The sequence below is a fragment of the Oryctolagus cuniculus genome, chromosome 4 (assembly GCF_964237555.1).
Source record: "Oryctolagus cuniculus chromosome 4, mOryCun1.1, whole genome shotgun sequence".
NCBI lineage: Eukaryota > Metazoa > Chordata > Mammalia > Lagomorpha > Leporidae > Oryctolagus > Oryctolagus cuniculus.
This window is the reverse complement of record NC_091435.1, coordinates 149,642,736-150,219,451: the sequence shown is the minus strand read 5'-3', so window position 1 is coordinate 150,219,451 and position 576,716 is coordinate 149,642,736. Positions and strand designations below refer to the sequence as shown.

Here is a 576,716-nt window from a genome sequence, read left to right as displayed (position 1 = left end):
TGTTTTCTGTGGATCTGGAAATCAGAGAGGGTCAGTTTATCTCTGCCATGCGGTGCCTTGGTCCTGAGCAGAAGGGTTGACATCTTCTGAAGGATCTTAGTCCAATGTTGGGAGGCTGATGCTGGCTATAGTGGGACCCGACCAGAACACTGGCTACAGGATCTCTATGGAATCTGGGCTTCCTAACACCATCGTGGGTTAGGAAAAGACAGAGAGAGATGACACACTGTCATATCTACCACCTTCTACAGAGCTAGACCATTAGAGAGGTACATCCAGGTACAAAGGAAGGGAACACAGTCTCCTCTGCCCACAAACAACTTTCAACCGAGGCATGTCAAGGTCATGTTATAGAAAGAGCAAATGGGGGCTGGATATTGTGGTACCTGCATCCCACATCAGAGGGTCGGTTTGAGCCCCTGCACCACTGCTTCCAATCCAGCTTCCCACTAATGCATCCTCAGAGGAAACAAATGACAGCTCAAGTGCTTGGGCCCCTGCCATTCGTGTGAGAGACCCAGATGGAGTTCCTAGCTCCTGGCTTCCAGCTGGCCCAGCCCTGGCTGTTTCACCTGCCAGGAGAGAGCCAGTGGCTGCAAGATAGCACACACACACTCTCTCTCTCTCTCTCTGTTTTTCAAGTAGATGAAGAAAAAATAAACATTGAAAAAAAACAGAAGAGTTGGTGAGATGGGATATATACAAGGGGTTCTCAAAAATTTTATGGAACTATGTGTGAATCTCAAATTTTTTGCGCCAAAATAAAACATCTTCTAGGGGCCACCACTGTGGCATAACGGGTGAGGCTGCTGCCTACAGTGCTGACATCCCAAATGGGTGCCGGTTCGAGTTCCAGCTGCTCCACTTCTGATCCAGCTCTCTGCTGTGGCCTGGGAAAGCAGTAGAAGATGGCCCATGTCCTTGGGCCCCTGCACCCGTGTGGGGGACCCAGAAGAAGCCCCTGGCTCCTGGCTCCTGGCTTCGGATGGGCGCAGCTTCGGCCATTGCGGCCATCTGGGGAGTGAAACAGCAGATGGAAGACCTCTCTCTCTCTCTCTCTCTCTCTCTGCCTCTCCTTCTCTCTCTGTGTAACTCTGACTTTCAAGTAAATAAGTAAATCTTTAAAAAAAAAACTTCCAATTCATTTTTCCATGAATTTTTGATGTATTCTTAGTCAAGGATTCCCAAGAAATTATATGAGTTTTGATTTATTGACAATGTCCAAATATTTTTTTAAAGATTTATTTTATTTATTTGAGAGAGAAAGAGAGAGAGAGAAAGAGAGGTCTTCCATCCTCTGGTTCACTCCCCAAATGGCCGCAACAGCCAGGGATGGGCCAGGCTGGGGCTAGGCTGGGGCCAGGCTGGGGCCAGGCTGAAGCCAGGAGCCAGGAGCCAGGATCTTATACCTTGTCTCCCTCATGGGAGCTCAAGGACTTGGGCTGTCCTTAGCTGCCCTCCCAGGCACTCTACCAAGGAGCTGGATTGGAAGCAGGGTAGTTGGATCTCAAACAGGCACTCACATAGGATGCTGGCACTGTAGGCAGTTGCTTAACCCACTGTACCACAACGCCAGCTCCTAAGGATATTTTTAATTGCCACAGTTGGGTTGGGGCACAGTGTTTGTACTGGCATCTCATCATTAGAGGCCAGGGACACTGTCAGTTATCCTACTGTGTATACAAAATAGCATTCACCCACACACACTCATATACACATGGACAAACAAAGAATCATCCTCTGTAGAGATAGAAAAATTCTACCTTATGGTGTTAAAACTCTAGAAATGTTTAGAATAATTAGAATTGGGGGAGAAATCATAGAAAACATCAAAATCCTAAAAGTCTTCCAGCTGAAAAATTTTGATATTTGGTGTTGGTGTTGGTGTACTACCAGATCTATAAATAGCAAGGATCATTAGGCACATTTTGATTCTATATGTGATACACTGAATATCAATTTAACTCTCAGTGAATGAAAGTCTATTAAATATATGTTCCATTATTTTTACCTGTCTTTTGTTTCTACACTAAGAAACCATTATCATGGATTTTACCCTTTGTGTGGGTAAATTATTTGTGTCTTTAAATTATCTGTATGCTAGTTGAAAGAGTATGTCTTAAAAATTGCTATTAGAATCCTTTAAAAAAAAGATTTATTTATGTGTTTGAAAGACAGAGTAACAGAGGAGGGAAAGATATATACGTGTGTGTGTGTGTGTATGTGTGTGTGTGTGTGTGTGTGTGAGAGAGAGAGAGAGAGAGAGAGAGAGATCTTCCATTCACTGGTTCACTCTCTGGATTCCTGCAATGGGCCAGACTGAGCCAAGCTGAAGTCCAGAGCCAACAACTCCAGCGTGGGTGGCAGGGACCCAAGTACTTAAGCCATCAAATGCTGCTAGCAGGGGTCTGGATCGTAAGCAGGCTGTACATTAGCAGGAAGCTGGATCAAAAGCAGAAATAGGACAAGAATCCAGGCAGGCAGGCAGGGACTCAAGTACTTGAGCCGTCATCTGCTGGTAGCAGGGTGCTGGATCACAAGTGGAGTAGCCAGGACTCAAACCAGTGCTCAGACATGAGGTGCAGGCATGGCAAGCAGTGAGCCTGCTGTGCCACAATGCCCAGTCTCTTAGGTTTGGACCTTCTTCTCCCCTATTTGGAAATCTAAGGTGAGAGGAAATACACTAAGTTAATTCGTGCAGTGCAGGAAGAAAAGTCATTTTGCCAGCAACCCTTGGATAACTCGATCTTTTGTTAAATATTACACATGCCTTATAACCCTACCTTGGCTCCTTCTCCTTTTTCAAACTGGTCATTCACTAAGCATAAAAAGATACCTAATAAAGATGAAAGCAGCCGCTGCCCCCTCCCCCATGCCGCAGCACGCCCTACTGACTGCACACAAAGCAATTACTACCCACCAGTCAGCCCTTCTCCATGTGATAGCATCAGCAATTTTGCTCAGGGCTTCTTTCTTGATGAACAATAGCAGAAATAATGGCTTAATTCACTAGAAAAAAAAAAAAACTATCCCTGTTGCTTTCTCCAAAACAATCCAATATTAACCCAAGTCCTTCCTAATAAAACGAAGTCCGGCCAATTAAGCATTTTAATAATGGCAATTTTCAACAATATCAAAGTGAAAGAGATTCATTAGAAAAATATTATTAAAGACTGAGGCTTAATATGAGTTCAGAAGAAAATAATTTCGGGTCTCTTTTAATTTCCTGCATTTTAAATGTATTTTCAGGTTCTTTCTGGCTCCCGGGAGAGTTTATCTTCAGCGCTGGTCCTAACACCATTTGACATGTTTTCAAGCCTTTCAATGTGATTTGAGCGGACATGCATGAGCAAGCCTATTAACTTCAGAGCACAGAGTTGCCATGTTGATTTCAGCACCAAGAACAATGAATTCTTATCTCATTTCGTGGAGTGCATTTTGAACTTTTCTGAGGTCTTTCCAATTCTTTCTTCCCAACAGAAATATCTCCGTTATGTCCAGGAGATAGGAAAAAGGCATTTTCACAGTTTATCTTATTTAACATAAAATAGTAACCATAAATATGGTTGTGCAAATGAAAACACTTTTTTCATTCCAGATACAGAGAGAGCAAGAAGTGAGGCTGCCGCCTGCAGTGCCGGCATCCCATATGGGCGCCGGTTCGAGTCCCAGCTGCTCCATTTCCGATCTAGCTCTCTGCTATGGCCTGAGAAAGCAGTAGAAGATGGCCCAATCGTTGCGGCCATCTGGGGAGTGAACCAGCGGATGAAAGATCTCTCTCTGCCTCTCCTTCTTTCTCAGTTTAACTCTGACTTTCAAATAAGTAAATAAATCTTTTTTTAAAAAAAGTTTCTTATGACGGCCGGCGCCGCGGCTCACTAGGCTAATCCTCCGCCTAGCGGCGCCGGCACACCGGGTTCTAGTCCCGGTTGGGGCGCCGGATTCTGTCCCGGTTGCCCCTCTTCCAGGCCAGCTCTCTGCTGTGGCCAGGGAGTGCAGTGGAGGATGGCCCAGGTGCTTGGGCCCTGCACCCCATGGGAGACCAGGAAAAGCACCTGGCTCCTGGCTCCTGCTATCGGATCAGCGCGGTGCGCCAGCCGCAGCGCGCCAGCCGCGGCGGCCAGTGGAGGGTGAACCAACTGCAAAGGAAGACCTTTCTCTCTGTCTCTCTCTCTCTCTCACTGTCCACTCTGCCTGTCAAAAAAAAAAAAAAAAAAAAAAAAAAAAAAAAAAAAAGTTTCTTATGAGTAGTCTCCACTAGGAGGCAGTGCACCCCAGCGGAGGTTCAAATCTGACTTCACAGGGTGTGGGCTTGCTCAAGATTGTGTAGCAAATGTGGAAAATGTTTGCGATATAATGTTAAGTGAAAAAGAAATTGGAACTCTGATATTCTATAGCAATGATATATGTTTGTGGATAAGTGTATAATAGGTAGGAGCTTAAACTTGGTCGCGGTCAGACCTGGGTTCATTGCTTTACCACTGGCTGTTCAGGTGTTTCTTAAGATCTCTTGAGCCTCCGCTTCAGAAGATGGGGACAATTACAGACACCGATCAGGGCTGTTGAGTATTAATACGAATCCTGTATGTGAAACGTCCACCATGGTACCATGTATATAATATTAGTCAACAACAAATAGGATGATGATGAAAATGACAATGAAAAAATACTAAAAAGCAACAGAAAATGTAAAATATTTTAACTTTTATTTAATAAATATAAATTTCAAAAGTACAACTTTTGGATTATAGCAGCTTTTGTAAAATAATTTTAATTATTGGGCTGAGTTGTTTATAGGTTAATTGCATGGTTTTATCTTATTGAAATTTATGTTGGATTGTTTGTGAGGGAGTATTTTAATTCACCCTAAATAAGATTGCTGTCTTTGATAAGACTTTGTTTTTTCTAATATCTTAACTTTGGCACTTTAAACCCCAGAAAGAAAAATGTTCATGTAGCTACAAAACATTAGTTTATTATTTTAACATGCAAAATATCATTATCACATTTTTGCTATTTATTTTCATTTACTAACTGAACAATCTGTCAGCATCATAAGGGAAAAATAGAATATAGATATGATTTTTTTAAAGATCTATTTTATTTGAAAGGCAGAGTTACAGAGACAGAGGGAGAGACAGAGAGAGATCTTCCATCCGCTGATTCATTCCCCAAATGGCCTCAATTCATTGGACCAGTCTGAAGCCAGGAACCAGGAGCTTCCTCTAATTCTCCTACTTCGGTACAGGGGGCCCAAAAGCACTTGGACCATTTTCTGCTGCTTTCCCAGGTACATTAGCAGGGAGCTGGATCGGAAGTACAGCAGCAGGGATGCAAACTGGCACCCATATGGGATGCTAGCGTGGCAGGCAGCAGCTTAACCTGCCATGCCACAGTGCCGGCCTCTGATTTTTGTTCTGATGCTTCTTTAAAATTATTTACTTATTTATTTGAGATGCAGAGGGACAGATATATATATATATATATATATATATATATATATATGAGAGAGAGACTTCCATCTGCTGATTCATTTCCAAATTTCCAAAATGGTTAGGGTTGGGTTAGCTGGAGCCAGGATCTGGGAACTCCATCCCAGTCTCCCACATGAATTACAGGGACCCAAGTCTCTTTAGCCATCACCTACCACCTCCTTCCAGGATCTGTGTTAGCAGGAAGTTGGAATCAGGAGCCCAAGGCAGGACTTGAACTCAGGTACTCAGGTACTCTGATACAGAATGCAGGCATCCCAACAGTGTCTTAATCACTAGGAAAAACACCTGCCCCATTCTTTAATGCTTTTAAATATTATTCCTCAGAAGCTATTTAACCTCGGGGGTGGTATAGCATATTTCTGTAAGAACCCTCAATGAGAAAAAAATTTATATGATGAAAAATAGAAATATTTAATACATTGTCACACATGACAATTACCATTTACAAAATGATTGTTTAGATATGAGTTCTGGGAATTATTCAGGAGTTCTTTTATTAAATAACCATATGTTACAGAGGCAACAGAGCAGAGTAACTTAAGGCTAAAATAGTCCATCACTGACAATGAAAGGTCATTCAGAAATGAAGATTTAATGCCTCAGAAATTATAGTGTGAGTCAAAATGGAAACATTTAACGTGTAAAACTTTTATATATGTTCACCTTGTTCTTGGCCTTTTAAAAGTGGCTGACTCACCCAACCTGTAAAAACATTCAACTAAAAGCCCCAGGAGACAGCTGCCATTTTAGATATTTGCTTGGCTCACCAGTGCTATCGCTACGTCGCAACCACAGCCAGTGTTGCCATGACCAACGTAACCACCATCCCCTGCATCTCCACCACGGCCCTGCTACCTTCTCCCAGTGGACTCACTAACCTGATACCATCTACTCAGTAAACAGATAGGAAACCGGCTAGAGAGTCCCTCTACCTTGCCAAATTTTAACCTCAGGTATAAATGATGAGACGTTCTCATGAAACTAAAGATGGCAGCGACCAACTGCCATATCTGAACCAGGATCGATTCTGGGAAAAGCAGGAAATACTGTCAGACCAAGAAGCCAAGGAGCTGTCTTCCCACCTGCTTGCCTGTCACGAATGTGCTCTGACAGACCCCATGGCAAGTTCTCACTACTAGGGTGTACTGCAGAACACCGGGGCTTCTCTCTCTTTCCCTCTTTAAGATTTACTTTTTAATTTTAGTTTTTAAAGATATATCTACTTACTTGAAATGCAGAGTTACAGAGATGCAGAAGCAGAGAGAAGAGAGCGAGAGCGAAAGAGAGAGAGAAAGAGAGACAGAGGTTTTCCGTCTGCTGGGTCACTCCTGAAATGGCCACAATGGCTGGAGCTGTGCCGATCCAAAGGCAGGAGCCAGGAGCTTCTTCCAGGTCTCCCGTGTAGATGCAGGGGCCCAAGGACTTGGGCCATGTTCCACTGCTTTCCCAGGCCATAGCAGAGAGCTGGATTGGAAGTAGAGCAGCCAGGACTTGAACCAGTGCCCATATGGGAATGCTGGCACTGCAGGTGGCAGCTTTGCCCACTATGCCACAGTGCCAGCTCCTATTTATTTATTTTAAAAGCAGAGCAACAGGAGAGACAGAGAAAGAACTTCTATCCACTGGTTCACTCCCAATTGGCCACAACAGCCAGGACTGTCCAGGCCGAAGTCCGGAGCCAGGAGCTCCAACCTGGCCTTCCAAATAGGTGGCAGGAGCCCAAGTATTTGAGCCATCATTTGAGGTTTCCCAGACAATTAGGAACAAGCTGGATCAGAAGCAGAGCAGTCAGGACTCCACTATGAGATGCCAGTATCCCAAGGGGAGGTTTAACCTGCTACACCACAGCGCTGGCCCCAGGCCTCCAAGAAGAATGGGAAACTCATTGTGTGAGGGTACTTCTAAAAGTTCGTAGAAAATGCATATTATGGGGGGAAAAAGCTATACAAAAAAATCAACTTATGTTTAAATTTGTTTTTCCTTGAAACTTGTGAAGGGCCGGCGCTGTGGTTCAAGATCTGGCTGCTCCACTTCCGAGCCAGCTCTCTGCTGTGGCCTGGGAAAGCAGTAGAAGATCGCCCAAGTTTCTGGCCCCTGCACCTGCGTGGGAGACCGGGAAGAAGCTCCTGGCTCCTGGCTTCAGATCGATACAGCTCCAGCCATTGCGGCCAACTGGGGAGTGAATCAGCAGATGGAAGAACTCTCTCCTCTCTCTCTCTCTCTCTTTCTCTGCCTCTCCTCTCTCTCTCGACTTTCAAATAAATAAATCTTTAAAAAAAAAAAAAACTTGTGAAATTATGTCACACAAAAAATATGACAGGGGCATCAACAGAACTGAATCGCCCTCAGATCCCTGCCTTTCTGGTAGCCCTGACATCCACAAAGCTGACCTCTGACATACCTACAACCTTGACCAATTCAGCAAGAACAACAGTTTGCTAAATTACAGGATTCTGCTTAACAACTCCAACCCCAAAGTTATTGCGTATCACTAGTTGTTAACTCTGGCTCATGATCAGAGCCATCTAAAAAAGGTTCATTATTTGTTCTTATAGTTCAAGTTCCAGAAAATAAAACTGCATTTTTATATATTTGAAAGGTAGTTAAGAGAGAAAGAGAGAGAGAACTTCCATCCACTGATTCACACCCCCACATGGCCGCAGTGAATAGGTCTGGGTCTGGCCAGAGCCAGGTGCCAGGAACTCCATCCGGGTCTCCCATACTGGGTGATAGGGGCCCAAGTTCTTGGACTATTTTCTTCTGCCTTCCCAGGTGCATCAGCAAGGATCTGGATTGGAGGTGAAGCAGCTGGGGCTGGAACTGGGTGCCCATGTGGGATGCTGACGTCGCAGGCGGGTGGCTTAACCCATGGTGTCACCACACCAGCCCCACCCTTGGCTTATTTTAAAAGCTCCAGTGGGGGACTTTTGAGGAGTCTCCATGCATGAGAATCACAGGATGTAAATGGTCATCTTGTCTCATCAACGCAGGCATCACAAGACTCTCCTACGTGAATCTTCTTTGATCGGTGGCAACAGGACAGGCACTGGTTCCTGGAGAGCCTGAGGTAGAGTCCCTGGCTCTTCTCTGCCCAGAACTGAATCTGAAATGGACAGTCACAGAGGGCTCTGGGACACCATGGGCACAAGAACTCTGTGCCCATCCAGCTCCAGTTTCAGCTGACCAAGGTGATGCGGGGGCATCTGCTTGAGCTCTGCAGTTATGCAGGGAGCCCAGGGACCAAAGGCAGCAGAGGCTACTGATCTTGTAGGATGACCTAGCTGTTTCACCGTCTGAGAGACCATCGTGCAGGAATTACCAAAAATGACTCCACTTAAAACCCTTGCATCAGCATCAGAGACTTTGAAAGTTAGAAATAGGCCAACGTGTGACGAGTGCTGTACTGTAGCAGGCTAAGCCTCCACCTGTGGCCCTGGAATCCCGTATGGGCCCTGGTTTGAGTCCCAGCTGCTCCACTTTCAATACAGCTCTCTGTTATGGCCTAGGAAAGCAGTGGAAGATGGCCCAAGTCCTTGGGCTCCTGCACCCACGTGAGAGACCTAGAAGAAGCTCCTGGCTTCAGATTGGCCCAGCTCCAGCCTTTGTGGCCAATTGGGGAGAGAACCAGTGGATGGAAGACCTTTCTCTCTGTCTCTCCCTCTCTCTCTCTCTGTAACTGCCTCTCAACTAAATAAATAAAATATTTTTAAAAAAAGAGAAAGAAATAGACCAAAATAATGTAAGGGTCTGATATATCCTTTTCCACCTCTACATCTATATGGGGTTGTCATAGCAACAGACTTCATCCAGACTTCCTCACAGACAAGGACAGATCCTGCTTGTCAATATCCCCAAGAAAAATGGGTGCACACTCCTCCACCACTGTCCTCTCTCACGGCCGGGACCAACCACAGCCTCTCTGATCATGAAGGCAATCAGCCCCCCACCCCCACCCCGTGGAAGACCATGTTGGTGTTTTTATTTTGTAGGGAGCTACTCAAAGATCTCCAAAACATTGTATCTGCCTTTCTACCTCCCACCTTCTGTAGAACTTCACACACAAAAGAGCACAAAACCTCAGGTCAGAGTCCCTCTGTGTCTGTAGTTGTTGGAACGGTACTTCTGCAGTCAAAAGCTGGTTTCCATGGTATCTGGGTACAATTCAAAGCAACCGATCACCCAAAATGTAAGCTTTCACAATGATTAAGAGCCAGCCTGTAACAAGGCAGCAAAGTACCCACAGTTCAAGAACCACGTGCCAAAGAACATGCCAACAGGCATTGGGAGATTCAACTTGAGAGCTTCCATGTGCCCCCCCTCCCCCGCCAACATCCCCACCCATGCCAAGGTGGGGACCTCTGCTGGGACCACTTCTACATGACAGTCATCCTTCTCTTGGCTAGTGCTGTAACACCTACTTCCGCAAGCTTCCAGCAAAATCTCATGACCCTCTGCTCCATCCCTCAGTGCCAAGCCCCAGTGAACCAAGACCGCGATGTACGGTAGGCACCTGAGGACATCGACACACACTCTAGTGCGCGGTTCTCTAACAAGGGGACAGTTGTGGGATTCTGCCTTTCACCGTGGAAATGGAATACACTAGAACAGTAAAGCTAAATTGAACAAAGGGAGTCAACAGAGACAGGTCCCACACCTGTTCCTTTAGGTGGGTCTGACTCACCTGAACACTGCCTTACACAGAGCGGAGGGAAGCAGGTAACTGGCACCAGCAGGTCTCAGGATTTGCCCACACTGTCCTCTCCCACACTGCTCATGCCACTGACCTAGAAGCTCCTCTTTGTTTGGGCTCACCATTCAACCATACTGGGGACCACTCACATGCACAGAATTTGCCTTCAGCTGTCAGGTCATAGGATGGGTTGGCCTCCCTGCTCCCTCCTAAGCTTCCCCACTAAGGATCCCCAAGTGAAGAACACACAGCTTTAAGACCAGCCCTAGAGTGTGAGCAAGGTTCTTCCTCCCCTGTTCAGCGTCTTAGATTGAGAGTAGCTCTGTGTTATGCCTAACTGTGGATTCCAGGAAAGACCTAAACCACAAAGCAAATTTCCTCCTATCCAGGAAGGCTAAGCATTTTGATGACAGCAATTAATATCCATCTGTGTTTTCAGCTAATGTGGATCCAGAGTGGAGGTAAGGGCTTGGCAGGCTGACAGACGATATCTCTGTCGAGAGGCAAAAGTAATTGACTAAGGAGATGTGACGAGAGAGAGTCAGGTGTTCTCTGAATGAATGATAAGAAAGCCGTCCAGAGGTTCTATTAGCAGAATTATTTTAAAGTGGCTCATTTCGGGGGGAAGGGGTTCTGACTTTCAGAGGATGACCTTTGAATTTAGCCTCAAGTGCTGGAGCCCAGCTTAACCTTATGGGAAACTGAAAGACTTCCAAGCTTCATGCCTGGGTTTAATTCTCTCTCCCCAGTTGTGAACACTGGCAAAGCTGCAGAAGTGCTGCTGCTTTGCCAGCATGCTCGCCATTCCTGTGGAGGCTGATAAATGATTCTCCATTGGGCCAGAATCCTCATCACACTTTACAGCCATCGATCCACAGGAAGCCGCTCAGCTGCACAAGCAGGAAGGCGAGGCCTACAATGTGGGTAACTTGCCAAGTGGACCACTGCCCTGGCATGCACTTGGTGATAAATATCAGCATTGGCTGTGCTTTCAGCACGAAAATCTAGCCCATGAATCCAGTGGCTGGGACAGTGAGCAACTCTCTGTTTGGGGTCACCCTTGAAATCTTACCGCAGTTTGGGCAACTTCTCCTGGAATCCCTCATTAAGCTCTTGAGCAACATGAGAGTGTAATTTTATACCTGCCCTTGTAAACACAATCTCCACAGAAAACATTTCACGTAATGTAGACAAGTCATATATTTTACTGCTTGAATATAGCTCAGCGGAAATGGGTCTCTTTTTAAGCAGGATTTTAAAATTTTAGGACACACTAGCAAAAACTGTACTCAACATGAAAGTACCCCTATGAACTGCAATCAAGAGGAAAAATAGCCAGAAACCCATTCAAACGAGCTGGCAAATCAGGCGGCATCTGTTCAGCTTGGCAGGGCTTCTTGAGATCACTTCACACTACCCCAAGGCCAACAACCAGCACGGGCAAAGAGGCACCCTGACTGCATGAGCCCCAGTCTCCGACAGCCTAGATCTGGATAGCAAATTTGCTCTGTTTCTCCAGGTTGGGCCTCCAACCCTACTGATTATTCCCAAATAGGCCTTGGCCCTGACTTGAACTTAACAATGACTGCACATTCCTATCCTGAATTTGGATTCTCTGTATTTATTTATTTATTCATTGATTTTAAAGACAGAGCCTATGCATGTAAAAGAGGGAGGGAGGGAGGGAGGGAGAGAGAGAGAGAGAGAGAGAGAGAGAGATTTTTTTTATCTGCTAGTTCACTCCCCAAATGGTTGCAACAGCCAGGAGCCAGAAACTCCATCTGGGTCTCCCACATGGGTGCAGGGGCCCAAGGATTTGGGCCACCCTCTGCTGCCTTCCCAGGCCCATTGGCAGGGAGCTGGATAGGAGGCAGAGCAGCTGGGACTAGTGCCAGCACCCCAATATGGAATGTGGGCATCGCAAGCGGTGGCTTACCCCACTGCGCCACTACGCTGGCCCCTGGATTTTCCCATCAGCTACCTTGCAACTCTTTCCTGGCAAGGAGTCCATAGACTGCCTGATTCGGGCACCCTCTGACTACACTCCCAGGCCTCTCCTTTTCCAGTAACCATGGGACTCCCCTGCTTGGTCTGACAACAAACACCTGTAGAGTTTGAAAGCTACTGGAAACAGTCACCTTTCCTCATTGCTTCCTTGTGAAGAATTCCCATCATGTTCATGTACCATCAGCAACTCCCTCCTCAGTGCTCCCGCTGTTATCAAATTTGTTGAATTAATTTATTATTTCTCCTACTCCACTCCTGGATGACAGATGCTAAGTGTCATTTAACTTTTCACTTCCCTCTTGCCTTATACAGGGCATTCATGGCAATGGTAGATCATCAATGAGAGCTTGATGAATGGACGGGTAGGTATGGGGATGATTTGGTAGTATCTATTAAAACTGAAGAAGCACCAAGTCAGGATGGAAACTGGTCTCGCTAAATCAAGCCTGGCCTATTGGACACGTATCCATCTCCTGGAAATATTTCCATCTCCAGCTCCAAACCAATCAAGAGCAAGGGACATCTGGCCCCTAGCTGCAAAAGATCCCCTACTGCCCTACTATGGGCTTCCCTGACCTGTACTCGAATCCAGCGTAGCCCAATGTGACCGATATGTGACCCCCCTGGGGTGGTGGTAGTGAGCAACACTGCCATCTGGAGTGTGTCACATGCCGACAAACCCAATAGCACCTGCTCAGAATGCTGAGCCGCGTGCAAACTGAATGTCCTGTGCCATGTGGGATGAGCCAGAACTCCAGGCTGGGTGCAGATAGAAGTGCCATGAGCCAATGGGGAAGCACCATGCCTCCCTCCTCCCAAAAGCTCCCTGTTCAGCTCCCACTAGGGAGCCAGTCATGCTGCCTTCCTTGTGCTTGAGCATAAGCCCCAACAAACCTTGTCTGGGTCGCACATCAGCCTCTTGTCGATTTCTATTTGTCAGTGAACGAAAGAACCTTGTGTCCTTAACAGTACAATGTTCAGTGCCTCAGGAATTCTGCTTCTACATTTATCCCTAGAGGAACTGTCCTACAAGCATATTTAAGGATGTTACTTGAAGCATTATATTGGAATGGGAAAACTTAGAAACATAAACATTCATTCTCAAGAGAATGCACAAATAAATTAGCGTATATTTAAATGACAGAATACTATTCAGCTATAAAAATTAATAAACTGGATTGATCAACGTAAATTCCCAAAACCAAAATATTTCATTAGAAAAGCAAGTTGGTGAGTGTGATGTCATGTGGTATGACAACCTTTATGTACATTTTGAAAATACAACAATTACAAAAATTTTTCATAGATAGCATAAGCATACAAGTATGCCTCAGGGATATATATCTTTTTTTAAAAGAATTATTTCAGCCGGCGCCACAGCTCACTTGGCTAATCCTCCGCTTGCGGCGCCGGCACCCCGGGTTCTAGTCCCAGTTGGGGCACTGGATTCTTTCCCGGTTGCTCCTCTTTCAGTCCAGCTCTCTGCTGTGGCCCCGGGTGGGGGGGAAGCAGAGGATGGCCCAAGTGCTTGGGCCCTGCACCCGCATGGGAGACCTGGGGGAGGCACCTGGCTCCTGGCTTCAGATCAGCACAGCACCGGCTGTAGAGGCCATTTGGGAGGTGAACCAACAGAAGGAAGACCTTTCTCTCTGTCTCTCTCTCTCTCTCACTATCTAACTCTGCCTGTCCAAAACAACAACAACAACAACAACAAAAGAATTATTTCATTTATTTGAAAGACAGAGTTACAGAGAGAGGTAGAGAACCATTCCACTGGTTCACTCCCCAAATGACTACAATGGCCAGAGCTGAGCTGATCCGAAGCCAGGAGCCAGGAGCCAGGAGCCAGGAGCTTCTTCCAGGTCTCCCATGCGGGTGCAGCGACCCAAGGACTTGGGCCATCTTCTACTGCTTTCCCAGGCCATAGCAGAGAGCAGGATTGAAAGAGGAGCAGCCAGGGCTTGAACCTGGAGCCCATATGGGATGCTGGCACTGTAGGCTGGGGCTTTAACCCACTGTACCACAGCACTGGTCCCAGGATATATCTCAACATCAGAACAATGGTCACCATGCTGTGAGGGAGGAATCAGGAATTATATAAAATTTATTAAGAGCTCTGTTTCAACTGGCTTATAGATAAAAGATTGCTCATAAATTTAAACTGCTAAATTAAGCAAAGTTACATTTTTTGGTTCATATGACCTAAATAAATCTCTGTACCCAATGTTTTAAATTTGCTGGTAGAAAAACACTGAAAAATATTTAAGTCATTGACATGCTTGTGTTTGGGTCTTGCTGGTCAAACAAGTTACACTGTATTAGAGATTTAAGAGATGTTTCCAAATAGATGTATTCTTGCCTTAAAATTTATAGAAGGCATTGGACCTTCTGGTAAGTGCTTTCATAAGTTATTACTTGACAGTTAAAATTGCTGGCTAAGTTTTCATTTGATATTAAGTTATTGACAGTAAGCAATCTGGGAGGCTGACATGTTCCCTCATTTCTCTGTTCTTTTCAAGATGAGAAACTGATTCTATTTTGAAGGACTCTCCTTTCAGATGTACGATTTGATCTTTAGACCTTATAAAAGGGATGGCTAACATTTTTCTGTAATAATAGCATTGCCAAAATGAAAGCTTAAATCATGATTTCACAGCCAGGTTTACTCTGCCATGGGCACAGTAAACAGGCAAAAACCTCCCTTTTCAAATCAAAGGAAGGGAGAGAAAGTTTTACTAATGACTTCAAATGTTGTAGATAAGGTGGTCCTCATGTTTGATGTTAAAGTGATGACATAGCTTTCCTCATGGCATTGTCTATCTCACAGAAAAACCACTCTCATCACATGCTTGTGCCTACAGATTTCTAGGTTAGGCCACCAAGATTAGAAATGAGACTGAACACTCCCTTGACTTGTGTCCTCTTAGAGGCTGCCTCCATGGTCACCTTTACCAGAAATCAGGAGGAAAGAGAAGCCAGCTGGACTGCAGTAGCGATGGAAAGACAAATGGCAGGCCGATTAATGGCTGCTTTACATGGTGATCTACCATCAAGGAGACCCAACAGGCCAGTCCGCCACAAATGGCATTGGTTTTTGATGTGGAAAGCCAAGGCTTTGGATGGATACAGAAGTCAGCTTATGAAGAGCCCTGGCAGCTCAGCCAGCCAAGAGTTGAGTCACTGGAAATGGAACTGCCCTGGAGTCAAAGGATGTCCAGGTCAGAGCCTTGTTGGCTCTAAGCCAAAAAGCCCTTCATTCAGCCCAGCTTCCAAAGTCACCACTGCTGTTGAGGGGCTGGCCAAGTAGGGTCAGCAACATTGCAGGCAGAACTGTAAATTTCCTGTTAGAGTTGCCACCTGCCTCTTCAAGCCAGCTGTCCTCCCAGGCTAGATAGGTAAAGGAAGTCAACAAGGCACCTTCCCTAAGGAGGTTCATACCTTCCTTATGATGTGAAGAGATAGATAGGTCTGGGCCTCCTAACTGACAAGGCCTTAAAGCCCACCTGATTATTATCAAGTCCCTTCTGTCAGTTTCTATTTGCCTCACAATGGGAAAACTTGCTTGTGATTTAGACAGCACCTTTCTTAGGTCTTCTAATAATGACTCTGTCCTTGGTTTTGGACCCTGTGATGTTATGTTTTACGTGTGTAAACTCCTTGTTAGATTCGTTTTCTGCAGACTTGAAAGAGTGCCATTCTAGGTGGCCATGCACATGAAACCTCAGATGGAAGCAGTTTCTGCAAGTTGGCACTGCTGTCTCCCACCTCCTGCTGGAACCCTGCCTTGACTGCCGTTCCCAAGGATCCTCATTTTTAGCATGAAGCAGCCAGAGCCATCATCGCCCCATTCCCCTAACAGAAGTTAGGATCCATTCTTCAGCGGGGGAGAATGTGAGGAGTCAGGTGGGTTAACAGGCAGGCAGGGTGGTCACAGTGGAGACTGAGGTGCAGAATGCTTGCTTTCCCCGAGGGTTGTCTTTAGCAAGGTCAAAAGTGCCTGCCTGCCCACTCCTTAAGCTTCCAATCTTATCTTGAGACCAGCAAGGGAGTGGCGATTCCTGATTCCTTTGGAGCTCCCAGTTTGTTGTAAAGCAATTAGGTATCCCACCCTTCTGATGGCTCTTTGTTTTATCATGAGCAAGCCAGACAGAATTAAGGATGGGAAATCAGGCCTTTTGATGGGTTTTGTCCCCAACTTGTAACTGAATGTGAAGCTGGTAAGTTTTTTCTTCCTCAAAAATGTGCTTAAAACCCCAGTACCACAGGACGCTTTGGGGTTTTTTCCTCTCCTGGAAGCCCCTGTCCATGCCACTCTGGCTGGAGGTCTTTTACCCTAATAAATCTTGCTTTTAAATCTCAAGAATAATAACAACAAAGGACAATTTCTTTCTTTTTAAAACTGGTCTAAAATAAATATGGCAACATAATAAAGTTTATGAATGCTAGGTGGTCACTATACGGGTGTTTGTAGTATTGCTCTTCTTGTTTTGATCTTAGTTAAAAGCCTTCCTATCCTAAGCAGTTTCAAAGGAGTTAAACACAGAGTCCAGTAAGGGAAGATACAATTAAGGACAAAGAGGCTTGAGGACCTAAATAGACCGGGACTGCTTCTATTGCTTAGAGGCCATGAGTCATTGCTAAAGCCAAGCTTTGCATCATCGACAGCAGACGGCGCCTCCTCTGTAAAGCCGGCCATGGTTGTCTACCAGCAAGATCGATCATTTGAACCTGTCAGATACCCTTTATTTTCTTTTACAGTCGGGTAGAGCTTCTGTGATACGCATTCCATTGCTGCTTCTCTTTGGTAAATCCACCCACACAGGTATAAGGATAACCATTAAACATAATTCAACTTCTAGAAAAGAAGTTATATACACATTACAAAACAGAATTCCTTAAGTGAGCCAAGCCAAAGCTTTTGTGGGCTTTTCTGATATCCAGATTATCATTTAAAGGCTTTAAAAATGTATCTTTTGGGCTAGTGCTGTGGTGTAGCAGGTTAAGCCTCCAGCCTGTGGTGACAGCATCCCATGTAGGCACCAGTTTGTGTCCTGGCTGCTCCTCTTCCAATCCAGCTCTCTGTGAAGGTCTGGGAAAGCAATGGAAGATGGCCCAAGTGCTTGGGCCCCTGTACCCACATGGGAGATGTTAGTAAAATGGCACAGTCTTCTCTGTGGTGCCATCTATGGCCCAGACACCATCCTAGGCTCTAGCCCCTGCTGCCATTGCTAGACCAGGTGACCAGATGGCCCAACCACCAGTGTCAGTGCCACTCTCACCCTAATGGGATTTGCTGCTCCTACTTCCCTGCCTGACTTCCCTGCCTCCCCTTGCCTCAAAGGTTTAAAAGGACCTGTTCCTGAACATGTGCTCACTCTCTTATGCTCTCTTACTCTCTTGCTCTCTTCCCCCAGCCCATCAGGCTTCCCCCACCCAATAATAAACCTTCCCCTTAACTCCTGTGTTTGGTGTGTTTGTGGTGGCCTCACAGGAGACCTGGAAGAAGCTCCTGTCTCCTTGTTTCGGATCATCCCATCCCTGGCCATTGCAGCCATCTGGGGAGTGAACCAGTGAATGGAACACCTTTCTCTCTGTCTCTCCCTCTCTCTGTCTGGTTTGTAACTCTGCCTCTCAAATAAATAAAATAATCATATATATATATATTTATATATATAAATATTTTTGGTGGTGTAGGTGTTTGAGGCAGGGCTTAGGACACTGCTTGGGCTGCCTACATCCCATATCAGAGTGCCTGAGCTTGAGTCCCAGTTCTACTCCCAATTCTAGCTTCCTGTTAATGTGCACCTGGCAAAGGGAATGGTAGCATGCAGTACACAATGGCTCAAGTCCTTGGGTCCTTGCCACATGAGAGAGCTGGATTGAGTTCTGGGCATTTGGAAAGTGAACCAACTGATGGAAGATTCTCTCTCTCCCTCTTTATCTCCTCTGTGGGTGTAACTCTGCCTTTCAAATAAATAAATCTTAAAAAAAAAAAAAAAAGCCCAAGCAAGTGTGGGCATTGTGGCATAGCAGATTGAGATGCCACTTAGGATGCCCACATCCCATATCAGAGTGTGAGTTCAAGTGCTGGCTGCTCGACTTCCAATCTAGCTCCTTGCTAATGCACCTGGGAAGCAGAGGATGATGGCTCAACTTGAGTTCCTGCTACCCATAGGTAGACCTAGATGGAGTTCCTGACTCCTGGCTTCAGCATGGCCCAGCCCAGGCTGTTGCAGCCATTTAAAGAATGAACCAGTGGGTGAAAGATCTCTCTGTCTCTGTCTCTTTTTCTGTCTCTCTGCCTCTCAAATAAAAAAGAAATCTTTGTTGAAAAAACAAGCAGGGCCGGCGCCGTGGCTCACTAGGCTAATCCTCCGCCTTGCGGCGCCAGCACACGGGGTTCTAGTCCTGGTCGGGGCGCCGGATTCTGTCCTGGTTGCCCCTCTTCCAGGCCAGCTCTCTGCTAGGCCCGGGAGTGCAGTGGAGGATGGCCCAAGTGCTTGGGCCCTGCACCCCATGGGAGACCAGGAGAAGCACCTGGCTCCTGGCTTCGGATCAGTGCAATGTGCCGGCCGTGGCGGCCATTGAAGGGTGAACCAACAGCAAAGGAAGACCTTTCTCTCTGTCTCTCTCTCTCACTGTCCACTAAAAACAAACAAACAAACAAACAAACAAACAAACAAAAAAAACAAGCAAAACTAAATGCAGGCTTTAGTGATACATATTTGGATTGTGAAACTGTACCAAAAAAGCAAGGAGTCCAATGTTGTGAAGTCAAGATGCGTGAAATGGGGACAGGGCATGTGTGGGGTGGGTGGGCAGTCTGGAGAGTCTTTGTCTTATGATGTGACTGGTTTCAAGGAGGTATGCCTTGAAATGGATCATTGATTAAGGACAGAGAGTCTATCGAACATAAATATTGAAATGCAATAAGCTGACAAATGGAAAAAACAATGCTTCTTAAAATTTGTCTCAAGTGAAACCTCAATCGATCTGTAAATTGCATGATTTCTGTTAGAAGCTTTGAAAGCACAACAATATATTGCAAAAACAATGTGAAAAAGTGGGGATATATTATATATATTATATTCCATTTGCTTTTAATTTTCTGGACATAAACACCATGAATACATGCTAATTAGGAGAATTCTAAAACCTTTCTCCTATCATTTAATTAAGAGACAAACCATAGAAAGATAGACAAACATGTTGATATCATAAAATGCAAAAATGCAAGAATGCCAAATATCAGGTCATGAAAATAATTTGAGCTCTTTTTGATGCCATAGAAAAAAATTAAATTCCATTCCATATTTTAGTATATTCTTGGCCCCAAAGCCAAACACAGTATGACATATCTTAAATTATTAGCTGGGAAATCACACTTATTACAGAGTTTAAAGTAAATTAAACAGCAAGTATTCATTGTTAATTGGAAAATAGACAAGATTACTCTTCAAATATTACTGATATTAAGGATTATTTTAAATAAACTTGATAATACAATAATTATGTATTTCTGCCTCATTCAAATATCATGTGCATAAAAATGACAAAATGATAAAAAATAAATCCAAAAGGATTTGCAAGATTACACATATCTGTGAAAGTGGTTCCAAAGTTCTTTTCTGAAAGGCAGGGGTGTAAGTTTAGAAGAGCAAGACAAAGAGGAGACGCACCACGGACTCCAGCCAGAACAAGTTTATTCAGGGGATAAACCTGAGAGGGGCTCATTCCCGGCAGGTGCATGGCAGAGAGCCCCGTAAACACACGAGGGTGGGGGGAGAGAGAGAGCGAGCGAGCACATTCTTGTACAGGTGTGGGGCATATGTAGAAAGATAATTGGATGGGTTTGGGCTAAGGCTGAGCTCTTGAGATGGTAGTGAGGCTTGGGGAGGTTTGGGCTAAGGCTGGACTCTTAAGGTAGATGGGAGGGCTTGGGCTAATGGTCAGGGCAGGGCCAAGCTGGTTGAGGAAGAATGCAGAGGGTTGGGGTCTGCTCTCAGTCACACAAGCAAGGGACTAAAATAGACCGATGGCCTTGCTCCATCAAGGGGGAGAAGGGCTCTGGCAAATGCTGCTCTATAGGACAATAACCACTATCTCAGCTTGTGATTATGATCTTTCACCATCAGACCAGCAGCTTCTCCTCCAGCTTCTTCCTACTGCATGTGAGCTTATGAGAACATACCCAGCCTCGCTAGTATCCAGGTAGGTGCAAATCCAGACCATGCGAGTAGAGTAATAAAGTCACAAAATCTGACAATACAAGTGGTGGTGAGGATGTGGAACACCTGAAACTCCCATTTGCACCTGGTGGGAATGTGAAATAGTACAACCACTTTGAAAAATAGGCCGTAGGTGCTCTGGGAAAGTTAAACACCTATTTACCATACAATTACATACACATATGTCTGCCAACATATACACAAATGTACGCACACAGGGTACTTCAAAAAGTTTGTAGAAAAAATGCAATTAAAAGTTAAGTTTAGGGGAGGATGTTTGGCACAGGTATTTTGATATAGCAACACAATGCTGATCAATACATATTTTATACTAAAAATTAGCTGAGGATTAAATTTTGGGTGCTTTTATCACATAGACTCACAACAGGTAACTAAATAAGGTGATGGCGTTATTAGTTTGCTTGACTATAGAAATCATTTCACCAAGTATATATCAAAACATAGTGTACATCTTAAATATATACTATGTATACATACATTAATTACCTGTTTTACAAAAAATATATGTCCACACAAAAACTGTACACAGATGTTCATACTAGCTTTAATATACTAGCAAAACATGGGAGCCTCCTAAATCTCCAACAATAAGCGAAAGGATCAAGTAATATAATATAAAAGTAATATATCTGTGCAATAGGATACAGCTCAGCAATCAAAAGGAACAAAATAACGATACAACCACAACAACACAGATAAATCTCAAGAAGTTCTGCTGGGCTACTAAGCTGGGCGTATACACATTGTATGAGTTGGTTCACATGAAAGTCTAGAATGGAAAAAAAAAAACTAATCTCTCATGACAGAAAGGAGAACTGGAGTTGCCAGGGGCAAAGTGTTGGGATGGTGGGGAAAGGAGCTGCGAAGGGCCTTGGGGTGTTTGGGGGACAGTGGGGATACCCTATACCTTGATTGTGGCTCCGGTTATAGGGTGTATAGCTTAAACCCCATCCAACACACATTTATAGTAAGGGTGCATTTTATTATATGTGAATTTATTTCAATAAAGTTGATGTTTGTTAAAGCTCTAGAAGAAAGTAGGATGGGGAAGAAATTGAGCAGGCTGCAATCCCCAGGGAATGCTTACTGGAACCAGGGTTTTGAAGAGATGAGAAGTCAGCCCAAGGAGAGGCAACAGCAGGAGGAAAGCACCAAAGTAGAGAATTCACACAGGGAATAAAAAAAAAATTTACAATGTTTTGAAGTTGATTTTCTCAATAAAGTAATGTTGCTGAGTGTCTGGGCTTTCACTATTGTCTCAATACTGTTTAGCAGCAATAAAGCACTGTGAAATGTACCAACCATTAAATAGTGTAGCTTTTAAACAATGTTTCTCAAGCTTTTGTCTGATGCTTTTCAGGAGGTTGCATGGTTGTGTCTAGTCCTTGACCTACACCATTCAATTATCCTTTTGGACTAACTCATGCAGCTCTAGCACGTGCAGCGGTGTGCTGTAAACCAGCCTTTGTGCCTTCTGTGAAACAGCGTCCTCTGCCTTCCTTCTGGCTCACGATCAAGAGCTGGGCTGCATCCTCTCCCACTTCCCGAGACAGACACGTAAGGAGACAAAAGACCATGCAAAAAGACATCTGGCTATTCTGTCAGAGGGCCTCACCAGCACCTGCTCAGCTGAGGTTGTTTTTCATACACAATGAAGCCAGATTTCAGAACCAGGGCCATACCAACAGAAAAATCAGCAGCTGGGGCGGGGTGATTTCTGGACCTTTGTAAGACCAGGCTGTCTTTTAAAATGTATCTCTCTTGCTGACTGGTGGCTAAAAATCAACCACAAAGTACCATTCCTGCAGCTTGAGGGCTTTTAAAAATAGATGATCCGGGGCTGGTGTTGTGGCACAGCGGGTTAAGCCACCGCCTGCAGCTGGCATCCCACATGGGCACTGGTTCATGTTCTGATTCCTCTACTTCTGATCCAGCTTCGTCCACTTCGTCCAGCAGTGGAAGATGGCCCAAGTAGCTGGGTTACTACTTGTAACCATTCACATGGGAGACCCAGATGGAGTTCCAGGCTCCTGGCCTTGGCCTGGTCTGGCCTCATCCTAGTCTAACCCTGGCCGTTGTGGCCACTTGGGGAGAGACTCGGAGTGGAAGATCTCTTTCTCTTGGTGCCTCCCTCTTTCTCTGTAACTCTTGCCTTTCAGTAAATAAATAAATCCTTAAAAGAAACTGCCTAGTATGCATGTGTGTGTCTGTGTGGATTCATAATAACTATAAAAACTTTGAATGGCAATGAAACCGATCTGCTTATATTTCTCATATTAGTAAGGGTGTGGGCTCTTGCCGCAAATTCAGAGAATTCTAATACTGGCTCAAACAGACCAGGCAGCATGGTAAGTTTTTTAAGTTTTTTATTTAGTGAGGGAAATGCATAGAAGAGTGAGGACTCTCTCTAATGGAGAAAGGGAAGTGTGGAGATTAGGTTGGGACCATAAAAAGCAGAGAGCAGGCCAGGAGCCACGTGCAGCAAGCGTTTGGTTATGAGCATCTACAAACAGCTTATCACAGCTAGCATAGCAAAGGCAGAGAGAGAGCGTGAAGGCCACGCGCCCCAAAGGTTCAGGGCAACAAGAGGATCAAGAGCAGCAAGGGGAAAAATGGGCCAGGCCCACCACGCTCCAGGCCTTTTACCCACTCCCAAAGGGGAGTGGTTGTGTAGCCTGATTGGCAGGTGGGCACACAGGTGGGGTCAGCTAGGGGGGTGAGATCACACAAGGGGCATGGTGAAGGCATGGCTTTCCTGCTCACAAATCTAATCAAATTCATCCTATCAGCCTGCCAACATCATTAAGGATTATCTCTAATTTACCCAACCACATTCTCACTTCTTTTCACTGTCTTTGAGCTTTTTTAAAACTGTTAGTTGTAGGAGACTGATAACACAGTGACTGTTTGGTTTGTTTGTTTGTTTGTTTGTTTTTTGACGGGCAGAGTGGACAGTGAGAGAGAGAGAGACAGAGAGAAAGGTCTTCCTTTTGCCGTTGGTTCACCCTCCAATGGCCGCTGCGGCCGGCGCACCACACTGGTCCAATGGCAGGAGCCAGGTACTTATCCTGGTCTCCCATGGGGTGCAGGGCCAAGCACTTGAGCCATTCTCCACTGCACTCCCTGGCCACAGCAGAGAACTGGCCTGGAAGAGGGGCCACCGGGACAGAATCCGGTGCCCCAACCGGGACTAGAACCTAGTGTGCCGGCGCCGCAAGGTGGAGGATTAGCCTAGTGAGCCACAGCGCCGGCCTACACAGTGACTCTTGTCCAGGTGGACAAACTAACTGTGTCCAGAGAAACGCAACTGATTATTACATGGACAGATAGATAGACAGACAGATAGATCCATTTAATGGATCAATCTGTTTTGTATCTGTTTGGAAATTCATTTCAGAGTTCTTTAAACTGTAGTATAATTCTCTGCTCTTTGTCTTTTTGAACATCTTACTGCTTCCCTTATTAATGAGCTAAACAGAATATTTGACACATACACATTTTATAGTTGATTTTCCTTTTCCTTTTTTTTAAAAAAATTATCTTTTAAACGTACATAAGTCTGGATCCCAAGATGAGAGACCAGAGCGAATCATTAAACCATTGTAATTCATGATACATTACCGTTTCTTGTCAAATTCCTTTCTTATTTGTTTTAATATTTTCCCTTCATCACCGTATCACATTTCTATTTTCTTCCCACTCCCACCATGGACAATTGTGTTAATGTGCATAATGTGTGTCTTTTTACTTGAGTGTGTTTTTGCAGGATGGTGCTATTCTGTGCATAAAATCTACTAATCCCAGGGATAGTAGATAACTAACCCTAGGTATTGAGCTCAATAATTGAGTTTTAAATAGCTACGTGATCACCTCCCAGATGTGGAACACTCTGTAAAGGTCCCTCATGCTAAAATACTTGTCCTACTGTTGTAGGCAGGCATACAGGATAAAATTGATCAGGTTTGTAAGCTGGAAGACCACGCCTTCGCCACAACCCCTGTGTGACCTCATGTCCCTACCTGCCCACACCTGCATGCCCACTGGCCAATCAGACTAATTAACCACTCCCCTTTGGAAGTGGATTAAAGGAACACTGTGGGCCCCGCCTTTTTGGACCTTTTTGGCCTTTTGCCTCTTTTGCCATTGCAGGCCCTTGCTGCCCTGTGCCTTCGGGCACGTGGCTTTCAGGCACGTAGCCTTTGGGCACGTGGCCTTTGGGCCACCCACCTCATGATTCCTGGCCTGCATGCTCCCCACATGGCTGGCTCCTGGTGCTCGGTATGAATCCAGATTTCCCTCTCTTCTAGATAGGGCCCTCACTCTCCTATGCATTTCTATCACTAAATAAAAGCTTAAAACTTATCGTGCTGCCTTGTTCATTTATGCAAGTATTCAGAATTCTTCTCTGAATATTAGGCAAGAACCCACACGGGCTTATTACTATTGTGAATGTATTAATAAACACATGGTAATATAATTGGCACTCCATATTCCGATAAAATTTGGCACCCCAGATGGGACTTCTAAGGGGTAATACTACCTTTCCCTTCTTCCTCCCCCTCTCCCCACCCCACTTCCTCCCTTTTGTGGAGATCCTTGGTGCCTAACCAGACCCTTCTCAACTCCTTGCAATGCAAATGGCAAAACAGATCAGCTGCACAGGGCAGCTATGACACAGATCACAGGGAAATTTCTGGAGACTTCAAAGAGCCCCCTACTCTTCCACCCCCAATGGCCAATTTCCTCCTAAGCCAGATAAAAACCTGAGTCCCAAATGCACCCAGTGCGCAGTCTCTTCGCAAGAATAGACTGTTGCCAACCTCTTTGCTTCCAGTAAAGCAACCTGTCTCTGTTGAAGTCAGTCTCTCCTTTCTAGGGGTACGAAAGGCCGGAACCCTGAGTTATTCCAGACCTAACACATGCCCCTTCCCAGGTAATACTCTACCAGCTGCCCCACCCCTGCACAGGTGAGCAATCCTCTGGCTCCTATCCCTGTAGTCTGCTTTTTTTTTTTTTTTTTTTTTTTAAGATTTAAAAGCAAGATTTATTAGAGCCAAAGACCTCCAGCGAAAATCGCATGGTGCGAGGCTCCAAGGGAGGAAAAAACCCATAGAGGCTGGTTGTAATAGGGTTTTTAAGCACAATTTTAGAGAAGAAAACAACTTACCAGCTTGACATTCAGTTACAAGGCAGGGGCAAAACCCATCAAAAGACCTGATTTGCAGTCCTTTATCCTATCTGGCTTGCTCATGATAAAACAAAAAATCCATCCAGAAGGGAGAGAAGGTAACTTAAGCTGAAGAGGATGGAATCACCACTCCCTCACTATTCTCTAGGTAAAATTGGGAGATTCCTAAGGTAATGCACCCCACTTTCCACTGACTGCCTGTTAACCCATCTTACTCCTCACATTCCCCCCCCACCCATGTAGTCTGCTCTTGAACATGTCCTGTTCCACATCTGGCTTCTTTTACTCACCGTCTTGCCTGTAATATTCATCCATGCCATTGTTTGTTCATTCTTTATTGCTGAATAGTATTAGATTTTATGAATATGCTATAATGCATATTGAACCCAAAGCATCTACATTCATACAACTCACTATCCACATTAATATGATGTTACTGTTCCACTGGCATCATCAGTATAATTGTAGTACTTCATAAAATTCTTGTCCAGAAAAAAAAATAAGCCCCAAATCACTTCATTATTCATCCTAGGACTTTCTGAAAAGAAAGGCTTCAGTAGAAAGCATCAAACTGATGGAGGCAGGCAGGTAGGATAAAATTAATTAGATTTGTGATCTGGAAGACCACGCCTTCACCACGCCCCTTTGAAATCTCCTGCCCCTACCTGATCACACCTGTATGCCCACCTGCCAATCAGAGTAATTAATCACTCCCTTTGGAAGTGGATAAAAGGCCTGGAGCATGGTGGGCCTGGCCCTTATTCTCCCTTGCTGCCCTGGATCCACTTGTTGCCCCATATGGACCCCAACTTAATTTCCGGACTTCTCTTTCTCCCTTAAAGCCCTCACTCTCCTATGCATTTCTCTCACTAAATAAAAAACTTACCATGCTGCCTATCTATTTGAGCCAATATTCAGAATTCTTCTCTGAATACGTGGCAAGAACCCACACAGCTTATTAATTTCAGAAATATTAATAAGCAGCTCTGTTTCAAAATGTAAGTTATATCCCAAGTAAAGGCTTCTGCTTGCCTTGCTGTGTCTGTCAGTCCTAAGCTGTTACATCATATCCATAACCAGTCCTAACCAAGGCCCAGCCTTTTCAACTGGAAGACCTGCCCTCAAGCAGACTTCAAAATCCCCCAAATCCCATTATACCTCCCACCTTTCCCACTCTGAAATTCTGCAGAATCTGTCGAAATAGTTCTCCACTCCACTTCATCTCATCAGTTAAGGTCTTAGTGATTGGTCATGGAGCTCGCATTACACAAAGGGCACTTGACCTGTTTCCCGTGTTTTTGGCTTTTATGAACAAAATCATTACGAACATTCTTGTACTTTTTGATGGACATACTCACTTTCTCTTGGATTGGGAGCCAGATGTGGGCTTGTGCTCTTGTGTGCTAATTTATCTAAATGGTGCCATGTTCTATATCTCAGTGCAAAATTTGGAGATTTCACATAAAATCGAACTTTCCAGCTTCTCTTGAAAACACTGAAATCCCTAGCCATCAATCCTGGGCCAGCCTCGCCTCATTTTCACACTCAACTGAGCAGAAATTCTTCACTCTGAATAGCGGTGTTCTCTCTGCTCTGCCTTGCCAGCCCTTCTCCTCAGTTAAGTCTCACGTCTGCTCCTGTGGGAATTTTAGTTGGTAGCTTCCTTCTAACCTCAGTCTTAGGAAGGGTAACTCTTTACACTCTTATAAATGCTTCCTATTCCAGATAACCAAGAGTGAATTTAAATGCAGTTTAATGGGACCATCAGGGTCTAAGGAATGAGGCCACTGAGCGGGGAGGCAGCAAGCACAGGAGGAAAGATAGCACGGGACATCTTCATCTGTTTTGCAATTTGATCCAGAATGAGTGTACAGCAGAGATTGGCAGTGGAGGGATGAGAGGGACAAATTCCAAAAAAGGAAAAAAAAAAAAAAGAACTAAATCAGTCTCCTCTACTCACTGTCATCATCAGTGATGTTATGAAACATTTCTTACATTTCGGATGCTGCAGATGCAAAGGAGAGTTAAAGGCAGAAGTGAACGAGTTTAATCCGGCCCAGAGTCTTCTATGCTATAAAGAAGAAACTAGTCATTCAAGACTAACACAACTTTTAAAGTTATTTCGGTATGAGGACAGAAATCAAAGGCACTTCCACACAATCTGTGAGGGCCATTCACAGGACGAGGGACAAGAGTGTCTGCTCATTGAAAAATAAATCTTTCCTTTCTCAGAATGGGTTTTCCTTTCCAGCCCGGAAAGCCTCGTGTGTGTGTGTGTGTGTGTGTGTGTGTGTGAGAGAGAGAGAGACAGAGACAGAGAGAGAGCGTGCATGTCTGTGCTTGGAATAGTAGGGCTGTTGACAAAAAGGGCTGTCTGTATCTCCTTTCCACCACGTTGCCACCCAGGGGAACCTCCTTCCTTAGAAACATACGCTAAGTCTGCTGCACCCTTCCATAAGTGAAATTTATTCCTGTCGTTTTGCCCTGGTGTGATAGTCTTAGGGCAGTTGAGTGTTTAATGGGGGGAAAGAAAGGTCTGTTTGAAGCATCTCAACTCCACACTCGCTCAGCTGGTCCCATGTACAGAATCTCAGGGACAACAGTGGACGGAGATGGGGGCTGGTGGGGCGCTGGGAACAGAAAGGAAGACCCAGCCTGCTGAGGGACAGCTCTGGGAGCCTGGAATCTTCTGCTTGTCCCTGGAGCTGAGGGCGCCGAAGGGGGAAGGGAGGCGGCCTATCTGCCTGGGTTGCACTTGCATTGTTTAACGAGTCACATAAATCACATTCATCAGCATTTGTCAAGGAACTTGATGAGAATTAAATGACTCCATGAGACGTCACCCATGAAGACAGAGAACTGAGAGCACATCTTTGGCCAGGCTGGTGGTTAGTTATCTAGAATGACCTTGGGGTGTGCAGGCTGTGCTTGGTTTTCACACTTTCGGAATGTGGGATTCTCAGTCGCTCAGGCCAGAACCTGCTGCTTTCAGCCCCAACTCCAGAGCAGGGCGGGCCCATCGGGCTGCAGAAAAGCTGGAACTGGACGTTCTGCCTCCCCACCTCCAGGCCGTATGTCTCTTCCTCTGGTACCCTGCGATGCCTTCCCAGGTAGCCACTGTTCACGCCCCATCTCCAGCTGCAGCCTGCGGAGGCAATCTGAACTCTCATATTTCAGCCCACCGATTTGCCTTTGTGTGTGTGTGTGTGTGTGTCTTAAGGATTTATTGATTAATTTGAAAGTCAGAGTTACAGGGAGAGAGAAGGAGAGGCAAAGAGAGAGGTTTTCCACCCGCTGGTTCACTCCCCAATTGGCCGCAATGGCCAGAGCTGTGCCTATCTGAAGCCGGGAGCCAGGAGCTTCCTCCAGGTCTCACACGTGGGTGCAGGGGCCCAGGGGCTTGGACCATCTTCCACTGCTTTCCCAGGCCACAGCAGAGAGCTGGATCAGAAGTGAAGTAGCTGGGACTTGAACTGGTGCCCATATGGGATGCCAGCACTGCAGGTGGTGGCTTTACCCACCACGCCACAGCACTGGCCCCGCGATTTGCCTTTAAGTTCATCACTGGTCTCCTCTGTCCTGGGTTCAGGATTTACAAATGTCTAGCAGTCAGCCTGACCTGCCTGGGCCTCCTCTTAAGGATTGTTTCAGATAGCAAACAGGTCGACTTTCTTGCTTCCCCTGGGGCCATTAGAAACTATTAAAATGAAATATTTTCAGATATTTCCTCCAGCCTAAAGCCAAAGGCTCAGCCCTTTATAAAATGGTGTTGTTTACAAACTTTGTGGACTGCTTTCTTTGTGTCAAGCACAGTGAGGAATGCTAGGCTGGGCATGAGCTCACTGAGTTAGTGTTACCATGTTTCTAGCGAAGTATCCTGAACAAGCTGATGCTTGGAACCATTCAGAAGGCTACAATTATGGAATCGTTTACATTTGGAAAATGTGAATCATAAGCCAGTTGCCTTAGCTACCTCAGTCATCAGCTCCAATGGGCTACAATCAGGTACAATCTTTACCAATGAGTTGGTGGGAAGCATTAAGGGTATAAAACACATTTAGGAAATATTAGGAAGGCATCATGGAGAGAATTATTTTAATACCCTCCATTTTCTGTGTAATAACCTGTAGCTGCTGCCCCTCAAATCTCGTCAGTTTCAGCAGGACAAGGTGTTTCTTGAGGTCATAACCACACTTAAACATTTACACTGTGCTCTATGATCTCCTAAGTTCATCCAACCCAGCCTCCCTGTGGAGTCAGCCTGGTAGGAACCCATGTGTGGAAGTGCTTAACGAAGCTGAGTCCTAAGGCTGAGCAACCCCACCGGGGGCGGGGGGCATAAGGGCTGCATCGCTGCTCCCGCCCCCAGCTCGAGGGCCTTGGTTCAGCTGCAGCTTCTTGGAACTTCCGCTGGTGATCTGTGAAGTTAAGGGAGAGGTGCAAATGGTCTGTGTCTTATCAGGTCTGATCTTCCCATACCCACTAATCTTCTGTCAAAAGAGTTCTGTAGTCACCAACCTGAAATGCCTACAAGGTCAGGTCCAACAAAGCAGAGGCTTAATGGGATGGAGCAGACAGGGCGGCGGAGAGAAGACTCCAACACCAGCTCCCATGATCCCATTGCACGCCTGTTCTCTGTTCTGTCTGAGGAAGTGGCAGTGTTTTCATCCCATAGGAGATGCCAAGCAAGCACAACCACAGCCCCTCCAATATAGAAGCCTGGAGCTGCAGCTGGCCAAGGGTCAGTATACGGAATAGGGACTGTTGCAAACCAGACAGTGCCTCCCGCAGCTGTACGTCCCCTTGAACCTGCTTCACCAGTAAGCTTCAGGTCACTCCTGCCAGCTGCCGCCCACCCCCCAGTTCTGCGTGTCCTGCTGGTTACAGTCCACCCCGGGAAGTTGAGAGTTCTTAGGCCCTGGAGTCTATCACTGGTATGCATGGAGGTGATGCTGGTTGTCTTTCTGGCCTTCCGTACCCAGAGAGCTGGGGGGGCAAGAGGCTGCCTCCTTGCACTCCAGGCTGGATCAACTCTGTGGTATCTGCTGTTTCAGTGCCCAGCGTGGGAGGGCACCAGCTGCATCTGAGCTCTCCCTTTCTCCACTCCTTATTCATCTCACTTGGGAGCTCTTTCTTAACAAATCACTTGCTCCTAAGTCTTTGGCTCGGAGTCTGCTTCTGGGAGAACTTGACCTCCAGCACGCCCTAAATGCATTCGTGTGCAGCTTTTTAAAAAGGTTACCGCTGTGTCCAATGCAGTGTATCTGAGAGCCAGCTTTAGCCAGAAACCACCAGTCTACAATCTCTGGCTTAATCTAAGCTTTTTCATTCCCTGCAGTCCAGTGAAGGAAGCAGGGAACTTCACAAGGGTGCTAAAGAACTTGACAAAAACATTGAGAGCCTCTGGAGACCTATACATTTAATGCCTTTGGCTATTACAAGCTCTTAGATTCCCTAATGCATTGGGTTCTTTCTTTTCCCTGTTATAAACACACCTGCTGCTGTAAAGGTTGGTGAACAGCATCAGAGCGAGGCAATTCTTGGGCTGGTTTATGATGCAGAGTTGAAATCACTCTTCCAGGCTTAAAGACTCTGTAGTGTACATTGCACTATTCATGTGGGACATTTGCTTAGTGTAATGTAGTCTTCAAAGTGCTTTCCAGCGCACGATCCTGTGCCATCTTTGCAGGGTGGTACCATCAGCCTTGTCCAACAGTTGAGGAAGCCAAGGATCTGAAAGGTGAAAAATCCAATAAATGCAACTCCAAAGCATGGATTATTTTCTAGTAAAGATCTGATGAGACTTACTGTCTTAGGAAGTTGGGGATTATAAACCAAGTGGTTAGTGGTAGGAGCAGAGTGTATAGGCATTGAGATAATTGAACATGAGAGGGAAAAACAAAACAAGGAGGACAGGATGCTTGAGACCCAAGAAGGTGACATTAAAAAGAGTTCGGAAGGACGACCTTTCTCTCTCCCTCTCTCTCCCTCTCTCTTCCTCTCACTGTCTAACTCTGCTTATCAAAAAATAAATAAATAAATAAATAAAATAAAAATTAAAAAAAAAACCCAAAGAGTTCAGAAAATAAGCAACCCAGAGAGAAGAAAAAAAATGTGGCTCGTGATGGAATGGTAAAGCGAGGAAAGTTTGGTGGAACTGAATACAGAGCCCCTCAAGAAGAGGAATAGAGAAATGGCAGAAAAGAAGGATCACAATTGGAACTGGCTGGGTCAACTTCAAGACTGAGAAAAGCCATCAAGAATGCAGACACCTTTGGCAGGTAGGGTGTCAAGAGAAGACAATGCCAACACTGGCCTGAGGGAGGCCCAGAGATCTGCCCTGCCAGCCCCCTGCCCCAAAGGGAGGGAGGGAGCTGGCCGTGGGCAGGGAGCAGAAGCAGGCAGCAGGGTCTGTAAGCTGCAAAGGAGGCAGAGTGCATCAGGTCCCGGGGAACATGTATTCCAACAGACGAACTCCATTGAGCAGGGGCTGTGGCTCGGGAGAGTGAGAGGTAAGGTTGAAATACAGACCCAGCCCTGGAAGCGAAGGGCCGAGACAGAGCGGATCAGCTCTGAGCTGCAGGCTGACGGATTGCTAAGCCACAGCAATACTCCATTTGGTTGCTCAGTTTTATCTCTGACTCTGGGGTCAGCTGTGGGATGGGAGAACGGTAGTGTGAAATATAGACTCTTAGAGTTAGTCTGCCTGGGTTCAAATCCTGGTTTTGCAACTTGCTGGCTGTATGACCTTGGAAAAAATGACCTAATTATTCTGTGCATTAACTTCCCCATCTATAAAATGGGTAAGAGTAGTATCTTCACAGAGTTGTTAGGAAAGACAGGAAGAGTGGATCCCATGGGGTTCACAGGTGTTGCAGATACGCTGCCTGTTATTTAGGGTACAGGTTGCGATTGTTATGAGGAAAGGGGACTGTGTGGCCAGGGCAAGTTAGTACAAATGGAGAGCAAGGAAAAATATTTAATAAAATAATATCTTTACCTGTGGAAACTGCAATGAGAAGTCACTCTCAGAATTTGACGGTTCCGTTTTCTTCTGTGACCTTGAATCCCCACCGTGTTGGGAACACATCCCCATCTTTGCAAGTCTTCAAAGGACAGGAACTTGGTAATCAACCTGCACATTTTCAGCTCTTATTTTTCTGTGTTCTGCACAACTACAAAGAACTTCAATTCGATTCAGACCATGAGTCCTGCAAACCAGGACAGTTACTCTAACCTGTCCTGAATCCAACAACCTCCTTCCTGGAAGTAGATGTTGCCTTCTAATTACGGCACAGGAGGGAATTGTGCCATAAAGTGTGTGTGTCTTTTCCAATGGCAAAATTATAAAGCCAGTTTTGGTAAGACCAAAGTAGATTCAGGGGGATGAAGAGTTTGCTAAATTATGATTATCATTATTACATACATGCTTAATAATGAAAGCTTTTGCTCGCCAACATTTATTTGGGAGAAGAAAAAGCAAGCCCATGGGTTTAGCTTTGTAAGAAGATTGGTTGGAAGACACAGAACAATAACAGGGAGGCTCAAACACGTGTGAAGGGCAAGATGTTGAAGAATCATGCACAAGAGCAGGATTTGACATTCACCCACCTGATTTTTGAAGCCCATGGCACGTGAGGAACTGTGCTAATCACATTTACACCGCACATAATTCTTCCCAGCACAGACATATTTCAAAGGCTAATATCGCAAGCTCTTTGAAGGAGAATTAGTGAATGGGTCAGCTTTTCTATTATAATGTAATATTGCAGTAGCAAGCCATGCATAAAGTTGAATTAAAATATTAATTTTCCAAGAGTTCTGGGAGTTGCAAGTTTTATTTCCATAGATATTTAGCACCACCTAAAAATGAGCTATGACTGCTGTGATGGTTTTAGTAGAATTCCCCTAAACCCTGTTATTTTTTTTTTTCTCAGACAGTCTAGGTTTTGGCTAATGCCGGAGTCGCAGAGAGTTAATGAAAGGTAGCAAACTCATTTGCCGAATCCATTTTCCTAGTCTGAAAGATAATGACAGTGATAGCCCAGCGTGGGAAGAGGATTTGAAGATGACCTGAAAACCAATCTGTACACCTGCTGAGAATCATCAATACAATGCGATTTGAAGATGGGCCACAAGAGCTCCTCAAACAGCATTTCTGGAGTGGCTGCTGCCCACGGGCATGCTGTTAGGTGTGGTAGGAGATACGGAATAGAACTCCTAATTGCTACTCCCAGGCGTGTTTGTAGCCATGTCAGGGAGAAGAAACACACGCTTCCAGGACTTCAGGTTGGATGGCCTCTGTGTGCCCTTCAGGATGCCCTCTGTTGCAATAAGCGATGAACTAGAACTGTCGAAGGGGCATGGGCTCATGTGTCTGTGCAGTTCAAAAGACTAGGTGCACTAGAGCTAGCTCCCCATGCAGTGTCAGCAAGACCCAGATTTCTTCTGGTTTCTCTACTCTCTCTCCCATAGGCTGGCCTCCCTCATAATCCGGAAACGGTTGCCGCAGTTCTAGGCTTTCCCTGATCATCACACCAACCGTTTGGAAGAAAGAGAATCAATTCCCCAGTGGTTCAAAGATGAGTCCTGAAACTCACTCTGCTTCTTCCAGCCCCGTGCCACCTCGGTGATGGATATGTTCGTGAATGTAAGGTAACTGGCATCCTGCCCTGGAGCTAGGGGAAGAGGAGGCTTCCCTCCATGAAACTGTGAGGCTGCATGGAGGAGGGAAGGAGAAGCAAAGGAGAACTGGGTGCTGTGAAGAAGAGGTTGGGGAGCAGCAGTATATATTAAGTAAAGATTTCATCAGTTTGCACCCACACAGAAACACAAAGTATAAAATACTGTTTCAGTACTAGTTATAGCGCCGCGGCTCACTAGGCTAATCCTCCGCCTTGCGGCGCCGGCACACTGGGTTCTAGTCCTGGCCGGGTAGCCGGATTCTGTCCCGGTTGCCCCTCTTCCAGTCCAGCTCTCTGCTGTGGCCCGGGAGTGCAGTGGAGGATGGCCCAAGTGCTTGGGCCCTGCACCCCATGGGAGACCAGGAGAAGCACCTGGCTCCTGCCATCGGATCAGCACGGTGCGCCGGCCGCGGCGGCCATTGGAGGGTGAACCAATGGCAAAAGGAAGACCTTTCTCTGATCTCTCTCACTGTCCACTCTGCCTTTATTTGAAAGTCAGAGTTACACACAGAGAGAAGGAAAGGTGGAGAGAGAGAGAGAGAGAGAGAGAGAAAGAGAGAGAAAGTTCCATCCGCTGGTTCACTCCCCAGTTGGCCACAATGGCTGGAGATGGGTCAATCCGAAGCCAGGAGCCGGGAGCTTCTTCCAGGTCTCACACGTGGCTACAGGGGCCCAAGGACTTGGGCCATCTTCTACTGCTTTCCCAGGCCACAGCAGAGAGCTGGATCAGAAGTGGAGCAGCCAAGACTTGAAGTGGCGCCCATATGGCACCCCGGCACTGCAGGCTGCAGCTTTACCCACTATGCCACAGCGTCGGCCCCCCATTCTCCTCAAAGTAAGCCAAGCTGCCTCTAAAATACTACTATTCCAGCTTGAGCAGCATTGAGTGTAATTAATGAATAAAAATTATTCCTGCACGTTATGTAAATAGAAGGAAAGAATAAGTGTCAGCACCTGCAAGGCTGTCACTTAAAAATTATTCCAAGGTTAGTGTATGAAAGCAAACTGTCCTTCGGCACTCACACTGTGTCCCGCAAATCAGCCAGGTTTGTGAAGTGGTAGGGGCTGAATGCATTATCATATAGAGATGATTAATGATTTGCGTATGCTAATAACATTTTTATAGCTCTACTTCAAGTCTTCATGATTAAATCATTTAGACAAGGTTACTTAGGCTTCAAAATAAAGAAAAATGAGCACCTTTGGCTTCCAGAGTCAGTAGAAACTCACTGACTAAAGCAGTTATTGGAAGAGGTTAAAAGGAAAAAATGCAAACAATTACGTAATGTGGAGTTTAAGTGAGAGATAAAAGGCCTCAATTAAAGCCATGCCAAAAAAAGTAATTAGGCTGCACCTCATTGTCAGAATGAACTGGAACAGGAAAAATGAAAAATCTGGTCCGGAAAAGAAAGGGAACCGTCGCAGAGCTGTCACCTACATTAGCACAAAATCATCCCCTTGGTGACATCCTCCTTCTCTCTGTGAGGAGTGCTGGCTTCCACACCTCCAGGTGTTTGACAGTGAAACCCAAGCCGCCTCCTAAGAAGGCGCGAGGCTTCCCAGTGCGTTTCAGGCCCCTTCTTCCTAACAGCTGCTCTGTGCATCTGTCGGGGGAAGGCATTGTCTGGGCACTGTGACCCTCAGAACGCTGGGACTGAATACATTGCAGGAGGAAAAGAGGCTTGATCAGGGCACATGAGCGGAAATGCAGTCAATTCAATCCGAATATTGCGGGGGACATTTTCAGTCACTAGAAGAAACTTTTTCTGTTCACTTTCATCTATTTCTCTGATCTGCTATATATTTATTCATTAAATATTGTATATAAAAGTAGACTTGTTATCACTTGTAATATATTTGCATATAATTATATTCTTATATGCTATAATAATTCTGATAATCATGTAGCAATCATATAAGAATCCTTTTATGAAGACACATATACATATTTCCACTAACCTAACCAATCAACTATTTTTCTTTTCTCATGATCCTTTCCAGTTTATATCTATATTTATATATCACTTAAATTTTGTTTAAATCTTAATACAAATACAGGATAAAATTTTACATAGTACTATGTGAGCATAGTAATATTTAAAATAATTTCACAATATTCAATTATGATATTTATCTGTAACTTAATTATTCTCCACTATTGTACATGCAGTTTTCAATTTTACTTAATTATAAATGCAGATGACATACATTCCATCTTGCCTAAAGCTTTCTCCCTATTTTGGTATTTCCTTAGAACAAATTCCAACATATTTCACTATATTTTTTTTTTGACAGGCAGAGTTAGTGAGAGAGAGAGACAGAGAGAAAGGTTTTCCTTCCGTTGGTTCACCCCGCAAATGACCGCTACGACCAATGTGCTGCACCGATCCAAAGCCAGGAGCCAGGTACTTATCCTGGTCTCCCATGCGGTGCAGGGCCCAAGCACTTGGGCCATCCTCCACTGCACTCCCGGGCCACAGCAGAGAGCTGGACTAGAAGAGGAGCAACCAGGACAGAACTGGCACCCCAACCGGGATTAGAACCTGGTGTGCCAGAGCCACAGGCGGAGGGTTAGCCTAGTGAGCCGCGGCTCCAGCCATTTCACTATAATGTTTTTCAAAGTTTTTTTTTTTTTTTTAAATTATTTTATAGGTAGAGTGACAGAGAGGGAGACACAGAGGGAAAGAGATCTTCTATCCCTTAGTTCACTCCCCAAGCAGTCACAATAGCTGGGATTGGGCCAAGCCAAAGCCAGGGGCCAGGAACTCTATCCAGGTCTCCCGCATGGGTAGCAGGGGCCCAAATATTTGGGCCATCATCCAAACCTACTGTGCCTGAATCCATTTGGTCTATACTGCTTTGCTCACATCTGCTGTTTTTCTTCTGTCCAAATGTTCTTTAAAGATTTATTTATCTGAAAGGTGAAGAGGGAGAGACAGAGAGATCTTCCATCTGCTGGTTCACTCCGCAAATGGCTACAGCGGCCAGTTCTGGGCTAGACCAAAACCAGGAGCCAGGAACTCCATGCTGTTCTCTCACATGGGTGGCAAGGGCCAGATTACCTGAGCCATCTCGCATCGCCTTCCCAGGTACTTCAGCAGGAAGGTGGATGGGAAGTGGAGCAGCCAAGACTTGAATTGGCACTCTGAAACAGGATGTGGGAGTCACAAACAGTGGCTAAACCCACCATGGTGCTAGCCTATTGAAAATGGAGTATTGAAGTAGCCAACTATTATCTTGTTATTGTCAATTAACTTCCTTCACATGCAGGAACTCTGCTTTTACCTCTTTTTTTTTTTTTTTAAAGATTGATTTACTTATAGAGTTACACACAGAGAAAGAAGGAGAGGCAGAGAAAGAGAGAAGTCTTCCATCCGCTGGATCACTCCCCAACTGGCCACAGTGGCTGGAGCTGTGCCCAGGCAAAGCCCGGAGCCAGGAGCTTCTTCCAGGTCTCCCAAGCAGATGCAGGAACCCAAGCACTCGGGCCATCTTCCACTTCTTTCCCAGGCCATAGCAGAGAGCTGGATTGGAAGTGGAGCAGCCTGGACTCGAACCAGTACCCATATGGGATGCTGGTACCGCAGGCAGCAGCTTTATTGCTATGCCACAGCACCAGCCCCTGCTTTTACTTCTTCTTTCTGCACATTATGTGCTATTGATGTCATGATTTGCAGTTATTTATATATTAATTCAATATAATTATAGTTGTTTTAGATACTTTTGTCTTTTAACCTTATAGTTTGATTACAATTGATTTACCTACTACTGATATACTAATATTCTTTTTTGTTTATATATTTATCTTTGCCAATAAGTTTTTTCTTTTTTTTTTTTTTAAAAAAAGATGTATTTTCTTCATTTGAAACACAGAGTTATGGAGAGAAAGGGAGAGCCAAAGAGAGAGATCCTTCATCTGCTGATTCACTCCCCAAATAGCCACAACAGCCAAGGCTGGGCCAGGCTAAAGCCAGGAGCCAGAGACTCCATCTGGGTCTCCCATGTGGATGGCAGGGGTATTCTAAGGTGCTGGAGCATCTTCTGCTGCTTTCCCAGTCACATTAGCAGGAAGCTGGGTGGGAAGTGGTGCAGCTGGGACTCGAACCAGCACCCATAGGGGATGCTGGTGTTGCAGGCAGTGGCTGTCAACCCCTTGACAGTGAGTTTCATACTTTTATATGCTCTCATATTTTTGTTTAGAAATTAATTTCTGCGCTAAGTTTTTTATTTTTATTTTTTTTATTTTTTTTATTTTTGACAGGCAGAGTGGACAGTGAGAGAGAGAGACAGAGAGAAAGGTCTTCCTTTTTGCCGTTGGTTCACCCTCCAATGGCCGCCGCGTCCAGCGATGGCAGGAGCCAGGAGCCAGGTGCTTTTCCTGGTCTCCCATGGGGTGCAGGGCCCAAGCACCTGGGCCATCCTCCACTGCACTCCCGGGCCACAGCAGAGAGCTGGCCTGGAAGAGGGGCAACCGGGACAGAATCCGGCGCCCCGACCGGGACTAGAACCCGGTGTGCCGGCGCCGCTAGGCGGAGGATTAGCCTAGTGAGCCGCGGCGCCGGCCCTGTAACTCTGCCTTTCAACTAAATAAATCTTTTTTAAAAAACTTAGCGCAAGGCCGGCGCCGGGGCTCACTAGGCTAATCCTCCGCCTAGCGGCGCCGGCACACCGGGTTCTAGTCCCGGTCGGGGCGCCGGATTCTGTCCCGGTTGCCCCTCTTCCAGGCCAGCTCTCTGCTGTGGCCCGGGAGTGCAGTGGAGGATGGCCCAGGTGCTTGGGCCCTGCACCCCATGGGAGACCAGGAAAAGCACCTGGCTCCTGGCTCCTGCCATCGGATCAGCGCGGTGCGCCAGCCGCAGCACGCCGGCCGCGGCGGCCATTGGAGGGTGAACCAACGGCAAAGGAAGACCTTTCTCTCTGTCTCTCTCTCTCTCACTGTCCACTCTGCCTGTCAAAAAATAAAAAAAAAATAAAAAAAAAAAAAAAAAAAAAAAAAAGAAAGGCAGAGTTACAGAGGGGCAGAGGCAGAGAAAGAGAAGTCTTCCATTCACTGGTTCACTCCCCAAATGGCTGAAATGGCCGGAGCTGAGCTGATCCAAAGCCAGGAGCCAGGAGCTTCTTTCAGGTCTCCCACACAGGTGCAGGGGCCCAAGCAGTTGGGCCATCTTCTACTGCTTTCCCAGGCCACAGCAGAGAGTAGGATCAGAAGAAGAGCAACCAGGACTTGAAAGGGCATCCATATGGGATGCCAGTGCCGCAGGCGGAGGCTTAGCCCACTGTGCCACATGCCAGACTCTCTATGCTAGTCTTGAAACCTAAATTTTTGTTAATCCAGTTTCACTTTAATCACTTTTACAAAAGTACGTACATTTAATCATGTTTTCCAAATGCCCCTGTTTTAGCAGTTTTTACAACATATTTAGTTCTGATTTAGGACTTATCATTCTTTACTTCTTTTTTTTAAAGATTTATTTTATTTATTTGGAAGACAGAGTTACAGAGAGAGGAGACAGAGAGAGAGGTCTTCCATCTGCTGGTTCACTCCCCAGATGGCTGCAATGGCCGGAGCTGCGTCAGTCCGAAGCCAGGAGCCAGGAGCTTCTTCCAGGTCTCCCACGTGTGTGCAGGGGCCCAAGCACTTGGGCCATCTTCTACTGCTTTCCCAGGCCATAGCAGAGAGCTGGATAGGAAGTGGAGCAGCCGGGACTTGAACCAGTGCCCATATAGGATGCTGGCACTACAGGTGGTGGCTTTACCTGCTACGCTACAGTGCTGGCCCCCCTCATGTTGTTTTTAATGGTCTTTCATTTCAGCTTGAAGAATTCCCTTTAGCACTTTTTGTAAGGCAGTAGAGGTGCTTAACTCCCTTACTTTGGTCTGTCTAAAAAGTCTTCATCACTTTACTTCAGAAGGATATGTTGGCTGGATATAATATTCTGGGTTGGCAGGTTTTTTGCTTTCTCTTTCTCTCTCTTTCTTTCTTTCTCTCTCTTTTTCTCTTTCTTTCTCTCTTTCTCTCTTTCTTTCTCAGGCAGAGAGAATGCAGTCACCCTAAGTGGTAGCTTAACGACCATACCAAATGCCCACTGCCTATATGGACTTTCTTGAAAGCATTTCCTCTCCCTCCCAAAAAGAAAAATCATTGAATAGTCACTTCTATTCATCCTGGTCAAAGTGGCACCTGGGGATAAGAAGATGGAGTGTCAAACTCTTGAGGGGGGTAGATACTAAAAATAGATCTTTAAAAATTATTATTTTAAGTGTACATACTTAAGGGGTATAGTATGATAATTCAAAACACGCACACAATGCATAATGATCCAATCTGGTTAGTTGGCACTTCTATATCCTGAAGCATTTTAAAATTTTATTAACACTTAATAATTATATATGCTTATGGTTAAAATGATATGTTTGTGAATAAAATGTTCCCATCCAAAAAGAGAATGAACTCTTTTAAAAGCTTTTAGTGGTGAGGTGGAAAAAGCCAATTAACTGTTTTCATAGCACCAGCTGGTTCCTTGGAGCTGAAAGGAATAGCACATCCCAGGAGTGAGTACTTACTCCTGGACAGAACTGTAGTTATCCTGCTTCCCTAAGGCATCAGGCTACCTACTAAACAATACTGATGGTAATTAGTATGACAAATAACAGCAAGTAAAAAGGACATAATTCTTACTCCTGTGGCTCTTTTTAAATTGTATTTAATTTGTCTTTGTGATTTTAGTACTATGAGACTTAAAAAAATCTGTTTCATTATTAGTCTCACTTCATGTGTTATGAGTGTGACATTTTATGATAGATCTATGACGCTAAAAATAATAATGCTAGATTCTATTTTATTTTGACAATTTCCCTTACTTAATGCTTTAAAATGTTTTAAAGCATGTGATTTTTCACAACTGAAGGAGAACTTAGGTAACTTGCTCAAAGACATACTACCATGCTCTTATAGACATCTTATTTTATTTTTATGTGGGTTTTTATCTGAGAGGGAGAGGGAGATGCAGAAAGAGAGAGGGAGGGAGGGAGGGAGGGAGGGAGAGAGAGAGAGAGAGAGAATGAACTGTCATCCATTGTTTCACTCCCCAAAAAGCCCACGACAGCTGAGGACCGGGCCAAAGCCCCAAGAGTCAGGAACTCAACTCATAGAGGAGGCAGAAACCATTACTTGAGCCGTCACCTGCTGTCTCTCAGGGTCTACATTAGCAGGAAGTTGGAGCCAGGAATGAAACGCAGGCACCTCAAATGTGGGACACAAGTCTCAAACACTAGGCTAAACACCTACCCCATTTATAGACATTACAATAGGTGGGGGAATTTGTTATTGAATACTATGTATTTTTTTCCTAAGCAACTTCTTTGCACATACATATCTTATCTTCCTTCCCTCCCATTTTCTCTCTCCTATCCTCCCTCCCTCCCTCCCTCCTTTGCTTCCTCATTCTACAGCTTTCCTCTCTGCCTTCACTGTTCTATCACAATCTGGCCTCTGCTACTCCAAACTGCCCTTGGTGAGCTCACTCATGACCTCCTAAGTCCAAAGAGCAAGCTTTCAATTCTCCTAAAAATCTCTACAGCAGTTGGTCTCTTAACTACAGAAGAGTCTCTGAAGAGCACTAGGGCGTTCCCTGTCGTCTGGTTTTCTCCCCATGTTCTCTGTGGTCCTGTTCAATCACCTTTGCTGTTCTCCTTCTCTTCTACCGTCACCTTAAAGTAGGCATCTCACAGAGTTTCTTTTATTCATGTATTTTTATCAGTTTATTCGTGTGTGTGTGTGTGTATATGTGTGTGTGTAGCACTGATCCATCTAGGGTAGATATCACTCCTTCTCTACCAACACTCACTTCCTAAGTCAGTTCATCTGGCCTCATGCCTTTAAGTAAACTAGCTTACACTGCTGACTTACTCTCTTTTCTGGATCAAGTTAAAAACACATCAAGTCAGCGGCTTGGTGTTGTGATGTAGCAGGTTAAGCTTCCACTTGCAAAGCAGGCATCCCATATGGGCACTGGTTTGTGTCCCTGCAGCTTCCAATCCAGCTCCTTGCTAATGTGCCTGGGAAAGCAGTAGAAGATTGCTTGGGCCCCTGCACCCACAAGGGAGACCCAGATGAAGCTTTTGGCTCTTGGTTTCAGCCTGGCCCGGCCCTGGATGTTGTGGCCATCTGGGGAGTGAACCAGCAGATGGACGCTATCCCTCTCTCTCTGTCCCTCCCTCTCTCCCTGTAACTCCTTCAAATAAAATAAATAAATCTGTAAAAAAAAATACCTTGTCAACTCAGCTTTTGTCTGGACTTCCCCATCTGGATCTATCTACTAGGGATCCCCAAGTTAATATGTCTAAACATACCACCTGATAGCACCTCCCCCACTACCGTAACACACACAAAACCAAATCCCTGGGGCCGGCGCCATGGCTCACTTGGTTAATCCTCTGCCTGTGGTGCCGGCATCCCATACAGGTGCTGGTTCTAGTCCCAGCTGTTCCTCTTCCAGTCCAGCTCTCTGCTGTGGTCCGGGAGGGCAGTGGAGGATGGCCCAAGTGCTTGGGCCCTGCACCCGCATGGGAGACCAGGAGAAGCACCTGACTCCTGGCTTTGGATCGGAGCAGCTCCAGCCGTAGCAGCCATTTGGGGGGTGAACCAATGGAAGGAAGACCTTTCTCTCTGTCTCTCTCTCACCGTCTATAACTCTACCTGTCAAATAAATCTTTAAAAAATCCCCCTCTGCTTCTTCTCCCACATCTAGTTTACCAAATTGGATTAACTTTATCTCATGTATTTTCAAGACTTTGTTCCCTGTGTCTGTCACCACTCTCCTGGTCCAAACCATTGTCACTTCCTGCTGGGACAACCTCCTACCTAGCTTCCTTTAATGCTACTCTGACCACTCAGTTCCATTTCAACCCTCCAACCTCATCTCTGCTGTTTTCTCACTCGCACTCTGTGCTTCAACATCCCATCCTATTTTTATTCAGTTTTTAAGATGTCCCAACACTTTTCTTGCCTCAGAACCTCCAGACATACCATGTCTTCCACATGGGCGAGACTGCCTTGTTCTATTCTCCACTCACCTTTCCTGTGCACAAACATGTCACCTGCACACGAAGACCCCTGAGCAGTGCCTGGGAGAGAGTAAGTGCCATGTATTTGTTAGCTGTTAGCGTAATTATTCTGTTCAGGATTTTTGCACAGCAACCTATAGTTCTCCTCACAGGTGGCATGGTTCACCTTACCCATCTACTACTGTGGGTGTTCATGTTGTTCCCATCCTCTGCTATTGTAATGATCTTTGCACGTGTTTCATTTCTAAGATGTCTTGCGCTAGTTCCCTGGAAATAGTCTCTGAGCTGGAGTGTGGTGTGAAAAGAATTTATTGGGGGCTATTTTTCAGAGACAAGAGGGTCATGGAGTGAGAAAGGCAGGATTGAGAAGAGGGAGAAGCAGCCTGCAGTATGGTTACAGTGGAGGCCTCCACCGACCTGTGGCAGGGAAGACAGGTTAGAGTTGTCTCAACTTGAGACAAGGGACTGTGCCTTTGTGTGCCTGCACCAGCCAGTCACGGGCCATCGACTATGTACTGGCAGAGGGGGAAGCGTTGGGAAAGCAGATTCCTGCAGTGGGGGAAACGCCCAGTGAGGAGCACAGCTATGTCGGCAGCCCAGAGTCCTGCAACCCGAGCGTGATAGCCTCGGCCCTGAAAGAGGAACTTGCGTCCAGCACCACAGTGCTCGGTACAGCAGTGATTCCCAGCTTTGGTGGGGGAGGGGAGTACCAGAATCACTTATTCAGCTTGCTAAAATATGGATTTCAGGGCTCTACCTCTAGAATTTCGGATATTTCTGATTCAGTAGGTCTAAATGTAGCCATGTGATGTGTTCTGCAGATGAGTCATGTGACGTGTTCTGCAGTTGAGCTGCTCAAAGGCAAATATGGTATTCTTGAGATACTTCAACCACACAGAGGAGGGGTTATGGTAGGTTGCAATAATTCCAAATCCCTTCCATTTCTGTATGTGTATCCCTTTAAAGACATCTAGGATAACCCCCTTCCAATGAGAGGCCACACGGAGAAAGATACCCAAGGTGACAGCCAGCAGGTGCATACAACTCTGTAGATCATCCAGCCCAGCCAGGCTGCCAAGTGGCTACAGCTGCAGAAGTGACCCAGGTGAGCCAGGTCCAGCCAAGTCCAGACAGAACTGATGATCCTAAAAAACACCATGAGCCAAAAGGGCATTGTTTTAATCCATTACGTGTGGAGAAATCTCACTAGACAGGAATAGCTAACTGACATAAGGGGCAAAAGTCTAGGAGGTTGGAGGAACAACAAGGTGAGAGGAACATGATACCTCCTGGAGCAGAGGTGCCTGGACGTGCTGGACTATCAAGTGCAGGAGAGGTACAATTCTTTCTAGTTTGAATCACACATTATTTCACTTCACTTTCCTGCCATCTATGAAGTAAATAGGGAGAGGTTTTCTTTGTCTTATAATAATGAAACTAAAACTTCTCACGGTGTAGCCAAAGAAGTATCTAGGAAGTTTAAGGGCATGTTTGACAAGGACTTATGGATCTTTTAACAGGATCACTTTAGCATTATGTTTGAATTGCTTTATCAATACAGGAAAAATAATAGCAACTTATATACAAGTTACTACTTTTAGCGTAATTTTATTTATTTGAAAGGCAGAGGGAGAGAGAGAGAGAGAGAATCTTTCATCAACTGACTCACTCCTCAAATGGCTACAACAGCCAAGGCTGGGTCAGGCCAAAGCGAGGAGCCTAACTCTTCACCTGGAACTGCATCCCACATAGATGGCAGGAACTTACACACTTGGGCTATCTTTCGCTGCTTTCTCAAGTGCATTAGCAGGAAGCGGGATTGGAAGTGGAGCAGGTGAGACTTGAATGATTGTCCATTGGGATATGGCAGCTTAACCTCCTGTGCTATGACATGGATCCTAACAAGTTGCTATTTGGAAGACACTATTCTAAGCACTCCGTGTTCATGTTTCAATCAATAAACATTTCTTGAACTCCTCCTCTGTGCTAGGCATCATTCTAGATACTCTGGATATATTAATTAAGAAAAAAAAGATAACTAGAGTGGACAGTGAGAGAGAGAGAAACAGAGAGAAAGGTCTTCCTTTGCCATTGGTTCACCCTCCAATGGCTGCCGCGGCCGGCGCACCACGCTGATCCGATGGCAGGAGCCAGGTGCTTCTCCTGGTCTCCCATGGGGTGCAGGGCCCCAAGAATTGGGCCATCCTCCACTGCACTCCTGGGCCACAGAGAGCTGGCCTGGAAGAGGGGCAACCAGGACAGAATCCGGCACCCCGACCGGGACTAGAACCCGGTGTGCCTGCGCCGCAAGGCGGAGGATTAGCCTGGTGAGCCACAGCGCCGGCCCGAAGTTGGTCTTACATGGAATTAAATATTTCACCTAGGACAAAAGGGTGAGGCATCTATTGGTGATAGAAACACTCAAGCAAACAGAAATAGGAGAGAAATTCCTCACCCTCATAAATATTATCTGCAATGAGCTGGCAATGCCACATAGTGGGTAAAGCTGCCACCTGCAACACCAGCATCCCATATAGGCGCGGGTTCATGTCCCGGCTGCTCCACTTCCAATACAGCTCCCTGCCAATGGCCTGAGAAAAGCAGTGGAAGATGATCCAAGTGTTTGGACCTCTGCCACAGACATGAGAGACCTGGAAGAAGCTCTTGGATCCTGGCTTTGGCCTGACCCAACCCTGGCCATTGTGGTTATCTGGGGAGTGAACTAGTGGATGGAAGAATTCTCTCTCTGTGTCTCTCCTCTCTCTGTAACTCTGAATTTCAAACAAATAAGTAAAACCTTTTAAAAATGTCATCTACTGAAAAACTACAACTAACATCATACTTAGTGATGAAAGAATGTTTTCCTGTAAAGCTCAGGAACAAGCCAAACATATCTGTTCTCACTGCATCTATTCAACATTGAGCTGAAGGTGTGAGGCAGTGCAATTAGCAAGAAAAAGAAATAAAAGAAAGCCATACTGGAAAGGAAGAAGAAAACTTTTTTTGTAGGTAGCAGAATCTTATGTATAGAAAATTCTAAGCAACCCACCTAAAACTATTAGAACTCGTAAATGAGCTCAGTAAGATTTCAGGATACAAGATTAATACATAAAAATCAGTTGCATTTCTATGCTAGCAACAAATAGTGCAAAGATGAAATAAAGAAATCAATTTGTTTGATAATAACGTGAAAAAGAATAAAATCCTTAGGAATATGAGGGTACCTCAAAAAGTTCATGGAAATTGAAGTTAAACAATAAGTTTAACAGTAGTTCCTTGTGGGGAGCAATTCGGACTAGACTAAGTTACTCGAATTAAGACTTATTCTATGCATCTGCTCTCCCACAATATGGTGCTGGGAGAGGAGTAAACAGCTTCTACGCAGCTGCCTCCAGTTCGACCAATAACCTGCAGGAGCTGATCCTGTTCCTGATTGCAGGAGAGCAGCGTACTCCGTGTGTGGGTGGAAGAGGATTATAAAGGAGGAGAGAGACAACATGCACCAGGAACATCTAAAGGGAACATCCGAATAACATCTGAGCAGCCCCCGAGAGAGCCAGCCGGCGGTGTGCCGCTCCCCCGCGGAAATGGGGAAAGTGGCAGGGGGGCCCGCCCTTCCACGGAGGTGGAGGGATGGCAGCCAACCCGGGAAGAACCAGCAGCAAACCCGGGAAGGGCCGAGCAGACAAAAGAACAGCGCAGGGTCCTGTGTCGTTCCTACGCGAAGAGGGGGAGCGACAGTTCCTGAGCAGTGAGTGAGCAGCAAGGTTCACAGTCTGGGGAAACCTCAGGTTATTGGGTTTCAGGAAATTATTTGAGAACCAATGGAGGTTTCAAGCTGAAGATGGTGGTGGGGTGATGATAGCCTGAGGGTCATCCTTTGAGCGTCTTCATGCAAATAGCTGTGAAGAAATTTCCAGATTCTGAGGCCCTGGAGCCTGCACACATACACTTACAAAACCCAGGAATGAGGCTTGCATCCTCCTTGCAACAGCTGGACCTTGCTCTAGGGTCATGGGCAGTCAACATCAGCTGGAGGAGAGACAGTGTTTGGGTCTTGGCTAAAACTACTTCTCTTCTTTTGGGACCTGGCCACCTGCCTCCATGTCAGGAGTCATGCATACTCTTTCCTTGAGGAACCTGAAGACTATAGAGAAATCAATGACTGAGGGAGCACCCCTGAACCCCAAATGCTGATTGAAGCAGTTCCATTCCCACAGGTGCTTCCCTCTCTGGGGCTCTGAGTGGACCTCAAACCTTGCCCTGCAGACCTGCACCCGGTGCTTTGGAATGCCATCCAGTTTGAAATCTCTGAAGATGCAGAGGTGGAAGAAAATGGTTTGGCTGTGACATATGTTTTAAAGCCAACCACATTGGGGCTGGTGCTGTGGCACAGCAGGTTAATGCCCTGGCCTGAAGCGCCGGCATTCCATATGGGCGCCAATTCAAGACCCGGCTGCTCCACTTCTGATCCAGTTCTCTGCTGTGGCCTGGGAAAGCAGTAGAAGATGGCCCAAGTCCTTGGGCCCCTGCATATGTGTGGCTCCTGGCTTCGGATTGACACAGCTCCAGCTGTTGCAGCCAATTGGGGAGTGAACCAGTGGATAGAAGATCTCTCTCTCTCTCTCTCTCTCTCTCTGCCTTTCCTCTTTCTGTGTAACTCTAACTTTCATATAAAAATAAATAAATCTTAAAAAAAAAAAAGCCAAGCACGCATCACAGAGAGCTACAGAAATTGGTGGATACACTGCCATTCATTAGGCATGAGGACACCCTGATACCCATTTGCCTGGATAACTGGATATATTTGTGGGCTCTGACTCTCTTGTCCCTCCCTGAGTCTGTCACCTGTATCAATAAGAAGTAGCTAGGGAGCCGGCGCCGTGGCTCAGTAGGCTAATCCTCCACCTAGCAGCGCCGGCACACCAGGTTCTAGTCCCGGTTGGGGCGCCGGATTCTGTCCCGGTTGCCCCTCTTCCAGGCCATCTCTCTGCTGTGGCCCGGGAAGGCAGTGGAGGATGGCCCAAGTGCTTGGGCCCTGCAACTCATGGGAGACCAGGAGAAGCACCTGGCTCCTGCCTTCGGATCAGCGTGGTGCGCCGGCCGCAGCGCGCCGGCCGTGGCAGCCATTGGAGGGTGAACCAACGGCAAAGGAAGACCTTTCTCTCTGTCTCTCCCTCTCACTGTCCACTCTGCCTGTCAAAAAAAAAAAAAAAAAAAGAAGTAGCTAGGGGAGATTGGTCATGCACAGTATGACGAAAATAAAAAAAAAAACTTTGTTAAGTTAAAAAAAGAAAACACTTTGCATGGATTTCAATGGGGTTTTTTTTGTACCAAAATACACATATCTTTTTTTTTTAAAGATTCATTTATTTATTTGAAAATCAGAGTTACAGAGAGAAAGGGAGAACTTCCATCTGTTGTTCACTCACCAGATGGCTGAAACTACCCAAGGTGGGCAAGGCCTATAGCCAGGAGCTTCTTCTAGGTCTCCCACGTAGGCACAGGGGCTTTTTCCAAGTCATTAGTAGGGAGCTGCATCAGAAATGGAGCAGTGGAGACAGGGACCAGAGGCTGTATAGCATGCCAGAGGTACTTCCGGCTTTGCACGTACCCAGCTGCAGCTGCTGCAGCCATTTGAGGAGTGCATAAGTGGATAGAAGATTTCTCTTTCTGTCTCTTCCTCTCTCTCTGTATGTGTGACTCCACCTTTCAAATAAATAAATAAATCTCTAAAAACAAATAAAAAATAATTAAAACTTTATGCACTTTAAAGCACATCATCAAGAAAGTGAAAAGAGTGCATTCATGGGAGGAAGATATTTGCAAATCATATATCCAATAACCATATATCTAAAGAGAGACCTATTTCAAAAAAACGTAAGAAACTCTTACAACTCAATGAAGAGGAAAAATCACAGAAACAAAAATTGGCAAGGGATTTGAATAAGCATGTCTCCAAGGAATGTGTACAAATGGCCAAAAACACAACCAAAGATGTTCAGCATCGTCAGTAGTTAGGGAATTGCAAATCAAAACCACATGAGATACCTTCACACCCACTAGGATGGCTAGAAGTGACAAGAAAGACATGAAGGGGTGGAGAGGATATGAAGAAATTGGGACCCTCATACATTGCTGGTAAGAATGTGAAATGGAACGCCACAGTGAAGACCAATTTGATAGTTTCCTCAAATGGCTAAGCAGAGTTCCGATACAACCCTGCAGCTCCACTCCTTGAATGTACCCAAGACCACTGAAAACACGTTCATGCAAAGTACTATGCACGAGAATCACAGAGGCTTTACTCTCAACAGACAAAAAGTGGAAACTCCACTGTCCATCAGCTGATTAACGGACGAGCAAAATGTAGCAGTGAGCATACAATGGAATACCATTCTGCCAGAAGCAGGAATGAATTACTGATACATGCTACAGCATGAATGAACCTCGAAATCATGTTAAATGCTAGGAGACAGGGGAGCCTGAGGAAGAATAACTAAAACACGTTTCTTTTTTAAAAAAATTTGGATATTATATTCAGGTCTTCTGAAATGGTTAGCAGTTGCTTTAGATGAGATAATCACCAGCCCTTGAGCCCTTGGGAGACCTAGAAGAAGCTCCTGGCTACAGGCCTTGCCCACCTTGGGTAGTTTCAGCCATCTGGTGAGTGAACAACAGATGGAAGTTCTCCCTTTCTCTCTGTAACTCTGATTTTCAAATAAATAAATGAATCTTTAAAAAAGAAAAGATATATGTATTTTGGTGCAAAAAAAAAACCTTTGAAATCCATGCAAAGTGTTTTCTTTTTTTAACTTAACAAAGTTGTTTTTTTATTTTCATCATACTATGCATGACCAGTCTCCCCTAGCTACTTCTTATTGATCCAGGTGACAGACTCAGGCATAAAAATACATATGCACAAGGACTGTTTCCAAAGGGCAATGTTTCTTTTTAAGTTGATGAAAATGTTCTCTGCTGGTTAGTTGGACAGTCCTGTAAGTGAGCTAAAAACCATGGAAGTGTGTATTCGCAACGAGTGAATTCTATGGTATGTAAGTTCTATCTCAGTAAAGCTGTTCAGAGCCCAGGGAGGGGTTGCTAGGGAACCACATGGATAGCTGCAGGAAGAGCATGTGGGCCAGGGAAGAGCTGGAGCAGAGGCCGTGCAGCGCTGGTGTTGGAAGGGCAGCCAGGACACCAGTGTGGCTGCGAGAGGTGCAGGAAGGAAGGAGAGGCCTGAGCGTGTAGGGTCTTGTAGACCACTGGAACAAACAGGGAGCTTTGGCAGGGGCAGGGTGGGAGGGTGAGCAGAAGAATGACATGCCATACCACATTATGAAAGGATAAATCTGCTTACATCTCTACTGTGGCAAGATGACCCTAGAGACCCGGAGATTAGTTAGGGGGCTGCAATCCTTAGACATGGCAGATTGGACCCCCTGTAAGTAGTAACAGAAGTGGGAAGTACACTAGCTGGATTCTCAAGATATTAACTCATTTGATCCCCCATTAATCCTATGAAGTAACTAATAACAGCAGGCCCATTTTACAGAGGGTGAAATTGAAGCACACGTCCTTTCATCACTTCCAGTATATCGCCCAAAACAGGTGGCAAAGCTGGGCAGTAAACCTAGGTCACCTGAGCCCAGGGTCTCAGCCCACTCTGCCCCTTCGCAAGCTCCTTCATCTCCCCTGTGCCTGCCCGTCCTGGTGTGAACATGTGAAGACTTTGAAGTGTGAAGACCACGACGGCAAGCTGGGATTCTCTTCCTGGGGCTCATCTGACAAGACCTGCACCTCAGATTGAATCAATTTGTTTCTTGGAAACTGAGCCAGCATCAATGCTGAGCAGGACAGAAAAAAGAAAAAAATGAGGCCCCAATGAGAATGGAATTAAAAAAAAGAGCAAGGAGAAAGGAAGACAAAAATAAATACTATGAGGAGACTCTCACGAGTACCCCAGAGTGGAATTATCCCATGAGCCTTACGGATTGAAATTTGGGGTTCTGGCCGGCGCCGCGGCTCACTAGGCTAATCCTCCACCTAGCGGCGCCGGCACACCGGGTTCTAGTCCCGGTCGGGGCGCCGGATTCTGTCCCGGTTGCCCCTCTTCCAGGCCAGCTCTCTGCTGTGGCCTGGGAGTGCAGTGGAGGATGGCCCAAGTGCTTGGGCCCTGCACCCCATGGGAGACCAGGAGAAGTACCTGGCTCCTGCCATCGGATCAGTGCAGCGCGCCAGCTGCAGCGGCCATTGGAGGGTGAACCAACGGCAAAGGAAGACCTTTCTCTCTGTCTCTCTCTCTCTCACTGTCCACTCTGCCTGTAAAAAGAAAGAAAGAAAGAAAGAAAGAAAGAAAGAAAGAAAGAAAGAAAGAAAGAAAGAAAGAAAGAAAGAAAGAAAGAAAGGAAGGAAGAAAGAAATTTGGGGTTCTACTAAAAACCTATCTAATGAGAGTGGAATTTGTTTTTTGTTTTTGTTTTTTTTTTTAAGTGTTGGACTTGAGCTATGTTGTTGCTACTCTCATTGCTCTGATGACAGCCCTAACTGAAATCCTGTCAGCTGATTCTGGTCCCAGTCTGGCCCATATCCAAATCGAAGGCAATTGGCTTTTCTTTTGCTTCCTCCAAATGGCTCCTTCTATCAAAAATAGATTAGAGGGGGCTGGTGCTGTGGCATAGTGGGTAAAGCTGTCACCTGCAGTGCTGGCATCCCAGATGGGCACCAGTTCAAGACCTGGCTGCTCCACTTACGATCCAGCTCCCTGCTGTGGCCTGGGAAAGCAGTAGAAGATGGCCCAAGTCCTTGGGCCCCTGTACACATGTGGGAGACCCGGAAGAAGCTCCTGGCTCCTGGCTCCTGGCTTCGGATCAGTGCAGCTCCGGCCATTGCGACCATTTGGGGAGTGAACCAGCGGATGGAAGACCTCTCTCTCAGTCTCTACCTCTGTCTGTAATTCTGCCTTTCAAATAAATAAATAAATCTTTAAAAAATAGATCAGAGAATTTCTGCAGGCTGTCTCCAGGGCTCCCTCACTTCCCTCCTGCCTCCCCGCTTGCTTTCTGAACCCCACCCATGTCCCCTCACCTATAAAAGGATGTTCTGTCATCTCCACTTCTGCTCTGACCTTAGGAGAGCCACCCATGTTATGGATTCTGTGCATCCTTCCCTCTCCTCCCTTCTGCAGTGAGAACCCAGATTTCTCATCATGTCAGTCACTCAGATTCTTTCATTGCTTCATTTTTTTTTGTTTGTTTTGGACAGGCAGAGTTAGACAGTGAGAGAGAGAGACAGAGAGAAAGGTCTTCCTTCCTTTGGTTCACCCCTCAAATGGCCACTACAACCAGCGTGCTGTGGCTGGTGCATCGTGCTGATCTGAAGCCAGGAGCCAGGTGCTTCCTCCTGGTCTCCCATGCGGGTGCAGGGCCCAAGCACTTGGGCCATCCTCCACTGCCTTCCTGGGCCACAGTAGAGAGCTGGACTGGAAGAGGGGCAACCGGGACAGAATCCGGCACCCCAACCAGGACTAGAACCCAGAGTGCTGGCGCCACAGGCGGAAGATTAGCCTAGTGAGCCATGGCACCGGCCCATTGCTTCAATTTTTACTACTGTTGTAGCTGAAAGTACCCCAAGGGACAAAACAATTGCCAATCTCATTTTTTTTTAATATTTATTTTATTTATTTGAAAGACAGAGTTACAGAGAGAGAGGTCTTCCATCCGCTGCTTCCCTCTCCAGATGGCTGCAACAGCCAGAGCTGTGCCGATCCGAAGCCAGGAGCCAGGAGCTTCTTCTGGGTCTCCCATATGGGTGCAGGGGCCCAAGGACTTGGGCCATCTTCTACTCCTTTTCCAGGCCTCAGCAGAGAGCTGGATCGGAAGAGGAGCAGCCAGGACTAGAACTGGTGCGCATATGGGATGCTGGTGCTTCAGGCCAGGGTGTTAACCTGCTGCACCACAGCGCCAGCCCCAAATCTCATCTTTTCATCCCTGGTCTATAATTCTACCCCAGTAGCGGGCCAGGTAGAGAGTAATGTCACCTCCTCCTCCTCATTTTGACATCACCCTGGGTCCAGATTTCTCCACATCTGCATCTTTATTTTGACCCCTCCTCTCCTAGCTGACCCTCCCCGCTGGCCTCTCCCCAGCCACCAAGCCCTTCCCTGACCCTAGAGAGCTCAGAAAACAGAGGACTCCACAGGGATCAGGACCCACTTTCCAAATGACAATGGCATTTTCCCCACTGTGGGTCTGTGGCATAAAGAAGTGCAAAAGTCAGGACAGCACAGCTTCCCCTGAGTAGACCCTAATCACCCTTCTTAAGGAACACAAGTTTCTGGTTTCATAAAATACTCAACATGAATTTGTCATTGGTTTAACCAGCTTAACTATTTTCCCCAATTCAAAAGCAATCCAGTAAACAACATACCTGGGTTGGGCTTTTTTTTTTTTTAAGATTGTATTCATTTATTTGAGAGGTAGAGTTACAGACAGTCAGAGGGGGAGACAGAGAGAGAGGTCTTCCATCCGTTGGTTCACTCTCCAGATGGCCGCAACATCTGGAGCTGCACGGATCTGAAGCCAGGAGCCGGGAGCCAGGAGTTTCCTCCCGGTCTCCCATGTAGGTGCAAGGGCCCAAGGACTTGCGCCACCTTCTACTGCTTTCCCAGGCCATAGCAGAGAGCTGGATTGGGAGAGGAGCAGCCGGGACTAGAACCCACGCCCATATGGGATGCGATGCGGCAGGTGGAGGATTAACCTACTGTGCCACGGCGCCGGTCCCTGGGTTGGGCTTTTGGCCTAGCAGTTAAGCCCCTGGTTGGGAGATCTGCATCGCACATCAGAGTTTCTGGGTTTGATGGCCGGCCAGCTCCTGATTTCAGTTTCCTGCTAATGTGCACCATGGGAGGCAGTGGTGATGGCTTAAGTGCTCAGGTTCCTGCTACCCTCATGGGGGACCTGTATTGACCTCTGGGCTACCAGCTTCAGCCCTGGCCCAGTCCTGGACATTTCAGGTATTTGGGACCTAAGCCAGTGGGAGTGAACACTTTTGCACATTCTCTCTCCTCTCTCATCTCTCTGTCTCACTACGTCTCCCAAATTAAAAAAAAAAAAAAGTTACAGCAACATATATTTGTAAATTGTACGTGTTTTTGAGAGGTTGAGTGGCAAAAAGCAAATATCTTGTCTTTTCTTAGACACGATGGTGTTTTACAGACTTGAGCTCAGCATATGCTACTGCTATCTGCTTCTACAGTGCCTTTATAAATTCTAATCAGCCAGATTCCTATCTTTCCCAGGGCCCTTTTTTCTCACTGTGACATTATCCTGCTATGACTGATGGGAACACTGTACAGTGTGCGGGCATATTAAAAAATTGTATTTGGGCTGCCTCACTTACTTGTGATAAAGAAACTTTAGTACACCTACTAAAACAATCTCAATGCTCTATCAAGACCAGCTTGGGTTGCTATTGCCTTTTTGAGCTTTTTTTTTTTTTTATGAGTTTGAATAAACTTAGACTCCATCTCAGACACAAGAGTAGAATGTGCTTTATGTTTCTGCGGAGTTGTTTTTCATCACAAACTAATAAACTGTAGACAAAGCTCTCTGTGGAGTCTGCTCACCAAATCAGATCTCCACTGTGTCACTTGATGGGAAATTAAAATGGAGAAGGGCCGAGAAAGCAGGCACCAGCCCAGACACACAGCAACATCTATAATAAGGCTGTTGTGAAGGACTGGTGACAGGGTCTGTCTGCCCAGCAATAAAAAGCTCATGGGCACTGTGACAGGAGGGGTCTACTGCACTGACAATGTTTTTCATGAAGGCCACAGCTCTGATCTATCTTCACTGCATTTCATAGGGGAAGAAATTTGAATTCTAACCAGACGCGAATCTTCCTGCACTGATTTAAATTGAAAAATAGCATTAGGTCCTTTTCTTCTCCAGACATTTGTTAAGTCTTTGCCTGTGTATTGAAGTTATCCTCAGGAGAAACAGAATTCAGCCCATGTAATAGAATGTGGAGTTCCATAGTATATCTGCCCGAGGGCTCTGCGGTATCGTCATAAACCACCTGAAGTCTTCCAAACAACCTGGGTGTTTGCAGGCTTGCCCATTATATTACAAGGCAATTAGACCTGTTTTAAACCATCTGCAAATGGGCTTGTGTTGAAAACCTGAAAAGTATTGATCACACACGACTGCGACCATGACCGTCACAGGTGTGCCCAGTCCTTACAGCTTAGGACCCATGCGATAGGACAATTCCAAGTGACTGCAGGGGCAGATGGGGGGAACAAGGAACCTGGAGCTGCAGAGAAGCAGCATGGCATGGGGCTGATCCCTGATCTGCCACTTAGCAAACATGGGATTGTAGTGGGCATACCCTAAGGTGACCTCCAATGTGCCACGCCCTTGTATCTTCCTCTCCCTTTGAGTGCAATAGAAACTTGTGAGGACCAATGCCAACCTCCACAGGGGGCCTTGAAGTTGTTTACATCCTTGGCTATCTAACACCTGGGGTAAGGATTGTTGCGCCTTCCAGTGGGGTGTAACTATTGATAGAAACAGGTGAGACCTAAGGCCAAGGGAATGAGGTAGGACCTTGGCAACTCTGTCATAAACCATGTGGAATCTCTCAACAGGTCAGAGATCAGTATAAATGAAATTGCAAGCTACAGCAGGCCTATTTTAGGAAGATTCATGACCCACTCTCTTTGCTGTGCTAGTGTGGCAAGAGCAGGTACACTCTCCATCTTACTATTGAAGGTATAAAGGCTTGGGAGATGGGTCACTCAAAATGTCTAGAAACTCTTGAAAGTCCAGTGTTGTGGATAAGGGGCCCGAAGCTTCAGCTTCCTTCTGTTCTTTGTCAGGTGTCTGTAATGATGCTATCTTGAGTAGTTTGTCAACACATTTCATTGAAAAAAAAATCAGCAAGCCATTCTGGTGATTACAAATGGAGCCTTCCCAACTTGGGGTGTATGAGTGCCCATCCCAACCACTTTCCCTGCTCCCAGTAACCTGACGTCACTGCTTTATTACCACCAGCTTCTTCAGGCAGCCCCTGGTTATCTGCTGCCTCCACAGAGCCTTAGAAAATGAGTCTTCCTCCTGGTTTTTACTCTTCCTCATGGACGCGAAGGAAAGGAAGGCATTGCAGATAACAGCCCAGCCTCTGGAGATAGACTGATGTGAGGTAAATCCAGTTCTGCCACTTAATTCTTAGCTCCTGCACAATTATACGTCACCTCTCTGAACCTGGAATCAGGCTAATAAAAATACATTAGTAATGGGGCTGGCACTGTGGGGTAGCAGGTTAAGCCGCCACTTGAAGTGCTGGCATCCCACATGGGCGCCGGTTCGAGTCCCGGCTGTTCCACTTCCAATCCAGCTCTCTGCTATGGCCTGGGAAAGAAGTAGAAGATGGCCCAAGTCCTTGGGCCTCTGCACCTATGTGGAGACCTGGAAGAAGCTCCTAGCTCCTGGCTTCGGATTAGCTCAGCTCAGGCCATTGCAGCCAATTGGAGAGTGAACAGCAGATGGAAAAACTCTCTCTCTCTCTCTCTCTCTGTAACTCTGACTTCCAAATAAATAATTAAATCTTTAAAAAAAAATACATTAGTAAAGCATTCATCACAGAGTCTGAATATAGGGAGTCCTCATTAATGAAAGTTATTATCATTAGTAGTACTTAATATTTATTGTTATTTATTTGAAAGGGAGAGAGAGAGAGAGCAATTGATCTTCCATCTGTTGGGTTCACTCCCCAAATGGCTACAACAGCCAGGGCTTGGCCAGGCCAAAGTCAGGAGCCAGGAACTCCGTCTGGGTCTCCCATGAGGGTGAGAGGGACCCAAGTACTTGAGCCATCCTCTGCTACTTCACAGCATGAACACTTGCAGGAAGCTTCACTGGGAGTGGAGCAGCTGAGACTTGAACTGGCACTTGATTAGGAAAATGCAGCTTCACCTGCTATACCGTGAGTCCCCACCCTGTTATTATTATAGATTATATGGCTATTATTTTGTACAGGATTTAGTACAGATGAAATTAGACCTATTCAGTGACACTAAATTGTTGAAAACTATGTTCTAGCCCAGGGAACGGCAGTGTTTTGAAAAGGGCCAGATTCGGGCCATTGCTGTGGCATGGTGGGTTAAGCTTCCTCTTGTGACACTGGCATCCCAAACTGGAGCAACAGTTCAAGTCCTGGCTCCTTTGCTTCAGATCCAGTTCCCAGCTAATGCACCTTGGAAGGCAGTGGATAATGAACCAAGTGCTTGGTTCATTCTCTTTCTATCTCTTTCCCTTTCTTTCTTTCTCTGTCACTCTGCCTTTCAAGTAAATAAAAAAAATTTAAATGGGGGTGGAATTGATTGGTTGGATTTGACCCATGGGCCATCATTTGCCAGTGTTTCCTCTAGCCATTAGTCTGGGTACAGCAAGCTATTCTAAATAGAACAGAGTACACACAATGGCCGTTTGAGCCTCACTTTTGTCACATCTTGATTAGGACTGGGACATTATCATTCTGGGAATATTACCTAAGTCTGTAACATTCTGAGAATGTTATTTAATGCCTCTACCTTTCCAGTTCTTCCTTTGTGAAATGCAGGCACTAATACCTCCTGGACAGGGTTATTGAGGATAAACAAGCTCAAGTAGAACAAAGAGACACATCTGTAAATGAAGTAACAGCAGTGTGTATATTTCAGGTTTTTTCCTTACATGCATTCACTTAGATAATATCCACCAAGACTGTAAATTTGCTGAAGGCTGAACACCCATTATCTATTGTCTTTACTTCTCTCGGCCTCCTCTCTAGATCCTAGGAAAATCCTGTGCACAGAGCAGGGCATTGCCTGGTTCCAGTTCTTGTCATTCTTAAAAGATCAATTGTCCTTAGTTGCAGACAACAGAAACCAACTCTTCTGTAGTGAAACAGGAGAATAATTCGTTGGAAGGACGTGCGGAAATGGCTGAATCAGGGAGCCAGGTCACTCTTGCACCACTGCTGTTAGGCTGCTGCCACTGACGGCTCTGCCCTGGATTCCAAAGCCACTCTCAGGAACAATCCCCCACAGGTGCCGCATCTTTGCTTTGCTGCCCAAAGATGAGGTTTCCCAGGGGGATCTGAACGACTATAGTCAGATTAATTACTCAAATCCTGGCTACAAGGAGGAAAGGAGAGAATTTATGCAGCTCTTTTGTCCTCTGGATTGAGCCCATCTTACCATGTCAGTAGAACCCCTCAAAGTAGGAAAGGTTTGAGGGGCTGCGTGGCTAGAAGAATGGCCAGTGCCTACGAACTGGTCATCTGCTAACCTGAACCACTGATGTATGGAGAGCTTTTGGATCACAGTGCAGTCTGCCACCAGTGTGACTTTCAAGTTGGTTTCTTGTTAAGCAGTTGATGGGATAAACTAAGCTTCCAAGCTCTCTCCCTCGGTCCCGTGCAGCAGGTGCACTGGTGCCTGTTCCATTCCTTCACTTATGTGCATGCCAGCCTGCCCTCCACCTGCCTCTCCAACTTTGTCAGAGGCCTGCCCTTAGTCTGCAGGAACCCATATTGCCTCTGTGCAACAGAAGCCCAAAGCACGTGGGTGACTTATAACCCACCAATGGCAACCCTTCACCAGACTGATTGCATATGAATGTCTAAGTCCACAGCTCTCTTTCCCTTGGCTGGGATCATAATGAAGCATGCATGTTAGACCTTTTTCCAAACCCTCTCCACAGAATTAAATTTCAGTTGCATCACCATGGAAACTGACTAAACAGTGTACACCTTGCAGACTGACCTTCCTTCCTCATATTATCACACACACACATACACTGTTCTGCCCATATCATCTAGTATCCCAAAAAAGCTATGTGCACTCAATCTTTGTCTTAGGTTTGCTTCTGGAAGGACTGTTTGGATGTGGGCATACTATATTTCAGACATACCAGGAATATCAGGTCTACTAGTATCACAGATATCTGTAATATGGTTTCAGAGCTCCTTCCTGGGATAGCTGCGAACCATGTGGAAGGAACAAACGCTAGAATTAAAGAGCAGCTTCTAGTGAAATGAAGAAAAGATGAATCTGGAATGCAATCAGGAGCTTGAGACACTCTGTGAGGAAGTGCAGGCCACCTTGGATGGTTTGACCAAAATCTAGGTGAAAATGGAAAAGCTGTCTTCAACTTGGTAGGGAATTGATGAACTAGAAAATTACCATTATGGGGAGCAGAGTCAACAGCCCCCTCTGTGTCACTCATGGCCCACAGCCCATTTCTGTGAGGTTTCCCCCAGGCTGTCTGACACATACGGGCGGGAGCAGCTCCGGAAGTGCACCGTGGCTAAAGAGCTGGGCTGGCACACACTGCAGAATGCGACCTCACCCTAAGCAACTTGTCGATGTGGCTGCACCAGCCTCACGTGCAGAGTGACAGCAAGCTGCATCTGGAAAGCATGCTGCTCAAAACACGACATTGAACGCTGTGACGTGCCCACATGGTTGTGTGTGAGCTCCGCCTCCAGGCCCCAACTGCTGGCTTCTTCCATGTCTGCTCAGGTGGCCACGCTTCTGTGCAGGGCCACTGCCACGCCCCAGCAACAGCGCCTTGGCTCTGGTGCAGCCACCAACCAGCTTCCTGCAGGTCCTCCACACTGGATCATCCCACCCGCTTCGCACAGCCTCTCCATGCCTGCCTGCCACTTCTGCAGCTGCCCTTCATGCCACTTAGTGTCACATGCCCTCTCATGAATCTGCCACGCACTCGAGTGCCTCTGAGTTCCTGAACACAATGACTGAGTGACCTAGCTTTTGTAACTCAGACATCCTTGACATATTACATTTGTGTAGAAAATCCTTGGTTTCAAAGTTTTATTGTATGCCTATCTGTACTGCTTACACTTTTATGACAATATATTATTTTTGTGATATGACTAATGTTTAAAATCCCATAGAGTTGGGGGCTGGCATTGTGGCACAGTGGGTTAAGCCACCGGCATCCCAGATGGGCACCAGTTTGAATCCCATTTGCTCCAATTCTGATTCAGCTCCCTGCTAATGTGCCTGGGAAAGCAGCAGCAGGTGGCCAAAGTACTTGGGCCCCTGCCACCCATGTGGGAGACCCAGGTGGCGTTCCAGGCTCCTGGCTTCACCCTGACCCAGCCCTGGCTTTTGCTGCCATTTGGGGAGGGAACCAGCAAATGGAAGACCATTCCCTGCACCCCCACCCCTGTCACTCCCTCTGTCAAATAAATAAGTAAATAAATATTTTTAAAACAATTTAAAAATCTGTACACACAAGAACAATTGCAAAGCTTAACCAGGCAGATATGAGACCAAGAATGTATACTGTTTTCTTTCTCTGATATAAAATAATTATTAAGATTAGAAGGCTCTGGGTTTATATGAAATCTGCCCCATGATAAAAACATAGATGTTAGGAACAAAGAGAGGGAGAGAGAGAGACAGAGACGGAGCGGGGAAGAGAGAGAAGAAAGCAAAAGAAAACAGAAAATCATGTTGAGGAGAATCAAAAGTGTGTAAAGGAGATGGGCCTTGAACTTCTGGGAGACGATAAGAAAAACTGCTTTGAGGCAACAGGGTAAGAGGAGGTCCTTTTTTCCATGCTCTCTGGAAAAAGGAGATAGGAGAAGCAAATGAGCAGGGCTGTAAATCACGGAGTAATCAAAGCAAAAGGCATTCTGCAGCACCCTGGAGAAAGTTATCAGAAGGAGAAAGTCAAGTCGACTCTCTGCGACTGAAAAAGCACAAAGCTGTTGAGTCCTGAAACCCAGGGTCTCGCTGCGATATTTCTAATGGCATTAAGTAGCTGCGGTGGCAGCTGCTCTCATCCGGGAACTGGGAGGAGGGAGTCTTGTTGAATGCTTTTGTACAAAGAAAAAGATAACTTGAACATATTTTTTCTCTTCACTGCATCCTCAAAAATTGAATTGTGATGATAAAGATCAGGCAATTGTGCTGAAGCACTGGACTCTTTATGAAATAATAGCCCAAGTGCTAAACTCTAATCTTGTTTCCCTTTGTTGGAAAAGGGAGCTATTTGCCACTTAGGCTATCACCTGACTATGCACAGACAGCATGATGGAGTTTAGTCATTGTATGCCCTGTGATCAAAGTTCTCTCTGATGGAGGAAGCCAGGTAGGCAATCGTTCTAATATGGAGGAGGAAAGGGATTCATTTGCAGCCACGGGAAAGACAATCCTTGGGCTGAAGGAGGGTTAAGAGTAGCGATAGGGAAGGGGTAGGCACCGACTGGTGAGATGAAATGCAACAAAGCAATAGATGGACGTCAGCTCTCATCCAAAAAGGATTTAGGAAAGAGAAAAGTCTTGGGGTCAAGTTTGGGTGAGCAACTCTAAAAGCTGTTGATGTCTCCATCCTGCAGAAATGAATTTGGCCTGCAGAGACAGTCTGCATAATTTAGGAACGTCTGTCTAAAGCCTACTGATTTTTGGACTTAGAGCTGAATAGTGTCATTGTCATCAGCTACAAAGAAGGTTCTGAACTAGATGGGCTACAGGGAGTTCCCACAGCGGCACCAAGAGCTAGCACGTGTGAGGCTGAAAGCAAGTCAGTTTCTCCCTCTGATAACACCACTGCTAATGTGACATTTGCTGACTGTCCGGGCTGAGTCTTTGTGAGCCCCATCTCCTCAGGTAGCAAAGCACAGATAGCCTATCTTAGGTCACGGAAACACCAAGAATTTTCTGTTGTTAGGAGTGTGGTCCAGGTAGCCCAGGTCTTTGGGCTCATCTACGGTGCCAAGCAGAGAATATTTTTCTAAAACATTACCTATTAGCAGCAATCTTGAAGCACAGTTGATTCCCTTAATAGACTGGTGCCTTCTGTATCCGAAATGCTGGGCATGGCTTCTCCCAAGGCTTAGTTGGAAGTGGTTTCACATAATCATTCTGGACAAGATATGCACAGGCATGCAAATGCAGTGAGAACCACACCAGGTCATTAATAACTGTGGACTCTGGCAGATGATAGACGTGAGATGCATGAGCTCCTGAGCATTTCTGTTCTTAATCTTTAAAATCTGAGTATTGAACTTTCGAGAGTAAATATTAAGGTGTCTGCTTCTATGAACTTAATGCAGAGTTCATGAGAATGTCATACTAATCAGAGAGTGCAAAGAATTGTCTGAATTTTTACAATTCTGAAAGATATTCTACTTACTCAAATATTTTAAAGTTTGAAGCATTGTCAAAATGTTCAAAATAGCAATGAAACCTAAGAGATCAACCCGAGCACAGGCCACAGAGGAGGGACAACAAGGATGAAGAAGCCCTGAAGAAAAGATGACTGTGGAAGCAGTAAAGAGCAAACACAAGTCCCCTGAGAATGTCCTGTGCTTGCCAGAATGTCCCTGTCCCTGCCCAAGTTCATGTGCTTTGCTTTCTGCGGAGGCCAGAACATTAGCAGCTTTTAGGATTACTCACCTAAATTTGATGCTAGGTCTTTTGTTCTTTTCTAAAGCCATTTTGAGTGAAAGCCTTAGTCCATTTGTAGATAATTAAACAAATGGAATACATTTGAATAGTCAACAAGCAGTAAAGAATAGAAATGCAATTAATGTTAGAAAACGGCCCAAGCTGGGAAGGTTCTAATGAACTTGGTCTCTTTTCCTACAGCACTGTTCTTTAGTCCAATTGATACAAATGCCCCTTTCACATTCAGAATTTGAGAAGGGTCCATTGCTTCAGCACCACCCCACCCCACCCCTGCCCACCTTTCACCATCAACAAATTACAGGGGTAAATAAATACTTTGTGTGTGGCATATTTAAAATTTTTTCTATGTATTTTGATTTTTTTAAAAAGCTAGATATTCACTTGAAAGGCAGAGAGACAGAAAAAGAGAGGAGAGAGAAAGAGAAAGAAAGAGGGAGAGAGAGAAAGGGAGAGAGAGAGGAAGTTTCCATAAGCTAGTTCATTCTCCAAATGCCCACAATGGCCAGGGCTAGACTGGAGCCAAAACCAGGAGCTGAGACACAATCTAGGTCTCCCACATGGGAGGGAGAAATCCAGTGACTTGAGCGATCACTGCTGACCCCCAGGGTGTGCAATATCAGGAAGCTGGACTCATGAGCAGAGCCAGAACCTGAACCCTGGCACTCTGATGTGGGATGTGGGCATCTTCACCGCTGGGCTAAACACTTGCTTCTTGTAGCGATGTTTCAACAACTTGAGAAAAAAATCTTTCTCACTGAGAACGCCTTTCCTTGCAGGGCTCACCAAATCTTAGAAGCCACTAAGGACTCAGCTCCAGACAGCCTTCCCGTATGCAAATGGACCAACCCAACAGGAGAAGTCCTCCACCTGGCTTGCATACTCCGGAGCCAAGACCCCTCTGCGGTCATCACCCCAGGGCCTGGTCCCAGGCAACTAAGGCTCGACCCTACGGCATGGAGCCTGCCACAATGATTCAGTACTGAAGTGTTCACCCTGAGGAAACCCCACATAGGCTCTGGCCCAATGCCTTCCCCCTCGTGTCCTGTCTTCTGCCTCTGATCACTCTGGCGTCTTTCCCATTGACCTGTGGGGGGCACTGCGCTTCCTGCCTCCAGGACCTTTGCATGTAATGAACTTCGTGTTTCGGAGGGTCTCCTGTGTCTCCTCTTGTGCTGGTATCTGACTCACCATCACATGAAAGAATACGAAACACTTTGCTAGAATCTACCAGGATATTCTGAAACTATATGGTGCTCACTCAACACAGTCAACCGTTGCTCTCAGGAAGTGTTGTTATCTGAGAATAGTTTGTTAAACTTTAAATTATGCTTATGAGTCAGTAGTTAGATATATGAATGTGTTAGCTTTCTGTGGCTGCTTAACCAATTAGCACTAACATAGCAACTTAATACAACCTGTACTTATTATCTCACAGTTTCTGTGGGTCAAGAGTCCAGGCACAGCTTAGTGAGGTCCTCTGTTCAGGCTCAAGTACATCTGCAATCAAGGCGTTAGCTGAGCTGTGTATTCACCCAGAGGCTCAACTGAGGTAGAGTCCACTTCAATCAGGTGTTGGCAGAATTCATTTTCCTATGGTTGGAGGACTGAGTGTCCTAGCTCTTGCTGGTTGGTGATTGGAAAACACCCTCAAACCTAGGAGGCTGCCTGCAGTTACTTGGTGCACAAGCCTTCCCCGCATGGCCACTTACTTCATCAGATCAGTAAGGAGAATCGTGCAAGCCCAACAATCTTATTTAACATCAAGTACAGCTGACCCTGAGTATCCAAGGGGGATTGGTCCCAAGACCCTCTGCAGATACTGAAATCTGCAGACACTCAAGTCCCTAAAATGGCATAGGATTTGTAAAAAACCTATGCGCTTCTTCCATATACCTTATATTATTACGGATGACTTATGATACCTAATATAATGTAAATCCTAGGTAAATACCTGTTCTATTGTATTGCTTAGGCAATGACAAAGAAAAAAATCTGGGACCCTGCATTGTGGTACAGTGGGTTAAGCTGCCAATTCTGACATTGGCATCCCATACAGGAGTGCTGGTTCAAGTTCTGGTTGCTCTGCTTCTGATACAACTCCCTGCTAATGCACCTGGGAAGGCCCAAGTGAAGATGGCCCAAGTGCTTGGGTTCCTGTCATCCATATGGGAGTCCAGAATGGAGTGCCTGGCTCCTGATTTCGGCCTTGTCTCAACCTAGCTATTGTGGCCATTTGGGGAGTGAACTAGCAGACGGTAGAGATCTTTCTCTGTCTGTCTATCTGCCTCTCTCTCTCTCTATTGCTCTGCATTTCAAATAAATAAATCTTACCCCCCCCCAAAAAAAGAAGAAAAATTTGTATGTGTTCAGTATAAAACGTACTATTTTTTCAAATAGATTTGACGTGCTCTTGCCTGAATCAGATACAGAGGGCCAGCTGAGAGGTGACCCTGACAGTGACATCTCATTGCCGCTATCATATTCTATTGATTGCAAGCAAATCAAGGATCTCATTTTCACTTAAAGAAAGAGGATCGCACACAGGAGGCAGAAATCACAGAGGACTACCACTGAGTCCGTTTGCCACAATTTAAATCCAGGTACTAGCTGGAGATCTGCTGCAAGGAGGCACGTTCCTCTCAGGAGTTCAAGAAGAGCAGCTGATGCCCACGGACCCCCACAGAACGGCTCCTCTTGTCCAGGCTCCTAACCATCTCAGCGCTTGTATCTCCACAGTTTGACCTGGGAAGTCTGCAGCTCCTTGGGCACCAGACATGCAAATACAGTGGGAGGAGCCACCACGCCATTCTCCGAAGGTGACTCAGCAGACACTACATCACCTTGGAGGGAGACTAGACTAGAGGGGCTCTCTACTCTGCCTTTGAAAAGTTCACCCATCTCACACTCTTTTTTTTTTAATAAAAACTAAACTCCATTTTTTTCTGAGCAGGAATCAAAACCTATCAAAAAAATTAACCAGAGGGAATTCGCCCAAGGGCTTGTGAATGAGAGATTTACTAGGGCAACAATTTCACTGTAGACCCTACCTATTTTTCTCTGAAAAACATGTGTTTCTGGTCTTTTGGTGGCAATTTTCCAGACCAACTTTGGTTCCAACTTTGTTTTCTGCTTGAAAACACTCTTCAGGGCCAAGCAATTCAACAGTCTGGCCTGGGGGTGAGATCGTGACCCCAGTGCTCCTGAGATTGCTAACAGACACCGCTGGGGACTCCTCACCCAAAGCCCACACTGGTGCTTTAGTCTCAGGTCCACCCATCACCACCTGGGGAAGAGGCAGACAGAAAGCTGAAGATGCAAAGCTCAGGAATGGTGAGTGTTCTGCCACTTAACCCATAAAACATTTTATTTCAATGCTGCCATGGAATTCTTTTACCTTAAATATTCAGAGATAATTTAGTCTTATGCACTCAAACCTTTGCTTCATGACTTATCATGAAAAAAAAAAAACTCGAGCTGGCGCCGTGGCTCAATAGGCTAATCCTCCACCTTGCGGCGCCGGCACACCGGGTTCTAGTCCCAGTCGGGGCGCCGGATTCTGTCCCGGTTGCCCCTCTTCCAGGCCAGCTCTCTGCTATGGCCAGGGAGTGCAGTGGAGGATGGCCCAGGTGTTTGGGCCCTGCACCCCATGGGAGACCAGGAAAAAGCACCTGGATCCTGGCTCCTGCCATCGGATCAGCACGGTGCGCCGGCTGCAGCGGCGGCCATTGGAGGGTGAACCAACGGCAAGGGAAGACCTTTCTCTCTCTGTCTCTCTCTCTCACTGTCCACTCTGCCTATCAAAAAAAAAAAAAAAAAAAAAACTCATTTGATTTTAAAGTTCTAGTTTTTTTTTTTTTAAAGAAACATTTATTTTTATTTGAAAAGCAGAGAGAGACAGACATAAGACAAAGATCTCCTGTAAACTGGTTCACTCCCCAAATGCCTGCAACAGCTGGGGTTAAGCCAGAACTAAGCCAGGAGGCAGAAGCTCAATCTACATCTTCCATTTGGGTGTCAGGAACCTGAACACTTGAACCATCACCTATTGCCTCCTAGGGGGCACATTAGCAGGAAGCTGGAATTGGATGGAGCCAGGTCTAGAACCAGGCACTCCAATAGAGAATGTGAGCATCCCAAACGAGGTTTGAGCTGTTCTGCCAAAAACTCACCCCTGAAATTCTAGTTTTTTGGAAAAAATGTGTTTTGTTTATTGGAAAGACAGAAAAACAGAGAGAGAGAGAGAGAGAGAGAGAGAGATTGATTCTAATCACTGGTTCACTCTCCAAATGCCTTCAACAGCCAGGGCTGGGGCAGGCTGAAGCTAGGATCCCAACAGGACCTCCTACTTGAGTGGCAAGGACCCAACTATTTGAGCCATCACCTGCTGCCTCCCAGGGCGCACATTAGTAGGAAGCCAGATTGGAAGCAGGCACTGTGATATGGTGTCTTATCCACGGAGTCAAATGCCCGCTCCTAAAATTCTAGTTTTTGACAATCTTTCCTGCTCTTCCGTTCTGGCTTGAGCCCTATGGATGGCTTCCACAAAGAAGGGTGGTAAAAGGAACGGCTGATCTTCCATCACCAGAATGGGGTGAGAAAATGCCATGGAGGGAAGGGGCTTTAAGAGGCTGCTCCATGTGCTCTCAAAGAGATCTGGGAATTCGCCAAGGAGAGGGAGACTCCTGATGCGCACATTGATGCCAGACTCAACAAGGCTGCCTGAGCCAAAGGAATAAGGAATGCCCCATACTGCATCCAGGTGTGCTTGCCAGAGAATGTAACGAGGATGGGATTCCCCAAAATGAGCCCTGTACTTTGGTTGCCCATGCACCTGTCACCACTTAGAAAAATTTACAGACAATGTGAATGAGAACTAAACACTGATTATGAAATACAGTTAGAAAGCTGAAGAAACATTCTAGACTTTTTTGAAAGTGTGTTCTCTGTAAATAACAGCTTTCCTCACTGTTTTTGAAATGTGCTTATCATTTATAATAGAGACAGTGTGAGGTCCTGGGGGTGCTGCAGAGAGAAGTGCACATGGACAGCAGCATACGACCCAGAAAGTGTTTGTTAGCATCTGAATAGAAAACATCCAGAGGAAGGGAATAGGTCAGAAATAGGGCAATTAGATGTCACTGTGCATGTCCTGTGCTTACGTGACTCCTTTGTGATAGTCGGCACAATGGACAAAACCCCCTTCTAAAAAAAGGAACAAAAACCCCTAAAACTCCTTCCGTTTATATTATAACACAATAAGTCACCCCATTCTATAGCACTAAATGGATTCTCTCTTTCTCTCTCTCTCTCTCCCTCTCTCCCTCTCTCATTGCTTTATTTGAGAGGAAAAGAGACACACAGAGAGAGAGAGAGAGAGAGATCCCAACTGCTGGTTCTCTCTCCAGTTACCCGCAGCAGCTGGGACTGGGCCAGGCAGAAACTGGGAGCCAGGAACTCAACTCATGTCTCCCACATGGGTGGCAGACTCAGCTACTGGAGGTATTACTGCCTTTCAGTATAAACATTTGCAGGAGGTTGAAGTCAAGGAGGCAGAGCTGAGAATTGAACCCAGGTATTATGTGGGATGCAGGCATCTTAATCACCAGGCTAAACTCCCACTGTTTTTTTTTTTTTTAATCTAGTTCTAATCCTCTACATTAATTCAGGCTGTATTTATGCCCTTTACCAACATTTACGTCTTGGCTCTGCTATATACACACACTATGCAAATCATGCCACGGGTTTAACCTCAGTAAACTTCCGTGACCTCATCTATAAAATGGGGTTAATAATGGCATCCACTTCATTGTGCTATATTAAATTGACACACAAGCACAATCCTACACAGTGCTTGACCTGCAACAGACCCCTAGTATTCCCTTCTCTCTGCCTGTGATTACCCACAGAGAGCCCATTCCCCTCACAGCTTTAGCAATCACTGCATTTGGATGATGCCCAAATTGAAATGTACAACATTGGCATCTCACTCAGCCTCCACTCCTGCACCTTTGACTCCAGGGCAAGATTTTCTCTTCAACAGTTCAGCTTCTGCTCAACATCAGAGTGTCTGCAATCTTCTCATTGGAAAAAAAGTCTGAAAACATAGAATTTCGGTACGGTCCAGCAATTCCAAAATTCCAATCCCAGGCTTACACTCATAGAAATGAAAATGTATGTATGGGGGCTGGTGCTGTGGGGCAGAGGGTTAAAGCCCTGGCCTGCAGTGCCGGCATCTCAAATGGGTGCTGGTTTGAGTCTCAGCTGCTCTACTTCCAATCCAGCTCCCTTTTAATGCACCTGGGAAAGCAGTGGAGAATGACTCAAGTCCTTGGACCCTGTACCCATGTAGGAGACCTGGAAGAAGCTCCTGGATCCTGGCTTTGGATCAGCTCAGTTCCAGCCATTGTGGCCATTTGGGGAGTGAACCCGCAGATGGACAACCTCTCTGTCTCTACCTCTCTCTTTGTAACTCTGTCTTCCAAATGAATAGAACAAATCTTAAAAAAGAAAATTTATATATTTGGAGCAGATGGTTGGTGCAATGGTTAAGATGCCCCCACTTAGGACCTATGAGAAGTAAACATTTGGTTCATTTTCAAAGTAAGGTGTTTAGATGTGAGTAGACAACTAGCTAGCATAATAGCTAGGTTACATGAACCTGACAACTCTTAAGCAAACAGATGGCCAAAACAGCTGAAGCAATGTTGGGAAGATTGCAACCCCATAGTGACTCAGCCAGTGAAGAACTGGTGGAGGGACCCGCATGCTGGGAAATAAATAGCTTGCTGTAAACCACCCCAGGTGTGCTGGCCCACCAGGCACTTGGTCTTGCAAGATCATTAATAAAGTCTCACTTTTGTTGTACTTCCTGAGTCTGAATCCATCCTTTGAATGGACAGATGAGGCTGTCTCTCACAGGACCCCCTCATCCCTATCAGAATGCCTGGGTTCTAGTCCCAGCTCTGCTTCCGATTCCACCTTCCTGTTAATGCACACTTTGGGAGGCAGTAAGTCGTGGTTAAACTACTTGGGTCCCTGCTGCTCCCCTGGGAGACATGGATTGAGTTTCAGGCTCCTGGTTTCAGTCTGACCAATATCTGGCTATTGACAGAGTTTTGGGTGTGAACTAGTGGAGGGAAAATCTCTTTGTCTCCCTCTCTGGCTCTCTCTGTTTCCCTGCCTTTCAGATGAAAGTAAACACACAATTTTTTTTTTTAAACAAAACATAATGGGGCAGGCATTGTGGCATAGTAGGTTAAGCTGCCACCTATGATGCTGGAATTCCATATGTACGCCAATTGAGTCCCAGCTACTCCACTTCCAGTCCAGCTCCCTACTAATGCTCCTGGGAAAGCAGTGGAGGATGGTTCCAGTGCTTGGGCCCCTACACCCATGTGGGAGACCCAGATGAAGCTCCAGATTCCTGGCTCCAGCCTGGCCCAGCCCCAGCTGTTGAGACCATTTGAAGAGTGAACCAACTGATGGAAGATCTCTCTCTCTCTGTCTCTCCTTCTCTCTGTGTCATCTGCCTTTCAAATAAATCAGTAAATATTAAAAAAAAAAATGATCTACCCTATGAAATACATGCGACTTTTATGTTAATAAAAATTTTAAAAAGTGAAGGAAATGGTTAAAAAAAAACCTGATCCACACATAAATTTGTGCATGGAGTCCAACGTTAGGGCACATTGGGTTAAGCCATTGCTTATGACACTGACATTCCATATCTGAACACCATTCTGAGTCCTGGCTGCTCAACTTTTGTTTGTTTGTTTGTTTGACAGGCAGAGTGGACAGTGAGAGAGAGAGACAGAGAGAAAGGTCTTCCTTTGCCGTTGGTTCACCCTCCAATGGCCGCTGTGGCTGGTGTGCTGCGTCCGGCGCACCGCGCTGATCCAATGGCAGGAGCCAGGTACTTATCCTGGTCTCCCATGGGGTGCAGGGCCCAAGCACTTGGGCCATCCTCCACTGCACTCCCTGGCCACAGCAGAGAGCTGGCCTGGAAGAGGGGCAACCAGGACAGAATCCGGCACCCTGACTGGGACTAGAACCCGGTGTGCCGGTGCCACAAGGCAGAGGATTAGCCTATTGAGCCTCGGTGCCGGCCTCAACTTCTAATTCAGCTTCCTGCCAATGTTCCTAGGAAAGCAGCAGAAGATGGCCCAAGGTCTTGGGACCCTGCCATTGACATGGGAGACCCTGATGGAGTTCCATGTTCCTGGCTTCAGCCTGGCCCAGCCATAGCCATTGCAGCTATCTCTTTTTCTCTCTCTTTCCCTCACTCTGCCTTCCAAATAAATAAAAAAAGTATTTTTTAAAAATTTTGCATGAATATTTATTAGCATCATTATAATAATAGTAAAAAAAATGGAAACAAACCAAATTCATCTGTCCCCTGATGAATGGATATATAAAATGTGGTATGTCTGTACAGAACAACATACAGCCACATGAAGGAATAGGCTACTATACATGATATCATGTGGATGAACCTTGAAAACATGCTAAGGCAAAGAAGCCATACATAAAATCCAAGTAATATGATTCCATTCATACAAAGTATCCAGAATAAGCTAATTCACAGAGACAACAAGTAGATTTCATGACTGTCAGGAGGAAGAGGGATGAGGAATTGGGGTTCAGAAGGAGTTCTTTTTGGGGTGCTGGGAATATTCTGGAATTAGATAAGGTTGATAGTTGCACAACATGGCTAATACACTAAAAATCAGTGAACTATGTACTTAGCAAGGTAATGATGGTGAATTTTATGTTGCATGGATTTTTATCTCAATGGTTAAAAAGGAAAAAAGAGGCAACCTGTATATCCAAGGGAGTGACACTGGTCTGTGGAACCGAGAGGGAATGAGTCAGAGATGCAGAAAAAAAGGTGCTCATTACCAGCAACAGAAACAGTGCTAAGGAGACGGTGCCATGCTCTGTGCCAAGATGCATTCAGAACACAACTCCTGAGGCTCAAACAAGTGGGGAGCCATGCAGCTGTGTTGAAAAACAGTCAACAACTCAATTAAGAAATGGGCAAAGGACTTGAACAGGCATTTTTCAAAAGAGAAAATCCAAATGGCCAACAAACACATGAAAAATGCTCAGGATCACTAGCCATCAGGGAAATGCAAATCAAAACAACAATGAGGTTTCACCTCAGCCCCATTAGAATGGCTTTCATATAGAAATCAACAAACAACAAATACTGAGGAGGATGTGGGGGAAGAGGTACCCTAATCTGCTTTTGGTGGGTAAAGTCATTTTTTAAGATAAAATAGAGATACCTCAGAAATCTGAATATAGACCTGCCATATGACCCAGCCATCCCACTCCTGGGAATTTACCCAAGGGAACTGAAATCAGCATATGAAAGAGTTACTTGTACCCCCATGTATATTGCAGCTCAGATAGGACATCAAGATATGGAATAGCTAAGATATGGAATCAACCCAAATGCCCATCAACTGAAGACTATATAAAAAAATTACGAGCTATGTACACAATGGAATACTACACAGAGGTTAACAAACAAACAAAAAAACGAAATTTGGTCTTTGCAACAAAATGGATGAAGCTGGAAAACATCATGCTTAGTGAAACAAGCCAGTCTCAAAAGGACAAATACCATATGTTCTCCTGTGGTAACAGAGCATCTAAAAGGTAAACTATGTGAAAATTGACAGAGATGCGATGACTTTCAACAGCCCTTGTCTCGACTGCTGAGGAACAGGTTTTTTTTTTTTTTAAGATTTATTTATTTATTTGAAAGCCAGAGTTACACAGAGAGAGGAGAGGCAGAGAGAGAGAGAGAGAGAGAGGTCTTCCATCCGATGTTTCACTCCCCAGTTGGCTGCAAACGGCTGGAACTGCACCAATCCGAAGCCAGGAGCCAGGAGCTTCTTCCAGATCTCCCATGCGGTGCAGGGGCCCAAGGACTTGCGCCATCTTTTACTGCTATCCCAGGCCATAGCAGAGAGCTGGATCAGAAGAGGAGCTGCTGGGACTAGAACCAGCACCCATATGGGATGCTGGCACTTCAGGCCAGGGCGTTAACCTGCTGAGCCACAGGGCTGGCCCAAGGAGGAATAGTTTTTTTTTTTTTTCCCCCATACTATTTATTGAACCCTTTACTTAACAGAGTTAATCATATGTGTATAAAGTTAATTGAAAATAGATCTTAGTAAAAAATAAGAATGGGAATAGGAGAGGGAGAAAGAAGAAGGGTGGGAGTGTGGGGAGGGCGGGTATGGTGGGAAGAATCACCATGTTCCTAAAGTTGTAATTATGAAATGTATGAAGTTTGTATTCCTTAAATAAAAGAGTTCTAGGGGAAAAAAACACACACACACATTCAAATCCAGGCCTCAGGACCAAAAAAGGAAGTGGAGACTGGAGGGTGAAAAAGCCAAAGGAGGGCTTGAAGAAAAGCAGTTTCTTGGGGAACACATTTGTTATATTTTTGCTGCCAGTTTGAACTGAGGGTACAATACATCATTTGCCCCGAACACACCTAACATCTCCAGTGTCTTTTCTGTTTATGTCATTCTCTTCCTTCCTGCTACTTCCTCTTTACTCACAAGTTTGGTCATCAAGGCAGATGCGAGTCCTGGGGCCTTACCACATATCACAAGTAAAGCAAAAGCCAGTCCCAACAAGGACCCAGGCTGGTCTCAGTCTTTGAGGGTCGCCTGTGGGATGACCTGATGAAGCTGATGAGAATATTTCAGGGAGTTTTCAAGACACGCTGTACCTGCTTCTGTCAAAAATTTTACAGATCTTTGGTTCTGGAAAAGTTCCCATGAAGAGGGCCTAGGAGAAAAACACTCCCAGATCACCGCCTCAGACTGTGGAACAGATTTAATAGCTACTAACTGAAGGAGCCCGTGTGCTCTCACAGATGGCTGATGGAAAATGAATCATGCACATCAGCTTGTGAAAACAGAAAGAACGGGGAGCACAGAACTTCATGGTTCAGCCAGGCCCCGTTCAGGGTCTCATGAGCAGCCAGAGTCACGTAGTCTGGGGTTCATTTGTTCTTCCACCCCAATTTTTGATGACAAAGTGTTTCCAAAAGGGCAGACATATCCTTCTGGTCCTGTTGTACAACACATGCTCTGAGAATTATTGAGAAAAAAGTGATGCATCCTATCTGGTTTTATTAATTTGGAAGGGCGGCTATGACAGAGTGCCACAGTACATGGCTGAAACAGAGATGTATGGGGACAGGGAGGGGAGGGGGAGGAAGGAAGGAAGGCAGGTGATAGAGAGAAGGCAGGGAGGAAGAGATTTACTTGTTTAATAGACTTTGTTTTTATTTGTTTGAAAGGCAGAGTGATAGAGAGAGGGAGAGACGGAGAGATCTTCCATTTGCTGTCTCACTTGGGCCGTCTTCTGCTGCTTTCCCAGGTGCAATAGCAGGGGGCCCGACTGGAAGCAGAGCAGTCCGGACACAAACCGGTGCTGCCATATAGGATGCTGATGCTGCAGGTGGCAGTTTAACCTGCTGTGCCACAGCGTCGCCCCGGAAGGGATGCATTGCACCAGCAGGGCTGGTTGCTTCTGAGGCTGGGAGGGAGGAATCTGTTCTACGCCTTTCTGCTTGACTTGCGAGTGCCATTTGCTCCTTGTTGTCCCGCTACTTCATCATCCATCTACTTGTTTTGGGGTCCAAATGTCCCCCCTATAGGGGGCTTATCCACCCTAACTCATTTTAACTTGATGAGCTCTGTAAAGATCTTGTTTCCACATAAGGTCACATTCTGAAGTGTAGAAGTTGGAACTCCAAAGTAAGTTTCCACCCCACAGCACTGGTCTATGCAACTTAATGAATACCTGAGGGAGGTGCCCTTTCTCTGAATATCTGGAAAACTCCATTGGGGTGGACCTGGAGCAGTTTGCTTCTGGGCCTACCTCGAGGCGCTGGAACGAGGGGTTGCCAGGGGTTTGTGAAGAGGTGTGTGCAGAGAACTGGAGCTAAAAAGACGCGGGGAGTCACCAGGAGTCCTGAGGACAAAGCTGGACTCTGACAACTTGGATTTGCACAGAGAAAAATGAGAGTCCATGTGCCCAGTGTACATCACGGACACTGAGCAAGAATGCTGAAGTTGAAAGAAAGGCAGAGAAGCCTCCTTTGTTGCCACAGAAACTGGCTCTGGCTGATGTTAACAGAAAACCTGAATTCAGGAAGATGATACTGGGAATACAAGGACATTTCTGGAGATGAATTATGCTTGTGGTGGTGGTTTTACAAGTTTATTTATATGAATCAAATTGTATACTTGAATGCATACTGTATTGTCTGTCAGTTATACCTCAATAATACTGTTTCAAGAAAAACATTCTAGAAACTTATGTTACTGATGGTGAGTGAAGTGGGAGTCACTTTGGGAAACTCTGGCAGTGCATATGAGAGCTGAGCAAACACCACGTTGTGTAACCTACCATTTCACTCCTAAGTAAACACCCGATACAACTATGCACACAAATCTTCACCAAAACTAGCCACAACTGCTTTTCTGGCAGTGCTATTTGTGTGCGCAAAACTTGGAACTACTTCAGCTTCATCCGTGTAATTGTGGGCATCAAGGGCGGACACTGCTACACAGACTCCTTCCAACCCCAGGATCTTCTGCACGGCCTGGAGACAGTCTCTCTGAATGCCTAATGCTAGTTTATGCTAACAGTGTGATTGATGACAAAGGCCTATTTCTGCATGCTGGAGACTCTGGGCCACAGTGCTGCAGTTTGACCTTTGGAGACCTGGTGACTGACCCCTAGTGAACATCCAGGTGCCAAGGCCCTGGTGAGCTCCCCTGGCTGGCAACACATGCATGTGTTGTCAGTGTCCTCACTGGCAGAGTTAAGCTCCATCTGTGTGGGGGACACTTGTGCTTGGCTTCCCTTGAACTCAGCCCTCCCTACTCATCTGCTCCTTGACTGCTGTCAACCATATCTTTTCACTAAAATAAACTGTAACCATGAGTATAACAACTTTTGGGGAATGCTATGAGTCTTTTCAGCAAATCATTGAACTTGAGGGCTCCCCCCAATACAAATGGATAAATATAAAACAGTTTGTTTATAAATGTGATGCTTCACTATACTAGTAAGAACACATGAGCTACAACTACACAAAACAATGTGGGTGAATCTCACAAACGTAATGTTGTGTTGAACACACACAGAAAACATGTAGTATGATTCAATTTCTATGCAGTAAAACAAACAACAAAAAGATAGGCACAACTGATCTGTGATGCTCAGAGACAGGACTGTGTTGCTCCTCGGGTGGCAGATGGCAGTGACTAGAAGAGAGTAGGAAGCGTCTAAGATGTTGGACATATTCTGTTTCTTGATATAAGCACATCTGTTACGTTTGCAAAAAATATCACTTCATAAAAAACCTTTACATGGCTATGTTTTTCTGTGTATGTTATGTTTCAAAAATAGGAAATGTTAAAAATATTGGGGACAGGCATTTGTTAGAGCAGTTTAAATGTCACTTGAGATGCCGTCATTCCATACTCGTGTACCTAGGTTTCAGTCCTGGCTCCACTTCCAATTCCAGCTTCCTGCAAATACACACCCTGGGAGGCAGGAGATCATGGCTCAAGTACTTGAGTCCCTGCCACATGTGTGTGAGCCCAGACTCAGTCCTGGGATTCTGGCTTCAGCCTGGTGTAGTCTTGGCTGTTGCAGGCACAGGGAGTAAACCAGCAGATGGAGCTTTTCTCTCTATCTTCCTTTTAAATGATGAAAATAAATAATAACTATTTTAAAAGATTGGATAGCATATCTGCTAGAAAAACTGGACAACAAAGATAGTAGTTTATGTGGCTAGAAAAGAGCCCCAAATCTTACCACAAAACAGATCTAATGAAAATCCCACTACTGTACTTCTGGGTACCAAATGCAATCTGTTTGGCCTTCATGACTATGTCCACTAGGAATGCTGCCTAGGAGGTCTTTTGCAGTTATGGTTCAAATGCTTCTGGCTCTTGATTGTTTTGTAGCTGGAGATGGATACATGTCAGGGTGCAAGTGGCTTGATTTAGTGAGTCCTGATTCTATCCTGTCTTAGCAGAAAATTCAGCTCTTGTTGAACATAGCTAAGTCATTACCTAATAAATCTTAAAGATTCCAGAATGAAACATAAATATCAATAATAATATGAAAATTTCCAGCTTCCACCAAGTTAAAATTTACATTGTCTGTCATATAAACAATAAATATTAGGCATACAAAGTAGGAAAACATGATCCATAATGAGAATATTGGTCAACTGAAACAAACTCGGAACTGACACAGACGTTAGAATTAGAAGATGAGGACGTTATACTACCTACTGTAACTGTAGCCTATATGTTCAAACTGCTAAGTAGAGGCCAAGTAGACCCAAGAGAACTTCTAGAGATAAAAAGTAAAATAACTGTGATGAAAATACACTGGATGGAATTAATGGCACATTAGACCTGGAAAAAGAATAGATTTGAGAATTGAAGTCATAGTAACAAATGGTATACAAAGTGAATCATGGAGCAGGGGGAAGAATGCAAAATTTATTAAACTGAAGGACAATTTCAATGGGCATAATATTATTGGAGATTTCAAAAGGAAGAAAAAATAATTGCAGAAAATTTTGCATACTTAATGACAAGTATAAACTCAGAGATCCAAGCTCAATTAGTAACAAACACAATAAACATGAAGTAAAATATACCAAGACACATAATCAAATTGCCTGGAACCAGTGAGGAGGGAAAAATCTATAAGTGATTCACAGTGGTAGAGTCTTTCAAGTCACTGGACAGATAAGGGACTTTGTTCTGGAAACTTTGAGTTGTATTATCTTTAGGTCCTTTTAGAATGTTTCATATACTGAAAGATAAGAATATAAGGAAAGAATTGAGAAGCAGAGACAAGTTAGGAGGCTTAAAATTAATTAATTAATTGATTAAGTTATTTATTCATTCAAGGAATTGAGTGATAGACAGACAGAACTCCCATCCACTGGTACTCTCCAAATGTCCACAATGGCAATGGCTGAGGCAAGCTCAAGCTGGGAGCTAAGGATTCGATTCAGGGATCCCATGTGGGTGGCAGGAAACCAACTACCTGAGCCATCGCCTGCTGTATCCCAGGTCTACTCTGATGGGAAGCTGGAATCACAAGCCAGAGACAGGAGTCAAACTCAGGCACATTAATATGGAAGTATAGGCATCCTATCTGGCATCTTAATTGCTAGGTCAAACGCCTGCTCCCACGGGGATTTTAAAGTACTTCAGTGAGTATCATGGACCTGAACTAGGGTTATGAAATAGCAATGGGATGTAGAAGACACTTAAGACTTAAAATTGACAGCATTTGGGGACCAGCATTGTGGCAGAGCAGGTTAAACCACCGCGTGCCATGTTGGCATCCTATATGGGTGCTGGTTTGTTTCTCAGCTGCTCTACTTCTCATCCAGCTCTCTGCTAATGTGCATGGGAAAACACTAGAAGATGGCCCAAGTGCTTGGGCCCCTGCCACCCACATGAGAGACTGGCATGAAGCTAGCCCCAACTATTGCAGTCATTGGGGAGTGAACCAGCAGATGGAAGAGCGCTCTCTCTCTCTCTCTCTCTCTCTCTCTAACTCTGCCTTTCAAATAAATAAATACAACTTTTAAAAAATTGACAGCATTTGGAAACTGTATGTGAAGGTAAAAACTAGTACTTGCTGAGAACTGGTACATAACATCAAAATTCATTGATCTAAGGGAGAGGATAATGAATTAATTTTGTGTATGCTGAGTCTAAGGTAACTATAGGTCCTCCACTTAAACTTTGGAAAGATGGCTGGCATCCTGATTTGAAAGTCATTAACAAACACAGAGGGTTCCCAAGTCTCCAGCCTTCTTATGACAAGCTTACTACATTTAATATACACAGATAAAAATGACCTGAGGAGGGGACACTTGCCAGCTGGCACTCTTTGGTTTTGGTTCTAAATATTTATTTATTTATTTAAAAGGCAGAGTTGAGAGAGAGAGAGAGAGAGAGAGAGAGAGAAACCTTCCATCTGCTGGTTCACTCCCCAAATGGCGACATGCCCAGAGTTGACCAGTCCAAAGCCAGGAGCTTCAAGCGGGTGTCCCATGTGTGTGTGACCCCAAGCACTTGGGTCATCTTACGCTGCTTTCCCAGGTGTATCAGCAGGGAGCTGGATTGGAAGTGGAGCAGCTGGGACTCGAAATGTTGCCCATATAGGATGCTGGCATTGCAGGCAGTAGCTTTACCTGCTACACCGCAGTGCTGGCCCTGTCAGATGGCACTCTTACCTCTGGACTCAGAGAAGTATCTTGTGGGCTGGGCCCCAGTCTCCTGGCTGACCATGTCGGTACATCTTAGAGGAACAGTTAGGCTGACTTGGGGAATGGTGGTCAAACCGTAGCTGGATTCCACCTCTGCTGCAGAAATAAGCTGCTGATGCTGGCACAGTGGTCAGACACCATTTCAGACACTCACATCCTGTATCGGAGTGCCTGTTTCAAGTCTCAGCTCGGTTGCTTCAGATCCAGCATCCTGTTAACGCATACCCCATGAGGGAGCTGATGGTGGCTCAATTGAGCTCTGGGCTCTTGGCTTTGCCCTAGTGTGGCCCTGGCTGCTGCCAGCATTTAGGAAGTGACTCAGCAGATGGAAGATACCCTTCTCTCTTTCCTTCTCCTCTCTGCTGTTTGAACAACAGGAGGAAATCAAAGTAGCCAGTCCTTTTGTGTTCCTCCAAACTTGTAATTGTTTTCCATGGGCAGGCTCTAGTGGAGCAGCTGGCAAAGCAGGAAAGTGCTTTGTGGAATCCCAGAGCTAGTGATGAGTTTGGAGTTGGGAGACACTAACTCAGTAACTGGCACTCTGCTGGTGGTGGTGGTGAGGGAGGATACCTTATGCTCTCTTCTCACAGCTCTGATCGGGAATTGTGGTTCTGTGCATTTGAGGAAAGAGAGGAAGAGAGGAGTTGGGACAACAACGAAAAGTTGCTATCTTATAAACTTCTTTAAAAATGTGGCTGTGATTTGAATCTGATTTGTACCCTCTGGAACTTAGGTTGAAATGTGATTGCCATTGTAGTGGTGTTGAGAGGTGAGTAAGTTTTTAAGAGGCGCTCATCTCTTGCTGGATTTGTTGCTTGTCACAAAGCAAGCCCACCCCTCATGTCAGACCTCGTCTGCACACACCTGCTTGTCCTACTTCCCCTTAATGAGTCGAGACAGCACAAGGCCCTCACCAGAAGCTGAGCAGATGCCATATCACGTTCTAGGACTTCCCGGAACCAGAACCATGAGGCAAAATAAACCTTTTTCCTGTATTAATTACCCAGTTTCAAGTATTTTGTTATAGCAACAGAAAACAGCCTAGGACACATTTGTTCTGTAGCTCTTATGTGTTTAAAATTAGCAAAGTGAAATTCTTCATTCTTCAGATGTTCCAAGCAGTCTGCTGAATATTAAATTCCAAACGCTGGTCTCTGCATTACATCTGCCTCTGTCAATAGCTCTGGCTTTGTTAGCTGCCAAGTAGAAGCACCTGTTACAAGGCTGCCTCTCTTTGCAAAACAAAGGAAGTAAGCTCCTTATAAGGATACAAATGTGAGAAACAATGCAGATGGAAGCTGAGAGTGAGGCACCTGCCAGTCCAGGGGGAAAAGTCAGTCTTTACATCATAAGCTATAATGGGTAAAAAGCCATCAAAGGCTATTGAAGAAAAATTCTTAGGAAGGAGAAAACTCTTAACACGCTCTTGGAAAGCAGACTCATTTATGAATCCATAGCTGCATGGATGTAGGGCACTCAACCCATGCTGCCTGTTTTGAGCTGCTTTTCCAGCCCTGCGTTTCAGAGGCACTGACAGCACTTCTGTTGGTCTTTCTGCCTCTTCAGCTTTAGGTTCCTTTTGAACTTGACAAACTCAGAGCTTAAAACATTGCTTTCATCATGGAACGCCTCAGAATCATAGTATGTCAGGTCTAGTCAGCACCTTGGAGCAAGGAAAAGCACAAACAGCTAAAAGGAATTCTGTAGCAATAAAGATGTTATGACTATAAAAAGGGGCCCTTGGGGAGATAGAGTTATGTGTGTCTAAAAACTAACATTAAGGAAGGAAAGAGATTGGAATCATTCAAGGAAATAACTAAAAAAAACCCCAATATTAAATAAAGCGACTGTGAATTAGAATGAGGATTACATTTTAATGCTGAAGATAAAGTAATGGAGACTTCATTCATTTTGATGAAACATGCTATACCATTAAATAATACAGGGATTTTCCAGCCAGCGGACTCAGGGACATTATAAATAAAATTCTGAGTAGGTGATATTATCATTCAGAATTTTATAGAAATGTGAGTTCCTCACCTACAGAGAAGACAGAAATTTGCATATAAGCAGGGGTGGTTCTAACCGTGCTTGCTAAGCTCAACAGTGGTGGCTATCACCACCACCACCAGGAACCTACCCTCAAGGTTTCCATGCCCAAACCACCGTTAGCACAGAGTGTGCTGTGTCATGTGCATTGTTATAGAGCACACGGATCGGAGAGACAGCAGGTGCACAAACTCTGCAGTGATCAGGGAGAACTAGCACTTATCAACTGCCTGTATGCTAGTTAATCTCTTTCACAAAGTTATTTTATTTTAATCTTTAAATGAAGACTTTTTATGGCCTCGATCTGATGTGTGGAAAAAGTAAGCAGCGCCAGTGGAGTCTGGTTTGAGGTTATGTTAAGGAGCAGGAAAACACGGGAAGGAAAAGGTGACCGTTACTACTTGCAAGCAAAGAATTTGTGTGTCACGGGGATGAGGAGAACCCTGATCATACATCTGTTACTTTAGCCACAGTTTAATCCAGACCTAAAATAGCTCACTAGTCACAGGGGCTTTTAAATAGGAAGGATGACATCATGGTTGGTGAGCTTTTTGGCTCATTCGATAAGCACATATATTGGGTACCTACGGTACCGGGCATTCTGCTTGAGGATGGGAGGGGATTCAGAACAGCTGTGGAGGCAAAGAGGACGGGTGGAATCTTAAGTAGGTCACATATTAGCTCTGTGCTTTCACAGGTCACTTGACTTTTCTCAGCCTTATTCCTGCTTCACAGGGTGCTTATGAACTAATGCAAGCAAAACTCGCACCACCAGGTTGGATAAGTAGTAAGATACCAACAAATGGCTGTTAATAATATCAAATATGAATATGTAATAATAAATGAACTTAAGCATTTGATCCATAGGAGCTTGCAAGCTAGTCTGAAGACAAAAGTTGAGAGATCTCTTTATAAAGTAAGCAACGATACAGGCTCCAGTTACAATGAGAGATATTTGTTTCTATCAGGAGAGGGGAGAGTTTGGGGAGAGCCTTAGAAAGGATGCAATGAGGCCAGTGCTGTGGCACAGTGGGTTAAAGCTGCCACCTGCCGCACCGGCATCCCATATGGGCGCCAGTTTGAGTTCCAGCTGCTCCACTTCTGATCCAGCTCCTTGCTGAGGGCCTGGAAAAGCAGAAGATGGCCCAAATCCTTGGGCCCCTGCACCCATGTGAGAGACCTGGAAGAAGCTCCAGGTTCCTGGCTTCGGATCAGCCCAGCTCCAGCCATTGTGGCCATTTGAAAGTAAACCAGTAGATGGGAGGTCTCTCTCTCTATCTCTCTGTCTCTACCTCTCTCCATGACTCTGTCTTTCAAATAAATAAGAATGAATCTTTAAAAAAAAAAAAAAAGGAAAGAAAGGATGCAACACCTGAACTATTAAGCAAAGTTCATTTCTAAGTAGTATGTTGTCCTCCAAGCACTCCATAGGTTTGTACCTGTGATGATAACACAGCAAGGAACAAATAGAGCATCTGAAAACAGATCCAGATTATTATGGGCTGAATTGGGTCCTCTTCTCCCCACATTAATATGCTGAAGTGTAGGGGACAGGACTTTGGCTTAGCAGTTAAGACTATGCTTAGGATGCTTGCACTCCAGAGTGCCCGCACTCACATCCTGGCTCCCCTGCCCATTTCAACTTCTCACCACAGTGGACTCTGTGATGGCTTAAGTACTGGTGTCTCTGCCACCAGGTGGGAGAACAGGGTTGAGTTCCTGGCGCCTGGCTTCAGCCCCATCTCGGGGCTGTTGAGGATATTTGAAGAGTGAAGAGCAAGCAGGCACTTTCTGTTTATCAGTCTGTCTCTCTCTCTGCGTTCTGGGCCCTGGGCCTCCGAACCACCAGGATAAGTGCCCATTCCCTAAACGCTTCATTTTGTAACATCACCCCGTGAGTTTTCTGTGTTCAGTGAACCAGTTGTACACAGAAAGGACTCTGGTGAGAAAAAAATCCAGATGGTGTGGAGACTATAAGGGAGTATTATTTATTTACTTATTTAAAGATTCATTTATTTGTTTGAAAGGCAGAGTTACAGAAAGGCAGAGGCAGAGAGAGAGAGAGAGAGAGAGAGAGAGAGAGAGAGGTCTTCCACCTGCTGATTCACTCCCCTAGATGGCTGCAATGGCCAGAACTGTGCTGATCTGAAGGCAGGAGACAGGAGCCTCTTCCAGGTCTCCCACGCAGGTGCAGAGGCCCAATGAGTTGGGCCATCTTCTCCTGATTTCCCAGGCCACAACAGAGAGCTGGATTGGAAGTGGAGCTGCTGGGACTCGAACCGGTACCCATATGGGATGCCAGCACTGCAGGCGGTGGCTTTACCCTCTATGCCACAGCACAAACCCCAAGAGGCATTATTTAGGCTAAGGCCTAAAGAATGAAAAAGGGGACTGCCACATACGGGTAGTAGGATTGAGACCTCACCCCCAAATACAAACCCAAGGAACCAAGAGAACAGGAGAGAAGATTAACTCCAATCTGTGAGGAAATTTCTACTCCATCCTCAATGGAGTAGGGAGGGGTCTGGTCCAAACTCTTCTTAAGGGTCCTCAATCAGCCACCCTATTTCCATACACACCTCCAGTGGTATTCGGTCTGCCAATTCTTGAACCTCTGGGGAATTCTACATTACAAATGGACTTCTCCGTTTTCCTTGCTGCTGTCTCTGCTTCAGCTCATCTGTTGAGAAGATTCCACTCATCCTTCTGCTTTTGGCCTCTAAATTTCATTACTGTCTGTGCTAGGTGTCAGGGGGTGAGGGGCGGGGGAGAAGGAGGGTGGCTCAGGTGAACATGATTCCCAACCTCGTGGAGCTTACATTCCAGTGCAGGAGGCCAAGGGGGGAAATAATGAACAAATTAGAAAAAGAGCTAATGATGAATGCTACAGGAAAAATTCATGTAACACGATATTAAAACTTAAATTTCAACGGAGGCTGGAAGATATTATTGATTTTTTTTACATCCCCAAAGAGGTGCTAGACTCTTGCTAATCAAAGTGGTGTGTTTGTGTAACATCAACATCACCCTGGAATTTGTTAGAAATGCGGACTCTTAGGCTCTTCCCCATTTATCTGGTGATTCATATGCACATGAAAGATGGAAAAGCGCTGTACTAGAGCCACAGGAAGATTTCAAAGGCTTTAACCGGGAACATGTTTTATAACTCCGTTGAATCTTTTACCCAGAATTGTGTAAGGAAGGTTTAACTCAAGTGCAACTACTGCAGTGGGGATCTTGGTCAGTCTCAACACTGAATACAATAAAGGACAAGTAGAAATGTATAGCCAAGGACCAGGGTGGGGCTCATTGGGTAGGAAATGAGTAAAAGCAAACATCAAAGCTGGGAGAATTCTTGCTAGATCTACCCAATAAGACTCTTTAAAAATTATTTATTTTCTTTATTTGGGAGACAGGCAGGCAGAGACAGAGAGAGATCTGCCGTCTGAAGTTTCTAAGTCCCCATCCACTGACAAATACTAGCAACCATTGAGGCTGGGCGAGGCTGAAGCCGGAAGCCAGGAACTCAATCCGGGTTCCCCACAGGGATGGCAAGGACTCAAGTGTCTGAACTATCACACTGCCTCCCAGGATCTGCATGAGCAGGAAGCCAGAGTCAGGAGTGGAGTCTGGACTCGCACCAGGCAGTCAGTTAAGGGATGCAGCCATCCCAAGTAGTATTTTCACACTGGATGCCCATCACTCAACAGGATTCTTGCTGAAGGTAATCCACTGTGATAAAAGATTGAGGACGAGGGATAAGGAATTTTATATGACATGGCGGGGGGGGCAGATTTCTGCTCAGCGGAGCCAGCAGGATCTTCTTTTTTTTTTTTTAAGATTAATTTATTTATTTGAAAGGCAGAATTACAGAGAGGCAGCAGCAGCAGCAGCAGCAGAGAGAGAGGTCTTTCATCTGCTGATTCACTCCCCAAATGGCCACAATTGCTGAAGCTGTGCTGATCTTAAGTCAGGAGCCAGGAGCTTCCTCCAGGTCTCCCACGTGGGTACAGAGGCCCAAGGACTTGGGCCATCTTCTACTGCTTTCCCAGGCCATAGCAGAGAGCTGGATTGGAAGTGGAGCAGCCAGGACTCAAACCAGTGCCCACATGGGGTACTGGCACTGCAGGTTGAGGCTTTACCCACCATGCCACAGCGCTGGTCCCCCCAGCAGGATCTTATTAAAACTGGACTGAGTGGGCCAAGGTCAGGACCCAAGGTTAAGGTCTAGTCAAAAAAATTAGTTTTTCAGAGGAAAGTAATTCAAGTTAGTTAAGGAGAAAGTCTTTGTCCATTGGAGGAAAAAATAAATGTCAACTGAGTGGAGAAATAGGGAAATGATTTTATGAGAAATATTTCTTTTGGAGACTCCCTTATAGGACTAATTGACACATACACTCTTGGGAGGCTCTTCAGTTGCAGGGTGCAGGGTACCTCACTTTGCACATTGATGGAAGCACTTAGAACAGTTTATATGATTCATGCCTGAGAAAGGAGAAGTCATTCATGAAGCAAGACAGGAGACTGCAGCTAGCAAATAACTTCACCCTCATTTCATGGGGGATCAAAGCTATTTATTTCTAGGACCTTGGAGTGGAAGCTAGGTTAGGTACATTGGCCTGGAATCATTGCAACAGGGACCTCACCCAGAAGGGCAGTCTTCCAGGTGAGGAACTTGCAGTAAAACAACATAGGTTGAGCTGTGAGGTGCACCACTGAAGACAGACGGGCTGGGGGCAAAGCAGGGTTGGGGGTGGGAAGGGTATCCGTGGAGTGGCAGTTGAGGAGCCTCCTGAGAATATGTGAATGAGTGTCCAGGGAGGAAAGTTCATGGCTACAATGTGAAAAGACAAAGAACAGCTAGTTAAATAGCATGAGCCTAGACAATGCTTTGGATCTCAGGGACCTCAGAGCCTCACCATAGGAAAGATAACCATGCCAAGAGACAATAGCAATGACAGGTGGGCACAGTTGGAGCACCAGAGAAGGAACATGAAGGAGAATAGCTGGCCAGAATGTTCTAGAGACAATATGAGGCATATTCCAAAAGTTCTAAGAAATCCCTAGGTGGCATCCAAAGGAGGTCGTACATGGACAAAGATGTGATCAGCAAACTGGACTGCTGGGGCAGGCTTTTGATGCAGCAGTTAAAATTGGAGTACCTGGGTTCTGGAGTCCTGTTAATACACACATTGGGAGGCAATAGGTGATGATGATTCAAATTCAGGCTGGCCCATCTCTGGCTGCTGTAAGTATTTGAAGAGTGATACAGCAAATGGGATATCTTTCTGCCTTTCAAATAAATAAATTAAACTAAAATAATTAAAAATAAAAAGAAATGTGGGTTGTTACAATTAATATAGCCAGTATGGATTCAGAGACCAATAAGATCTCAGAAAATTCTACGTAGTTTTCACTAAAGTCCTTCGTGATAAAGCTGTGCTTAATTCAATCATTTACTGAAAATCTATTGAGCATGGCAGGTGTGTGGCACAGTGCTTAAAACTCCCACATCCATATCAGAGTGCCTGGCTTGAGTCTCAACTCCACTCTTTTTTTTATTTGACAGAATTAGATAATGAGAGAGAGAGAGACAGAGAGAAAGGTTTTCCTTCCGTTGGTTCACCCCCCGAAATGGCCACTACGGTCCAAGCTATGCCAATCCGAAGCCAGGAGCCAGGTGCCTCCTCCTGGTCTCCCATGCAGATGCAGGGGCCCAAGCACTTGGGCTATCATCCACTGCCCTCCCGTGCCACAGCAGAGAGCTGGACTGGAAGATGAGCAACCGGGACTAGAACCCAGCACCTATATGGGATGCCAGCGCCGCAGGAGGAGGAATAACCAAGTGAGCCACAGCGCCGGCCTCATCAGCTCCACTCTCAATTTCAGATTCCTACTAATGCATACCCTGGGAGGCAGCAGGTGATGGCTCAACTACCTGGGTTTCTGCCACCCACATGGGAGACTTGGACTGAGTTCTGAGCTCCTGCCTATAGCCTGAGTTATGGCCGTTGTAGACATCTGGGGAGTGAACCAGTGGATAGAAGATATCTCTGTCTCTCTGCCTTTCAATCAAATGAAAATAATTTTCCAAAGACGTATTGAGCACCTGGTAGGCACTGATGTAACAGTAGGTGAGACTCAGTCATTTCCCCGAAGCCAGATGAGTGAAGAAGTCCCCAGCCAAGGGGCTACAGACAAGCAAACAATTCTTGTCCAATTGATGAGTGGTAGGATAAAGTTACATGGTGGGCACAATGGGAACATATAAGAGTCCTGTATTTATTCCAAGGCACTGGGTTACAAACTTTCTGGTGACCTTGTTAAAATGCAAATCCTGATTCAGTAGATCTGGGGTGGTGGTCTAAGACCTTGCCTTTATAGGAAACCCCAGGTACAGGTGATGCCAATACATCCACTCCATGGGCTACAGGAGAAGCACAGCTCTGGGGAACAGTGAACCTGTCTTTTTTGCAGAAGCTAACTCTCCCCCTCTCCGGCATAAAGCAATAAAAAGACAACCCCATAGACTCTTAACTTTGATAGCCAAGATTTTAGCAATGCAGACATATTTACATTCTGGTAATTATCACTCACATTAGCACGCTTGTATGTAGGCTGTGTTGCACCAATTATTAATGGTTCTTGGTGATCCAACTGAGCTAAGACATATCTCATTTCCTTGTGTAAGGTAACTGTCTTTCAAGAAATTATTTATTTTTTTAATTTAAGAAGAGAGAAAGAGAGCTCCCATCTGCCGATTTACTTCCCAAGTGCTTGCAACGCTAAGGCTGGGCCAGGCCTAGAGCTGGGAGCTGGGACACAAATCAGGTCTCCCAGATGGTTGGTGGTGACCCAACTACTTGAGCCACCACTGCTGCCTTCTAGGACAAGCAGGAAGCTGGAGTCAGGAGTCAAAGCCAGAAAATAAACCTAGGTACTTCAGTGGGGATGTAGACAGCTGAACCAGTAGGCTAAATGTCCACCTTGGTGACTGCCTTTTGCATTTTAAAAATGTATGGATAATAGCAGTTTTTCCCCCTATAATCTCCCTCCAACCCACAAACCATCCCATTTTCTACTCCTTCTCCCATCCCATTCTTCATAAAGATTCATTTTCAATTATCTTTATTTACAGAAGACCAACTTACTATATACTAAATAAAGATTTCAACAGATTGCACCCACACAGACACACAAAGTATAAAGTACTGCTTGAAAACTAGTTTTACAATTAATTCACATACATTAAGGACAGAGATCCTACATGGGGAGTAAGTGCACAGTGACTCCCGTTGTTGATTTAACAATTGACATTCTTATTTATGTCAGTAATCACCCAAGGCTCTTGTCATGAGCTGCCAAGGCTATGGAAGCCTCTTGAGTTCACAAACTCTGACCTTATTTAGACAAGGCCATAATCAAAGTGGAAGTTCTCTCCTCTCTTCAGAGAAAGATACCTGCTTCTTTGATGGCCCGTTCTTTTCGCCGGGATCTCACTCACAGACATCTTTCATTTAAGTCATTTTTTTGCCACAGTGTCTTGGCTTTCCATACCTGTGAAATTCTCATGGGCTTTTTAGCCAGATCCGAATGCCTTAAGGGCTGATACTGTATTTAATAAATAAAAGTTTTAAAAAAATTTATACTTAGTCGACAATTTAAAACCGAAAGCTGTACTTTAAAAAACATTTTTCAAAAAATCTGTTTCTCTCTGCCTTTCAAATAAATAAAAATTTAAACAAAAAAAAGCATGGATAATAGCGAGGAGGGAACAGGCATTTGGTGCAGTGGTTACGACGTATTATCCTGTAGCAGAATGCCTGGGTTCAAGTCCTGGCTCAGCTCCCAATTCCAGCTTCCTGCTAATGTGCACCCTGGCAGGCAGCAGGTGACAGCTGGACTGCTTGGCTTCCCTGCCTCTCATATGAGAAACCTGGATTGAATTGTTGGCTCCTGGTTTTGGCCTGGCCCAGCCATTACTGTTGTGGGCATTTGGGGAGTGAATCAGCAGATGGAAGATCTCTCTGTCTCTGTCTTTCTCTGTGACTTTCAAATAAAATGAACATTTAAAAAAATTATAAAAAATAGTGTGAAGATGCTGTTATAATCTTTGCTGTCACAAGCAGGGTCTCCACCCTAAATGCACGCATACTACCTTTCTTTCAGACAAGATTAGCTGCTACCTCTTGCAGACTCCTCTGTCTCCACTCCAGACTCTGGTTCTCATAGGAGGGCCAGATTACCCAGATAAACACCCCAGGCCTGGGCTTTTCTGCCAGAACCTGGGACAAATACTGAGGATTGCTAAAGTACCATGCTCTCTGGCCACTTAATTCTACCCACTAATGTCATCAGAGAAATGGGCAAGGAAAGCAAGAAACATCACCTGCCAAAGTAGGCTTGGCCCAATCACACATCTGCTTCCAGTTATAGTCTTAATTTTCAAACCAGCAGACATGGGAGGGGAATTGACTAGTATCATCCACCCCATCAATCCATCCTCCCAAACAGGCAAAGCTATTTGGCTTAAAGGAAAATGTATTTGCCTTATAACTGAGGCCATATTATTAGTTCTTGTACGTAATTATAGGGCGCATGCTCACCAATTTGAAAATTGCCCTAGAGTTGAGCCGTTCTTAACAGGAAAGGCCTCTCTCTTCTTCTTCCGGGTTGGGGGCTTCTCAGAGACAGCCAAGCATGATGGCTGAGGGGAGGATGGAGGGAAAGCAGGTGCTGCGAAGAAGGCAACAGAACTCCAAAGACCCGGGCCGAAATCCATCAGAAACTGTGAGCCTGCTGGGTGGGGAGGTGGCGAATGTTGCTATTCAAGCACTGGTTTGCAGTTTAATCAGGAAGCCAGATGAAAGCAGAGGGCGTTGGGAGAAGACACATGGAAACCAGTCACCTTGGAGAAGAGATGAGCATACAGTGTCTGGGGACGGGCTGGGGAGGAGATTCTGGATGGTGAGAGAGCTCCCTGTTCCAGGACTGGGATCCTCCCTTCCCCAGCTGGAAAGGAGATACTGGCAAAAGAGGGAGAGAGAGGCCGGGTGTGGGTAGAGCTGGCTGTGGTTTCTGGCACTGGCTAATCTCCCTGAGCTGAGAACACTGATAATGCCTCTGCACCTTGATAAGAGGGGGAGAGCAACATGATATCAGGCTGAGATTCCACCCAGAAGACAGGGCTGGAGGTGGGGTGGGAGAGAGGCCTGGAGGAAGCTTGGTAACGGGCTGGCCTTGTGCAGCCATTGCCTGCCCACTCCCCCCACCCCCCAGTATAGGAACCCCTGGTCAAGTCCCTGCTGCTTTGCTTCCCATCGGATCAAGCTCCCTGCTAATGCAGCTAGGAAAGTAGTAGAAGTTGGCACAGGTGCTTGGGCCCCTCCCACTCACTCGCATGGGCTCTGCCTTTCAAATAAGTTTTTTTTTTTTTTTTTAAGAAGCTTGCTAACCTCAGAGCCTCCCTCATGAAAAAAGACTGCAAGAAAACGTGGGGAATTAGCAGGGGGAAGCTACCACCTTCAGGGAAGAGCATTTTGAAGTGGGTTTGCTTGACCTTTCAGAGTGCTCCAGCCAACAGGGCATCTCAACTCCAACTTGCACCTGAGAAATCCCTCTACAGCTGTGACTGCCCCTAAACTGCAGATTCTCAAAGCCAGGTTCCCAGCCGGCTGGGGAAGTTGTTACAAATGCAGAATCTTCACCCCCCCCTCCCCCACACTGCCTCAGAGACTCTTGGGAGGGGGCCCAGGTGACTCTGGTGTTCGGGTTTGGCTAACCTATGCAGAGAAACGTCTCTTTTTGTCTTATGTGGAGGAAAATTGTCTCTCGGGTTTTGTCAACTTTGAATCAGTGTTTGAAGCTGAAAAGCAAAAGGCATCAACATTGTATGGCTTACAGAGCAGTTAGAAGCATCAGCGTCGCTGAATCGCTGTTGAGATGGGCAGATAGAGAGATTCCGAATGTGGAATTTGGGAAAGTGAAAACGCACCATTGCAGGTGTAGGATAATTGCCCCCTGTGAGGTGGGGACATCAAGAAACTGTGGTCCTAAGGAGTAGCAGAAGTACTTTAATCAGCCAGGAAGCTGGACTCTGGTGCCGCATAAGCTGGCCCCGTGAGCAATGCTAAATGCCTCCCACGGACACACTCTCCTGGTTTCATTTAACATTGTCCTTGAAGGAGCGAGAGGCTGGGCCAATATCTACAGACGTAGGGGGATGAGAGCTATTTCTCGTGAAATTCATAATAAAAAATGGTATCTGTTTTCAGAGCCAGCAGCTTCTCCATCATGATAGCTGCAGGCCCTTCACTGTATCCAGGCAAGATTAATTCCCAGGGAATAGAGTCATTTTCCTGATGTAACTCTCAGCCCTGATTGCAAGGAGAAGGAGATGAGTGGGTTTTTTTGTTTTCAACCTGATGCAATTTGGAAACCCAAAGGTATCCTGGACACACATTTTCTCAGTTTTCCTTCCCTGTTTCTCAACCTGAATTTAACACTTGGGGCCCATTTCCTTTCCTTCCATTAATGAGATGCCTACTGTGTGCAATGCCCCATACTAGATGACTTCACAAACCCACCTTTTCTTTTTTCTCTCTCTCTTCTCTCCCTGTTTTATTTGAAAGGCAGAGAAACAGAGAAAGACAAACAGATCTTTCATGCACTGGCTCAGTCCCCAAATGCCCACAATAGCCAGAGCTGGGTCAAGCTGCAGCCAGGAGCCCAGAATTCAATCTAGGTTTCTTACAAGGTTGGCAGGGATGTATGCACTTGAATCACCACCTGCTGCACTTGAATCACCACCTGCTGCCTCACGGGATGTACATTAGCAGGAATCTGGGACTGGCAGAAGAGCTGGGACTTGAACCCAGGCACTCTGACACAGGTCACAGGTGTCCCATATGGCTTCTTAATGGTGCTAAACATCAGCCCCACAAACCCACATTTTTTATTCCATCTTCTCAAACCTTTAAAAAGCAGTAAACTGTGAAATATTTCTCTCCTCACTTTCTTGCCACTATTTTTCCTGACATTGGCTTTGCTTCTTTCTGTTGCCTTTCAAGTGAGGAAATTGGATTCCCCATATTTTACACCGTTTGTGAAAAAGCAGGCAATTCTTGGAAACCAAGAAGAACGCATGAATATCCTTTCACAGTGGGATTGCAATTGTGATCTGTGACTTTCCCAGGCTCATGGCTTCTGTTGGTTATTTTTCTGTTGTGTAGAGGACACAGAGTGGCAGTGAGTGATGCAAAATAACAGGTAATTGCTTTCACCGGGCACTGTGCTACTTTGCTGACTCAGCTACTTCGGTCCCTTTCAATCCTTATGCCTGTATGCTGTAGTCCCCAGGAATCCGGTCAGCTGCCTTGGGCAAACAAGCAGGCTATGACCACCTCCTGAAAAGCAGGGTGTGTAAAGCCCCACATTCATGTGTGTGTTAGAGAAGTGGACTATTGCAATTTATTCTGCACTGAAGCTGAGATTGCAATTTTCAACATTGGGAAGCAGAATACCTATAGCTACATTTATAGCATCCCCAGAATAATTTAAAAAAAATTATGTATTTATTTTAAAGGCAGAGTTACAGAGAGGAAGACACACACACTGAGAGAGAGTGAGAGCGAGAGTGAGAGCGAGCTCTTCCATCTGCTGGTTTATTCCTCAAATCGCTGCCAATGGCTGGAGCTGGACCAGTCTGAAGCCAGGAGCTGGGAGCTTCTTCTGGGTCTCCCACGTGGGTGCAGGGGCCCAAGCACTTGGGCCATCATTTGGCGCTTTCCCAGGCACTTTAGCAGGGAGTGGGATCAGAAATAGAGCAGCCGGGACGTGAACCAGTGCCCACATGGGATGCTGGTGTTGCAGGTGGTGGCTGCCCTTCCCCCCAGCCCCAAATCATTTTATAAAGGAATCTTTAAGAGCTAAGAATGGGTATTCACTTTCTTTATAGGGAATTCAGGACAGGAAGACAAGAAAGCATATGATTTTTTTTTTAATAAAGACATACCTGGTCTCTAATCTAATAATCTTAATCTGTAAAATCCTAGCAGTCTACACTTGTATTTGCCTTCAGCAATGCAACTCCATGGCTTTTCTTCATCAGGCAAATGGGTAGAGGGGTTGTCAGGAATTTATTTCAGGGTGTGTTAAGAGGCTGCGGTGTACTGATTGGGTGTGGACACTCCGGGGGCAGACCTGTCTGGCGGGAATCTCTCCTCTGCCTTTGTAGCTGTGTGACCTTGGCAAATTGCTTCTCTGAGCCTTGAGTGTTGTAGAACTACATAAGATCAGACTCGTGGAGAATTTAGCACCGCGCCTAGTCCAAAAGCCCAATCAATGTTAGATGTGATTTATGTTTGCTGTCAATTGACTACCTAAGGGGATTTGAGTTGCATTTGTTTTACCCCCCTTTTTTAAGCTCACTCTAACAGAACAAAAGTTTTGTTTTGTGGGCTTTTCCCTCCTCCTCCCCATCTCTTTTGATCATTCTCTTAACCCAGGAAAAGGTGATCACCTGTTTTGTGGACACCTGCTTTGTGTTTGGTACACTGGGTAAAGGCTCTGGTCGCCAGCTGTGCCGTGCGTGTTTGTGGGCTGCTGGCTTCTGCCTATGGTAAAGGGGCATCTTTAGAAAAAAAAAAAACAAAAAGAGCAGTGTGCAGATCTCAAGGGTGGATATGAATGACCCTTTCGACTACCCCCCTTTCCAGGGCCTCAAGGTGGCCCAGGGTGTGGGATTCCAAGTGCTTGTTCTCCTGAGCTCTGGAGTGGAGGGGAGCATGCAACACTGTGCCCTTAGCATTCAGGTGGTTCACAAGCACCACCCTTCTCCCCGGCCTCAAAAGAGCCAGCTGTCTCTGGCACACACAGGAGCCTGCGCAGAGCCCCTGGCAGCACGGAACCCTGCACCTGGAGAGGGGACAGGAGGGCGGCACCTCCTCCTAGGAGCCAGCCCCAGCAGCAGTACGCAAACACTTCTTGGAATTGCCAGGCTGGCCCTGGTGGGTCTGGAGGATCACCTTGCCAGTGGGCTCCATGCCAGCCTGACAGATGGCCCCGGGCGGCTTGCAGCCCAGCCTACTTTAGGATGTCAAGTGTGTTCCCGGGGAGCGGGTGCCACCTCTAGGAGCGGCAGGCAGACTGTGCAGGGGGACGGCATGGGCTGCAACGTGGTTTCCCCAGCTCTATGTGGCCCCCTGGTCCGCATCTGCAGAGGCAAAGGCCAGCTCTCTCCTTCCACCCTGAAGCAAAGCTCTGGGTTTAGTCTCTGCGCATCTAGTCTGTGACATGACTCACAGAAGTGAGCAAGTGTTCCTTTCAAATGAACCAGCTACTGCGATGTTAAAAGGGGTAATAAAATAGCCAAGCCTATCTGGGGACCTAGTTTTAGAAGCCCTCTGACCTCTATTGAGGTTTAAGTAAATGAACTTTCAGATTTTATAACTCCATGTCCTCTAAGGCCACAGACTTCTTTTCAGTTTTTTTTTTTTTTTCCTTTTTAATTTTCTTCTTTTTTTAAAAGCAGGGATCTTTTGCAGAATAGTTAGAAAGTAAAGATACAACGTTTCTCTTGCTTACATTCAGAATAAAGCCTGGGGAAATTTGATGCTTCTGAGTTCAGCCTGTGGATTGGAGATAAGAATTCAAGGAAAGAAGGCTTTTAACTTAGTGCAGTATCTATTTGCAGCTATTGTAATGTAAGCTATCTGGTCACCAGGCATATTGCATAATGTATCACAATGTAAACCAATCAGCTTCAGTACTGCTGTCCAATTCCTTAATAACAAAGAAAGGCAAGGTAATTTGTTAGATTTTTTTAGAACTCCCCCTAAAACAATGCTTCTTGTGGCTGAATGAATCAACACTCTCTAGGGCCAGCTGAGTGTTGTCATGTGTGCTTGGGAGGATAAGAAATCTAAAAGGAAACTGGAAAAACCACATGTCATGCCCTCTTTAAGAACTAGAAAAACTGTCAGAAGAATTAAAATTAAACCTCACGAGAGTCTGTGGGTATGGAAAGTCACCAGCTAGCTAATATTAACATAGCTCGCAACGGAACGCTGGTGCTAGAAATAGGACAGTGGCATCAGTACCGGTAGGTGATTTGCATTCGGAGGCCCGGCCCCTGAATTCCTCCTGGCTCCTTTGCCTTTGGGCACGGCGTTTCTGGACGCTTCTAGGCAGCACTCACACTGGGCTGTCTACTTTCACCAGGAACTCTACTCAAGAGAGGAAGCTGCAAGGAGAGGAGCATTTGCCGTGCTTGCAGGGAAGTGCTCCAGCTACAAACAAATCTTCAAGCATCTGAGAAATCTCCAAGTTTCTGGGTTTCCTATGGTTGCTAGCCAAGAGGGGCAGGCAAGGACCCTTCTGCTTTCCTCGCTATGGATCATTTGCTGCCTCCATCTAAATTCTCGTATTTCAAGAAACACCCTCTCCACGCAATTAGGAGGTATTTCTCCGTGCTGAGAAGCCAGAGAGCTGAAGACCAGGTACCTTTGTTTCTGTCGTCTTTAATGTCAGCGGCCGCTCTTTCTGGGTGTTGCCTTTGCCTCCTTTAGCGAATTGGTTTCTGCTCACCGGCTCGTGCGTGAGTGCAGTCAGCTGCTGCTGTTACCTCTTCAGAGCCAGCAGTGAGAAGGGCAGGCAGGCAGGCAGGCAGGCTTGCAACAGGGATTAACTTGTATCTGGAGCATTGGGATTCTGAGATTCTGCAAGGAAACCGTGTGCTTTTCTTTCTTCTGAATAGTTGGACTAAACTACTTTATCAGAGTTATATGTTGGATTCCTTGGTAATTTTCGAATGTCTCAAATATAACTTTTGAAGCTATTAATATCTCAACAAAGAAAGTATCAGGCCCTAGCAGTGTACTAGTCTTCTTGTGTCTATTTATGGTTATGTTATTATCACTAGGATTTGCAAAATAAAACAGAAACATTTTGTAGACTGTCATACCCTTGGGCAGATCAGTAATGGGCTGTAGGATCTTTCAGAAGTAGTTGGTCATTTTTCCAATATGTAGGGTAAGAGAATAACACAGTTTTCATTCTTTTTAGACAATTAAAGTTATGATTTCTTGTAGGAGACAAGCATGTGGGTATAGAAACATTTGAGTAACTGTTAAAATGATTACTAGTTCTTTAAAATCATGCCTTCATTTTAGTGCCTAACGTTTATATCATCCGATCTTTACAATTTATGAAAAAGGCATTTCTGAAAGTTGCTTTTGGGGATTGTACCTAACTGTTAGGATAAAAAGCAATATCTGATCTATTTAAATCCAGTGGTTCGTGTAGGAGGGAGTAAGGCAGTGGTTATACACACTTAAAGGACAAATGCATAGCTCACAGAATACTAAAACAGTCATCAATCGTTTGTGTATTGTGTTTGTTGCAAGAAGTGCGAGACCGTGTAGGAGATATTACCAGTGTCCTGGTTTTTTCTTTCTCTCCTGTGTGCTATGAGGTGACCCACATAATCAAACACTTCCAGGAAATGAAAGCAAAGATCAGCAGCCGGAAAATCCTCTAATGATGGGTTTCCCAAAAACTCCAGGCATAATTTGCAAAATGAAAATCATTATGACTGAGAGGCCACTGCTTTTATGCCCCCACTCGAATGATTTCAGGAGAGCTGGAAATCCAAGCAGACTGGGGGAGTTGGTTGCTCCAGTTTGGCTCTTTCTTAGTTGAGATGTCACATGGCAGAGAAATCTGCTGTTTCCAGGGCTCAGCATGCCCTGGTTGTGAAGTGGTCAGCCAGGGAGTGAGTGACAGTGCTCTGAGTTTTCTGTTTGCCATGTGAGCAGCTTCACAGTCCTCTTCCAGTCTCATTCATTTAGGGACAGAGTGCTTTTTATTTTCCTTTTCTCAGTATTATGAGTTCAGAGACACGGCTCTATTGCTTGTACAGGTCTGTGGGGGTTTTAAAGTGGTACAAAATAAGAGCAGAAGTATATTCTAATTGAACTTGGAAACCTCTGACTTGGACTGGGTAGCTGGTCCCCCTCCCCAGTTAACAACCATCTGGGTTGACCTGGGAACAGGCATCACATGGAGTGCTTAACTTCCCATGTAAATTAATGGAGAGAGAAAGAAAAACAGCATATTTGATTCCTTTGTAAAACCAATTACAGCCCTGCAGACCTACTGTCTCACATAATTAGAGAAATTAGGTCAGCATCAATCACGGCTAACCTTGGAAAGCTTGTTGGAAAGTTTTAGAGGAGGCTAATAGTGTTTGCAATGTTAGGGCCTGCACATTTGTTGTGTCTAATCCTAATATTCCTATAAAACACACCCTCATTATGAAGTGGAGGATTGAAGTTTAGAGACTTTAAGAGAGCTTGCCCAAGGCCACCCAGCTAGAAAGTGCTAAAGAACTGAGCTCCCGTCTCATGTTTTGAAAGTTTTATCCATTTTATCATGCGTGGGCCTCCAAGCAATGTAGTGATAGCAATGCTTGAAGCTGCTAATTTTTCTCCTAGAATTTCCAAACCTTCAGATAGTCATATATCTCTGTTGTAATTCTCTTTGTAAGTGTTTACCATCTAAATAATTAACTCCTCAAGATTTTTCTATACTTTGTATTTATTTCATCATCCTTATTAAACTTATTTATTCAGAAAATTTCCATGTCACTACTTGAAGTGGAAAACCCTTGCTATTTGCCTTCAGTAGAAGAATAAATTTAATAAAGGCAAAATAGTATTAAATTCTAGCTATATATTGTTAGCTGTAAAACCTCTGGGACTGAAAGCTGCTCATTTGCTCAGAAGGAAAATTTGCTTTCAAGAGAGGTGTTTAGAACATGGTAGTGGCCAACTGAGAAACTCTACTGGGTGAAGATGGGAGAGAATTAACAGGTAGACAGCGTTCACAACCCCAAGTGATTTGCTGCCATTGCACAAAGCATCTTCATGCCACTTATAACCTCTTGCCCTGCACAGCACCGCCACTCCCCAGCAGTGTTCTGCTCCACATCCTTGAGGAAGATGGTCCTAGGCATGCCATCTGCTTCTCTACTTCTGTGCACTCCTACCTAGAGTGCCTTCCTTTGCCTCTGACTTGTCCACCTGGAACTCCCTACGCCTCAAGACTCAGGTTGTACGGGCTCCATGAGAACGCTTTCTCTGGTTCTCCTGGAAAGAGTGAAGCAAGCCCCGTGTGCAGTCCTGCTTCTGCCAGGTTTCTCCATCAATCAACGCAAAAGCTCAAAACTGGAAACCAGAGGTGATCATGTCATCTCCTTCTTATCTACCTCTCCTTCCCCATAGTTTAGTCAGACGGGGATAACTCTACTTTTAATGTAATTATTGAATTCCTACACACCCTGCACACCTCGCTACACCATCCCCTGTGGCTTGGACTGCTGCAGTAGCCTTCTAATCTTCATCCCTGCATTCACCCTTGCCACCCTACACTTCACGTTCCTTCTAGCAGTCAGACTTTTCTTCTTTAAATGAAAATCTTATTTCACCCCAATGCAGGAAACATGATTACTTTTGTTTGCTATTTCAGTCTCAGTGCCAATCGAAAATCTAGCCAGCACTGCGGCTCACTAGGCTAATCCTCCACCTGCGGTGCTGGCACCCCGGGTTCTAGTCCCGGTTGGGGCACCAGATTCTGTCCCGGTTGTTCCTCTTCCAGGCCAGCTCTCTGCTGTGACCCGGGAAGGCAGTGGAGGATGGCCCAAGTGCTTGGGCCCTGCACCCCATGGGAGACCAGGAGGAAGCACCGGGCTCCTGGCTTGGATTCGAGCAGCGCGCCAGCTGTAGCAGCCATTTGGGGGGGTGAACCAACAGAAGGAAGACCTTTCTCTCTGTCTCTCTGTTTCTCTCACTGTCTAACTCTGCCTGTCAAAAAAAAAAAAAAACAAAAAAAAAACTAGCACATAAGTGATATATTTATGTAATTGAATGAAGGGGACTTTATAATTACTAAAGAAGCTGTGTGGCCAGCAGGTTTCCAAGGACTAAGACACTCTTTTGCAGGTGAGGACAAGAGATAGTGAAAATTGGGGTTAATCTCCTAAGTAAGCCGAAGCTGGTAAAATCTATGGGGAATTCGGTGGAGGCTATTACTTTTCGGGTGTGGAGCTAGTGTCAGAGCTTAAGAGATTTGCCCAAGGTAACACAGCTGATCTGTGTCAGGGATTAGAATTTAGTTTGTGAACTCACAGCTCGGGGCTCTTCCCACGATGTACTGAGAGTCTCTGAGCAGAGGTGTAGAAAAGGGCCACATGCCCAGCAAGTGAGGGAAAGGGGCCGGCCGTACAGACAAGAGCCACTTTCTCCGGGCCTTGTCCCTCAACACCTGCTTCCCTGCAGCAACCTCAGCAGTCTCTCTCCTGCATGTCCCTGCCGAAGGAACGCGGGTGAGTGGTCAGAAAACACAGACCGGCCAAATGTACAGGTGAGGATTCGGGATGATGCGTGCCTAGCGTGTCCTGGCTCTTTGGAATAGAAAGACTTCTTTCTGAGTAGGAAGTGCCATGGAGGAGCTGACCTGATGAGTCTTGTCTATTTAAACAGTAAAGCTGCTTAAAGTGAGGGGAGTGATCTTTGAAACCAGAGGGCATGTACTGTAGCTACGTTTTAATTATGGATTAGAATCAAATTTTGTTTTGGAGGCTTTTCTAAGGTTTCTCTTCAACGGCTTAGGAAAATATTTCTGGTTTGAAGAGGATCACTGCATTCTTATTTCCTGCTTTGTTTCTTGATGAATGCTAATCTCAAGGTTGGACTGTTAACTAAATATGTGAGTTTAATTTGAACTTTAGAAACTTGGTTCTTCATTTTGGCTCTTATCTCGGCTCTGAATAGCACTATAAAAATGAGAGATCCTCCCTTCCAAAAGAGGGAACTCATGTTGAGATTTGGAAAACCAATACAGGTTCAGGGTTGCTGGTGTAGGCTCTGTCTTTTCAGGTGAAGCGATAGACATTTCCCCACAGCTCAGTTTAAGAAATATTCACAGTTTTTCACTCCCTTCTGTGAGTTGGCTATATCTTAAGGGTAGACGAGAGTCATCATTTTTTTTTTAAGATTTTCATTTATTTATTTGAAGGCAGAGTTATAGAGAAGAGGCAGAGGCAGTGAGAGAGAGAGAGAGAGAGAGAGGGAGGGAGGTCTTCCATCTGCAGGTTCACTCCCCAGATGGCTGTAATTGCTGGAGCTGGGCCGATCTGAAGCCAGGAGATTCTTCCAGGTCTCCCACATGGGTGTAGGGGCCCAAGGACTTGGGCCATCTTCATTGCTTTCCCAGGCCATAACAGAGAGCTGGATCAGAAGTGGAGCAACCGGGTCTCAAACCGGCGCCCTATGGGATGACGGCACTGCAGGTTGCTGCTTTACTCAATATGCCACAGTGCCAGCCCCAGAGTCATCCATTTTTTAAAAGTCTTTTTAAAAAGTCATGAAATGAGGCTGGCACTGTGGCATAGTGGGTAAAGCTGCCGCCAGCAGTGCTGGCATCCCATAGAGAGCCGGTTCAAGACCCAGCAGCTCTCTACTATGACATGGGAAAGCAGTAGAGGATGGCCCAAGTCCTTGGGTCCCTGCACCCAAATGGGAGACATGAAAGAAACTCCTGGCTCCTGGCTTTGGATCAGCACAGCTTGGGCCATTACAGCCAATTTGGGAGTGAACCAGTAGATGGAAGACCTCTCTCTCTCTGCTCTCCTTCTCTCTCTGTACTTTTGACTTTCAAATAAATAAATAAATCTTTAAAAAAAAAGTCATGAAATTCTACTGATAGTTCAAATGATATCTGAGGGGAAACCAAAAGTATTTGTACTGTGTCCTAGTGCTGGATGGAGTGGGAGGAAAAGATTTTCCACGCCAAACTTAAGATACGGGGCAGAGACTGCACACCACTCCGGTGGAGGCATTTGTGTAATTATATAGCGGTAACATTGACAGTTAAATTGCTGTGATAATATAAAGCTGTACCTTGATAGTTCTGGTGATTACATATGACATTAAAGTTGAACTATTTTATCCTGGCAATTACAACAGACTCCTCTGTCTGAGGTAAGAACATTTAAAAAGCTGCGTTTTTACCAAAAAAAAAAAAAATAGTGATTTTACCAGTGATATTTCCTTTAACCTATAAGATTCCTGGGGTGGGGGTCGAGGGAGTGGCTGGCACTGATAGCTTGCAAGATTAATGGTTTTTTGGTCATTAGTCACACCCTTCCCTTTCCCCAAAAATGTCTTCTCTGAGAAGATGGCACCACCATCACCCATCCTGTTCTCTCCAGGCAGAGAGAGGCCTGGGCGTCTCCCTGGGTACTTCCGCTCTCTAACTCAGTATCTCCTCAGTCACCAAGGGTTGCAGTCAGTGTCTCTCCCCCTTTTGTACCAACCTGACCCAGGAGACCTTCGTGACTGCCTGTCTGAAGCACTGTAACAGCCCCCTCATTGCTCTCCCTGTGTTCACTGCACAACAAGAGAAACCATCAACGACAGACCTGAGCACACCACGCCCCAGCCCCACACTGCTAAGTGTGAATTGGCTTCTGCTTGTTTTGTGTGGTCTGACTGGGGTTGCCCTGAACTTCCCCTGTGTCCTCTGCACTCTCACTACCTCCTCTTTCCTTGCTGCTTCCAGCCAGGGCCTTTGTTCCAGTTGTCCTTTACCCTCCCTTTAGTAATAGATGCCCTTCCTTCAGATCTTAATTATTTTTTTTAATTAATTTATTTATTTGAAAGGCACAGTTACAGAGAGGCAGGGAGAAAGAGAGAGAGAGAGAGAGGGAGAAGGAGAGAAAGAGAGAGAGAGGGAGGTCTTCTATGCGATGGTTCACTCCCCAGATGGCCACAATGGCTGGAGCTGCGCCCATCGAAGCCAGGAGCCAGGAGCCGGGTCTCCCACACAGGTGCAGGGGCCCAAGGACTTGGGCCATCTTCTACTGCTTTCCCAGGCCATAGCAGAGAGCTGGATCAGAAGTGGAGCAGCCGGGACTCGAACTGGCGCCCATATGGGATGCTGGCTCTAGAGGCAGTGGCTTTATGTTCTACGCCACAGCACTGATCCCAGATCTTAATTCTGTGTCAACCCTTCTAGGGCAAATTTTCCTGACTTTCCCACCTTGGTCCCATCTTATATACTTTGAAGGCACTGTATGTCTGCTTTGCTATACTTATCCTAGTAGCTGTTTTGCATCCTGGTACATCTGGGTGACTAGCACAGTGCCTGTCAGATGGAAGGTTGTGGAATGGGTGAATGGAGGAGAAAGGTGTGGAATTCATTCCACCCCAAGATGGAAATGCTTGAAAGAATCCAGAATGGTGGACTCTGCAAGGAAGAGACTTCACATGTGGTTGTTTTTTTGCTTCCTAAGGATCATGCGATTAATTTGTAAGGAAAGATGTGTCTGGGAGATTCCAGAGGAAATAACCATGACTAATGAGTAGAATTGCAGGGAGCGCTGTGACATTTATTAGCAGAAAAATAGACTGTCTGAAAATGAGAGGTGAAGGAATAGATTATGATCTGCGGAGTGCGGTGGTATGTGACTCCCCTCCCCAACACTCCCACCCCCACTCCTCGAGCCTGGCCCCAGCCTTGAGGGAGGTTGTAGCAAGGAGTGGTTTCTGCAGCACTGAATGGCTTCTCAGGCCCCTCCAGTCCTGAGGTCCTAATCCCAGTGGGCAAGAGAGATGGACTGTCGGAGAGCTTACTAAAAACAGAGGGGTCATCGTTTAGAATCCGCCTGTTTTGTTGGATGGGTGCTGAAGAGTCCACAGTCTGGGCATGTCACTCTGGAGCCTGAGAATCAAACGTCTTCGGAGGTGCAGGGAGCATGCAGTCCTGGCAGTGAAAGGAAATACAGCCTCCTCCAGCGAAGGCCTCGGGTGGAACGCTTGTCTGCCGGAGCCCGGCTTCTCCAAGCCTCATCGACCGTGGAACTGCTTCCATCCATGCTTGTATGGGCTTTATGACCCCCTGCAGGTTAAGGGTATGTAACTAAGTGTAGTTTACACAGTCACTGACGGATGGGGCACTCAGACATTGCAGGTTATCTTGTGGCGTTGCGGTTGTTTTTGTTTTTTTCCTACCATGGTGCTTGTACTTGCGAATTTTTCCCCCTGCAGTTAATGCTGCAAGTTTGCAGTTTAGTGTGGTCCCTTTGGAAAATGCTCAATCCTTGTCATGCATATCATCACAGCTGGGAAGTGTCAGGCATGCCTGGACTCTTGGCTCACTTCTGAGCAACTTCTAATGTCCTCCTCTGCTCTCTCGAATTGCTCTAGTGTACGGTGCTCAGGTGCCTTTGTGAAATAAGCACTCAATCAAGTGCTAAACCCTTTTTTGTGTGAAACACATTGTTCTGTTCATACAGGCTCCTAAATTTGCTATCCATCCCATTTAAAAAAAAGATTTATTTATTTATTTGAAAGGCACAGTTACAGAGAGGCAGAGGCAGAGGCGAGGCAGAAGCAAGGCAGAGAGAGAGAGAGAGAGGTCTTCAATCTACTACTTCCAGGTCTCCCACATGCGTACAGGGGCCCAAGGACTTGGGCCATCTTCTGCTGCTTTCCCAGGCCATAGCTGGATCAGAAGTGGAATAGCTGGGACTTGAACCAGCGCCCATATGGGATGCTGGCACTTCAGGTGGTGGCTTTACCCACTACGTCATAGTGCCAGCCCCGCTATGCATCCTACTTTTTAGAAAGTTCATCGACAGCACTTTATTTGCTAACTTTTGTTCAGAATGCAAGATGACATATTTTCACACCTTGTACAGACAGTTCCATGTCTTGACAGAAAAAGAAATGAACTTCTCACATATGTTGTACTGTTCATAATTTGCTATAAAGAGGACAGCAAAACATTGAAATTATTTCTTTCATGCTCATCTTTTTTTTTAAAGATTTATTTATTTATTTGAAAGTCAGAATTACACAGAGAGAAGGAGAGGCAAAGAAGGGGGGGGGTGTCTTCCATCTGCTTGTCCACTCCCCAGTTGGCCACAACTGACGGAGCTATGCCGATCCAAAGGAAGGAGCCAGGAGCTTCTTCCAGGTCTCCCACATGGGTGTAAGGGCCCAAGGGCTTGGGCCATCTTCTACTGCTTTCCCAGGCCACAGAAGAGAGCTGGATGGGAAATAGAGCAGCTGGGACTCGAACTGGCACCCATATGGGATGCTGGCATTGCAGGTGGAGGCTTTACCAGCCACGCCACAGCGTCAGCCCCAGCAGTGCTGGCCCTATCCCTATTTTATAGATGAGAAAACTGCGGTTTGAAGAGGTTAAATAAGTTGGCACGTAGCTCATCAGCAGTGACTGAGCTTTTAGCACCAGGTTTCTGTTTCACTCCAAAGCCTGATCAGTCCCTCACACAGAGATGCCCCCAGGTAGGAATGCTGTCTCTGCTTCTCACTGCTTCCTTTCTTTTCTTCTTTCCTTGACATCAGATCTTCTTTCGTTTATCAAGGGCAAAGAGGTTAAAAATAAAACTATAAGAACTATTGTGTTGGGAAGACACCTTAAATTTTTTTTTTCTGGGGCTGATGCTGTGGTGTGGCTGGTAAAACCTCCGCCTGAAGCTCCGGCATCCCATATGGGCACCGGTTCAAGTCCCGGCTGCTCCAGTTCTGATCCAGCTCTCTGCTGTGGCCTGGGAAAGCAGTAGAAGATGGCCCAAGTCCTTGGACCCTTGCTCCCATGTGGGAGACCTGGAAGAAGCTCCTGGCTCCTGGCTTCGGATCAGCTCAGCTCTGGGGAGTGAACCAGCAGATGGAAGACTTTCTCTCTCTGCCCCTCCTTCTCTCTCTGTAACTCTTTCAAGTAAATAAATAAATCTTTAAAATTTTTTTCTTTTTCTTTTTGAAATAAGGAATATAGGTTGAGATGAAAGCTTTTCAGAGACTTACAAGTTTTATTCAATTTGGGGGGAGGGAGAAAGAATATGAAATCTGCATGAGGGTTCTGTAGGGAGGCAGGATCAACAGGAGATAGGCGCAGGCGGGCGCACACACACACACACACACACACACACACACACACGGAGAGAAAGAGAGCTTTATTATGGAAATTGGCTCAGTCCCTGAGCTGCCCTCTGCAAGCCCAGGTCTGATTCACTGCAAATGCGATGTCTGGAGCCTGAGAGCAGGAGGAGTCAGCTGCCTGGCTCAAAGCCAGGACGTTTGCCCTCCCTCTGCCTTTTGCTCTCTTCAGTCCTCAGTATATTGGACGGTGCCTGCCCACATTGGAGAGGGTGGCTCAGTGATTCAGAGGCTGATCGCTTCCCCAAACAACCTCGCAGACACAGTGAGAAATAAGGTTTGACCAGCTCTCTGGCCAACCCTTGGTCCACTCTGAGTGACACATGAAATTAACCCTCACCAAAGGGCAAAGATTAGTTACAAGGTGAACATTTATTTAGAATGGAACAAGAAATCACCATAAATCACAAATTTGGCTGATTGAATACCACAAACATCACAAAATCATACAAATGAGGGTTTTTACCTGTCAACTGATAAACCCTACAATGCTTTGTTCCTACATTTTGGGAGCCACAGGCTTTTTAATCTTCTCCTCACATGACAATATTTTTCCCCTAAAGATCTATTTTTTATTAATTTGAAAGGCAGGGTTACAGAGAGAGAGAGAGAGAGAGAGAGATTGATTCTCTATCCACTTGTTCATTCTCCAGATGGCCGCAATGGGTGGGGCTGTACCAGGTCAAAGCCAGGAGCCTGGAGCTTCTTCTGGGTCTCTCACATGGGTACAGGGGCCCAAGCACCTGGGAAGTCCTCTGCTGCTTTCCCAGGTGCATTAGGAGGGAGCTGGATTGGAAGTGGAGCCACTGGGATTGAAGCCAAGGCCCATGTGGGACGTCAGTGGCATTGCAGCCTGCGGCCTAATCTCCACCACAACATCGCCAACAGCGTTTTTCTAATATTCTCCAAAGAGATAATAGAAAGACAATTCAGGTGCCCCTCTGCACCCTTAGCACACATTTGCTTTTTGCTAGAGTCTTGGAAGTTTCCACGGACAAGCAGATGGCTCCATTTGTTCTTTGCTGTCCACATACAACATACTGTGTACTACAGTCTATGTGTATATCCAGATTTCAGGCTCAACAACTTAGTGCAGGAAGTAGGAATATTCCTGGATGTCATTTCTCTACCAGGACACTTAGTGAGAAGCATACACAGACACGGCTACAAACTTTATAAATGCACAAAATCCGGATGAAATCTAAACATATCCACACTTGAACTTCCTGTTGCCTGTGAGCAGGCCTGCCCATGTGCAGGAATGTTGCTATGATTATGAAAACACTGAACTCATCTTCTGAGAAAGAGAACATTTTTCATTATCGTCATTTTTTACAGTGCTTCAAGGAGAAAGGGGCAGGGCACACAAAAGCTTAAATCAATCTCCCCTTTCAGAAAGCGGTTGGGGAGTTTATGGAGTTAGGATAAATGGGATGTAACTGGGCAAAGCAAAGTGATGGAACGTGAGAGGTACAGAGAGGAGGAGTGAGAAGAATCCTTTGAGCCTTTGCCTGAACAACTTGTGCCTTTACATACATTGCATATTCAAAGATGGCCATTGAAACCTCTTTGGAGGTGTGTCACTCATGAACCCTGGGGAAACTCTTGTTGGTGTCAGCTGATCTGCACAGGCTCCAGGTATGAGGTTGGCGGCAGTAAGTTCTTTCTGGTTTTATTGGGAACCTTAAAAGGACAGCTTGGCAGATTTTTAGCGAGGACCATTGTGGGGAGCAAACCGGACTGGACTGAGTTACTGGAATTAAGACTTATTCTATGCATCTGCTCTCCCACAATATGGCGCTGGGAGAGAAGTAAACAGCTTCCGCACAGCTGCCTCCAGTTCAGCTAATAAACTGTAGGACTTGCTCCTGATTGGAGGAGAGCAGCGTACTCGGCGTGTGGGCAGCCGAGTTGGGATTGGCGGAGGAGGACTATAAAGGAGGAGAGAGACGGCATGCACCAGGAACATCTATGGGGAACATCTAAGGGAACACCTGTGCAGCCCCCGAGAAGAGCCGGCCGGCGGTGTGCCGCTCCCCTGCGGAAGTGGGGAATGTGGCCAGGGGGAACTGCCCTTCCACGGAGGTGGAAGGGATAGTAGCCAACCCGGGAAGAACCAGCAGCAAACCCGGGGAGGGCCGAGCAGATGAGAGAACAGCGCAGGGTCCTGTGTCGTTCCTCCACGAAGAGGGGGAGCGACAGACCATTATTATGAGATACTAGTTACTATGCTGCAGGTGAGCAAATCACTCTTATGGGCTGGTAGTATGTTAGGTAGCTAAGGGAAGCTGCTGCTTAGGCAAGAAGCTCTGCTGTCCACAGTTTCACACTCCACACAATCCAGAATATATTTCTGGCCACTTCCGTGCTACCCGGTAGGAAGACTCTGAATGAGAGAAAGTCAGCAGAAAGAGTACTGTGGAATTTTTTTTTTTTTTTTTTTTTTTTTTTTGCAAATTTTACCAAAACGTATGACTATGAGAATATCAGTAGCGTTTCTCTCAGGGCCCTGAAGGAGGCCTCGGCGAGTGAGAGAGCCTGAAGCCTAAGCTTTGCTGGCTTCCAAGAAAACCCAGCCCTGGATGATGGGTATAATGAAACAATGGTGCATTACACACAAGAGCCCACACTATGGGGTACTTCACGAAGACAAGGTGGAGGTGTGAGGGCCAGGCATTTAATGTGGTCGTTAAGACGCTGCTTGGGACGTCTGAATCCCATGTCTGAGTGGCAGGGTTTCAGTCCTGGTTCCTCTTCTGCTTCAAGCTTCCTGCTACTGTGCACCCTGGGAGGGAGCAGGTGATGGCCCAAGTACTTGCATCCCTGCCACCCACTTGGGAGACCTGGGAGTTTCTAGCTCCTGGCTTTGGCCTGACCCACCTCCAAATGTTGTGGTAATTTGTGGCGTGAACCAGTGCGTGGAAGCTCTTTCTCTCACTTTTTGCCCTTCAGAGATATAAATTTTAAAATAAAAAATATGACATATGAGACCCTATTCTGAGCAGTTTCAGCTCCCAACATCCTTGTCTAAAGTAGAGGATGTTCTTTCAGTGCATTTTGTTCTTCCAATGTGTTTCATAAATAATATGATAGAGATGAAGATGTTCTTGTACTGCTACGATGCAAAGGGCCCCATCCCTCTACTCCCACTTATAGTGGAAGAGGAGTTAATATTTTCAAATGCAAGTAGATCTCAATATTCCTATAATCATATAATTAATATTAAACATGGAATTTACCATCCTTCCACGTGGGTTAGCACAAAGAAGGAAAGAGCATGGTATTACTGTTAAGGATTGCAGAATTCATTAAGATGTAATTAAGTTTTTGCTAATTCATCTATTATTTGCACCTCTAACATAGTTATTATAGCTTGTCTGATACTCTGGAAAAAGATCACCTCTATGTTGGTGCTTTTTAGGGGGAGGCCATTAAGTTTCCTCATTGATATGTATTCAAATGCCTAGTTTTTTCATGCATTTTCAACCTTTAGCAGAAATTCTTGATTATTCCATCTTTGGGTAACTATTCTTAAATGTAACCAGTATGTAAAATTGTGTCTTTTTTTTTTTTTTTTTTTTTTTTTTTTTTTTTTTTGACAGGCAGAGTGGACAGTGAGAGAGAGACAGAGAGAAAGGTCTTCCTTTGCCGTTGGTTCACCCTCCAATGGCCGCCGCGGCCGGCGCGCTGCGGCCGGCGCACCGCGCTGATCCGATGGCAGGAGCCAGGAGCCAGGTGCTTTTCCTGGTCTCCCATGGGGTGCAGGGCCCAAGCACCTGGGCCATCCTCCACTGCACTCCCTGGCCACAGCAGAGAGCTGGCCTGGAAGAGGGGCAACCGGGACAGAATCCGGAGCCCCGACCGGGACTAGAACCCGGTGTGCCGGCGCCGCTAGGCGGAGGATTAGCCTAGTGAGCCGCGGCGCCGGCCTAAAATTGTGTCTTGAACCATTACCAGTGTTACAATATTTACCACTGAACCAGACCATGACTTATAAAGACATTTCAAAATAAGTAAAGCAAATTATGGTTTAGCTTTATATGAGTATATTATGCAATCAAATTGTTAAAGGTGGTGGAATAATGTAAATTCAAAGCTCTTTCACTAATGTTGAAAAATTACCTTTTGCCCTGTCTTGAACATAAAATTTGCATATAGTGGGCTTCAAAAGTTTTTTTTTAAATATTTATTCATTTTTCCAATAGGCAGAGCCACAGGCACAGAGAGGGTGGAGAGGCAGAGAGAGAGGACTTCTGTCCTCTGGTTCACACCCCAAATGGCTGCAATGGTCGGAGCTGAGCCAATCTGAAGCCAGGAGCCTCCTCCAGGTCTCCCACACCAGTGCAGGGGCCCAAGAACTTGGGCTGTCCTCCACAACCTTCCCAGGCCACAGCAGAGAGCTGGACCAGAAGAGGAGCAGCTGGGACAGGAACCAGCACCCACATAGGATGCTGGTGCTGCAGGCAGAGGATCAGCCCATTGCACCACAGTTCTGGCCCCTGAAAGTTTTTTTTTTTTTTAAATAGCCTCTGAAATCCTTTTTGTTTAAGGATGAAACTGTTTGTCTGAGGAATACACTGTTTTAAGAGAATGGGGCATTTTCCATTTATTTTGTGAAGCTTTTCCCCATGCTCTTGCATCTAACTGGTGCTGCAAAAGCCTGGGACCCTGGTCAAAGAGGCATTGTTCCAAAGGTCCTGACCTGGAATAAGAGCACAGAGACGGACTTCATAGCTGAGATTACAAGCGTAGCTCCGTTACTGCTGAACTGCTCCTAATTTATTATGTTCTTACTCTCCCGAACCGAGGCTACGCTAATATGATACCCAGAGTTACCTATGAGGGGAGAAGTACGATTTCTTTTTAATGCTCTTTCCTTTCAAATCTTCAAGTAACTGGTTTACACCACTGGGTGTCTACTCAAAGAAGGTGAAAGTACTGTATGATTTCAAACTAATGGAAGCTTAAAATACTGGCACACGCTCTGTTCTTTAAAGGACTATTAGCATGGTCAAAATGCTTTTAGCTGAAAGTTTTATGCTTCTTGTAAGGTCGTACTCACCCTTCAGGATGCATTGGAATCACTGAGTGCTGGGCTAAGCTACTGCTCAGTGGCTGCAGCCCACTTCCAGGGTTGCTGGCTCAGCAGGGTTGGCAGGGGCAGAGAACGCGCATTTCTAACCTTAGCTGGTAGGAACCACACTGTGGGAACCAGTGAGGCAGAGCATTCACCAATGCGTATTTCTGAAATTCAAGCTGAAGAGGATCTCCATACCTTCTCATGAAAAGCCATGTATGCCATTTGGAAGGTAGGACATCACTGTTCAAGTCAGGAGGTTAGGAATGTTGACGTACATCACTCACAGGTTCTTAATTGACCATTTTCAACTATAGCGGCCCCATGCCTAGCATTACATAATGCTTAATAATGCAAAAGAATCATTGAGCAATGTCTTTGACCTAAGAATATCATCTAAAACATGTTCTTATCTATTTACTTCCTTCTTTTGTGCCATTACTAGTGTGGCAAATAAGAATTTTAGCTGTTGATTTAAAATATGAGGTATGAGTCCACTGTAAAGCCATTATGAGACCTTAATATTGGCCAGCACTGCGGCTCACTAGGCTAATCCTCCACCTTGCGGCGCTGCCACACCGGGTTCTAGTCCCAGTCGGGGCACCGGATTCTGTCCCGGTTGCCCCTCTTCCAGGCCAGCTCTCTGCTGTGGCCAGGGAGTGCAGTGGAGGATGGCCCAAGTGCTTGTGCCCTGCACCCCATGGGAGACCAGGAGAAGCACCTGGCTTCTGCCTTCGGATCAGCGCGGTGCGCCGGCTGCAGCACGCCGGCTGTGGCGGCCATTGGAGGGTGAACCAACGGCAAAGGAAGACCTTTCTCTCTGTCTCTCTCTCTCACTGTCCACTCTGCCTGTCAAAAAAAAGATAGAGACCTTATTATCTATTTTAAAAAAAACCTTCCAATTTCCCCATTAGCCCTATTCTGGTTAATTTAACTGGGAAGATGAAATACTGTTTGGTGATTTTTAGACCCTAGGACACATGTTCAATATGTGTTCTGTTGATTTTTCAGTAGAGCAGGGTGATGAACATGTTTCAATTAGCTATCGAATAATCTCTCTGAAATGCCTATGATTATTTATTCATGAGATCACACTTTCACTTTATTTTCCAACTCTGAGAAGATAAACCCAAGGGATTATACAATAGTTTTTGCTTGGAGCATTATTTTTCCAGTAATGACATCAGAGGTTAAATAAGAACAAGTGAATAGAAGTATACAATGACCAAAAATGACCAAGAAAGACAGTGACCTTATTAATTAATACAGTCTTTAATGTGTTTCATCAAATGAACTATGGGACAGATATTCTGGACAGAGGAATTGAAGACTATCAAGTTTGCATGGGACCACATTAAATTTAAAGAATTTAACAAAGCAAAATGATAAACTACAAAAGATAATTCAATAAACAGGGATGCTTCTTATAAATTAGCTAACAGGGCATTGTGGAGGTGTTAAGGAAATTGAAGGCAAGACGGATATTTGATTCATGACTTTGACATTGAATGGTGAGGAATTCTTGTGCAGAGTTCAACCTGTGTGAGTAAGCTATAAAAAGCAATTGATGAGACCTTGGCTGTTTACTTCACAGGGTTGTGAGGATTTCATTTAATTATGTACATGGAAGTGCCATGTCAATTGAAAAGCCTTAAACAAATGTGTAGTGTAGTGATTGTTCAGGGAAAATTGATTCTCATTAAAGTAATTTAGAGAGAGAGAGCAAGCTGTCCTCTGCTGGTTGACTCTCCACATGCTTGGGAGCTGAGGAAGAGAATCAGGTTCCAGAGCAGGGAATTGAACCCAAGTACTCTGATGTGGGATGCAGGCACCCTAACCTGCTGACCTATTTTAACTTTTATAGGAATAGTCGAACCATCAATCAACCAACATTTTAACCTATTTAAACTTTTTTTCTCATTTAAATCTATCAGAATGTTTCTGATTGCAAAAAACAGAAACCATAATTTGTTTACTATCTCACATTAAAGGAAGTCCAGTGATAGGGAAATCCTGAGGTTGGTTGATTTGTGAGTTTAATTATATATTAAAAGTATTGGCTTCTCCCCATCACTGACTTTGTCAACATTGGTAGTGACTTTTTCTTGGAGAAGGGTGTAAGGAGGGGTAAAAAGATGACTGCAACATTTCCAAGCATTCAAAATCTTCAAGAATTCTTGTTAAGTCACAGACTGCTGGCTCCAGAATTTCTGATTCAATAGGTCCTAGTGAGGAATGAGAATTTGTATTTCTCGTAAGTTCCCAGGTGCTGCTGCTGCTAGTGGGGCTATGGTTGGATAACTACTGAGACAAATCATCCTGGAAGGGGAGGAATGTCTGCAGATCACTTATAATGTTCATTGTAAAATATCCTTTACTGGGGGCACTGCATTGTGGCATAGGGGGTTAAGTTACCACTTCCAATGCCAGCATCCCCTATCTGAGTGCTGGTTCAGGTCCTTGCTACTCTGCTTCCAGTCCAGCTCCCTGCAAATGCTCCTGGGAAAGCACAGAGGACAGCCCCTGCCACCCATGTGAGACCCAGATGGAGCTTCTCACTCCTGGCTTTGGCCTGATCCAGACCATGCAGGTTAGAAATCAAGCAATTCTCTCTCTCTCTCTCTCGCTCTCTCTGCCTTTCAGATTTCAAATTTGCTGATGAAAGATCTTTCTCAATCTGTCTTTCCTTCTCTATCTGTTGCTCTACCTTTCAAATAAATAAATAATAAAATCCACATTTAAAAAAAGAATTTTTTTTTTTTTTTTTTTTTTTTTTTTTTTTTTTTTTTTTTTTTTTTATCATTTGGACTATAACGGAGCTCCTTTTAGTCTCTTCAAAGGGCCTGATGCCTTTTCTCATTTGTAAGCTTCCTGTTCAAGATTCTGGGCTGGAACACTGCTCCTTTAGAATACCAATATTCCTGGTAGTTGACGTAGCAGTTTCTTAGAAAACAGTTTTGCAGTCATTTGAATTGAGGGCTGATTGAACCTGTTTGAGCCACAAATCTGCATATTGGCTTATTTGTTCTGGGCCTGTAGAAAGCTCCACATATCTTCATTTTCAAAATTTCCCCAAATATAGAATATTTGGCAATATTAAATTAATTTGTAAAATTTTTTTTTATTTATTTGAAAGAATTACAGAGAGAGGTAGAGCCGGAGGTGGGGGGATTCTTTCATCCTCTGGTTCAGTCCCCAGCTGAGCTGATCCGAAGCCAGGAGTCAAGAGTGTTTTCTGGGTCTCCCATGTGGGTCAGGGGCCCAAGGACCCAGCCATCTTCTACTGCTTTCCCAGGCCATAGCGGAGAGCTGGATCAGAAGTGGACCTCCCGGGGCTTGAACTGGCGCCCAATCTGGGATGCCAGTGCTGCAAGGCTTTAACCTGGTGTGCCACAGGACTGGCCCCTAAATTATTTTTCATATCTTCTGATATGGGCTCCACAAATACTATCTTTTATAATGAGAGAGTAAAATAAACTTTTCTGAAGGCATACTGTAAATGTCTCTAATTTTCCACCTGGTCTTTATTCGTAATGAAGAATTTTCTAACCTAAAGTTTTAACAATTTTCTTGTGTTCTAAAAACTATTTCCTGCCAATTTGTAATTTCCCTACTATACCATCTTTCTTGCAAAACCTATTGCCAAATTGTAATTTACCCTTCTCTGCTATCTATCTCAAAAGTCATCTCTGATACAGCTTCCATATTTTGTGCTGTGTACTCTGTGGGAGTTAGGGGTTTGTTTGCATGATTGGTCATGGCTGATCTTTGGGATCCACATGTTGCCTTGGGCTATTTTTGTGCTGTGTATCTCCCTCTCTAATTTATTATCCTAATGGCATTTTTGTGCCTTTTTTTCTCATTTAGTCTCACAATAGGAAGCACAGTGAAGAGAGATGATTTCTGCAGGGGGCATGGAGTACATGGGACAAGTTCAGGCAAAGATGCAAGCTTTGCAAAAATATTTGACTTCTAGAAAAATACTGAGGCAGAAAAGTCCAGTGTGAAATATGCCACTTTGGAGCTATGTAGAAATGTCAACTTTCCCAAAGCTCTCTCAGACCCCTGTGTGCAGGAGGATAAATGGAGACTGAAACGTTTCTGATGTGAAATTGAGAAAGCACGTAAATAAAGGGAGGAGGCCTAGGCTGTTAATGCCAACACAGTAGGGGACCCGCAGGCAGATTGTGAAACTTGTCCCACAGTTAAAAGTGGTAGAGAATGCTGGCTGGTGGCAATTTAACTTGCTTGTGTATTTTAAGGCCTGTAGCTTACAGGTAACCTGCTAGCTGTCTTGTCTAGGAATTAAGAGTAAATTCCTCCATCTGCAAAGTAATGACTGAAGACTGTGCTGGAAAATGACAGTGCTTTGTCTGGTGTTGATAGGCAAGCCGTCAAAAAGCACAGTCTCAGCTGAAATTTCCTCCATGCATGCAGGCAACCATCTCAACACTGCCATCTTTTAATTTCAGATTGTTATCTGCGCTCAAAATCTGGATGTGCAATTGTATCAGCCCTGGGCGGTGCTGAATATTGAACGTTTCTTGGAAATATTAGGACTCATTCCCACTCAGATCAAAATTGTCTCTGTTAACCCTTTTGTGGTTTTAGAAATGTTAATTTGTATCCTTTAAAAAGTCCCTTAATTCCTCTTTGCTTTACTGGAAAGCAGAAGCTCACGTTTTGGTAGGATTGCAAGAAGCAAGCCGTAAAGTCAAAGGTGGGATGATTTTGTTCATTCAACAACAATTATTTGTTTGTGATGGCCATTTCCCAGATTGCTCGTTAGTTCAATAGGTCTTTATTACATATTTACTATAGTCAAATGGTTTGGGACCAGAGGTGAAATACGCAAATATGGAAACTATACAGAATGGTATCTTTCACTTTTTCAATTTATTTGAGAGAAAGGTAGAGGAAGAGAGTTTCCCAACCTCCTGTTCACTCCTCAGATGGCCATCCACAGGGCAGGGGCTGGGCCAGGCTGGAGCCAATGGTTGAGCACTGAATCCAGGTAGCAGGAACCCAGTCACTTGAGCCGACACACTGCTTCTCATGGGGCACATTAGCAGGAGGCTGTAGTGAGGGGCAGAGTGGGGTAGAGAACAAGCTACTCTAAACAGGGATGCGAGAATCTTAATGTGCATCTTAAACTGCTGGGCTAACTGCCTGCCCACAGAAATGATACCATTAAATGGACACATCTGAATCTCAAAATACATCTTGGGGTTTATGGAACTTGGAATATGGTACGTTTGTTTTCCATGGAAATACTGAAGCCCAGAGTTGACGCTTTGACATGAGACTCACGCACATTTTGCTCTTTCTCCTTCCCTTTTTTTTTATCCTCAGTTGCACCCCTATATATTCTCATCTCCATTCAAGAAGAGGCAGTATTTCCAGAATCCCAAATAGCACCACAGGCTCAGGACCTGTTGAAAGGGGGTGCTGAGTCACACTGCAACTTCTTTAAAAATGAAAATTAAGAGTGTACATTAAATTTTCTACTGTAGTTTTTGTTGCTCAGTTCATGAAATCACTTCATGTTTAGAATGCTAGCAAGTATGGAAGAGGCTAGAACACTTTGTGGGTGATAAAATATTTGTAGAGTACTTGGAGATTTGCATCTATTAAAATCAACCAAACACAAGTAGCTCATATGTGAGCCCTTCAATTTTTATTCTTGCTTCCAACTTTTATTTTTCCACATGTTTAAAAATGGAACCAAGCAGATTTATAGCAATTCTAGACACTGATGACACTCTTTGCAATAAGAATGTACTTAACCCCAACTTGACACTTAGCATGTCTTTTATCCTATTGGGAAAATACATATAAAGTGCTGTGTTTTTATATCTTTAAATATTCGACTTTGGAAAAAAATTTCTTTTCTAGGAATTCCTTAACTATTAGCCTCTAGTACATTATAAAATGTGAAAAACAGTTTAAAAGAAGACATTAATTAGAGAACATATTTTAAAATAATCTTTTCACAGTTTTAGTTTATAAATCCTGAAGAACCATATATTCCTTTATTATCCAGGTTTACAAAAATGCCAGCTCTCAAACTGGATATTAAAAATAAGATGGCTTACATGGTTTGTTGAATAAAGCACAGCACAAATAAAACCGGAACCTCATCTGAAATAGTTCCCCTAAGCAGAGAAATCCCTTGTTTCCCCCATTGCTCATGTAACCGTTTTTTTTTTGCATCACGTGAATTTAATTTTGCAGGTCAACTATTCAGAATAAAGCGAGAGTAAAAAAAATTTCATAGCATAGAATTATAAGGAAGAAATAAGAGGAAACTTAGACACAATACATTTCATTGCTATCAAGTCTCTCGCTTATTTCTCTAAGATTCTTACACTTCTATAGGGCATATAATTTATAGCCTATTTTTACTTTGTCAGATTCCTTCCTCTCGGGAGGAAAAAGGTTAGTGTGTTGTGTATATATGAAATTTGCATTTACAGTATGCATATATTTGGTGTAGACAGCTACATAACAGTTTCATGGCAGGTTAGCCTGATCTTAGGAGGAGATGCTGGGAGAAATAATAGGGTTTCTAGAGTGTGTGCCACAGGCATTCCCCCCTGCCCTGGCTTCAGCAGTGTTAAATGCTATTTTCATACAATCATATACATACACACAACAAATAGAATCTTTCACATCATAGGATGTCCAAGTTGGTGTTAGGGATGTTAGCTCCTTTGGTGGGGGAGGCGCCCAGGTACAGACCAGGTACAGTCACTCTGTAGAGATATTAGAGATATGTTGACAAGGTTCAAGGATCAGCAAGTCTTTGGCTCAGCTGTCACTTCCTGCCACCATGCCTAGGAATGTGTGATATGACAAGGGATTAAGAATGAGGTACAGAACAATTATGGGGGAAGCTGGCCTTATCCAGTTCCTGTTTTGGTTTAGCCATATGAACTGAACTATAGCTTTCACAATTTAGACAATCACAGAGTAACATTTCCGTGTAAGTGACTTTATGTATAAACCACGGAGGTAGAAATCTTCCGGGGAGTTAATTATGGACTCAGTGTTAATGCCAGGGTACTGCAGTGCACAATAGATAATTCTGAAAAGTTGCTGCAGATGAAATATTTCAGCTAATTAAAGCAATTCAATAACACTTGATACAGTGAAGTTACTCTATTTTGTAACTCCATATATCAATAACATTTATCAGGCATTTCTCTACCTTCTATATTGCATAATTTCCTTAGACTTTCTTGCTATTTTAATATGATGGAGTGTCAAGGGTCGATAAGTACAGTAACTAGTACAAATTGATTACAACACTGGGCAAGAAATAGCACATCTGTTGTACAAAGGCTCTTAAGGCAACCACATAAGCATCTCTAACCACGTACGCCAAAGTGGAACCTAGATACTAACTCTTACAATAGAAACCTACTTGAGGCTTCGCCTTTGAAATTTAAAAGCGACCTCGCTGAGCAAAGGCTGAATATTTCTTTGAAAAGGGGTGAAACTAGAAAGTTATTTAGCATTTTTGATCCTAGACTATTTCAATTCCGTTAGGACCCAACAGGAAAACCACCAACCTGGTCCATTTATGTTCCGTGGAAGGAGTGGTTAGAGAACACACTGGGGTATGTTACAGGACCAGAGATAACGGGCGGATTTGCAAGGAATGTTCAGTGTTCATGGAGAAAACCACCTCTAGGATATAGTCTTTTGATCTGCCTAGGGTTCGTGAGGATGCGCACGCACTCAGCAGGTGTAGCTCTGCCCTCTAGTGGGTGTGGGACTTCGGCTCAGTGTCCGCTGTGTCTGGTCCACCAAAGCAGATTAAAACGAGCTGTTCATCAGAAGTCACGCATGAGGGGGTCGGAGTGAGGTGCCGAGCCAGTGAGTGGTCCACATGGCTAACACAGCTAGTGGCCAGAGGTGACGCCCGTCCTGCGGCTTTGACCGCTGGACGACCGGTTTTCAGTCTCTGGTTGCACACCTTCGAAATGAAGGGAAGGGGTCTGGACGTCCTCCCCAGAGCGCTCGGAGGCTTTCAGTACAAACCGGCGCGGGGCACACTCCTCACAGGGACGGAATCTGGGGGAGTGACCCCGCGACCACCATTCGCGCACGAGGGCGAGCAGCCAGGGAAGCGCTGTGCGCGCGGGGCACGCGAGGCACCGCTCTGAGCCTGCTGCCCGGTCCCTCCTCTCTGCGCTCGTCCTCCCCTAGCGTCGCCAGCCGAGATTGTGACGGCCGCCCCGACGCGGAGGGCTCTTCCTGCGGACTTTGTTGAGGGTATAGGGACCATGACTGCGCCCGTCCGCTCGGGCTGGCCCTGTGGCCGCCTCGTGAGAATGCGTGGCCCGTGCCATGGGCGGGCGGGTCTCCGTCCCTCGCGCCTAGCGGGTGGGTAAAAACAAGCAGGCACTGTCCCGGGGTCCAGAGCTGAGCTGCGCTAGGGCAGACAGGGGCCGGTCGAGGACCCTACCACCAAATAACCATGGGCTCAATGGCGCCCCTCCGAGGCCACCGCGAGGCCTCACTTCACTTCCGCCTTCCGGCCGGGAAGACCAAGTGCGCCTGCGCGCGTCCCTCACGGCGGAAGTGGCTGCGACCGAGTTTTGGGCCGCGGCGGTCCGGAGTGCGGGTTGCGCCGGGCGGCCGGCGGCGGGGAGGGGCGGAGCGCGGGAGGCGGAGGCAGGAGCACAGCAGCGCGTCCGCGCGAGTCGCCGGGCTGACCGAGACGGGCCCCTCACCTCCTGTCCTTCCCCTCCCCGCCCCCCCGCCCTCTCTCCGCTTCTCGCGAGTCGCGCAGGCTCCGGCTTTGTGCCGCCGCCCGGCGAGCGGCTCCTCTTCGCCCGAGGTCGCGGGGCATCCCCGCGAGCCCCGCGGGTGAGTCCTCGCGGTCCGGAGGAGGGGCTTTGGGAGGGCACCTGTGTTCCCTCCTGCCCTCATTTCCAGAAAGTTCCAGGCCCCGAGGGAAGGGGGCGTCCGGGGGGTGCTGTGGCCGGGGGCGTATCTCCGGACGCCGCCCGCCGGCGCGAGCTGGGCGCTGCGGGCAGCCGGGGGCGGGCGCGGGTCCGGGCCCCCGCGGCGGTGCTAGGCGGGGTCTCCCCGGCCGCTCCCGTCAGCGCCGCTTCTCCTGGTTTCTCTTGCAGATGCTGCTGCTGCTGGGGGTGGTGGGAGCAGCCGAGGGACGCGTGGCCGGGAGCGGGGGTGACAGCCTGGGATCCCGGGGGCTTCTCTCCCTTGTCCTCCTCCTCTCTGCACTCCCAGTGTGGCCGTGGCTGACACTAAAGACTTTGTAGCCACCAACCCGAGTGCAGTTTCGATGGAAAATGAAGGTAAAGGCCCCTGGCGGACGGGTTGCTACGCGGAGTTGAGGGTGTGGTGGTTTGCTTTTAAGTTGCCTGTTTTCCCCCTATTTTTTATCTTCGGGATTTAATTTTTTTCCTTTGCGGATGGAGTGTCCAGAGGTTTGCTTTTCTAGGGTACCTAGCTTTTATTTTAGTAACGTGGGGGGCGGGTATTTTGGGGATTAAGATTCTGTGGGTGACTGTGCTTGATTCTGTTTTCCTGAGACAGTCCTGCTTTCTTTAGCTAAGGGAACAGAAGGGAAGTTTTCATTTTAGATAACATCTATGCATACTGAAAAAGCCATTTGAAAGGACTCTCCGGAGGGGAAGTGGAGATGGAGGGAAGGGGGTTGACTGCTTCTCTCTATATTTGCATATCAAGTCTGGATGTGTGTGCCTGGATTCACTTATAAAAATGAAAATCATTTTTCTTTATCTCTGGAAACAAAAACTCATTGTTTTTCAGTTCATGAAAAGCAACTCTGTGTAAGGAAATCATATGAGGTGATATCCTTTCTTAAAGTTCCACCCTATTTCAAAACATCATTTAGGGGGTTGACAGTGGAACCTGTTTGGCCACGGTGCACTGTGTGGACGCGTTAGATTATCGTTTGCCTGTTACTTGATTCCTTTGGCCTCATTAAAATATTTAGTGCTTTTCATACACAATGCCAATTATTTTTTTTAATGATTTTTTTCCCCATCTGAAGCAACCACGTTTCTGTTTTTTTAATATTGACTTCAGACTTGCTTGTGATCATCTTTTTTTTTTTCTTTGTAACAGAGCTGTAAGATGTTAACATAGCAAATTACAGTTTTTCTTGCACCTTTAAGGTTTTTAAAATCTGAATCTAGTATAAGGAGCTGCAGTTGAGCTTGCTGGCTGCTTCTAATTTGTTTTTCCATTGTTGAGAATGTAGGCTTGATTGTCTAAGTAGGACTAGTAATTTTAAAGTAGATGTTTCCTATAGATGCTGTAATCTGTTTTGCTGTCTGAGACTTCTGGGATATGCAGGAAATATGATGAGAGGCTTGATTACATTGCCCAATTTCACTCTGGATGGATAATTGGTGGAAGACATTTTCTGAAATACTAAAGTGTGTAACTGCAGAGGAGTTACACTGTGTAATTGGGTCTTGAGAAACAGCATTTGAAAGCAGAAATGTTTTTATCTAGTAGTAAGAAAAATGACTTTTTTGAGCCTTTTCCCCCTTTGTCTTTCTGTTGATAGATTTAAGATGGGTAAATCCATTCTGCATTTGAGACAGATTGTTAAATGCATCCCTACACACCTTTTTTTGGTTACTAACATCTTAAATCACATCTTACACTTAGTGTCCATTTGTGAGCCTTTGTTTTCAGAATGTTGCCAGATCCGAGTCCCTTGAAGTAGGTGGATTTGTAGCTGTTGCTTTTGTTTCTTGATGTCTCAGGAAGAGCATGAGTTAGCTGACTACCATTATCTGCTGAGGAGGGAGGGGGTGGTTGTGAGATAGGTGATTGGTGCGTGCTGTCCCTGTTTTACTGCCAAATAAGAGTTTACCAATTCTTTCTGTCCCATTATTCTTGACCACCAAGAGACCATTTTAGTCAGTTTCTCACCATCACAACATTTTTTTCCCTCGTATTTAAACACTTGAAAGAACTTGTATAGAGCCTAGAAATTTTCAAAGTGGCCATCTTAAAATACATAGATTGAAGTCACTTGCCTTTTTATAGTTGTGTCCTTCTTTGACATGGTGTAATATTAATAGGTATGAAACAAAAATGGATCAAAGTCTTGCCATTGACCACTTAAAGCTGTGTGCCTGGAGGCAAATTGCCTGACATTTTTGAGCCTCCGTTTCCTCATGTATAAATTGGAATTGATCATGTTTAACTCACTGAGAGGATTAAATGAGAAACCCTGTGTGAATTCTCTTGGGAAGGAGGAAGGCTAGAGTTTAAGAGCATAGTTGTAGAGCCAGGCAACGTGATTGGAATGCTGGTTGCTCATTTAACATTATTGGCCTTATGCAGATTATTAAAGCTTTCTGTACATTAGCTTCTTTATAAAACAAGGATAACGATAGAAGCTACCTTATAAAGTTGTTGCAAGCATTTAGAACAGTATCTGGCAAATAGTAAGTGCTCAGTAAGTGCCTAGCATAAATAGTCTAACCCAGGTTTTGATGCATATTAGTTTGCCACATGGCACTCAATGACAGTTGAGTGTCAGAAGGGGGAATAGTAGTGGCCAAAATTCTTTGTATTGTTATTTGTGAAAATATGGATGGAATGAAGTAGAGGTGATTTCTATGGTGTTAGTGCTTAAAGCCCATAAAAAGAGGGCTCTACCAAGAAACCAAGGGACAGTGAGGAAAGAGACAGGCTTGGGTGTGAATTCTGCCAGGCAGTTTTTTCCTGTTCTGAAAATCTGACAAGTTACTATGCTTGTGAGCTTTCTCAGCTTTTTAATTTTCTCATGTGTGAATGGGATAGCACCTTCTTGAAGAGTTGATGGAATAGGTGAGTACGGGGTACTCAAAGTGGCCAGAACAATGGCTGACAAGCAGCTTGCTTGCTTGAGTGATTTGACTGATGTTGCTAACCCTCAGAGAAAGAGAACCCTCAAGTAGACTCGCAGAAAAATCGTCTCTCCAGCTGTGGGCCGTGCAGAATTGACACAGGCTCCCTCGAGCAGGAGCACGAAGGTCCTTAGGTGGTGACCATGTCTACAGTGGTTGTTTGAAGAGAAACTTGATTCATCCATGTGATTCCCTTCAGCAATGGCACTTTAGTGTCAATTCTTCTGAACCTTTCTCCTAGGGCTTATTTAAATTTTCGTAGTAAAACTTGACCAGTTTTTAAACCATAGACCCCAAGGTGCTTCATGAATATTTGGTGATCAAGCACTAGAAAACATTTGAAGTGCTGATTTTCTGGAATTTCAGGAACTGATCTTAGTCATTTTTTTTTTTTTTAATTTAAATTTACTTGAGAGAGAGCTCTCCCAGATCCTCCTCAAATACCCACAACAGCCAAGGTGGGCCAAGCTGAAGCCAGGAACCGGGAACTCAATCTGGGTCTCCCAGATGGGTGGTAGGGGTACAAGTGGCTGCGTCTTCCCCTGCTTGCTGCCTCCCAGGATGCGTTAGCAGGGGCTAGAATGGAGAAACCAGGTTCTCAAGTATGGGATGCAGGCATCTTGAAGCACTGTGCAAACCTCCCCTTTGTCTTCTGCCTCCCAGCACTTTCTACGTGTTTATCAGGAGTCTAAACAGATAGCACTTAGGAATGTGAGGTGCCTGTGGAAATGGTTCTTATATTTGAGAGGTCCCCTCTTGTGTGTTTAAAGAGGTGACTTAATAGAAAAGATTTTTAAAGATTTATTTATTTGAAAGGCCAAGTTACCTATCATCTAGAAGGGAAGGGATGGGGAGACAGCGATTGAGCGTTCATGTGAGTGCTTCCATCCACTGGTTCACTCCCCACATGGTTGGGGTTGCCTCAAACCAGAAACCAGGAGCCTCAGCCCCCTCTTGCACTTGGATTGAAGGGGTCCAGCTACTTGGACCATCTTTTACTGCCTTCAGACTCAAACCAGGATGCCAGCATTGCAGGCTTAATCCACTGTACCACAACACTGGCCCCATTAGGCCAGAATTTTATAGATAGTTTTTCCTCCCCTGTAGTAGATTTATTCTTCAGAATAAATTTGGCCTTTCCCATAGAAAAGCAAATATAAATTTAATGTGCATGAATTTATTTAATCCTGTCTTAAAAAATTACTTTGGCTATTGGATAGAGATAAAATGTTTAGGATTTCAGAACTTGGGTAATTTAAGGTTATAGGAAGAGTTAATAAGTCTAGAGAAGAATCCCCAAATCTCTTTAGATGGCATTTGAAAATGATAGTATTTGTATTTATAGTTTACTTTCTAAAATAGTTTCTTATTGAATTTCAAATTGCTAATCATCTAGCAGTGTCTCAAGAAAAGATTCTGTTAGGGTAGTTGGAGGAACTATAAGGAAAAAGAAAAAGGAAAAAAAAAAACACCCTGATTGTGTTAATTTAACTGGGACTGTATTCATTTAACTGGGAAATCAGGCTATAAAAATATTTGATATTCATCAGTGTGGCGAAGGTAGTTTATTTTGTTTACAGTTTTGTCAATAAAATAATCAGTATGCTTGAAAAAATTAGAAACAAGAGGTTGTATATTTGTCAGCATTTTATAAACTGGTATTTAAGCCGGAGGATGGGTACTGCAGAGAATATTTGGAAGCAGTTGAGTCCCACATACTTGATTTGTGTTAATGTTTCTATCATTTATTTAATGTCAGCAGAATTCAATTCTGTTAACTGAAGCATTATGAAACAATAGTTTCCTGGGGAATATGCTCCTAGGAGCCTGAGAGTGAAGTTTTTGGTGGGTGGGGGAATCTTCATGAAATGTGATCAACTTTACAAGGTTCAGTTTAGTTTTAAAGGTGGAAACACCATGGGGTAATGGTAAACTTAGCACGGATGAGTTTTAAATTACACTGTTGTTACATATGACATCTTAAAGATCAGTTCAACAGATCCTCCCACATTTGCTGTGTTATAAGAAATTATTTATTTATTTATTTTGGAAGATTTATTTGTTTATTTGAAAGAGTTATAGACAGAAAGAGAGAAAGAGACAGAGATCTTCCCCAAATGGCTTTAACTGCCAGGGCTAGACCTGGCCAAAGCCAGTAGCCAGGATCTTCCTCCTGGTCTCCCATGTGGGTGCAGGGGCCCAAGCATTCAGGCCTTCCCATGTAAATTAGCAGGGAGCTGGATTGGAAGTGGAGCAACCGGGACCTGAACCTGTACCTGTAAGAGATGATGGAATCACAGGCGGTGGCTTTACCTGCTATACCACAATGCTGGCTCCCTGAGTTCTGGTTTTTTTCTTTTTTAAAATTTATTTTGAAAGCGTGTGTGCAGGGGAGAGAGAGGTATTCACTGGTTCACTTCTTAAAAAGCTACAGTGGTTGGGTCTGGGCTGATTCACACCAGACACCACACATGGGTCTCCCACATCAGGGCAGGGGTCCAAGCAGTTGGACCATCATCTGCTGCCTTCCCAAGTGCATTAGCAGAAAGGTGAATTGGAAATGGAGTACCCAGGACTTTGATTTGGGACTTGGGCATTCCAAGTGGTATGTTACCTGCTTACCACATGCTAGTCCCTGAACTCTAATATTACTGTCATTTTATACAGAAAAGAATTTCTCAAAACAAAGTGACTAAGTTGATGTATTTTCTCTTCAATTATAGGACCAGTATGTATTTCCATTTTAAAATATATTGTCTGATTTCAAGCTTTAAGGTGTTATTGCCAAAGGTATAATTCTTAGAATTATGAGTAAATCACTCAAATTGTGTTGAATTAGATTACCTTGGTGAAACTTGTAATATACTAAGAAAAAATTTGAAATGTTTAGAGGCTATCATAGGTTGTGGACAGAGGGACAATATCCACAGAAGTTAGAAGCATTACCTTAACAAGTTTGTAAACTGGTTGTCTAATTCCATTGCATTCTTTTTTTTTTCCTATAGGCATTAGAGATATGTGAATTGGAATTATTTATTATCTGTTAATTTTTAGTACTTAAATAAGGCCATATGGGTTGACATTTGGTCATTTCATAAATATGCTAACCTAAACTTGTGTCTCCCTAGAGGAATTATAGGAATTTAGCAAGGTAGTCTTTTTTAGAAAGGACCTCCCACTAGGCCCACCTACTGGTCTCCTAGACACCACAATCAGATTAAATTTCCACCCAGTACCATTGGCCTATGACCTTGGGATTTAACCCTCTGCATGCCTGCAGGAGCCATGTCCTGTTAAAACCCTAACGTATACCCTTAATTTACAAGATGGACTTAGAGAGATTGATTTCTTCTGTTAGAAGAAAATTGAGGGAGATAGGTTTGTGTATATTAGAATGATGGGAGTGGAGAGTAGAGATGGGTAAGAAAGATGTTTTATTCCTGTGACTAGCTAACAGGGTATGAAGGTGAAGGTGAGTCAGATGACTGAATGGAGGTGACACTGTAGAGAAGTGAGCTGTTTTGGTACTGTTCTAGGTGGGTATATGGAAGGTCAGCCAGTCATGGTGTGAGTCTCATAAGGCTGTGTGTGGAGAGGTTTTAAATCAGTTGGGTTGGAAGTCCAGAGTTCAAGTGAACTCTTGTGACCAGAGACCCATAGGCTGTTCCTTACTCAGCTTGAACAGAGTTAGACGTCTGCCTATTGTTGATTGAATGAACATACTGGCTTTCTCACTCTAATTCAGTGGTTCTTACCTGGAATTGATTGACAACATCTAGAGACATTTTTGATTGACATCTGGGGGTAATGCTACTGACATTCATTGGGTAGAGACAGGAGATGGTGGGAAGCATTCTACAATATACAAGCTAGCCCCTGTTCCCCAAAGAATTATCTGGTCCCAACTGTCAGTGGTGGTAAGATCGAGAAACTGTTCTGGCCAAACGCAGGGAAGTTAACTATTCTAAGCCTTGATTTCTATTTTGTTTTATTTTAATTAGAAAAGTATTTGAGAAGCAGAGAGAGTCCCCATCATCTGGTTCACCAAACAAATGCCTGCAAAGGCTGGAGCTGGGCTGTATCAAAGCAGCCAGCTGGGAAACTCAGTCTAGGTCTCCCACATGGATGGCAGGAACCAAACTACTTGAGCTGCCTCTCAAAAATTTATTCAGGAAACTAGAATCAAGAGCTAGAGCTGGGTCTTGAGCCCACATGCTCAAATATGGGGCACAGCCATTTTAACCATTAGGCTAAATGCTCTTTCTCACTTTTATTATTTTTAAAGATTTACAGAGAGAGCGAGAGAGAGAAAATCTTCCATCTGTTGGTTCACTCCCCAGATGGCTGCAGTAGCCACGGCTGGGTCGAAACCAAGAGCTTCATCTGATCTTGCACATGGGTGGCCTAGACCCAAAAACTTGGGCCATTTTCCTCTTCTGCTTTCCCAGGCACATTAGGAGGGAGCTGGATTGAAAATGGAGCAGTGTGGACAGGAACTGGCACCCACATGGGCTGCCAACATTGCAGGTGACAGCTTTACCTGCTATTCTGCAACACAGGCCCCTCTGGCTTTCTTATAAAGGGCTGATCTTGGCAATGTCTCAGTTTTGTAGGATTAAATAGAGCCACATGTGTACAAATGACCGGTGTGAAAGAGCCAATTGGCAGGGCCGGCCCTGTGGCGCAGTGGGTTAATGCCCTGGCCTGAAGCGCCGGCATCCCATATGGGCACAGGTTTGAGACCTGGCTGCTCCACTTCTCATCTAGCTCTCTGCTATGGCCTGGGAAGGCAGTAGAAGATGGCCCAAGTCCTTGGGCCCCTGCACCTACGTGGGAGACCTGGAAGAAGCTCCTGGCTTCGGATCAACGCAGCTCAGGCCGTTGCTGCCAACTGGGGAGTGAACCAGAAGATGAAAGACACTTCTCTCTCTCTCTCTCTGTCTCTCTCTCTCTCTCTCTCTCTGTCTCTCTCCGTCTCTCTCTCTCTCTGTCTCTCCTCTCTCTGTGTAACTCTGACTTTCAAAATAAATAAATATATCTTAGAAAAAAAAAGAGCCAATTAGCAAATGCTAATTTATCTTACCTTACTTGATAAATTAGATATGGGGATATTGTTTTTTGGTCACTGTCCTTTTCACTTCTAATCTCAAGACTTCATGTATTTTTCTGAGAAATGAAGGGCTACCCAGGAAACTTAACGGTAGCTTTTTATTAATGCTTTTCTCATGTTTTTATCCAATTATGATTTTGATTCTACTTTAGTCAATGACATTAGACCCTTAATTTTGCTGTGTAGCCTGTAAATAAGTTTTAAATATTTTCTGTTGCTTTCAGAACTGTTTGTAACTAATTTTATTGGTCTTCAGAGTCAAGATTGAAGTGTTTGAATTGTTTCTTTTGGAAAATGCCAGACCTCCCGTGTCTGTAATGCCCTTTTCCTTTTTATCCATTTATAAAATTGTAAGCATATTCCCTGAAGTAAGACTTCTTCCTTGCATTTATTTATTAGGGTCTTTGTTAAGTGGCTCTTTTTTTTTTTTTTGCTTGTCAAGCAAAATGTCAGTGTTACCACCAGTTCTTTCACTGGTACTGGGAAAGTGCCATTTCTAGCACCCTCCCCTTCAAGATGCATTCCAGTCAATGGCAAAGTGTGTAATGTCTCTCTATACCTATATAGTTGTGTGATGTTCTCATTTTAGGGAGCCACTGGAAATCCTTAGGTGCCGTCTCTTTCCTTTTAGGAAAAAAAACAGTTCAGTTTTGCCATATCTTTATTTCCCCATCTGTTTGATGGGATTGACATAGGTAATGGTGCTTGAATTTAGTGAACTGTTTAGTAGACTCTTATTAATGTTTGCTAATTGCAGATATAATTTAGAGGTAGCATTCTTCCTGTTTTTCATATTAAACTAAGATTATTTAAATATACTATTAAATAGTTAGAAAAATTAGCTTTTGAGAAAAACCATTTAAAGTGGGAAATAATGTGTATATAGTGGCATAAGTAGCAAAGAAATTCTCATTTGCAGGGCCAGTGCTGTGGTGTAGTAGGCTATGCCTCTGCCTACAGCTCTGGCTTCCTATATGAGTACCAGTTTGTGTCCTGGCTGCTCCTCTTCCAATCCATCTCTCTGCCTGTGGCCTGGGAAAGCAGTAGAAGATGGCCCAAGTCCTTGGGCCCCTGCACCCACATGGGAGACCTGGAGGAAGCTGCTGGCTCCTGGCTTTGGATCCACCCAGCTCTTTGCAGCTATTTGTACCGTGAACCAGCAGATGGAAGACCTTTCTGTTTCTCCCTCTCTTTCTCTCTAGTTCTACCTCTCAAATAAATAAAATCTTAAAAAAAAAGAAGAAATTCTTATTCACCTTAAACCTTTAAACCTATAGGATTCAATGACACTAAATTTTATCCAAGTATAAACTGCTTTTAAAGGTTTATGTTGCTTCATTGTCTTTGTAGACGAAATATATTTAGCGTGTGAAGGGTGATACAGCAATTGTCTTTGCCTTCATAAAGGCTTGATTTGCCATTGCCTGTAAAATTAATCTTACCCGTTAACTGCTTTATGAAATGAATGTAATTGGTCATGTGGATGTACTAGAAGGCAGGAGAGATTCTACCACTTGTTAGTACAGTTAGTACAGTAGCAGAGATTTCATGAAAAGTGTTATGTCTAATGGAGTAGGGCCATTTTTTCTGTTCCCAAAGTTTGTTTGTTTATTTGAAAGGCAGAGTGACAGAGAGGGGGAGAGAGAGATCTTGCATCCTCTGGTTCATTCCCCAAATGGTTGCAACAGTGAGGTTGGGCCAGGCTGAAGCCAGGAGTCTGGAACTCCATCTGGATCTTCTATATGGATGCAGGGCTCAAGCACTTGGTCCATGTTCTCTTGCTTTCCCAGGCTTATTAGCAGGGAGCTGGATTGGAAGAGGAGCAGCTGGGGTTCAACAGGCACCCATATGGGATGTAGGCGTTGCAGGTGGTGGTGGCTTAACCTGTAGCATGTTGTCCTCAAGGATTTTTTTTTTTAAGGATTTATTTATTTATTTGAAAAGCAGAGTTTCAGAGAGGAGGAGGCAGGGAGGGAGGGAGAGAGAGATATCTTCCATCCACTGGTTCACTCCCCAGATGACCATAGCGGCCAGAACTGAGCCAAGCCAAGCTGAATTCAGGAGCCAGGAGCTTCATCCGGCTCTCCTATCTGGGAACCGGGGCCCAAACCCTTGGGCCGTCTTCCTCTGCTTTTTCCAGGCCATGGCAGGGAGCTGGATTGGAAGTGGAGCAGCTGAGACTTGAAGTGGCACCCATATGGTATGCTGTTGTTGCAGGCAGCGGCTTTACCTGCTGTGCTACAATGCCATCTCCAAGGAACAGTGGCTCACTCCTCAAATTCTGCAATAGGCCTGGCCCAGGCTGAGACAAGGAGCTGAAATTCCAGGTTTCCTACTTTGGTGGCAGGGACCCAACTGCTTGAGCCATCATTTGCTACCTCACAGGTTGTACATTAGCAGGAAGATGGAATCAGGAATGGAGCTGTGGCTCAAACCAAGGCACTCTGATATGGCATATGGGTGTCCCAAATGGCATTTTGAAGGCTAGGTCAAATGCCATCCCCATGGCAATTTTTCTGTCTGTTGGTTTTTGCTGGCAGCAGTTAGAACTGTGGAGTGAGTTTAGTGATGGTTTTCTATTATCCTCATTCCTACTGCACTTAATAATTGGAATTTTACTGTTAAGGAAGTACTCTCCTTCATTTACTAATTATCCAAGCGGTTACATGAATTCATGGATATTTATTTTACTTTACAGGTTAAATCTAATATTATCTTACTGCTTAAATTCTGCTAGTTTTGGTTGTTGAAAGCACTTTTGTATTTGCTGCTCTGTCCTTTTTAGAGTGCTTTCACATTTTGTGAGTACCAGTTTACTTCTTTGGTACCACAAGATATTCATAATGCATCTTGTTACTTTTCCTGCTTATACCAGCCATGAAATTAGCCATTTTTCCAAAGGAGCTGGGTTAATTTTGTTGGAGAACAGTAAGTAGAAACCAAGATCTTGGTGTCAAGTATGCTTGATGCTTTTTGGATGTCATTGCTTCGTGGTCTTCTCAGTACATAGAGCTAGCAGCGTACGTATAGTAACATGCATGCACACACACTTTTATTTCCTTCCCTCTTATAAATAATTAAGACTGTGAATGCATACTGGTTCTGCCAGTTCCTGTCTTCTACCACAAGATTCATTCTAGTCTTTTTCCCTCTTCAAGCTTTGTCCCTTTTCTTGTTATTACTTTTCCTTTTACAAAGGTGGAAAAATTGGTTCTTATCCCTAGTGTATTGACTGTGACTTGTTCAATTGTAGTGCATGCATACTAAAGTACTTTCAGAATTGCTAACTCGTCCCCCTGTGAGAAACCATTTTTAAACTGGAGTACGATGTTTGTCTTTAGCTTTATATTAATAGATATATTCTATTTTTCAAGTAACTTGGCTTTTTTTTTGTTCCCTATGTACTTCTGTATGGTTGTACTACTCATTTGTAATACAGTTATCTTTGTTTGTTACTGCTTGTATTGTTTTAGATTCATCCAACATCTTGTTTGATTTAAATTATTTCTTAATTTTTTGTAGTAATGTTGACCATATTCCTTCTATTTATCTGTAATGAAGATCTGTTCTTAAAAGGACTGAATTTGCTTCAAGTTATATATACTTACTATTGTTTGTGTGTTAGCAGTTAATTTGAAGGGAGCTGGGCTTTGGCAGTCCACCTCTTGGGTGTGCTTTTTTGGTTTCTTAGTTACAGCTTTCATTTCTGCATCTACACTTGGGAATTTAAATCAGCTTTGGTCCTGTAACTGTTGGTGCTTAAAATCTGTCCACCAACTAAATCTTTGTTCTGGAGGTAGTTTTTGAGTTACCAATAAGGCAAGCACTAATTTCCTTATTGCTGTGATAAATCATAAGTAAGTTATTTTGCAGACCCTGTCCTTGACTTTTTTGGAAGGGGGGGCTTATAATTCATATGCCATGAAATTTCAACATTTTAAAGGTACAATTTAGTGGCCTTTAGCATATTCGCAAAGCCATATACTGAGCTAATTTCAGAACATTTTAATCATCTCTAAAAGAAACTCCTTGCACATTAGCTGTCACTTCTGTTCTTCCACCTCCTTAGCCTCTGGCATCTACTGACTTGCTTTTTGTGTCCATGATTTTGGACATTACATATAAATGGAATTATATAATATGTAACTTTTTGTGTCTGGCTTCTTTCACTTTAGCATAACGTTTTCAAGGTACATCTATGTTTTAGCATGTATTAAGACTAAGTCTTCTTATAGTTGAATAATTCCATTGTAAGGGTATACCACATTTTGTGTATATTCATCAGTTGATGGACATTGGTGTTGTTTCTGCTTTTGGACAATTATAAATGGTAGTGCTGTGAATATTCATGTACATGTTTTGTGAACATCTGTTCAGCTCTTTGGTAGTTTGCTCAGGAATGGAAGTGCTGGTCATACAGTACTTCTCTGTTTAGTGTGTGGAGGAATTGCCACAGTGGCTGAATCACTTTCATTTCCATGTGCTGTATAATGATTCCAATAAATTTCCCCACATCATTCATCTCCCAAACTTTTTTTTCCAAATTGCTGTACTAGAGGTTTCTTACAATGTGAAGTTGGTTTCACATTGTAGTTTCAATTTTCATTTCTTTAATGACTAATATCAAGTATCTTTTAAGGTACTCATTAGCCATTTGTGTATCTTTGGAGAAATGTCTATTCGAATAGACCATTTTGATACTTTTTTAAAAAAATTGTAGGAATTATTTGTATATATTCTGGATACAAGATAGGAATGCATTCTATAACTGTACTTATACTAGCAAACAAAAACTTATATGAGAGTGTTTGTTACATCAATAAGACCCTTATGAGAGATAATGATTTGCAAGTACTTGTTCCATTCTATGATTTGTCTGTATCTTTTGTATCACAAGCTTTCAAAATTGTGGTAAGCACATCTGTATTTTTGTTGTGTTGTTTGTCTTTAGGTGTTATGTTTAGGAAACCATTGCCTGATTTGAGGTGACAAGGATTACTTCTAAGAATTTTATAGTTTAGTTTATAGTTTATAGTTTAGTTCTCTCCCTGGATACATTGAGTTAATTTTTGTGAATGGTGTGAGGTAAGGGTCTAGCCTTCATTCTTTTGCATGGAATATCTAGGTATAGCAGCGTCATTGGTTAAGAAGATTATTTTTTTCTCCATGGAGTTGTCATGTTAGAAATCAATTGATCATGAGTTACAGATTTATTTCTACACTCTTAGCTGCATTCCATTGGTCTATAAGTTTATGCTGTAGCCAGCACCACACTATTTGGTTATCATAGCTTTTTTATTTTTTATTTTTTATTTTTTTATTTGAAAGAGTTACACAGAGAAAGAAGGAGAGGCAGAGAGAAAGAGAGATAGGTCTTCTAGCCACTGGTTCACTCCCCAGTGGACTGCAATGGCTGGAGCTGTGCCTATCTGAAGCCAGGAGCTTCCTCCAGGTCTTTCCATGAGGGTGCAGGGGCCCAAGGACTTGGGCCATCTTCTACTGCTTTCCCATACCATAGCAGAGAGCTGGATTGGAAGTGGAGCAGCCAGGACTTGAACTGGCACCCATATGGGATGCTGGCACTGCAGGTGGTGGCTTTACCTGCCTTTATCCCTACCATAGCTTTTGTAGTAAGTTTCAAAACTCTGTGGCAAATGAGAACCCACATTTTCTTTTTCTTTATTTCTTTTTAAAAATGTTTTTAAATTTCAAGATGCTTTGTTCTGGATCTGTTGCATTTCCATATGTATTTTAGAATCAATTTGTCCATTTTGTAAAAAAGACACTTGGGATTTTCTTAGTTATTGCATAGAGTTTGTCTTTTAATTTGAGGATATATTTTTATGTAGGTACAAACATAAGATCTTTATGAGTATTTGAATATCACCTTTTTCAAAGGGAACCATACAAAATGGATTTAAAAGCTTATGTTAGTCTTATCTTAGACTTCCCTTACACCCTCCTCCTAAAAGAGTGGAGGAAGAAATGGATTTTTCAATACATGTTATAGGTATAGCTAGCTATGGTTTTTGAAAAATGTAAAACTGGAATTACCAAAGCTTTTTTTTTTTTTTTTTTTTTAACAGGTTTATGTTACTTATTTGAAAGGCAGAGAGAGAGGGAGGGAGGGAGGGAGGGAGGGTAGGGTAAGGTAGGGTAGGGTAGGGTAGGGTAGGGTGGGGTGGGTAGGTAGGTAGCTAGGTAGATAGATATCTTCTGTCTGCTGGTTCAGTCCCCAGATGGCTACAGCAGCCAGGCTAGAGCCAGGAGCTTTATCCAGGCCTCCCACATGGGCACAGAGGCCCAAGTATTTGGGCCATCCTCTGCTGCTTTCCCAGGCACATTAGCAGGGAGATAGATAGAAGAAGTGGAGTAGCCGGGACTTGGGTGCCCATATGGGATGGTGGTACTACAGGCGGCAGCTTTACCCACTGTGTCACTGTGTCAGCCCCACACTGAAGGCTTTTTAAAAAACTAAGCATGAAGTGAAAATTCAAAACAGTAGTGGTAAAGATTGAGAGAAAAATCAGTAGGCAGATTGCAAAAACAAAGAGGCAAACACTTGAAACAAATAATAAAGGACTGTTCTGCTACAGAAGACTTTTTTAAATCTCAGAGTATATGAAATAGCTAATAACTTGCAGGGAAAAAAGACAAAAGAACATGAACAGGCAGTTCTCAGAAAAAGACTGCAGGTGGCCAAAAGATATATGATAAGGTGTTCAATTTCATTAATGAAGAAATGCTAATTAAAAGAAAATAAGAATTTTCTACTTATCAGGTTGGCAAAGATGAGAAAGTAGGGTGATACCTAATCTTGTCTACATTGCAGCTGCTGACTATTGGAAATTTCATTTGACACAGTTCCTTTAGTGTTCAATTCAATGGTAGCTATCAGATTAAAAACCATACTCAGTGATTTCACTTCCATGAATGTGTCCTGTATTTGTGCTTGCACAAAGAGGTTGGTACAAGGTTGTTAACTGCAGCAACACCGGTAGTAGCAAGTGGTGGAGACCAGCCTACATTTCATCAGAGTTGGTTAACGTTGATAAAGTGCTGTGTGAACCTCTGAAAGGAATGAGGCATATCACAATGTGTGGTGACATAGAAAGAGTCCAAGATGTGTTGGGTGAATAAAGCAACATGTAGTTATTTTGTGGTTCTGTTTGTAATTAAAACCAAAACCAAACATACTTAGATACATATCTGCATAGAAAATGGCTGGCAGTGTACAGAGAAACTGTTAACAGAGGTTTCTCCTGGAATGAAAGACTGGGAATTTCATTAAACCCTTTTTTATTACTTTATTAAAAAACAAGTTCTCATTTTTCAAAAAAAAAAAAAACCATTAAAAATGACTTAGTATAATTAAAGCACTATTCTTTAAGACTGAGAGATTTGTTTTTTTTTTTTTTTTTTTTACTGTCTCTTGATTATTTTGTGTATAATCCCCGTTGGTCTTCAGAGGTAAATGGATTTCTTGGTGATTTGTGTTGCTCTACTGAAAATGGATTAGAATTAGCTCTTGGGTACAAACATTTAATAGCATTTAGATCTTTTGTTTTATTCCTAAGCATTGTAAATATAAGAGAAAAATATGATTTAGCTTTTTTTTTTAAAAAAAGATTTATTTATTTATTTGAAAGAGTAACACAGAGAGACAAGAGAGAGATCTGTCTGCTAGTTCGCTCCCCAAATAGCCACAACAACCAGAGCAGGGCTGATCTGAAGCTTGGAGCTTCATCCAGTCTCCCATGTGGGTGCAGGGGCCCAAGCACTTGTGCCATCTTCCAGGCACATTAGTAGGGATCTGGATCGGAAGTGGAGCAGCTGGGACTCGAACTGGTGCCCAAATGGGATTTTATTTGCTATGCCATAGTACTGGCCCTGTGATTTATTTTTTAAAAAGATTTATTTATTTATTTGAAAGTCAGAATTATACAGAGAGAAGGAGAGGCAGAGAGAGAGGTCTTCCATCCGCTGGTTCGCTCCCTAATTGGCTGCAACAGTGAAAACCACGCCGATCTGGAGCTAGGAGCTTCTTTTGGGTCTCCCACGTGGGTGCAGAGGCCCAGGGATTTGGTTCATCTTCTACTTTCCCAGGCCATAGCAGAGAGCTGGATCAGAAGTGGAGCATCTGGGACTCGAACTGGCACCCATAGGGATGCTGGCACTTCAGGCAGCACGGCTTTACCTGCTATGCCACAGCGCTGGCCCCAATGACTTATCTTTAAGAGTTGTGATTGTATTGGCTTTTAATTCATCAAATGAGCAATATTTAAGTGTTGGTCTACACTGGAGCCAGAGTATGCCATGGTTCCCTGGGCCCAATCTCTGGAATTTAAGGTTCAGTGTAGAAGGTAGCCATTACACAGTATCTCCCTTGGTAGAGGTTACTAATTCATGGTCAGAAACCTGAGTGCCACAGGCAATAAGGAGGCAGTGAGACCCCCTTATACTTTGCCAGACCATTCCTAGGCTCTTTAGTGCTACAGAGGACCAATTTTCTACCCTATATAAAAATGGCATCAGTATAAGGGGACTTCAAAAAGTTAAGAAAAATCCAGTTAAAAGATAATACACATTTCTCACAAACTTTGAATTACCCTTACGTTCTCTCCCAGAAAAGCTTTGGTGATTGGAAACATCTGTTGATGCTGGTCCTGTCCACAAGGAGATGATGTGGTTTACCAATTCTTAAGATGTTTGAAGGTGCCTGTCATATTCTCTTTATTTAGAGATCTTTATTGATGTTCAGTAAATGGGTCAGGCCCTACCCTTCGTGATTCTTTAGGCCAAATACTCCTGACTTCTTCCACCAATCTCCTTGGGACTTAATTTTCAGAAATGTCTCCGTGGCATGCCATGCTTTGAGCATGCTCTAATGATACCCAAGCTGAACATAGACTCCTCAAGGTGTGCTTGTGTTGTGGGCTCATTACTCTTCTGGACTTGAATCTGACCTAGGGCAGTTCAGGATGAACCTTTTTAGCAGTAAGGTTTTACTGAGAGTAGTTTTATGAGGTCAAGCTATCCACATGTTTCTGTGAATTATTCTAGAGCCTTAGCATCTGGTCCTTTAGTTGGTTTTTGATTAGTGGGTTTCCAGTTTTCTCTCTAGTAAGTATATATGAGTGCTTTTGTAATTGCGGGAGTGGTGGTTTACTGATTGATGCTACCTAGTTGGTTCGGCCTGATAAGCCCATTTGAATTTTGTTTCAATTATGAGGAAAGGTGGCTTCTCCTTTCTACCCTTGAGTTGAGGGCATCTTGTATCGGTGTGTTATTAAGGTGTTTATCCATGATGCTGATAAAATATTAAATAGGATAAAGCTTAGTACTATACCTAGTGGTCTTGAGTTACTAATACTGCTGGCTCAAATTTTCCCTGGTTGGCTGTGTTTTCATTGTACTCAAGTGACAGAATTTATAAAACATCTTTTGTAACAGAAGACTCTATGATCTTAATAGTGTTATCCCACATACTGGGATAAAGTGCTCAGTGTTTTCAAAAATTTCAAAACTCTTCTCCCATATCCGTGATCTTTTCGGTGTGCGTATTGGGGCAAGAGGGAGTGTAAGGTGCTAAAAAGCTTCTTTGTGGCAAATTTGCTTTTGTTATAAAGAAGCTTTGTTCTTAGATCTAGTGCCCCTGTACTAAGATTAGTCCTCTGAACTTGATTTCCTTTGAAGTTTTTGGATTACTTCATTAATTTAAATAATTTAAATATAGTGTGATAGTTAGGGAAGGGCTTTTAGAGTTCTTTGCTATACCATTAATAGTTTTGTTAATTCTTTTGGGAAAATTAAATTCTTTAATATTTAAAAAATTTAATTAACTTGAGAGACAAACAGAGGGCTCCCATATGCTCGTTCACTCCCCAAATTCTGGGGAAGGCAGAAGCCAGCAACCCCATCCAACTTTTCTGCGTGGGTGGCAGGAACCCAACTACCTGAGCAATCTGTCTCCTAGGTTGCACATTAACAGGAAACTGGAGTCAGGAGCTAGTGCCAGGAGTAGATTCCCCAGGTACTCCTACGTGGAACAGAGGCGTGCTAAGCGATGTCTTAACTGCTAGATCAAACGCCTGCCCTGTAACTTCTTTAATCTTTAATTTTCTCATCCATAAAATAGAAAAAGTGATAATGCCTCTTTCAAAGTATTTTCTGAGGGTTACATGAAGTAATAAAGTAAAGCATTCAATACTGGTGGTCAGCAGCTGAAAAACATCAATCTACTTTCCCTCATCCCCTCCTCTTCCTGCCACTGTGTTAACATTTATAAACTATTAGTATTTATAAACTGCTAGCATGCTAAATTGGTATTTTTAGACTTTCTAACTCAAAGCTTCAAAATAGTGAAAACACTATTTCTTATAGATTGATTAAGGATAAATAGTGCATTTTTTTTTTTTTTTTTGCTTTCAAACTTTTATTTAATGAATATAAATTTCCAAAGTACAGCTTATGGATTACAATGGCTTCCCCCCCATAACGTCCCTCCCACCCACAACCCTCCCCTTTCCCACTCCCTCTCCCCTTCCATTCACATCAAGATTCATTTTCGTTTCTCTTTATATACAGAAGATCAGTTTAGCATACATTAAGTAAAGATTTCAACAGTTTGCTCCCACACAGAAACATAAAGTGAAAAATACTGTTTGAGTATTCGTTATAGCATTAAATCTCAATGTACAGCACACTAAGGACAAAGATCCTACATGAGGAGTAAGTGCACAGTGACTCCTGTTGTTGACTTAACAAATTGACACTCTTGTTTATGGCATCAGTAATCACCCTAGGCTCTTGTCATGAGCTGCCAAGGCTATGGAAGCCCCCTGAGTTTACTGACTCTGATCATATTTAGACAAGGCCATGGTCAAAGTGGAAGTTCTCTCCTCTCTTCAGAGAAAGGTACCTCCTTCTTTGACCCATTCTTTCCACTGGGATCTCACTCGCAGAGATCTTTCATTTAGGTTTTTTTTTTCCCTAGAGTGTCTTGGCTTTCCATGCCTGAAATAGTCTCATGGGCTTTTCAGCCGGATCCGCATGCCTTAAGGGCTGATTCTGAGGCCAGAGTGCTGTTTAGGACATCTGCCATTCTATGGGTCTGCTGTGTATCTCACTTCCCATGTTGGATCATTCTCTCCCTTTTTTATGCTATCAGCTAGTATTTGCAGACACAATTTTTGTTTCTGTGATCCCTTTGTTTCTTAGTCCTATCATTATGATCAATTGTGAACAGAAATTGATCACTGGGACTAGTGAGATGGCATTGGTACATGCCACCTTGATGGGATTGAATTGGAATCCCCTGGTATGTTTCTAACTCTACCGTTTGAGGTAAGTCAGCTTGAGCATGTCCCGAATTGCAGTGCATGTTTTTAAATGAAAGCATCTTATGAAATTTTCATAGCTAGACGTTTTCTTTAGAGTTAAGGCTAGAACCATATAGTTTTAACAACTTAATTTCATTCACATTACTGAGTTGTACAGAATTACTTTTGACCATTTTGTTTATCACTTTGGGTTTTTAAAAATTACACTTTAATAAGAGGATTGGAAGTTGAAGCAAGGAATTAAAAACATGGATGATATAAATTACTGATGAAGTGATATAAACTATTTGTTTTGGAAGTAGTTGTGTAGGAATGAGTGACTTGCTCCACTATTTTGATCATCCTTTTCTTTGACCTTCTACTTCTCTTACCCAGGGTATACTTTGAATGTGGATTTCAGTAGAAGTCCAGTTATTCATCAGTGTGAAAACCATCCAAATATTCTGCCGTTGTTAGAATACAGAACAAATGGAGCATTAAGTGAAGGCAGTTAATCACTGAATCTTCTTTGATGCATTGTTATTTGAGTACCAGAAGGCCCCTCTTCCCTGAGTAGATCAGGAAACAAAAGGTTTAAGTATGAACTAATTGGAATTAATTCATTCTCAATTCTAGCAAAATAGTTTTTATTTACTGACATATTTAGCTACAGTAGTTGAGGAAAAAATTTGGTTGGTTAGTTTAGATTTTCACTTATCCTTTTGATGAACAGTTATTGGACTCCAATTCTCTGGCAGGTATGGCAGGGTCAGTGTTGGTTTGAATGACCTGCAGTTCTTGTTGCCATTGAGTTTATGGTGTTTGGAGGGGCTGTTGGAGCTAAACTGGGTATTTAGCCATAGGGGTGAGTTGTTGGTTGAGGGTTGCTGAAAGATTTCATTTCATTAAAAGACTTCATTAAAAGGTCATAGAAGGAGTGAGGCCCAAACGCTTAGTAGGGTATGCGTTGTACAGGTCAGAAAGCCTGATCCTTCTTAGCTGTGAAAATGTGCTGCAGGCATTTCAGACAGAGGAACTGGGTGGTAGACCTTCTCCATGGAGACTACAGTAGTGTGGTTTTGAGATTGTATATGGAACCAGCCACCTGAGTATTCTGAATCAGTGCAAATTCAGTTGTCAATAAATAAATGAATTATGTATCTTGATAATGACAGGGGATTAGCCGCCTTTTTATGTAATAGGAGAATTATTAGGACATAAAAAGCAAACTTAATGACAAAGGATGATATTACAATTCAGAGATCTTAATGGGCTTATTTTCAATTCTAGATTTGGGCAGCATTTCATAAAATAAGGTTTTTTTTTTTGTTTTTGTTTTTGTTTTTGTTTTTTTAAAGCAAGATTTATTTAAGTCAAAGACCTCCAGTCAAAGTGGCCTGGATTGGGGCTCCACGAGACGCAAAACCCAAAGGGGCTGATGGTGCTGGGGTTTTTAAGGTTCTAATGAGTTTTTATAGACAGAAAGGCAGAACAAAGCAGAAACAAAGGGCAAAAAGCAGATTAGTTATTTTGAATTCATTTTCCTGATTTGTGTCCTTGAAGCAGGAATGGTCATTAGTTGGCAGAAACAAAATATTGAAACGTGGATTTTACAAAGAAGAAACTTAACTACTAAGTAAATGGCATTTTTTTTAAACATCAAATTATTTGAGCTTCCTTGGTTTCTTTTGCTTATTTTATGTCAGACTTTGGTTTTAGTGGGAAACCAGTTGGATTCAGTAGACAACAGTTGGGATTGAATTCCATAGTCTATTTTTGAATCTTACTTAAAGAGGCACTTTGCTAAAAATTTAAAATGCTTTTCTTTTACTTGGATATTTTAAAAGATTACTAAAACCTGGGATTAGATGAAAATATTTCTTCATTTACTAAAATACTTTTAAAAAACATTTTCTTTTTTTGTGTTAAGAATATGTAACATGAAATCTACCCTCCAAATTTTTTAAAAAGATTTATTTATTTATTTGAAAGTCAGAGTTACACACAGAGAGAAGGAGAGGCAGAGAGAGAGATCTTCCAAATTTTTAAGTGTGCATTATTGTTGGCTGTGGGGACAGTGTTGTGGAGCTTCATTTTGAATAAAACTCGATGCCGGTTGACTAGTAACTTCCTGTTTTCCTTTTCCGTCAGCCCCCATAACCATCATTCAGGTTCTTGATTTTTCAGATTTGACTACTTTAGAGATCACATGTGAGTGAAATCATGTTGAATTTTTTTTTGTGTAGCTGGCTTACTTAGTGTTCTCATCTCTTACATTTTGACATTTTGCAGAATTTCCTTCTTTTTTAAGGCTGGATAGGATTCCATTGTATGTGTCGACACATTTTCTTTATCTGTTGATGAACAACCACATTTTTTTATCTGTTGATGGACAGGTAGGTTGTTTTCACACCTGGGTTGTGAATGCTGGTTCCTGAAGATATTAGTGTTATTTTTTGAGCATAAATACCCAAAAATGGGTTTGCTGGAGTATATGATAGTTGTGTTTAAAATTTTTTTGAGGAACCACCATACTTTTTCCCATAGTAGCTGTACTGTTTTTCATTCTCATTCACAGTGTACAGGAATTCCAGTTTCTTCACCTCCTTGCCAACAGTTGTTGTTAGATATCTGTTTTAGTAATAGCAGATCTTACAGGTCTGAGGTAATACCTCATTGTGGTTTTGGTTTGCTTTTCCCTGATGACTAATGATGCTGAGGATCTTTCCATTTGCTTACTGGCTGTTTATGTATCTTTAGAAGAATGTCTATTCAAGTCCATAGTTCATTTTTTTTTAAAGATTTATTTATTTATTTGAAAGAGTTACACAGAGGGAGAAGGAGAGGCAGAGAGAGAGTGAGTGAGTGTTGGTTCACTCCCCAGTTGACTGCAATGGCCGGAGCTGCACCAATCTGAAGCCAGGAGCCAGGATGTTTCTTGCAGGTCTCCCATGTGGGCACAGGGGCCCAAGGACTTGGGCCATCTTCCATTGCTTTCCCAGGCCATAGCAGAGAGCTGGATCAGAAGTGAAGCAGCCAGGTCTTGAACTGGCACCCATATGGGATGCCGGCACTGCAGGCGGTGGCCTTACCTGGTACGCCTCAGTGCCAACCCCAATCCCCCTAATTTCCTTTTCAGATAGTTTGTTAGTGTGTAGAAACATTACTGACTGTTATATTGATTTTGTATCCTACCGCTTCACTGGACTTATTTTTTGGTTCTGACACTTTTTACATATTTTTTTAAAAGCTTTTATTTAATGAATGCACATTTCATATGTACAACTTTAGGAATATTTAAATAGAATCTTAATTCTGGCTAGGAATTTGAGTACTATGTTGGATGGAAGTAATCATTGGGCACCCTTACCTTGTTCCTAATCTTACAGGGAAATATTTCATTTTTTTTTTTACCATTGAGAGTAATATTAACTGTGGCCTGTCATATATGACCTCTATTAATTTGAACTACTTTTGTTCTATTCCTTTGTTGAGAGTTTGTGTTATGAAAAGGGGTTGAATTTTGTCATGCTTTTTCTGTATCAGTTGAGATTTTTGTTTTTAAAGATTTATTTATTTATTTGAAAGGTAGAGTTAGAGAAGGAGGGAAGAAACAGAGAAAGAGAGAGATCCATCATCCACCTGCTGGTTCACCATTCAAACGGCCAAAACGACTGGAGCCGGGCCGATCCAAAATCAGAAGCCAGAAACTTCTGGGACCAAGGACTTGAGCCACCTTTTACTGCTTTCCCAGGCACATTAGCATGGAGCTGGATTGGAAGGGGAGAAGCAGGGATTCCAACCAGTGCTAATATAGGATACCAGTGTTGTAGGTGGCAGATTAACCTGTTGTGGCACCATGTTGGCCTCAGTTTGCTAGTATTTTGTTGAGGAGTTTTGCATCTGTACTCAACAGAGATTCTGACTTGTAGTTTTCTTGCAATGTCTTTGTCTGCCTTTGGTATTAGGGTAATGCTGGCCTCATAAAATAAATTTGGAAGTATTTCCTCCTTTTTAATTTTTGGCTAGAATTTAAGAAAATCATCTGGTCCTGTGCTTTCTTATATTGGGAGATGTTTTGATAACTGAATCAATCTGCATATTAATTATAGATCTGCCTAGACTTTCTGTTTCTTTATGATTTAGTCTTGGTAGGATATGTACTCAATTTTTCCAGATGATCCAACTTATTGGCATGTAATTGTTGATAGTCTGTTATGATCCTTTTCATTTTTGTGTCATCAGGTGTACTGTCTTTTTCATTTCAGATTTTATTTTTTTGAGTCCCTTGTTTTTTCTTTGTAAGGGTTTCTAATTTTGTTTATATTTTTCCAAAAACCTACTCAGTTTTGTTGTTGTTGCCTTTTTTTCCCCTATTTCACTTATTTTTGCTCTTATCTTTATTTCTTTCCTTCTGAATTTGGGCTTAATTTCCTTCCTTCCTTCCTTCCTTCCTTCCTTCCTTCCTTCCTTCCTTCCTTCCTTCCTTTCTTTCTTTCTTTCTTTCTCTCTCTCTCTCCTTCCTTCCTTCCTTCCTTCCTTCCTTCCTTCCTTCCTTCCTTCCTTCCTTCCTTCCTTCCTTCCTTCCTTCCTTCCTTCCTTCCTTCCTTCCTTCCTTCCTTCCTTCCTTCCTTCCTTCCTTCCTTCCTTCCTTCCTTCCTTCCTTCCTTCCTTCCTTCCTTCCTTCCTTCCTTCCTTCCTTCCTTCCTTCCTTCCTTCCTTCCTTCCTTCCTTCCTTCCTTCCTTCCTTCCTTCCTTCCTTCCTTCCTTCCTTCCTTCCTTCCTTCCTTCCTTCCTTCCTTCCTTCCTTCCTTCCTTCCTTCCTTCCTTCCTTCCTTCCTTCCTTCCTTCCTTCCTTCCTTCCTTCCTTCCTTCCTTCCTTCCTTCCTTCCTTCCTTCCTTCCTTCCTTCCTTCCTTCCTTCCTTCCTTCCTTCCTTCCTTCCTTCCTTCCTTCCTTCCTTCCTTCCTTGTCTTTTTCAGATTTATTTGCTTATTTGAAAGGCAGAGTTACAGAGAAGGGGAGAGAGAGGGAGTTGTCTTCCATCCACTGGGTCACTCCCCAAATGGCCTGAATGGCCAGAGCTCTGTCTCTATGAATTTGCCTGCTGTAGCTTCTCCTAAACTTGAGTTTGATGTTTGTCCTTTTTTGTCTTCCTCATTTCACTTAGCATGATGTTTTGATTGTTTATCCATTTTGTGCATGTATCAAAATGCCATTCCTTCTTATGACTGAAATATTCCATTGTATGTAAGTATACCACTTTTTAAAAAAAATTCATCTATAGATGGACACTTGGTTTCCACTTTTGGCTGTTGTGAAAAATGCTGCAATATTAGGGTAAAAGTGTCTGAGTCCCTGTTTTTCAGTTATGTTCTCAGGTATCTATTGGGGATTGGTTCTGATACCTCCCCAAATACCAGAATCCACAGATGCTCAAGTCCTTTTTAGAAAAAAGGTTGTATTTGTGTATGACCTATGCATATCCTCCCATATACTTTAAATCATCCCTTGATTATTACTTATAATACCTAATATGACAGAAATGCTCTGTGTATGTGTGTATGTGTGTGTGTGTATAGTTGTATACTGTATTGCTTAGGGAATAGTGACAAGAAAAAAAAGTCCCTACATGCATTTTATGTTTTCAAATATTTTTGATCCTCAGCTGGTTGAACCCACAGATGCCAAACCTGTGGTTAGAGGACTGTCTATATTGGATAAGTACTAGAAATAGAATTGATGATCATATAATTATTCTATATTTAACTTTAGTGGGGACTGCCAAACTTTTCCATAGCGGCTATGCCATTTTATATTCCACCAATAGTGTACAAAAGTTCTAAGTCCTTCCCATCCTTACTAATACTTTAGTTTTATTTGTTTGATAATGGCCATCCTAGCATATATGGGGTGATAGCTCATTGTGCTTTTGATGTTTATTTATTTATTTGAAAGAGAGAGAGATGTTGATCTCCCATCCAGTGGTTCACTCCTTAGATGCCTGCAACAGTTGTGACTGGCAGATGAGACTGAAGCTGGGAGCTGGGAACTCAGTCTGAATCTCCCAAGCTGCCTGAACCTTTATTTGCTGCCTTGCAGGGCATGATTAGCAGGAAACTAGAGTGAGGAGTGGAGCCAGAGCTCAAACCCAGGTGTTCTGATACGGGATGTCCGCCTTCCAGGTGGCGTTTTAATTGCTAGGCCAAATGCTTCCCTGCATTGTGGCTTTGATTTGCGTTTCCCTAATTAATGATGTTGATTATCGTTTCATGTGCTTATTGGTCACTCATGTATCATCTTTGGAGAAATGCCTGTACAAGTCCTTGGACCAGTTTATTTATTTATTTTTTTAATTTTTGACAGGCAGAGTGGACAGTGAGAGAGACAGAGAGAGAAAGGTCTTCCTTTGCCGTTGGTTCACCCTCCAATGGCCGCCGCTGCAGCCGGCGCACCGCGCTGATCCGATGGCAGGAGCCAGGATCCAGGTGCTTTTCCTGGTCTCCCATGGGGTGCAGGGCCCAAGCACCTGGGCCATCCTCCACTGCACTCCCTGGCCATAGCAGAGAGCTGGCCTGGAAGAGGGGCAACCGGGACAGAATCCGGCGCCCCAACCGGGTCTAGAACCCGGTGTGCCGGCGCCGCAAGGTGGAGGATTAGCCTATTGAGCCACGGCGCCGGCTTATTTATTTATTTATTACTTGTTTTTATGTATTTGAGAGAGAGCACAAGTGAGTACACTGGAGCAGAGCTGGGAGTGCAGCCGAGGTCTTCCAAATGAGTTGCAGGAACCGAGTTACCTGCTCCCTCCCAGGCTGTGCGCTGGATTGAAGCCAGAGTAGGGAGCTGGAGCTAGGAACTGAACCCAGAACCTGAACTGTTTTTAAATGGGGTTGTCTTTTTTGTTGTTGTTGAATTTCAGGAGTTCTTTATATTTTCTGAATATTAAGCCCTTTTTAGATAAATGATTTGCAAATGATTTCTCCCATCTATAGTTATTTTTTCACATTCTACATCACTGAGTTTTCTTGTAGTAGCTAAGATATACTGCTTACTTCTCCCTAATGATTCTGTACTGCTGTGTTTGTTTGACAATATGTTTGGTATTTGAGGTTTCCTTTGTGTAGTATTTTATACTTAATTACTAAGTACCATATAGTTAACAGAATTAGGCATTATATAGTTTTTTTCTTAAAATAAATTTTTAAGAATAATTTGAAATATAGGGACAGTTTACAAAACAGTTCCTAAGTTTTAGTAGGTAAAAGTGAAATTATTTTTGATGGCCAAAGTAAAATACCAATACAACTGAGAGAAAATGTCTCCTGCAAATACCAAATCAAGGGCTTAGATTTCTCATACATAAAGAACTCATAGAAATTGAGAGAATAGGGCTGGCGCCGTGGCTCAATAGGCTAATCCTCCGCCTTGCGGCGCCGGCACACCAGGTTCTAGTCCCGGTCGGGGTGCCGGATTCCGTCCCGGTTGCCCCTCTTCCAGTCCAGCTCTCTGCTGTGGCCCGGGAGTGCAGTGGAGGGTGGCCCAAGTGCTTGGGCCCTGCACCCGCATGGGAGACCAGGAGAAGCACCTGGCTCCTGGCTTTGGATCAGCGCGATGCGCCAGCCATAGTGGCCATTGGAGGGTGAACCAACGGCCAAAGGAAGACCTTTCTCTCTGTCTCTCTCTCACTGTCTACTCTGGCTGTCACCAAAAAAAAAAAAAAAAAAAAAAAAAGAATAAACTATAATAGCCCGAGAGAACGATGATTAAAATATAAAGGATATATATTAAAATATATATTATATATTAAAATATATAAAGGATGTTTTCTTAAGGAATGCATAAAAATGGCCCTAGATATAAGAAAGTATTTTAAATTCACTCAGAATTACAGAAATGAAAATTAAAATATATTAAGATACTGTATTTCAGTTATCATATTGGCTGACATTCATGTAAGAAGCCATCCTTTTGGTAGGACCATAGGGAAAGAGACATATTTTTGGTGAAAAAGAAGTGATAGAACCCTCATTGAGGAGAATTTGGCCAAGTGCATTTGCCTTTGACTTCTCAGTTCTGGGAATTTTCTCTGATGACACAACTATGGCATTGTGAGAATATGTGTGCTTGACTCATGGATCATTTTTTGCAGACTTGTATATAGCAGAATGATTGTATAAACTGTCATGTGCATATTGTAGAGTACTATCCAGCTGTAAAAATAATGAGTGCTGAAGTGATGGAGTGATTGCTAGAACATATTAAAAAGAAAGTTTCTGTAGGTTATTTTATGTGAAACCAGAGGAGAGGATATAAGAAAATACACACCTCCTCATTTGTGAAAAGGCAGCAGGAAAAATGAGGAAGGGGCAGGCGTTTGGCTTAGCAGTTAGGACATTGCTTGGGGCACCCATATGTCATAATTGGAGTGCCTGGGTTCAAGTCCTGGGCAGTGCTTCCAGTTCTAACTTGCTGTGAATGTGCACCCTGGAAGGCAGCAGGTCATGGCTCAAATATTTGGGTTCCTGCTACCCATTGTGGGAGACATGGATTGTTCCTGGGCCCAGCCCCGCCCTAGCTCTTGTAGGCGTTCAGGGAATGAACTTGCAGGTGAGAGCGCTCTGTCTGATCTTAAATAAATAAAAATTTTGAAAAAGTAAAGTAGAAGCCTCTGTTTGGTAGACAGCGGTTGAAAGGATGGAGGAGCATGACACGTCTCTGGTTTTTACCTGTTTTGAATAGTTTTGACTATTAGAACTAAGTTAATATTTCATGTACTCACAGTAAGGATGGAGGAAAGGAAGGGAAAAATTCTGAGTGGTAGGCTGTTGATAAAAAGTTTTAAATACAGATCTAAGGCTAAAAGCAAAAAGAAGTATATGTAAATACTGTTCTCCAGTTAATAGATCTTTAAAAATATTTATTTATTTATTTATTTATGAAGCAGAGTAGCAGATAGAAGAGGTGGGTGGTTGGAAAGGAGGGGAAAGAGAGAGAGAGTAAGGAAGAGAGAGAGAATGAGAATCTTTGATCTGCTGGTTCACTCCCCAAATGGCCAGAATGGGTGGGCCTGGGCCAGGCTAGAACCAGGAACCCAGAACATGCAGATCTTCCATATAGGTCGCAGGGGCCCAAGTACTTAGGCCATCTTCCGATGTTCTCATTAGGAGGAAACTGGATCGGAAGTGGAGCAACTGGAACTTAAACTGGTGTTCCAATATGGGATGTTGGCATTGCATGTGGCAGCTTAACCCACTACACCACAATGCAGGCTGAGTTAGAATTTTTGACAGTGGTGTGTATGGTTAGAATTTGCAAGTACTCTGTGTAATCTAGAATAGAGTAAGGAAGGTAGGTAATGTTCATAATGAAAGTCAGATATCTAAGTGTTTGATAAGGGAGTTACAAATAAGGAAAGGGAAAGGTCTGTAATGAATCCCCAGGATAGATTGGCATTGACCAACATGAGCTCATGGGTTTTTAAAAAACAATTTTTCTAGAACTAATTTATATTTTCATTGTATTTGAAAGGCAGAGAGAGAGACAGACAGACAGACAGAAACAGACAGATTGAAAGAGATCTTTGGTCTGCTGGACTCCCCAATGTCCGTAACAGCCAGGGCTGGGCCAGGCTGAATCCAGGAGCTGAGAGCTGAGTCTGGTCTTCATGTGAGTGGCAGGAACTCTTGTACTTGAGCTGTATATACCATCTGTCACCTCTCAGGGTGTGTGTGCTTTAGCAGGAAGCTGGATAGGAGGTGTAGTATCAAGGGCTGGAACCAGGAGGCACCCTGATAATGGGATGTGGGTGCCTGAGCCACTGGTGTGCCACCCACCTCCCCAGCTCGTTTTTTTGTTTGTTTTTTTTTTTGTTTTTTTTTTTAGCACTTGTACAGGTAGATATCAATTATAGATGGGTGTGTATGTATAAATAGTCCTTAATCCCATTTGTTGTGAAGGCCAGTAACAATTCTGAATGCTATTTGTTATTAAAAGGAACTGAGACTCCCTGAAAAATGGTTAATTCCAGTGCTGGGGCAAGGAAAATGTAAAAATAAGCTTGGAACATCTTGTACCAGGAAGTAAGGAAGTGCTTAAAATTGATAAACATGTCAGAGGGACGGGAGTCAGCCTGTATAAGGCTCCCCATGGCCACAACTGGGACAATTTGAGCAATGAAATGATGGTAATGGATTATAAAACACAGAATTAAATAGGAAATCCACGATGTAAAAATTGACACAGATGAATGGGGAAGAAAATAAACATCCTTTTTTTCAGTAGGATTCTACTTAATAAATGTAGACAGAATAAACCACCATAGTAATTAATAATCTCTTAGGGCAAAAGTTATCCAGTAAATGTAACTTCTTTTTGCATAGCTTCAGAATATCTCCCTATAAGACATTTGTTACTTACAGAGTGAAACATAGTGACTTGAAATGGGAAAATATGATGGATAATACTTTAGACAAGTTATCAAAATTAATGTCATTATTAATGAAATAAACAGTGTTGTATTAGTCTGCTTGGGCTGCCATAACACATAACCTAATACAGATTAGGAGGCTTGACCTAAAATTTATTTTCTCTTGGGTGTGAAGACTGGGAGTTCAAAATCAAAAGTGTTAGCAAGGTATCTGGTGAGGCTCCTTTGGACTGGAAGACCACCTTCTCCTTATGCCTTCCTGTGCCTTTCCTTTGTGTGCAGGTACACTTCCGTGTCCTCCCTGTCTCTGGTATGGGGACCCACCTCAGTGACCTTACTTAATTACTTCTTTAAAGGCTTGTATCTCCAAGTATAGTCACAGTGCTAGTTAGGGCTTTGACATATATGTCATTTTTTGGGAGGGGTATGGTGGGAAGGAACAGTTTAGTCCATAACAAGTGTCATATATCTTTTGATAAAGATATATTGAGAAGGATACATTACTTCTGTGAGGATATTTTCAAAATGCATCACTTGATCTTAAGCCCAAATTATAGTTTGTAAAATTGGGATATTATACAAAATAACCTGCTTGTTTTCTTCAAAAATGCATGAAGGTTACAAAAGACTGAAGACTTATTTCAGGTTTAAGGAGGTAAGAGACAAAATAATGAAATACTATGGAGATCCTGGATTGAAATTTTTTTTTACAAAATACTTAATTTTTGAATAAACAAAGTGATGGGGGCGGGGCGGGGAGAGAGAGAGAATATCTTGTATCTGTTGGTTCATGACCCAAACACTTGAAACAGCCAGGGCTGGGGCAGTCAAAGCCAGGAGGCTGAATTCCTTCAGAGACTCATGTAGGTGACCAGAACCCAAGTTCTCAGGCTGTTTTCATCTGTTGCTTCCCAGATACATGCGCAGGAAGCTGGATGCAAAGTGGAGGAGCTGGAACCTGAACTGGCTCTCTGATATGGGCTACAGATGTCTCAAGTGACAGCCTGACTATTGTGCCTCACCACCCGCCCCCTGAACTGATTTTTTTAAAAAAAGTTTGTTTAAATCAGGATTCAGATAAAGTTCACCCATTAAAATTGGTTGACAGATCCCTTAAATACTACTTCTTTCCTGTGTAGTGTATTTGTGGCAGGGTTAGATGGATTGTCCTGTAGAATGTCCCATAGTCTGGATTGTCTTGAATGCCTTCTTTTGAAGTAATTTAAGTGTCCTTCTCATTTCCTTTACATTGATGGTTGGGTCTAGTGCATTGGCTGAACATTATCACTTCGGGAGATTAAAAAATGAAAAACCAGTATGATATCCACCCTTTCTTGGGACTCAGTATTCCTGTGGATTCTGATTTATTGGTCTGGATTTCCAACCATAGGAATTTTTTAAGTGTCTGCAGATGATTTTTAATTAACACCCAGTATTGAGAACCATTGTTCCACACTAGTTACCACTGGTCTGCAGGCTTAATCTGATTCTGCTTTAACGTTTTTTGGAAATATCCACTAGCAGCTGTATCCTTTTTTTTTTTGACAGGCAGAGTAGACAGAGAAAAAGGTCTTCCTTTTCCGTTGGTTCACCCCACAATGGCTGCTGCGGCTGGCGCACCGCGCTGATCCGAAGCCAGGAGCCAGGTGCTTCTCCTGGTCTCCCATGTGGGTGCAGGGCTCAAGCACTTGGGCCATCCTCCACTGCACTACTGGGCCACAGCAGAGAGCTGGACTGGAAGAGGAGCAACCGGAACACAATCCGGCACTCCTACCAGGACTAGAACCCAGTGTGCCAGCGCCTCAGGCAGAGGATTAGCCTATTGAGCCACGGCACCGGCTGCAGCTGTATTCTTAATAAGCACTCCACCCCTAGCCGATTGTGGAATCCCCCAAAGTTTGAAAGTGACCATAGTCTGGCCCATTAGATGATAAGATCAAATTTTTGTGTGGGTGATTTTGGCAGATACAGTTGATGGCATATCTAGCAACTGGCATATTACAGGATGCACCTGTGGACATGTCAGAATATTCTGCTATCTTTGTGATCCTAGACAGGTAATATGAGTTGGGACTCTACTTTGTGGGGTGGAGTTAAACCCACTCCATGGATAATGCAGTATTTCACAGGAATATGTCTTCAGTGCCTTTACCTTCCCATGCCAACATTTCTTTATTGGTTGGGCTGAACTGATCCTAAGCTGTTAGGGCCTGCCCACTCTGAGACGCTTGCCAATTTAGCAGCTCCTAGTTAGCACCCTGATCCTTAAAGATCTTCATCAGTAGCAAATTGACTTTTCCTGCATATGTAGTTGTTACATTTACCAGTAAAGTACAGTGCCTGGCAGCTGGAACCTTTTATCTCATGCCTGCAAAGGTGAAATGTGTAGACTTGCTGGTTCCTTGTGGAGATGGAGGACTTAAGTCAGAAATGATCACATACATTCTTCTTTTTTTTATTTATTTATTATTATTATTATTATTATTTTTTGACAGGCAGAGTGGACAGTGAGAGAGAGAGACAGAGAGAAAGGTCTTCCTTTGCCATTGGTTCACCCTCCAATGGCTGCCGCGGCCGGCGCGCTGCGGCCGGCGCACCGCGCTGATCCGATGGCAGGAGCCAGGAGCCAGGTGCTTTTCCTGGTCTCCCATGGGGTGCAGGGCTCAAGCACCTGGGCCATCCTCCACTGCACTCCCTGGCCACAGCAGAGAGCTGGACTGGAAGAGGGGCAACCAGGACAGAATCCGGCGCCCCGACTGGGACTAGAACCCGGTGTGCCGGCGCCGCTAGGCGGAGGATTAGCCTAGTGAGCCGCGGCGCCGGCCACATATATTCTTCTAGTGAGCCCTCTGATCTTTTTGTTCTTTCAGTGAAAGGTCACTGAAAAGGCACAGGTGCATCTCAGGTAGCACTGAGACATTTGGAATCTTCTGGACAACTTTGAGACCAGAATTCACAGTCTCTGGAGTTAGGGTATGAGCCTTTTCTTCAAGATAGGTGCCAAAAATGCAGATTCTCCCTGGCTTGTGTTTTATGTATGTCAGCTTCTCTTTCAGTCATCACAACCACTTGTAGGTGGAGTATCATTCTTTTTTGGTTTAATTAGCAGTTGCTTCTTAAGTTGATTAGGTCTGCTTGAGTTCTGTAAATTACTGTGAATCTGCAGTTCTCCATTTGAATCTGCTGTGTCACATGTTTTTTGTTTTTGCTTTTTTCTTCTGCCCATCTATGCCTTCTTCACATTTGTTTAATGGAATTGAGTAGGTTGACCTCTAGAATTCCCAGGGTAACCTTGCCTTCCCGTGACATAACTGTGAGTTAACTGTGTAGAAGTTCTTGATTCTTTGAAATTAAATGGCTAGCTGTGTGCTTTAAGTATTTATACATTCAGCAGTGCCCTTTTAATGTGTGAGACTAGAAAACATATATTTGGTTCTAGTAACTTGCTTGCACTGAGAGTGCACTGCCCCCTCAGCTATTTACTGTTTTTTAAACTCAAAGAATTTTTAGGCATACAGGCATAAGTCACATTTTAATAGTAATAGACTCTTAATTTACTCTTCTTTGACCTTATTTGTTGTCTTAAAGAAGTATTGCTTAAAAAGTTAAGAAAATAGCTTACCCTAAAATGATGACTATGTGGGGCTGAAAATGTTGCATGCGAGAGCTTAGACTTTTATCTTGGCAGTAAGATGTGCTTTCGATTCAGTGGTGGGAAGCATTTGTCTCCCCTTCTCCCACTTAAGTTTTTTATCTACAAGGAATCTCTGTTTAGGACCCAACACAAGTCTGGATTGGGGGTTTATTTCTAGAATTGGAGCCAGCACTTTTTTGTAGATATTTGCTTATGTAATTGCATTAAGTACAGATTATAGTTACTACCATCTCTGTGACTTACTCTGCTTGTTTGCAGCTCCTTTGCCAGCCTGTACATCCTCTGCTTGTCTGGTCTCTTTTGCTTCTCACTTTTTCCGTGCTTTAGGAATGGCTCTGTAAGTTTGACTTACTGTCATGGTGCTTAGGAACAGTGTCCAAGTGTTCTTTCTGGATAGATAAGAAATGAATTGACCAGCAGGAGTAGTAAAGCCTTAGCTGTTCCTTGTTCCTCCTGTTAGACGTAATGAGTTTAGAGGCTTATGATTATGCAATCAGCAGGATCTGTTAGACAGGACATCTGTTTTATGTTAGTGGAGAAATAGCATATTTTTTATTTAATGGGAAGACTTTGTGTTTTAACTGGCATTAGTGGCTTAATTTTTGAGATGCAGTTTCTGTAAAAATAGCATGTGGTTGTTGTAAGATTGTCTTACTAGTACTAGATGCTCATTATTCTGAAAACATTTTTTTGACTGGAAGATACATTGTTGTGAATGTTTGTATTATTCTTCTAGAGTGCATTACAATTGTTTGGTATCTTCAAATATTTCTCCTTTGGTTTTATTTCCTAGGTTGCACGTTTTCAAAAAATACCTAATGGTGAAAATGAGACAATGATTCCTGTATTGACATCCAAAAAAGCAAGTGAATTACCAGTCAGTGAAGTTGCGAGCATTCTCCAAGTGAGTGGTTGGTGGGCATGTGGGGGACAGATAGTGTAACATTAGTCACTTGGACTCTAAATCAATGCTATCTGACAACAGTTTTCTTCAGTGATAGAAATATTCTGTTTTAAGCTGTTAAACAGAGTAGCCACAGGACAACATGCCTGCTGAGCTTAAAATGTGGCTAGTGTGATGGAGGAACTGAATTTCAGTTCATTTTAGTTCATTTGAGTAGCTGCATGTGGCTATAGGCTACCTGATTGGACAGTGCAGTTCTTTATCATCCATATTGCCAGGAACTGTTAGTGCTGTGTAAGGATCAGTTGGATGACAGAAATAATCAATTTAATTATTAATATAAGCAGTGTTAGTTTTAATATCTCCCTAGTTTCAAAAACTATCATCTGTTGAAACATGAAGGAAAAGAACATTTTTCTTCTGTCAGGTATTTTAGTGATAAGCATTAAAAACATTGTTATCTTTTTTGGATTTTTTTCAGTAATGGTGGTTAAAACCACTTATTATTTTTTTAATCTGTTTATATAGTTTATAAGTTTTGAACTTTGTTACAAAAGGTTTTTTTTGAGGGGGGCCAAGGAAGCTATTTTGGGGATAGAGGTTATTTCATTTTTAATGATAGCTACAATAATAAATAATGAGGGACAGTAACTGAAGGATGTAGGTAGTGTTTACAGAATGTAAAATGTCCTGTAAATAAGTTCATCTTCACTTAATTACTTTGGGTAATTTATAAGCATCAGTTTTCAGACTTAATATAATCTAAGATGAGCAGTAATGTTGATCTTGGGGTTTTAATGGGCTCAGAGAACAAGGTGGGGCACTTTGGCCAATTGAATATTCTTTTGGAGAAACTACTTTCAGAAAACATTGATGAAACCGAGAAAACTAATTAAAATGTACCAGTATTTTGCTTTCTGTTGGTATTGTGGCTGGTTTGTATTATTTATTTTTGCCCATAGGAAAACATAAGGTTTTTGTTATATTCTACTTTGTTGATTATATTTAAAATTGTATTGAAATATACTTTACATAAAATACAGTGCACTGAAGTGTACAGTTTGCATTTTGATAAATGCAACCACTACTACAGTTAAGGCATAGGACATTTTTATCACTTGCAAAAGCTCCCCTGTGTCTCTTTCCAGTTAATGCTGTTCAGTTAATCTGTTACTGCAGACTAGTTTTGACTATTACAGAGCTACCTATAAATATGATCACAGAGAATCTTCTTTATGTTTGTCTTCTTTTGTTCTGTTCAAACATTCTCAACAACTTTTATGTGAAAATCTAATAGGCTGATCTTCAGAATGGTCTAAACAAATGTGAAGTTAGTCATAGGCGAGCCTTTCATGGCTGGAATGAATTTGATATCAGTGAAGATGAGCCACTATGGAAGAAGTACATTTCGCAGGTAAGATATTTTATTTTCTTCACCGCTGTGTAATTTACATGGATTTTTGTAGTTGTTTACTTCTGTGAGGATATTTATGGAAAAAGGAAATACTTTTTTTAAAAAATTGTTTCTGCTAAAAGGTTTCCATTTTGTGTTTGGTTGGAGTTCCTATAGTTTTTCGTGTGGAAATCTTAATTTTTTTAACATAAAAATTTTTATGTTGACATCTTATAAAGGGCTGCTGTTGACAGTTTCCTCTGCAGATATGGAACTTCCACTCTTTAAATTATAGAAATGCTAACTCTTTTTAAGTAATCATGACCGACTTTGTAAGTAAGAGTAAATTTTGTATAAATTATACTTCCTTTCTTACCACCTGTATGATCTTCATTATCCTCTGAGCCCTATGTATAAAGTGCTGATAACCTTAGGAGATAGTGAGCTCTCAGTGAGTAATAGTCATTTGTTATATCATTGCGCTAATCTTTTAGGAAAGACTACTGTAGGACTTTTTTTCTTACCTTGATAATGATTATGTTAGTATAAGAATCAGCAGGCTCTGTGGCCAATTTCAACTGTTGGGGTTGGTTTGCTCAACAAGGAAGTTATTTTAGTGAAGAAAAGAAAATTGCTGTGTCTTCTAACCTGCAGGTTCGATGAAAAGAAATCTTTTTTTTTTTAAGTTTGAAAGACAGACTTCCTACCTGCTCTTTCACTCTCCAAATGCCTGGAAACCCAGGACTCAGTTCAGGTCATCTGTGTGGGTGGCAGGGACACATCCTCTTGAGTGGTGTACAGTAGCAGTAAGCTAGAATTAGAAGTGAAGTAGGCTGGAACCCAGGCACTCTGATCATGGGATGTGGGCATCCCATGTGGTATTTTCTCTGCTATACCAAATACCCACCCCTGTAATATTTTTTAATATGCAAACTTGTGTCCTCACATTTACAACATTTCTACTGAAAACTTCAGCAACCATTAATCATAGTTTATAAGGGATTTATAAACTACAGTGATTTAACATATCACTAGGCAGAGTGATTTCATGTTTTGCTCTCTTTATCCTATTATCAAAGCTAAAGCATTGCTTCTTGGGATTTCTGTAAGAATTAAACAGCGCCTGTAATATATCTAAGCATAAACAACAATTAATAGTAAATATCACTTGTTAATTATAAAGCCCTAGGCCGGCGCCGCGGCTCAATAGGCTAATCCTCCACCTTGCGGCGCCGGCACACCGGGTTCTAGTCCCGGTCGGGGTGCCGGATTCTGTCCCGGTTGCCCCTCTTCCAGTCCAGCTCTCTGCTGTGGCCCGGGAGTGCAGTGGAGGATGGCCCAAGTGCTTGGGCCCTGCACCCGCATGGGAGACCAGGAGAAGCACCTGGTTCCCGGATTCGGATCAGCGCAGTGCACCAGCCACAGTGGCCATTGGAGGGTGAACCAGTATCATCTTTTGTTCTGTGCAAACATTGTCAACAACTTTTATGTTGTTGAGACAGAGACTTCCTCTCTGTATCTCTCTCACTGTCCACTCTGCCTGTCAAAAATTAAAAAAAAATTTTGAAATGAAATTATGAATTATATATGAAATTATAATTATAAATTATAAATGAAATTATAAAGTCCTGAGTGACTCTTCACTCCTTTATAGAGAATACTGAATTTGTTGCTCTGCAAACATCTGTCTGGTGCCTGCCATATAGTAAGTGATGTGCTTAATACAGTGGCGCAGCATTTTTTAAGGGGAAATAAAGACCAGGGGTCTAATCTCAGTGATGTTAGCAGCTAATAGGTGAAAAGTGAAAAGGATTCTGTTATTTATACAGTACCTTAAAATAATTCTTTTTTTTTTTCTTTTAAGATTTATTGTTTTGAAAGACAGAGTGACAGGGAGATAAAAACAGAGAGAAATTTTCCATCTGTAAATAACCCAACTGCCAGGGTGGGGTCAGGCCGGAGGCAGGAACCTGGAACTCTGGATCTTTCTCCCGCAGGAGTAGCAGGGGCCTGAGGCCTTGGCTGTTGATTGATTAGCAGGGAGCTGGATTGGAAGCAGAGCAGCTAGGACTCGATCTGGCACTCAGATACCTGATGTTGGTGCCACAACACCAGCTCCTGATACACATTCTTAGTTAATCCTCACCACAATTTCCTTGTCAGTAACGTGCTATTTTATCAGAAGAAGAAGCTGGGACTCAAAAAGATTAAAGTGGTACACAGGGTGGCCAGAGCTGGGTTCAAGTACAGGTATTGTAACTTGGTCACATTAGTGGTTTGTTGGCGATGAACCATTATCACATATTGTGGAGCTGTTACAAAGCATTTGATATAGTTTAGTAGAGATATTTTATTCATAATTTGAGGGGATGTATGAAGTAAACCAAATGTAGACTTGTCATTTTTAATAATGCTCATATGGCTTTTTAAAAAAGCTTTTGCTGATAGAAGAGAGTGGTCATTTGTGCATAACAGTGTTGAATTGCTGTTTGTTTTTACTTTCAGTTTAAAAATCCCCTTATTATGCTGCTTCTGGCTTCTGCAGTCATCAGTGTTTTAATGCATCAGTTTGATGATGCCGTCAGTATCACTGTGGTAAGAAAAACTAGTTTAATCTGTTGGTAAATTGTATAAATTGGGATTTGTTTTTATTTTGGAAAAGAAATTGAGAAATGCCTTCAGAGGTTTTTTTGTTAATATCAAATTCTACTTTTCAGCTGTAATAATCTCAAATAGTGATCGAGGGTCTGTGATTGGCAGCCGTGAACATTATTTGGCAATCTGATGATTTCACAGATATGAAATATCTTAAAATAATTTTTTAAATTTAGGTTCTAAATTTATTTTACTTCCAATTGACAATGTTTTGATGAACATAAACTGAAGCCTGACATATGTGAACTTAAGAATATTCTGTGATAGTACACTCTATATTTATTGTTTATGGTTTTTATTCTTTCCAGCTAGGTGATTCTAGCTTTAATTGAATTTTTTTCTTGCTTCCTGTTTCGTTTGTTTATAGTAAAAAATTTGTAGCTAGTACAAACATTCATTAAAGCAAGGGTATACTGCTTAAGAACACAGTGGATATTGATGTGGGGCTGCGCATCTTACACTGTTGCCTGTAGACTCAAAGGGGTCCCTGAGATGCATTCAGTGGTGCGTCAGATCACAGCTGTTTGAATAATACTGGGGTATACTGTTCTTTTTATTGTAGACTTTCGCATCACTGACACAAAAGCAGTGGTGGGACAGAACCATTAACAGCCTTACCACAAATCAAAGGAAGGCACCAAACTGTAGTAGTCATCATTGTCTTCTTTCATAGTTTCTCTTAAGAATGTTCTGGGAAAAGCAGCAAAAATAAGTATTATTACATCTTGACCCTTGAGTGCATGCATACCTTCTAAATCTGTGTAACAAGATGGGAATTATTTGTAAAGCACTTATGTAAATTGAAGTTAGAGTTGTTTTCTCAAGGAAAGGTGGTTGTGAGGTGAACTAGCCTATTACTTGAAAGAATGACTGGTAGACTATGATTATCAACATTTTGTTAGCTAAAACTTTTTTTTTCTTTTTAAGTTGAACTAGCCTATCAGATCAAAGAAAACAACTGACTGAGTTTGTTGCTAATGATAACATTCAGGCTTTAAAGCAGTAATTAGAGTTCTGAAAATTTTTATGTACTATCTATTATGAGCTCTGGATAGCTTCTCAGTAGTTAAGGTTTTATTCTGTTGAGATCAGTAGTGAGTTCAGTAAGTGTGGTTTTTTTCTTTTTAAACTGTTAAAAATGTGTCAACATGTGGATGATTTGAATAACCAAAAGAACCAATATTTTCCAAATGACCAATACATGATGTTACCAAATCTATAGTGTTTTGTAAAAGCCTGTCACAATGAAAGGTAGATAAATGGATTTTAATGTGATAGATTATGAAAAGCTAATTGATACAGTCCTTTTTTTTTTTTTTTTTTTTTTTTTTGACAGGCAGAGTGGACAGTGAGTGAGAGAGAGACAGAGAGAAAGGTCTTCCTTTGGCCGTTGGTTCACCCTCCAATGGCCACCGTGGCTGGCGCACCGCGCTGATCCGATGGCAGGAGCCAGGTACTTATCCTGGTCTCCCATGAGGTGCAGGGCCCAAGCACTTGGGCCATCCTCCACTGCACTCCCTGGCCATAGCAGAGAGCTGGCCTGGAAGAGGGGCAACCGGGACAGAATCTGGCGCTGCAAGGCGGAGGATTAGCCTAGTGAGCCGTGGCGCCGGCCTTGATACAGTCTTAAATTCTAAGTAACTAAAACTTATCTAGTATTAGTGTGATAGTTCAGATACCCACAGTCACCTGAAGAAGTCATTAAAGTAGTCCTCCATTTTCCGCCTGTTTTCTCTGTGAGGCTTCAGCCTGAACAACATATTATAGTAGGTTGAATACCAGCTTTCTATTAAGTCAGACATGAAAAATAGGAAAATTAAAATCACCATCACTTTTCTCACAGTTTCTTTCTTGGAAACATTTTTCAGAAAAAAGTTAATTTATGTCAGCATGTAATGGTCTTTTGTGGAAAGTTTTAGATGAGTAAGTAGAAATCAGAACTCGTTGTGAAAGTGCCTACCATGGTAAATACTAGTAGATATAGTCCACATAAGCGAAAGCCGGGCCCCTGCTTGTGGGAGGACGAAGGAATACTGAGATGAGAAAGCCTGGGAAGCTGTCCAGGAGATGGCAGGTTCTGTCCACGCCCAGTGTCTTACCCTGCAAGCCTCACGGGGAAAGTTGTGGGTTCTTAGGCTTTTCTCAGTGTTTGAAACTGTTAACATAGGATTCCAGACCATCAGAAAAGTAAAAGATGGTTAACAGTTGTTTTTCAAGTTAATGCCTGCTTAAAAGCTTATTTCCTTGTTTTATTTAGGCAATACTTATTGTCGTTACAGTTGCCTTTGTTCAGGTAAGTAGTCTATTTTGCCAATATAAAAGTATATATTAGTTTATTACTTGAAAAAATTAACGTGGCTTATGGTAAAATCTGTAGTTATTGGGAAGTGGTCATGCCCATCAGAACAATTTATTATTTGTTTTGAAATAATTTCAGATACAGACAACTCTAAGGAAGTTTGTGGGACTAAGAGACTGCTTTGATTAGCTAGTGAGATGCAGAAAATTTAGGTTTTTATTTGAAAGTATGTAGAGGGATTGCAACAGATGGAAACAAAAAGCACAGTGATAGGAGCAAAACCCACCAATCAAGACATTCTTCCATTTAGGAAAGTATCTGGGCCAGAATTTGTAGTTTTGTAACACAGTTATGTCTTAATGCTTATTAGATCTAAGTCTAGATGAAACAAAAAGAGTGTAGAATTGAAAAGGTCAGTTTATGAAATACCATTTGAAGCTGATTCCATACATTTCTGTGACTGAGTCCCTTTGCTGAATGGTGAGCTTTGTTTATGAAATTTATTTACTAACCTTGTTTCATTTGAAAAAAAATTTTTTTTATATTAGAATGCTCTAATCACTGCTGAGTACCTCCCTTTCTTAAAAAAAAAAAAAAATTCCTCATTCCTTCATAGAAGGACTGTTCTGATTTGGAGCAAACTTCCATGTCAGCATAGCCACTGAAAGAGTAGATTCAAGAGTGAGAAGAAACCTCTTTAAAAATTCACCATGAATAATGTAGAAATAATGTCAGGATTTCTGTTAACAAGTGTAGTCGTAAGTAAAAATGTGAGCGATATCTGAACTGTCTGCAGATTTTAGAACAATGCTTGGGAACATCAGCTGATCTCATAAATAAGAATCACACTAGGGAAGAATGCAGTACTCTTTCTGTGATCTTGAAATTCAGGGTGTTTTGAATTTTAACACTAAATTTTGAATGATTGTGGTTATTCTCACGTCTACAATTTATTTCCTGTATATTTCTTGTCACAATCCCATTCTCTTTATGGTAATCTCTAATATAGTAACTTATTAATTTTTATAATAACTCAATATGCAAAGCCTGTTGGAACCAGATTATTTGTGGCAAGTTTGTTTACTCCATTAGTTGACCTTTAGGGTTCCTGTCTTGGGGAAGTTTTGTTAGAACATTCAAATGTTGCTCTTGGGCACATGGAGCTTTTAGTAAAGCATAGGTCATTGCAGGCTGGGCATTGTTCCAGGCAGCCAAGTTCATTCCTTGAAGTGGGTGATCTGACTCACCTAGTACCTGAATCCCTCTTGCATTTGTTTTTAAAGATTTATGTATTTATTTATTTGAAAGGCATAGTCAGAAAGAGAAGGGAAGAGACAGAGATCTTTCATCTGTTGGCTCACGCCCTAAACGGCCACAACAGCCAGGGCTGGGCCAGACTGAAGCCTGGAGCCAGGAGCTTCTTCTAGGGTTCCCATGTGGGTGACAGGGACCAAGCACTGGCTGGTATCACAGGCAGCGGCTTAACCTGCCATGCTACAATGCCAGCCTCCCCCTTTTGCATCTTGAATAATGTGTCTGATGTGTGGGGAACCATCTTTAGAAGGATTCCATAAAATATTACTTCTATGTATGGAAGACCTTAATAACTTGTTCTCTTTGGTAGAGAGCCCCTACCCCCAAACAGGCCTCATAAAGTTGTGATTTTAACCTGTCAGTGTAGACTTTTACAAAGTTGCTATGTTATACATCTTAAAAGTAATGACTGAGACTGACTGCTAAATATCTTCATAATACAGTGACTTAATGCAGAAAGATCAAAACATTATGAAAAGCTCGGTTTAAAGTTGCTAGGTCTGGTTTCTTTTTTTAATTTTTATGTTTTTGATAGGCAGAGTTAGAGAGAAATAGGTCTTCCTTTTCCATTGGTTCACCCCACAATGGCTGCCACGGCCGGCGCACTGCACCAATCCGAAACCAGAGCCAGGTGCTTTTTCCTGGTCTCCCATGCGGGTGCAGGGCCCAAGCACTTGGGCCATCCTCCACTGCCTTCCCGGGCCACAGCAGAGAGCTGGACTGGAAGAGGAGCCACCGGGACAGAATCCAGCGCCCCAACCGGGACTACAACCTGGGGTGCCGGCGCCACAGGCGGAGGATTAGCCAAGTGAGCCGCAGCACTGCCCAGTCTGGTTTCTTTCCCAGAGGTGAAATCACCACAATATTCTATTAACAGCAATTAAAAACTCTCTCTAAAAAGGTAATATTTTCTATCAGATGAATCTGCCATATGCTGGCAAAAAATTCCTATGAACGATGAACCCAAAATTCTCTATGCTTTATTATTATGTAGCATTTGCATTTTTACATGTACTTCAGGAGGAGTGTTTTTGTATTCCTTTTATATTTATACCTGTCTTTCTTCCTTCATCTCTCCCTTTTTTTTTTAGTATTTATTTATTTGAAAGAGTTACAGAGAGAGAGGAGAGAGGTCTTCTATCTGCTAGTTCACTCCCCAAAAGGTCACACACAGTGGCTGGTATTGGACCAGGCTGAAGCAAGGAGCCAGGAACTTTTGGTTCTCGCGGTTCTCGCACATGGGTGCAGGGCCCCAAGCACTGGGGCCATCCTCTGCTGCTTTCGCAGGTGCATTAGCAGGGAGCTTGGTCAGAAGTGGAGTTGCTGAGATTTGAACTGGTGTCCATGTGGGTTGGAGATGGAGGCTTAACCTGCTATGCCACAGTGCCCTTTCATTTTTAAGCCCCATTCCCCACACCATTATACTTCCTTCCCAGTCATAAAAATATGTGCTTGTTTATGTAGTCGTGTAATGATTCCACTTTACAGTTATTTCTCCAGTAGTTATTAGAGATGGCCATCAGGTTTTTAGTGTATTAAATGATTGTTCTGCTATAAAGCTGTATAGTTTTGTGAGCAGAAGTTAAGAAAACAGAAGAGGTGTAGGTTAAAATTGGGCAGCATCTGTGTATTGGGATCTAGGATTGGTGAGGATTTTCTAGCCCTTTTTAGGAATTTTGGATAAAATTCCTTAATATCTTTGTTTAGGGAGGAGTCTTATAATTTTTATTTTTGTATTCTTTATGCTTGTTTCTTTTGCTTGATTAAAAGCTGGTTTAGTTTTAAGTTATTCTCAGACAGCTTTATGTTATTTAATTGAAGACAATGCAGGTAGTGAATGGGAATGAAATTATGACTTAATACTAGCATGGAAGTCATTTTAAAACATTGTCCACCACCTTTTACCCCCACTGTTGGACCCTTCCTCTTCTAACCGTAGGCCAGAAGGCTGGTGTGCTTAGTGTAGACATAAAACTAAACTAGCAGTGTTGTTGCATGAAGCAGCACTGCTAATAGCAGCGTGGACTGAACAGTGTAGTGAGGTGACGGAGTCTCTGACTCTCAGCTTCTGATTATATGGCTGGAAGAAGGCTGACACTTCATAATTAGGGCTTCTGAAAACTTTCCCTTTCAGATAGTTCAGGTTGATGGGAGGAATATCTGTCAGAATAGATTCACAGCTCACTTATGTTCTTTCTCAGCAAACTTACTCTGCAAACCTTTGCAGTGAATGTGGGCTTACTCTTCAAAGCAAATCTTGAGTATACTTATTTATCTTTGACTTTGGCCATCAAACACCAGATGTAAAATTATCTTAATTATGAGGCATTGATCTTTTAATGACTCAAAATTTCATACTTTTTGGGCATGTTAATCAATTTCCATGTTCTAAATAACTTAACATTAGTTTTGCTCATTGAATATAATTAAAGTGTGAAATTGGGAATATTTAATTATCATAACTGTTTAATCACTATAGCATTTTAAAATAAAGCACAAGTTTTTATGGTTAAAAATATAAGCACAAGAAAAGGAAAAGGTAAGAATTGGAGAAATCTTAAAATAATGATTGAGGTTAATATTTAAGTTCAAGAGGAATCTGTAGGGAAATACATCTTTAAATTTCTTCATCTGTGTTTTTGTTAACATTAACTTTTTTTTAAATAGGAATATCGTTCAGAAAAATCTCTTGAAGAATTGAGTAAACTTGTACCACCAGAATGTCATTGGTATGATCCTCTTTTCTGATAAGGGTTTCTGTTGTTTGAAAATAGAAGTTGGGAGTGGGTGTTAGCCTAGTGGTTAAGATATCTGCATACCACGTTGGAGTACCTGGGGCTGATTCCTGTCTCTGGCTCTTGACTCCAGCTTCCTGATAGTGCTTACTCTGGAAGGCACTGGTGATAGCTCAAGTAATTAGATTCCTGCCACCTATGTGGGAGGCCTGGATTTTATTTTAAGCTTAGGGCCCAACTCTGTCTGTTGCTGCAGGCATTTAGGGAGTAAACCAATGATTTCTCTCTCTCGCTCTTGCTCTCTCTCTCCTCTATCTCTCTCCCTCACCTTCTCCCTCTCCCTCTCCTCCCTCTCCCTCTCTCTTCTTTCTCTTTCTCTCTCAGCCCCTCAAATACATTAAAGAACAGCAGCAAAAAAAAAATAAGTTGAATGTGGCTAGTACTCTATACTTCGTCACCCAGCTCTGTCTAAACATGTGGATGAGGGGCTGGCATTGTGACGTAGTGGGTGAAACTGCTGCCCGTGATGCTGGCATCCCATGATGGGCACTGGTTTGTGTCTTGGCTGCTCCACTTTTATCCAGCTCCCTGCTATTGGCGTGGGAAAAGCATTGGAAGATGGACCAAGAACTTGGACCTCTGCAACCCACATGGGAAACCCAGGTGAAGGTCCTCACTCCTGTCTTCAGCCTGGCTCAGCTGTTGGTGGCCATTTGGGAAGTGAACCAGCAAATGGAAGACCTCTCTGTGTCTTTCCCTCTCCCTCTGTAACTCTTTCAAATAAAAAATAAATCTTTAAAAAATGTTGTTGAAGCTATTAATCTGAAATATTTCTGCTTTGATCAATGTAACAAAAATTAGAATATTAAAATTTTAAGTTCTTCCCCCTCCCCCCAAGATTTACTTAATTATTTGAAATGCAGAGTTACAGAGTGAAAGGAAGAGACAGAGGTCTTCCATACTTTGGTTCACTCCTCAGATGGCTGCAAGAGCTGGAGCTGGGGTAGGCCAAAGTGAGGAACCTGAAACTCCATCCTGGTCTCCTACGTGGGTAGCAGGGATTCAAGCACTCGGGCCATCTTCCGCGGCTTTCCCAGATGTATTAACAGGGAGCTGAGTGGAAAGTGCAGCAGCCAGGACACGAACCTGGGGGAGCAGCTAGGCTGTCACGTGGGATGCTATTGCTGCAAGCAGTGGCTTAACCTGTTGCACCGCATTGCCAGCCCCAAAACTCTGTAGCTCTGATGTTGATGTTCTTGACCTATGGATTTATTTAGCAGGTATTTTTGTGTGTAGTTATGCTGAGCACTGTTCTGGGTTCGGTGATGCATAATCCAATACCCAGATGATTCAGAAAATTGCTTCAGTTTTCACAATCTGCATTTGAAAAACTAGTTAGATTTTCCAATGATTTTCTGTTATCTAAGTATCTTAATAAGACCATATAATCCTTTTCTTGGATAAGTAACGTGGCTTTCTTTTTTCAGCCATGGTTGTTTCTGTTTCATGTTACAGTGTGCGTGAAGGAAAACTGGAACATACACTTGCCCGAGACTTGGTTCCAGGTGATACAGTTTGCCTTTCTGTTGGGGACAGAGTTCCTGCTGACTTACGCTTGTTTGAGGTTGGTTTGGGGATCTGTTTGAGAGAATTGAAAATACTTGGATATTAAGCAGCAGTTTGAAGGATTAACCCAGTTGATTTGACACATTTGATATCCAAGTTTAAAAAGTGACAAATGGAAACCTGTTTTTTTTTTTTCTTCCTTAACAATATTTCTGTCTCTCCTATAAAGTCTTTTAATCAACAGATCTTTATGGAAACTTGTGTGTTAGGCACTGTTGGCAACACAGTGAATGTGTGATAGAATTCTTGTAATTAGTGAGCCTGTTATATGTGTACACAAATCACTTATAGAGTGAGATGGAATTCAGTACTTGAATAAGAGAAGTTCAGAAAATAATAGGGGATGGAAATCAGAGAAGGAGAAGATTCCTTTTGAGTGAGGTCTGAGAATGGCTCAGACAACATAGCTTTGGTGGTTGGTAATTGAAAAGTAGTGTTGGACCGAGATAGGTAGGGAAGACAGTGAAACAATAGTGTTCCAAAGTGTGCGTGTTCCCGTGTGGTTGCTTCTTTGCTTAGAATGTTGTTCATCCCAGTAAACCCATTGGGAGTTGCAAGTGTCTTTAAGTCAGAAATGCATTGAATACACCTAACCTGCTATATAGCTTAGCAACACAGTACACTATAAGGTATCAGTTGTTTACCCTCTTGAACGTGTGCTGCAGTGCTGCTGCCAAGCATCATAAGAGAATATCAGACCACATATGCTGAGTAAACATAAGGAGATGGGGAGGAAAAGGCAGCTGCGAACCAGTTTTTATAATTATTTTACCTGAGATTATTTAGGATATGCATGCTCATAAAGAGATGAATCATTTAAAAAGATGTAATTTATTACACTTTTCCAAAAGAAAAAGATTGTTTAGAGTACTTTGTATATAGTGTGAGCTGTGAGTTGTGAAGTTTAAGTAGCAGTGAAACTGCAGAGTAATTTGTTGTGTTCATTTCCTTATCCTGTTCCTTTCCAGGATCTAGCTCAGTGCCTTGCACATAGTTAAGACAGTAAATATTTTTTTGGTGGATGAATGAGTCTGCCACAAGAGAAACATTATGAATAGTTACTAGTTTCTCAAAGAGTGTCCTAAAGACTTGCATAAGAGCTTCTGAAATGCTATGGAATAAAACTACTTGGGAAACAATTGATTTTCACACTTGAGTGTGCTCATAGTCTGTTAGGTTTGCTTTCTTCACCCCTGGTTTGAAGTAGGATGGAGGTGGTGGTCATACTGGTTCTACTGGTCTTACAGAACTTTGAAAACCCTGCTTATTGTCTCTGTATTATTGCTGAGGTGATTCATACTCTAGTGTATTGAAGGTTTTGAAAAGCTCTGCAGTGGGGGAACTGTTTAATTCTTAATTCATTATTTCAGAAACTTGATTGGCTCTAGTATTCTCCTTTGTGTGTGTTATCAGTTTATCCTCTGTGTTACATTACACACACTGTTTACATCCTTGGAAGACATTTTTGTACGGGCTGTACGTACTTTCAGAAACAAAAGCCATGTTTGATGTTTTTCTTGAATGCTTGGATAGGTGAATACTTGTATCAGGAGTGAAACTCTCAGAATTGAACTCTGTTTCAGAGTTGGAAGATATTCATAATCCACATGGAAACATATTTGGTTCTTGTTAACTTTAATTTGGAATGAATGTACGGATATATAGCAAGAAATGAAAATTGAGCCGAAAATAACATACTGATTTCTTTCTCAGTACCCTTTTTCACTCTTTATTCAGGTATTTCTTTCATGATTGGTTTTAATCAGCCAAACATATTTCGAGAATTTTAGGGACATGGCAGAACTAGGAAATAATGTTTTGTCTTAATGTTAGGTTTTAGGAATTTAGGGTTCAAAGAAGGAGTGGAGGTGGCTAGTTAAAGTAGAGAAGACTTTATTTTAGGGAGAACAGAGTAGGGGGTGGGTAAAGAGAAAGTGGGGTTGAGACTGCCTGGACAGAGGGCAGGAGATTTGAAAGTAGGCTTCATTCTGTTTGAGCAGCAAGCAGAGTCCTTTCCTAAGCTGCTTGTTGGGGGAGGTGCAGAGTGCCACATGGACCCTGAAAAGGTGGGGAAGAATACAGGGCATGGGTTTGTGCTAATTGAGAAAGGGAAAGAATGCATGTGTTAGGGAGTCCTGCGTCTTCTCTCTCCCCTACACCTCTCCCAACTCCCCCACCCCGTGGAGATTGGGTCTGTTTTCAGGCAAGAAACGAAAATGGCTCTGAGGCTTATGTCCTTGTTCTGTCACTCAAAGTTGAGTTTTCTCCAAAGATTGAGTCTCAGCTAGTGTCTCCCATTATCCTGGTTGTGTTTTGAATTTTAGGTTAATCAAGTCTCTTGTGCAGCATTCTGTTCTGCATGTCTCAGATTTTGTTGGTGTAACTTCATTTTAAAATACGAGTGTACTATGGTCTTCTTTCAGAGTAGTGGACATGATACAAGTTGTGGCAATCAGTAGAAAGAAAATTTGAAGAAGTGATGGTTATGGATTCTTGAAATGTCAGATGTAGCACTAGCCTCAATTTATAGGATGCTTTATGTTCCCCAAGGCTGTGGATCTTTCCATTGATGAATCCAGCTTGACAGGAGAGACAACACCTTGTTCGAAGGTCACAGCTCCTCAGCCAGCAGCAACTAATGGGGATCTTGCATCAAGAAGTAACATTGCCTTCATGGGAACTCTGGTCAGATGTGGCAAAGCAAAGGTAATGTTGCCAAACTGGTTGGAGTCATTGCTACTGTAGAACTCCCAAACTGGGTCTGCTTGCCTGACATACAGATAAAGCCAATCACTAACATCAGGGTGGTGGAAGAAAGTAGGTATTTATTGCAAAGTGCAGCACAAGGAGCCGGGAAGCTATTGCTTAATTCCTGGGCTCCCCAAGGAGTTAGGGGTGAAGGTTCTTTATAGATTGGGCTTCCTGAGCAGTTAGGTGTGAAGGTTCTTACAGAATGAAATTGGGGCTGAGAGGTCCAAGGTCCAAGTTACTGGTTGGTCAGTGGTGCTTATGACCTTCCTTTGATTGGTCAGTGATGCGGTGCTCTTTAGGGAATTTACGATGGCCCAGGTGGGCTCCAGTCAGTCGGGGGGTTACGGGAAGGTGGCAGCTACAGTCTACCTGGATCTGGAATTCCCCTACACAAATTACCCCAGGACAGTCCTGGCCATCAGGGTTCTTACCTGTTGGAGAAGCAAATGACTGGTTGGGTCTGGTGATTAGAACCTTGTAGAGCCAGCTGTATCACTCCTTCAAGTCAGTGAATTCCTTTGATAAAGGACAGGCAAGGACACCTTGGGCTAAGCGGGCTAGACAAGAGGCTGGGTCCTGCTTTTACATTACAGGGGTTTGTTTTAGTAATAGTCTTTCTTCTTTTGAAAAAAGCAGTTCCTTTGTTTTAAACTATTTTCTTAATTCTTTGCTAGTTTTTTAAAAAATATAAATTTTAACAATATATGATGTAAATTTTATGTCATAAATATATCATATTTTAACAATGTATGATAAAGAAAAGGCAAAATTGAATCTAACTTTTGATAGCTATTTTATAAGACTGAGGGGGATCTTGCACCCCTGAAATGCAAATTTATAAAATATATCCATAGTTCTGCCATTTACTGGATAGAGAATAGTTCTCAGTAGCTGCTCCTTTTTTTTAAGAAACGTTCATTACCACTTAAATAAAATTTTAATTTAGTTGATAAGGTACTGGCTATAGTGTTCTGACTAGGCATTCACCTGTTGACTGATTTGAAATTCTTTATTTCTTGGATTCTCATATTTTGCCAGTATAAATGGTTCTACTCAATAGCTGAAAAGGGGGGAGAAACTAAATTAAAAATTTTATTGAGATGGATTCAAATTTCAGAAATAAAAGCAGAAAATAGGCCTCAGAATTTAGTCAGTGATATGTTTAATCATAAGTTTGCATCATAAGGGGTAGATATTCATGATAGTAACAGATTTGCTAAGAGAGTCTCCAATATCTGTTCCTTGTAGATAAGACTTTGAAGAAAGAGAAGGAAAGTTTGTTTTTTCTTGGGTTGAAAGAGATGATTACATCTGAATGAGCATACATTTATTTCCCCCCTTAGGGTATTGTCATTGGAACAGGAGAAAATTCTGAATTTGGGGAAGTTTTTAAAATGATGCAAGCAGAAGAAGTGAGTATTGTTAATTAGATGCATATTTGTATAAAATGTGAAATTCACTGTAAGTAGAAAACAGAATATTGTGATTTTTTTGCATGTACTTGAAAGCAGCATTTTATTCAGAATATCATTCAGTTGTCTTTGCTGGGATGCATCATTGAAAATCTATAGTTGGAAGGGCCTGAATTTACCTGATCAGGATTTTGATCTTTATTCATGATTTATAAGAGAAAAATGTATATAGCCCATTACTTACAGATCTTACTCTTTTTAGAAATTAGCTTTATATTAATTATAAGAATTATTAATTAGTGTATTTGTACCTGAGAATATGTATTCTTGTACCTCAGAATATACATTCAACCTTACCTAAGGCCAAGGATGGCGAAAACAAAGATAGCCAAGTAAAATAACCTAGAAGGTACTTACGTAAAAATGTTACATTTTGCAGATGTCATATTTTCCTCAAATCATCTGTAATTCTTAGGTAACCTTTCAAGATTCCAGTGTGTGATACAATGTGGAAATCCATTCTGAGAAGCTTGGTAGTGAGAGGTGGCTAAAGAAGACAGGGTTAGCAGTTCAGGAAGTGCCCCGGATACAAAGGCATGGGTTACTAGCACTTTGTGATTACAAGGAAGAATTAGAAAGGTGAGGGAGCAGCTGGTGATAATGAGGTTCTAGAAGCTGATAGGAAGGAGAAGAGATTTTTCCTCAAAGGGAGAAGCATAAGGAAAATGGATTTTACAAATGAACATTTTTGATTCAATAAATATTTTTTATTTTTGAAGTTTAGAGGTTTTTCATTCCTTACCATCTGACTTGGGAATTGTTTAAAGTCTAAGCCTCAGTTTGACCAGGGAAGGTGGTAGTATTTATTTACCTTATGGGAGAGTTGTGTGGTTGCCTTTGGAATGAGTATGTAAGGTATAGCAGAGCCTCTTGCACTGGGAGAGCTTGTTAGCTATAACTGATGGTGGCATTCTTCTCCAATTTGTCAAGGCACCAAAAACTCCTTTGCAGAAGAGCATGGACCTCTTAGGAAAACAACTTTCCTTTTACTCCTTTGGTATAATAGGTAAGAGAAGAGTGAGTATGTGTATGTTTTTCTTGGACTTGTTTATTTTTTGGAGTGGGAAAGATAAAAGTTATAGTCCTATTTATTTGCTGTATTTTTAAACTTCTTTTATTATAAAATCAATCCTCCAGTCATTGTCCTTTTTCACAAAGAAAAAAATAGAACTGTATTTCTTAAAATCAGCATTTCTGTAAACATTTTAATATTTGTCCTATAATCTCCAACAAAATGTAATGATACTATATTATGGATTACTTTTCTCTTTTTGTTTAAAACATGCTGTCATGAACTTGTTGTCATTAAATAGATGCTCTCCTGAAATAAATTTAGATGTTATATAATATTCCATTCTGTGAAAAAAAATACATAAAATCAGCCATCTGATAGACATTTATTTAGTTTTTTTTGGGTTGTTCATTGCTGATAGCCTATTGTAAATACTTGATATTTCTTTAGAATAAATTTGGGTAAATTACTGAGTCAAAGGGTAGCCATGAAATTTTAAAATTTTTGGCCAACTTTGTTGTCATTAAGGTGAGAAAAACCTTATTTCACATTTCATTAGTCAAGAAACTGAGTACTATGTCATATGTATGTTGGTTCTTTTTATTTCATTTTATGACCTGCTATTTCTTCTGTTGTAATGGCTTTTTATGTAACCGGGTTATCAGACTTTTTATTGCTTAAATTAAAAATATTTATTTTAATTACCTTTAAGGTATGGATAATTAACTTGGTAGGAGGGAGATATATGTCATTGAAATATCCCATTTTCCTGAGATTCTATGAGCACCCTCCTGCTGATACTTTCTGCAATTATGGTTTCTGCAGTGGTTCTGTTCATAAAGACTCCCACTCCCAAGTTTATAAGAGCATTTATATAAGCATTGCTCCATTGTAATTTTAATTTTGATGCCTAACTGTATTATCTTGTTTAAAATTTAGTTTTGTACATGAATTAAGGTAGAACTAAGATGTTTGTACTCAAAAGTTAATTATCCCAGTACCATTGATTTCTATAATCCATTCTTTTTTTTTCACTTGAGTTGCAGTGACATCTTTATCATATATGAAACACAAATACTAATTTTGGAGTCTTTACTCCTGTAATTCTCTTGCCATTTAAATTATTCTTTCTAGCTCAATGTTTTAAAGTCAATAATACGGTTTAAAGCAATATTTCCGTTGCATATTTTTAGTGAAATAATTCCTTATGTATTATCTCTTTAGCTACCTTTGATTTTATTCATCTATATATGTGATGATCTAACTTTATCATGAAGTAGAAGGTTGGAAGATAGTTGACTTTATCTGGTGTGTATGTTCTCATAGCTCCTTTCATTTGATTATTGCTATTGAAATTTTTCAGTGAATTTCATGTTAAAGGAAATTCTAGCCAACTCTTAGTAGTTTATAGGAATGCTATACTATTAAAACTAATGCTGTCTCATTGAAACCAAATCAAATTTAATGATAAATATGCTCCAACTTAAGGTTTATCTGGTTTTATATTAGTATAATGATTTTTATTATTAGGATAATACAAAATAGAACAAGTTGAGGGTCAAGATCTAGATATGCGGTAAGCAAAGTTTTTTTTTTTTTTTTTTTGTAAAGGGCCAGGTAGCAAGTATTTTAGGCTCTTATGGCTATAGTGTGTCTGTTAGAGATACTTCATTAATTTTCATATTAACATGACAGCAACCATGACCAAAATGTAAACAAATGGGCATGGCTATATTCCAGCATGCTTTATTTATAGAAACAGACTGGAGTTCTGCAGCTTATTAGTTGGCTGACCCTTATTATAAAAATTTATTAGTATAATTTTTAGTGTCTTAGAGGATCACTACCTGAAGTATTATTTTGTAGTTATACAGAGATGGAAAAAAACTTGCTTTTAATGTCCCAGACTAAAGCAGAATAAGTACAATCTTGATGTTGTTCTGTTTTTATCAGACCTCTAATGATTCAATATTTTCTTTTTCCTGACACACTCCTTGCCCCCTGTTCTTTATAAATATTAAAAATTAAAGCAGGGAATATGGTTTATGTTAATTGCTTTTTGAATTATTTGAATGCCACGGAAGTGATAATTTTTAAATGCTAATACAACTTTAGGTTTCTTAAGTAAGGCACATCACTCTGAGCCAAGTTCTTACTGTTCCTACTTGTAGAGTACAGACTTAACATGTAGTAGCTGGATGTTAAGTTTTGAAAAGTTCTAGTGTTTTTCTTTTCCAAGTTGATAGTAAGTATGAGACATGTCTTATGCTGCTCCTTTTTCCCATTGTATGAAATTGCTGGTGATGTTTTCTTGAACTGTCAGTTACTGCTATAAGGGATGGGTGGGAGGAAATGGCAGTAAAAGGTAAACTGTATGCGCTTGCATAGCCTAAACTTTAAGCAGTGTTAACTTTGCGAGATGGAGTTTTTTTTAAAACCTTGTAGTTGTGAACTGATCACTTTCCCTTTTGTATCAAGGGACCCTTTGGATGCCTTCAGCTTATTTTGTCCCTTCTAGGTGATTTTATAGAAGAGAGAAAAACAGGTATTTGATTCTGTTCCAGGTATAATCATGTTGGTTGGCTGGTTACTAGGAAAAGATATCCTGGAAATGTTTACGATTAGTGTAAGGTAAGTTCGAATACTTTACATAGAGCCCATAAGAGTATGAGGGTACTTGAGAAAAGTTCATGGAAAATGAAATTGAAAGATTATTTTGTTGCAAAAATTTTGATATTCATGCATAGTTTTTCATAACAGACCTTTTGCCTGAACTGTTTAAGGGCTCATTATATGCTTGGGTCTCAAAATTTTTTGCACCAAAATAAACTTAAATTTTAAAGAAAAATAATCTTTTTAAATTTGAGACACAGAGAACTCCCATCTGCTGGTTAATTCCCCTCACCTTCACGCCACAGATGCATGCAGTGACTGGGGCTGAGCCAAAGCTGGGAGCCAGGAGCTCAATCTGGGTCTCCCATGTGGGTCACAGGGACCCGACTGGTTGAGCCTTCACTGCTGCCTCCTTGAGTGTGCATTAGCAGAAAGTTGAAATTGGGAATGGAGTTGGAACTTGAGCTGAGGCACTCCAGTGTAAGATGCAGGTATCCCAAGTGGCATCTAATGTCAAACATCTGTCCCTAAACTTACCTTTTAATTCTGTTTTCCATGAACTCCTTGAAATAGCCTCCTGTCATATCTTTGCTTAAATAGTTCAAAAGTCTCTCGATTAAAACTTACATACATGGCAGTGAAGAAAACCCACAGTTAGTGTCTGGGATTATTAACTCATTCTCACACTTTTGTATGTAGAGAAGAATTGTTTAACAGAAAATTAGCAGCATGAGGTTACAAAAAATGAATAACCAACCTTGGAGGAGAAAAAAAATGGGAGAAAAAGCAAATAATTTCCAAAATAAGCAGAAAGCTTGGGTTGAAGAAAAGGATCAGAGAACAAAGAAAGATTTTGGAAATTAGCATTATGATTGCCAAATTAACATTGTAAGACTGTAATGTAAGATTGAAGAAGGTTTCTTTAAAAACTGGAGTAAAATATCTGAAACAGAATGAGATAGAAGTGCAAAAAATGGGAGTATTTCAAGAAATAGCTTCTAATAGGAATTTCAGAAAGAGGTAAGGTGAAATTATGTAAGAAATGATGTATGAATTTTTTTTCAAGCTAAAACAAAAAATGAGTATAGATTGCAAGAGTCATTAAATGCCAGTTAGGATGGAGAAAACTGCAACTAAGTAAGTCTTTGTGACTGTAAAGAAAACAAGTCAGATCACCCCCAAAGGAAGGATGACTGAGCTGGCCTGAGACTTCTCATTAAAGCTACAATTCTGACTGCTGGGATCCTTCTTGGTTCTGCTAAACATTTTAACTGATATGAAAGTGATAAGGCACATTTTACCCTTCAGCTGGCATGACAACTTCCCTCTCCCCTCCTCTGAGAGTCCATGCAGCATTTACCTCAGTACTAGGAGCTGAGGCCAACATGTGAGTGGCCAGCTCCTCTAGTTAAGTTAACCTAATGTTCCCTAGTAGATAACATCTCTTGAAAGGTGCACTTCCCAGAGTGCCTGCAAGGGGCATGACTAGCTCTAAGAGTCACTGTATTCAGAAAACTCAAAGCTATGCTTTTCATAGGATAATTACAGTTTTCCAAGCCAGAGACAGTTTATCAGTCAGGGGGTCCCCTTATCATAAGCAGTATTGCCTGGCAACATTCTTGGCATACTGTTCTTATCAGGTTACTAGAGGAGTAGAACTAGATAGTTAATCAAATGCAGAGGGAAAAAGCATTTTATTAAGTCTTCATCCACAGTAACGTCAAATCATGCTAGACAGTGGGACTTTGAGAGCAAATTGTGGAGGAAAATGATATAGCCTTTAAATTATGCCTTTCCAAAGTATCAGTTCAATTAATTACAGAGAAGCAACTACTTAGAACATTTTGTCAAAAAACTTATTCTGGTATGAATTCTCGCAACACAAAGTTCAAAGAAATTAAGATGATGTGTGGGTCCAGCGCCTTGGCTCAATAATCTAATCCTCCGCCTAGCGGTGCTGGCACACCGGGTTCTAGTCCTGGTCAGGGCGCCGGATTCTGTCCCGGTTGCCCCTCTTCCAGGCCAGCTCTCTGCTATGACCCGGGAGTGCAGTAGAGGATGGGCCAAGTGCTTGGGCCCTGCACCCGCACGGGAGACCAGGAGAAGCACCTGGATCCTGGCTTCGGATCAGCGCGGTGCGCCGGCTGCAGCGTGGCGGCCATTGGAGGGTGAACCAACGGCAAAGGAAGACCTTTCTCTCTGTCTCTCTCACTGTCCACTCTGCCTGCAAAAAAAAAAAAAAAAAAAAAAAAGATGATGTGTGAACACAACAAAGGTCAAAATCTGTCTAGGTGTCTAAGGAAAAGAAATCATGGGTGACATCCCCGTAATAGGTCTAGGAAGTAGTAGCTCAACTATTAGAACAAGAATCAGGGTATTTCAAATGGAAAAATCAGATATATTACAAAGAATAGGTAAAATGAATCAGAAGTAAAAACGTGTGATATAATTAATATAATTTTTCTCCTAAAGAAGCAAAAGTGAAATTTAAACTCTTGCTTTTAATCTGTATTAAAAAAAATCATAGGTTAAATGTGAAATAAATCAAGAATGAGATATTAGTCAATGACATATTCTCTGTTAGACCCAATTTTTGTTTTTGAGCAGTTTTAGGATTTTCTTTTCTTTTTTGGAGCAGTTCTGTTTGTTAAGTGTTGCCATATCATGAATTTTATTCTTTCTTCAAGGATTTCCAAAGAATAAGACATTTATGGGCCAGCACCGTGGGGCAGTAGATTAATCCTCTGCCTGTGGCGCCTGCATCCCATATGGGCACCGGTTCTAGTCCTAGCTGCTTCTCTTCCAGTCCAGCTCTCTGATGTGGCCTGGGAAAGCAGTAGAAGATGGCCCAAGTGCTTGGGCTTCTGCACCCGCATGAGAGACCAGGAAGAAGCACCTGGCTCCTGGCTTCAGATCGCCACAGCTCCGGCTGTTGTGCTGTTTGGGGAGTGAATCAGCGGACGGAAGACCTTTCTCTCTGTCTCTCCCTCTTACTGTCTGTAACTCTACCTCTCAAGTAAATAAATAAATAAAAATTAAAAAAAAGAGACATTTTAAAATTTTTAAGAGAATAAAACACTTTATTTTCTAATTATCACATCTCCATTCGATTATCTTATTAATCTAGATATATTATGAAATCTTTTAGCTTGAAACATTTAGTTGTTTCATCACTCTAGGAATTATTACTGTTTTTTTAAAAGATTTATTTATTTATTTGAAAGGCAGAGTTATATACAGAGAAGGAGAAACAGAAAAGACAGAGGTCTTCCATCCACTGATTTTACTCCACAAATGGCCACAATGGCTGGAGCAGGTCTGATTCAAAGCCAGGAGCCAGGAGCTTCCTCTTGGTCTCCCACGTGGATGCAGGTGCCCGAGCACTTGGGCCATTCTCCACTGCTTTCCCAGATGCATTAGCAGGGAGCTGGATCAGAAGTGGAGCAGCCAGGACTCAAACTGAAGCCTATATGGAATGCTGGTGCTTTAGGGGGCGGCTTTACCCCCTACACATCAGCGCCGATAGGGTCACAGAAAGAGAGGCTGCTCATACATCTGCTGGGTCACTCCCCAAGCGGCTGCAACAGCCAGGGCTTGGGCAGGCTGAAGCCAGGAGCCAGGAACCAGGAGCTTTTTCCAGGTCTCCCAAGTGGGTATAGGGGCTGAAGCACATGGGCCATCCTCTTCTGCTATCCCTGGCACATTAGCAGGGAGCTGAATCAGAAGTGGAGCAGCTGGTTCTATTTGCATGAGGAGCATTCTATTAAAGTAACCTAAGGGAGAGGAGGAAGTGTGAATGACAGCACATAAGTCTTGACTCTTCAGTGTATTGTAAGTGGTGCTTGTTTGCTTTCAACCTTCAGAATCGCCCTATAAACAAAGCATGAGAAGGTTAGCTATGGTTATAGAACAGTTGTCAGTAATACTAACCAGGTACATTAAAAAGTTTTCAAGGTTCATCCATGTTGTAGCATGTATTACTCCTTTTATTTTATTTTTTTTAAGATTTACTTATTTATTTGAAAGTAAGAGTTACACAAAGATAGAGGCAGAAAGAGAGGTCCTCCTTCCGCTGGTTCACTCCCCAACTGGCGGCAAGGGCCAGAGCTGCGCCGATCTGAAGCCAGGAGCCGGGAGCCTTGAGCCTCCTCCTGGTCGGTCTCCCACGTGGGTGCAGGGGTCCAAGGACTCGGGCTATTTTCCTCTGCTTTCCCAGGCCATAGCAGAGAGCGGGATAGGAATTGGAGCAGCCCAGTCTCGAACCAGTGCCCATATGGGATAGCAGCACTGCAGGCAGTGGCTTTACCCGCTACGCCACAGTGCTGGCCCTCGTCGTTCCTTTTTATAGCTAAATAAATACTCTTCTAGAGTATGGTATCACAGTGTCGCATTCATCAGTTGATGGGTATTTGGTCTGTTTCCGACCTTGCTTCCATCTTTTGATTACTGTAAATAGTGCTACAATGAACATTTCATGTGTAAATTTTTGTCTCAATGTCTGTTCTTTTTCATATTTTATAGGAGAGGAAACTAGTCTTTAGAGCTGGATTAATAAGTACCCAATGTTACACAACTAAAAGGTGGTGAAACCAGGAGTAAAAAATAAGGCAGTTTGCTATCAGGATCTATATTCTTTAACTATTGTGCTTAGCTTGGCAGCTAGTATGTGTGCAGTAAATGATTATCAGTGTTCCTTTATTTGAGAAGACCAGTGTTGGCAGTTGCAGGATCAGTTTTGCATTTTATTTGGCTTTACATAATGTACAATTCAGATCATTGCCGTGGTTACTCCTTAGTGTAAATTTTAATATTGTGCATTGGTTATAGTTTGGCTGTAGCAGCAATTCCTGAAGGTCTTCCCATTGTGGTCACAGTGACACTGGCCCTTGGTGTTATGAGAATGGTGAAGAAAAGGGCCATTGTGAAAAAACTGCCCATCGTTGAAACTCTGGGTAAGTCTGTGTTAAGCTCATGCTTATGCAATGATGGTTTTAGTAGTTCATGTCAACATGAATCATACTTGAGTTGTACAGTTTTTCTTTTAGAGGCTAGCATAATGGTATTTGGCCTGTGGCAAAGTTTGGGTATGGTTTAAACAACCAAAAGCAATTAAAAATTCAGATCTCTAGGCGCAGGACTTTATGAGAAATCTTTCGGCCTTGTGGAATGTTCTATTGCTTAAATCAAGTAAAAAAATTCATGTAATAGATTAAATTTGGAGTAAAATTAATAGAATTCTTTTCTTTTGACATTGCAATGAAGTACAATTTGGGGATTATTACTCTCCCCAAATGCCATATTTGAATTGAATTTGCTTCTAAGACAGTGAGTATATAGTAGTTATATTGCTGTAATGTAACTTTATGTGCAATAACTATGAAACTCCTTTTTTTAAAATTTAGGATATTCAAAAATAATACAATTTTTATTTGTATTTTAATATTGAGAAAATGAAATATCTTGAAAAATCCTTAAAGAAATTACAGGAGTTTGAATATAATAGAGTATCCTCAAAACTTTATAAAAATTTATTACATAAAATTAATTTTTATGTTTAATTTCAGAAGCTTAACCTTATGATGAATCAAGCATAAAGAGAGAAGTTAATCTAAAATTACCACTAAGTTAGATCTCTACAAAACTGGGGGAATTAGGACAGGGTTTCCAGAGTCTTGGATTTGCTTCCTGAGTGAACCCTGCTTGTTTGGTGACATATAGTGATTTCTTCTTAGGCTGCTGTAATGTGATTTGTTCAGACAAAACGGGCACACTGACGAAGAATGAGATGACTGTTACACACATATTCACTGCAGAGGGTCTCCATGCTGAGGTACAGTACAGCTTGTTTTGTTTTCTAGCAGTGACGTGCCTTGTAAAGAAACCTAGTAGCTTTCTTAACAGTTTCAGTGTCTCACCTTTGAAAGGGCCATAAGTTAGCAGCAGCAGTTTTCTCTTCCCACGTGTTTGTTTAATCTAGAAACTCCTAGATACCTTCTCCTTCCATCACCCGATCTTGCCAGCTTTTCTCTCCTCAGTAACTTTCAGTTGAGTAGCCAGCTGCTTTGATCCATTGTGCAGTCATTTCTCACCTGACCTTCTGAGAAGCCTCTTGGTATTTTTATAGCAACTCCTAATGCCATCACCATATAGATTAAGGGTTCTTTCTGGAGCCAACTTTTGAGTGTGTCACTCCCTAAATTATGATGCTTCAGTGGCTTTATATTGCAGCTGGGATCCTGACCAGTGGTCTCTCAGGACCCTACTTTCTGTCTTTTATTTTATTTCCCTCTTTGGCCTTGTATGTTGTTTTTTGATTTCTGTGCGCTGAATAAACTTGCTTTGTAGTTCTTCCAGTGGGACAAAGTTCTTCCCACTGCTGCTCTCACTGTTTACGATAGCCTAATGCTTCTTCATCCTTTGCTTCTGAATTCCAGCCCTACTTCAGAAAATCTTTGGGATCACCCACAATTGGCCCTGTGTTATGTTGTCTTAGCATTTTATCCCTCTCCTCTTAGTCCTTAACCCAGTGAACTTTTCTGTTCCTCTTTTCTGTTAGATGCTAAGTTGTAAGAGAGCTGGAACCATATTGCCTAGCTTAGGGCCTGCCTCCATCATAGTAAATACTTGAATGAATAAATGAATGAATGAATTATTTTAGAAGTTCCGTATGGACAGTCTTTTTTTTTTTTAATTTATTTTATTTATTTGAAAGAGAAAGAGAGGTCTTCCATCTACTGGTTCACTCTCCAAATGGCCGCAATGGCCAGAGCATAGCTGATTCAAAACCAGGAGCTGGGTGCTTCTTCCGGGTCTCTCATGTTGGGCCATCCTCTGCTGCTTTCCCAGGTGTATTAGCAGGGGCCTGGGTTGGAAGTGTAGAGGCGGGACTCCAGCCAGTGCTCATATGGGATGCTGGCGCAGCAGGCTGGGGCGTTAACCCACTGTGCCACAGCACTGGCCTCTGTTTGGACAGTCTTATAAATGCATATCACTGTGCGATGGTTTGTTGTGATGTTGATTAGAGCCAAGATCCCATCTTTGCTACTCGCTGTAGGATTTTTGACTGGGATGCTATTAATGTTATTTACGATAGACACAGTATTTTAAAATGAATTTACAGCTAATATATTCAGTGGAATTTGTATTAGACAATTGACAGAAATCCTACTTGGGTTTAATTAAGTCCATTCTTCTAGATCTTAACATGAGACTTGATGTTTAAGGTGCTGGACTTGGTCAGGGATACCCAGAGTTGTGTTGGTGAATATCCCCTTTCTGGCGAATGGGTTCCATGTGCTTACATGGTCCAGATATGGAAGATAAGATACTGGTTTCTCTTTTGTTTTGAGGCTATCATTTTAAATGTCAAGCATTAAACATTTGTTAATTATTTTCTTCCTAAACTGTGTTCTTTTTGTTGTGAAACTTACTTTGGTTTGGTTTGGTTTGTTCTTGCCAAATGAAAGAAGTGCCTGGCTTGTTTCTACCTCTGGTTTTTAAAATCTGCATGCAATATGCTGTGTTAAAGTAGTTTGCAGTGTTAGGGTAAATCTCTCAGTGTCTCTGAGCCTTCATATTTGCCAAATGAATTCTGCTTTTGTCTAGACCACAGGTTTATGTTGAATGTTAAATGTAATGAATTTGAGTTATTTGCAAATTATAGTGTGCTTTTTAAGTGTAATGTTCTATAAACTTAAGCTCACTTACACAGATTTTTTTAGTTTACTTAACCTTTTTGTAGCATATGAAAGTGGAAACTAGAATCTTCTTAGGTTAATCATTGTGGTGCAGATTAGAATCTAGATGTTTCTAATCTTAAAATTCTTCTAAGTGCTTTACCAGTGTCATGGTGTACAGTGAAATGAACAAAGCCCATTGTAGATTTGGCTCTCCTGTGTCTTGTGACTGTACTATTGACCCCATGTTAATGTTCCGTAGGTTACTGGCGTTGGCTATAATCAGTTCGGAGAAGTGATTGTTGATGGTGATGTTGTTCATGGTTTCTATAACCCAGCTGTTAGCCGAATTGTTGAGGTAAATATTTCATTCTCCAAAAAGATGTCTTTCTTCGTAATGACTAAAGGCATAGTAATGGGTTCATGGTGTATATGATTTTCTCTTAGGCGGGCTGTGTGTGCAATGATGCTGTCATTAGAAACAACACTCTAATGGGGAAGCCGACAGAAGGAGCCTTGATCGCTCTTGCAATGAAGGTATGTGTCTCTACCCAACCTATCCTCTTTGACCATGAGATGTCACCCTGAAACAAAATGTGAGACCATCAATTTCAGTATTACTGGTTTTTAGGTATTGAATAATGAAGACTTAGTATTTTGTTGTTTTCCTGCCCAATGGGAGCTAGGCATAGAGTTTATTTTACTATAACTTTATTCCTTACAAAGCTTACAGACTAATGTGATGGATTTCTTCTTATGAGGAAATGTTCCTGTCTTCCATAATATTGACATCCATGTGTGAAGCACTTTATAAATGTGTATGATAGCTGATAAATGAATAAATGGCAACATTCTTTGATATTTCCGGATAATAAAGATTTTAATGAAGTCACAAGAAATTAGCTTTTATTTTTCTGGTCTTTCCTTTCCCTTTCTCATCAACTTTTCAAAAGTGAATGTAGATTTAAAATTTGTATTTGGGGGCAGGTGTTAAGCCACCACTTGGGATGTTTAAATCCCATGTCGAGTGCCTATTTGAGTCCCAGCTCCTCTGCTACCTACCCAGCTTCCTGCTGATGTACTTAGGAAAGCAGTGGATGATGACCCAAGTGTTGGGATTCCTGCCACCCCCCGGGAGACCCAGATGGAGTTCCTGGCTCCTAGCTTCAGTCTGGCCCAGCCCTGGCTGTTGCAGCTGTTTGGGGAGCGAAACAGCAGATGGAAGATCAGTCTCTCTTTCTCCCACTCTCCCTTTGAAATAACTAAATCTTTAAAAAAAATTTGTAATGAGGAGACAGACTACTGTCCCAGCAACCTTTTCATCTGTCTTAGTTAATTTTATCTTCTAAATTCTACATTTGATTAATTGAGAAACCTGATAGTTTTTGGATATATGTATTTCCTGAGAGAAAGCTATATTTTTATCATCTGGTCTATGTTAGTAAAATAGCATAATATAGCTTTTGTTTATTTTTTTAAATATTTTATTTATTTATTTATTTGAAAGAGAGATCGCCCATCTGTTGATTAATTTCCCAAATGACCACAACAGCCACTGGTCCAGGCTGAAGCCAGGAGCCAGGCACTTCGTCTGGGTCTCCCATGTGGGCGACAGAGGCAAAAGCACGGGTCATCTTCTGTTGTCTTCCCAGGCATATTATCAGGAAGCGTCATCAGAAGTGGAGTAGCCGGGACTCAAATCAAGCACTCTGATAAGGGATGCTGACTTGTGCAGTGGATTAATACACTGTGTCATAGGGCCGGCTCTGTGCATAGTATAGCTTTTAAAAAGATACTGAAAAAATGGGCCAGATGTTTGGCCCAGCTGTGAAGATGCCTGTATCCCTTATCAGAGTGCCTGAGTTTGAATTCCAGCTGTACTTCTGATGCACCTAAGCGTGTGTACCCTGGGGGGCAGTAGATGATGGCGCAAGTGGTTGGGTCACTACCACTGATGTGAGAGACCTGGACTGAGTTATTGGTTCTTTGCTTTGGCCTAGCCCTAGCCATTATGGGCATTTGGGGAGTGTCAGAGTATCTGGGTTCAAATCCCAGCTCCATTCCCGATTTCAGCTTCCTGCTGATTGAATGGAGGTGGGCATTTGGCAGCAGTGGTTGTCACACCACTGAGGATGTCCACATTCCATATTGGAATGCCTGGTTCAAGTCCCAGCTCCACTTCTGATCCAGCTTCCTGTTAGTGTGTGCTCTCAGAAGGCAGTGGATGATGGCTCAAGGACTTGGGTCCTTGCCACCCACTAAGGAGACTCAGATGGAGTCTCTGTTTCCTGGCTTCGCCCTGGCCCAGCCCTGACTTTTGTAGGCATTTTGGGAATGGATCAGCAGATTAAAGATCTCTGTCTTTCTCTCTTTCAAATAAAATGAAAATAAATAAAAAATATAAAGCTATAATCTTCAAATAATCCACAACAAATATTTTTTGAGGAAAAAGTGTATGTTCCATATTGATTGATGCCATTTTTGTATTCTGCTTCCTTTTAGATTAATATAGCCTAGTTTGGTCTACATTCAGTCCAAGTAACATGCCTTAGGCTCCCTTGTTGAAGATGTACTCTGCTTTTCAGGAAAACGCAGCATTGCTGTTCTTTCACCATTATTTGGAAAACAATCCAGGGATTTCTAACCAAGTTAGCTACATGTTGTGATCATTATTCTTTGTTACTTGGGAAAAGTAGTCATGTGTTGGTGAGGATTAACTTTTTTTTGTTCCATATAGATGGGGCTTGATGGACTTCAACAGGACTATATCAGAAAAGCTGAATACCCATTCAGCTCTGAGCAGAAATGGATGGCTGTTAAATGTGTGCACCGAACCCAGCAGGTATCCCTGTATTTTTTAAAAATATATTCTGTCTTAAATAACTTTATTTACTGTCTACCTTTAGACAATCATCCTACATAAAAGACCTGTGACTTTAAAGTCTGTAATTATAGAGCATGTTCATCTCACGTTATTCTCATACTCTTTCTGATACTCTTTCCCTGCGAAGTCCATGTATAGGGAGACTTAGTTTTACTGTGTGGGCAAATAACTGATTTGTAGCCTAGTCTTCAGCCTCCTGGAGCTTACTTTGTTGTTTACTTTTGATGATAGTTCTTCATGGGTCTCTGCTGAGTCTGTTTTTAATCTGTACTCTTTCACTGAAGGAATGTCTTGACTCTACAAAAATAAAACCATATATTTTGTAGAAAAGTTGTTCTGAAATGTGTATAAATCATGTTAATTGATCCAGTTTACAAACTGACAAAATGATGTCTACTGATAACTCAAGCTACCATCTTGTTCCTGAGTGCTTTAGAAATTTTTACAGTTTGTGCAATAAGAATTCTGAATTTCTACATTATATAATTATATCATTTATAGTTATTACTAGCTTGATGTTTAAATTTACTTTGTCCTTAAAAAAATAAATTGGTTATTTTTATATTTCCTTTGATTGGAATGAAGTTAGTTATATGCTCACCTGTGAGCATTTTGGAACCAATTATATCTCTGTATAGGAATGAATAAAAAAAAATTCCTTCCCTCACCTGTGATAATAGGAAATATGTTGGTCTTGAAAGAAAACCACACTGAGTTAACACTGAGCTTGTAAGTAGAAGGCTTCTGGGAACTCTATTCTTGAGAGGTGAAAGAAGGATGTCTGTGCAGTTTTTAGGGGAATTTTTTCCAAACTCCTGGTGTGAGAGACAGTTGAAAGCAGAACTATAAAAATGAAATGACTGCTACTTTAAACCTTGTAATATAATGCTTTTAAAAATGGCATTAAATGGTTTTTAGCTGCTGTCCTTTAACTGTACTGGGTACTTTAAAAATTTGTGGAGAATGGAATTAAAAGGTAAGTTTGTTTTGTTGCAAAACCTTTTTAAATCCATGCAGTTTTCTCATAATACACATTTTCTGTAAACTTTTTCAAGATCCTTTGTATGCATGGATTTCAAAAACTTTTTGCACTAAAAACTTAGTTTTTTTTTTTTTTTTAAAGATTATTTATTTATTTGAAAGAGTTAGAGAGAGGCAGAGGCAGAGAGAGGTCTTCCATTCGCTGGTTTACTCCCCAGATAGCCGCAATGGTTGGAGCTGCACTGATCTGAAGCCAGGAGCCAGGAGCTTCTTCTGGGTTTCCTGCACGAGTGCAGGGGCCCAAGGATTTGGCCCATCTTCTACTGCTGTTCCAGGCCATAGTAGAGCTGGATCAGAAGAGGAGCAGCCAGGTCTTGAACCGGCGCCCATATGGGATGCCCGCACTACAGGTGGTGGCTTTACCTGCTATGCCACAGTGCCAGCCCCAAAACTTAGCTCTTAATTCTATTTTTTCATGAAGTTTTTGAGGCTCCTAACGTGGTAAGAATATGTACTTGATTTTTTTTCTCATGGGTCTGTTTCACTCCTATTTCACTGTCTGTTTCACTGTCGCTCTGTACTTAAAGGTAATATGGGTCATGCAGTGTTTAACAATTTGACTTCTCAGCAGTTGTGAATCTAACCTCATCTCAGTCTTTCAGTTGTGAAAGCAGGGGATGGATTGTGACAGCATATAAATTTAGAAATACTTTTGTCTTCTGTTTTCCAAACTGGAGGGTTTCTCTTACAACACAAAGCCAACCTACCAAACAGATAGACAAAACCCAAACCCACAGTGACTCAGAATCTAGAAGAGGTCAGTCTGACACAGATAAGACAAACTTAACAATTTAAAAATAATTCCAGTGGCTCAAATAGTTTATTTTTATAGGACTTTTATTTGAACCTGATCGTATACATGTATCTGTACCCTGTCCTTGGAACCTGTCAAAATCACAAGCAAGGAATAGAAGGTACAAACTTGTAAAGAGAAAATATGAGAAGGCTTGAGATGCCAGGTGAAGGCAGGGAGTAGGGTATAAGCTCAAAACAGGAGAAAAGGTTGAAATTCTGAGTAAGGAACCAGTAGAACTCCCCTAAATCCTTTGTTGCTACTTTGGACCATTATCCCTCTTTCACCCCTATGGAGTATTGAAAATCTGATTTTGGGGACAAAAATGGAGAGAGTTGGATTAAAGATTAAGATGAAAAACAGAGTGGTTAAGGGTAAGTTGCTGATTGTTCTGAAGGATAAACCTCTATTGTCTGTTAGAGTGAGTACCAGCAGTTAGCTTCCTATCCCCATTCCCTAAATCTGAGGTTTGAAGAGTTTTAGAAAAACTGGTGCTAGGAAGGTTTCTCAGGTTAGGGGCACCCCTGAACTGAAGTCTATGTTCCTTTGGAAGAGCTTCTTTGCTGTTAACCTACATTGAGGTCTACCAGTTGATTAGCTCTGCCAATGCCTATGTAGCTTTTAGTTCTTTAATTGATTCATTCCTGAATATAAGTGGGCAAGCAGAGATTGCTAGATACTTGGAAAAGACTTTAGTGTGAAAGATACTAAACAGATACAAACCAGCAGAGAATGGGGTTTCAGGGAAACCATAATAATACTGGATGTCAAAATAAAATTTCCAAAAGCCATAAAAAATGACAGCAAAAAATATTTTCAATAGAATATTTATCAAATAAGTCAAGAAGTCATTCAGGAAATATAACAGACAAACAGATGAACAGTATAAGAAATGAAGTAAAAAAAATCAAAATATAAATACTGGTTCAGTATTCACCTAATAGAATAGAATAGAAAACAGAAAATAACAAGATTGTGCCAAATAATACCAGCAAAATTACCATATGGAAAGGCTTCCACTTACAGAATATAATGGACCAGCAGCTGATCAGTACAATGAGTATGTTAAAGGGCAGTGAGGTGGGAAAGAAACAGCAAAGCCCATAATAAAAGAGTTTGTGGACACTTGGAGAAAAAGAATTCTTCAGGCAGGTGCCATGGCTCAATAGGCTAATCCTCTGCCTGCGGCGCCAGCACACCCAGTTACAGTCCTGGTAGGGGCGCTGGATTCTGTCCTGGCTGCTCCTCTTCCAGTCTGGCTCTCTGCTGTGGCCTGGGAGTGCAGTGGAGCATGGCCCAAGTCCTTGGGCCCTGCACCCCCATGGGAGACCAGGGGAAGCACCTGGCTCCTGGCTTCAGATCAGCGTGGTGCGTCAACCGCAGCGCGCCGGCCCCTGCAGCCATTGGGGGGTAAACCAATGGAAAGAGGAAGACTTTTCTCTCTGTCTCATTCTCTCATTGTCTACTCTGCCTGTCCAAAAAAAAAAAAAAAAAAAAAGTCTTCAGAGATCTATGAGGTAATAGTGAAATCATAGTTTTTTAAAAAAAATGTAGGGATTAAAGTAGCTTCCTTATACCTTTCAGCTGTTAACACTGGATAGAAGCTGGGATTTAATAGAACCAGCTAAACTTAACAAATGTGAGGATAGAATTAAAATGTGTATCTGCTGGTTGCCCTTCTTCCAGGCCAGCTCTCTGCTGTGGCCCGGGAGTGCAGTAGAGGATGGCCCAAGTGCTTGGGCCCTGCACCCGCACGGGAGACCAGGAGAAGCACCTGGCTCCTGGCTTCGGATCAGCGCGATGCGCCGGCTGCAGCGTGCCGGCCGTGGTGGCCATTGGAGGGTGAACCAACGGCAAAAAGGAAGACCTTTCTCTCTGTCTCTCTCTCTCACTGTCCACTCTGCCTGTCAAAAAAAATAAATAAATAAAAGTATCTGACACCATATATTCTTTCTTAGAAAGATACTATGGCGGGGGAGGGGGGCGGTGTTGGTGCTGTGGTGCAGCTAGTTAAAGCTCCAGCCTGCAGCACCAGCATTCCATGTGTAGTCCCGGCAGTTCCACTTCCGATCCAGCTCTTTGCTAAGACTTGGGAAAGCATTAGAAGATGGCCCAAGTCCTTGAGCCCCTGTTCCCGCGTGGGAGACCCAGAAGAAGCTCCTGGCTCCTGGCTTTGCATCACCTCAGCTCTGGCCGTTGCAGTCTTTTGGGGAGTGAACCAGCAGAATGAAGACCTTTCTCTCTCTCTGTGTCTCCTTCTCTTTCTGCCTTGCCTTCTCTCTCTGCCTCGCCTTCTCTCTCTGTGTAATTCTTTCTTTCAAATAAATAAATCTTTAAAAAAAAAAAAGAAAGAAAGATACTATAGGATAATAAACCAGGCAAAAGAAAGACTTACAGTCTGGTGAGGACAGAGGTTAGAGGTGAAGGGAAATTCCTGGATGCAGCAAACCTGGAAATCATTCAGCTCAAGTTAGAAAAGGAAAAGAGCTAGACCGAAGGAGGGAGGTAACAGTGAGGGGATAAGCACAAAGTGTGAAAGGCATTCCTCTGCTTGTTCTATTATGGAAGAACTCTCATACAAGGAGGGTTGGATATAGTATTGAAGACTTCAGGAAGAATGAATGGTAGGTACAAAGAAAACTAAGCAAATAAGAGGCAGTTGTTAACTTTTAAAAGACAGAAAACTTGAACAGGAAAAGAAGTCTCATTTGATCTGTCTGGTAGGGCAGGCAATGGGAACAGCATCCTGTTATGCCTCTGCTCATAGTTGCTCCGGAGGGCACGGAGACATCTGCAGTCTTCCTGTCAGTGTGACACCCACAGGAATAGCAGGTTATACACTGGCCTAGGGATTATGAAAAGATATGCCACTTGTTTTTGGCAGATATGTACAAGCTGAAATTAAACTTGCATATGGTATATTTTTCTTTCTAGGACAGACCAGAGATTTGTTTTATGAAGGGTGCTTATGAACAGGTGATTAAGTACTGTACCACATACCACAGCAAAGGGCAGTCCTTGATGCTGACACAGCAGCAGAGAGATCTGTACCAACAAGAGAAGGCAAGAATGGGCTCAGCAGGACTCAGAGGTAAGGCCTCTTCAACCCAGTCTCCAGGGTGGAAGGGTGCAGCCTTCTTACAATTGCAGGTGAATTCTTGCTTCACTTCTGAGCCTCCAGCTCTGTTCTAGGCTTTGTGGAACCCTTGCCATTTGTGAGCTGCTATATTTTAGTTGAACAGTTGTCCTCTCAAAAATATAAAGTCAAGAATGTAGCAAAATAGACATTATCTGGTTCTGAGAGACCTGTAGTGGTCTCTGTGGAGGTGATACAAATTTTATTTTAAACAAGCTTGTCTTGTTGGGAGGGACATGGCTCAAGGTAAAATGATATTACTCTTTATTTTGTCACTTTATCTTAGTTGTTAATAGAAAAAAAAAAATACTTCCCTGAACTTAAAGCTTAAGCTTATTACTTGTCCTTTAAAATAAGATGATTGTTAATTTGATCCTTATCTACTGTCTACCTTCAGTTGCTGTTCTCAGGGAGGTAAAGAAGTGCCCAGATACTGCTTATGTGTGTGCTGCTGGTGGAGCAGGATGGGGAGAGGGGAAGGTCTGCTGGGCACCACGTGGTCAGGCTGCCTCTTCTAGGGCTGTTGGGTACAGGGTGAGGGCCAGGGAGTGGGGCTGTACCTGGTTCTTTATCATCTGGATAGTCACCCAGCTTGTGCAAAGCTTGTGTAGACTTACAGCCCGGAAATTGGAAGAGTTGCTTCCTCAATTTCATGATTTTAATGCAGTGGAAGACAAATGCTGCAATTCTTGGGTGAGAAGAAAATGGGTTATCTGAAAAACGTTCTTATTTATGGTTCTCTTAAGGGCATTCTTTGAGCTTAAAACATTTGTCCAGATTCATAGGCCTTCTCTTTCTCTAATAAGCTGAGTTTGGCAAGATGTTCTTGAGGTCAGAGAGCCCTGTGCCCCGCTTGCTGCCATACTCTAAGTCTTTGTCCCTTGGGACCTTTTGTACCAGCCTGAGCCAGGGTCACTCCTCCTGCCCTCCCTAGAGTTTGGTGCCTCTCATCTTTTCTGTAGGGGGCTTTATTGTGCTTATCCCAACATCTCACATTATATCTCCAAGGAAATGGAGGTGGAGCCTTCTGGTGGATTCTGTTTTAAAATGGATCTATTTTTTTTTTGCATGAAAAAAGTTTTTAACAAAATCTTTTCCTTCTTCCTGGCTCCTCCATAGTATGAGGGAGTTTGGTGGCAGGTTCCAGGATTTCTGGGGTTTGTTTCCACAGACCTGAATCCTGAATATGCCTAAATCTCCACCTCAGCCCTCAAGCCTGTGGCCTCTTGCCTCCAAGGAAGATTCTGTCTCCTATTATCGGTACTGAGAAGGAGGAATCTCCTTGATGAAGCTGGGCCAGTCTTAAAGAGTGGTGGGAGCTGTGAGACCACAGAGTGCTTATAAACTTAAATATGAATTTATCAAGCAAATGTGTAATGTTACTTACACACTCTGGGGAAGGAGGCACAGGAGTGCCCTGTGTGCTGTACTCCCACTGCCATCTGAACTGTGGACCAGCTGAACTATTTTTTTTTCCTCTGTCACCATCTTTATTCATTTTTTTCAATAGAAAACTCTTATTTAATATATATAAATTTCAAGGTATAACCTTTGGATTATAGCAGTTTTTCCCCCCATAACCACCCTCCCACCCACAAACCATCCCATTTCCAACTCCCTCTCCCATCCCATTCTTCATTAAGATTCATTTTTAATTATCTTTCTATACAGAAGATCAACTCTATACTGAGTAAATATTTCAACAGTTTGCACCACACACAGACACACAAAGTATAGAGTACTGTTTTAGTAATTCATAGTACAACACATTAAGGACAGAGATCCTACATGGGGAGCAGGTGCACAGTGACTCCTGTTGTTGATTTAACAATTGACACTCTGATTTATGACATCATTAATCACTTGAGGCTCTTGTCATGAGCTGCCAAGGCTATGGAAGCCTCTTGAGTTCACAAACCAGCTGAACTATTTGGTGGTCCAAGCTAAAGGAAGTTCACATTCTCTGGCTCAGAGTAACACTTTGACCTCCTTGTGTCCCGTTCTGCTCCTCACCCCCATCAAGGGAAAGAGTGACATTGTAAAGATGTGGCCCAGAATTACAGTTGTTAGAACAAGTGGGAGCTTCTCCTGGGTCTCCCACATGGGTGCAGGGGCCGAAGGACTTGGGTCATCTTCTACTGCTTTCCCAGCGGAGCAGCTGGGTCTTGAACCGGCGCCCATGTGGGATGCTGATACTGCAGGTGGCTGCTTTACTCGCTACGTCATAGCGCTACCCTCCACACCCCTTTTTAAAGATTTATTTATTTATTTATTTGAAAGAGTTACAGAGAGGCAGAGGCAGAGAGAGTCTATTGCTGTCTTTAGCCCCGCACCAGGGACTGCTACGTGGCTCATTCTTTGTAGGGTGAAAGTTTTTGGGGCCTACAGCTACATAAATAGTTAGGTGTATGAACCCTACCTTGGAAAAAGAATGAGTTAATTACCTTTAACTTTGGTCTTCCAACTGCATCTAATCCTCCATACCTTCTGTTTGAACAAGAATAGATACTTTGATCTCTCTCTCAGGGATTTTTCAGTCTCCCTATGAGGTGTTTATGTTTAGTTTGTGTGCTTTCGTGTTTCTTGTTTTATTACGTTGTTCCGTCTAATAATATCTCACATACAGGCACATCTTTTTGGTTTGTAATGATAGTTACTAGAGGTTCAAAAATTCTGAGAGCAAGCTAAATTATATTTGGGAAATTGATAGTACTTTGTGCTATACATTAAATGCACAACGATGATAGGAAACTAACTATAAATAATGATTTGGTGACCTTTTGTGTACGATCAGAGAACCCAAGTAACAAATAAATACCTGTTACTGTTAAGGAAAGAGTGAAAGAATCCAAATTTTCTTGGCATTAATGGTCTGACAGCTACTTTACAGATTAACTTTACCTTCCAGGGTTTGTCATGTAGAAACTTGTTTAAGGCTGTATGTAATTAATTAATGCAGCCTTCTCCTCAGGCTAATGAATTTTTCTGGAGACCATTGAAACGGAAAGATGAAGATACATTAGAAGCCACCTTCAAAGGTGTCTGTTTAAAATTTATTTTGAAGCTTGACAAACCCATAGTTTCTCTAAATAATTAATCGTATTTTCTAAAGAGGCAGTAGTTTGTGTTGAAAGTAGCTGCATGTGGTTGCTCTGCAAAAACATTCTTCATTCTCCCTCACTTGCCCTTTTTGCCTAACAGTTCTTTAGTTTTATTCCTTTTAATTTTTAATGGCTTAAAGCAGCCCTGTATTTAGAACCATTAAACTGTAATGTCTTGGCATGTAATAATTTTTAAATATTTGTATAATAACTCCAAGTGATATTATAGTCTTAAGTAATTTATTATCAACTAAATTTTAATGTTTTTGTGACTCATATTTTCTTTTGTGGATTTTATTATTGTCTCCTAAGTTCTTGCTTTGGCTTCTGGTCCTGAACTGGGACAGCTGACATTTCTTGGCTTGGTGGGCATCATTGATCCTCCCAGAACTGGTGTGAAAGAAGCTGTTACAACACTCATCGCCTCAGGAGTGTCGATCAAAATGATTACTGGAGACTCTCAGGAGACTGCGGTTGCAATCGGTATCCCTAGGCTGCTTCCTTTGTTTTTGATGGCTTCTCTTTAAATACTGTAATGCACAGTTTTGAACCATTAGATATGAAGTGTGTTTACGTCGTACTGAGATCACGTAATTAAATCAACTCACCTTTTGGCTCATAAGTCTCTAAAATTATGGGCACAAATTGATTATGGTTTGAAAGTAATGTTTTATTGAAAATAATAGGTAAATTATTGTAAAATCTCTTAATGCATTTACAGAATGATTTTTTTAGCTTAATAATTGTGCTGGCAGATAAAAGCACTAGATCAAGAATGTGAAAGAAAACATGAAATTTAGTTTTTCTTTTTTAAATGTGTATTTTCTTCTACTTGAAAGGCAGAAGAGAGGGAGAGATAGCTTCCATCTGCTGGTTTATTCCCCAAATGCCTGCTATAGCCAGGGCTGGCCCAGACCAAAGCTAGGAGCCTGAAACTCAATCTGGGTCTCTCACCTGGGTGACAGGGACCCAAGTAATTTAGCTATCTCGTGCTGCCTCCCAGGATACATTAGCAAGAGGCTGGATTAGAAATGGAGTAGATGGGATTTGAACCTGCACTCTAATATGGTATGTGAGTGTCCTGAATGGCAGCTTAACCTGCTGTACCACATCTGCCTCTTAGTGTTTCCTTTCAATTTAAGTGTGATTTTGAAAGCAGATTGTACATAATTTGTAAAAACAATGCTTGCTGTATATATGTGTTTTCTCATAAGTATATCTATATTGTTTGAATGCTATTTAAGAAGTATATGACACAGAAAAACAGTTTGTCTTCCAGAGCTTATAAACTAGTTCACACCATAAATTTAACTGTTCTCTAAATTCCATTAGTTCTGGTTTTCTTAATGTGGGGAGCACCTAGGTGAAGAGTTTTATAACCTAAGAAGTCACTAGAAACATAATTAATTTTGGGAAAAGTTTTTTTAATGAATTTATTTATTTGAGAGGGAGAGAGAAAGAACAGCAGGAAGTAAGGGGAGAGAAAGAGATCCAGTGGTTGACTCCCCAAATACCTGTGATAACCAGGAACCCAGAATCCAATCTAGGTGGAAGAATAACTTTTAAATGTTTAATTTATATGTAACTGCATGATTACCACAGATCTGCCACCATTTTGTGGTGGTTGGCTACTCTTGTTGAAAAGCATGCTTTGGATATTTTTCTTAAAATACATTCTGGTCTTCATTAAAATTCTGATGAACAGAACCTGATCGGTCTAGTTTTAGTTCTTAAATTTGCTGGATTAAATAGTGAAAACTGAGTTCTTCAGTTTAAGCAAAAGTAAAGCAATTCAACGAAAAAACCCCAGACTTACTATTAATTCAGATAGATTTATCTTACCAGTAGTTTGTTTTATGGTCTCTTGCTATAAAGGCATTTTATACTTAAAGAGCGAACATAACAAATTTTATTAAGTGAGTGTTATGTTGACGAGCCCATCAAGCAAAACAATTCAGTGAGTTGGTGTTTTCTCTTTTTTCACTGTAGCAAGTCGTCTGGGATTATATTCTAAAACTTCCCAGTCGGTCTCAGGAGAAGAAATAGATGCAATGGATGTCCAGCAGCTTTCACAAATAGTGCCAAAGGTAGGCCTCCATGAACACCTTTCATACTGCCAGACCTTGCTCTTACTGTAGTGACTGGCACGTGACCAGATTGGTTGGCCCAATCCTGACATGCAGCCTAATCATTAAAATAGGTGTTACCATTGAGTTTTTGTGACGTTGTCTGTATGAGTATCAGTGCCAAATTTAACTTTAGTTTCTTCTGAGGAAGGTACTATGTAAATAGAAGGTGCTTGATTTTATAAATAAGAGGATGGTGAGAGACACCATTACTTTATACTTCTTACCCTTTCCTTCTAATTAAGTTTAACATGAGTATATGCTGAATTAAAAAAAAATCAAAGTATCATTTACATACAGTAAAACTTACCCTTTTTAGTTTATCATTCCAACTGTTGACACATGGATGCTATTTTATAACCCTCAAGATGTAGAACATGTCCATTATTCTCCAAATAATCTTAGGCCTGTCTCTGTCTCTCTTCCTATACCTTGGCAGCCAGTGATCTGCTTCCTGATTGCTGCTGCTGTTTTAAAGATTTCTTTATTTGTTTGAAAGTCAGATCTATAAGGAATAGCAAGGACTTGAACCATTGCCCATATGTGATGCTGTTGTCACGGGTGGCAGCTTTACTTGCTGTGTCACAGTGCTGGCCCGGATCTGCTTTCTGTCCTTACAATTTTGTTTTCCCGTAATGCTCTCTCATGAACCTGGTGACTGTTTCTTTCACTTAGCATAATATAAAATGAAATTTAAATATGTTGGTAGTATGTATTGGTGGGTTGTTCCTTTTATATTGCTGAGTAGTTTTCTGTAGGGGGTATACCTTGTTTGCCAATTTGAGGGCATCTGGGCTGTTTGCAATTCTTGCTGGTTGTGAGTAAAGCAGTGTACACATTTGTTTACAAGTGTTTACATGAAAATAAATGTTTATTTCTCATGAGTGCATACCTGTGAGTAATTGTTGCATCATATGGTTACTATGTATTTATAAGAAATGCCAGGATGTTTTATGAGATGGTTTTACTATTTGGTGTTTGGAAGTTTGCTCCGCATCCTCACCAGTGAGTGGGGTTGTTGTTTCTCTCACCCTTTCCTAGTAGGTGTACAGTTTCTATCTAGTAGTTTTAGTTTGCATTTCTCTTACAACTCGTGATGTTGACTGTTTAACACTGGTTTTAAAAGAGCAGAAAGTTAATTTTGATGATGTTATATAGCAATTTGTTCTTTTTGGATCATGCTTTTGATGTCTTAATGTAGGAACTTTTTGCCTAATCTCTTTGCGTATGGATGTTCAACTGTTCCAGCACCAGTTGTTAAAAATACTGTTTTTGATTGCAGTGCCTTTGATCTTTGACCTTTGTAGTGCTTTCTCAACACATTATTTATAGGGGAAAAAATATATCTCCCCTGTCACAATACAGTGGTTTCTTCAAAGTTTCCTGATGTGAGATTAGCCTACTTTATTATCTCAGGCTACTTTCTGGGGACCTTAAAAAGCCTGGTTTGGGCACACACAAGTCTCCTAGGAAAGATCCCTTAAGAGATAGGGCTCCTTCTTAATTCCAAGTTGTTGACAGTTCAGTTTTCTTGGTCTCATTACTATTTGACCTGTGCATATATTTGTACCCAGGGACATCAGAAAGTTTGAGAGAAATGGAATTAAAAGATAAGTTAATTTTTGTACCAGATAGTTCATACTTTATACACATAGTTGTATTTCCTCCTTATAGTCACTTTATAAAAAGATAGTCAACTCCATTTAAAAAATTATTTGAGTGGCAGAGAGAAAGAGGAAGAGAGTGCTCTTATCCCTTCAATGGCTGGGACTAGGCTAAGCTGAACTCACAAGCCAGCAATCCAATCCAGGTCTTTCACACGGATAGTAGGAACTCAATGACTTGAGCTGTCACCTCCTGTCTCCCAGGGTCTGCATTACCAGGAAGCTGGGGTCAGGAACTGGATCTGAAAACACTCGTGTTCTAACCCTAGGCCAAATGCCTACCCCATCCGTTTTTAAATTCTTTTTATATTTATTTATTTTAATGATTTATTTCATTTATTTGAAAGGCAGAGTTTTATATATATATATATATATATATAGAGAGAGAGAGAGAGAGAGAGAGAGAGAGAAAAAGAAAGAAATTGATCTTTCATTTGTTGGTTCACTTCCCAAATGGCTACAATGGCTAGGGCTGGGCCAGACCGAAGCCAGGAGCCAGGAGTTTCCTCCAGGTCTCCCACATGGGTGCAGGGGCCCAGGCACCTGGGAAATCCTCCTCTGCTTTTCCCAGGTGCATTAGCAGGGAGCTGGATCAGAAGTGGAGCAGCTGGGATTCACACTGGTGTCCATATGAAGGGGGCTTTGCAGGCAGTGGCTTTACCCGCTATACCACAGTGTCGGCCCTGACTTTCTTTTTATTTTAGTGCAGTACTAGATTTATAAGTACAGCTGAGTGGATAATACAGAGTTCTGTCTATCCAGTCTAGCTCCACCTTCTACTCTTAAATTTCCCCTCATATAAATGCTTACAATAGTGTAGTGTACATTCATTATAATTAATGAACCTGTATTGACACATTATTGTTATAGTTCCTGGCTTCTTTTTGTGGTGTGGATTTTTAGGAGTTTTGACAAATGCATAATGACATAGCATCCATTATTACAGTTTCATACAGAATAGTTTCATTGCCCTGGAAATCCTGTGTTCCACGTATTCATCCCTCTCTACCTGCCCCCAAATCTGTGTTTCCTCTTTCAGAATGTTGTGCAGTTGAAATAATACCATATGTAGCACTATGCATTTAAGGCTCCACCATGTCTCTTCCTGCCTTGGTGGCTCATTTCTTGAGAACGCTGAATGATATTCCATTGTATGAGTGTGCCACAGTTTGTTTATATATTCAGCTTTTGAAGGATATTTTTGTTGCTTCTAGGTTTGGCAGTTATAAGTAAAGCTGTTATAGACATGCGTATACAGCTTTTTCTGTAGACGTAAGTTTTCCATGCTCATTTGAGTAAATTCCAAAGAGCACAATTGTACAGTCAGATTATATGGCAGGAAGTTTAGCTTGGGGCTGGCACTGTGGTGTAGTGGGTAAAGCCTCCATCTGCGATGCTAGCATCCCATATGGACATCGGTGTGAGTCCCAGCTGCTCCACTTCCGATCCAGCTCCCTGCTAATGCACCTAGGAAAGCAGTAGAAGATAACCCAAGTGCTTGGGCCCTAGGACCCACATTGGGGACCTGGATGAAGCTACTGGCTCCTGGCTTTGGTCTGGCCCAGCCCTGACTGTTCCAGCCATTTTGAGAATGAACCAGCAGATGGAAGATCTCTCTCTATTTCTCTCTGTAACTGTGCCTTTCAAATAAATAAAAAAAAATTTTAAAAAAGGAAGTTTAGGTTGGTAAGAAATTTAGGCAACTCATATATATGAGGAAATTGAACCTACAAATTTCTCTCCTTTGTTCCTTTTCCTTTGATCAGTTTTATCTTTTTCTCCTCCCCACAGTATCCCCTGTATTCTCTTATTTTCTGACATAGTTCTTTTTTTTTTTATCTTTAGTCACTATTCCTTTTTTTTTGTCCCTAGGGAGAAAACAGACATAAATGTCAAGAATATTAATAAAAAATTCAATTATCTCCAAGTTTAAGCTGTATGAGATAGTAATATAGTTTTATTTTTACAGTCCTTGTGAGAGAAAAGGAGGAATTAAAAGGTAGCTTTCAGGGGCTGGCACCATGGCTCACTTGGCTGATCCTCTGCCTGCAGCGCTGGCATCCCATATGGGTGCTGGGTTCTAGTCCCGGCTGCTCCTCTTCCAGGCCAGCTCTCTGCTGTGGCCCGGGAAGGCAGTGGAGGATGGCCCAAGTGCTTGATCCCTTGCACCCACATGGGAGACCAGGAGGAAGCACCTGGCTCCTGGCTTTGGATCAGCGTAGCTCCGGCTGTAGCGGCCATTTTGGCGGGCGGGGGAAGGTGGCGGTGAACCAACAGAAAGAAGACCTTTCTCTCTTTCTCTCTCACTGTCTAACTCTGTCAAAAAAAAAAAAAGGGTAGCTTTCAAAAGATATGCTTGCTGTTAACAAAGGATAGGAAAGAGCAAGACTGTCAAAAAATAACAGGGATTCACTATTTACTTCGACTCATGTTTGAGTTTGATACAGGACATCCAATAAGGAGTGTGAAGTAGGGAGGTGGATTAGTTCCATTGGTCTGCACTTCACAGTACACGTCCAGCTGGAGTTTGTGTGCAAGTAAAATCTGTAAGGCTGTATGGACTCACCCAGAGAGCATGGGGTTCTTAGACTCCTGGAGAGAAGTCTGAAAGCTGAGCCCTTGGGCATTCTGCATGTGGACTTTAATCAGTCAAGAGAAACCTACACAAGAATGGCAAGAGCAGGAGGAAGAAGATCAGGATAGGCGGTCATGGAAGACGAGGGAGGGGTTCTCTGCTGAACTGGGTGCTACTGAGAGGTTATGCCACATTAGAAACCAGTCACATGTGATGTGTGGGCTTTGATATTCCTGCTGGGTAGTAGTTTCAGAGTGGTGGTCTTAGGAGGGAATGGGACTCAGCCGGGACAACCAACTCCCTGTGGAGTTTTCACCAGAAATTCTCTTTAAAATTCTGCATCTTTACTATCAATACACAAACATGTTGTTATTCTTTACACTTAAGAAAAAAGGGGGAAAAAAGATAGGGTGGCAGCTGAAATGGGAAGGGAAAGGAAGTTTTCCCTTCTTTTTAAAAAATGGAGTAACAGCAAAATTGTGTACCCATGATAAAGATGCAACAGCAAGGAAAGAAATGTGACTGCAGAGGGGAGAGTTTCTAGAGCAATGATCTTAAATAGGGAGAAGGTGGAATACTTAACATATCCTGTCTACGGCCATACCACCCCGAACGCGCCCGATCTTGTCTGACATATCCTTAGAACATGTTCCGTTCATCTGTAGGAAAGTCAGAAGATGACAGATGCCTAGAGACAGACGGGAGGGGTGGTGATGGTGGAAGTTATCATAAAATTTCTGTTTTCTCTGAAGCAGGAAACCAAGTTGCTAGCTGAGAGGGTAGCTGGAAGGAGCACAGAGAGGAGCTGTGAGGGAGGAAACTACCAGGCGTGAATCTTCCTTAGAAGAGTAGCAGAGTGTGTCGCATGGGTGTTGAGATCACCATGACTTGTAAGCCTGTTGGAGAGTGACTATGAGACAAAAGTTAAAGTCTTGTGACATAGATGTCTACATTGGGTGACAGGAGTACAGAGGATATGTTCCCCATCTCTAGGGTCTCCTGGTGCTACTATTTGAGAGGTCTGAAGGGATGGCAGTGTTTTTTTTTTTTTTAAACCTAGGCTAGAGCAAGCTGAAAAATAAAAATACAAGACGTTGTATTGGTGGCTGATTTGGGGGCACAGTGAAAGGATTTTGGGAGACCAGGAAGTCAAAACCAAGGATTGAATTTATAGTTTTAGAAAGATTAACTCATATACGCAGTTTGGGATGAACAGTGGAGGGGTGACTAATGAATTATCCGTAAATAAAAGAATGAGCAGACTCTTAACTGACGTAAAACAGTGACAGACACAGAGAAGCATTTGTTCCTCTGCGCTCAGGACAGAACAAAGGGGAATGGGTATTTGGGTTGTACACCATGGTCATGATCAAACAGATGCCAGAGATTTGTTCTTTTTCCCATCACTGGACCATTTTAAGAATAAGCCATCTTCTCTTAAGCTTTTAAACATTTGGGTATAAATTGAATGACTTATTTAGATTGTGTGTTTGCCATGGTGTTTGGTAAACTTTGAAATGATGATGTCAGATAAGTACCTTAAGAAATGTATGGGCCGGCGCCGCGGCTCAATAGGCTAATCCTCCGCCTGCAGTGCCAGCACACCGGGTTCTAGTCCCGGTCGAGGCCCCGGATTTTGTCCTGGTTGCCCCTCTTCCAGGCCAGCTCTCTGCTGTGGCCCGGGAGTGCAGTGGAAGATGGCCCAAGTGCTTGGGCCCTGCACCTGCACAGGAGATCAGGAAAAGCACCTGGCTCCTGCCTTCGGATCAGCACACCGGCCTCTGTGGCCACTGGAGGAACCAACAGCAAAGGAAGACCTTTCTCTCTTTCTCTCTCACTGTCTACTCTGCATGTCAAAAAAAGAAAAGAAAAAAGAAATGTATGACATATTGCTTAATCTCTTTGGCAAACTAAATACAACTAAAATTGATAAGTAGAAGCCATTGTTATGCGTGGGTTAGTCTAATACGTCTTCACATTGAAGATTTTTAGTGTATCCTGTATTTTAACAGGTTGCAGTGTTTTACAGAGCTAGTCCAAGGCACAAGATGAAAATTATTAAGGTGAGTGTCTAAAAATCTCCTTGTTTCATTTCTATATGTAAAATGCTGCTATTTTATCTTTTGTTTTTGCATAACAGGGAATGTTGATAGTGAAAGTCAGAAGTTTGAGGAGGCAAAAATAGGTGTTTGTTTTTTGTTCTGTCAAATCATCAAACTGAATATCAGTAATTAAAAACTGAATAAATGTACAGCTAGAAAAAACGTTACAAGGGCATGGACACTGCTTTAAAGAGTGATCATTTACATTAATTAGGCAAACACAACCATGCAGCACTTAGTGATGGATACGTTTTCATGCATGGTTAGGCGATTTCTTTGTTGTTTGAACATCACAGAGTGTACTTAATACAAATTTAGCTGGTATAGGTCAGTCACATGGTGACATGGTTTATTGTTGCAGTTAAGACATGCAGTGATCCTAAGATGTATGAAGCTGTTGCTGGAACATGGCATAATGTTTTAGGGTAGAAAACATAGTCATTGTCATTATCAGGTATTGTGTGTAACTGTATGTGCCATACTTCTATAAGAGTGGCAGTGCAGTAGGTCTGTTTTAACAGTCACCACAGCCATGTGAGTACTGTATTGTGCTGTGATATGATAGTGGCTATCGTGTCAACATGCACTAGAAATTTTTCAGCTGCATTTTAATCTTACGAGACCTTGCTTACATATATGGTGCATTGCTGATTATACATCATTGTATGGCACACTGATAAAGTGTCCAGTAGTTAATGGACTTAAGTTATTAATGATATTAGCTGGCCATTGTATAGTTCCAAGTTTCTCAACCTTGGTGCTGTTGACATTTAAATGGATAATTTTTTGTTTGGTGAGAAGCTATCCTGTGTATTGTAGAATGTGTAACACTGTCCCAAGCCTCTACCCACTGGATGTGACTGGGATCCCTGAACTCATAATGATCAAAAATGCTTGTGAATATTGTTAGATGTCCTCTGGGAGTTAGAATTGCCCCCAGTGGAGAATTATTGTATAGTTGATTTTAGATCAACTGTAATATTTATTAATTTAATTTAATTTTAAAAACTAAAGAGAGAGCTCTCATCTGCTGGTTCACTTCTCAGATGCCTTCGATAGTTGGCCTTGGGCCAGGTCAAAGCTAGGTGCTGGGAACTCAGTCTGGATCTCCCATATGTGTGGCGAAAACCCAACTACTTGAGCCATCCCCTGATGCCTCCCATTGTGTGCATTAGCAGGAAGCTGGAATCAAGAACAGAGCTAGTACTTGAACTTAGACATTCTAATATGACTTGTTGGTGTCTGGAGTCAGGTCTTAACTGCTGTGCCAAACTCCCATCCCTGACTATAGGTCAACTTCAGACATATAGTTCTCACAGAAGGAAATAATAACAGCATCTTTTTCTAAGCTTTATCACATTAAGAGCTGTCTATATTGAAATGAATTGAAAAATGGTAGTTTATATTTTTTTGAAGATTTATTTATTTATTTGAAAGTCAAGAGATAGAGGAGGAGATAGAGAGAGGAGGAGAGCAGAGAAAGAGAGGTCTTCCATCCATCGGTTCACTCCCCAATTGGCTGCAACAGCTGGAGCTGTGCCAGTCCAAAGCCAGGAGCCAGGAGCTTCTTCCAGGTCTCTCATGTGGGTGCAAGAGCCCAAGGACTTGGGCCATCTTCTACTACCTTCCCATAGCAGAGAGCTGGATCGGAAGTGGAGCAGCTGGGACTCGAACCGGCGCTTCTATGGGATGCTGGCACTGCAGGGGGCGGCTTTACCCACTCGCTATACCACAGCACCAGCCTCAGTCTGTATTATTTTTTTTTTTTTTATTTTCCTCCCGAAAATTCATTTATTTACTTGAAAGGTAGAGTTAGGGAGACAGATTGATCAATGAATCATCTATCTGCTGGTTCACTCTCCATATGGCCACAACAGCTGGGGCTGGGCTAGTCTGAAGCAGGAGCCAGGAGCTTCCTCTGGGTCTGCCACATGGTTAGCAGGAGGCCAAATACTTGGGCCATCCTTTTCCAGGCACACCAGCATGGAGTGGATTGGAGGTGGAGCACCCATATGGGATGAACCTGCACCCATATGGGATGCTGGCATCACAGGTGATGCTTAAATGTACTGTACCACAGTGCTAGCCTTTACTTATTTCCAATATTTCTTTTTTTTTTAAATATTTATTTATTTATTCAAAAGTCAGAGTTACTGAGAGAAATGGAGAGACACAGAAAGGGATCTTCCATCTACTGGTTCACTCCCCACATGGTCACAATAGCCAGGGCTGAGCCGGGCTGAAGCCAGCAGTCAGAAGCTTCATCCAGGTCTCCCATGTGGGTGGCAGGGGCCCAAGCCCTTGGGCCATTAGCAGGAAGCTGGATCGTAAGTGGAGCAGCTGGGACGTGAACTGATGCCCATATGTGAAGCTGGCATCTGCATTACCCCTTTGCCACAATACCAGCCCCTATTTCTAATCTTAATTATGTGGAAAAAAAATTGAGAATTTTGTATATCTCTTTATCTGTATGAAAGCATTTTTATCAGAATTCTTCCTTCCACCCTCTTCTCTGTCCCACCATAGTCTCTACAGAAGAATGGCTCAGTTGTAGCCATGACAGGAGATGGAGTAAATGATGCAGTTGCTCTGAAGGCTGCAGATATTGGAGTCGCAATGGGCCAGACTGGCACAGATGTCTGCAAGGAGGCAGCAGACATGATCCTTGTGGATGATGACTTCCAAACCATAATGTAAGTTTTATTTCAGTGAATACATTTCAGAGAATCTTCTGTTTTTTTTCTACAACCCATCTGCAGACAGTTCAACTGAAAAAGAATTAGCAGTATTTAAGCATTGGGTAAACTAAAGCATGTTTCTTGATTAATTTTATTATATGGCCTAGTGTGTAGTTCTGGAGAAAGTGGTTTGTATAGGTGGAACAGACATAATAAATGACAAAGCGATTCATTTAAAGAAATATTTACCGAATGCCAGCTAAATGTCCCATTTCTTTAGGCACTCTTATGATAACACAGCAGTGAACCTTCCTGGGGGCCTTTATTCTAGTAAAATTCAAAAGATCAGAAATATGCATCAAGTTCACATCCATACTGATTTCCTTCTACTAGTGATTGTTCCTATTGCCCTCATTTCATGATGTAATTTATTAAAACTGAGTAACTTTGGTTTATTCACAGTTTTCTTTTGGGTTTCTTCCAGTTGATGTAAAACCCCAATGTGGTACCAGCTAGTGTCAGTTTCACAATGGTTAGGTGAGAGTGGTGTCAATCTTGTTTTTTTTTTTGGTAATCACCTATTGGTCGACTCAAGTCTCTTAACCATTTCAGTGATAAAATTACATATTTCAGGGTGTTTTGTTATCCTGCATTATAGGGAACTCAGGACTCAGAGCATTTGCCTAGCTCTTGCCAAGGATATGAGGTTTTTCTTTCCATTCTTAGAATTATATAAAATCTTGGAAGAAAGAGAAAGTGTTTAAAACATGTGTTTTCTTAGTTTCAGCCAAATGAAGGAGAGAATTCAAACGCATCTTGGTCATACCATATTCTATAATAACAAATTCACTAGTGCGTAGGAGCAACAGATGCCTTAAATTCTCTAATTCTTATTTTTATTGCCATTTAATTCCTGACATATATTAATTTAACCCTTTACCTGGCAACTTGTATTGTTAAGAAAAATGAGCTTTGGTGGATGATCTTTCTGGCTGACGTTGTCAGCATTAGTGTTGCTGCTTCTCATGTGCAGAGACTTTCAACTTTCATGTTGAACTATCTTTTGGAGAATAGTTTTAATATTGTATCATGAAATTAGTTCTGTTTGGCTTAGAAGGATTGATTTTTTTTAATTCCTTAAATAAGTGTTTCCATAGGTTTTTGCTAATTTGTATTATGTGAAGGAAATTATAGATTCTTTTTAATGATATATGTGTTATATTAGATATTTATTTTCAGAATTAGCTCCACAATGCTTTAGTATAGGCATTTTTATTTTTATGTGATGTTTTCTCTCTTCATCTTTATTTTTTAAATTTTAGGTCTGCAATTGAAGAAGGTAAAGGGATTTATAATAACATTAAAAACTTCGTTAGATTTCAGCTGAGCACGTAAGTTTGCAAGAAGTTTGTCACCACAAATTATCTAAAGTTACATGAAAAGTAGAACTTAAGTAGAATGCCTAGAAGCTTTGCCCTGTGTTTGTGAGGGTGGTTCATGTGCCACTTTCTGGAAAATAATGTGAATTGTACTCTGAAATTAAAATGGCATGGGAGGGTGATTGTTTGGCCTAGCAGTTAAGATACCTGTGTCCCAAATCGGGGTGCCTGATTTCTCTGCCCAACTCAAGCATCACATTAATGAAGACCCTGGGAGACGGTGGTATTGACTCAGGTAGTAAGGTCCCTGCCACCCACATGGGATTACCTGGATTGAATTCCTGATTTCCTACTTCTGACCAGCTTGGTCCAGCCCTGCCTATTGCAGGCATTTGAGGAATGAATCAGCAGATGGGAGCTCTCTCTATCAGTTTCTGTCCCTCTGCCTCTCAAATAAATTTAAAACATAAAAATGGCATGATACATAGGTTCTGAATATGATAATTAGATGTCTATTATCATCAGAATATACATATATCAGAATATACAGCCCTCTGTTCTGCAGTAACGGATTGAACCAACCATGGATTGAAAATATTCTGGAAAAACTGCATCTGCACTGAGTATGTGCAGACTTATTTTTTCTTTTTTAAAGATTTATTTATTTATGTAACAGGCAGAGGTACAGAGAGAGAGAGAGATTGATCTTCCGTCTGCTGTTTCATTCCCCAAATGGCCACAGTGGCCAGAACTGGGTCAGTCTGAAGCCAGGATCCAGGAGCTTCTACCAGGTTTCCCACATGGGTGCAGGGACCCAAGCACTCAGGCCATCCTCCACTGCTTTCCCAGGCTGGATTGGAAGAGGAGCAGCCAGGACATGAACCAGTGCCCATATGGGATGCTGGTGCTGCAGGTGGAGGCTTAACCTACTACGCCACTGGCCCCCTAGATTTTTTGTCCATGTCATTTTCCCCAAAACAATACAATATAACAACTATTTAAATTGTACTAGGTATTTAAAGTAATCTAGAGATGGTTTAAAGTATACAGGAAGATATCTACACATACTGTGCCATTTTATGAGCAACTTAAGCATACTTGAATTTTTGGCATTTTGGGGTAGGAAAGATTTTAGAACCAAACACCTGTAGATGCTGAGGGACAAGTGCATAAACCTCTGTGAGGCTGGCATCTGGTGTAGTGGTTAAGAACCAGCCTGGGATGCCTGCTTCTTGTGTTGAAGTGCTTGAATTTGAGTACTGGCGTCTCCTAGTTCCAGCTTCCTGCCAGTGCACACCCCAGGAGGCAGCCGGTGATGGCTCAAGTAGTTGAGGCCGTGTCACATATGTGCAAGACCCAGACTGAATTTCTGACACTTTTTCAGCCTGGCCCAGCCCTGGCTGTTGCAGGCATCTTGGGAGTGGACCACTGGGTGGCAGAGACCACTCTGTTCTGCCTTTCAAATCAATAAAAAATAAAATTTCCTTAGAGGACACTACACAAAGAAAAGCCTTTGGGATGTATTTAACACCTCCTGAACTAGTTGAGAAAGGGATGAGTCATATCTCAGGGTTTCTTCCTGATACCATTTTTAAAATAGAAGAGGTTTTCTGTAGTCAAATACTGTTGAAACTATTTAACTATTATATGGATTTAAATAATCTTCCTCAATTTGCAGTTGTCTGAACATCTTGAAAATTGTTTGTTAAAATTCTCCTAGCTTTAAGATGTATAGATGAGTGTAACATAAATTATTTTGAAACGTAGATCTCCTTTTTTTTTTTTTTTTTTTAAATTTATGTATGTATTTGAGAGGCACAGTTACAGACAGACAGAGGGAGAGACAGAGATAAAAGGTCTTCTATCCACTGGTTCACTCCCCAAATTGCTGCAACGGCCAGAGCTGGACTGATCCGAAGCCAGGAGTCAGGAGCTTCTTAGGGTTCTCCCACATGGGTGCAGGGGCCCAAGTGCTTGGGTCATCTTCCACTGCTTTCTCAGGCCATAAGCAAAAAGCTGGATTGGAAGAGCAGCAGCCGGGACACGAACTAGCACCCGTATGGGATGCTGGCTGGCACCTTAGGCAAAGGTTTAGCCTACCGTGCTTCAGCACTGGACCCAAAACAAATAACCTTTAAAAGTACAGTGGTAATGAGAGATTTTTAAATGCTGGAAAGGTGATAACATAAAATCAAAGTAAGTTTACTATGCTGACAGATTTTTTAAATGACTCTTTTTTTTTTCAACAGGAGTATAGCAGCATTAACTTTAATCTCATTGGCTACATTAATGAACTTTCCTAATCCTCTCAATGCAATGCAGATTTTATGGATCAATATTATTATGGATGGACCCCCAGCTCAGAGGTACGAACCTTTTCTTGCTTGAATTGGAACAATACAAGGCATGTAAATTTTAAAACTTCATTTGTAGGTAGCATTACAAAACTTAACAGCAACATGTGTGTTACAAATAGTATGCTGTGTGCCATTACTACTTACTGTCTTTGAGTGTTCATTCATGCAGTGTGGGTCTGAGCCTTCACATTATGGTAGATGCTGACCCTTAGGTTGAGAACAGCTCAGGGACAGATGCAGGATCTGTTCTCAGGGAGAAAATGTTTTATTTCCAAGGTTTGAAAAATTTATATCATACTAGGTATTCCAAGAGAATTCTCTGTGTTCAGTGTTACTACGTGGGTTCTATTGTCAGTTTTAGAGACTTGGGGAAAGTGTTGAAGGACCTGAGCTTTTTTCTTTTATAGTAATGGGATAGTTTAGTGATAGATAACTATCGACCATTGTAATAGGGTATCCTCATCAAAACTCTTGCATGGAAAATATTTTTCAGTGATGTATATTTCATGCCATATTGGAAATAAGTAAACATATATATATATATATATGTGAAATTGGATAATATTTTGGAAGTTAATTGTCAATATTCTGTCAGACTGTGCCAAACGAATAAAAGAGTGATTATTTTTGAATAATTATAGTCATAGTTTTCTTTATGATTCAAGATTTATTTTTATAAGAAAGCATATAGTTTCTTGGATAGTGACATTAGTGAAGTTGTGAAAATAGCAGGTCCAAACCTTACTGCTGTAAAGTAATTCACTTTTTTGTTTGCTTTTAAGCCTTGGAGTAGAACCGGTGGATAAAGATATCATTCGTAAACCGCCTCGCAACTGGAAGGACAGCATTTTAACTAAAAACTTGATACTTAAAATACTTGTTTCATCAATAATCATTGTTTGTGGGACTTTGTTTGTCTTCTGGCGTGAGGTATATTCACCAGATAAGCTGCTATATTAATGTGCACTCTGCATGTCATAAGTTTTAATTACTTTAGTATGTCTACTGAAAAGTAAGGGGAGCTCTTGAGTGAAAAATGTGATAACATTTCTTGAAAGTTTTGTTTCAGTCTTTATGAGTAATGCAGTTCTTTATTCATGATTTACAATAACTTAAATCTGCAGAAAAGTATCAATAAAATACATGAAAATTTGAGGGGAAGTTAGAAAAATCTGTCTTTAGCTACTTTTATTAAGTAATAGCAGTATTTAAATACTCAACATGTAGTTCATGTGGAGAATTTTATACTTTTCATTATGTGGACTACAGCTGTTCACGAGGTGATTTATAGAAAGTTAAGGTTGCCTGTGTGTTTCATACATTAGACTAAAGTTATTCTAATGGAAAGAAAATATTGATATTTTAGAAGCATGCATGTAGCATTGTTCATTTCATTGTCTCCTCTTGACAGCTGCGAGACAATGTGATAACACCTCGAGACACAACAATGACCTTCACATGCTTTGTGTTTTTCGACATGTTCAATGCACTAAGCTCCAGATCCCAGGTATACTTTGGGGAACCTTAGTTGATTGAATTGCGTAGAATGCTGTCTAATAGTTAGTAGGCAGGGTTATAGGTTTTTAGCTTTGCTTGGTTTTGCAGCCACAGATTACGGTCCTAGTCACAGCCTTCTTAAAATACATGCTAGGGGTCACCAGTGAGGGTAGGACATTGGGGGAGTAAAACCTTATCACAGGTACAGTTCTCAGATCTTCCGTCTTTTCAGTCTCTAATCAGCTATTGTGACACTATAGTCAGGTTAACATTGGAGCACAGGATGAACCTCATGAGTTCTGATATGGTGGGTATTTCATTTTTGAAGAAAGTATTGTTAGAACTATAAGAACAGTTTCATGCCTAATACTGTTTCGCCTTCTGTCAGCATGTCAACATTCAGGATATTTTAATTTGCTTTTCTTCCCATGTTATCCCTTAAGGTTTTACTGCCTCTTCTTGATGGTTTGGGGTTTTTTAAAATTTTTATTTATTTATTTTATGTTTATTTGGAAGTCAAAGAGATAGTTAACATGTGCTAGAGAGGTCTTTCATCCACTGTTCATTCCCCAAATAGCCACGATAGGTGGGTCTGGTACTGGCAAAAGCCAGGAACCAAGAACTCAATCCAGATTTCCCACACGAACAGCAGAGAGCAATCACCTGATGCCTCCCAGGGTACATATTAGCAGGAAGCTGGAGTGGGAAGCACTCCGTTATGGGATGTGGGCAACCCAAGTGGCATTTAAGCCCCTGTTCCAAGCACTTACCCTGGTCTGAGAGGTAGAACCCACTGGTATTTTTCAGAGCAGATTGTCCTTGAAAACTCTTTAAATTTTCAGCATGAACATTCATTTCCATTTAAAATTTTTATGTATTTTCTTTTCTTTTTTTTGACAGGCAGAGTTAGCGAGAGAGAGACAGAGAGAAAGGTCTTCCTTTCCGTTGGTTCACCCCCCAAATGGCCGCTATGGCCGGCGCACTGTGCCTAACCAAAGCCAGGAGCCAGTGCTTCCTTTTGGTCTCCCATGCAGGTGCAGGGCCCAAGCACTTGGGCCATCCTCCACTGCCTTCCTGGGCCACAGCAGAGAGCTGGCCTGGAAGAGGAGCAGCCGGCACAGAATCCGGTGCCCCAAGTGGGACTAGAACCCCGGGTGCTGGCGCTGCAGGTGGAGGATTAGCCAAGTGAGCTGCGGCGAGGGCCTGTATTTTCATTTTACTTGAAACGCAGAGATCGGGACACAGAGGTCTTCTATCTATTGGTTTACTCTTCAGATGTTCCAGAAATCAGGACTGGGCCAGGCCACAGAAACCTCATGTGGGTGGCAGGGACTCAAGTTCTTGGGCCGTTATCTGGTGCCCCCCTGTGATTGGTGTGCATTATCAGGAAGATAGAAGCAGAGACTCAAACCAAGCACTCCAGTGTGTGAGAAGTGGGTGTCCCAAGTGGTGTCTTAACTGCTGCACCAACATCCCGCCTCTCATTTCAATATTAAAGCACTTCATGGATCTTTAACTATATCGGTTCTCATTTGCTGTGTTAGAATTTTCCAAGTGCAGTGAATTATTAGTAATCTAGATCAAGTTTTGAAGAAGCAATAGTATTTGCATTTTTGGGTTATGAATGTTGGATTTACTTAACTAGGTTCATTCTTGAAGATAGGATTTTAGGAATGGGCATTGTAGTGTAGCAGGTTAAGCTGCCAGCTGAGATGTCAGCATACCATGTGGGCACTGGATCAAGTTCCAGATGGCTCCACTTCTGATTGAGCTCCCTGCTGGTGTGCCTTTGAAGGCAGCTGAAGATGGCTCAAGTCCTTGGGCCTTTGCCCCTATGTGTGAGACCCAGATCTGGCTCCTGGCTTTTACTTGGCCTCGTCCCAGTCATTGTGGCCAATTTGGGAGTGAACCGGTGGATGGAGAATTGATCTTTCTTTCTCTCTTTTTCAAATAAACAAATACATAAATTTTTTTAAAAAAGAGATTGGATTTTAGACTTTTTACCTAAATGAATGTATAGAAATGATTTACCAGGGCTGGTGTAGTGGGTAAAGGTGCTGCCTATGATGCCTTCATCCCATATTGGTGCTGGTTTGTATCTCGGATGCTCCACTTCTTTTTTTTTTTAAAGATCCATTTATCTATTTGAAAGTTAGAGCTACAGAGGGAGAAAGGGGAGACAGAGAGATCTTCCATCTGCTGATCCGCTCCCCAGATGGCCACAACAGCTGGGACTAGACCAGGCTGGAGCCAGGAGCCAAGACCCAAGACCTTCTTCCGGGTCTCCCACGCAGGTGCAGGGGCTGAAGGACCTGAGCATCTGCTGCCTCCTATATCCCATTAGCAGGGAGCTGGAAGAGAAGTGTAGCAGTCTTGACACGAGCCGGCTCGCACACAGGATGCCGGTACCGCAAATGGTGGCTCAACCTGCCACACCACAGCGCCACTTCTGTGCTCCACTTCTGATTCTGCTCCCCACTAATGGCTTGGGAACAAGCAGCAGAAGATGGCCCAAGTGCTTGGACTTGTATCATCCATGTGGGAGGCCCAGATGAAGCTCTTAACCATTGTAGCCATCTGGGGAGTGAACCAGAAGATGGAAGGACACCCCCCCCCCCCCGACTCTGACATTTTAAATAAATAAATCAATCTTAGAAAAATGAAAGAACTCAGACCAAACGACAAGCAAAGAGATATTGAGTTAAAGCAAAACATCTTTAAGAAAAAAAATTTTTTTTTTTTATCAAAATACACATAGAAGTTTCTTAGTATGTTTGGGTGCTAAAGTAGGTATCCTTTCTTTTTATGGTCTCAAAGTATCACTCTTTAAAATAAAACTTTTCTTGATAAATAGAAGCTGCTTTAAAATTTTCCTTGAAAAATTTCCTCTGAATTTTTTCCAAATTATAGTTAAAATGAGGAGATTTTATGGTATTGGCATTATAGAATTAAGTGATCACTGATATGTCGTATTAAAACTGGAAGTGAATATGATAAGAAAGAAGTTATTTCTAAGACCGAGTGATAACTAAACTAACTTTCTGCTTTGCCGACAGACCAAGTCTGTGTTTGAGATCGGGCTGTGCAGTAATAAAATGTTTTGCTATGCCGTCCTCGGATCCATCATGGGGCAGTTACTGGTTATTTACTTTCCTCCACTTCAGAAGGTTTTTCAAACTGAGAGCCTGAGTATACTGGGTAAAGGAAATGTTATCTTTATAATTTGTGTATTTTTACATGAACATTTATATTTTCTAATTTGTTCTAAAAGGTTGTATTTTAAAATAATGAAATAAGAAAAATAACTGACTTCTGATTTGCTTTATGTTTTCGTCTGGAAATGCTCAGATTTACCCTCCTAACTGTAGTGTTTTAATTTGCTTTTTATTTTCTTTTTTATAGACTATCAACTGTCATAAAATCATATTTGGTGATTCTGAAATACAACAACATTTGTTGTTGAGAGATTGTAGCATGTAACTCTAATGAACTTTCCATTTTGTATGAAGAGAAAACTCAAGCTCATTGAAAACCTAGCTGCTCCTTTAAAGTTAAAATTTTAATAGAGTAAAATTATACTATTTCTTATTTGTACACTCTCATTTCATGAAATAAGTCTGACCCTAAAACCATAAATTTGGTAAAGGCTGTGGAAATCATACATTTTTTCATACACCATGCATTAAATTTATGATACAGTACAATTAAAACCGGATTTTCCTATCTGAGCATGTGGAACAATGTATTTGATTGGAATGTTGTCCTTAATTCTTGAGTTTTTAAGTTAATTTTGGTATTTGTAAAAGTGAGCTATACAGCCTCAGTAGTTTTTGCTGGAAGTTAATCTTAAGTTTAATGTTACTACATTATTTAATTCCTTATTCCCACTGCTTCCTCTTTTTAGAAAATAGAACGTCAAGGAGACAGCTTTAGTTTGTTAGCAGCAAATAAGAGCTAACACAGTGGATACTATTGTAAAGACGGTCTTCCAGGCTCTGAAATGGAATACATTGATGCAAAATTTTAAAAATTGAAATAGGCATTTTCAGTTAAATTGGTTACTACTTATTGATTGTAGATTTTTTTAAAAAGGGCTGTGATCACTAGCTAGAATGCTCCTCTTGGAGTTCCTGTTCAAGGTTAGCATTTGAGTACTGGGTGAGGGAAAGCAGGCAGATAACTTGGGTTCTGGTTCTGGCTGCTGCCTCTCTGACTTAGTAGCATTGGGTAAGTCACTTACTACATTTGATCTTGCCTTCATTTTACCCCAGGGTGATTGTGTCTGTGTCAGGGAATGGTTGTGAAACAGTGTATTTGAGGACTGGTAAAATGCTAGAAAAACATAAGCTATTAAGATTTACAACTGTTACTTTCAAAGAATTGTAAAGCCTAGCTTGTTTTCTTTTGCAGATCTGTTGTTTCTTTTGGGTCTCACCTCGTCAGTGTGTATAGTGGCAGAGATTATAAAGAAGGTTGAACGGAGCAGGGAAAAGATCCAGAAGAATGTTAGCTCGACATCGTCGTCTTTTCTTGAAGTATGATGCATATTGCATTCTTTATTTGCAAACTAGGAATTGCAGTCTGAGGATCATTTAGAAGGGCAAATTCAAGAGGATAATGAAGATTTGAGAACTTTTTAACTTTTCATTGACTAAAAATGAACTTTAATGTTAAAGACTTGATTTGAGACTTGAACCTGCTGGCAGTCCCAAATGAAATTATGCAACTTTGATAACATATTCCTTGATTTAAATTGGCTTTTGCAATTGAGTGGAACTTTATAAAGCATATGGGCAATTATTTAATTTAAAAAAAAAAAACGGTAAAACCTGAACCACCTTCTGCACTTAAAGAGGTCTAACAGTATAAATACACTATCTATCTTAGATAGATATAAATATTTTTTTTTATTTTTAAATATTGTACTATTTATGGTGGTGGGGCTTTCTTACTAATACACAAATAAATTCAGTCATTTCAAAGGCATTCTATTTGTTCTAGAAGTTGTGCCATGTTTCAGCTACTGTATTTCCTTTTTCCTGTATTGTAAGCAGCTCCAGTACGTTGTGCTACCATTTTTGTATCGCACATTTTTTGCACAGGAAGTGACCACTGTCAGATCACTGTTCTTTTCTTTCTTTTTGTGATTGAAAAGCCAATACTGCAGTTTGAAGTAAATGTTTGCTTTTCTTAGTAAATGGTTGCTTTTGTTTTCAGACAAGAGTCTTTGATCTAGGGGAATTAATGCAGGGATGTGACTGGTCTTCCAGTTAGGGTAACCGTGTCTATAAATGATAGTCACTCGTAGAGTTAGAGACATTTGAAATTGGGCTGAAATTAGATTAATACATCATGTGTCCTTTTTGAGTTAAATATTAAATACATACTTGCCATATATCATTTCAGTATTCAGCTGAATAGCTGAATTTTCTCTTGCATGTTTTCAAATGTATGTGTTTTCTTCAAAAGTATAAGCTACTTCAAGAATACAAACACCCCAAACTCAAACACATGGTTAATGAATCAGGGTATACGTGGAACATTTTGTGCTGGCCTTGTTCTTCATGCATCACAGCTTCTTTGGCCTAGATTGTAGCACAGGCTGCATTCTGCCCCATCTCCTTGATGTATTATTTGTTTTCTGCCTTCTTCCTTCTGTTTTATTGGATATGCTAGATAAGTAGATGGATTTGTTAGGTGTGATATCATCATCATTTTTCATAAATAAAGTTAGGGAATTTTGGCTTCCATAAACTGGAAAAATAAAACACTGTTTAAGTATTTATCCAATAATAAACTGCAAGTGTTAGCACTGAAGTATCTTCATTGATAGAGAAGATATGTTACTTTAGTCCTTGTTATTGTAACATTACAGTGTAAGAAGCTGAGATGTCAAGGCTAGAGTATCAGAAGAACATTGTTCTGTCTCATTAGATGGAATGTGGAAAATCTTGTTTAATTTACGCTATTTTTAGTGACTTAGTGTCTCATCCCTAAATTTTGAAATGATTTTTCTTGTGTTACAAAGACGGAAAATACATATTAAGTGCACGTCAATATTCTGCTTTGCATTTTAGGTGCAGAGTATGACTCCTATGAAATAAATACATTATCTTTTTTTTTTAACCTATAAAAAGAAATGATTTCTTTTCATAAGTTATTGACCTCCGATTTGGGACTGTTAGTATTTAAATTGCTCATGTGGATTTTTAAAAAAAGATTTGATTTATTTGAAAGAGTTACAGAAAGAGGTAGAGACAGAGAGGTCTTCCATCCAATGGTTCACTCCCCTATTGGCCGCAATGGCTGGAGCTGCGCTGATCCGAAGCCAGGAGCCAGGAGCTTCTTCGGGGTCTCCCACGTGGGTGCAGGGGCCCAAGCACTTGGGCCATCTTCTCTTGCTTTCCCAGGCCATAGCAAAGAGCTGGATCTGAAGAGGAATAGCCGGGACTAGAACTGGCATTCGTATGGGCTGCCAGCGCTTCAGGCCAGGGCTTTAACCTGCTGTGCCATAGCACTGGCCTCTCATGTGGATTTTTTTTTTTTTTATTTGGCAGGTAGTACGTTAGACAGTGAGAGAGAGAGAGACAGAAAGGTCTTCCTTCCGTTTGTTCACTCCCCAAATGGCCGCTACGGCCGGCCCTGCGCCGATCCAAAGCCGGGAGCCAGGAGCCAGGTGCTTCTTCCTGGTCTCTCATGCGGGTACAGGGGCCCAAGCACCTGGGCCATCCTCCTACCTTCCCGGGCCCCAGCAGAGAGCTGGACTGGAAGAGGAGCAGCTGGGACTAGAACCCTGTGCCCATATGGGATGCTGGTGCCACAAGCAGAGGATTAACCAGGTTAGCCACAGCACCAGCCCCTCTCATGTGGATTTTTAAGATACAGAAACTTCATGATTTAAAAAAGAAGTTAAAGTGGTGTACAGACCCAAATTTCAATTTTCTGTAGAATATTGGTCCAAATTTGGCTGACTTAAATATGTTAGTTTCTAAATTTTTTATTTGTATCCTGTATTCTCGTCTTGAGACTTGGTAGAGTCCTTAGCAGTACTAACATGTTTGGCTTTTTCCCTATTAGACTGCGTATGAAACTATTTGACTCGATAGTGACTAAACATTAGGGAAGAAAAAGAAAACAACTTGAAATGATTGTAGACAATTCTCAAATGATGAAAGCTGGCCACACAGAAATAAGCTGAGCATGTTCTTGCTGATTTTTGCCAAACATTGCAGACCGAAGGATGAAATAAAAGTGAACCTACACAACCAAGAATTCCCCAACCCCCAAGGATATGGGATTTATTTCATATTACTAAGCACCCTTACAAGTATGACATGTCTTTTTGCCTTCCTTACCCATACATGGTACATCTGCATTCATAGTCTTTCTGAATTTATTTTACATTCCATCTTTTCCATGTAGTACTGTGAGTATTGGCTCTCCCTCAATGAACTGGTGGCAGCAATAAATGCATGTAGGAATTTTACCCTGCTTTCTGCCTCTGTCTCATGGCAATTCATTCGCATCTTCCACATGACACACCCTGAGAAGTTGGTTGGAAGAATTGTCTTCTCAATAAACACTTGTTTAGCACCTAGAGTGTGCTAAGAAAAGAAAGATGATGACATCCCTGTGTTTCATGAGCTCATCAGCAAGGATGGTAGGAGATAGAAATATCAACAAGCTGTTTCAAAAAGTTAATAGTGATCTTTGCACTGTTATCCTACAAATATACCTGTATTAAAATGAATAACAGCACACATTTCACTGAAAGTCTCCCTTAATATTGGCATCTGAAATCTTCGGAGTCCTTTCTTAGATTGAGCTCCTGCGGTCTTGAGTTCTTGGATGTACCTGTAGAGATCAGTATGACATAACATCCATTCTGGTGGTAAGTGTTGTCCAAATGCTGCAGTAGCTGATGGAGAGAAAGAACTTGGTGGGAAGAGCTTGTCAGAGACATTTCCTAGAACTAGTGGCATCTGAATCAAGCCTTAAGTTGGAAACCTGCAGCCAGGAAGCAGCAAGACATTGCAACCAAAGAGCATAGATGTTGGTGGGGGCTGGGAGAAACGTGAAACTCAAGGAGTTTAGTTCTGTTGTGATGGGAAGTGTAATGTGAAGGCTCAGATAGATAGGTGGGCACTTAGTAGTGAAGGCAGAGGCATTTGACCTGACTTGTAGCATGCTTGAGGATTTTAAGAATACGATGGAAGTTTGGATGTTGTCTTAAAAAAGCACAGGGGATCAGCTGTAAAAGCTAAGAAGACCTGTTAGCAAATTGTAACAGCTTAAGGGATAGAGGGATAATTAAGCCACAGCTGTCATTATAGAGAAGAAGGTACAAAGTTCTGTCTTCTAAGAGAAAGCGTTGACATGATTGCACAGGAGGAAAGGAAAATGTGGGGATCCCTGGTTCTGGCCCTTGGCTTAAATAGTAGAGCTATTGGGAAAATAATAAAAACCAGCAGGCTTCAGTGGGATGTTGCTAGATTTGAAATGGGAAGTTTGTGGTATCCTTGAGATTTTCCAGAGCATGTGCTATATGATGCTTCTAAAGCACAAAGTCGTGGCTAATAAGGTAGTAGAAAAACAGTTTTGCTTCACAGGCATCATTTTGTTTTGTTTTGTTTTTTTGCTAAAAGTAAAGCAGTAGATTAAATTAAACTCAGCTTTGACAGATTACAATCTTAAAGTTATTTTGGCATTGTTATTAATCAGCAAAATCTCAAAATTCAGGAAAATACAGGAACATTGTAGTTTTGTTGTGGCGCTTTCAGAATAAATCTGTCACTAAGGTAACTGGGAAACGCTGATCTGACTTAGTGGTTGTGCATCTTTTTGGCACTCAGAGGTGGACAGTGCTTCAGGGCAGGGCACTATACATGCCTGACTTCACTGCTCCTGTCCCATTTTACTCAGTTCTGGACAGATTGACAAATACCCTGGCAAACACTGAACACTTCTTTGTTGATTCTGTTTTTCTGTGCAGTCTGGCAGAACTCCCTTTCATACCTAACCCAAAGTTACTTTTTCTTTTTTTAAAAAAATTATTTATTCACATTTATTTTATTTCTTTGAAAGGCAGAATTAGAGATCGTCCATTTGCAGGTTCAGTCCCCAAATGGCCGCAACAGCTGGTTGAAGCTAAGAGCTTGGAATTCCATCCAGGTCTCCCATATGGGTGGCAGGAGCCCAGGGACTTGGGTCCTCTGCTGCTGCTTTCCCAGCTGCATTAGCAGAGAGCTGGATGGGAAGTGGAGCGGCCAGGATTCAAAGCAGCCCTAATGTGGGATGCCTGTGTCACAGGCAGTGGCTTAACCCACTATGGCACAATGCTAGCCCTTAATTTTTTATATTTTATTATTTTTTAAAGATTTATTTATTTAAAAGGTAGAGTTATATATAGAAGAGAGACATACAGATCTTCCTTCCTCTAGTTCACTTGCCACATGGCCACAATGGCCAGGGTTAGGCCAGGCCAAAATCAGGAGTTTCATCTGGGTCTTCTGCATTTGGTACAGGGCCACAGGTACCCAGGCCATGTTCTGCTGCTGTCTCAGGCCGATTAGCAGGGAGCTGGATTGAAAATGGAACAACTGGGACTGGAACTGGTGCTCATGTGAGATGCCGGCATTGCAGACAGTGGCTTAACTCACTGAGCCACATTGCTCATTCCTGTTATTTCTTAAGCAATAATAACATGTTCTATTTAGGGACTCTTTGAATAGAAACTAAAAATATCAGTTGTGAACAGCAAGTGTCACAAGTTATGCAAATGGGTTGGCATTGTGGTGCAGTGAGTTAATTGCAAGTTAGGACACCCACATCCCATGTGAGAGGACTCGTTTGTGTCTTGGCACTTTTGCTTCCAATCTAGCTCCCTGCTAATGCATCCCGGGAGCAGCAGACAGTGGCTCAGCCGGTCACCCACATGGAAGACCTGAATGGAGTTTGAGGCTCCTGGCCAGCTCTGTTGTGTGCTTACAGGGAGTATATCTGCTGCTGAAAAATCCTTGTCTCTCTGTCTTTGTTGCTCTACCTTTGAAATAGATAAACACAATTTTTTTACCAAAAGAAATTGTACAAATTGTTGTGCATACCTTCCAGGGGCCCATTTTTGGGCTCTGTATGTCTAGCTTTTGAACTCAAACAAAATGTTTTTTAATTTTTTAAATGCTAATCTATATAGCTACATTAAAAGCAATTTTCTGCTAAAGTCTTCTCTGTGATAAATATAGTGAAGTGGCAGTTTGGCCACTTAAAAAGAGTGTGCCTTGACTCTGCTCTTTTTCCTCAAGTCTGCATTTTACAAGTACAATGTGAAACGGGTTGGTATGTGAATCTTACCCTTGGAGCAATCTACAGAGCTCACCCTTGTAGGTGAATGTGTAGAAATTTGTGTGATAGGAATGACATGATGAACTTCACATTTAAGCATTATGAGATAAATTTTAGTAAGTTATAAATTATCATTTTCATTCATATTCCTTTCTCATATTCATCTCTATGATTGTATGACAGGATTGTATTCTTTTAAAAAATTTTTAAAGATTATTTATTTGAAAGAGTTAAAGAGTGAAGGAGAGATGGAGACTGAGAGAGAGAGAGAGAGAGATCTATCCACTGATTCACTCCCTAGATGGCTGCAGTGGAGAAGCCAGGCACTTCAGTGGATCTCCCACTTGGGCAACAGCGGTTCAGGTAGATGGCCATCTCCTGCTGTGTTCCCAGGCACATTAGCAGAGAGCTGGATCGGACCTGGTGAGCTGGGGACTTCAACTGGAGCCCTTGTGGGATGCAGGTGTCACTGGGGCCAGCCATCCTACTATGCCACAGTGCTGGCCCTTGCATTAGGTTTTCTTTCTTTCTTTCTTTTTTTAAAGATTTTTTTTATTTATTTATTTGAAAGGCAGAGTTACAGAGCAGCAGAGGCAGAGAGACAGAGAGAGACAGAGGGGTCTTCCATCCACTGGTTCACTCCCCAAATGGCAGCAATAGTTGGGACAGGGCCGATCCGAAGCCAGGAGCCAGGAGCTTCTTCCAGGTCTCCCATACCAATGCAGGGGCCCAAGCACTTGCTTTCCCAGGCCATAGCAGAAAGCTGGATTGGAAGTGGAGCAGCCGGGACTCGAACTGGTGCCCATATGGGATGCCAGCACTGTGGGCAGCGGCTTTACCCACTGTGTCACCGGGCCAGCCCCTGCGTTAGGATTTAGAAGTATCTTTCTATAGGAGCTGATTTGGATGACTCATGAATTAGCTAGAGGTGTTACAAGTTAGGAAAATAGTTTTAATCCCCCTTCACCTGTACATGTGGAGCTGTTAGTTTTGGTTGCTGAGATGGGCATGCAGAACAGATCTGCCTGCTGCCTGGTCTTGTAAATAAAGCTTTATTTAAACACAGCTGTGTGCATTCATTTACACATTGTTTATTGCTGCTTCCGTGCTACAACTAAAGTGAGTCATTGGAATACAGACCACATGTCCCATAAAGCCTAAAATTTTTCAGAAAGAATTTGGCAACTCGTTTAAATATTCAAAAGGGGCAAAACCGGTCTGTGCATTGCATTGAGGGGCTGGAAAGAAAGTCCCATCACTTCACCTTCCAGGCTTCCAACAACATGTTCTCTCTGGGCTAGATGTACTTGGTAGCAGATTTCTGTGACTCCTGAATCAACACAAGCCTTCTGTTGCAGAAAGTGTGTGGCTGTCATCAGTCCCATCTTTTTACCAGGGCTTGTTCTCTGCTGTCCTGTTGTTCCCCCTGCTCCCCCATGAGTAGTTTGTATGTTTGTGTGTGTGTCTCATTTCTCCCATCCACGCCCCATCCCCGGCTGTCTCTCTGTCTTTCTCTACATCCAAGCTTTTATGCATTTGAAGCAGTCTGCTCCTTTCTGTTCCTTTGTGTCTTTTTGGATGGTTCCCTCTCACTGGTTGTACAAGCACAGGCTTAATTTAAGTAGAGGAAAATGAAAATGAGAGCAGTGCCTAGATAGAAACATGGTAGTTTTTCCAGATGTAGGTAACAACAGCACCTCAGTTAATTCTCCACCAAGTAGTTTTCCTAATCTTGTACACTATTCTAGCTCACATGAGGGCATGACTGGTAGTCAAATGATTCAGTCCTATAAATGATCAGAAATACAGTATTGAAATGTGTTAAGATTATAATTATTGAGTAGTTTTTCAAAAAACATTCTTTGGTGTTCCTTGAACCTGACCACAGTATTGTGCACAGAAACCTCCAGGTATCTCCAAAGTAGTAGTAGGAAAATAGTTTTTTAAAAATATACATATATGTGTACATGTATAAAGATATATACACATATATACATGGCTTAGCTATATATAAAGTAGTGGGAATTGAAGAGATCGCGTGTGCATCACAACATGTGAATTTGTGATCTAGTTTTTCTCCTTAAAAAATTAGTGCAGTGACAATGGCTGGAAACTTTCCGTTTACTGTCACATTCATCTAGTTCTCCCGTTTTAACAGATCTGGGTATGGCCACTTGCAGTCGTGTCTGAATTTTCAAACTCACTTCCTCAACGTGAAGTTCCTGTCTTAAAATTTTTAGAACTGGACAGACTTGAATTTTAGCATTATTCAGACTTCTGGAAAGAAATTCAAAACCAGTTTATCCTGTATGGCTGGGAAGGCTGCTGGCTGAAAGTGAGGAGGCATGTTTTTAACACATTGGTCCAGGAGAAATAGTATTTCATTTTAAATTGGTACCAGATGCACAATCAGTTTCAGCTGTCATGACTGAAATGCATCAGTGAAAGACATAAGAAAAGAACCAAGTACCCCAATCCAAGTCACCGGAAATAATAGGTCACCACAGCTGAAGTTCAGTATTGGTAAGAGCTGGTTCCTTTCTGGAAGTGAAATTCCTTTTCCTGGTCTCGGTAGCAACATCCGGGTTCATGGGGTGCCGGTTAGCCAAGCTGCGTGTGGCAGAGCGCTGCCTTCAGCGACACCTTACAGCCTCACCAAGGGGAACACTGGCTGTGGCTTCTTTAGGGATATGCAGGGGGGCCGAGATACAACCCTTAGCAGTTGCAGGAAGAGGAAATTTCTAGGAAGGGGGGATGTCTGCTCGTAATTTTTTTCTGTCTTTAAACATACCCAGAGCTCTTTCAAATTGAGTTTACAAAACACAACAGAAGATTCCTGAGGGTAGGATGGTATTCACAAAGGGATCATTCCTTTTCGGTCTTTTCATTAGTTTCTGAGTTTGGGCTTGCCTGATACTCTGTGGGAAGTTCCCTGCTCTTTCCAGGGTGGCTTCATTGTGACAGCTCTGCTGAAGTTGCTGTAATCTTTCATCCTTGCCCTTGTTTTCTTGTTAGCCATATTCGGAAGTGTTGATTGCCTTTGCCTCTACCACATTCTACCTTACGCTTTAGCGTCTTAATTTTTCTGCTGCTTGACACACTCACTTCTTCCCAGATCCCTGGCTTTGCTCTAGCTTTGCATGTGTGGATATAACAATGGCTAGCACTGATTAATGCTTTACTGCTAGGCACTGTGAAATATACAGGTTCATAGAGGTACAAGTTGTTTCATCTTTGGACCATCAAATGATGGTCTATTATCACTTTGCAGGCAGGACAACTGAGGCACAGCCATGGCTTAACTTATACACAAAAGGAGGAAAAGATAATTTGAAGGCCTTTCTAGTTATTTGTTTATAAATAGTATGTTCTGTAATTCCAATTCACTTAAATTTTAATATTCAATAAAGTCACTTGAATTCTTTCTCTGTGACCAACTGGCATGAAAGGCCTTGTAGAGATAATATTTACAGGCTGTAAATTAAACTGTGAGGATCCAGGTGCCTCAAAGGAAAACTTGCACAAAATAGATTTCAAGTATGATTTTATCACCACGAAATACAGAACACCATTGATGACATTATAGTGAACATTCTCTTTCTACAAGTTTATTCTTAAAATGGGTTCATTGTCATTGTCCAGATGACATTTCCATGGCCTCAGGTGAGATTTCATTTGCTGAACTGAATCAGAGCAACACTGACCTAATGACAAGAAAGACAGGAAACATTTTAAAAATGGGATGTGGGATGTATAACATTCTGCTTCTAAAGATACTCCCATTGCTTCCCCCAATCTGAATTTTATTCCCATCTCTTGAAGCCAGGTCTGAGAATTCTGATTTAACCCCTCCTCCTGGCAACTGCTCATTCCTTATTATGTTCAGTCTGCATTTTCCATTTTGCACCCAACAGACTGCAAAATAACTTACTTTATAGTATGTTGGCTCCTAAAGCAGCTTAAAGAAGAATGGCTTTTGGATGTCGGGTGCCATATCATTAGGTGGATCTCCCTTAGATATCCAGTGAAGTGCCTGTGACAGCTCATCTATTATATACAGAAGGAGTTACAGACGGGGGTGGGGGGTGGGGGGTGGGGTGTAAACATCCCCAAGTAAGAGAGGATGTTAGACTAACTCCTTTACGGCAAAGTGGGATACTGTGATGTGCATGCTTCTGATGACAATGGCTACAGAAAGGAACCTGATTCCCTACTGATGCTGAAGGGAGGACCCTTTTAATGAAAAGATGGTTGAGGTATTTCAGTCAACTTGTAGTAGCCCATACATTCCGCAGTTTGCCATCCAAACAAGGTATTTATCAGTGTGGGAATGGGTGGCTTCTATGTAAAGTTGGTGGTTTTAAAAAGAAGCGTTGATGAGAAGCCAGGAAACAGAACATTCATATTGGTGTCATTTCCACATTAGCCCCTATCTCCAAGAAACAAAGTGATAAGATCTACAATTTCTGGGTAGAACAAATGTCTTCTCAAAAGTAGATGCCATGGCTTTTTTTCTTTCTCTAATATTTACTTATTTATCTGAAAGAGTTACAGAGAGAAAAGGGGAGACAGATCTTCCATCTGCTGGTTCACTCTCCAGATGGCCACAATGGCCAGCGATAGGCCACGCTAAAGCCAGGAGCTTCTTCCAGGACTCCCATGTGGGTGGCAGAGGCCCAAGTAGTGGGGCCTCTGCTGCTGCTTTTCCCAGGCCAATTGCAGGGTGCTGGGTCAGGAGCAGAGCAGCTGGGACACAAACCAGCGTCCATATGGGATGCTGGTGTTTGCAGGCAGAGGCTTTACCCACTACACCACAATACTGTCCCCCAACTGCTTTTATTGATCCTTTGGTGAGTGTCCAAATTTTTGGAGACATAAACAACCTAAGAAACTGTGCACACCTAAAATAATAAAAAGTTTCTTATTTCAAGAACTGTTAACTGACAGTTGGTAGGAGCAAATGACCTTGTGTTTTGCCTCTGTAAATGACTAGGGAGGTATGTGTTTGACAGTGGCCGATGCTGGGCTTACTCCTCAGAGTCTGGAAGAGCTCTTCCACTTTCCAGGAAAGTGGAGCAATTGTTTATTAGATGTTAGGGGCGGGACATAGGCCTGCTGAAGCTGGCAGCTTAAAACCTTTAGGGTTATTACTGATGAGTATACCAGTGGAAGAACAGAGAAAAAGGACGAACACAATCTGCAGATTTAAGGAAAATGAAGGTTGGCATATACTTTCAGATCTTGCCCAAATTTATTCATTCCACTTGTTTCTTAATAATCATATTCTTTATTTGGAACTGGCCAGCACCTTCACAACTCTTTTGGTACTTGTAATTTTAGCACACTCTAGTGTTTTCCAAAGCAGTGCCTTTCAAACTCTTTTGATTGTTGTCTACAGTAAGACATACATTTTGCAATACATGTAAACCTGACATGTTCATTCAAAAAATGCTGGTTATGACTCACTAACTACTTTGCATATCCCACTAAGGAGTCACGACTTCTGGTGTAAAAGAACTGGAGTCTGCTGTTGCTGCCTCTCTCAGAATGTGTTAATTGACGGAGCCGTTACCATTTGTTTCTACTTCACTTAAAACCTGGAGCACAGCCGAAGTGCTCACCAACCCTGTGTAGTCTCACTGACTTCTGACTTCAGGAGACAGTTTTTGTGGCATCCTAGCTCTTTCATGGCACAGACTGTTTATGAACTCAAGTCCAAAGAGGAAATGGTCCTTAAGATGTTTTGAAATGAAAACTAGGTTTTGGGAAATAACTGAAGTTGGAATTCTACTTTTTGAAAACACAGCTGGCTGAGTTTCTGCAGTAGGTTACAGCCGATGACTTCACTCTTTGAAGTGGAATGCGACATGTACAAACATGCTTCCACATGTGCTTAAAATTTTTTAAAATCAGGTTATGTTTATTAAAAGCATAATACAAATTACTTGGGAATTCAAATATTATCTATTGGAGTATTTATCTCCAACAGGTTAATCGTAAAAAGTTAATGGTTCCAAGGGTGGGAAGAAGACAATTTGGAGTCAGAAGTGTGTATCGCGTTTGATGCAGCCCGTGTTTATTCAAGCTCAGCGGCCTCAGTATGTTCCTCTAGGTTTTCAGCCATTAACAGCCCAAAGCGATTGCTGCCGTCATTCCAACCCGTGGTATCTGAGGTGGTTTCTGCTCTGTTCTTTGACCAGCTGGTTCCCTGTTTCTTCTTCTTCTTTTTTTTTGAATTTGATTTACCCTTTGGGAGGAATAACTCAGCAGGAGCATAATACTTTGTGGCATTGAACAGTTGTTCATAAAGTTGCTTAGCCTCAGGACACGAGCTCAGGAGACTGTCTACAGAGGCCGAAGCCAGCAGTTGGTGGCATAGTCCGTGCACCAGGCTTCCGCAGTACAGTCTGTTCAATGGGACAAGAAAGGATGTTGTGAACCCTCAGTTCAGGGCAGCAGGACAAGTGTCATTAACACGTCTCCAGCAAACCTATCTAAACAGCAGAAGCTCTTACTGTTCCTATAAAGTTGTCACAGTTATTTAAGAATAATCTGTTCCTTGCTGGAAGGAACTGAGTTGTTTTAAAAGGGATTACTTCTCGGCTGGTGATATTTAAACACTTTTAAACAACAAATTAGATGATGCTTATTGCTTTTGCAACTAGCTTCAAGTTGAGAAAGTCTCTAAAGAAAGGAATTTAAAATGACCTTGGTAAAACAGACAGGCAGTTAAAATAGGAAATTTAACAGTATAATTTAAAAGATCATTCACTTGGACTAAACCAACTGCAAAAGCAGAACATGGATTAACTGGAATCCCCAGTATTAATCTATGTGACTCTAGGCAGAGTGGGTTCACTGGTGCCTTAGCATGTAAGTCATCATTTCAAAAGCCTAGTTATTTTGACATGCAGGAATATTTCCTTCTGCTGAAGGCATTACTAAGAGAACTGTTTGGTCTTATTTCTCCTGTGTCAAAGGAATTTGTGGTAGCTGCAGAAGACGCAGTAAAGAATGACCTCAATTATTAAAAGATTTAACAGTCTGGTAGGATGTGTTTGGGTTAGCTCAGTTACGATGCCCAGAGATACACAAGGGCATTTCAAAAAGTGCTGTGGAAAAATTGAATTAAAAGATGAGTTTATTTTGATTAAAAGAAGAAAGCAAATGAGGGATCTTCAGAATGTTTGTGAAAGTGTGTATTATGAAAATAACTTCAAAAAATTACTTTGAAAAGTAAATCAAATCATGGAGACATTCTTCAGGAATATAGAAATAATTTACTATTTTTCCTGTTTCCAGCTCTTCAGCTATACCAGTATCTAAGATCAGTTATACTAAGATTAATTTTTTTAAAAGTAACTTCATTGCTTTAAATATAAGTAAAAGTATTTGCTTGTGTGTGCATCCATCTGAACTAGTTTCCCATGGTGCTTACCGAGTTAGGTCTGGCTCTGGGAGAGGAGTGGACAACAGCTGATTGAGATACATCCCCATCTGGAGACAGCACTGCCACTGACAGAAGATGTGAGCCGTGTCTAAGTCCAGCCTCGAGCCTGGCCGCGCCTGCTCCTTCAGTCTTTGGAACTCTCCGTACAACTTCTTAGCACCAGCTTCCTGAAGCTCTTCCTTACCTAGATAAAGAAACAACCCAAAGGCACTATTTCCAAAAATACTGTATCAGCTTGTACTTTTCTCCACACATAAAACTACAAATCCCACAAAGAAGAAAATTAATTTAAAAAAAAAACCACTAAAATGTTTTTCTCTTCCGGCTTCATAAATGCCTTGCTGTACACACTGAAATATTTATACTGAAATGCCTTTTTTATGATAATTGCTTATTCAACCCCAAGTCATTTTATCTTCTCCTTGAAATAAGGTCTCTTCCCCTGATCCAGTAACCTTGAACGTGTCTGCATGTGAGTTCTTCAGCCTCTACTCTGTCTATGAAAATACAAATGACTATTAAATGCCATTCTCTCTTCTCTTTCACTAAACTTCCTTTCAAGGAAACCCCTGTGCTGCGGTGCACTTGTTCTGTAGAAACAGCTCGTGTGTTGAAAGCACATTTTAACTTCGGTTTCATGGGAGGAAAACCAAGGCACGACTCAGAGTTTGAGGAATAATCTGCTTTTTTACACGATAGAGGATAAGGGGCCAGGAACAGCCATGCTAGTTGTGTCTCCATGTGTTTGGCTGTGAGTTTCCCTAGGTTTGTTTGAGCAGGGTGCACAAAATAGCAATCTGGACCAACTTAAAAAGGGGGGGGGGGCACCTTTTATCAGCGAGCAGGAAGGCACTGAGTTCGCCTGGGCATGGGTGCCACATTTCCTAAAAGAGAGATGGCATGCCCCTTGGCATGCCCCTGCTGTTGGACTCAGGTAGAAGCTTCCTGGGCTTTTGCTCTGAAAGTTTTCTTAGACGGTATTTGTTAGAGGAAACACCCTAAGCCTGTGTTCTTAAAGCAGTAGCTCGCCTTCATCACTTAGAGCTGGCTGTTATTACAACGGACCCTCTGACAGATACTGTCAGATTTGAGCCTCAATATTTGGGGGTGTTTTGGAGCCCGTGCTGTGACACTTTTAGAAAAATGAAGTGAGGAGGAGCACTATCCGGAAAGCCTTGTGCAGCTACGGAAATGTTCTCTGTCCCTGCTGACCGTCACAACAGCCAGACTTGAACAGTAAACAGCCACATGTGGTTAGTAGCTGCCGTATTACATAGTACTTCCAGAGTGTGACAACCTATACCTTTAGGTAGTGTTACATTCAAAAAGTTCATGGGAAATGTGTATTATGCATGGATTTAAAAAAATATTCACCAAAATAAACTTATCTTTTAGTTCCATTTTCCATGAACTTTTTACGTCCTCTGGTTTTAGCATTAATAATCACTTATTTATTTTTTAAAGATTTATCTTTATCATTAGAGAACTGAAGTGTCCCCAGGCTTCAACATTTATTTCACCTGAGGTTTAAATGCAGAGGAAACTGCTTCAGTGTGTTTCTCTAGGAAAAAAAGTTACCATGTCTATTCCCACTATTTGTACACTAAATGAGAATTACAGCAGAGAGGAAAAAGTTTAAAAAAATGGTTGGTTGTAGCTATTCAGAAGACTCTCTTCTAGGCAGTTTTAAATGCATTTCTTGTGATGTTGCTGCTGTGTTAATGACAGGTAGGGAACATGGACTACACAAGTATAAAGGACAGTACACACTGGCACACATCGGAAGGTAAAGCGTTGGGTGCTGCAGCAGGCAAGATTTGGCAGTGCCATTACAACTCCCTGCAGCACACATGGAGGAGTCGAGCCTGTGGCACTGAGCCTAGCGCATGAAAGAGTTCAAAGTATTCACCAATGCTGATGTAAATGATGGGAATACATAATCAAAAGAAAAATTTTGTCAGTGTAAACTCTTGCATATGCAGTTTCCAAGTAAAATGCAAAAACACTCCTGGAACTTCCTGTCACCTACCAGGGCTGTTGATGATGGCGTGCAAGGGCCCCATGAGCATCCCCAGCAATAAGGCTTGTAGATGATGCAGCTTTGCCTTGGCCTCCGACTGCTGCAACCAGTAGCAGCTGACAGCAATGGGCAACTTGAGGGAAGCAGGGATTGGCTCCAGGATGGTCTGTTTCACCTTCAGGGTTTCTAACAGAAGCATCAGCCTTCTGACCAAGGAGAGCTGAAAATACCAAACATTTTGCCAGTTGTGTTAGGGAATGTCTTCTTTTACACAGCAGGAAAGGGCTTAATGCAAATGAAACTGCTTCAGTTGCTAAACTTACCTTCTAGTGGGGAAGGGATGACAGCACTTAGAACAGGGATAAGGTCCTTAAAGGATAAGGTGGCTGAATGGGTACACTGTCTTTTCCTGCTACACAGCCTTCACTCATGTCACTGCATCCTTGGGTGCTCCCATCCTGTCGGAAGCTGGTTGAGGGAGCCCAGGAACCTGCATTTAAGTAGCAGCCCAAGCACAGCACTTTGAGAAACAAAGATCTGTACTCTACCCTACCCTTGCCTGCCGGTGTGCATTTACGCATCACGTTCACATGATGCCATTACTGATAATCCCCAGAAGATGAGCTTTTGGTTTGATTTTTAAAAATTACTTCCCCCCTCCTCTGTTAAATGTATTGTTTCTGTGTTCATTTGAGGTTCACTGACCTTCCTTAAAACAGCTATTTTGAAATCTTCATCCACCCATTTGAAAATTTCAATTCCTAGATGTCTGGTTTCAGGTACCTCATTTTGTTTGTAAGGGGAGGTTGTGGTTTTCTGGAAACTCTTGGTGCTAGCCGGTCTATGGTGTTGCCTAAGCACTGAAGGATTAGTTAAGAGTAATCTGGCTTCATTTGTGGCTGTCCTTCCAGAAATTCTAAGTAATCTACTTTCTTTGAGCCTGACTTCAGCATCAGATGGTATATTAGGTCGAGATTTGCTGTTATTGTTTTCATTGTTTCAGTCCTAAAGTATAGCCCATGCTCAAATTTGTCCCAAATCTGCAGTTAGTATGTTATGAAAAGGGGGAGTCTGTTTATGTAAGCTGTTTTCTGGGGCTGATACAGGCCCAGATGCCTAGTCCTGTGGCCACAGTTACTACAAGGTACATCACACCCATAGCCTACAAGCCACCATGACCAGTGCAGCAGCATGGTGGGACCAATGACAAAGGCAGTCTCCTACAGAAGTACTAGTTGGGTTGATCCGAGTCTCCCTGTCATCAGGCCCTGTGCAATCTAGAGGTGCATGCCAGGCCCACTTGCGGATGGTGGCAATACATGCCAAAATGAGTCTGTCCCACGTGAGTGCAGCTCTTGGCCTGATGAGGGGAATTCTGGCTGTTCCATCTGTGATGACTGGTGCTGGGGGCCTTTGGGATTTATCAGGTGCTAGGTCTCATAGCAGTGGGCCCCACTGCAAAGTCCTCAGCTCCCTCCTGCCCTAATCCGCAGCAAGTGGCTTCTTGCTGCACTGTCGGAAGTTGAGAGCGGTCCCCTGCCTGCTTGGTTACGGAGGGTCTAAATCGTCTGCAGATACGCGTCTGGGGGCCGGGGCTGTGGGACCCTGTGTCACTGAGTTCTATCCCTGTGGGTCTGTCACTGCTATTCCAGTCTAAACACTGGACTTAATTCCTTCTCCTTCTTTAGGTGGGAGGCAAGGCATCTCTCACCACACTGCCCTACTTGGAGCTCAGGGAGGGATGACACAAGCAAATCTTTCCTTCCTGCTTTCTTCAATGCAACTTTTGTTGTTATTGTACTGAATCCAGGCATTGTGGTCGCTCACCTGGCTTCCACAGCTCTTGTGAAGGTGATTTGGTGCGTTTATAGCTGTTCAGACTGGTGCCTCTGTGGGAGATGGTCCCTCAAGCGTCTTACTCAGTCGCCATCTTCCTCCACCTCTAGTACAATGATTTATAAATATTGGTTTCAGTAATTTAATATGATAAAATTTTTGAAATTAGAAATATGCAAAATGGGGCAGGCATTTGGCATAGCAGTTAAGATGCTGCCTGGCACACCTGCATCCCTTTATCAGAGTGCCTGGCTCAAGTCCCAGCTCCTCTTCCAATGCCAGCTTTCAGAAAGTGTACACCCTGAGAGGGAGCAGGTGATAGCTAGAGTAGTTGGATCCCTGCCACCCACATGCGAGACCAGATTGAGTTCTGGGCTCCCACCTTTGGCCTGGTCCAGCCCCAGCTGTAGTAGGCATCTGGGGAGTGAACCAGCAGACAGATCTCTCTGTCTCTTGACTCTCTGCCTTTCAATTAAATAAGAATAAATAATAATAAAAAAATTTAAATTGCCACTTATAAGAAATATGCAAAGTGCTTTACAGTATAATCAGTAACTCCTACTGGAAGTAGGATTAACTACTTAAAGAGTAATCTCCTTAATTGTTTTAAAAAATTTACCATGATAAGGAGATAGATTTTTTTTTCTGGCATATAATGCTTAAATTACTGAATTCTAGAGCCAAGCCATAACATCTGGGGGCAGAGTGTGGGCTCTGGCTTAAAGATGGTCTGCCCCTCCCTACCGCTATGGCCCTGGGCATGTTTCTACCGTTTTCCTATCGCCTGTGTGATCATCCATGAAATGGATAATGAGTTGCACAATATGTTTCATCAAATACACCAAGCTACTCTGCTCATAGCCTTTGAAGATGGTCAATTTAATCCCATGTGACAACTCCTTTTCTGTTCCCAGTGGGAGCAAAAGCATAGGCCTACAGCAGAAGCTGCCAAGAGAGGCAAGGCACCAGAGTCCCACATCTCCTTAAGGTTAAACCTGAGTGGTTTTCTGTCCATCGCAACTAACATAACCTAAAATAAAACTCTATCCTACGTGGTTTCCATGGGAATTCAATGGAGGATGTATAACGTTTCTTTCACAACAGCATAAGACGGATACATATTATAACTACATGATGTTAAAAACAACAATATCAACAAGCCTACTTTTGGAAGGTTTCTAGCTTTGTACCTGCATTTGCGTTTAGAATCACATTTGCACCAGTGTTGTTCAGAATCATCATGGGCTAATTAAAAGCACTGAGGTAAATACAGAATTGATGAATTCGTGCCACAGAGAAGCAAAATGACAGCACAGAGAACTAAAATTTCACTCTATTTTGAATAGTGAGAACACCTGAGTCATCTCTGCTCGGCAGGGAACAGAATCAGCATTCTGTACTCATTCAGCTGGATTTGCACATGGGGGAAAGCATTCCAATTCCATTTCACACCACAGACACACATAAAAAATTAATTCTTAGTAGACGAGGTCTACACGTGAAAGGTAAAAGTCAATCGATTCTTAGCGCTACAGTAGACTGTAGGTCTACATGTGAAAGGCTAAAGTCAGTTTCAAGGTCTTGACATAGGCAGAAATTCTGTAAGTAGGTTATAAAAGTGGTTAACATAAATAATCTAAATGACTAAATTCATACCAACAACCTCTGCTCAACAAAATAAAGAGTAAAACAGAACTGGGGAGACAGTTCACAGTAAGTTATCTGACAAAGGACCTGTGTATAGAAGTAAACAAGGCCGGCGCCGCGGCTCACTAGGCTAATCCTCCGCCTAGCGGCGCCGGCACACCGGGTTCTAGTCCCGGTCGGGGCACCGGATTCTGTCCCGGTTGCCCCTCTTCCAAGCCAGCCCTCTGCTGTGGCCAGGGAGTGCAGTGGAGGATGGCCCAGGTGCTTGGGCCCTGCACCCCATGGGAGACCAGGAAAAGCACCTGGCTCCTGGCTCCTGCCATCGGATCAGCGCGGTGCGCCGGCCGCAGCGCGCCGGCCGCGGCGGCCATTGGAGGGTGAACCAACGGCAAAGGAAGACCTTTCTCTCTGTCTCTCTCTCACTGTCCACTCTGCCTGTCAAGAAAAAATAAAAAAAAAATAAAAAATAAAAAAAAAAAATAAAATAAGAAGTAAACATACAAAGACCAGAAAAATGGGCAAAGGATTTTGAACAGAAACTTCACGTAACAGAATATCCAAATGGCCAACACATGAAAGGATGTTCAAATAACTAATCAAAAGAATTGCAAATTACCTACTGCAATGGCTAAAGTAGTACTACTACACAAGAATAGCTAATGCTTTGTAAAAGGCCAGCAAATACCAAATACTGGCAAGGGTGTCAAGGGAAGAGGTACTCCTCTGTGCCACTGGTGGAATACTACTTGGTTCACCTAGCTTTGCAACACCATTTGGCAATAAGTCTTATAAGTTCACTTACAGTAACATTTGTAGTTATACAAGAAGACTTCAAAAAGTCTGGAAAAATGGGATTAGAAAGTTTATTTTGGTGCAAAAAGTTTGAGATCTATGCATAGTTTTTTCATAGTGTTCACATATACAATAGGCTCACTAAATGATGTGCACGAGGATGCTCGCAGCACTATTTGCAGTACCCCAAACCAGAAACTAACCTAAATGCCTGACTACCTATAAAATGGAAAAGTGGATTCCCACAATGTAACATTACAGCAATGAGAAATGAATGAACTACAGCAACTCAACAGAGCTATGTATGAACTACAAATCTGGTAAATTAAAAAAGCCAGGTGAAAGAACACATAAAGTCTAAATTGGGTCAAGTTTGTCTTTAGGAGGTCAGGAATAGTGACTGGATATAAGAGGGGCGACTGGCGCTCTAGGGCACATGCCTGGGTGGTGACAGTGAGCCTTCCTCTGTGTGCTCTGCATGGAGGTACTGTGGGACGATGCATCCACCTGTATAATTATCTGTGCCTTCTGCTCTGTGTGTCTATTCAGGGAGGGATAACTGCAGAGGGGGCAAGAGGTGGCTTTTAAGATTGATGGATACATCTATTATTTTAATTGTAGGATGGGCTCAGGGATGTACACATAAGTTCGAATGCCTTAATGCGCATACTTTGTGTGCACTTGGTTGTACATTATTTCTCATCAAAGTCATAAAAAGTTGGAAAAAAAAACCCCACAGTACCACTTAAGAGTGAAAATGTTATTTCAGCAAAATATTCGTTAGAGTGTTGCTGAATTTTTTTTGGCATGGATAAGCTTTTAGCAAATCCCCCGAGAATCTGACTTATATTCAACTTTCTAGATCTGTAAACCTGGAAATGTGATAAGGGTAGATTGTCAGCTGTGTGACTAAGCATGATAAACAGGACTCCTTTTAAAAAACTGGACCTAGGCTTGAACTATAAATGAACTACACCTGATGGAGACACCATGTCTTGGGGCTTCCCTGAGGCACATCCCTTGCAGGGGCCATGGCAGCCCTAGCTATATAATTGTTATATGAGATTATATCCCATGTAGAAGGCTTTTAAGCAATTAGACATGTTTCTTTCTTTGAGGTATAAGCCAGATGTCAAAAATTCACCCTTTTAAAGTGTACAGTTCATAGTTCATTGGTTTGGTGTATTTAAATAGGCTTGTACAAACATCACTGATTCTAGACCCTTTTCATCACCCTAAAAGAAACCCTGTCTGGGGCCGGGGCTGTGGCATAGAGGTTAAGCCTCTGCCTGCAGTGCCAGCATCCTCTATGGGCAATGGTTCAAGTCCTAGTCCCTCCACTTCTGATCCACCTCCCTGCTAATGCACCTGGGAAAGCAGCGGAAGAAGGCTCAAGTACTGGGGCCCCTGCAACCACATGGGAGACCCAGATGAAGCTCCTGCCTCCTGGCTTTGGCCTGGCCCAGCTGTGGCTGTTGCAGCCATTTGGGGAGTGAACCAGTGGATGCAAGACTTCTCTGTCATTCTTGACTTTCAAATAAGTAAAAATAAATCTTAAAAAAAAATAGAAATCCTGTTCCCATTAGCAGTCACTCCTCAGTGCTAAGGAGGCTTTACCCCCACTTGTGTGAATCTTGTTCCCTCGTGCCTGCAGTGGCAATAATGGGGAGGCAACGCAGGCTAGCTCCTGGCCAGCTGTCCAGGCAAGAAACTGACACTAAGAGCATCTTGGGCAAGATAATTCTTTGTGCACTGTAAGAAATTTAGCAGCACCCTTGGTTAGATACCAGTAGCAACCACCATCTGTTCTACCCCCTCAGTTGTGACAATCAGAAATGTCTCCAGGCAAAATCCCAATGGTGGAGAACCACTGGTGTAGACTGACAGTACTGGAAAGCCTCTCACCGAAGAGAAAAGCCTGACTCAAGTCTGCTGGCAAGTTGTCACTGCTGTGCTATATCCTTGAGTAATCTGGGCACTGAGAACAGCTTGTGAGGCTGTGACTCGGAGTATTTAGCTGGATCCAAGAAGACCCCCAGTAGGAAATGCTACATTATCAATATAAGCTTTTTCATACTTGTAATTTTTAATGTATCTATGTAATACTATAAAAAACGAAGACAACGTTGGGATCCATGAGAATCTGTCTCCTTGAAAAGGGGATTTGTCTGAGTGTCACTCAGATTTAAACAACACCCAAGTTAGGCTAAGGGAATCTCGTTTTCAGTATCAAGCTAAGCAAGTCACCACAATGCCACAAACCTACAGCCTAAAGTCCTCATCGATGAAAACAAAGAAATTAGACCGTAGCATCAGCGCTAACGTGAACGGCCATCTGATGTCAGCCCCGGTGTTAGTTACGCCTTTATTCAGTGCCCACAGGCACACTGCTTTCGTAGTTGAGAATTTAGCCACGTAACCCTTCTACTGATAGCTAATCTCAACATAGCAGCAATACCTGAAGGCGAGACAGCTGCTGCAGTACGGTGAAAACGGCAGACTCGGAACTGCGAGAGCTCGGTTTCAGTCCCAGGACTGACGTTTTATTGCTAAAGATTAGTTCCTGGAGTTCCAGTTTTCTCAGCTATGAAATGAGGGCAAGATAGATCCCCCCACACACCCTCAGTTTGGTATATTAAGAGAGACTACATGTGAAAGAACCTCATAACCTGTACAGGGCTTTACCAACATTTCTTCAATATAAATACATACCTCAGTCAACGTGCTTAGGTCGGAACGGTCCTTGAGCGGGTCTACGGCATCAACAACTGATGTTGTGATATTTCTGTGAATCCTTTCCACTTCCCTGAAGGCTACAGGCTGAGGCGGCGACGCCTGCCAGGCTGCATCCCGCAGATGTGGTGAAGCATTCAGAAGAAGCCCATAGATGATTTGCCGGATGGGCTGCGACACCCTGTGGGCATTTGGTCGCTGCATGTTTTCTACCTGAGTGTGAAGGATAGTCCTTCGTAGCACCAAAGCATCGCTGATGAAAGGGGGTAGTTGGCCTCTGGCTAACGCCACTAGTATCCATTCTGGTAAACCCAAGTTCAAGGCGTCTGGGCAGACGTAAGAGCCGTACTGGAAGAAGTCCTGCAGCTTCACCTGGGACTGCTGGTATTCTTCCATGGAACAGCAGAGAAGTTCCTTAACACTTTCTCGATCCTTTTTTGGGAGATAGTTGAGGACATTATCTAGTGCTTCACAAGGGTCTGCAAAATGAGACAACCAATTCAGTAGGCCCAGGACTCGATGGTGTCTCCTCCCCTTAGAACTGGTGGTTCCAACGGGAAGACGTACTTTACTTAAGAATTTCTCCATGATGGGCAGATTAATGTGGTCATTTCCACATAGTACCGCAAAGAGAGGTAGCAGGGTTCTATTCATGTTGCTGAAGTGATGGCAGAATGCATCAAGGGAAAAGCATTTGGCAGGAATATAGCAGTTTTTTGTGCCCTTGAAAGTGTTAATGTTTCTCCACTGAAAGCTGTTCAATGGGCAAAACCCAGTTTTCAGGTCAAAGATGCAGAAGTCACTATCTGATGATAACACAGGGCAATCCCAGTGGTTGGCAAGTGTCATAATGTCCCGATCTGCTTCTGAAAAGCACTGGACAAAACATACCTGTAGCCTGACCAGAACCTGGATGAACACTTCCCGGATGAGTAAGGGACATACATAACCACCCCCACCAACAGAAAGGGAATGGGCTGTCTGAATCTTCTCTCTAGCTCTATCCTTTAAAGTTGTAAGCTTTTTATCTGAAATGTCACATCCTCCATCTAAAACAACATACGGACATATATTACAAGCAAACAGTGATTCAAAGAACTTTTGTACAACATCTGCAAAAGCATCATAGTCGCCTCCATAGCGCAGCTCCAAATTTGAATTGAAACAAAGTCGATGGAAAAGAGCATAGCCATCAATAACAATTTTCGTGTCCCGCAACTTCAAATCAGTGAAGAAGTCATTGCTATGATCTTCCACAAAACTCATTAGTCCTCGGATACCCATGATGACAATCTGCAGAGTTGCCTGTTTAAAACAACAGAAGACATTCTCAACTGACGCAGGTCCTGGGGCACTCAGTCATGGCTTGTAGCACCATTGAATTCACAGCAGATGTTACGAGATACTCTTTACCTAGAACATGTAGGCTGTCAGCATCTCTGAACTCTTACCTATATCCTCGGGCAACACTAGCTGAAAGCGTTTCCGTTGTCGTTTGCTTTCTCCATGAGTTACAAGGCACAAACTCAATGGTTTCATAGGTTTTGATCTTTGGATAGGGACGGAGGCTGCTCTTGGATCTACAGGAGAATTAGTTAATATCCATTACTGACATAGCAGTAGAACAGTCTGGGGACTTCTGGTACTGAGATAACACCATCTTATAATACAGAGTATTTGTTTTATAAGGGCAAAATAAAAAGTTCTAAGCCATTAAAATGATACCGAAATCAATCTCACGATAAACCAGAAGACTGCCAACAGGCATCCAGGTTTTGTTTTTTCACTGACAGAGGCTGGGAACTTTTCTCGGGTCTTCAGTAAGGAAAACAACTGCTCAGCCTTCTAGGAACCCAACTCCCCAGTCTCATTCCAAACAAGCTCCTTTTACCTTCTTATCTCTCCCATCCAGCCCGGTTACCCTACTCGACTCACAGGATTAAGCATTTCCGGCCTTTCCTTTCGCTACAGGCTGCATTATAATTCAGCACGCCACTGTTACTAATCCTGTCAATAATGGACTGCCAATCATGGACTTTTTTGTTGTTGCAAACTGAGTTGTAGAGGTACTGCGTAAAAATGTGTTTCCCTTGGTTACTTAAGTGGACTCACCTCACCCCAGTGCCAGCCTTGTCGGTATCTCAGCCCCTTATCCTGCAGGGCACAAGTAAGTACCCTCGCAAGGCTGTCTTACAAAGCTTCTGCGGGCACGGAGTGTGTTCACTCATCCTAAGCCAGGGACAGAGCCTTGTACTGAACAGTTCAACAGAATGCGAGATGAGGAGGTAAGGGGTATTCAACATTCGATCTAAGTCCCCAAACACAGGCCTTCACACACCACGCACCCTGAACCTCACAACCCGCTGCCCCAGCTGCGAGCAGGGCCCACCTGCCCCCTCCCCGGAGCAGCAACCCTTCCACGCGAAGCGGCAGGAGGCCCGCCAGGCCCCAAAGCCCGACAGCCGGGACCGGAAGTCTCCCAGTGACGTCACGGGGAACCCGGTTCCGGGAAGCCGGTAGCAGCCACTGCGCCCGGGGAAGGTACTCTAGGCCTGAAGGCGCGAGGTCTGGGACTTACGTTCCCAAATGGCTGCTGTCTGCTTAAGGAAGGTTGGCGGGCGGTTTACCCTCTCTTTCCTCACGCCTTGGGTAGGCGGACACTTCCGCCCTACCCCGACTTCCCAGCACACCCCGCGCCGTCTCCCTGGCGACGGGGCAAACAGAGACGGTCGCTGGGGGTCTGGCGCGTTCCCTAGGCTGAGACGTTCCTAGCTGTGGCAGGAGAGGGCTGCCCGGCGCCCCGCTCCTCCCCTCGCGATCGGGAAAGGTAACGCGAACTGCGTTCCTCCGTATGCGCGGGGCTCCCCCGACTCCTTGCTTCTCTGGACTCTGTCTCTGCCCGGGTCGCTCCCGTCTCCACAGAAAAAAGTGTTGCGGATTCCGCCCGGGATACGTTCGCCCGCGTGGCGGAAACAGAAAGTTTTAAAAAGTCGACGAGGCGAGAAAATCATTCGTTTATCTGGAAGTTGGAGTTTAGCTGAACCAGCCGTCAGGTCCACTGCCTCTCCGGGGGAGCATGCGCGGTTTCGGCCCGGGGCAGACGCCCGCCTTACCTGTGTCTCCCCGCGCCAGGTGCTCTAGGCCACCCCGGGGCAGTCCGCACGGGGCTGATACCGCCTGCCTCTCCCTTCTCAGAGTTCCCATCCCGCTTTCGAGCCGTGTGCCCCAGCAAGGTTTGTGGGGCCCCTGGCATATGCCGGCTGTTGGCCGCGGGGCACTCTGTCTTCACAAAAGCGCGTCCACAACCTCGGGGGTTAGGGTATCACCTTGGGGGTCGCGGGGCCTGGATTGCAGCCCGCGGGCTGAGCTGAGAGGGGCTTGCACGGGCGCGGTACGGTGGCCAGGGCCGCCGGGAGGCTGGGCTGCAGGACCCCTGTCCGGAGAGCTGCGTGCCCGGCAGACAGCGCAGGCCCTGCGGGGTTAAACCAGCCTCTGCGGCTGATGGTAGGAGCCGCCGGAGTGGACTTCAGTGCTTCTGGGCGGCCCTGCCTCTGCCCTTCGCTGCGCGGGGACCCCCAGTTCCATGCGTGTTCCTGAACAACTTGGGTTGGCCAGGGAAGAAACGAACAAAAGATACCATTCATAGGCCTGCTCGCTGTACTTGTCTTTTCCACAGTACAGTTCACCAACTTTTCTTGGTTGTCAGTTTCTTCATGGGCATCGGTGACTCTTAACCGGTTAATATTTCAAGAAGGGGCATTTTTAAAATTTTATCTATTTATTTGAGAGGTAGAGCTCCAGACTGAGAGAAGGAGAGAGAGTAAAAGGCCTTCCACCCGCTGGTTCACTCCCCAAATGGCCTAAAGGCTGGAGCTGAAGCCAGGAGCTTCTCCCAGGTCTCCTATATGGGTGCAGGCGCTCAAGGACTTGGGCCATCTTCTACTGCTTTTCCAGGCCACAGCAGAGAGCTGGATCCGAAGAGGAGCAGTAGGGACTTGAACCGGCGTGCTTATGGGATTCTGAGGCTGTAGGCGGAGGCTTAGCCTAGTACTCCACAGGGCATGTCCCAGGAAGGAGCATTTTATCAATGGGCAATTATCTGTTCATGCTTCATTTTGAGACTAGTTGTGGGTAACTGAAACTGCCCATGTGAAGCTCATGGGTCATCCTTATAAAGGACAGGCTTGGGCCAGCGCCATGGCTCACTTGGTTAATCCTCTGCCTGCGGCGCTGGCATCCCATATGGGCGGTGGGTTCTAGTCCTGGTTGCTAGTCCCAGATCGACACAGCGCTGGCCATAGTGGCCATTTGGGGGGTAAACCAACGGAAAGAAGACCTTTCTCTCTGTCTCTCACTCTATCTGTCTAATAATAATAAAAAAAAGGACAGGTTTTTGTCTAATAGCTTTTTGGAACTGTCGAATATAGAAACCTAAGCCCAAGGCATAGATAGTCTTTAGTGTAAAATAATGTTTTTCATGTAGATTTAAAATAGAAACACTATTCCTAAGTACTAACAGAACATTTAACATTTTGATGCAATAAAAATGATTTTTATCACACACCTACTCATATGAAACACTCTGCCTTTTGTAACCCTAACATTTTACAGCTCCTGGAGGAGTTGTAAGTTTACCTGTAACACATTTATATTCAGCTAACACTAAAATACAGCCTCAGGTTTGAATCATATTTGCGACTCTTTCTGCTTCTGATTCAGGGAGATTTATACATAGTGTATATAACAGAAATTTAAGAAACTGGATCAGAATTTGTGTAAGATGGGAACAAGTTCCTTCTGCATATCTATCCTATTAAATGCAAAAACTGATTTAAAGTCGACAGGAAAATCTAAAGAAAACCAGCATCAAACTAACATCTGGTAGGAAGAGAGCATTACAAAGGGTTAATACAAATACATAGATTTAAGGAAATAATATGTTCTTATATTGGGATTTTCTTCATGTAGTTAGGGGATGTAAAGGCAAAAATGTACATTGTGTATTGTAAAACAGATATACATGCCAAAAGTTTGTAGAAAATTTGCTGTAATTCAGTTTGCCAAATTTGGATGGACCAGGAAGGCTCTCTTCCTAGGAAAGATTGCCTTCTACTAGAATGGCACAATCTCCACCTTTTCACATTTTCCTTTCAAGTCCTTAAAGTTAACCAATAAGGGTATCACTGTCACACACTCACATTTTTGTTAGGAATAGGTCACGATCCTCTAGACCTGATCTCTGGACTTTTCATCTTTTTAAGGCAGTGTCCAATGCTGCTTGGATGAATCTTTCTGTAAGTGAATGAAGCAGTTTCGTCTTGTTTGGAGTGATGCAGAAATTCCGAGAGACTGCCAAATGTGTGAGCGGCTCGGCGGCTGTTTCCACTTACCCAGCGGCCTTGATTGCAAGAAGATATGCGCTTCAACAGAAGCTTGGCAGTGGAAGTTTTGGAACTGTCTATCTGGTTGCAGACAAGAAAGCCACCCAAGGAGAGGAACTGTAAGTACAAATGCTGCACACCAATCTCAAGTTGGCCGCCCTGTATGTGTCGTTGCTACTTAAGAACATGGAATTAGGTCCACTGTGCTTTTGTGTTAAAGCAAGAATTTAGTGAACACAGAAACTCTCCTTGACTGATCTCTTCAGATAGAAGTTTCTAAAGGCATTTCAGTTGGTGAATAAAATATCCAGATGACTAATTACCAAAGTCAATATGGTATTTGTTTTCTTTGGCTTTTCTGTGGAGGAGATTAAAAAAAAAAAAACTGTAGTCAGAAAACCCTCAAATTAGATATTTAAACCAAACAGCGGCTGCTATTTAAAGTTAGCTCATATCGATGAGCCTTTTGTCATCTACTTTCCATCAACTTTGATCAGAATCTACAAACTTTTATAGTAGAGAAAAACTCTTGATACCATTAGACAGTATGTCTCTTATAGATTAATTTTTAGGTTCAAGTTCTTTGTATTTGGGGCTAGCGTCCTGGCCAGTGGGTTAAGCTGGTGCTCATGATGCCAGCATTCCCGTTTCACAGTGCCAGTTTGAGTCCTGGCAACTCTGCCTCTGATCTGTCTCCCTGCTAATGTGCCTGAGAAGGGGGCAGAAGATGGGCCCCTGCCACCCACATGGTAGATCCAGTTGTGTTCCTGGCTTCTGGCTTCAGCCTGGCCCAGCTCTGGTTATTGAGGCCACTTGGGGAGTAAATCGGTGGATAGGACATTTCTCTGTCTGTTGGTCTCTCCTTCTATGTCACTCTGCCTTTCAAATAAATACATACATATTGAAAAAAGGCTTTTTTTTTAATTTGTTGCAGGAGAAAGTTAGTTGGAACTGAAGTTAGTATTAGAATATTGTACAACAGAATCACAGGTGGACAACAGGAAAAAGGAAGAATGATTCAAGAAGGCCAAATTTCAATCCCATAATCTATTCTCTTATTCAGAAATTTTTATGCTACTTTTAAGTTCTCCCATCTTTTGACCATCGAGAAAATTTAAGTGTGGATTTAAAACTAGTGTGATCAAGCACTTTCTACTTTGTGGTCATAGGGACCAAAAAGGTAAATATTACTGATGCTGCTTTATTTTTAAAACCCATCTTTTTTAAAAATATATTTATTTGAAAGGCAAAGTTATACAGAAGTGGCGGGGGGGGAGAGATGTTTTCTATGTACTGTTTCACTCCCCAAGTGGCCACAACAGCTGGAGCTGGGCTGATCTAATCTGAAGCCAGGAGCCAGGGGCTTCTTCTGGGTCTCCCACGTGAGTGCAGGGGCCCAAGGACTTGGGCCATCTTCTACTGCTTTCCCAGGCCACAGCAGAGAGCTGGTTTGGGAGTGGAGCAGCCAGGACTTGAACTGGTGCCCATATGGGATGCTAGCACTGCAGGCAGTGGCTTTTACCCGCTCTGCTACAGCGCTGGCCCCTAAAACCTATCTTTTAAATGGCCTCTGGGTCAAGAATTTTTATAAGTTGCAGTGATCTAGAATTCATAGGTTATTAGAGAACCTTTATGGCAGCTTTAAAAATAAGGCCTAATCTCATCTAAGGGCTTGTTAATACTACCCTGAAGAACCGACATCCCAATTTTGATGTCTTCAAATAATGGGGAATGTGAAGAATTTTAAGAGAATTCAGAGAAGGGCTAAAAGCTTGATTAAAAGGCTGCAAAATAAGATATATGAAGCCTGAACTTGAAAGCTTCAGACTTGAGATGGTTGAGTAGAGAGAGAGAGAGAGGGAGTTTGTGAAGGATGAGGGTGTGGGGAGGAGAAAGTGAGGGAGGGAGGGAGGGAGGGAGGGAGGGAGGGAGGGGAAGGGGGTATGTTTGTGTTTGTGGAGTGGGAGGGAGAAGGAGCAGGGGGGATAATTAAGGGAAAGGGAGAAGCAAAGAGGGATGAAAGAGAGGGAGAGAAAGAAGGGACTGGGGTTGGTTAGTGGTTTGTTAGTGACCTTTCTTGTACATGAATTAATCTTAAAACACACGATAAGCTGAAGATAGCAGACAAAGCCTAGTTTTGTTGAATGCATCCAGTGTTGAGGATAATGGGCAAATCATCTAGCACCAGAGAGTCTAGTCTAGGATCTCTGGGAAAGGAGTCATGCATCAGAATCTCCAGAATGTATTTATTACATGTTGGCCACATTCAGCTTCAGGTGTATTTCATTTGGCTTGTATAATGTTTCCTTTGTAATTCAACTTAAATGCTAGTGGTTTTTTTTTTTTTTTTTTTTTTAATGGGCAGCTCTAAGAAAAATCAAGAAAAAAATCTGGAAAAAAATGAGAAGAGCTGGTGATATTTGCTAACATTTGTGCCTGCATAGCCATAATGAGCTGGAGCTGTGTTGCAGCTGCTGTCTTTAAACAAATACTGAATTCTCCAATTATCCACATTCCTGCCTCCCTTCATTTTCTCTTGCATCCAGCAACATCACACCTTTCCATTATCTGTAGACCTCTGTGGACATTTGCTCTGGAATTTCTTCAAATCAGGAAAAGTGTGATATGAGTGCCTATAAAATCTTAGATTGCTAGAAGGAAGGCAGTGCAACGTCATCCTTAAGTCCACAGCCTCGGAGGTAAACGAGTTGAGGGATAAAGCAAGCAGTGGCTTAACCTGCTGTGCCACAGTGCTGATGTCCTGTTTTTTTTTTTTTTTTAGAAGTTTTAAAAGTTATTTATTTTTGTCTGAAAGTCAGAGTGACAAATGGAAGGAGGGAGGGAGACAGATATCTTCCATCTTCTGTCTGCTGGTTCACTCCCCCAAAGCCACAGCTAAGGTTAGTACAGGTGGAAGTCAGGAGCAGCCAGAAATTCCATCCAGGTCTCTCACATGAGTGTCAGGGACCCAAGTAGTTGGTCTGTCATCTGCTGCCTTCCAGGTGTGCACTAGCAGAAAGCTGGATTGGAAGCAGAGGAGGGACTTGAAACCAGACACCCCAGTATGGGGTGTAGGTGCCACGCCATTTGCAACGACCCACCTTGCTATGCTGTGATGCCTGCCCTAAGCCAGGTCTCTCTTAACTCTGAGGTTTAGGTGATGCACGTTCCTAATTTGAGCTTCAGTTTTTTTATCTGTAAAACGAGTATAGTGCTTTATAGGATTGTAATAATGATTAATTATTTATGTGTTCCAGATAAAACATTGTATTATACATAATCAGCAATAAATAATACCCCCCGTTCACCTTAACTATATGCACCCCAAGTTAAAGGAATAATTAAAGGAAGCCTAATAAAACTTAGCAGCTAATCACCCCCAGTTGACTGTGAGTGGATCCCTCTGCTAAACGGTTTTCTTTGCATCTACTTTTAAGACAGAAAAGTCTCCCAAAGAAAGTTATCTGTTGCTAAGCATGGGATGTTAAAAACTTCTGGGTCTTGAGAGACCTAGTTGGAACTGAATGAAGCTCCTGGTTCCTGGTTTAGGCCTGGCCCAGTGCTGGCTGTTGTAGCCATCCAGAGAGTGAACTAGTGGATGGAAGACCTCTATCTCTGTGTGTCTTTCCTTCTCTCTCTGTTAACTCTGACTTTCAAAATGATTAAATAAGTCTTAACAACAACAAAAAAACTTCTGGATATTTCTTGAGATTGTAACAATTCTGCTGTCATCTTTTCTCTTATATCTCTATGGCTGTCTGAAAGAAATTGATATTTAGAATGTGAACTTCTTTGTTGTATGGGAAATCAACTCATTTAATGCATGGATAGTGATGGAAAACTGAACTTACTCTTTTAAAGATTCCTCTTTCCCCAGAGTGCTGACAGTTGAATCTTCGGTTTGTGAGTGAAGCACATTAGTAATGCCACCCATTTCTAAGCACTTTGGTTAGGTAAGGTTTTTTTTTTTTTTCTTTTTTTTTTTTTCTTTTTTTGACAGGCAGAGTTAGAGAGAGAGAGACCGAGACCGAGAGAAAGGTCTTCTTTCCGTTGGTTCACCCCCCAAGTGGCCGCTACGGCTGGCGTGCTGTGCCGATCCAAAGCCAGGAATATTTCCCCCTGGTCTCCCATGCGGATGCAGGGTCCAAGCACTTGGGCCATCCTCCACTGCCTTCCCGGGCCACAGCAGAGAGCTGGACTGGCAGAGGAGCAACCAGGACAGAATCTGGCGCCCCGACCGGGACTATAACCCAGGGTGCCAGTGCTGCAGGCAGAGGATTAGCCTAGTGAGCCACGGCACAGCCTAGGTAAGGTTTTAAATTCTGCTTTACATACTAGACTACAGACACAGAGAATTGATTAATGTTAGAAGTAGTTAGGAGATAGGTCCGGCATGGTGATGTAGCAGGTGATGCCGCTTGTTTGAGTCCCGGCTGCTACACTTCTGATGCAGTGCCCGGGAAAGCAGTGGAAGATGGCTCAAATGCTTGGGTCCCTGAACTCATGTGGGAGACCTGGAAGAAACTCCTGACTTCAGCTTGTCCCAGTCCCAGCTGTTGTGGACATCTGGGGAGTGAACCAGTGGATGGAAGACCTCTCTCTCTCTCTGTCTCTCCTTCTCTCTGACTCTGCCTTTCAAATAAATAAAATAAATCTTTATATATAAAACAGAAGTAGGTAGAAGATGAATACTTTCTGAATCGATTTCTGTTACATTAGGGATGCACTCCCTTTACTAGATCAGTGTTGATCTGACTCCCTTACTATTTTGCAGACACACCCGTAAACTTCTGCCCTACTGAGGTGTGTCATACCTTTACATACAACACTGTCCCTTTATATATCAATGTGATATGTACGACTATGTGGTATGTGGGACACTTTTTACTAACTCCCATGAAATACAGATTTTTTTTTTTTTTTTTAATGACAGGTGGAGTGGACAGTGAGAGAGAGAGACAGAAAGGTCTTCCTTTTTTTTTTGCCGTTGGTTCACCCTCCAATGGCCGCCGCGGCTGGCGCGCTGCGGCCGGCACATCGCACTGATCCGAAGCCAGGAGCCAGGTGCTTCTCCTGGTCTCCCATGGGGTGCAGGGCCCAAAGACTTGGGCCATCCTCCACTGCACTCCCGGGCCACAGCAGAGAGCTGGCCTGGAAGAGGGGCAACCGGGACAGAATCCGGCACCCCAACCGGGACTAAAACCCGGTGTGCCAGTGCCAGAGGATTAGCCTAGTGAGCCGTGGCGCCGGCCAAATACAGATTTATATGAGATACATTTCTGTTTGTACAACACACACTTGACAAAACCCAACAGTTGTACACACATGCATTACAATTCATGATTATGCCACTTGGGGGCACTGCTCTACCATTGACATTTTGCGTATACTGTGATTACAATTACAATAGAACATTTCTTTAAAATTTTATGGACTTGCTGGATTAGCCATGGGATAAAAATAAAAGCTTCAGCCACACACCTGATTAATGCATATTTGGAGTTTTCTTTTTGATATAAATATTTGGCATTCCTTTTTTCAATCATCATAGTAGGATAAAGTTAAAACGAGTAGTGAATGAAATATTTTTTCCTTTTATTATATGCATCATGAAATTCAGAAAACAATATTTTCTTTCATAATTGCAGGTACTCTGATATAATGGATATAAATTTTTAAGTCATATTACTAAAAAGATTAGTCTAGTTCCAGTTCATAATTTCTATAATTTTGTTAAGCTTTTAAAGTATTTCTTTCTTCTTTCCTTTTTTTCCTTTTCTATTTTTTTTCTTTTTTCTTTTCTATTTCTTTTCATTAGCCAGGAAGTTACTTTGGTTGTTAGCATGGAGCTTGTAATTTAAAAGAGATTCTAAGGAAGTAGGCTTGCTCTAAAATACATGATTAAACTTGTAATTAAACCTGGCTAAAGCTGTAATGTATTTCAACATTCATGTTAAATTTCATCACACTTAGTATACAATGGTTTTATGTGGAGTTGATTTTCTGTTGTAGTCTTTTTCAGTATGTCAGTTATTAAGTATTTGATACAATTTAAATATTAAACCTTTGTTTTGGATTCAATACCAGGACGAGAGAGAGAATTAACATACATCAGATCACGAGCAAACAGTACAAGTAATATCTGTCTAGCAGATTGCTCTTAGAGGTGTTGGAGTAGCCACTCCAGCTCCCTTTCTTTCTTGCTAATTATGATCATTTAGTTTCTGTATGTTCCCCCATTCCTTTCCATGTATATATCCAAACATTTCTTCCCTTAACTGTGATCCTATGCCTTTGCCTTTGCCTAAATAAAATGATTGGTGTGGAAATGCCTTATCTTTCCAGAGGACATTTTTTCTCCAGTGTCACAGGTCTACAACATGAGATGAAGATCAAGAGTTAAACAGCAAGCATCTCCAAGTCCTTAAAGAAAAAGAGGGCTGGTGTTGTGGCATAGCAGTACAGGGGTAAGGGCTCTTCCTGCAGCGCTAACGTCCCATATGGGCACCAGTTCATGGCCCGGCTGCTCCACTTCCCATCCAGCTCCCTGATAATGGCCTGGAAAAAGCAGCAAAAGATGGCCCACGTGTTTGGGCCCCTGCCATCCATGTGGGAGACCTGGATGAAGCTCCTGGCTCCAGGTTTCAGTCTGGTCCAGCACTGGCAAGTGTGGCTATTTGGGGAGTGAACCAATAGATGGAAGATCTCTCTGTCTCTGTCTCCTCCCCCACTCCAACTCTGACTTTCAGCATAAATAAAATTAAATCTTTATTTTTATTTTTATTTTTTTTTAAGAAATGTCCTTGGCTGGCGCCGCGGCTCAATAGGCTAATCCTCCACCTAGCGGCGCCGGCACACCGGGTTCTAGTCCCGGTCGGAGCGCCGGATTCTGTCCCGGTTGCCCCTCTTCCAGGCCAGCTCTCTGCTGTGGCCCAGGAGTGCAGTGGAAGATGGCCCAAGTGCTTGGGCCCTGCACCCCATGGGAGACCAGGATAAGCACCTGGCTCCTGGCTTCTGATCGGCACGGTGCGTCGGCTGCAGCGCGCCTGCCGTGGCGGCCGTTGGAGGGTGAACCAACGGCAAAAGGAAGACCTTTATCTCTATCTCTCTCTCTCACTATCCACTCTGCCTGTCAAAAAAAAAAAAAAAAAAAAAAAAGAAGAAGAAGAAGAAGAAGAAGAAGAAGAAGAAGAAATGTCCTCAAGCCCATGCTTTGAGACCCAGGCCTTCCTCCTTGGAAAGTTCTTAGGTTTGTGTTAGAACAATTTTTAAAAGCCATAACAAGCCAATTTACTACCCAGCCATGGAAATAAAATGTGGATAAGGGACCAAGAATTGCTGCTAGAATTAGCGACAACAATAATAGAGGGAAATGGCCTTATACCTTAAGGGCAAGGGAGGTGGAAAGTCATAAAAATGAGTTTAAAATATCAAAAAGCCCAAGTTTGGAGGACAGCGTCTATTATTAGACAGCTGAGTGGCTTTTCATACTCAGACTCTCGACTGAGGCCATCTCAGACTTAAAATCAACTTCTGAAGTGCTGTGTTTAGATAAAAGCACCAAGTTACGTGGGGTCAGAAGGCCAGGCTCTTGGAAGGACATGTTGAGTCACCAACGGGGACCCAGGCCTCCACTTCACATCTTAGTATGTCCAGAGTGGTCAGTGTTGAGGGGTTTACATGAAATAGATGTAGACAAGGTAGATCTCTAAACCATGAAGCTGACTTTTCATTTGGGGTCTAGAATGTACAGCATCTCATTTCATGCACCCCGTCACCACTTTGTGGTAGGTATTCTGGGGAAGCTGAATGTCTGATCAGAAATGAAAATACAACCAAAACAAAACAGGTGTAATAATTGGGCAATTATTCACCTGAGCTAAATGGCTTCTCTTCCTGTGATCATTCCAGGCGACTGTTTTTCTGGTAATTCTCAGACCAAATGTCTGCATCTGCCGAATGGTTCTGAATGCATCCTTAGGATGTCTCCACTTCTGACGTAGAAAGCAATGTGTGCATGCTTTACAATAAGTGCAAGGCTATATAAGAAGGAAGAAAATAACCTATAATCCTACCTCTGCTCTTTTCTGGATACATCGAAAAATATTTGTTCAGTTGTTAAAGAAACATACGGCAGTAGTTTGCCTCAGAGACAGGGGTTAGGGGAGAAAAAGACTTGTTTTTCACTTTTTATTTGAACCCTTCTTATTTTGTTTAGAATTTTGTGCACATGCAAGATTGGAAAATCCCTAAAGTAAACAACAAACAAAGAACCCTCACCTATTCATTGACCCAATACTGGTCATCATTTACTGATCATTTGTTTATTAAGGAGCTTGAGTCTGGTGCAGTGGTTCTTGCCCTTGGGTAAACATATTTGCACAATACAGATGCTCCAGTCATACCCTAATAGAGCCATACCCTAATAGAGTTTGGCCTGGGGTGTGGGCCAGGCCTCTGGATTTTTGAGAGCTTCCGGTTGATTTGATCGTGCAACTAGGCTTGAGAATATCTAGTCCCGTGGGAGGTAACACAAAGCACCAATTATGGCATCATAAAAATAAATGACTACAAGTTGCAATAGCTACTGTTGTGAAAGAAAAGTCCTGGTTGCTGTGAGGTACAGTTGAATCCTCCAAGCTGGCGCAATGAACAAGTGAGCCAAGGTGTCAGTGAGAAGCATTGTTTGAGCTGGCGTGGGGAGAGAGTGAGAAGCGGCTGGTGCTTTTCATACTTTGTTGGGCATCAGGATTGCCTGGAGGTCTTGTTAGAGCACAGGTTGCTGGGCTCCTCCCCTAAGTTTCTGATTCAGTCTGGTGGGAGGGGCCTGAGAATTTGCACCTCTTAACAGCTGTTGCTACCTGCCATCTGTGGGGAGCAACTGGGAGCAACTCGGACTATACTGTTACTGGAATTAAGACTTATTCTATGCATCTGCTTTCCCACAATATGGCGCTGAGAAGGGAAACAGCTTCTACACAGCTGCCTCCAGTTCAACCAATAAACTGTGGGACCTGCTCCTGATTGGAGGAGAGCAGTGTACTCGGCGGGTGGGTAGCAGAGTTGGGATTGGTGGAAGAGGACTATAAAGGAGGAGAGAGACAACATGCACCGGGAACATCTAAGGGGAACATCTATCTGAAGGAACACGTGTGCAGCCCCCGAGAGAGCCGGCCGGCCGGCAGTGTGCCGCTCCCCCACGGAAGTGGGGAATGTGGCAGGGGGAACCGCCCTTCCACGGAGGTGGAAGGGTCGGTAGCCAACCCGGGAAGAACCAGCAGCAAACCTGGGGAGGGCTGAGCAGACGAAAGAACAGCGCAGGGTCCTGTGTCGTTCCTCCATGAAGACGGGGAGCGACATAATGGTGCCGTGACTCGGATATGAAGCCTAGGCAGGGTTTAGTGTCGTTCCTCCACGAAGAGGGGGAGCGACATAATGGTGCCGTGACTTGGATAGGAAACCTAGGAGGGAAGAAACGGGAAGAAGTGGGAAAATATCGGAGAAAGAGACTAGCAAAGAGCCTAGGGAAAAGCCGGACAGGAAAGGTGCCGGAAGAAGCTATTGAAAGCCTAGGCATAGACTTGGGAAAGAAGTTAGGATTTAAAGTGAAAGCAAGGAGAAACTTAGACTCGGATGCGGACTATGGTGGGGAAGCTAGGAGATTGAAAGCGAAAGTGAAAGCTAGAACAAACAGACTTGGATACGGACTGTGGGGAGAAGCCAGGAGAAATGAGGGAGGAATGTTGTTGGAAGAAAAGTTAGGAAACATACCGGGTAGAGAAAAATGTTAGGGAAATTGAAGCCGCGGGGGCAGGCTGAGGCGGAAACATAAGCCAGCTTGGGATTCTTCAAGTCAGCCCGGGTAGCAAAAGGTGAGAAGCTAGACGCGTAAACCAGGTTGGAATCCGTCAGATTAGCCCGGGGAGCAAAGGACGGGAAGCCAAACCGTGGGGCGGAAACGTGAGCTGGGTTGAATTCGCCAGGTTGGCCCAGGGAACTTAGATTGAATACCGGTGGTGGCGGAAATGTAAGCTACGCTGTGTGATTCGCGGAAGCCGCCGCGTGCAGAGAAAGCACGGGGCGTGAATAGATAGGGAACATGGGGCTAGTGCAAGGCCGTGGTATGGGCGCAAAGGGTCATGGAGACCGCGGAGTGCGCGCGCGAAGCTGGGAAGCCGCGCAGATGAGAGAAGCGCGGGCTGAAGCGGCTCAGAGCCGGGAAGCCGCCGAGAAGCAGCCTCGGGGCGGGCGCCGGGAAGCTGCAGGGATAGGAGAAACAGAAGTTTTAGAAGTAAAATGAGAGAAATAGGAATGCTGGTAGATAGAAGTAAAATGGGAGAGATAGGAATGCCCGGAGATAGAGAAATAGAGAAAAATAAGGCCTCCCCTCAACATGGCAATGAGAGAGCTTGGATTCGGTCTGCCTGATTAGGGAGGTGGTGAGCACCTGCGGGCGGCTAGCAGCTTATGCGCTGCAGGTCACCGAAGACAGGCACGAATTAACATCAATAAGTCTCCCCACAATACCGCAATGAGAGAGCTTGGATTCGGTCTGCCTGATTAGGCGATAAGCACCAGCAGGCAGCTCGACCAGAGTATGAGCTGCAGGTCACCAAAGATAGGCACAAATCAACACCAATAAGTCTCCCCACAATACGGCAATGAGAAGGCTTGGATTTGGTTTGCCTGATAGGGCTTGTAAGCACCTGCAGGCAGTTCTAGCAGAGCAGAGCATGCGCTGCAGGGCACCGAACACAGGCACGCATCAGCGCCTAAAAACCTCCTCACAACATGGCGAAGAGAGGACCCGGATTCGGTTTGCCTGATTGATAGGGCTTGTAAGCACCTGTGGGCAACTCTAGCAAGCAGAGCAGAGTGTGTGCCGTGGGGCACCGAAGACAGGCACGTATCAACGCCAAAAAATAAAAAGAAAGGGGGATCTGTGGGGAGCAACCCGGACTAGACTAAGTTACTGGAATTAAGACTTATTCTATGCATCTGCTCCCCCACAATATGGCGCTGGGAGAGGAGAAAAACAGCTTCTACACAGCTGCCTCCAGTTCAACCAATAAACTGTAGGACTTGCTCCTGATTGGAGGAGAGCAGCGTACTCGGCGTTGTGGGTAGCAGAGTTGGGATTGGTGGAAGAGGACTATAAAGGAGGAGAGAGACAACATGCACCGGGAACATCTAAGGGGAACATCTATCTGAAGGAACACGTGTGCAGCCCCCGAGAGAGCCGGCCGGCCGGCAGTGTGCCGCTCCCCCACGGAAGTGGGGAATGTGGCAGGGGGAACCGCCCTTCCACGGAGGTGGAAGGGTCGGTAGCCAACCCGGGAAGAACCAGCAGCAAACCCGGGGAGGGCCGAGCAGACAGAAGAACAGCACAGGGTCCTGTGTCGTTTCTCCACGAAGAGGGGGAGCGACACCATCCAACTACATCCTGAGGATCATGGAAGCCAGACAAAAGTAGCATTCAGTGAAGGTTCGCTATTTATAGGAAGGGTCTTCAAAAATTTGTAAAGATGTCTACTATGAAAAAACTATGAATGGATTTCAGGTTTTTTTTAACACCAAAATTAACTTTTAATTCCATTTTCCACAAACTTTTTGAAGTACTCATGTATCATTTTAAGGCATTAAAATGTGTTTTCTCATTTTTAAAAATTATTTATTTATTTGAAAGACAGAGTGACAGAGAGGGAGGAAGAAACAGAGAGAGTGAGATACTCCATCTGCTGGTTCACTCCACAGATGGCCACAAACAGCTAAGTCTGTGCCAGGCTCGAGCCAGGAACTCCCTCCTGGTCTCCCATGTGGGTGGCAGGGGCCCAAGCACTTGAGCCATCTTCTGCTGCCTTCCCAGGTGCATTAGCAGGGAGCTGGATCAGAAGCAGAGCAGCCAGGACTTGAACTGGCACTCGGATGTAGGATGCCAGTGTTACCACCTTCAGGTTACCTTACTGTGCCACAGTGCAGGCCCCTCCCATGTTATTAAATACTTTAAAAAGCATCATTTTAAATGCTCACATAGTAATCCACTGTATGGATTTAATATCATTTAGCTCCTTCTTGTTGGATATCCTGGTGCTCATGCTCTGTTTGAAGCAGAAATAAAAGACTATTATTTGTGCCTTTTAGCATCCTCAGAGATTAGATGTACTGATTATTTCAGTGTATCCTTTCTGTCACAGCATAACTCTTGAGAACTAAAGAACTGAAATCCAGTCACTAAAAAGTGACAGGCATTCTTTGTCATTCAATTGGAGCATTTTGGGGTCAGTTATGAATTATGGCCACATTTGCTGGGAGGCTCAGTTGTAATTAGAAAAAGGACTTCATCCATTTTCAAGTTTATTTCTGACACATGGAGAAATGGAAAAATTGGTTTTCATACTGTACAAACTGAACCCAAAAACCTCCCTCTCTGCATATAGTGAACACTGTTTATGAAAAAGAACATTATTTTTTTCTTAGAGAATTAATAAATTGATCATAGTGGTGTCAAAAATTAAAAAATGAATAATAGTTCTTACCAGAATGCATGGATTTTATATAGAAGTAAACTTCTAATAACTCAGATTGTGACAATAATTTCTGCCATTTAAGAGCTGGTAGCCTTCAGCAAAGTTAGTATTTTTCCGTTGCACCTACTAGTACCTATTTGTGTATTTTTCCATTTTATTTATTTCATCATTTTAATGTATCCTTACTTTCAGTTTTGAGTCCTTCTAAACAAAACATCAGTAGATTTAATGAATCCAACTTTGAGCTTGGTATTTTCTTATTAAAGCTATTATTTCTGTCCTGTGACTGGGAGTTCTCTCCAGTGGGTGTCTGTGGAGGGAGACTTGAGTTATTGAGTGGGCTGAGTTAATTTAATAGGATTCAGTGGTTTATGCAGTGGTGAGTTATAAAAGCAATTTGGAGGAAACTAATGATTTCTCTCCATTTTGCCCTGCCAGACCTCAAAACAGTTTTTTGCACTTTTTCATTTTAATGATCATTTCTAAAAACCAGAAAACTTGAGTCTTATCTTTTAAGAGAAATTGTAATTTGAAAGTATATTAAAATCTTCTTTAAGAAGAGAGGTCTTGGGCTTTGCTCCCCTAGGTAAATCTGGAGAGAATAAATTTGAACTTTGTTTTGGGCTTTGCCAGTTATTCTGCCTTCGGGAAGGTCAAGCATCTGACCTTGTGGCCATCTGACACCATTTAAGGTTTATGATATGGAAGAGATAAAAAGGAAGGAAATGCAAGGCGCAAGGTCACTTTGGCTGGGTCAATCTTGGTTGAGTTACATTACTTTCCTGAGGCTGCTTTACTGAGGCTATGAGCATAAAAAAGAAGCCATGTGCTTTTTTTCTGGTTTTTAATATTTACGGATGAGAGATGACTAATAAATAAACTATTTTCAGATGAGTAGGAAGCAGGGAAACCCTTAGTTTCTTTTTGGTTTGGGCAGGGGACCCAAAAAAAGCCTGTTTAGAAGACTGAATCACAAAGATGCATTTAGGAAGAAGACAACCATGCTCAAAATCACGTTTGTTTGTTTGTTTGACAGGTAGAGTTAGACAGAGAGAGAGACAGAGAGAAAGGTCTTCCTTCCGATGGTTCACTCCCCAAATGGCCGCTAGGGCCGGAGCTACGCCGATTGAAGCCAGGAGCCAGGTGCTTCCTTCTGCTCTCCCACGTGGGTGCAGGGGCCCAAGCACTTGGGCCATCCTCCACTGCCTTCCCGGGCCACAGAGAGCTGGACTGGAAGAGGAGAAGCCGGGACTAGAACCCGGCACCCATATGGGATGCCGGCGCCGCAGGCGGAGGATCAGCCAAGTGAGCCACGCGCCGGCCTTAATCACATGTTTTTTTTTGTTTGTTTGTTTTGTTTTGTTTTTTTTAATTATCTTTTCTTTCATTTCATTGAGAGAAAACAAAAATGATTTATTTAAAATGCAACATATGTAGTAATGATGACAGTGCAAAAGTATACTTAAATTACTGTAGTATATGAGAAGTCTTCAAAAATTCATGGACCATGTGTATTATGAAAAAAATGCACGATATTCAAAATATTTTGCACCAAAATAAACTTTTTTTGTTCTGCTTTTCATGAACTTTTGGAAGTACACTTGTATTTGTTGTATTTTTCGGACTGGCTGTTTATATTCCTTACTTATCCCAATCTGTTCTTCCAGTGTATTGTTTTGGTGGATTTGTGAGTAGGGAGGCTAATGGTTTTTGCTATCGCTAAATAATGCTTCCAGGAAATTAGGAATATTATTCGTTATTTTAGTGTAAGAGACAGGGAGAAGATCTAAACTGTTTTAATAAATAATAATAAATAAATGTACTTGGTTATATTTGTTCCTCTTTATATTGTCACTTTTGAATATCTCAGATTTTAAAAGTGCAGGATTTTTGTGTTAATCCTATGAATTTAATTGTGATTTTTGTCTAATTTATTCAATAAATATTTTCAGCTAAATGAGAAATTGACAAAACTAAAACTTTATGGGTCTAGCCTAATTCAAGCTGTTTCCCCCCCAAACACAAAATGGACTTTTTTTCGGTGAGATGTTACAGCAAAGACTGAGCTGATTTTTAATAGGGTCCAGGGGACACCTCACTGACCAAATCCAGAATGTTCAGAGTATGACTGACTTTAGTGTCCTGACCCCAAAGCAAGCAGGACATCTTCAAGTATAATCTGGCTCTAGCCCTTCTTGGTCTTGACTCTCTGAGCAGGCTTCCTGGGAGAAGTTTTCCTCCAGCAGCTTTTGGTGTGTCTGATACCAGTTTGCTTATTAATATTTCCTATATTAATAAGCTCTGTGGGTTCTTGCCATGAATTCAGAGAAGAATTCTGAATACTGGCTCAAATACACCAGAACACGGGGTAAGTTTTAAGCCTCTTTATTCAGTGAGAGAAATGCATAGGAGAGCGAGGGCTCTATCTAAAGGAGCCGAGAGTAGGCCAAAAGCCATGTGCAGCAAGCATTTGGTTATCACGGGCAGCTAAGCCAGACCGTCCGAAGGCCCTGTGCCCCAAAGGCCCCGTGACCTGAAGGCACGGGGCAACAGGGGCAACAAAGGCCCATAAAGGCAAGGGCGGGGGTGGGGGGATCAGGCCCGTTGTATTTCAGGCCTTTTATTCACTTTCAGAGGGGAGTGCTCACGTAACCTGATTGGCAGGTGGGCATTACAGGTGGGGTCAGGTACAGGTACGGGGATGAGATCACACAGGGGCTTGGTGAAGGCATGTCTTCCAGATCACAAACCTGATCAGTTGTGTCCTGTCTGCCTGCCTACATCGTGTCCAGCAGCCCCACTCCCTGTGGATCAGCCAAGAGAGGCGTGTTCTTTACTGAGTCCTTTGGTTTAAACCAATCTGACTCCCCTTCTTGACAGAAGCATTGACCTGAAGATTAGGTTTGGACAACTGTGGCTAGCACCAGCTTTATAGGTTTTTTGAACTGAAATTTTTAGATGTGATATCTACATTTAAGTAATTTAGAGTGAGATGCATGCTCATATGATTTAAACTTCAAAGAAATTAGAAGGGGGAAGAGTCTCAGATTAAAACTAGCTTCTGGCTCAATTTGTTGCTTTTGAACTGATTTGCCTGGGGGAAAAACTTTAGTTGCCATGGCATCCATGTCTAAATAGTGAATTTAGAGCAAGGTACCTGACTTGAAAGTCAACAAGGAAGAAAAACAACAGTCCCCGTGTGACTGTATGACCAATACTTTCTTGGTCAGTTATTCCTACTCTTAGTTTTTTGGAAAGAGTGATTTGTAAAATTTGTGTTTATGTGGGAAATAAACACTGTTGACAGTAAAGAGTACTACAAAGAACTTGTGTGCTCCACTAATTGTGCATTGTATAATTTCATGTAGTATTAAAAAGAAGCAGTGATATTGTATGATCTTCACTGCTTTAAAGTACCATGGAATTGAATTTGTGTTCCGTTGTTTAATAAGAACACAATTACTTCTTATTTCTCAAATGTGTTCCTTGGCCCTATGCTATGATTCTTGTAAGTGTGAATGAATAATTATGAGTCTTTGACATGCTAAAGAACATACTTTCTGCTACTGAAGTGCTGTATTGAGGTGTTTAGATGAACCCCTACCCCTCCCACCACAGGCATGAGGAGGCTTTTGGGGTATGCTCCTTATCATGATTGTGATGATCATGTTATAAGTGTACATGTATTCAGATTTATTACATTATACACTTAAAAAATGTGCAGTGCATTAGTTTTCATTTACACTTTAATAATTGAGTTCAGAAAATGCAAGCCCTGGACCATGATAATATTGTTAAATTGGTTGAATTATAGTAGCTAATGATAATCATTAAGAAATTTGATAGTTTAAGCTAAGTGTTGCTTTTTAATCTCTGAGTTCAAACCACTAAGCCTTATTGATTTTAGTCTAGAGAAAAATTCTCCACCTTATTTTGACTGACTCATTGGGCAAGTGAAGAGAGCACATCAAAACATAGTTGATGATCTGGTCATACATTTTAGGTTTCCAAATTTATAAGAATAGAAATTTGGAATATTGAAATCTCTGGTTAGAATGTGTTTGGAGGCCGGCGCCACGGCTCACTAGGCTAATCCTCCGCCTGCGGCGCCTGCACACCGGGTTCTAGTCCCGGTCGGAGCGCCGGAGTCTGTCCCGGTTGCTCCTCTTCCACTCTAGCTCTCTGCTGTGGCCCCGGAGTGCAGAGGAGGATGGCCCAGGTCATTGGGCCTTGCACCTGCATTGGAGACCAGGAGAAGCACCTGGCTCCTGACTTCGGATCAGCGTGGTGCGGTGTGCCAGCCGCAGCGCGCCGGCCGCAGTGGCCATTGGAGGGTGAACCAACGGCAAAAAAAAGGAAGACCTTTCTCTCTGTCTCTCTCTCTCTCACTGTCCACTCTGCCTGTCAAAAAAAAAAAAAAAAAAAAAAAAAAAAGAAGAATGTGTTTGGAAGTCAGCTTTCTTGGCCTTCCCAAATGCAGCAGTCACTTAGCATTTTAGTTGAAATGTGGTTGATGTTTCCACTTCTCTACTGTTTTGAATTTGGAGAAGCTCCTTAAAACCTGAATGCTTAGCCATACCTGCCTCCCCAGGTTCCCTCTGTCCCTTCACTCTGTCTTCTGTCTCGTGGGCCTCCTACAAATGCATGCACTGTTCATTTTGGAACAAGATCAGCTAATCCACTTTTTACAATAGTGATTTTGCTATTTGGTGGTCACGTGATTTTAGATTCATGTTTCTATTTCAAAGATAATTAAGTGCGACGATTACTGAGCTCTAATGGGTAGTACTTACTGTTTTTAGAGTTGTTTTAGAAATGAACATGTTAGGAAGAATCAGTGACAGATGGGATTTGCAAGGCAGTTTAACATAGGAGGCAGAAGTATTTGGATGTTCGATATGGATTGGACTTGACATATCAGAAGTTGAATTTTAAGCAAACTTTTAACTTTTTAAATAGAGTTGAGTATTTTTTTAAAAATATTTATTTATTTATTTGAAGGGTAGAATTACAGAGAGCGAGCGAGAGAGAGAGAACTAGTTCACTCCCTAAATGGCTGCAATAGCCAGAGCTGGGCAGCTCTGAAGCTAGGAGCCAGGAGCTTCTTCTGGATCTCCCATGTGGGTGCAGGGGCCCAAACACTTGGACCATCCTCCACTGCTTTCCCAGGAACATTAGCAGGGAGCTGGATCAAAATTGAAGCAGCCAGGCCACCAACCGGAACCCATATGGGATGGTGGCATCTCAGGCAGTGGCTTTTACCTACTATGCCACAATGCCAGCCTGAGTTGAATACTGACCTTATAAAAGTTAAGTATACACTGAAAACCTTTTGAATGCTCCAAGTAGTGGAGAATTTTCTCCCAGGTACAGTTACTTTTGGCATAAATTTGATAGTCCTACAATAATCATAAAAACTGTGTGCCTGTCCATGTATTCACACATGTGCACACATATACACATGTGTCTGTGTGTATGTGTGTGTGTGCATTCTCTATTTCATGGTTTTCCAATTCAACACTAGTTTGGGTAGCTCAGCTGCTAAATGTGCTGGTCTGATGGATGAAGAGATCAGGACTCAGTCTTCCAGTAACACACTTGGACAGGCCTAGAGGTGCCCAGTGGGGACTTACTGCTTTATAAAAATTCAAAAGGCATTAGTTTGGGCCCTCGTTGAAAAGCGTACCCCAAGAAGCACTAACAGCCTGTGCCCCTGCAGCCCGGGGTTACTGTGGGGTGTCCCCTCGGCAGCTGCCTCTGGCTCCTATTATGCCATTAACCAGACTCACTCCAGGATTCCTTGGAAACTGTGTGCCTACCTGAATAATTTATTATGCAGAGATCAATTATTCATAAGTCATTATTACAACTGAAATAAAACCTAAAGGTGGAATCATTCTGCCACTTATGAATATCCAGCCGATCATCAGGAGACTGCAGTGGAGTTTTAAGTCTTTGCAGTCCTTGCTGCCTGTTTGCTTCTCTGAAGGGATTCCAGGGAGAGCAGCCTCCTGAGACGGAATCAGAACCGATGAAAGCCGTGACAAATGGCTCCCTGCTGCCGTGCTGCGTGGGCTCATCTATTCATGCTGTTTGTCTTTTTAATTCTGGCCTCATTTACACCTAGAAATAAAATTTTGGTTTGAGAGAATGTATGGCACGGCTGGATTATTAAACCATTCTTAGGAGGTACACAAGGACATAAAGCTTGCCTTTTAAAATACTTTCTCTGGGATAAAATGTGGTGCCTTTAGGACATTTTATTGATGCTAATATTGTCCCTCAGAGTTTTATCTAAGGTTAGCCATATTTATTGATTGGGCCATACCTTTCATATAAAGAAATGCCATGTATTTTTCATATATGCAGGATCTTCAAAAAGTTCATGGAAAACACTTATTATTAAAAAACTAGGCATGGATTTTGAACTTTCTTTACACCAAAATAAACAGCACTTAAACCTGTTTTTCCACAAACTTCTGGATGTACCCTCACATATTATAGAAATCATATTTGTAAAGGTGCTATGAAAGTATAACCTAAAAAAGCCTGCATTTTTTCAAAAATTCAGGTAGAACATTATCTGGGGGTAAGCCAGACTGGTTAGTTCCTTTTTAAATAATCATTAAGCTTTTTAAATGTGTTGGGGAATTTTACATTCCACTTACCTCGGGAGATAAAGAAGATTTGTCTCTGTGGTTTCTTACCTGCCATCCAGTTGGTTTTCTGTGGATGCTGTGGCATTGAAGAGGGGACATAACTTTGTGATGCTTCATATTCTGGGTTGCCATTTGTTGTGTTGTGTTGCTTCCAATAGGTAATTAGTCCTAATTTTAAACATAAGATTCTTGAAACACTGGGGTTAATTAACATTGCTGTCTAAAACTACCCATGCCTTTAGATAAAAATGCAATGTCTAAAATACCTGATGCCTTTAGATAAAAATTCCAAACATATGAATGAGTGTATTTTAGTAGAGATTCCATGTTTTTGTACTGATGTTGGTGCTCCAAATGAGATGGAAACTCAATATTTAAGTAGGTTTTAAATGGCCTGAACCTGTACCTTCCACAGGGGACCACATATGTTGTCTCAGATAACCTACAACTCAAGAATTTAAATATGGATTTATTTTTGCCATTGGGAAAGTAAATTTTGAATTAAATTTTAAGACACATGTAAATATGACATGGAAAAGAGTCATTAATCTGCATGATTTTGGGATTTTTAATATAATTGTTAATTTAGGTTACACATTCACATGCCTCAAAAATATAAAAAGGTACTCTGCTAAAAGTGTCCTCTAATCGTCTTCCCCAAAACGTGACTGCTGTTAAGCATTGCCTGTGTCTCCTACCAGAGCTGCTTTGAACAGAAGCAACTTTAGAAAGTAGACTCTTATTTTTCCCTCTTCTGATTCAAGACTAGGGTATTATATGCTTCTGTCTGTTACTTTTTTCATTTGCCAAAATATCTTGGAAATCTCTCTGTATTAGAATATAGAGAACTTTCCCATTCCCATTTTTTTTTTGGAAGAGTTCTATGAAATGTCCCATGGTATGGTTGTAGTTTAATTTATTTAACATTTTCTTGTTGGCTGTGTTATTTCAATTGTTATTTAATCTTTTGTCATTAAGAACACTGCTTCAGTGAGTAATCCAGAACACCTGTGGTTCACAAACATGTTGCTATTTCTTGGGTGACTTTTTAAGATAGAGCCTGAGGCTACAGAGTTGCATCCTGCTTTGAGCAGTCCCATTCTATGAGTGTGGGTGTTCCCCTCTTTGGCACTGGAGGAGGGGTTTTGCAGGGAAGTTTGAGGAGTACCGCTGGAAACTTGTCACTGAGGCATGATGTGGGATAATGTTTCCCTCTCTGAAATAACTTTGCAGGGCAGTGACAGAGACAGTGTTACTTTATCATCCTGTGCTTCTTGGGTATAATACATGAACATGCACAAATCTGTTGCCAAATTATTTCTAAGCAGAAATCTTGTAAAACTGCCTTGTTTTCTTCAGGCATCTGGTACAGTGAAACATTAGAGCTATGAAATTTTGGAACAGCTGCAGTACCCTCTAATTGTAAGCCCAAGAGCACTGAATTCTGGTGCCTTGGAAAATGTTAATAGATCTACCTTGGGTGATTAAACAACTTTGGAAAGCATCAGGTTACACAAAGTCAAACTAGCTTTCCTGTTTGTTTTGTTTTTGCTGGGAGTCTGCTGGAGCAAACTGGGACTCTCAGTGCTGGCTGCAGTGTGCAGTGTTTCCCTAACTTGTTTGACTACTGATTGCCCATTCCCCTCCTTGGCTGCTCTGCCTAGCATTGGTGTGTCAAGGAACCCACAGTGAGAAATACTACCCATATCGGACAGTGTGTTGAAATCAGCTGTCACAAGCATATGTGGTATTCCAGTTTATAAAAGATTCAGCAAGAAGGGAAGTTACTATTTTACAATGGGCTGTCCTGAACAGCAGATGGTGGTACTGTAACACGCAGAAATGCCTGGTAAGACACGGCAGTATTTACAGTGGCAGCATTGATTCAGGGCCCAAATGTCTTCATTTAATGACAGTTTACCGGTGCTTTAATTTCACTGGCTAAATGAGTAAAAGGCTAAACATAGGTCATTAACACACTTTTAATTTCTTCCTAGGGAAAGCACAAGTCAGCTGAAAATAAATTTGGAGAAATCTTCTCCTCACCGGTCATTTTACCTGGCCTGAAATAGATCTGGCTATTCTTGACATCTGTGTAGTAGGTGAATGTTCTTAGTGTATGTGTACACAGAGATGTACATGTGCATTCTCTCAAAAGAAAACATCATAATTTTCACCAAATTTAGCCCTCCGATTTGTGAAAATGGCCAAGAACAGTTTCAGTCAATCAGAAGCATCTCACTGGTGCTGTTGAGGAGACTTTGGGACCTCAGAGATGAAGCAGCCACAGCCATTGTCCTCCAAGGACTGACATTTGGGTTGGAAATAGGATGTCAATGCCAGTAGTTCTGTTAGAAGGGCCAGTGAGGTGAGGGATCAGGATCTGTTTGAAGCTAAGAGGAGTCTAGACTACTGCCACTGTTTTGAAGAGTATTAAATTGATGTAAAACTCTAGAAGACAACAAAAGTGGGATGTACTGTAAATACATTTAAAAGCAACAGCAACAAAAAGCACACAGAAGGGCCATACAATGTGCTTATCCTACTAAGAGAGTAAGCTTAGGATAATTATACATTTAATTCCTAGTGTATTGCAATTGTGTTGGCCCAGATGTGGACACACACAACATTGTGTGCTGAACGTCTTTCCAAGCTGTCCAGAGTCAGCATTTGAAATCCATCATAAACTTGCAGCCCTGAGCAAAGGGCCCCTTTGGCCTCCTTGTGAGAGGTGCAGATGTAGATGATAAACCTAGAGGAGCTGCAGGGAGGGGAAGTTCTTCCATTGAAGGACCCACCTGCTGCACGTGGGATTGCTGCAGATGGTCCAGGGACAGATTTTACAATTTGTATTGATGGCTGTCCCTCAGTATGTGAAACCAGTTTGAAATTACCCTTCATAGGTAAAGTTGGATGCCTTTCCACCCAGGCTGAGCTTCCTCTGCCCCTCTTTCCAGATGCAGCAGAAGGCTTAGCCTCAGTCAGGGCTAAAGTCTTAATAAGCCAGCCAGACCATGCACCCCGGGGGGAGGAGGGCGCTGATGCCCTGCCGTTCCCTAGGTGGGAAGAGAGATACTCTTGATCTGAAAGCATACCTCTCTAGGTCCTGCAGTAAAAAAATAAAGAGATGCAGAGTAGAATCATGCAGTCATCAGAAGTTCGGAAGGGACATTTACCATGGGTAATCTAAGATGTGGGTGTAGTCATTCGGTGTTTGGTCAGTGGAGACTGTGGACGTGGTAGGCACTGCTGCGGGCAGTGACCAGGAAGAGTCCCCGTTCTCAGGCAGGGAACATTTGGTGGGGCTGTGGAAGGGACTGACCAAGAGATACAGCTGTACGATGTACTAAACTACGATGAAGTGCTGCATGTAAGGTACCGGGAAAGACGAGGAGAGTGTCGAGTGTGTGTCTCGCTGAGTAAATGCAAGCTGGTGCTTCGTCATGTGCTTGCTATTAAATGGCAGAGAGTATTTACTTGGACAACAATACCCAAACTGGAAGATCATTGTAAGGGATTTTGGAGCAAAATCTAGTGCTAAAACTCTCATTTTTTTCCTCCAGCGGCAGAAGGCTATAATTCGTTTTCCTGAATATTATGATTTCATTCAGAGTATCAGTGCAGAGAGTCTAAGAACACTGTGTGTTACTCACTTCCCTTTCCTGGAGAGTTGCAGCAGTTTGATAGGGGAATAAGGCGTGACAGGGGGTGGGGAGAAATGGCACCTGGTTTCCTGTGGACGATTTTAAATTCATGTCACTGCCTTGAGGGCAGGGGAGACTTCTATGAAATCTGTCTGTTCACTGTGTGCCTCTCTGTTCTGCTGAAGAGACCTCACACTGGGAAGAATGGGTGCTGTGGCACAGGGCATGGCTGCCCCCATCCCTGCCTTTGCAGACAGGGTCTCTGGGTCTGCTAGGAGTTAGGTGTTTTCAGGGGGACAGTCAATTTTCCAGTCTTTGGCTTCATGAAGTGCCCAAAGACATTTTGTCTCTTCAGTGGCCGGCACACTCAGCATGCTTTTTCTTCGGCAGGACCAGTGATGTAGAGCCCTCAAAAAAAAAAAAAAAAAAATCCTGAAAGCTCCCAGACACTCTCGTTTATGGTTTCCCTTGGGGGAAGCAATGGATCTGATGTGTGGTCACTGGTGTTTTATGCTGTATTGCCCTGGTATCTGAGTGCCTCCTTCCAGAAGATGGGCTGTGTTTTAGTGAGGGAAGACATACAAAGGTTGAAACCCCCTGGGAGCCAAGTCCCTTATGGTTAAAAATCCTGCCAGCTTGCTGTCCATGGCAGCAGTAGGGAATAGAGGTACAGCGTGCCCAGATGGAGAGTGGTGTCAGTCGGGGCCTATGGCTTCTGCCTTGGGGAGAGGTGAAAAATAGGGTGTGAGAGCAGCCATAGGCATTCCTCTCCTGTCCCTGGCCCTCAGTTTCAGGGACAGCAACACCAGCCAATTAAGGCTGCTGGGACCTTGCTGAATCTCTCATTGAGGCTGAGGATTGAAAGTTCTTGGTATAAACTCTGGATGTTGCCTATTTATATAAATAAAGCCCATTGCCTCATCTCCATCTCTTGATGTCTCAAGGCTTCTGTCACAATTCCCTTAGAGAGACTCAGTGTAGACAAAGGAGGAAATCACCCCTAAATTTTAGATTCTAAGAGAGTCCTAAGAATGCAGATTGATAGAAGTTGATATCTTCTTTGAAATCGGGGATACATAAAGTATAATTCCATAAGGCCAATAATATGTTTATCCCAGAAGCTTTGTATTTTTACATTGTTTTCTGTTAAAAATAGTGTATAACTTTTTCTTTTGGAAAAAATAAAAGCACTTAAATAGCATTAGTTCACTTGGTTTTATATTAGTCCTATGTGGAAGCTTAAAATATGGATTTTAAAAAATTTCAGATAAACTCTAAGGTACTACTGATCTCTGATTCAGAAGAGTCCATAATTAACAATGAAAATCTATTTTAAGGGCAAGAATTATAATTTTTGGTTTCCATAAAAATATATTTTAGTTTTTCACAGCCACTATGGATTTTGTTTTGAGGTATATTTTTTTTCTAGAGTGGGAGATCGTGTGTAAGAGAAAAGTTTGTGTGATGGTATCATGGGTGTGCATGTATCTAAACTCATCAAATTGTACACAATTTAAGTGCGCAATTTTTTGTATATCAATTGAACCTCAATAGGATTGTTAAAAAGAGGAATTTTATATACATTAATTCTACCAGTGTTCTGGAAGACAGTGTAAAACTATTATGACCAAGTCATATTTTCCTGACTTAAGTTAGAACTTTAGAAATGTAACCCATAAGAAAGAAAACCTGATTTTAAATATGTAATAAAAGCCCCATTAGGGAGTCTTGTTATTTATTAAAGCTCCGTCAGTTTGCAGTTGCGTGCACCTACTTCCTCTACATAGTTCTTTCAAGAGCTGAACCAAGTTAACGTCCCCTGATGCAGTGTGAGGCATGTGCGTCGGTAGCCCTGTGTGCATACGTTGATTCTCAGTTGAGAACTTTTCTGCTGACTCTGTAGAAGGTTAATTTTTAAGTGGCTCCACTAGTGACAGTATTTCTCTAAGCACCCGATTGTGTCAACAAAAACATATTAGTTCCTTGAGACTTTCCTATGGCCTTCTTGACTTCCTCCTCTGCACCCCCTTCTATGTTAAGAGCATTTATAGCATTGACAGACACATAGGAGAATAACAGATCTGAGCTGTGCCTTACTTTATGGAATCTATAAAAAACAAAATTGATCCAGTGACCAAGAATGAGTTTAATTAGTTTAGCAAGAGTCAATTATAAATAGCCTTTTTTTTTTTTAAACTTTTAAACTGTGCCTTTGTGGCTCAGTGGAGTGTCTGGTTTTCTTTTCTTTTTAAACATTTTTAAAAATTTTTTTATTTGACAGACAGAGTGAGACAGTGCAAGAGAGAGACAGAGAGAAAGGTCTTCCTTCCATTGGTTCACTCTCCAAATGATCGCAACGGCTGGCGCTGCACTGATCTGAAACCAGGAGCCAGGCGTCTCCTCCTGGTCTCCCACGTGGGTGCAGGGGCCCAAGCACTTGGGCCATCCTCCACTGCCCTCCTGGGCCACAGCGGAGAGCTGGACTGGAAGAGGAGCAACCGGGACTAGAACCTGGCACCCATATGGGATGCTGGCGCCGCAGATGGAAGATTAACCAAGTGAGCCACGGCTCCGGCCGGTGTCTGCTTTTTCAATGAATTCCCAGCAGTGTGTGCTGGGTGTGGACAGGGAGCTCCAATCAGTTCTCCAGGATGGGGAGAGTGTCCAGGGTGACACCCAAGTTGGGTGTGGTAGATCTCTTGTCAGCAGGATGGAGGGTATGATCGCATCTGTTGGTGTAATCACACCCTCACCACCTCTCTTCCAGGGTTAGCCCAAGGTGGGTGCAATAGTCACCCCCTCTGCTGCATATGAGCACGGATCCCACTACAATGACCCACCCCAGGCAATCAGGCACCACACACACAGTGATTGTCCAGAGAACCAGCTACACGTTGCACCTTGTAGTGCAGTCACAGAGTCCCCACAGTCTCAGCACACAAGGCTCCCACAGTCATGGGGTGCAGAGGACCCACTTCACCCTGCTAACCTGTGCTGTCCAGAGAGAGGAAGAAATGTTTCCAGAGCCAGCTTCCTCTGGGTACCCTGCCTTGACAGAGTTTGAGCCTTGGAGCCTGTGGTATAATGAGAGGCTGGGGTCACCTCACAGCCTACATGAGTGCCCAGCCCCCTGTCAGTCCTCCCAGCTAGACGCAAAGTCAGTGGACAACCCGGATTTTTTTCCTCTGGTAAAATCCCTGGATCACATGTGTGCATGAGAGCCACCACAGCCACTACTCATGTCACTGGGGCACCTTCTCTCTGCTGGTTCCAAGCACCCAGCCACTACTGATATCAGAATGGTGTCTTCTCCCCACCCATTGCTGGGTGTGTGCATCTGAGCTGCAGCAGCCACTAATGGTGTCAAGATGGCATTTTGTCCCCTCCACTTGCTGGGTGCTCATGTAAGAGCCACCACAGCCTCTATTGGTGACAAAATGGCGCCCTCTTCCAGCTGGTTGCTATGCACTATGATGGTGGGATGGGGAGAGAGAAATGTACCCTTCCCTTTTTTTGGCTGAGTTACACGGGTACCCTGTGCCCCTTAGGGCTCCAGTCCATACTCAAAGACAGTGTGCTCCGTCAGGCTCTCCCTCCAGCTGTGTCACCAGTGGCACGGGCTGCGGCAGTCTGCTCTCGCCTCACCCTCCAAAGCTGGTGCTTCCTCCTCCTCCTGGCTGTGGGGGTTGTGTGTTGTGTTTGCAGTCGTTGCTGCACGTCCACACCTTCTGTGCTGTTCCATGGCGTCCCTCTTCTGTAGGATTTCCACTGCCGATTTCTCTCCAGCTGTCCCCCGGGAAGGCACTTCCTCCACTTTTTTTTTTTTTTTTTTTTGCTACTGTTTCCCTCTAGACTAAAGCAGTGCGCTCTTTCACTATTTCGCTGTCTTGCCTCCTAAAGGGAATTCTTAACACAGAACAGTAAGAGTCTCATGACTGGAGACGTCTCCATATGCTGTCCCAGACAAATATTACACCACAGCCTCCTGCACAGGGTTTCTCAGAGGAATACATGTTTTCCAGATGGTCCTCTCGTCAATGGGAGCAGTGGGCAGCAGGCGGTGGTGGTGGGGCTGTCCTGGGAGACCACGCTGGCCCAGTGTAATGGTGCCGGCGGTGGTACCGCAGTGCTCTCCATCCCCATTGTTTCTCTTTCTGGCAAAACCGAGCCTCGAACCAGGAAGTTCCCCAGCAGGACACCTCCTGCCGCCGCTAACTATAATGTCACTGTCTTTCTAAATATCTTACAGCTTTAAAATCTTCTTGTCAGACAAAATTTAAACGAAGCCGCATGTTCAAGGCACTCAGTCAACTGGGTTCAATTGTCCTACTCATTATTCCCTAACCTGGTCTGCCCATCTCTTCCTTTTGCTCCTACCTCTGTGTCCTTTTACTTGTCTCTGTCCCCCTCACTGTCCCCTTCCTTTCCGTCAAATACTGAGAAAAGGACATGATGCCCACCCACAGAGAACTGTCCTTGTATTTAAGACTCAGAATTCTAGGCGTTGAGGAGACAGCCCCAGAGTGAACACTAACCTGAGTTATCTCAGCCTTAGAGTGAGAGTCTCAGGTTAGGTGACTGAGGAGCTGCACTTATTTCTAAGGTTCTTTCATTCTGTTGGGAGATTATCTCCATTGAGTGGGCCCACCCTACTCTAATGATCTCTTTACGTCCACTTTTTTTGCCTACCTGTATGTAGTTGGTTATAGCGAATGCCCGAGCTTCCTACCGGAACGTGAGTGTGGGAAGGGTAGAGTCTGGGACTGCAGAATGGAGAAGAGCATATTGTGGCCCCCCCACTCCCCGACAGCCTGAGCTGTGGAGAGACCAGGACTTGTTTAACCAGCCTTGCTGCTAAATCTCTAAAACACTATTTTTTTAAAAAAACAAATTACCACTCAAAAATAGATTAGCTTCACCCTTCTCCTTGTTTCTGTGTTCTGCAGATGACATGATCTTAAGATGGCCCTCAGCATCTCAGTCGTTCTGTGATCCACGTCAGTGAGAACATTCTTCCTGAAGTGAAGTTCCATGACCTGATCACAACTGTTCTGATGGAGCCAAGTGTGCTGATGCTAAAACCTTTCACGAGGTCTTTTAGCGACCACATCTTGCCATCTCATGTTGAATTTGGGGTGGATGATTTCCCTTTCTCACACGCTATCCTTGGAGTTTTTATAGACAAGCTGTTTAGCTCTCCAGCCAGGAGTCAATCATCTTAGATTCGAGGATTTGATTTTCCTGATTTTAACTATAGAACTTTAGGTGTAGCCCTGAAAACTTCACTCTTGGTGATTTTTAGCTCACATTTCGGCTTCTTCAATCATTCTGAAAAATTATCTTTGCCTTATGTCTATCGATTTCTACTGCCTGGCTTTGTGACTTCTGCAATCTTGGTAAATACATCATTTTAGATCTTTATCCAAATCATTAGTAAAATGTCAGTGAAGATATTGTTAGGGATGTATCCTGTTGGCATTACAGGAGGTACCAGCTAAAATATGGCCTGATACCCAAGACTCGAGCCCGTCTGGTCCGCTTGTCAACCAGTCATGAATTTACATGAAGATTGCATCTCTCCCATATTGAAAAGATACCATGGGACTCTTCTCTTTATCATCTGCTAGCAGATTTCATCAGATGGACTCAAATCACGATATACTGTGACTAATTGCCTCTCTCTGATCTACCAATCAAATAACTCTCTCACAAAAAGAAATTAGATGAATTCGGTTTATTCTTCATAAACTCATGTGAGTCCCTGCTGGCCAGTGCTTCATGTTTTAAATGCTCACAGACCATCTGTTTAATCATCAGTTATTCAATTTTCCCAGAGATTTGTATCAAGATTATTGCTGTACAATTTTTAAAAGATAATTATTTTGAAAATTGGAACTGTGCTTTCAGGGAATAGTGTCTTTTTTCTTTTTTAAAAAATTCCTGATTATTCAGATTTTCAACCACATGTCAAATATATATTTTCAAACTGCAGCTCACTGGGCCCTGACTTCATAAAAGTCAGAAGACAGAATCCCCTAGTGATGAGATGCCTTGGATTCAGAAGTAGGCTCTCAGTTTCATTATTACTATGTGTGGTTTGCGCTTAGTCAGCTTTGTGAGTCTTTTCCTCTCTGTTTTTCAGTTTCTTCATTTCAAAAACAGGGGTTGATAGTCTCTTAAGGACAGTGCATGATGCCTAATGGCTACAGCACTTACCATTGCCAGATGGTAATGTGATCATCAGGGTCACCACTTTAGTCGATAGATGTTTTCTTATGATTATCTCATGCTGGCCTTTCTTCCCTGTTTATGTGTTTCATTAGATTAAAGTGCATGATGCTTTTTTTAGAACTTCTTTTATTAATTTTTAAAAATTCAAGTTTTTTTATTGATATAAAGAGACCAATTCTAAGGAGATAACCATCTTTTCCTCCTTTTCTTCCTTTTTGTTTAATTGTTACAATACAGTATTTTCAATTTACTTTATAATCATAGGCTGGATGCACCACTAACCATAATGTTCAAAAAGTGAAAAGTAAAAAGACCACTGTTCCACAGGAATATAGACAAGGACTATAAACAATAGAGTCATAAGATAGCAGTTTCATTTTACCATTATATTCTTAGAATTGCATCTATGAACTACATTGAATTTGTTAAAAGCTAAGAAGCTTAAAATAAATAACTTACTTTAAAAAACTGAATCTTGAGGCCATAGCAAATCTGTAGAAATCAAAACTGTGTAATGAGGTTTTTTTTTTTTTTTTTTTGGGGGGGGGATTAAAAGGTAAGTTTATTGTGATGCAAAGTTTTAAAAAATCTTTCATTTTTTCATATAGGTAAATTTAAATTTGTTTTTTTACTTTTTAAAAAAATTTTCATTTAAGGTATAAAAGTTTCATGTATTTCATGTATATAGTTTTAGGATCATAGTGATACTTCCCACCATACCCTCCCTCCTGCCCGCTCTCCCACCCTTCCTCCTCTTTCCTCTCTTATTCCCTATCTTGATTTTTACAATGATCTACTTTCAGTTTACTTTATACTCATAAAATTAACCCTACATAAGTAAAGAGTGCAGCAAGTAGTATGAAAAAAAAAAACACTGTTGCTCCACAGTAGAGACAAGGGTTGTAAATAATTATTGAATCTCAAAATGTCAATTTCACTCATTTTTTTGGTATTCTATTAGTTATTATAGATCAGGGAAAACATGGTATTTGTCTTTTTGTATAATGGTTTTCCAATTGCATCCATTTTGTTGCATTAAACAGGATTTAATATTTTTTATGGCTGAGTAGTATTCCACAGTGTATATATTTACCATAATTTCTTTATCCAGTCATCGGTTGATGGATGTCTGGGTTGATTCCATATCTTAGCTATTGTGAATTGAGCTGCAATAAACATGGGTGTACAGATAACTCTTTCATATGCTGATTTAATTTCCCTTGGGTAAATTCCCAGGAGTGAGATGGTTGGGTCATATGGTATATCTATTTTCAAGTTTCTGAGGTATCTCCCTACTATCTTCCATAATGGCTGTACTAGTTTGCATTTCCACCAACAGTGGATTAGAGTACCTTTTCCCCCACATGCTAGCCAGCATTTGTTGATTTCTGTATGAAAGACATTTTAACTGGGGTGATGTGAAACCTCATTGTGATTTTAGATTTGCATTTCCCTGATGGCTAGTGATCCTGAGCCTTTTTTATGTGTCTGTTTGCCATCTTGGTATAATCCCATTTGTCTATTTTGTCTTTGATTGCTTGTGCTTCTGGGGTCTTTTACAAGAAGTCTTTGCCTATGCCAATGTCTTTCAGAGTTTCCCCATTTTTCTCCTCTAGTAATTTGATGGTATCAGGTCATAGATTCAGATCTCTGATCCATTTTGAGTTGATTTTTGTATAACGTGTAACAGATAAGGGTCTTGCTTCATACTTCTGCATACGGGGATCCAATTTTCCAAATACCATTTGTTAGAGAGAGCCCTTTCTCCAGTGATTGATTTTAGCTCTAATTTTTTGCCTCTACCCTACCAGTGGATTTGTAATCCCCTTGAAGGCAAGGGCTGCTTCTATGACAAATAGAGTATCCCACACATGTGCGGTGCCCCACACCCATGTACTGAGTTTATCAACTAGAATTAAAGGCCAGCACAGTGGCCACGGCTCACTAGGCTAATCCTCCGCCTGCAGCGCCAGTACTCTGGGTTCTAGTCATGGTTGGGGCACCAGTTCTGTCCCGGTTGCTCCTCTTCCAGTCCAACTCTCTGCTGTGGCTTGGGAAGGCAGTGGAGGATGGCCCAGGTCCTTGGGCCCTGCACCCGCATGGTAGATCAGGAGGAAGCACCTGGCTCCTGGCTTCGGATCAGTGAAGTGCGGGCTGTAGCGGCCATTTTGAACCAACAGAAGGAAGACTTTTTCTCTCTATCTCTCTCACTGTCTAACTCTGCCTGTCAAAAAAATAAAATAAAATAAAAAGAAAGAAACTGGAATTAAGGAAAGAGTTGGGAAGCCATTAGATGTCAAAATGGATTATTTCCATATGTAAGTTGGGATTCAGTTTCTGAATGAATTCTATTGAAACCATTGTTAATTCGCTTAGGGAACAACTCCACCGCTATGTGACTCAAAATAAAACTGGCTGTTCTCACTAAGAGTTCAAAAATTAAAATATCCTTTTGTACTAGGCAAGAAATTGCATCTATGATGTTTTTATCAGTGACAGAAATAGTACTATTGGTATTAAAGCCAATATACTCCACAAAGTTTAGAATTTCAGTATCAACCACAGCAACAATTTTTAACCAGCATAATTTGTGCTCTTCTTTTCCCTGTGTCTAATTTCCACCAGTTCTTTCAGGTCTTAATTTTCTGTGTTATATGTTCTACACATTATCTGTGGCATGGGACTAAGTGTAAATACGTTAAAGCAATAAATCCTGTAACAAGCAATGTTTGAGGGGTCAGCATGCAGCTGTACGTTATCACTGTTGGAAGCAGAACAAGAAGAAACTAGTGAAAACCACAGCCTGAAGCCTTTGGGCAGATTTTCCCAATGATATTTTAAAACTGGCGGTTCTGGGGGGGTCATTTCAGCGTTGACTACAGAATATTCTCAGGAGGACATGTGTCCAGTCTCGCAGCCTCATTGGTTGGACTGACAGTGATTTCCAATACTTTGTGGTTGAATGAGATCTCTTAGTTCCCAGGGATGGGAGAGGACAAGTGCAGGCTCATTTGGCCTCCTTTTCAAATCCATTTTCTGCCTCCAGCCTGTGGAGACCTCGGGGGTTGTTTGACACTCTTAGCCCTGCTAGTCTTCTTCCCCTACTTACTGGACACTATACTATCAAAATGCCCCTGGATAGTCAGCCTCAGCTGGACCTGGGACTTTATTGGAAATAGAGAATCTCAACCAACACTTGCTACGAGTAAGTTTAGGAGACTTCATTTCATTAAAGTCTAGGTTATATTTTCATTTTCTTTTTGAGCACCAAACTGCTTCTTGCTTAGATCATAATTTAATTTTATTTTATCTTTTGTCAGATTTACCTAGTCAAGGAAATGGAGCTAATTGGTTTTTGATGCTTTTAAAAACTTAATTTGTCGCTGTATCCTGATTTCATGGTAGACTTTGCACCACATCTGATTATCTCACTGAAATCCACAATTCTAGTGTTTTCTTAAAATGTTCAAAATAAAAACCTGACATGAATTATGCATTAGAATATTGCATTTTGAACATTAACCCAACATAAATTGTAAATTTAGAGGATGTAACAATCGTAACAAAAGCTAACCCGATTATCTATGGCTAATTATTTTTTCATATCGTTGCTGACATTCTCATGCTCCTTTATTTCCTTGCTGACATAAACAGGATCTTTGTTTGCTCTAAGCTCCGTACCTTTCAAAGGATGAAAGAGAGAATGGGAATTTGCTGCCCAGAATCTTGGGTTATTAATATTTATTCATATTTTAAGGCATATACTACTTTATTGTTTAACAATTTTAAATCAAGTGACTTTTGCACAGTTGCAGTTTTCAAAACGAGACTTCATACACAGAAAATTATACCTGCAGTGTTGTGATATCTAAGACAACATCAAAAATGTGGATTTCACACCCTGGCTAGGAAATAAGTACTAAGAAACATCTCTATCTTTAGAGAAATGTCTCTTCCGAAACCTCCAAATCTGAAACTCTGTAATTGGCAATACTCTTGACTGTTAGTAAGATTTTCCATTACTCTCGAATGATAATTAGTGAAGAACAGACATAGGCTCATTAGTGCCTCATCAGAAGCAAGAACATTATTCCAGTGACTGTGGTGAATTTTTTGGTGGTGTTTTTTCTTTTTTTGTTAATGCTAAGCAGGAGAAGAAAATAGGTAGCAGGAGTTTAAATGGAAAATTGGGGAGATGGTGCTGTGGCGTTACTAAGACTCCACCTGTGGTGCTGGCATCTCATGTGGGTGCTGGTTCATGTCCCGGCTGTTCCTCTTTTGATTCAGCCCTCTGCTTATGGCCTGGGAAAGCAGTGGGAGATGGCCCAACTGCACTCACATGGGAGACCTGGAAGAAGCTCCTGGCTCCTGGCTTCAGGTTGGCTCAGCTCTGGCCTTTGTGGCTTCCAATAGATGGAAAACCTTTTTCTCTGTCTCTCCCTCTCTCTCTAACTCTGCCTCTCAAATAAATAAATAAAATCTTTAAAACACTGAAAAACTTGGTTGTTAGACACTGAAAATCTCTATGCTGAAACGTAAAAGAAGAAAATTGAAGCAAAGCCATGTTCAGAGTTAATAGTGTTAGTGTTTCCTCTTTCAAAAGGTGAGTATTGACTTTGCCGTACCTTGCATGATGACCTGGAATTAACTTTTTAGGATGTTTTATAGTTTGAGGTGCTTTGATTCTGAGGCTCTTTTCTAGATTTAGAATCTACAAATACATAAAATCCATCCCAAAATTGGAAAAGAAGTTGAATAAGCAGACAGGATTAGGAAAACTGGGTATCATTTTACCCCTTTTGGTCTAGGTCATTGCTGTTATCATTTCTCTGATATATTGTGAAACATCTGAACCAAGCCATTTCTTAGGTGAAAATATCTTTGTTATTTTTCCTTGCCTATGCTATGTTACAGTGAGCTCCCATGGGTAAGTCAGCTTCCAGATGAGAACTATTCCAGCATATGTATTAGGAAGCACATTTTTGTTAATTTCCATTTCCTGGTTGATGCCCAGGTATTATGTTTTTGCAAGGGCAAGAAAATCAAGCATAGAGGTTGTGATTTGCCACTACCTTTGTAAAAGTGCTTGACGTGCCCTTGATTTTGACCTTTCAGTAGTCAGCAGATGTTCATTGTTCCAAGAATTGTGGTAGGCCCTGGAAATCCAGAAAGGAGCAAAATATAATAGCTCTAAAGGCCGAGTGTGGTGACAAACAAATAAATATGGAAATATATAACCTAAGAATTGCTGTGGTGGAGTGAGCTGAATTTTGAAGAGTGAGGAAAATGAAAGCTTAGTTCTATTCAAGCATATCACCTTTACCTGGTGCTAGAAATTCCACGTGAATGAAATAAGACCCTAGCCTGTAGGAAACTGTCCAGTAAGGAAACTCATTGTGTTAACCAAATATGTAAATAGATGTCAGGATGCAATATGTATGGGAGAGACCCTCGACTTAGAAGATCCACAAAGGCTTTTGGATGAAAGTTTTTCACAGTGCATCAGTATGAATGAATGTTTCCCATAGTTATTGGAGCTTTTATTTACTTTCTTCTAAAAGTCACAATGACCAGCCCTGTGCCTCTAGCGCCTAATGACTTCCTTGTTAATTTCTTAAGATTGAGGCTTCAGGGCCGGCGCCGCAGCTCACTAGGCTAATCCTCCGCCTAGCGGCGCCGGCACACCGGGTTCTAGTCCCGGTCGGGGCGCCGGATTCTGTCCCGGTTGCCCCTCTTCCAGGCCAGCTCTCTGCTGTGGCCAGGGAGTGCAGTGGAGGATGACCCAAGTCCTTGGGCCCTGCACCCCATGGGAGACCGGGAGAAACACCTGGCTCCTGCCTTCGGATCATCGCGGTGCGCCAGCCGCAGCGGCCATTGGAGGGTGAACCAATGGCAAAGGAAGACCTTTCTCTCTGTCTCTCTCTCTCACTGTCCACTCTGCCTGTCAAAAAATAAAAAAAAGATTGAGGCTTCAGGTTTTGTAAAACAAAACAATCCCTTGTATTAGTAATATTTCTCTCCTCTCTGTTGCCAGATAATTATAGAAAAAAGGGGCACGTTTATTGCCATTTATTAAGATATGCTTTTTTGGCAGGAGAGAGTGAAGACCAAATACTTCCAGAGATTCTTTTCTGTTGTCTTTTTCACTTTAGTATTTTATTTCATTTTTATTTATTTGAGAGGCAGAAGGAGAGAGTGAGAGAGAAAGAGAGCTTCCACTGCTCTGCTTTAACTCAAAATCTGCTACTTTAAATTTTTTTTTGACAGATATCCTTTTCTAGCTGTTCACTTTCAGTAACTAACTGTCTTTAGTGGTGAAGTGAGTTTCTTGTAGGTAACATATCCTTGGGTCTGTTTTCTTTATAAATCTAATCAGCAAGTCTGAATCTTTTAATTGGAGAATGTGGTCCATTTATATTCAAAGTTGTTAATGATAAGTATTGACTAAGTCCTGTTATTTTTAAAGCATTTCTTTTGTTTATTTTGATTGTATGTTAATCTTTTTTAAATGAATGCTTCATATATATTTATTTTACTGTAATTCTTTTTTTTTTAAGTTTTTTTGTTTGTTTGAAAGGCAGAGTTACAGAGAGGCAGAGGCAGAGAGCGGGAGAGAGAAAGAGAGAGAGAAAGAGGGAGAGGGAGAGAGAGAGAGAGGGAGAGAGAGAGGTCTTCCATCCACTGGTTCACTCCCCAGATGGCCGCAACAGCCGGAGCTGCGCCGATCCAAAGCCAGGAGCCAGGAGTTTCTTCTGGGTCTCCCATGTGGGTACAGGGGCCCAAGGACTTGGGCCATCTTCTACTGCTTTCCCAGGCCATAGCAGAGAGCTGGATCTGAAGTGGAGCAGCTGGTCTCAAACTGGCACCCATATGGGATGTCAGCACCACAGGTGGTGGCTTTGCCCACTTTACCATAGCACCGGCCCCTATTTTACTCTTTTTCTAGTAGATTTTATACTTTTACATATTTTTGTGGTGTTATTTGCCTTTTTTAGCTTCTATATATGGTACCTTTTAATATCTTCTTTATTTGGAAGGCAGAGAGATGGAGCCCAGAGATCTTCCATCCGCTGGTTCACACCCTTGAATGTCTGGAACTGTTGGTGCTGGGCCAGACTAAAGTCAGGAGCTTGGAACTTAGTCTGGATCTTCCAAATTGTTGGCAAGAACCCAAGTCCTTGGGCTATCACCTGCTACCTCCCAGAGTATACATTAGCAGGAAGTTCGAATTGGAACTCAAATCCATGCATTTTGATATGAGATGCAGATATCCCAAGCAATGTCTTAACAACTACTCCAAATTCTTGTCTCTTTGTCTTTTGTAGGGCCAGTCTGATAATGATGAATTTCTTATTTTTTTTTTTTTTTGCTTGTCTTGGGACACAAAACTCTTGGGAGTTTTCTTCATTGGCTAAAGTTTTCCTGGTTGACAGTTCTTTTCTTTCAGAATATATCATTCCATTTCCTTCTGGTTTATAAGGTTTCTGATGAAATATTTACTTTTAACCTAATGGGAATTCCCTTAAAAATAACCTGACATTATATTTTTCACATTTTAGAATTCTCTCTTTGTGTTGTGCTTTTGAAAGTTTGAAGAAAATGTGTTTGGTTAGGATCTTTTCTGGTCATTTCTATTTGGGGTCTTATGAGACTCCTGTAATTGGAATACATAGCCTTCTCCAGATTAAGATATTTTCAGCTATTATTTGCTATTATTTTATTGAATAGATTTCCTGTACCTTTACCCATCTCCTCTCTCTCAGGAATTCCCATTAGGTAAATACTTGTTCATTTAATGGTGTCCCAAAGATCATGGAGGCCATCTTCCTTTTTTTTTTTTTTTTCTTTTCTTTTTGTCTGAGAAAGATGTTTCAAAAGGCCTGTCTTCTGGTTCAGATATTCTTTCATTTGTTTGATCGGATCAGTTGCTGAGGCTTTCAACAGTTTTTAACTTAATCATTTCAGAGAGAGAGAGAGAGAGAGAGAGAGAGAGAGATCTTCCATCTACTGGTTCATTCCTCAAATGGCTGCAACAATTGACTGGGCCAGACTGAAGCCAGGAGCCAGGAACTCCATCTGGGTCTCCCCCATGGATGGCAGTGGCCCAGATTCTTGGGCCATCTTATGTTGATTTCCCTGGAACATTAACAGAGATCTAAATCAGTGACAGAGCAGTTTGCACTCAAACCTGCACTCAGATATGGAATGCTGATGTCACAAACGTTGTGGCAGTGCCACAATGCCAACACTTCTTTGCTTTATTTGACTTATGGGGTTCTTCGTCTCTAAGGCTTCTGTTTGGTTCTTTTTCAAAATCGCTTTCTTTGCAGAAATTTTCATTCATGTCATTCAACAAATTCCTAATTTTGCTTAACTGCCTATCTGTATTCCCTTATATCTCTTTGAAATTTTTTTATAATCATTCTTTTGAGTTCTTCATCAGGCATTTTCTGATCTCCCTTTCTGTGGAATCTGATATTAAAGTGTTATTGGGTCCTTTGGGGGCATCTGTTGCCTTACTTTTTCATACTTCTTGTATACCTATATTCATTTTTATGCATATATTGTGTCTATCCCTTTTGGGTGATGGTTTTCATGGACTGAATCCTTTTTTCCTAAAGATGTGTCTTAGAGTGTTGGTTTGGTAGGCTGCTTTGCCTTTGTTTCCAATTGGATGCTGAAGTGTAGCATCCCTGTGTCTTGTTCCACTGTTAAAAAATGATATCAAAAGTAGGGCTTGGGGTGCTCCTCTCCGTCACAGCAGAGGTGTGTGGAGGCCAGGATCATGGCAGTACCAAGCTCAAGTCTGGAGCATATGTGCTTTGTTACCTATGCCCACCAAGCCAAGGGTGCATTTTAGCTGGGTGGATCCAGAGTCCAGAGTATTCAGCAAAATCAAAGTGGTTTGGAGAAGGAGGCCCCACAGCCTGTGTGAGTGTGTACAACCAAGTATGACCACAAAAGTTGGGGCAACCTTAGGCAGCAGTGGGGTGGAACCTGGGACAGTTTGCTAGAACTGCTAGAACTGGATCAGGCTAGAGAAGGGAGCTAGCAACCTAGGTGATTGTGCATGACGAACTGTGCCCACCAAAGATGAGACCAGCTGGAGCCCCAGAGGGGCTGGAGACTGGGTGCTCACCAAAACTGGTGCCTGCTGGCAGATGGAGCTGTGAAACCTGTTGAGCTATGTATTTCCACAGTGCCAACCAAAACTGGGGCAGGCCTGAACTGTGCTGAAACTGGAGTCTGGATTGTTCACCAAAACCAGGTCCTGCTGGAGCAGGAACTATGCAGTCCAGGTTGGTGTGTGTAACCAAATATGCCCACCAAAGCTGATGGGCTCAAGCTACCAGAGATGGAACCAGGGACTCTCACCAAAGCCAGAGTTTATGGGAGAACAAAACTGTACAACCTGTGTGTGTGCTGTGTGTGCATAACCAAGCACACTCACCAAAGCCAGATATGCTTGACCTGCACAGGGGCCAGCATCAGGGATACACACTGAAGCCGAAGCAGGCTGAGCCACACAGCCCGGGCAGTAGATATGACCAAATATGCCCACCAAAGTCGGGGAGCCTTGAGTTGCACCAGGGCTAGAATTAGGGACCCTCACCAAAGCCTTGACTACTGGGGAAGGGAGCCGCAAAGCCCGGATGGGTGTGTCTAATCAAACACAAATCCACCAAAGTCGGAAGGTTCAGGCTTTAGTGGGGCTGGTGTCTAGTGTGCTCATAAAAATTGAAACCTGGTGGAGAAGGGAATCATGTGGCCCAGGCAGATATGGGTGTTCAGCCACACCCTCCAGAGCTCTGGAAGTTCTCCACTGTTATTGTATTGGAGCTTATTCTTTCCCTTTAGATCTAATGTTTGTTTTATAAAATTGAATACACCAGCATTAGGTACATATACATTTATAATTGTCATATCTTCTTCCTTTTTTTTTTTTTAAGAAAAGATTTGTATTTATGTAGTTGAAAGGCAGAGTTACAGAGAAGCAGAGAAAGAGAGAGGTTTTCCATCTGCTTGTTCACTCCCCAGACAGCTGCAATGGCCGGAGCTGGGCTGATCCATAGCCAGGAGCCAGGAGCTTCTTCTGGGTCTCTCACATGGGTGCAGCGGGCCAAGCATTTGAGCTGTCCTCTACTGCTTCCCCAGGTGCATCAGCAGAGTGCTGGATAGGAAGTGGAGCAGTTGGTACTTGAACCAGCGCCCACATGGAATGCCTGCACTGCAGGCAGCAGCTTTACCTACTATGGCACAACACTGGCCCCGTCATATCTTCTTGTTGAATTGATACCTTGATCATTATATAGTGACCATTGTTTTGTATTCAAAGTCTAATTTGTCTGATATCACTATTTCTGCTTGGTTTTGGTTTCTGTTTGCACGGAGTATCTTTTCCCATCCTTTCAAGAAGTGAACTTCATGTAGACAAATATTTTTGCATCTTTTTAAAAAATATTTATTTACTTGAAAGGCACTGATAAGGAAAAAGATGGGGTGGGGAGGGAAGAAGAAAGAGAAAGAGAGAGAGATCTTTCATTTGCTGGTTCACTTCCCAAATGTCTAGCTGTGGCCAGATGAGGTTGAAGCCAAGAGCCAGGAACTCTATCCAGGTCTCCCATAAGGGTGGCAGGGCCCAAGCACTCGGACCATCATCTGCTGCTCCCAGGTGCGTTAGCAGGAAGCTGGAACAAAATCAGAGTAGCAGAGTAGCCAAGTGCTCTGATAGAGAATATGGCATACAAAGTCGCAGCTTAATCTACTGTGCTGCAACTCTCACCAGATCTTGTTTCCTTTTTGTCTATTATTTTAAAAAATGCTACTTATTTATTTATTTTTGAAGATTTATTTATTATTTGAAAGGCAGAGGTAGAGAGAGAAGTCTTCCATCTGCTGGTTCACTCTCCAAATGGCTCTAATGGCCAGAGCTGCGCCAATCTGAAGTCAGGAATATGGAGCTTCTTCTGGGTCCCCCACGTGAATGCAGGGGCCCAAGCACTTGGGCCATCTTTTACTGTTTTCTCAGGGTACAGCAGGGCGCTGGATTGGAAATGGAGCAGCTGGGACTCCATCCTGCCAGAGCGCAGGTGGCAACTTTATTTCCAGTGCCACAGTGCTGGCTCTTCTTTTTGTCTGTTCAACTAGTCTATGTCTTGTGATTGGGGAATGTAGCTTTTTTCCACTACAGGTAATTATTGCTAAGTAATTACTTAGTTTTGTCATTAAATTTTTTTCTCCTTTTTTGAATATCCTTTGTTCTATTACAGATGGGTTTTATACTCTCATATGTTTTCATGATGATTATTAACTTTCTTTTGCTTCTCTGTGTAAGAATTGCTTAAGCATCTTTTATAAGACCCATCTGGTGATAAAGAATTTCCTCTATTTTTGCTCATCTTGGAATGTCTTCCTTTTCCTTTCATTTATGAAAGATAACATTGCTGGATAAAGTATTCTTAAAGTTGGCATTTTTTCACTTTTCAGAATTAGGAATGTATCATTCCATTCCTTTCGGTAAAATTTCTGAAGAAATAAATGCTGTTAATCTAATGTGATTCCCTTAAAAGTGACCAGGTGCTTTTGTCTTGCAGATTTTATAATTACCTCTTTGTGTTGTACTTTTGAGAGTTTGGTAATTCTATGCCATGGTCAGGATCTTTTCTGATGTCTATTTGTGGCACTTTGGGCTTCCTTTACTTAGATGCCTATATCCTTCTCCTGGCTGGGGACCTTTCAGCTATTATGTCATTAAGTAGGTTTTCTAATCCTCTACTCCTTTCACCAACAGTAGTACACACCATTTGGATGTTTTTTTCATTTAATGGTGTACCAAGATCTCAAGAGGTTGTCTTCATTTTTGTATTTTTTTTTACTGAAAATTTTTTTGCATGACTCATATATTTGTAGGCTTTCAGATATTGTTTATTCTGCTTGGTCTGGTTTGTGGCTGAGGATTTCAGCTGTGTTTTTTATTCAAGTTAGTGATATCTTCATTTCCAAGGATTCTGTTTGGTTCTTTTTCAAAGTATTTTATCTCTTTGCTGAACTTATCATTCATATCTTGCATTGTTTTCCTATTTCATTCAAATATCTTTTTAGGCCGGCACCATGGCTCACAAGGCTAATCCTCCGCCTGCGGCGCCAGCACCCTGGGTTCTAGTCCTAGTCGGGGCGCCAGATTCTGTCTGGGTTGTTCCTCTTCCAGTCCAGTTCTCTGCTGTGGCCCGGGAAGGCAGTGGAGGATGGCCCAAGTGCTTGGGCCCTGCACCCCATGGGAGACCAGGAGGAAGCACCTGGCTCCTGGCTTCCGATCGGCGCACTGCACCGGCGTAGTGGCCATTTGGAGGGTGAACCAACGGCAAAGGAAGACCTTTCCTCTCTGTCTCTCTCACTTCTTCTCTTCTTCTTCTTCTTCTTTTTTTTTTTTTTTTTTTTTTGACAGGCAGAGTGGACAGTGTGAGAGAGAGAGAGACAGAGAGAAGGTCTTCCTTTGCCATTGGTTCACCCTCCAATGGCCGCTGCGGCTGGCGCGATGCGGTCGGTGTGATGCGGCCGGTGCACCGCGCTGATCCGAAGCCAGGAGCCAGGTGCTTCTCCCGGTCTCCCATGGGGTGCAGGGCCCAAGCACTTGGGCCATCCTCCACTGCACTCCCTGGCCACAGCAGAGAGCTGGCCTGGAAGAGGGGCAACCGGGACAGAATCCGGCGCCCCAACCGGGACTAGAACCCCGGGTGCCGGCACCTCAGGTGGAGGATTAGCCTATTGAGTCACAGTGCTGGCCTCTCTCTCACTTCTAACTCTGCCTGTCAAAAAAAAATAAAAAAATAAATAAATAAAAAAAAGAAACAAATATATTTTTATATTCTCTTCTGTGAGCACCTTATGGTCATTCTTTTGATTTCTTCATCAGGCATTTTGTTGATCTGATTTTGCTTGGAGTCTGTTACTAAAGCATTGTTGTGTCCCTTTGGGGACATCTTATTGCCTTGTTTTTTCACACTTCCTGTGTCTTTATATGCACATCTGGTAGATTAGTTGTTTCTATCACTTTTTTAAAAAACTTTTATTTAATGAATATAAATTTCCAAAGTACAGCTTATGGATTACAATGGCTTCCCCCCCATAACTTCTCTCCCACCCGCAACCCTCCCCTTTCTCGCTCCTTCTCCCCTTCCATTCACATCAAGATTCATTTTCATTTCTCTTATATACAGAAGATCAGTTTAGTATATATTAAGTAAAGATTTCAACAGTTTGCACCCAAATAGAAACACAAAGTGAAAAATACTGTTTGAGTACTAGTTATAGCATTAAATCACAATGTACAGCACATTAAGGGCTGAGATCCTACATAAGGAGTAAGCACACAGTGACTCCTGTTGTCGACTTAACAATTTGACACTCTTGTTTATGGCCTCAGTAATCACCCTAGGCTCCAGTCATGAGTTGCCAAGGCTATGGAAGCCTTTTGAGTTCACCGATCTATCACTTTTTTTTAAAGATTTTGTTTATTTATTTGACAGCTAGAGTTACAGACAGTGAGAGGGAGAGACAGAAAGGTCTTCCATCTGTTGGTTCACTCCCCAAATGGCCACAATGGCCAGAGCTGGGTGGATCTGCAGCCAGGAGCCAGGTACCTCTTCCCAGTCTCCCATGCAGGCACAGGGGCCCAAGCATCTGGGCCATCCTCCACTGCTTTCCCAGGCCACAGCAGAGAGCTAGATTGGAAGAGGAGCAGCCAGGACTCGAACCAGCGCCCATGTGGGATGCTGGCCCCACAAGCAGATGATTAACCTACTGCGCCACGGCACTGGTCCCTCTATCACTTTTAATAAGTGAATATCATGGTAAAAAACTTTTTCCTGAATATGCGTCTTCAGGTACCTGTTTGGTAGATTACTTTGACTTTATTTCCAGTTGGATGCTGTAGAATAGTTTCCCTATATCTTCTTCCATAGCATTGATGGCATCAGTGGTAGGAGCATGGGGTCTTCTACTTAGTCCCAGCCAGGGTGTGTGGGTCTTGGTAGCAGCCCATAGGATAGGATTCAGGGTCATGGGTGTGTTGGCCTAGAGTCCAATGTAGCTGTGGTTGTGAGAGTCCTGAAGGGGTTACTTGGGCATCTACATTGGCAGGAGTGTGTTTATAGTCATAGTAGCACTGGCTCAAAATCTGGCGTTGGCACAAAAGTCTCTGCAGCACCAGTCCCATGTTTTCTTTGCACTCATCTCCCTTTTCTTCTCCCAAGTAGACAATTATTCTCTCCATGTCATGCTGCCTGGGGTTGAGGGAGGCATGGAATGAGCAGTCCTACGTCTACTTACGTTCTGCAATACTTTTATCAGATCTAGAGCCCATGTCCTGTCAAGACCAGCACAACACAGGGAAGAGTCAAGGTTTACTATGCTATGGGTTGCCTGCTGCTGAGGTTGACTTGCAAACCAAGATGACTGCTGCCAATCACAGGTGATGCTGTTTGGGATGTAAATCCCATTGACTGGGAACATTGATCTCTACTTGGGACTAGGGCAGGTCCAGGGGCCCCATCTACAGGCAGTGACCTGGGAAGAAGAACCTTTAATATCTGCCTTTTGATAGTTTTGCCATACCCAAGATAACATCCTGGTGCTTTCTTTGATGCCCTATTTCTCAGTGACTTAAATCTGGCTTGTTGCTGTTTGTCTGTAGTTGGTGGAAGAGTTGTGAAGGCAATCTCTTATCTTCCCAGGTTGACACTAACTGGGAGTGTACCTTGTTCTCACAGTTGCTAGTTCCTGTGCAGCATCAGGGTATTGGCCATCCTCGCACAATGCTAGCAGTGATACAGTCTAAAATGAGTCTGCCGCATTAGACCATAGTTCTATGTTTGATCTTGGGGCAAATCTAGAGGATTCATCTGAGTACTGGCAGGGGGATACAGGCCTTTCAGCATTACCTGGTGCTCGATGACACTGTGGCAGTTCTGGCTGTAGCTTCAAGGCAAATTCCTCTGTTCACTTTCTCATCCTTCTGCATAGAGGCTGAAGTCTTGCTCCACAGTCTGCTGGAGGTTGGGGGAGGGACAGCGGTTATGATTCTTGGTGGCCTACGTAGGGAGGGTCCAAAGACTCAGACTGCAGGCATTGGCCTAGTGGGACCCTCTCTAACTCTAGGTTTCACTGTGTTAGACCAGGTACTGGGTTTCAAGTCTAAGGTCTGAACATTATTCCCTCTATTTCTCTCAGGTAGAAGGCATCTCTCAAGGCAGTGCTACTGGGAGGTAGGGTAGGGTGATGTGGGGACAACTCTTTCCTTTCTGCTTTCTTCAGTGAGTCTCTTCTTATTATACCATAACCAGATACTGTGGTCTCTCACCTGGCTTCCTTGATGCCTGTGAAGGTGACATGATGTGTGAATAGCTCTTCAAATTGGCGTCTCTGTGGAGAGTTGATTGCTGGAATGTCTCACTCAGCTGCCATCTTGCTGTACTCTTCCTATTTATTTTTGATTGGTGAATTATTCATGCTTCTTGCTTCACTCTGTTCCTCCTTGCCACTCACTTTAGATTAGCTTCTGTTTGCTATGATAGTGTCTATATCATAATCTAAGAAAAGGAAGGGAACAATGGTGGAATTTCAATAATTTCAAATCCCTAATATTTTTAAATAACTATAAAGTTTTGATATATGAGAATTGTTTTCATTTTATAAGAAGTTTATTTAAGCAGTGAGATATTTGACTTGAAGAAAAACTATCTAAGACTCATTTTTTTAAAAGTAATTTACCCCTACTTAAAGACATATTTGACCTACACATAACAGCTCTGTACAAAAAAGTTAGAAAATTGTCTTTGGATTTAGAATGATAAATGAAAAACATTAAAACTTTCTGAACAAGGTATGCAAGGATTTTTATGTAGTTGTTTTTGTTAAAACATGAGAGCAAAATAACTTACTAGAACATAAAAATAAGAGCTGAAGAAACATGCCATCAATGGAGAAAGGGTATTATTTTCACAGAACCAGTATTTTTCTTCATTGCATCTCCATTTGATGTCAATCAAAACATACCATTGGGAATTTAGTTTAAAAAAGAAAGGAAAAGAAAAATATGCAATATGCTTGTGCACATCCACCAGTTACTTATGTACAATAAAGGAGTAGAGAAGGAGGAAATGAAAGAAAAGATAAAGCTATACCATAGCAGTCAGGACGTGGTGGAACCAAATTGCGATTTTCCAGTTGAGAATGTATTCTGGGTCTGTAGGCACAGAGCTCTGGAGTAAAGCAGCAGGTTCCTTTAGTAGACACCTCCTGTGCACTGCTGGAGCACAAGTGTGCCTTCATTCTTCGGGTCCAGCTGTGCAGGTATCTGATTTATTGATTGACTCCTTGTCAAATCAGAATCTGAGCTACCTTACTGACAAACTTTGTCGTTCATAACAGACTTTCCTTAGCTTACTTAGTGGTGCATGCCTCTTAACCTTAAGAGAACCACAGGACCACCCTGCCCCACAACCTTCAAATCAATGATTGTTGTTCTCAGTCTTGACTCCTTCCTTGGGCTTTTCGTTGTCCCTGGTGAATGCCACTATCTCCTCAGCTGCCATGTCACAAAAGAGGTGCCAGGTCTGCACCCAACCAGCACACAAGCGGCACCAGGAACAACTGATATATGAGAATTAGAAATTAATGACTATAATTATGTTTTCAGATTTAAGAAATACCATGTTGACAGTTTAAGATTTACTAACAAAGAACTTCTTGTCATTTATTTAAATGTTTTCCTCACTATAGATCCATTTTTATATAGTTCATTGTAGGTTACTATGCCATGAATTTTTTAAAAAGATTTATTTATTTGAAAGGTAGAGTTAAACAGAGAAACAGATAGAGAGATCTCGCATCTGCTGGTTCACTCCCAAAGTGGCCACAATGGCCAGGACTGGCTTTGGCCTTATCTAGACCTGGCTGTTTTAGCTGTTTGGGAGAGTAAACCAGTGGATGGAAGATGGAAGATTTCTCTCTCTCTCTCTCTCTCGCACTAAATTTCAAATAAGCAAATAAGTCTTTTAAAAGCACAAATTCAGAATACTTGGAGATAATTTTTGTATAGCCCCATATGTGTTTATGAAATTAAATTTATTTTACAAATCTTCCCCCAGAGATACCAAAGGCTCTAAATTGTTTGATTGGCAATTTCTTCTGAACATTTAAAGAAGGAATAATGGCATCATAGTATGTTCTTTCTAGAAAACAGAGAAGGATAAAATGCTTTCCAACTCATTTTAAGAGACCAACATAACTCTGATATCACAACTTAATGAATACAAGTTAAAAAAACTATGGGATTATAATCTTGATTAATGCAGATGAAAGAAACCTTAATTAAATACATAACAAATCCAATCCAGAAAAAGGTAAAAATAAAATGTGAGTTACTAGATTTTTCTTTTCTTTCTCTTTTGTGTATCTTCTGCAGTGTTGAGATTTATATTCTTGTGAGTCTTCATGATGCATGCTTTTGTGTACTTTTACTTCCAACACAAGATTCCTGTAAGCATTTCTTGTAAGCTTGTCTAGAGTTGCTCAATCCCTTGTTTTTGCTTGCCATGGAAAGTCTTTATTTCTCCTGCATTTCTGGAGAATAGCATTGCTGGGTATAATATTCCTAGCTGGCAAGTATTACTTTCAGGACTTTGAATATGTCCATCCTGTTCTCTCCTGTCCTGTAAGATTTCTATCAAGAAGTCTGCCATTAATGTAAGGGGATTCCCTAGTTAGTGACTTGATACTTTTCTATTACTGCTTTAGGATTCTGCATTTGTCTTATATTTTTGAGTTTGTCCTGTAACATGACTTATAATCCAGTAGTGGTCTTTTGAGCTTCCTGGACTTGGATGCCATCAGGGAAGCAGGAAGGTACGCAGGACCACCTAGGTCCATTTTTTCCCTCAGCATTTGGAAAAATTTCAAAATTATTTAATAGATTTTTTTCTGCTCTTGTCTTCTTGTAGAACACCCATACTGTGAATGTTTGCTTGTTTAATGGTATCTCAAAGATCTTGAAGGATTTTTTTCATTCTTTTAATTTTTTCTTTTTGTCTGACACAAAATGGAAATTGACAGGTTTCCTGATAAAAAATTCAAAACAAATGTTGAAAAATCTGTCTCTAAGGTCAGAAATGATCTGTTGTTGAGCTCTCAGTACTTTTTATTCATTTGTTGGGTTCTTTGGCCCCAGGTTGCTGATTAGTTCTTTTCTATGTCTTTTTTTGCTGATTTTTTCATATCATGAATCGTCTTCCTAATTTTAATGAATTGTTTATATTCTCTTGTATATCACTAAGTTTCTTTAAAATTATTGTTTTGAATTCTTTATCAGGCAACCTGTCAATTTCCATTTTTGTGTTTTATTTTCAGAGTGCTATTGTGTTCCTTTGAAGATATCATGTTATCTTGTTTGTCTATGCTTTTTATATTCTTGTGTTTTGTTTGTGTGCATCTGATGGGATAGTTGCTTTTACCAGTTTTACAGGTAGCTTTCATACTAAAAGACTTTCTGCTGGTTGTGTTGCCCTAGGGTATTTGAGTAAGCTGTGCTGGCTTTGATTCCCATTGGACAATATCCTGCAGTGTCCATATGGCTTCTTCAACTGGAGTCAACACTCGTAATGTCTGAGGATATCTTAGTATCCTAGGCAGTAAGAGTTGTGGGGCTGCTCCACCATTTGGGATATTGTTCTTGAAGATATAATGGTTTCATTAAGTTAACATGTACAAATGCCATCTTACTAGTTAAAGTGATCAGTTTCAGTTCACAATTGATCATAATGATAGGATTAAGTGCCAGAGGGATCACATAAATAAGACTAGTGTCTGCTAATAATAATTGATAGAATTAAAAAGGAGAGAATGACCCAATGTGGTAACCAGGATACACAGCAAACTCATAGAATGGCAAATGCCCTAAACAGCACTCTGGCCTAAGAATCAGCTCTTAAGGCATTCAGATCTGGCTAAAAAGCCCATGAGAGTTTCTCAGGCATGGAAAGCCAAGACACTGTGGCAAAAAATGACCTAAATGAAAGATCTCTGTGAGTGAGATCCCAGTGGAAAGAACATGTCATCAAAGAAGGAGGTACTTTTTTCTGAAGGGAGGAGAGAACTTCTACTTTGATTATGGCCTTGCCTAAATAAGGTCAGAGCTGGTGAACTCAAGAGGCTTCTATAGCCCTGGCAGCTCATAACAAGAGCCTCGGGTGATTACTGACGTCATAAATAAAGAGTGTCAATTGTTAAATCAACAACAGGAGTCACTGTGCACTTACTCCCCATGTAGGATCTCTGTCCTTAATGTGTTGTACTATGCGAATTAATGGTAAAAGTAGTATTCAAGCAATACCTTTATACTGTGTGTGTCTGTGTGGGTGCAATCTGTTGAAATCTTTACTTAGTATATATTATGTTGATCTTCTGTATATAAAGATAATTAAAAATGAATCTTAATGAAGAACAAGGTAGGAGAAGGGGGAGGAGATGGGATGGTTTGCAGGTGGGAGGGTGGTTATGGGGGAAAAACTGCTATAATCCAAAAGTTGTACTTTGGAAATTTACATTTATTAAATAAAAGTTTTCTAAAAGATTACTAATTAAAAAAGAAGATATAATGGGTTTGCTGGCAGCTCTGGCGTGCTGTGCCCCAGCTACAGATGTGGGGCATCTGTCAGTTTCTGTGGGTTGTGAGCCCAGATAGATATTGCGTCACTTGTCCCAGAGTAGAAAGTGGGTGGCCTTCAGCATCTGAGGGCCACATGAGGCTGGGCCACACCAGTATGTCCAGACACAGCACCTGCCAGTGTCCAAGGGCTGCATGGGCAATTGCACAGGGCCTCTTGGGACTGACCTGCTCACAGAGCTCTGCTGAGATGCTTCTGGGTTCCAGGGTGGGAGAGAAAGGGCAAACATTCCCTTCTTAGGGCTTCAGGTGTCTGAGTTTCTGAGGACAATTGCTTCTTGGGTCCTTAGGAGAGTGATCAATTGCTTGCCTCGATAGAACCAGGCCATTAAGGGAGGCCTGCTCATGTGCTTTTTAGAGCTGGGGTGGGTGGACGGAGCCATTCATTTGCTTCCCTGGGCTTCTGTGCACCAAGCTGCTCAGGACTAGTTGTCTGAACGCTTTCTAGGTCTGAGGGTGCCTGGGCAGGGCCACGTGGATACTTCCAAGGCAGAAGGAAGGTAGGTAGGGCCACCTGGTTTTTTCTTTGGAGTGGGTGAATGGATAGAGACAACTAGTTGCTTCTGGGGCAGCAGGAGGGTAGGTGGACCAACAAACTGTGTTTGTTTGGAGAGTCTCTGTAGCCTGTGACACTCAGGGATATGCTGCCCAGATTTGCCTGAAGCTGGGGATGGGAGTGTGGGGCCTCCTGGTTAGTTCATAGTGCTTGGCTGGTAGAGCTACTTGGGCTTCCTGGCTGCTTCATAGGACCCTGAGTGGGTAGCATCTCATGATGGCAGCATGCAGTGAGAGCCTGGGTGGTAGAGGGCACAACCGGGCTGGGATATGTCTCTGGGGCAATGCAGCAGTGTGGTAGCTTAGAAGCATCCCAGATGGCAGAGAGGGCCACAGGGTTCTCCAGTGATAAATGTCTCAGCATCTGTGGTGTGTGTGGGGACTGCTCAGGGCCTCCTGCTCACCTGTCCTCACGGAGCAAAGTTCTTGTGTCAGGTGGGTCTTGAGAAACAGAATGCCAAGTGCTGTGTGCTCAGTTTCTTCTCATGCTCTTGCTCAGCAGTGTCTAGTCCTGTGCTCACTTTCCTGCCCAACTGCCTACTGGGGGATTCTTCTGTGTTATGCTGCCTGATGTTGGGGAAGATTCCCTTGGCTACCTGGTTAAAATGGTTCCAGATGCTCCATCCATGGACACTGGCCTGGGATCAGGGGCCATGGGGCTCTGACTGTCACTGGCTTCACTGTGGCGGGCCTGTACTTAGAAATTTGCTTAATTCCCTCTCCCTTGCTGGAGCAGAAGACATCCCTCTTCATGCAGTACTGCTTGTAGCTGGTGGAGATGGGCAGGGGGTAGTGATATGGGCAACTCTTTCCTTCCTGCCTTCTTCAATATGTCTTTTTAAAATTATTATACTAAAACCAGGCACTACAGTTTCTCACTTGGCTTCCTCAGTTCTTGTGAAATTAGATTGGCACATGAATTGGTGTCTCTCATTAAGTGCATTCTAAGTCAATAGATGTGACTCCTGTTCTCAAGGAGCTTACCCTTGTTCTAATCTTTATGTACAGCACAGTTAAACCTAACTTCATCCTTTGGGATTTTGCATCCTTAAGTATGTACACATGATCAGAATATTTATTAACTCTCCACCTCTGCCTCTAATATTTTGTTTTAACATCTTTTCCTTCTTATGGCCATCACAATGGCTTATGTGGTAAGAAACACTTATCTCTCCAGCAAGAAGTCTGGAGAAAGGACAGTTCCAGGGTTGATGAACTCAGCAGCTGAGCAGCGTATCAGGAGTTGGGGCCTTCTCTCTTGCTTCTTTACTATTCACAGGGCAGCTTCCTTCATGGCCCTGGCTGGCGGCAGTACAAGGAGTCACAAGCAGATGATAATATTTAGAGGCAGGTTAAAGAAGAATTTCCTCCCAGGACTTCTTTCTTTATCAGTGAGGGCCACCTTTACTCCAAGCCCCCAAAAGATTTCCTCTCATCTTGCAGGCCAGAACTACATCATGTGCCTAAACCAATCACTCCAAGGGGACTAGGATTGCATGACTGTCTTAGATCAATTGCGCTTTACCCCAGAGACTGGGGAGAGAGTCTTCCGTTCCAGAGCTTGTGATGGTGGGGGTCTAGGGGGCTGGTAGTGTGGTGTTGGCAGCTGTAAGTATCTCTTAAAATCAGTCACAATATTCAATGGCTTAGCCCATCTGTATAATAAGACAAAGAGAATAGCTTAGCTGTTGGTCTTGAGGTATGGGGGAAAAGCCAGGAGAGAGCAGGAGACACAATTGTGTTTTTTTCTTTTCTTTTCTTTCTTTCTTTCTTTTTTTGAGGGAAAATCAGATGAACTCTTCTATAGCCCTAGATGTAAAGAGAACTTTTAGGGCAGAAAGTAGAATGAAGTTCCAGAGAGCTGTCCATCATGAAGGGAATTCACTCACGTTTTAGTTGAAAGGAGAGAGAAAGGGCAACTTGTGCTCAGTGAACTCTTTCATGAGACACGCCTGTGCTTTAGGGAGGAAATGTGCCTTCTAGTGAGTGAACAAATACATAGACTTTTCCATCATGGCCAGAACAAGTGCTGGCTTCGGCAGCTTCCCAGTTAATGAACACTTGGAGATTTTTGGTTTTGCGGTAGGCTTTTTGGTGAAGTCCTAAAGGAAGCGCTTGGCGTGGTAGAGGACTCGGACACTTGGTATTTTCTCCATGTGTCCTCTGAGGAGCCCTCTGGAAAAGGGCTGGACATGGTCCTCCTAAAGCCAGCTCTCTTCTTGCCGTGCCACTGGAGTTTGGCAAAAACCTCCATGAGCACTCACCATTTCTAGCCATGCACACAAGTCATTTATCCTTTTCTTATTTGTACAGATAGAAAAAACCATGAATTCACATGACTATTAGAGATTTTTTATTCAGGCAATATTTTTCTTTAAGGTAATTGGGGCAAATAATCCTTGGTTAATCTCTCAAAAGTATCACCTGCCCCCTGTATACACAAAGTGAGCCAATTTCAAGGGAATGAAATTAACCATGCTTTTCTTAAATTTCCAAAGTCAATCTCAGAAGTCGGTCAGTTCACCACTGCTTCTAGGAAGAAAACAGCTCGCCTCTTGGGAAAGAGAACAGTAAATTTGCAAAATGAGTAAGTCTCCAGGGATGCCTCTTTTTGCTACTGTCATACATTTTTTTTCAGAACAGTTGAGACTCTGATAAAATAAATATGTCATGTTATTTAGGACGAGATGACAAGCTGAGAGTCACCAAGCAGGTGACACGCTGCCCTTGACTTGGCACGTTTCCATGGTGTCTGTGGCTGATAGGGATCTCATATTAAGCGAGATGCAGACTGCGTTTCCTCTGTCAGCTCAGTGACACGATTTCAGGCAAGGAAGGTAGAATGCCTCTTTGTCAGCCAGGGGTGATTATGGTGGCTATCACCTGTCTTAGTAGCCCTCCCTTCCTCTGCGAAATGTGGGCAAATGAGATTTCATGCTTTATCATCAGGCTGCCAGATGGGGTTGCAAGTAACTATGTAAAAATCTCATGCTCTGTGGCACAACAGTTGATGTTTGCAAGGAAAAATCAGTGTCTTAAAGCTTTTGATGGAGGATGTTGCAAGTTTGTGTAAGACTTTACGTTGTCGTGCTTAGCCGTGGGACTCCTACACCTGCATGTTGACAGAGGCACGGTAAATTACTGGCAAAGCCCTATGCAGAAGCCCCTGAGCTTTGCCTGCTGCTTCATAATCTTCAGAAATTACAGAAAAACATGCATGGACTTGTTTGTCACTTCAGACTCCTTGGGGTATACTAACAGTCTGAGATGCCACTCCTCGTAACATTAGAGCGCTTTACCGAATTCTTGGTAGAACAGTCGTTCTGTAGAATATGTTACCAAGCAAGTGTTTCTCTAGAATCCACTTTATTACCAGAGAGGACCTAATAGGACATTCAACACCCAACAAAAATGTTAAATTGTCTGTTAGGAGACGGGAACCAGATGTTCCCCCTTTCTAAATTGCAGTGGTATTTAAAGACACCTTTAAACACCTGTAGGCAGCACAGAGCGCGTGCCTGTGAAGCTGCTACCAAAAAGCTGCCCTTTATTCTGCCGTTGACTTGCTCTTTGTAGGAGCAGCCAGTGCCTGCTCTGGGTTGTCTTTTGGGGATGAGATGACTTCAGAATGGAAAGATCTGGAGAAAATTTAAAATGAATAAGCTGTTAAAAGACTCAGGTTTTAGGAAATCTGACAACTCTGTAACCCAACTTTTATTTATCAGAAGGAAAAAAGTTAAGATATTACCAGCCAAACCTAGAGCTGGATAAGGACAACATCTAAGTTCTCTTCCTTAGGCTCTCAACTCCTAACTTAGAATATTGATGATTTTTTTTAACCCTAAGCAGTCACTAAGAGATGGGGTGGGGAAACCTACACAGTTGTGTACTGATTGTAACATCAACACTTCTAGGCCTTCAACCTCAAAGAAGAAACGAGCTTGACCTATGATTGCTATTCTTCCACCATAAAGCCACTAGAGAGAAAGGCTTGTTTGAATTAATGAAAAGTTTGCAGTTTAGTCACATTTTAAAGAATGGTACAGGCCCTCCTATCCAACTGATCAGGGCTTGGTACTCTGTTGTCATTAAATTATGCATCAACTTTAAACATCTAATTCTAGACTTTATCCATTTTTTAAATGTAAAACCAACATCTAGTGTCCTCTGGTGGAGGCCCTTCATCTTGTTTCATAAACTGTTATGTCTATAGTATATTGATTATGTTTTCATGATGTATCTTCTATAACATGGAATGAGAATTTAGTCATCTGAATTCAGACTACTGGAGTTTTACATCTTAAAAATTTTTATTTTTGTTTATTTGGGAGACATAAACAGAGAGAGACAGAGATCTATCTGCTGGTTTCCTCCCTATGTGCCTGCAAGGGCTGGAACTGGGCTAGGCTGAAGCTGGGAGCTGGGAATTCAATCCATGTCTCCCTTGGGGGTGGCAGGAACTCCATTACTTGAGCCATCTCCACTGCCCACCAACCCCCAGCCCCTGCTGTATCTGCATTGCCAGGAAACTGGACTCAGAAGCCAGAGCTGGAGCCAGAACTCAAGCCCAGGTCTTCTAGGATCTGGCATGCAGATCTCAATGGAATAAAGTCTTAACCACTTTGCTAGATGACCTTTCCTGCTTTTTACTTTTTAAAACTGTGTTTTCAAAAAAATGATGATTTTTCCTTTTCTTTCTTCTTTTTCTCTTCCTTCCTTGCAGTGTGTTATTGTCAAGGTTTCAGTGAATATCTGACAGTTTTCCTGGCAAAAACAATTCTCACACTCACACACTATCGATTTAAGTCCTATTTAAGGCACGCGTTTTGTAGTACTCAGCACAACTGCATGAGCAGGCATGGAATAAACACCTCAACGGGAAGAGCAGAAGGTCATAGGGTGTTAGGGAGCCTAGCAGCCTCTGTTTGCATTCCTGATGGCAAGGGCACCCAGCAGCCCAGCGCTCATAGGGCTGATGGCTCGTCCTTTAATTCAGAGTTTCTACTATAAATACACTTTTCATTAATATGTATAGCTAGTAACTCTTATACATTTTTTTTTTGCAAAATGTTTTCTAGTACAGGTCCTGCAGAACTTGCCTTAATGAACAGCTAAAGCTCACTTATAATCAGCAGAATCTGTCTGCATGCATAATTGGTCTTCTAAAGTGTTTTCCCCAGCAATCTAGTTTACACTGGGGTACTATAATTGGTTTGTTCATCAGACTATGTTTTTCTTAGATGGGAAGAGAGGATGATGTTTTGGTCCAGTCGTCATTGAGTTATCACAATTTTTAAATTAATGGAGATTTAATGAGCTCTTCTTCCAGTTATATATGCTAGAGGTCCTAAATAGCCCTATCAGTGAAAATGCTTAAAAGTTATTTTTCCTCCTAAATATCAGTAGCAATAAACTATGATATGCCAAGATAGTTTAAAAAGAAAATGAATAGATATTGCTTCTATTGAGATTAAATTAGCAGGCTTGGAAAATGTTAGAGCTGAGGCAGTGAGAGCTGTGTGTGTGTGTGTGTGTGTATGTGTAAGTGTATTTACACACACAGAGGAAGAGGGGAAGGGAAGATAGGCAGAGATAGAATAAGACAGACACAGAGTGACAATTTTGTATACATGTATTTAGAGAGATTTTATATGTATGTATAATATTACAAATGGACAGAGAGAGAAAAATGGAAAAGCGGAGGCTGACAGAAGCAGAGAAAAACAGGTGACAAGAGAAATAGAACAAAGAATGACAGAAGTAGTCACAGATCATTAAAACTATAGTAGTATAACATTCTTAACTATTGGTTTGACAGATGTATAAAACAGTTTTACGAAACTGGATTTGCAGCAACACTGATATACACAAGCATTTTTTGTCTCTTTTTTGTTTTGTTTTTAAATTTCAGCTCCTTAATATAAGGGAGAAGATGTGGTATTTGTCTTTCTGTGTCTGGCTTATTTCACTAAACATTATGTGCTCCAGTTGCATCCATCCATTTTGTTGCAAATGGTAGAGTTTCATGATTTTTTATAGGTGAATAATATTCCACTGTGAAAATATACCATATTTTCTTTATCCATTCGTCTGATGATGGACACCTTGGTTGATTCTAAATGTCAGTGTTCAGGACTGGGAGGCAGGCCCAGAGCCCCTGAGGTAATACCTGGTAATACCAGACCTATGCGTGGGTCACAGCCTGGGTGCTGAGTAGGTAGGTGACCTTGCATCACGTGTTTGTGTGTACTAAATGTATTTTTCAGCTCTAAATGTGCTTTTAAAATTTTATTTATTTATTTATTGGCTACAGAAAGGTATTAAAGGAAATCTCTGTTGGCGAAGTAAATCCAAACGAGACTGTGCAGGCCAGTCTGGAAGCTCAGCTTCTCTCCAAGCTGGAGCACCCAGCCATTGTCAAGTTCTATGCAAGCTTTGTGGACCAAGGGAACTTCTGCATCATCACAGAGTACTGTGAGGTGAGACTCTCCTTCTGTCTTGTAAATCTTTGTGAAAATCTGTTCTGTGGTAAAACAAACAAACAAAAAACAAACTAACTAACTAAACCTCATGCAAAGAGACATCTTGAAGTTCATTTATCAAATCAGAAACCGAACTGGGATCTCATGTCTTAAACTAATAATGATCATATCAAGATAATTGGCAAAACTCATTTCTTTTTTTTTTTTTTTTTTTATTTTGACAGGCAGAGTGGACAGTGAGAGAGAGAGACAGAGAGAAAGGTCTTCCTTTGCCGTTGGTTCACCCTCCAATGGCCGCCGCGGCCGGCGCGCTGCGGCCGGCGCAGCGCGCTGATCCGATGGCAGGAGCCAGGAGCCAGGTGCTTTTCCTGGTCTCCCATGGGGTGCAGGGCCCAAGCACCTGGGCCATCCTCCACTGCACTCCCTGGCCACAGCAGAGGGCTGGCCTGGAAGAGGGGCAACCGGGACAGAATCCGGCGCCCCGACCGGGACTAGAACCCGGTGTGCCGGCGCCGCTAGGCGGAGGATTAGCCTAGTGAGCCGCGGCGCCGGCCAAAACTCATTTCTAATGAACTATTTTTCCCGTTGGGAAACTCAGTCAAAATGAATATATTCTGAGGAAGAACTGCAACAGAAGAATGTGTCAACATTTTTTGGGTGGAATGCCAAAACCTCCTCCAATAGTCCAGTGCTTATCTGAATGTTTAAATGCCCTAACAGAGGCCTGGACAGACCAGAGGTGTGTCTCTTATTATGTTTTGGATTTTTGTTCTATGGGTTATTTATCCAAGTGGAAATTTGGGAATGGAAATATGGCTCATTTTGCCCACCAAAATCCTTCTTATTTATCGAAGTGAGAGCTGTGTATTTTATTGAGTCCCAAGAGAGCAGGAAGCAGCTGTCCTGTGGGTCTGTGTGTTCTCTCCCAAGTGGTTAGGTAGAAGGGAGCTCAAAGATGACATTTTTCAGAAAAACACTTCCCAGAACATTCTGGTAGCTTGTGTTAGCAGAATTCACCTTGGGAGAATTTGATACTATTCACACTCGATGATAAATTTAGTCAGCTCATCACCGTATGTTTCTGGGGCCTCAAAGAAATAAGACTGGAAAGGAAAAGATACTCTTCAGGGTAGAAAGCGTGCTTTTTGGGGTTGGGAACTCTGGACAAGCAGGTGCAGCGTGGGGTGCCATGTGTCTGAGAGGCAGAAATAAGCAGAAGGAGAAGGAAGAGAAGTTAGGAAGGAAGTTAGAAGCAGTCTGGCTACTTTGCACATGAGCTGGTGCATCCCCCAAAACGAAAGGGCCCGGCTAAAATCCCTGACTGAGTCGGAAACATCCAACATCTCAGCTGCTCCCCTGCGCATCAGTCTCAGCTCAGCTCTGCTGGCTGTCCACATCCCAGCTCATCTCTCCTCTGCTTGGAGGAAAGTGGGAAAAAATGCCAGCAAAAAAACAACAGCCACAACAAGAAAACAAGGCACTGGAATGCTTACTTCTCCCTCCAGTGGATTGTTAAGGAGATCAGTAAGATGATGTGTGTGGAGCAGCAGAGTCAAACAGCTACTCTGAAAATGCATCCCTAATCCATGCAAAACTACGGGGGTGGGGGGCACTGCACTGCGGCCCACCCGCTGTAGTCCAGTCGCTTGCTTCTTTCAAAACATCGCAGTCAAGGCACTGTCTTGGTTTTGAGACAGCTGACTCCTACTGCTTATGTCTGTTACTGCTACCGCTTGGCACGTTGAATTCTTCAAAGATTCTTTCTTGGTCTTAAATTATTTCAAACTGTAGCCAGCACTTCCCAAGAGAACTTTCTGTGTTGATGGAAATGGTCCGTACGTGTGTGCTGTCTAATACAGAAGTCACTAGTCACACACGGCTGTTTACCACTTTGAAGTTGAAGAGCTGAATGTTAAATTTCCTTCCTCCCTTCTTCCCTTTCTCACCTCCCGAGAGAGAGAGAGAGAGAGAGAGAGAGAGGTACTTGTCATCACCACTACCTTCTAGGATGTATATTAGCATAAGCTGGGAATCAAACTCAGGCCCTTAGATGTGAGACACAGGCATCTTAACCACTAAGCTGAATTCTCACTCCATATTTTATTTTATTTATTTTTTAAATATTTATTTGAAAGAGTTACACAGAAAGAGAAGAGAGGCAGAGAGAGAGAGAAAAGAGAGAGAGAGAGGTTTTCCATCTACTGGTTCACTCCTCAATTGGCTGCAATGGCTGGAGCTGTGCTGAAGTGAAGCCAGGAGCCAGGAGCTTCTTCCAGGTCTCCCACGAGGGTGCAGGGGCCCAAGCACTTCAGCCATCCTCCACTGCTTTCCTAGCTGTATCAGCAGGGATCTGGCTGGGAAGTGGAGCAGCCGGGACTCAAACCGGCGCCCATATGGGATTCTGGCAGCACCTTTACATGCTATGCCACAGCGCCAACCCTCATATTTTATTTTAATTAATTTAACCTTAAATATCCACATGCATCTAGTGGCTACCATAATGGAAAGATTAGATGGTATGCTATAACTTTATTTTCCAGCATTAATTTTTAAAATTTTAATGTAATTGAAAACTACCAGAAAAGTTACAGCAGTAATACCATGAACTGTCATATATCCTCCATCTGAATTATTCAGTTGTTACCATTTTTCCATGACCTTTGCTTTATGATTCTATTTGTTGATTTATCTACTCTTTTTCCCTGAACCATTTGAGATTAAGTTGCAGACAGGCTGTCTCTTTGTCCTAAATACCAGGACTGTGTTTACTTTCTACAGCTAAAGACATTCTCTTTTTTTTTTTTTATTTTTAATTTTTATTTTTTTTGACAGGCAGAGTGGACAGTGAGAGAGAGAGACAGAGAGAAAGGTCTTCCTTTGCCGTTGGTTCACCCTCCAATGGCCGCCGCGGCCGGCGCGCTGCGGCCAGCGCACCGCGCTGATCCGATGGCAGGAGCCAGGAGCCAGGTGCTTTTCCTGGTCTCCCATGGGGTGCAGGGCCCAAGCACTTGGGCCATCCTCCACTGCACTCCCTGGCCACAGCAGAGGGCTGGCCTGGAAGAGGGGCAACCGGGACAGAATCCGGCGCCCTGACCGGGACTAGAACCCGGTGTGCCGGCGCCGCTAGGCGGAGGATTAGCCTAGTGAGCCGCGGCGCCGGCCAAGACATTCTCTTACATAACCACAGTGCAATGATCAAAATTGGAATATTCACATGGATGTGATGTGAGTCTGTAATGCAGACATCCTGAACATGTGGTCTGAGACCAGTTGCATCAGTATCACTTGGGAAGTTGTTAGAGATGCAGATTCTGGGGATGAGGGCCTGGGCTGGTGTTTTCTAAAGTTGTCCCAGTGAATGTGAAACAAGCTGAGGGATGAGAACCATTCATCTAATTCACAATCGGCATTCTAATTCAGCCCATTTTTTTTGCCCCAATTATGTCCTTAGAAATGATATTTCTGTAAATCCCAATCTGAAATCATCTACTTGACTTAATTTTTAAATAAGCGATAGGTGGCTTCCATTGACCTTGCTCCAGTGGGGGCAGGGTTGTCTTGGGGGGAGTACCTTGGGGGTGTTGCCATGGTGATGGCTGCGGGCAGGGCTTCCTGAGCCTTGCCCTGCTGAGCTGTCAGGCTGCCCCTTGCCCAGCTCCACAGGGAGCACGGATGCAGGTGGCTGGGATCCTGATAACAGAGGTATTTCTCATCTGCAGGCCCACATTTACTCCTGACTTGTCAGGCCTGACAGTTTCCTCTTCTTGTTAAGGTAAAATAATACCATAAGAAACAGCAGGTGGCTGCACTGGACTGTCACCATTGAAATGGCCGATGTTTTTATTTCTGAGTTCCTTTGCCTGTAATTTATTTTGGGGCCTTTCTAGAGTGAAATGCATAAAGGCATTTATGAGGCTCCTACATCTACTACCCATCCCTTTGAATACATCAGCTCAGACTGTGAGTGTTAAAAAGCCAACCACAAGCTCTTGCACCATTTTGTGAAGATCTAACCAAGTCTTTGAGGAGAAGTAATTAGAGTGTCGTAGTGGCAGAACATCTCAAATACTGGTGTCTTCTGTTCTCCACATAGGTAGAGAGCAGAACAGGTGCTGTCACCTGTCCATCCTCCAGTTTCAAACTCTGTCTTTGCCTGGGTCATTTCCCTTCAGAATGCCCTTGCTCCTAGTCCCACACCTCCAAATCCTACCCAGCCTCTCTAGGCCCAGCATAAGTGCCACCTCCTCCCCTGTAGTCAGAGCCTCCCGTAATCTGGCTGCAAATTGCTTCCTACTCCATCCCCTAATTCTCATAGCATTTTTATCTCACCTGGCACTCAATGCAACATACATCCTAGAAGCCATTCGGATTCTCAGCGTGTGGCCTCTGCTTTTCCTTGGCGAAGTTGGTACTTGTGACATTTCCTTGTTGATAAATTTTTACCATTTGTTTCCAAATGCGTCCCACCTCATTTCTGTCAAATACTGGTGGTAAAAGACAGAATATTGATTCCTTCCACCTGTCATATATGCTGAAAGTATTTTTTCCTACCTGTTTTTCTTTTTTTGCTGCTGGTACTCCTAACGACATACCATGCTAGAGACCTAGGAGATACTGCCTAGAGGTCTTCCATGAGTGAGAAACCTGGTTGCTACGTTACACACATGAAAGAGATCAGGTGAGATCACACACCTGATGGTGTGTGATGGTGATGGAAAGAACTTATGATATCAGGGTAAAAATCAAGAAATGATGAACTTGTCTATTTCTTGCTCAGTGACTTTAACAAACCAAAACAAAATTTCTATCAATATAGTAATAGTTCTCCACTTTGGCTTTACATTAGAATCACCTGGAGAGATCTCAAAAGTCCCCCATTATTGTTGTATTGGAGTCTATGTTTCCCTTTAGATCTATTAACATTTTTTAAAATAGCCAGATGCCCTAGCGTTGGGTGCATGTGCATTTGCTATATTCATGTCTTCCTGTTGAATTGATCCCTTCTATGTCTCTTTCATTTGTTTTCATGTTGAAGTCTATTTTGTCTGATATTAGGAGGGGCACTCCTGCTCTTTTTTGCTTCCCACTAGCATGGAATATATTTTTCCATCCTTCTACTTTGTGTGTATCTTTGTTGGTGAAGTGTGTCTCTTGTAGACAGCAAATAGATGGGTCTTGTTTTTAATCCATTCATCCAGTCTATATCTTTTAATTTGAGAGTTTGGGCCATTTACATTCAAGGTTGTTATTATTATTATTATTTGCCAGGCAGAGTTAGACAGTGAGAGAGAGAGAGAGACAAAGAGAAAAGTCTTCCTTTTTCCGTTGGTTCACCCCCCAAATGGCTGCTATGGCTGGAGCTACGCCGATCTGAAGCCAGGAGCCAGGTGCTTTTTCCTGGTCTCCCATGTGGGTGCAGGGCCCAAGGACCTGGGCCATCCTCCACTGCACTCCTGGACAACAGCAGAGAGCTGGACTGGAAGTGGAGCACCCGGGACAGAATCCAGCGCCCCAACCAGGACTAGAACCTGGTGTGCCAGCGCCGCAGTCGGAGGATTAGCCAAGTGAGCCACGGCGCCAGCCAATTCAAGGTTATTATTGATAAGTAATGACTTGAGCCTGCCATTTTTCCATAAGTGTTTCTGTTTTTTTGGATTTCTTTTGTACTCTCCTCCTCTGTAGATTTTTCACTTCACATTCCTTCATGATGCTGTCTTTCTCTGTTTCTGTGTGTGGCACATCATTAAGTATCATTTGTAAGGCTGAACAAGTGTTGATAAATTCTTTCAATTTCTGTTTGTTTTGGAAAGTTTTTATTTCACTTTCATGTATAAATGAGAACTTCACTGGGTACAATATTCTGGGTTGACAGTTTTTTTGTTTTAGGAATTTGGCTGTGTTTCTCCATTCTCTCCAGGCCTCTAGGGTTTCTGATGAGAAATCTGTCAGTCTGCTTGGAGATTCTTTGAAGGTAATTTGGTGTTTCTCTCAGGTGCATTTTAGAATCTTTATGTTTTACTTTTGAGAGTTTGACTTCCTGTGCTAGGATGTGTCGCTCCCCCTCTTCGCGGAGGAACGACACAGGACCCTGTGCTGTTCTTTTGTCTGCTTGGCCCTTCCCGGGTTTGCTGCTGGTCCTTCCCAGGTTGGCTGCCGACCCCTCCACCTCCGTGGAGGGGCGGCTCCCTCTGCCACTTTCTCCGCTTCCGCGGAGGAGCGGCACTCTCGGGGGCTGCTCAGGTGTTCCTTCAGATGTTCCTGGTGCATGGTGTTTCTCTCCTCCTTTATAGTCCTCTTCCACCAATCCCAACTCTGCTGCCCACATGCCAAGCACGCTGCTCTCCTCCAATCAGGAGCAGGATCAGCTCCTGCAGCTTATCAGTCAAATTGGCGAGAGGCAGCTGCGTAGAAGTTTCCTCCTCTCCCAGCGCCATATTGTGGGAGAGCAGATGCATAGAATAAGTCTTAATTCCAGTAACTTAGTCTAGTCCCAGTTGCTCCCCACAGGATGTCCATATCTTTCTCTAAATTAGGGAAGTTTTCTGGTATTTTTTCACTGAGTAAGACTTCTAATCCATTGTGTCTTTCCATACCTTCAGCAACTCCTATGATATGGATGTTTGGTTGTTTGTATATCACAAATCTCAGACTACTTTTGGTTTTCCTAATTTCTTCTTCTCCTCCTTCTTACTCTTACTTCTCTTCCTTTTCTCCTACTTCTTCTTCTCCTTCTTCTTCCCCTCCCCTCATCCTCCTTCTTTCTTCTTTTTCTCTCCTCCTCCTTCTTCTTCCTGAGATATTTCCAAAGATGATTTATCTTCTAGCTCAAATATTCTTTCTTTGGCCTCACTGAATCTGTTCTTAAGGCCTTCCACTCTATGTCTTATTTGACATATGAATTCTTCATTTCTAATATTTCAGTTTGATTTCTCTTCAATATGTCTATCTACCAGCACAATTTTTTTTATCCATGTCATATATGGATTTCTTTAACTCATGTATTGGCTCCTCTGTGTTTTGAGTAATCTTATGATCATTCTTTTTTATGATTTAAAAAACTTATTAATATAAAGAGATTTCATAGATAAAATTCTAAAATTTTTAAAAACATTTTTTCCTTTTTAAAAATTTTTATTAATATAAAGAGAACAAATTTCATGCATTCCATAGGTACTGTTCCAAGAAGACAACCACGCTTCCCTCACTCTCCCTCCCAGCACCCCACCTCTCTCTTTCCTTGCTTTATTATTAGGTTTTGCAATGACATAATTTTAATCTACTGTATATTCACCGGCTTACTTTGCCACTATCCATAGCATTCAACATGGAAGAAGTAGGAAGACCACACGATCATTTTTTTGAATTCCTTTTCAGGCATTTCATCAATCTGTTTTCACATTCTAATACCGAGTTGAAGTGTTATTGTGTTCCTTTTGGATATTCCTATTGTCTTCCTTGCTTATATTTCTTGTGTTTCTTCACTTATTTTAAGGCATCTGAGAATACTTGTTGGTTTTTTCCTCTGAGGACTTTTTATCATTGAGATATAACTCTTTAGCTTAGTGGAGTTTCTGCTCCTTCATCAAGTATCTAGAGGCATGTGCTGGGTGGGGCCAGGGAATTCAGGACACTGCTTGAGGGTGGGACAAGAGTCCAGAATGCCAAGTTGGGGGTGATAGATCTCCTCTATTGTTGGTGGGAGTGAGGGGGTTGGGGGTAGGAGGGTATGATCTTGTTGACTCACAGCCTCAGCCCCTCTCTGCCAAGGTGAACCAACCCACCTAGGGTGAGCATGCAATCCCTGTGCAACCCACCTACTCGGGCACATTAACTGCACAGGATCCTTGTGTTCCCTCAATGTGACTGTTGAGCCCTCTGTGATGGCCCAACTTAGTACTCAGGTAACTCTGAAGCTCTGAAGCCAGACCCATGATTGCCCAAAGACCCAGCAACACCCCATGCACTAGCACACAGTCACAGGATTCCCACAGTTACAGGGCACTGGGATCCCACAGTTCTAGGGATCAGGGGACCTATTCCCAGCCCTGCAAGCCTCCCCATCCACAGAGAGAGCTGCAGCATTCCTGGAGCCAGTTGCCTGCTACGGAGGCTGTTCTGTGCTCTACCGTGGAGAGTTGAGTCCAGGTGCATTGATAGAGTGAGGGAAAGGGAGCACTTCATGGGCCTAAGTGGGCACCCCACCCCGTGCCAACCTTCCAGACCATACTCAAAGTCAGTGGAAGCCATGGATTTATCCTTCCAATAAAATCCCCTAGACCTGCAAGGGCTGCAGGAGCCTCTCTTCACCTTATTAAGATGGTGCTTCCTCCTGCTGTTTGCTGGGTGCTTTAGTTGGGGGAGGGGAGGGAAAAAATGTGCTCTCCCTCCATGGGGTTAGATGGGGCACTCACAGTCAGTAAGGACTACGAGGTTTTCTCTCAGGCAGTGTCACCAGCGGCATGGGCGGCTGCACATTCCTCTCACCTTACTCCAAGGAGATGGTGTCCCCTCCAGGCACGTGCTGTGGGAGTCTCTGGTGGTGACCCACTCACTGCTGTATGATTGCACGATCCCCACTGCTCCACGGCATCTCTCTTCTTTCTGCAGAATTTCCACTACAGACTGCTCTGCGATCTCCCCCTGGGAATTCAGCTCCTCTCTTTTTCTTCTGTTATCTTCCTGTGGTCAAAATCAGCATGCCCTTTCCCTATTCAGCCATCTTGTGTCTCTGTACTTCTAAAAACAAAAATATATTCTGACTAAACCAACATGAGCTCTCTGTTCCCTTGGCAGTTCTAGTTCCCACTGTACATGAATAAATTGGGTTTCTGGACTGCATAGTGGTTCCTTATGAACTTGAGTTTCATCAAGGCAATAGTAATCATGACTTGCTATTATTGATCCCCAACTTTGTGTCAGGACATAGCGTGGGCTAACAGAGATAATATGATGTTTCTGTAATGAATTTGTGTAACAGAGTAAATGAGTCATTCATATAGATGGCTAAAACACAACGAGGCATTGGGAATTGCCATGGGAAGGCTGTGGCTAAAGTACTATGGGAATTAGGAGAGAGAAATGACTTCATACTGCAGGCACAATGGAAGGGCTGGCATTAAATTGGAACTTAGAAGTGAATTGGGGCCGGTGCCGTGGCTCAATAGGCTAATCCTCTGCCTTGCGGCTCCAGCACACCGGGTTCTAGTCCCGGTCGGGGCGCCAGATTCTGTCCCGGTTGCCCCTCTTGCAGGCCAGCTTTCTGCTATGGCCCGGGAGTGTAGTGGAGGATGGCCCAAGTGCTTGGGCCCTGCACCCCATGGGAGACCAGGAAAAAGCACCTGGCTCCTGGCTTTGGATCAGCGCAGTGCGCCGGCTGCAGCGCGGGCCGCGGCAGCCATTGGAGGGTGAAACAACGGAAAAAGGAAGATCTTTCTCTCTGTCTCTCTCTCTCACTGTCCACTCTGCCTGTCAAAAAAAAAAAAAAAAAAAAAAGTGAGTTGAGCAAGAACGTTTCAGTTAAAGGTAGCAATGTGATGAACACTCAGTTGTAGGAAAGCAAGGGATGTGATTTAAGAACCTAATATTTTAACTGCAATTGTAATATGTTTGTAGGTAAACTCATTCCATAATGTTAACTACCTTGGTAACCTTAGTACACTTATCCATTCAAAAACTAGGAAATCAGTATTTTACCAGCTTCCTTCCTAATGTTTTTGTCTGTTCTAGGGAACAATCCAGGACCCTACATTATATTGGTTGTATTTCCTGACCGCTTCCTTTTCCTGCGTTTTTAAAAATGACTTTTGCACTTTTGATAGGTAAGGGCAAGTTATTTTGTAGACTGTCTCTCAGTTTGGGTTGATTGCATTTTTTCATGATTAGTCGGAGATTCTGCATTCTCGGCATGACCTACGCAAGAGTGATGTGGTGTCCTTCTCTGTACCATCTCAGGGGGTATGGAGGATTGTATCTTATTACTAATGATGTAAGCTTTGGTCATCTCATAAAACATTTAGTCTTTGTGTCTGCCTACTGTAAAGTTACCATTTTCCCTTAGTAATTGATAGGTATCTTAAGGGTGCTTTGAGAGTATGATTCTGTCCTGTTTCTTTGCTGATTTTTAGCATCTTTCAGTGAAAGTTGCCTGCTGAGACTTTGGCTCCTGGTGTTTGTCGAGTTGTGGTTTTTTATTTCCTTCATCCTTTCTACCTCTACTTAGTTGGAACACTCCTGTAATAAAGAGCTGTTCTTCCTCCACTTATTTATTTAGGACATCACTTATTTATATTAGTATGCACTCGGATATTTATTTCATTTTGTGGGTTTAACGCTACATTATTGTGATTTTTCTTTTTTTGCAAAAATTGGCTGTTGGGGCTTTCTCAGGTTGGTTCTTGTGTCTTTTTAACATGGCCCCTTTCTTTTTTCAAGAAGTTTATGTATTGATTCTGTCTTACTGATGAAGAGACAGGACCACAGACAAGTGTTGTGCTTTTCTGAAACTCACATGATGGGATAATGTCATCTAGGGCAAGACCAGGACAGGGGGTATTGGGAACGCTGCTGCTTTTCTTGGCTTATTCTGACTTACATTCTGCATCTTTAGCTGTATCTATTTCTATATTATATACACATATTCATTGAAATTCTCACTTTGTGCACACATAGATACTTCAAAGTACCGATGTTATTAGTATTTTATTTTCTCTCCATAGAAGACTTGGTAGGATTTGAAATAATGGAAAGTATATGAGCTTTGGCATCATATCTTCTGTTCAAATGTTGGTCCATTTCTTTGAGCAGCTTATTCAATGTCTCTGACTTTTAATTTTTATCTTAAGGTGGTATTGCAACAACTATTTTTGTTAGGTTTTTATAGGGATTCACAATAATGAATTTTGAAAAAATGGCTAATCCAGTTTTGCTCCTAGTGGACTCTTAATAATGGAAATTTTTATTACTATTGTGGTTCATTTTTATTCTCCCTCTCCCTGCAGCTATTTTATAGAAAACAAGCTAATTTTTATCTCTTGGGTTTTTGGCTTGTAGCCTTTAGTATGAGGATTCATGCCAAAAGGAGAAAACTTGCCAATTCTTAAGCACAAATGGCTCTGATAGGAGCTTTGAGGCAAGTACATTCCAAGAACTTGTTTGTACTGAAAAAAAAAAAAAGAAAATTTTCTTATGAGTTTCTTATTTGTGCACAAGTGTCTAAACTAAGTAAGCGAGTTGAATTTTATAATCTGGAGATACTAATGGATGTTAGTAGGCTATTGCAAGAGGCCACACATGGGGATGTCTACACTGTTAGAATTGCTGCTGATTATGGAGGTAAGCATCATGGTTTTCCTGGGCAGTTCCATCTTGGGGTAGATAGGCATCCTTGCATTTTCCCTGTGCCAATTCTGTTGGTCCAGAGTTTGTTCAATTTGGGAAGACTGTGAATAATGTTAATGTATCATATTTTTATATACATAAACTGATGTATTCCTGATTTTTTTGGCATTCTTGACATTTTAATTATTAAAGAATTAAGCAGCAGGATGCTTTATTTCTAGGCAAAAGCAGAATTCAAACAAATATTGTGGGGAGCAACTGGGAGCAACTCGGACTAGACTAAGTTACTGGAATTAAGACTTATTCTATGCATCTGCTCCCCCACAATATGGCGCTGAGAAGGGAGAAACAGCTTCTACAAGCTGCCTCCAGTTCCACCAATAAACTGTAGGACCTGCTCCTGATTGGAGGAGAGCAGCGTACTCGGCGTGTGGGTAGCAGAGTTGGGATTGGTGGAAGAGGACTATAAAGGAGGAGAGAGACAACATGCACCAGGAACATCTAAGAGGAACATCTATCTGAGGGAACACCTGTGCAGCCCCCGAGAGAGCCGGCCGGCGGTGTGCCGCTCCCCCGCGGAAGTGGGGAAAGTGACTAGGGGGAACCGCCCTTCCACGGAGGTGGAAGGGTCGGTAGCCAACCCGGGAAGAACCAGCAGCAAACCCGGGGAGGGCTGAGCAGACGAAAGAACAACGCAGGGTCCTGTGTCGTTCCTCCACGAAGACGGGGAGCGACAAAATATTTTCTACATTGGTCTGAAAAATTCACATTACACTTTAGAAACCTAATGGACACATTCAAAATTTCAAAACACTGTTTAATAAGGTCAGGTCTATCCAAAAACTAAGAATCTGATTTAAAGGTAAGGTGTCAAAAACTGACCAATGATGTATGATATTTAAATATTAAATAGTTAATATTTAAGCAACACAGTAACACTGCTTTAAAGTCACTTGCAGAGATCTACAATTTATTACTTTCAGTGTTAGAGCTAGATTTTGTTTTTCAAAGATGGACTCAATTTCACTTATGTACCAGTCAACAAATACAGAGCTGAACGATTGGCGTAAGCACTTCACAAGCAGATCCAGGGCCATTCCTGATTTTAATGAAGGTCATAATTAAAGCCATTTGGCTTGTCCAATTTTACCTTCTTTGTTTAAACCATGAATTATTCAATCTTTAAATAAAAGGTTAAAAAGGTACGACCATTAATTCTTAGAATTATTGTCACAATTGAAAAGCAAAACTAGTTTCACTTAAAAGAGGGGCACTAATGCATGAATATAAAGCAATTCATAAACCCAGCAGAACTTATGACATTTGGGGTATGGCTTTAAGTGGCATATGAATTTACATAAATGTTCAAAAATAGAATAAATCACTACAAGTAGTTTAAAAATGCAATTCAGCGCTTTATTGATAGAAGCATTGTTTCATATTACTTCTTTTTTTTATTATTATTATTTGTTTGACAGAGTTAGACGGTGAGAGAGAGAGAGACAGAGAGAAAGGTCTTCCCTCTAATGGTTCACCCCCCAAATGGCCGCTATGGCTGGAGCTACGCTGATCCGAAGCCAGGAGCAGGTGCTTCCTCTTGGTCTTCCATGTGGGTGCATGGGCCCAAGCACTTGGGCCATCCTCCACTGCCTTCCCGGGCCAGCAGAGAGCTGGACTGAAAGAGGAGCAACCGGGACTAGGACCCGGCGTCCATATGGGATACCAGAGCTGCAGGCAGAGGATTAACCAAGTGAGCCACAGCGCTGGCCCTCATATTACTTCTTAAGATAAAATAATAAGTCCCGCTATTTTATTCTTATTCAGATACATTTATCTCAGCATAAAGAACACTAACTTTAAGAGAATTAAAAAAAAAAGTAGTAACTAAAGCCAGGGCTACTCAAGTGTATTATTAAACACAAATGTCATGATACTCCATGGCATTCTTTAGGCCATAGCAGAGAGCTGGATCGGAAGTGGAGCAGCTGGGTCTTGAACTGGCGCCCATACGGGATGCTGGCGCTTCAGGCCTGGGCATTAACTCGCTGTACCACAGCACTGGCCCCTATCATTTGCTTTTAAGAGTGTAATATGGTTGACTTTTCACCCATTTTTCATTCAGTTCATTATAGTGAACTTCCATTGAGGGAAATGTCTTCAAGTTCTACAATATAATGACAGAGATCTCATCTCCTGCCCCTTCCACCTCCACTTATGGTATTCTTTTTTTTTAAACTTTTATTTAATAAATTTCCAAAGTACAACTTTTGGATTATAGTGGCTTTTCCCCCCATAACCTCCCTCCCACCTGTAACCATCCCATCTCCCACTCCCTCTCCCATCCCATTCTTCATGAAGATTCATTTTCAATTATCTTTATATACAGAAGATCAACTTAGTATATACTAATTAAAGATTTCAACAGTTTGTATCCACACAGACACACAAGTATAAAGTACTGTTTGAATACTAGTTTTACCATTAACTTGCATAGTACAACACATTAAGGACAGAGGTCCTACATGGGGAGTAAGTGCACAGTGACTCCTGTTGTTGATTTAACAATTGACACTCTTTTCTTTCTTTCTTTTTTTGACAGGCAGAGTGGACAGTGAGAGACAGAGAGACAGAGAGAAAGGTCCTCCTTTGCTGTTGGTTCACCCTCCAATGGCTGCTGCGGCCGGCGCGCTGCGGCCAGTGCACTGCGCTGATCCGATGGCAGGAGCCAGGCACTTATCCTGGTCTCCCATGGGGTGCAGGGCCCAAGCACTTGGGCCATCCTCCACTGCACTCCCTGGCCACAGCAGAGAGCTGGCCTGGAAGAGGGGCAACTGGGACAGAATCTGGCGCCCTGACTGGGACTAGAACCCGGTGTGCTGGCGCCACAAGGTGGAGGATTAGCCTAGTGAGCCGTGGCGCTGGCCAACAATTGACACTCTTTATTTATGACATCAGTAATCACCTGAGGCTCTTGTTATGAGCTGCCAGGGCTATGGAAGCCTCTTGAGTTCACCAGCTCTGACCTTATTTAGGCAAGGCCATAATCAAAGTGGAAGTTCTCTCCTCCCTTCAGAGAAAAGTACCTCCTTCTTTGATGGCCCGTTCAGCTGGGATCTCACTCACAGAGATCTTTCATTTAGGTCATTTTTTTGCCACAGTGTCTTGGCTTTCCATGCCTAAAATACTCTCATGGGCTTATCAGCCAGATCCGAATGCCTTAAGGGCTGATTTTTGGCCAGAGTGCTGTTTAGGACATCTGCCATTCTGTGAGTCTGCTGTGTATCCCGCTTCCCATGTTGGATGGTTCTCTCCCTTTTTGATTCTTATTTCACTCAGCATGATGTTTTCCAGATTCCTCCATCTTGTTGCAATTGACCGGATTTCATTTTTTTTTACTGCTGTATAGTATTCTATAGAGTACATATTCCATGATTTTTTTTATCCAGTCTACTATTGATGGGCATTTAGGTTGATTCCAGGTCTGATCACTTTGGCTAGTGAGATGGCATTGGTACATGCCACCTTGATGGGATTGAGCTGGAATCCCCTGGTATGTTTCTAACTCTACCATTTGGGGCAAGTCTGATTGAGCATGTGCCAAACTGTGCATCTCCTCCCTCTCTTATACCCACTCTTACATTTAACAGGGATCACTTTTCAGTTAAATTTAAACACCTAAGAATAATTGTGTGTTAATTAAAGAGTTCAACAAATATTAAGTAGAACAAAAAAATATTAAAAGGGATAAATTATTAAGTTGTTCCTCGACAGTCAGGACAAGGGCTGATCAAGTCACTGTTTCACATAGTGTCCATTTCACTTCAAAAGTTTCCTTTTTGGTGCTTGGTTAGTTGTCACAGGTCAGGGAGAACATATGATATTTGTCCCTTTGGGACTGGCTTATTTCACTCAGCATGATGTTTTCCAGATTCCTCCATCTTGTTGCAATTGACCGGATTTCATTTTTTTTTACTGCTGTATAGTATTCTATAGAGTACATATTCCATGATTTTTTTTATCCAGTCTACTATTGATGGGCATTTAGGTTGATTCCAGGTCTTAGCTATTGTGAATTGAGCTGCAAAAAACATTAAGGTGCAGACAGCTCTTTTATTTGCCAATTTAATTTCCTTAGGGTAAATTCCAAGGAGTGGGATGGCTGGGTTGTATGGTAGGGTTATATTCAGATTTCTGAGGAATCTCCAGACTGACTTCCATAGTGGCTTTACCAGTTTGCATTCTACCAACAGTGGGTTAGTGTCCCTTTTCCCCACTTCCTGGCCAGCATCTATTGTTGGTAGACTTCTGTATGTGAGCCATTCTAACCGGGGTGAGGTGAAACCTCATTGTGGTTTTGATTTGCATTTCCCTGCTTGCTATTGATCCTGAATATTTTTTCATGTGTCTGTTTGCTATTTGGATTTCCTCTTTTGAAAAATGTCTATTTAAGCTGGCGCTGCGGCTCACTAGGCTAATCCTCCGCCTGAGGCGCTGGCACCCCAGGTTCTAGTCCCAGTTGGGGTGCCGGATTCTGTCCCAGTTGCTCCTCTTCCAGTCCAGCTCTCTGCTGTGGCCCAGGAGTGCAGTGGAGGATGGCCCAAGTGCTTGGGCCCTGCACCCACATGGGAGACCGGGAGGAGGCACCTGGCTCCTGGCTTCGGATCCGCAACATGCTGGCTGTGGCAGTCACTTGGGGGTGAACCAACGGAAAAAGGAGGTCCTTTCTCTCTGTCTCTCTCTCACTCTCTAACTCTGCCTGTCAAAAAAAAAAAAGTCTATTTAGGTCCTTGGCCCATCTCTTTCCATTTATTGTATTCTAAGTAATGATCCAAGCTCTTAAAAAACATGTGATTGTAATGTAAACCTTAGTTAGCCCTGCCTTTCCAAAGTATATCTCTTGCCTTTGGGATTTTTCAAGCTATTAAACAAAATGCATCCATTGATGAACTATTAAATGTATGTTTCATTTATGTTTCTGTCTAGTATCGTTTTTCAAAGTGGGATCACGGACTAGCCCTCTCCAGCATCACTTAGAATACTGGTTAAAAATACAAATTCCTTGGCCCTATCTAGATTTAGTGCATCAGTGTCTCTGTTGACAGTGTTGGGATTATGAATTTTAAACAAGCAACTTAGATGATTCTGGTGCACACTTGAGTTTGAGGGCCCCAGGAAGCTGCTTACTTAAAGAAGAGATGGTACAGCATGAGGGAAAATGGCCCTTTTAAGATGTCGGCCCAGTGAGTTAATTAGAACTGCCTTTTCATCTTGAAATGAAGAAGTAGGACAGAATGACTTTTCAAACTCCTTTCAAGCCTTAAATGTTTGATGGGATTCTGTCTTTTGTACAGGGCTTTAACATTTTGGTTTTGTTGTATTCAGGCTTCTGAGAATGCTGTATTTTGGTGTTTAAACTGGTTATAAGTAGTTCTATGGACAACTTTTAAAAGCTGATTAATTTTAAGCTGATTCACTTTAAAATCCATTTTACTTTAAGATTTAAAGCTTTTTAATGATAACCAGAGATGGAGTCTAGACTGCTATATTTGAATTGCTCTTCCTTTCTTCAGGGTCTTGGTATTTCAAAGCCAAGCTGATGTTGGTTAATGGAGATGGGGGGACGACAGAGACACCATTAATCTATCAAATGGGACAGTCTTGGCTACAGATTTTCGAAACATCAGAAGTTAATATCAAGGCTTTTACTGTAACTTTTGAGGGTTGGTATTAGTGAAGGAAGTATTTTCTGTCAGCAATATAGACTTAGGGCAACATTAATATTGGTTCAAATTAAAGTCAATATGCTTTTCATTAAAGTTGCCTTAGCAATAAAAGTCACCGTTAACTGTTTCTCAAAGGCAAAATTAAGAAAACTAAATGCACTTTCAGATATTGTAATAGGAACTTCTTAAATCGAGGAGTGACATTTCACCAATGACATTTGATTTTTTACTTGGAAGATAGCATAGTAATAAATGCATTATGCTTTTCGTATTACTGAGTTAACAATCAGACTGCTTCCCCCCCAAATTATATTTCTGTCTTTGTTATATCAAAACATAATTTGTTGTGTCTAATCTGTGAGTGATTTCTCCACCTTAATTAAATCCTTTGAAAATAACCCACAGATGGACTATTAAAGGACACAGTAGATGCCAATCAAATCGTTTTTCTTGATGATAAACTTACAAAATGAAAGTCATAAGGGGACTAACTTGAGGAGCATGAGAATCCACTCTTTGTTTAATTTAATCTTTTGGTGTTCCATCTTCCTATTAACAGACATGTCCCCTGCTTATTTATTTTATTTTATTTTTTTAAGAGAAAATCAGGATTTATTCAAGTTGGAAATCTCCTGCCAAAGCAGCAAGGGGTGGGGAGTCCCAAGGGAGGAAGACCCAAAAGGCTTTTAATATACACATCCCCTGTTTATTTATTTATTTATTTATTTATTTTAAAGAGATTTATTTATTTATTTGCAAGGCACGGCTGGAGAGAGAGATGGAGACACAGAGCAAGAGAGAGATCGTCCACCCACTGGTTCACCCCCCAAATGGCCGGAATGGCTAGGGCTGGGCCGGGGCTCATAAGGGATGCTGGCATTGCGGCAACATCTCCAGCTGCTGTGCCACATGCCAGCCCCCTCACGTCCCTTTTACTACTAAGAATGGTTAGCTTCTCATTCTACCCTGAGGACAAAGGGGAGTTTGTGGACCTCCTTTTGACCTTTCACTTTGAGGCCTACTGTTCTTTTTGTTTTCCTCAATGGTCTAAACACACAACTATGTAATTATAGGAAATTGTGCACTTGATAGCAATGCAGGAAAAGACACATGACTTCTACTCACTGTTTGAGGAGAGAGTGGCAGGAGCTGATTGTCAACCAATCGTCTCCCAGAGCTTGTGCTGTCACTGCGGCAAGAGAACTCACAGAAGCCCACAGTGTACTGGCTCACAAGGACAGCGACACAGAAGCGGACGTACAATGTGTAGAATGCTGTACCTCTTCAACTGGCATGCTTCTAAAAAGACAGCCTGGGGGATCGAATTCCTGAAAGCAATGTTATTTTAGCAGACAGACACGTGTCTCCAAATTTCAGCTTTGTAGCAATTGGGGCAAACCGTTGGAAACGCCAAGGCCAAGTTCCTGGAGACACTGGTGCTTCCTACAGCCTGCATGTTGAGGTGGCAGGAGAGGCCAGCAGGCTGCTTCGTTGGTAGTTCTTTCTCTCCCGCCTCTTCCTTCTCCCTCTCCCCCTTCTTCTCTCCTTTACTTTTTCCTTCTTTCCTTTCACTCCCCATCTGAAACTAATCAGGAAGGAGTTGGAAACATACTGATTATTATCTTTATATGTTTTCCATGTTTAGGGAATCTAAATGAGATATGGAAAGAAGAAATTGTTTTTTGTTTTGAGGCCGGCGCCGCGGCTCACTAGGCTAATCCTCCGCCTAGCGGCGCCGGCACACCGGGTTCTAGTCCCGGTCGGGGCGCCGGATTCTGTCCCGGTTGCCCCTCTTCCAGGCCAGCCCTCTGCTGTGGCCAGGGAGTGCAGTGGAGGATGGCCCAGGTGCTTGGGCCCTGCACCCCATGGGAGACCAGGAAAAGCACCTGGCTCCTGGCTCCTGCCATCGGATCAGCGCGGTGCGCCGGCCGCAGCGCGCCGGCCGCGGCGGCCATTGGAGGGTGAACCAACAGCAAAGGAAGACCTTTCTCACCTGTCTCTCTCTCTTACTGTCCACTCTGCCTGTCAAAAAAATAAATAAATAAAAAAAAAAAAGAAGAAATTGTTTTTTGTTTTGAGCTTTTTTTTTCTTTTCCTTTCTTTGTATAAAAGAAGACTTTACTAGATTCCTCTAGTAAAAACCACCAGAACTGGAAAACAACATATATTTACAGCTTACCTTTTGACTTAAGGGCTTTTGGGTTGACTTCACAAAACCTTATAATGATCTATTTTCAAAAATGTTGGGGCCGGTGCTGTGACATAGCAGGTAAAGCTGCCGCCTGAGGTGCCGGCATCCCATATGGGCACCGGTTCAAGTCCTGGCTGCTCCAGTTCCGATCCAGCTCTCTGCCATGGCCTGGGAGGACAGTGGAAGATGGCCCAGGTCCTTGGGCCCCTGCACCCGCATGGGAGACCTGGAAGAAACTCCTGGCTCCTGGCTTCGGATTGGCGCAGCTATGGGGAGTGAACCAGCACATGGAAGACCTCTCTCTCTCGCTCTCTCTCTGCCTCTCCTTCTCTCTCTGTATAACTCCAACTTTCAAATAAATAAATCTTTAAAAACTGTTTTGTGCAACTGTAGAACAATTATGGCAGTACACTTGCACAATCTGACAGCTCTCTGATAAACTCTGTGATTAAAAAAAGAGACATAAAGGCAGGTTTAGAGGATATGAAGAAAGTGGTGGTCTTTTTGATAAGCACCCATGTATTCAATTCACTGTACTTTTGAATTCCAACAAGCTTTGATCTCCTTAGTCCAGAAAATCCAGCAGGAAGCTGAGATTCAGCCAGGCCGCAAGTGAATACTTTTGACTTGGTATGGCTCTGAGTGTAGGAAGAGAAAATGCCAAGCAAATATTTGCACATTGCACTGAATGCAATAAAAAATGCATTAGAAATGAGTTAGTTGACCTCATGGTGTTTGATTAGAAATAATTTCTGTGGATTATCTCATTGCCTAAAAATGCTTTTCCTTTGCTCCTAGAACAGCTCTGTGACCAGAATTCTGTGCGTAGCTTCATGGTTTTCTCTTATTCCCCTCATGACGTGGCAAGTCCCTTCCACCCTCATGGGGTCTGTGTTTTTCCTACAAACACAGTTGTCATTTAACCCATTCTTATCCATAGGGAACATTGTCCAGATTGTTTCTATAAAATCCTTCAGCATTTTAAAGTACAAGGGATCTGGTATAAGAGTTCTGTAAGAGAATTTAGCATTTTGTGTTTTCATTTCTATGGAAATTGAAAACACTAACACAGACACAGTAGTTGGAAAGGTTCTTATATCAGCTCTTGCCAGACAGTTTTAGATGTTTATCATTTGTGATCACGGTTAATTTTTGGTCTTAATAATAAATAGTATTATTTTACTGCTACAAGTGACAGGACAGAGACTGATTAAAATGTTTAAATGATGTATTGGTGATCATACAGATCGCTATATTCCTGAGAGTTTTGCTGTCATTAAATAGAGACAAGGGGAATTCTGATATCCCAAGCACATCAGCCTGGGTAGGCCAAACTCAAAAGAATCTAAATAGCAGAGCGTGCCCAACACACTGAGTAAACAACAAGTTAGTTTCACCAAACATTATCACTTTGTATTAAATTAATATCATTGATTTGAATTTTATTTGTTTACACTTCTAACTTACATACATGTTAGGGCTCTATAATTGCATAAACTCTAAATGTAGGGGAAATTGGGCCTGATATTTTGGCGCATCAGGTTAAGCTGCTGCTTACAATGCTGGCATTCCGTATCGAAATGCTGGTTTAAGCCCTGGCTCCTGCTTCTGATACAGCTCCCTGCTAATGTGCTAGGGAAGCAGAGGATGAAGGCTCAAGTACTTGGGCACCTGCCACCCACGTAGGAGACCTGGATGGAGTTCCTGGCTTCTGGCTCAGGCCTGGCCCCACCCTGGCTTTTGGGGCTTTTTGGGGAGTGAATCAGTGGATGGAAGATCTCTTTCTGTGTCTCTTCCTCTCTCTCTCTTTGTCACTCTGCCTTTCCAATAAATAAATAAATCTTTTTTTAAAAAAAGTAAGGAAAATTAATCCTTGTATTATGTGGATACATATTTAGGTAATATAATGAAAATATTTTAGAGTTGTGTGATAACTTTCTCCTGTTTAAGAGTTTCGTCCTTGAGTGAGGTCAAAGATAAACACAGCTGAATATTATTTAGGGCAGTGAAACCAGATTTTATTCATTAACAACTGCTAGTAGGGAAAAGAGCTAAGCTCTGCTCTGATTTATACAGAGGTGATGGGGCATTTGGGGAGACTGAAGGAATAGGCAGGAGCAGCGGCGGCCTGAGTCTGGACAATGAGAAATTATAGATTGGGAGGTGGCAGGTGTGCATGTGAAATTCACCTGGTTTTGCTAACTGGTGCTTATCAAAGTAAGGCTCCTTACTTCCTGAAGAGACTGGGAGACAGGGTCCCTGTGTTCAGGTGTGGGCTGGGGTGAACAGTAAATTCTTAGGGCAGCTTTGAGATTGCTCTGGCAGGCACTCAATTAGGGTCCTCCTAGGGCTGTAGGGCTATAGCATTGAGCTGTTAGAAGCTCTGCTGGTGTTTTCTTCAAGTCATTAGAGGTCAAAATTGATGCCTAAGTAGGAAGAGTGCTCAGAGGAACCCGGCTGGAGTTTAGTTGAGGAGAGAATCCTAGTCAGCGATAGCTACAGGGTGGCAGCGTGCCTGTACTTACGATAAACAGTGGCTGCTGTGAGTTAACTGTTGTTAAGACACTTGGATTTTAGTCTTAACTGAAAAACTCATGAAAGATTATGCTGTTTTATTTCAGGGAGGAGATCTGGACTACAAAATTCAAGAATATAAAGAAGCTGGAAATATCTTTCCAGAAAATCAAATAATGGAATGGTTTATCCAGCTGTTGCTGGGAGTTGACTACATGCACGAAAGGTATGATCATCACTCCTGGTACAGGATATATTTCAACAGTCATGTCTGAATTGGAAAAGTGAAAGTTTTGTTTTCTGGTAGAATTGAAAGAAAACAAGGCCGAAAGATCAATGGCTGTGTTAAAGACATCTATAATGTATTTTTTTTTTTCCTTAGGGAGACTGTTGAATGCTTATATCCAGAGAGTTGACTTGCATAGTTTTTTGTTGTTGTTGTTGCTCTACAAATCAATTTAACCTTTGAAGACAGAAACTTGTGTTAAATACATTCCTTTGTTCTCAGACACTTTCTTGCATGCCAAAAATTTATTGTATTTTTAAAAAGATTTTATTTTATTTTTTAAAGATTCATTTATTTATTTGAAAATCAGAGTTAGAGAGAGAAGGAGAGGTAGAGAGAAAGAGAGAGAGAGAGAGAGAGGTCTTCCATTCGCTGGTTCACTCCCCAATTGGCCACAATGGCCGGAGCTGAGCCGATCTGAAGCCAGGAGCCAGGAGCTTCCTGTAAGTCTTTCCACATGGGTTCAGGGGCCCAAGGACCTGGGCCATCTTCCACTGCTTTCCCAGGCCATAGCAGGGAGCTGGATTGGAACTGGAGCAGCTGGGACTCCAACCAGTACCCATATGGGATGCTGGCACTGCAGGCGGTGGCTTTGCCACAGTGCTGGCTACGATTTTATTTATTTATTTGAAAGGCAGAATTAGAGAGAGGGAGAGATGATAAGAGAGCTTACATCCACTGCTTCACTCCCCAAATGGTTGCAATGGCCAGGACTGGGCCAGGCCAAAGCCAGGAGCCAGGAGCCAGGAGCTTCATCCAGGTCTTACAAATGGGTGCATGGACCCAAGCACTGCTTTTCCAGGTGCATTAGCAAGGCACTATATCAGAATCAGGGCGACTGGGACTTGAACCCGTACCCATATAGGATGCTGGCACTGCAGACAGAGGCCTAAATTGCTATGCTACAGCACTAGCCCCAATTTATTGTATCTTATGGCAGGCTTAAGTTGTAAAACCTTAGTATACCACAAGTAAATTGTGTAGTCATCTTGGAATGTGTCAGCGCACATTTGATGGGGTTCACATCTCAAGTTGAGGCAAAAGATATTCTATGGCCACAGAGAAAGAGAGAGAAGTATTCAGATAAAAAGTCAACTTTGAAGTGAAATATCTGATATAGGCCAAAGTCTGTTTTAATAATTTGTTGTCTTTGATTTTTTTTAAGATTTATTTATTTTGAAAGGCAGTCTTACAGAAATAGAGAGGGAGAGAGAAAGAGACAGTGAGATCTTCTATTTGCTGATTCACTCCCTAGATGGCTGCTACATCCTGCACTGGGCCAGGCCAAAGCCAGAAGCCAGGAGCTTCATCTGGGTCTCCCATGTGGGTGGTAGGGGCCCACACAATTGGGCCATCTTCCACTGCTTTTCCCAGGTGCATTAGCAGGGAACTGGATAGAAAGTGGAGCAGCCAGGACACTAACCAGCTCCTCTATGGGATGCTGGTGTTGCAGTCAATGGCTTTACCCCCCGTGCCACAATGCCAGCGCCTTTCTGATTCTCATACTCTCCTTAACAATGTATTATAAAACTTTTTGTGGTTTTTCTATAGGTCAAAAGTAAGAACTTTAGATGTCGAATGTTTTATAGACTCTTAAGATGCTATGCACACATTTGAAAAGATGAACTTATCTAGACAAGTAGACGGTGTGAGGCCTCGCTGGTAGCTTTCTTCTTGGGAGTGGGCACCACAGGTGGCAACTTTGTTTCCTAGCAGAAGGACTAATTCACAGCACACCCAAGGCCTGCTTATCCACCAGTGTCACATTCCTCTGTGTGTCATCTGTGCCTTCTGGAGGCATAGAAAGGAGTCAGGATGCTCTGGAATTCAGCGTGTACCCTCTGAAACACCTGCTCAGTGGTTCAGGGAGCTGCTGATTCGTCCACAGCGCCTAAGAATCCCTTGAATGATGTCATATTGAGACAATGATAAAAGAAGAGCAGTCCTTTAATAAATGATCAAAAGCTGCTGACTGTTAGGATTTCCGTGCATTTACAGGTCTATCGGTTATTGGTTGGATTTTCTTTTACCACTTTTTTGGCATGTTGTTGGCTTACGCATAAAGAAAATAACTCAAAAACAACACAAAGATGTCAACTATGGCCTTCTATGTGTAAAACAGAAAACCAAAATCAGGTTGATTTAAAAACCCAAATTTTTTTAAATATGTGAGACTACCTAGTGATAATTAAATAAGTTTAAAATAACTTTTCAAAGAGAGGATTTAATTTTTTCTAGTCACTTATCATTCAAAGAAAGTCATTAAATAGGGCTAAACATTTGGATATTTGTGGGCCTGTGGATCTGAAACACCATCCTTTGTGATTTAGGAAATAAATTATGATAAACTTATTCATTATATTATTATAAAAGTTATTTTAAGGTTTCTGTATAGACAGAAAAAATGTCAATTTTATATTACAACTCATTAAGTAGAGAAGTTAAAAATAAATCCTGGGGGGTCAATTGGTGCAGTAGTTAAGAAGCCACTCTAGATACCTGTATCCCATATCCAAGTGCCTGGCTTTGAGTCCAGCTCTGCTCCCGATTCCAGCTTCCTGCTAATGCACACTGGGAGGCAGCAGGTGGTGGCTCAAGTAGTTGGCTTCTGTGACTCACATGAGAGATTCAGGTTCCAGCACCCTGGCTTCAGTCTGGCCCCGCCCTGGCTGTTGTGGGGCATTTGGAGGTCCAACCAGCTGATGGGAGATCTTTTTCTGTCTCTGTCTTTCTGCCTTTTCAAGAAAAAAATCTTAACTTCAAAGAGCTCTGAATGAACTAGCGGAGGTGAAATGCATACCCATATAGCTAGAAGCATGGTGGGCGTACAGGATTCAGTGTCTCTACCGCATACTTGATTTATAACCTTTGGCAAGCTGCTTAACCTCTCTGAGTTTTTGTCTCTTGGTCAATAATACAGTGATAATTATGGGACTGTCCCTATTTACTTTACTTTTTTTATTTTTTTATTTTATTTATTTATTTATTTATTTATTTATTTTTTGACAGGCAGAGTGGACAGTGAGAGAGAGAGACAGAGAGAAAGGTCTTCCTTTGCCGTTGGTTCACCCTCCAATGGCCGCCGCGGCCGGCGCGCTGCGGCCGGTGCACCGCGCTGATCCGATGGCAGGAGCCAGGAGCCAGGTGCTTTTCCTGGTCTCCCATGGGGTGCAGGGCCCAAGCACCTGGGCCATCCTCCACTGCACTCCCTGGCCACAGCAGAGAGCTGGCCTGGAAGAGGGGCAGCCGGGACAGAATCCGGCGCCCCGACCGGGACTAGAACCCGGTGTGCCGGCGCCGCTAGGCGGAGGATTAGCCTAGTGAGCCGCGGCGCCGGCTTATTTTTTTTTTATTTTTTGACAGGCAGAGTGGACAGTGAGAGAGAGAGACAGAGAGAAAGGTCTTCCTTTGCTGTTGGTTCACCCTCCAATGGCCGCCGCGGCCAGCGCACCATGCTGATCTGATGGCAGGAGTCAGGTACTTATCCTGGTCTCCCATGGGGTGCAGGGCCCAAGCACTTGGGCCATCCTGCACTGTTCTCCCTGGCCACAGCAGAGAGCTGGCCTGGAAGAGGGGCCGCTGGGCCAGAATCCGGCACCCTGACTGGGACTAGAACCTGGTGTGCTGGCACTGCAAGGCAGAGGATTAGCCTAGTGAGCCGTGGCGCCGGCCTCCTATTTACTTTATTTACTTTTTTTTTTTTTTTTTTTATTTTTTGACAGGCAGAGTGGACAGTGAGAGAGAGAGACAGAGAGAAAGGTCTTCCTTTGCCGTTGGTTCACCCTCCAATGGCCGCCGCTGCAGCCGGCGCACCGTGCTGATCCGATGGCAGGAGCCAGGAGCCAGGTGCTTTTCCTGGTCTCCCATGGGGTGCAGGGCCCAAGCACCTGGGCCATCCTCCACTGCACTCCCTGGCCATAGCAGAGAGCTGGCCTGGAAGAGGGGCAACCGGGACAGAATCCGGCGCCCCGACCGGGACTAGAACCCGGTGTGCCGGCGCCGCAAGGTGGAGGATTAGCCTATTGAGCCACGGCGCCGGCTTCCTATTTACTTTATAGGACTATAGGGAATATTGTTATACATTAAAAAGTTTACAAACTGTTAAGCTCTGTGTAGTATATGTGTGTATGTGTATGTTTATAACTCAACATGCAAATGAAGACACAGCCACCAGACAGGCTTAAAGAACCTCTGACAGTAAGAACTGCTGCCAAAGATTTAGAGCAACTAGAATTCTCTTACATTTTTAATGGAGGTACATTGGTATAAACACTAGAGAAATGTCTGATAATAGTTCCCATCACATATACCCTGTGACCTAGTAATTTGTTCTTGAGAATAGAAGTGAGTGCTGGTGTCCAACAAAAGATGCAAAAAAAGGTCTGTAGAAGCCTTGTTTGTGATAGCCTGAAAGTCTGAAAAATGTCCATCTACAGTGGAATGGTCAAATAAATTGTGGTATGCAGACACAGTAGAATCCTGTCTAATTAAAACAATAACGCACAGCTGGTATGTGTGATCTGGATGAAATTCAGAGACAGAGAGTAGGGTAAAAGAATCCAGATGCAGAAGACTATATACTTAATGATTCCATTTTTGTGAAGTTCAAAAGCAGGTAAAACTTATCTACAGTGAGCCAGAATAGAAGTCACTGTTGGGGGGCCGGTGCTGTGGTGTAGCAGGTAAAGCCCCAGCCTGCAGTGCCAGCATCCCATATGGGCGCCGGTTCTAGTCCCAGATGCTCTTCTTCCGATCTAGCTCTCTGCTATGGCCTGGGAAAGCAGTAGAAGATGGCCCTAGTGCTAGGGCCCCTGCACCTGCGTGTTTACTGTCCCTGGCTCCTGGCTTTGGATCAGCTCAGCTCTGGCTGTTGTGGTCATTTGGGGAGTGAACCAAAATTCATCAGGTTTAAGATGTATGCACTTTTTTTAAAAAAAAATATTTTTATTTATTTGACAGGTAGAGTTACAGATAGTGAGAGAGAGAGAGAGACAGAAAGGTCTTCCTTCCGTTGGTTCACTCCCCAATGGCTGCTACGGCTGGCGCTGTGCCAATCTGAAGCCAGGAGCCAGGTGCTTCCTCCTGGTCTCCCATGCGGGTGCAGGGGCCCAAGCACGTGGGCCATCCTCCACTGCCCTCCCGGGCCACAGCAGAGAGCTGGTCTGGAAGAGGAGCAACCAGGACTAGAACCTGGGTGCCCATGTGGGATGCCAGCGCCACAGACAGAGGATTAACCTAGTGCGCCACGGCGCCGTCCCCAGATGTATGCACTTTAATGTAAGTTATGCTCTAATTTAAAGCAAATGAGAATAGCTTCACATAAAGTATAGTTTAACCTCTGTAGAATATCAGAGGAGGGAGAATGTTTCCACATAGGGGAATTAATGTAGGCTTCTGGGAAGAAATGGCAATTGACTCAGGGTATGTTTTGAATATGGTTAAAGATGGGTCAGATCTTTTCAGGTGTAGGGAAGAGAATGAGCAAAGGCACAGACATGGCTGTTTTAAGTGAATGATTCAGTTGGGAAGGCTCTTGAGGTACATGAATGAAGTCGTGGCAAAGGTAGGTTAAGATCAAGAGTACATATGATATTTGTCCCTTTGGGACTGGCTTAATTCACTCAGCATAATATTTTCCAGATTCCTCCATCTTGTTGCAAATGACAGGGTTTCATTGTTTTTGACTGCTGTATAATATTCTATAGAGAACATGTCCCATAATTTCTTTATCCAGTCTACTGTTGATGGGCATTTGGGTTGGTTTCAGGTCTTAGCTATTGTGAATTGAGCTACCATAAACATTAAGGAGCAGACAGGTCTTTTCTTTGCCAATTTAATTTCCTTTGGGTAAATTCCAAGGAGTAGGATGGCTGGGTTGTATGGTAGGGTTATATTCAGGTTTCTGAGGAATCTCCAGACTGCCTTCCATAGTGGCTTAACCAGTTTGCATTCCCACCAACAGTGGGTTAATGTCCCTTTTTCCCCACATCCTCTCCAGCATTTATTGTTGGTAGATTTCTGAACGTGAGCCATTCTAACCGGGGTGAGGTGAAAACTCATTGTGGTTTTGATTTGCATTTCCCTGATTGCTGGTGATCTTGAACATTTTTTCATGTGTCTGTTGGCCCTTTGGATTTCCTCTTTTGAAAAATGTCTATTGAGGTCCTTGGACCATCTCTTAAGTTGGTTGTTTGTTTTGATCTTGTGGAGTTTCTTGATCTCTTTGTAGATTCTGGTTATCAACCCTTTATCAGTTGCATAGTTTGCAAATATTTTTTCCCATTCTGTCGGTTGCCTTTTCACTTTCCTGACTGTATCTTTTGAAGTACAGAAACTTCTCAATTTGATGCAATCCCAAATGTTAATTTTGGCTTTGACTGCCTGTGCTTCTGAGGTCTTTTCCAAGAAGTCTTTGTGGGTACCTATATCTTGCAGGGTTTCTCCAATGCTCTATAATAATTTGATGGTGTCAGGTCATAGATTTAGGTCTTTAATCCATGTTGAGTGAATTTTTGTGTAAGGTGTAAGGTAGGGGTCTTTCTTCATGATTCTGCAAGTGGAAATCCAGTTTTCCAGCACCATTTATTGAATATTGTTCTCCCTGATTGGTGACAACTAACTGAGAACCAAAGGGGAAACCTGTTGAAGTGAAATGGACACTATGAGAAACAGTGACTTGATCAGCTCTTGTCCTGACTATTGATGTACAATGTAATACTTTATCCACTTTAGTATTTTTGTTCTAGAACTATTGGTTGAACTCTGTAATTAACACACAATTATTCTTAGGTGTTTAAATTTTAACTGAAAAGTGATCCCTGTTAAATATAAGAGTGGGAATAAGAGAGGGAGGAGATGTACAATTTGGGACATGCTCAATCAGACTTGCCCCAAATGGTGGAGTTAGAAACGTGCCAGGGGATTCCAATACAATCCCATCAAGGTGGCATGTACCAATGCCATCTCACTATTCCAAGTGATCAATTTCAGTTCACAATTGATCATAATGAAAGGACTAAGAGTCAAAGGGAGCACATAAACAAGTCTAGTACCTGCTAACACTAACCGATGGAATAAATAAAGGGGAGAGTGATCCAACATGGGAAGTGAGATACTCAGCAGACTCATAGAATGGCAGATGTCCTAAATAGCACTCTGGCCTCAGAATCAGCCCTTAAGGCATTTGGATATGGCTGAAGAGCCCATGAGAGTATTTTAGGCATGGAAAGCCAAAACACTCTGGGAAAAAAAAAAGAAGACCTAAATGAAAGATCTCTGCGAGTGAGATCCCAGTGGAAAGAATGGGGCCATCAAAGAAGGAGGTACCTTTCTCTGAAGGGAGGAGGGAACTTCCACTTTACTAAGACCCTGTCTGAATAAGATCGAAGTCAGAGAACTCAAGGGGCTTCCATAGCCTTGGCAACTCATGACAAGAGCCTAGGGAGATTACTGACGCCATAAATAAGAGTGTCAAATTGTTAAGTCAACAACAGGAGTCACTGTGTGCTTACTCGTCATGTGGGATCTGTCCTTAATGTGTTGTCCAATGTGAAGTAATGCTATAACTAGTACTGAAACAGTATTTTACACTCTGTGTTTCTGTGTGGGTGCAAACTGATGAAATCTTTACTTAATATATACTAAATCGATTTTCTGTATATAAAGATAATTGAAAATGAATCTTGATGTGAATGGAATGGGAGAGGGAGCGGGAGATGGGAGGGATGCGAGTGGGAGGGAAGTTATGGGGGGGGCATTGTAATCCATAAACTGTACTCTGGAAATTTATATTTACTAAATAAAAGTTAAAAAAAGATCAAGAGGAATAATTTATGAAATAGACACTGGGTACCACAGGCACCTTTTGAGTAGTGCTATAATATGACCAGAGCATGCTTCAGGAAGATTAGGTAATAAGTTATAGAGAGGAGAGACAGGAACTTGGGTTACTGTGTTATCCATCAAAACTTTTAATAATATTCCCACTTGAAGTTGTAACCCTGAACCAAGGTGACAACAGCGGACGGGACGAAAATGAACTTGAGAAGTTAAAATGATTGGACTTGAAATTAGGTCATTATGTGAGATGTGATAGAAGGTCAAAGATGAACCTGAGGTTCTGTGCCTGGGTGGGTAAGAAACTGGAAAGACACATTTTTAAAGAATGCTGCTAAGTTTGATTATGAAACTTCTGGGTAGAATGTGGAGAGAATGAGAGGCAGACTTGGGGGTGGGAAAAGGGTGCGTGGAGATATTAAAGAGGGTGGAGAGAAGTGGGGGAGACAGAAAGATTGGAAGTGAACCTGCAGCCCTCGGGGGTCTTCATTTGGGTTCCTCTAGCAAAGACTGACTGAGGCATGTGTAGTACGTACAGGCAGTGATCTGAGGAGGCAGAGCCAGCAAGTAAGCCACACAGGACTGTGTCACTGAGCTGGTGGCTGCTGTGGGGGTGGGGACAGAGAAGGGGAGATTGCAGAGGCGATGCAGACAGGATTCTTCTATGTGTATTTTAGGTTTTCTGCATTCTTTAAGGGTTTTTTCAAAAAATTATTTTCTACATACTACTCTTGTTTCCCAGCACCATTATAATTTTCCTCTTGAAACATTTTTTGTGTTTTCTGGCATTTTGAGGGAGGCAAAGGGGGCAACTATCCCCATTTGACCTAATCTCCAGAAGTCAGAATACAGCAGTGCTGTCTGTCATTCTTGGTCGTAGTCTACTTTTCACATCTGTTAGTTTTCAGTATTTAATTCAGTGCAGGTCTAAGGTGTGTTTCCTTCTGACAATTAGCTTACTTATCCAAATTGTCTGTTTTTAAAGCATTTTAAATCTGAAATAATTATTCTTTAGCATGCAACATTGCTATGGTTTGACTATGCTTTGTTTCCTCTGATTGGAATTCAGCCCTCATTGTGAGGTATTCCGAGGGCGGAAACTTATTCCAGCTCTGGGTGTTTGAGGCAGGACCTTTGGGAGGTAATCTGGATTATATGAGGTCATGGCTGTGGAGCTTCCATGGTTGAATACTGGTGGCTTTTATGAGAAAAGAGGCAATGACCTGTGGACACACAAGTCCCGTCTTTGACTACCTATACCATCTTGCAGCTCTGTCAGTGAGAAGACCGTCACACAAATGCATGCCAAAATCAGTCTCTTTTCCTTATAACATAACTAGTTTGCAGTATTGTGTTATTAGCAAAAGAGGACTAATACCATAACACTTACAGAGGATGGTGTTAGAAAGCTAAGAACATTCACAGTTCAGCAAAAGCTACGTGGAGAAAGTAACACTAACACTCACACCTGCTATAGGACGTCACCCTGCAAGCACAGAAGCCCGATGCCAGTGGCTTAGGTCCACATCACTTGTTGTTCATGTGGCATGTTGACAGCTACAGGGCATTTGCAAGTCTGTTCTACACATCTCCTTATTCCGCTGCCCAAACTGAAGAAGCAGCTCGTATCTGGGACATAATTTTTGTCATGGAAGAGGGAAAAGCAAGAGTTAGTGGATACACTCAATGGCTCTTTAAGCTTCTTCTCAGACCTGGCAGTCGTCCTGTCTGCTTGCATGCACTGATAAGAGCAAGGCCCATGACAAAGCCCAATGCAGGAGCTTAGGGCTGCTTGTTCCTTCCAAAGAGAACATTCACTGCAAGGCACAAGAGGTGTAAATACCTGGGAACAAGAATATAGTTAGCCACATTGTTTCCCTCAGCTTTGAACTTAAATCTTTTCAAACTGTGGCAAAAAAGAATAAGTTTATTTATTTTTCCAGTGTATTCCTTGAACAATATAGTATATATTAAAGTGTATTTTGATAATTACACAGATTATTCACATGTTAGTTAAAAAGAAGGTTGTTGGGCCGGCGCCGTGGCTCACTAGGCTAATCCTCCACCTTGAGGCGCCGGCACACTGGGTTCTAGTCCCAGTCGGGGTGCCGGATTCTGTCCCGGTTGCCCCTCTTCCAGGGCAGCTCTCTGCTGTGGCCCGAGAGTGCAGTGGAGGATGGCCCAAGTACTTGGGCCCTGCACCCCATGGGAGACCAGGATAAGTACCTGGCTCCTGCCATCGGATCAGCGCGGTGCGCCAGCCGCAGCACACCAGCCGCGGTGGCCATTGGAGGGTGAACCAATGGCAAAGGAAGACTTTACTCTCTGTCTCTCTCTCTCTCTCACTGTCCACTCAGCCTGTCAAAAAAAAAAAAAAAAAAAAAAAAAAAAAAAGAAAAAGAAAAAAAAAGAGGGTTGTTTTGGAAAGAAGAATGGGAAGAATTTAGGTCTGTTGAAAATGCTGTGCGTGGGACCGGTGCTGGGGCGAAGTGGGTAATGCCGCCACTTGCAGTGCCAGCATCCCATATAGGTGCCAGTTCAGGTCCCGGCTGCTCCACTTCCCATCCAGCTCTCTGCTATGGCCTGGGAAAGCAGTAGAAGATGGCCCAAGGCCTTGGGCCCCTGCACCCACGTGGGAGATCCAGAAGAAACTTCCTGGCTCCTGGCCTTGGATCAGTGCAGCTCCGACCATTGCAGCCAACTGGGGAGTGAATCAGCAGATGGAAGACCTCTGTCTCTCTCTCTGTAACTCTTTCAAATAAATAAATAAATCTTAAAAAAAAAAATGCTGTGAAAAGTATTTACTGCATGGGATGGTTGACTAACTTTGTCAATTTGGATGGGCAGTAGAGTACCCCATTAAACATTTGTTTCTGGGGCCAGCACTGTAGCGCAGGGGGTTAACACCATGTCCTGAAGTGCCGGCATCTCATAAGGGCGCCAGTTCGAGACCCGGGTGCTCCACTTCCCATCCAGCTCTCTGCTATGGCCTGGAAAAGCAGTAGAAGATGGCCCAAGTCCTTGGGCCCCTGCACCCACATGGGAGACCCAGAAGAAGCTCCTGGCTCCTGACTTCGGATCAGCGCAGCACCGGCCATTGTGGCCAGTTGAGGAATGAACCATTGGATGGAAGACCTCTCTCTCTCTCTTTCTCTCTCGCTCTCACTCTTGCTCTCTCCTCTTTCTGTGTAACTCTGACTTTCAAATAAATAAATAAATCTTTTTTTCTGGGTGAATCTGGAAGAGTGCTCCGGATGAGATGGGAATATGCATCTGGGGACTAAGTCTGGGGACTTAGTACAGTGCACTCCCTAATGTGGCTGAGCATGGTCCTATCCACTGATGGCCCGAATAGATCAAGGGACGAAGGAAGGAGGAAGTTGCCGCCTTTATTTCCTCACCTCACTTCTTGAGCTGCTCTCTAACCTTGGACTGGGATTTACACCACTGGCTCCCCTGGTTCCCCGGCCTTCAGAGTCAGACTGAATGACAGCACTTGCTTGCCTGGGACTACAGTTTGTCAAAGGCAGTCTTGGGGCTTCTTGGCCTCCGTCGGCAGACAAGCCAGTTCTTTGTAGAAAATCATGTATTGGTTCTGTTTCTTTGAAGAGCCTTGACTAATACAGCATGGCAGCTAGGAGATAAAGATGACCCTGGGCGAATGAAGAAGAGTGAAGTTACAGAAGAAATGAAGATTTTGCTTATCATTTGGCATTCTTCCGTACTTATTTAAAGTTGGTTTATTTATACATTTGGAACAATCCAAGTCTGTAGCATATGGCATAAACACATAAATAATAATGGTAAGAACTGAGAACATTCACAGTTCATTAGAACTGTCTTGATATTGTTACACTAAAATTCATCTCTGTTGAAGGGAGGGCATTCGTTAGTCCTAATTTCCTCAGAGGAAACATCAGAGCAGCCTTTCTGCAGAAATCCAGTGCAGTGGTGACCTTGGGGCCTTGCTGATCTTGATGTGTTCACAGTGGAGGAGAGAACAGGGCTGGGGAACTTTCTTCATCACCTGGCAACACACAGATTTCTCAGCCAGTTTGGTAGGGTACAGTGGAGTGGCTGAAATATTGCCTGAAGAATGGCATTAAGAATTTGGTTTTGAATTTAGTGAGGCTCCCAGCAAAGGGACCTATGTGAGAACACAAATACATTTGTAGGACTGGGGAGGGAAGTGTCCTACCCCAGATTAGAAGATGGAAAAGCAAAGTTGTGCTATCTGTTGGTACCAGAGACTCCTGAGTTTCTCTGGTCTCCGCTTCTGGAGATGTCCTCAAGTCACTTTTCAAGACAATCCTACCCAATGTGAGGTAGAGGAAATTTCCTGTTGTATTGGCAATAACCAGTAGTTGGAAGAGAATGTGTTTCTGCTTGTGAATTACAACACAAAGGGCTCGTCATCAAAACACAGATGAGGAAAGTCAGGCAGGTTCTGAAAGCCCAGGTTGGGGAACACATGGGAGAGACCAGAAACTGGGTATACATGGGCCACACATCACACTCAGCAATTGATTGTACCTGCACATTTGGCAAGAAAAGCATGTGATCCACCCTGAAACCTGCCAGATAAAAGATAGACCTGCAGGGAAGGTTTCAAAACTTTCACGATAAGGGCCTGAGGGGAGCTTAAGGCTGAACCGCATGTTCTTCATTCTAGCATGGACCCTGGAGGCTGGGTAAGCACTGCCCGAAGGAGAAGATGCAGGTAGGAGCTCTAGCACAAATTTCACCACAGATTGTCCTCACATATTAATCACATCACTTAGATATCAAGAAACATAGAAATGAGAGGGACCCACCGCTTGTACAGGTGTGGGATTGGGTACCTGAGATAAATAGATGGAGAACTACTTTGAGGTTTTTAGAAGAGAGGTTTTATATAAACCACCTGTTACCTTGTTTCTTGAATTTAATTTTTATATATGTCAAAGGAATGGATTTTAGCCAAGTGTATGTTCAGATTTTTGTTGTTGTTGTTGGAGCCATTCTTGCTTACTATAACCACAATGACAGTAACTTTCACTTTGAGGAATAGAGGACGTGGAATAGGATTGTGGCTGAGTAAGACATTCTAGCAGTCAACTCCTCACAAACACGCCAATTTGAATATCCACTCACATACCAAGGCACCTCCACAAGTACTGTGGAAGCCAGATGAGACCACAGTACCTGGTTGTAGTATAACAATAATAAGAAAATATTCATTGAAGAAAGCCGAATGTGAAGGATTGCCCATGTCAACTCTCCCACAGCCCCAAGAAGTACAGTGTGGAGAGAACTGCCTTGTCTCCCACTTGGGAGAGGGAGAAGGAATTAAGTTCAGAACTTAGACTTGAAATACCAGGCTTGGATTTTTATCAACCAGGGCTGGGCAAGGCCCTATGGCATGTATCTACCACTTGTCTTTGGATCCATCTTAACCAGGTGGCCAAGGGACACAACTCCACCACCTGTCCCTCAACCTTTGTCAGACATCACAGAAAGCCAGTAACCACTGGGGAGGAGAGTAGGAAAGGGAATTTAGTAACTTGCCTTGGAGCCCACTGTCCCACCACTGTGAGAACCAGTACCTAGTAAAGCCCAGTGACTTCTGCTCACAGGTCTGTGCCTACAGATGGCACTTCTAGAGTTGTCCTGATCTCAGGTAGGGATCAGTACCCAGGCTGAATGGACTTGTATTGCCTCTCATAAGGGTGTGGTTTGTACTTCTGTGATTCTAGAGGCCTAGGGACTGTGAGAGCTAGGCTGGACTCAGCTTAGTACTAGCTTGGGAGTCCAAGGGGCTGCTTTTATCACCCCTTTCCCAACCTTGGAGAAACAGCAAGGAACCACAGGACTATGTCTTGGGAGCTTGGTTCTAGATCATAATGGCCCCTGTCCTCAACTGGTGTCTGCAGAAGGAGCTTCTGTTCCTACCTGTGAAGCGGAGTCCTGTGACCCAGGTCATCAGACTTATATGACATCCAGCATCACCTGTCGCTGACTGCATCAGCCTCTGGTTGTGAGTCCACTCTAGCAGTAGACAGCCCATAGCGGTGCGGGCTTTGGTCCCAACCCCAGTGCAGCACTGGTCTTCACAGGCCGTGGATTCCAGGTGTGATGTAGCATCATAGGGTTGGTGCACACAGGACAAGCAAGGCGTCTGAGTCTACCTCAGTTCCAAGTAAAGGTTTGTGGTGGTAAGTTACCCCCCTTTAGACATGTCTTCAGTTCACTCTGAACATATCAACTATGGATTTGGTGCAAATTTGAGTTTGAGGTGTCCTCTAAGACTTCAATAGCAACAACACACCAACAGCAGACCTGTGGAAAACCTCAGCTCAGGGAGCCATCTAGTGCTGAAGTAACAGACACATCCACAGGTTTAGAGAAAAGCAGACTGGTTATAATTTGTGGAAGAGAAGCCATACATGAAGCTGGATTATGAAGACGGGGAAAAAACAACCAATCCTTCAATGTGCAGACACTGTCACATGCCAGCAAGCATCATGAATTTTCAGGGCCCGTGACTTCACCTAACAAACGAAACAACTAACTAGGAATTAACATTTTCAAGGGCTGAGATAAATAACTCAAAATATCTGTTTCAAGGAAATTTAATGAACTTCAAAAGAACATGGAAGTGATTAATATTCTGATGGAGAAATGGAAATAATTTTTTAAAAAATCAGACAAATCTTTCAACTGAAAAGTACATTCAGAAATATTTGGAAAATGCTGCAGAAAGAGGCATCAGTAGCAAAACATGCAACTGAAGACTCAGTGAATTTCAAGAGAGGGTATTTGAAAATCCACAGTTGGAGGAGAAAAAAGGGAAAAATAATCAAGGGTAATGAATAAAGCTTAAAGGAACTTTGGGACACAATGAGAAGATCAAATATCTGTGTTATTGGGGTTTAAGAGGGATGTGACAACGCTAAAGGCATGGAAAACATCTTTGAAAATTTCTTAAACCTAGAGAAAGTTACAACTTTCTAGGGACCACTCAGCCAAGTCTACCCCAAGCAATATTATAATAAAGCTCGCCAAGGTTAAAAGATAAAGAGAGAATTCTCAAAGCTGTGAGCCTAAAGAAATAATACACAAAACCATCCCAGCATCCCAGTTTATCTGACTTCCGATTTCTTAGCAGAAACCTTATAAGCCAGGAGAGAGTGATGAGACATTCACAGTACTTTTTTTTTTTTATTTTTAATTAGCCTTATGGTAACCACAAAGCGAAAATCTGGAATAACTTGCCAAATATAATAAGCAAAGAGCCAAACATTATTCGAGAAAATCTCTTAAACCACACACAAAATTTACAAGGTAGGGAGAAAGAAAGGATGTAAAATAAAACTGGAAATCAGGAATCAAAAATGGCAGCAGTAAGACTTTATCAATAATTGCCTTGGGAGTGGATAAGATACAAGTTGGGACACCTGCATCCCGAGTTTGAATCAGCTCGGTTCCAGGTTCCGGCCTCCTGTAAAAGTGCACCTCAGAGACAGCAGGTGATCGCCCAATTTCTTGAGTCCCTGCCACCCATGTGGGAAATCTGGATTGAATTCCCAGCTCCCAGCTCAGGCCTGGACCAGCCCTGGCCCTTGCAGGCATTTGAAGTATGAGCTAGTGGATGGGAACTTTCTCTTTCTCTGTTTCTTAGAAATACAAAAAATTTTTTAAAAATTACAATAAGTTAAAACAGATTAAATTCTCCACATACACACCTATATTCTGTTTACAGGAAACTCACTTCTCATCTAAGGTCACACTGAGATTAAAGTGAAAGAATGAAATAATTTTTATCAAATGGAATCTCTGAAAAAGCAAGGAAGCCATACTTATATTAGATACAATATATTTTATTTTATATTATAAAAGAAACAGATGGAATTATTTTTTTAAAGATTATTTATTTGAAAGGTAGAGAGTTGCAGAGAGGCAGAGGGAGAGAGAGAAAGAGAGAGTCCATCCACTGGTTCACTCCCATGGCCACAACAGCTGGAGTTGGGCCCATCTGAAGCCAGGAGCCTGGAGCTTCTTCCAGGTCTCCCATGTGGGTGCAGGGCCCAGGGACTTGGTCCATCTTCTGCTTTTTTTTTTTTAAGAGTTCCCCTTTCACCACATGCTCACCAGCCTTTGTTGCTCTCCCATCTTTTGGATAATAGCTATTCTGACAGGGGTGAAGTGATATCTCATTGTGGTTTTGATTTGCATTTCCCTGATGCTTAGTGATACTGAACATTTTTTCATGTATCTATTGTTAGTTTGTATTTCTTCTTTGGATTTCTATTTAGGTCCTTTGTCCATTCCTTTTTTTTTTTACTTCTTTTTTTTTAAATTTTATTTAAGGTATACAAATTGAATACATTTCATACATATAGATTTAGGAATATAGTGATTCTTCCCACCCTAACCTCTCTCCCTGTCATGCTTCCACCCTTCACCCTCCTCCCTCTCCTATTCCCACTCTTAATTTTATGAAGATCTATTTTCAGTTTAATTCATACTCATAAGATTAATCCGATACTAAGTAAAGAGTTCAACCTGTAGTGTGAAGAAAAAAAATACTTTTCTTTAATGGTAGAGAAAAGGACTGTAAATAATTGAGTCACAAAATGTCAATGGATTGGTTATTTTTTGTTGTTGAGTTTTTTGAGTTGCTGATATATTCCGGATATTAGTCATTTGTTGGGTAAATTGCTTGCACGTATTTTTTCCATTCTGTTGGATGTCTCTCCACTCTATTGATTGTTTCCTTTGCTGTGCAAAAGCTTCTGATTTTCATGTAGTTTTGTTTTTGTCACCTGTGCCTTTGGAGGAAGGAGTTTCTTACCCAAAAAGTCATCACCTACACCAATAAATTGAAGTGTTTTCCCTATATTTTCTTCTAGAATTTTCATAGTCTCAGTTCTTAGAATTTAGGTTTTTAATATATCTGGAGTTGATTTTTGTATATGGTGAGAAGTATGGCTCTAATTTCATTCTTCTACATATAGACATCCAGATTTGTTTATTTATTTGAAAGGCAGATTTACAGAGAGACAGAGGCTGATATATATATTTATATATGTGTGTGTGTGTGTGTGTGTATATATATATACATATATATATATCTTCCATCCGCTGGTTCACTACCCAGATGGCTGCGATGGCTGGAGCTATGCTGATCCAAAGCCAGGAGCCAAGAGCTTCTTCCAGGTCCCCTACGCAGATGCAGGGCCGTCTTCTGCTTTCCCAGGCCATCAGCAGGGAGCTGGATCAGAAGTGGAGCAGCTGGGACTCGAACCAGTGCTGGAAGTGGCTTTACCTGTTATGCCATAGGGCCGGCCCCAAGAATTGTTTTTTCTAATTCTGTAAAGAATGTCATTGATATTTTGGTAGGGATTGCATTGAATCTATAGATTGTTTTAGGTAGTAGAGACTTTTTAATGATACTAATTCTTCCAATAAGCAAAGCATATTTCCATTTTTTGTATCCTTGATGATTTGTTTTGTTAATGTTCTATGATTTTCATTGTAGAGATATTTCATTTTAATTAAATTTATTCCTAATATTTGATTTTTTGTAGCTACTGTGAATGGAATTTCTTTTTCGATTCATCTTTCAGTGAGTTCGTTATTTGGGGTACACAAAAGCTAATTTTTTGTGTGTTTATTTTTGTAACCTGCAACTTGGTTTGTCAGTTCTAATAGCTTTTTGTTGGAGTGTTTAGTTTTTTCTTGTGCAACATCATGTCATCAACAAACTTAGATATGTTGACTTCCTCCTTTCCAATTTTGATGCCCTTTATTTCTTTCTGCTCCCTAATTGCTCTTGCTAATGCTTCCAAAGCTGTGTTGAATAAGAGTATATTGTTCCATATCTGAGAGGAAATGCTTTCAGCTTTTCCTCATCCAGTATGATATTGGGTGTTGGCTTCTCATATATAGCCTTTATAATTTTGAGGTATGTTCCTTCTATACCTAATGTGTTGAAGGGTATTTTTCTTTTATCATAAAGGGATATTGAATCTTATCAAATGCTTTCTCCACACCTATTGAGAATGTCCTATGTTTTTTGTGCTTTGTCCTGTTGCCGTGATTTAGCATATCCCTTTTTTCCTTTTTGTAGGAGGATACTTCATCGAGACTTGAAGTCAAAGAATATATTTCTGAAAAACAATCGACTTAAAATTGGTAACTTTTTTTTAAAAATATATATTCCAAAGACATAGAAGAATATATTCTTTTTTAAAAGATTTATTTATTTATTTACTTGAGTTACAGAGAGAAGGAGAGACAGAGAGAGACAGAGACAGAGACAGAGACAGAGAGAAAGAGAGAGAGAGGTCTTCCATCCACTGGTTCACTCCCCAGTTGGCTACAACAGCTGGAGCTGCGCCCATCTGAAGCCAGGAGCCAGAAGCTTCTTCCGGGTATCCCAGTTGGGTGCAGGGGCCCAAGGACTTGGGCCATCTTCTACTGATTTCCCAGGCCACAACAGAGAGCTGGATCGGAAGTAGAGCAGCTGGGATTCAAACTTGTGCTCATATGGGATGACGGCACTGCAGGCGGTGGCTTTACTCTCTATGCCACAGCGCTGGCCCCAAGAATATATTCTTGATGTTGTCATATCAAATTGAAGAACTGGGTACATGGAAGTGTTAGAGTAATCATTGGTTTATTTAAATTTCTCAAGCCTTGTTCAGACCTGTATGGGGCCAACAAAACCCAATTATTTTGTTTCTGATTATCTGATATAAATTGAAATATAAAATAGTTACTACATATATGGTAGATTTAATGAATATATTTTGGGTTCCAGCTTCATGTCACACACTTTGCAAGTGGTTAGACTTGCTTTATTGGCGTGGTGAAGTAAGTTTCCCACTTACTGTATCACATATAGTAAGCAATTATCATAATTAAAATATTGATATAATGGCTTTTAACCATTAGTTCTGAACTTGAAACAATTACTGAATTATCTAATCATCATATAGGATGTCCTTAGAGAGGGAAAGAATAATAGTATGCAACTAAAGGTGATGGATTCCAATTTTTTATAGTCGTATCTTTGAATCATTTCAGGTCTTTTTCTTTAAAAAATGTGTTTTCTTTTTAAATTAGGAACAAACTCTCCCCCTGCCCCATATAGAATTGCACATCATCATATTGAGCCATTCCAGAATCATTCTGTTTGCTGTTATTCAGACTTGAAATTGCTTTTTATATCAAATTGACTAGTTTTCCATATTGCAGAAATAAAGAATTTTAGCTTATGTAATTCACTTTCCTGGCTCAAAGTCTCCTTTCTCCTGGGGAGCCTATGGTTTTAAAGCTGTTTACTGGCATTGTGTAATTTAACATTTTACATTTCTTCCTCTTTAAAGTACTATGAAATATAGCATAACCAAATGGTCAAATTAGACATTTAAGCACTTGTTGATTTCCAGTGCTGATTTCTATTGTTTTAAAGTACTCACATAATTAATTATTATTTCAAGGGGATTTTGGAGTTTCTCGGCTTCTCGTGGGCTCCTGTGACCTGGCCACCACTCTCACTGGAACTCCCCATTACATGAGTCCTGAGGCTCTGAAACACCAAGGCTATGACACCAAGTCGGACATCTGGTGAGTGGGCAGGGGCTGGAGCAGGTGACTCCTTCATCTGCTGCCTGGACAGCTTGGTGTGTTTTGGTTTCCAGCCAGTTGACTTAATACATCCACTCAGTTTATCCATTTGACACATGAGTCATTCCACGGCTGGAGTAAGAAAAGGTCTTTTGGATTTGGAAATTGATGTAGTTCACCAAATTGATTTCAGAAATTCTCTTTTTTCATAAATTAATTGGTTGGTTTGGATTTTTAGTTCCTGAACCACAGGGGAAAGTTCCTAATGTCCCCATAGCATTAAATTTTGATGTATTTCTGCTACTCTACTAAATACAACATTTATAATGCTGAATGCTGTGCTGCATTTCATATTAAGGTTAATTTCCTTCTCTGTGGGGAATGTACACCTTTCCTACAGTTTTCTTATTACTTTTAAGAATTTTACTAGAGATATTAGCTTTAAAGATAAATTATATTAAAACTTTTCTGGATTTTGAGTGGTGGATGCATCTGTGATTTCTTAGTTTCTCTGAGTTCTTGTAACAAAGTTGTGTCCCCTTCCTTCTTATGGAACCAGTTTAAATCTCACTGCAGAGGCCTTGTGGAAAATTGTGTTCAATAGGCCAACTGTAAGCAATGGATACTATTTGGGGAATATTCACTTCCTTTGAAGAGGAATCTTACATAATTTTCAGCTTGTCAAAGGTTGAAAGGACACTCTATCTGAGAGCTTGTTAATTAAGTAAAGAATTATTTTATGCAAATCAGAGCAAGGAATTCTGAGCTTTCAAAGATGAGCAATGTGAGAGCTGTGCACACTTCATTCTTCTAAAGAAGACAAAGGAAATTGCCTGTCGTCTAGGTTAGAGAAAGATGAACCACCACAGGGCCTGTGACTTGGGACTTTTCCAAAGGGTCGTTACTTCTGTTCTTGTTCTGTTAAGATTGTCACTGTTAAGATTGGGCCCCACTGCTGCAGTTCCTCCAAGACCCCGTGACTGCTCACGTCCGCGTCCCTCGCTCGGGCTTCCCTTGTTAGCTTATCCCAGCCGTGGAGGTTGTTCCCAGTCAGCCTTCCCCCTCGTTACATCTCCCTGCCTCCAAAGAGAAGAAAAAGGAAACCCAGCCCAAGCCAACCCCAGACCACAGAGGAATGAATTCCTTTACAGTTTCACTTGAGTGAGCCTCTGTTATTTGTGACTGCAATGTCGCCTTTAGGGTATAAAAGCAAAAATGATAGGATTCCTGCCCCTCTGGAGAAGTCTTGCTCCCTTTGACTTCCCTTTCTCTGGTTTGAGGGCATCTGTCCTCCATCCTCAAAAGTTGAGCTTCAGATTAAGTTTCTTTTAAATACCTACATCTCTCTTCACATTTAATTTTTGAAATTATTTTTATGGACATCTAAAACACATTCAAGTATACAAGTATAATTTCTTCATGATTTAACATGGTATGTTGTCTTAAAAAAGATGCTGCATCATGTTATTTGATTAAGAGTAAGTTAAAGTGCTGTGGCATAGCGGGTAAAGCTGCTGCCTGCAGTGCCGGCATCCCGTATGGGCACCAGTTCAAGTTCTGGCTGCTCCGCTTCTGATCCAGCTCTCTGCTATGGCCTGGGAAAGCAGCAGAAGATGGCCCAAGTGCTTGGGCCCTGGCACCTGTGTGGGAGACCCAGAGGAAACTCCTGGCTCCTTGCTTTGGATCAGCACAGCTCCAGCCATTGCAGCTATATGGAGAGTGAACCAGTGGATGGAGGACCTCTCTCTCTGCCTCTCCTTCTCTCTGTGTATAACAACTCTGACTTTCAAATAAATAAACAAATCTTAAAAAAAAAAAAAAAAGAGTAAGTTAATTGGGCCCAGGGTTGTGGTACAGTGGGTTAAGCCACTGCATGTAGTGCTGGCATCTCATATGTGCACTGATTCGGGTCCCATCTGCTCTGCTTCCCACCCAGCTCCCCTAAAGCACCTGGGAAAGTAGCAGAGAATGGCCTTGCTACTGACATGGGCAATCCAGATGGAGGCTTTGGCCTGGCCTAACCCTGACACTTGTGGCCATTTGGGGAGTGAACTAGGGGATGGAAGATTTCTCTCTCTCTCTCTCTCTCTCTCTCTCTCTCTCCCTCCCTCCCTCCCTCCCTCCCTTTCTCTCTCTAACCCTATCTTTCAAATTAAATAAACAAAAATCTTCAAAAAAGAGTAAGTTAATTTATGAAGTCCAGCATTCAAATCTTTGGAGTTACATGGAACAGTGAGCCTGGCTTCTTTTCACAAGCCATCTACATCTGCTTGCCAAATCAGATGGATGTCTTTTTTAAAACTGAGGCAACAGAAGCCACAGAGAATAAAGCATAGAGTCTTTGTCTCTGTTTTGTCAGTGCTATTTTTTTAAAAAAAATCTTCCTGGTATTTAATAATGGATTAAAGGAATATCAGATAGTATTGATCTAATATTTTAGGTTACAAGAACATCTGACTCGAGAAAAACTTAAAAACAACCCAATCCTCTCAAATATGAAGATGCAGGAGGATTTTAATATATTTTCTGAACATTAGATCAGTGCTTTTCGCAATGATTATTAACTACTCAACAACTACAAGCTGAGAATTCATCATCGTCCTTACCTCAAATAATCACCTTATTATGAATTTAGCAATTACCTTGGTTATATCTCAGTCAAAACGTGCTTATCTGGTAATGAAATTTCTATTGCCAAACCTGAAGTGGAAAGAATAATAGACCTATTAATTATAGTGGCAGATACATACACGTGATGAGTCATCTTTGGGAGACAGTCTGGAAAATTAAATCTGTCTCTGAATTGTAGTGTGTAGCATCTGTTTATTGTGGAATATTTTCTTAGGATTGGAAACACTTATGAATAATTGATGGGCATTTTGCTTTAGCGCTAATAGTTGTACATATTATATTCATAGTCATTAAAGTATAGCTGGCCTAATGCCAGTTATATTTTCATCCATTAATATTTCCCACATATAACCTTATCCTCCTTCTGCAACCTGTTAAACCCTTCCGGATTCAATTATTTATAACATTCAGGTACAGAAAGTACCTGTCTTAAAAGTGGGTTAGGTTCCTGAAGTTTACACACAGTTATTTGGGAAGTTAGGCTAATTAGGTTCATCGACAACAGTGCCCTGGAACACTGCTGATTTGTATAAGCAATTACTGACTACTGTTTCTCCCACAGGAGAAATATAAATATGAATTGAATTCCTAGGCCAGGTCTGTACATTTATTTATTTAAACTAGGAATAGTTAGAAAATATTACTTTGGTAGAAGAAAGAAATAAAGGACAATTGTATGGTAATAATAATGCTATAATTAAGCAAAAAGGAAACAGAATATTTCCTTATTGGTATTATTTATCTTGTTGTGAAAAGTCAACCAAATAGCTCTTTGACTTCAGTGGGTGGAATTGCGGTGGAAATCGTGGGGGATCAGAGAGACTGTGAGGCTCGCAGCGTCTTGCTCAGAGATTCAGGGTGGAGTTTGTGCAGGGAACCCTTGTTCATGCCCGATACTAGAGTCAGGCTTCACTGATCTTGGGAAGAAGTGTCAGACAAGGCGGAACTGCAGGTCAGGAGAGGAAAGCAGCACCTGCCTGGCCTGCCAGGACCAAGGTGTCCTCGGAGGACATTTCAAGGGTGGATGGGGACAAGGAACAGTAGGAAGAACAGGCTATTCTCTGGTGGAGGGCTCTGGAGAAGGGGAAATACAGGCCATTCCGGCAGCAGTTTCTATGGCTGAAACGGGACCTCTCGGAGCGGACAGCCAACAACCTCTCTTGCTGCCTGTTGATGAAGGAAGCTGTGAGCCAGAGAGCCCATTCTCTCACGTGTCCATGGCCTGGGCAGTTCTTAGATGGGTTCAGAATCAAGATCTTAGACAGGGAGTGCATACCCAGGAGAAAGAAAGACACATCTGTGTAACTGCTTTCCACACAACAGAATCTGAGGGAGGAAAACACTAGAGTCAGGGGCAGTGGATTAGAGCATTTATTTATTTGTTTATAATGACCAACATGAAATGATTGATACAAGCTCTGTCGATAATACCAGCTGCCTGATGAATTTTCAAAGAGTTCATAATATTGCTAATAAATCCTTATTAAGTTGATATTAATGGTGATGAAAATAAATACAACTGCAGCAACAAAATAAGGACTAGCTACCGTTTTGTGGAATACTTACTCTGTGATTGACAGTTAATGTGATAAACATTTTATATACACTTACGTTATAAAAACTGATATTATATTATATACTAATTTATAAATTTTTTCCACTTAGCAAAATAGAACCTTGCTCTGCATTGACAAATATAATCGACATACCATTTAAATGTTCACATAGCATTCATTATATACTTGGGCAAATAATTATTCAAGCAAACTTTTAGTGTTTTCTTTGAAATCTTTATCTTTGACTTTGTCTTACCTCATTTTTACCCTGAGGTATCTGAGGTAAAAGAATTTGCATTTATCCTTCTTGAAGTTTGTAGAGCTTCTTGCATGTGTAAATAAAAATGTTTCATCAAGTTTTGGGAATTCTCAGTTATTTCTTGGAATAATGTTTCCCCCTTTCTCTCTGTCCCCTCCTCTGGGATGCCATTGTATGTAGATTGGCGTGCTTGTTGGTGTCCCACGTTTCCCCACTACTCTGTTCATTATTCACGTATTTTTGAGTCCATGGCTTCTCTGTTCTGTCGATTGATATCTGTTGATCTCCTATAGTTAATTTTTAATTTCCATTATTGTATTTGCATCTCCAAAATTTTTATTTGGTGCTTTTAAAGTGTAGTTGCTTTCTTTATTGACATTATCCATTTGACGTGATGTTTTAATTATACCTTTTAAACATGTTTTCTGTTAGTAATTTGAATATATCTATAATGGCAGCTTTGAAATCTTTGCCTGTTAAATTCAGGATCTAAAATCTACCAGCCATCCCAGGTGGTATCTGTTGCCTACTTTTTCGTTGAGTGGGGGTCATATTTTCCTGCTTCTTTGCATGTCTCAAACTGTTGAAAACTAGAATTTTCGATACTATTGCAGAGCAACGCGGGACACTTATTCTCTCCCCCACTCACCACCGCATTGCCCTTCCCTCAGGCTTGTATGTTTACCCACTTAGTGACTTGTTGGGCTGTTTTAGTAAATCAATTTCTCCCAAAGTATAAATTCTTTGATGTTGCTCCTCAGAGAATGCAGCCCTGGGTATCCACACACTTATCCTGGGATGACGAGGAGTCTCTGTTTTCCTATTTACTATGTTCATCTTTCCTGCCTTGTTGAAATCACATACAGCTGTAGACACCATGCTTCTCTGTAAGTTGCTTCTTCCATCTAAGTCTTGGAATCCCTAGTTGAGACCAATCTGTCCATCAGAAGTCACACTGGGAATGAGCCTTCCCAATGCCAGGACAAGGCATTTTATAGCAAGGAGCATCTCAGGCAAGGAAAGAATTTACGGATCCTGGGCAGGGCCCAGATTTCTTATCAGAGGCTTCTGTGGAAGATAGCATAAGGTAAAATGCTCCCATCATCCTTAGGGGCATGTGATAGCTTGTGTTTTTTTCAAAGATGAACATCATGATGTATCATTTCTCATATACTCTTTGTAATGGGATGTAGACCCTGCTTTAATTGAGAGAGGGAGTTTGTGTTCCGTCACCTTTTAATTGAGTCAGCCTGTGACAATGGCAGTCCTATATAATGTGACTTCTGCATCTAGGCAATAAAATGTCACCGAGTTTTTACCTGGTTCTCTTGAGCTTCCTGTTCTTAGAATCCAGCTAATCTCTGACCAACAGATTTATGACAATAATCACTAATTATTATTGTTTTATGACACTAAGTTTTGGGATGGTTAGTCAAATAGTAGTGATGACTGGAAGAGGGCTTTATCAGGATAGCACACAGGAGTTGAAAAACAGTCTCTGGTCTGGTTTCCATTATGGCAAGCTGGCATTGCTCACTGCCTTCCTTTCAATGGTCCATCAGATGGCTTAAGAGAAGTGGTTTGTACTAGGAAATCAGTCCATTCTTCTACTCGTTGGTCTGTTTGATGGATGGAACCCTTTGGATCAGCACCTGTACCTCAGAACTCTCCCTTCCCCATTCCTGACTTTGCTTTCTCTACCACACCTTGTTTCAGCCCCAGGCCTGGACTATCATTTGACTCCAGCACCATGCCTCCATTGTTCCATTATAATCCAGTGGTGTATTGTAGCCAGCTCATAAAAGTTTACAAGACCCAGTTCTCCATGTCTCATCTCAACTCACTTTTTAGTGGCACCACATTGATTAACTTGAAATCATCCATGGTATTTATACCATAAAAGTCAATGAAGTCTACAAATTAAGGCTTCCCCTCCTAGTCCAGGGGGCTAATTACCAGCTTATCCAATACCCTTAGCCTTACTTCCTCTTGCCCTTGGTGTGGTGTTTGCAGAAAGAGACATCAAGACATGTAAGTTCTGGTCTTTGTCCTCAAAGAGTTGACAGGTATATAAAAAAAGTGCTGTATGCTGTTACAGTACAGTAATGAGGCTCTGGTGTGTCAAGGAGGGAGGAATTGTGAGCTACTGTCTTAGTGAGTTCTGCCTGCTAGGGTGGTGAAGAATGCAGAAGAGTTGAACAAAATACAATTTCAGACAGAAGGACCCATGTCAGTGACTACAGGTTGGGGGCTACCTACTGTGTAGAAAAGAAAGTGGCCGACCAGAAGAACCATGCGGCCTGGGTTTTCATACTCAGAGAAGGCCTCGAATTTGTGTTAGAAATGATCTCCAAATGAAGTGGTATATATTAAATGCATTCATTTATTTAGTGTAAAACTTCAAATATACTACACATTTATTTGGGTATTTCTTTGTTTAAAAGTATTCTGGGCATTTAAAAATAGCCCAGAAATGATGTAAGTGATGTAAGCTTTCTCTGACTCCAGAAAGACCCCAGAACATGTTGTGTAAGGACATGGGAGCATCTCAGAGGCCAATGTCTTCTGACTGGTTAAAGCACTAAGTGTGTATGTGGCAAGAAAGGATGAAGTGACATTTTGACTGTAGGGGAACTGTGTACGCCATGCAGAGGGCCTTGGACTTTACCTTTTGGGAGAATGAAGACCTTCTGAAGGTTGTTAAGCAAAGGGGTGGTTTAGTAATCAACTTTGCTGCAGTAACAAAGAACTGGAAAAAAAAATCCCAGCTTTTATTTCTCTCCATATACTTGAGGTGTGCTGGTTAACTAACTCTGTTTCAAGTAGTAGTCCTATTCTGTTCCAGAGTTTTCCCAATCCCAGGACAATGGTTGTGCCCTGAGCTAAAAAGGATCAACCTAGTGCTAGAGAGAAAGAGCATTCATTGGCTGAAGCAAGTCATACACCAGCCCCAGTTTCAACAATGAAGGAGGTTCACTCACTCTATGGGGAAGGGGAAGGGAATATTTATCAAGAGTGTTCAGTCCACCAGGGAGTCTTTTATGATACAAGACTGGCTATATGAAAACAGACCCAAGGGGGAAGGTTGGTGGAGACTGAAGCGTGGAGATAGATAGGCAAGTCCATCATTAATCTGGCATATCCCGTTATTTCTGGTGTTCTGTCCATCCTGAAAGAGTCTCTGGAGAGTACCCAAAGTGATTCACGCAGGGGGAACATAGCCATTCACTCAGAGGCGAAGCCAGGGGAACAGAGAAGGCTCTTGCTCTACCCAGAGTGGCCGAGTGAATAGCAGCTGGCATTGGAAGGACGCTTGACTCTGGTTTGTGTTCCACATCCACTCAGCTGCCACAGCTCTCAATGCCACCCATGCTCCTTTCTTGAACTGTATGCTTTGCATAGAATCTATGCCTAAGAACACAGAAAAACTTTCTCTTCTCCCTTTCCTCCTCTGTCTGTTCTCTGTCTCTCCCTGGTGTTGGTTTTGTTCTTCCGTTGGCCTAATCTTATGGTATGGAAGGCATGGAACCACCACAAGGAAGGGAGATTAGATAATGGTACTTCAAGCATTGTAAATCTCAAACTTGGAAGAAAGCAATTAGAAAAAGCAGCTATGAACAGGAGAGACTAAACATGTTTTTTTTTTCCTATAATTTTATGGATTCCCTCCCCCCCCCCCCCCGCCAAAATCATGATATATTAGAATAGGATAGAAGGAATGATTTCACTTTTCCCTTTATATATTTCTTTCAAAATTCAGTTCCTCAGTCACACTAGCTGCATTTTGAATGCTCAGTAGCCACTTGTAGGCTAGTGGCCATTGTTGGTAGAAACAGAGCATTTCTGCCTTTGCAGAAAATTTTACTGGACAACCCTGAGCCTTTCTGCTCTGGCTGTCTTGGGCCTTATCATGTGGTTCTTGTATTCATCTTGCTTTTGGATTGGGCAGAAGCCTTATTTGTTTTAGCTGTGAGTCTTATGTTGGCCAGCTTTGCTTTCCAGTGAGTACCTGTTATTTTTTTTTCTGAAGTTCTGTTCACAGGTCTTTGAATCACTCTGCGGCTTCCCTGTGCTGCTTCTCATGCAGGTGCTGGTACTGTGCAGCTCTATGTGGCTTAGCTTCACTCACTTTGAGATTCAAGGGCCCACCTTGTCACCAACTCTGGTGTTACATGGGGATTCAAGGAAGCCCCCAAAACCGTACTGCAAATGCCGCTGCCCACCTTTTCAAATGCCTAGAATCGGATTGGCATTTTAACAGTATCGCTGGGTGATTAATATGGTTCTGGGATGTGGTAGGCCCTTAATAAACAGTTGCTAAATAATAATCTTTCTCAAGCAGCCCAATGTCTTTCACTGTACTTATTTATTTCATTATATTTAGACTGAACGATCCTACCTAAGTGAAGACTTTTATGTAGGATAACACACACTGAAGTAAAGCCCACTACTCTTGTATTACATTTGTTAGTTTCTCCATATGTTCAACTGCCTAAATTATGCACACTTTCCTAGATGAATAAATGAAGACCCTTCTCAGTTACCTCACATCAAAGTGTTATCTAAAAAAATCAATTAAAACTTACAAGCCAATCAAGGGCGTGCATTGCTGTGGGGCAGTCTTCGGTCTGCAGGGTCTGGGCAAATTTCAAAGGATAAATTTAGTTACCTTGAGACAAGACAACGTCCCGGGTATATTTACAATTCATTATCAATCTGTGCTTGAGAAATCCTCTAGGTAGTTCTGGTTGATTTGGACAGATGTAGAGTTTATGGAATTCAGGCGTAATTTGCTTCATGTGCACCTGATCCCAGACTGTCCCTTCACTGCTTATATTGACTCTCTCAGGGGGGTTTCTGCTTACCTCTTCACAGTTGGCTGTATTTTGAAAAAAAAAAAAAAAGGAAGGAAGGAAAGAAGGAGGGAAGGAAGGAAGAAAGGAATGCAAATTACTAGACTTAGTAAAATGTACCTTTTACTTTTTATTTTTTTTTGTGCTTTTCTTCCTCTTCCTGCTCCCTTCCACCTTTGTATTATCCAATTTAAGACTTGGATGATAAATAAAATTCTTCCAAAATGATGGAAGTGAAGAGTTTGGGATGATATATTGATTCCCAAGTAGAATCATAGAAATTGGGGAAAATAAAAAGCACAGATATATAAAATGTAATTACCAGAATAAATGGATTTCAGAACTGGTAATAGAGTGATAACAAATCTCCCATCCTAAGTGCCACAGTCGTTTCCTCACGGTTGAGCTGCTTGCAACCATTCAAGGCAGATGCACTGGCATCACTGTGGATCATTTTCCACAAGTTGCTGGCTAGTAAGTTGTGTCTTCTTCATATTCTCAAACACAAGCAAATATCAACAGATCAAAGTGAAAGAGGTAGATGAAAAACAGCATGCTTGTAGTGTAACACAGAAAATTATCCCCCCAAAATTAGTGTAGTCTTAGATCAACATAGATTCACTGGGTCAGACTTTAGGTCTAATTGTTCCATACTCTATTTAGCCAGATAATTGCACATATTTTTACAGCCTTAATAAATTCATCAAATGTGGCTCAGATAGAATTATGTCTCCATAAGACCGGGGTTTGACTTTATAATCAATTTTCTATTAATAGACCATGAACCAACCTTTTCTTTCTTCTGAAGCAAAGGAAAGACGGAAGAGAAACTTAGCTGCCTTTCTCTCTTTTTCTGGAACTGCCTCATTGTGATATGTGTTGTGTTGGTCGTGATTCTGATGTTCCGTGTGGCATGTTTTTCTAAGGTCCCTGTGATCGTTCACAGTGGATGTGGTTTCATAATAAGCAGGGGAAATCAGCCCCTGCCTGAAGAGCTACCAGGGCCAGCCATGATTCCCAACGTGGGAGCTCTTGGAGGTCTGAAATGCTCTGACTGTGTTGCCCTGAGAGGCAGCGTGGTGTTCCCGCTGTGACTGTAGCGCCACACAGCCTGGCCTGCAGTCTGAGCTCCATGACCTGCTCCTTTTTGGAACCTTAAACAGTTTGCCTAATCCTGTGGTTTCCATTACTGAAATATGAGAGTGATAATAATAGTTGCTACTCTATTAGGATTGTTGTGAGGATAGTTCAGTGAGTTAAAACACATAAGGAATAAGCATGTAGTGATTTTGACTTTTTTCATGACAAGTATAAACACTGAGCATCTTTTCATGATTCGTGTCCAATTAGTGTCTGTTCAATCTTTTGCCCTGTTTTTTTTTTTTTCTCCTATTGGAGTCTCATGTTTTTCTTAGTGACTTGCATGAGATTGAATTAATTAATTAATTAACTTACATATTCTGGACAACGGTCTTTGACACCAGTCTTTGATTCATGAATATACTCTCCCATTCTCTTCCATTGTAACTATTTTCACTCTCCAAATGGTGTCTTTTCATGAATAGAAGTTCATAATTTTAATGAGGCCCATTACATAATTTCATAACTTTATTGTTAGTGAATTTGGTTTGTTATTTAAGAGATGTGTCTACTTGAACATCAGAAAGTCTTGTTTTCTTTTTAAAGCTTTATGATTTTTATCTTTCACATGTTAATAATTGATATTTTATATGGGTGTAATATGAGCTAGGCCTCCAGATACACTGTTTGTACATGGATATTCAACTGTTTTTTGAAACAGCCTCTTTCCTTACAACACAGGGCAGTTTATCTTTGCATTAATCAAGTGGTTCCATTTGCATAGATCTGTTTATGAGCCCTCTATTTTGTTTCCATGGCCTTTTTTTTTTTTTTTTGCCAATCTCACACCATCATAAATAATATAACTGTAGAGTAAATCTTGATAATTAGTGCTATAAATTTTCTAAATTTGTTCTTCAGTTGGATATTCTTTTCCCTTTCCATGTTCAAATAAATTTAGAATCAGCTTGCCAACTTCTACAAAAATTTTTTTACTAGGATTTTGATTGGTATTGAGTTTGGTATTGGTTTGATTGGTACTGGTATTGGTATTGAGTTTAACCATTATTGACAAAATTGACAGCCTTCTAATCCTTACATGTGAATTTATCCTTCTCCCACTCTCACTATTTTCTTTTAAGGTCTGTATTAATTTCTCTTAGCTTTGTATTACGGCTTACATTGTAGCATCTGGCACATTTTCTATTAGATTCATTACTAGATGTTTGACATTTTGTAATATTCATGTAAATGATATTTTAAATTTCATTCTTGAAGGTGTTTGTTGAAGGCTTGTAAACAAGAGATGCCTTTGCACCCACCATCTTTGCTAAATTTTCTTAATTCTAATAGCTTATAACATCTTTTGAATTTTTAACATACACAATCATGTTGATGGGTTAATGACAATGTCTTGTTTTCTAATCTTCATGGTCTGTGTGTAATAAGGCATCATTGTGCTGGGAAACACCTTCATTACAAGTGGAATAGAAGTGATGGTGGGCATCCTTATTTCCTTCCTGAACTCCAAAGGAAAAAACCATGAACTTTTGTTTTGTAAGCAATACACACTTTTTATGCAGTCTGATAATCTTAGTGCTTTCAGTTGGAGTATTCCAAATTTATATTTAATATATTTGTATTTTATTTACCCTGTGACTATTTTTTTGCTTTTTTATTTTTTATGTAATGAATACATTTTTCATAGATACAACTTTAAGAATACACTGGTTCTATTAGTTTTCTATATAAATGTGTTCAATTGTCCTATTTGTTTTATATTCCTTTTTTTTCCTTTTCTTGCTTTAAGTTTTTTTAGTTTGTTTTTTTTTCACCTTTGATACTCCTTTTCTATTTATTTATTTATTTGAAGGGCAGAGTTATTGAGATATTGAGATGAGGGGAGGGGTGGAAGGGGAGGGAGGGGGAGAGAGAGAGAATCTTCCATCTGCTGGTTCACTCCCCAAATTGCTGTAATAGCTCTGGCTGAGACAGGCTGAAGCCAGGAGCCTGGAACTCCATCCAAGTCTCCCACATGGGAGCAGGGGCCCAAGTGCTTGGGACATCTTCCACTGCTTTCTCAGGCACATTAGCAGGGAGGTGGATCAGCAGTGGAGTGGATTAGAATTCAGGGCTTGAAAGGATTCTCATACAGGATGTGAGCACTGCAGGCGGCAGCTTAACCCACTGTGCCCTGGATTTTTTATATACTTGTCAATTATACATTACTTTATTGTTCTTTTGGTGATATCCCTAGCAAATACAGCATTCATCCTTGACTTATTACAGTCTAGTGAAAATTAATATTTTTATCACTTTCTGGGAATGCTAGCACCTTAGCATATTTTAACTCTATCTTCTTCTGTCTTTCACATTATTTTTGTCATGAATTTTTATTCTACATAAGTTAAACCCCATGAGTATTGTTTTATAAAGTTAATATTATTTTTATATATTTGCAAAATTACTCTTTTTGATGATCTTTATTTCTTCTTGCTCTCCTTGTTTCTGTCTGGGATCACTTCTGTTAAGGTAACTCCATTGTACAGACATGCCTATTTATTAAATTTTCTGTAACTACCTGTATCTGTTCATAATAATTATTATTATTTTTTTTTCTGGCCAGGCAGAGTTAGACAGTGAGAGAGACAGAGAGAGAGTTATAGACAGTGAGAGACAGAGAGAAAGGTCTTCCTTCTGTTGGTTCACTCCCCTAATGGCCGCTACTGCCAGCGCTGCGCCGATCCGAAGCCAGGAGCTGGGTGCTTCCTCCTGGTCTCCCATGTGGATGCAGAGACCCAAGCACTTGGGCCATCCTTCACTGCCTTCCCAGGCCACAGCAGAGAGCTGGACTGGAAGAGGAGCAACCAGGACAGAATCTGGCGCCCCAACCGGGACTAGAACCTGGGGTGCTGGCGCCCCAAGGCGGAGGATTAGCCAAGTGAGCCACGGTGCCGGCCCATAGACCATTTTGTTCTCATATATTTTGTCAATTGTGTATCAACCAAATTAAAAACAGATGCTCTCATGCCATAAGAGGTAGAAGAAGAAGAAAAGCAACTCCTCTGAGGATTTTTTTGTTGCTCCCCCTCTTCGCGGAGGAACGACACAGGACCCTGCACTGTTCTTTTGTCTGCTCGGCCCTCCCCGGGTTTGCTGCTGGTTCTTCCCGGGTTGGCTACCGACCCTTCCACCTCCGTGGAAGGGTGGTTCCCCCTGCCACTTTCCCCACTTCTGTGGGGGAGCGGCACACCACCGGCCGGCTCTCTCGGGGGCTGCACAGGTGTTCCTTCAGATAGATGTTCCCCATGCATGTTGTCTCTCCTCCTTTATAGTCCTCTTCCACCAATCCCAACTCTGCTACCCACACGCCGAGTACGCTGCTCTCCTCCAATCAGGAGCAGGTCCTACAGTTTATTGGTTGAACTGGAGGCAGCTGTGTAGAAGCTGTTTCCTCCTCTCCCAACGCCATATTGTGGGAGAGCAGATGCATAGAATAAGTCTTAATTTGAGTAACTTAGTCTAGTCCGAGTTGCTCCCCACATTTTTTAAAAATGCTTTTCTACTGGTAATGAATTCTACTTTTGCTTATGTATAAATACCTATTTCTATTGAAGGAAAATTTTTTCTTAGTATAGAATACAGGTTTATGCTACCCTGCCAGGTACTATTTAGAAGTCTTACAGGTGGGTGTAAAATGTATTGAGCTTCAAATAATTTTCCTAATTGATAATGTTTACATTGATCTTGGGTGTTTAGTTGAGATCGCATGATTTCCTCTAATAGCCACTTTGTTTCTGGCTTTTTGTAATGGAAATAGTCCAGTATTTGGAAAGAAAAATGTTTTCATTCAAAAGTCAGCTCCATCATTTACTTAGCTGTGACCTTGGCCATGTCACTTAACATCTCTGATCCAATTCCCTTATCTATAAAATGACAAAATATGATATTGATTCTATTACACTGGGAACTTATAGCTTCTGTTGAGATACATGTGCTTTATAAAATATAAATACCAATTAGTTGTAAATTTTTAGTGCTATTACTGTGTACTAGAACAGAAGGAGTCTCACTGGATATATTCAGAATTCTCTACAAATGCACTTATTCATGAGTACCCACAAAATACTTAAATGATAGTGTTCGCCATGTGTCTATCTGTACTCTTGCTTGTATTAAGAATATTGTTGGGGCCGGTGCTGTGGTATAGTGGGCAAAGCCGCTGCCTGCAGTGCTGGCATCCCATATGGATGCCAGTTCAAGTCTTGGTTGCTCCACTTCCAATTCAGCTCTCTGCTATGGCCTGGAAAAGCAGTAGAGAATGACCCAAGTACTTGGGCTCCTGCACCTGCATGGGCGACCCAGAAGAAGCTACAGGCTCTTGGCTTCGGTTCATCCTAGCTCTGGCCATTGCAGCCATTTGGGGAGTGAACCAGTGGATAGAAGTTCTGTCTCTCTCTCTGCATCTTCCTTTCTGTAATTCTCTGCCTTTCAAATAAATAAACAAATCTTTAGAAAAAAGAATATTGTTGGGGCCGGTGCCTTGGTGTAGCAGGTAAAGCCGCCGCCTGCAGTGCCGGCATCCTATATGGGCACTGATTCGAGTCCCAGCTGCTCCACTTCCGATCCAGCTCTCTGCTATGGCCTGGGAAAGCAGTGGAAGATGGCCAAAGGTCCTTGGGTCCCTGCACCCATGTGGGAGACCCGGAGGAAGCTCCTGGCTCCTAGCTTCAGATGGGCACAGCTCTGACTGTTACGGCCAATTAGGGAGTGAACCAGCAGATGGAAGACGTCTCTCTCTCTCTCTCTCTGCCTCTCCTTCTCTCTCTGTGTAACTCTGACTTTCAAATAAATAATTAAATTTTTTTTTTTTAAAAAAGGAGTACTGTTAAAAGCTACCTAAGATAAACTTACACAAAGTGAATCACAATTTTTTTCCTTATCTTTCAAGGAACTAACATGAAAAGGGAAACCTGGCCAGTTACATAATTCATAACACCAAATGCTCATAAGAGAAAAATAACCCATTATTCATAAAAAGTGCAGTTCTTTCTTTCTTTTTTTTTATTTTTTGACAATGGACACTGAGAGAGAGAGACAGAGAGAAAGGTCTTCCTTTTTCCATTGGTTCACCCTCCAATGGCCGCTGTGGCCGGCGCACCACGCTGATCCGAAGGCAGAAGCCAGGTACTTATCCTGGTCTCCCATGGGGTGCAGGGCCCAAGCACTTGGGCCATCCTCCACTGCACTCCCGGGCCACAGCAGAGAGTTGGTCTGGAAGAGGAGCAACCAGGACAGAATCCGGCGCCCCGACCGGGACTAGAACCCGGTGTGCTGGCGCCGCAAGGCGGAGGATTAGCCCAGTGAGCCGCGGCGCCAGCCTGCAGTTATTTCTTAATATTGTTCAGACAGGAGTTTTCCTGTAGTTTTACTTATGATGTAAAGCTATTGAAAATATTTTTCTGCTGGTTTTTTCAGTTACTGATTTATATGGTTAATTCAAGTCAATGTTGGATTGATCTAGAATTTTAATATTCTGCTCCATATTCCTCAAGGGAGCATTACACATTTTAATGTGAGCTGCAAGTAACTGCTCTCCCAACCTACTTACAAATGGATTCTATGCAGAAAACCAATAAAGAATGCCAGTTTCCTTTTCAAAATGCTTGGATACACATTAGAGGGAAGGTTAGGCTCGTAAATTAAAATTTTATTTTGCATATACAACATTAACAAAACTACCCTAGGAAGACAACATTAGGCTGCATTTCGTTTTTCCTTCAGAGAGGCAAATTTTAAAATTCCTTGCTATATTGATCAAATGTTTACAGTCCTTGCTGTGTGCAGGTATGTTGCTAACTCCTGGTTTGCTCATCCTCCTTTTACAAAAAGTGGTCATTCAGACTTCCTTTATGCTTTACTTTTTCTTTTTTGTTTTTTGAAAAACATGTATTTAAATGAAAAAAAATAGTATGGAACTGTAGTTTTTAAACAAACGACTGAAGTGCATATTAGTGTCTCACAGCCAATCCCCCTGATACATCTCTCTGAGATTTAGCATGATGGACACCTTTAAAATAGAACGGTGGTTCCTTATTTAAATTCTTTGGCTCTGTCTTCAGGTCGCTGGCATGCATTTTATATGAGATGTGCTGCATGAGTCACGCATTCACTGGCTCCAATTTCTTGTCCATTGTCTTAAAAATCGTTGAGGGTGACACACCTTCCCTCCCCGAGAGACATCCAAGAGAACTAAATGCCATTATGGAAAGGTACGGACATAAAGATGTTGTCATAGAGACAACTTTAAAGTGTACTTACTTTGTAGTTCATTTGAATAAAAATCATCTGTTTAAACATTGCAGCATGTTGAACAAGAATCCATCTCTGAGACCATCTGCTATAGAAATTTTGAAAATCCCCTATATTGATGAGCAACTACAGGTATTTAAAATGAAGGGGGTTCTGGGAAAAGAGGCGTTAGCATTTGTATACACGAGCTATGACTTGAAGATGTGTTCTGGAATGAGACACATTGAGAGTCAATCAAGGAAAGAGAAAAAAGGTTACAGAGAAAGCAGAGGGAAATATTGGGACAATCTCCTTGTAAAACAGAGTGTGAATTCCAGTTTTCTTGTGCCACTGGGGAGAAGAAGTTAGGCTTCTGATTTGCTGCCTGAATTCGACATGCACCCTCAGTGCCCTTGTTGACAGATCTTAACCTCAACACCTTGCAGCTAGGTCCCTGCCAAGACTAGAGAGCACTAACCGGACACCAAAGTCTGTGGTTTTTGTGGGTTGTTGATTTTTCTGCCCCCTTATTGTACATCTTCATGACACTTTGTAGTGATTGGGTGATTATGTTTTGTTTTCCTCTAGATTACAAAATTTTGAGGGGCCGGCGCCGTGGCTCACTTGGTTAATCCTCTGCCTGCGGTGCTGGCATCTCATATGGGCGCCAGGTGCTAGTCCCGGTTGCTCCTCTTCCAGTTCAGCTCTCTGCTGTGGCCCGGGAGGGCAGTGAAGGATGGCCCAAGTGCTTGGGCCCTGTACCCTCATGGGAGACCAGGAGGAAGCACCTGGCTCCTGGCCTCGGATCGGCGCAGAGCTGGCTGTAGCGGCCATTAGGGGAGTGAACCAACGGAAGGAAGACCTTTCTCTCTGTCTCTCTCTCACTGTCTAACTCTGTCAAATACATAAAATAAAAAAAATTAAAAACCCACAAAATTTTGATATAGAGGATCTGACTCAGGTGGTTAAAAAAATGTGAATGGTTTTTCTCTGGAGGATATTTTTGCTTTTTCTTTTTAGCTTCATAGGTTTTCACAGCGCAAATCCTTCAGGCAAGCTTGCTGTGTTTTTCTGAACTGCAAGACTCCTCTAAAAACTGCGAGATTTTTCAAGAGTGGGCCAGTTCTAGCAGGAGAGATCCCGGGGTGGGTGGCGAGGACAGGCATTCCTTTGTCCTGTGCCAGGCATCGTACTGAGCCTGGGGACCCTGGTGAGAGGAACTGGCATGGCTCCTGTTCTTTTGACATTTGACTGCTAGTGCAGGACCCAATGACCAAGGAAAAGTAGCAAATAAGGAAGTAACTATAAACAATCAGAAACACTAGGAAGAAAGTAAACAGAATCCTGTAAAAAGAAAGCAGGAGAAAAGGACTTTGGTGGTCAAAGGAGTCGGTGACATTTCAACACCAGTGAGCTCTGAGGTGCAGCAGGCCACTCAGAGAGCTTAACAAAATGTCCAGATCACGGGGAGGAGCCGGTGCACAGGCCCTACCTCCGGGTCTCTAAGAAACACTTAGAGACGGATGTAGAAGGGAGAGCTCTGCAAGCGTGCACCTCTGGGAAAGCTCATGCCAACGCGGGGAACACAGACCAATCGTAAGTGCCCTGGTCCTTGCAGCTCTCTCTTGGTGCAGAGGAAGTGGGCTCCAGGGGCCTGCAGGAGGTCCTCTGAAAGGGGCGTTGGGACGGGGTACTGGCGGGCAGACAGGAAAAGTTAAAAGGGACCCAAGGAGATCTGCTGGGCTGAGGCACTTGAGGCTACTGAGAGGCACTTGCCCTGGGCAAAATTTAAGGGAGACCAGAAACTCTACTCAAGATGAGTCATATTTTACACAATATTTTTAAAGATTTTTATTTATTTATTTGAGAGGTAGAGTTACAGATAGTGAGAGGGAAAGACAGAAAGATCTTCCTCCGTTGGTTCACTCCCCAGATGGCCGCAACAGCCAGAGCTGAGCCGATCCAAAACCAGGAGCCAGGTACCTCCTCCAGATCTCCCATGCAGGTGCAGGGGCTCAAGGACTTGGGCCATCCTCCACTGCCCTCCCAGGCCACAGCAGAGAGCTGGACTGGAGGAGGAACATCCGGGGCTAGAACCAGTGCCGCAGGTGGAGGATTAATCTACTGTGCTATGGTGCCAGCCCCTTACACAATATTTTAAAAATACAAATTAATATTAAAACTCCCTGGCAACAAAATATCAAAAATGTAAAGGCAGGATGGAATAGGGCTAGGATTAGAGTGAGGCAGGGGAGATGGAATTGGGTGAGTTCAGGATTGGATCCTGTCTTTCTTTAAACTTTTGATATTCATGGCTTCATGACTTTTTGGCATTCATTTCGATCTTATTGCATTACAATACTTTAAAAGATTTATTTATCATGTATCTGAAAGGCAGAGTGACAAGGAGCGAATGAGAGAGAGATCTCCCATCTGCTGGTTAATTCCTCAAATGCCCACAACATCCAGAGTTGGGCCACACTGAAATCAGGAGCCAGGAACTCCCATCGGGGCCTCCCATATCGGTGGCAGGGGCCTAACCACAGCCTCCCCAGGAGCGTTAGCAGGAAGTTGGATAGGAAGCCAAACATCCCGGACTCAAAAAAGCACCCTGATACAGGATGCTGGCAACACTGCAACACTGGGCCCAGCATTAACATTATGTATCCTGGTTACTGAGGTATTTTCTGGTGCACCCTTAGAATTTGTAGCTGAAGTGGTGCCTCACTTGTTCCAACCTGGTCCTGGCCAGAGCAGTGTGGACATTACCTATATGGTGTGGGAGGTGGGAAACAGCTCATGTATTCTCAGGGCTAACAGAGAGCCTGCCCCTGTCAGGGAACTGGCAGATGAAGTCAGAGCAGTGGGCAGGAGCCTGACCCCACTGGTGTCATGTAATGTAAGCCCCTACAGAGGGAGGAATGGTTACCATGTGCCCTGCTAGCATGCTGCCTGCTATAGCAATTGCCCCCCAGATCTGAAAAGGCTCTGGGTAGCTTTATGCCCTGACCGTGCGGAAGAGGATGTTTGTCAGTGTTGTTGTTCCTTTTTTCAGCACCTAATGTGTAGATATTCAGAGATGGTTCCAGTAGATAAGAATCTGGATCGTCAGAAGGAGACTGCTCGTATAATTAATGCTGTGTAAGTAATTGCTTTGTTTTTCAAGAGCTCATGGAGCGTAAATGTTAAATGCGTTTGTCTTTAAAAATCTATTAGTGCTAAGCTGACTGCATGGAGTATCCCAGCATTCACTCAGGTCTTGCCAAGAAATTAAGAAGCTTCAGTAACGAGGCGTTCCAAAGCCCTCTGCCCCAGGTGGTAGTAAATTGAAATCATAAAAATTTAAACCCCTGCACAGCTCATGCATCTGCAGGCTAGCTCTGCAGTTGCCTTGTAAGTATATAAAAAAATTAATATCGCAAACACTTACTGATATCTATGCTAATGAGCCTTCTGTAATATGCATAAATGGCTTTTCCACGTTGTTTGTTTAACGTGAACTATTAGAGCATCTACTGAAAAGAGAACGTTGTGGAGCCCCAGGACGACTGCAAATCATTCACTTTCTGGAAATAGACATTCTCTTCCACGAGCACTAGAGAAAGTGTGTCTCCCAGAAAAGTGTCATTATTTCCTGACCTAACTTCTCTCCTCCATCAGTAACATGTTTCTTGCTGTAGCTTGCAAGGCTTCGGAATGCCCTGGAATACCAGGTCACTTTCAAGCAGCCATGTCAGACCTGTAGGCTGCCAAGTGCACACCTCCAGGGCACACTGCTTTTACGATGCAGGGATGCAGGCTGTAAGGTTGCTGAGGGAGCTCCATCTAATCTGATGAGGACCCAAAGACAATGGCAGCCCCTCCCCGGAGGTGTGTAAGAGAGTGCACCAGCTGCCCCTGCTCCTCAGGCTGATCTTCCAGGTCAGACAGTGCCGAGATCTCCCCTAACACCCCAGTCCTGTGGTTTCTCAATTGCACCATGTTGGATTTCCATATCCACATTTGAACTACAGAAACTTATCCATCAGATACTCAGTCTTCTTTCAATGCATGCTCTCCTGTTCCCAGCTCCCCACCCCCAACCTGGCCCCCCGAAACAGCAGGGTGAGAGGTTCGCAGGCAGGAGTTCTGAACGTGAAGACCAGCCCACCTGCACGCTGTCATGTCCAAACTTACTAAAGAGCCGATGGAGCTGGTGTGGGGCACCAAGATCAGCCCTGGTCTCTCTGACACTGTTTTCTGTCGCTGGACACAAGAGTTTGTGTTTACTGAATCAGAGGGATCTGCATAGAACAGTATGGAGGTGGCCCCTGTGCAATTATTGCACCTGTTCTGGAATTTCTCTTGAAGAAGCTCCAATTTTTTCTTCCGAAGAGTCTTCTGGAGGAAGTGTCCAATTTAAAGATTTATTTATTTTATTTGAAAGGCAGAGTTACAGAGAGACAGATGTGGAGAGAGAGAGAGAGAGAGAGAGAGAGAGAGGTCTCCCATCTCCTGGTTCACTCTCCAGATGGCCCCAACAGAGTTGTGCCGATCTGAAGCCAGGAGCTTCTTCCAGGTCTCCCACGCGGGTGCAGGGGCCCAAGGGCTTGGGCCATCTTCTACTGTTTTCCCAGGCCATAGCAGAGAGCTGGATCAGAAGTGGAGCAGCTGGGACCTGAACCGGTGCCCATATGGGATGCTGGCACTGCAGGCGGCGGCTTCACCCGCTATGCCACAGCGCCAGCCCCAATGTCCAGTTTAAAAGGATTTTTCCTTTATTTACACAACTGAATGTAGCCTCACAATAACTTCTGGAAGAAGAGCATAAGGAACTCCTTTGTCATACCAAATGCAGTATTTTAGGAAGTGACAATTCTGGATCATACTTCTTGCTTTCATGGTTAAGAGGAAAGACAGCCTAAGAAACTGCTGGTATTTCTCAGAGTCCTGCAGAGTCTGGTTGCTAAGTGGAACATTCTTCTTGGATTCTGCCTTGACTGTTGAAGAACTTGGCTTTGAGCGATTTCATGCATTAATTCAAAAAAAGATATTTCAGAATTTTTAAAAAATATTTATTTATTTGAAAAAGATAGAGAGAAGGAGGGAGGGAGGAAAGAAAGGATGGAAGGAGAGAGAGAGAGAGAATCTTCAATCTGCTGGTTCGCTCCCCAAATGACCACAACTGCCAGGGCTGGGCCAGGCCAAAGCCAGAAGCCAGGAGCTTCTTCCATATCTCCCACATGGGTGCAAGGGCCCAGGCACTTGGGCCATCCCCTGCTGCTTTCCCAGGCACATTAGCAGGGAACTGGATTGGAAGCAGAGCAGCGGGACATGAACCAGTGCCCATATGGAATGCCAGCACTGCAGGCAGGGGCTTAACCTTCTACTCCACAGTGCTGGCCCCAGTTTTTCAGAATTAAAAGATGCTATTTGGACCAGTATTCAAAGTGGGGAAACAATTTTGGAGTATTGATTTTTCTATGTTCTGTGTTACTGACAGAGGACATTGAAAACATAAAAAGTGAAATTGAAGATACAAGTGAGCCTTTAATAGATCCTGTATATGGGCATGGCAGTCAAAGTTGAATCTCCTACTGATGGACGTGCTGTTTCTAGTGAACGGGATGGTGACAGAATGCTCAGGAATAAAACTTCTTGGTGTACATAACAAGCAGCTATGAGATTCTTAACATTATAGGAAGCTTTAAGATACTGTAAGGTTGGTTCTTACTTGAAATCTGCAAAATTCCCTATTTAGACTGGTGGCAGTGAAATGCATCTCATGGTGTTTTTTTTTTTTTGCTAAGACCATGGCTTTAATTGCCCCTGAGCCTCCTTCTAAACAAGTTAGGATGTTTTTCCAATCCAGAAGATAGTGGATGAATACCTGATTCACTTCTAGCAGACGTCATGAAGTGTCGGATCATGTTTCAGATCCTAATACATACATCTCATTAAGAATAAACTAGATCCAGAAGGATTAGCACTCATACTACTGGGTCCATTTCTTCAAGAATTTTTTCCTGATCAGGACAAAAGTGACCCAGAACCTTTTACTGTCTTCCACTACAATGGATTGAGGCAATCAAATTGATCCAGAATCCTTTACTCTCTACCACTACAATAGATTCAAGCACATTACAATGAAAGGTGATGTATATAGAAGAGACTGAGGTTATTGTGGGTTCAAGATCCCCTGCTACAGATGACAGTCCTATTAAGTGCTGTCTCCAAACCACATATGGCCATACATTGAATTATTCTGGACCATAGGTCCTTCTCCTTCACTATGCTCGTTTGGCTAAGAGTTTATAAGGAAAATAATAATAATACATCGAAAGGATTCAAGACTGGTAATTGACTAAATTAAACTAAACACTGGTATCATTGATTAACTGTAAATAGCAAAACCACATTTTCAGTGTTTAAGATGTTTACATTATTTATTTTAAGCTTTATGTTAAATGTTATCCTATTTTTGCCCTTTGTGTGTGTGAAATTTACGAGCAAAATTAAGCTTTATTCAGAGTTTCTCAGTTTTGCAGTGGATAATTGTTCATTTACGTATTAAATTACAGGCACAATAATGCTATAGAATTTGTGTGTTAAGTATAAAATTTGCTATTTATAAACTTATACTTTAGGTTTAATTCATTCAGGCACATTTTATTGTGTGAATGATCTGGCTTGTTATACAGCAGCTGCCACACTGAAATACAGAAGAGTTCATTCTTTACTGAACACTGTTTCCATTAGAGATATTGATAAATAAATAATTAGCCCAGGTCCTTTGACAGTTGGCTTAAGTCTGGCATGTTTACAGAAAGTAGAAACTATAAATAAACATTACCATTTACTCACTAAAGTACAGGTGATGTATTTTTTAAGATGATAGAAAAGAGAATCTGTTGAATAGTCTTAACACTGTTAACTTTCACTGTATTGCCAAATAGATTTTTCCAAATTTGTCCAAGCAGCCCTGTAAGCCAGCTTATATTTATAAATGTGATAAACGCATGAGAACATCTGTTATTACATTAGTATATTGCATTATTCATTATGATCTAGTTGATTGCCTAAATAAACACTTCTTTTTTATTAGAAAAAAAAAAGCCACATCTCTGGGGGTAAGGTTTTAGGCATGCTCTTAATGACCTGGTTTTCTTGGGTTCAAGAAAATTCCTTCAAGAAAAGCTGGGATTTCAAACTTTGTTTTATTAACTAGAGAGATAGCAGCAGTAGATATTTTTTTTTAAAAGGCTCGACTAATTTTAGCCCTCATTTTACATCACAGTTGCAAAACAGTTTGCCTGACACTGTTTGCAGTTAATGTTGTACTAGAATCCAATTGTTTGGACGCTATTTCACATTATGAAATATTGATTTCAATTAGCCCTTGTTATTTTCAGGGTTTACGGTACAGCTACACTTTAAGAATATCTATTTGTTCTTACGAAATAAGGGATGTGTATTGATGAAAATTACATGTTCCCAGGAGGCTCTTGTCTGGATAGTATTCCAGAGGAATGAGAACCACCCATGGTTTTCAGTTGTACAATTTTACAATTACCATTTTCTGATAGCATTTCTTAAACGAATCGAGTGCAAATGGCATTGTGAACTGTTGGGCTGTGACCAAGGCTGGAACAGAAGGTAATGTCATTGAGAATGTGGTTGCAGCCTTTTAATACAAGAGTGATGCAAGTACATTTCTTTCATTGAAGAGTTTCTTAAGTAATATCACTGAATGATATTTTGATGAGTAATGACCAGTGCTTGGCTCTGTTGTAAGCAGGTTTTAGATTTTCTTTTCTTTCCTTCTTTTTTTATTTATTTATTTGAGAGGTAGAGTTACAGACAGAGAGAGGAAGAGACAGAGAGAAAGGTCTTCCATCCACTGGCTTACTCCCCATATGGCCACAACGACTGGAGCAAAGCTGTTCGGAAGCCAGGAGCCAAGATCTTCTTCTTGGTCTCCCACTGGGGTGCAGGGACCCAAGCACTTGGGCCACCTTCTACTGCTTTCCCAGGCCATAATTAGAGAGCTGGATCAGAAGAGGAGCAGCCGGGACATGAACCAGAGCCCATATTGGATGCTGGCGCCACAGGTGGAGGCTTAGCCTACTGAGCATGCACTGGCTCCTGTTATAAGCACTATACATAAATTAACTCATTTAAATGTAGATCAATTCTGTGAAACAGTTACTATTTTTACAGTAGCCATAAAAGTAGCCATAAAAGATTAAGTGACTTGTACAAAGGAACATAGGGTATAAACTGGGAGCTGAGATCTGCATCCAGAGAGTGTTAATCTGTGCAGTTAACCACTGCCCTAGACTCCCATAAAAATATCAAGTGTATGGGGCCAGCATTGTGGAGCAGGTAAGCCACTGCTTGCAATGCTGACATCCAATATCAGAGCACAGGTTCTAGTCCTGCCTGCTCCATTTTCAATCCAGCTCTCTGCTTTCCCTGCATGGAAAAGCAGCAGACGATGTCCCAAGAACTCGGGCCCCTACCACCCTTGTGCAAGACCCAGATGGAGTTCCAGGCTCCTGGTTTCCTCATGGGAAAAAAAAAAGTTCCAGGCTCCTGGTCTTCCTGGCCATTTGGGGAGTTATAACCAGTGTATAAAAGAAGATCTCCCTCTGCCTGTCCCGCCCTCTCTCTCTGTCACTCTGTCTTTCAAATTAATCAAATGAATCTTAAAAAAAGGTCAACTGTATGTATTCAGCCTAGAATATAAGACGTCTTTAATACAATGTAACTACCACAGTAGGACAATTTGGAGTACTTTATATGTGCCAGACATGCGTACTTGGTCTCATGTAACACTCAGGGTCGCGTATTCTTGACAGAGGAAAAAAGCGAGGTTCAGCCGCGGAGCTCATGAGCGGTGGTGGAGTTGGGATGACTCTTTCAAGGAACTGTGTCCTTGTTGACTGCCAACCCTCCTCTTCTCTGACAGCCAGGATCCTAAGCTGTCTCACGTTATGCAATCCAGTCATAGGCAATAAAATGAGCAGAAATTTGGGAAGTACATAATTTGCTTTTAAACAAAGATCTAATTTGAGAAATAGAACCAATTAACTGCAGTCCTGGCTGGCTCATTACCTCCCCAGAGTTTATTAGTCTTTCTTGGCCTGGCCGGTCTCAGGGCGTTTTGTTCTCTCAGTAGTGCAATGATTCTTCTGTAAAATATTTGCTGAGCATGTTTGGGATGAGTTGCCTGTGGGGAATTTTTATTATTTATAGGCAAAACAAAACAAAACAAAACCCCTACCTGCAGCTTCTGCAGGGCTGCCTGAAATGACTCCAAGAGGAAGGAGGCGGCTCAGGAGGTGCCAGGCCACTGCTGAGAACTGCCTTCCTTCCACTGGGTGCCTGGGTCCTGGGCTAGTGCCTGGGGCCCTAAAGGAATTTACTGGAAAAAGAGAAAAAGCCAAAATGCATATGGTTCTACACGTGCAAACTTTAAAAACATGTGGAAAAAATGGTATTAAAAGATGTTTATTTTGGTGCAAGAAAACTTTTAAGTCCATGCATCACTTATTCATGAGACACATTTTCCATGAACTTTTTGAAGACCCCTCTTATTTGTTTATTCAATTACTCATTCACTCCAAAGATGATTATTGAGCCATAAATTAGATGCCAGGTACTATTAGCATCACGCTTGCAGTCTTGTGTGAAGGGGAAGATTGAGTATGAAGGAGGTTATTAGTGATGAAGATAGGGCCAGTCTCCAAATGAGGCCTCATTGTTGCTGACATCTTCTGCACCTGCCCCAGCAAGAGGCTGGAAAGAAGGCTCTGCTGTTCCCTGGGTGCCGGCGGTGCCTCAGCCTCCAGGAGACACGGCTGATTTACGTGGAGGAGAGGTTATAGGCGTTCAGAAGGAAGCGAATTGCAAACAGCACTGTTCTGTCGAGTGATGCCTTTGGAAAAGCTTGTGCTCAGGACAGTGGTGCTGGTGGGAGATATCACGAGCGTAAGAGAGAGTTTATGTGAAGAAGTGAAATTCCAAGTGTTAGCCAGGATGGGGAGACAGGGGGACCTGTGCACCACTTTGCTGGGAATGTACATTAGTACAGCTGTTAAGGAAAATGGTATGGAGGTTCTTCAAAAGAAGAAAAATAGAACTACCACATGACTTGACAATCCTACTTCTGAATGTTTAACCAAAAGAAATCAGTCTGTTGCAGAAGAGATATTTATTACACCACTATTTACAATAGCCAAGGTGTGGAATCCACCTGAGTGTCCATCAGCAGATGAATGGATAAGAAAATGTGGTCTGTATGCCCAGTGGGGTACTGTTCAGCCCTAGGAAAGAAGGAAATGTCACTTGCAGTGACATAGATGGCAATGACAGATGACTAGAGGACAATACGCAGAATGAAATAAGCCGGGCACAGAGACAAATACTGAGTGATCTCACTGACCTGTGGTATCAAGAGTGGAACTCCTAGAAGTGGAGAGTAGAATGATTACAAGGAGGTCTTGTGGGGAGATGTTGGCGGAAGCGTATAAAGTTTCAGTCAGTCAGGAGGAGTGAGTGCTGGAGATCTTTTATGCAGTGTGGTGACTGTGGTTACTAATACTGTATTTTGTATTTGGAAAATTGCTGGGATGGTAGATCTTAAATATCTTCATCACAAAAATGGTAAGCATATAAAGTGATGGTTAGGTTAAAAGCACCAGGTTAAAAGCACCACATTTTGATGCATCACAAATCTAAGTAATTTTTAATTGTCAATTAAACCTAATAAAATGGGGAAAACATATATATAGTGGAATTTCAAAGAACCCTAGACTCTCAGTTCCTGAAAGACTGAATTTTTCAATTGGTTAATTTTTCCAATTTCTTAGTTTCTTTATTTTGTTTGTCAGTAAACTTTTTTGGTACCTTAGAAGCCCCATCAAGAGCTAGAGAGAGAAAAATCTATTCACTTTGTGACCTTGTTGATCTGTCTGGAAAGTGATTTAGAAATGTCCTGGTCCTAACCTGAATATCATGATGAATCCAGTGAGAATCCATGAGACTGTTCCCTGTTAACATAGGCTGGCTCTGATAAATGTGAGTTCTGCTGATTGGCTTCTTGTTCCTGTGATATAAATACTCCCGCCATGGCCAATTTCAACACCTGTGTGATATCACTGAATGTGCAGTTGGGAAGATATGTATATATCTGCTTTCGGAAGCCAGTACAAGTTGTTTTCTGTAAACCTCTAAAGCATGGAGTGTGGGTTTTATTGAGAAAATATATTCACAAAAGTAACTTGAGCTATTGCTTCCACTCAACTGTTCCAAATCTGTTTCTCACACTTCAGAAATAGCATTATCTTCAGGTGTTATGATTCATGTCATTGGTTAAGGGTAAAAGGAAAATTGATCTTTGGCAGGAATAGATTAAAAAGGCAAATTTAGTAATTCAAGTGCACATTACAAATTGTTCAGTTTCAAACTTTTTATACACAAAAGTAATAAATATTCCATGTGATACACTAATAATTTTTTAATTAAACACAATTAAAAAGTTTTGTCATAATTTTATAATTAATTTTATTGCAATGTTTGTGATAATTGTGGGATTTAAGAGGGATCATGTGTCTTAGCTAGAAAATGACTTTGTCAGGAGGGTTGTAGTATACCTATTTATGTGTGAGATAATTTGACCAAAAGAACATTCAATGAATTTTTAAAAATATCTTATTGTATGAACATCTTCCTTTTCCAACAAAAATTTTAAGTAAAAATTAACACAGAAGGGATCATGAAGATTAAAACCTTATCTCCAGTTTAGCAGCTGGTCTATTAAACTGAACTTCCCTGTAGCAGAGAAAGCAGACAGGGTGTCTGTAGGAAAATTCCCTTCCACGATGACTCCCATAATTGCCATGAGTTCTTTGATATGTAGCTCTGTCTTCCCGGTTTTTGGATTTCTTCACCCTGAAGCACTTTTTGAGTTCATGTGTTAGGCCCTGTGCTAGGCATCAGGACCTAGAGCCCCTGGGGCCACACACAAGAACCTAGGGGATGAGCACTGTCTTCTTATGCTGCCTTTTAGGGTTTGTAAGAATGAGAAAGGTGTGCTTTAAAAGATAATGATGGGCCATCATCGCAGCACAGCAGGTCAAGCAGCAGCCTTCAATTGCAGGCCTCCCATATGGGCACCCATTCCCACGCCCATCCCCACCCCAGCTTCTTCACTTCTGATCCAGCTCCCTGCTAAAGTGCCTGGGAAAGCAGCAAGAGATGGCCCAAGTGCTTGGGCCCCTGCACCCACATGGGAGACCTGGATAAAGCTCCTGGCTCCTGGCTTCTGCCTGGCCCACCACTGGCCATTGTAGCCATTTGGAGAGTGAAGCAATAGATGGAAGATCTCTCTCCTCCCCACCTCTGTCTCTCCCTTCCTCTCTGTGACTCTGCCTTTCAAATAAATAAGTAAATCTTAAAAAAAAAAAAAAAAGAGAGAGAGAGAGAGAGAAAGAGGCCTTAACCTGCTGTGCCACAGCACCAGCATCCCATATGGGCTCCAGTTCTAGTCTGGCTATTCCTCTTCCAATCCAGCTCTCTGCTATGGCCTGGGAAAGCAGTGGAGGATGGCCCAAGTCCTTGGTCCCCTGCACCTGTGTGTGAGACCTGGAAGAAGTCCTGGCTCCTGCCTTTGGATCGGCGCAGCTTCAGCCATTGCAGCCATTTAGGAATGAACCAGCAAGTAGAAGACCTCTCTCTCTGCCTCTACCTCTCCCTGTAACTGTCTTTCAAATAAATCTTTAAAAAACAGAAAAAAAAGAGAATCAGCTGGGTGCTGCTTAGCAGTCTCCATGATTAAGGTGAGACTTGAGAGCCTGGCTTGCTTACATCCCACTCTGCCTGTTGAGACAGGGATCATGTTTACCTGTATAATATAGATACGATTTTAACAATTTGCAGTTAATTTTCTATGTTCACTTTAAATATGCAGAAAGACTGTGGAAGGAAAATGTGAAGAAAACACCAAACGAAGGCAAGAACTGAGATCTCAGAACTTTGAGCAGCTGAGCAGTGATGTGCCCCGTGTAAGAACCTTCTTATTTTAAATGTTACATGAATTCTTTTCTTGCTTCAGATTCATGGGACTGGCTAGGTAAGCAAAAGAACTGGTAGAAGACAAAGCCATTCAGATGGCCCATTTCCAGGGAAGATTCTAGAATACACCAATTCAAAACAGCTGTATCTACAGATGGATCAATTAACTCATCCAGCAAATATTGAGTGCCTACTATGCACTAAATAGCTGAATTGGCACTGAGTGTGTAGCTAATGGGTTAGGAAGATTACTTGGCAGAACCAAATAATTGGTATGCATATCAATTTTTAAAATTCACTTGTGTTATTGCTGCTTTACTTCCTTAGGTCTTTTCTGTCTTGTTTCTTTTTTTTTTTGTTTGTTTGTTTATTTATTTATTTGCTTTTATTTTCTGTCTCCCATCCATATCTTTGTGTTTTTTATTAACAACATTCAAACTCTGCAGAGCTACCATGCATTATCAAATAATGTATAATCTTGCAGATTCACAAAAAATGGATCCCAAATCCATGTCTTCCATATATATTTCCAATTTTTCAGCACCAAATATCATTTTCTCTAGTGGTTGAATATGTCTGCATGGGTCTTGGAGTAGGCTCTGATGGATCTCAAGGTGGTCATTGTGAGGTCATATATGGGCAATGGATATCAACTCCAGCCTCACAGTTGGTAAAAACAACGTGGGATGGAATCATTTTCATGGAGAACTTTTCCTATCTCAGTTTCTGAGTGTTCATTCATTGCAGATCCATGCACCTGAGGTTCTTTCCTTTTCTACGAAGGAACAAGCCCCTGAGGCTCTTGGGATAATTTCCCTACCCTGGGTGTGCTAATTCTGCTGCTGCTTAGTGATCAGAGGGCTACACCTAAGGTGTGCAGGAGACCTTCACAGAGCTCACTCAGCAGGCAACGGCCTAGGAACACTGTTTTCTGCCCTTCTCCAAGCAAGAGTTGACAGTGATCTGGTCTTCTTAGTTATTTAGGGGCTCTGGACACTATAGAGTCCTGAAAATACAAAGTTGGGCCAGACAGGGTCCCCTGTGTTTGTTGGATGGTTTAGCAAACAGAGTGGGGATGCTAGGGATAGGTGCTCAACCCTACCCTATTCTTCCACCCACCTAGCACCCTCACCAAATGGAATCAAACTCTGGGTCTGTTGCAAGCCCCAGAGACTCTAGAGATGGGATCTTTCCTGCTTGTTGAACCTGATGGGTCAGGGGCATCCCTGAGGAGCAGGGTGGGATCTCTCCTTGAAGATGCCACCACTGGTGGAGACAGCCCAGCCCTCTGCAAACCGGGTGCCCATCTTCAGCCTCCACACGTGGCCTGGCCTTCTGTGATGACCCATAGCAGGGTCTTCTCCCTGGTTTTCTCTGTCCTCATATGGCTGCGAAGGGCACACCCAAAGATTTTTTATTTTATTTATTTTATTTTATTTTATTTTTTTGACAGGCAGAGTGGACAGTCAGAGAGAGAGACAGAGAGAAAGGTCTTCCTTTTTGCCGTTGGTTCACCCTCCAATGGCTGCCGTGGCCGGCGCACCGCGCTGATCCGAAGCCAGGAGCCAGGTGCTTATCCTTGGTCTCCCATGGGGTGCAGGGCCCAAGCACTTGGGCCATCCTCCACTGCACTCCCTGGCCACAGCAGAGAGCTGGCCTGGAAGAGGGGCAACCGGGACAGAATCCGGCGCCCCAACAGGGACTAGAACCCAGGGTGCCAGCACTGCTAGGTGGAGGATTAGCCTAGTGAGCCGCGGCACCGGCTACCCCACAGATCTTGACAGAGACTTACGTGTTTGAAAGGATGCTGTGTTCATTAGTATGTGTAAGTCACCTGTTCATTCAGTGACAGAAACTGGGATGCTTTTTTTTTTTTCCTGGAAAGCTCAGGGACCCCTTTCAATGGGGAACAGGGAAGTACAGACATGGTAATATTTTGTCTCATGAAAGTTAAATGGCACTCTTTATTCTTGAAGTTAACATATGGAAAATAAAAATGTAGTTCCAAGTATGATGTTAAATATGAGTGCCTTATCATTCACTTAACTGTTGTGCTTTTCCTCTGTGACTCTTCAAGATCATAATTTTGTGTTGTCTTTTTAAAATTTCTGTTATCATTCTTACTAGCATTGTAACTACACTGTGAGGTCTTGTCTCTGAAGTACAGATCAGAGTCCTCTAGGGGCCCTGAAATAATGGAAGATGAGCCTGAGGCCATATGGCAGGCAGAATCTCAGGAGACTTTGTTATTTGTATCTCATAGAACACAGGAACCAGACAAAGAGAGTTCACAGAGATCCTATGAATCCCCAGCCCATCACTGTCCCAGTTCTATCGCCTTTCCATTAGTGAGAAGCAAGGGGAGCAGGAGGGGTGCCCAACGCTGACCTTGGCCAGAGGCCATGGTGGCTGTTTGATCATAGAAGACCCAGTACTGCTGACATCTTTGGCCCTGAGCTTTCCAGAGCTTGACTATTAAGTTTGTGTATTAACGGGGGAAGAAAACATTCCAGCAGCTACGTGGCTCTGGTATCTGCTCTGTGTGAGGACAGTTGCTCTCCCAGCTGGACTGGGCCTACAGATGGGGTTGTTGAGTAGTCAGGGCTCCTGGCCTTCTGTTGTGTTATTGCTTCAGCCGTCCCCCTCGGGCCCTTTGTTAGCCTCTCACCTTCTCTCTTTCAAATGTCACCTCCTCTTCAGGCTCTGGGGTCCACAATCAAGTGACTATTCTCCAAGTCCTTCTCCCTTACAGCGATGCACTTGAGTCCCCTGGGTCTTGTTCAGACGCAGATTCTGACTCAAATGGTCTGGGCTGAGGCCTGGGCTGGTGCATTTCTAATAAACTCCCTGCTGATTCTTGTGCTGCTGGCCCAGGACTGCACTCTCACTAATAACGAACAGAAGAAAGTGGGGACTCCTGAAGGCAGCAGCTCACCTCCAGAGGAAGGAAGGAAGACCGGACACAGCCATCCGTGAACAGACCAGCTCTTCCTTTCTTTAGGGAACCGGACATTTCGTGGGCATAGAAGAGGAGGAGTGACCTGAGGGAAGACTTTGTTGTTCACCCCAGGGGGAGAGTGAAGAGGCAGCCAGGCAGGGAAGAGTGCAGTTAATCCCACCACAGGCCCAGGAGTGAGGCGGCTGCACGTTCTCAGAGAACAAAGGAAGAAGCAGAGGGGAAGCCTCACACTGTGCAGGGGCCTGAAGCGTTTTGCACATCCTAGGGAGAGACATCATTGGGCTGAAAAGATGAACCAAAATGTAAGAAAGCAATTGGATTAGTGAGATGCAAGAGGCTGAGGGGAAGTGGGATGAAGGAGGAGAAGAAGGAGGAAGAGGAAAATGCTCTCGGAGTTGACTGCCTCCCGGCCCTGTGCCCATGCATGTATTTATGATCGAGTTTCTTCCTAGTCTAATTGGGGCTCTCTTCTCTATTTCTTCTTCCTTTTCTCCAGCTAACTGAAGCAAGCCACTTCCAAGTTCAAAAGCAGTTGTAGGAAGAGAATTGAAGTTAGGAGAGTGGATGGGCTTTCCATGACACCTCTTAAGACGTGTTATAAAAATTCTTTGAAGGCATTTAGGAGAGTGGCTTGCTTTGTTTTCCGGACCTTCACTGACAGGCCTTGTATTGTGGCAAGCGTTTTCTGCTTGGCTGAACTTGGCCTTTGGAATCTTACTGCTCAGTCAAATGTGGAATCCTGTTAGGCACCATTTCTTTGAAGGCTGGTAGCTTAAAAACAACTGGCTTCCACAATACCCAGGACAAAGCTTGTCTTTTATCTCGTGGCATAGATTGCTGTGATGGTGCTAGAATTGGGCAAGGCAGACTGGGTCTCCATACATGGAGTGGTCATGGATGAAAGATCAGATCATGTCCTCTAAGAGAAGCAGTTACAACTCCATCTGACTCTTCAAAGAGAACCTCAAAATCGAAGCCAACGGAGAGTCCATGTATTCATTTTCTAACAATTTCTGAAGCACGCACATAGCCACATTTCATGCCATCTCTGTTCTTTGTGCTCCAAGTACTCTGGGTGCTGTCAGTGGTCCTTTGAAATTTGGTGTCAGTTGCACCTTCTGAAATAATTGTTACACAGTACAGAAGCAGATTTCTTAAGAACATTTTATGACAACATTCTCGCAGATGCCACACTGCCATGAGGCATGGCTTCATTTTATTTATTCATTTAGAATTAGTTTGAACTTTCCTTTTAATTTCCTTTTTAATAAGACACTCTTGGAGCAATTCCTCATGAAAGCCATTCATCAAGGAAAATGGGTCCATTCAGCATCAGCTCTAGGTTGCAAACACAAATATGCAAATAAAACTGGGGGAAAAGGTGCAAATGATTTGTTGAAATACCTATTGATATATTTGGAAAACTTAACTTGTATTTTTTGATGTGAATTCTTTCATCATTTGGCCTCATAGATATTTTTCTTTAGGAAACTGGAATTCATAGAATCACAGAACTTTTAAAGAAAGCTAGAAGTTTGGCTTGAAGTCATTCAAGCCAAAACCTTTAATTTTGAGATGGAGAAATGGGCAGGGCTGGCTGAAGCAAGGTGGATGGGATCCCCTGAGTGAAAAACTGAAGGAGACCCAGGCTCTCAGCTGCTGGGGGGGCCTGCACTTGCATGAGACTGAAAGTGAGGGCCTTCCATTTTGCACTCTGGGCATCCAGCTGGACTCTCAGAATGATGGTGCTGCCTGAGGCCAGGGCAGGCTAAATGCGTGGCCAGTGTCACCTGCCTCTTTGACTCAGGGCTGTTTCTCTTACCCCAAGTTAGCCTCCTTAACTTGGAAAATGTTATCCGTTTGAGGAGGTAGGCTTTTGCTTCCAAACACTCTTCTCAACAAGAATATTGTTTCATTTGCGGTGGTGCTACCTCCGTCTATCAGCCTCTCAAGAATTGTTAATTACCTCCCACAAGGACTTCAATCAACCGACTTCAGAGGGCCTGCCTGTGTCTCAGCTTCTTCCAAAGACTTCCCCGGGCCATGCTGACCGTGAGTCAGGCATAGAGGACACCAGAGCTGACCTTGGGCATCACGGTATGTGTTTGCATTAGTTTCTAGAAGGCTGCTCTCGGTTGATAATTGGGTTGTTGTGGCTGGCTCTGCAGTGAGCCCGGCTGGACTCTCAGAAAAGTCCTGGTGTACAAGGAGACTTCAGAAAATTCTTTGGAAATGCAATTAAAAACATTTACTTTGGTGCAAATCATTTTTGAAATTCCGCATATGAGGAGTGTTCAAAAAGCTCTTGAAAATGTGTATTATCGAAAAACTACATATGGATTTCTTTTTTTTTTATCTTTTATTTAATGAATATAAATTTCCAAAGTACGACTCATGGATTACAATGGCTACCCCCCCCATACCGTCCCTCCCACCCACAACCCTCCCCTTTCCCACTCCCTCTCCCCTTCCATTCACATCGATTCATTTTCGATTATCTTAATATACAGAAGATCAGCTTAGTATACCTTAAGTAAGGATTTCAACAGTTTGCTCCCACACAGAAACATAAAGTGAAAAATAATAGATGATTTGATTTTTTTTTAAAATGATGATGAAATCAGATCAGACCTATTGTCATGTTTAATCCCAGTGAGAGTCAAGTTGGGAATTGATAATTTCTTTTTTCTTTTTTTTTTTTTTTACAGAAGATCAGTTTAGTGTACATTAAGTAAAGATTTCAATCGTTTGCACCCCCATAGAAACACAAAGTGAAATATAATGTTTGAGTACTCGTTATAGCATTAAGCCTCAATGTACAGCACATTAAGGACAGAGATCCTACATGAGGAGTAAGTGCACAGTGACTCCTGTTGTTGACTTTACAAATTGACACTCCTGTTTATGGCATCAGTAATCTCCCTATGCACCAGTCATGAGTTTCCAAGGCTATGGAAGCCCCTTGAGTTCTCCGACTCTTATCTTGTTTAGACACGGTCATAGTCAAAGTGGAGGTTCTCTCCTCCCTTCAGAGAAAGGCACCTCCCTCTTTGAAGACCTGTTCTTTCCACTGGGATCTCACTCACAGAGATCTTTTTGCCAGAGTGTCTTGGCTTTCCATGCCTGAAATACTCTCATGGGCTTTTCAGCCAGATCCGAGTGCCTTTAGGGCTGATTCTGAGGCCAGAGTGCTATTTAGGACATCCGCCATTCTATGAGTCTGCTGAGTATCTCACTTCCCATGTTGGATCAGAAAAACTACATATGGATTTCATATGCAACTATCTGCCATCAGTTTGCTAAGGCTGGGCTGTACCCAGCAGGCAAGGCAGAGAAGCCAAGTGTCCATCTGTGCCCATTATCTCCTTTGTAGTGGGAGGATTTGGACACTCCCACCTGGTGAGGACCAAGTGATATTATCATTAACCTGACTTAGGACAAGTAGGACGGTGAGCGCTCTAGCACACTGTCCCCTCTTCTGTAGATGGCTCCTGTGGCCATCATAAATTTAAATTGAAGAAATAAAGCCAAGTTTTGGAAAATCAGCTGTTCGTATATGCAGTCACCACTAGAAAATAAACATACTCGAAGCAATCACTAAAGGGAGGTGACACATCACAGCCCAGCCATGAAAAGCATGAAGTTTGGCAATGAAACAGCTGTTGCTCTTGGGGAAGCACCTGCTAACTCATTCTCCCCAGTTCTCAGTTTCCTGATCTATGAAACAAGAATAACAACATCCCCTTTTACGGCCAGTGCTGTGCTGTAGCTTTACCAGCTGTGACATTGGCATCACATGTGGATGCTGCTTAGTGTCCAGGCCTCTCCCGTTCTGATCCAGCTCTCTGCTAATGGCCTGGGAAAAGCTGCACAAGATGGCCCAAGTACTGGGCTCCTGCACTCACATGGGAGACCTGGAAGAAGCTCCTGGCTTCTGGTTTTGGCCTGGCCCAGACCTGGCCATTGTGGCCATCTGGGGAGTGAAGCAGTGGATGGAAGAGCTCTCTCTCTCTCTATCTCTCGTAACTCATTCAAATAAATAAATAAATAAAAATCTTCAAAAATAATACCTCCTTTCATCAGGGCTGCTGTGAAGAGCCATTGAGAGTAGGCATGTGTACTGCTCTTAGCTCATTGCCCAGCACACAGAACTAGGTGAAGGTAGAGAAGTCATGGCCCTTCAGAGGAGGTGGTCTCAGTTTCCCCAGTGCCTAGAACAAAGTGTCAGTAACGTTGCAGATACTCAATAAATGAATGAATGAGTGGGTGAATGAATTAATGAACGATACACTCGTCTGGACCTCTAAGAAGCAGAAGCCAAGATAGGAATATAACTGCAAGCTTGTTTTTCGGGAAGATGCCTGCATGAGAGGAAGATGGAAAATAGTGGAGGAACCGTCAGAGCATTATTAAAACCTTACTCCAAGTGGGGAGAGGGAAGGTTCGGTGGAAATATGGACCATTTACTGTGCAGCCAAAAGCAGCAAAGGCAAAAGGCAGTTCTCAGGCAGCATCAGCATCAGAGGCCTGGCGCCAGCTTCCAAGACAATGCAGGGGTGGGTTTCAGGGCCCAGCAGCGAGGTCCTTGGCCAGCTGCATTCGCTGTATTTGAGGTCAATGAGGTGTGTCCTTGTGACTGCACAATGATATAACAGTTTTCTTTTGTAGTAGTTCAGTGCTTATCTCAAATTGAGAATTAAGGTAGCAAAGCTTGTATTGTTTGATCATCTCAGCCCAGATTTGCACTTGAAACTTTCCTGTTAGTTAGTGCTGCCTCCTTCATTAGCTTGGCATTAGTCAGGTTTTAAAATGGTGCTGTGGAAGCCATCTTGAAACAGACATCATTCACAAATATGTGCTACCAGGTGGATTTATATCTTATACCTTCTTTAGGAATTTCTTTAATATATTATTTGTTATTTTCCAAAAGTGAAATTTGGAAACATAGGCATAACACTTAGCCTCTCTTTCCAACAGCAGAAAACTGGGAAAGTTAGGCCATTGTCCAGCATCTGATATGAGTGGCTTTTCCTCTGCGGGGGGCCATAGCCATCTCTCTATATGAACAAGAAATTTCAGGACAGGATATTGAGTGAGTGGGTGGTCTCAGGTCAAGAAGGCTGGACCCAGCCTCCTGGCTTCAGATAGGAAAAGTACATGTTACTACATTTCATAGATAACCCAAAGATTTTTGGTAAATTGCACAAGGGTCCCATGATTCCCCCTTTCTAGTGTAGTACCCTTTCCATTTCCCTATAAATGTGTGTATTTGGAGGTGATGGGTAGGAACAGTAGACTCGTAACAAATACACAAGTGAATTGAACTTTGAAAAAGTGAGGGTTCTCTGTTGTGCTAACTTGTATGAAGCACAGTAGCCAAGTAACTCCCAAGGTGGTCGTGGCCACGGGTTCCATCTGCTTCAGACTGGTGTCCCTCTTACCTCTTGCTTGTCTTTCGTCATGGAGGTTTCACTGTGGTCAACAGTGTAAAAATTTGCTGGCCCAACTAGAAATTATCAAATCTACTTCCTTAATCATCTGGTTCATGTTACAAGGCAACACTACTCTCATTTCCATAATAAGCTCTAAGATTAAAAAAAAAAAAACACAGTAGACTTAGGTGGGCCAGATGTTTTATACAATATTACTTTCTCTTTTTTCCTTCTTTTTAAATGCACATCTTCTAAGAAGCATTTTTTTCTTGCATGTTAAATTGAAAATGGAAAATTTTGGTTGGCTAATTCATTAGAATGATGGGAAGTGCAAGATTAGTGATCATGTAACTTAATCATGAAATGTTGAAACAGGAGACTTTATTTTGTGGATGAACTCTGAAGTGGTTAGTTATTTTCCCAATGATCTTTTTGGTTTAGATTTGGCTCCAAACTTTCAGCACCCAGAGCAAGTTTTTATTTGTTTTTTTTTTTTTAATCTAGAATGTATGTGTCTAAAATAAAATTACACATTTTTAAAGCTGCTACACCAATGCTTAATCACTTTTTGGTGTTAAACTAGGGAATTTCCCCTGGTATGTGAGTAGCTGTAGAGAAAGAAAACAGGATAAGGCATTATTTACATTTGCTATGCATTTAGCTGACTACAGCTGATTTAATCTAGCCAAAGTCAAGGGTGACCATTAGCCTCAAATGAGGAAAAACAACTGGAATGTTAAAGAAATTACCCCAATTAGATCCTAATGCATAATGCTGATGAGTTCTTGCACATTAATTTTTCCTGGGCACTTCTTTGCACTATAGCCTTATTTTTGTGAACTCACAGCTGAGTATCAGAGTAGTGTTTCTTGCAAAGCTGTACTAGACTGAGAGGCATGGGCCTGGGACCACCTAGAGCGTGACTTCTTAACCTAAGTGTTCACTGGAGGAGGCTGCAGTGGAGTAGGGCTACAGTGCCTGCCTACTGCCTGACCTACCGTCCCCTCTTAATTTCTTTTCCAGCCGCTTCTTGATCAAGTCCTGAGCCCTTTTCCAGTGCATAGAGAAAGCTCTGGTCTCCAAGGGGTTGGGCTTAGCTTGCCCTTTCCAGCTGTGTCTATAACTCATGTCATCTCTTTCTTTTAAACATCCAAGTGGAAATAAGGTGATTTGAACTCTGCTAAATGTAATATAGTTGATTGTTTTAATTTTATATATATAGAATTTAATTATATGTACATATATATAAAATCTCTGCTGACTCAGCAATTCCACTTCTAGATAACTTACCAAGAGAAATGAAAGCATGTCTACAAGATCTGTACACAAATGTTTTTAGCAGTTTTGTTCCTAAGTACTAACAAAAGAAACAAGTCAAGTGTCTTGATCAATAGGAGAATGGATAAGCACACTTGTATTTTGTCTATGCAATGTGTACTACTTGGCAATGCAAAGGAACAAGCTACCAATGCATGCAACAATATGGATGAATATGAAAAACATTCTATTCATGGTTTTGTGAAGGAGAACTCAGAGAAGGAAGCCTCACTTTAAAAACCTCATACTGTGATTCCATTTCTGTGGCACTCCACAGCCAGCAATACTTATTTATTGTGATAGTAAGAAGGCCAGTGATTGCCCGGCATGGTGGTGGAGATGGGGAATTGACTCCAAAAGGGAACAGGGGCACCTGGTGACAGGAAAGCCTGACATCTTGGTAGTGACGATGGTTGCCCACACGTGTCTGTCAGCACTCACTGAACTCTGTACTTTAAATGGCTGCATTTTATTGTCTATTGGTCATGCCTCAATAGAAGTGATAAAATAAAGGAATACTAAGATGGCTAGAGAAAAAAAGAAGAAAGCATCATGATAGCACCACCTGTCTTTGTTTCAGCTAATGAGAGAGGCTGAGAGAGAGGTGGGTGCAGTCATGCAATGGGAAGCAACTGGGAAGATCCCTGGAAGTCACTCGGAACACAAAGTCGTCCTTAGTCAGAGAGTGGTCATGGGGTTGGTTATTTTTCCTAACATCAGCTGAGCAACATTGTCTTTCACAAATAGTACTAGTAGAGTGTTGGATCTTCTCTCAGGCTATTTAGAGAGAAGGGGCTGGGCTCATTTAGTTCCTCTCTTTTCAGTCTTCAAAGTTGAAGGACTCGCATTTGACTGGCAGGGAGCCCTATCAGGAGGCCTACAAGGACCTAGTGCTTGCTAAAGCATCCTGAGAGTATCAGCAAAAAATGCCGAGGCCCCAGGAGCAGCCCAAGACAGAAGGCAGTGTGTAAGGCTGCCACAAAACACACCAAACACCAGAGTAAGGGAAAGGGTTTATTGGGGAAAACCCAACAGACTGGAGGGAAGGGGCAATGAAGGAGAAGGAGAGCGTAAGAGAGAGAGAGACAGAGACAGAGGTCAGGAGACGGAGAGAAAGAGAGAGAGACACGTGGTCAGGAACAGGTCCCTTTAAAACTTCACTGGAGGGCGGGCAGGGAAGTAGGAACAGCAAATCCCATTAGGATGGGGGTGGGGCTGACACCGGTGGTTGGGCCATGTGGCCACCTGGCTTCCAGCAATGGGGTGGGGGCTAGAGCCTAGGATGGTGTCAAGGTGTAGATGGCATCATAGATAAGACTGCGCCATGTTACTAACACAGTGGAAATGTTGATCTGCCTGACTCTTTGGTCCTCAGAAAATAAACCAAATGCCAGAGTCACACCCACATTTCCAGATCTCCTGTACTTCCCAGAGCTTTAGGTATCTCCAAGACTTGATTGAGAAACAAAATTGATGTGACTTTATTTCATACGTAGTCCACTGAGTTACATCAGCATTTCATGACAGTGTTCCTATGTGATTTGTGATTTTTTATTTTATTTATTTTTTGACAGGCAGAGTGGACAGTGAGAGAGAGAGAGACAGAGAGAAAGGTCTTCCTTTTGCCGTTGGTTCGCCCTCCAATGGCTGCCACAGCTGGCGCGCCGCGGCCAGTGCATCGCGCTGATCCGAAGCCAGGAGCCAGTACTTCTCCTGGTCTCCCATGCGGGTGCAGGGCCCAAGGACTTGGGCCATCCTCCACCTCACTCCCTGGCCATAGCAGAGAGCTGGCCTGGAAGAGGGGCAACCGGGGCAGAATCCGGCACCCCGACTGGGACTAGAACCCGGTGTGCCGGCGCCACAAGGTGGAGGATTAGCCTATTGAGCCACGGCGCCGGCCTTCCTATGTGATTCTAATGTGTACTCCTGGAAATAGAGGCCCATAGAGTCACTCACTAATTTTCTGAATTCTAGAGGATGATTAGGATGAATATGATATTGAGGGAACATCTGCTGATTCTCCACTCTGAGGCATATTTAATAATCCAGATGGTTCCTCCTGCAATAAGAGTCTCTAGTAGAAAGTTAAAGTATATCCAATTTGAAAAATTAACGTGGATGCAGACTGACACCTGCCCAGCCAACCACTCTGCTAAGTCCTAAGCAAGTATAATAGAAACAGGAGGACAGTTGGTCCTCAGAGCATCAGGTATTTTTAGGAAAGCTTCAGCAATCACGGACCTTTCAAATTACGTTTCTCACCTGAGAAGGCTGTAAGTGGTTCTGTGGTCCATCCCATGGCTAAGTATACATCATACAGCAGTTATTAAATTAAGGGCCAAGCTGGCAGGGTAGAGAGCACCTATCCATAACATCATGGTCCAGGTTTGAAATGAATGAAGTAAGCAGGAAATTAAATAAGCAGCAACCATGGCTTTAAGGTAGTATATATATGATAGAGTTAAATCATATATAAGGTGGGCTTCAGTGTTGTATGTAGGGTGATGAGGTTTTCCTTTAGTTGATGAATTTCTTGTCCATACATGCAAGGTTTTTTTTTTTTTAAGGTTTAAAATTTGTTCGGGGAAGTGAGATAAATGCACAGGAGGGTGAGGGCTTTATAAAAGGGAAAAGGAGGTTCAGAAAAGTGAACAGGGAGGGCCACACCAGGCAGAGAGCAGGTCAGGGGCCACGTGCTGGGAATCCACAGGCCAGAGCCGCGGCGAGAAAAATGAGCGGGTAGGAGTAACCGCAGGTAGCGTGTCATGTGGGCAAAACCGAGGAGAAGCAGCCACAGGCCGCGTGCCCTCTTGGGCGCTGGAACATGCAAGTTTTGCAGCTGTGCTCAGGGCTCATGCACTCACTACCTGGAGAACACGATTTTGATGCCCAGAGGAAGCTAAGCCGCCACGTGATTCAGGAGAGAGACTCGTTCGGGTCTGCTTTTGAGTCTTGACTTTCCCATGTGCTAGACTGTGATTTTGAGAAAGGCATTTTCTCTGATCTGCAGTTTTTATTTTTTATCAGTAAAATGGAGTTAATAATGCCAACCTCAGAATTTTACTGTGTTAAGTGAGATGGCATAGACTAGATGTGGCACTATAGCTGACTCAATACATGATAGGAAGTATTATTAAGCAGGTATGGAATGGTTAGATGATACTCAGAATCTGTACTCTGCCTGTTAGAAACCAACCCATCTGTTTTTTTTTTTTTTAACATTTATTTAATTATTTAATTAATTAATTTATTTATTGACAGGCAGAGTGGACAGTCAGAGAGAGAGACAGAGAGAAAGGTCTTCCTCTGCCGTTGGTTCACCCTCCAATGGCCACCACGGCTGGCGTGCTGCGGCCGGCGCACTGCGCTGATCTGAAGCCAGGAGCCAGGTGCTTCTCCTGGTCTCCCATGGGGTGCAGGGCCCAAGGACTTGGGCCATCCTCCACTGCACTCCCTGGCCACAGCAGAGAGCTGGCCTGGAAGAGGGGCAACCGGGACAGAATCCGGCACCCCGACCAGGACTAGAACCCGGTGTGCTGGCGCCGCAGGCGGAGGATTAGCCTAGTGAGCTGCGGCGCCGGCTTTACCCATCTGTTTTAAACCCTGGTTCAGATGCTTCCTCCTTGGCCTGACCTTGGTTTGACATTGCCTACCAGAACTCCTTGATTGTTCTCAACGGTCGTTTTTAGTTGTTGCAGTAACCTGACCCATGCCATCACATGGGTTGTGAAGTTAACAATATGTTTGAAAAATTGCTTTTTAAGGCAATCCAGTAAATGGTTATGTTAGAAAGATTATAGATGCTGGCGCCGCGGCTCAATAGGCTAATCCTCCACCTAGCAGTGCCGGCACCCTGGGTTCTAGTCCCGGTTGGGGCGCCGGATTCTTTCCCGGTTGCCCCTCTTCCAGGCCAGCTCTATGCTGTGGCCCGGGAGTGCAGTGGAGGATGGCCCAAATGCTTGGGCCCTGCACCCCATGGGAGACCAGGAGAAGCACCTGACTCCTGGCTTCGGATCAGCGCGGTGCGTCGGCCGCAGCGCGCCAGCCGTGGCGGCCATTGGAGGCTGAACCAATGGGAAAAGGAAGACCTTTCTCTCTGTCTCTCTCTCTCACTATCCACTCTGCCTGTCAAAAAAAAAAGAAAAAAAAAGAAAAAAAAAAGAAAAAAAAAGAAAAAAAAAAGAAAGATTATAGATAACAGGATAAGGAACAACAAAATTTTTAAAAAGCGACTTGCCCAGATCTCCCTCAAATGAGTACTCGGACTTTAAGACTGGTCTGGCTTGACATAAAAAATTCAGGTGTGGCCAATGTGATGTCATGAACAGATGGGCCACTAGGGGATGATTGGGCCACGAGTGGGACTGGGGCCCTTACAGGAAACTTGAGGGCGGCAGCGCTTCTCTCTCACCTACCTTCTGCCGGGCTCTGGGTTCCTCCCCACTCAGCCACGAAACGTTAAGGTGTTGTTTGGGAAGCAGAGTGCAGCCCTTACTGCACAACTGAACATGCTGGGCCTTGATCTTGGAGCTCACAGTCTCTACAACTGTAAGAACACATTTCTGTCATTTGTGAATTGCCCAGCCTATGATATTGTGTTACAGCAGCATAAATTGACTAAGAAAAAATGAAAACTTACATGAACAGTTCCTCATGCAGTTTAAGGAGAGCTGTACCTCAGACATTTTAGCGAGGTAGATTGGGTCCCACAACTCGAAGTAGCCAGAGTTGTGACAAACACAGTCTGTTTGCAGGCAAAGACTTTGGACAATCATGTGCCACCAAGTTTCAGAGTGGGAGAAAAGCAGTACCTCTAAACACAAACCTTACAAGAAGACATTTCCTGTTTAATTTATGTCCTTAATAGTCTAACATTCAAGTTTGATAATCTTATTAGAAAACAGGGCATGTTTTTACATTTTCTGTTTCCATATAAATAGATATAGACTATAGTTCATCCAATCTCAAATACACATTTTTGCACAAATTAACAATCATGAAATGAAATTGAGTACATCTGAAAATAGATGGCACCTCATAGTTTCTGATGATGTTTTTCTTAATAACTCATAATGTAATAGTACATCCTAAACTTCATGGTGTATTTATTCAGTAAAGTATAAATTGGGATCTCTCAATTGTATCGGTCAGGCAAGTCTGGACTTGCTGTTGTAACAAATCAGCCCGTTGGCTTGGGTAACAAGGGTTTGTGTCTCCTTCCCGTGAAGTCCCATGTGAGTCAGGATCACCCCAGGGAAGCGCTTCCCTTTCCAGTGTTGAAGGATCCTTGTTTTCCCCATTTCCTGCTCCACCATCTCACCACGGGCTCCCAATGCCCTCATGACAACAGAAGGAGTAGGCTGGAGGCAGCACACATGCACAAAGTCCTCCACTTAGACATCATTTCCTTTTGGTTTTAGTGACTAAAACAGTCACACGGCTCAGCCTTCCAGCAAGGGGAGGGGGCGACTTATCTACACCTGAGTGCTGGTGATGCAGCACCACAATCTATCTGAAATTAACTAAACAAAACCCAAATGTACTCATTTGAATTGTGTGAGGCCAGTGTTTCAATCAGGCAAACAAATTTCTTTACTATTCTTCAAATGAATACACTGACTTGAACCAAATTGGAACTAAAACAAACTTACCTCTTCATATAATAAACTAGAGTTCACAAAGCTGATAAAACTATGTATTTCTCAACCTTTAGATTTTATGGTTAAACCTGAAAAGTTGAACTTTCAGTATATGTTAGGCATTTCTCAAATTGGCTCTTAAATCTTTTATTTCAGTCCTTAATATGGAAAATTCCACCTGGGGGCCATGTGAACCCTTGCCAAAACTGCTGGTGAACAGTTGGATTTCTAAGGGCAATATTCATAAGCTATAATCCCTCTTCACTCCTCATTAGCTCCAACTACCAGCTAGAGAAAGTTACCGTGGTAGGCAGAAGAGTAGGCTCTGAAGGTGTCCGTCCTGACTCCTGGAACCCTGTAATAGTTAGGCTACCTGGCCACAAGGAATGAGCTGAAGTTGCAGACAGAACTGTGGTTGCTGCTCCGCTGACTGAGGGAGGGAGACTATCCTGATGATTTGGATGGACTGTGTTAATCACAGGAGTCCTGACCGGTGGGGGAACTAGGCAGAGAGGGGAAAGCTGGGGAGATGGCAGCGTGAGGAGGACTTGGCGGGGAGGCAGGGCCATCAGGGCAAGCAGGCGGCATCTGGAAGCTGACAGAGGCATGGAAATGGCTTCTCCCTAGGAGCACCCCCAGAAGAAGATGTGATTCCAGCAACCGGAACTGAGCTCAATGGAGTCTGTTTCACGTTTCTGATTACAGAACTGTAGATGATAACTTTGTGTTGTTGTTAAGTCAGTAATCTTGTCACAGCAACGACAGAAAACTACTAGAGCTCCATAGGACTGGTCTGCTTCCAGTCAAGTAACCACCATCTCAGACCGGTGTGCAAAATGTTTTTTTGTAAGTGATTGAAATATTTTGATTTGGGGTTTATATCAGACACTAGGTATTTGTGATAGGCATTTACATTTGTCTTCTCTGATCTTTGTCAAGGGAGTTTTCTGTTTTGCTTTGTGACAGTACTGGCCACACCAGTGCCAAACACTAATTATTGTCAGTGAAGGAGCCTGCTAGAAGCACCTGTCAGACTCTTTCATTTTTGAAGTGAAATAGCACACCTCCAAAAAAAAATGAAAAGACAACTTTCAAGCAAGGCACAATAGGGAGCAGCGTCTAACACCCTTCATCACTCATGACTAACAGCATTTCTCACTGACTTATCTTTTGCTTCTAAAAAATACTCCACAAATAGGAGTCTACAAAAAGAGCCAAAACAATTGTCATATTTCATAGTAATGTGTCTAGGTGTGAGCAGTGTAATGAATTCGACTTATTTCAAAATAAGTCCATTTTCCCCATCTGACCGCAGGGAAGTGTGTTTGTGAAGTTGCCAGCATTTGCGGCTCACAAGGCAGACTTGTCTCTGCACTCCCAAGACTGGTTCTTGATAGAGGCTCTTCCTGTTCCGTGCACTGGTGTCCACAAGCAGGCATAGGGCTAGGCGAACATGTAGCATAAATATACACACCGCGCTTCACCCTTAACCCTCATCATCCATCATCCTTTCCTGCTAACCCCGTAACTCATCCTGATTTCTTTTTCTGGGCACTCCTTTAATCCATTAATAAGAGTTGTTACTAGTAAAGATTAGCTGGCAAAATAAAAATTTGTAGGTTAATTTAAGATGCTTGAAATCTCCCATTGCGTTTTGCACCTGGGTATTTTGGATTGTGAAGATGAAAGTCACCATTTTTTTTTTATCTCACATTGATTTTTTCTCTTTTGGATCTTGGAAAAGTGAACACATGCAACCCGCTTCCCAGCTTAAGTCTACATGGCTTGTTTCTCTAATGTCAAATAGCATAGAATTAAATTAACCCCCTTCCCTCCCTCCGCCTCCCCCACAGTCTCATTTTAAGACATAATAATTTGGCAATTTGCATAAGTAGTTGCTTATGAACATATAAGCTAGTCCGTTATTACTCAAAACATGGTTTGTGAGCCACCTGACCAGCATCCAGAGAACTTGTTAGACGTGTGGAATCTCAGATCCTGCTCTGGACTTACTGGATCAAAAGATGCACTTTAAACAGAACCCCTGTGATTTACATGCACATGGAAACTTGAGAAGCACTGAGACAGACTCAGAGCCCAAAGAGGACATGGGCCATGTTTATCTTGTTCATCATTTCATTCCCAGCTGCTTACCCAGTGGCTAATGTGGAGCTGATGCTTGGTAAATATTTGTTGAATCAAAGATTAAATCTAGAGGGGAAATCCTGTAAAGAGCAGTAATACTTCCTGGTCATAAACAGCATGCATTTCTTGCAGCGATTAATTCAGCTAGGAAAATAGTAGAATCCCAAGTTGCTGGAAAAGACTAATTGGTGTACATGGGTGTTCACTCACCATAGTTTTCTCTTAAGGGATCTTGTATTCTAATTTCAACAGATGGGTGCAGAAAGATGAAAAATAAAGACATTCCTCAGACACAAAAATAGGAATCCTACATGCCTACTCTCTGAGTATGCTATCATGCTTTACAAGTAACCCAGTATTTGGATGATTTCTTTTGTAAGCTGTCAACATTGCAAAAATGTGGTTCATTTTTCTTTTTTTTTTTTTAACTTTTATTTAATGAATATACGTTTCCAAAGTACGAATAATGGATTACTATGGCTTCCCCCCCATACCGTCCCTCCCACCCACAACCCTCCCCTTTCCCACTCCCTCTCCCCTTCCATTCACATCAAGATTCATTTTCGATTATCTTAATATACAGAAGATCAGCTTAGTATACATTAAGTAAGGATTTCAACAGTTTGCTCCCACACAGAAACATAAAGTGAAAAATAATAGATGATTTTTTTTAATGATGATGAAATCAGATCAGACCTATTGTCATGTTTAATCCCAGTGAGAGTCAAGTTGGGAGTTGATAGTTTCTTTTCTTTTCTTTTCTTTTTTTTTTTTTTTTTTTTTTTTTACAGAGGATCAGTTTAGTATGCATTAAGTAAAGATTTCAACAGTTTGCACCCCCATAGAAACACAAAGTGAAATATATTGTTTGAGTACTCGTTATAGCATTAAATCTCAATGCACAGCACATTAAGGACAGAGATCCTACATGAGGAGTAAGTGCACAGTGACTCCTGTTGTTGACTTTACCAATTGACTCTCCTGTCTATGGCATCAGTAATCTCCCTATGCTCCAGTCATGAGTTTCCAAGGCTATGGAAGCCCCTTGAGTTCTCCGACTCTTATCTTGTTTAGACAAGGTCATAGTCAAAGTGGAGGTTCTCTCCTCCCTTCAGAGAAAGGTACCTCCTTCTTTGAAGACCTGTTCTTTCCACTGAGATCTCACTCACAGAGATCTTTTGCCAGAGTGTCTTGGCTTTCCATGCCTGAAATACTCTCATGGGCTTTTCAGCCAGATCTGAATGCCTTTAGGGCTGATTCTGAGGCCAGAGTGCTATTTAGGGCATCTGCCATTCTATGAGTCTGCTGAGTATCTCACTTCCCATGTTGGATCACTCTCCCCTTTATTTATTCTATCGGTTAGTGTTAGCAGGTACTAGACTTGCTTATGTGCTCCCTTTGACTCTTAGTCCTTTCATTATGATCAATTGCGAACTGAAATTGATCACTTGGACTAGTGAGATGGCATTGGTACATGCCACCTTGATGGGATTAAATTGGAGTCCCCTGGTATGTTTCTAACTCTACCATTTGGGGCAAGTCAGCTTGAGCATGTCCCAAATTATATATCTCTTCCCTCTCTTATTCCTACTCTTATGTTTAACAGGGATCACATTTCAGTTAAATTTCAACACTTAAGAATAACTGTGTATTAATTACAGAATTAAATCAGTCATATTAAAAGCTATAAAAGAGTGATTAATTTAATAGAGATGGCCAAACAATCACAAAATAATCCTCCAAGGATCCTTGGTACACGAGCAGAATTCAAGAAGTTTGTGGAAAAATGCAATCAAAGAATAAGTTTATTGTGATGCAAAAGAATTTTGAAATCCATGCATAGTTTTTCATGATATGCATTTTCCACAATCTTTTTGAAACTATTTGCTGCCCACGAATTAATGGACATAAATGGGGTGTGTGTAGTATAGTCCATGTTCTAAGTGCACACGTCTCTTTTTCTCTGTGTCAGTTTAGTCTCCTCGTGGAATAGTTGACAGCACTTTCCTTAAGACAGAGCTAAGAAAATACTGGTTTGTGGAGTATTTTATTTTTTAATGACAGACCTCATAGAGCCACCATGTGAAAATCCAACCCCCACCCCTTTTATTTGTGGTTGTGTTGGCTGGATCCTTTGAGAAGCAGACAACAGGACAAAGTTAAAAGTGCATTGAAAATAATCTCTATTAAAAGATGGTAGCAGAAACATAGAGTGGGCCGAGTTCTTCCGGCTGTGATGCAGGTCTGACACCTGAGAACAGTGCAGGAAACAAAGAGGACTGGGCTGGAAGAGCCTCAGATTGCCTGGAGCTCGGTCTCTGCCAGCCTCCAGCAGTGCAGTAGCAGCTTTGGCTCAAGATTTCTTGCAGAAGAATCACACACTGGGCTCAATAGGCTAATCCTCCACCTAGCGTTGCACCCACCGACCCAGCCAAAATGCTCAGCCAATCCACAGTATGCAGCAAGTGGGGCTTGTTGGGGGCTTGCTGCATGCCATGCAGATAATTAACAAATCCTATCAGGAGAACTAAGAGGCAAAGAGGCCAGAGCAGCTCTTAGGAGTCATTCCATATGCTTGAGGTGAATAAAATAGTGTCTGGATAAAAAATGTATAATTCAGCACTTTTCCCCCGTAAACTTCCAATATGTTTAAATTAAGAATGACGAAAGTTTCTGGAATATCCATAGATTATTCACAAAAGCCCACTAAACGAAGTCATGGATGTACTTGAAAGAGACCTGGAGCCAGAATTTGTTTTTTTCTTCTCTTCTGTCACTTACCAGTTGTGTGGACATTGGAAAAAAACTACTATTTAATATATTTCCCAGTTTTCTCATCTGTACAATGGAAATAACAATATCAATTTTAGGGGGTATAGAGAAGAATAAAATAGATGACCTGAAAATAGTTTAGCATAGTACATGAAACAGAAAGGGTACAACTATATTTTACTGAAAAGTACAGTCAACATCAAAGCAAGTTGCAATATTTTCTCAAGTTCCACATGAGATCTTTAAAATGGTAATAATATTGCAGTTTTTAACCAGCCAGGAAAACTTCCAATTATAGTGCACAGTCCCCTTCACTGTATATGGGTTAAGTCTGATTTGGAATGCAGCATTTTTGTTTGCTACATTTTTTGCATTTGTGAAAAAACCAAAATTAAGTATGTTTAATTCCACTTCTCAAATTACGGCCTTAATGATGTCCATTTGGGCCAGTTAGTTTAACACTAAGAAAATGTGTCTTCCTTGTCAGGATTTAAAGCTAACTCCTTAGAACTAGGTGTGGGAGTGATGTGGAGGGGCTGCCGCAAACTGTCAATGGCCCTCCACCAACCATGCCAGGGAAAGCATGTCTGGTGGTGGCCTCCTGTTGGGGGGTCAGGAGGAGGACCTAGGACAAAGTTCTTTCTTTTAAACTTGCTTCTTTGCCAGCCCTCCAGAATCCATAAACTGCAAGCTCAATTTTCCCTAAATGCAAATATATTTTGTGCTGAGTAGCACAATAAGAACAAAAATATACATTAGCTTTTCCATTGTTGTCTCATTTGGGATTTGGCCCAAACTCAATAGATTGAAATACAGAACCGGTAGGCATAACCATGACTCTTGCCATGGACATATTCAGGAAACGTACACAGTGATTTTGGTGGAACTCTCTGCTTTGGTTTGTAATGGGACCAGATGATTCGTCTGAAACACAGAGATGTATTTTGCCTTCTGCCTCAGAGGCTCTGTGTATCAGTGACTTCCAGGTTTTAGATGGGTTGCTCCATATTGCTTGTATTATTCTCTGCTTTCTTTAGAATATAAAGAAATTGCAGCAGGCTGCTTTCCCATAGCACAGTTTCCTAAGATTTCAAAACATGATTTTGTCTCCCTTAGGGCTGCCCGTGTTATTAGAATATTCCAGATATAATTCAGTGTTTCCAGATATAACTCAATATGCATAGTTTCATTGCTGATTCTTATCATAACTCTATTGAGATAGGCAGATCAGCTTTGTATGAATAAAGAACTTGCCTAAAGTGATGCATAGTACCTTGGGTTTGTTTTTTTTTTTTTTTGGCTACTATTTGTTGTAAGATATAAAGTGTCTTCAGAAATTTTCTGGCTTGTTACATAATTTTCTTAACATAAAAATCAGAGGTGGACATTTGGTGTAACGGTTAAGATGCTGCTTGGATGGATTGCATCCCATATAAGAGTGCCTGGGTTCAAGTCCTGGCTCACTCTTAATTCTAGCTTCCTGCTCCTGTGTACCCTGTGAAGCAGAAGGCAGTTGGTCCCTGCCAACCTCATGGAAGACCAGGATTGAGCTCCTGGCTTCTGTGGGCATCTAGGGAGAGTACTGGCAGGTGGAGGCTCTGTGTCGCTCTCTGTCTCTCTGCCTTCTAAACAAAATAAATAAAAAATTCAGGGAAAAATAACTGTAGCAGATTCTAGACTATCCTAATAATAATATAATTCTTAAGTGCGAGAGTAGTGTGGGGTTCTTCCTTCCAGGAATTTCCAGTGCTGTTGTCCTTGTGCCTCTGGATCTTAATTGATAGGCAGTTGTCTTTCATACTCTTCTGCAAAGCATTTCTCAACACCATTTTCATCAGCCGCCAACCTTCAGCAAGCATCTCTCAAGAACCTGCTCTGCTGGGAAAAGGGATACAGTAGTGAGCGAGGCCTGTGTGGGACCTACAGTGAAGTTTTTCTCCACCCAAGAAGCCTTTCATGACTTCCTGTAATGGGGTTGCATTGTGGGGCCCAAAAGATGCATCCCTCTGCAATCTCAGAGTGGGACCTTGTTTGGAATAAACGTCTTTGCAAATATAATTAAAGTAAGGATTTTCAGATGTGATCACCCTGGATTACTGTGGTCCATGAATGCTATGGCAAGTTCAGAGGAGAGGAGAGGAGAGGGGAGGAGAGGGGAGGAGAGGGGAGGAGAGGGGAGGAGAGGGGAGGAGAGGGGAGGGGAGGAGAGGAAAGTCCCTTTCATATATAAATCAGCAAATGTTTACTGAGGCTCTATTAGGTTCAAAGTATTGATTGTGCCAGTCGCTTGGGAAAATGTGTTTCATTGCCATCAGGGAACATAGACTCTAATTGAGGACTGCATATTCACAAGTAATTTTGTCTTAATATGTGTAGTTCTTGTGGGGAGCAACTCGGACTAGACTAAGTTACTGGAATTAAGACTTATTCTATGCATCTGCTCTCCCACAATATGGCGCTGAGAAGGGAGTAAACAACTTCTGCGCAGCTGCCTCTCGCCAACTTGAGTGATGACCTGCAGGAGCTGATCCTGCTCCTGATTGGAGGAGAGCAGCGTACTCGGCGTGTGGGTAGCAGAGTTGGGATTGGTGGAAGAGGACTATAAAGGAGGAGAGAGACAACATTCACCAGTAACATCTAAAGGGAACATTCGGATAACATCTGAGCAGCCCCCGAGAGAGCCGGCCGGCGGTGTGCCTCTCCCCCGCGGAAGTGGGGAAAGTGGCAGGGGGAACCGCCCTTCCACGGAGGTGGGAGGGTCGGCAGCCAACCTGGGAAGAACAGTAGCAAACCCGGGAAGGGCCGAGCAGACAAAAGAACAGCGCAGGGTTTAGTGTCGTTCCTCCGCGAAGAGGGGGAGCGACAGTTCTGAAGGACACAGAGCACTTAAAATTTTGTTTCAATTAGGAACTTTCCAGGAGCAAAGGTAGGAGCTTGGAAGGAGCCCAGATAGTTCCATGAGTGGGAGGCCCAGACTAAGTTCCCAGTTCCTGGCTGTCGTAGGCATCTGGGGAGTGAACCAGCAGATGGGAGCTCTCTCTCTCTCTCTCTTTCAAATAAAGTAATAAACAAAATTTAAAAACTTAGCAATGAAAATACAAAACAGCCGGATTTTAAAAACAGTAAAAGACTCAACTGAATTGATGTTTCTCTAGAGAAGATATACAGATGACTGGTAAACACATAGAAAGATTTTCCTTAGGAAAAAAAATCACAGTGAAATATTACCTGACACTCTTTGCTATCAAAAAATGTGTTCATCAGAAAATAATGTGTTGGCGAGGACGTGGTGAAATTAGAACCCTTGTGCACTGCCGGTGGGAATGTAAAATGTAAAATGGTTCAGCCACTGTGGACAACAGTGTGGTGATTCCTCAAAAGGTTGATGATGGAATTGCTATGTTATCCAGCAGCTCCACCTCTGGGTATAGACCTGAAAGCACTGAAATCAGGAACTTAGATATTTGAACATTCATGCTCGTAGCAGCATTATTCATAAATAGCCAAAAGTAAAAACAACTCCAATTTCCATCGATGTACGAATGGATAAACAAAATGTGGTATGTACATACAATGCAGTATTACCCAGACTTAAAGAGGAAGAAAATTCTGACATATGCTACTGTGTAGATGAACCCTGAAGGCACTGTGCTCATTGAAATAAGCCAGAAGCACAATGACAAATATTGTGTGATTCCACTTTTATGAGCTTCCTAGAATGGTCAAACTCACATACAAAAAGTAGTGATACATGCCTGAAGGTGAGGAAGGGAGCCATGAGGAATTACTGTTTTGTGGTACAGAGTTTCATTTTTGAGAGGATAAAAAGGTATTGGACATGGATGGTGGTGGGTATTGCAAATGATGTGAATGCAGTTAATGCCACTGAATGGAACCCTGAAAATGGTTAAAGTGATAGATTTTACATTATGGACATTTAACTTAATAAAACATAGTTAAAGCTAGAAAATTTGGAATCAGGATGAGTAGGATCTTGAGTATATTAGCCTAAATCATAGGATCTTCTCTTACAAAAGGATTGGAAGCCACTGAGATATTTTGAGCAGAAAACTAAAAGCTGTGACCTCTATTTGTAGGCTAGATACCATGGAAAATGTTTTACACTGATTATCTCTAAATCCATGCAGTGCTTTGAAGGAGACATTATTGCCTCCACCTGGTTTATTTAAATAATTGTTAATTTTAAATAATGCTATTTAAAGAAAAGATAAAGGAAGGTACAGTGTGTTTCTATGTACACTTTATCCAGCTTCCTTTAATGTTAACATTTAAAAAAATTATTTATTTGAAAGGCAGAGAGAGAGAGAGAGGAGAAAAGAAGAGAGATCGTCCATTCACTGGTTCACTTCCCAAATGGCTGCAAGGGCGGGGGCTGGGCCAGGCCAAAGCCAGAAGCCAGAACTTCTTCTGGGTGTCCCACCTGGGTGACAGGGCCCAAGGAATTGGGCCATCTTCCACTGCTTTTCCAAGTGCATTAGGAGGGATCTGGGTCTGAAGTGGAGCAGCCAGGACTCAAACCGGTACCCATACAGAATGCCAGTGCTGCCGGAGGTGGCTTAACCTTCTACACCATAGCACCTGCCCCTAACGTTAACATTTTAAATAACCCTTATATAGTCACTAAAAACCAGAAGAATAGCAGTACAATACTACTAACTAAACTACAAACTGTACTTGCATGTTATGCTTTCCCCTGTTAATAACTTTCTCTGTTCAGGATTCCATGTTGTATTCAATTGCTGTGTCTCCTCAGTGTCTCCAAACCCGTGACATTCTTTTTCTGGTCTTTTATGACCTTGACACTTTTGGTAAGTACTGCTCATGGATTTTGTAGAATGTTTTGCAACATGGATTTGTTTGATGTTTTCTCATAATTTGACCATAGTTGCATGTTCTGGGAAGGACGACTGCAGAAATGACGTTGGGTCCTTCTCCATGCATCGTAACGGGGGTACGTGACGTTGTTAGCCTTTATGCTGTGATGTTAATCTCCGTCACTTGAATAAGGTGTTGCCTTCCTTGCAGGTGGTGGCGTCCCCAATTATTGAATAAGCTCTGAGTTAGCCATATCCAGACTTTTTGGTCCCAGGACACCATCATACCCTTAAAAATTCTTCAGGAGACCAAAGTGTTTTTGTCTATATAGTTAGAGCTACAGATATATACTGTATCAGAAAGTAAAATCAAGGACTTTAAAAAATAACCATGTACCTATTTATTAACATGTTAACAGAAAAATTAGCTATGTTTTCCAAAATTATTATTTTTTTATTTTTATTTATTTATTTATTTTATTTTTTGACAGGCAGAGTGGACAGTGAGAGAGAGAGACAGAGAGAAAGGTCTTCCTTTGCCGTTGGTTCACCCTCCAATGGCCGCTGCGGCTGGCGCGCCGCGGCCGGCGCACCGCGGCCGGCGCACCGCGCTGATCCGATGGCAGGAGCCAGGAGCCAGGTGCTTTTCCTGGTCTCCCATGGGGTGCAGGGCCCAAGCACCTGGGCCATCCTCCACTGCACTCCCTGGCCACAGCAGAGAGCTGGCCTGGAAGAGGGGCAACCGGGACAGAACCCGGTGTGCCGGCGCCGCTAGGCGGAGGATTAGCCTAGTGAGCCGCGGCGCCGGCTGTTTTCCAAAATTAAAAAAATAATGAGAAGAGTGGCATCTTAACATTTCTGACTGATTTCATGGAAGGCAGCTGGAGCCTCCTTATCAACATATACCAAAAAATCTCTGAAAACTTCACCGTATACTAATGAGAGGGCAAGAGTGGGAAAGGCAAATAGTGTCTCAGTATTGTTAGGAAATAGCAGTTGGACTCCCTGGAAGCGTCTCAGCACTCCCAGGGGTCCCTCTTGAGGGCTGCTAATCTGGGTATCATCTGAGACACCAGAAGAGCCAGCATTAAATATTTCAGGATATCATGAATAATTTCTCCATTTGTACTGCCCTGTTAAACAGTCTTTAATAAACTGAAAAGAGGATAATGAAGCAGTAGGAGCCCATTTTATGAATAGGGTGCTCTAAGGTAAAATCTCTACTCTATTTGAATTTCATGGATATGAAATCATTAATAAACAGAATTAATGTTGCCAGTGTTATCATAATGATCATAAAAATCTGAAGTCATACTGAGATGGTGCACTTTTATGCTTTAATTGACATCATTTTAAGTGCTAAGTAGGTAAATGAAAGATTTTCAAATAGTTTAGGGGAGCCTCCTGCAGGAGTAATCTTAGGGTGAAGTATATTCATTATATATTTCTTCCAAAGAGTTCAGGAGTTTCTAAATCAATCACCCACATGTCCGGCTCCATCATTTGATGGCGCAGCAGTTTTTCATCATTGAGGAATCCCAAATAAGATGTAAATTGTCTGATAAATTATTTTGTATTACTCTTCAGCTTTCCAGAAAAATAGTCCTTGGAGAGTTGTGGCATCAGCAAATGCAGTCAGCACATTACGGCAGGTTGATTTTCAGCTTTTATCATCATGGCAATAAAACCTTCAGAGACTGGGAGGCCTGGTGACAGTGAAATGTGTTCTGTGCCTTGTGGCACAGAATCACAGAGAATCTCTTTAGATGGATTGTTCTATATCAACCCTGATAAATTGCATGTATAGCTCTCTCCGTATCTGTTTCTCCAGTTTTATGAGTATTCCTAACTTAATGCAGTCCTATTTTGTTTAATTTTTCTCTTGGGACGATATGAAATTATTTTTAGTTGAATGGCATATGAGAAATTAGGTACATTTGATAATAGCACTTAAAGTCCTGATGGAATAGACACAATTCTAGTTGAGTGCACAGCAAAAGTACCAAATGGACCCAGATTTATATTTCCATTGTCAAGACGCATTAGATCCTGTAGAGTTTCCTAGGAGCTTTTCAGTAGAATCATAATAATTCAGATATTGGAGTCAGAGATGGCTAACCTTTTCTCGCCTTAACCCAGGTAATTTTACTCTTCTTCATTTTTAAAACTAGTCCTTTTCACTTTATTGCGTGAAGCAACACAGTACTTTTGCATTTCTCTTGTTGGTTTTTTATAGGTTTACCTTTCCTAGTTAAATATTTTAATAATAATCATCACACCACTTTGTGAATTTTTTTAGTGTTTTAAGCTGAGTTCTTAGTTTTACAATTGATTAAATGAGAGACACCAGGATATTTATAAAATACCAAATATATTTTCTCCTTTTATCCTCTAAGAAATTTTCATCCCACCTGTCAAGCAATTGGATTCAGTTTCCCAAGTTTACTTTTTTTTTTTCGTTTAAAGTTTTATTTATTTATTTAAAAGGCAGAATTAAAGAGAGAGAGCAAGAGACAGGAGAGAGATAAAAAGAGGTCACTTCCCAAATGGCTACAACTTCCAGAGCTGCTCCAGGCTGAAGCCAGGAGCTTCTTCTGGGTCTCCTATGTGGGTGCAGGGGTCCAAGCACCTGGGCCATCTTCTGCTGCTTTCTTAGGCACATTAACAGGCACTGTATCAGAAATGGACGAACTGGGACTTGAACTGGTACCCATGTGGGATGCGGGCATTGCAGGCTGTGGCTTTCCCTGCTATGTCACAGTGCTGGCGTCAGAATATCTGTTATTTCTAGGATTAAAAAAAGCCAGGCAACAACCAGGAAATAATGTGGGATAAGGACATATGGGTGCTGTTCTAGGGCACCGGTTAATTCTGAATTTCTTGACCTTGATGGTAGTTTAAAAGTATTTCCTTGAATTTATTCATTATACTGAACATACATGACTTGTTTAGGAGATAGCATTTTAGTAGAAACTCCATGACATGAGAGATCAAACTATGCACTCATCTGGGTAAAACTTAGCAGGTTTTCTCTGATTACAGTGTTCATATTCTTTTAACCCAGCATTTTTTTGTATTTATACTCCAGAAATATCTTTTAAAGTTTGCAAAATTGCATGTTCATTGCAATGTTACTTGGAGTGAAGAAATAATTTTGATTTGAGAACTTATTGCCAGTGGGAATTTTTCTCTCACTAAATGCTGAAGACAGATGATGCAAATGTCCCTCCAGAGTTGTCTTCTTCTTTCTCCGCCCCTCCCCCTTCATCCTTCCCCCCTTTTTCCTCCCCCTCCTTCTCCTTCTCAAGCATCCTGTGTAACTGCTTCAGATCAATTAATGTTAGTTTCTCAAGAAGCCCTATAACATATCAGGAATGCAAATTCAGGTTTTAAACACAGTTCACATTTGGGGTTCTAAATTCTCATAGGTGTTTTTGCTACCCAAAGTCCTGAGTGGAAATAAAGCTATCTTGCATCTCTCTGATTCAACAAATAGAGATTGTTTAGTGGACTGATCACAGGGCTACAGCTTTTCAGGGGGTCAGAGCCTCACACAGGATTTTGTCTTCTGTCCCTGCGTTGTTTTCAGGGAGGAGGTTGTTGGTGGGGTTTAGTGTTCTATTAAGACTTAACTTGGTAAGCTGAAATAAAAAGTAAAAAGAATGATGCCTCAGTCTTTTGATTAGCCCAGAGTCCAGAACAAGTACAATAGTATTGCTCCATTCTCAGGTGACAGGCCTCTGCTTCCTAATGTGGATGCTGGCCTGCACTGACCACACAGTGCAGTAGAATTTTCAAGTTTCCTGTGGATGGCTGCCATGGGAGTAGCCAGAGGTTGAATGAGTGTTTGTGTAAGATATTGATCCAAAGTGACCAGTAGCTATTTATGGTCAAAATCGAGTGTCAACAGATATTTTAGGATTTGTGACATACCACTGCTGTCACGACTACTAAACTCTTCTGTTAAACTTTGGCATTATAGAGAATAAACAGCCATGGCTACTATAGGCTGGGGCTGTGTTCCAACAGTGGATTTACAAAAGCAGGCAGCCCACACTCTGCCCGTTGCCTTGTGTTCTGACATATTGCTGGATATACCAATAGCACTGGAAAATATAAATATGAAAGGTAATTTGCTTGTAGATGTTTCCCTTCCTTTCACGGAAATTTTGACTTCATTGAAACAAAAACTTTTAATCCTGTTACCATGCAAATGTACAACACATAGATTTCTCTCTAGCTATTAAGTAGGGCAAACAGTTTCATAGTGGAATAGCTTGAACTGCTGTTTATAAAAAGAGTGTGATGCAAATCGGTAGGCTCGCCCTGGGCGCTCTCACTATTTGCAGCAGAAGACAGTAGAAATTCATAAACCTATGTGCTCTAAGGGAATTGGGACCAAAATATTAGCAGGGGGAGGTCACTGAACCTTGTGACTTCAAGATTTTCTCTGTTGGTGTGCTGCTTCTTTGGGAAAATTACCAGCTAAGAACTCAATAAACACCATGGCTGAGCAGTTCAATGCAGTACATGGAGGGCCCAGGCCAGATCAGAAGGCTGAGTGAGCTGGCAGAGATCAGAGACTGTCCTGGAGGAGCTAACTTCTGTGGCCACACGCTGCAGCTGGGTGGGCTTGGTGCTAAGTGAACTGCAGACTCACCTGGGCTGGTAAAGGCACTGTCACAATTGTGTGGGACTAGATCAAATAAGTGAAAAGTGTTGATCCAAAAAGTTGAGAATCAAGTGGTTGGAGATGTACATCAAGCTGAGCATTCAGGAACTTTTAGATGGAGAACAGTTAGGAGCCTGGGCTTCTCTTTCCTAGTCTTGTGGAACAGATGGGAGCAGGAGGGCATCTGATCTGAGGAACCACAAACAGGTGGAGATGGAGAAAGCAGAGTAGGAGTCATCCTCTGGGATAGCGAGCTGCTGTCCGTGCTCTGCCTATGGCTGCTTTTGTCCCTTTCCCATTTGCTTGTGCTCAGTCTCCCACCTGGGCGTCTTTTTGGGGGCTGCTCTCAGGCAGTCAGAGCCCATTTTGCATATACTTAAAAGAGTCAGAAATGCCTGGGAATATGCACTTCATTCCCTCAACCACAGAGGCAGACTTTGAATGAATGACTCACGGATGGATGAGCACCAGCACTCAGGTGCCTCCCATTAATGGTCTTCACAGCTGCATGGAATTACACCAAAGTCATGCCTTGTAAGGCTGACAATACCTTTCTACTATCTCTCTCTCTCTCTCTCTCTCTCTCTCTCTCTCTCTCTCTCTCTCTCTCATATTTATTTGAGAGGCAGAGTTACAGAGAGGTCTTCCATCCACTGGTTCACTCCCCAAATGGCTGCAATGGCCAGAGCTGGGCCAATCTGAAGCCAGGAGCCAGGAGCTTCCTTTAGGTCTCCCACATAGGTGCAGGGACCCAAGCAGTTGGGCCATCCTCCACTGCTTTTCCAGGCCATAGCAGAGAGCTGGATCAGAAGAGGAGCACCTGGGACACGAAATAGCGTCCATATGGACTGCCAATGCCACAGGCAGCGGCTTAGTCTACTATGCCACAGCACTGGCCCTGTAGCTAACTCTTTTTTTTTTTTTTTTGACAGGCAGAGTGGACAGTGAGAGAAAGAGAGAGACAGAGAGAAAGGTCTTCCTTTTGCCATTGGTTCACCCTCCAATGGCCACCGCGGCCGGCGCGCTGCGGCCGGCACACCACGCTGATCCGAAGCCAGGAGCCAGGTGTTTCTCCTGGTCTCCCATGGGGTGCAGGGCCCAAGGACTTGGGCCATCCTCCACTGCACTCCCTGGCCATAGCAGAGAGCTGGCCTGGAAGAGGGGCAACCGGGAAAGAATCCGGCGCCCGGACCGGGACTAGAACCCGGTGTGCTGGCGCCGCAAGGTGGGGGATTAGCCTAGTGAGCCTCGGCACCGGCCCCAGCCCATAGATAACTCTTAAAAATATTCCTCTTAGAGTCTCTCTGGGGAACTCAACTAAAACAACTAGATTTTCAAAATGTCCAAAGTTAATTCCTGACTATTAAAAGAGATCTAATAGATTTTTTTTAAAATCAGTTTCCCTAAATTAGACTGTAAATGTCTTTAAAATTTGAGTGATTTTTTTGATGGACTCACTGTCACAGGATAACCGTTTGCATCATGCATTGTGTAATCCATTAGGAAAATGATTTCAGTGGTCACTGCGCGTTTCCTGCTGGCACTTTCCCAGTCAGTGGTTTTGGCCCAGCACGGGAAAGCTGGTACAGGCACCACTCGCTGGCAGCCTGGTCACCTGGTTATATTCATGGTGGACATCAGTATCTTGACCCACACAGTCAGGCTCACCAGAGAGGTTTAAAGACCGCAAAGTGGAGATGACAAGCCCTCCCTGGTAATGACTGTGAAGCAAATTCCACCAGAGTACTTACACACAAAGCACTTGTGAGGGAGAGGGAGGCAGTAGATCCTGACAGTAGTTTCAGGTTTCCATGTGTTCAGAAACAGGCAATCACCTTTGCCCAAAAGCCAACATTCAAATGTGAAGTTGTTCCTCTGTGCTAGCCTAGAATTCTGCTTAGCCTAGAATTCTGTTGTTTATATGACATCTGTGCCCTGAGTGGGAGGGCTGGCTTTATCCTTGCTATCAGAATCTGACTTGGAAATGAACACTTTGGGTATATTCTCTGATTTTTTTTTTTAAGATTTATTTTATTTATTTTGAAAGATTTACAGAAAGAGGTAGAGCCAGAGAGAGAAAGAGGTCTTCCATCTGCTGGTTCACTCCCCAGTTGGCTGAAATGGCTGGAGCTGTGCTGATCTAAAGCCAGGAGCCAGGAGCTTCTTCCGAGTCTACCACATGGGTGCAGGTGCCCAAGAACTTGGGTCATCTTCTACTGCTTTCCCAGGCCTTAGTGGAGAGCTGGATAGGAAGTGGACTCAGCTGGGATTTGAACCAGTGCCCATATGGGATGCCAGCACTGCAGACCAGGGCTTTAACCTGCTGCGTCACAGCACCAGCCCCCATGGGTTGATTTTATGAGTCAGTTTGGCCAGGCTATGTCCCCAATTCTGTGTCAAGCATCAGTCTAGATGTTCGCTGTGAATGATGGTATTTAGATATGATTAACATTTAAAGTAGCTGGCGCTGTGGCTCACTTGGCTAATCCTCTGCCTGCGGCGCTGGCACCCCAGGTTCTAGTCCCGGTTGGGGTGCTGGTTTTGTCCCAGTTGCTCATCTTCCAGTCCAGCTCTCTGCTGTGGCCCGGGAAGGCAGTGGAGGATGGCCCAAGTGCTTGGGCCCTGCACCAGCACGGGAAACCAGGAGGAAGCACCTGGCTCCTGGCTTCACAGCACGCAGCACGCCGGCTGTAGTGGCCATTTTGGGGGTGAACCAACAGAAGGAAGACCTTTCCCTCTGTCTCTCTCTCTCACTGGCTAACTCTGCCTGTCAAAAAAAAAAAAAACATTTAAAGTAGCAGATTTTGAGTTAAAGCAGAGTGTTACTCTCTATAATGTGCATAGAATTCATTCAATTATTTGAAAACTTTAAGAGAAAAGGACTGGCTGGCGCCGCAGCTCACTAGGCTAATCCTCTGCCTTGCGGCACCGGCACACCGGGTTCTAGTCCCGGTTGGAGTGCCAGATTCTGTCCCGGTTGCCCTTCTTCCAGGCCAGCTCTCTGCTGTGGCCAAGGAGTGCAGTGGAGGATGGCCCAAGTCCTTGGGCCCTGCACCCCATGGGAGACCAGGAGAAACACCTGGCTCCTGCCATCGGATCAGCGTGGTGCGCCTGCCGCAGCGCGCTGGCAGCGGTGGCCATTGGAGGGTGAACCAATGACAAAGGAAGACCTTTCTGTCTGTCTGTCTCTCTCTTTCTCTCACTGTCCACTCTGCCTGTCAAAAATAAATAAATAAATAAATAAATAAATAAATAAAATAAAATAAAATAAAATAAAAAGAGAGAAAAGGACTGACTCTCCTCAGAGAAGGAATTCTGCCCCCAGACTTGCTCTGGACACAAGACTGCTGCACTAACCGTCCCTTGAATCTCCAGCCTGCTGGCCTACCCTGACAGCCTACTCTGCAGATTTAAACTTTACAGCTCCTATAGTTGCGTGACTGTAAAACAGCTCTTCAAAATCTCTCTCTCTGTAAATGGAATCTTCCTCAGATTTTATAAGCCATGAAAGATTTCCTTTCACATTTGGGTTTTCCTCTCTTGATATGACAGATCATACTCAACAAGAAGTGCCCTGATCAAGAGGGGGCAAGCCATCCACAAAAGGGAGCAATATTGTGACAGAAACTGTTCCAGAGTAGGATCAGAAACTCCTGCTGTGCTGGATATGCAGAAATCTTTTTTTTTTTTTAAAGATTTATTTATTTATTTGAAAGTCAGACAGAGTTACACAGAGAGAGGAGAGGCAGAGAGAGAGGTCTCTCATCCTCTGGTTCACTCCCCACTTGGCTGCAACAGTCGGAGCTGTGCCGATCCGAAGCCAGGAGCCAGGAGCTTCTTCCAGATCTCCCACATGGGTGCAGAGGCCCAAGGACTTGGGCCATCCTCTACTGCTTTCCCAGGACACAGCAGAAAGCCGGATCAGAAGTGAAGCAGCCAGGACTAGAACCTGCATCCATATGGAGTGCCGGTACTGCAGGCTGTGGCTTCACCTGCTACACCACAGCGCTGGCCCCTGTAGAAATTTTAAATGAATGCCTTACTCACACTCTCCATGCAGTAGGTTTCCTTTGCACTTTCTTTGTGATCATTGGCCTGTGTTGCTGTGTTAGATGTGCCTCTACTTTGGTGAACTGAGAACATCCTACGCTGGCAGGAATCTTCTAGCAGTTTCTAGACTGCCTCCAGCTGGCTAGTCAACAGAGGGGTGCTGCCAAGAGGATACAAGTGCTTTCCTGGAGATTGGAGGTGGAAAAGTGAAACTGTGACTGCAGGACTCATCGAAGATGAAATCCTGCTTGGTTTGCAAGGCGTTCTCTCTGCCAACAAACAAGATGCTAAATGCATTGAGATATGAAAGAAAACGCATGTTATGTTAATGAGGAAGTACACCCAGAGAGAAGTGAGGGAGAAGCAGCAGCAGCAGCTGCATTGGTAGCAATTTAAATGCTTCAGCTTGGTGCATGTCGTAATTACAATCTCACTTTTGGACAAATACGAGGTGGCCAGAAGCAGAAAGCAGTGGTGGTCGATGTTTCAATTTAGGGTGTGATTCATTAGCCAGCAGCATCTTTCTAACTCTCAAGCATATCAGAAATGCAGAATCCCTGGCCCCGCTTGGACCTACCAATCAGAATCCAAATTTGATCAAGTCCCCCAGGTGACTGATGGCTGAAATGACTGACACTGGTCGAAGTGCATTCTTTAACTGGCTGTAATGGACTGCATGTTTATGTCATCCCCCCAGTTCTTACATTGAAACACTAATCCCAATAGGGTTGTATCTGGGGAAGGAGTCCCCAAGGTGGAGCCTTTGTGATGGTGCTAGTGCCCTTGCCCGTGGAGATGTGAGAGAGTTTGCTTCCTGCTTCCCTGTTCTCTGCCATGTGATGAGGATACAGTGAGCAGGTGGCCTCCTGCAAGTCAGGAGGAGAGCCATCGCCACACACCATATCCTCCAGCCCCTTATCTGGGGCTTTCCAGCCTCTGGAACTGAGAGCAATAGATTTCTGTTGTTGAAGCCCACAGCCCATGGTATTCTGTGATAGCATCCTGAAATGACCAAGACACTGATCATAAAGTTGTAAGCCCTAGGAGCAGGTGAAACTATCTCGTTCAGACTGGATTTTATATTGGTGAGTCATTATCCCCATTTTACATAGGAGACATGTAAGGAACTGAAACCAGTGGCCTAAAGTCATAGAACTAGACACAACATCCAGCTATTCCACTCCGCTCTTGCTTGGTCTCTGTGCAGGCCCCCTATATCTCCCACCAAGAGAGATTTCCTGGCAAAGATTTATCTCTTTGAATCTGGTGGAGAAAAGACAAACGTTATCCAGTCATTTTTGGTTTTTGTTCTTCAAACCTGGAAGAAAGTTCAGAGAAATATTATAGTTGTGCCTGAGGGAGAACCATCCTGACACCCAGATAAAAGTCCAGAATCTCAAGCTTGAGGGAGTCCTGTTTCCAAAAGAATTGCTGAGTTTATTTCTGGTTAGAGTGTGTGAGTGTGTGTGTGTGTGTGTGTGTGCACATGTGACGAGTGATGAGCCTTTAGTATACTTGATCAAATATAGAGATATCACACTGAAGAAACTTACAGCAGAACCTGCTGTCCTATATTAAAAAAAAAAGTACTGTACTGTACTTAATTTATCCATAGCAACAGAAAGGGTCATGAATATGCATTTTGGCTAAGAAAATTATTTCTTTTCATAGCCTTATGTGTGAGGCTGTAGGCTAAGCTAATCAACATAGTTAATTTTAGCCCTAGTTAAAAGAGTTCATTTTAGAAAAGGTCAGACTTCTAACGTATAGCTTTTTAAAAAAATATTTATTGTATTTATTTGAAATACAGAGTTACAGAGAGAGAGGTAGAGACTGAGAGAGAGGTTTTCCATCTGCTGATTCACTCCCCAGGTGGCTGCAACGGCCGGAACTGAGCCGATCCGAAGCCAGGAGCCAGGAGCTTCTTCCAGGTCTCCCACACGGGTGCAGAGGCCCAAGGACTTGGGCCATCTTGTACTGCTTTCCCGGGCCATAGCAGAGATCTGGATTGAAGAGGAGCAGCCGAACTAGAACCGGTGCCCATATGGGATGCCGGCGCATCAGGCCAGGGCTTTAACCCACTGTGCCACAGCGCCAGCCCCTAACCTATAGCTTTTTCTGTGACAGAAGAAAGCATCAGAGTGATGGAGAGCCCAGCAAGTGCTCTGTGTCTTCAAGACTACAGACGTTTGTGTTTGACGTTTGGTGCTACCTGTGGCTAACGATATAATCCACAAAGTGGACCCCGGTCCCTGCTTTGTTGTGGAGGTCTAGGAGATCCATGAGCTGCCCTTCTTGAGAGTGGGTTGGGTGGTTACGGAAGCTCTGTGTTCAGATACTGTGTAAAAGAAGGTAGAAAAAGGCAACTCACAGGTGAGAGGTTTGATCTGATAACTCCTTTGAAGTGGCCCTGCAGTGGTCAAGGGCCAGAGTCTGACTGAGTCCCTGCTGAGTCCTGGGCTGGGAGGGCTGGACTTCCTCCTGGCTCAGTGGGGACTGGTGATGGTGATGGACATGGGAGGAATTGAGGGTTAGAGAGGTGAGGTGACCCGCAACCCAGGGTTTCCAAGAATCTAGCCGGATTGAACCTGGAGGCCATGGTCCTGCTGAGCTGTGTGTATAGAATGAAGACCCTCTAAATAGCAGTGTCCAGGAGCATTGTGTGAAAGGTGGGGAACATTCTAGAATCTTATCCCAGGTGACTGCTGATCACGTGAAATATAGCTGGTATGACTGAGCTTGTCATTTCATTTAATTTTAACAATTCCTACTTAAGTAGCCAAATGTGCCGGTGGCAACCATATTGGACAGGACGATTCCAGAACGTACATGACTTTGAAGGAAGGATGCTAGAAAGCAAGAGTGAGTTCAGATTACAAAAGCCCAAGTTTTGACCCAAAGGTACATAGGAGAACCATCTGGAAAACAGAAAAATAAAACTGCCTGAACCCAGCCTAGAGCCAACCCAGAGTTCCTTTCGGTACATACTTTTGAATGAGAGCCACCATATTCTCTGCTAGGAGCGGTGGGTCCGGGAAGGTTGCTTTCATCCAGATGATGTAAGGTCGTGCACTCCGTTTTATTGGCAGGGGTGTGGGACTCGGTTCGTGCTTTAGGTAAGATTTGGGCAGCCTGTTTGAGACCGCATGGAGGCGGAAGATTGGACATGACCGCAGAGATAGGTGGGGTGCTCGTCTCCCCCTCAGAGCAGCAGGATGCTCCTTTCACTGGGGCTGTCCGTATTCTCCCTGGACTGAACACGGGTTCAAAATGTCCCTAAGTGCATGGGCTCCTGCAGGCCTCCAGCCTCACTGAATGTATGTGATTGAAAAATCACAGTGGCTTCCCCTGGGCCCAGAAGCAGTCTGTGATGAAATGGAGATGTGGCAGCCCTTTGGAATGGGGCATTGGCTCCCTGGGGCCTGCAGCAGGCCCTCTGGTAATCCTAAAAGGGGATGACTCACAAGGGCAGGGATGATTGCTGGTCTTCAAGTGCACTGCCCCCTCTCTGTAACTTCTGAGCTCCAATGAGCAATGCAACAGCTGCCCCTGGGAACCAGGACACCCTGAGAACTGTGTTCTAGGCCCAGCGGATGACTCACAGCGCAGTTTCCATAAACCGTTTCATGTGGGGGCGGAAATGGCTTCAATTTAAAAAAAAATTGAAAAGGAAAAATAAAATCCTGTGCATGTTGAAGTTTAGAAATCGTCACAATGCCTTTTCCGAAACAGCAAAGTTTCAAAGTGTGGATGGAGTGTTTTCTTCTAATAATGCAGGGGAGGTTATGTGGAGGGATGAGAGGCTTCTTGGCCCGTGGGAGGTTGGGAGCTTGGGCTCCAGGACTAGTTTGTATCTAGCTGGAGAATTTCAGCCACTTCCCTAAGGGGCAGCTTAGCAACTTACCTCGCCTGAGCAGCTCTGCTGTTGCTACTTTATCTCCTGGTGCTTCTATCTCTTTTTTTTTCTTTTTAAAGATTTATTTATTTATTTGAAAGTCAGAGTTACAAAGAGAGAGGAGAGGCAGAGAGAGATGGTCCGCTCCCCAATTGGCCACAATGGCTGGAGCTGTGCTGATCGGAAGCCAGGAGCCAGGAACCAAGAGCCAGGAGCCAGGAGCTTCTTCTGGGTCTTCTGCGCGGGTGCAGGGGCCCAAGGACTTGGGCCATCTTGTACTGCTTTCTCAGGCCATAGCAGAGAGCTGGATCAGAAAAGGAGCAGCCAGGACTAGAACCAGCGTGCACACGGGATGCTGGCGCTTCAGGCCAGGGCGTTAACCCGCTGCGTCGGCCCCTCTCCCAGTGCTTCTTTGACCCACCTAGAAGTCAGCTTGGCCCTCCCTGCCCCTGGGAGATTTGGGAAGCTGGTCTCCAGCTCCCTTATGACTGCGGAAGACTCCCAGCTGCAGACTTCCCTCCGGAGGCCCGTGCTTGTGGCTTGTGCATAGTGTCTCACTGGGCCTGCGACCTTTTACCATCTCCCTGGCGGCAGCCCCTGCCACCCTGGTTACCTGTACTGTTCTGGCTCCTCTTGTTTCTGGCAGAAGGGGGTCACACCATCTTGCCCTGCATGTTTGCCAGGTGTTTTGCTAAAACTTGTTTCTTAAGAGGCGCTCTCACGCCAACTGTTAACATGAAAACTAACAACACCTTTAAAAGTTTTAAAATGGTTTCCTATCTTACAGAGTTGAGATTGAGAGCTTCATTTTAAATTTGTAATAAATGTTTACAACTTGATTATAAAAGTAAAGCCATAAACTGAAAACACTAGTGAATAAAGGTCCTAAATAATTTTTTTAAGATTTTATTTATTTATTTGAAAGAGCTACAAGAGAGAGAAGGAGAGGCAGAGAGAGAGAGAGAGACAGGTCTTCCATTCAGTGGTTCACTCCTGAATTGGCCACAATGGCTGGAGCTGCACCTATCCGAAGCCAGGAGTTTCCTCCAGGTTTCCATGTGGGTGGAGGGGCCCAAAGGCTTGGGCCATCTTCCACTGCTTTTCCAGGCCATAGCAGAGAGCTGGATCAGAAGAGAAGCATCTAGGACACAAACCAGCACCCATATGGGATGCTGGCGTTTCAGGCAGCAGCCTTACCTGCTACGCCATAGCGCCTGTCCATGTCTTTTTCTTCTAATTTGTCCTTGCCTGACACCAGATGGGACTCCTTGGGGGACACTGAGGCAGCTTGGGTAGACAGCGTGTACCTCCTCAAGGCACTGTCTTTAACCTCATTATTTTGAGAATGTTGTAGCATATTAGCCACACATTTCCTCTACATATGAGGAAATGCTGTTTTTACCTAAAATGTTTTTATGAAAAGTGAATTTAGGCAATCTTTGCCATACCCACAAATGTCATTTTGGGGAAAATGAAAAATTCTCTGATACATGCCTTGTCCATGTAATAACAACAATTATCATTCTGAGTATTCTCATTCTCAATTTGTAATGGTCTTTGGAGACGCCATACTGACATATGATAAGTCGATTTGTTCTTATTATGGCTTTCACAGCCTTTGTGTTGTGTATTTCCTGCCTTGGTATGGTAGAGTTGTTGCCTCTTTTAGGAAATTAGGAAAGGAGGAGAAATATGAAAGAAAACATGGTCAGCTCTCTGACGCTAAGGACCCCCTACCCTCATCTGCCCCACCACAGTGGGAATAAACACCGTCCTGTCTTCTCAAAGAGATTCTTTCCCTTGGATGGTGGGTATGATAAGAATCAGTTTAAAAAGTATCTTTGGGAGGCTGGTGTTGTGATCAGCCGTTTAAGACACTGCCTTTGATGCCAGCATCCCATATGGGCACCATATTCCCAGCTGCTCCAGTTGCTATCCATCTCCCTGCTAATGCACCTTGGAAAGCAGCAGAAGAGGGGCCAAGTCCTTGGGACTGTGCCACCCATGTGGAAGACCCAGTTGGAGTTCCAAACTCCTGGCTTCACCCTGACCCCAACTCTGGCTATTGCAAACATTTGGAGAGTAAACCAGTGGATGGCAGCTCTCTCTCGCTCTCTCTCTCTCTCGGTAATTCTGCCTTTCAAATCAATAAAAATAAATCTTTTTTTTAAAAAAGTATATTTGGGATATTATTGTGTTTCCTTGGAGAAGAGGCAAAAAGGTGTACATTCATTTGCTGGGTTTCCCAAATCACAGTCATTTAGCCACCCAGCTCAGCAAATATTAAATCTGACACTATTATTGACTATTCAGAGATGCAGGGAATCTGTGAGTGCAGCAGAGTGCAGGGCACGTGGAGAGAGCCATGGTCCAACAGTGTGTGCCATCAACTCTGGGTTTTCTTGGCCAAGTCCTCAAGCTCTGTAGCCCTGTGGGATGAGGCTGGCAATCTCAGTATAAACACATTTTCTGGTGTTCACAAGCATCACTACAGCTGAGATAAAAGTTCAAGGTGTGTGAGAAAGAGGAATGTGGGAAGGCTCTTGGGGGGGGGGGGTCTGTATTCTCTTCCTCTTCTCCTCCCCTGTCCTGCTCACCCTGGAAAACACCAGGAAATTACTGTCAAGTGACGCTGAGCAGTAGTTTGAAAGTCCTCATCTTTTAGAAGTTTATGCATTTATTCACCCAACAAGAAGTTTTGAGTGTCTGCTTTGAACCGTGCACTGGGTTAATTAATTTGCATTCTGATCTTGTGTCCAACATGCACATAGCTCTATGACCTTTGGTTGGCCATTAACCTGTCGGAGCCTCATTTTGCTGACCCGAAAGATGGACATAAAGATATCATCCTGGTCTAATCTGAAGAATTGTTACAATAATCAAATTGAATAACAGATGTGAATGTGCTTTTTTTTAGTTTTTTTAACTTTTATTTAATAAATATAAATTTCCAAAGTACAGCTTAAGGATTACAATGCCTTTTCCCCCCATAACTTCCCTCCCACCTGCAACTCTCCCCTCTCCCGCTCCCTCTCCCATTCCATTCTCATCAAGATTCATTTTCAATTATCTTTATATACAGAAGATCAATTTAGCATATATTAAGTAAAGATTTCAACAGTTTGCACCCACACAGAAACACAGAGTGTAAAATACTGTTTCAGTACTAGTTATAGCATTAGTGAATGTGCTTTTAAAACTGTACAAATATAAAGACAAAATCTTTGGGCTACTCACTCTCAGAGTTGTTCTTCCCCATCAACAACTTGGGAATAGTCCTATTATTTATAATTCCATAGAAACTGTAAGCAACACAAGTTTAACTCTTCCAATAAGAAGTAAAGTTTACTTCCTTTGTCCATGAGTTGTATGTAGCATATAAACACGGGAACACATAGACATAGTAGACAATCTTATATATTTTATAATTGTTCTTCTATGAAGGATTTTGAAAAAGCTCATGCGGAGATTTCAAAATTTTTTTCACTAAAATGCGCTTATCTTTTAATTCTATTTGGTATGAATATTTTGAAGTGTCCCGTCTATTGCATGTGGTCATACTTTTATTTGAGCTTGTCACGCCATAGTGCAGTGGTCCCCAGAGTACGACTCTGGCCAGTAGCATCAACATAATCTGGGAATTTGTGAGAAATGCAGATGCCTAGGTACCAGCTAAGAGCTGCTGTGCCAGCAACCTTGGTGCGGGGCCCAGTGAGCTGCACTTTAGCGAGCCCTGCAAGGGACCCTGATCCTCATGTGAGGAAGGAGTTTATTTGGGTCTCAATGTTAGGCTCTGATAAAGAGCACTCCTTTCCTGGAACAGGACGATGCCCTCTCTTTTCTCTCCAACATGGAGTTGGACCATTGGTGTCCAAGCCTGGGCAGCTGTCACTGGATCCCTCCCTAAATGCGCTGTGTCACCGCTGTCCTGTGTGGACAGGAGCTGGAAGGCCGCTCTGCCGCTCCTGCCACGGGGCTGACTCTAGGCGGTGAGGAAGTCACAGCTATTTATCACAGACCATTTTCCCCTCAGTGACAGGAGCCTTAGCCTAACAAGACTTCACACTGGACCCACCAACAGAACACATGTGGCTTGACAAACTCAGTGTGAACGAACTTAGGTTTCTTTTCACTTTTCCTTGGAAAATGAGCCCTTCTCTGAGCTGTGCCATGCCAAGGATGCTCCTCCAGATACTGGACATGAACTCTTCCCACATGCAGCACCTGCCCTCGGCCTGTCGTTCTGTTCCATACTTCACAGGAGGGAATCTTGCATGAGAAAGGGACGGGGCTGAGACTCTGCTCCACGAGCCATGACTTGGTAGTGCTAGACTTGGCGTTTCGGCAGGGGAAATGCTTGCCTGTCACAGAGCTAGAACCTGACTCCCTGCCTGCTTCTGAAAATAAAGTTTCATTGGAGCGCAGACACACTCATTTATGTTTCTCGTTTGTTTCCACACTATAAAGGCAGAGTTGGGCAGTTGTGAGAGAGGCCACATAACCTGCAACACCTAAAATGTGTACCATAGAGCCCTTTACGCAACGATTCTGTCAACCTCCACTGGAGAGGTTCCCTCTGAGCTGCCTGAAGGGACTCCAGATGAACACGGAGGAGAAGTGTGCAAAACACTCAGGGGCCCTGTACAGGCCAGCAGCATGGAAACCAGTTGGAGACGTGACACCTTACTGCTAGTTTCCATTGGATTCTGGACCGCTTTTGAGAAATGAGTCCCTTTAAAACAAAGAAATGTGGCACACAGTTGTAATTATCTAATATTTGTGTCTGTCTCTGATGTTGGAAATTACAGGCAAAGCTACAAAGTGTTTTCCTTCCAACAGTAATGGATGCTCACTGGGCTCTTACCATATACACAGTACTCTGTATGCATCATGCTATCGAATGTTCGAAATAGTTTTGTGATATGGGAACTGTGTAAAATCTCCATTTTACAGATGACAAAACATAAGTGTAGAAAGTTTACATAATGTGGACTGAGCCAGGCCAAAGCCAGGAGCCAAGAACTCCATCCACATCTCCCAAGTGGGTGGCAGGGTTCCGAGTCCTTGGGCCATCTTCTGTTGGATTTCCAGGCATATTAGCAAGGAGCTGAATCATAAGCAGAGCTGTTGGTACTTGAACCGGAGCTGTGATATGGGATGCTGGTGTCACAGACAGCGGCTTAACCCACTGGACCACAATGCCAACCCCTAAACCAGTGTTTTTCAAACTGTGGGTTGAGTGGTCAGTTTATCGAGCTGCATCCAGGATTAGGAAAAAAAAAAAAAAAAAACACAAAAAACCTAATTGAATAGAACGGAAAATCCCAGAGTGTGCCACATGCAGTTTGAATGGTAAATTTTGATGCATGAAACCTGTTTCAACTATAAAAACATCTGTGTGCATATAGACATAAAAGCACATGTATGTGTGCCCTGGGCACCAGTGTAGGTGATATTTGTAATTGTGTCACAGTCAAGTCTGAAAGCTGGGTTGGAGAGGAATGAAGATCAGAGAAGAAGAGGAGGCAAGAGGGAGAAAATACAAATGAGTGATTGAACGAATAACTGTCAAAGAGACAGACTTGGAGGAGAAGTAGAAGGTAATGAGAGGAGAAAAAAGTGGACAACTCTGAAAGACACAAGAGATTCAGGGAGAGGGGAAGGAGAAGGAAGAAGAGGAGGAAGCCATATGGAAATTATATGATTCTGCCTCCTATTGCACTCAGCAGGCAGTTTTCCCTGCCTGCTGGCAAAACTGGAGACCTGTCAGTAGGTTTAGTTTTCATGCTATGATACTCTTTACCATTCCAAGTGTGAATAAAGATTTTTATGAAACATAGCTCCTACATACAAATCATCTATCTGATGCTCAACTATAAATTGGTGGTCTGAAGGGAAACAGTCTGCATTGAAATGCATGCAGGGAAGTATAACATCCCTGGTGTGCCCCTTCCGAAGGAGCTGGCAAAGGCAGTTCTGAGTTTATGTAAATTTTGTCTTTTTGAACTGATTTTGATTCCTTTGCACAGACTCTTGTATTTTAGTTGAAACCATAGGCAGGAAACAGATTTTAAATAGTCTTACTTCCAGAGAATTCTGCATCCACTAAATATTTTACTTTCAAAGGATTCTGGAGTCGGTTAATGAAGAGCTTATTTTTATGGCCGTGGAAGTTCAGTGAACATTTGTATGAAGCTTCCCTGTCTACAGATGGTGTCAAAAGAATTGTGTGACTGAATTGTCATAGCTAGATTTATGTTGATCCTATTGGAGAAAATGGAACTCCATCAGTTGAATTCTCTCGCCCAGATTCTCTTTGGTGAGGTGGTAGACCTAGATTCAAACCTTGATTCTGACCCAAAATTCTGCATTTTCCCTCCAGAGAGAAAATAGCAACAGTGGGTTGAAAAACAGCACTTGCATGTTACAATCTAGAGGAATAATTTTGTCTGTGAGTTGGAGTGTGGTGCAAAGTCTGAAATGCCCACTCTTTCGCCATGGTAGAATTTATGTAATTTCTTCCTCTCTCTACCCAGTGATGAACCTTCGTTTCTAGGCCCCTATTAACAAATTAGAGTTTATATTGCTGTGCTTTATTGTGAGCTGGCCTTGGCCTTGAATATTGTTCTCAGCACCAACCTTGTTTTAATTACTAACAACATTGTACCAAGGAACTCGTGTTCCTGGCACCAACTTAAGTGAGATTCTTTCCAAATACTAAGTGTTGGCTATGTAGGACACACCAGAGTGAATTCCACTTCAAAAACCCTTCATTGCCTGTTAGAAAAGAATTGTGACATTTCCCCAGGCTTACCAAAATGTCACTGCTGAACTTCCTATCCATCTTTTCTGGGCCAACTACTGACATCTTTGAAAAGAAACTTCCAGGAAAAATATTGACATAATTTCACCCCCACTGCCTCTGCTAAAACTTCGTGTGTTGTGTCTTAGGACCCTTCAACCAGAGCACATTTTCCTGCTTTTGCTCCCAAACCTATTCTTTTTGTGTTAAGAATTCATGCCTCCAAATGTAAAGACTCCAAAGAAACCATTTCTTCTTGTCTCCTGGTTTTATTCTTTTACCTTCAGAGGGTGGTTGCCAAAGGAAAGCTCCATCCTTTCCTCTTCTGGGTTCATTGTTAATCCCTTCAGGAAGCCAAGATTGAGCTCTGTGTTCCAGGCTTGTGCAAACAGAACATGCATCTCCAGGAAAACAGGAGCATCCTAGCCTCATTAACGTTTTAATGACCATGACACCTGCTTGTTCTTTATTTCAGTAATCCCAGAAGACCCGTTTGTGGCTGAAGAGTATTATGCTGATGTGTTTGATTCCTGTTCTGAAGAGAGTGAGGAGCAGGAAGAAGAAATCTTGTTCTCAGGACCAGAGCGGGAGGTCAAGGATGGTTACAGAACAAACCAACAGGTATATGCCACTCCCCACCAGAAGCCAGGGAACCATCTGAGGAAATGATCAGATGCCTACAGAGAGAGAGAGAGAGAGAGAGAGAGAGAGTCTTATAACCTGAATGGTGACAGAGGGGCTAGAGTTGTTATAATGGCCCCGGGTGATGAGTTTTGATTGGCTCAGGGGTAGGTAGAGCCCCATGGAATCCTGAGACTCTGATCTGCATTGCATTGATGAATGAACAATGCAGGTGTCTTTGTGGGTCTAACTTTATGTTTTTCCTTCATGTTGGGTATTACAGACAAAAACACAGAATATTTGCCTTACTAATTCTAATAGTAACTAGTGTTTATTGGGTATATACCACATGCACAGTGCTTTGTATCCATTGTACCCTCTTTAGAAGGGAGAATAGGATTTTGAAATATATTTTCTTGGTCATCAGAATTCTGAGTCATATTTATAAATTTAATGCAAATGCAAATTTGTAAATACTGAACTTAGTGCTGGGAATGTGACCCAGAGATCCCTGGTTTAAGGGATGATCTTTCTAGCTACTTTCATACCATGAGAGCTCAGATCTCTTTAATAATAGCAAGACTAGGGGCCCACATTGTGTCACAGCAGGTTAATCTGTACACCAGCTGCACAGCCACCTTGTACACCAGCGTACCATACCAGAGCGCCTGTTCAAGCCCCAGATGCTCTGCTTCCAATCTAGCTCCCTAATAATGCACCCAGGAAAGCCGCAGAAGATGGCCCAAGTACTTGGGCCCCTGCCATCCATGTGGGAGACCCACATGGAGTTACAGGCTTCAGGCTTCAGCCTAGCCAAGACCTTGCTGTTGCAGCCATTTGGAAAGTGAATCACCAGATAGAAGATCTCTTTCTCTTTCCATCAACTGCCTTTCATATAAACAAATTAAGACTTTAAAAATATAATAGTTTTGTTAAGCCCTATGTAGGCCATAGACCAAGACATAGCTCCGACATGTACTTTCTTTGTTGGGTGTCTGTAGGAAAGGGGAAAAGCAAGAGATATGAGCAGAAAGCAGATGAGTTTAGGAAACCTATGTGCAGGTGCCTGATTTTCTTCTTAATATATACACCTGGCAACCCTTACAGTACTTCCGTGAGGACAGAGCTTTTATTAACCTGGAAACCATTCAGCTATTAAAAAAAGTCAAGTATGGAGAATCTCAGTCAATGGAAACTTAATTAGAGGAGATGATTTTTGGAGTGTAGAGAAGGCTGTACATAATCCACTTTAATGAAGACTAACCAGCACATCATAGTGTTCAGTACAGCCAATAAGAAATGTCCTCCAGTTCTACAAAAAAGAGGAGCGACAGGGGGAAGGGAATTTGTAGGGTATGTGTACATGGTCAGACAGATAAAGGGATGAAGGGAAGAGAAAAAGAAAGGTCTCCAGAATTTGAGACAGTTTCTTTGACAGAGAAAAAGTACGTGTTGATAATGTAGAGAAGGTAAGGGGGTCAGATTCAGAATGCCAAAATAAAAACTTTCTTCATACCATTTTCCCATTCCCACCAATGGAATGTGATAAACAGCAGAGCCTCCTGCCATAAATTGAAAACATGCTTTCCATTTGCTTCTGAACCCTGTGATACATGTCAGAAACCAGTATGATTACAATGTTACACAACCTGCATTCTGTGCCTATGCTTGCAAAGCATATGATATGCAAAATGTATATCTGATTTTTGCTCAAAGCATCAAGTGGGAAAATTTTAGCTACTAATGTTATAATTTAAAAATTTTCACAAGTTTTATTTTATTCACTTGAAATGCAGAGTTACAGGGATGTGGGAGAGGGAGAGAGATTTTCCATATACTGGTTCACACCCCAAATGGCCAAAATGGCCAGGGTTGGGCCACGTTGAAGGCAGAAGCCAGGGGCCCAAGTACTTGGCCCATGTTCCACTGCTTTCACAGGTGCTTTAGCAGGAAGCTGGATCTGAAGTGGAGCAGCCAGGACTCAAACTGGTGCCCATATGGGATCCTGGCATTATGGTGGCAGCTTTACCCATTATACCAAAACACTAGCCCCTAAACGGTTTTTGAATAAAATAGAACAAATCTGGGAAACCACATGAATACAATGTATGACAAATACCACCAAGTCAAGAATAGAACTCGCCAGCCCTAAAAGCCCCACCTTTGACATAACTATTAGAGCATAAGGCTGGAAGTCAGACTGCCTTTATCAGATCCTACCTTTGTCCTTTGCAGTTTGTATGACCTGGTGCAAATTACTAAGCTCCACTGTGCCTCAGTTTTCTAATCTGTAAAAATTAGGTTTTTTTTCTATTTTCTTGTATTGCCTTCTATTTCTTTCTTTAAAGTTTTGTAATTCTCATTGTAGAGATCTTTAATATCTTTGGTTAAATTTATTCCAAGGTGTTTGCATTTTTTTTTGTAGCTATTATGAATGGAATTGATCTTAGAAGTTCTTTCTCAGCCATGGAATTGTTTGTTTATACAAAGGCTGTTGATTTTTGTGTATTGATTTTATATCCTGCTACTTTACCAACCTCTTCTATGAGTTCCAATAGTCTCTTGGTGTAGTCTTTTGGATTCCCTATATATAGAATCATATCATCCGCAAATAGGGATAGTTTGCCTTCCTCTTTCCCCATTTGTATCCTTTGGATTTATTTTTCTTGCCTAATGGCTCTGGCTAAAACTTCCAGGACTATACTGAATAGCAATGGTGAGGTAGGCATCCTTGTGCAGTTCCAGATCTCAGTACAAATGCTTCCAAATTTCCCCCATTCAAGAAGACGCTGGCCTGGGTTTGTCATAAATTGCTGTGATTGTGTTGAAGAATGTTCTTTCTAAACACAATTTGCTTAGAGTTTTCATCATGAAAGGGTGTTGTATTTTATCAAATGCTTTCTCTGTGTCTATTGAGCTAATCACATGGTTTTTGTTCTTCAGTTTGTTAATGTGATGTATCACATTTATTGATTTGCGACTGTTGAGCCATCCTGCACACCAGGAATAAATTCCACTCGGTCCAGGTGAATGATATTTCTGATGTGTTGTTGGATTCAATTGGCCAGAATTTTGTTGAGGATTTTTGCATCTATATTTATCTGGGAAATTGGTCTGTAGTTCTCTCTCTGTCACGTCTTTTCTGAGTTTAGGAATTAAGGTGATGCTGGCTTCATAGAAAGAATTTGGGAAGATTCTCTCCCTTTCAATTGTTTTGAAAAACTTGAGAAAAATTAGAGTTAGTTCTTTAAATGTCTGATAGAAATCAGCAGTGAATCCATCTGGTCCTGTACTCTTCTTTGTTGGGAGGGCCTTTATTACTGATTCAATTTCCATCTTGGTAACGGGTCTGTTTAGGTTTTCTGTGTCTTTATGGCTCAATTTAGGTAGGTTGTAAGTGTTCAGGAATCTATACATTTCTTCCATGTTTATGGATTAGAAGAATAAATATCATCAAAATGTCCATTCTTCCAAAAGGAATTTCCAGATTAAGCGTGATACCAATCAAAATACCAAAGACATAATTATCAGATTAGTAAAAAAGATGCTGAAATTCCTATGGAAACAAAGGAGACTTCAAATAGCTAAAGCAATATTATACAACAAAAACAAAGATAGAGGCATCACAATACCAGATTTCAAGACATACTACAAGGCAGTTATAATCAAAACAGCCTGGAACAAAAACAGACTTATAGACCAATGGAACAAAATAGAAATGCTAGAAATCAATCCAAGCATCTACAACCAACTTATATATGACCAAAGAACTAAAACCAATCCCTGGAGCAAGGACAGTCTCTTCAACAAATGGTGTTGGGAAAACTGGATTTCCACATGCAGAAGTATGAAGCAAGACCCCTACCTTACACCTTACACAAAAATACATTCAAAAATGGACTAAAAACCTAAATCTATGACCTGATACCATCAAATTATTGGAGAATATTGGGGAAACCCTGCAAGACATTGGCACAGGCAAAGAGTTCTTGGAAAAGACCCCAGAGGCACAGGCAATCAAAGCCAATATTAACATATGGGATTACATCAAATTCAGAAGCTTCTGTACTACAAAAGAAACACCCAGGAAAGTGAAGAGGCAACAAACAAAATGGGAGAAATTATTTGCAAACTATGAAACTGATAAAGGATTAGTAACCAGAATATATAAAGAGATCAAGAAGCTCCACAAAAACAACACAAACAACCCAGTTAAGAGATGGGCAAAGGACTTCAACAGACATTTCTCAACAAATGGCCAACAGACACATGAAAAAATGCTCAGGATCACTAGCCATCAGAGAAATTAAAATCAAAACCACAATAAGGTTTCACCTCACCCCAGTTAGAATAGCTTTCATACAGAAATCAGCAAACAGCAAATGTGGGTGAGGGTGTGGGGAAAAAGGTATCCTATCCACTGTTTGGTGCAAATGTAAACTGGTAAAACCACTATGGAAGACAGTTTGGAGATACCTCAGAAATCTGAATATAGACCTACAGCTATCCCACTCCTGGGAATTTACCGAAGGGCAATGAAATCAGCACATACAAGAGTTATCTGCACCCCCCATGTTTATTGCAGCTCAATTCACAATAGCTAAGACACAGAATCAAACTAATTGCCCATCAACTGAAGACTGGATAAAGAAATTATGGGCTATGTACTCTATGGAATACTACACAGTGGTAAAAAAAAGGAAACCCAGTCATCTGCAACAAAATGTATGAATTGGAAAACATTATACTTAGTGAAATAAGCCAGTCCCAAATGGACAAATATCTTATGTTCTCCTTGATCTGTGATAACTATTAAAGCACCTAAAAGGAAATCTGTAGAAGTGAAATTGACACTTTGAGAAGCAATGGCTTGAACAGCCCTTGTCTTGACAGTTGAGGAAGTATTTTTCCTTCTTTATACTATTTGTTGACTTGTTACTTAACATATAGTTAATCATATGTGTATAAAGCCAATTGAAAATAGATCTCAGTAAAAAATAAAATTTGGAATAGAAAATGCTTTCAAAAACATTAGAGAATAATGGTTCTTACCTCACAGAGTGGTTGTGAGGATTAAATGAAGCTTCAAAACAAAGTACTTAGAATAATGCCTAGCACTTAATAAAGTACTTAATAATCAGACATTAGCTGTTATTATAAGTTACTCAGACATCTTATGGTCTTTTTCAATACTGCCAGAACTCTTTAATGTCAAAGTGAGATTTATAAGTAGGGTATAAAAAATGATCCCTTCTTCTTATCCCTTAGGGCAGAGAGTAAATATAGAGACAGTAATTTTGCTGTGTGGATTGTGTATCTGTCACATGTGATGTGACAGATTGACTGATTTTAAATAATTTGGGAGACGATGATAGGTCTCTATGGACAGGCTTCTATTTCGTCTCAGAAAACTCTGTTGGGCAGTTATCCCCATTCCTGGTTTCCAGATGACAAAGCTGAGTTTCTAAGTTAGTTGCCCACAGTCACACAGCTAGGGAAAGAATCATGCTTCAGGCCAGGTCCGTCACACTCCCTGCCAATGTTCTTCGACTACAGCATACTCATCGGCCCCAATGAGGTTGGTGTAGCAGAAACAGGAATGGAAATTTCAATGGGGCAATTTGTATTAGAGACAGGTAATTACAACCCTACTTGTTTTTTTTCTGGTGGCAATTCAGTATACTTTCTCCTTCCCCAAAGGCAGTGGGTGTGGGCTCTTCCCTTTTGAGCTCTTTTATTATCAGTACAGAAAGTACACTACTGAGACCCCCCATCACCGTCAACTTTGTGAACTGGGTGAGGCCTGCAGCTGTCTCCAAGATTTACCTCTTCTCTCCTCTCCCTAATCTTGCCCTTGCCCTTGGAATGTGTCAGGGTCTTCTGAGGTGGCCACCATACCAACGGCTTCTATGTAAGTGATCAAATCAACGTTGTTGCAAAGGAAGCAGCCGAGAGCCGCCGTGTGATTGATCACCTAGTCCTCTGGGCCGATTACGGCCATCTCTACAGAAGCAGCGCCTCCACAGCCTGGTTTTATTAAGCACCTAATTGCCGTTGCCTGCCAGATGTCTCTCTGCTGTGATGAGCAGAGCATCCGTAACCCCTGTCTCACAAACCATCATCCTGTTGTTGATGGCTCCTCTGTGAAGTCTGTGGTCGCTGAACTGGAACCAACAGCTTAGACGTCGGCAGAATGGACTTCCTAGCTGTCATCCTAGCAGGGCCTTGCACAGCATTTGTGGGGCTGTCACGGGAAACGTGCTCTGCTGGGCACGTCTCAGGGCTGCAGGCTGACGCCTGTTTCCTTGGACTCTCTGCCTTTCCCTGGCTGCCTTGGCCGTCATTTCCAAGACCGATGAGTGACTGAGATACACCAGGAAAAGACACACGAGGCCAGCATTAATGACTTCAAACAGACTTCCTCGGGAAAGGCTCTGCTTAATGGATGTGCTTGCTTCAAGAAGTCTCTTTACAACTACTGTGTTAATTTTTGCTAAGACGAAGGACTGCCCAGGCCCATTTTACCAACGAATTCGGAAGTTCTCAATGCCTTACACAGTAAAAGCATTAGGAGAAGTAGAAGTGGTCTTTTGATTGGAACATGCCACTGGGCAGAGAACCAGATAGGGGGAGAGCAAGGCTGAAGATACCTGCAAGTACCCTTGGATCAGATTCTCTTGAGGGCAGGTGCCTCTGGGAGTTTCTGCTGTTGGCTGAGTCATTGGTTCGACCAGATCCTCATTATCACAGGAATAGTTACCATCCTGCTCAGCACTTCTTATACTCTGTCTGCTCGGATCCTCTAGGAAGTGGATGGCACGGCAGAAGCAGAAGTGAAAGGCAGATGTCTGTGAAGAAGCTGGGGAGAGCCTCAAACCACACTGTCATGGTTAAGGGGAAGGACGAGGGAAGGAGAAAAGAGAGAGCCTCAGACTGCAGTTCCAGTCTGAAAAAGTCTCAGCCAGGCTGAGAGGGAGCCCCGGGGGAAAGACTGCCGGCTGCAGGAGGCCCGCACTGTGCAGCAGTGGCCTGGCTGCAGCATGCCCACCACGCTGGCATTGGCTGGGAGCTGCCTGGGAAGAGCCAGTGTGAACCCTGCAGTGGGCCCTGAAGGCGCTGCACCTGGGGGCTCTCTGCCGACTACACTCCTTGCAGCAGGCTCTCTTGAAGGGAGATGTAAGTGACACGTCTTGTGGATGCCACAAGTAGGTTATTTCATTCAATTCTCACAATAACCTTTTGGTGCGCCTGTTCTCGATAAACTATCAAACTAGAATTTGACTGGCTGGAACTCAAATAAAAAGAGAGGGTGAGAGTGAGGGCGAAGGGTGAGAAAAAGAGAGGGAACATGAGGTAGGGGTGGTAGGCAGTTCTGCCTGCCATTTCCACGAAAAAGTCAATGCCCTCAGTGAGAACGAGGTGGGAGCTGCAAATCCCGAGCTCCCTGCTGCCCCCACTTCCGGTCTCTGATTGTGAGCCCCTTGCTGCACTGAATCATTGCCCTGTGCTTAGTCTTTAAAGTTACGTGTTTTTCACACAATTTAGTCTTTCAGTGCAAATCTGCTCTCCCATTTGGTGCTCAAAAAAAAACAGGAGTGGAGGATATTTTGTGTATAATTGATTATTACCATCAGTGCTGGATGTAAAACCCAGGTCCCTTGAAAGAGGAGGCTGCTGTGCTATCCTGACTCTATACAAGACATTAAGGCTCAGAGAGGTAAAGTGACATGTCCAAGGCCACACAGCTAATGAGTAGTAGAGCGAGACCTACTCTATTTTTTTTTTTTTTTTGACAGGCAGAATTAGACAGTGAGAGAGACAGAGAGAAAGGTCTTCCTTTTTCCATTGGTTCACCCCCCCACAAGTGGCCACTACAGCAGGCACATTGCGGCCGGCGCGCTGCACCAATCCGAAGCCAGGAGCCAGGTGCTTCCTCCTGGTCTCCCATGCGGTGCAGGGCCCAAGCACTTGGGCCATCCTCCACTGCACTCCCAGGCCACAGCAGAGAGCTGGACTGGAAGAGGAGCAACCAGGACAGAATCCGGCGTCCTGACCGGCACTAGAACCCCGTGTGCCAGCGCCGCAGGCTGAGGATTACCCTAGTGAGCCGTGGCGCTGGCCAACCCACTCTATTTTTAGCCACCCCCTTAAATGGTTTTTGCACAGCAATGGTAATCCCTTCTCCACTGGTGAGAAACACACTGGGCACAAAGGCATAGCTGAGGGGCTGTTGCATCATCTGGTAACCAGTCCTGTTTTACTAAACAGAACAACTAAGGAATGTGCAAGGCAAAATGTATACCAGTTCTAGAAAAAAGTGCTTAGTTATAAAATTGAAAACAAGAGCCCACCTCTCTTATGTTTAAGAAATGAAGATTTATCTCTTCATACTGTGTTTTGTTTTTTTTTTTTTTTAAATAGAAAGTGCCAGAATTCTTGAGTACCAGTGGTAGGGCTGATTTACCTGCTGTTTTCCCTGGTCTGGTATAGTTGATTCAGCTTCATACAAGGGAGGAGATGCTTCTTGTCTTGAATTAACCTGAGAGGTCAAAAAGTTCTAAGCAGCAGCCCGCCCAAGCTGTTGCAAGCTGCAGAATCCTTCCTTCTGGGCCAGACTGGGCCTGCACAACGATCAGGGGGAGCTACCAGTTTGGTGGACCAGTCCTCCAGGATAGGAGTCTTTCGCAGACTCGTTGTGTGTGGTGCAAAGGCAGGACTATGATGTGACAAGTGTCACCTGGGCTCCCTTCTACTCCTCATCCCCGTCCTGGTTCTTCCCTTTCCTCATTTCGTATCCCAGTTAAACCTGAGCTCATTGCTGGGCAGCCTGGGGCCAGCCAGACCGTGCTGTATGCCATAGCACAGCGGGCTGTATGGATGGCCTTAGTCCCTGAATCCGTGTTAAATCTGCCATTGTGTTTGGGATCATACCCGCACTTTTGCCCCAATATCAGAGCATGGAGGGGGAAGAGGGAGGCAATAGGGTGGGTGAAGACAAAATGAAACTGAGCAGAAACACAAAGAGTCTATGTGCTTCTTGTAGTGTGAGGGTGGTGCAGCCACCTGCCTCAGGGCCTCCTTGTTGGTGGCCAGAGGTTCCCAAGGTGACAGTGACCAGCAGTGAGAGACACCTGTGCTCAGCTGCTGTCCTCAGGTCTCCAGGTGACAGTGGTGGAGGACTGACACTGACTTAAAAAAAAAAAGACATTTATTTGAATGTCAGAGTTATAGAGAGGGAGGGGGAGAGAGAGATCTTCTGTCTACTCGCTCACTCCCCATATGACTGCAATGGCCAGGGATGGCCCATGTCGAAGCCAGGAACCTGAAGCTCTATTCAGATTGCCCACGTGGATGGCAGAGGTCCAAGCACTTGGGCCATCCTCTGCTGCTTTTCCGAAGCCACTAGCGGGGAGCTGGATCAGAAGTGGAGCAGTCGGGACAGGAACTGAAGCCCATACGGGGTGACAGCATTGTAGGTGGATCTGGTGTTGACTTTGACAGAGCTGGTAAGACCTGCTGAAACAGTGCCTTTAGGGCTTTTCTCTCCAACAGTCTTCTCCCCACCCACCTCCCAACAGCAATTCAAAACAGCCATCATCAGAGCCGAGGTGCCCTGGCTCTGTGCTACACGAAAATGCCTGCGAAAATGTGAAAATCCACCTAGATGGACCTTGCAAACAGAAAAACACAGAGGCCCGTCCTGCTATTTTATGAATTCAATTACATGGAGAAACTTAATGTCGTTTTCCGAATATTTTATTCACTTGGGAAAGGGAATGAATACCAATCTGTGGTGTCCAGCCTGGGGATGTTGTTGGAGGTGCTTCTTTCCCGCCTGCAAAGCCTGTTAATCACATCCGAAGAAACAGCAGTCGAGGCTAATGAAACGGAGCTGCCTCGCAGCTCATCAGGTGCTGTGCTCAGCCCTTTCCATTCCTAATCCCATTTCATGCGCACAAGAATTTAAGGGGCTAACACCTTCCATCCTATTAACAAACGAGCAAACTCCAAAACAAGCAGAATAAGCAGTTTGACCTGGGATCACCCAGACCAAGACAGAGCTGTGGGTTCTATCCAGCGGACACTCACTGTGTCACCTGTTGGCCATCTGGGGAAGGTTTGGAACTTTACTGTAGAAGTCAGTAAAGGAGAAGAAAAGCAAAATGTGTGGGACCTACAGGCCTGCTCCGAAACATGTGAAAATGAGCCATGGCCTGATGATTTATAATCACATTTAAAATCCAGGGCCAAGTTTTCCACTCACTCTGTGGAGTTTAAATGGGAATAAAGCTAGAACTGGAGTTGGAAACAGTAATCTGCAGTACAGGGAGTGAGCAGCCCAGGGGCTAGCCTTTTGGAATGTGAAAATTGTTTCTGTTCCCATAAATCTCCCTGAAACTGCCGGACTTCCTACTCCAAACTATTGGACAATCATGTGTAAAAGATGAAGTCATTAATCAAAGGCAAGTACAGGAGGCTGTTCGAAGGTGCCCCCTTCTCATCGCTGGAACTCCAGCTACAGATTGCCGCAGAGGTAGCCACCCCCCCACCCCGGCTCACCGGCTTCTAGAATGATCCATCAGCACACCCCCGCTCACTGTTCTTCAGTGGGTGTCCTGTCACTGCTCCATCAACCCCACTTTCTCTGTGCTCTTTACCTTTCCTATTTCCAAATCGCAATCCTAGATGCCCGTCACTGGGTACCTCTGAATCTCCTTGAAACGCTAAAGCAACCCCGCAGGCCTTAATAAGAGACAGCTGCAGTTAGAAGGCATTAATAAGGCAGCATAAACAAGGCTTTAGCGGTGAGATGCAAACACACCGACAGTCATGTTTCAGTGGTTCCGACCCACTGACGGGGCACTGGCGTCCTAGGAGCCCAGGGCCTTGTTTGCAGTCTGAGTTTGGCAGCTGCGGCATCACTCCACACACTGCAAGCACCAACGGTGAGACAGGGGTCACAGCCTCATATGCCTGGCTTCAAGGCCGCCCTCACAAGTGTCATCACTTCTGTCCTATGGCTTTTTGTTAAGTGCCATCCTCTGCTGTCCTGTGAATTTCGAATGTGTATAAGCAAGAGATAGGAAAGGTACATCTGGGTGCGGAAAATAGCCAGGAGCACCTTGGCTTTTGAGTGCTGTGACTGAGTGGCCTTTGCCAGGGCTGTTGTAATACAGTTGGAAGGGGAATATGCATTGGAACACAGTGGGGTAGGCTGCCGCTTGCGGCATGGGCATCCCATGTCTCTGCTCCCGATCCAGCTCCCTACTGATGAGCCTGGGAAAGCAGTAGGATGATGGCCCAACAGTTTGGGCCCCTTCCACCCACATGGGAGACTCGAATGAAGTTCCAGTCTCCTGGGTTTTGCCTGCCTAGCTCCAACCATTGAGATCATTTGGGAAGTGAACAGCAGATGGATGATATTTCTCTCTCTCTCTCTCTCTCTCTCTCTCTCTCTCTCTCTCTCTCTCCACATCTCTGAAAGTGAAGATCCAAGTCTGAACAGTGGCCTTCCAGCCCCAACACCATTCCCTCTCTGAGCCCTCCCTGATTACACAAGAATTGCCCTTGCTCCACTCTGGTCACAGTAGCACATTCCCACCTTTGAGAGCCTGGAGTGCCCTCCTCCCTGGATACATTTGTTTCACAGACACATATGAATAATGTGTTACTATATGCCAGGCATGGATCTTCATGCTTTACAAATGTGATTTGATTCCCTCAACAACCTATTCTACAGTTGGGAAGCAGAGGCACAAATAGGCTAAGTAACTTGCTTGAAACACGTTGACTGTGAATGGTAGGGTTGGGTCTAAATTCAAGCAGGTTCACTCCAAGTTCATGCTCTCACGGTGCTGTGCCTTCATTTGTCTGAGCCTCAACTTTGTGTCAGTAACCACCCTTCCCTGGTGACCTGATGAGGCCCGATTCACTCTGGCCAGGCTAGCCACCAGGATCCACTGACCAGAGACTGGTTTAGGATGAGTATGTGAGGCTATACCCTCTTGGGGGCTCTGGGAATGCTCAAAAACTAACATAAAGGATCCTTTTGTGTAAGCCAGTTTGTGTAGGCTTTCAATTACTTTTGCCTGAAGCTGTCCCGGCTGAAATAGATGCTAAATAACATTACTTTTTTTTTTCTAGTAGGAATGTTGTTATAGAAATATGATTACATAAGGGCTGGATTGTATTTTCAAAGCAGCACATTATCAAGTTTCAAATCAAAGTTTGGGTTTTCAAAGACCAAAATAATGCTTGAAAAAGACACAGATGACAATATCTGAGACTTGCCTCTGAAGATGAAAGATGAGAAAGTAAGATGCTGGATAGCTCTGGTGGTGGAACAGCATTCAGTTTGGTAACCGTGTTTTTACCACCGTGTTCTGTTACTGAGCATTCCCATGAAAAGTTTTTCGGTACTTTTATCCATTGTGGCTGTCAGAGGGTTTGATTCCAACACAACAACGTTCAGAGGAAATCTTGCTGTTTCAGAAAATTGCTATTTATACCACAGAATTGTCATAGTTTGGATTTTTTTTTATATTTTCAAGTGTCACAATTCTCTTTATATCAATAATGGATTGATCAGGAAAATCACAGGAGTGCTTGGCAATCACAGATTTTTTGTTCCTTAAAGTTTTCCAAAACATTAAAAAACTGTTCACTCAAAACTAACATTTTCACTGAACTTTTGATTTTTAGTGTATGCAGGATTTGTAAAATTAAAGTGATTGATACAGAGGTCTTCAATTCTTTTGACTTTTTCTAATTCATGATGATAATGGTGTGTGTCTAACACCATACCTTATACGCTCATGCCCCTCAAATATTATGTGAAGGAAAACAGGAGTAAAAGCAGGTCAGGGGGCCAGCGCAGTGGTGCAGTAGGTTAATTCTCCGCCTGCAGTGCTGGCATCCCATATGGGCGCTGGTTCTAGTCCCAGCTGCTCCATTTCCAATCCAGCTCTCCGCTATGGCCTGGGAAAGCAGTAGAAGATGGATCAAGGCCTTGGGTCCTTGCACCCATGTAGGAGACTGGAAAGAAGCTCCTGGCTTCGGATCAGTGGGGCTTCAGCCGTTGCGGCCATTTGGGGAGTGAACCAATAGAAGGAAGACCTTTCTCTCTGTCTCGCTCTCTTACTGTCTGTAACTCTACCTCTCATATAAAATAAATAAAATCTTTTTTTTTTAAAGTGGGTCAGGAGATTAAGCCACCACTTGGGCCACCGGAATCCATATCAGCTGGTTTGAGTCCTGGCTACTCTGCTTCCAATCCAGCTCCCTTCTAATATTCCTGAGAAGCATTGGGTGATTGCTAAAGTACTTTAGTTCCTGCCACCCATATGGGGAACCTGGGTGGAGTTTCTGGCTCTTGGTTTCAGCCTGGCCAAACCTTGGCTATTGGCAGCCATTTGGGGAGTGAACTAGTAGGTGGAAGAACTCTCTATGTGTCTCTGTCATTCTGCTGCTCAAGTAAATAAATCTTAGAAAACAAGACTAAAAGTGAGATTTTGCTGTTGTTTTAAATTTGTGTAATATGAAAGGTACACAATTTATTAATATCCATAATTTCAATGTAAATTATTTAAGTATAGTTATAACCTCCAACACACATGTATATGTCAACACACACATACCTCCACTGTTTTAAACTAAAGCTTAATGGGGATGACATTTGGCCGAGTGGTTAAGATGCCCACATTCCATATCAGAGTGCCTGGATTCAATACTCACTTCCAGCTGCTAATTTCAGCTTCCTGTTAATGCACCAGGTGATAGTTATATAGCTGGGTCCCTGCCACCCAAGTGGAGGCCCTGGATTGAGTTCCCAGCTTCTGTCTTCAACCTGTCCTAGCCATGGCTATTGCTGGTATTTGTAGAGTGAACCAGCAGATGGTCAATCTATCATCTATTTTTCTATCTATCATCTATCTAGCTATCTATCAAAGTCCAAGAACTGAATTTAATAAAGAAACCTGGGGAACCTAGAATGTATCAGCTAAGACAGGAAACTTGTTTTACATATTCAACCCAATGAGGATTTCCTGAGACCTCCATGAATGGGCTGGATTCCATGGCCCATGAGGTTTGAGAAACAGTTAAATAAAGTTTTAGATCTTTCTTTATGAGAAGGATTCTCAGAGTGTTCAATTTGTTAACAAGTATTATGAAACTTCAAGATAGAGTATGTGGCACTTCCAAGATGTATTTTCATATATTACTTTAAGACGTTATTTGGACGCATTTCTTTGACATATGCTTTGGTAAATGCCTGTACGTGTTGTTAAGTAAGGAATAGTAAAGAAGTTTCTGTAGACTGAGTTGTTGAGGAATAGTTTTCATCTGAGGCCAAGGTAAACAAATCTAACCCCCATAAAAAATGCTCCAGTTTCTCAAGGGTCACGAGATGTGTGAGCGAAATAACCGCAAGTCAGGGAACAGTGAAAAAGCACCAGAAAGCACCTACCGTGAAGCAGGTTAAACCTGAGGGAGACTGATGAGTCCAGAGCTAACTCTGGGGTAAGAAATTGAGCCTGCTGCTCATGTGGCCCACCTGAGGCTCCCACCCCCCAACATGGCGCAGCCCCAGTGCCTAGAGATGTGTACCCTCGTGCCGGTCACAGAGGAAGGGATCTTAGCAAAGACTCTGGCCACAGAAGGGCTACTTGTTGAAAGGAGGTCCCAGGGCTGGTAGCAGCAGAAAGTGTCCCATAAAACAGGACAAGGATTCCCCCAAAGACAACTGCAGTTTGTAGGAGCCTGCTAGGTAATGTCTGTCTCTGGGGTCACCTCAGAGCAGTCAGGAATTAGCCCTGTTAGCCAAAACAACAACAACAACAAAACATGCAGAGAGAAGCAGAGGATGCAGTCAGGTGGCTTGGAATGAAACTGCAACTCGGCCGGCGCCGCGGCTCACTAGGCTAATCCTCCACCTAGCAGCGCCGGCACACCGGGTTCTAGTCCCGGTCGGGGCACCGGATTCTTTCCCGGTTGCCCCTCTTCCAGGCCAGCTCTCTGCTGTGGCCAGGGAGTGCAGTGGAGGATGGCCCAAGTGCTTGGGCCCTGCACCTGCATGGGAGACCAGGAGAAGCACCTGGCTCCTGGCTTCGGATCAGCGCGGTGCGCCGGCCACAGCACGCCAGTGGTGGCGGCCATTGAAGGGTGAACCAATGGCAAAAGGAAGACCTTTCTCTCTCTCTCTCACTATCCACTCTGCCTGTCCAAAAAAAAAAAAAAAAAAAACAAAACAAAACCTTCAAATCAAAGCTTCTGAGTGAGTTCAATGGGGAGAGAATGAATTCAAGGTTTTCACGGGGCTGAGGGGCTATGAGTTGTGAACAGAGAGAATATTTTTGATTGTTGTTTGTGTATTGCCCTGGTGTGTGATTTTCTTTCCCCAACTTATTAAAAAAGGGTGTATTGATTGCCCCTTTTATGCCCCTCTCTGGGCTAATAATGACTCACCCAACATGGCTCCTGCACTCCTAGAGCTCATTCTAACAAAACGTTAATTACATCTTTGCCTAAGTGCCTCACAGAAACAGACACAATACTGTGATGGGAATGGCCAAAATGGCAGTAAAGACCGATTTGGATGGGTGTTCAGAGGAGCTCCGAGCGGTTGCTACAAAGCTGGGATCTGCACGATGAGAAAGACAATCACGCAAATATGCGAGGCGAGAACGTTCGAAGGGGCCCCAGCTGGTGGGAACATCACAGTGCATATGAAGCTCGGGAGAAAGATCAGTGTGGCTGCAGCATCGCGAGTGCGCCAGGAAGTGGGCTGAAGCGAGGCTGGGGATCAGCAGGGGCTGGGGCACGCAGCAGGTGAGGGAGTGGGCAGATGTTAGATTGATTTCTGCGCACACCAACAAAGGCAAGACCGTTGGGAGGGAAGTAGATTAAAGTGGGGCTGTTGAATGGTTCAAGTAAGAGATGATGGCAGCTTGAGATAGGGCAGCTGTTGGAGTTTCATTTGTTCACTTTTAATAAATGGTTCTTTTTTGTTTGATTAAAGAAAAAAAAAAAAAGAAAGAAAGAAAACCTTTTGTACTTCCTGGCTTCTCATCTGGCTTCTGCAGTCCCACCAGCTGCCTGCAGGGGGAGAATAGGTGGGGACGATGACTGGGGTCTCCTGCTGCCCGGCAGTGACTCCCTGCAGAACCAGCCTCAGGACACATCACCACCGTCCCAGGCCTCCCTGCTGTCTTCCCCCTCTCCAAAATGATTGGCTCAGGCTGCACAGATCCTCCGTGTCCTTGTGCCCATTCGTGTAATTGGTATTTAATGAATGCTTTCTGAATGGAATACAACTGAGAAATGAAGTGACACCTCTTTCTCTGGTGAACTGAAGTTTTCACCATGACTAGCTCCAAGAAAATAACCTGGGATAACTAATCTAACAGAACTGCTAACTAAAGGAAGGTCCATGCCGTGATTTTTTTTTTTTTTGACAGGCAGAGTGGACAGTGAGAGAGAGAGACAGAGAGAAAGGTCTTACTTTGCCGTTGGTTCACCCCTCAATGGCCGCCGCGGCCGGTGCGCTGCGGCCAGCGCACCGCGCTGACCCAATGGCAGGAGCCAGGTGCTTCTCCTGGTCTCCCATGGGGTGCAGGGCCCAAGTACTTGGGCCATCCTCCACTGCACTCCCTGGCCACAGCAGAGAGCTGGCCTGGAAGAGGGGCAACCGAGACAGAATCTGGCGCCCCAACCAGGACTAGAACCCGGTGTGCCAGCGCCGCAAGGTGGAGGACTAGCCTAGTGAGCCGCGGCGCCGGCCATGCCGTGATTTTTAACAACCGTGCAAAGACCCTCTCCCACGTTGTCCCCTGTCAGGTCCACTTGTAGCCATTCCAGGTTTTGCTAGAAATTAATGAATTAATTCATTCCTCTGATAGGAGATTCTATCCCTTATGGAACACAAATATCCCAATAGAGATAGTACATGAGCCTTATCAATCATTTTAGCTTTAATGAATCTATCACGTCTTCTCTTGAGACAAAGCACATTTTAATAGAGAAAAGGATGGGAAAAAAGTATGAAGGTGTTGTAGCTCATTGTGGAGCCCCATTGGGGCAAGGATGGAGAAAAGGGAAAAAGCAGAGAAGGGTGAGAGCTCCAAGTGTTCACACTCATCAATCCAGTGATTCCACTCTGGGGCAGTTAAGCCTAAAGAAATAATAATAAACACAACATAGATTTATGTGCAAAGATAGTTATTACAAAGCTATTTACAACAAAACAACATGGAGACAGCTTAGATATCCAATGATAAGGGTACGGATAAATACCTACGATGTAGCTTCATGGTGCAGTGTTGCCAGCTATTAGGATTATGTCTTTGAAGAAATTTTAGTAAGATGGGATAAAATACAATGTATACATTTATGCGTTTATGTGTATACTCATAGAATACACATGTTTATTAGGCATATGTGATATAATATCAAGTGTCTTAAAAGATAAACACATCTTTTGTGTATTTTCTAGTTTAAAAAATGAATGTGGGGATGGGTGTTTGGTCTAGCAGTTAAGATGGCTGCTTAGGATGCCTGCATCTCACTTTGGAACGCCTCATTTCGATACCCGGCTGTGGTGCCCAATTCCAGCTTCCTGCTAATGGACATCCTGGGAGGCAGTAGCCCAGGTAGTTGGGTCCCTGCCATCTACATGGGAGTCTGGATTAAATTCTGGGCTCCTGGTTTCAGCCTGGCCCAGCCCTACCTGTTGTGGGCATATGAGAAGTGAACCAGTGAATAGGAAGCTCGCTCTCTCTCTCTCTCTCCTCTCCCCCACCCCATCTTCCCTCCCTGTGTGTGTGTGTGTCTATCTTTCAAATAAAAATAAATGTGAATTATTAGAAAAATATAATTGTGAATCTCTATATACAAACATTATTGAAAAGGGGAGATTGTTTGAGATTCCATGGCTTTCTCTGGGCAGGCATTGATAACTGTTGTGTACTGGACCCTTCCTCTCTTAGAAGCAATTTCCATCAACCAAATGACCACATCTGCTTCTGAAAGAAATATCTGGATGTTTGAACTTGAATTTATGGGGCAGTTTTTCTGAACTTAGTCCTACAAGATGTTCCTCGTGCCTCTGAGACATGTTCCTGTTATATGGAAGAGTTGACAGTAACGGGGGAAGGAGACTTGAAAAAAAAAGCCAGATGCATTTGCAAAGGAGCTGTTTTTTTCCCACAGCATTCAAAAGTCTGGCTTCCTGGCACTTGGCTGGGATGCCTGCGGGCTGACAGTACTGTGATTTGGCATCTCCCGAGGTGCAGTTGCGCTCTCGGGCTGCTGAGTTCCAGCAAAGTTCATTTTAAAGTGTGAAACGGTGAGGAAATGCAGTGAGGAAATGCCCAAGCTGCCAGGCGCAGCATGATTCCAACTTTACCAAGTCCTCCTGAACGGGGATTTCCATGACTGGATGTGTGCTAGAGTGCACACACGGGCAGCGCATCAGAAAGGCTTGGCCCTCGCTGCCACCTCTCTCCCTTTTTCTCACAGGGTGAGTATTTCTGTGGGGGGCATTCACGTTTGGTGATGCTCTGCCATACCTCTGCATGTGCCTCCTGGGGAGGCCGGGTGTAGCAGAGAACTGATCTTCCGGTCAAGCTGCTGCTCAGAAGCTGGCGTTGGAAGCAGCTGATGAGGAGCCCAGCCCTCTGATCTCGCCCCCAGGTTGCATTGTGCTGCCCGTGTGTCTCGCCAAGGTCTAGGTCTTCTTCATGCATTTATAGCCTGGTTCCTCTGCAACTGCATGAGCTCCTCTAGGTCAGAAGCCCTGCCTTCTGTTGCATGTTTATGTAGCATGGTAGCTAAGAAGATAAAGGCTCTGCCTGTTTTGCTTCTTACTGTGTAACCCTGTTCATATATGAAAACATTGTGCCTCGGAGTTCTCAACTGTTAAATGGGGAGAAAAACGATACCATCTCATAGAGTGTAAATGAATCAATATGTGTAAATTGATACCATAGTGATACATTTTACAACCTTAGTAAAAGGATTTTTCATTCATTCATCCATTCATTCGATAGTATTAGGACTATTTCCGCCCTCACTACACCCCCATAATTTGTTCCCTAACCTTTACTTTAGGAAGGTTAGGAAGCTATAATCGTAATTGATGTGCCACTGCTATCCCAGTGCTTCCTAAAGCCTTGTCTCTGGATCTTGCTGTTTCTGTTGCATTGATCGAAACATTTGGTGGGACTCCTCATGCTTCCTGGTAAACATAGCAACTGAATGACTTAATTTCCTGTCTCTGCCCCTCTACAGTCACATACCATCCTATCCAGTTTTCTTTTTTCCTTCCATTTCATGAGTATTTCCAATAAGCCATGTACCATCCTGAAGATTTTTCTGATCTCATCGGCTTCCCATAAGAGCCCTGTGTGGGTTACAGACCACTGTCTTCCTCTATCTCAGTGTACAATAGAGGAAACCGGGACTCAGAGTGCTGAGCTGACTTGCCTGTGACCATAGTTCAGTCTGACTAGGGGAAGGCTGTGGACTAGGAGGCAGATGGCACTCTTCTGTTCCACTTCCTTACAAGTCACAAAAGCTGGAAGAGATGTACACAGAAGTGCATTCAGCATTTTTATAGGCTGGAGTCTGTGCAGGGTGCTGAGGACACACAAATAGAGAACGTATTTGGTCAGTGACTTCCTCTTCTTTCGTGTCTCAGTTATTGTTTTCTGTATAAGAAAGCACTCCGAAACTTAGAGGGTTTAAACAATGAGGTATTGCTTCTCGTGATTCTGCCATTCTCCTAGGCTTGCTGTGCAGTTCTGCTCCATGTGATATTTGTCTCAAGCCACTTATTTGGTTGCATGCAGCTGCAAGCTTGGCTCAGGGGTCCAAGATGGCCTCCCTTAGCATGTGCTGCAGTTGGGTGGGGGCCTCTATTGACCTCTCATGACCTCTCATACTCCAGGGTCTCTTCCCATTGGGATTTCTCCAATAAGATTGCCTAGATGTCTTTTTTTTTTTTTTTTTTTTTTTGACAGGCAGAGTGGACAGTGAGAGAGAGAGACAGAGAGAAAGGTCTTCCTTTGCCGTTGGTTCACCCTCCAATGGCCGCCACGGCTGGCGCGCTGCGGCCGGCGCACTGCGCTGATCCGAAGGCAGGAGCCAGGAACTTTCTCTGGGTCTCCCGTGCAGGTGCAGGGCCCCAAGGGCTTGGGCCATCCTGTACTGCCTTTCCAGGCCATAGCAGAGAGCTGGATCAGAAGTGGAGCAGCCAGGACTCAAACCGACGCCCATATGGGATGCCAGCACTGCAGGCAGCGGCTTTACCCGCTATGCCACAGCGCCAGCCCCAACATCACTTCTACATTCTGTTGGTCAAAGCAAATTACAGGCCAACTCACAGTCAAGTCTGCCTCTTAATGAGAGGGATGGAGGGACATTTTTGAAAATAATCTACCACATGTACTGTCTACGTGGCTCTTTAGACAGAAGCTGGAAGGCTCTGTAAGTGTCATCCAATTCAATCCCTGCTCTGGGCTGACTGAGTCCCTCTCAGATTCACGCTCTGAACTCTAGACACCAATGTTACGGCATTCCATGATGGAGCCTTTGGCTCCACCCTAATGAGAGGGATCGATGCCTTTATAAAATAGGCCTCAAGAAAGCTTACTGCCATTATGTGAGGACACAATAAAAAGGTGCTGTATGTGAACCAGGAAGCGGGCCCTCACCAGATTCTAAATCTGATAATGCCCTGGTTGGACTTGCCAGCCTCCTGATCTGTGAGAAACAGACTTCTGCTGTTTGTAAGCCACCACTCTATGGTGTTTTGTCACAGCAGCCTGAATGGGAACTGAGAGAGCATCCCAGTTTCACAGCTGTGAAAACCAAGATCTGAGAGATCAAGCTTGTTCAGGCCAGTGTGTTTTGTTTTTCCTTCAGCATAGGATGCCTTGCTATTGAACCCTTCTCTGACTCAGTTGTCCCTGTAAGTTGGAGAAAACAAGGTTGCAGAAGAAGGAGGGGTCTGTTTTGACTTCTTCTATTTCTGTGCCTGGTACCCGGCCCCCGGCATTGAACAAGCGAGCATTTCTCATCACTGCCTCTTCTGCACATTCTGTACATAAAGTGATGCCGGTTTTTACCTCAGGCATAAAAAGTGGGCGCACAGATCTCATCAGGTTTTACCAAATGAAATCCAACACATTTATTTAACATTTTAGGATAGTCTATTACCCTACAATGCGTTTCTCTAAAATCAACAGCTGCTGCAGTATGAAACGTGTTGCTTGCTTTGAAACGAAGCAGTAAGCTGTGGATCATTCGTTTCCCTCAGTATAACCACAAACCTGGAAACAATTAAGAAGTTCCTTTTGTCCAGATCATTAGGATCCTGTCTGGGATTACCTCCAGCCCTCTGGGTGGAGGACAGGTACTGGCTTCGTATTGAAGACGATATTTGTTATCAACTACTGTTCTGGGATCCTTCTCTCCCCTCCCACCCTCAAGAGGGAGATCTGGCTCTTACTGAGCATTAAGGTAAATGAAGAATGCGGTTCTTAGCTTTATGGCTCCTCAAAGACTGTGAGTTTCTAAAGAAGAACTAGTAGAAACACCCTTCTGCTGACTGAATGAATTATAGGTCGAATAAAACCTTGCTTCCCATCCTTGTAGCATTTACTATTTTTTTGCAGATTAAACGAATATTTAGATATTATAAAAAATTTAGAGAAGACATAAGCACACAAAGGAGAAAATACAGATCATTTACAATTTTGCCTTTAGTCGAAACCCCGTCTACATTTTAAGTGTATGTTTGTCCTATCACACATGGTAATAAATCCAGAGATTAAGATGAGACATTTAGATACAAGTGTTTTTCTTTAAAAAGTGGGATGACACTGTAAAATAATTTGGCAGCCGAATTTCTTTGTGTTTTATTTAACTGCAACAAAACCATTTATCCATGTAACGAGATGTCTTTCTATCATACTGGGAAAGTAAATCTTTCTCTTGTTTTGACAGGACAGTGATATCGAAGCTTTGATCAGGTGTTTGGAAAACGTTCTGAGTTGCACTTCTCTAGGTAGGTAAATGTCTTCAGATTCCTGAATATAGCAACACCTATAGATTGCACTGGCATAGCCAGTAAGTAGAAAGCTTGGAAGGAAACTTACAGATATTTCAACCCAAATGTGTTTGACAGATGAGGAAAATGAGGCTAACAGGTTGGGCATCTGGCCCAAGGACCAAGAAACTAAAAAAAAAAAAAAAAAAGAATTGCTTATTATCATTGTTACTGACTTCCCATCTCCAAAACAGAATAGTTGGCACTCGGTGGTCCCTTGTGATTGTCTGGTGGCCTGGCAGTGCATACAGGCGGTGTCACAGACCCTGGCGGAGGAACCTGCTTGCCTCCCTTGCCCTGTGTAAGTGGGTTGCATTCAGTCAAGCTGAGAGCACCTTCCCTCTGAAGGTCACTCAGTTATTGGAAGAGACTTGATCTGAAAAAACAAAGCTGAAATTCCTTTAGTGTTTTCAGCCTCAATAAATGGGATTGCTGTGCTTCAAGGATAAAACCCTATTTCTCAGTTTCTCATATATACTTCTTTTTTTTAATCTGAAAATCCCAACTGTGATAGCTTCTAGTACTAGGCAATAAATTGTCACACATAGTATTCTTACAGGTTCTGGATACAAAGGGCTGAGATAGTTTTTCTTTTAAATGTGCTTTTAAATGCGCAAAATGTGAGTTTTGATTTTCCGAAGTTTTAGTGGCATAGCCATTTCTTATCTCTTCAGAGGAAATGGCAGGCAGGAATAAAGCTGAACGCCTAAGTTTTCAGGTGGGTGAACATCGGCCATTGTTTTATTAGGAGCATTAAACACAGTTTAGTTTTTGTTCTCCGTCCACATTTCCATGTAAGAAACCTCGGGCATAAACCAGCTCTTTGATTTCTTCTCCTGATCATTGCCCTGCAATCTGCTTAATTGTATATCAGTAACACCTGCTAAGGACATGGCATACCGGATACGGACTTGGAGACCCGGAAGTCTTTTCCTTTGACCAAGTCGCTATCCCTGTCTAGGCCCGAGCAGCATGGGCTGCTTTCCTTGTTACCTGGAGTCCAGTGCAGAAGCAGCCTCTAACACTTATTTCAGAATATTTTAAGAGAAATTTTATGAAGTCCCTGCTCCGTCACCAGTTTCAAGCAAAATAGCTCTCAGCGTCCTCTGTTTTCCAAGTCAGTTACCACTTAACCCATATGACTTGTATCTTCTAGAATTCACTACCAGCTTTCGTCTGCTTCCTGTTTCCCTGGAGGTTTATATCTGCTTTATTCCTTTTCTGTCACATTAGTGGGAGGCAATGATGAATGTGTATTTTTATTCCATGTTTCTAATGCTCATTTCTATAAAATCATTCAGTCTAGAAGGAAATTTAGATATCATCTATCCAATCCAGTGTTATTTAATTTTTTTTCTGTTTTACAGTCAAAGCTATCTTTTCTAAGATACAATCTTATGTAGAAATCCAATTTATAAAAAGATAAGACTGAAACTAAATGTGGGAGATGTGTATGGGCAGGAAGGGAGAGTAGGGGGTGAGATTGGAGAGATGAGACAAGTGAGCCACAGACTCCCAGGAAGACCCAGGATGTGGAGCCCCGGTTACGACTGAAGGCAGGCTGCGGGTGAAGACGAAACAGGAGGATGGGGTGACAACATGAATAAGGAGCGAGAGACGCCAAGTCCCTTTCTGTCTGCTGGCTCAGTCAAGCAGAGACACTTGATTTGATTTAGGGGGGCAGTGAATCCAGGAGGCTCTGGATTTGGGGACAGCAGAGACACCAAAGAGAAGGTTGGTGTGACGTGATGGAAACAGAGGGAGGGAGCAAGCATCTGCCTGTTGAATAATGAGGTCCCCAGACAGCACCCCGACTCGGCTTCTGAAACACCGGCGGAGCAGCACAGACCTCTTCAGGTTCAGAAATTGTGGACCCCTTCTGAAGATACCTCTGTGACAGCGTTACCAACCCCAGGGCCCTAAAAGACACTGGCATTCCCCCAACAAACAGCAAGGCTCAGCCCTACCAGCCGACAGTCCCAGGTCCACCAGAAGAGCTTCCACTGGCTTTTAATACTTCCTGCTTCAATATGAACATGTAGCCAGATGGCCCCTGATATCTGAGGAAATTTAACAAAAAAGAGGGAAATTAAAACAAAAACGTACTAAAATTCAGGAAACAGAATATGTCAGGAAGAAAAGCTCAAAACACAGCTACTGAAATCTTACAGGCTATTAAAGAAGATATTACCTACAAGATACAAACAAAAAGGAATATAAGAGCCCAAGAAAGAGCTCTTGAAATGTCATTTTCATAGCAGAAATTAAAAATTCAGTAGAGGGTTTGGGAGGTAAAGTTAAGCAGATTTTCCAGAATAGAATTAATAAATGATAAGGAAGCAAAATGATCCACCTAGGTTTCTTAACATCTAACTGAAAAAAATTCCAGAAAAAGAATATAAAATTCATAAATTTATCAAATAAAGAAGACAAATATCTTGAGAGAATAATAGTTTACTTATAAAGTACCAAGAAAAATAGTGTCTTATTGTCTTATTTTTCAGTAATAATGAAATTTAGAAGACAATAAAGTTTGAATCTAGACTTTTAAAAAAATTTTTATATTTTTTTCTTATTGGAATGACAGAACAAGAAGGTCGATGGAAGGGGGTGCAGGTAGGGAGGAGACTGATTTTCCATCTGCTGGTTCACTCTCCAAATGCCCAGGGCTGGGCCAGGCTGAACCAAGAAACTGGGCATTCATGCTGGGTCTCCCATGCGGCTTGCAGAGACCAAAGCACTTGAGCCTTCACCCTCTGCCTCCCAGAGTGTTCATCAGTGGGAAGCTGGAGCAGAGGTAGAGGCATGACTGGACCCTCACACTCCAATATGGGATGCAAGCATCCTAATGGTGGTTTATCATCTGTACCACAACACCCACTCCTGAATCTAGAATTTTTTATCTGTCCAATCCACCAATCACAGGCGAGCAAGGAATAAAGACATTTTCAAACCTGCAGTCTCCAAATGTCTACCTTCTCGTCCCCATGGCTTTTCTTATGAGGTTCCTAGAGTATGTACTGACCCTAAAGATGTAGTAAACCAAGAAAGAGGAAGGCATGGACTTAGGTGACCGGGAAGCCAACACAGGAGGGAAGTTAAAGGGATTCCCAGAGCGACAGTTAAGGGACAGTCTCTTCACAACAGCTGGCAACAGGCCTGCACAATCCATTCAGAGGGCTCTGGGAGGAAAATGGTTCACTTGCAGGGAGGATGGAATGAATGGATAGCCCACCAGACTCGACTATAAGTTTTCAGTTCCTTTCGAGAATTTAGGGAGAAATCATATAGAAGCAATCAGGAAACTAATTCATGTTAAAAATTCAACGCAATTGTTAACTTTTGGGAAAAAGTGTTTTTTTTTTTTTTTTTTTTTTTTTTTGACAGGCAGAGTGGACAGTGAGAGAGAGAGACAGAGAGAAAGGTCTTCCTTTGCCGTTGGTTCACCCTCCAATGGCCGCCGCGGCCGGTGCGCTGTGGCCAGCGTACCGCGCTGATCCGATGGCAGGAGCCAGGAGCCAGGTGCTTTTCCTGGTCTCCCATGGGGTGCAGGGCCCAAGCACCTGGGCCATCCTCCACTGCACTCCCTGGCCACAGCAGAGAGCTGCCCTGGAAGAGGGGCAACCGGGACAGAATCCGGTGCCCCAACTGGGACTAGAACCCAGTGTGCCGGCGCCGCTAGGCGGAGGATTAGCCCAGTGAGCCGCAGCGCCGGCCCGGGAAAAAGATTTATAAAAGAAAGAAAATATGGGCCTGGCGCTGTGGCGCAGTGGGTTAACACCCTGGCCTGAAGTGCCGGCATCCAACATGGGTGCCGGTTCGAGACCTGGCTGCTCCATTTCCCATCCAGCTCTCCGCTATGGTCTGGGAAAGCAGTAAGAAGATAGCCCAAGTCTTTGGGCCCTTGCACCTACGTGAGAGACCCAGAAGAAGCTCCTGGCTCCTGGCTTCAGATTGGCACAGTTCTGGCCGTTGTGGCCAACTGGGGAGTGACCATCGGATGGAAGACCTTTCTCTCTGCTTCTCCTCTCTCTGTGTAACTCTGACTTTCAAATAAAATAAATAAATCTTTAAAAAAAAAAAGAAAGAAAATATAATCTACATACATTAGGGGCTTAACTGTATACAATACCCCAAAACAGATTTATCTTTTAATTCCATTTTCCATGAGCTTTTTGCAGTACTCTTATATATGTGATAGAGACAAATGTTAAATACCAAATCAATGTTAAAGAGTTAGATATGGTTGAATTTGGGTAATGGAACTTGGCAGTGAGGCAAGGAACTGCTTTTTTGTTCATTTTTGAATTGTAAGCTATGTGAATTCTTAGGTTAGAAATCAATATTTTTTAAAAAAAGATGAGCATTGGAAAGTAAAGAGCCCAATTCTTTTTTTTTTTTACCTTTTATTTAATGAATATAAATTTCCAAAATACGACTTATGGATTACAATGGCTTCCCCCCCATACCGTCCCTCCCACCCACAACCCTCCCCTTTCCCACTCTCTCTCCCCTTCCATTCACATCAAGATTCATTTTCGATTATCTTAATATACAGAAGATCAGCTTAGTATACATTAAGTAAGGATTTCAACAGTTTGCTCCCACACAGAAACATAAAGTGAAAAATAATAGATGATTTTTTTTAAATGATGATGAAATCAGATCAGACCTATTGTCATGTTTAATCCCAGTGAGAGTCAAGTTGGGAATTGATAATTTCTTTTTTTTTTTTTTTTTACAGAAGATCAGTTTAGTATGCATTAAGTAAATATTTCAACAATTTGCACCCCCATAGAAACACAAAGTGAAATATATTGTTTGAGTACTCGTTATAGCATTAAATCTCAATGCACAGCACATTAAGGACAGAGATCCTACATGAGGAGTAAGTGCACAGTGACTCCTGTTGTTGACTTTACCAATTGACACTCCTGTCTATGGCATCAGTAATCTCCCTATGCTCCAGTCATGAGTTTCCAAGGCTATGGAAGCCCTCTGAGTTCTACGACTCTTATCTTGTTTAGACAAGGTCATAGTCAAAGTGGAGGTTCTCTCCTCCCTTCAGAGAAAGGTACCTCCTTCTTTGAAGACCTGTTCTTTCCACTGGGATCTCACTCACAGAGATCTTTTGCCAGAGTGTCTTGGCTTTCCATGCCTGAAATACTCTCATGGGCTTTTCAGCCAGATCCGAATGCCTTTAGGGCTGATTCTGAGGCCAGAGTGCTATTTAGGACATCTGCCATTCTATGAGTCTGCTGAGTATCTCACTTCCCATGTTGGATCACTCTCCCCTTTATTTATTCTATCGGTTAGTGTTAGCAGGTACTAGACTTGTTTATGTGCTCCCTTTGACTCTTAGTCCTTTCATTATGATCAATTGTGAACTGAAATTGATCACTTGGACTAGTGAGATGGCATTGGTACATGACACCTTGATGGGATTGAATTGGAATCCCCTGGTATGTTTCTAACTCTATCATTTGGGGCAAGTCAGCTTGAGCATGTCCCAAATTATACATCTCTTCCCTCTCTTATTCCCACTCTTATGTTTAACAGGGATCACATTTCAGTTAATTTTCACCACTTAAGAATAACTGTGTGATAATTACAGAATTAAACCAGTCATATTAAGTAGAACAGACAAAAAAACTACTAAGAGGGATAATGTATTAAGTTGTCCATTAACAGTCAGGGCTATGCTGATCAAGTCACCATTTCCCATAGTGTCCATTTCACTTCAACAGGTTTCCTTTTTGGTGTTCAGTCAGTTGTCACCAATCAGGGAGAACATATGGTATTTGTCCCTTTGGGACTGGCTTATTTCACTCAGCATGATGTGTTCCAGATTCCTCCATTTTGTTGCAAATGACTGGATTTCGTTGTTTCTTACTGCAGTATAGTATTCTAAAGAGTACATATCCCATAATTTCTTTATCCAGTCTACCGTTGATGGGCATTTAGGTTGGTTCCAGGTCTTGGCTATTGTGAATTGTGCTGCAATAAACATTAGGGTGCAGACTGCTTTTTTGTTTGCCAATTTAAATTCCTTTGGGTAAATTCCAAGGAGTGGGATAGCTGGGTCGAACGGTAGGGTTATATTCAGGTTTCTGAGGAATCTCCAGACTGACTTCCATAGTGGCTTAGCCAGTTTGCATTCCCACCAACAGTGGGTTAGTGTCCCTTTTTCCCCACATCCTCGCCAGTATCTGTTGTTGGTAGATTTCTGAATGTGAGCCATTCTAACCGGGGTGAGGTGAAACCTCATTGTGATTTTCATTTGCATTTCCCTGATTGCTAGTGACCTTGAACATTTTTTCATGTGCCTGTTGGCCATTTGGATTTCCTCTTTTGAAAAATGTCTATTGAGGTCCTTGGCCCATCTCTTAAATGGGTTGTTGGTTTTGTTTTTGTGGAGTTTCTTGATCTCTTTGTAGATTCTGGTTATTAACCCTTTATCTGTTGCATAGTTTGCAAATATTTTTTCCCATTCTGTCGGTTGTCTCTTCACTCTCCTGACTGTTTCTTTTGCAGTACAGAAACTTCTCAATTTGATGCAATCCCAATAGTTGATTTTGGCTTTGACTGCCTGTGCCTCCCGGGTCTTTTCCAGAAATTCTTTGCCTGTGCCAATATCTTGAAGGGTTTCTCCAATGTTCTCTAGTAACTTGATGGTGTCAGGTCGTAGATTTAGGTCTTTAATCCATGTTGAGTGGATTTTTGTGTAAGGTGTAAGGTAGGAGTCTTGCTTCCTGATTCTGCATGTGGAAATCCATTTTTCCCAGCACCATTTATTGAGTAGACTGTCCTTGCTCCAGGAATTAGTTTTAGATCCTTGATCAAATATAAGTTGGCTGTAGGTGTTTGGGTTGATTTCTGGTGTTTCAATTCTGTTCCATTGGTCTAGCCATCTGTTTCTGTACCAGTACCATGCTGTTTTGATTACAACTGCCCTGTAGTATGTCCTGAAATCTGGTATTGTGATGCCTCCGGCTTTGTTTTTGTTGTACAAGATTGCTTTAGCTATTCGAGGTCTCTTGTGCCTCCATATAAATTTCAGCACCATTTTTTCCAGATCTGAGAAGAAGGTCTTCGGTATCTTGATTGGTATTGCATTGAATCTATAAATTGCTTTTGGGAGAATGGACATTTTGATGATATTGATTCTTCCAATCCATGAGCATGGAAGATTTTTCCATTTCTTGGTATCCTCTTCTATTTCTTTCTTTAAGGTTTTGTAATTTTCATCGTAGAGATCTTTAACGTCCTTGGTTAAGTTTATTCCAAGGTATTTGATTGTTTTTGTAGCTATTGTGAATGAGATTGATCTTAGAAGTTCTTCCTCAGCCATGGCATTGTCTGTGTATACAAAGGCTGTTGATTTTTGTGCATTGATTTTATACCCTGCTACTCTGCCAAACTCTTCTATGAGTTCCAATAGTCTCTTAGTAGAGTTCTTTGGGTCCCCTAAATAAAGAATCATGTCATCTGCAAAGAGGGATAGTTTGAGTTCTTCCTTCCCAATTTGTATCCCTTTAATTTCTTTTTCTTGCCTAATAGCTCTGGCTAGAACCTCCAGAACTATATTGAATAGCAGTGGTGAGAGTGGACATCCCTGTCTGGTACCAGATCTCAGTGGAAATGCTTCCAACTTTTCCCCATTCAATAGGATGTTGGTTGTGGGTTTTTCATAGATTGCTTTGATTGTATTGAGGAATGTTCCTTCCAAACCCAGTTTGCTTAGAGTTTTCATCATGAACGGGTGTTGTATTTTATCAAATGCTTTCTCGGCATCTATTGAGATAATCATATGGTTTTTCTTCTGCAGTCTGTTAATGTGGTGTATCACATTGATTGTCTTGCGCACATTAAACCATCCCTGCATACCAGGGATAAATCCCACTTGGTCTGGGTGGATGATCTTTCTGATGTGTTGTTGCATTCTATTGGCGAGAATTTTATTGAGGATTTTTGCATCTATGTTCATCAGGGATATTGGTCTGTAATTCTCTTTCAGTGCTGCATCTTTTTCCGGCTTAGGAATTAAGGTGATGCTGGCTTCATAGAAAGAATTTGGGAGGATTCCCTCTTCTTCGATTGTTATGAATAGTTTGAGAAGAATTGGAGTTAGTTCTTCTTTAAATGTCTGGTAGAATTCAGCAGTGAATCCATCTGGTCCTGGGCTTTTCTTTGTTGGGAGGGCCTTTATTACTGTTTCAATTTCTGTCTCAGTTATGGGTCTGTTTAGGTTTTCGATGTCTTCCTGGTTCAATTTAGGTAGGTTGCATGTGTCCAGGAATCTATCCATTTCTGATAGGTTTCCCTGTTTGCTGGCATACAAGTCCTTGTAGTAATTTCTGATGATTCTTTTTATTTCTGTGGTGTCTGTTGTTACATTTCCTTTTTCATCTCTGATTTTATTGATTTGGGTCTTTTCTCTTCTTTTTTTAGTTAGTTGGGCCAATGGGGTGTCAATTTTGTTTATTTTTTCAAAAAACCAGCTCCTCGTTTGGCTGATTTTTTGTAATGTTTTTCTTGATTCAATCCTGTTGATTTCTTCTCTGATTTTAATTATTTCTCTTCTCCTACTAGATTTGGGTCTGGTTTGCTGTAGGTTTTCTAGATCCTTGAGGTGAATTGAAAGCTCCTCTATTTGGTGCCTTTCCAATTTCTTGATGTAGGTGCCTATTGATATAAACTTTCCTCTTAACACTGCTTTTGCTGCGTCCCGTAAGTTTTGGTATGTTGTGCTGTTATCCTCATTTACTTCCAGAAAATTTTTGATTTCTCTTTCAATTTCTTCTATGACCCATTGTTCATTCAGGAGCATGTTGTTCAATCTCCATGTGTTTGTGTATGCTCTAGGGATTCCTGAGTTGCTAATTTCCAACTTCATTCCTTTATGGTCTGAGAAGCTACATGGTATGATTCTAATTCTTTTGAATTTGCTGAGACTTGCTTTATGAAGAGCCCAATTCTATGATAAGGCTCCTATCAAGGCTATATTAAGATTTTTGGACATCTTTATTGCTGAGAAGATTGTAGTAAACCTAGATTTATGAATTAAAAAGCTTAAATTATAAAACCAAAAATTACATGTATCCTGAAGTTGAATTAGCTTTTTTCCAGACTTCTAATTGCATGATTCTGGATTATAGAACATTTCTGCAGTGCTTGCTGTCTCAAATGGTGGAAGACAGAAATCTCCTTCGCCCCGCCTTTGCTTCCTACTGCTCTGATGACCTCTCACGGTGACCTCTTATGCGAGCAGGGTGGTGGAGTCCTACTGATTCTGCAGCTTAAGTAGAAGGGGTCCGTGGAGTATGGCTACAGACATGGAGATGATGGTGGCACGTGCCTTTGAAATAGCTGGCTGGGAAGGACGCTCACTGTAGGACCTTCTATTATGAATGAGAACTTTATGGGTTTCAGGATTCCATAGAATCTTACATGGAAACCATGAAGACCACCTCTTCACATAGTCTTACAGGGAAGAGGCTCTGGCTCTGAGATGGCTCAGGTAGCTGCTGTCTGCTTTGCGTTAATTATATTTTTTTTGAAACTCACCAGCTCTGATGATAGTTAAAGTTGGTTGTTTTGGTTGCTACTATGTGTCAGAATGTTAACGTAATATAAGAGGACAGTTTAAACTTACATGGTCAAAGTATAAACATTTAACTTAAAAAATGAAACCTCTGTGAACTGAGTTAGGCATTACTCTTGTTCAGCATCTGTTGAAGCATTTTGGAGATATCCAGTGTCCCGAGACCTGCACTGTAGGTTAATCCTCTGCCTGCAGTGCCAGCATGCCATATGAGCTCCGGGTTGAGTCCCAGCTGCTTGTCTTCTGATCCAGCTCTCTGCTTATGGCCTAGGAAAGCAATGGAAGATGACCCAAGTGCTTGGGCTCCTGCTTCCATGCGGGAGACTTAGATGGAGCTCCTGGCTCCTGGCTTTGGACTGACCGAGCCCAGGCTGTTGTGACCATCTGGGGGTGTACCAATGGATGGAAGACCTTTTCTCTCTGTTTCTCTCTCTCTCTCTGTCTGTAACTCTACCTCTCAAATAAATGAATAAATCTTTAAAAAAGAGAAATATCCAGTTTCCTGTTGAGCAGGTTAAGATGTTGCATATCATTCACAGACATCTTGAACAAGAGCGGAAAGAAGAGAGATGCATATATCCTTTCTGGTGATTCGGACAAAGCAAACTTTTAACTTTACAACCCTGAAAATATGTGTGCAGTGGTTTGGCCCTCTTCTTGACCCCAGATTCAGTTTTCTTTCTATTTAAAGCAGGGACAGTGGTGTTCTCCCTTCCCCCATCGCAGGTGAGTGGACTGGATGAATGACTCCTCATTTGTGTAGTTTCAATAATCTTGAATTAGAAGGTATCCTTGGCCGGCGCCGTGGCTCACGAGGCTAGTCCTCCACCTGCGGTGCCGGCACCCCGGGTTCTAGTCCCAGTTGGGGCACCGGATTCTGTCCCAGTTTCCCCTCTTCCAGTTCAGCTCTCTGCTGTGGCCCGGGAGTGCAGTGGAGGATGGCCCAGGTCCTTGGCCCCTGCACCTCTGCACCCGCATGGGAGACCAGGAGGAAGCACCTGGCTCCTGGCTTCGGATTGGCACAGTGCACCGGCTGTAGCGACCACTTGGAGGGAGTGAACGAACGGAAGGAAGACCTTTCTCTGTCTCTTTCTTTCTCACTTTCTCACTAACTCTGCCTGTCCGAAAAAAAAAAAAAAAAGGTATCCTTTTGCATTCCATATTCAGGGTGCATGGGTACCTTAAAATATTCTTAAAAATGAAATCAAGAGTTAGTTTATTTTTGTGCAAAAAATTTTTGAAACCATGCATGATTTTTTTCCTTGAACTTTTTGAAGACCCCTCTTAGTAGTCTCATCTATAGCATTAAGATATGATTACAACTTCGCATCAGCTGTTCTCACACTTGAGGATGCATCAGACTCAGTGGGCTTAATGCTCAGGTCTGCTGTGTGGCCAAGAATTTGTGTTTCTAACAACTTGTGAGCTGCTGATGCCCTGGGTCCAAATTACACTTTGAGAACCATGGCCCTAAAATCCTGAAGCCCTGAAATTGTTCTTGTGCACACACACCCCATTTATAATTCCAGAAAAAACACTACAGAATGACATAAAAATTTATTTCTTAGAAATTATGGACAACTTATCCATAAGCTAAAAGTTTCCTTCCGGATTTTTCCTGTCTTCCTCTCTGTGGTCCTTTCGGTGTGTGCTGCACTCTCTGGCACTGTGCACAGGACTGACTGAGCTTCCATAGAAGTGAATTTTTGCCTCCCTGTCAGCATCTATAGCTTATATTCAGGGAGGTCTAGCAGTCCCAGGCATTGCAGGAGGGGTTGGATTTTGAGATGCTTTGGGAATGTGATCCTGATCATGAGGTGGGGTTCAGGACAGACCAGTGCATAGCTTTGGAACAATACTAGGAAGTGCTCTCTGGGTGCTTTTTTCATACCTATGGAATAAGTTATTGTCCCAGTGGAGGCATTAAATTTACAAAGCCCTAAATACCACCCCTCCCCCCACCCCAGGATATAAGAAGGGTGGCCAGTCCTGAGCAGGACACTGAGGAATTTAAGAAGAATTAGGAGAGGGAATATGGGAAGAAATGTAAAAGGCCACAGAAAAAGCAGAAGTCCTGTTCTTGATGGAGGGCCAAGAATGTAGGTCAGATTATTTTAAACATAATATTTCCATGGTTGGAAACTGTCCTCTCTTTCTCTCCCCCTCATTTCCTTTCCTACAAATAAGGCAGATAGAGTCCCAGAGTCTTGAAGAAAACCAGATCCCTGTCTTCATGAGTTTTCAGAATGGTCAGGGAAGAAGATAATTAAGGGGCACTGTGATGGATATATTGTGAACAGAGTCAGTGTGTGCTCATCGCAGGGTGGGGGCACCCACTTTGGACTGCACTCCAATAAAGGCTTCACAGAGGAGTGGAAGGCTTGATATCCCTGTGTCTGTGAGGGCTGAGCAAGGCCATGGTCACTGGAGAATCTCAGCCTAACACATAGCATGGGTTGATGGATGGAACCTGCTGAGTTTTCTCTAGAAAGTATCTCTAGAAATCTCAGGCAGTGTGAAAGCTCAGAGTTGTGAAACAACTGAGTATATGCACAAGACTATGGAGATGTTGGTGGTGTTGTGTGTAAATGTAAAGTGTGAGGAAGGGATTGATGAACCTGTCTATATAAGGCCAAGGCCATGCTGAATCTCGTGTGCAACATTAGGAGTTTGAACCTTATTCTGTAGGTTTTTAAGCATGGTCACAAAAATTCACCTTTAATAAACGATAAGGAGGGAGCTATGGAAGGAATGACTTGAGATAGAAAACACATCAGCAGATTTGTTGTCACCGTAGTAACTGGTCAGACCCATCACTTCTCAGTAGGAGAGACAGAAGATGACCTCCACACTCATTTCCATTGAACTTAAGAAGGAAAATTCGGTCTCTATATTTCTTAGTAACTGCGTTATGAGCCAAGGTGACACACCAAGTTTGGCGTTATTAAATATTTGAGCAATTAGCTGTACTTTTAGAGAGAAGTCACCAGCAGGATTATACGTGTCTATGGTAAACTATATTAAGAGGCTCTGAGCATCTAAACTGGATGTTGTCACAGAAGCAATTAGAATTTCACAGTTGCTCCAGATGCTCTCTGCCAATTAAGATTCCTTTAGTGTGTTGATGTGTGCGATCAGTTTGGCTTTCTCAGTTCTTTCACTGAGCTTCGGCACAAGCTGATCTCTACTAAACTGTATGACTGATAAGAAAAGTGGAGACACCAGGTCATCTGACTCCCTTTGAAATTTCCTCTTCCTAAGTTCTTCAGACTCTTAAGCTGTTAAGTGTTGGGATGATTGACAGTCATTTAACCTTACACTACGTTGTTTCTCACCTTGACAGGAAAGAATATCTCATAATGATTAGGACGGCTTCCCCATAGTGTTGGTTATTGGTGCATTGAAACCATTGTCATCAGGAGGAGAGGAGGGATATTTTGGATTATAAACCATTTTGGTCATTTTGATGTGGATGCATAATATCTGTTTTCTCTGGTCCCTTCTGTTTATGTTTTGTAGAAATTTAAATTTCTGCAAATTTTTAAAACTCGGAACAATGCATCAGACTCAACATTAGCAGTAACTTATAGAGAACCTGCTACCAGTTAGCTACTTTGCCAGACACCTTCATCTGACGGATGTGTGGCAGTGGTGAGAGGGCAGGGAAAAGACCGTAATATAAATAAATTCCCACAACGATACTACTAATCATCCTTCTTAGTGTATGCTTAGCAAATAGCATTCTATCTATTGCTGTTATCCAGAAAAACAATCCGGTAATTGAGTTTTTGTAACTACAAGAGAAACTCTGCAATCATTAATTCATTTATTGCTCCTGCTACATTATGCTTTCGTTGAAGTTAGGATACCTTGTAGAAGGAAGGATGTGCATTGTGCTGGGGTTGCAGGGATGCATTAGACTTGGTTCCTGCCCGTAAGAGTTTATAATTTCAGAGGGGAACTGAGACAGAGGCCTCAACAGCTATGACAAGAGAAGAAGGATTCGGAAAAAGGGGGAGGCTCTTTTAGTTAGGGGAATAGAAGTAACCAAGGAAACTTCAAGGAGAAGGTAGCGTCGGAGGTCACTCCTGACACAAGAATAGGTTTGCCCATAAGGAGATGAGGGGGAAGAGCCTTCAGTGGAAGGGATGGGCGGCATGAAGAGGAGCCCGGAGAGGAGAACTGGCAGGAGCAGGCAGCTCCTGCTCGGGGGTCGGAAGTGGTTCTGTTCTGTGGTATCTGCCTGAATCATCTTAGTTGCAAATATGACATGAATTATCTTAGTAGTTCATTCTTATTCATTTTCCTAAGTAAATAATGCCTTCTTTTTCTCGTAAAAGATCTTAACTAGGATCTTTAATGTCCAATCACCTTTGGCTTAGAGAGACATACTACCACTTGCACTCGATTTGGTGTTCACCATACTAGGCCAAATTATTTGGCACATATTTTTCTAAGCATTTAAACGTTACTGGCCAAATGATACATCATGCCTTTATATTTTCCTTACTCATAAATTTAAGGCATGTATCATGCCCTTATAAAATTTTTTTTTCTAAAATAAAAATGATAGATGAAAGCAAGTATTCTTGAGCATTTGAGCAAAGTTAGGAGTTAAATATGTTAAATTCACTTTAGAAACTCAAGCAGTTTAAAACAAATAATGCACACCAACATGGCATGAAGTTACAAAATATATGGTTGTTTTTACATTTGAATTATTTTATCTATATACTTGTTTTTTTTTTTTTTTTTTTTTTTTTTTTTTTTTGACAGCCAGAGTGGACAGTGAGAGAGAGAGACAGAGAGACAGAGAGAAAGGTCTTCCTTTGCCATTGGTTCACCCTCCAATGGCCGCCATGGCTGGCGCACTGGGGCTGGCGCATCGCGCTGATCCGAAGGCAGGAGCCAGGTGCTTCTCCTGGTCTCCCATGCGGGTGCAGGGCCCAAGGACTTGGGCCATCCTCCACTGCACTCCTGGGTCACAGCAGAGAGCTGGCCTGGAAGAGGAGCAACCGGGACAGAATCCAGCGCCCCAACCGGGAGTAGAACCCAGGGTGCCATTGCTGTGGGCAGAGGATTAACTCAGTGAGCCATGGCGCCGGCTTATCTATATACTTGTAATATCAGCTCATTTTTATATTATTTTTTCTAATTATAGAATAGCTTTCTTGGTTTACAATAATCTTACTTAACATCAAAGAAAAAGATGACTGTCTTAGATCACCTGTAGTTCCAGTCTGGGGACAAAAACCAATCGATTCTTGGTTAAGATCTAAAACATAGGTGAGAATTCCAGTTTAAGTCTTGACTTGCTCAAGATCCCTGCATAGATGGAACCTCTCCAGTTCACACCTTTTCTTGTCTCTCCCTTAATGCCTCCATGTGCATCATATAGTTCTTTAGGCCTTATTTCTTGGGTCATCTAAAAGTCTCATTGTTCAGGAACTGAGGGTGCAAGTTTACACATCAGCCCTTGTTATTACTCATTCAACTATCCTGTGGTCTTGCATCACACAAAAGGACCTTTCTATTTGGTTGTTGTGGTATTGGTGTCACTGCTATTGATAAATTTCTAACTATTCTGGAAATATTTAGATTACTCACAGGTTATCCACACTTTCTACTTATTAAGATAGAAAAACTTTCATCTCTATATGTTGCAAGTATATGCACACTTATTTGAAGAAGCAGAAAAACTATGCAGGCTGACATTCTGGACTTACTAATGCAAAATGAAGCATCCTAATATAGTCACTCTTTTTTTTGAATGGCATTTATTTTTTACATCTTTGAATTCACATCTCTTTGACTTTCATCATGGACTCTTAGCTTTTGTAAATTCAAGTTTTTTTTTTTTTAAGATAGTGAGTTTACACATCATTTCCAATTTGACTACTAAATCAATTTTAAAATACATTCTAAAATAAACTTATTTTAATTATTTTCACTACAATTTGCCTGCTTTGATTATTTAACTAGTTTCTTATACTCTATTTTTCCTTTGTAACTTTTATATATTTTGTTGACTAACATCCTGTAGTCAACTTATGGGCAAAATGGACTTGATTCTATCAGTAGAACTTCAACCACTTAGTAGTCTTGAGTATAAATAGGCCAGCAGTGTGAATTGTTCAGCTTGAAATCAACTTGGTTTCCCCAAGAAGTGCTTTCTTTGCTGTGTTTTTTTTTTTTTTTTTTTCCCCAATAACTTCATGGCAAGTGTAAAGGGTTGAATGGTGGCTTCCCCAAAGATGTCATGTCCCAATCCCTGCTTCCTTGTATACTAAAGCTTTTGCAGATGTGAGTAAATAAGGATCTGAGATGAGGAGACCATCCTGCAGGGTCCACATGGGCCCTAGAGCCACCACAAGTGTCCTTATAGGAGAGAGACAGGGGAGCTCACACACAGAGAAGAGAGTGATGTGAAGACTGAAGCAGAGATTGGAGAGATGCTGGCCGCCACCAGAATCTGGATGACGTAGAGAACAGATTTCCCCTGGAGCCCCTGGAGGGGGTGTAGCCCTGCTGGCACCTGGGTTTGGTGCAGGGAAACCCATTGCAGACCGCTGGGCTCCAAATCTGTGAGAGACTGCATCCTGCTGTTGGGAGCCACCGCATTGGTGGTGATTTGTTACAGTGGTCTCGGGAAACAGAGTCTCTCATGGTACACCCACCTCACAATCTCAACCACCCCCTGTTAGTGGACCGGTCACTTTCTTTTCACATTTTTTAAAAAAGATTTATTTATTTACTTGAAAGTCAGAGTTACACACACACACACACACACACACAGAGAGAGAGAGAGAGAGAGAGAGAGAGAGAGAGAGAAAGGTCCTCCATCCAATGTCTCACTCTCCAATTGGCTGCAATGGCCGGCCAGGAGCCAGGATCTTCCTCTGGGTCTCCCACATGGGTGCAGGGGCCCAAGACCTTCTTCTACTGTTTTCCCAGGCCATAGCAGAGAGCTGGAATGGAAGTGGAGCAGCCAGGTCTCGAACCAGCACCCATATGGGATGCCAGCGCTGCAGGCCAGGGCGTTAACCCCCTGCACCACAGCGCCGGCCCCTTCTTTTCACATTTTTACTACTATCACCAATGCTGCAAAACTCATCCTGGAGCGCTTGATTTCCAGGGAGTGTGGAACAGCTGTGAAATGCTAAACTCTACTCAAGTCTACCAGATTGCTTTCCAAATGGGTTATAGCCATTCATGCTTCTGCCTGTGATGGGTAAGAATCACTCCAAACACTCTCCCAAACATCGGCACCTACAACTTCCATATGAGAATGTGCTATCACTTCTGAGTTTGCTATTCTGATGGGTGTAAAATATCTCCCTGTTGAATTTGCATTTATTTGATTACTGGAGATGTTGAGAGCCATTTTTCATATATGTATCAGCCGTTTGCAAAAGCTCTTTGGTGAATTTCCTGTTTCTCTCAGTTGCCCATGAAACATAATTGTATGATATTTTAAATATAAATTTGGAAGAGTTCATTTTAAAAAAGATAGCTTCTCTTTTTCTATCATACGTGTTACAATTTTTCATCTAACGTGTTTACTTTTATTTATTGTTGGTTTATTTGTTTTGGTAAATAAAACTTAACTTCAGGCAAACATGGCTTGACTTCTACATAATCTAAGTTTTCTTTTTAAAGAAATTTTTATATAGAGACTCCTAAACTTTCTTCTAGGATTTTATTGTCTTAATCTTACATTTGAGTTTTAATTATAATGGAATTTATTTTTTTTCTGTTTAATTTACCACCACTCCTGGATATTATTTATGACTTACTTTCCATTTGGATCTGTTGACCTGCCTTATCAATCCTCTAGCAATACCAAAGTTCCTGTTTCCACTGCCTCTATGCAATGTGTTTTCATGTCTGATAGGGCAATTGTCCTATTTTCTTGCTTTTTCAAATTGCTCTTATATTCTTACAATCATTTTTCCATTTAAGATCATTGTATCTATTTCCAGTGAACATACCCTATTTTTTCCTATTACTAATGTTAAACTAAATTTGGCCTGAGACAACCTCTGTGCCTTGAGTCCACAAGTAAGTAGCTGCAGCCTACTTAGGAGCAAAGCAGCTGAAAGCCTAATTTAGGAGTATATCTTGTAACAAATGGCTGGTGTCTGCTGATCATAGCAGCTCAGATAAAATCACAGTTCACCCACTGAGCAGACCATGAACAAATAAGGCAAGCGCCCCGCTGTACCCAATCTAGCTGTCGCTGCACTTCACTTCCGTTCTCTCATGAGTGCTGTCTGCCTACATTGTAGGGCGGAGTTCTCCGAACATCTCTGGTTCTGAGAGCATCGAGAAATCACTCTTTGCTCAAATAAATTCTGGCAAAGTTAAAGTGTTGAAAGTGTTTCTTCTAACATGAAGTTCTCAAAACTTGGTGTAACATAGGCCTGCTCCGGAGACAGTGAAACAACCAAATTAATGATTTCAAAGCTGGTTTTAAGACAAATGCAGGAATATTCTTCCTATTTTTTTTATTCTGATCCTCCATAAAAGCTCAGTGCCTATATTGGCTATCTGTGGCTGCATAGCAAATTACCCCAAAATGTATTGGCTGAAAACAGCAATAATCATGTATTAGCTCTTATGGTGTTTTGGGATCACGGATTCAGGAGAGGCTTGGCTGGGAGGTTCTGGCTCAGTTCTGAACTTGTAGTTTGAGGTCAGCCGGGGTCATGGCATCTGAAGACTTGCCTGGGACCAGACGAAGCATTTCCCAGGTGACTCACACAGCTGCCTCAGTTCTCCTCTGCACGGGCTTCTCCATGGTCAGTGTCCTCAAGGTCACTGGGCAAGTGTACTAAGCTGACCACCACTGGTGCCCTAGGGACATGGCTGTGGCTATGACTCCTTCCCCAACCCTGCCTGGATGAACTCATTCTCAACCTCTGATATTCAATCTAGGTGGGATATGCCTTGTTGCAGAGGCTGGTCATAGTCCACACCTTAGCAACACAGGAGAGTGCAGAGTTGATCTTTAGCATTTGTAGTTTTTGTGGGAGGCAGTAACTGTCTCACAAAGTAGAAGCTTCTTTCAATAAGGGAAAAATAAACTTGAGGCCCAAAATGATGGATATCTACAATAGTGATAAACTTTCTTATTGTGAGAATAAAACGTAGGAAAAAAACCCCTAGATTTATGGAAGGAGACTTGGCCCTTGCAGTGCCTTGTGGAAACATCTCCTCTTTCTGGAAACTAAGAGGCAAGGTAATTATTTTGCAGTGTATCTTCTGTGCTGCTGCCTGTAGAGGAACCAGGTGCTTCGGACAGCAATGGTCCAGATTACCTTTCACCAAAAGTGAGAATCTGTCCGGTGTTGTCACCAGCATAGAGGACCACAGCAGGTGGTGGTAGACGATGCAGAATCCCACTTATAGAACCAAAGGCTTTGGCCCTAGGTCTGCCTAGTGAATGCTCAGCTGAGACAGCAGCATCCCCTAGCATTCGGCTCAGGACAGGAGGCAGGGACACAGATCCCCTGCCAGCCGTCTCAGCCCCCAGAAGCAGCTCAGGAACGCTCCTGGGGCATCTGACAGCACACAGCACAGAGGGACATCAGCAAGCCCGCCTAGCCCCCGTGGTTGCCAGCAGGTCCTGCCTGGTAAGTGAACAGGTTAACCCGGCCATTTGAACTGTGCCAACTGCCTGTTCTGGAAGAGAGAACATTGAGCTGTTCTTTGTTAGACACCAGACCAATTGCTTCTGATTGAGCCACTTCTGATTGGGTCAGTAAAGTAATTTGTATCCAGTTATTTAAAAGTACTAGAGTTGTTTGTATGAAAAGTTAGAACATGAGTAAGGTTGTGTTCACCTAATTCTGAAGCACTCGTTGAGCATTTCCCAGCAATCACCAGGGCAGGATACGTCTCAGGTACAGCTCACGTCTTCTAGGAGCTCCAAGTTAGTGGCAGTGTTGACTCTTCTGACCCGGTGACTGGGACGCCAGGCCTGTAGGAGTGGGCCACAGAGGAGTGGGGCAGATGGAATGTGGCTGGCCAGTGGTTCTCAGCTTGTAGCAAGCAGGAGGTGGCTGAGCCCCACTCCGAGATTCGGATTCAGTCAGTCTGAGATGGAGCCCAAGAATCTGGCATTCTACAAAGTCCCTGGTGATGCTGATGCACGCTTTGAGAAGCCCTGGGATAGGAAACCCCAGAAGGAAGTGCTCCCATTTCCACCCAAGACTTCATTTATGTTTTTTTTTTTTTCTCAGCAACATCAAATTTATTCAGGAATCGGAAAACTGTGTTCCGATTAGGGTAATTAAGATATTCAGAAAAATTTTAATTTCATAATGACAGTATAACAATCACTTTTCTTTAAAAAGGCAAAAAAATCACAAAACAAAAAGAGCAAACATGAAAAAAGTAGAAAAAATAATTTAGAAATCTTAAAATCATAGTCAAAATATCAAAAATACTCAAGAATTTTTTATAACATCAAATTAATCCATTTATTCACTTGACCAACAGTTATTGAACAGATTCTCCTAGAAGGTAGAAATGTGAGGACATTTACAGATAACACAGTCACTACTGTTATCACATTTCTTTCTTCTGGTTGTTGTATTTACTATAGCTGTGTTTGAGAAATATGACTGAACAAAAATAACCTAAAGGATAACCAAATACATTGATATATCAGAGTTTGGAGGGAGAAACTAATCAATGAGTGCCCTTTCCATCTCAAATACTCTTCTAGGAGTGGAAAACTTCCTGGTCTCAATTCCTTTAGATGGAAAACGACCTAGCTACACTGACCCCTGTGGTAGTTATAGGGATTAAATAACATATAGACAAACACCATCCCACAGTAGGAATTCAACAAATTATAGATATTTGCATTATCTTTTGGAATCCTAGACATACATAATGTCTTTATTTTAAAAAAACTGAAGAATTTAACATGTGTTAGGAAATCATGAATTAGAAGGTGAAATTAAGAAACTGAACTAGAGCAAAACCGAAGAAAAAAAATTAAAGACAAAGGTTTTTTTGGGGAAAGGGAAGATTATTTTTGTTTACTTTTTTCTTTCATTTTTTAACTGACATATTAAAAATTATGTATATTCATGGGGTATATAATGTATAGATGCATATACTACGTAATGTCCAGACAGATAAACATATCTGTCTCCTCAAACATCTAACATTTCTTTATGGTGAAAAAATTCCAAAATCCTTTCTTCTAACGTTTTTAAGAAAAACATACTGGTGCAGCGGGGTAAAGCCTTGGTTTGCACAGCCAGCATCCCATATAGGCGCCGGTTCTAGTCCTGGCTGCTCCACTTCCGATCCAGTTCTCTGCTATGGCCTGGGAAAGCAATATAAGGTGGTCCAAGTCCTTGGGCCCCTGCACCCGTGTGGGAGACCAGGAGGAAGCTCCTGGCTCCTGGCTTCAGATCGGGGCAGCTTTGTCCATTGCAGCCATTTGGAGTGTGAACCAGCAGATGGAAGACCTCTCTCTCTCCTTGGCTCTATCTCTCTCTGTGTAACTCTTTTCAAATAAATAAAATAAATATTTTTTAAAAAGAAAAAATATGATATATTATCATTATCTTTTGTTGCCCTTCTGTGCAGAACACCAGAACTTTTTAGCCCTCTGGAACTGTAATTTAATCAATTTTATCTGTCCCTTCCTCCCTCCTAGTCTCCCCAGCCTTTGATAACCACCATTCTACTCTTACTTTCTACAAGATACGCTTTTGGTTATTATTATTTATTTGAGATATGGACAGAGAGAGCTCTCATTTGCTGGTTCATTCTCCAAATGCCTCTGCAGGAGCTGAGACAGGGCTGCAGCCAGAAGCCAGGAACTGAATCCAGCTCTCCCACATGAATGGAAGGAACCCAGTCACTTGGGATATTGCTTCTTCCTCCCAGGGTCTGCATTAGCAAGTGCTGGAGTCAGGAACTGGAGTGGGATTTGAACCCAAATGCTCTGATGTGGGATGCAGGTATCATGAGGCTAAACACTCACTCCCAAGATCAACTTTTTATATTCCACATATGATAGGGGAATTCATGTGGTATTTGTTTTTCTCTTCTTGGCCATTTCACTTAACAAAATGACCTCCGGTTCCATCCATGTTGTTGCAGGTAGTGTATTTATAACCCTTTTTCTTGTCCTCAGTTAAAAGACAAAACTTTAAGAGAAAGCATTGGAATGGGTGTTTGGCACAGTAGTTGAGATGCTGGTTGAGGTGCTCACATCCCAAACCAGAGTGCCCGGGTTCAAGTCCTGGCTCCACTTGTAATTCCAGATAATGGGAAATCATGGAGGTCCCTGCCATCCATTTTGGATCCTGGCTTTGGCTTGGCTCAGTCCCAACCACTGTTGGCATTTGGAGAGTGAACCAGAAGTTGGGAACTCTCTTTCTCTGTTTTATGCCTCTAAAATAAATAAATAATTTTTAAAACAATTTTTTTTAAAAGATTTATTTATTTATTTGAAAGTCAGAGTTACACAGAGAGAGAAGGAGAGTCAGAGAGAGGTCTTCCATACATTGGTTCACTTCCCATTTGGCAGCAACGGCTGGAGTTGTGCCGATCTGAAGCCAGGAGCCAGGAGCTTCCTGGGTATCCAACATGGGTACAGGGGTCCAAGGGGTTGGGCTTGGGCCATCCTCTACTGCTTTCCCAGGCCATAGCAGAGAGCTGGATGGAAAGTGGAGCAGCCAGGTCTCAAACTGGTGCCCATATGGGATGCTGGCACTGCTGGTGGCAGCTTAACCCACTATGCCACAGCACTGGCCCCCAAAGTGCTTATTCTTAATAAATTTTAACAGATAGAACCTTTTTTTTTACAAATTATTATTAATTATTATTATTGTGAGACAATGAAGTAACACCTTAACAGTAGGGACTCCATTTTAGAGCACCTGAGACTCCATCTTGAGAAAGCACCCCACACTGTGAGATTCTGGTCTGAAACTATGATCTAAAACTCAGACAATTCCAATACTCATACAATAACAGTACACTGCATCCCACTTGGCAGAGCACAGAAATTCTCTAGCATGATCGCTCAAGCTTAAAACTGATAGACTGCTCCTGGGTTAATGTTAGGATTGTAATTTGTGTATTGTCAAGATTGTAGGCCGGCGCCATGGCTCACTTGGCTAATCCTCCGCCTGTGGCACTGGCACACCGGGTTCTAGTCCCGGTCGGGGCGCCGGATTCTGTCCTGGTTGCCCCTCTTCCAGTCCAGCTCTCTGCTGTGGCCCAGGAGTGCAGTGGAGGATGGCCCAAGTGCTTGGGCCCTGCACCCCATGGGAGACCAGGAGGAAGCACCTGGATCCTGGCTTCGGATTGGCACAGCGCACTGGCCATAGCAGCCATTTGGGGAGTGAACCAACGGAAGGAAACCTTTCTCTCTGTCTCTGTCTCTCTCTCTCTCTCTAACTCTGCCTGTCAAAAAAAAATTGTAATTAATATTAGTTTCACATAGGCCTTAGGTCAGCTTGACCCTAGTAGCAATGTAAGCCCCCTGATCCTAGTAACCATTCCTCCCTCTCCTCTTTGGGTTTTTACCTTTATAAACCCTGTTGCTTTAAGCTGCAGAGCTGAGAGTTCTTTATGGCAGGAGTCCGCTCACCACCACTGCCAGCATCCTTTATGGATCGTCAAATTTTATCAATGTGTGGCTCTCCTCTGCACTTGCTCAGGCACCACAACAGAGAGGGAGAGAATACTCACATTCGCTGATTCACTCTCCAAATGCCTACAACAGCCGGGGCTGGGCTGGGGCCAGGCCAGTGCCAGAGCCAGGAAGCTGGGAACACATTCTGGGTCTCCCACATGGGTGGCAGGAACCCAGTCACTAGAACCATCACCACTGTCTTCCAGCATTTGCAGGAATCTGGACTCAGGAACCAGAACCAGGTGTCAAGCCCAGGTTCTCCAAAGTTAATGTCTTAACCACTAGGCCAAATGCCCACTCCTCAATTTTTTAATAGAATTGTCTTACATTCAATCTTTTAAAAAGATTTATTTATTTATTTGGAAGTCAGAGTTACACACAGAGAGAAGGAGAGTCAGAAAGAGAGAGAGAAGTCTTCCATCCACTGGTTCACTCCCTAGTTGGCCACATTGGCTGGAGCTATGCCAATCTGAAGCCAGGAACCAGGAGCTTCTTCCAGGTCTTCCATGCTGGTGCAGGGGCCCAAGGACTTGGGCCTCTTCTACTGCTTTCCCAGGCCATAGCGGAGAACTGGACTGCACATGGAGTAGCCGGGACTCAAACTGGTGCCCATGTGGGATACCAGCACTGCAGGTAGTAGCCTTACCTGCTGCACCACAATGCCAGCCTCATCTCACACTCAGTTTTAACATTTGTGACCCCACTCGTGATAGTGTTATTTACAATCTAGAAAAGGTTTTCCTTTTAACGTGTAGGCGATGCTAAGCTTAAAGAATAAAATATGTTTGACTTATGTCTAGGCATTTATCTTAAAGACAGCATCAGAGTTGTGTGTAAAAACAAACATAAGGGGCTGGCACTGTGGCACAGTGGGTTAATCCTCTGCCTATGGTGCTGGCATCCCATTTGGGTGCTAGTTCTAGTCCTGGCTGCTCCACTTCCGATCCAGTTCTCTGCTATGGCCTGGGAGAGCAGTAGAAGATGGCCCAAGTGCTTGGGCCTCTGCACCCATGTGAGAGACCCAGAAGAAGCTCCTGGCTCCTGGCTCAGCTCTGGCTATTGAGGTCATTTGGGGAGTGAACCAGTGGATGGAAGATCTTTCTCTCTGTCTCTCCCTGTCACTGTCTGGAACTCTACTTCTCTAATAAAATATTGAAAACAAACAAAAATACAAGGATACTCATGGCAGTGTTGTTTATAATAGTGAAAAATTGAAATTACAATAAATGTGCAAATATCTTCTAGAACAAAAGTTCCTTACAGTTTGTTAAAAATGATGGTGTGGTTCAAAAATCCACTCAACGTGGATTAAAGACCTAAATCTACGTCCTGGCACCATTAAGTTATTAGAGAACATTGGAGAAACCCTTCAAGATATTGGCACAGGCAAAGAATTTCTGGAAAAGACCCGGGAGGCACAGACAGTCAAAGCCAAAATCAACTATTGGGATTGCATCAAATTGAGAAGTTTCTGTACTGCAAAAGAAACAGTCAGGAGAGTGAAGAGACAACCGACAGAATGGGAAAAAATATTTGCAAACTATGCAACAGATAAAGGGTTAATAACCAGAATCTACAAAGAGATCAAGAAACTCCACAAAAACAAAACCAACAACCCACTTAAGAGATGGGCCAAGGACTTCAATAGACATTTTTCAAAAGAGGAAATCCAAATGGCCAACAGGCACATGAAAAAATGTTCAAGGTCACTAGCAATCAGGGAAATGCAAATCAAAACCACAATGAGGTTTCACCTCACCCCAGTTAGAATGGCTCACATGCAGAAATCTACCAACAACAGATGCTGGCGAGGATGTGGGGAAAAAGGGACACTAACCCACTGTTGGTGGGAATGCAAACTGGTTAAGCCACTATGGAAATCAGTCTGGAGATTCCTCAGAAACCTGAATATAACCCTACCATTCGACCCAGCCATCCCACTCCTTGGAATTTACCCAAAGGAGTTTAAATTGATAAACAAAAAAGCAGTCTGCACCCTAATGTTTATTGCAGCACAATTCACAATAGCCAAGATCTGGAACCAACCTAAATGCCCATCAACGGTAGACTGGATAAAGAAATTATGGGATATGTATTCTTTAGAGTACTATACCGCAGTAAGAAACAACGAAATCCAGTCATTTGCAACAAAATGGAGGAATCTGGAACACATCATGCTGAGTGAAGTAAGCCAGTCCCAAAGGGACAAATACCATATGTTCTCCCTGATCGGTGACAACTGACTCAACACCAAAAAGGAAACCTGTTGAAGTGAAATGGACACTATGAGAAATGGTGACTTGATCAGCATAGCCCTGACTGCTAATGGACAACTTAATACATTATCCCTCATAGTATTTTTTTTGTCTGTTCTACTTAATATGACTGGTTTAATTCTGTAATTATCACACAGTTATTCTTAAGTGTTGAAAATTAACTGAAATGTGATCCCTGTTAAACATAAGAGTGGGAATAAGAGAGGGAAGAGATGTATAATTTGGGGCATGCTCGGGCTGACTTGCCCCAATTGGTAGAGTTGGAAACATACCAGGGGATTCCAATTCAATCCCATCAAGGTGGCATGTGCCAATGCCATCTCACTAGTCCAAGTGATCAATTTCAGTTCACAATTGATCATAATGAAAGGACTAAGAGTCAAAGGGAGCACATAAACAAGTCTAGTATCTGCTAACACTAACCGATAGAATAAATAAAGGGGAGAGTGATCCAACATGGGAAGTGAGATACTCAGCAGACTCATAGAATGGCAGATGTCCTAAATAGCACTCTGGCCTCAGAATCAGCCCTAAAGGCACTCGGATCTGGCTGAAAAGCCCATGAGAGTATTTCAGGCATGGAAAGCCAAGATACTCTGGCAAAAAGATCTCTGTGAGTGAGATCCCAGTGGAAAGAACAGGTCTTCAAAGAGGGAGGTGCCTTTCTCTGAAGGGAGGAGAGAACCTCCACTTTGACTATGACCGTGTCTAAACAAGATAAGAGTCGGAGAACTCAAGGGGCTTCCATACCCTTGGAAACTCATGACTGGTGCATAGGGAGATTACTGATGCCATAAACAGGAGTGTCAATTTGTAAAGTCAACAACAGGAGTCACTGTGCACTTACTCCTCATGTAGGATCTCTGTCCTTAACGTGCTGTACACTGAGGCTTAATGCTATAACGAGTACTCAAACAGTATATTTCACTTTGTGTTTCTATGGGGGTGCAAACGACTGAAATCTTTACTTAATGTACACTAAACTGATCTTCTGTAAAAAAAAAAAAAAAAAAGAAAGAAATTATCAATTCCCAACTTGACTCTCACTGGGATTAAACATGACAATAGGTCAGATCTGATTTCATCATCATTTAAAAAAAATCATCTATTATTTTTCACTTTATGTTTCTGTGTGGGAGCAAACTGTTGAAATCCTTACTTAAGGTATACTAAGCTGATCTTCTGTATATTAAGATAATCGAAAATGAATCTTGATGTGAATGGAAGGGGAGAGGGAGTGGGAAAGGGGAGGGTTGTGGGTGGGAGGGACGGTATGGGGGGGGAAGCCATTGTAACCCATGAGTCGTACTTTGGAAATTTATATTCATTAAATAAAAGATAAAAAAAAATGATGGTGTGGTTACATATTCATTTGGTAAGAAAGGTGTTGTAAACTAATGCAGTAACATAACTATGGTTGATTGAAACACAGCACATAAACACACACAGATGTGCTTGCACACAACCTCCTGGGAACACAAGTGTTAATCATGGTTTTCTCAGTGTAGTCACCTTCTGTGTGTGTGTGTGCGTGTGTGTGTGTGTTGCTTTGCAATGTACATGAATAACTTCCAGGGTTTTCAACTAAGAGAGATCTCGGAAAGTACTAATCTATTTACCTTAAGTATTTTGTCAGTCTCGAAGCCAGCCCAGCCTGCTGTTACGGAAAAGCAGGTTTTGTTTTTAAAGCTCACATTCTCCACATTGGCAGATGAGAATAATGAAACTTCTAAAATATGGTTACTGTAGTAACAGGGAAAGCACAGATGAGAACGTTAGGTCAGGCATCTACAATTCCCTTTTTAACCTGTGCCTGCATCTCATGTGCCCAGTGAAACCCCAGACGCATCCTCTGTTCTTTACACAGAAAGGTGCTGTTCTCGGAGGCTTTTTCACAAGGAAACTAAAACTTTCGAGCCCCAAAACTCCAGTTGTTGCTGATTTTTTTTCCAATTCTGCTAAACATAGTGTGAAAAACCTATGTAGTAAAAAATAGTTGATTTGGTTCCTGTTTTGCACTATTTATCATCTCCCCTAAGTGTACCAAGTTTGCTTTTCCAAGGATCCACTTTCCTCCAACTGTTTAATTTGGGTGTAAGCAACAGAATGCCATTTATTTATTGTGAAGCTGTACTCTGTGAAACACTGTTGGGTGCCTTGGGGATGAGAGAGGCAACATAAGTTTACCTTGGGCCTCTGCACCAGTTACACACCTTTACATGTATTGCTGCTTTTATACTTTGCCAGGGCCCAGAGGGTGGGTAAGGGTGCTGAGTCCCAGTTTTGTAACTTATCAGATATCGCAGAGTCAGGACTCAAACCCAATTCCTCTAAGTGAGCTCATATCATCAGTCGAACCTGAGGTCACTTCAAAAAATTTGTGAAGATGAAATTAAAAGATAATTTTGGTACAAAATATTTTTGAAGTCCATTTATAGTTTTTTCATAATATGTATTTTCCATGAATTTTTAACACTTCATATGCATGGCTCTTAAGCAAATTTGCACCAAGATTAACTTATCTTTTTCAAAAAGTTTATTGGCAGAGAGAGAGAGAAAAAGCGAAAGGCAGATGGAGATCTCCCATCTGCTGGTTTACTCCCCAGATGCCTGCAATGGCCAAGGCTGTGCTGAGCCAAGAGAGGAGTCAGGAACTCAGTCTGGGTCTCCCACGTGGGTGGCAGGAGTCCAATCACTTGAGACATAATTGCTGCCTCCCAGGGTGCGCACTAGCAGGAAAGCCACAGGCAGGAATCAGATTAGGGCATCCTAAGCACCAGAGCAAGGGTCAAGTCCATTTTCCATGAGCGTGTTGAAGCGCCCTCATGTGTCTGCTGAAAGTGTTTGAGGTGCTTCTATCTCCTTCCCTTCCCTTCTGTTTGCTTTTCTTCTCTAGTCTCCTAGTGGGGCGTTGACATGCTGCTGCTACCGGGTGTGCGATGACTTCTGTAGGTGGTGGTTTCTGCCCTGTGCCAACAGAAATTACTCAGTGAAGGGTTGGCGTTCTGGCACGAGGGGTTAAGCTACTTCTTACTATCTCACAAGAGGGCCAGTTCAAGTCCCAGCTGCTCGGTTTGCAACCCAGCTCCAGATGGAATTCCCGGCTCCTGGCACCAGCCTGACCTAGCCCTGACCATTGTAGCCATTTGGGGAAGTGAACCAGCAGATGGGAGATCTCTGTTTCTCTCCCCGTCTCTGTCATGTGTGCCTTTCAAATAAGTAAATAAATCCTAAAAAATATTAATGAGAAAATAGTTGTGTTAAAAAAAGCCAGTCTCAAAAAGACAAATACCTTATGTTTTCCCTGATCTATGGTCTACAGAGTACAAAAAAATGTAATGTGTGTGAGTGAAATTGACATTTTGAGAATGGATTACTGTTTACAATCTTTGTCTCTACTGTTGTGGAACAGATATTTTTTTCTTCTTACTTTTTGTTTAATTCTTTATGTAGTGGAGGGTTAATCTTGTGATTATGAAATAATCTGAAAGTATGGGCCCTTATAAAAATTAGAAGAATAAGAAAAGAGGAAGGAGGGTGATGGGGTGGAGGGAGGGTGGGGTGGGAACTATCACTGTGCACCTAAATCTGGTATATGAAATACATGAAATTTTTTCACCTTATATAAATAAAAAAAATTGTTTCACAGCAAAAAAATACAATTCCCCAACCCCCCACCCCCACAAAAAAAAAAAAAAAAAGAATTCTCTGAGAGAACTGGTGATGTGCAGGGGCCATAGGAATGGTCACATCACCACATCTTTTACTGCTCTTACCAAATACTCAGCTTGTTCAAGAGCCTTGTCAGCCCTCTCCAGGCCCCAGTCATTCCCTTCCAACTCCAGTAGCTGTGCCTTTTAGGCTGGGTTCTCCAGGAGGTGGCCTTGGACAAGAGTTGAGTGGGTGGGATATTTAGGCACACATGCCCTTGGGGTCGACTCCAGTGGGCACACCGGGAAGGATGCAGGGTGAGGCCGAGGGAAGAGTTGAGCAGTGAGGTTTAGCCAAACAGGGAGCTCTGAGTTGTTGGAGAGGCCAAGGAGGCCATGCTGTCTGCCTGTACCGTGATCAGTCAGGGGGTGGACGCTCCCCAGAAGGGCACTCTGAAGCCCGGGCAGTTCCTGAAGAGGCTCCAGCTTGAGGCCCGTGGACTACAGTGGGATCTGGGCGGTACATTCTCCATCCTTGGGCGTTGGGGTAATGGTATGAAGACAAAGACCAGCCCCTTTTGCATATTCTTAGGCAGTGTCGTCGGCATCCTGATGTCCACTGTCATTGTAGAAGCCCAAGGAGAACCCTGCACAAAGGCTGAGTCCGCCGAGCCTTTCAGCAGAGTGGCACAGACTTCTCAACACCCTGCTGCTACCCTGCTCTTCTCCTAAGGAGCCCAGGACGGCCGTTTGGAGAGGTGGAGAAATGAGACGGCAAGCGAGACAGTCTCCACGCAGAGCGGTCTTTGGGAAGGGGCTTTCCTCTACAGAGCTCAAGGCCTTTCAAAGTCAGCACGTGGAAACCCTTATCTGGGCAGGGCGCTTCAGTAGGAGAGCAGATGGAGCACTCGTTTGGGGGTAGCAGAGTCCCAGTTCTAATCCTGACTCCGCCCCTTCCCCTTCTAGTTCTGTGACCCTGGCCTCCATCTCCCTAGCTGTAAAATGAAGGCATTTGGCTTCAGGAGTTCTGTGATTGCTTCCAGCACAGAATCTGGAGGCTTCTCCATCACCCAGGCCAGGAGCCTGGCAAACTGGTGTGCAAGCCACAGCCAGCCCAGTGCCTGTGTTTGTAAATACAGCTTTACTAAAACACAGCCATGCTCGTGCATTTATCTTTCGCACCGTGGCTGTTTTCCTGCTACAGCAGCAGCTCCGAGGAGTTGCATCAGAGGCTGTGCGGGCAAAGTCTGGAATATATATACTACCTGTTCCCTTGCAGGAAGTTGGCTGGCCCCTGGCAGAGGCGAAGCTTGCATCGTTTCCGATCCCAAGGAATAAGAGGAGAAATTGGAGCCACAGGACAGGCCTTTGCAATAGTGCAGGCACAGGGTGGTGTGGGTCAAGGAGCTGCTCTTTCCTGAGTATTCTTTAGCAGACTGAGAGCAAGAGGAGAATTAAAGGAGGTGAGATGAGAAGATTCTAGGCGACCAGTGCGCCAAGGGCAATGTCTGTGAGGACTCCTGAGTAAGCAATGTCCCAGGTGCTTACATGAGGTCTCGCTTTCCAAAATATGCACCTGCAGTCCTTGCATCAGCTTCTACTGCCCACATGGCAGGAAGTTCAGCAGGGAGGGCAGCCAGAGGCTTTTGCTGTACGATCAAGGTCATTTGTCCAGCAACTGAAACGAGTAAAAGGAACTTTTGGAAGAAATGAGAGAAGACTCTCTCCAGGTGGGTGAGCGGTTGGAATCCTCAAGCTGTCTCTCCCGTGGGGAAAATAGCTCTGCCGGTGACATGCAGAAGTGGGAGGAACCCTGACAACATCACTGTCGTGAGCTGCACTCTGCAGTCTTAGAGAACACGGCTTCTGTTTGCTCAGTGCCTCTTCATAGCGCTTTGTTTTCATCGTGTTGTCAAAGCATCCCCATGGGGTAGTATCAAGTGCTATAATCTTCATAATTCTGTACTTCACAGGTGGGGAAAGAGGTGTTAGGAAGATTTTGCCTGACATTGTCGAATGCCTGTAACCTTTACTGTTGGCCCAGCCTCTTGCATCTTAGCACTGGGTCTCCTTGATTGCTCTTGATCTTTGTCAGCAGAGGTATTATGTCCCCCTGGGAAACACGTCAGCCCAGATCCGTGCCTTATTCCAGCTCATGGACTGTTAGAATTGAGGGAGGCTCTCAGCCTAAGGAACCCCCTGGAAAACATAATGAAGAAACAGACCCAGGGAGGCGACCAGAGGGCCATCGCCCCGGCACAAGCAGAACCAGAACAGCATGAGGGCTGGTGCTTTTTCACAGACCTCCATGGCCGCTGGTTGTGTTCCCCGCACCTGGCATAGTGTTCCCATAGTAAATATGCTCACGTGTGTGCGCATGTGCATGTGTGCGTGTGCACCCAGCAGCACATCTGAGCGTTGTCTGTGTGGATACCTTGTCTTCCTCTGTGCACTGCGAGCTTTTCATGGGTTAAGAATCACAGCTACTATTTACACTGCCTTTGATTTTAATTACCATCTATTGAGCATCTAAAATACATGCAAATATATGCCTTTTAAAATCAATACCGACTCTTTCAAGTAATATCACCTCTTAGCAAACTTTCCTAAAAAAAAAAAAAAAAAAGAAGTGTAGGTAACACTTTCCAACTCATTCTACGAGACTAACATTATTGCCCTGCTACCAAAACCAGACAGAAACTTCACAAGAAAAAACCCCAAACTGTAGATTAATATCTATTATGAATATATACACAAAAACCCATTTATAATTCATATTTGATGGTACATGAATGTTTTCCTGCTAAGATAAGGAACAAGACAAAAATGTCTTCTCTTGCCATTTCTATTTCACATTATATTGGAGGTTCCAGCTAGCGATACTAGGTAAGAAAAAGAACAATGGGTGGCCGGTGCCGCGGCTCACTAGGCTAATCCTCCACCTAGCGGCGCCGGCACACGGGGTTCTAGTCCTGGTCGGGGCGCCAGATTCTTTCCCGGTTGCCCCTCTTCCAGGCCAGCTCTCTGCTGTGGCCCGGGAAGACAGTGGAGGATGGCCCAAGTGCTTGGGCCCTGCACCCCATGGGAGACCAGGAGAAGCACCAGGCTCCTGCCTTTGGATCAGCGCGGTGTGCCGGCTGCAGCGCGCCAGCGGTGACGGCCATTGGAGGGTGAACCAACAACAAAAGGAAGACCTTTCTCTCTGTCTCTCTCACTATCCGCTCTGCCTGTCAAAAAAAAAAAAAAAAAAAAAAAAAAAAAAAAACACACAACACGAAAAAGAACAATAGGAAGCCATATTGGAAGTAAGAAGTAAGATTATCTCTATCTGCAGACGACATAACTCATACATAGAAAATCCTACAGATCCGCAAAAAGTATCACAACTGATAAACAAGTTCAACAAGGCTGAATACAAGATCAATATACCAAAATCAATTGTTCTTCTGTACACTAGCAAAGAACATTTAACAAAGAAAACCCAAGAGAATAAACACTGAGGTATAAATTTAATAAAATATATGCCTTGCAGACCTGAACTTGACAGATAAAAAGATAAACAGTGGGAGAAGATATTTGCAAGTCATATATCTGACAGGGATTTAACACTCAGAATAAAACAAAATCCTACAATTCAACAGCAAAGAGATCAACAACTCAGTTAAAAAACAGGCATAGGACTTGAACAGATATTTCCTACAGAAGATAATACAAATGGCAAATAACCATGCAAACAGATACTCAACATGATTAATCCATTGGGAAATGAAAACCAAAACCACAGTGAAATGCCACTTCATACCAAATAGGATAGTTGTTAAAAGCAACACAGTCAAAGGGTGTTTGTGTAAGGAATTTGGGCATGGATGTGGAGAATCCTTGTGCTTTGTTGGAGGCTGTGTGGAATACAGCAGGCACTGTGCAGAGCAGTCTGCTGGTTCCTCAAGAAGCTAAGCAGAGAAGTACTGTAAGATCCAGTAATTCATTCTCAGATACTTACCCCAAAATAGGAAACAGGAACTCAAAAAGGTAGTTAGTTGTATACCATTGTTTACTATAGCATTATTCATAAGACCAAAGGGCAGAAACAGCAGATCAGCCATTCCCCCTTATCCATGGGGCCTGTGTTCCAAGACATAGTGCATACCTGAAATCTTGGATAGCACTTCTCCCTATACACACTTACCTATGATAAACTTTAATTTATAAATTAGGCACAGGAAGAGATTAACAGTAATCACCATAGGTCTTAGCAACCTCAGCATGCATTGTTTTTTTTCTTTCCTTGTTAAGTTGAGAACTTTACCTTTTTGGCTTCCCTTTGATCTCTCTGAATTGCTAGAATCATCACTGACAAGCTTGGGGCCATTAATGAGTAAAATAAGGGTTATGTGAACACAAGTACAGCAAAACCACAGCATTCGGCCTGATAACTAAGGGATGCATGTATGGTGTACTCAGCCTGAATATTCTGGACAAAGTGGTGATTCATGTCCTGAGAGGGGTGGCACAAGATTTCACCACACTGCTCAGAACACAGTGCAACTCAATGCTCGTGAATGGTTAGTTTCTGGAATTTTCCATTTCATATTTTTGGGCCATGATCGATTGCAGGTAACTGAAATGCCAGAAAGCAAAACTGTAGGTAAGAGGGGACTGTTGCGAACAAGGCAATGTTGTTCATCCCTTAAAAGGAGGCTCTGATTCATGCTACCACATGATGTGCCTTGACAACATTATGCTAATCAAGACAAGCCAAACACGAAAGCACAAAAATTGTATGATTCTACTTCTACGAGGTTCTTGGCCAAATTCATAGCTGGGAAGTAGCTGAGAGGTTACTGGGGCTGGGGCTGGGGCTGGGAGAGTGGAGAGTTATTGTACAACAGTTATAGTTTCTGTCTGGTGTTTTTGGAGATAGTTGGTAACAAAGACTATACAGCGTCATGAATGTAATTAATGGCAATGAATTATGAACTCGAAAATAGATTTAAAACTTTAAGAAAAAAAGTGAGCAGGACATAATCTCTGCCCTCCAGGACCTTACTGAGTAGTTGGAAAAGGTAGGGCAGTGGAAGGAGAGATTGACATTTACAGCTGAGAGCATTAGAAGGCAAAATGTGGCAAGTGGTGCCTCAGCTGGCAGCTCTGTGGTCAGCAGAGAGCGGGTGTTCACCGAGGCCCGTTAGCCATCAGCAGGGTGGCCCACCTCTGGCCCTGTGTAGTAAAGCAAGGCCTGGTTTCAAGTTCCAACTGTGTAATGAATCAGTCCTATGACCTTGCATGCGTTACTTAATATCTCAGTACCTCTCTTTGAAAAGCGCTCTGACTTCACTGGAATCTTATATGGGACAATCCAGGTAAGCTGGTTAGCACAGGGCCTGGAACTGACTGAGAAACGTTTAACGGCTACTGTTATTGGTGTTGTTTTTATTTTTGTTGTTGTCGATGGATTGGGATGAATTTGTATGGAAATGAAGTTTGAACAAGACAGTAGATCCAAGAACTGAAAGGCAAGGCCCACATCTGGGTCTGGCAAGTCAGAGGACATGGAGGAAGGCACAGAAGTGAGGGGCAGCACCCGGCCGGGGGCCAGAGACCCCAGGAACGGAGTCTGAGGAAGTCGGGTTCCAGGTAGCAGGACACATGGGAGAAGAGTGGGGTTGCTTTGAAAGGGAACTTCAGGGGACAACCACGCCCTGGCCTCTGCAGTTCCGTTTTCATACAGAAAAGTTGACTTGGGGCCGGCGCTGTGGTGCAGTGGCTTAAGCTGCCACCTATAGCACTGGCGATCCCATATGGGCACTGGTTCAAGACCTGGCTACTCCACTTCCGATCCAGCTCCCTGCTGATGCCCCTGGCAAAACAGCAGAAGATGGCCCAACAGTTACTTGGGCCTCTGCATCCACGTGGGAGATTTGGACTAAGCTCCTGGCTCCTGGCTTTGGTCTGGCCTAGTCCTGGCTATTGCAGCCATTTGAGGAGTCAACCAGTGAATGGAAGATCTCTCTTTCTCTCTCTCTCTGTATCTCCTCTCTCTGTAACTCTTTAAAATAATTTTTTTAAAAAAAGGAAAAGTGTTGGTGAGAAATGGAATTGAGAGAGAAATCGACCAACAAAAAGAGGGAAAATGTGCTTGTTCTAGTGGAGGGGATGATGGATAACATGCAAAACTTCCACCTTTCATTTTCTGTCGCCACCTCCTTTTCAACACATCTGGACCCTATGCTCCCATGCAGACCCACAGTCTGAGCACAGTGCTCTCCTCTGCTCAAGCAGTGTAGCAGTAGTCGCTGTCCTGGGCTAGCAGTGGGTCACAGCTTCCAGGTGGAGGAGGGAGGCAGGGCATGGCACTCCCCTGCTCTCCCCGGGCTGGAGGCTGCAGCCAGTGGGCCTGGCCCGGAGCTGCAGCCCGGGCAGAATTCCAGAATTATTCTACAGTTTACCTTGGCCACCCCTCGCTTGTGCACACATCCACTTTTCTACAAGATCGCCAGAGGCGTCAGCAGGGTTTGATGCCTGCCTGGTGCACGCTGAAAGGAGGATGGTGTAGTCTAAGCAATGCTTCACCCTTCTCTAGGAAAACAATGGAGGCAGTTGGGAGATGGACAGCTTCGGTGGCTGGAAGGTCCTGGAGGGGAGAAGATAGTTACCAGAAATCCACAAAATCACAAACACACATTGTGTGTGTGTGTGTGTGTGTGTGTGTGTGTGACACATACTGTCTTCCAAGTGCATGAGAATTTCTTGAACTTACTAAGAAGAAGTTAATTTATGGGGCCGGCACTATGGTATAGCAGATAAAGCCGCCACCTGCAGTGCCCGCATCCCATAGGGCACTGGTTTGAGTCCTGGATGCTCCACTTCTGATCCAGCTCTCTGCTATGGCCTGGAAAGCAGTAGAAGATGGCCCAAGTCCTTGGGCCCCTGAACCTGTGTGGGAGACCCGGAAGAAGCTCCAGGTTCCTGGCTTCAAATCAGTGCAGCTCCGGTCATTGCGGCCAATCGGGTAGTGAACCAGCAGATGGAAGACCTCTCTCTCTGTGTCTCTCTTTCTTTCTCTGTGTAACTCTGGCTTTCAAATAAAATACATTTAAAAAAAGAAATTAATTTGTAAAAGTCAACATGGGGATTAAGGAGTCACCTATTATTAAGCAAAAGCTCTAAGAAAGCAGAGGCCTGGAGTCGGGGCTTCACGGTCTGTGATGAGCGCAGTTACACAGGGCCCAGGTTCCAGAGGGAACCCCGTGCTTGGGATTTAATAACATTTTTTTCATTGAACTTGTGTTTTCTGAGAGAAATCTCATGAGACGGTGGGACATATGCCAGGCACATAAAGCCTGACTCATGTGCCGTCTCATGTCCAGCCCCCTCCCACCTGGTAGCCACCACTACTGCCCTCCCTCACTGGGGGCCTGGGCATGGTCGAGAAGGGGTTGGAGTTGGCTGGGACCACCAGTCTCCTGGGGACCTGCATTCCCTTCGGAGAGTTGCAGTAAATTCCCAATTAAAAAAAAAAATCACCACCATGGTAGGGCCAGCAAGTACAGCTTAAGACAGGGAAGAGCTTTCCTCTTGCCTTTTTTTTTTTTTAAGATTTATCTTTATTTATTTGAAAGAGTTACAGAGAGAGAGAGAGAGAGAGAGAGAGGTCTTCCACCTGCTGGTTCACTCCCCAAATGGCCCCAACAGCCGGATCTGAGCCAATCTGAAATCAGGAGCCAGGAGCTTCTTCCGGGTCTCCCACATACATGAGTGCAGGGCTCCAAAGACTTGGGCCATCTTCCACTGCTTTCCCAAGCCACAGCAGAGAGCTGGATTGGAAGTGGAGCAGCCGGGACTAGAACTGGCGCCCATATGGGATGCTGGCACTTCGGGCCAGGGCTTTAACCCACTGCACAGCGGTGCCAGCCCCATCCTCTTGCTTTTTGAACAAGGGGCCCAGCACTGCCGTTTAGTGGGACCAGCCCCAGTCTAAGAGCCTTGCTGCTAATCCAAGTGTGGTACCAGGCCAGCATCGTGGGTGTCCCCTAGGGGCGCATTGGAAACACTGAACCCAGGCCCTTCCCAGTGCTGCTAAAGCAATCTGCACTTTCACAGGATCCCTTGGGTGATGCCTAACAGTCCAGGATTCAGTGACCCGTTAGGTGGCGTCTGTGATTCTAGCTCCCGTGGTTTTCACTGCAACTGTTAAGTGCGTCATGCTTCTCTCTGACCTCAGGCAGCTGCTACTTTGGGCTGGGAAGGACAAAAACTGGCAAAAAGGGCTGATAAGAAAATAAGAGTTGCTGTCAGCCCCAAGTTCTGCTAACTCTGTGGTTTGAAATTGTTTCCCGGGACCGGCGCTGTGGCGTAGCGGGCAAGGCTGCTGCCTGCAGTGCTGGCATCCCATAGGGGTGCCGGTTCATATCCCAGCTGCTCCACTTCCAATCCAGCTCTCTGCTGTGGCCTGGGAAAGCAGTGGAAGATGGCCCAACTCCCTGGCCCCAGCATCCACCCAGAAGACCCAAAAGAAGCTCCTGGTTCCTGGCTTTGGATTGGCCCAGCTCTGGCCATTGTGGCCATTTAGGGAGTGAACCAGCAGATGGAAGACCTCTTTCTCTCTCTCCCTCTGCCTCTCTGTAACTCTGTCTTTCAAATAAATAAATCAGAATCTTTAAAAAAAAAAGAGAGAGAGAGAGAAATTATGTTTTTCCTGTACTCTACCCTCGAGCTCAAGGCTTAGCAGCGTCTTCCCCAGCAGTGCTGAAGGGAACGGGGCAGCTTAAAATAAACCGCCGTTCTCCTGGAAATTGCGTTGACCTTTATCTGCATAAGCCTGCAGCACTCGGCAGCTCTCTGCAAGAGGGGGGAAGCAGCACCTACCTTTCGTTTTAGCTCACATGGGGGTTGGGTGACATGGTGTGATTGCTGTCGTTTTAGTAACTTCTCGGGTTCTGGGGGAGATGTTTATAAAAAGCAACCCATGTGACTAGGACATCAGTCCTTGTGCCTTCCTCATCCTCCTCTGCTCCCCAGCACTCCCTCGGCCAATGTTGGTGGGAAGATGGCAGTGAGGGCCGAGGCAGGTTTGGCCTTCCGGTGTGGAAGGAGCGGTCTCTAGGAGTGAGAGAAAAGGGGTGATCAGTTCCTGGCACTGTGTCTTCAACACAGAGGCACAACTGGTGGCGTACTAGGAAGAACACATTGTTCATTTAACGAACTGTAATAAGCCCTTTACACAAGTTAGACTTCTTGATCCAATAATTTGTTATCGGGGATACAGCCTGGAGAAAGCTCAGACAATTTTGACAGAGATAAGCAGGAGAATATTCATCTCAATGAGAGCAAAAGCGTAAGAGCAAAGAGTGCAAAGTGGATGCATGCCCCAAGGGATGTGCAAGAGGAGAGTGTATGTGAGAACTATCAGGACATGCATTTCAGTTTCCAAATTAAAAAATGTGAGAACTTGGAGCCAGTAAAGCTGCCGCCTGCAGTGCCAGAATCCCCTATGCGTGCCGGTTCGAGTCCCGGCTGCTCCTCTTATGATCTAGCTTTTGGCTGTGGCCTGGGAAAGCAGTAGAAGATGACCCACGTCTTGGGTCCCTGCACCCACATGGGAGACCTAGAAGAAGCTCCTTGCTCTTGGTTTCAGATTAGCCCAGCTCCAGCTGTTGCACCCATTTGGGGAGTGAACCAGCAGATATAAAACCTCTCTCTCTGTGTAACTCTGATTTTCAAATAAATAAATAAATTGTTTTTAAAAATATATAGAACAAAAAGCTTTGCTAATCTGTATCATGGGGCATTGGCTCCTGATTCCTTGATTGGTCCCTGAATCACACCAACACCTGTCACACGAGATCTATTGAAAAAAGAGCAGGAATTCCGCAGTGCGGTCTCAGCTCAGGTCCTTTCTCTGACACTGCAACCACGTGGATATCACTTAGGAGGAAATGTTAGAGTGTGCAGAGTTTCTCACTGTGAGATGTGGGCACCTTGTGGGAGAGATAAGGTCCAGAGAGGCCAAGGCAGCCAAGAGCTGAGCTGAAAACCAGCTCTGTGGGTCACCCTAGGGCTGAGCATGTGGGACCAGCTTCAGTGTCTTTTATTTTTTTAATTATGAACTTTGTTTTTATTTTTAAATTTTTGGATTAAGATGAAATACATGTACATTCTTTTATTTTTTTAAAGATGTTTTAAATTTATTTATTTGAAATAGTAAAAGAAAGGGAGGGAGAGACAGAAGGAAAAACAGATCTTCCTTTCACTGGTTCACGCCCCAAATGGCCACTGCAGCAGGGGGTTGAAGCTTGGAGCCTGGAACTCCAACCAGATCTCTCATCTGGGTGCCAGGGACCATCTTCTGCTGCTTTCCCAGGCACATCAGCAGGGAGCTGGATAGAAAGCGGAGCAGCCAGAACTTGAACTGGCACCCATATGGGATGCTGGCATCACAAGCTGCAGCTTAACCTGCTGTGCCACAATACCAGTGACAATACCTGTACACTGTGTGTGCAGTATCTCAACAGATATACACAATGTAAACCAGTCACAGGTCCTTAGCCCTGGCGCTTCCTTTATCATAGACTATAATTACCACACTGTCCTGCCAGAACCTTCCTGCCTCACCCGACTGCCTTGTAGTTTCTTGATGGGCAGGAGTGTGGTTTCTTTCCCTTCAGTCTGACATGTTTTGTCAGGGACTCCAGGGTGTCCCAGAAGGGAAGAAAATGCAGCTCTCGCAATACGCAGATTTCACAATTTCACAGCTTTCCTTTGCAACGCCTTACCTTCTGAACCTGACCTTGGCCTTCTGCTCACTTCTGCTGGAATTCAAACCTGCAGATGACTCACTGGTCAGCATTCTGTTTTCCACTGCAGAAAAGCAAGTGCTCAGGAGTGAGGTTAAGATAAAGGGGGCAGGAGGAATAAGCCTAATAGAAAAATTTCTTGATCACTTAAAAAAATACCCACAGCTGTTGAAAGGGACTGGCCAAAGGCCCCCAAGAATCTTTTTCTTTTTTTTTTTCATCAAAGATTTATTTATTTCGTTGAAAGGCAGAGTTACTGAAAGAGGGAGAGAGAGAGAGAGAGAGAGAGAATCTTCCTTCTGCTGGTTCACTCTGCAAATGGCCATGATGGCCAGAGGTGGGCCCATCTGAAGCCAGGAGTCAGGAGCTTCTTTTGAGTCTCCCTCATGGGTGCAGGGGTCCAAGCACTTGGACCATCCTCTGCTGCTTTCCCAGGCCATAGCAGAGAGCTGGATATGGAAGTGGAGCAGCTGGGACTGGAACCAGCGCCCATATAGGATCACAGCACTGCAGGCAGCAGCTTTACCCGCTACACCACAATGCTGCAATGCTGGCCCCTGTTTGTTTTTTTTTTTTTCTCTTCTTCTGTGGATACATCTCTCCTTGAATTGGCTAGTGTTAAAAGCTCCCCTTTGAAGTAACAGTGTTCTGTTTAAACAATCCTTTTCGAGAGTGGCTTAGTCCTAGAATTCCTTGTGCATATTAAACCTGTAAATAATCTTATCATTTGGAGTAAATCTCCTTAATGTCCATGCTATAATTGAATTGCTTCCTAATTAATGCACCATTACCTTGAAGCAAAGGTGGATTAGCTCCTGTTTTCTGATTGCCCTTGAATGTCACCTTGACGTTGCAGGAGCGCTGATGAAGTCACTGAGGGTTGTGTGTTGATTTTCAGACACAAGGACCATCACCACCAGCGTGGCTGCAGACACGTCCCCAGGAACAGCCGTTGTCAGCAGCGCCTTGGCGGGGACCAAGGTGAAGCGCCTGAGGGAGTAAGTGGCATGCTGTCGGAGCTGCGGGGGCCGGGGCAGGGTGTGGTGTTAGGACACACTGGCCGGGGCCCAGTGATGCTGCTGTTTGTGCTGCTGTAACATTATGCACATAGAGCAGGCATCCAGTTACTTCTCGCAGTTTCGGAGGCTGGGAAGCACAAGCCCGAGGTCCCGGCAGTGACCGTGCCTGGCACTGGCACTCCAGAGATGGTGTCTTGTTCCAGAGTCCTCACGTGTTGGGAGCTGGAAGGAAGGGCCAAGTAGGCCACGCCCTGTGGGAAGGGTCTTAATCCCATTCCTGAGGGAGGACTCTTCTTGATGTAACCCCCTCCTAAGGGCCCCACCTCTTGCACTGAAGGCTAACTTTCAAGATACGAATGATGGGGGAACACATTCACACCATAGCGTTTCACAAAATCCATTACCTTTTCACACACAAAATACATTGATCCCATCCCAGTAGCCCTCAGAGTTTTAACTCAGTCTCGCATGAACTCAAAAATCCGAAGTCCAGAGTCTCATCTAAGTATCAGCTAACTCGGATACTGGTGACACTCAAAGGGATGATTCATCCTGAGGCAAATTCGCCTCCAGCTGAGTGCCTGTGAAGTCAACCAAGTTTCCTGCTTCCAAAATACAAAGTGGGGGACAGCCCTGGCCCTGGGGCAGCTCTCAGCCTGGCCCCAATGCTTTCTGAGACATCATTTGAAATCTAGATGGGGCGGCTCTGTGGCGCAAGGGGTTGCCTATGGTGCTGGTTTGAGTCCTGGCTGCTCCTCTTCCAATCCAGCTCCCTGCTAATGGCCTGGGAAAGCAGTGGGAGATGGCCCAAGTCCTTGGGCCCCTGCACCCATGTATGTGGGAGACCGGAAGAAGCTCCTGGCTATTGGCTTTGGACTGGCCCAGCTCCGGCAATTGTGGCTGTTTGCGGGAGTAAATCAGTGGATGGAGGACCTCTCTCTGTGTCTCTCCTCCTTCTCTGTCTGTAACTCTGCCTCTCAAATAAATAAATGAATCCTTAAAAAAAGAAAATCTAGTGGAGGTGCCCATTTCTCACAGCTCTTGCTCTCCATGCACCTGCAGAGCTGGCGTCACCAAGGCATTGGATAGACATTCTCATTTCTAAATGGAGAAATAGGAAGGACGGAAGGGATAACAAGTACCAGGGAAGTCCAAGACCCAGTGAAGCAAACAACATTAAACCTTGATCTTCTGCCGGGCTCTAGTCCCAGTTGCTCCTCTTCCAGTCCAGCCCTCTGCTGTGGCCTGGGAGGACAGTGGAGGATGGCCCAGGTATCTGGGCCCCTGCACCCACATGGGGAGACCAGGAAGAAACACCTGGCTCCTGGATTCAGATCAGCGTAGTTCTGGCCGTGGTGGCCATTGGGGAGTAAGCCAATGGAAGGAAAACCTTTCTCTCTGTCCCTCTCTCTCACTCCCTATGACTCTACCTGTCAAATTAAAAAAAAAAATCAGGCCGGCGCCACGACTCACTAGGGTAATCCTCCGCCTTGCGGCGCCGGCACACTGGGTTCTAGTCCCGGTCGGGGTGCCGGATTCTGTCCCGGTTGCCCCTCTTCCAGGCCAGCTCTCTGCTGTGGCCCGGGAGTGCAGTGGAGGATGGCCCAAGTCCTTGGGCCCTGCACCCCGTGGGAGACCAGGAGAAGCACCTGGCTCCTGGCGTCGGATCAGCGCGGTGCGCCGGCCGCAGCGCGCTGGCTGCAGCGGCCATTGGAGGGTGAACCAACGGCAAAGGAAGACCTTTCTCTCTGTCTCTCTCTCTCACTGTCCACTCTGCCTGTCAAATAAAATAAATAAATAAAAATAAATCATGATCTTCTCTTTGATTCTGTGTCTTGTCTTCCAGACAAAATGTAGTCACACACTTGGTATTCTTTACTGAATTCACTTGTTTTTTCTTCCTTTTTTTAATGATGTATTTTATTTATTTGAAAGGCAGAGAGAGAGAGAGAGAGAGAGAGATCTTCCATCCACTGGTTCCACTTCCCAAGTAGCCACAATGGCCAGGGTTGGGCTGGGCCAAAACCAGGAACCTGGAGTTTCATCCTGGTCTTGTACATGGGTACAAGGGCCCAAGCACTTGGGCCATCTTCCACTGCTATCCCAGGCACGTTAGCAGGGAGGTGGATTGGAAGTGGAGCAGCTGGGACTCAAATTGGCCCCAATATGGGATGCCGGCATTGCAGGCAGGGGCTTAACCTGCTACACCACAGCTCCGGCCCCTTGTTTTCTTATTCTTAACACAACCAGGCTGAGGATGTTCCAGATTTTTAATTTCTACTTCCCTTTTGATGGTAAAATTTGTCTTATTATCTAATTTATTTTCATCTCACATTTTACTATAGGCATCCTAACACCTTTTTTTTTTTTTAAAGAATGATTTTATTTATTTGAAAGACAGAGTTACAGAGAGAGGTAGAGACAAAGAGAGAGGTCTTCCATCCACTGGTTCACTTCCCAGTTGGCTGCAACAGCCAGAGCTGCGCCCATCCGAAGGCAGGAGCCTGGAGCTTCTTCCAGGTCTCCCACGTGGGTGCAGGGGCCCAAGGAGTTGGCCATCTTCTACTGCTTTCCCAGGAGTAGAGAGCTGGATTGGAAGAGGGGCAGCTGGGATTTGAACCCGCAGCACCACAGCACCAGCAACACTTTAAAAAAAAAAAAAAAGATTTATTTTGTTTATTTGAAAAGCAGAGTGATGGAAGTTGGGGGAGAAATCTTCCATTAGTTCATTCCCCAAATGGCCACATCTGTCAAGGATGAGCCAGGCCACAGTCAGGAGCCTGGAATCCATCTGGATCTCCCATGTGGGTGGCAGGGGGCCAAGCACTTGGACCATCTTCAGCTGCTTTCCCAAGCACAGTAGCAGTGAGCTGGATGGGAAGTGGAGCAGCTGGGACTTGAACTGGTGCTCTTGACGTGGGATGCCAGCATCATAGGTGGTGGTTTAACCAGCTGTGCCACAATACCAACACCATCCTCAACACTCCGCTTGGATATTTCTTCTGCTAAATATCCTAGTTCCTCTCTGGCAACTGCTGCCATCCAAAAAGCACTAGAGCACAGAATCGTTCCTCCAGGTTCTTTTCCCCTTTACATCAAGGATGATCTGCTCTCCAGCTTCCAGGCATGGTCTCCTCATTTCCATCTGAGTATTTACCACCTGCATTGCTGCCAAAGTCAGTTCAGGGCCACTCAGATATCTGTAGGAAGATCAATTCGGTCTCTACAGCTCTCTTCTTCCGAGGCCTCCCTAGAATACCCACAACCATCCAGCCTCTACCCACTCCCCAGTTCCAAAGCTGTGTCTATATTGTTAGTATTTGTTATAGAAAACCTCAATCCTCGTCGCCAAGTTTTGCGTTAGTGCATTTGTGCCACTGTAACAAAATGTCAGACTAAGCAATGTATATACAGTATAACTGATACCGGGATTGACCCCCTAAAATATGACATCGAATGTGCCCCCTTAAAGTTCCCCAAAAGGTCCCATCTGGGGTGCCATATGAAATTGGAATTTGGAGTGCCATACAATTCCACTGTGTGTTTATTAATACATTCCCAACATTAATAAGCCCGTGTGGGTTCTTGCCCAATATTCCGAGAAGAATTCTGAATACTGGAATAAATGAACGAGGAAGCATAATACATTTTTAAGCTTTTATTCAGTGAGAAAGATGCATAGGAGAGTGAGGGCTTTATCTGAAAGAGAGGGATAAATTGGGTTTGTGCAGAGTACCAGGAACCAGCCACATGGAGGAGCATCTAGGCCAGGAAGCATGGGGTGGGTGGCCCAAAGGCCATGCACCCTAGAGGCACAGGGCCACAGCAAGCCCCATACTGGCAAAAGGCCAAAGAAAGGAAGGGGCGGGCACATCGTGACCCAGGCTTTTAATCCACTTTCAAAGGGGAGTGGTTAATTAGCCTGATTGGCCAGTGGGTGCACAGGTGGCCAGGTAGGAGCATGGCTCACACAGGAGTATGGTGAAGGCGTGGTCTTCCAGCTCACCTAATCAACTTCAACCTGTATGCCTGCCTAGATCATAACTGTCTTACTCAGATTTATGGATGCTGGGAAGTCCAAGATCAAGGGCCTAGCAGGTTTGGTGGAGCCCTCATGGCCTAATCTTCTCCTAAAAGACCCTACTTCATCACCATCTTGCCCTGAGGATTCAGTTTCAACATGCATTTTGGAACACACACAATCATTCGGATGGTAGCAGATGCTATTCCACTTGATCTTCACAGAAACACGACTGTACTTCCCTACATACAACTGTGAATAGAGCAAGCAAAAGCTCAGTCGGAAAGGCCTGGATCTCTGTCACTGGTGCTTGCTGCAGACTTCTTGGCAAGGAAGAGGTGCCCAGCCTCCCAGTCCACCTCCTCCCATTCAGCCTTTGTCTCAGAGGTTGGCAAGCTTGCCCTGTAAAGGGCTGGGCAGTAAACATTTTAGTCTCTCTTGGCCATACAATTTCTGTCACAGTTACTCAACTCTGCAATTGTAGCACAAAAGCAGCCACAGGTAATATGTAGCTAAATGTGGTTGGCTGTACTTTAATAAAACATTATTTGGAGGGCTGAAATTTGAATCACATATGATTTTTGAGTACCACAAAATATTTTCCTTTTTTTGACTTATGGTTAACCATTTAAAAATGTAAAAACAATTTTTAGCTCACAAGATGTGCAAAAGCATGTGGTAACCCAGACTGTGGTCTGTATAGTTTGCTGACCCTTTTTACAGATGTTCCAACTCAGAAACTTCTCTCTAAAATCCACTTCCTAAATTGATGGGGATTGAATACCTAGGGGAGTTTGGCAAAAATTATTTTACAGTTGATTTGCATTTATATTGTTCTTGCAAAAACAGCATATCACCATCTATCCAATACAGAAAAAAAAAAATCCTAAAAATTGTTTCCAAACCGAAAACTGCTAAGATGTTTCAATGCTTATTGTTTTCAAGTCCTGCCTATACCAGTGTGGCTACACAGTTGCATAGTTACCATGGCAACAGGGATTACCAGGAATCGGAACTGAAGGAGTCTGGACTAATCTTTCCTTATTCTACCTGCACTTCTTGCTAGACGGAGATAATGTAGAAAGCCTTGCTAATCTTCCCAGTTGATAATCTTTAAAGAGAACAAAAGTGGCTTGCTTACTTTTCCTTTAAACATTAATAACGTGGTGTCAGATTTTTTTTAATCTAAGATTTCATTGCTTTTGCAAAAGACACAATATTCTACTTCTTAGCCTATTTTGAAATGCCTTAAATAATTAAAATGAACAAGTTTTGCCAAAAGAATTGATCAAGAAGTTTTCTAGGTATTTTGTTCCTGTATGCTTTTGTTTTTCCTTATTGCTTGCCTGACTTTGAGCATCTTCTGGCTCACTTTTGTAGTGTCGATCTATGCCGTTTGGGCTATTGCCCAATGGATGGTGTCGCCTCCCTAGCAGAATAAGCTGCTGTCCCCTTACATTCCACGTCAGGAAGCTCTATCCAATCCAGAAAGAACTCAAAGGAAACTGAGAAACTGCAAAGCCGTGTGTCTTTTGAGCATGTTGTGTTTTGTCTGTTTCTAAGACTTAGGACACAGCCAGGGTGAAAGAATCTTGCTGTCTTTCACTGCACGGGAATGTACTGCACGCTCAGTAAGGAGGTGACAACTGTCAGGATGCAAAAAAGAGCAGTGAATGACATTTGTCCCCGGGGAGTTTGCAGTTTAGATACAGCAGCACACTTTAAAAAGTTAAACAGCAACACAATGGCTGTGTAACACGAGGTGATGGCTAAGGGAAGTGGCCAACAGGGACCACAGGCCAAACAGAACAGATGGTGAGAGCAATAGGGTCAGCAAGGGGACGCTGGGAGGCCACTGGGAGCGTGGCCTCCCAGCGGTGTGCAGTTGGCCTTGGCTTTCATGGAGGGGCAGGATCTGGAGAGGTAAAGATAAGGGAGGAGAAGCTAGAGGTAGGCACATCTGGAGGTCGAGCCTTGGCTGTGCTAGTAAATCCATGACTTCCTGATCCGCGGCAAATGATTCTCCAAAACTCAGTCTCCTCCTCTGCGAAATGGCCACGTTATTGCCTCAGCCGGCTCTTGGGCAGCAGACTCGGAGACGCGGGTTAATGTGCAGGAAGAGGTTCCTGAGGGAGCGGTCTTGAGAAAGGAAACGGAAGAAAGCAGACTGGCGGAAGGGGCAGTGAAGCTGAAGTTCAGTCTCGGTGGCTGCCTCTGCTGGCCCTATGGGGATCTCTGAAGCTAGGGGGCGCTGTACGACTGTCCGCAGCTTAACCTGCTGCACCACAATGCCAGCCCCAAGCACTTCCTCCACCATGGCAATAGGGAGGGAAAAACAAGGAATCTGTCAGGGTGGGTGGGGGGTAGTTATTATAGCTGATTAATTGTGTTAATTAAAAACATTATTTTTAAAAGTGCCAAACCTATAGAAAATTTAAAAGAATAACTTAATGAATACCTATATCCTTTACCTAGATTTACTAACTTAACATTTTGCCACATTTGTGTAAACCTCTCTTTTACTATATCTATTTATATAATATGTACACATTTATACTTATAAATTATTATCAAGTCATTTAAGAATAGATTTCATGGGCTGACACTGTGAGGTAGTGAGCTGAGCCACCCTCTGTGATGATGGCATCCCATGTAGGCACTGTTTGGAGTCCCAGCTGCTCCACTTCCAATCCAGCTCCCTGCTAACATGCCTGGGAAAGCAGCAGAAGGTGGCCCAAGTACTTGGGCCTCTGCACCCACATGGGGTGACCCAGATGGAGTTCCTGACTTCCTGGGTTATCATGGCCATTTGGGGAATGAACCAGTGGATGGAAGATCTCTGTGTCTCTTTCCCTCCCTCTCTCTCTGTAACTCTGACTTGCAAATAGATCTTTTTTTTAAAAAAAATTTTCATACATCATATTTCTTCATCTCTAAATAATTAAATGTACAGTTTCTAAAAATAAGAACATTTTCTTATATAACCACAGTACAGTGATTAAAATTAGGAAATTTTGCATTAGTATAGTATCTACTATTATGTGATACACTGGTACATATTCAGATTTCATCAGATGCCCCAACAAAATCTGTTAATGGCAACTGCATTTCTCATCTAGGATACAAGTCAGGATCACACATTGTGCTCAGTTATTTGTTGTATGTCTTGGGTCTTTTTCTAGAACAGTTCCTTGGTCATTCTTTGGTTTTTAAAGCATGGGCATTTTTGAAGATTACAGGCTGGTCATTTGTAAGATGTCCTGCCTTTTGGGTTTATCTGGGGTCTCCTCAATATTAGATGCAGGCTATACACTTTTGAGGATGTCCTACATAACCAATATTGTGTGCCCTCCTGAATTTTAAACCTTTACTTTGGGGAAATTGCAGACCTATACAAAAGGATCCAGAATAGTAGAATAAACTCCTGGACTCATCAACAGACCAGCTCCACAGTCATCACCCTACATCAGTCTTGCTTTCCTGTACTCCTAGTGTCCTGTTTATCATCTTTCATCCACTAACATTTCCGTAAATCTATGAATTTTAACCTACCCTTTGGTATTTTCCCGTGGATGTCCATTAGGCATCTAAAACTCAAGATGTCCAAACTGAGCTGAGTTTCCCTGCCACACCTGCCCCTACACAACCTTCCTACTCTTCAGCAAGGGAAAGATCCGGGTGAGGATGAACCTTCCAGCTCAGGGTCTCTAAAGGTCACTTGGCGTGCGGGTGGGTTAAGGTGTAGGGCAAGTGACTTGGTCATCTCTGACTGTGGGAAAGTAGAGCTTTGGGCGGAAGCTGGGAACAGCGCACCTGGGAATCACCCTGCCATCCTTCAAGTTCACTCAGTGGCATGCCATTGTTAGCACATGGCTTCCTGCCGCAGCCACTCCCCAGTCCTGTGGGGAGATGAGCCCCTCAGTGACGTTCCCTGCTGGGTTACAAGCAGCACTTTGTGCCCAGCTGGTGTTGGGTGGTATCCCTCAGAGTCACTGGACTGTCTGCCAAAGGACAAAGGATCAGTGTTGGCTTCCATTCCCGAGCAATATCTATGCATAGTCAAAACAGGTTGCTCTTCATATATGGATGGATGGACGGATGGATGGATGGGTGGGTGAGAAGGTAGGTGGGTGGAAGGATGTGTGAAGGGGTCTTTATGGTTTTGTGAGCTTCCTGGAGCCTCTACTATCAAGGGCAGGGTTTTAAGTTTTCTTTTGAGAACTATTTGTGGTTTTTGTTTGTTCATTTTTGTTTAATCACCACATGCTGAATTAAGTTACATACCTGGCATCAGGGTCCCATCAGGGCCCAACAAGGGGGCCCTCTGGAATTACAGCTGGGCAGCTTTCAGCTCTGAGGGGCACAAGTGGCACAGAGTCGCCAACAGACTGATCCTTTAACTCACACAGGTCCAGGCAAAGAACTTGTCACATAGAGTTTGTTCAATTTTTTTTTTTTTTGACAGGCAGAGTGGACAGTGAGAGAGAGAGACAGAGAGAAAGGTCTTCCTTTTGCCATTGGTTCACCCTCCAATGGCCGCCGCGGCTGGCGCGCTGCGGCCAGCGCAGCGCGTTGATCCAAAGGCAGGAGCCAGGTACTTCTCCTGGTCTCCCATGGGGTGCAGGGCCCAAGGACTTGGGCCATCCTCCACTGCACTCCCTGGCCACAGCAGAGAGCTGGCCTGGAAGAGGGGCAACCGGGACAGAATCTGGCGCCCCGACCGGGACTAGAACCCGGTGTACTGGCGCCGCAAGGTGGAGGATTAGCCTAGTGAGCCGCGGCGCCGGCGAGTTTGTTCAATTTGAATAAATAGTGTTCTCGATATATGTGTATCTATCTATGCATCTATCGAGATGCATCTTATATATATTTTTCAGTCACACAATATTTTCTAAGACTTATTTTACTTATTTGAAAGGTAAAGTTACAGAGAAAGAGAGGGAAAGAGATAGGGAGAGAGATCTTCTATCTGCTGATTCACTCCCCAAATGGCTTCAACAGACAGTGCTGGGCCAGGCAGATGCCAGGAGCCAGGAGCCTCCTCTGGGTCTCTCACATGGGTGCAGGGGCCCAAGCACTTGGGCATCCTCTTCTGCTTTTCCAGGTGCATCAGTAGGGAGCTGGATCAGAAGTGGAGCAGCCGTGCCTCGAATTGGCACCCATATAGGATGCTGGTATTGCAGGCAGCGTACTCTGCTATACCACAACACCAGCCCCAAATCACACAATTTTTAAACAAGTTTTGGATTCACAACACAACTGAGTGGAACATTCAGTGTATTTTTCATCTCAGACAATATAGTTTTCATCTTCGTAAGTTTGATTTGTTTTTTTTTTTTTTATAAAAATCTTTTTCACAGCTTAAGATGTTTATTATTTCCTCTAGCTATCTCAACAAGTAGAATACAATTATACTGATTATTTTAGTATTCTTGACATTGTGACTTTGAACTCATTGGGAGCTAAATATTTTTATTTTCCAATAAGTAGCCTGAATCTTTGTTTTAGGATTCAGTTATTCAGAAACAGCTTGATTCTTTGGGGTCTTATATTTGAGCTTTTTTTTTTTTTTAATGGGACAAGGACAAGATTCTTTTTTAAAATTTTTTTGAGGATTCATCTTCCTTTATTATTTTACTTTTCTTGAATTTTTAAAGTTTTTTATTAAGGTAAACAAATTTTATATATTTCACATACATAGATCTAGGGACATAGTGATACTTCCCACCCTACTCTCCCTCCCACCCGTGATCCCACCCTTCTGCTCTTATTCTTACTCTTAATTTTTACAATGATCTACTTTCAGTTTACTTTATCCTCATAAGATTAACCATCCACTAAGTAAGGAGTTCAACAAATAGTAAGAAGAAAAAAAAAAACAACACTGCTCTCAACAGTAGAGACAAGGGCTGTAAGCAATCATCAAATCTCAAAATGCCAACTTCACTCCTATACATTACATTTTTGGTTACTCTATTAATTACCAGAGATCAAGGAAATTATATGATATTTATCTTTTTGGGACTGGCTTATTTCACTAAGTATAATGGTTTCCAGTTGCATCCATTTTGTTGCAAAAGATAGGGTTTCCTTTTTTTATGGCTGAGTAGTATTACTTTATATATATATATATATATATATATATATATATATCGATTCCATATCTTAGCTATTGTGAATTGAGTTCAATAAACATGGGGGTACAGATAGCTCTTTCATAAGCTGATTTCATTTCCCTTGGGTAAATTCCCAGGAGTGGGATGGCTGAGTCGTATGGTATATCTATTTTCAACTTTCTGAAGTGTCTCCCTGCTGTCTTCTACAATGGCTATAGTAGTTTGCATTCCTACCAGCAATAGATTAGGGTACCTTTTCCCCCACATCCTGGCTAGCATTTGTTGTTTGTTGATTTCTGCATGAAAGCCATCCTAAGTGGGGTGAAGTGAAACCTCATTGTTGTTTTGATCTGCATTTTTATGATGGCCAGTGATCCAGAGCCTTTTTTCATGTGTCTGTTAGCCATTTGAATTAAAAAATTCTTTTGTATGCTTTACCCAATGGCCAGTGAATTGTCAGGTTCACAAGTTTGGAATGTAAAAGGTGTAAAGAAGCACTCCCCCGTACAGGGTGATCTCCAAGGACAGTTCTCTAACTCTTTAGGGTGGTTCTTTGCTTCACCTCCACAATTTCTTCACATGCATGTGCTGCTCTGAACTTCCCTGAGTCCCCCTGTGTGTGGGTATATGCAGATTTATTGGTTTCACCATTTTTAAAAATATTTAATTAATTTATTTGAAAGGCAGAGTTAGAGAGAGAGAGAGAGAGAGGTCTTCTATCTGCTGGTTCACTCCCTGAATGGCCCCAATGGCCAGGGCTGGACCACGCAGAAGCCAGGAGCTATGAGCTTCATCTGGGACTCCAACGTGGTTTCAGGGGGCCAGTACTTTGGTCAACTTCCCCTGCTTTCCCAGGTTCCTTTGTGGGGAGCTGGATCAGCAATGGAGCTACCGGGATTCAAACCAATGCCCATATGGGATGCCAACATCTCAGGCAGCTTACCCTGCTGACACCAGCCTTTGTTTCCTATTTTTAAAAATTTCTTGTTTTGTTACTTTTTTATTAGTTACATAATATAATTTCATGGGTTCAAAGTCAAATCTATAAAAAAGCATACTAAGAGAAAATGTCCTTCCATTTTTAGTCCCTTCTCCATTTCCTTCCTTCCATCTTACAAAGATGTCATGGTTCATTTTTTCATTATATTCAAACAGTTCTCATAAAATTGGTAGCCTATTATATGCATTGTATCTCTTTCCTTATGCAATATATGCTGGTGATTCTTCTTAGACATATGTAACAACATGGTGCATCCTATTTACAGCTTCTGAATTCTTCCAGTGGATGTACCATTGTTTGTTCAGCCTGTCCCTTGATTAAGGACACAGGGATAGTTATAATATTAAGCTATTCTACACAGTGCTAGAATGAGTAGCCTTGTACTTTCATGCAAATTTTTTTGTTTGTTGCACTACTATTCATCTTTTAGATAGATTTTCATGAGTGAGATTACTTGGTCAAAGAATAAATAGTTATATAATTTTGGTAGATATTTCCAAATGCTGTCAGCGGTGTATGAGTGCTGTTTTCCCCACAAACTATATTATCAAAGTTTAGAATTTCCTGTTTTATTCTGATAAATCAGTCTAGCTATCTTATATACATTTTTCTCTTTTATAAATGTAGGCTTTCATTGTGTGGTCCATTTTATTTAATTTATTATACATTTTTTGAAATATATGAGGTTGTGTTTTCATTTCTCACAGCAAACACACTTGGGAATAAAGTGCACAAAATATTCTAAAATACAGATTTGGAGTGGAAGAGAAGAAACCACGCTTTGCCTCAAGTTTTGGCTCAGATGTCCAACTTATTTTACCAAGAAGAGGCTTTCTCTTTTTTTCAACTTTTATTTAATAAATATAAATTTCCAAAGTGCAACTTTTAAATTATAGCAACTTTTCCCCCCATAACCTCCCTCTCACCCTCAACCATCCCATCTCCCACTCCCTCTCCCATCCCATTCCTCATCAAGATTCATTTTCTTTTTTTTTTTTTTTTTTTTTTTTTTTTTTTAATTTATTTAATGAGCATAAATTTCCAAAGTACAGCTTATGGACCACAATAGCCTCCTCCCCCCCACCCCCGCCCGTGTCTTCCCTCCCATCCACAATGCTCCCCTCTCCCACTCCCTCTTCCCTTCCCCTTCACATCACAATTAATTTTCAATTATCTTTATATACAGAAGATCAATTTAGCGTATGTTAAGTAAAGATTACCACATTTTGCTCCCACACAGAAACATAAAGTGTAAAATACTATTTGAGTACTAGTTATAGCATTAATTAAACACCTAAGAGTAATTGTGTATTAATTACATAGCTCAACCAATAGTTTTAAGTAGAATATAAAATGCACCTTTTGCATTGTTGTGGCTTCCCCCCGACCTCCCTCCCTCCCATGGCCCTCCCCTCACCCACTTCCTCTCCCCTCTCCCCCCTTCATCACGTTTCATTTTCGGTTACCTTCATATACCGAAGATCAATTTAGTCTATACTAAGCAGGGATTTCAACAGGTTGCACTCACACAACCGAACCAGGTATAGGGTATTGTTCGACTAGTAGTGTTGTTTTTGAGTTTCATAGATAAACATATTAAGGACAGAGATCCTGCGAGGGGAGCATGAACCCAGTGACTCCATTGTTGATTTAACAATTGGCACTCTTATTTATGACGTCAGCAATCACCCGAGACACTTGCTATGAGCTGTCTAGGCTATGGAGGCCCCTTGAGTTCACCAACTCTGTATTTGTTTAGTCAACGCCATATCACAGTGGAGGTTCCTTCCTCCCTTCAGAGAAAGGCGCCTCTCTCCTTGATGGCCTGATCCTTCTGCTGGAGTGTTGTTCGCCAGGATCCTTCATTTAGATTGTTTTTTTGCCACCGTGTCATGGCTTTCCATGCCTGCGAGACTCTCATGGACCTTTTAGTCAGATCCGAATGTCCCAAGGGTTGATTCTGAGGCAGGAGTGCTGTTTTGGGCATTTGCCATTCTATGAGTCTGCTGTGTGACCTGCTTCCCCCGCAGGATCATTCTCAACCCTTTTGATTCTATCTTTCATTATTTGCTTACACTGGTCTTATTTGTGTACTCTCTTCGACACTTACCCTATCTCTTGGATCAGTTGTGTATTTATATTTGTCTCTTTACCAAGTGTGCTGGCATTGGTGCCTGCCTCCTTGGTAAGATTGAGTTGAAATCCCCTGGCACATTTCCAGTTCCACCATTGGAGGTAGGTCTGATTGAGTATGTGCCGTCCTATATATCTCCTCCCTCTCTTATTCCCACTCCCATGTTCCACAGAGATCAATTTCCTATTAATTTTTAAACGCTTAAGAATGGTTGTGCATTGATTGCATAGTTCAACCAGTGGTCTTGTGTAGAGCATACCGAGCAACAACAACAACAACAAAAATACTAAAGGAACAAAATAGTAAGTTTTTCCTCAACAGTCTAGACAAGGGCTGCTCATGTCATTGTCTCTCATAGTGTCCATTTCACTTCAATGGGTATCATTTTAGGTGCTCGCTTAGTTGCCATCAATCAGGGAGAACATGTGATATTTATCCCTTTTGGACTGGCTTATTTCACTCAGCATGATGTTTTCCAGCTTCCTCCATTTTGTTGTGAATGCCCGGATTTCGTTGTTTTTTACTGCTGTATAGTGTTCCATAGAGTACATATCCCATAGTTTCTTTATCCAGTCATCCGTTGATGGACATTTAGGTTGATTCCATGTCTTAGCTATTGTGAATTGAGCTGCAACAAATATTGAGGTGCAAATGGCTTTTTTCACCCCTTTAATTCCATTTGGGTATATTCCAAGGAGTGGGATGGCTGGGTCCTGTGGTAGTGCTATGTTCAGGTTTCTGAGGACTCTCCAGACTGTCTTCCATAGTGGCTTTACCAGCTTGCATTCCCACCAACAGTGGATTAGTGTCCCCTTTTCTCCACATCCTCGCCAGCATCTGTTGTTGGTTGATTTCTGTATGTAAGCCAATCTAACCGGAGTGAGGTGGTATCTCATTGTGGTTTTGATCTGCATTTCCCTGATGGCTAGGGATCCTGAGCATTTTTTCATGTGCCTGTTGGCCATTTGGATTTCCTCTTTTGAAAAATGCCTGTTAAGGTCCTTGGCCCATTTTTTTATTGGGTTGTTTGTTTTGATTCTGTGGTGTTTTTTGATCATTGTGTAGATTCTAGTTGTTAATCCTTTATCTGTTGTGTAGTTTGCGAATAACGTCTCCCATTCTGTTGGTTGCCTCTTCGCTTTCCTGACTGTTTCCTTTGCTGTTAAGAAACTCTTTAATTTTAGGTAATCCCATTTGTTTATTTTATCTTTGATTACCCGTGCCTGTGGGGTCTTCTCCAGGAATTCTTCGCCTATTCCGATATCTTGGAGGGTTTCCCCTATGCTCTCAATTAGTTTCATGGTGTCGTGGCGCAACTCTAGTTCTTTGATCCATGTTGAGTGGATTTTTGTATAAGGTGTAAGGTAGGGGTCTTGCTTCATACTGCGGCATGTGGACATCCAGTTTTCCCAGCACCATTTGTTGAAGAGGCTGTCCTTGTTCCAGGGGTTGGTTTTAGGTCCTTTGTCAAATATGAGTTGGTTATAGATGTTTGGATTGATCTCCGGTGATTCTATTCTGTTCCATTGGTCTATCCATCTGTTTTTGTACCAGTACCAGGCTGTTTTGATTATAACTGCCCTGTAGTATGCTTTGAAGTCTGGAATTGTGATGCCTCCGGCCTTGTTTTTATTGTAAAGGATTGCTTTAGCTATTCTGGGTCTCCTGTTTCTCCATATGAATTTCAGCATCGTTTTTTCTAGGTCTTTGAAGAATGACTTTGGTATTTTGATTGGTATTGCATTGAACTTGTAAATTGCTTTTGGGAGAATGGACATTTTGATGATATTGATTCTTCCAATCCATGAGCATGGCAGGTTTTTCCATTTTTTTGTGTCGTCTTCTATTTCTTTCTTTAGTGTTTTGTAATTTTCATCATAGAGGTCTTTGACCTCCTTGGTTAAATTTATTCCAAGGTACTTTATTGTTTTTGTGGCTATTGTGAATGGGATTGATCTTAGTAGTTCTTCCTCGGCCCTGGCATTGTCTGTGTATACAAAGGCTGTTGATTTCTGAGCGTTGACTTTGTATCCTGCTACTTTACCAAACTCTTCTATGAGTTTCAGTAGCCTCTTATAGGAGTTTATTGGGTCCTCTATATATAGTATCATGTCATCTGCAAACAGGGATAGTTTGACTTCCTCCTTTCCCATTTGTATCCCTTTTATTTCTTTTTCTTGCCTGATGGCTCTGGCTAAGACTTCTAGGACTATATTGAATAGCAATGGTGAGAGTGGGCATCCCTGTCTGGTGCCAGTTCTCAATGGAAATGCCTCCAACTTTTCCCCATTCAATATGATGCTGGCCTTTGGTTTATCATAGATTGCCTTAATTGTGTTGAGGAATGTTCCTTCTAACCCCAATTTGCTTAGGGTTTTCATCATGAAGGGGTGTTGTATTTTGTCAAATGCTTTCTCTGCATCTATTGAGATAACCATATGATTTTTCTTTCTCAATTTGTTAATGTGCTGGATTACGTTGATTGACTTTCGAATATTGAACCATCCCTGCATACCAGGGATAAATCCCACTTGGTCCGGGTGAATGATCTTTCTGATGTGTAGTTGGATTCGGTTTGCCAGAATTTTATTGAGTATTTTTGCATCTATGTTCATCAGGGAGATAGGTCTGTAGTTTTCTTTCTCTGCTGTGTCTTTTCCGGGCTTAGGAATTAAGGTGATATTGGCTTCGTAGAAGGAATTTGGGAGGATTCCCTCTCTTTCAATCGTTTGGAATAATTTGAGAAGAACTGGGGTTAGTTGTTCTCTAAATGCCTGGTAAAATTCGGCAGTGAAGCCATCCGGTCCTGGGCTCTTCTTTTTCGGTAGTGCGTTTATTACTGATTCAATTTCTTCCATGGTTATGGGTCTGTTTAGATTTTCTATATCTTCACGGCTCAGTTTAGGAAGGTTGCATTTGTCCAGGAATCTATCCATTTCTTCCAGGTTCCCCAATTTGTTAGCATACATCTCTTTGTAGTAGTTTCTGATGATTCTTTTTATTTCTATTGTGTCAGTTGTTACATTTCCATTACTATCTTTGATTTTACAGATTTGGGTCTTCTCTCTCCTTTTTTTGGTTAGTTGAGCCAATGGTGTGTCAATTTTGTTTATTTTTTCAAAGAACCAGCTCCTGGTTTTGTTGATCTTTTGTATTGTTTTTTTGGTTTCAATTTTGTTTATTTCTTCTCTGATCTTTAGTATTTCTTTCCTCCTTTTGGATTTGGGCTTGATTTGCTGCTGTTTTTCTAGTTCCTTGAGGTTCATAGAGAGTTCATTTGTTTGGTTCCTTTCCAGCTTCTTGATGTAGGCACTAATTGCTATAAACTTTCCTCTTAGCACTGCTTTTGCTGTGTCCCACAGGTTTTGATAGGTTGTGTTATCATTTTCATTTGTTTCTAGAAATCTTTTGATTTCTCTTTTAATTTCTTCGATGACCCACTGTTCATTTAGGATCATGTTGTCCATTCTCCATATATTTGCATATGGTGTAGAGATTCTTGGGTTGTTGATTTCAAGTTTCACTGCACTATGGTCTGAGAAGCTGCATGATATAGTTTCAATTTTTTTGAACTTGTTGAGGCTCCCTTTATGGCCTAGTATATGGTCAATCCTAGAGAATGTTCCATGTACTGGGGAGAAATACGTGAACTCTGTGTCTGTGGGGTGGAGGGTTCTGAAGATATCTATTAGGTCTATTTGGTCTATGGCGTCAATTAGCTCAGTTGTTTCCTTGTTGAATTTCTGTCTGGTTGATCTGTCCATTGGTGAGAGTGGGGTGTTGAAGTCCCCTGTTACTATTGTATTTGAGTCTATATCTCCCTTTAAATCCTTTAGTAATTCTTTCAGGTAGCCAGGCGCCCTGTAATTAGGTGCGTATACATTTATAATAGTAATGTCTTCCTGTTGGATAGATCCTTTAATCATTATATAGTGCCCTTCTCTGTCTCTTTTAATAGTTTTTATGTTAAAGTCTATTTTGTCTGATATTAGGATGGCCACACCAGCTCTTTTTTGATTACCATTAGCTTGGAGTATCTTTTTCCATCCTTTCACTTTCAGTCTGCGTGCATCTTTGCTGATGAGGTGTGTCTCCTGAAGGCAGCATATAGTTGGATCCTCTTGTTTTATCCAATCTGCTAGTCTGTGCCTCTTTGTCGTGGAATTAAGACCATTCACATTCAATGTGATTACTGTTAAGTACTGTCTTTTTCCCTTCATGTTTCCTGTAACGAGCTGTTTATGTATTTTGAACTTTGTTTGTGGGTTACTCTACATTCGCTTTTTTTTTGCAGTGAAGTTCTTGTTTTTGTATTTCTGTGTGCAGCACGTCTTTGAGCAAGTGTTGTAGGGTTGGACGCGTGGATACAAATTCTTTCAGTTTCTGTTTGTCGTGGAAGATCTTTATTTCCCCTTCATTCACAAATGATAGCTTTGCAGGATATAGTATTCTAGGTTGGCATTGTTTGTCTTTTAACACTTGGAATATATCATGCCATTGTCTCCTTGCCTGTAGTGTTTGCGATGAGAAGTCTGGGGTGAGTCTGATTGACTTACCCCTGAATGTGATTTGTCGCTTTTCTCTGGCACATTTTAGGATTTGTTCTTTGTGTGTCACTGAACTGAGTGTTGCCACAATGTGTCGTGGTGAATTTCTCTTCTGGTCTACTCTGTTTGGGGTCCTGGTTATCTGTTGTATTTGTGTGTTGTTATCCAGCTGCCTTTGTTTAAAGTTTTCTGATATTATTTCGTTGAAGACACCGTCTAATCCATTCTCTCTTTCCACCCCCTCAGGGACTCCTATTATCCGAACATTACACCGTTTGATTGAATCTTGTAGGTCTCCGACCGTGTTTTTTAATTTTTTAATTTCTTCTTCCTGTGATTGAACTGACTGTATTATTTCTGGAAGTTTGTCTTCGAATTCTGATATTCGGTCTTCTATTTCATCTGTTCGATTTCCGAGGGATTCCACGGTGTTTTTTATATGGTCAATTGAGTTTTTCAGTTCTAGTATCTCATTCTGGCTTCTCTTTAAGATCTCTAATCCTTGGGCTTGTTTTTCATTCAGCTCTTGACACTGTTTCTCATTATTTCTAAGTATTCTGATTATTAATTTCTGAATTCTTTTTCTGGCATGTTTTCAACTTCTTCTTCTTCTGCCTCTGTTGGTTTAGCCTGCTCCATTGGCAAATTTATATTATCTTCTATGTTTTTTTGGTTTTTGGTTTTGTTTTTTGGCATTCCGTCTGGGTGATTTTTCAGGTTGATTTCCCTCTACTATAGGCTGCTGTGAGTCTCTACCAATATTCAGTGTAACCAGGCTGCTCTACACAGCCCGCAGGTAAACAGACAGGGTGGCTGCTCTCTGCCCACTGCAGCTCTGGATCCTGTGCTTTTTCCCCACCAGGAGGCGTTATTCAGTAACTTGAGTAGTCGGGTCTCAGGACTTTGGGCTGCCCTCCCTCGAGCACCCTCAGCTCCACCTTTGGGCTCCGCCTCCGAAGGTTAGTGTGGAGGCAAAGATAGTTCTCCTTTAAGCCCGAATGTAAACAAACAAAATGGCTGCTTCCCGCCCCCCAGGGCTCCGGGGAGGCGCCAAGAGACACTGGCTTACTCAGTCTCTCAATTAGTGTCCCTGAATCGTGCACTCTCACGCCGGCGCCACTCACTCTGTTCCCGTTCTCTATTTCCTCTCCCACTCAGTCGTGCATGTCCCAGTGTCCGTCCCAGGATGTGTTGGGGGAGGAGCGGCGGCAGCTGTGCCGCGGTGCTGGGCGAGTGCCCCGTCTCACCTCGGCCTCCAGCGCTGGTGCGTACACGCTCCTGCTGGTGTCCTGAGTCCCAGGCGTCCGCGTCCTCCCCGCGTGTCCACCCCAACACCCCAGTTTGAGGAAGGGCTTAAAAACTACAAATTTTCATCCTTCTTTGAACCTCCCCTTAGTGGACCTTCGCTGTGCTCCCTCCCTCTCTATTCCGCCATCTTCAGAACCAAGATTCATTTTCAATTGTCTTTATATACAGAAGATCAACTTAGTATATACGAAGTAAAGATTTCAACAGACTGCACCCACACAGACATGCAAAGTATAGAGTACTGTTTGAGTAGTAGTTTTATCATTAATCTGCCTAGTACAACACATTAAGGACAGAGGTCCTACATGGGGAGCAAGTGTACAGTGACTCCCGTTGTTGATTTAACAATTGACATCAAGAGGCTCTCTTATTGACAGCCAAATGGTGCTGCTTCCAAAGGTCAATAAAAGAGATATCTTTGTTATTTTCCTGGTCAGAGATTTTTGTGTGAATGGTCTTAGTGAGGAGGAGGATTCACAGTGCTCTAAGTCCCTGGCGCCCAGGAGGAAACACCTTTTCCAGGGCTGCTGATTTTGGTGCTGTTAATCTCAGATTATTAACATCTAAGGACCAAAACATCAGTGTGATCACCTGCACATCAGATTGCCCAAACTGGGCTCACTTCTCCCATGCAAAGGGCTTTCAAATGAAGTCTTTGTTGGGGAAATGAGAAGAAAGGTGATTCTCATGAAGCTGTCCAGTGCCCTGCTATGCTTAACGGCCTGCACCTGCCAGCTTCCTTGTGCACGCGTGGCTGGCAATTCTGATGCTCAAAGCTGGATTTGTGTGTGTGTGTATGTGTGTGTATTTTTGTGTGAGTCATAGACGCCTGTCCTTATTCAGGTAATACTGGATGTCGCGTTGGATGCTGTGGCTACAGAGCCTGCCTTGAGCCCAATGAGGCCATTGAGTGCTCTTGGCAATTTTATTGTTGAACTCTCATGTCAGCTGCTTGAAAGTGTCTTACCAAGGTCAGAGCACAGCACTGTTAGGGTGCTGTGATGAGGGCTGAAGTCGACTGTTTAGAAACTGCAGAAGGCACCAGGAAGTTCTGTGAGTAACACCAAGGTCAAGTGTAATGATTGGTTCAGACTCGGATAGCCGACTCTCAAGTTCTTGACAATTTTCTTTCACTTTCAATCACTGAAAGACCTTGACTGTGGGAAGTCAAACTGAGGATGAGAAGTCCATGACTCTTGTCTTCATTAATGACTGATATACAACGGCACTGCAAAAGGTTTGTGGGAAATGGAATGAAAAGATAGTTTTATTTTGATGTGAAAATGTTTTGAAGCCCATGCATAGCTTTTTTGTGCTATGCATATTCCTCCAACATTTGAACACCCCTCGTACTGCTCATGGCACAGTAGTCATCACTTGTGAAAATGACGGGGAAGCACGAAGCACTTCTGGAATGGTCTGCAGGAGGGAGTAGCGCGGCAAGGCAGTCCTTGAGCTGAGCTGAGGGCAGTTCTTCTTTATAACAGTATCCACTGAGGTTCTGAGATCAAAGCCACAGCAGTCATGGCATTGGAGGGAAGCTTACTGCCTATGCCTGCCTCTTCAGTACGAGGGCGCACTAATCCACACATGTTCTCTTGCATATAGTTCTCACCGAATACCTGGAAAGTGTGCAGGACTTCCGCCCCCCTTACATACGTGATAAGGTTGGATTATAGCAGGTTGAGAAATTTTTGCCGTCATACAGTGAGACTACATTTAGAATAGAAGTCTGGTTAATATGAAAACCAGTGCTGATGGACCTGCTGCCAAAAGCCTGGGCCCATCACCAACCCTGAAAGGGTCTTTTAATTACCACAGACTAAGTTTACCCACCTGACCTTGTGCTCGGGAACTTAAAGTGCATGCCGAATCACTTTCATGGTGGGGAATATGTAAAATGCCCAAGGCCAAAGCTGGCATCCGGGGCTGGTCTGTCTGCTATCAATGTCCATGTCCTTTCGCATGCTTTTCTGAGTGGGTAGGCTTTTGATGTCTGTATTTTGACAGCATCTCATTCTGTCAGCCTGGACTTTTCCTTTTTCAAGACGTGGAAGATGTATGTATCTTTGAACTTATTATTTCAGGATTTCCAAATGCTTTGTGAATAAAGCTCACTCTGTCTCGGTGATTGAAATAACCCCTCAAAAGAGAAACAGATGAAGTGATGGTTCTTTTCCGCTTTTCAAATCTCACTGAAGAGGTGTTAGTTATGCCTCCAGTATTCCCTTTCTTTAAAAAAAGGTCAGTGTCAGACAGCATCTCTGAAGGAATTGCTAATTGAAACCAGCATTTCGATTTCAAAACGGCAAAAGCTTATGGCCAACAGATACATGAGAAAAAGCTCAGGATCACTAGCTATCAGGAAAATTCAAATAAAAACCACAGTGAGACTTCACTCACCCCAGATAGAAAGCCTCTCATCCAAAAGTCAAAAAATGATAAATGATGGTGAGGATGTGGGGGAAAAAGTACCCTAACACACTATTGGTGGAGATGTAAACTAAAACAGCCATTATGGAAGACAGTATGGAGAGTCCTCAGAAATCTGAAAATGGATCTAGCATAAGACTTGGCCATCACACTCCTGGGGATTTACCCCAATGAAATGAAATCAACATATGAGAGACTTGTGTGGGGAGCAATCCGGACTAGACTGAGTTGCTCGAATTAGGACTTATTCTATGCATCTGCTCTCCCACAATATGGCGCTGGGAGAGAAGTAAACAGCTTCCGCACAGCTGCCTCCAGTTCAACCAATTAACTGTAGGACTTGCTCCTGATTGGAGAGCAGCGTACTCAGCCGAGTTGGGATTGGCGGAGGAGGACTATAAAGGAGGAGAGAGACGGCATGCACCGGGAACATCTATGGGGAACATCTAAGGGAACCCGTGCAGCCCCCGAGAGAGCCGGCCGGCGGTGTGCCGCTCCCCTGCGGAAGTGGGGAATGCGGCCAGGGGGAACTGCCCTTCCACGGAGGTGGAAGGGATAGTAGCCAACCCGGGAAGAACCAGCAGCAAACCCGGGGAGGGCCGAGCAGACGAGAGAACAGCGCAGGGTCCTGTGTCGTTCCTCCACGAAGAGGGGGAGCGACATAATGGTGCCGTGACTCGGATATGAAGCCTAGGCAGGGTTCTGTGTCGTTCCCCCATGAAGACGGGGAGCGACATAATGGTGCCGTGACTCGGATAGGAAACCTGACTCGGATAGGAAACCTAGCTTGGATAGGAAACCTAGGACGGATAGCAAACTTAGGAGGGAAGAAACGGGAAGAAATGGGAAAATACCGGAGAGAGAAACTAGCAAACAGCCTAGGGAAAAGCCGGACGAAAAAGGAGCCGGAAGAAGCTATTGAAAGCCTAGGCATAGACTCGAAACAGCCTAGGGAAAAGCCGGACGAAAAAGGAGCCGGAAGAAGCTATTGAAAGCCTAGGCATAGACTCGGATTCGGACTACGGGGGGAAGCTGGGAGAAATCTCTAAGGTCGAAAGCGAAAGTGAAAGCTAGAACAAACAGACTCGGACGCGGACTGTGGGGAGAGGCCAGGAGAAATGAGGGAGGAATATTGTTGGAAGAAAACTTGGGGAAACATACCGGGTAGAGAAAAATGTTAGGGAAATTGAAGCCGCGGGGGGCAGGCCGAGGCGGAAACGAAAGCCACTTTGGGGTTCTCAAGTTAGCCCGGGAATAGGGGGCGAAAAGTTGAAACTAGAAGCTGAGACGTAAGCCAGGTTGGGATCCGTCTGATTAGCCCGGGGAGCAAAGGACGGGAAGCCAAACCGTGGGGCGGAGACGTACGCTGGGTTGAATTCGCCAGGCTAGCCCGGGGAACTTAGATTGAATCCTAGTGGCGGAGACGCAAGCTACGCTGTGTTACTCGCGGAAGCCGCCGCGTGCAGAGAGAGCACGGGGCGTGAATAGATAGGGAACGCTGGCGTAGGCCGTGGTTCAGACGCGAAAGAGTTAAGCGTGGAGACCGCGGACCGCGCAAAGCCGGGAAGCCGCGCAGAGAGGCGCGCGGGCTGAAGCGGCGCAGAGCCGGGAACCCGCCGGCGGGGCGAGGTGCCGGAAAGCCGCAGGGATAAGAGAAACAGAAGTTTGGAAGTGAAGTAAAAGAGAAATGGGAATGCTGGAAGATAGAAGTGAAATGGGAGAGGTAGGAATGCCCGGAGATAGAGAAATAGAGAAAAATAAGGCCTCCCCTCAACATGCCAATTAGAAGGCTTGGATTCGGTCTGCCTGATTTAAGGCGGTAAGCGCCAGCAAAGCTCGACCAGAGTATGAGCTGCAGGTCACCGAAGATAGGCACAAACCAACACTAATAAGTCTCCCCCACAATACGGCAATGAGAAGGCTTGGATTCGGTTTGCCTGATAGGTTTTGTAAACACCTGCAGGCAGTTCTAGCAGAGCAGAGTATGCGCTGCAGGGCACCGAACACAGGCACGCATCAGCGCCTAAAAACCTCCTCACAATGGCGAAGAGAGGACCCGGATTCGGTTTTCCTGATTGATAGGACTTGTAAGAGCCTGTGGCAACTCTAGCAAGTACAGCAGAGTGTGTGCTGCGGGACACCGAAGACAGGCGCGTATCAACGCCAAAAAATAAAAAGAAAGGGGGATCTGTGGGGAGCAATCCGGACTAGACTGAGTTGCTCGAATTAGGACTTATTCTATGCATCTGCTCTCCCACAATATGGCGCTGGGAGAGAAGTAAACAGCTTCCGCACAGCTGCCTCCAGTTCAACCAATTAACTGTAGGACTTGCTCCTGATTGGAGAGCAGCGTACTCAGCCGAGTTGGGATTGGCGGAGGAGGACTATAAAGGAGGAGAGAGACGGCATGCACCGGGAACATCTATGGGGAACATCTAAGGGAACCCGTGCAGCCCCCGAGAGAGCCGGCCGGCGGTGTGCCGCTCCCCTGCGGAAGTGGGGAATGCGGCCAGGGGGAACTGCCCTTCCACGGAGGTGGAAGGGATAGTAGCCAACCCGGGAAGAACCAGCAGCAAACCCGGGGAGGGCCGAGCAGACGAGAGAACAGCGCAGGGTCCTGTGTCGTTCCTCCACGAAGAGGGGGAGCGACATAATGGTGCCGTGACTCGGATATGAAGCCTAGGCAGGGTTCTGTGTCGTTCCCCCATGAAGACGGGGAGCGACAGACTTGTTTGTATCCCTGTGTCTATTGCAGCTCAATTAACAATAGCTAGGCTGTAGAATCAACCCGATGTCCATCAACTGATGACTAAAGAAAATTTGGTGTGTCTACATTGTGGAATACTACTCAGCCATACAAAAGAATGAAGTCCTATCTTTTGCAACAAAATGGATGCAATTGGAAACCACTATGCTTAGTGAAATAAGACAGTCCCTGAAAGACAAGTATATGTTTTCTCTGATTTGTAGTAGGTAATATAGAATATAAAAAAATGTAGAGGAATGAAACAAACATCTTATGATTTGATTTTTAGCTCTTGTTTATACTCCTGTGGAGCTGTGGTATTTCTAGTTTTTACTTGTTGAATATTATGGTTAGTGGTGCATTAAGCCTGTAATTATTGGCATAGACTGAAATCATATTTTTGTTAAATTTAAAAAAAAAAAACAGAAAGGAAGGAAGGAGGAGGACTGAGGGAAGGAAGGAAATATGGTTATTGCTTTAGAATTGTACTTGTGAATTCTATTCTCTTTATATGAATAAAAGTTTTTGAGAAAGAAATTGTGCATACACACACACACACACACACAAAGCTTAGGCAGAGAGGGAGGCTTGGTGACGAGCGAGTGAGTGTTCCTTGTCTCCAGAGCAGCCATTCTAAATTTGCATGCAATGTCTGAGGCATCCTCTACACAACCCATCCCTCAGACTCAGCTGTCTCGAGATCTGTGATCAATGACTTCTGCTTTTCTTGAGACTGTGAGGGATACAGCATTATGCCATGGGCCACACCACAGAGTGTGCGACCTAGCTGGGGACATTGGGCACCTCACAGAGGGATCTGCAAGACTGGGATTAAGTGCCAAGTTCCACCCTAGAGGAGCTGGCATCACAAAAGTTCCCCACCGGCGTCGCGGCTCAATAGGCTAATCCTCTGCCTGCAGCGCTGGCACCCCGGGTTCTAGTCCCAGTTGGGGCGCCGGATTCTGTCCCGGTTGCTCCTCTTCCAGTCCAGTTCTCTGATGTGGCCTGGGAGTGCAGGGGAGGATGGCCCAAGTCCTTGGGCCCTGCACCTGCCTGGGAGACCAGGAGGAAGCACCTGGCTCCTGGCTTCAGATCAGCACGGTGCACCGGCTGTAGTGGCCACTTGGGGGGGGGCGGTGAACTGACGGAAAAAGGAAGACTTTTCTCTCTGTCTGTCTGTCTGTCTCTCCCTCTCTCTCTCACTGTCCACTCCGCCTGTCAAAAAAAAAAAAAAAAAAAAAGTTCTCAGGAGAGACTCCTCTCCTACAAAGGGTCAGACAGATGCGTGCACTACTCAGATGATGGCTTCTCCCTGAAACACTCCACTTGTATTTGCTTCCCTGCCCCAGGAGTGAATTAGCCTCTTTCTGGTTGGAACCCACATGCTGGCCAATTTGTTCTCTAAGTCTGGTCAAGTTTGGGTCAAACTGTACGTCCATATCTGGTGGTAGTTCAGAGCCCTTCCCGAGACTCCTGAAGGTTCCTGGCTGTTTTGATGATCCCATACCCTGGGCTTCGGGCCCATTTTGCACCACATCGATCCAGAGTGAAAATCTAGCCTTGTGATCCATTTTCCCTAATACCCGTCTGCACTTGAGTCTTCTGTGAGGGCACTTGACTCTTGAAGACTCAGAGGCTGACAATAAAGGTCTTGTGTCACAAAGACATAACAACTTCAAACTGATCAGTAGGCATCCCCGATCTTTAGAGAGGCCTTATAGCTACGCAGCGCAGGTAGGCTCACCAGCAAGTAACCTCTGAGATGATTTTCATGTGGAAAGTGTCCTGAGGGCCAGCTTGCTGGATCCACATATGGAGGCCCAGGAAGGAAGCAGGACAGGCAAGAGGCACAAGTCGGGTGGTGGCACCATCTCATCAAGTTCTCGTCAGCAGCATGGAAGGCACTGACACTGGGCAGCCTTGCAGAGTGGTCCCAAGTTGGTTTGCCACAGCTAAGTCCGAGAACCCTGGATCAGCCAGCGACTGGCGACAGGAATGCAGGACGGGTGTGAGCCCTGGTAAGGAAGCCCTTGAGCTGAGCTGAGGGCAATTCTTCAGGAGGACTGATGGCTGAGGGCTGCGGGCCGTCTGCCAGGGGCACCCGGAGCAGCTGGAGGGAGACATCTGTGTTCTAAAGAGAAGTTTTCATCCCAGCTCCAGTCTGGCTTTCTCCTGCAGGGTGCACCAGGCACTCTGAGGAAATGCATTTTCTACTTGCAAAAGTCTCCCCCAGTGTTCTTTTCTAAATAAAGTCTCTCTCTCTCTCTCTCCTCTCTCTCTCTCTCTTTCTCTCACAACATGTATACCATAATTCCATTTTCAGAGCTATGAGAGGCATCAGAGAGGTAAATTTCTCCAGTGAGAAGAACAGGGATTTTAGGATCTGAATAATCTGAGTTTACAACTTGGCTCCTCTTATTCTAGGGTCTTGGACAAGAACATTTGCTTCTTCATGCCTCAGTCTCCTCTGTGAAATGGAGGATTGATCAGTGCAACAATGAAATAGCACTCTCTTCTGTAGTAAGTGGGCACCCAGTATTGCTGAGTTACCCCCTTCTCACCTCTTCCCTGACCCTATCGCCATTTTATAGCCCATGACTTTGTGAGTGGGAGTCTAATGGCCTGTGGAAGTGCTCGTTCCAGTATTTGTCTCATTGCAGAGATTTGAGATCCTGCTTCCAAACAAGCCTTCCTACATAGCCCTGTAGCTGTGGGCAACTCTATAACAGAAGTCCAGGGCTGGAGAGGCTTGGGAGCAGGGGCAGGTTCAGGACTTCTAGGGCAATATTTATGTTCATAGCACTGAGGTTTCATCAGACTTCCCAGCACTTCTTTTTTACCCTCCCTCGTTCAGTTTTTTTTTTCCTAGAGTAAAAAGTAAAATATGTTGTGGTACAATGCATTAAGTCACTGCTTACATATTGGAGCACTGGTTTGAGTCCTGGCTGCTCTGCTTCCAAACCAGGTTCCAGCTAATGCACTTGAAAAAGGAGCGGAAGATGGCCCAAGTACTTGAATCCCTAACACCCTTATGGGAGAGCTGGATGGAGCTCCAGGCTCCTGCCTTTGGTCCGGCGCAGCCTCAGCCATTGCAGCCATATGGGGAGTGAATCTGCAAATGAAATGTTTCCTTCTCTCTGTCACTCTGCCTTTCAAATAAATTAAATACGTCTTTAAAAAATCAAATATGTATTATATGTCATATGTATTTGATTTCCATGAAGACCATGCCTGAATTGTAGTGAAGTTGTACTTTTCCCAGCTGGGGGTCAAGAGAATGATACAATTATAGGAAATTAACACAACTATTTCTACATTCTTTTGAAATATCTGTAATCTGTTCAGTTCTGAAAACCCTAAACACCACCAGACAGAATGAGTTAAGCAGGCAATCTCATGTTATTGCTGTATTCATTGAGCTTTGACTACCAGTTTCAATTTGGCAAATTAGAAAAAGAGAGCATCCAACATAAACTCCACTCCCTGCTACAGAATAAACTGTCCCATCTGGGCTCCCAACTCATGGGGCCTTGGGAAAGAGGCAGCTTCCCTCTGAGAGTAAGGGATGATGACGCTGGCGAGCAAACAAGCTGAACAGATACTATTTTGGATTCTTGATAAGGTAGGTAGAGTCGGAGAATCACAGCTGTCCTCCCTCAAGGGAGGACAAAAAGACTCAATCTTTTTGGGAGTGAGGGGCACATGCCGGCAAGTCATGCACGTGCACTCTGTGTGTGCAAAGGAACAGCCAGAGGCATGTTGGGTGGAGTCAGATACAGAATAATGAGGAATGCCTTAGAATAACTGGAGGCATGTGTGACAGAGAAACAGTATTTCCAACTGCATTTGAAAGAGAAGGTGTTTTTGGTCCAGCTGTGCCCGTGGAAGCCAGCCTAGGTGGAGGGCTACCCATACAGGTGCAGGCGTGCTCTTTGGTGTGGCCAAGGAGTGTTCAACAGAAGCAGAGGTCCCTGCTTCTGATAAAGAGAGTAGAGCTGTGTTATGGGAATGGCATGAAAATTTAGCCACTGGGTCTTCAAGGCTGATCCAGGGATCTTTGTGTTGAGTGTTCATCTGAGTTTTTTTTTTTTTTCTTTTTAAGTTTATTTATTTATTTGAAAGGCACAGTGACAGAAAGAGGGAGAGACAGATTTTTCATCTGCGGCTTCACTATCCAAATGCCCACCACAGCCAGGGCTGGGTCAAGCCAAAGTCAAGAGCCAGGAGCCAGGAACCAGAAACTCCATTCTGATCTGACCCACATATTTTGGGCAATCATTTGCTGCCTCCTAGATTCACTAGCAAGAAGTTAGATCAGAAATGGAGGCAAGACTCCATCCCAGACACTCCAATATGGGATGCAGGCATCCCAAGAGGTGGCTTAACCCTGTGCACCACAATGCCCACTCTTCTATCTGAGATTTTTAAGGACTACATTATTATTCCTTGATTAATTTTCTGAATCATCAGAGTCTCCCAGAAATGCTGTTCAGTCCCTGCCAAGCCAGGAGGGGGTGATGTACTTGACTACTTGTCACATGTCCTTCAACTCTTCATACTCCAGACAGAGCCAGAATCCCCCCACCCCCACCCCCTGGTCTAAAGCCAGGACATTCTGGCTGCCCTTCCTATTGCCTCAGTCCTGGAGACACCTGTTAGACCAGTAACACTGTGTGCAAGGCTGAGTTCTCACTTCACCTTGGCATTTCCCACCTTATCTTAGGGGCATTCTTCCTTCTGGAGATGACACAGAATCACCCCTGATTCCCAGGTTTCTGCCATGGAAATCATCATGCACTCTGTTCTGTCCAACCCCCATCAAACATCTCATGGCAAGAGACTATATTTATGAAGGTTACCGGAAAGCTATGGACACTGCCCATTTCTCCCTACCCTCTCCATCTCCCCACTAGATCCACCTGTCCGTGACTGTGATTTGTTTTAGTGGAGGGGGCTGGAAGTCTCCTCTGCTTGCCGCCCCCACCCCCAATTTGTCCTGAGTGTGCTCTGACCTCATGCCACAGATTTGCACTAAAGGAAAGGACAAGAGACAGCCGTTATCAATTCATTGCCATCTTCTGTGTTGTGCTTTGTTAGGATTTCATTGCCTACCCCACAGTGTCAGAAAGCTCTGTTTTTGACCTCTGAAGAGCCTTCTCTCCTTAGTGGCAAGTTTGCATTTTGTCCTGGGCTAGGCTTTGTGAGCGTACTGATCCTGTTTTCTTGTGCTGTCTGGCCACTGGGACCCACAGAATCCAATTTGCCTCTCCACTCCAATACTGAATGACATACATTTCTGTGTGCTAATCTTCCTGACTTTATTTTCCTTTCTTCTGGTTTCAGCTAGTTTATTTTATTACAATCTGATAATTTTTAAAGACTTATTTATATATTTGAAAGGAAGATTTGCAGAGAGAAAGATCTTCCATATACTGGTTCACTCCCAAAATGGCCACATCAGCCAGGGATGGGCCAGGCCCAAGCCAGGAGTCTGGAACTCCATCTGGGTGTCAGATGTGGATAGCAGGGGCCCAGGGCCAACTTCTGCTGCTTTCCCAGTAGCACTAGCAGAGATCTGGGCCAGAAGTGGAGCAGCCAGGATTAGAACTCGCATCCATAGGGGGTGCCAGTATCACGAGCGGCAGCTTAACCTGATGTGCCACAACACTGGCCCCATCTATTATTTTTCATGAGATAACCTATCTTTAATTTACATTATAGTCAAAGGCTTCCTGGCTCCACGAAATAAAGAGTTGAACAAATAGAAATGAAAACGCCGCAGTCCAGCAGGGAAATAGGCAAAGGCTGTAATAGTTTGTGCTGTGTGTTCTTTCAGGCTCACATGAGTGCTTTTGGGCATGAGATGGCATCCACAAACAAGGTAGTAAGTAAATAAATACCAGAGCTATAAAACATGAGTTAGACATGGTCACTGTGCCTCAACACATGAACTGGCCAGAGGAATTAGAGGAATTCTAGGTCCACGTTGGTCAGCCTGGGCTGCCGTGGCAGCGTACCCGGAAGCGTGACTCACACGAGAGTCTGCTTCTTCAGCGTTGGAGGCTGAAGGTCAGGAGGAAGGTGTGAGCAGGTGTCGTTTCTCTGGAGGACTCTCCTGGGTGTGGAGATGGCCACCTTCTCACAGCCCTGAGAGGAAAGAAGGAAACATTGTCTTTCGTGCATTTTGTCAGTGACAGTTTTCTGATCCCAGAAAATTATTATGTTTACCATGGGGAAAATCAGAGAACTGGTGAGACTTGAGAGAAGCAGGGCAGGTGGGAGAGTGAAGTTTGCACACACGCAGGCTGTGCCCTGGTGAAGGATCTGTGTGTTGCTCAGGCTATTGTGTCCTGGACAGTTGTCCATCCACTTTCTGGGCCCAGGGATGTGCCCTGTTGCAGCAGTGCTGCCAGAAACGCTATGATTTGTTGCAGCACTTGTTACAGAAGCCTGAGGTAGCCTGCCTGTAGCCTGCCAAATTTCTACGAGTCTCCCAAATCCTGTAAGATCAGAGAACCCCCAGCCGGCACCGTGGCTCACTTGGTTAATCCTCTGCCTGCGGCGCTGGCATCCCATATGGGCGCTGGGTTCTAGTCCTGGTTGCTCCTCTTCCAGTCCAGCTCTCTTCTGTGGCCCGGGAAGGCAGTGGGGGATGGCCCAAGTGCTTGGGCCCTGCACCTGCATGGGAGACCAGGAGGAAGCACCCGGCTCCTGGCTTCAGATAGGTGCAGCGCCATTTGGGGAGTGAACCAACGGAAGGAAAACCTTTCTCTCTGTCTCTCTCTCTCTCTCTCTCTCTCACTGGCTGTAACTATCTGTCAAATTAAAAAATATCAAAGAACCCCCAAAATTTAATATATGTGAACAAAATTGACATTTTGAGATCCGATTATTGTTTACAGCCCTTGTCTCTGCTGTTGAGGAACAGTGGTTTTTTTTTCTTCTTCTTCTTCTTACTGTTTACTGAATTCTTTGCTTAGTGGAGGGTTAAGCTTATGATTATAAATAAACTTAAAAAAATAACAGAAAGGAAGGAAGAGGGAGAGTTGGAATGTGGGCAGGAGGGAGTGTAGGGTGGCAAGCGTCACTATGCTCCATGAAATTTGTTTACCTTATATAAGTAAAAAATTACTAAAAAATCTTTTCCACTTGCCTTCTTCCTTTTCTTCTTCTTTTTGAGAGAGATTTAACCTTTTTAGAGAAACTTTAAGTTTACAGAAAATGGAGAATTGATTTCCTGAAAATGCCCTTTCTCTATCAATGCAGAACCTTCCCACTTTTCTGCATCCCCTCTGCCCCGTCCGGCAGTGTGCCACGAGTGTCTCGGGGAGTCTGGCCAGCAGACTCAACCCAGGGCCCGCGACGACGGTTTCTCGGGCGAGAAAAGAACAAACGACATTTATTGGTCTTCAGTAGACTTTTTATTAGAGAAAGTAAACGTGACAGAGGTAGGGTGCAAGGAGGAAAGAAGAGGCGAGAGAGAGAGCTTCCTCCTTACACCCGCGGCTTATATACAAAATGCGACCAATCAGGAGCAAGCTAGAGTCCATGCATCAGGCACACCAATCCGGTCTCTGTTCACGTGAAGGGCATGTGTCCTTCGGCCAATCAGGTGAGGTGTCACGCAGCAGGCAGGCAGGCAGACTCACTGCGGGGGTCCTGGCGCCATCTTGTTGTTTACAGCGACCTCGATCCCTCAGCCTCCGGAGAGCCCCGCCCATAGGAAAGCCCCTGGTCAAAACCGAAAGTAAAAACCTCCGCCTAGCGATGCCGCCGTGGACTATTCCCCCACAAGAGTGGTACATGTATTAGGCGTGATGAAGCTATAGATACATCAGAATCACCCGACGTCCACAGCTTACATTCAGGTTCACTCTGTTTGTACACTTTATGGGTTCGGACAACTGTATCATGATATGTGTCCATCATTATAGCCTCTGGTAGCACACAGAGCAGTTTCACTGCCCTAAAAACAGTCTCTGCTCTGACTGTTCATCCCTTCCCCAACTTCCAGCCCCTGGGAGCTACTGATCTTTTGACTGTTTCCATGGTTTTGCCTTTTCAGGGATGTTATATGGTTGTAATGATGTAGAATGTATATTTCTTATGTTGACTTTTTTTTTCACTTAGTAATACACATTTAAAGTTCCTCTCATGGATAGATATCTCATTTCTCTTTTTAAAAATATTTATTTATTTATTTGAAAGAGCAACAGAGAGAGACAGAGAGAGAAATCTGTTTGCTGGTTCACTCCCCAAAAAGCCATACGGGCCGGAACTGGGTTAGGCTGAAGCCAGGAACCAGGAGCTTCATCCAGGTCTCCCACATGGGTGGAAGGGGCCCAAGCACTTGGGCCGTCTTGTGATGCTTTCCCAGGTAAATCAGCAGGGAGCTGGATTGGAAGTGGAACACCATGACACAAACTATGACACTGGCATTGCAGGAGGTGGCTTAATCCAGTATGCCACAATGCTGACCACCCCTGCCCCGTGCACATGTGGGCCTGCAGTGGAAGCTTTGGATTTTCACAAAGTCCAACTTATTGATTCTTTCTTTCATAGACTGTGTCTAAACAGCTATCACCATACTCACAGTCTTCTAAGTTTTCTCCCATGTTAGCTTCTAGGATTTTTATAGTTCTGCATTTTATATTTAGATTTAGGATCCATTCTGAGATAATTTTTGTGAAAAGAGTAAGGTCTGTGTCCAGATTCAGTTATTTGCATTTGGATAGCCAGTGGCTGTCACAGTGTTTGTTAAAAAGACTGTATTTGCTCCATCGTCTTGCCTTTACTCCTTTGTCAAAAATCAGTTGACTTTAGGGACAGGCATGTGGCCTAGGGGTTAAGACACTGGTTAAGTTGCCAATGCTACAGATCGGCTGTGCTTACAATACTAGCTTCCTGCTAATGTGCAGGTGATGGTTCAAGTATTTGTGTCCCTGCCACCCACGTGGGGAATCTGAAGTGAGTTCTCAGCTCCTGGCTTTGGTCTGACCTAGTCTAGTCCAGGCCATTGCAGGCACCTGGGGAGTGAACCAGCAGATGGGATCTTTCTCTCTGTGTTTCTGTCTGTCTGTCTGTATCTCTCTCTCACTCTCTGTATGTGTATGTCTGCCTCTCAAATTATATTTTTTTTAAAAAATTAGTTGCTTGTATTTATGAGACTATTTCTGGACTGTCTATTCTGTTCTATTGATCTCCTTATCTGTTCTTTTGCAAAGATCACAATGATTTGATTGTACAGCTTTATAGTAAATCTTAACATAAGATAGAGTTAGTCCTCCAACATTGTTTTCTCCATAAAATTGTTTTGATTATTGTGGGTCTTTTACCTTCCCATAGAAACCTCAGAATCTGTTTGTCAATATCCATAAATTATTTTGCTGCGATTTTGATTGGGATTGCATTTGATCAAGCGTAGAAGAACTAACATACAGACATATTGATTCTTCCTATGCATAAACATGGAACAACTCTCTATTTGTTTAATTCTTACTACTTTCTTGGAGTTTTATAGTTTTCTTCATGTATCTTCTATACACTTTGTTAGATTTAACCTAAGGATTTCATTTTTTAATGCTAATGTAAATGGTAATGCAATTTTAATTTCAAATTACGCTTGGCCGGCGCCGTGGCTCAATAGGCTAATCCTCCACCTTGCGGCGCCGGCACACCGGGTTCTAGTCCCGGTCGGGGCGCCGGATTCTGTCCCGGTTGCCCCTCTTCCAGGCCAGCTCTCTGCTATGGCCAGGGAGTGCAGTGGAGGATGGCCCAGGTGCTTGGGCCCTGCACCCCATGGGAGACCAGGAAAAGCACCTGGATCCTGGCTCCTGCCATCGGATCAGCGCGGTGCGCCGGCTGCAGCGGCGGCCATTGGAGGGTGAACCCACGGCAAAGGAAGACCTTTCTCTCTGTCTCTCTCTCTCACTGTCCACTCTGCCTGTCAAAAAAAAAAAAAAATTACGCTTGTTCATTGCTTGTATAAAGGAAAGCAATTTGTTTTTGTATATTAACCTTGTCGTTCAACCTAGTTAAAATCTCTTTTTTAGGAGTATTTTTTTAGTCCTTTTGGATTTTCTACATATTCAATCATGTCATCTGTGAATAAAGACAGCCTTTAAAAAAAAAAACTAGATCTCTGTTTTATGCAAAAATTCCATAGGAAAACAAATTTTGAATTTTGAAGAGCAGAATGAGACAAGCATTTACATCTTTTTTTTTTTTTTTTTTTTTTGGACAGGCAGAGTTAGACAGTGAGAGAGAGAGAGAGAGAGAAAGGTCTTCCTTCCGTTGGTTCACCCTCCAAATGGCCGCTATGGCCGGCGCGCTGTGCCGATCTGAAGCCAGGAGCCAGGTGCTTCCTCCTGGTCTCCTGTGCGGGTGCAGGGCCCAAGCACTTGGGCCATCCCCCACTGCCTTCCTGAGCCACAGCAGAGAGCTGGCCTGGAAGAGGAGCAACCGAGACAGAATCTGGCGCCCCAACCAGGACTAGAACCCGGGGTGCCATTGCTGCGGGCGGAGGAGGATTAACCTAGTGAGCCACGGCGCCGGCCAAGCATTTACATCCTTCCTTTGTCTTCAGCCTTTCTCTAGCACTTCCTCCCTCATCTTTCACTTGGCAGAGGTGAAATATGAGACTCCTCTTCCCTCTGCTCTCCTCCCCTCCCCTTCCCTCTGCTCTCCTCCCCTCCCCTCCCTTCTCCTCCTCTACTCACCTCCTCTCCTCTTCACTCTCCCTCCCTTCCCCTCCTCTCCTTTCCTCCCATCTCCTCTTCACCCCTCTTCTCTCCCTGCTTCCTCCTCCCCTCCCCTCCTCTCCTCACCTCCTCTCCCTTCTCTCTCCCTGATCTCCTCCCCTCCCTCCTCTCCCCTCCCTTCTGTTCCCCTCTGCACTTCTCCCCTCCTATCCTCTCCTATCTCCTCCTCCCTTCCTCTTTTCTTTCCTCTCCTCTCATCCCTTCCCCTCTGCTCCCCTCCTCTCCTCTCTCCTCCTCTAATCTCCTCTCCTCTCCCCCTCTCCCCCTTCACTCTCTTATCTCTCTCCCCTCCCCTTCCTTCCCTCCCCTTCTCTCCCTCCTCTCTCTTCCTCTCCCCTCCCTTCTCTCCCCTCCCCTCTCACCTTTGTCTCTACTTTCTTCCTCCTCTCTTCCTTCTCTTTTCTTCTCTCACTCTTTTTCCAAAAATTTACTTAAAGTGTCAACAGGTGAACATCTTACACTTGTCTGTTTTAGTAGACAAATGCCAATTATTATTCATATTCCTAGGAGTGCACTCTTTCTTTCTTTAAGATTTTATAATTTATTTATTTGAGACATAGATGGCTTGTATTTCTATTTGTTTTTTTTTTTTAAATATATCTGTATCTGTTGTCCATTCATGTTTATTCTTTTGTGAAATGTCTTTTGAGATCCTTTGCCCATTTCTTAACTGGATTGTTCAGATTTTATTTTTTTAGTTCCTTACATACTATGGACACTAGTCCTTTGTCAAATGCGTAGTTTGCAAACATTTCTCCCAGTATACCAGTTACCTCTTCACTCTGTTGATAGTTTCTTTGGATGTACAGAAGTTTCTTAGTTTCATTATCATCTCATGTGTTTAATCTGGCTATAGTTGCCTGTGCTTTTGAGGTCTTATCTTTTTTTAAAAAAAGATTTTATTTATTTATTTGAGAGGTAGAGTTATAGACAGTGAGAGGGGAGACAGAGAGAGAGGTCTTCCTTCCGTTGGTTCACTCCCCAGATAGCTGCAATGGCTGGAGCAGCACAGATCTGAAGCCAGGAGCCAGGTGCTTCTTTCTGGTCTCCCATGCAGGTGCAGTGGCCAAGGAATTGGGCCATCTTCTACTGCTTTCCTAGGCCATAACAGAGAGCTGGGATGGAAGAGGGGCAGCCAGGACTAGAACATGTGCCCAAATGGGATGGTGGCGCTGCAGGTGGAGGATTAACCAACTATTGCGCCACGGAGCTGGCCCCGAGGTCCTGAGGTCTTATCATACCTGCACCTATGTGGGAGACCCTGAAAGAGCTCCTGGCTCCTGGCTCCGCCCTGGCTCAGCTCCAGCCATTGCAGCCCTTTGGGGAATGAACTAGTGGAGAGATAATCTCTCTCTCTCTCTCTCTCTCTCTCACACACACACACACACACACACACACTCTTTCTGTCTCTTCTTTCTCTTTAATTCTTATAAGTAAATAAATGAATCAATTTTTTTTTTTAAAGAAAAACAATGTCCTGAAGTGTTTCCACTATGTTTTCCTCTAATACTGTCATGGTTGCAGGTCTCACAATTAGATATTTGATATTTGATCCATTTTAAGTAGGTTTTGGTATAGGGTGAGTGGTGAGGGGCACAGACCTAGTTTCAACCTTCTGCAAATGGATTACCAGTTTTCCTCGCACCATTTGTTGAAGACACTGCTCTTTCTCTATTGAATGCTTTTGGGATCTCTGTTGAAAATTGTCTGGCTACAGAAACATGGATTAATTTCTTTAGTCTTGTTCAGTTCCACTGATAAATGTGTTTGTTTTTAAGCAATGCCTTGTTGTTTTGGTTACAATAACTCTGTTGTATGTCTAAGCCAAGTAATGTGATGCCTCAAGATTTGTTCTTTTTCTCCAAGCTTGTGTTGGCCATTTGGGCTCTTTTGTGTTTCCATGTAATTTTTAGAATTGTTTTTTCTAGTTCAGTGAACACTGTCATTGATATTTTGTTGGAATTTGTATTGAATCTGTAAATCACTTTGGATAGTATGCACGTTTTTATAATATTAATTCTTCCAATCCATGCACATAGGAGATCTTGCCATTTGTGTGTGTGTCTGTATATGTGTCTTCTTCTATTTCTTTAATTATTGTTTTATGATTTTAATTGTAGAGGTCTTTCACATCCTTGGTTAAGTTTAGTTCAGAGTACTTGTGTCGCTGTTACAAATGGGATTGCTCTTACAAATTCTGGGTTTCACTAAGTTCATTATTGGTATATGAAAAGGCTGCTGATTTTGTGTGTGGATGTTGATTTTGTATTCTGCAAACTTACTTGATTCATTTTTTGATTCTAATAGTCTCTTAATGGAGTCTTTACATTTCTGTAAATATAGAATCATGCCAATGGCAAACAGGGATAATTTAACTTCTTCCTTTGTGCTTTTTATTTATGCTGTTACTCTTCTCTGTTGCCCACTTGCGTTGGTTTAAACTTCCAGAATTTTACTGAATAAAAGTGGTGAGAATGGACACCTTTGGTTCCAGATCTTAAAGTAAATGCTATCAGCTTTCTCTCATTCAGCATGATGTTGGCTACGGGTGTATTATATATATATAGTCTCTATTATGTTGATGTATGTTCCTTCTAAACCTAATTTGCTAATTTTTTGTAAGGAATGGATGTTGGATTTTATCAAATGCCTTTTCTGCATCTATTGAAATAATCATATATGATTTATACCTTTCATTCTGTTGACATATTGCATTATTCCCATGTGTTGAACCATTCTTGCATCCCTGGGATAAATCCCTCTTGATCATGGCAGATGATCATTTGGTGTGCTGTTGAATTCAATTTGCTGTATTCGGTTGAGAATATTTACATCTGTGTTCATCAGGGATATTGGGCTATAGTTTTCTATTTTTGTTGTGCTCTCTGGTTTTAGAATCAAGGTAATGCTGGTCTTATACAATGAGTTTGGAAGAGTTCTATTCCTTTTAATTTTCTGGAAGAGTTTGAGAAGAATTAGTATGGTTCCTTTTCAAAAGTTCAGTAAAATTCAACTTTTCTTGGTTAAGATACTTTTGATCACTGATCCAGTGTCATTATTTTTATTGGCCTATTAAGATTTTCTGTCTTTGTAGTTCAATTTTGGTGATGTTATTATGTGTCCTAAAACTTATCATTTCTTCTAAATTTTCCAATTTGTTGGCATATAGTTATTCACAATGATTCCTGATGCTCCCTTGTATTTCTGTGATATCAGTTGTAGTATCTCCTTTTGAGCTCTGATTTATTTGAGTCTTCTCTCTTTGTTTCTTGGTTAATTTAGCTAAATACTTATCAATTTTTTAATATTTTTTTAATTCAACTTATTATTTCACTGATATATTTTAGTCTCTATTCCATGTATTTTTGTTATGATATTTATCATTTATTTCCTTCTAACTTTTGAGTTTCATTTTCTAACTGCTGTTCTAGGTCTTTAGATGCATCAGTATGTTGCTTATTTGAGATCTTTGTTCTTTTATGATGTAGTCACTTATTGCTTTAACATTCCCTCTTAGTAATGCACTTGCTGTATCTCATATGTTTTGTATATCATGTTCCCATTTGGGCTTGTTTTGAGGAAGTTTTAAATTTCCCATTTGATTTCCTCAATAGCCTATTTTTCATTCAGACGTATATCATACAATTTTCATGTATTTGTATATTTCCCATCTCTTTTGTTGTTGATTTCTAGCTATTGCATTGTGGTTAGAAAAGATACATTACATGATTTTGATTTTTTAAATTTGGCAAGACTTGTTATGTCTATCCTAGAGGATATTACGTGAGCAGATGAAAAGAATGTGTACTTTGTTATTGGATGACATATTCTGTAAATGTCTGTTAAGCCCATTTGGTCTACTGGTCCATGGTAACATTTAGCTCTGATGTTTCTTTCTTTCTTTCTTTCTTTTTTTTTTTTTTTTTTTTTTTTTTTTTTTTTTTTTCCGGTCTGGACAATTTGACCAGTGAGGTGTTGAAGTCTCCAACTACTATTGCATTGGAACTTATCTCTCTCTTTAGATCTAATAATATTTGTTTTATGAAATGTTGTGTAATGGCATTAGGTACATGTAGATTTACAATGTTACATTGTAGAATTGATCCCTTGATCATTATATAGTGATCTTCTATGCCTCTTTTTGCAGTTTTTGTGTTAAAGTCTGTTGTCTGATGTAAGTATAGCTGTTGCTGCTCACTTTTGGTTTGTTTGTGTGGAATCTTTTTTCCATCCCTTGACTTTCAGTCTGTGTCTTGATTGCAGGAGTTTCTTGTAAGCAGCATGTCATCGGGTCTTGGTTTTCTTACCCATTCAGTCCATCTTTATCTTTTAATTGTGGAATTTACTTCATTTATACTTGAGGTCATTCTTGATAAGTTCTGTCATTTAAACAATTTTCTCCTTTTTTTTCAATTTTTTTTTTGGTTTTTGTTTTTTACTTTGTTTTATACTTCTGCATATTTTTAAGATGATTGCTGTTGTGTGTAGAACTCCCTTTAGTATCTTTTGTAAGGCTAGTCTAGTGATAATGAATTCTCTTAGCTTTCTCTTATTATTGGAGAGTCTTTTTATTTCCTTCATTTAAGAAGCTTAACTTTGCTGGGTAATGTATGCTTGGTTGGCAGTTCTCTTTTTTAAAAAAATATTTATTTATTTATTTATTTATCTGTTTAAGTGGCAGAGAGTTGGAAACAAGACAGATAGAGCTCTCATTGGCTAGTTAAAGTTAACTCTACAGATTCCTGCGATGGCTGGGGCTGAGGCAGGGCCAGAGTCAGGACCTGGAAACTCACCCCAGCACTGCCACACAGGTGGCAGGAATCCAGTTCCTTGACTATCACTGCTGCCTACCAGGGTCTGCCTTGACAGGAAGCTGCAGTTAATCAGGAGCGGAGACGGAAATCGCACCCAGGCTCTCCAGTGTGGGACCTGGGCATCTGAGCTGCTGGACTCAATGCCCGCCCAGCAGCCATTTTCTTTCATAACTTGGCTTATAATATTCCATTCACGTCTGACTTGTGAACTTTCTGCTGAGAAATCTGCTGTTGGTATAACGGGGCCCCCATAAGTGTGACTTGATGCTTTTTCTTGCAGATTTTAGCATTCTCTTTGTGTTTATGTTATGGCACAGTGGGTAAAGCTACCACCTGTGATGCCAGCATCCCATATGGGCTCCAATCTGTGTTCCAGCTGCTCTAGTTCCACTCCAGCTCCCTGCTGGGAGAAGCAAAGGAAGATGGCCCAAGCGCTTGGGACTCTGCTACCCACCTGAGAGACCAGGCTTCAGCCTGGCCCAGCCCTGGCCAGTGCAGTCATCTGGGCAGTGAATCAGCAGATGGAAGATTGATTTCCCTCTCTCTTACCCTCTCCTGCTCTCTCTGTCTCTCTTTGACTTTCAAATAAATAAAACTTTTTTTTAGTAAATTTCATGAAAGAATAAGTGCACATATACTCAGTATAAACAAATATGTCCTCTACACATACAAATTTATAAAATTTAAAAATCATAGTATATGTAGTTTGAATACCCTAACAATGTATTTCTATTTTTTATATTTTAAATTTATCTATATTATTTAAAGTTTTTTATTTACATAAAGTGAACAAATTTCATATATACAGATTTAAGAGCACAGTGATACTTCCCACCCTTTCTTCTCCTTTCTTTCTTATTTTTTCTTTTCATTTTTATAATGACACACTTTCAGCTTATGTTATGATCACGAAGCTTAACCATCCACTAAATAAAGCATTCAACAAGTAGCAAGGAGAAAAACCACTATTCCTTAGGACTACAGACAAGGGCTATAAGCAATCATCAAATCTCAGAATGTCAATTTCGCTCATATTTATTAATTTTTTGTACTCTGTATATGTTTTCTCCAATTTGTGGCAACTAACAAATTTAAAACAAACAAACAAACAAAAAGCAGAGTTTCCCTATAGTGAGCTGTGGTCAGGGTCAGGATCTTTTCTGGTCAGATCTACTTGATGTGCTTGGCCTCCCACACTTCGATGTCCAAATCTTTCTTCCGATTGGGTTAGTTTTCAGCTTTTATGTCATGGATATATTTTCTATGCCTGTACTACTCAGGTGTTCCAATCCTTTGCCCTCAGGGATCCCCACAGCTTGATTATTTATCTGTTTAATGGTGCCCCAGAGGTCTTGGTGGCTGTGTTCATTCCTTCTTGTCTTTCTGTTTCTCTTGTGGGGTGCTTCCGAAGACCTGTCTTCATGATCGGATGTCCTACTTGATCCAGGCTATTGTTGAGGCTTTCAACCCTTTTATTTGACTGTTGGGTTCTTCATTTCTACTTCTCTGGTTCCTTTTCTTTCTTTCTTTTTTTTTTTTTTTTAGGTTAAAAGACACTATTTCAGTGGTAATATAGGCGAAGGCTATAAACAATAATCAAATGGAAAGATGACCATTTCACACATATACAGTACATTTTAGAATAATCAGAGGTCATTAAAACCATAGTAATACAACATTTTAACTGTTGGCTTGACAAAGATATAAAACAAGTTTGACAGAAATGTATTCACAGCAATACTGATACACACAGGCGTTTCTTTCAGGCATTTTTAAATTATTTTTTTCTTTTTTAATTTTGGCTCCCACATATGAGGGAGAACATGTGGGGTCCAGCTTATCTCACTCAACATGATGCCTTCAGTTGCATCCATTTTGCCACAAATGGTGGAATTTCAATCTTTTTTGTAGCCGGATAATATTCCTCTGTGTGTGTGTGTGTGTGTGTGTGTGTGTGTGTGTTTATCCATTCATTTGGTGAGGGACACCTTGGTTGAATCCAAATTTTGGCTATTGTGAGCAGTGCTGCTATAAACATGATGGTACAGGTGTCTCTTCAATACAACTTGTTCAAGTCTTTGGGGTATATCCCCAGTATTGGGATTGCTGGATCATATGGCAAGCCTATTTCTAATTTTTTTTTTAAAGAAATCTCTACCCTGTTTTCTATAGTGGATGCGCTAATTTACTTTCCCAACCATATGTGAGTGCTCCCCTCTATCCACATCCTCGCTGGCATTTGTAACTCTAACTCTGAGGCAGGTGAGGGGATATCTTATTGTGGTTTTGATTTGCATTTCCCTGATGGCCAGTGATGTTGAGCATTTTTTCATGTATTTGTTGATCATTTGTATATCTTCTTTTTTTAAAAGATTTATTATTTATTTGAAAGTCAGAGTTACACAGAGAGAAAGAGAGGCAGAAAGAGAGAGAAAGGTCTTCCATCCACTGGTTCACTCCCCAATTATCCGCAATGGCCGGAGCTGCACCAATCCGAAGCCAGGAGCCAAGAGCTTCTTCCAAATCTCCCACAGGGGCGCAGGGGCCCAAGGACTTGACCACCTTGGTATATTACATATATCCAGGAATTTAGCCAGTTCTTCAAGGTTTTCCAGTTTATTAGCCTATAGTTCTTCAAAGTGGTTTCTTTTGATCCTTTGTATTTCAGTTATGTCAATTGTAATGTCTCCTTTTTTCACCTCTAATTTCATTTATTTGAGTTTTTTTTCTTTGTTTCTTTGCTAGCCTGGCTAAAGATTTGTCTATCTTGTTTATCTTTTCCAAAGAACAAAGCTTTTTGTTTTGTTGATATTTCATATTGTTTTCTTAGTTTCAATTTCATTGTTTGCAATTCTGCTCCTTATTTTTCTCACCTCCTGCTGATTTTATGTTTGGCTTGTTCTTGTTTTTCTAAGTCTTCAAATTGCAACAGTCGATCAGTTATTTGAGACATTTTTCTTTTTTAATGTAAGCACATAGTGCTATAAACTCCTGTCTTTATGCTTCTTTTGAAGTATCCCACAGGTTTCGATATTTTGTGTTTTCATTTCTGTTTGTTTCAAAAAAGTTTTTGATTTCCTTTTTAATTTCTTCAATGACCCATTGATCATTCAGTAGCATGTTGGTTAATATGCATCTGTTTATGAGTGTTCTGTTCTTCTTGAAAATCTTTGTTTCTTTGCTGAATTTTGCATTACTATAATATGCTGCATTCCTGATTTTTGTTCAACTGTCTGAGTTCTCTTGTATATCTTTGAGTATAATGAGTTATAATCATTCTTTTTATTATTATTATTATTGACAGGCAGAGTGGACAGTGAGAGAGAGAGACAGAGAGAAAGGTCTTCCTTTGCCGTTGGTTCACTCTCCAATGGCCGCCGCGGCCGGCGCACCACGCTGATCTGAGGGCAGGAGCCAGGTGCTTCTCCTGGTCTCCCATGGGGTGCAGGGCCCAAGCACTTGGGCCATCCTCCACTGCACTCCCTGGCCACAGCAGAGAGCTGGCCTGGAAGAGGGGCAACCGGGACAGAATCCAGCGCCCCGACCGGGACTAGAACCCGGTGTGCCAGCGCCGCAAGGCGGAGGATTAGCCTAGTGAGCCACGGCGCCGGCCTCTTTTTATTATTTTATAATTATAAAAAGAATTATTTGGATGTGGTATGCTAGGCTACTTTGGTTTAATTCCAGTTGTACGCTCTTATGCAATCTCCCAGTATCTTCTTCCATGGGAATCAGTGCACTGGAGGCAGGAATGCTCCTCTCAGTGCCAGCAGTGGTGCATGTATCTTCGCAACTCCATGTGGGATGTGATCGGGGATTACAGGGGCACTAGCCCGCAGTTTTCTATGGCTGGAGTGGTGGAAGCATCAGCCCAGAGTTCTTGGGTGGGGGGCCACTCAGTTCCTGCATTGCAAGGAATATGCCTAGAGTTGTAATAGTGTAGTCTCATAACCTAGCAGGGCTGTGTGGGTCCCCAGGATGCCAGCCCCAGGTTTCTGTGCAATGTCTTGGCACCTGTTTACCTTTCCTTCACCCAAGCAGACAAGTGCTCTCTGTGATATGCTGCCTGGTGCTGGAGGAGGAATGGAGTGAGCACCCTTTGCAACCAAAAGCACAATGTTAGATCACATACAGAATCCATATTCTGCCATGACTAAGGAGTAGGACCAAGGCCCCTTTTGATACGGCCTTTGCTGCTAATTTGGACTTGTGGCCTATGGCCACTGCAGACAACCACAGGTGGTGCTGGCTAGGATATACGTACAATTGACTGGGACCATGGTCTCTACTTGGGACCAGGGAGGGAGCAGACACTCTATACAAAGACACTGGCTGGGGGACAGGGTTCATTAGTATCTTTTCAACGATGGTCTAGCAGATTCAAGATTCAGTCTGATCACTTTGGTGCCCAGTGCCCCAATGGCTAGAGACTTGCTTCTTGCTGTTTGGCCACAGTTGGAGGAGGGGCAGTGAAAGCAGTCCATTGGCAACTTAGTCTGACGTTAAACTGGGTTGCATCTGAATCTCACAGTCACAGGACCCTGCACTGCCTTGCAGATGCATACAGAGTCCATGTGAAGCTGAAGTAAACATTTATCTATCCTGCCCAAGCACAGGTCTCCACCTGATGCTGGACTGATCTGCAGGCTGTGTCTGTGAGCACAGACCCGGGCTTAGGAGGCTCTGGTATCTTGTCCTCATTCTAACTGTGGTGGGACTGGCACTGAGTCCGACTCCCCGGTGGCTGGAGTCTTGCTCCACTGCCTGTAGAGACTGGGAGCAGGATGGTAGAGGCGGTCCCTTTATTGCCAAGGCTGACACCAAGCTGGTTATACCCGTGTCTCTCAATATCAGGCTCTACAATCTCAGGAATACATTCCAGGCACACAAGGATGACAATGTCATGTACCAAAACGAGACCATCCCACTGGGGCAGGTATCTCTGCCTGCTGCTGGGGAAAATTGGAGGCTGCATCTGTGAGCACTGGCTTGAGGATGGAGGCTTTGGATTTTATCTGGTGCTAAATCTCACCACAGTACATCTGGTGCTGAGCTTCTATGCAAAGTCCTGTTACCTTTCTTGCCCTCCTCCTCAGTGGCTAGAAGTGCTCCACTGTTGCTGAGATTGGGAGAGAGAGAGTGGCTGTGTCCCTTGGCAGCCTGGCTAAGGGTGGGCTCAGCTGCAGGTGCAAACCTGAGGGCAGAGGCTAAGGGGCCTGTACAGGGATTCAAGTCTAAGGCTGGGACTTAATTCCCTCTCCATTCCCAGAGGTGTGCTTCTCTCTCCTGGCTGTGCTGTTTTGAGCTAGGGTAGGGGTGATGCAGCCACTCATTCTTCCCTGCCTTCTTCAGCGCCTCTTTTCTGGCTTCCTTAGCTCTTGGGGTGGTGACTTCGTGCATGACTAGCTGTCAACTTGGTGTCTCTGGGGAGATTCCTGATGGATCCTACTCAGCCATTGTCTTGCTCTGCTGCTTCTTCAATTTTACCAATCTTGGCAAAGAACCAGCTTTTGGAATTCTTGATTTTCTCTATTGATTTCCTTTTTTTTTTTTTTTTTTTTTTTTTGGTACAGGCAGAGTGGATAGTGAGAGAGAGACAGAGACAGAGAGAAAGGTCTTCCTTTTTGCCGTTGGTTCACCCTCCAGTGGCCGCCGCGGCCGGCGCGCTGCGTCCGGTGCATCGCACTGATCCGAAGGCAGGAGCCAGGTGCTTCTCCTGGTCTCCCATGTGGGTGCAAGGCCCAAGCACTTGGGCCATCCTCCACTGCACTCCCAGGCCACAGCAGAGAGCTAGCCTGGAAGAGGGGCAACCGGGACAGAATCCGGCGCCCCGATCGGGACTAGAACCCGGTGTGCCGGCGCCGCTAGGTGGAGGATTAGCCTAGTGAGCTGTGGCGCCGGCCTCTTATTTTTTTTAAATTTTGTTTAAGGAATATGACTTCACGCATTTAATATATACAGTTTTGGGAACATGCTACCTCCCTCCCACCCATACTCCTGCCTTTCTTCCTCCTCCCTCTTCCTTCAATTCCACTGATTCCTCTTCTGGTTCTTATTATTTTTCCTTTCTCTGGGTTTAATTTTATTTTTTTTTCCATTTTCCTAAGGCAAAAGCTAGATTATTGGTTTCATATCTTTCTTCTTTTCTAATTTAAGCATTCAATGCTATACATTTTCTCCTAAACACTGCTTTCCCTGTATCCCACAATTTTGATAAGTTGTATTTTCACCTTCCTTGAACTGAATATATTTTTAAATGTTCTTGAGATTTTTTTTTCTTGGCCTATGTGTTATTTAGAAGTATGTTATCTAATCTCACATAGGAGAATTGGGGGATTTTTCTGGTTACCTGTTATTTATTTCCAGTGTGATTCCTTTGTTTTCTGTGAGCAGCCATTGTATGATTTCTACTCTATGAGACTAATTAAGGAGTATTTTATGGCCTTGAATGTAGTCTTCATTGGTGAATGTTCTATGTGAGCTTGAGAAGATTTATATTCCACTGTTGTTGTATGAAATACATGCCCATAGTATGCAATTGATTGACAGTGTTGTTAAGTTCAGCTATGTCCTTATTCATTTTCTCTTGCTGGATCTGTTTCTGACAGAAGGGTGTTGAAGTCTCCAACTGTGACAATGAATTCGTCTCTGACTTTGAGGTTCTATCAGTTTCTAACCTCACATATTTGATGCTGTGTTGTTAAGCACATTCTCATTAAGGCGCATGCTTGTTCAGGATTGTTATGTCTTCTTAGAGAACTGAAGCTTCTACCATCGTGTAATACCCTTATTTATCCCTGATAACTTTCCTTGGTCTGAAGTCTACTCTGTCTGAAATTAATATAGCCACTCCTTTATTTTTTCTCATAAAATATTTCATTAGGTCTTTCTTAAAATTAGGCTATGAGCAAAAACTTTAACAAGACTCAAAAGAAAGCACTGTCCCTAAGAAAAGTTGTTAAATAAGACTACATTAAATTAAGAATGTTTTTCTGTCAAAAGATACTTTTAAGAGAAATAAGGCAAGCAGGGTGACCAACCATCCAGTTTTTTTCCTAGGACTTGGATTTTCTGGAACACAAGATTTCCAGCTAAAACTGGGAGTGTCCTGGGCAAATCAGGATGGTCACTCCAAAGGCAAGCAACAAAGGGGTGACAATATTTGCAGCATATCTGTTTAAAAAGGACATGACACCTGAGGCTACCTGCAGCTGTGTAGCTTAATTCTTAGAGCTGAAAACGGAGGATGGAAAATTGTTCTGAGAAATTTTTCCTGCTTTCTTTTGACTGGTGTTAGTACGATATGTTTTTTTTCCATCCGTTTACTTTTAACTATAAAAGCCTATGTCTAAAGTGAGCTTCTTTTGACAATATGTAATTGGGTCTTTTTATCTATCATTTAAATTCCTGTCTTTTAATTGGTGCATCGATTGACCATTGCTGGCTAAAGTGATTATTGATAGAATAATACTTATTGAATTTCTTACTTTTATTTGTTGTTTTTGTTCTTTGTTCCATTTTTGTATTCCATTCTTTTTCTTGCCTTTTGTGTTTTTTAAGAGAACAAATAATGGTTATTTCAAGGCTTAAATGGTTAGAATTATATTATTATGAGAACATTGAAAGAAGAGTTAGAGTTGAATGGAGCTAAATCCCACAGGATGCTGTATCTCTAGGCTATAATTTTGTCATGTGTAAATTTTTTACATCCACTATAATTTTGTTATTGTACAACTTTTTGCATCAGAAATTTTTAAGGCTCTTTTTTTCCCTAAAAACAATAAATCTTTTATATAAAGTTAATGCATCTGCTACATTCTATTTAACTGATGCAAAATATTGGAAAAACCAATAACTGGTCATCAAAGGCAGGAGTGCCATGAGACCAAAGAGAGAGGCAGACAGACCAGGATTAGCGACAGACTCACAGACAGAAGTCTCTTCTAGGAGGCTGCAAGACGAGGATCCCCAGGCCATTGGTGAGGAGAAAGATGCATAGACAAAGTGGCCATGGCTAAGCAGAATGCACCTGGACTTTCCCAAGACAGACGAACGTTCCAGGAGTCAGAAAAGAAATATTCCAGGTGTCAGACAATCTTAACAACTCCGCCTTATAAAGATTATCAGGGTCATTACAGGTCAGCGTAGCTCTCTGTACTAATTATGGGGGCACCATCTGTTTTTAACCAGTATGCTATTGATGCTGTCTGTGGTTTTCAGAAGCATTTTGCATGATTCCATTTTTCTTCTCCTTTGTTAGTTTATCATTATACTTATTTTATTAAACTTATTTTAGTGTTTATCATTTTAGTATTTTGTTAGCATCTAGTATCTAGTTGTCCTAGCAATTTCAATATATATTTACAACCTCACTTTAAAATAACACTATGCTACTTCATGGGTAGTATAAGTACCTTATGACAACAAAACAATTACTCCTTCCCATTCCTTGTATAAGCATTGCCATTTCATTTATTTACTTATAAACATTCATAAGTGTATATTTACATAAGAGATACACATAAGCATATTTAATAAAAATATTGTTGCTGTTATTATTTTGAACAAACATCTGTTACTTGAGAATAAGCAACATGAAAGTTTTTATTTTATCTTCACTTATTATGACTTCAGTAATCTTTCCTTATGCAAATCTGAGTTTCTGAACTATGTTGTTTTACTTTTCCATAAAGAACTTTCTTGGCATCTCTTGCGAGGCAGGTCAGCTGGCAACACATTCCCTCAGTTTCTGCTAGTCTGAGAAAGCCTTCGTTTTTATTTCATCCTCTAGGGGTAATTTTGCAGGGTGTGAGTTCTGGTTTGCTGCTTTTCCTCTCAGCACTTCAAGTATCCCACCGCATTCTCTTCCTGCTTACAGGGTTTCTGAGCAGAGATTGGGTAGAATCCACATCTTTGTTCCTGTAGGGGTTAGGTGTTTTATCCTCTCTGGCTTCTTTAAAAAAATGTTCTTCATCATTGACTTTCTGTAGTTTGAAAATGATATGTTCAATGTCATTTTTCTGACATTTTTCCTGCTTGTGTTTCCTGAATTCCTGGATGTGTGAGTTGATGTCTGTCATTCATTCATGGAAATTTTCAGTGATTTTCTTTTCTTTTCTTTTTTTTTTTTTTTTTTTTTTTTTTTTTTTTTTTTTTTTTTTGACAGGCAGAGTGGACAGTGAGAGAGAGAAGACAGAGAGAAAGGTCTTCCTTTGCCATTGGTTCACCCTCCAATGGCCGCCGCGGCCAGCACGCTGCAGCCGGCTGATCCGATGGCAGGAGCCAGGTGCTTCTCCTGGTCTCCCATGGGGTGCAGGGCCCAAGCACTTGGGCCATCCTCCACTGCACTCCCTGGCCATAGCAGAGAGCTGGCCTGGAAGAGGGGCAACCGGGAAAGAATCCGGCGCCCCGACCGGGACTAGAACCCGGTGTGCCGGCGCTGCTAGGTGGAGGATTAGCCTAGTGAGCCGCGGCGCCGGCCTTCAGTGATTTTCTATCCAGTATCTCTCCTGCTCCTGTTTTCCCTTTTCTCATCATGTGGATGGTGTGTTGTGCCTTCCGTAGTTGTCCCCAAGACCTTGGATATTCTGGCCTGTATCTTTCAGTCTTTTCTTCCGTTTGCTTTACTGTTTGGGAGCTTTCCATTGAGACATCTGAAACTCAGAGGTCCTTTCTTCAGTCCTTAGCTCATGCAGGCATCTCCATCTCTGCTTCCGTGTTTTTGATCTCTACATATCTTTGTGGTTCTTTCTCAGGATTCCCATCTTTCTGCCTGCATCGCCTGTCCATTCTTGCAGGCTGTCTTTACCCATTAAAGCCCTTAGCATGTGAATCCCAGTTGTTTTAACTCCCTGGTCTGATAATTCCCACACGTTTGCCATGTGTGGTTCCGGAACTTGTTCTATCACTTCCACTAATGTGTTTCCTCTCTCTAGTATGTCTTGTAATTTTTTCCTCTTCTTTTTTTTTTAAAGATTTGTTTCATTTATTTGAAAGAGTTACAGAGAGAGGTAGAGATAGAGAGAGATGTCTTCCATCTTCTGGTTCACTCTCCAGATGGCCGCAACGGCCAGAGCTGTGCCAATCCGAAGCCAGGAGCCAGGAGCTGCTTCTGAGAAGAAGGGGCCCAAGGACCTGGGCCATCTTCCACTGATTTCCAGGCCATAGCAGAGCTGAATTGGAAGAGGAACAGCTGGGACTAGAACCAGCGCCCATATGGGATGCTGGCACTTCATGCCAGGGCTTTAACCCACTGCGCCACAGCTCCGGTAATTTTTTTCTCCTTTATAGCCAGACAAAACCAGATAAGGGTTCTGTGATAAATAGGACTTTAGTAATGCCATGAGGTGTGAGGAGAGGAGAAGCATTCTGTGACTGGGCCTCAGCCTTTTAGTGAGCCTGTGCCTCTGGGCTGTGAACATGGCAGGTGCTCCTCACTGGATGGCAAAGTGGGCCTGCTCCCACTGAAAGGCTAGCACTTCCCTTCCCCCAGGCAGGCAGACTCTGGTGACACGACTGCAGGTCAGGCTCTGGGCAGCTCGTTGCTCTGCAGTTGGTCTTGCCTAGAGGAACAGAGTGTTCTGACATGTTTGACAATGATTTCTTCTCCTTTTCTTCCTCCTGAAAGCACAAGGGGCTGTTTCTACGAAGTTTACTGTTGTAACATGCTCAAACTCCTGCAGGTGAATCTCACGAAACTGTGGGATCCCTTTATGACTGGGTCCTCCTGCAGTTCTTGACTCTCAAAGCTGTCTACACTGCAACTCATCCATTGCAGTTCACGTTTGCATGCCTGGCACTGGATCCCATGTTGGTTTCCTCTTGCGACTCCAAAAATTCACCTGTCTGCGCCTGCAGTCTTGGGGACAGCAGTTTGCTCTGTGTCCTCACCTCTGTGTGGATCCTGGAAGAGCTGTTGACTTTGCAGTCTGTTAACTTGTTACTTGTGGGACTGAGTGGTGACATCCAAGTTCTTTACGTGGGGAACCAGAAACTGCCAATCCACTTATCTTTATATTCTGAAGTTCTTATTTTAGGATTAAGAACTGCCTCCAAGAAATATGAACCAAAGCCGGCATTGTGGCTCAGTTGTTAAGCCACTGCTTGCAATACCTGCATCCCAGTTGCTCGTGCTACCGCACCTGGGAAGGCAGTGGAAGATGGTTCAAGTACTTGGGCCCCTCTGCAACACCAGCATCCCATATGAGAAATGGCTTAAGTCCCAGCTGCCCCACTCCCTTATCCAGCTCCCTGCTAATGTGCCTGGGAAAGCAGCAGATCATGGTCCAAGTGCTTGGGCCCCTGGTATCCACATGGAAAACCAGGGTGGAGTTCCAGGCTCTTGGTTTCAGGGTGGCCCAATCCTGGTCTTCACGTCCATTTGGGGCAGTGAATCAGTGGATGAAAGATGTCTTTCTCTCTCTTGTCTCATCATACTTTTTCCCTCTCTCTCTCTCTCTCTGCAACTCTGCCTTTCAAATCAAAATAAATAAATAAATGAATATTCAAAGACATTCAAAAAAGTACTTGGAGCCACCCATGTTGGAGACCCAGGTGGAGTTCCTGGCTCCTGGCTTTGGCCTGGCCCAGCCGGGGCTGTTGCAGCCATTTGGGGAGTGAATCAGCAGATGGAAGCATGCTCTCTCTCTCCCTCTTTATCTGTAACTCTGTTTTTCAAATAAATAAACAAAATCTTTAAAAATATGAACTAAGTCCTCAGTAGGCAAATGTTGGCTCTTGTTGCCTACAGTAGCATTACTGAACCTCTATTTGCAGAGAAGAATGCTTGCTGCTGAAGGAAGCCTGGTCTTTGCCTCTGAGAGACTGAAAGTCTACTTCATTTGAAAGTGTACTTCTTCTCCAACTCCTTTTAAAAGTATCCAAAATCAAGTTACCAATTAACACATACAAATAGCACGTCTTGCTGATCAGAGCTCAACTCTAATACCTTAAGGCAGTCTGTTCAATCCATTTGTACATCAAACACAATAGACAAGAAGGCTAATAAAATAACACAGAGGAAGAGAAGATCTGAAAGAAAACACGAACATCAGTGTGCTGACGAAGCTGCTGTGGCTGAGTGTAGTATAGTGTGGCACAGAGGTTGCAATGAGCAGGTCGGTGGTGGGGCGGGGGGACCTGGTAGAATCCTGAGCTTCCACTGTCAAGAATGGGAACAGGTTACCAGTTCTTCAGGGAAGACAGAGCTTCCAACACAGTGTTTTACACAGAGCATATGGCATGAAGTGACATTTCCAATAATTCTGCAGGAAATGAAGATGTGAATTTTATAACAGTGACTTCTTTGGTGACCAAAAACTCTTCTGGGATGAACTAAGCCATGTAGTCTTCCAGTGGCTTACTCCCATTCAGTCTTGGAGTAGGGAGAATTTATAGTCTGTTGGTTTTAATTAGAATTAAATGTTTGTGTCTCACACTTTAAAATTAAAAACGTGACCCTTGGAGCCAGCGTGGTGGTGCAGAGGGTTAATATGCTGCCTGCAGTGCCAGCAGATTTGTGTCTCAGCTGTTGCACTTCTAACTCAGCTCTCTGCTAATGCACCTGAGACAGCAGCAGAAGATGCCCCAACTTCTTGGGCCCCAGCACCCATGTGCAAGACCCTGAAGAAGCTCCTGGCTCCTGGCTTCAGCCTGGCCCAGCCTTGCCTGTTGCAGCCATTTGGGGACTGAACCAGCAGGTGGAAGATCGTTCTTTCTATCTCTCCCTCTCTCTCTGTAACTCTGCCTTTCAAAGAAAACGTGGTCTCTTAAAAAAAAAAAAAAAAACTGATCCTTAAAATAGGAATCAGACAAAACCTAAGGCAGATTTTGATTTAAAATCTGTGACAAATTCATTACAGGGATGCTTTTGGCTGATTTAATGAGTATGTTTCTGTATCCTAGGCATGAATTAATTAACTAATAGTGTTTAGACTTTCTGTATTTATGGTCAACTTCTAATCAAGCAGTGTCAGAGAATGACCATGTTAACTGATGTCCTAAGAAAGGCGAGATGCAGACAATACCCATCAGTAACTCAGTGTGAATCAGTAGTCTTCATAAGGGGTTCTGCTGGGTTGCTTGTACATTCATCATGGAGTAGAATCCTACCCATGACAGGAAACTCTGAGTATAATAAAACATGGAAGGAGCCAGGCGCTGTGGCTCACTTGGTTAATCCTCCGCCTGTGGCACCAGCAGCCCATATAGGCACCAAGTTCTAGTCCCGGTTGCTCCTCGTCCAGTCCAGCTCTCTGCTGTGGCCCGGGAGGGCAGTGGAGGAAGGCCCAGGTGCTTGGGCCCTGCACCCGCATGGGAGACCAGGAGAAAGCAGCTGGCTCCTGGCTTTGGATTGGTGCAGCGCCAGCTATAGCGGCCATCTGGGGGGTGAACCAAAGGAAGGAAGACCTTTCTCTCTGTCTCTCTCTCTGCCTGTAACTCTACCTGTTAAATATATAAATAAAAAATCTCTAAAAAAGTAAAATAAAACATGGAGGGGTTTCTTAACTCAAAGCTGTCCAGAACGTTTTAAAATTATTTTGCCTGTTAGCAGCTTTACAACTGGCATGAGAACAATTCATCAATGCAGGAATATGTAAAATAAATTATAAATATGTAAAATAACTTGTAATGACTAAATCGGGGTGGGGGGGCAGAGGAAAAGAATGAGTGAATGCAGTAAGTTTCCTCCTTTGAGAATTGAGAATCATCCTTTTATGTTATCTTTCTCCAGTCTCGAGTCCTCTCTTCCTGCATTTTGCTGGTGGTCTTCTGCATGACACACTCTTTTCTGGACTGGGGTCATCTGTTCTTTGTACCAGAGACCTTTTATAGTTTATAAGTGTTATTTATCTAATGCACCTGATGAATTTCAAGGTACAATTTAAGGGGCCAGTGTTATGGCATAGCAGGTAAAGACACTGCCTGCCATACTGGTATCCCATGTGAGTGCCAGTTCAAGTCCTGGCTGCTCCACTTCCCAATCAGTTCCCTGCTTGTGTGCCTGGGAAAGCAGCAGAAAATGGCTCGTGTCCTTGGGTTCCTTCACCCACATTAGAGACCCGAAGGAAACTTCTGGCTCCTGGCTTTGGATCGGCCCAGCTCCAGGCATTGCAACCATTTGGGGAGTGAACCACTGGGTGGAATGCCACTCCCTTGCCCGCAAAGGAACGACACTGTTTGCAACTTATCAGTCTTCAGTAGACTTTTAATGAGAAAATAACAGTGACAGAGAAAGAATGAAGGGAGGAGAGTGGACAGGAAAGCCCCCTCCTTCCTCAGCACACAGCTTATATACAAAATCTGGCCAATTGCAAGCGGGCTCAAGTCCATGCACGGAACACTCCAATCCGCTGTCTGTTCACGCAGTGTGCACGCGTCCTCGGGTCAATCAGATGAGGTGTCACGCAGCAGGCAGGCTCACCGCGCGGTCCTCGGCGCCATCTTGTTGTTTACAGCATTCTCAACTCCTCTGGAAAGTCCCGACCATGGGAAAGCATTGCCCTAACCGAAACTAGCAACATCCGCCTTGTGATAAAGACACAGCAACAGCTATCAGACCGACCTTGACGTGGGGGCTCCATGGCTGCGCATCCCATGGAGCCCCACATGGAAGATCTCTCTCTCTCTCTGTAACTCTGCCTTTCAAATAAATGAATAAATCTTCAGAAAAACAGTAAAAAATAAAATCTGTAGAAGATAATAGATAAGAAGTCATAAATTACTGAGCACCATTTTGGAGACTCAGAGGTATAATAAACAAGAAAATCCCAATTTTATGACCTTGTTTTTTTTTTTTTTTTTTTTTTTTTGGACACGCAGAGTGGATAGTGAGAGAGAGAGAGAGAGAGACAGAGAGAAAGGTCTTCCTTTACCATTGGTTCACCCTCCAGTGGCTGCTGCAGCCGGCGCACCGCGCTGATCCAAAGGCAGGAGCCATGTGCTTCTTCCTGGTCTCCCATGTGGGTGCAGGGCCCAAGCACTTGGGCCATCCTCCACTGCACTCCCAGGCAACAGCAGAGAGCTGGACTGGAAGAGGAGCAACCAGGACAGAATCTGGCGCCCCAACCAGGACTAGAACCCTGTGTGCCGGCGCCGCAGGCGGAGGATTAGCCTAGTGAGCGCGGCGCCGGCCATGACCTCGTATTTTATTCACCCATCCATCAGCTATGCATTCAGCACCTAATCTTTGTACTGAGGAATCAGAAATAAACCAAAAACCCTGCCTAAATCATCCCAGTGTCTTTTTTCTAAGGACACAATACAATAAAGAAATCATGCAATCAGATCTGCTTTTGGAAACACATAGGTTTTGTCCTCACATTTCTGAACAGAAGAGGTTTCTCTGTAACACTCTTCAGCCTGTCTGACAAGACTCACCTCCTAACTCAACTGACTCATCACAGGCCCCACCCGCCACACCACGGCGCTAGCCAAGGTTTTATTTTTTAAAATCTCATGCATGTCAGTTTTTCTTTTTCTTTCTTCTCTTTTTTTTTTTTTCCTTTTACTTGTACATGACAAATATACTTACAAGTGATGTCGGAGGTGCTGGCATCCACACCTTTTGAGAATCAGCAGCAGTATACAGTGTGTTTCTAGGCTGCCTTCAAATATCTGTAAAACAGTACAGTGGGGGCCGGCGCTGTGGCACAGTGGGTTAAGGCGCTGCCTGCAGCACCGGCATCCCATATGAGCCCCGGTTCCAGTCTCAGCTACTCCAAGTACAATACAGCTCCCTGCTGATGTGCCTGGGCAGGGAGTGGAAGATGGCCCAAGTTCTTGGGCCCCTGCACCCATGGGAGGCCCAGAAGAAGCACCTGGCCTCCTGGCTCCTGGCCTCGACTGGCCCATCCCTGGTCATTGTGGCCATTTAGGGAGTGAACCAGAGGAGGGAAGATTCTCTCTCTCTCTCTCTCTCTCTCTCTCTCTCTCTCTCTTTCTCTGTGTGTGTGTTAAGTGTGTCTCCTCTCTCTCTGTGACTCTGCCTCTCAAATAAATAAATCTTAAAAACAAAAAAGGAAGTAAACAGTACAATGCGAGTATGTGCAGAAGAATGACAGATACAGCAACAGACAGGAGTTGTAGAACGTAATGTGACAGCCCGAGCAGTCTGAGTCATCCAAACTGTGTTCTAAAAAGCAGGTGCTTTGGTCCTGAAGCTGCTGCTACTGGAGAATCTGTAAATATGCACCTGGCTATTTGCTTCCAGCTGCACAGCATGTGTGCCACAGACCCGCCTAAGCCATGATTAGGGGAGAAGGAAAAACCCATTGGGGGGCCGGCGCTGTGGCGCAGCAGGTTAAAGCCCTGGCCTGAAGCGCCGGCATCCCGTGTGGGCGCTGGTTCTATACCAATAGGTACAGAAAAGCTCAGGAGGTAACCAGGCTACAGTCACCCAAGAAAACCTAAGTTTTATCCTTAAGAGAAGAGCTGCTCCTCTTCTCATCCAGCTCCCTGCTATGCCCTAGGAAAGCAGTAGAAGATGGCCCAAGTCCTTGGGCCTCTGCACCCACGTGGGAGACCTGGAAGAAGCTCCTGGCCCCTGGCTTTGGATCGGCGCAGCTCTGACCATTGCAGCCATCTGGGGAGTGATCAAGAGGATGGAAGACCTCTCTCTCTGTCTCTACCTCTCTCTGTAACTCTGTTTTTCAAATAAATATAATAAATCTTTAAAAAAAAAAGCCACTGGCCCTGTTAGATAGTCTTGCCCTTCATGTAAACTTCACTGTGAATTGATGGGATTCTTGGGCTCAGTCATCCTGTGTTTGTGTCCTGAATTGCATCTAGCTCAGGGAATTTGGGAGCCCAGGACTTTGAAATTATATTTATATAAATTATATTTATATTATATATTAATAAATATATATAATAAATATGAATATAATTATAATATAGATATAATCATAATAAAATTATAATAGTTATAAGAAAGTATAAATATAATTATATTTATATTTATTTATTTACTTACTTGTTTGAAAGACAAAAGAGTCAGAGATAGATTCACAGAAATAAGACCCCCCATCTACCAGTTCACTTCCCAAATGCCTATAGTATCTAGGGCTGGACTAGGCCAAAGTCAGGAGCCTAGAACTTGATCCAGGTCTCCCATGTGGGTGGCAGGGACCCAGGGGCCAGTACCTGATGCCTCTCAGGGTTCCCAGTAGCTGCAAACTAAAATTGGAAGCAGAGCCAGGACTGGACCCCAGGAGCTCTGACATTGATGTGATCATCCCCAGTGGTACCTTTACTGCTGCACCAAACTGCCGTCTCAGGCTGGGGCTTTTCAGTGAGCTCTGTGACTACCAGCTGTGTAGTTGTGGGCCGTCACATAAGCTTTCTGGGAAAGATAGTATCGCCTACTCTCATCTGCTGATTGTAAATGTTGAGTTAACTGCATAAAGCAAACCAAAGCACATTACTGTACTCCATGTGTTGTCTGAAGATTGATTTGTGAATAATGGCAGGAAGGTGGATGCTTACAGAAAGCAAAGTGTTAACACCATGCCGATGGCCGCTGGTGTTTGCCACTTGGAGGTGAGACTCTACATGAGCACTGGAAAGGTGATCATTGAAGAGTGTTGTTCTTTTTAAAAATGTTTTTTTATTTCAGAGAGAGAGAGAGAGAGAGAGAGAGAGAGATCTTCCATCCACTGGTCACTCCCCAAATGCCCGCATCAGCCAAGGTCTCAGCTGGGAGCCCAAAGCCGGGAACTCAATACAAGTCTCCCATTGTGGGTGGCAGGAATTGTTATTTCAGTCATCACTGTTGCCTCCCCAAGTATGCAACAGCAGGAAGCTGGAGTCTGGAGCCAGAGCCAGGTTTCAAAGCAAGGGATTCCAGTGTGGGAGGCAGGCGTGTTAACTAGGGTCTTAATTTCTAGGCCAATGCTTGGCCCAAGGCATGTATAGTTCTTGCAAATATGTGGTGCAGAGCAATCAGTAATGAACATTTAGCAAGCATTGTGAATTCCTGCCTGTTGTTTTATAGAGCCACTGGATAATTCAGTGGAAGTTCACAAAGATTAGAGATACGAGAGTGCCTCAAATAATTCATGGAAAATCAAAATAAAAGTTGTTTATTTTGGACAAAAATTTTGAAATCCATGCATAGTTTTTCCCACTTATGAGTTTTCCATGAACTCTTTGAAGACCCCTCATATTTGAACTTTTTAAATTTTAATGAATTAGTTGTGTATTTTGGGAAGCTGTTAGGACCTGTTATAGTTACCAGTAGGTACAGAAAAGCTCCGGAGGTCACCAGGCTACAGTCACCCAAGAAAACATAAGTTTTATCCTTAAGATTTTAATTACCCAAGAGACAGCATCCAAGCCTGTTAGAGTCTGAAAAAGCCCACCGCCCGAGGAACGACTCCAAGAGACTTTTCTCTCATGCAACCAGCAAAGGGTTAAAGATTTATTGATTATCCAGCATGCTGGGGCTGTCTGATCATACATGAACAGAGCAGCCCCGAATAACCAAAGGTTAGGGTTTATAAAGGCAAAAACCGCAAAACCGGGAAGGGGGGAATACACGGTTGCTATGCACGGTTGCTATACACAGTTGCTAAAATCAAAAGAGAGTGCATAAAATCAAAAGAGAGTATATGGTTACTGGGGTCAACATAACCTAAAACCTAAGTGAAATTAATATTTATCATAATCTTGACAATACCAGTTACAATATTACAATTAGCAATTAGGACTTGACATTAATGCAAGACACAGACAAATCGCATCTTTATTATTAGCCCAGGTAACCCAGGTGCAACCTTTCTACTTTTAAGCTTGAGCAATCATGCTAGGGGGTTTTTGTGCTCTGCCAAGGGTGATGTAGTGCACTGCTATTGTCCGACTATTTGAGATCATGGTTGCAAACCAGAGTCTCACGGTGGGGGGGTGCTTTCCCAGAATGGAGTCTCAAGTGCTCCAAAATGGAGTCCCTACTGTCAAGGTGCTACTTCACTCTGTCTTATTTTTACAGCTGTACCAGGAAGGTTTAAACCTGTAAGCTTAAGCTTAACTTTTTACACCTGCACATATACAATTTTAACTCTTTAAGCCAAAGTAGGGAAGTGGAGTTGCATGAGGATGTGTGATTGTTCTGAGATGTTGAGAACGTGTTCTTCAGGTCAGGGAGACCTAGGCTCCAACCTGCGCTCTTTCACCACGAGACAACTCCATGATCTTGGGTGTGTTGCTTTACCTGTTTAAGATTTAATCTCATTATCTGTAAAAAGTGGATAAAACACCCGTTCCCCAGGGTTGAAATAGGAAACACCTGCCAAGTGACTAGCATAGCCCTAGGGCATGGACAAACCTGGTAAACTGCAGTGAGTTTTCTTACCCTCGGCCCCCAGTGGTCCCCTCTTCTCCTGTGTTAGTACCGCTGCCTGCCACATAGGCCACTGGTTTTGTACTCTACACTGGCCGGCACAGGCTACTAGGGAAGGCATGATGCCCATACTGTGGGAATTTAACAGTCTGATGCCTTAGAGACATTGTAACATCTTCCTAGCCCGCTGACCCAGGCAGGGAGGAGCCTAGGGCATACCCAGTGTAGCTGTGAGCCCATGTTACAGAGAAGGAGATGTCCCTTAGACATCTACCTGCATGCAGAGTGGACCTAGAGCCCAAGCCTCCTGAGCACCAGCCCACGCGAGTTTGTATAGCTGGGTCCCAGGCAGGGCGTGGGCTCCAGGGATCTTCCCTCAGCCCAGTCTGCTCATAGCTAATGCTGGCATTTTTTGAACGAATGTTCTTCCAGCAGAGTCTCCTAACTGTGGCTTTTTCCTCTCTAACAAGCAGCACAAGCTCAGGCAGAGACTTCGTGATCCAGGTTGGGGCAAGGCCCAGAACCCCTAGACCCTCAGAAGCACTTGTTTCAGGAACATTCAACAGGGAGACTGAAAATGAGAGGCCAGGGAGGTGGGCAAGACACAGGGAGTTTTTAGAGTCCTTACTGTGTTACAGATAAAGCAACACTTCGGGAATGTCTCATATTATTGTATCTCCATGCATACAATTTTGCTGCTTTAAATGGGCACAAACAAAAGAACCTTCGACATTTTCATGAGCAGGGCTTCTGTGACATTTTAGTACAAAGTGGGGGTAATAGTTTTGCCCCCTGGGCTAACATCTGAGCCAAGTAGCATTTCAACATCATGACTTCCCTAAAGATAAATGAATTGGCAATTTTTTTCCCACTCATTGAAAAAGTTTTCAAGCAAAAGTATATTTACTTTTCAGTCCACTGTGTTGGGAAATATGCATCAGCCACCAACCCGACACTGCTGGTGTTTGTTCTTGGAAAGATAGGATCCTCATCTTCTAATGGCACTCAGTGTGTGTGGGTCTGTGTGTGTCAGGGACAGTAAGTTGTACAACCCTGAAACCACCATCTCACCCCACTGCACATCCTGCTGCCGTGGGTACTGCTAGAACAACCATGGAAGGAAATGGAGGCAGGAACTTGGGGAACAGTCATGGAAAACACCAGGTTCTCCTGCGCTCACTCTGACATCCCAAACAAGGACCAGGCTGTCTGACTCACCATTGATTTCACATTAAGTGACCCAACATGTGTCGTGGAATCTCCCATGAGAATGTTGTATCTTGGAAACAACAGCCTCTCTCAACTCCTCTATCAGTCAGGGTCCTGTTAGAAGCCACCCCAGTTATTTTGATGGAGAGAATGTCACACGGGGTTGCTAACCAGCTATTAGGGAACTCTAAAGACAAAAGGGGGATGCTGGGTGCAGCGATTCAATGGACGCACACAATCAGCAACCTGGGGATGTTTTGCAGTAGAGTCTTGAGGAAGTGATGCTGCCTTACGGGCTTCACCCTCCTGAATGGGACCAACGTCCTTGAAACGGGCTGCAGGGAGCCAGTGAGCCTTTTCCTTCCACCTCTCCTGCCCCGAGAGACATAGCCTCCGCCCTTTTGCTCTTCTGCTCTTGTGGGTGAGGACACACAGAACACACCCACAGTGAGGAATGGCCCTCACCAGACCCTGAACATGGTGGCCACTTCATCTTGGACCTCTCAGCTTCCAGAACTGTGAGAAATAAATTTCTGTTCTTAATAAAATGCCCCATCTCAGGTATGTTGTAATAGCAGCACACACAGAGATACTGGAGTCTCGTGGAGTTAGCAGCTCCGGAAACAGGGACACCTGCAGGTTAGGAGAACAGAAGAAGAGGCCTGGGGGTTCCTGCGGGGCAGGGATTCATACCTCAGGGCAGGAAGTTCTGTTTGGCTACTGCTGGTGTCCCTGGCCCGGAGGAGGGGCCCTGTGGTGGTGCCCAGACCTCAGAGGTCAGCATGCCAGGGAGCTCGTGCCAGTGTCTCTGAAGGGAGCAATGAGGCTTGGGGCTGCGGGGGTGAGGAAACCACAAACCGGATGTAGTTGATGCTGCTATGCAGAAAAGTGCCTCCAGGAGGACATTAACCGTGGATGAGTGACTGTTCCTCCTCCAGCTTTCCAGACTCCTAGCACTTGCTATTGGAGATGCCTAAGAAGCAGCAGCTGCAAAGTCAAAACCTGCATCAGCAGAGCCTGGGGCCCTGCATCCCCACACGGTGTCTGAGAGGCACCTGACCGAGGCAGCAACTCAACAGAGGGCGCAACTCCTTGCCCACCCCACACCAGAGGCATTCATGGAGCAGGCCATGTCTATGTGTTTCTTGCCTTACTACAGCATCCTTGGTGGAAAAGAGTCTTGTGTTGAGTTATCCTGGGATGAGGCTTTTTAAGTTCCCATGTTCATATTATTTTAAAAAGGTTTGTTTATTTATTTGATAGGCAGAGTTGCAGAGAAGAAGAAAGAGAGAGAGAGAGAAAGAGAGAGAGAGGGAGGGAGGGAGAATCTTCCATCTGTTGGTACACACACTAAATGGTCACAACGGCTGGGTCTGGGCCAAGCCAAAACCAGGAGCCAGGAGCTTCTTCCAGGTCTCCCATGTGGGTGAAGGGACCCAGGTAGTTGCACCATCTTCTGCTGCTTTCCCAGGCGCATTAGAAGGGAGCTGGAATTTAAGGAGAGCAGCCGGGATGTGACCATGAATGGGATGATGCCAGCTTCATAGGGGGTGGCTTAATCTGCTACACCACAGCCCAGCCACCCATGGTCATATGTTTTTTAAAAAATATGCTATTATTTACTTTCTTGTTATTCAAGATCAAATATTCCAGGGAAACACGTTTCAAATTATATGTAAGAAATATGGGGTGGGCATTGTGGGGCAGCAGATTGAGCCGCAGCTTGGGACGCCCATATTGGAGCACCTGGTTGAGTCCCGGCTGCTCCATGCTTTCATTCCAGCTCCCTACCAGTGTTCACCCTGGGAGGCAGCAAAGAATGACCCAAGTACTTGGGTTCCTGCTACCCACGTGTGGGACCTAGATGGAGTTCTTGGCTCCTGGCTTTGGCCTGGCCTAGTCCTAGCTGTTGCATACATTTGGGGAGTAAACCAGTGGATTGGTGTGCTCATTCTTGCTCTCTCTCTCTCTCTCTCTCTCTCTCCTGCTTTCTCTCTCACTGTCACTCTGCTTTTCAAGGTAATAAATATTTTTAAAAATATGTGTGTATTGGCCGGCGCCACGGCTCACTAGGCTAATCCTCCGCCTAGCGGCGCCGGCACACCGGGTTCTAGTCCCGGTCGGGACGCCGGATTCTGTCCCGGTTGCCCCTCTTCCAGGCCAGCTCTCTGCTGTGGCCAGGGAGTGCAGTGGAGGATGGCCCAGGTGCTTGGGCCCTGCACCCCATGGGAGACCAGGAGAAGCACCTGGCTCCTGCCGTCGGATCAGCGCGGTGCGCCAGCCGCGGTGGCCATTGGAGGGTGAACCAATGGCAAAGGAAGACCTTTCTCTCTGTCTCTCTCTCTCACTGTCCACTCTGCCTGTCAAATAAATAAATATGTGTGTATGTATATATAATGCAACAAATCAGTTACTCATAATTTTCATAACCGATATAAATTGCTGAGGAGCTTGTGTTTTATTTTTGAATTAACTTCCTTTTATCACATGCGTTTAAAGTTTACAACACAATTTTATTTGTTCGAAAGGCAGAGAGATAGAGACAGAGAGAGGGGAATCTTCAGTCCTCTGCCTCACTCCCCAGATGCCCACAAAAGCCAGGACTGGGGGCCAGCCTGAAGCCAGGAGCCCAGAACTTCATCTGGGTTTCTCATCAGGGGTCAGGAATCCAAGTACCTGGAGCCATCACCTGCTGCCTGCAAGGCTGTACATCAGCAGGAAACTGGACTTGAACCCAGGCACTCCAACATGGCATTCTGCATCATGAGCAGTGTCTTAGTCTCTGCACCAGAGGCCCAACCCCATCAGGACATTCTGAAGTGCTTATCTTGACACACATACACATAACGAACTGATTACTACAGTCAAACCAATTAGCATACCTGTCATCTCATAGGTACCTTTTTTCTCCCTCACTCTTTTTGTTTTTTTGTAGTAAAAGTACCCCCAAATCTTCTTGGCAACTACCAGTACACCACATTCTTCACAAAGTCCTCCTGTTGTACATCTTTAGACTTGCTCTTCTTATGCAACTGCAACTTTGCACCCCTAAACACCCATCTTCTCATCCCTCCACTCCCAAACACCACCTGCTCAACTCTGTTTCTATGTATTCAGGTTTTTTTTGTCCCACACAGAAGTGAGATCATGCAGAATTCTTTGTGTGTCTGCTTTATTTCACCTAACAGAATTCCCCTTGGTTCTAGATTGTTATAAATGGCAAAAGACTAAATAATATTCCATTGTGTGTGCCCATAGATATGTAAATATAGTCTTCAAAATGTTTGTGGAAAATACAAGTTATGGAAAAAATGTGTGGATTTTAAGCTTGTGATTGAAAGTATGTCATTGTAAAAATTAAAGGAAAAATAAAAGGAGGAGAAGGGAGTGCAGGACCGAGGGAGGGAGGGTTGGGTGAGAAGTATCACTACGTTGTTAAAACTGTATATATGAAACATATGAAATTTGCGCCCTTTATATAAATTTTAAAAAGTTTAAAAATTTTTTGTTCTAAAATAGTTTTTCTGTTGAATTTTATTTTTCTTTTTGAAGTACCCTCATGTATACCAAAATCCACTCACTTGTTGATAGACATTTCGTTGTTTCTGTCCATATCTTACCATGATGCTATTCTTTCAGTCACCAATACAAAGCCATCAGGATGTTTATGGCTTTCTATGTGTGTATGTGTAGCAAAGACAGTTCTCAAAAGGTGTTTGTTTTCCTTTCATACAGCAGGTAGATAGTAGTTCCTTGGTTATTACAAACACATGGTTCAAAGAGCCTAATTTTCTGAAAAAAGAAAGAAACATGATGCCTCTCTGATTTTCTTCCCAAATGGAACTTTTTAATGCAAATGAAAGCATGAATCAAGCATAAAAACAACCTAATTGCCAATCACCATATTTTTAATGGTCCCTAATTAGAGCAAGATTTAAAGTGAATTCAAGTGCATTACAAACTTTCCACGTGTGTTCTTCATTTGTATCTCTCATGCAGAAAGCTAACGCTCTGTGCCCCCAGCCCTCGGCTTTAGAGGAACTGAGCCCCTTTCGCTGGGGCAGACACCCTTCCCTTCCATGGCATAGGCGCAAAAGGACCATTTAGCAGCATCACCAGGCGATAAAGTTCTGAGCACCCGCACAATCCTGGGTGTTGTCGTTTTCATTATAGTTCCAAAAGAAGAACATGTCCTTAAGGTCCCAGGCCTGAGCACTTGCCTGTATTTTGATTGTGCTTAGCAATGGGTTTTTGTGTTGGTTCTTCTTGAACAATATCTTCATGACTCTTTATCCTTAGACAGGAACTGAGGGCGGTAAAGCCGACATGTGCCAGCATCAAACACTGGCTGGGACCAGAGAGGTGAACACTTTTGCTGTCAACTTCAACCTGTGAATTATTTTTTAAAGATTTATTTATTACTTAAGGGAGATAATCCATCTTTTTATAGAAAGCTTTTATTTCATAAATATAAATTTCGTTAAGTACAACTTTTGGATTGTAGTGGTTTTTCCACCCATATCCACCCTCCCACCTGCAAACCATCCCGTCTCCTACTCCCTCTCCCATCCCACTCTTTATTAAGGTTCATTTTTAATTATCTTTATGTACAGAAGATCAACTCTATACTAAGTAAAGATTTCAACAGTTTGCACCCACCAGACACACAAAGTATAAAGTGCTCTTTGAATACTAGTTTTACCATTAATTCTCATAGTATAGCACATTAAGGACAGAGGTCCTACATGGGGAGCAAGTGCACAGTGACTCCTGTTGTTGATTTAACAATTGACACTCTTATTTATGACATCAGAAATCTTCCGTCCACTTGTTCACTTCCCAAATGGCCACAGCTGAGCCAGTCCGAAGAGCCAGGAGCCAGGAACTCCATCCAGTCCAAGCACTTGGGCCACCTTCTACTGCCTTCCTAGGCACATTAGCAGGGAGCTGGATTGGAAGTGGGGCAACCTGGACTAGAACCAGAGTTCACATGGGATACCAGCTTGGCAGGCAGCGGCTTAACCCGCTGAGCCACAGTGCCAGCTTCCAGCCTGTGAACTCTCGAAGTTAGCATTCACCTTTCCCTTGGTGTGCAAGAATAGATGATCCCTTGGTGTGCAAGAATAGATGACAGAGAAACCCGCAGAGCCTCCTGGTTTCCATGCACATGTGGATTTCAGCATTTCTTGGGCAGTAGCACCTCCAGACACATTTCAGTGGATCTTGGGGAGGCCTCAGGGGAGCTTTAGCAGGGTTTAGTTGAGACGATTCAAAGCCTGCACTCAAACCACGCTACTGCTGGGTCTTCTGGCAGCAGTTCTCATTTTGATCTTCCGTCCCGCTGTAGTGAATAATGGGATGAGACCTCAGGCCCACCAGCTGCAGCTTATGGGCACCCCCAGGGCTGAAGCCAAGGCAAGCAGTTGCCACCTAAACCTAGCCAATATCAGCAGCGCTAGGTTTTATGCAAATCCAGGAAATTTTGAAGGACTCTGTGTGACAGAGGTTGTACCAAACTTTGGAGACAAAATGAATAAGGATATGATCTGATTCCTAGGTAAGGGCTTCTGCAGGAGAGAGAAAGTGAGCATCGGTTTGAACTGGACAGTGGTTTGGTTCCGGTGCTGGTGGGAGCCCGGGCTGGGGCTGCTTCGATCCTCTTGCAACATTTGCAGGAGGCGTCCTGGACTCTAAGTAGTGGCCCTGCCGCCCTCGTCACTGCCTATAATTCTTGTCCCTCCAAGTGTGGCCTCTGCAGAGCAGCATCAGTGTCACTAGGAAGCCTGTCAGGAACCAAGTGTCCCAGGCCTCACTCCAGACTGAGTCAGAATCTGCATTTAAAGCAGGTGAACCCCAAGCCCATGTAACTGTGAGCCACTCTTGTCCTCGGTGTGCCTGACCTGCCCCACCCTGCAGAGTCCACGTATCACGCGTAGCTTTCTGCTTCCCACGCTGTCCCGTTTCTGGCTGTCCTCCGGTTTTATAAGTGCCACGTGAATACCTCACTGGCCTTCACCCTCATTTTCCTTTCATCTTTTATCCTGTTTGATAAAATAAAGTGAAGGGAAGTCAGGAAGAAGAAGGGCAGGAGGGAAGTAAGAAAACAAAGAAGAGGCCAGCATCCCACATAGGCACTGGTTCGAGTCCCAGCTGCTCCACTTCTGATCCTGCAAAGGAGCCGGGGAAAGCAACGGAAGATGGCCCAAGTCTTCGGGCCCCTTCACTCACATGAGAGATTCAGATGAAACTGCTGGTTCTTGGCTTTGGCTTGGCCCAGTCTTAGCCATTGTGGCCATTTGGGGAATGAACCAGCAGACAGAGGATGTGTGTGTGTGTGTGTGTGTCCCTCTTTTTCTGTAACTTTGTCTTTCAAATAAATAAAGAAACACATCTTAATTTGGAAAGAAGAAAAGTAAAAAGGAAGGAAGGAGGGTAAGAAGGAAGAAAAGGCGAGAGGAGAGGTAGGGAGGAGAGAGGGAGACCTCATCTAGAGTCGTAACCTGTTGTTGGCTTCCATGAGCTCCAAACCCACCCAGACACATGTATTTCCCCCATTTCCATTTTAAACGGAAAGCAGCTATTCCTATACAGTGTTGAAGAGGGAGTTGGTGCAACAATCTGAGGAGCAATTTGGCAATGTTTTAAATGTTGCAGATGAAAATGTCTCTTTAATTCATCAGTTTCAGAATTCATGCAATAGAAAAACTTAAATAAGCACCCAGGAATGTATGGCAAAGCTATCTATTTCAGGGATGTTTTAAGAACAAAAATGTAGAAAGAGCTTTTGTTATTATCAATCAGAGCAGTTTGGAGAAGTCAGCGCGCATCACTGCCAAGGAATATTATCCTGACATTAAAAAGAAGGGGTCATCTGTGCTTGCTCATGCGGGGGCTCTCCAGATGGTGTTTTGTTAACTGAGAAAAGAAGACGCAGAATGGCAGAGCCCGGATGATCCCAACTGTCCTGTGTGTGTTTTCAAAACAGCTAATTACTACATTCACATCCAGTGGATGGTCTGCAGCCATCACAAACACTATTTTGGCAGACTTTTGAATAACTTGAGATATTCCTGTGATGTAAAGCTAAGTTTAAAAAAAAGCAGGACATTAGTGCACGTATTTTAGTCCACTTTTCTTGAGCAAAAATATCGTTAGTTTCTCTATAATATAACATCCTACTCTTGGGTTTTTAGGTTTTTTTTTTCCCAATTCATATGTAGTGTTGAGAAAAACTTTTTAAACCTGATGTTATTTTTCAAATTCCAGACTCTCTCCTAAAGTAAATGTCTTGTAATTACTGGTTTGCAAGATGTGAACTTTAATTATAAGTTCATAGAATCTGATCATTGATACTAGCTGCCAAATTGGTTTCCATAATCCACAAAGATTTGTAATGTAAACCTTTCTTTCTACTAATGTGATTGGTTTTTAAAAGCATTATCTATTGAATACACTTTTAAATTTGAAATAAAACAGTTATTAATGCCTACTGTGCCCCAAACTCTGTGAAAGGCCCTAGCCCCTAGAGGTACCCTTACAAATAAGACATGGTTCCCCAAAGTTGGCACTGTGCTAGGCCAGCATGAGAGAAAAAAATGCTTTTATGCATAATTGCACTGTGATACAACTTGGGGCATGGTAGAATCATTCTCAAGCTACCACTTATAGAATAGTGGTGGTGATTAGGCAAAAAGGACTAGATGCCAACACTTTACTTGGAATCTTCCTCTCCCACCTTCAGCTACAGAGTACTGTTGACTTGGTGGTGGATGTGGCGGGGGGAAATGCCTTCTTACTCCCATTACCATTGAGGCACCTGACTGTGAAAGACCACAGAGAAGAAGCCTCTTCTAGTTTGTGGTGTCAAGACCTGGCACCATTTCCCTATTTCTTTCCCAGCATCCAAAACACAAGCCTCCTTCAAGGGCATGTTTGAATCGATGAACCAAATCAATGATCAAACCTGGCTCTGTAACACCCCATTTCTCCCCAGGTACTTAGAATAACAAGATGGTTCCTAGTCCGCAGTAACATTTCCTTCCATTCCCAAGCACAAATCTCCACAGAAGAGAGACAACCTATCCTCCAAAAAATACCACCTTCTACTCTCTTAATATTTCTTAAGTCAAGAGATTCTAAAGTGAAGCATTCTAATTAGGTTGAACTTTATGAAATTGCCAGCATTTGACTTTTTTAACCTGGAAAAATGGCAATCCCATTAGTTCAACATAAGACCTGTGATTCAGTTCTTCCTAAGACTACCCCAATGTTAGACCTAATCAAAACTTTATTTCACACCAAATGATTTCTGCAATACCTGGCCCTGGTACAAAGGAAGATAAAAATTATTAGCACAGGTTTATGCTTGGGTGTTGCTCTTTGGTAAAGTTAGAATATTGTATTTTTCCAATTGAAGGGAGAAATGTTTCCTGCTTATTCCAGCAAAGAGCATTTTAACCAGTGCAAAATTAGGAGTTGGGAACCAACGTGGAGAAGCAGACCTAGCAAACCACCAGACAAAAGGAATTTATGGCCTCCACTCCACCCAAGGCTGATGTCTTCCTCTTAACACTCAGAACTGCAGCCTGATAAATACTGACTGTGCATCATGAATGACAGACTATCCTTAAAGCACACCTGCCCACCAGAGATGGAGAAGAGCGGAGGGGAGAGAGCGAGGAGATGACAGCTTCAGGACGATGCCTATGGGTGCCTGCCTATGATACCTCTTCTGTTCCTCTATCCTGTTCCAACTCTCATGGTTAGAAAGGAAACTTGGCATTGAGCAGAGGATGCTGGGGTGGGAAACATGGCCTTAGAGCTTGGAAAGCAGGCCTGATCCTCTAAGAGGATCAGAATTCTCTGTCGAAGTTAGAATGCAGAGCTAGCTGCGTTCTGGAGTGCTGCTACTCAAAGTGCAGTCTTCTCAATTCCACGTTTTGCACTCTGTGCCATGTGGATGGATCCCTTGGGGCCTTGCTTAAATGCAGATTTAGGGAGCCTGGAGGGTGGTCTGAAAGACTGCCTGTCTGGCCTGCTCCCATGCAGTGCCGGCTGGTGGTGGTGAGGTTTTGGTAGAACTTCCTGTTTCCTAAATCACAGGCCTGACCCTACAGGTCACATACTGAGCACTGGGAGGTCCCCACCCCCTGCAGCACCCTCACTCTCCCCTCATTCGAATCTCTCCATCTGTAAAGTGGGCTTAGCAAACCCACATCCTGAGCCCGCTGAGGGGCAGGATCCTCGACTTTCAGGTGAGAGGAAGCCCATTATCAGACCCACCTGCTCCTGCTTCATCCCGTGCCCGAAGGCCCATGCCTGAGATGCTGCCCACCGAACTCGCAGCTGTTAGTCCTGTCCCGTCCCAGGAGACCTGGGAGAACTCTGCCGAATAAAGGCCTGCCATGGCTACTTTCAACCAAGTGGAAGTAGCTTTAGAAACCCATGTATCAAAACCACTCAGCAAACCCCACCTCGGTGAGGAACGGTCTCCTTTGGCTTCAGAAGGCAATTAAAATCCCAGCACCTTGGCCAGCACCGTGGCTCACTTGGCTAATCCTCCGCCTGCGGTGCTGGCACCCCAGGTTCTAGACCCAGTTAGGGCGCCGGATTCTGTCCTGGTTGCTCCTCCTCTTCCAGTCCAGCTCTCTGCTGTGGCCCAGAAGGGCAGTGGAGGATGGCCCAAGTGCTGGGGCCCTGCACCTGCATGGGAGACCAGGAGGAAGCACCTGGCTCCTGGCTTCGGATTGGCGCAGTGATTGGGGAGTGAACCAATGGAAGGAAGACCTTTCTCTCTGTCTCTCTCTCACTGTCTAACTCTGCCTGTCTGGAAAAAAAAATCCCAGCATCTCAAGGTGAAAGCCTTTGCATGGACCCCTCCTGCCCTGCCCTCCACACAGCAGGTGCACGCATCCCCTTCTGGTTAAGAGCTGCTCTCGGCTCCGGTTATTGCTTTGCCGTTTCATTTCAGTCCTTTAGCACATCTCATGGGAGACTGAGGTATGGCTCCCCCAGTTCCTAAGGTCTGGACCTCATCAGGCCCCCAGGTCTGTCCCTCTGCCTCCCTCCTCCTGGTCTCCTCCTTCTCCTCCTCCAGGAATGCATGTCCCATTCCTGTATTACACCCATCTTCAGCCAACCCAGGACAGGTATAATAAAGGCATTGAGAGAGCGTAGTGAACATCGTCATATTTTGTTTACAGTGAAACATTTTAATTCGGGTGTAAAAGGATGCACCTCATATAGAAGTGTCCCTGGAGTCAGGATTAAATGGGACTGTTGGAGCGGAGTGAATGAGCTCTCTGTTGTCGTCTGTCCGGGCTGCAGCACTGTATCAAGAGTTTGCTAGGTCCTCTCTCCAGCCATCACACACGGGAAACCACGGTGCTCCTGACAGTGCCAGTGGCAGCTACTGGTGACTGTGCTCCTGCGTCAGGCACGCACAGAGATTGTCTCAGGCTAACCCGGCTCAGGGCCTTTCTGGTGACAGGAAGATCGTGATGGGGAACTCAGTGACAGTTTTGCATCTGTTGAAGAAACTGAATTACACAGGCCAAGAAGGGGGAGCTTAAACGCGATCCTGGATGCGGCAGGAGCAGCTGAGGGTTTATAGCCAATAGGGGAGGAGGGGAGGCAGTGACTGGAAACTGACTAAGCAGGATTTGGATGGGAATAAAGGGACACGGGTTCTTGCAGAGCTGGGCTCAGCAGGCCAAGGGTCAGGCCTTGTCAAGAAGAGGAGTCAGAGGAACCTGGTTAAAGTTTTCTGAAGAAGGAAGTCCTTGTCAATCTCGCCAAATGACAGGCAGCTTTTTCAAATGCACTTTTACCCAAGAAAACCCCAGAGCTTCCCAGTCCTGAGAACCCATTCTTGCTCTGAGAAATTCTCCCACAAGTGCTTATGTTCTAATTTCTTTTCCTCTGTGATTTCATTTTCTTTTGCAAACTCAATTATTCTTGTCGTGTTTGATTGGGAAATGTATTTTATGTTGTGATCTTTGCTTCCCTTTCAGTAAAGCTGGGAAAAATCAACTTTTGAAAAATGAAAAATGTGTTTTGAGTGGGTCAAGAGAAGCACAGTTGTCATGTGGCCAGGAAGGTTTTCACCAAGTGGGTCACATTTCACTGTGCATTGTTCAGGGAGGGAGAGCAAAGGGATGGCAGTGGTTTATGGTTAGCATGTGTCACTTACGGTGGTGGATCCGTCAAGGATCTGTGGCTCAACACTGGGTAGCCCATTTAATATGCCTTTTGGGTTTTTTATGTATTTGGAAAGCTGAGAGGAGGGTGGTCTTCCATTCACTGGTTCGCTCCCCCAATGCCCACAACAGTAATGGCTGGGCCAGGCTGAAGCCAGAAACCTGGAACTCCAGCCAAGTCTCCCACCTGGCTGGCAGGGGCCCAAGTACTTAACTCACCCACTGCTGCCTCCCAGGGTGCACATTAGCAGGAGCTGGAATTGAAGGCAAAGCCAGGGCTCCAACATGGGACGCAGGTGACACCAGTGGTGTCTTAGGAACTGTGCCAAATGTCTACCCCCACAACATCATGACCATGGGTTTCCTCAGCTGTAAAATGGAGCTGTAGAATTAGGTCAGCTCCATGGTACCTCCCAGAGATTCTCTTTTTAATTCTGAATTTCTGATTTTTAAAATCACTCTATTCCATTCCTGGTTGTACTTCCTTATTATGAAATATCCAGTTGGAGGTTCTTGTAGAGGATCAAAGATGAATGATGGTAAATCCATCTGAAGACAATGATTTAATGTAGAACGTGTATCCAAAAAGCTTTTTCTAAAAGTGTGTTCGTTTTCGTAGTTGAGGATCTAATGCGGCCAAGGAGATGCGTGCCAGAGCTTTCACAGCAGTGTAGCTGGTAAAGTGTTTGCTGCTTGGGGCAGGGGGGCGGGAGGCGGGGGGATGTTGTCAGGACAGGACTAGACCCAGCCTTTAGCAGGAGAATGAAAAAAGAAACATAATGAAATGGTGCACAGTGAAAATCAATGAGTTATAGGATTGAAGAGGATAAACTGGCAACGATTTTTAAAAGATTTATTTATTTGAGAGGCAGAGTTACAGAGAGAGGGAGAGAGAGAGAGAGAAAGGTCTTCCATCTACTGGTTCACTCCCCAAATGGCCACAAATTCTGGAGCTGGGCCAGTCTGAAGCAAGGATCCAGGAGCTTCTTCTGGGTTTCCCAGGTGGGTACAGGGACCCAAGGACTTGGGCCATCTTCTACTGCTTTTTCAGGCCAGAGAGCTGGATTGGAAGTGGAACAGCTCGGACACAAACTGGCACCCCTATAGGATGCCGGCATCTCAGGTGGAGGCTTGGAGGCTTAACCTTCCACGCCGCAGTGCTGGCCCCCATAAATTGGTAACAATTTTGAGCACAAAAGATAAAATATTATACCATTTAATTAAAATATGAAAACACACACAAAAAAGGCCCTACTTATTTCTAAGGGATATGTACTTAGTAAAATGTGTTGTTTAAAGGCTTGGTGGGGGGAGCTGCATCTCGGGACAGTGGAACTGTGAAGGTGCAGAAGGGATAAGGTTTGGGAGGGGAAGACCTAGTGCTTCAGTGTATTTGCTGCGGGTAGATTTCTTCAGGTGCAATGAGATGGGTGCTTACTGTGTTATCCCCTACACCTTTGTGTATCTTTCCTGTAAGTATTGTTAAGACTTTTCTGGGGCCGGCGCTGTGACGCACTAGGTTAATCCTCCGCCTGCCGTGCCGGCATCCCATATGGGTGCCGGATTCTATCCCAGTTGCCCCTCTTCCAGGCCAGCTCTCTGCTGTGGCCCGGGAGTGCAGTGGAGGATGGCCCAAGTGCTTGGGCCCTGCACCCCATGGGAGACCAGGAGAAGCACCTGGCTCTTGGCTTCAGATCAGCGCAGCGCTGGCTGTTGCAGCCATTTGGGGAGTGGAATAATGGAAGGAAGACCTTTCTCTTCCTCTCTCTCTCACTGTCTATAACTCTACCTGTCAAATAAATAAATAAAATCTTTTTAAAAAAAGAATTTTGTACTACCCTGATGATAAAGTTGGGATGACCATAAAAGTCTGTAATGCACATTTGCTTGTGGATTAGAAAGAGAGGCTCTTTGAGTCCTCATAATGTCGTAGGAGCAAAGCACACAGATTTAAAAGCCCTCCACCTGCCGCACCATTACACTGCACCAAACAACAAAAGCAAGCAAACAGAATTTCCAGCATTTGTCTTGCTGGGGGCAGGGTGGGGCAGTAGAGGTCAGACCTCAGCATCTTGAGCTGCAACCTGTGTGTGTGTGAGATCCCCGTGGTTATTTGTGTATCATCTGCGCTGCTTCAAAAAGAGGGTGTGAAAGCAGGCAGGTAGTTAGACAGGAGCCTGGGAGTGCTGACACCAGTTGGATAAGTGAGCAGATGAGCAGAGACCCAGCCTGGAGCCTTTGGGCGGTATAAACAGGAGGAGGAGTCCTGTGAGCAAGCCAGCTCTCGGATTTGGTGGAGGATTCCTCCTGATTTTATGCCCGGGCACTGAGGCGTTTTAAGTGGTGCTTCCACTCTGTTGCACTTGGCAGGGGCTCCTGGTTTTCATCCATTTCACACCGCTATCACAGAAGTGGGATCCCATCGACCCTACCGCACCCTGGTAGAGCCAAGGCTGCTTCCCCAGGCTGCCAAGGTCCCTGACCCAACCTGACCCCCTCACCGTCTGTTCTCATCCTTCTTCCCCTCTTCCTTCATTTTTTTTCCATGCAGAGCTTACAGGATCCGGGCCTTCTCTCTGTCCTCCTCTGGGAATGCTCCTCTCTCAGGCCCTCACACACACCACCCAGTTTTTTTCCCTATCTCTGTTCCATCCACCTCCAGGGAGGCATTCCTTGATTACATCAGCAAAAGTTACCTCCCCTCCTCCAACACCATCCAGGGGCCCCTGGTAAGAAGGTTGCTCCGGCTTGTAGAGGGCGCCACTGTGGGCATCCTTCAGCCACAGCCCTGCCCCTGCCTGTGAAGCAAGGCATCCTTGGGGACAGGGGACTGGTGCACCCAGAGCCTGTGTCTCCTCTGCTATGTTGCACCCTGGGTTTGGGTTTGAACATGTCTCCTTTGAAACATGTTGACTCTTAATCCCCGTTGTGGGGGTATGAAGTGGAGGCTCTTTCTTTTTTTTTTTTTTTTTGACAGGCAGAGTTAGAGAGAGAAAGACAGAAAGGTCTTCCTTTTTCCATTTGTTCACCCCCAAAATGGCCGCTACGGCCAGTGCACTGCAGCCGGTGCACTGCGCTGATCCGAAGCCAGGAGCCAGGTGCTTCTCCTGGTCTCCCATGGGGTGCAGGGCCCAAGCACTTGGGCCATCCTCCACTGCCCTTCTGGGCCACAGCAGAGAGCTGGACTGGAAGAGGAGAAACCGGGACAGAATCTGGCGCCCCAACCGGGACTAGAACCCAGGGTGCCGTTGCCCCAGGTGGAGGATTAGCCAAGTGAGCCGCAGCGCTGGCCTTGGTGGAGGCTCTGAACATTGATGGATTAATGTGCATTTGCCCTTAGAAATGCATCAAGGCCGCATAGGGAGATTTCACTGAATTTCCCCCTTGATCCCTTATGTCCTCTGGAAGACACAGCGACGGGCGCCATCTTGCAAGCAGAGAGCAGCCTTTACCACGTGCCACACACGCCCAGGCCTTGAGCTTGGACCTCCCAGCCCTGCAAGCTGTGAGATAAATTTCTGATACTTTTACAGATTACTGAGTGCGTAGTATTTTGTGACAGCAGCACAACTGGATCAATGCCCCCTGCTTCCCTGGGGACTCTGCAATTCTCGGCCTGGGTGGCCCCATGGTAGCCATTTGCAGATGGTCTGGCTGGCTGGTGAGCGTGGGGGTGTAGGTGCCATGGGTGTGTGCCAGAACCTCCTTCAATAGGAGCCAGGAGGGGAGGAAGACGCCTAAGGAGAGCTAGGGACAGGAGGAGGATCAGGCTCACCCAGCTCTGCCCCATTTACATGCCGAGTTTTGAGGAGCCTGAGAATCCTGAATGCAAATCTGGCCTTCCAGCTCGTGAAAAGGTTGAGGAGCTCAAGTTCAGAGCGCAGATCAGAGTTTATTTATGTTTGTCATAAGTAAATCATACAGATTTTAATGACTTACAGGCCTCCGTTTGTACTCTGGCCACATCCTGCGAGTGCTGGAGGCAGGCTTGGCTTCCCCTGTGTTGGGGGCAGAGGAAATGGTGCAAAGTCCAGCCCGGAGGGGAAAACGGAGCTGTGTCAACTCCCCAGAACTCTTCTCAGCAGTCCTGCGTGCTCGCTGCTGAGGCTCGCTCTCCCTCTCTCTGTCTCTCTCCCTCTCCCACCCTTCCCCCACCGTCTCGTTATTTTGGTGGCATGGGAAAGAATCTGCAGTTACCTGTTCACTTGCTCATTATCAATGTGATCAAGCCAGAGACTGTGACTGCATCACTACCACTGGGCACATACTAAGTGCTCATTAAAATGTCGCCCAACAAAAGAATAATTTTTTTGCTGAACAAATGATCAAGGTGAGGTTTTATGCTAGGACTATGTGGGGCGCAAAGAGGACAAAGAAAGATGCCCTGTCCCCAAGTAGCTCCAAGCTGGAGGAGGGGAGCCCAGTGCTGAAAACAAGCAAACGTTTGGATTTTAGTTTTACACCCGTCCAGCTGCTCATGAATCTGGAAATAAAAAATATATATGTAGACGTCACCAGTGGAGGAGAAGCAGTCTGCAAGGTCAGTGATGGTCAAGGTCAGGGAGAGACACTTCCCTGTTGGTTTTCTGAAACCTGATGACGCACGACTGCTGGAAACGCTCCCTTCTTCCTCTCCCGAAACAGAAATCGCTTGTTTTCCAACGCATGCTTTTCTCTGCTGTTAAGTTAAAATGCTGTTGGGCACAGCAGGTGAAAAGTCTCCTCGCCAGCTGCTCTGGCCTCTCTGGGCTCACACCGCAGGCAGCGGCTCCGCTGAGCACGCAGGGTGCCGGCCGCTGCCCCCATGCACCCCTGCGCTCTGAGTCTCCTAGGCTCAGCCTCCGCTTCGCAAATGTGGGGGCGGATTTCCATTGCTCTCTCCTTGTCCCGGGTGTGCTAGGGGAGAAGGACGCGCAGACAGGCAGCCACTTCTGCAGGGAGTTTATTTTTCTTTTTTTTTTTTTTCTTTTCGACAGGCAGAGTGGACAGTGAGAAAGAGAAAGAGAGAGAAAGTCTTCCTTTTTGCTGTTGGTTCACCCTCCAATGGCCGCCACGGCTGGCGCGCTGCGGCCGACACACCGTGCTGATCCGATGGCAGGAGCCAGGTGCTTCTCCTGGTCTCTCATGGGGTGCAGGGCCCAAGCACTTGGGCCATCCTCCACTGCCTCCACTCCCGGGCCACAGCAGAGAGCTGGCCTGGAAGAGGGGCAACTGGGACAGAATCCAGCACCCCAACCGGGACTAGAACCCGGTGTGCCGGCGCCGCTAGGTGGAGGATTAGCCTATTGAGCCGCGGCGCCGGCCGGGAGTTTATTTTTCAAGACCTTAAGGCCTGGTTCTTTCCACTCAGAAAAATGTAAGCTGTCATTTCCACCCATAGGTGATGGCACAGGCGCAGAAAGCCAAGCCCTTTAAATTAGGCCTGAAAACGCCATCAGAAACACGGAGAAACACGTTTCTTCGAACTTAAGTTTGAAAACACCTGGGCCGGCACCGCGGCTCATTAGGCTAATCCTCCGCCTGCGGCGAGGGCACACCAGGTTCTAGTCCCGGTCAGGGCGCCGGGTTCTGTCCCGATTGCTCCTCTTCCAGTCCAGCTCTCTGCTGTGGCCTGCAAAGGCAGGGAGGGTGGACAGGAAGTGCAGAAGGGGGTGGAATGTGCCGTTTCAGGAGGCTGGTCAGAGTATGGCCCCCTGAGAAGAAGATGCGGAGGAGGAGCTGAAGGAATGAAGGGGAGAGATGTGTATATGGAGAAGGAGTATTCTAATCAGAGAGAACAAGGCACATGCAAAGGCCCTGAGGTTGGATGTGCCTGAACACGTGTTCAGGAAGAGCAGGGGTCCAGTGCAGCTGGAATGAATGGAGTAAGGGGAGGGACTGAAGATCATTCTGGATTTCGTGGAGCCCTGGAAGGACTTTGAGGTCAATCAGAGTGAGATGGAGAACCCTATAGTTTTGAGCAGAGGAGGGACATGGCTCCTTCTGGCCATAAGGTGAGGGTAGAAGCAGGATACCAACAAGCCATCAAAGCATTCAGGTGAGAAATCATAGTAGTTTGGCCCAAATAGTAGCAAAAATGATAAAAAGTGTTGGAATCCTGGATACAGTTTCTTTTTTTTATTTATTTATTTGAAAGAGTTACACAGAGAGAGGAGAGGCAGAGAGAGAGAGAGAGAGAGAGAGAGAGAGAGGCCTTCCATCCGATGGTTCACTCCTCAATTGGCCGCAACGGCCAAAGCTGTGCTGATCTGAAGCCAGGAGCCAGGAACTTCTTCCGGGTCTCCCACAAGGGTGCAGGGGCCCAAGGACCTGGGCCATCTTCTACTGCTTTCCCAGGCCATAGCAGAGAGCCGCATTGGAAATGGAGGAGTCAGGTCTCAAACCAGCACCCATATGGGATGCCAGCACTTCAGGCCAGGATGTTAACCCACTGTGCCACAGCGCCGGCCCCTGGTTACAGTTTCAAAACAGAGCTGATAGGGTTCCTAACTGATCTGATTATTAGAAAAACTGCACTACTGGGGTATGAGTCAAGGACAGAAATCAAGGATGCCACAAAGATTTGGGGCCTGAGCAACTGGAGGGCAGGAGCTGACACAAGCAGAGATGAGGAAGCCTGCAGCATGAAGATATTCCAGAGGGAAGATCTGGGTTTCAATTGGGCAGTGGTACCCATGAGATGCCTGCTGGACAGAAACAGCAAGAAGGTGTGGCAATTTCGGGAGAGAGGAGACGTGTGTGCTGTCATCGGAGATCCATCAGCTCATGAGAGGCACTTACAGCCGTGAGCCTGGATGGAACTGTGGATGGGGACAGAAGAGGTCCAGGACTGAGCACAGGCCATGCCAACAAGAAGCAGCTGGGAGATAGGGAGGGACAAGCATGGTAAACTCTTAGAAAGGATCATTTTTGGAAAAATATCCCTTGATTTTTCTCAAAGTCTTCTCCCAATCTAAAATTACATCTTGCTGTTTGAAGCACTTGTCACTGTGGTTGAGTTTGTTCTTCAATGGTGAACTGCCCTAGTGCTCAGATCCTTACTTACCCACACAGCGCAAAGTTCCAGCACGGATTTCATCTCTAAATGAAATCCTGTGTCTTTTGCAAGTTTTCAGTGAAGTCAGGTTGCATTGTGTTTGCATCTCTTTGGAGAACCCACAAGCACCAAAACTCTTAGAGTGGAGAGAGAGAGAGAGAGAGAGAATGAGAGGCACATTTCAGGGTGCACTGAAATAATAAAAATAATACAATGGTACAATACAACCATTGTACTAGTAAATATTTTCATATTCTGGTGCCCTAAAAAGCTTTATAAGTTTGGGAACTTGATAAATGTTAGATGATAAGGCCCTTCTGAATATGTATTAAATTATTAGTAATATCTCCAAATTGTGGGGAGTGGGGTTTCATCAATTTGAGGCTGAGTGTAAAGATTGTTCCAGAAGTTAGTGGCTTTGTTTTATAAAGGAACACAGTGACTGTCCTGGAGAGGTGAGTGACAGGGCCACACAGGTGGCTACGAGCAAAGCCTGAGTGCCAGCCACGCTTCACTCCCAGGAGGTGCCGCCCAGCGGTGAGGTTACTGAGTGTCCGTGCCTCAGCTTTCTCAGCTGTGAAATAACAGTTATATCACACACTCATATGACTGTGCAAACGATGAATTTAAAAACTGATACAAAGAACTAGGCATAAGAATGGATTCCCGGATACACACAATCTACCAAGATTAAATCAAAAAGCTCTAGAAAATCAAAACAGACCAATAACAAGGAGCAAAATTAAAGCGTTACTTAAGTCTCCCACCTAAGAAGAGTCTGGGACCTGATGGCTTTTTAACTGAATTCCACAAAAACACTTAAAGGATAGCTAACTCCATTATTTCCTGAACTATTCCAAAATATTGAAAAGCATGAACTTTAAAAAAAAATACCAAATGTTATTAAGGAGATAGAGCAACTGGAACACTCAGGTATACTGGTGGGAATGCAAAATGGAACCGCCACTTTGGAAAATAGCTGTGTAGTGTTTAAGTAAGGTAAATATGCCCCTACCATGTATCCTAGCAATTCTACTTCTGATATTTATCCAAGTGAAACAAAAATGTATGTCCATAGAAACCCGTATATATAGAGAAACACATATTGCAATTTTATTCATAATCTTCAAAAACAGGAGATAACTCAAATGGGAATAAATAAACAAATTGGGGACCATCCATTTGAGGGAAACTACTTAGCAATACAAGGAGAGAACTACGATGCACACAGCTTAGACAGTCTCAGAGGCACTATGCCAAGTGAAGGAATCCAGTCTTAAAAAGCTACATTCTCACCAGCTCCATTCCTAAGACTGTCGGAAAAGGCAAAACTAAAGGGACAGAAACCAGATCAATGATTATCCAGTAGTGAAGAAAGGAGTTGGTTACAATAGGGTTTCTGGGAATTTGGAGAGGGTGGCAGGGCTGTTCTGTCAGAGGCACTGGCTATCGGAGTCTTCAAAAAAGATTGTGGAAAATGATTATAGAAGAAAACATGTATGGATTTCAAGATGTTTTGCACCAGTCGTACTAACTTATTATAACCTGTCTGAATGGAATCTAGTTTGAGGCACTAATAAGACATTAGTCAGAAAAGAGCCCCTGTTAGCATAGCATGAATTCTGCTAAAGCATCACCTTGACTGCATTGCTTGGGTGGGAGAACGGTGAAATCACTGATGCTTTACAAAAAGTTTCTGGGAACTGTGCCCCAAACAAATCAGCAGTTTACAAATGGATGGCTCATTTAAGGAGCGGCAAGACAATGCAGGATGCAGCCCATGGATGCACACCATTCATATCAATTTGTGAAAAGAAAAAAAAAAAAGAGAGAGAGAGAGAATTCTTGTTCATGCCCTGATTGAAGAGGGCCAACATTTAGCAGCAGGAACAATAGCCAGTGCCATACACACACCACAGACATCTCAACTGCATCATCTTACACACTTCTGACCGGAGATGTAAGCAGAGCAAACTCTGTGCTTAATGCCAAAACTGTTGTGCCCACATCAGCTGCAGAGAAAAGCAGAGTTTTCAATGGAAATTTTAAACAGGTGGGATCAAGATCCTGCAGCATTTCCTGGAGTAACTGTAACAGGCGATGAACAACGGCTTTACCAGCCTGATCCAAGCAATGGCCGCCAGGAGGTGGAAGTGATCCAGACAAAGCACCAGCAGCCTCCTCAAGAGCAAAGGTGATGGCAACAGTGTTTTGGGGGATGCAAAAGGCATTTTGTTTGTCGATATTCTGTAAAACCAAAAATAGTAGCATCTGCTTATTAGGAGAGTACTTTGAAGAAGTCAGACAAAGCTTTAGTAAAATACCCCTAGGAATGCTTTTCCACCTGCTCCTTCCTCTCATCAAATGAGGGCAATTTTGCCAGAATTTCCATGGGAAATCATCAGGCATACACCCACAGTCTTGATTTGGCTCTTTCTGACTTCCTTTCATTTCCTAGTCTTGAAAAATCTTTAAAGAGCACCTATTTTTCTCCAGTTAATAAAATAAATACTGCATTGCCATGGTTAAATTCCAAAGACTGAGTTCTTTACCAGTGGATGAAATGGCTGGTTTGCCTCTGCTTCCCAAAAATGTCTTGAACTTGATGGGGCTTATGTGGAGAAATGCGGAGGTCTATATTTTTTGCTTTATCAAGTCCATCTTTCCACAGATTTTCCCACAGTCTTCCTATGACTATGGGTTTGTCAAGACTTGGAGCTGTGCACGCAGAAAGATAAATCTCACTCTATGTAATATTTCATCAATTAAATAGTACACAGAGGAGTGGGTATGTGGCGTGGTGATTAAGATGCCACTTGCATCCCCTGTTGGAGTGTTGGGTTGAGTCCCAGCTCCTCTGCTTCTGATCCAGCTTCCTGAAATGTGCACCCAGGAGACAGCAGATGTTGGCTCAAGTACCTGGGCCCCCCTGACTATGTAGGAGACCTGGATGGAGTTCCAGGATCCTGGCTTCTCTCTCTCTCTCTCTTGTCCTTTTAAGTAAAGGAAAAATAAACATTTAAAAAGGCTTTTCTCTTCAAGTGTTACAAAGAGTGTGAAATTCAAGGTTTACTAAGTGGTTTTCAGCTGGCATTGGAATCATTTATTTATTAATTCTTTAAACAAATGTGCATTCATTGACTGTCAGCAAAGAATGTCGTCCTGAGTACTCACAATAGAATCTGAGCATCTGGAGCTGGAGGCAGCCTCCGAGATCATTTTCTCTAAGTTGCAGGTAAAGTAGCCGAAGCTCTGAATCCAGGGGCAGGATCCCAGCTGCCACTTTGCGTCCTCTTTCCCCTGTGCTCCTCTGTGCAGCCCCTGCGACACTGCCAGCAGCCTTGAGAAGCAAGCCCTTCAGCCCCAGGCATGTCCCCTTCGGTGCTGGAGCCCACAGAGTGTGATGATAGGCCTTCCTGGGAGATATGTGGAACAGGACATTCTTCTCTGAGCTCCTGGAATCTTGCTCTGCAAACTGTTTCGTTTCCCTGAGAACGGGCCCTGTTCTTCACAGTGCAGCAGTTGCAGAGTTGTGGGGAAGAATCACTAGGGAGGCATCGGAAGTAAGAAGATCCTTCTCCTGTACCTCCCAGCTCACAGTTTTGGAGCCAAGAGGAGGGCAAAACTTCTTGCATGGGTGTAAGAGAGCCACCAATAACATCCCAGACCCGGCTCCTGAAGTCCTCTTTCAGCTACACATGTGACGTCTTCATGGAAATGTGTGGCATGAAAAAACTATGCATAGATTTCTAAATTTTCCTGCACCAAAGCAAACTTAGCTTTTAATTTCACTTCCCTTCAACTTTTGGAAGTCCCTGCATGTAACAGAACGGATAGCCAGAAGATGAGAGTCACTGAATCCCATACACATGAGCAACACAAATTAGGGACATTCTACTACATAAGCAGCTTATACAAGAATTGTAAGAGTCTCCTTGACTCTATTAATAAGAGTCAAAGCAACAGGAATAGTAAATGCAACTCATGATTTCTCTGGGACCTTTCAATAGGATGTGGTGTTGTTGGACAAGAGGAAAGTTGAATGTTTCCATGTGCAAAATAAGAGTATTAGGTGGCGGCAATGTGTAGGTGCTCATATCCTGGTTTTGATGGCTGTTCTGTGGTTAGGTAGGAAAAGCACATGATGTATGGGTGGGGGGTAACTTATTGCTAGGTAGGCAATTGATTCTCAAAAGACTCAGGGACGAAGGAGTTCTTGGTTCTAGTCCTACAACTTCAAGTATGAGGTAGATTCAAAATTAAAAAAAAAAAAAAAAAAAATATTTAGGGACAGGTGTTGTGGTGCAGTGGGTGAAGTCACCACTTGGTGGAGCCACACATATCTGAGTGACAGGTTGAGTGCTAGCTCCTATGCTTCCTGCTACTGCACCCAGGGAAGTCAGGAGATTATGGTCCAAGTATCTGGGCTTCTGCTACCCAAGTGGGAGACATGGTTGGGGTTCCTGGCTCCTGGCTTTGGCCTGGCTCAGCCCTTTGGGGAGTAAACCAGTGGGTAAAACATTCTTTCTCTCTCGCTCTCTCTCCCCCCTCCCCCGTCACCATGTCATTCAAATAACTAAATCTTTAAAAATACACATTTAAAACATGAAGACAGGGGCCAGTATTGTGGTATAATGGGTATAGCTGCTGCCTACGATCCCAAATGGGCACCAGATTGAGTCCCAGCTGCTCCACCTTCAGTCCAGCTCCCTGCTAATGTGCCTGGGAGAAGCATCAGGAGATGGCCCAAGTGCTTGGGCCCTTGCCACCCATGTGGGAGACCCAGATGGAGTCCCTGGGTCCTGGCTTTGGTCTGGCTCAGCCCTGGCTCTTGCCGGCCATTTCAGGAATGAACCAGCAGATGGAAGATCTCTCTCTCTCTCCCTCTTTCTCACTGTAACTCTGAGTTTTGAATCAATCAATCAATTTCTTTAAAAAAGCCATGAAAACATTTTTGTATGATATCCTTATAAAACTAGTGAAGTAGAAATGACCCTCCTCTGTAGAATCCCCAAGAAATAGAGGAGACAGTAATTGATGAAGCGAATCAATAGATGCAATAGAATATATTGTTTACAAATGAAAAGCAAGCGCAGGAAGAAATGGGAAAGGAATTTGGAGGAGAGGTTAAGGAGAGGACAGGGGGAATGGCAGAGCCGCCGTGGAGTTCACTGGACCGTTTCCTCTGGGGAGTCATCCAGATACATATTCAGGATTGGCCTCGTGCTTTGGAACCTGGGGGGACCTTCCTCCAAGCCTCCTGTGTGTAGGGACTATTATCCAGCCCTCAAAATGGGGTCCTACAGTACTGAAACCTGGCTTTAATTTCGCCATCCCCAACTGCCTGTTCAACTTTGAGCAAACTAAAGAAATAGTTTCCTCCACCCACTTTTTTTTATAAAAATATTTTTTATTTATTTGAAAGTAAGAATTAGAGAGAAAGAGAGAGAGAAAGAGGTCTTCCATCCCTGGTTCACTCCTCAATTGGCTGCAATGGCCAGAGCTGCGCCAATCCAAAGCCAGGAGCCAGGGGTTTCCGAGTCTTCTCATGCAGGTGCAGGGGCCCAAGCACTTGGGCCATCTTCTACTGCCTTCCCAGGCCATAGCAGAAGTGGAGTACCCGGGACTTGAACTGCAGGTGGCAGCTTTACCCACTACTCTACAGTACCAGCCCCACCCCCACCCACTTTATGTGAGTAGCACAGAGGATTATTTTGTACATCGTATTTTGTGAGCCCTAAAATGTTCTAATGCATCATTGCAGAAATATTACAGCAGGTTTTCCAAGCGTCAGAATAAATTTATACCACAATATTACAATGCTGGAGTACCTATCAATTTTATGTGGATCTTTTAAAAAAGTGGTTTGTTTGTAGCATGGTAATTACTTTTCTGAACCATAATTCATTGAGAAAGTGTTTTAAAGCTTTCTCACGTGTGGAAATGTTTAATCTGTATTTTATATGTGTTTAATCTGTATAGCTAATAAATTTACTGTGGCCAGACAACTAAACTTTATTTGAAACCAATTACTTGGCATGTGTTGAGAGTTGATTTGTCTAATGTATGGTCAGTTTTTATAAATGTTTCATGAGATCCTGCAAAGAATGTATATTCCCTATGGTCAGGAAGGAGAGGGCTTTGTGTGTGTCCATGTGGTTCAGCTTATAAAATCTGTTATTCAGATCTTCTGTGCTATTAGTGTAGTAGCTTTTCTGTCACTATAACAAAATACCTGAGGCAATCAACTTTATAAAGAAAAGAGGTTTATTGAAGCTCCTTGTTCTGAAGGTCACAGTCCACGACTGGGCAGCCCCAGTGGTTCGGCCCCTGGTGATGACATTCTTGCGGGCAGAATCTCAGAGTTATACAGAGCATCATATGGCAAGAAATAGTGAACACAGGTGTCTGTCTACATCTGTGGCATCTTACAGGATTCAATTATGAGACTCCACACTGATGACCCAATCCAATCCAACCCAGTCATCGCCCTCCAATCATTGTAACTGCATTAAGTTTCCACCCCCTTTGTGCCCCTGACATAAGACCTCACAACAGAGGAACAAATTTTTAAACCATAGTGATTAGCAATATTTTGAATGTGTCATCTTTGAGTAGCTGAGCAAGATAATGTTGAAATCCCGCCTTATGGAGCTGTCTCTGACAGTCCCTCTCTGTAATGCTTCATAAATTTTCATTCTATTTTCTTAGAGGTAGTTTAGAATTTCTGTTTAGAGGTAGTTTTGGGAGAGAAAAAACTTGACAATCATCTTGACAGTCAGTTACAACGCAAGGACAAAATCCATCAAAAGAACTGATCTGTAATCTTATTTGCCAAGGGGTGGGATAGATAACTTGTTAAATTTTTTTTTTTTGAATTTCACCCTTTTAATGCTCTGGTGGTTTAGGTACGTCTCTTAAAAACGAAACTTGGATGGATCTTGTTTTTTACTCAGTAAGTCTACTCCAGGTATATTTACTGTGGTTATGAGTAATGGAGAGGATTTTGGTGTCAAACAAATCACCATCAACTTTTACAGGATTCTAATCAAGCTACTGCACTCTAGATTCTGCCCCCAGTAGACATGCAAAAAGAAAGCACCATTGGAAGAAAAGGGCCTGAAGCCACTCGTTCCTTCTGGATATCAAATTTGTCCTTAATGAAGATCCCCGATGCTTGTTAGCACCAAATGGTCCTTGAAATGGCAGCATTAAAGGGAAAATATACCCCACCATTCTATTCCTGCAGTGACTCATGCATATTTGATGTGCAGAGATCTCTTACATTTCATAAAGTCAATTTCAGGGTCTCCTTAAACTGTGCCTGAAGACTAATCTGTCTGCACATGCTTTTTGCTAAATGAGGTTTTTCATGACTATTTCAATGAAATTATGTGTTTTTACTACTTGTTCCTTGTGTCTTTTTTCTTTTTCAAATTCATACATAGGAGAGAAAAGCATATTTAAAATGACATTTTAACTAAGGATAGAACTACAAAATTGTGTAAGGCTTCCAGTTAACAAGAAATAGAATTGCTATGCAATTCACTAGTGGAAAAGCAATAATATGCATGACAGTAAAACCAATAGCCATCAAGTGCCTGGTAGGTGGCAGGTGTGTGTGTGTGTGTGTGTGTGTGTATCTAAAATTCCCACTTAAATATGAAAAATCTAAGGGGCACAAAGGTTAAATGTCTTGGTCTTTTTCCCACTGCTATGACAAAATACCTTAGACTGGGTGATTATTGCTCACAGTTCTGGATCCTGGGAGGTCCAACATCAAGGCCCCAGCAGATTCAGTGTCTAATGAGCACCTGTTCCTCACAGATGGCACCTTTTGTGTGTCTTCTCATGATGGAAGGGGCAGACATGCTCCCTTCAATCTCTGTTATAATGGCCGTAATCCCACTCATGAAGGCAGTGCCCCAAAGGCCTCAGCTCCTAGTACTGTCACACTGAAAACTGGCTTCAACATATGACTCTTGGAGGAACACCAACATTCGAGCCATAGCATTAAAAATTGGCCCAAGATCACACAGCCAGGGAAGGGCAGAGCTAAGATTCAACTCCCATTCCTCTTACTCCAATGTCCATAACACAGTGATTGGGAAAGCAGCAGCCCCAAAGTGAAACTGATGGGGCTCCATCACTCCACTCTATCGCTTACAAACTAGGGCAGTGGCAGAGTTCCCTACCCTCTGTGTATCTCAGTTTACTATTTACAAAATGGGAATAACAGTATCTACCCAGAGAGTAGGAGATCTGAGCAGACGGCTCACAATAAAACAGAGAGAGAAACATGAGTTGTTACGCCTTCAGGGGACACTGCCTGGGCTTCCCCATCACTACTAGGTGCTGTTACTAGTTAGGTACTAAGGTTTCACGTGGTTCTCATCACCATGTGTCGCCAGGTTCTCACACCTGCCAAACTGATCCCCTGAATTCCTCGTTCTCCCACCGAGTTTGCCTGTGGCTGACACGGCACCATGTCTGATGCCTCCTCCACACACAATATTCTCTGATTTCCCTAGCTGCAAACTTCCATAGCACTTTATGTTTTTCTCATGACATTGAATGACTGTGTGATCATTCCTTCATTCTATAAATAGTTCCTGTGCCCCTACTGCATGCCCAGCCCTGCTGTACACACTGAATCCCTTGTATGCTAATTATGGGGATGGGGAAAGACCCACAATAATAAATACACACAAAAACATAAAAGAAGAATTACCAGAGTGTAAGCGCTGTGCAAAGGGTTAAGGCAGTGTGATCCAATGGGATAACTAAGTCATTATTTAGACAGGGTAGTGACAAATAGTTTCTCTGCAAATGGGAGGTTTAAGCTAAGATTTGAATGGCAATAAGGAGTAGAGACATGAAGATCAATGAAAAAGAATTCCAAGGAATATGATACAGCTGATACAAAAGATAGAAATAAACTTGCATTATATTTGAGGAACATAAAGGAGGCTGATGTGCTTGGAGCATAGTGGCTCAGATACAGCACAGATGAGACAGAGGAGGTTAGCAAAGAAGGAAGGAGACTTTTCATGGATGCCCTGATAAATCAGAGTGAATAAGGAATCATATTCTGATTTGATTGGAGTCTATTGGAGTGTTTTAGGAAGGAAAGCAATGGGCTCTGATTTGTGGGGTTTTTTAAAGATTTATTTATTTATTTGAAAGTCAGAGTTACACAGAGAGAGGAGAGGGAGAGAGAGAGAGGGAGAGGGAGGAAGGGGGAGGGGGAGGGCGAGAGGGCGAGAGGGCGAGAGAGAGAGAGAGAGAGAGAGAGTCCTCCATCTGAAGGTTCACTCTCTAGATGGCTGCAATGGCCGGAGCGGTGCCGATTTGAAGCCAGGAGCTTCTTCTGGGTCTCCCACGTGGGTGCAGGGACCCAAGGACTTAGGCCATCTTCTATTATTTTCCCAGGCCATAGCAGAGAGCTGGATTGGAAGTGCAGCAGCCAGGTCTCAAATCAGAGCCCATATGGGATGCCGGTGCTTCAGGCCAGGGTGTTAACCTGTTGTGCCCCAGCGCCAGCCCCTCTGATTTCTGTTTAAAAAGCTCACCTGGTCATAGCATGTTGAAAATGCATTTCTGAGTGTTAAATGCAACCAGAGGCTATCACTGAGGCCCAGGGGCTCGACCTATATGATGCTAGTAGTGGAGAATTGGGATGGAGGTAGCACTTACAACACGCTTGTTAAAGTGCAGGCAGTATTGGTGCTGGCCCACACATCACTTGTCACCCGTCCACACGAACAGGACAGAAATTGAGAGTGAGCTTCAGAAACTATTACAGAAAACTAACATTGCTAGAGCACCCAAACATGTGCTAAGTGGATGTGTCTCCTTGAGTTGAACATAAAGAGCATGGATGCTGTCAAATTCCTTTGGGGAACTACATGTGGTGGGGACTGTGTGAGGGACAGACCACACATCAGCTATGGGCCATGGGTCTATGTTTCAGTCTATGAAGGACTGAAAATATCAAAAGAAAACAAAAGGTCTTTATCACAATAGTTGAGAAATCTTATGAGACCTGCTGATGCTGACAGGATTAATAAGAGAAAGATCTACAGGAAAACATCATGTTGTAACTTTAAATATATATATATATATATTTATATATATATAATTTTTAAAGAATTTAAAGAAGACCTACATAAATGGAGAGATATAAATAAAACAAACTTGGCTTGCAAAATTGGGAAGATACGGTGCCATTTAAGCTGGAAACCACCACAAAACCAACATACATTTTTAAAAGAAGGGAGACAGTATTTAGTAGTTCTTTTCCAGCTATATCAAAGTTGAGTGAGCAACCTCTTAGACATCCAGCTGGAGCTATCAAGTGGGCAGCTGGTCCACAAGCCTGGAGCTCTGAGTGAAGGACAGGCTGCAGAGGCACGATGTCCTCAGCATAGGTGTGGTGTTGAAGACCTGGTGCTGGGTGAAAGTGAAGACAGAGAAAAGAAAGGGGGCCCAGGACTGATCCTGGGCATATTCATAAATGTGGAGGTTAGAGCTAGGAACAAGAGGAGCCTGCAGAGGAGGCTGTGGAGAAGCAGCTAGAATAAGATCCTGGGAAGGAGGTATCACCAATGGCAACAGAAGGAAGGATTTGAAGGAGGGAGCACTCAGCTTGGTTAGATGCTGCTGAGACATCACATAAAATGTACACAAAACACCAACCAATGAATGGATAAACAAAGTGTGCTATTCCATGCAATGGACTAGTGGTCAGCCATAAAAAGGAATGAAGTACTGATGCATGCTACAGTGAAGGTGAACTAAGTGCTAAGTGAAAAAAGCCAGACACAAACAGACTGCACATTTTATGATTCCATTTATATAAAAAATCCAGAATAGGTAAATCCATAGAGATGGAATGCAGATGGGTGGTTTTCAGGAGCTGGGCAGGGGGAATGGAGAGTAACTGCTTAATGGATAGGAGGTTTTCCCTTGGGTGATAATAGTTAAGAATCATATAAAGGTGATGGTTGTGCCATATTGAAATGTACTAAATGAAACAATTGTTTTAAATGGTTAATTTTATGTTACATGAATTTTATCCCAATTAAGGAAATACGTATACACACAGGGAGTTGTGACCAGGGGAAGTGCATATATGGAGGTCGTTGATACCCTTGCAGAGTAGTTGCAGGGAAGAAGCAAGCACCAAGGCACAAGAGCAGTGGATTGAGAAAGAGCAGGTGGTGGAAAAGTAGGGCAGCAACTATGCCACAACTCTTTCAAGAAGTTCTACGAGGATAGACATCAAGGGGATGGGTTGAGACAGGGACGAGTAAGCAGTGTGCAGGGCAGAGACAGCCTTCCTGCCTGGGACGGGATATGCTAGGCTTTGTGTTTCTGGAACCGAATGATGCAGTAGAGGTAGAGATTATGAGGTAAAGAAACAAGATAGCTGCAAGGGTGACAGCCACTGAGATGGTGACAGAGCCAGGATCCAGTGCACTCAGGGAGAGTCTGGTGTTTAATGTGAGCAGCGGTGATCCTTCCATTAGGGACAGCACGGAAACCAAGTGTGTGGTCGCTGACCCAGGTAGGCTGGCAGTTTGGGCATGGGAAAGACGAGAGAATATTTATGTAGTTGTTTCTATTGTCTCAGTGAGACTGTTAGGTAAAGTCCTCAGCTGAGAATGAGAGTGAGGGATAAGGCACGAGGTGTGAAATGGCCATTTTGGATGGCAAATAAACATACTGGGAAAGTGTAGTAGCAATACTGGGCTGTGCCCAAAGGGCATTTTGAACTGTGATTATCAGCTAGATGAGACCTCTTAGCATAATTGGATACTATTCTCCAGAAATGTTCTACTGTTCATATACAGGTGTGGGGTAGGTATCTTCCCAGGCTTGGCCATTTGAACTTTGTTATACAAAGGGAGAGGGGAGCAGAAAGTCACAACTGTGTGCAACATAATGGTTATGATCATGGACTATGAGGTTTCACTGGGAGAAAGTGCACTAAGGACATTATGACGACATAAGGGGGTGAGTGATATTATCATGGTGTTAGGGTCTCTGCAGGTGGCCACGAAGTGCAACAATAGCTGTGATGGTTTGGCTGAAGGGCACAAGGAGGATGTTAGAGTTGTATAAGCATTGAACTCAGTCTCAGGGATCAGGTAGCCATTGGTGCTGTTGCGGTCAAGGGTATGATCATGGCAATGGGCAGCTGAGGTAGGGTAGAGGAAAAGGCCATTGCACATAAGGCAGTCCACAACCAGAGAGCCCAACAGCACCAGAGTCCAGGAGGCCAACAGGAGGAGGCAGCGGAAGGAAGAGAGCAGGATGCTTGTTGAAGACTTTGAAAAATGAGGGGATCAGCAGGGCGTGTTAAATGCTAGCAAGAGGAAGACTTGGATTTCTGGGGGTGCTGAGATGATAAGTGATGCCAGGCATGCTGGGATCTGTACTGATAATATCCTGACAAAAGGTTGGAAACCCAGTGAAAGCTGGCTGACTGGGGCCTTCAGGCTGCTGGTCTCTCTCCTGCGCTTGGACTTGTAAGGTCTGTGTTTGAGTCCAAACTCTACCACCTAGATTTCCAAGCTTGTGAGAGTCTGCAAAAACCTACTTAGGGAGATGAATGGAGAGCGGTGTTTTGAGAAGTACCTGGTTCACAAGAATCTTTTAAGATAATGAGTATGTAAGCATTCCACAAGCTCTACAATGCTGTAGAAATGGTAAAATTAAAAATCTTTGTCTTGGGGCTGGCATTGTGGCCCAGCAGATAAAGCTGTCACCTGCAAAGCCAGCATCCCATATGGGCTCTAGTTGATGCACTGGCTGTTTCACTTCAGATCCAACTCCCTAATAATGGCCTAAGGGAAATCAGAGGAAGATGACCCAAGTATTTGGGTCCCTGCCACCTGTATGGGAAACCCAGATGAAGCTCTTGGCTCTGGCCTGGTCCAGCTTGAGCCATTGCAGTCATCTAGGGAGTGAACCAGAGGACGGAAGATTTCTCTCTGTCTCTCCCTCTCTCTCTCTCTCTGTAACTCTTTCAAATAGATAAACAAAATTTTTATGGATTGATAGATCTGTTCTTTTTTAAAAAAAAAAAGATTTATTTATTTATTTATTTGAAAGTCAGGGTTAGAGAAAGAGAGAGAGAGAGTGAGCGAGCGAACTTCCATTTGCTGGTGCTGGACCAGGACAAAGCCAGGAGCCAGGAGCTTCAACTGGGTCTCCCACTGTGGGTATTAAGGGCCGGAGTACTTAGGCCATCTTCTGCTGCTTTTCTCAAGCCATTAGCAGGGAGATGGATAGGAAGTAGATCAGTCAGGACTCGAACCAGAGCCCATTGCACCACAATGCCAGCTCCAATAAATAAACCTTTTTTAAAAATATGTTTATGTCTTGTATTATTATTACTAGCCTCTAAAGCAGAGCAGGAAAAATTACTTATTCTTTTTGTCTGTCACAATACCTGACCCCAGAGGTTGTAATGCATGAACAGTACTAAACAATACGAGCATATAAAATGAATGCAAAAGTCTCTAATTGGTGCCTTCAATATTATTGTCAACATTTCAATCATTTCTATTCAGAATTGATGCTTTAAAATTCTGCGGCAAAAAGACTACTTTTCACGAAATCTATTGAAATGAATAAAGGAAGTCATAAAAATATTTATACATTTGATCTAACCATCTGATTATCATGTTTTATCTTATAATCAAACACAAAATATATACAAAAAAGCATAGAAATTATAAGTGTATGTATCAACTTCCACAGAGTGAACACACTCACTTAATTAGTGCCACTTCTAGAAATTTGATGACAGAAAATTTTTCCCTAAAGAGTTATGTGCCTAAAAGTCTTCACACAATGCTACAGTGGCAAAGGGTGGCAAAAGCTAAATGGTTAGTGGAGGAATGATTTTGGTGCACGCTGGTACATAAATTTGCTGGAACATTATGGAACCATTAAAAATGACTATTTGATGAACTGTCAAAAAAACCACACCAACTTTAATGCCTTTGAGTCAAGCAAGTAGAAAATATATGAAACTCAGCTTAGTATTAGATGATATGGGCCAAAGACAGTAAAAACAATTGGAGTGAGGGGAAAGTGAGTCCTAAGGATAGTTTATGACCATTCTGTGGTAGAGGAAAATAGACAGAGATGAAATAAACATGCAATGGTGATAGAACAATGCAAACATTACACCTACATATGGACGAGCATGGATGCAAATATGGTGAGATGAACGTTGGCTTTGGTGGGAACTTGACCAAATTAAAGTCTCCATTTCTTCATCTGTAAAATCGGGATTTTAAAAGAATGCCTCCCTCAAGAAGCCACTGGAAAGGCGAGATGAGATTGTAAGGGTGAAGCGAGTGCAAAGGTATCTACAAGCGGTCAAGAAAACAATTTTTCTCCCCCTGGCTTGCCTCCATATCCTCATTATTATTTTTTTAAATATTTAGTTATTTATTTGAAAACCAGTTACAAAGAAAGAGGGAGAGAGACATCTTCCACCTGCTGGTCCAGTCCCCAAATCACTGCAACAACTAGATCAGGCCAAAATCAGGAGCCTGGAACTCCATCTGGGTCTCCCACATGGATGCAGGGGCCCAAGCACTTGGGCCATCTTCTGCAGCTTTCCCATGTACATTAGCAGCAGGGAGCTGGACAGGAAATAAAGCAGCTGGGGTTTGAACCAGCACCCATGTGGGATACTGGCACCGCAGGTGGTGGCTTAACCCACTGAGCAAACCCACTGGCCCCCTCCTCATTATTATTATTTTGCTATTGGCTGTTTGTTGATTTTTTTTAAGATTTATTTTATTTATTTGAAAGACAGAGTTACAGAGAGAGGTAGAGACAGAGAGAGAGAGAGATCTTTCATCCGCTGGTTCACTTCTCATATGGCCACAATGATGGCCGCAACGACCAGAGCTGTGCCAATCCGAAGCCAGGAGCTTCTTCCGGTCTCCCACGTGGGTGCAGGGGCATCTTCTACTGCTATCCCAGGCCATAGCAGAGCGCTGGATTAGAAGAGGAGCAGCCGGGACTAGAACTGGCACCCATATGGGATGCTGACACTTCAAGCCAAGGCTTTAACCCGCTGCGCCACAGCACCAGCCCCTGTTTGTTGATTTTGTATCCCACCATCCTCTTCCCTTATCTCCCCAGTGCAGCTGCTCCAACTGATATTTTTCCAACATGCTTTACACTTAGAGCCCAGATTCCATTGCCCCTCTCTTTATGAGGGTCTGTGCTCCAGTGACACTGCCTCAGAATGATGTCTTTGCCCCTCCCCCTGTGTTTTTTCCACTGCACTTAGCACTACCTGATATCATATGTGAATATATTTATAGACATATGTGTACACACATGTGTTGGTGTATATACACAGATGAAGGCAGGAATTCACCTAACTTGTTTACTTGCTATGTTCACAGTTCCTACAGGAAAACTTGGAACACAATAGACATTCAAGCTTTATTTGTTGAAGATTATGAATATTTAGGATGAGACACTGTGCTTTACGTTCCCCCCCTAAATCCCAAAGAAATGATATTATTTGTGTAATAAGTGACTTAAAACATATTTTCCTGAGGCCAGTATTGTGGCATAGCAACTAAAACTGCCACCTGTGATGCCGACATCCCATAGGGGTGCCAGTTTGAGACCCGGATGCTCCACTTCTGATCCAGCTCCTTCCCTAATGCACCTGGGAAAGCAGTAGAGGATGGCCCAAGTGCTTGGGCCCCTGTACCTACGTGGAAGACCCATAAGCTCCTGGCTCCTGGCTTTGGCCTGGCCCAGCTCCAGCTGTTACAGCCATCTGGGGAGTGAACCAAAGGATGGAAGACCTCTCCATGTCTCTCCCTCTCTCTGTGTAACTCTGACTTTCAAGTAAACAAATAATTATTTAAAAAAAACAACTGTGTTTACTTACAGGTGATCTCTTTGTACAACTCCTTACGATCTTTCTTTTCTGGCAGATTGGCTGTACAGAAGCTGGGAGCAGAAGTCTTTGAGGAAGTCTACACTTACCTCAAGAGAGCAAGGCATCAGAACACCAGCGAAGCAGAGATCCAGGAACATCTAGAAAAAGTGGTGCCTCAGGCCAGTGACTGCTTTGAGGTTGACCAGCTCCTGTACTTTGAGGAACAATTACTAATTGCCACAGGGAGAGAGTCTGCATTCTAGAGCCATCTCTAAGGAACTTTCAAAAACAACCAGCAGTTGAAGTAGACAAATTTCTATGAAAATCCAGGAAACAATTCCACCAAACTTTACAGGAAATGGGTACAGCTTTACTTTTAATTCTCCATCCATGTAATGACTCCTGTAGAGTAGTAAACAGGGCTGCTTCTACTCAGAGTCCTGGGTCATTTAGTCTACACTCTAAGATAAGCTTATAGATCTGGTTTCTGAAAAGCACCTCTTCTACGTGTGCCCTCGGGGTTCCTGCGAGATTGAACCACCCTGGGACCATTTCCAGCTGGATGGAGGACAGAGCTTAGGGCCTGTCCACTCTGGATCTCTGTGAACCAGGGTTGGCTTGCTTGTGAAGGCTTCTGGGCACTGGCCTCCACCCACAGTGCTGTGCTGCCTGGGAGTCAGACACATCTGTCTGTGCTGCCCTTTTTTTACCTACTTTTGCTTATCTTTGACTAATCAGCAAGGTAATAAATATGAGGACCTGTATTAAAAGTCCAAAAGGATGGGGGCCGGTGTTGTGGCACAGCAGGTAAAGCCACTGTCTGCGGTGTCGGCATCCCATATGGGTGCCGGTTCAAGTCCGGCTGCTCCATTTCCGATCTGTAGCTCTCTGCTATGGCCTGGGAAAGTAGTAGAAGATAGCGCAAGTCCTTGGGCCTTTGCACCCACATGGGAGATCCAGAAGAAACTCCTGGTTCCTGACTTCGGATCGGCCCAGCTCCAGCTGCTTGCGGCCATTTGGGGAGTGAACCAGTGGACGGAAGACCCCTCTCTCTCTTTCTCTGCATCTGCTTCTCTGTGACTCTGCTTTTCAAATAAGTAAATAAAATTAAATTAAATTAAATAAAAATCCTTGATGGGATTGAATTGGAATTCCCTGGCACATTTCTAACTCTATCATTAGGGGTAAGTCCAATTGAGCATGCACCAATGCCATCTCACTAGTTAAAGTGATCAGTTGCAGTTCATAATTGATCATAATGATAGGATTAAGTGTCAAAGAGATCACATAAACAAGACTAGTGTCTGCTAATACTAACTGATAGAATTAAAAAGGAGAGAATGATCCAACATGGGAAGCAGGATACACAGCAGACTTACAGAATGGCAGATATCCTAGATAGCACTCTGGCCTCAGAATCAGCCCTTAAGGCATTCAGATATGGTTAAAAAGCCCATGAAAGTATTTTCGGCATGGAAAGCCAAGACACTGTGGCAAAAACAACAACAACAACAACAACAACAACAACAAAACACAACAAACACGACCTAAGTGAAAGATCTTTGTGACCGGAAAGAACAGGCCATCAAAGAAGGAGGTACCTTTCTCTGAAGGGAGGAGACAACTTCCACTTTGACTATATGGCCTCGTCTAAATAAGATCTGAGTTGGCAAACTTAAGAGGCTTCCATAGCCTTGGAACTCATGACAAGAGCCTTGGGTAACTACTGATATCATAAATAAGAGTGTCAATTGTTAAATCAACAACAGGAGTCACTGTGCACTTACTCCCCTTGTAGGATCTCTGTCCTAAATGTGTTGTACTATATGAATTAACAGTATAACTAGTACTCAAACAGTACTTTATACTTTGTGTTTCTTTGTGGGTGCAAACTGTTGAAATCTTTACTTAGTATATACTAAATTGATCATCTGTATATAAAGATAATTGAAAATGAATCTTGATGAAGAATGGAATGGGAGAGGGAGTAGGAGATGGGATGGTTGTGGGTGGGAGGGAGGTTATGGGGGGAAAAGCTGCTATAATCCAAAAGTTGTACTTTGGAAATTTATATTTTAAATAAAAGTTAGAAAATAAATAATAAGTAAATAAAATAAAATTCCAAAAGGTGATTCCCACCTGTGATTTATACCCCCAGACTCATCCACAAGAGCATTGAAAACTTATTCACTAATAAAAATATTTTCCATGGTTACAAAATAAATAACCCATTTAATATTTCCCCTTATGTGAAAATATCTTGTGGAATGTGATGCATCCATCTAATGATGTGTATATAGAGCAGCCAATATTTGGTTTATTATGTGCTGGTGCTGTGCTTAGTACCTAAAGGGCCTTACTTCATTGAATCTTTTCACCAGCTCTAGAGAGAGACAGAGGCATAGACAAGTACGGAGAGATTATCCCTCAGCTGAAGATGTTGGGGTTAGGTAACCTGCTTAGAGACATGATTGTGAGAAGCAAAAGCAATCTGTGATTTCAACCCAAGTCTGATTCCAGTGCCCATAATCTTAATCACCATGTGTGTAGGTTTTGAATGAAGGGGCTCTATCAGACTTGCCTTAGGAGCTTTTGAAACATCTATATGTTTAAATATTCTGTTAAAGAAAAAAAATTATTCTGACTTTTTTTAAAACCATAGGGAAGAATTACTCTATTCAGGATTTTTTTTTTGTAATAGCAGCAAGTATTTTTATTTATTTATTTATTTTATTTTTTGACAGGCAGAGTTAGTGAGAGAGAGAGAGAGAGAGACAGAGAGAAAGGTCTTCCTTCCGTTGCTTCACCACCCAAATTGCCGCTACGGTACCTGCGCCGATCTGAAGCCAGGAGCCAGGTGCGTCCTCCTGGTCTCCCATGCAGATGCAGGGCCCAAGGACTTGGGCCATCCTCCACTGCCTTCCTGGGCCACAGCAGAGCGCTGGACTGGAAGAGGAGCAACTGGGACAGAACCCGGAGGATTAGCCTAGTGAGCTGTGGCACAGGCCTCAGGATTATTTTGATAGCTGTCAAAAGTATTGTAATGGGGAAAGACATGGGCTCAATTCAAAATAGAGCAAAGACAGCTGGGGACGTATAGCCAGGGAGCAGGACAGGGAGGTTCATGAGTGGAATAGTACAAAGAGGAGACCTCAGGGTAGGGGGACTCTTGCTAAATAGCTGACTTAACAGAGCAGTCAGATATTGAGGATGGGGCCTAAGCAATTTGATCAGACACTGAGGGCAATCAGACATCAAGAGTGTGGTAGTCTCACTAAAATGACTTTGCAGTATTCTTGCTAAAACTGGATTCATCATGCCAAAGATGAGGCCCAATGAGGAGGCCTAGCTGAAAAGAGTGTTCAGAGGAGCTGGGGTAACGTCTGGTCCAGCAGAGTCTTTGTCAATATTGAGCCTCCGTCCATTCCTTTTCCTGGAAAGTTGATGGGCCAAAGCACATCTTTTGTTACCTGGTGAATTGGATACACAGAAGCACTGCCATTCACTCTTCCACCTCCTGCTACTGACCTGGGAAACCTCGTGCTGTGACCCCTACAGGATTTCTTTTCTTTTCTTTTCTTTTCTTTTCTTTTTTTCTTTTCTTTATTTTTGAAGATTTATTTATTTGAAAGGCAGAGTTATATATAGAGAGGGACACACACACAGACACACACACACACACACACACACACACACACAGGTCTTCCATCCACTAGTTCACTCCCCAGATCCTCAACTGCCAGGGTTGGGACAGGCCAAAGCCAGGGGCTTTATCTGGAGCTTCACTGGGCACATGGGTGCCCAAGGACTTGGGCCATCTTCTACTGCTTTCCCGGACACATTAACAGGCATCTGGATTGGAACTGAAGCAGCTGGGACTTGAACCAGCATCCACATGGAATGCCAATGTCGCAAGCAGCCATTTAACCCACTAGACCACTATGCCAGCCCCAGTGTCCTTTCACCTGGAAGGCTTATTAGAACATGGATTGCTGGAATCCACCTGCAGCCTTTCTGATGCACCAGATCTGGAGATGGAGCTTGAAAATCTGCATTTCCAGCAAGTTCTCAGGGTGCCAATGCTGCTGGCGTGAAGGCCATGTACAGAGCCACTGTCCAAGACCTGTCTTTCTGTTCTTTTTATTTGGAGCAGTAGATTTGTGTGCTCTTAGTTGAGGCTTACTTCATCTCACTTCTATTGACAATGTGTGAGGACTGTGAAGAAGAAAGGGCCCAAAGACTTCAGATGCCTCCCAGTGAATTCTCTAAAAAAGGTAGTGCGTGGGGTGGGAGTTTGGGAGGCAGTGAGCTCTTTTTTTTTAATTTAAGATTTTACTCATTTATTTGAGAGGTAGAGTTACAGGCAGAGAGAGGGAAAGACAGAGAGAGAGGTCTTCCATCTGCTGGTTCACTCCTCAAATGGCCGCAATGGCCAGAGTTGGGCCGATCCAAAGCGAGGAGCCAGGAGCTTCTTCTGGGTTCCCTGTGTGGGTGCAGGGGCCCAAGCACTTGGGCCATCCTCTACTGCTTTCCAAGGCCATCAGCAGAGAGCTGGATTGGAAGAGGAGCAGCTGGGTCACAAATCAGTGCCTATATGGGATGCCAGTGCTGCAGGTGGGGGCTTAACCTACTAAGCCACAGCTCTGGCCCCAGTGAGCTCATTTTAAGGACAAGAGGACATGACCACTGTGTTCTAAGTCTCACTATCTTGTGGCTTCACTTCTACATCTATGAAGCAACTTTTGGGGTTTAGAAAATTATACTCCCAAGCATGGCACTTCGGCAAGCTGAGTACTTCAAACTAAAGAAGATTTTAAGGCCTTAGAACCAAGGTCTCTCTGACCTCCTCCTGTCCTCCTGTTTATTATCCCCTCTTTATCCCGACAGGGGGAGGACTTTCTTGTAAGTTCCCCTGTCTGTCTATAGAGTCTTCCTAAAGGAACTCAATGGTCTTGAATACCCTCCCTAGGAATCTCATCAATGAGGAGGGGGCATTAACATAGGAAAGGAGGAGACACCAGTCCAGACAGACTGTCACAGACTAGCACTTGTTCCTCTGATGGCTCCTCTCAGAGTTTTAGTGCCTGAAGAACTTTGCCCAACATGACAAACTTTGATCATCATACATTTCTTCCCTTTACCCTCCTGTAACTTTTCGCCACCTACCCCTAGACTCTCCAAGCTCCTGTTCCTTTCTGTAGCTTAACATGCTATATAAACTCCAGTCATCTGGTCCTTTTCCAACTCTCATATTTTGTGTGTGTGGGGGGGGTCCCTGTGCATATGCAAATACGTTAATTAATATTCTTTCTCTTGTTTATGTGTCTACCATCAGTTGCTTTCATAGACTCAATTATCAAACCAAGTTTTTTCTCACTCCACAACCAAAGGACCACAAGATACCTAAATGACCTCAACTCCTGCAGGGTTCAAGAACTGTGGACATCACTCTCTATGTTCTCGCAACTCCCTTACCACTGGAAGGGTGATGGGACAGCTCAGATCTTCACTCTGCCTCCTCCCGAAGCTAGTGAAGTCCATTCTCATCCCCCTTCCCTGCATGCAGAGGAAAAGTCCCAGCTAGAAGACTGGGAAACAGGAGCATGCCAGTGCTTTCACAGCCCCTGTGTCTGGGTCAGGAAAAGCAAGCCTCAAATACTGGTTCCCAGATGTAAGAGGTGAAATTTTTCAGAATTCTGAGCTTGAGCATATTTCCTAAGTCAAATGCCAAGACCCATGGCTGTTACCATGGCTGAATATTGAAAATCAAGTTTGCCCTAGGAAATCCCTCAGGCTGGTCAACTTTTCTTCACCATTACAAAACTCTGGAGAGAAGCTATTTATGAAGAAGGTTCATTTTTTGGCTCATGGTTTTGGAGGTTCACAGTCCAAGATTGGGTGGCTCCATTATTTTGGCCGTCTAATGAGGTCAGAGCACACATGGAGGATGGATTACATGATGATCCAGGGGACAGAAAGACAGGCTGAAACCGACTCATGCTTTCTAACAAACCCTTTCACAAGCACTACCTTCTGCAGGTGAGCCCC

The 576,716-nt window shown here is 43.3% G+C and overlaps 3 protein-coding genes and 1 pseudogene across 19 annotated transcripts; 3 read left to right on the top strand and 1 right to left on the bottom strand.

Moving 5' to 3' along the window:
* The first annotated feature begins 94,758 nt into the window (after window positions 1-94,758).
* On the top strand, window positions 94,759-226,890 carry ATP2C1 (ATPase secretory pathway Ca2+ transporting 1). 4 transcript variants are annotated; one of them, XM_017346719.3, is made up of 29 exons: window positions 118,946-119,242; window positions 119,509-119,694; window positions 153,582-153,692; window positions 154,990-155,106; window positions 157,591-157,680; window positions 159,998-160,033; window positions 164,021-164,082; window positions 165,604-165,712; window positions 168,265-168,420; window positions 169,809-169,877; window positions 170,868-170,943; window positions 173,514-173,580; window positions 178,390-178,514; window positions 179,295-179,392; window positions 181,501-181,596; window positions 181,686-181,775; window positions 183,976-184,080; window positions 188,891-189,047; window positions 192,506-192,676; window positions 194,183-194,280; window positions 200,571-200,621; window positions 203,187-203,353; window positions 204,661-204,729; window positions 206,967-207,083; window positions 207,857-208,004; window positions 208,486-208,581; window positions 211,628-211,769; window positions 212,982-213,106; window positions 226,359-226,890. In XM_017346719.3, the coding sequence occupies exons 2-29, from the start codon at window positions 119,689-119,691 to the stop codon at window positions 226,452-226,454; spliced, it is 2,850 nt and encodes a 949-aa protein (XP_017202208.1). In that variant the 5' UTR covers window positions 118,946-119,242; window positions 119,509-119,688; the 3' UTR covers window positions 226,455-226,890. The 4 variants fall into 4 exon arrangements, with proteins under 4 accessions (XP_008264227.2, XP_069928921.1, XP_017202208.1 ...); XM_008266005.4 differs by lacking the exons at window positions 118,946-119,242; window positions 119,509-119,694 and adding an exon at window positions 94,759-95,766; XM_070072820.1 differs by lacking the exons at window positions 118,946-119,242; window positions 119,509-119,694 and adding an exon at window positions 99,531-99,688.
* ASTE1 (asteroid homolog 1) lies at window positions 226,412-238,594 on the bottom strand. Its single transcript, XM_070073254.1, has 8 exons — window positions 238,504-238,594; window positions 238,207-238,409; window positions 237,780-237,936; window positions 236,842-236,970; window positions 235,370-235,869; window positions 228,706-228,872; window positions 228,392-228,602; window positions 226,412-226,546 (listed from the first exon to the last, which is right to left on the bottom strand). Exons 1-6 carry the CDS (start codon window positions 238,592-238,594, stop codon window positions 228,810-228,812), a joined length of 1,143 nt encoding a protein of 380 aa, XP_069929355.1. The 3' UTR covers window positions 226,412-226,546; window positions 228,392-228,602; window positions 228,706-228,809.
* Window positions 237,878-572,168, top strand: NEK11 (NIMA related kinase 11). Of its 14 annotated transcripts, none has more exons than XM_051818466.2 (15): window positions 237,878-237,931; window positions 240,652-240,890; window positions 296,421-296,586; window positions 318,462-318,580; window positions 336,588-336,652; window positions 337,963-338,089; window positions 354,591-354,740; window positions 354,834-354,912; window positions 357,815-357,900; window positions 367,712-367,805; window positions 372,751-372,871; window positions 412,809-412,954; window positions 434,960-435,020; window positions 475,956-476,055; window positions 570,724-572,168. In XM_051818466.2, the coding sequence occupies exons 2-15, from the start codon at window positions 240,721-240,723 to the stop codon at window positions 570,929-570,931; spliced, it is 1,692 nt and encodes a 563-aa protein (XP_051674426.1). In that variant the 5' UTR covers window positions 237,878-237,931; window positions 240,652-240,720; the 3' UTR covers window positions 570,932-572,168. The 14 variants fall into 14 exon arrangements, with proteins under 14 accessions (XP_051674426.1, XP_017202214.2, XP_051674432.1 ...); XM_017346725.3 differs by having other exon boundaries at window positions 237,878-238,217; XM_017346723.3 differs by having other exon boundaries at window positions 237,892-238,522.
* On the top strand, window positions 360,121-360,982 carry LOC127482860 (ubiquitin carboxyl-terminal hydrolase MINDY-3-like; annotated as a pseudogene).
* Window positions 572,169-576,716: the final 4,548 nt, after the last annotated feature.

Excerpts from the sequence above, each read along its gene's own strand:
- ATP2C1 (XM_008266005.4), top strand. The coding sequence starts at position 95,659 with ATGGATCATTTGCTGCCTCCATCTAAATTCTCGTATTTCAAGAAACAC. Across the intron at positions 178,515-179,294 it reads GCCCATCGTTGAAACTCTGG|GCTGCTGTAATGTGATTTGT; the intron begins GTAAGTCTGTGT and ends ATTTCTTCTTAG. Across the intron at positions 194,281-200,570 it reads TTTCACAAATAGTGCCAAAG|GTTGCAGTGTTTTACAGAGC; the intron begins GTAGGCCTCCAT and ends GTATTTTAACAG.
- ASTE1 (XM_070073254.1), bottom strand. The coding sequence starts at position 238,594 with ATGGGAACTCTGAGAAGGGAGAGGCAGGCGGTATCAGCCCCGTGCGGA. Across the intron at positions 236,971-237,779 it reads CTGCTCCGGGGAGGGGGCAG|ATCCAAGAGCAGCCTCCGTC; the intron begins GTGGGCCCTGCT and ends ATTCTCCTGTAG. Across the intron at positions 235,870-236,841 it reads AGTGTTGCCCGAGGATATAG|ACCCTTGTGAAGCACTAGAT; the intron begins GTAAGAGTTCAG and ends CTCATTTTGCAG.
- NEK11 (XM_051818466.2), top strand. The coding sequence starts at position 240,721 with ATGCAGAAATTCCGAGAGACTGCCAAATGTGTGAGCGGCTCGGCGGCT. Across the intron at positions 338,090-354,590 it reads GACACCAAGTCGGACATCTG|GTCGCTGGCATGCATTTTAT; the intron begins GTGAGTGGGCAG and ends CTCTGTCTTCAG. Across the intron at positions 476,056-570,723 it reads AAGGTGAAGCGCCTGAGGGA|ATTGGCTGTACAGAAGCTGG; the intron begins GTAAGTGGCATG and ends CTTTTCTGGCAG.